This window comes from Myotis daubentonii, chromosome 14, assembly GCF_963259705.1.
Source record: "Myotis daubentonii chromosome 14, mMyoDau2.1, whole genome shotgun sequence".
NCBI lineage: Eukaryota > Metazoa > Chordata > Mammalia > Chiroptera > Vespertilionidae > Myotis > Myotis daubentonii.
Genome location: NC_081853.1, coordinates 43,247,016 through 43,823,731, shown reverse-complemented (window position 1 = coordinate 43,823,731; position 576,716 = coordinate 43,247,016). Strand labels below are relative to the sequence as shown.

The 576,716-nt window shown below is 41.4% G+C and overlaps 3 protein-coding genes and 1 long non-coding RNA gene across 10 annotated transcripts; 3 read left to right on the top strand and 1 right to left on the bottom strand.

Annotated features, from left to right (window-relative positions):
* The first annotated feature begins 119,441 nt into the window (after positions 1 to 119,441).
* Positions 119,442 to 125,942, top strand: EOMES (eomesodermin). 2 transcript variants are annotated; one of them, XM_059664113.1, is made up of 6 exons: positions 119,442 to 120,706; positions 121,660 to 121,814; positions 122,453 to 122,574; positions 123,009 to 123,167; positions 123,253 to 123,314; positions 124,105 to 125,942. In XM_059664113.1, the coding sequence occupies exons 1-6, from the start codon at positions 119,832 to 119,834 to the stop codon at positions 124,784 to 124,786; spliced, it is 2,055 nt and encodes a 684-aa protein (XP_059520096.1). In that variant the 5' UTR covers positions 119,442 to 119,831; the 3' UTR covers positions 124,787 to 125,942. The 2 variants fall into 2 exon arrangements, with proteins under 2 accessions (XP_059520096.1, XP_059520095.1); XM_059664112.1 differs by having other exon boundaries at positions 124,048 to 125,942.
* Positions 125,943 to 225,913: 99,971 nt separating this feature from the next.
* LOC132215159 (uncharacterized) lies at positions 225,914 to 237,092 on the bottom strand. Of its 3 annotated transcripts, none has more exons than XR_009448462.1 (3): positions 236,920 to 237,092; positions 233,264 to 233,319; positions 225,914 to 226,379 (listed from the first exon to the last, which is right to left on the bottom strand). It is a non-coding gene; the product is annotated as an uncharacterized LOC132215159 (long non-coding RNA). The 3 variants fall into 3 exon arrangements; XR_009448463.1 differs by lacking the exon at positions 225,914 to 226,379 and adding an exon at positions 228,762 to 231,449; XR_009448464.1 differs by lacking the exon at positions 225,914 to 226,379 and adding an exon at positions 232,356 to 232,515.
* Positions 237,093 to 266,280: 29,188 nt separating this feature from the next.
* SLC4A7 (solute carrier family 4 member 7) lies at positions 266,281 to 355,758 on the top strand. 4 transcript variants are annotated; one of them, XM_059664114.1, is made up of 26 exons: positions 266,281 to 266,607; positions 301,234 to 301,315; positions 305,251 to 305,397; positions 307,996 to 308,134; positions 308,370 to 308,530; positions 309,294 to 309,482; positions 312,206 to 312,572; positions 317,272 to 317,389; positions 319,300 to 319,457; positions 321,192 to 321,279; positions 322,990 to 323,136; positions 325,703 to 325,809; positions 328,012 to 328,186; positions 331,764 to 331,897; positions 333,052 to 333,297; positions 335,344 to 335,449; positions 336,111 to 336,272; positions 336,602 to 336,715; positions 339,191 to 339,352; positions 339,536 to 339,787; positions 342,072 to 342,140; positions 343,701 to 343,874; positions 345,777 to 345,908; positions 346,657 to 346,754; positions 349,210 to 349,317; positions 351,537 to 355,758. In XM_059664114.1, the coding sequence occupies exons 1-26, from the start codon at positions 266,548 to 266,550 to the stop codon at positions 351,616 to 351,618; spliced, it is 3,777 nt and encodes a 1,258-aa protein (XP_059520097.1). In that variant the 5' UTR covers positions 266,281 to 266,547; the 3' UTR covers positions 351,619 to 355,758. The 4 variants fall into 4 exon arrangements, with proteins under 4 accessions (XP_059520097.1, XP_059520100.1, XP_059520098.1 ...); XM_059664117.1 differs by lacking the exon at positions 312,206 to 312,572 and having other exon boundaries at positions 266,282 to 266,607; positions 309,294 to 309,443; positions 317,274 to 317,389; XM_059664115.1 differs by lacking the exon at positions 312,206 to 312,572 and having other exon boundaries at positions 266,283 to 266,607; positions 317,274 to 317,389.
* A 1,278-nt stretch (positions 355,759 to 357,036) lies between these two features.
* NEK10 (NIMA related kinase 10) lies at positions 357,037 to 504,106 on the top strand. Its single transcript, XM_059664119.1, has 38 exons — positions 357,037 to 357,840; positions 373,160 to 373,273; positions 373,555 to 373,615; positions 381,781 to 381,911; positions 383,555 to 383,653; positions 395,114 to 395,198; positions 403,618 to 403,659; positions 404,893 to 404,971; positions 406,086 to 406,153; positions 406,916 to 406,995; positions 408,326 to 408,412; positions 411,262 to 411,486; positions 414,626 to 414,765; positions 415,791 to 415,852; positions 416,786 to 416,863; positions 419,135 to 419,199; positions 420,548 to 420,650; positions 420,745 to 420,873; positions 421,395 to 421,532; positions 423,366 to 423,411; positions 425,669 to 425,790; positions 425,925 to 426,027; positions 430,520 to 430,595; positions 443,002 to 443,131; positions 444,050 to 444,120; positions 451,990 to 452,203; positions 463,144 to 463,327; positions 463,411 to 463,497; positions 465,236 to 465,290; positions 469,635 to 469,672; positions 469,772 to 469,912; positions 479,863 to 479,892; positions 481,310 to 481,410; positions 487,639 to 487,749; positions 492,900 to 493,008; positions 494,970 to 495,022; positions 495,106 to 495,161; positions 501,105 to 504,106. Exons 2-38 carry the CDS (start codon positions 373,197 to 373,199, stop codon positions 501,151 to 501,153), a joined length of 3,525 nt encoding a protein of 1,174 aa, XP_059520102.1. The 5' UTR covers positions 357,037 to 357,840; positions 373,160 to 373,196; the 3' UTR covers positions 501,154 to 504,106.
* The last annotated feature ends 72,610 nt before the right edge of the window (positions 504,107 to 576,716 follow it).

Sequence of the window (576,716 nt, the reverse complement as noted above, 5' to 3'; positions counted from 1 at the left end):
GTATTTTGAATTTTGGTATGTGCAACATTTTGCTTATAACATTAATACTTTTAAAATATAATAAATTAGCCATACACAATACATATAAATGTGACATTTTTTCAAGTATACTTTCTATTATAGAATTTATACCTTTACTAATACCATCAAAAAATTCTAAAAAGAGTGTTTAACCTGCCCCTACATTTTAGTAGCATGATTTTACCAACTGTATTTTCTATTACAAATCCAAAAATGGTTAAATACTTATATTTGGTAAACATATTTCCAATATCTTCAAATTTTATTGAGACTAAAAACTAGTTGTGTGGTTGGTGCAGTATACAAAACTATTTAGTGTTGAAGAGACATTTTGCTGTCTCATTTCCTTGCAGTTTAACAAGTTCACAGAAAGTAGACTGTAGGTATTCTGTCACTTTCAAAGACTATTTGTTGAAATTGATTAAGTTTTTCTATGCAGATGTATGCTATTATTGTAGCCACATTTTATCTTTGAAGTAATTTATTAATTTTTTAGTTATGTCACCTACTGGACAAAAATGCCCCAAATAGTCACATGTAGAACTATAAGACTTGCATTTTGAAATTCACTAACTTAGCAATGACTGTCATTTGTTCTACATGGCTTAGATCTATGTGATGTGTAGGAGCCAGCTAGCACTGGTCATGAAAGCCTACCATGAAATATTCAGGAACGGGTGACCAGTTTTTAAATTATTGGGAGGTTGAAATCAGGTTTATTAGGAGTGCTTACACTGAAATTGGCAAATGCCATAATCAGGGCTTTTTTTTCTTTTTTAAGAGAGTCAGTTTATCAGTATACCACTGACTATATATAAAATAATAGAACAATAATTAACATCACTTATTAAATGATCTCACTCATGCCATCTGCTATAATCTTAATATTTGCTTTGTATTTCATCTCCTAATTAATGTACAGTATTGCTATTTATTGTTAATGTTTATATTATGCATAACTGCCAGTCATAAAATTATCAAACGTTGCTATGGTTTCTACCAAATGAAGAAAATTCCCATTGTCATTAAATTTAGTAGATTATTCTCTGAATGCTAAATTGTTTTACTAAACAGGTAATTATTTCTAATATACATTTACTAGTAGCATGTTAACATTTTCTCATCTTTAAATAGTTTATTTTTTGTGGCATCAATAATTGTATATTTTTAAACTGTTTCATTTTCTTTTTATAATAATTCCTTATTGTTGAAAGCATTACACATGTCCCCCTTTCCCCCCATTAACCCCCTCCAGCCCCCACCCCTAAACTGTTTAATATTCAACACAAAAAAATGGTGGTACATTTCACTCTATTCCTGTTTTAAGACAATTGAGGGATACAGTCTGCCAATCTGTGTCCCTATTCTCTTTTTACAGTTGTTTTTTTCTCCATCCTTAAAAGACTTTACAAAATATTTTTTTGTAGAAAAAATGCTTTCAGCTTAAAAAATATAAAGTAACAGGAGTTAGAATCTCCCCGCCCCCCGCCAATCTGTCAGAATTCTTGTGTAGTTTCCAAAAACTAGAAGATAAACTTGTCTTATTTGATATGGATAATCTCCACAAGAGGGTTCTACTGTTTAATATTCAAATATATGGACATGTAATTGGATCAATAGGAAGTATATAAAGTATATTTCATTCAGTGGATTTGACATGGTTTTTTTCACTCTCATTTTTTAAAACAAAACTCATCCATTCTTATTGACAGGGAAACAGGGTGAATTCACCACCTGACCCCTCTGTGAGGTATCTATGGCAGATTCTTCTGCGACTAGTCATTTCCTTTCCTTTCTTCCTGCGCCCTCAATGCCCCCGCCCACCCCCCCCACCCCCCGCATTCAATGATCTAGATAATTTTCTATCACTTTATTGTTTAGTGGATTCTCATTTTCTGTTTTCTTGATCCTGATACATTGTTTTCTTATCTTTCGAATATCTGGGCAAAAATAATATGATCATTTAGTACATTTACCTTAGAATGTGTAATATTTTCAAATAGTATTTATTTAATGAGCCATTAAACTTTAACAGCAATGAAAATTGTATGATAAACTTTGCACATCAACCAAAAAAATGGCTAAGATACAATTAGATCGTTATGTGGTAGTAAGTAAATAATGCTTATTGTATAGTGATTTGTACAAGATGAAAGTATTATTAGACTTATATTGGAAACTCTGCAGTATCAGTTTAGTCATAAACAAATGACAATACTGTGAACTGTAAAATAAAACACAAAATTTAACTAAATTTTACTAATAGGAAATTTTTCTTTGTCATTTTAAGATTTTTTTCTAATGAGCACATAAATGTGAAAAGTAGCTTCCAGCACTAGAAACATTGTTTATTGTTACAGCAACAAAGTCTTTTGTTTTGTAATATCTGTCTACTTTGTAATGAAAAGACATTCTACAGAACTGGTCAGGGAATTGTCACAATAAATATACAAATATCTGTCTTTGGAACCTAAAATAGTATAATAAAAATACTTTAAATATTCTAAAATAATAAACATATCTACAGTGTGACTGGCACGCTCTTAGTTATCATGCCTTGTGTAGGACATAACCTGGACATCTCTAAGCAGCCACTGTGCCTGTATGTTGGGGATGCACATTCAGACTGGAGACCATGGCACTATTACAGTGTCAGCACTATTATAGGCAGGCATTCCTGGCACTACAAATGAGATCAAAATCTAAAGCAGTTAACTTGATCAATCTATTCCTTTGTGATTTCCTTCATTGGTTTTGCTTTTTATTTTTTATTTAGAGTTATTAGTTGTGGCACTAATCATCTGTATTTTCTGCTACTTTATATTTTATATTTTTAAAATTCTGTTAAATGTATTTTAGTACATAATATATAGTAAGAAACTAATTTTCTCTCAACATTTTATCTATTATTTAATCACCCTTTATTTAGTAATCGTTCTCTATTTCTGATGTGATTTTTAATGATAATATTTTTTCATATACCAGGGTTTGCTTCTGTATATCTCTCTTTTATGTGTACCTAGTTTTGTACCATTAACACGCTATTTCATTCAGTATAGGTTTATAATAGATTTCTTTATTTGGCAAGATGACTCTTCACTCATTATGCTTTGGTTCCCTGTTTTCATGAGATACTTTTGTCAGTTTCTTATTTTAGATGTATAACATAGGACTTGAAAGTGTAGAGATAGAAAAAAGAGATTTCAAAGAGGGAAACAGTAAAGGCAAAAAGAAATTCCACTGAGCAGATGCCCTTGAGGCCCAAAAGCAATGTTGAGTCTATAAAAGGAAGGTCATTTCTTTTTCTTATCTCAGCTATCTTGAAGCTAAATTTTCCTCTGATATGAAATCATCTAGGTAAGAGAATTAGAGAAGGAAGAAATATGTAAATACTCGACTAGAAGTGTGCGTCAATGCGACAGTCTTGCCATAGTACTTATTGCTAATTTAATCTCTTTCGAACGTCGTGTAAATAGAAAGTTTCTGAAAATATTCTGAGACAGTAAAAACTTGTTTTTATAATGGTTTCTCCTAAATCTGATATTTGCCTCACATTGCTCTCCACAGAAACTGTTACCTCCTACTAACTTTGTGAAGTGTCATATATTCTTTTAGTAAACCTGAGTCAAGATTCAAGGAAGCCCTGGTTTTAAAATTGAGAGACTTGGCTTGGTTTCATTTTCAAGTTTTGGAGGGTATAGAAACTTAGAACAAAATGAAAACTCTATAAATCTCTAAACCTTGATTTTATAATAAGTATTTTGTAATGACTCCTGTTCTACCACAAATGCAACTTATACTAAATTAACCTACCTACATACAGATTTTTAAAAGTCAATATGTCTAACTTTAATAAAAATAGAAGGAAAAATATTTATAATGTCAACATATGGATGCCTGTCACAGTCACATTAAAAAGTATAATGAAGCTGTTAGATATTTGCAACCCTATGTAGTAATCACCCTGTATAAGATAGCTACAGTCCAGCTGGTGTGGGTCAATGGTTGAGCATCTACCCATGAACCAGGAGGTCATGGTTCAGTTCCCAGTCAGGGCACATGCCTGGGTTTTGGGCTTAATCCCCAGGGGCTGTACAGGAGGCAGCCAATCAATGATTCTCTCTCATCACTGATGTTTCTACCCCTCTCTCCCTCTCCTCCCACTCTCTGAAATGAATAAAAACTTATTTTAAAAAATTGTTTAAAGATAGTTACAAATGCAGATTGGTGAGGTATGCTGTATTGGCAACTCAAAGGCCTAAGAAGAGAGACTGAGCATTGTGATTTTCCAAAATGATAAGCCACTTTTCAGCCAAAAAACAAAGTTCAGCCAAAAACAAAGCACAATCTTCTCTTGGTTTTTATGTAGTTGCATACTTAAAAAGTCATTGTATGTGTAAAATATATAGGAATCTTGGCTCGTTCCATTATGCACATCCAATTTCTGAGTGCATTCTGAAAGTATTGTTAAACTCTTGACATTTCTAAAGGATAGGTCTCCGTGGACCATCTAATGGGACATTCCCAATATCATAATGAGATGAAAGACTGGATCCACAATTATAATCTCAGCTACGTTAGACAATTAGGAGTGAGCACAGCCATCATTAAAGCCTCTGAAGACCCTGATTCTTCTTTGAGTCACACCTGTCGAGGTGGGGGCATGATGCCACTCAGGGAACTGCTCTGTGTTGTGGAAACTCTGTTGTGTTTTTAGGCCCTAGAACCATCTGCCGCTGCCATGTCAGGCTGTGACACAAGGGACTCCGAGAGGCTGACACCATGCAGACATTTTGGCCAGGCTTGTGGTGAGCCCTGGAGCTTGCCTCTCCTCACTCCCACCCCTAGGCACTACCCAGAGATAGAAGCTTAGGTGCCCTCTGTTCTCCTACCTACAAACTTATCCAGTTTTCTCAACCCTCAGCCCACCCCTGCTGCCCCAGAAAGCCACCAGGTCTCACCATGTCCTGTCCGACTCTCTCCAGCCTTATTCAGGATAAGGGATCTTTGTTTATCTCTGTGAAGGGGATATTTGCTCTGATTCATTTTGTATTTCTTCCAAATATGCCTAGGCTTTTTGAAAAATAAAAACTTAGGAACTTCACCATATTTTAACATCTACTTTCTCCTATGGAACCTCTTTCCCAAAGAAATGAAGACAAAATGTCTCATTCCCCAAATTGGAGATAGACAAAAGGAGGGAGAGGGGTAGAGATAATAGAAAACATGGGGGGAAAAATATCAGAATTATAAAATTTATCACCTTACCTTTTTCTTATGCATTCAGTCAAATTGAGTCACTTGTATGATCAAATAAGCAATATTTTCTTTGCACCTACTGCAGGCAAGACATTGTGCTACGTGCTAGGTACAAAAAGGTGAGTAAGACATGGGCCTTACTCTCAAGAAACTTACTCTCATCACTCAACTGGGTCTCATTCTCTTCCATTCTTTTTCTGCTTTCTTTATTATAAGTTTTTCATCTGTGTTCTGGTTTTAAATCTCCTGTTTTACAGTTTTATATGCCTCCTACTCATCCTTCACATGTACTTTTTTAAAAAGCTTATTGTATTTTTCTTTTATTTAAAAATTTGCAGTGGTTCCCATCATCTTCAGGACCAAATGCTGGGCACAGTCTTAGTGCTTGAAAATATTACTTCCTTTAGTTCTCAACACAATTCTGTCGGGTTGCTATCTAATCTCGATTTTATAAACAAGGGAACCAAAGCATAGAGAACTTAAGCTATCCTCAGCAAGTTCACATAGCTGGGAGAGCTAAGACTCAAAATCAGCTTTCTTATCTCTAGATCTACTGCTTTTAAGGTTAGACTTAATGTTCTGGCTCCTTAATCAGTTTCCCCTGTTACATATAATAAGACTACTACTATCGCTGTAAAAAGTAACCATCGCTTTAGAGTGCATGCCCTTATTTATCTTCAATATAAAGAAGGAAGCCATTACTACTATCACTTTAAAAAGTAACCATCGCTTTAGAGTGCGTGCCCTTATTTATCTTCAATACAAAGAAGGAAGGAGGAGGACAGCACTTACCTGGTTGGTCAAGTCAGTCAATCAGCCAAATGAACCTTGGCAGTCCATGGGTGAAACATTTTTGAGCCAAATCTCCCTCACATGCAATATATGATATACAGATACTTAAAAATAAAATATTCAGTGAATTGTTCCAGTTCATACAGCACATCATTGGGAAAGTCGAAAGGAAATCCCAGTCTTCTGAATCCTCTGTCCACTAAGCCATAGTGCAGCACGTAAATCTACTGATCCGAATGAACAGAAACCTTTTAAATAAGTTAGCCTGATGTAACAGGCAACTTAACACTTTGAAAGCTTTAAAATATGCAGTTAATCACATCTCTAGGAAGCATGTGGTATACAGCTAAATGGCGATTCACAGGCAAACCTCAAAAACACCAGCGTTGCTTATGACTGTGAGCCTCACTTAAAATTTTTTCCCAAGTGGTTTCAACATTCAGTTGGAAGAGTGACAGTTGGACTTAATGGTTTTCTTTTCTTCAGAAACCAATCCATCTCACTACTGCAGTGCTTTGCAAACTTTTTAACCCATGAGCCCTTTGAATAAACCTGAAAATCTCACAGCACCATTCCCTCCACCTCTGACTCCAACTGTAACCAGTCAGATTTGCATGCACAGAAAACAATTTCTATTTCCTGCATATTGTGTCAGGCAAGAAAAATTTATTACATTTAATTTTTAAGTGATTATGAGAAAAGAGGTGTTTACTTTCTAAATATAAAAATGTGTTTCAATTAATTTTTTTCAAGTCATACATTGTCCTCTCCGAAAACCCTATCCTGTCCCTCTTAGCTACTAATAATGAACTCTCAGAAAGAGAAACTAAAAGAACCATTCCATTTACCATTGCAACAACAAAAAATTAAGATACTTAGAAAGGAGATAAAAGACCTGTACTCGGAAAACTACAGGATGCTGAAAAAAAAAAATAGAGGAAGATACAAACAACTGGAAGCATATACCATGTTCATGGATTAGAATTAACATCATTAAAATGTCCATACTACCCAAAGCAATCTGTAGATTCAATGTAGTCCCTATTAAAATACCAATGGCACCGGCTGGTGTGGTTTAGTGGTTGAGCATCGACCTATGAACCAGGAGGTCGAGGTTCCATTCCCGGCCAGGCCAGTGCACTTGCCGAGGTTGTGAGCTTTATCCCCAGTGGAGGGAGGCATGCAGGAGGCAGCCAATCAATGATTCTCTCTCATTATTGATATTTCTATCTCTCTCTCTCTCTTTCTCCCTTCCTCTCTGAAATCAATAAAAATATATTTAAAAAAATAAAATACCAATGCCATATTTCACAGACCTGGAACAAATACTCCAAAAATTTATATGGAAACAAAAAGACCCCAAATAACTGCAGCAATCTTGAGAAATAAGAACAAAGTTGGAGGGACCACAATACCGGCTATCAAGTTATACTCCAAAGCCATTGTAATCAAAACAGCCTGGTACTGACACAAGAACAGGCATATAGATCAGTGGAATAGAACAGAGAACTCAGAAACCAACCCAACCATTATGCTCTATTAGTATTTGACAAAAGAGGCAGGAGCATACAATGGAGTAAAGATAGTCTCTTCCACTCTCTTTAAAAATCAATTTAGCCTTAGCCATTTTGGCTTAGTGGATCAGCCTGCAGACTGAAGAGTCCTGGGTTTGATTCTGGTCAAGGGCACATTTCCAGGTTGTGGGTTTGATCCCCAGTAGTGGGTATGCAGGAGGCAGCTGATCAATGATTCTCTCTCATCATTGATGTTTCTATCTCTCCCTCTCACTCCCTCTCTGAAATCAATAAAAATATATATTTTTAAAAATCAATTTTAAATTTTTTTTATTAAAGTGGGTTTAAAAAATAAATAAATAAAATGGCTAAAACATTAAAATCTGCAATACCAAGTGTTGACATGGATGCAGAGCAACTAAAACTCTCATACATTGTTGATGGAAATGCAAACTATAACAGCCATTTTGAGAAAAAGTTTAGAAGTATGTTATAAATAACTTTGGAAAACAATATTTTGATTGGACTCTATAAAGCTAAAGACAAAAAGCTGAATAAAAACACTTTTCTAGATGGTAATTTTAAATTTACATGTATACTAGGATTGAACAAATATATATGAACACACATACACACATGATAATGAGAGCTAGATTTCTCATTCTCAGAGAAAAAGAAATTACAAATAAGCAAAAGGAAATGCTAGCAAGAACCCAATTTTGCTATTTTGCAGTGGGAGGTCTCAGGAAAAACTCATGATTTTGTAAATATGTATAGATATAGAAAGAGAAATAAATATAAATTTGTGTATATGAATGAGTTATAGGATATAGGTACTTAAATATATCTGTCTATTTATCTATCTGTCCTAGCCAAGTCTGCTTACAAGATCCAGAAGCAGTGAAATTCCAGTAGCAACCTAGCACCTATATTTTGGTTTCAAACCAAAGAAACCAGAACTTTTCATAGAGTGGTGGGTTCTTGTGTTGAATCAAGGAAAATACAAGATGAGTCTGGGAGCCTTATGTGATGCCATAAAGGAAGGAAGTGCTATTTTAAAAACTCTGGGGCAGATGAAAGGATTAAATACTAGGTGTACTGGTTAATAAAAGAAATGTAATGTAATCAAAGAAACATAATAATTTCAAGAGAAACATCAAAAGTGCTTTATTCAAAGTAATGTCTATCGCTAGCTACACATTTCCCCCATCTTTCAGGTAATTTGTTGATACCGTCCCAATAGAACTTTTCTTGTTTTGAGGCAACCCATTCTGAGACCCAATTTTGCACTTCTTCGTACGTTTTAAAGTGCAGCTCAGAAAGTGCATGTACCATCGATTGGAACAAGTGGTAATCTGAGGGAACAAGGTCTGGTGAATACAGTGAATAGGTTAATACTTCCCAGGCAAGATCTTTTAACGTGTCTTTAACTGGTTTTGAAGTGTGTGATGGTGTGTCATCATGAAGCAAAATTACTTTGCCATGTCTTCTGGCCCATTCTGGTTGTTTCACAATCAAAGCGTGGTTCAAATTGATTATTTGTTGTCGGTAGCGATCAATAGGTTCACCTGGTTTTAGAAGCTCATAATACACCACACCTTCCTGATCCCACCAAGAGCATTGTCTTCTTTCCGAAGCGATTTGGCCTTGCAGTCGATGTTGATGGTTGACCTGGATCAACCCATGATTTTGTGCATTTGGGACTCTCAAAATAAATCCACTTTTCATCAGCAGTCACAATTTGATGCAAAAAAGACTTTCTTTCATGCCGTTGAAGCAACATTTTATGGATGACTTTTCAGTTTTCCATTTGTCTTTCGTTCAATTGATGTGGCACTCATTTTCCTTCCTTTTAAAATCTTTCCCATTGCTTGTAAATGATCGGAAATTGTTTGCTGCATGTTGTTTTTGAGTTTGACAAGCATCTTCTTCCAATAATGCTTGTAATTGTTGGTCTTCAAACTTTTTTGGTTGACCTGGACGTTCTTTGTCTTTCACATCGAAATCATCACTTTTAAAGCATTTAAACCAGCATTCACAAGTATCTTGAGATGGAGCATGTTCATCATAAGCTTCCTGCAGTATTCAGCAGTACTTTTCTTCAAAAGAAAGTAATGAATTAAAACTTCCCACAAATGCTCTTTTTTGGGCATGAAATTCACATCTTTAAGCGTAAAAATATCTATGATTAACACCTTCAGCAAATTTGACATATGAAGTTTGAAGCTTGTCAATACAACAAAATAGCATACATATCAAATCGCATATATTTCAACATATGTGTAACTCCATCTATTGAAAAAAATCTGCATTATTAACCACTACACCTAGTAATCCCTAAAATCCTCCAGAAGAAATAGCCCTAGAACTTCCAACTTAGGGAACCTCCTTCACTCACCTAACATTGTCAGAACTTGTCTGAGCACTGGGAAGATGTCCCCTATGCTCCCTGGGATAGCATGTCTCCATGGTTGTCACCAGTTCCTTCCCTCTTAGTACACACATGACACTTCCTCCTATGAAGATGAAGTTCATTCTTCCATCCCCTTGACTTTGGGCTGGCGTATGGTTGCTTTGACCAATAGCCACAAGGAGAAGCATTGGAGCACCATATATATATTGGATATGCAGCCTAGTGGAACCCTCACATAACTCAAGTGCCAGCCCTGTCAGACTACAACTACATAAAAGACCCCAAAGAAAAACCACCCAACATAGCCCATTCAACACACAGAACCTGGAGATAAACATAAATTGATTTAAGACATGACAGGGTATGGTAGCTTGTTACGTAGCAATAGCTAACAGGAACCCTGCTGATGCCACTTTACACAGACATGTGGAGAGTACTAGGGACAACTAGTCAACAGTCTTTTTGAGACATTTCACAGAATAAAGGGAGAAAAGGAAAAACTCAAATTAATCTCCCTCCATCCCTCTTCTCTAGTATTGGCCAAACTCTCCAAAAACAGGGGAGGGAACCAAATGTTTCTCCAGACACAGCTGCTTGCATCTTGGCTTACCTTCAATAAAGGCAAGATTATAAGAAAGAAAATGTCAAAAGTCCAGGGCATCACAGAGGGTACAACAATGGGTAAGGGTGGGGAAGGGGGAATTCCAGTTATAAGGGGTAGTCCCCTGTTCTTTTTCACCTCCATACCCTATTCATGCTTTTTTCTTCTGGAATGCTTCCCCCACCCACATAACCATCATACCTCCCAGCAGAGTTAAATTCTCTGAATTCGTAGCCCAGAACTTTTGTCAGCTATGAGAGTCATTCCCTGAGGTCCTCAAGTTCAGGGTCTTCCCTTGTTGCCATTGCAGGAGATGGAAGCTCAGAAAGCTGAACTTGGAAGGCCGACTGAAAATTAAAAATGGGCCCCACATTTCTCAGTTTTGTCCAGACCTGCTCTAGTCCTTATGATAATAATTATGATAATAATTTGCATTATCCTAGCTAATATTGGTTTAGTACTTAGTAAGTGGAGATACCTTACATGGATTATCTCAGTTAATTCTCAAAATGACCCCTATACGATATTTTTTTAATATATTTTTATTGATTAAGATATTACATATGTGTCCTTGTCCCCACGTTACCCTCTACCCCCCCACCCCCCTTTCATGCCCTCACCCCCCCCCCCCATTGACCGTGTCCATTGGTTAGGCCTATATGCCTGCATGTAAGTCCTTTGGTTGATCTTTCCCCCTTGCCCCCACCCTCCCCTACCCTCCCTCCAAAGCCCGACAGTCCAATCAATGCCTCTCCGTCTCTGGATCAGTCCTTGTTCATCAGTTTATGTTGTTCATTATATTCCACAAATGAGTGAGATCATGTGGTATTTATCCGCTCTCCAGTTCCATCCATGCTGTGGCAAATGGTAAGAGTTCCTTTTTCTTCTTCCTCTTCTTAAAGAATACCTTTCAGCATTTCATATAATGCTGGTTTGGTGGTGATGAACTCCTTTAGCTTTTCCTTATCTGTGAAGCTCTTTATCTGACCTTCTATTCTGAATGATAGCTTTGCTGGATAAAGTAATCTTGGTTGTAGGTTCTTGCTATTCATCACTTTGAATATTTCTTGCCACTCTCTTCTGGCCTGCATGGTTTCTGTTGAGAAATCAGCTGACAGTCGTATGGGTACTCCCTTGTAGGTAACTGACTGTCTTTCTCTTGCTGCTTTCAAGATTCTCTCTTTGTCTTTTGCTCTTGGCATTTTAATTATGATGTGTCTTGGTGTGGTCCTCTTTGGATTCCTTTTGTTTGGGGTTCTCTGCGCTTCCTGGACTTGTAAGTCTATTTCTTTCACCAGGTGGGGGAAGTTTTCTGTCATTATTTCTTCAAATAGGTTTTCAATATCTTGCCCTCTCTCTCCTTCTGGTACCCCTATAATTCTGATGTTGGTACGCTTGAAGTTGTCCCAGAGGCTCCTTACACTATCTTCATATTTTTGGAATCTCTTTTCTTTTTTCTTTTTCAGTTGGGTATTTTTTGTTTCTTTGTATTTCAAATCTTTGACTTGATTCTTGGGATCCTCTTGTCTGCTGTTGGATCTCTGTAAATTATTCTTTATTTCAGTCAGTGTATGCTTAATTTCTAGTTGGTCCTTTTTCATGTCCTCCATGGTCTCACTATACTTATTGAGGGACTCATTAAATTTATCGGCGGTTTCCATAAAATTCTTGAAAAACCTTATAAACATGGCCTTGAACTCTATATCCAGTCATTTGCTTTCCTCCGTTTCTGCCATTTGTGACCTGTTTCTTTGTCTCCGCATTTTGGCTGCTTCCCTGTGTTGATAGAGTGGCTTTGTGTGCTAGGTGTCCTGTAGGGCCCAGTGGCTCAGCCTCCCCAGTTACCTGAGGTGGACACTCTTGGTGCACCCCCTTATGGACTTTGTGCACAGTCTTGTTGTAGCTATGCCTTGGTTGTTGTAGGATCACTGGGAGGAATTGACCTCCAGGCCAATTGGCAGTGAGAATCAGCTGTGTCTGCAGTGGGAGAACTTCTGTGCTGGAGACACCCTTCTGGGCCAAGACTTGCTTCAGTGGGGCTTTGGTGCTCACTGAGACTGCACCCTGAGTATGTCCCTTATGGATCTGAGGAGTTGTGATCTGGATGGTCCCCCTCTGACCACTGGGTACAGTGGCTCTTGGATCTAAGGATGTGCTAATTTAGCCTCTGCCTGAGGTTACACAGCAGTAACTACGAAGAGAACTGCAGATTCCCCTTCCTTTTTTTGGAGTTTGGAAGTACCCTGATGATGTTCAGCTGTGTAGCAATGCAAGCCGCTGTGGGGCCTTGGGCCTTCTCTTGGAAGCTCTGGGTCTATCTGGCCAGGCTGCGGTTAGATAATTACAGGTTGCAAATGGCCGGGGCATTCATATGCAAAAGCCTCTGCCACAGCCTGGGCGGGGCGGGGTCTCAAGGAATCAAAGGGTGGAGCAGGCAGCTATGGCGGAGCCTCAGCCTCGCCCTAAGGAGTCGGAGTCCCAGTGTCCCCGGCAATGGCTGCAAGCACCTCTGAGGGAAAGCTGCCCTCAAGCTCGCCCGCTGCCAGACAGTCCAGTTTCTCCCCGTATGAGTCCTGGGTCCCCAGAGACTTCCTGGAACCGGATTTCAGAGCCGTCGGGAGCTTGTGTCTCCCTCGGGATTCAAAAAGACAGCCACGTCCTCAGGTGCCAGACCCTTTCCGCGCGTGTGGGCCCCCATACCTCTGCACTCCACCTCCGCAGCTCCTCTGTCTCTCAGTGTGCTTTTCTTTCCTTCTAGTTGTAGAATTTACACTCAGCCAGCTCTCCTGTAGTTCTGGATGATGTCCGGCTTGTGGTTTTGATGCATTTATCAATTGTTGTGGGAAGCAGCAATTTCCCGGTGTTTATCTATACCGCCATCTTAGTTTCTCCAAGATATTTTCTTGTATTATTTTATAATACAGGGGATTATTGGGGCTTAAAGATATAAGTTTGACTTACCCAAGGTCCCACAGCTACTGAGTGGTCCTTCATTAGGTTTGAAATAATAGCATTAAAAAAATCTGGGAAGATTTATACTAGCAATATAACCAGGTTACACTTCATCTGATCTGCCTATTGGTAAATCCAGCCCTGAATACATTGACATTTGTGATTCTCTGAATGTTTTCCTGGTGTCCTAACCTGATGCCAACATATTCCCTTAAAAGTAAGAAAAAAGAAAGAGACATACAGGAAGACTATTTCCACAACCATCATCCTTCTTTGTAGGTACTGCCCATTCTTTGTGTCTTTAAAAATATGAGGTGATTTCAAATCAGACCTAATGCTGGATTTCCAGCTTTCCCCACTTAGTCTGCTGTGTCTTGAAGAATTTCCCTAACCATGAGAATGGGAGGAGAAACTTCCCACCCTACCCCTGCCCTGGCCCCTGCTTGCCAAATCCTTTACGTTGGTTTTCTGATGTGAGCTATTACCCATGAGAGTCCCAGAGCTGAGATGTGAATTCCGTTTCTTGGAGGACTCAACCAGAATTCCCTGAAGTGAGAGCTCAGTCTTTTACCCACAACCTCCCTCTTTTTATAGTTAATCAACTGGCTAATCCTCTGAAGTGGAAAAATGCACATTTTGTTGTCTGTGACTTACTGAGGCTGAATGTTTCTCACAGTGGCCAAGTCTAGGAAACGACTACATATTAGGGATGAGTGATTTCTCACACTTAATCTGCTTCTATCCAGACTGCCCGGTCAGTCCACTGGGCCACGGGACCGAGATATCACATTGCCCACATTCCTGCCTTTCCTGCTACTGGTGCTCCATTATTTATGAAGGTCTTGAGTGCACCTGGGGTTCATCCCCAGCTGGGGTCAGACTTTTCAGGCCCTCCCTCATTCTCAGGAGTTGAATTTGTATAAAGGCGTGAAAAACTCCTACCCGTGTAATTTTACAGTCAGCTGTTATTCAGAATAGAAATGGAGTCACAGAAAGAAGCTCAGCTGAGAGAATATATTTCCAAGGTTTGAGGTCCCAAGGTCCATACACCCACCACCTCTTAATGTTTGTTTTCTTCCCATTCCATGTTATGGCGAAGGCTGATTCATTCATCTGTCTCTATGAAGACACTTTTACTTGCAACTAATCGAAACTTAACTCAAAGGATTCTCCCCGCCTCTAACACATAACAGCAAAGTCTGTGGGGTTAACTTTAGGTTTCATGAATACTGGACACAGGGGTCCACAAATTGTCCTCAGGCCTTATCTTTCCTCCATCTCTTTCCTTTGTTCCTTTATCCACTTCTCTTTCTAGCAGTTTAGCAGGAACTGTTGATTTTCTATACATGGCCCTCATATACAGTGGGGCCTTGACTTACGAGTGTCCTGACTAACAAGTTTTTTGAGATGCCAGCTGTCTCTCGGCCGATTTTTTGCATTGAGTTGCTAGAGTAATTTGAGTTAACGAGCTCCTTAATGAGCTCGGTCTCGGAACGAATTAAACTCGTAAGTCAAGGCCCCACTGTACCTTTACCAGGTGTCCCTTTTCTTCCAACAGACCTGTGCTTCTTTGCTTTGTGGCTCTGATGCCCACGTTGCCTGCTGCTGCCCTGAGAGCTAGACATGCCTGGGAATGTAAGTTTCCCAGGGTAGACCTTAACCATGACTCACAGGTGCAGATATAAACACCCCAACTCCCTCTCCCCTGATTGGAATGACTTTGCAGTTGCCCCACCTCCTACGGAATTTAGCCAAGGCTACAGAACTTCATTCAATATTGCACCCTCTTCTGGCCTCCTTTTCTTCCCAATCTGACTTCCATATTCATGCTCAGGTTTTTCTGGGAACAAAATCATTTTATTAAGGGAATCCCACCCAAAACAGGAAGATTCTTTTACATGCTGGTCCAAAGATCCCAGGCATATATACTTTTAGACTGAAATCCAGAGCGTCCAAGCAAACATTTCTTAATTTAATTTAATTTGACTTTGGGACTGCCGTTGCTCAGGTACCCACCCCTAAGTCAATCATAGTGGATGCAGGATACAGGATGAATATGATGTTTGATCAGACCTGCCTCACACATTCACTCCTGAATCAAGAGGGGGGCCTAAACCACCCAAACCACATGGACTGGAAGTAGAGCTGGTGGGAGGGATGGTTCTGGAGGAAATATAGGGCCTCTTACTGAAAACAAAACAGTGAATGGGGGCCTCAGCACAGTAGAGCAGCAGTTGGCAAACTCTGGTCAATGGGCCAACAGGCTATTTTTTGTTGCTTGATTATTGTTGCTGTTTTTATTTTAGAGAGAGAGGAAAGCAGAGGGGGGGAGAGAGAGACAAGCATTGTTGTGAGCTTTTAGAATCAACACTCACAGCAGTTGGAGGAGGCATACACTAGCCCAGTAAAGGAGATCTGTGTGGGACACCAGCAGCATCCATCCCAGACCTCCAACAGGTTACTGACTACTTTGAGAGTTCTGATAGTCTGCGATATCATTTGTATCCTTGCAATTGGGCCATAACTTCCGATTTAACTTTCTGTTACATCTATTTATGCAATGGGTTTTACACTTCCTAATAAATAAGGTTTCAAGGCTGCAGGAAAGAATAGAATGCGCACTAGCCTAGTAGACAGAAACCGGGTGCAGATTTTGCCTATGCTATTTACTAGCTCTAATCTTAAATATTTGAACTTCTTGATGTCAGTTTACTCATCTATAAAACTGAATTTTTAAAAACATCTCTCACAATGGTATTTTCATTGTTGGTTCTTGTTCACAGCACCAAAATCTGGTTTTCTCTTTTCCTTTACTTGGAGTGGTCTAATCATTGCCCTCCTCCCCTTTGTCTATGGGTCGCTAGTGCATGTTTTAGGTTGTCAGTGAAGAAAGCAACACAGTGGAGTTGCTAGGTGTTGAGTCTGCCTTATAGATTGAGTTCCCCTGTTGCCAAAAAATGGTGAAGCTTGTTTTCTTATAATTGGGCACACTATTTAAGTCAAATGGGACAGGACATTTAATCATTCTTATTAAAAAATTACACATCCCACCCTGGCCTGTTTTTTTAAATTAATTTATTTATTCATTTTAAATATATTTTTATTGATTTCAGTGAGGAAAGGAGAGGGAGAGAGAGATAGAAACGTCCATGATGAGAGAGAATCATTGGTCGGCTGCCTCCCGCATGCCCCACACTGGGGATCAAGCCCGCAACCTGGGCATGTGCCTTTGGCTGGAATCAAACCTAGGACCCTTTAGTCCACAGGTCAATGCTCTATCCACTGAACCAAACCAGCTGGGGTGACCCTGGCCTGTTTTTCTCAATGGTTAGAGCGTTGGCCCTCAGACCAAAGGGCTGAGGGTTCGATTCCTGGTCAAGGGTATGTACCTCAGTTTCAGGCTTGGCGGGAGACAACCAGTTGATGCATCTCTCTCACATCGATGTTTCTCTCTTTCTTGCCCCTCTTGTTCCTTCCCTCCACTCTCTCTAAGAAAATCAATGGAAAAAATATCCTCAGGTAAGGACTTAAAAAAAAAATGCACATCCCTTCCAGTGAACTCTTGGAGAATATCTTAGAGTGGTTTTTAATCTGGAAAACTACCCCATATTATATAGATGTTAAAGGTTTCTGCAATAGTAACTATATTGGAGGAACTCAGAGAGCTCCTTCATATCTGAATGTCAAATCCAGACTTTTCCTCACCTCCTGCTCACCTCTACCCTCAGGCCATGAACAAACCATTTTACTTCTCAGAGACTTGGTTTCTTTCTTTATTAAATTATGGTGTTTAGACTATGAAAGGACCAGGGTTTCATTTAATATAGTTTTCAATAATATACCTTTTTATAACATTTTATGATTCTAAAAGTGATCTTTATTTATTAGATATAATTTGGATAACACAGATCAGCAGAAAGAAGTAGGTAAAACTATGTTCTGTAGCCATCACCTAGAGAGAGCAATGGCTATCTTATTGGTATATTTCCTCCCATCTTTCTCAATGTGTGTGTATTTGTATATTTATGTGTGTTTTCAAAAATTGAGCTCCTACTGTATATACAGTATTAGATCCTCCTCTTCTATTAAGCAGTGTTTGAAAACACTACCAAATTATTATTTGATGTTGAATTGTTTTAATATTTACCCTTTTTTCCCTCACATGTGAATTTGTGTAGTGAAAATATTTTCTTTGGCAAAGTCCTCCCAGCCTAGAGGTGTTGTAAAGAACTACGCTAAGTCTTGGGAAATACCATAAATGATTTAACAGCTTGGGTGTCAAAGTCTGAACCCAGCCAAGTAGGTGAGTGCTTCAGAAATCTTGACGGTTCAGAGATAAGCAGCATTTCCTGTTTCTAACATGAAGATGGTGGTTTCCTGCAGGCTGTTGATTAAAATTTTTTTAATAACACGTTGAGAAAGTATTTTGATTAGATCAAAGTACCACTCGTTGGATAGATAAGGAAGCAAAGGAGTTCTGTACAACTCTAGGATTGAGTTGGCAAATATTATTTTGCCTGGAATAGGAAGAAAAAGGAGAAAAATTAGAACAAATCATGAACTTAAAATAAATTTTGCGGGGACATAAAAAATGTCTGTTAGACTTCCTTCCCATCTATAGGTTTCTTTTTTTAATTTTTTATTTTTTTAAAATTAATTTCAGAGAGGAAGGGAGAGGGAGAGAGAGATAGAAACATCAGTGATAAGAGAATCATCGATTGGCTGCCTCCTGCACGCCCCACACTGGGGATCGAGCCTGCAACCCGGGCATGTGCCCTTGACCGGAATCGAACCTGGGACCCTTCAGTCCGCAGGCCGACCTCTATCCTCTGAGCCAAACCAGATAGGGCCCATCTATAGGTTTCTTGATCAGATGGAATGAGAAGTATCTGTATTTGAATTTCCAGTTTCTCTATCAAAACTTTAGAAATTCATCATTAAGAATTGACTTATGAGCAAATTGGTATTTGTTGTGTGATTGTATGTGTTCAAACATGTATCATCTAACTATAATTTCTTTCTACCCTGAACATGATTTACTTGATACCATTTATTCAAAAGATGTGCCTGCTATATAGATAAGGAGAAAAAGACTCAAAGAAGTTAAGCAAATCATTACAGTTTTTGGCAAAGCAGATGCCAAAACCAGAGCCTTCCTACTCCCAATCCATTGCTCCTCACTCTCTATCACACTGTATTCAGGAGGGTGTATTCTGGCACAACCAGATATTCTAATTTCTACAACATGGCTCCATAATATGGGCTTCTCACCTCACCCCATTCCTGTAACAGAATAGGATAGATTTGATTTCTGAATATGCATAATAAAGAATTATAAAAGTCAAAGTAAACAGGTTGGGAGTTGGCCCCTTCAAAGCTGGGTAAGGTGGCAGCACCGATAGAGGTATTACCTTGTTGTGGGCCATTCATACAATCAGACCTGGCTCTTTGTTACTCTATCTGGGAACCACCAACCTGAAATATTAACTAAACTCTGAAAATCAACCTAGTCATATAATAGCTAATTGTTGCATTCCACAAAGCCTAATCACTTGATATTTTAAGCTACAGGAAGATACTCAACTCTATAATTGTTTATTGAGCACATGCTAGTGCCAGGTTCTATGCTACAATCTGAGGACACTCTGGTTCTTTCCTACCTCATTCACTATTTATCAAGCAGGTATTTATGTAGTCTTGCTATGTCCCAGGCACTGTGAAAGGAACAGGGGATTCAAAGGTGGGCAAAAACAGGCATGATTCTCCTAACAGAGCTTGAAGTCCAGTGTAGGGAGGAAGAGAAGGGCTGAATGATTAGGTTTAATGTGAGTCCAGTTCTTATTTCTGTTGTTTCTGAGTCCAGGCACCAGGATTCTCTGCCACCTTGTACCAGAGCCTGGAACACTAAACAAAGTGGATGCTGGCATCTGTATTACTAAGACATAACCTTTAGTTATTGCATAACCATCAGTATTTACTGTAAAAGTCAGTGTCTCAAACTGGGGGGAAAGCCAATATCCTGGAAAATTGTAAGAGGTGGAAAATCTAAATAGTTTTTTTAAAAAAAATCTATAAAGCAGAAGCTGCTTGAAATGGCCAAAGGGCTGGCTAAAGGAGACAGAGTAATTAGGTTAACTACAAGTATATATCCGCCACCAACACTTTCTCCTGCAAGTCAGCAACAAATACTGACATTTTTTATTACTTCAATCACGTGTGTAAATTGCTAGTGCTGGCAGAATCCCCCAAAGAATATTAGAAAAGTTAGAAATTAAGTGGAAGTCCTACAAAATCTGAAAACGCTCCCAGAGAAATAATGAATGAGGTGGGTTGTGGACACCCGCTTCATCGCTCTCTGCTCAGTAATACAGCTCTGGAAAGCACAACACCAGTACGTAGTAGAACCTTTCTCCTTTCTGTCCGCTTAATCCCTCTCCACACATTGTAATTTTTCCTGAAGAAACCAAAGAGCAATTTTCAAATTGAAGAGGACTGAATGTTAGATGTACTTGTACAATTTCAGTTGTCTTTTCATGCTCCTGCAAGGTTCTGAGGCTTAGATTTTTTTAAAAAAATTTTTAATTGAGAGAGAGAGAGAGAAACATCAATGTGAGGGCAGAATATTGATCGGCTGCCTCCTACACACCCCCAACCAGGGATCAAGCAGCAAAACTGGCATGTGTCCTGATTGGGGGCAATCTTTCAGTTCACGGGACGCCACCCAACCAACTGAGCCACATCGGCCAAGGCTCTGAGGCTTAAATTTTTTAAAAACTACATTATGCCTTTCAGGATCTCCTAATTGCCCTGTCCTAAGCCTATCCAATAAATACCATAATGAACCTGCTTTTCACAAGAGCTCCTGAAATCAAATCTGTTCAAGCAGAAAACACGACCACAGGACAGGACTCAAAGGTTCACTGGCCCGCCTAGAGTTGTCGCTTCACATTCCTTTAATGTGAATCAAAGATGAGCTCGAAGGTGATTCAGTTCTTTGATGCACTTAAGATTCTAATATATGCCATGGCCTAGAGCTTTGCAAGGTTTTTGAGTTTTTTATCAGTGTTCATTTTTAAGTGGTTTAATTCTGCCTCTGATTGCCAGGTGCTAAAATATGAGCCTTCACACTTGTGAGTCACCCGATTTAACCAAGCTGTGGCTTTACCCTCCGAGAGTTTCCTAGGTGTAACCTAACTGTGCCCCGGACCCACAAAAACATTTTAGTCAAGATTTCCAGGGTAAATTCTAGCCCACCATTGTCAAAACCACACGGACCCCCACCCCCACCTCTCTGCAGAGAATTACTCCTACCACCCTGGGCTTAGCAAGAAGACCCTTTCAGCAAAAAGTGGGGGAGGTAAAGGCATGATTTGCCCTTCAAGAAGCGCTCTGCTTTCTTCTTCTGTTCCTGGCAGCTTCAACAGATCCAAGGCATCCCAATGAGTTTGAGCCATAATGAAAGAGAGAAAGTAGAAACCAAGTCATTCCCACACCAACTAGAATGCTCTAAAGAAAGGACATGAGATAGGTCATTCACTCAATTGACATCTTATTGAGCACCTACAGAGTGCATAGAGTGATAAGAAGTTTTATGGGAAATCTCTGGGCCAGCGAGTGAGCCTTTGAGTCTTGTCCTGAGGTCAGATTCTGTGCATGAACAGATTTGATTTCAGGAAGCAAACTAAGTCCTTATCTACGGCTTTGAGATAGCAGGTGCAGGATGGCACAGTTGAAAGAGAGAGGACACTGGAGTCATACAGATCTGAGCTTAGGTCCTGATTCCATTACTAAGTTGGTTTTAGAATCTTTGGCAAGTAACCTCATCTCCCTGAGCTCTATTCCCTTGTTTGTAAAACGAAATTAATCTATCACACAGAGTTACTGAAAGAACTTAAAATAAAATAGTGTATATATAAAGTGTCTGGCAGCACTAGGGCCTCTCTTACCTCAAAAAATTTACAATTCGTGTTTTTTTAAAAAAAAAAAAAATGTGGCCTGGATGGCATGGCTCAGTGGTTGAACATCAATCTATGAACCAGGAGGTCACGGTTTGATTCCCTGCCAGGGCACATGCCCAGATTGCAAACTCGATCCCCAGTGTGGGTGGGGTGTGCAGGAAGCAGCCGATCAGTGATTCTCTTTCATCATTGATGTTTCCAGCTCTCTCTCCCTCTCCCTGCCTCTCTGACATCAATAAAAAATATGTTTTTAAAAATGTGGACATGAGAAGCAATTAAAAACAAGATTAAAACACATATGGAACAATTAGCAAAAGAACTATAGCTTTAGTTAAAGGATGCTTGATTACCATATTTCATTTATCTAAGATAACATCTTTGGTAAAAAGAGCTCCAATTTTAAAGATGTAAAATGTGGAGAAATGAAATTAATTAAGTGGTAAGTTTCAAGAAACATCAGTCTTGCAGATACATTCAAAAAAATAGAAAGCTATTGGCAAGCTGTAGACCCACCAAGCTATCTTTTTATTTTTCCTTCTCTTGCTTTTTTCACCTGCTTTTTAAATCTTGTTATAGCATATATTTTTGTATGAGCCCTTAGAACTATCTTAGAACAGGATGGGAAATAGATTTCTAGATAGAGAGAAGGTCTAACTTACTGAACCAATTTCAGCCTTGCTCTTGGCAGTAGCAGCCTATCAGACTGGTTTCCTAAGCCCCAAATGGGCTATGATTTGTGGTTCTCCAAAATCTCAGGCAAAAGAAAACATATGTAAATTTATTGCCAAAAACAATTTCCACCTCATAAACTTGTTGCTGAAAGGAAACATAAAGCTTACAGAATTCTTTTAGGTTCATCTTTTTTCCCTGTAGTTCATATGTTATTACTACCAGACCTTTAATTTCTCCTTAAGGCAACTACTCTAGTTGCATGCATGAGGTACAGTATCTGTTATATATTAAGGAAATGCCTCCCTGTGCTCCATTTGACAATGTCCTATCATCCCATGACCCAAATGTTATTGAATGAACCAGAAATAATTCTCTTTCTCAGTCCAGAGACTATAAATGTCTTTGGGCATTTGGGATAAACATCTTTACTAAAAATAAAGGGGCAGGCACTGCCCTAGCTGGTCTGGCTCAGTGGATAGAGCGTCGGCCTGCGGACTGAAGGGTCCCAAGTTCGATTTCGGTAAAGGGCATGTACCTTGGTTGTGGGCACATCCCCAGTGGGAGGTGTGCAGGAGGCAGCTGATCGATGTTTCTCTCTCATCGATGTTTCCAACTCTCTATCCCTCTCCCTTCCTCTGTGTAAAAAATCAATAAAATTTATTAGATAATAAAATAAAATAAAGGGGCAGGGTCTGTAGTTTTGAACGGGAGAGTAGATTGTTAGTGCCAACAGGAAAAGGACCACGGCCTAGTCCAGTGCCTGACTCATGGACAGTGCCTAACTAGTATTTGTTGAATGCATGCATAAGGCCAAGGGTAGTTGGAGAAAGAGAAGATTTTTGAGCAGTGGTTTAGGGGAGATTTGGATTTCAAGTAATCCTATCAGAGAAGTAGTCCAAATTTATCCAAAGCACTAAGCAGAGTAAGACAAGGTTAACTGCAAAGAAATTTGTGAAGTGTGTTTTATAAATTTGTGCGCTTTGATGTGTATTCTGAAACCCTTGGTCAGGCCTGTTATCTGTCTTACAGGCCTTATTGAGATTAGTCCTCAGGGGAAATCTGCTAACTGTACTCACACTGAGGGGTTAATGACTGAGGGCCTTTCACTTGTGCTCAGGTATTTGCAATGTCAGATGATCTCACCACGCTGGTTTTCTCAATGAATGATGTTGTAAATGTGGATTCCCCCATTGATGACTAAGGTGGAGGAAAAATGATGATGAGGATATGGGTGGGTGGGTAGATCGATGGATGGATGGATCAAAGTTGGATCTGTTTAGAGTTGTATGGCTTATTCGCTGTGCTTCTCCAGAGGTTATCATTTACATAGTCTCAGATGTGAACCCCGATGACCAGAGCTGTGCACCACACAACCTGCATGATAGTACAAGGTGGCTGTGGCAGAGAAGATATCTACAAAACTCATACCCTGCAAATTACCAGACATCAGCCTAGCTAGTGGTGGAGCTAAGGATCAGGCAAGGCATGTTTCTGGATATCCCAGGAAGAGAAGACCAGCCTGCACCAAGAATAAAAGCAGATTCTGACTTTAAAACTCAACAGACATTTACAAAAGAAAGAATGGACCTGGGCCAGAAATAATTGAGGTAAATGGATGGCAGCAGAACACAGCTAAGATGCCACCCTTGGGGGTATTTATAAATCAGGTGAGGAGGTGTGAGGCTTAATTGTATATGCCAATTTGGTTAGACTATAATAGTCAGTTATTTAATCAAATGTTAACCTAGGTGTTGATGCGAAGGTATTTTTATAGATGTGGTTAACATCTACAATCAGTTGACTTCAAGTGAAGGAGATTAACCCTCGATAATGTAGGTGGGCTTCATCCCGTCAGTTGAAGGCCTCAAGAGTAAAAATGGAGGTTTCCTTGAGAAGAAACTCTGCCTCAAGACTACAGCATCTGGTCCTGCCTAAGGGTTTCAAGCCTGGCAACCTGCCCTACAGATTTCAAACTTGCCAGATACCATGAGACAGTTCTTTGAAATCAGTCTGTGTGTGTGTGTGTGTGTGTGTATGTGTGTATTTGTTCCCTTTTCTTTTTAAATTTATAATGTTACTAATACATAACATCATTAAGAGAAAAAACAACCATTTACACCGTAACTAAAAAGCCAATCATTTAAGAAAATAATGCAGTAATCAACTACGACCAGAGAAAAATAGTTCCTCTCATTTGTTTTTACTGGCAAGCTCAGGTGATACCATAAATAGGGTGTCCCCAAAAATGTATACACAAACTTTGAATAATTATAAAGTCAGTATTTATTAAAATACATTTCATTTTCAAAATTGAGCTATCAGCTGTTAAAATATGTATACATTTTGGGGGGACACCATGTATATGTATTAAATATATACATGCTTCCCAGATAGATACTGTATATATCCCTCTCTTCAGGAGCCTCCGTCCCCAAGAGGTCTGCGTGCTTAACAAGGCCACCCTGGCCCAGCCCGGAGCCTGGAGCATCTCAGCGCCAAGCCTACACAGGCCATGCTGGACTGACAGCTTTGGCTCCTCTGGCATTTGTCCTGGCCTCCCAGTTCTACCTGCCCCAGACTCCCAGTTCTACCTGCCCCAGCCTCTTTCAATCTCAAGGTGATGGAGGTCAAGGAGAAACAGAGGCTTAAGTCCAAGACCATGAAGCTCATGAGTGGGCTGCAGCCAAGGTCACCTAGGAAAAGAAGGAGCAAAGAGATGTGCTGTGATATATGTGATTCAAAGTGGAGAAGGAGGTCATCTATGAGGCAATGAAGCCAGTCCTGCTCTTGAAGGAATGAATGATAGGATTGAGATAGGCAGCTCAGGGAGAGCTGTTTCATGTCAGAGCAAGAGCTGCCTTTGTTTCAGTCCAGGAGGCAGCTCTGCCAAGTAAAAAATTTTATTTGTAGGTGGAGAGTCCACACCAAGGAATTTTTGCTGAATCATAATCAAGACTAACCATGGTACCTTATGCAAACTCATTTCCTTAGTTCCTGTCACCCAATATGTTAAACCTCTGCGAAGAAATGAATTTCTTTCATGGCTGCTGAAATCTGGAGTTGGGTTGGGCTTATTTCAGTGAGTTGCTAACAGTTTCTTGTCTGATTCAAATGACTAGAGCAGTTGAGAGATTACTGGTTTCCTTTGATGCTTGCAAGAGAGAAGCTATTTGAAAAGCAGAGAATCCATGAAGGTTGATCCACTTTACTGTGATGCATTCAAGAGTCAGAGTCAAAAATTGGGTTTGGGGGATCCTGTGAGAATTTATGAAACTTGTAGGAGCAGTTGACCTATTTCTTCCTGGATTTCCTCTCTTTCTATTCACCTGCAAATGTGGAGGAAATATTAAAATGACAACCAATGGCTAGGGTTTATATCCTGCAGACCTTCACATGGCTTGATCTTTCAACCTCTATCACCAATCCCTATTATTTCCTGTAGTGAAAAGAAGGCTACGGGAGATGCATAGATGAGAAATAGCACAAGGAAATTAATCATCTTGCATTTAGATCCTGGCAGGTTCCGCAGATCCTGGTTCTACATGTGACTATGGAGTCATTTGGATTTTTTAGACTTTCAATGAAAAGCATAACTGATTATTGAGATTGGAAATAAAGGGAGGAAAGTACTGAATTTTTCTCTTCCCTCCCCCGCCCCCAGCTTTATTGAGATATAATTGACATGTAACATTGGATAACATATCACCTAACATCCTGGCAGGCTGAAACTTGGGTTCCACCAAATAAATTTTGCTACCAAACTCTCTTATTTACCTTCATTTTAGACAAATACAAAAACAGTACTCAAATGAGAGCCAGGATTAGTCTGTTAGTTGAGGGCTTTCATAGTCAAAAACTTGTTGTACTAACTCTCCCCTCCCTGTTGACATCCTCTTTCCCATCTCCATCTTCTCTTCATCTTTGTTCTTTTAAATTTTCAAACCTACTCCGCTATTTCACCTTTTTTCCCACCACCCTCCATGATGAAACAGTATTTACTGGTTAAAACCTGTTAACACTTTAAGGGGATGAACAATTTTCTATTTCATAATTTGTCTTAAAATTTTGATGTTCTAAGATGAAGTGGTGCATGGGTGTCAAATCATCCACAAATATGAATGAATGATGCTAATAAGTCAGTGCTATGTAAAGTGTTATCTCCAGATGTACTGACTCAAGATCTGAGAAGGGCCCAGGAATCTGTATGTTTACCAGCTCTCCAAGGAGTTCTGATATAGGCTAACATTTGAAAACCACTGGTCAAAGTTACACTTACTGTGTTTTTCTTATTTATATAACAAAAATAATAATATTCCCTGTATTTCTATAACACTTTGATATTTACAAAAAAATTTTTATAGATAGTAATCTTCCCGATTAGCACAAAAGCTTCAGGATCACTTTCCCTTTTAATAAATAATAAAACTGAGTTTCAGAGAGCTTATCTAAGTTTTTCACAGTGTACAGTCAAACAGAAATCTCTTTATTTCATAGATCTCCTAATTTTTTCCTTTATGCAAAAAAATTAAAAATAAATTTTAAAAAAGAATACACCTTTCTTGACGTAGTTGCTCAGCTGTGTCATTCTTTTGTTTATTCATTGACTTATCCTCCATTTAATCCCTTTACATTTCCAAGAAATATTTGTTATACACTATAATAAGTCATGCTGCATGCAAATCTAGGGCTATCTAAAGTCATAGTTAAAGGTGATGGAAATTTCTGTTGATTGGTTTGGCTAGAGCAATACACTTTTGACCACATATAATTTGATTACATACATTTTCTCTAGTAATTTGGTTACTAGTCTCTTTGGGGGCAGTTAGTAGTTCTCTTACTGTGCTGCCTATTAGAATCATCAGGATCTTTCAAAAATTCCCAAGTCCAGTGCTCCCTCAGACCAATTACACCAGAATCTCTGGGAGTCATCCCGGAATGACTGCTCAGGAAAATGACTTCCACCCAGCCAGCATCTATTGAGCATACGGTTGTCAGGCCGGGAAAAACTAGGTTTGAAACTGGCTTTGTTGATTACTGGTGATGGGACCCTGATCTTGTTACTGCATCTCTCTCTCAGCCTCAATTTCCTGTCTATAAAACAAGGGCAGTAATGCTTTGCAAGGTTGTTGTGAGCATCAGAGGCAAATATGTAAACTTCCCAATGCCTGACACATTGGCCCTCAACAAATGGAGTTATACTGGTGATGCTTCCTCTGCCCCACTGGTCTTAAGCTCCTTTATCGCTTTTCAAAGCACCTTTGCCTTCATTATCTCATGTAATCCTCCCCACAAGGGAGATAGGCCAGAAGTTATCTCCAGGTCACAGAAGAACAACTGAAGTGCCAGACAGTTAATGGGATGGATTCAAGAGACAATTATGCATTCTCTTCATAAAATATGCTTATAAAGGGAAAACTTCTTAAGCAGCAGTCTAATTGGGGAAAACAAAAAAAGCACAGGGCTAAATGCAGTCACCCACTCGGTAGATCTGAAAATGAATACCAGTGTGAGCAAAGTCAACAGGAGGAAAATCTGCATTTAGTACTTAAACTTGCATTGTCAAATGAAGGGTGCTGTTGTGTGTAGGTAGCAGGATGGTAAGCAATGGGGTTTTTTCCTTTCTCTGTTGTTGAAATGTAGTCTTGTCTTATCCCTTTCCTTACTGAGTAAAACTTGGGATGCCAGATAGCATATGTGTATTCATATTTATACATAAATATAGGATTTCTATAAATCTAATACTGTGTGTGTGTGTTTTCTAAATGGCAGTTGCAGTCTGTTCCTGATTTGGACATTCCCCAAGGAAAAGAAGCAGGAGTCTCAACCTTAAGCCTAGCTTGACGATTTCATTTCTTTCAGTTCAGAACTGGAGAGCAATTGGTATCTAGACCAATTGACATCAGGTTATATTTAGCTGCACACTAAAATCACCTAGGGAGATTTTAAAATTCCAGTGCTCAGTTCTCACACCAGATCAAATGAATCAGCATCTCGAGGGATAAAGTCCAGTTATAATATTTTTTAAACCTTCCCAAGTAATTCTGATGTGCATCCAAGTCTGAGAAGCATGGTCTAGAATAGTGCTTCTGATCAGTAGGTCTGGGATAGGTCCTGGGATGCTGTATTTCTAACATGCTTGCTTCCCAGTGATGCTAGTCTTGTTGGTCCTTGGACCACACTGACTGAGTAGCAGGCTATGATGAATTGCTTTGCCTTTGTTTTGGAAGTATTAACACATGGGTTATACAATCACTTTGGGGGCCTGCTTCATTAATTATAAAAATGTGCACTTGGGCTGGATCATCTCATTCCAAATGCATATGCTTCATTTCTAGCCCCACCAGGAGTCTCTTGTGTTTCTCAAGAGGCCAGAAGACTACTATTCCACCCAGCCAGCATCTATTGAGCATTGTTTGTGAGGCTGGGAAGACTGACTCCTGTTCTCTATGCGGCAGATTGAGGCAGGGCTGCTCAAACCTCTGTGTGTAGCAGAATCATGCAGAATGCTTGTTGTGAATGCTCCAGAGTCCAGCCTGCAGGGATTGATTTCATAGGTCTGGGCTGCAGCCTAGAAAGGAGTGGTATTAACAACATAATAACGGTTAACATTATTGCATATTTGCTATATACCAGGTACTTGTTCTGGTAATTTCACAACCTAAATCCATCAGTACATCACAGTGATCCTATGGGATAGAGACTAGTATTATCCCCAATGGACAGATGAGAAAACTGATTTTTTAAAAAGGAAGTAATTGGCCAAGGTCATTGCAGACATGGGATTCTACTGTGAGGATGTTCAACACAGTCCAATATTGAGGTCATTTTCTCAAAATTTCTGATTAGAAAATGAACGAAAAGGGGGAAAGCAAGCAGTCACAAGGACAGTAAGCAGTAGAGTCAGGATTCACAGTCCAAAAGGCTAGTTTCATATCCCAGGCTTAGATCCTGGTGGTTCTGATGCTGGTGGCTCCCAGATCACACCTTAAGTTCCCATTTATAGGTCTGCTGAGCCAGCAGACTACTTGCATAGGACTCTCTGGGGAGCTTTTTGAAATATAGTTTCTCAAATTCCCCTCCCCACACTTTGACTCCTCAGGTCCATCATGAGGCCCAGGCATCTGCGTTTTAACAAGCATGCCCACCCCCAGGTGATTCTGTTGTACAGCCAAGTTTGAGAACCATTGGAAGAATAATAGGACTTTGAGGCTGGCAGTCTAGATTTGTGTTCTAGCTCTGCCACTTAACACTTTCATGTCCTGACTCATTTATTGATTCATTTAACAATTAATAAATATTGGAGTATTTGCTAAATGCTAGTAGTAGGTGCTGGGAATTTAATTGTAAGCGAGACAGACTAAAATCCCTTTCTTCATGAAACTTAAATTCTCATCTATCAGAAGGTGATAAATGCAATGAGGGTAGACTAGTACCAAGAAGATCAGGAAGCCAAAACATGCAGTAAAGGCGGGTCAAGAGGGTTCCAACTTTAAAGAGGAGCAAGAGGGTATGTGGAGATTGTGGGAAGGGTGCTCCTGGCAGAGGTAAAAACTGCCATAGAGGCTCTGAAGTGGAACTGTGCTTGACATGTTCAAAGAACAGCAAGGCCAGTTCCTCTAACAAGAAGAAACAAAGGGAGAGTGGGCAAGAATAGAAGGAAATAAAATCAGAGAAATAACAGAGAGGTCATGTCATCTAGAATTTTGTAGGCCCCTGAAAGGACTTTGGCTGAATGAAATGGGAAGCCATTGGGAAGGCTTTGAGTGGAGTCACCTGAATTGTTAGTCTTAAAGGATCCCCTGGTTGCTGGGTTGATAACACACCACAGCAGGAAGAGGGCAGAAGCATGGAGACTAGTTAGAGGGACTGTTGCAATTATCCTGGTGAGAGATCACACTGGCCTGGATCAGGATAGTAGTGAGAAAGCAGTGAGAATGTGATATATTTAGAAAGTAGAGAAAACAGGATTTGCTAAAAGTTTGTGTTTGGGTTATCAAAGAGAGAAGTCAAAGATCTGCAATAAAATATATTCAATCATTGATTCACATTAAAGAATAGTTACTGGGCGGGCACTGGCCTGTGCACAGTTTGTACATGCTCATCATTGTACAAAGCCTTGACGGTACATTGGTAAGCTAGACATAGAGTACCTGCCCTCATGGAGCTTACATTCTAGTGATATGAGGACATGTACTAACTCTCAGGGTTGTTGTGACAATGTAAGGTGTCTAAAGCAAAACCTGACACACAGTAAGGTTGAATACATGCTAGGTATCACTATTATACAGAAAACTTAGCAAAGCAGTAATATGTTTAGGTGTAGAAAACATCAATACAGATGAAGGAAGTAATCATGGCAAAATAGGATGAAGAATTATGTTAGCTCATATCCCAAATAATCCAACATTCCTGGTTTTTTATTTTCATTTCAGTGTGGTAGATGGTCCACTAGACTAGTACCAAGAAGGCCAGGAAGCCGAAACCATGGGACTTGGGCACAACTCTGGGAAAGCCTTTGGGATTCCAATAGTACCACTTTTTATTGACTTGCTTGCCGGGACTAGATCTCAATCAGGGACATTTAGCAATGTCTAGAGACAGTTTTGGTTGTCACAAATGGGGAGCATGGGTGAGGAGTGTGTTACTAGCATCTATTGGGTAGAAGCTAGAGATGCTACTAAATGTTCTGTAATACACAGAACAACTCTTTCCACCCTCACCAAGAATTATCAGTCCAAAATGGCAATCATGCCCAAGATTGAGGAAGCATGAGAAGAAGAAAAGAAAGGTAAAGTTAATCTATAAAATCATTACCATGTAATCACAAAAAAATGAATGGTTTGAGAGGGAAATTGTCATAAATGTAGTAGACTCTGGAAGGACATCATCATGTCATTAATAAAAGTGGACACTCTCAAGAACAAGTGAGTACTGACTTAGCTTTATTTCCAGATATGGTCCCCCTTTCATCCTGCTATCTTTCCCAAAGGATGTAGAATGCCTGTTCTTCTGTGGGCCCTGTTTGCCTAGACTGGGATGCAGGCATTCTAGGAGCAGGTCAGGTCTGTTTGAAGATCTTTTCTTCTGGGAAAATTAATGGGGCAGACAATGCAAAAGAAAAGAGACAAATTGTTCTTTTAGTTCCAAATAAATGCTTGTTTTCTGACACTGCCTGAATTTAAATGGTCCTCAGTTTGACTGTGAAATTAACATCTCTTTGAGGTTAATTGTGGGCGTGGGGTGCCATTCACACTACTTCCAGAGCTATTGTCTGTCTGGAATCCAGAGGGAGCCGCACCCCAACCGGTGTACTCTGTTAACCAACACTTGCTTCTGTGTCTCACGCCTTCATCCTGATCCCATCCCAGAGTCAGGCACGATGCATATACTGCTAACCCACTACCCACACTTGTCTCTCTCATCCAGGAAGCAATTAGGGCAGGTCCACTGACCATGAGCCAGAGTAGTTCATCTCTGGACACCTCCTCTTCTTCCTCTTTTTAAATGGGGGGAAGTTCCCTAAGATTCTTTCAACATGGCTCTGCCTTGACCAACAGCTCGCTTTTGCCTCATAACTGAAGGCACAGGTTTTGTGTGAAAGATGCATAACTCATAATTACATAACCATCAACTGCAAACCTATTCTCTTCAGTTATTACCTGGGGACCATAGAAAAATCTTTGCAAACTCTTCAAGGTCATCTGGATATTTTCTTATGTTTCCTTCTATCTCTAAAATTGTATAGTTTTGTGGATCCTAGAATCAGTGACTTCCAGTTGGAAGGGATCCTGAACTCTGTTTTGTGTGCAGTCACTCTGAAGTTATATCATGGAAGAATAGTAAACATGGTTTTAGTAAATTTTTGTGCAAATCATTTTTTTCTCTTTCTTTGGAGAGTGAAAACTCTTTTTCGTCATTCTTACATATTCTTAGAATTATTTCCATAAATACTGAACCAGTTTTAAGTGCCATCATCAATGGGTGCATATACCAGTTTTCCTATATCCCATAAACCAGGCAGCATTAGATTTTATTATTTTTAACTAGAGGCCAGTTGCATGAAGAGATTTGTGCAATAGGCCTTTCCTTCCCCTGCCTGCTGGCACCGGTTTTCCTCCGGCACCCGGGACCTGGGCCTTCGCTCCTGACGGAGCCTTCAGTCTTCACTGGGCTGCTTTGACCCTGCATAACGAAATTAACCACCATCTTTGTTGGGTTAATTTGCATACTCTCCTGATTGGCTGGTGAGCGAAGTGGAGGGATGGTTAATTTACATGTTTGTCTATTATTAGGTAAGATAGTTTTGGTTAGTTTGCTATAATAGTAACTTTAGACTGTTTAAAGTATCTTCAGCCATTAAGGAGCCCATCTCATGTAACCATATTCACTTTATGTACAATGTAATTTGGACATTTTGCAGCTCATACTAAATTAAGCTTCTTGCCCTAACCAAGTGATTTTTCCCCCCACAGTGAAGATTCAAAGATGGGATATTGAAGCTACAAAGAGAATGTTATTCTAGAGGAGATTTTGGTCTCCCCAAACTAAATTAAACAAACAAAATAAAGAGGCATTTGATGCCTTCCTTCAATTTAATATCAAGGAAGGTTATCAAATCTACTTCTGCAGGTCTCTCCTGGGAGCTTAAATTCTCCCCCACAGGGAAGGAATAAGTGTAGAAGTCTTTTAAAAACGAAAGGAAAACTAAATTAGTCACTGCAAGATTCTATTCACCTCTGGATATTTGTGCTTAGAGTCCTTTAATAAGTTTGGAGAACAAGGGTAAAGAAAATGCATAAGAAAAATTCAAAATTGTTCACAGGTAATATGTTTTATTAATCTTTTCCTCCCTTCTCATCTTGCTCCTCAATTCTCTTACTGCCTATTTATCTTATAAATGTTCATTCTCAACACAAAACCGTGCCCCAAGCAAACAAAATCCTATTGTTGCAAAAATAATATATGTCATTTAATTAAAATTAGAAAGATAGATGATAAAAAGAAGAAAATACAATTCATATCCTTCCAGATATTTTTCCATGAATATATATTTAAAATAAGTTATACTCTTTAAACTATATTTTACCCCCATTTTCTTTATTTAACAACATGTTATGTGCAATTCCTGGGAAAAATTGTAGTGGTTTTTTTTTTTTTTAAGAAACCCACTCTGATTTACTGATACAAATCAGGTTACTTCTATTGTAGTACCTGAATGATGTTTCTAATTTTCTACTGTTATACAGTTAGCTGCAGCTAATACCATGTCACTTTATTTTTGTGCACATCTTTAATTACTTTTTTACAATGAATTCCTAAATGTGGCATTATTGGTTCAAGTGGGGATGCCTACTCTTAGACCCTGGACGCATACTGATGTCTTTAAAATTCACACTGATGTTATTTTATCTCCCCAACTCCTGATGATTGACACATATGAGCCTGAGAGGACCCTCTGTGGCCTTTCAGGTACAGAAAGGTTTTGGAAGTGTAGGTGGTTTGGTTGATCCATAGCCCACAAACTATCACAAGAGTTTCAAAGGTGACATTTATGAAGAGTAACTTTATCACTGTGCTATTATGACTTCTCGTAAAGAAGTGGGTGAGAAGCAAAACAGAAAGGGCATTCCTTTGAGAAGAAAACCAAACTTCACACAATAACAAATCCAGATTTCACCCATAGCACTAAAACACCACCAAATGCAAGCTTAATGAAATTAAAGAAACAATTAAAATTGAAAATGTACACACTCTACAACCTGGAAATTCTACTTCTAAATGTAGATTATTAAATGAATTCTAAATATTAGAGAATTCGTGCTTATAATAATATAAAACTGGAAAAATTAATTGGAATCAATCTAAATGTCATCCATCAATAGGAGAAGGGATAACTTAATATTCATACAATAGAATATGATATAGGAGATAAAATAAATACCTCTATGTAAATCATGGATAGATTTAAAAATATAATTTAAGTAAAAAAGAAAAGATAGATGTAAAATGATATTTGTAGAACAATAACACAAAGAACAGTACCCTACATTAAGAAAATAAATAAATATGCTCGTGCGTGTGCACGCATGCACGCACGCACACACACACACACACACACAAAACCATGGCCTGAAAGACACACTAAAATTATGATAGTTTTTGCCTCTGTCGAGGAAAGAAAAATAAGACTGTCAAGGATGAGACTGAGGGGCAGGGGAGAAGAAAAGTCTTAATTTATCTGTAATGTTATATTATTTTAATAGTAAAAATCATGCTACTATATAAAATCTAAGAAGCAATCAACTATAAAACCCACTATTATTTTATATATATCACTCAGGAAGCAAATTGCCATAATATGCCATGAATTTTCACATGCACCCAATTTTAGAGATGCTGTGATACAAAATAATAATAATAATTCTAGTAATAATAATAAAAAATGTAAAATTTTCAATATATAAGGTGAAAGTGCAAAAAGTTAAGGTCTGCTAATTCTTGGAGTGGTGGGGGTACACAGTTACTGGTTATTTAAATCTGTGAACTTTTAAAAACTTTTTCTAAAAAAACTACACCAAATATCATAGGAAATAGAATTTCCTCCATAATATATAACATTCTAAATGTATACTGCTCGTGTAATAAATATGCTGCTCTAGAGCTTAGATGCCTGTTAATGTGTGTTCCCCAGATGAGTTAGAATGTGGGGAAGGTGGGAAACATGTCCTTGAAGGTTTATAACTGGAGAAGCATCTGGCTCGTGACTTACAAACTTAACATTTACTCAAGAAATGCTTGCTGATTGAAGTTCTCCCAGTTTAAAAGAACGATCTTAAAAAATAAATAAATAGAAAGAATACTCTGTTTAATAATGCATGTGCTGGGAGTTTGATGCTGCCGACTTCAGTTTTATGGTTCATGACATCTGTGCAGAGAACTGGGAATGCTTCTTATACGGTTATTCCCTGGGAGAAGAAGCAAACTTAACCCAATTCTATTCACCCTAACGTTAACCAGCAAACTGAAACCATTCTAGCTCCTTGGTTCGATATGAATTCATTGTCGTGGATCAATGTATGGGAACTGACTTGCCTGTAATCCTTTCTCCCTGGACGTAAAGAAAGCCTTTCTCCAGGACGTGTTCAGAAGAGGGGAGGAAAACAGGCCTAGAGTTAGCATTGCCAGATAAACTACAAACTCCCAGTTGAATTTGAATTTCAGATAAACAGTGAATGTTGCTTTAGTGTAAGTCCGTCACACTGAATTTCAGAGAAACAAAAAATAACTGTTTGCTCTAAACATGTGCAAATGTTACAGGCGAGTATGTATACTAAAATTTATTCATTGTTTATCTGAAGTTCAAATTTAACTGTTTTATTTTCTGAATATGGCAAACTTACCTGGAGAACTAACTAATCCGATGAAAAGAAAAGGTAAAGAATGGGACTGGAAGCTGTATGGGGAAACAGAAAATAATAGAGAATTGACAGAAAGTGGCTGCTAAAAAAAGAAGGGGGAAAAACACACAAAAACTCAGGAGCTACCTTGAAGGGACATGTATTTGATTTAGAAACCATGTAAATATTTTTTTATTTTCTATTTGCCTAGAGCAGTGGTTCTCAACCTTCTGGCCCTTTAAATACAGTTCCTCATGTTGTGACCCAACATTATTTTTGTTGCTACTTCATAACTGTAATGTTGCTATTGTTATGAATCGTAATGTAAATATCTGATATGCAGGATGGTCTTAGGCGACTCCTGTGAAAGGGTCGTTCAACCGCCAAAAGGGTCGCGACCCACAGGTTGAGAACTGCTGGCCTAGAGGGTTCCATTCTAGCAATGGCTGTGGTCTCAGCAGCCTCAGTCATCAGTTTGTCACTATCTAATCAATGTGTCCCCATGCTCACAGGAGACACAGACTGATCTGGCAGGCTGGCTCAGGGGCCACCTTCTCCAACCTGAGTTCTACTGCTCTCTTCCTTTCCACTGATACTTTCTAGAATCTTGGAGTCCTTCTTTAAAATTTTGGATTTGAATACCATATACAATGTGAACTGGAGCTACCTCTACCAGCTTGAGAGGAGATGGCAAATGACCACCTTAGTCAGCCCCTCTCGGACAAGTTGGAGGACCTGAAGTACTTGCCCAAGTCAGAATCATTTTCTGTGGCAACCCCAAAACCTTCTCAACTTCTAGAACACAGGCCAACCCTGAGTGCTGAAAAACATTAAAAAAAAATAGACCCCTTCCTGTTCCTCTCTTCTAAGTTATAAAAATAGAAGGGAGTGGGGTGTGGGGAGGCAGAAAGAGAAGTGTCGAGAAGACATTCCCTGGGTTTGTCTGAGAGCAGCAGACTCCATTGTGTCTCACACCTTCCCTGTGCTGTTGCTTGCTTACCCTGTTGCTTGCACGTTGGTCTAGAGAGGTTAATATCTTCTCTTTCCTCTTTGCTTTTACTTGCAATGCTTGTTGAGGTGAGAATTTAGTTATTGGGTGTTTTGCACCTTATGTTTTGATCTCAAGGGGTTTAAAGTTACTTTCACTTTTGCCCTGCTGGGAACAAGTATAAGCCCTCACCAGGGCCCCTGGTAAGGAGGCGTCAGGAGAAGGTGCCTCCACTGTGGTTCTAGTTTTCAGAGCTGTCAGGGGCAGAGCTGTGCGTGAAGTGGCAGATTCTGACCACCAGCTTTCTTACTGACTGCATGTAACTTCCTGCTCACAACGTGCTGTGGTGGGGGAGGCAGTACTATCCCCAAGTTACAGAGGACTGAGGCAGAGAGAAGAGACTGGGTCATTTGACCATCTACAGTTACAAGATGCTAAAGTCTCTGAAAGTATAATGAGAAGGAGAAAATACTCTTTTCTATATATTTTCTACTCTGGAAGTTTAATCTTTCTGCAAGTTGTTTTTGAGTTTGACACGCATCTTCATCCAATAATGCTTGTAATTGTTGATCTTCAGACTTTTCTGTTGACCTGGATGTTGTTTGTCTTTCACATCAAAATCATCACCTTTAAAGCATTTAAACCAGCGTTCACAAGTATCTTGAAATGGAGCATGTTCACCATAAGCTTCCCAAAATATACGATAACTTTCAGCAGCACTTTTCTTCAAAATAAAGTAATGAATTAAAACTTCCCGCAAATGCTCCCTTTTTGGCACGCAATTTGACATTTTTAAGAGTAAAAATATCTATATTAACACCTTCAGCAAATTTGACATATGAAGTTTTGAAGCTTGTTGTCAACACAACAAAATAGCATACATATCAAATCACATATATATCAACATATGTGTAACTCCATCTATTGAAACAAATCTGCATTATTAACCAGTACACCTAGTAAAAGACAATGGAGAGCCCAGTTGGTGTGGCTCAGTGGTTGAGTGCCTACACATGTACCAAGAAGTCATCAATCTGATTCCAGTCAGGGCACATGCCTGGGTTGCGGGCTCAATTCCCAGTAGGGAGCGTGCAGGAGGCAGCTGATTGATATTGATGTTCCTCTCTCATTGATGTTTCTTGCCGGGGTCCAACCCCAGCGGGTCCAGGGGTTCCCCAAAGGTGTAGACGGAGTTGGCGAAGAAGGAATGACACGGAGACAGCGTTCAGTTGATCAGCAGCCTAGCCAGGATCTCCAGCCAAGTTCTGGTCTCGATCTCCAGAGAGGTTCTGCTTCAGATCTCCAGCCAGGTTCAGTCACCAGGTTCTAGTCAGGTTCTCTTGCCATGTTCTATAGTCAGGTTCAGTCCTGGGTCTATTGCCATGTTCTCTCCAGCGAAGTTCTTCTGTCTCCAGGCTCCGTGTAGGTTCTGTCTTCTGAATTCTGTCTCATGAGTTCTGTCTCTTGCTGTCTTGTTACATCTGTATTTATACCAGTTGATTCCAATCCTATCAATCTCTATTACAAAGGTTAGGGCGTTCCTTATCTCCATTCCAGGGAGTAAAGATTATGTAGCTTAAGCATGATTGTTCATAGTTAAAGTGATTAATTACCCGCCTGGCACTTAGTTGAGGGGTTTTATTCCCTCCCTAACTTCAGGGGAAAATCCCTACCTGGGGATTCAACCTTTCTCAGAGAGGTGACCTTGGTTAAAACACAGCGCCAAGAAGGTGAGCAAACATATTAAGAACCGTATGCCATACATGCCAGGTCCCTTGAAACAGCAAGCATGGACCGGCTCCCGGCAGTTTCTCTCGCTCTTCCTTTTTCTCTAAAACCAATAAAAACATATTTAAAAAAACACAATGGAGAAATTCTGAGGGAAAATGGTTTCCAATTTAGAATGCTATGACCACGACAAAAATTAAATTTCAGTATAGAATACTTTTTTTAAATTTAAATTCTTTATTTTTTTAAAGTATTACATATGTCTCCTTTCCCCCATTGACCTCTCCCTGGTTACTCCCACCCCCCAGCACATGCCCTCAACCCCCTACTGTCTATGTCCATTGGTTATGCTTATATGCCAAATAGATACATTTTAGATACACAATTTAAAAAATTATTAAGCTCCTGTGTACTTCTTTTTCAGGAAGTAATTAGAGGAAGTGTCATCAAAATTAGGGATTAAACAGATAAAGGGGACACAACTCATAAAAGATGTAAACAGAAAACCTGAGCTATGCAACTAAGCCAGGTCCAAATCCAAGACCATTATCCCAGATTTAGAGCTCCTTTCATTTTATATTTTATTTTTTATCAAATTGTCATGCATGTGATTTAACAACAGTTCGCAAAATATGATAGTTATCAACTCCCTATGGCTTTTTCCCACTACTTCTCACTTCCCAGAAGCCCCACATTCATCTCTTTTTGCTATCTCTTGGCATTTGCCTTTGAATCATTTAATAACACACTTATAGTCCTATTTCTTGAGTTTTCCACTTTTAGTCATTTTCTATATATTTTCTACTCTGGAAGTTAAAGATATATTTCCCTTTCATCATCATCACTGCAAAAACCACATACCTCACACTTTTTGGATGGGTCTGTACTTATTCTGAAAGTTGTTTCTTGCCTTGATTTCCATCCACGCTATGCTACAGCTTTGGCTTTTTTCCCTATCACTTAAGATAGTGTTTTGTATGGTGTGGGTAAACTTACGATTGAATCAATGAGTTTGAGGTAATGCAAAGACAAGGAATCAGTAAAAATAAAAATTTCTCTAATCAAGTCAAGCACACAAGTGTGTGAATAAGATTTTCATCAGGAACATAACAGAGACCATGCAGGATATAGGGCAAAACAAAGAAAGTGATAATAAGTAGATTTATCAGGACAGCACATGTGAGAAATAAAAGTAAGTTCAAGATAAAAGGAAACACTCAGCCTTCTTACTTTAGATACAAATTGGCAATTAGCCTAGACCCCTTGTAAGTGACCACAGAGGACTATGGGGCCAAACAGGATGTAACAGCCTCAGAAATCTTAAAAGCCCCTGATGCGAACTTCTACTCTTGGATCTGCCCAATGCCAGTCTCTCATGGGGACAGACCCACTTCTTTTGCAGAAATGCTCCTTTCTCCAGGCTAACAGTATGATTCTTATAGGCACTGCATGTCCTAAACATCTTACCCTCCAGCTATATTGATGGATCTAAAGGTGGACACACGACCCAAGGCCAAGTGAATTCAGATCCTTCCCTGGGTTGCTTAAAGAGTCTTACAGAGGAAAGAGATGCCACATGCCACCTGAAAATCAGAACTTCTAACATGTATAAGAAAAGGAAGTGAATATTGGGGGACAACTAGTAGCTTCTGCCATAAATGCGGGATATTGTAATTGGAACTCTTCCCACCTCATGTTTGAGGCACTGTCAAGGAATAACTGAGACTTCATGGATGTTGTTATTTGTTATTATGTATGCAAATTATTATATCACATCTGAGAGAACTGGATGAAAAATGGAGATAAGGAACAGGCAAAAGACATGGTTTTAGAAGTAGGGGGAGGAAAACCTGTAGATGTATAGAAACAGTGAATCTTGTTTACAAGTTTAAGTAAATGGATTAACTGACTGCTAGCTAAGAGGTTAGAATGGGCCTTTTGTATTGGAATAAGTCCATTAGATATATCGAAGGAAATAATTTTAATCATTTATGGATTCCCCAGGAAAACTTGAGAGTTAACCTGTGGAGCACTCAAGACAGAAGTCTCTGGGTAAGGTCAGCCTATCTTTCCCAGAAGCCTCAGCCTTGGTTACAGCAGGACTGCACAATTTTTCACTTTAGGACTTCTCAGCACCAATGGGATTGATTTCAGATTATGCAGATTTACAAATGACATCAACTTAAAAATTCACTCCATGACATCTAGATCCCTTAGGTGTTTCAAGGATGTGACAAGAGGCCAGAGAGGGAAGAGGAGGGTGGGTTTGGGAGGTGGCTGTCACTGAAGAAAGCTCTGCTGTGAGCTCTGTGGGACTCTCCGTACCAGGGGTGTGTGGAAGGCAGGCCAGGCTGTAACTGCTCTTCAAGTCCAGTGAGGAGGCTTCCATAGAATGTTGTGAACAGAACACGTGTTAAGAGCTTTGCGTGGAGAAAGCTGTTGTTATTCAGAGTGTCCTGCTCTACCATCCTGCTTTGGGGAAGAGTCGGAGGAGGGTTGCTCCAAAAGATCATGATGGAGTCTTCAAAAGAACCCCCTGAAGAGCCTTAAATTAGGAGCTAGATGGGATTAGTGCTTGACTTACACTTGAAAAAGATTAAAGCAACCTACGGACTGGGGTCTGACTCCCATTTAGAAAACCTAGAGTGAGAAGGGCGACCCACCAGTTTGGTGGCAGCTGGGTTACATGGGTCTCCATTCTATTAAAACAAGGGGTGTGCGCTGTGAAGTCCCATGAAGTCTTCATGAAGTCAACTTGGGCTTTTTGAAAGGCTTCCTTAATGGCAAAGACAACTCACAGAAAAAGGCTGGAGATATGTGTCACTAGTGCCCAAGCCTGCTAACGCAGAAGGCAGGTCACATCCCTCCATGCTCAAAACCCTGCAAGTAAAAGCCAAAAGTATTACAATAGCCTAGGAAGGTTCTCCTGCTCTTGCTTTTCCTGGAAACACTCCACGTGGAGTATTCTTTACCCAGGAGGTACAAAGGAGCAACGCTTGCTCCTTTACCACCTTTAGGTATTGTCTTGGGTTGGGTTCCTCTGAAGCAGGGCCTGCACAAGGAGTTTTGTACAATAATTTATTGAGGAAGTGCTCTCAGGAGAAACCTGTAAGAAGCAAGAGAAGAAGACTAAGGCAGGGGAATCACCTAAACAAAGATGTGATTTCAGCAGAGGTTCAACTTCTTTGTTGATCCCAAGAGGAACTCTGGAATATGAATGCACTACAAAATTGTACCACCTTGATGCAAGGGGCCAAGTTACATACTGCTCTATCAGTCAGTCCCTGGTTGCAGGCTTCCCCTGCACAGAGTGTATAAACTTCCAGACATCTCCTGGCAAAATGACTCCTCTCAGCTAAGGACAAATTTCAAGAAAAGGATTCAGCTGGGCCTACAGAGGTGCCCTATGGATACCGTCCTCATTCTCTAACAGTCACCTTTCTTTCTCCACTTCCCACTGTTTTTAATGTTTAGCCATTCCATGTGTCTGCCCAATCACTCCTTGCCACTCACATCCAAACTCTTCTCTGCAAAGTAATCAGAGATCTTTTTAGAAGGTGAATCTGAACATGTCAGTCCCAGTCCTTTTAGGATAAAGAACAAAACCTTTATTCTGATCTCACCTTTTGCATTTATTCAGTCTCATCTTCCACCACTTTTGTTCTTGCCCTATGAGTTCCAGACTCACTAGCCAGCTTTCAATTCTTCCAAATACTGAAGATTCGCCTTGTTCCCAAGTCTTCACACAGGCTCTTTCCTGTGCTTCTAACACTTAGTCTCCCTTGCCTAGCTACTTCACTCATCCTTCAGCTCTTGGCTCAAACATCCCATCCTCAGAGTATCCTTCCCTAACTTCTCAGACAAGCCAGGTAGCCCTGTCAAGTGAACCCTGTACTTCCCTATGGGGTACTTATCACAGCAATTAATTATAAATTTAATTATAGGTTCATTTAAAATGTGTTATTTTCCCTACTGTTTTTGCCTCTCATTGCAACCCAAACACCTAACACACAATGGATACACAATAAAACCATTGTATAAATGAGTAAAGGTATATAATTAGAATGTGTCCAAACATCTCACCTCCCTCTCCTGCTCTGTGCACCCTGGGTAGAATGCATATCACCACCCAAGCCAAATCCACCCACCTTGATCAGCTTCTTCCTTATCCTTTTAAAACATGCTCTTAAGAAAAACTATAGTAAATTATAATGAAACTCACCGTCAATAATGTGTGCAGTAGCATAGATCTACCAGCATTTTACTTAATAATAAAATATGCCTAAGTTAAGCTTGAGTCCGAGGGACAGAGCTGTTTTAGCAGAATTTCAGAGGTTCAAAGGCCAGCCCCTCAGTGTGACATTCTGCTTTATTCTAGTCTTGAGCTTTTTTCTGTCTTCCCCTTAAAGGGTCTCCTTATCTGCTGGGCCCATCATCAGAAAGTTACATATGATACCCCTCCCATTCTTTCCTATCCTATTGCACTAATATGGAATTCCTTCTAGAAACACCAAAGCCACCTTTCCATATAGCTTAAGTGTTTCCTTCCCAATAGCTCCTGACAGCTCACTATAACTAATGACATAGCTTTCATCCTTTTTCTGGGTGGCTTTGATTAGAATAGAATCACACAGTGTTTGAACCAGAGGCTTCTGCAAGGCCATCCCATGTGGTAACAGACAATCTCCTTGAAGGTCCTGCGGGATCAGCTACAGGCAGAGGCATCAGAAGACAAACCAGCCCTGGGTTCAGTAGGCAGTGAGATAACAAAATGTGCTGATTACTTTGTGAAGCTCAACGGAATCCAAGGTCTTCTCCTAGCTGTGGGAGATAGACACCAGAGTGATTCAAGAACCCAAGCTTGGGAGCAGGCAGACCTGGGGTGAATTCCTGGCACTGTCCCTGTGAACTTGGGCAAGTGACACCTCTCTGTGCCTCAAACTCATCATCCATAAAATGAAAACAATGATGCCTACCTCGTGTAGTAAAACACAAATCAAGGATCCTGGAACAAAGAGGAAGGTCAATATGTAGTAGCTTGAAAACAGTAGAATTATCACAGTTTATGGCTCCGAGGATATGGCATCCCAGGATTGAGAAGGAATCTTTTGCCGTCATTCTGCCGAGTGCCTACAATAATATTCCCACCTGCTATGAAAGAGAGAAGTTTTAGTTTCTGCTTCACTGTTAACTGAGTATCCCTACACAGGTTGCCTTATTAGTCTGTGCATAGATTGGCTCCTCCACCTAACCTTTCACCCCCCCTAAGATGTGTATAATACTGATGAGTAAGACATTTTCAAAAAGCAAAATTTCCCCTATTATTTCACCTAATTGCTATTCGGATAATTTTTCTAAGTAAGTTCACCTGTCATCCCTTTATGTTTCCTTACTGTCTGATTTTAAAAGGCTATAATTATCTCCGTCTCATTTATTCATTTAAAGCAGTGGCTCTCAGTCTGGGTGATTTTGCCTACAGGGGATATTTGACAATATTTGTAGACATTTTTATTATCACAATGGGGAAGGAGTATTCTGGCATCCGATGGGTAGAGACCAGCATGCTGCTTAGTATCCTATCACGCACAGGACAGCCCCCCCCCCCCCGCCCCAGCAAAGAATTATCTGGCCCTATATATCATTTAGTGTCAAGGTTGAGATATCCTGATTTAGAGTGAAGTTGCTCATCTTGTCAGAATCAAGAGAAACTTTGCTTGAGTTTGGTAGTCAAGAGCCTCAACTCTAAGACAAGCACCTCCCATTAAACTTCTTTGATTCCCTCCCTCCTCTCTAGCACTGACAAACAGCTGCTTCAAAATAGTAACATGCAAAGTCTATCTTAAACACATAGAGTCAAGAAATTCAGAGTTAAGGTTTAAAAATTCGAGGCTGGCACTCTGCTGTTAAAAAAAGACAAAGCCTGAAGGTGCCAGGGTGTGAGTTGAAGACAGAGTGTCAAGCCAAACTTCCTACTCCAACCCTGCTACTTTTGGCTTTTGTGGGCTTGGGTCAGACTCTCTCTGCTATCCTGGGGGTGGTTGTTCTGTGGTTTCCTTCTGACTTCTATAGAACTTAGAGAAACAAACATTGGCAATATTCAGAGCAGGGCTCACGAGATAGAGGCATGAGTTATTTAAGGTTTGGAATCTAAATTTGTAAATAGTATATCTTTGATAAAGTCACTAAAATGTGGCACTTTATGTTCTAGGTTTTTCACACTTAAAACTCACTATTGTTCATATCACTTACCTGTTCAGTAAATCAATTACCTACTAATTTTGTAAGATGCAAAAGATAAGATGACATAGACAAAAAGCATGGTATTAAGAAACAGAACAAAAATGGATTTCAGCCCCACTTCTGTTTATATTTGGAATAAGTTACATAACTTGTCTGAATCTCACCTTCCCCTTTTATAAAATAGAGATCATGATCTCTGCCTCATGGATGTACATTGTGTATAATATCAATCAAATTAACCCTTTACCAAAAACCAAGGTCTGTCTCTACAGTCATGGAATCAAATTATACACATAAGAAAAAGCAAACTAAAAAATTTGAGGTGGCATGCCCTGGCCAGGTGACTCGGTTGGTTGGAGCATTGTCCCATACATCAAAAGGTTGCAGATTAGATTCCTGGTCAGGGCACATACCTAGGTTGCAAGTTCAATCTCCAGTTGGGGCACAAATGGAAGGCCACTGTTCGATGTTTCCCTCTCACATTATTGTTTCTCTCTGTGTGTCTCTCTCCCTTCCTCTCTCTCTAAAATCAATAAACACAATCCTCAGGTGATGATTAAAAAAATATAGAGGTAACAAATGACATGGTGCCTGCCTTGAGACTCAAGAGGATTACAATGAGATTACCCATAATTATTCAGCTCAGTGCCAATAACTACTAGCTATATGTATATTTGTATGAAGACGGAAAGAAGGACCAGTATCTACCAAAGGCAGAAAAGCCAAAGGAGTTTTCAGAGACCATTAGGTTATCATAATTCCCTGGACTATAGTATGTTCACCATACTGTAGTGAAATGGAAAGCTAGAATAATGGTTGGTCTGTACTAGTCATATATCACCACGATAATGAAATGTATAGTAAATTACCCAAAAATCAATGGTATACATCAACAATTATTTATGCTCATTCTCGTGCATCTACAGGTCAGCAGAGGTTTGGCTGATCTAGACTGGGCTTGGCTGGGTAGTTCTGACTCTGCTGTGGCACTGGATCCAGATCTATAGGTGGAGCTCAGGTCTTCATTTATTGTTCACTCTGGGACCAAGGCTAAAAGTATAGCAGGAATCCAGGATATGTTCTTCTATTGGCAGATCCAGAGCATTAGAGCCAAGCCAAACCATGAAAACTATATGTAAGACCTTTGCTCCTGCAACATCTACTCATATTCCATTGCCGAAGCAAGTCACATGAGGTAGGAAAGTATCCTCCAGCTTCAGTGGGAGGACATAGTAAAGTTACAAGACAAATGTATGAATATATAATACTGTCATAAGGAAATGGAGAATTGGGACCAATAATTGAATCTATCACTAGGTCCATGAAGGCAAATTTTAAATATACAAGTAATAAGCTGTTAAAAAATTTGGTTGAGATAGGAAATCTTTGTAAGGAGCGATGTGTTCAGAGCTGTAGCTGGCAGCAAATATATGGGATGAGTCATGGAAAGGGTACCAGAGTGAATAAGAAAACACTTCTGTAGCCTGGTAGGAAGGGCATGATGAGCTGCATTTCAGAGGAGGTTTTGGAAAAGGACATGAGAAGGACTGGGAACATGGCATTTAAATGATTTAACAATTGGCTGCTGAGTGGGGATAGTGGTGAAAGAAAAGGAGTAATCAAAGACAAATTTGGAATTAGAGAGTTTAGTCCTTATAGTCTAGGGCAATGGTAAAATAAGTCATGCTCGGCAGGTGTGGCTCAGTGGTTGAGCGTCAACTTATGAACCTGGAGGTCACAGCTCAATTCCCAGTCAGGGCACATGCCTGGGTTGTGGGTTCAATCCCCAGTAGGGGACATGCAAGATGGGTGGGGGGGCGATCAATGATTCTCTCTCATCAGTGATGTTTCTATCTCTTCCTTCCTCTCTGAAATCAATAAAAATATTTTTTTAAAAAATAAGTCATAATAATAGCATATATATTTTACTAAGCACATATTGTTTAACAGACACAGTGCTAAGAATTTTATAGATGTTGTTTTATTTAATCTTTCACAATAGTCCACTGAAACAGGTACAGTTTTTACCTCCATTTTTTAAAAAGAGGCAACTGAGGTTAAGTCAGCTGCTCAAGATCATATAGCTAGAAAGTGGTAGAATCAGGAGAGTCTGCTGGTCACCTCCAGAATATACAGTGTTACCATTCATCCGTTCCTCATTTCTTACCCTGCTACATAACTGAAATGTTCATATTTTATATCATATTTAATTACATCCCAAGCTACTTCTCTGTGACTCTTCAAATTGAGTGGCAAGTGGAATTCTGTCCAATGCTGTGGATTTTTAGGCTTAAAAAATGTAAGGCAATGGAGTGGGCAGTCATTAACTGATGTTCCGGTCAACCAAAATGGTCAGGACAGACATAAGAGTCACATCTACAATTATTTTGTGGGAAAGCCTTTTATTAATCATTCTGGTTAGGTGGTCATACTTCTTACTCCCCCCTAGCCGAACCACTTCCCAAACACAAATGAAAAATAGAGAGATTGCCAGTAGCAATAAATTGCACTCACTTTAAAATGTTCCTCCAAGTATTCTCAACACTGACCAGCCTTTCCTTGATAGCGCAGGTGCTACCTGCCTAGGGCTCTTTTTCATTCTGGAAACTGGAAAGAAGACTCTAATTTAATGAGAATGTAAAGAGCATTTACAACTTGATTATTATCAAAAGATTACTACTATCCTCTTCATATTCCCACTTCACAATTCTCAGGGATCAAGCCTTCAAACATTGAAAGGCTCTCTGATCTTCCAGCTAAATTATCAGCACCACAGTGGTTTCAACTTCTTCCATTTCTTCCCCAATTTTTTAGTCACTCTTAAAATCACATTGACTTTCTGCATGGAGCAGTAAAAATAGAAAAGGGGGAAAAGTGTCTAAAATATCTCCTTTAATTACTCTACAAAATATTTCTTTTCAATCAAGAGTGTGATCATTATTATCTTTTAGAAAAGCCTCTTTGCGTGCTTGAGATGCAAGGAGAGCATTCTGGTTTTTGATACTAAAGGAGAAGAGACAGGGTTATGGGAGAACGCTAATGCTAGACACAGTGCTGGAGGTGGATTCTACCAGTTGACTTGAAAAAAATTAAATAGCAGATCTCCCTGACTGCTATAGCAAGGAAGAACAGGCCATTTTTTATTTTTCTTCCCAAGTAACTGTAAACTTCTCATTTTTGTCTTCTTTGAGGAAGGCACAAGTCAGTAGCTATATTGAGGAAGTCAGCAGATACCCGGGGTCAGTCTCAGCCAGCCGGTTAGCACCTGCCAGGTAGCACAGCAGGTAACACTTCTGACATCCACACACCTCAATTATTTTCAAAGCAAGTTTTTGTTTTTGTTTTTGTTTTTCTAATACACTGCCAATTTAAAAGGTGTCAAATCTGACAACCTTCTTGCTCTTTTTAAAAGAAGGCTGGGATTGGGAGGTAAACAAAAGGAGATTCACCTATGGTTCTTAGAGTTCATTTTTGATTCTTTTTTTAAAATATATTTTTATTGATTTCAGAGAAGAAGGGAGAGGGAGAGAGATAGAAACATCAAAGATGAGAGAGAATCATTGATCGGCTGCCTCCTGCACCCCCCTTACTGGAGATCAAGCCTGCAACCCAGGCATTGTACCCTTGACTGGAATTGAACCCTGGACCCTTCAGTTTGCAGGTCAATGCTCTATCCACTGAGCCAAACAAGCTAGGGTGAGATGATTTCACTTTTGTACCACAAAAGTCAATGAACTATTCAATTACAGATAGAAGCAATATTGGTTCAGGGTTCACCATGAATGTCTTAGAAAGAGAACCCAAGGCAATATGTGAAGCATGTGAAAGAAAAAAATTGATGAGTTAAATTTTTTAATCACAGTAAATGTGTAAGTGTGGCCATAACTATAAGGATGACCTATGTACTGAGTGTGTAAAGAGTTTTAAGAAACAATCTACTCTAGAGATGCATGCACAGGGAGTCAGAGGAATTTAGGCAAGTCCTTTAACTTCCTTATCCCTCAGTCTCCTCTGTCAAGTAGTAATAACTTCCCTGTAAATTTCTTGGGGTTATTTAAAATTTGAAAGAGCTTTGAAAATTATGTAGTACATTAATACAAAGTATTACTATTCAAATTGTGACAATATTGAAATTGCTTAGCCTAGTGTTATAGTTCATCTAAATTAATAAAACTTAACTTGAACTCTTTTGTTGTGAAAAACTGTTATACTATAAAGAGATCAGGTACGTTCAGGCCTGGTATGAACTTAGACCCAGGAGGCGACTATAGTAGAAAGAGCAGTGATCTTAGAATTAGAAGAGTTGGGTTAAAGTACTAGTGCCTTCCATGTTTAGCTGTGTCACTCTTGGAAATACTTCCATTTCCTCTGAGGTTCGGTTTGGTCCTGTCAAGTGTAATGAATGCATGCTCTGTCAACCTTGTCAGAATATTCTGAGTGAGAGGCATGTGTGGGGAAGTCTTTGAAAAGGACCGAGGTCCACCTGAGTGTAAAAGTCTTTCATTCTTATCTTTATGTTGAGAATGTAAGTTATCTCTGAGTTGAGTGACAACATTTTTAGTAAAAAGAGAACCAGAAGTGCCAAAATCTCTACACACTATTCCATCAATTCTCCCCTTATGCCATTACGTTTTCACTAACAGTAGAGATGGATATGTTAAATACATCTTATCAAATGTTATTCTCAGAAGATAGGGTAACAAATGTTTGCTGCTTCTATTTTCCTATTCCCCTCCATACTAGCTCCTGCTAATACATATCGCAGGTCCTATAAAATCCCTTCCCTGTGCCATTGCAAACCCCAGAGTGTGCCACATGGGCTCAGTTACTATATGACAACTGCAGAATGCCTTTTCCCCAACTACTCCTTCTGCCAAGCACCCTCACGCCCTCTAGGTGCCACTGCTCTTCTGTTGAGTGCCACAATCCCACTGACCTCAATTCTGGGCAGTGTTGCCCCATGTCTGTTGAGTATGAGTTTTCTGTTGCCATTCATATGCTGTCCCTCAAGTACCCAAAGTTGCAGGAGTAGGATTCACTGTTCCATTTTAGACCTTACACAGAGAGACAACTTGGAAAAGCCTCAGTCCTAGAGCGTTTTAGTGACATGGATCTTTATTAGGTTCACGCTACAACACAGCTGAATTAAAGGTACCACAGCTAGACTCTGAATGATCTGCCCCAGGAAATCAACATAAGGTGGATCCTTCCTATGCACACAGCATTGGTTCCTGCAGCGATCCCTACCCTAAATAAAAAACCCTGACTCATCAAAGAGGTCAAGGCAGCCTAAGCAAAACCAGCTTCAACCTTCAAGTTCCTGTATATTGCTACGATTTCATTACAGCTCCTTAGTTTCTTTGAAGTGAAGTCTTGTATTGTACCTTCTCCACTTTACATGCTTTGGAAAGATAGAACTAAATCTCCACCTGTTCTAATAAAGAAAACATGACAGATGACCAAAAGTGTGAAAGCCAAAACCATGTGAAAAACTGCCTCAATAGATGAGAAGCCCATTTGGAGGGAAAATATGTGGGTTGCTGGTGGGAGTTTCTCACTATTCAGAGTTTTACAAAAGGCTTTGCAAAGGGGAAAAGGTTAAGAGGAGGTGAAGTGTGGAGATGTAGCTAAGATTTCTTTAAAACATTTTAGAAGTCAGATTGCTATTAATCTATGGAAATATCACTTGCAAATATTAAAAATCCCCTCAAAAATAACCTCCAATTCAGTCTTGTTGGAAAACATTGTAAGCAAAAAAAAAAAAAAAAACAACACAAAATCAGGCATATATAATGAAAGATGGTAGACCCTGATGAAAAAGAGTATTATGAAAAAGAAAAGGATGAAGATGGTGACCAGGAGGAAGAGGCAGGAATGTTGTTTGGGATCTCGTTTCTCATCACTAGAGCAATAATAGCAATTATGTTGGGGTCCTCAATGTACAGAGCTAGCTAAAGCTTTGAAATCGTCATCCGTTAGCAGTCTTAACAGATCTTTTCTTGTACAAAATATTGAAAGTCATTGTCATCATAAATAAAACCTCATTATTACCTTTGATGATTGATGTTGCAAAACAGAAATAGAATTAGGTTAAGCTTTTCATAGTAAACAAATCTTACATGGTATTTTTCATTGGTTTTATTTGATCCAATTTTTTTCAGATTTATCAGTGAATGCATTTGTTCACCAGAGGTAATAATGAACCCACACAATGTAGAATTGAATACAAAACCCACTGGATTTATTCAACTCACTCCTATAACTTCTAAGGCATGATTTACAAATACAAACCTGCCCTTAGTTTATTCTCCAGGAATTGTAGAATAGAAACCCATTTTTGCTTTGTTGGTTTTTGAAATGGATCCATAATTGAGACTGACAGCCCTGTGCTATGTTGCTAACGGTGACATTTTTAGACACACACACACACACACACACACACACACATCCCAGAGGAGAACCTTTATCAAAAATGCTCTTTAATCAAGAACAAAAGTCAACTACTTCTAGGATATAATGGCAGAATAAAGCAGGTAACATACCAAAAGTCTAGTTGAATAAATTGAACAAAGTAAAAGAAAAAACAGTGTGTGTATATATATATATATATAGATAGATAGATATAGATATAGATATAGATATATGATGATATATGTGTATATATACATATATGAATATGTGTATATATATGAGAATACATATATACGTAAGTACCATTATGATAATACATATATATTTTTTTATTGGTACTTAAACAAGGTATACTAGTAACTTCATATAATTTTATCATTTTAATTTTTTTATTTTTCAATTATAGTTTACATTCAATATTTCATGTTAATTTCAGGTGTATAACATAGTGGTTAGATAATCATATACTTTACAAGGTGTTCCCCTTGATATTTTCAGTACCCACCTGGCACCATACATAGTTATTACAAATTTATTGAGTATTTACCCTCTGCTATAGTTTACAGCCCTGTGATTATTTTGTAACTACCAATACTTGTCATTGTTTTTATTTTTTATTCAAGATTATTTTATTGAGTGCGCTTATTTTGTCTTGACATTTTTTCCTTTTTATTGAATTTATTGGGGTGACACTGCCTAACAAAATTATACAGGTTTCAGGTGCACAATTCCACAACACATCATAAGTATTTATATTGTATATTCACCACCCCAAGTCAAATCTCCTTCCATCACCATTTATCATCTCTATACTGTCTTCCATCTCTCCTTACCTACCCTACCCCTTCATGTCTTTCTTTGAAAACATACTTCCTAGTGATTTACAAATGTCTCCTAAAACCGAAGAAAACTCATTCAGGACCAAAACATCATTTAAAACATCAAGGAAAAAATGTTATTTAGTCAAAGACAAATTCCCAATCATGGAGGAAAGTATTCAAATGATCAAAGATAATGCAGAAAAAAATGGCTAAGATGTTAAAAACTATTAGGATGATGAAAGATAATAGATATGGAAGATAGATCACAATGATTTAATGTACATATAATTTTTCATATAAAAGAAGAATATAAAGAATGGGATTGAAAAAAATTAAAAAAAAGTTTTTTTCTAAATATTGGAAAACAAATCTATGTATCAATTAAAGAGAAGAAATTTCAGGAAACTCAATACCAAAAAGCCATTCCCCCCACCTCCAACAGCAGGAGGCAGAGAGGGAGAGAGAAACATAGATCAATGGAATAGAGGGCAGAATTACTTAAGGACCTCATGTTTTAATGCAAATTTAGTATAAAATAAAAAATGGCATTTCAAATTAATGGAAAATACAATAGCCAAGAAATAGTAGGTCAATGGCAGGGGGTGGGGGATAGAGGGTGTTACATTCCTTGATGCACACCATTTGCAAAACTAAATATCAGATGCATTAAAGATTTTTATGTTTAAAATAATTCAGAAAAACTAATAGAAAATCTTACAGGAGAATATTTGTATTATCTTTGAGTGGGAAAAGTCTTTCTTTAACATGATCCTACAAACAGAAATTTTAAAGGGAATTAAAATGACTGTGCAGTTGAAGGATCATAAGCAATTATGGTTGACAAATAATTTAATAGCTTACTTACCAAAGGTACTAAAATTGGAATTATTCAGAAAAAAAACAATATGAATTAAAACTTTTCGAAGCCTCCCTATTGCAAGGCAGTGAGAGCAAGCCTAATCTCCCATGGTGCCTTACACCTAATTAGTGTCTCATCTTTATAGTCAGCATCACAAGATAACAGACTGGGATGAGGCCTCAAAAATCCAATAATCTAAGTGCCTCATTTCACAGGAGAAGGGGCTGAAGCCCAGAGAAGCTGTGACTATCCCAGCCCAAACACCTTGTGAGTGGACGAATGTGATTCTGCTATCACTGATTTTAGTTTCTAGTTTTGCCCATGACATTTTTGTGTAAGTCAAGACAGTCCCGGAAACCACTCTATTTTCCTCTGCCACTGGTTCAGATGGGAGACCAATCAGGAGATATAGGCTTTTGCTTAAATTTCTTAAGGCAATTAATCATGCCAAGAATCCAAGTATAACCAGTGACCTGTTGTAACTTTTTAAAGACCTTAGATTTCTGCGTTTTCACCAATTGTTTCTCGCTGAGAAAACAAGAGACACGTTCTATGAGCACCAATTACCCCTAAGACACACTTGGAATCCCAGGGACCAAGGTAAGTAGAAGGCTATCTCCTCCCAGGAGTCAGAGGACTCCAAACTTCAGATAGTTTTGTTTTCCAGCTGCCCCTAGTTGCTGGTACTCCATCCCTCGGCGCTTTGTGGTTTGATCAATTTGGCCACTGGCCTCCTTTCCAAACTGACCAGAACATCAGCATTTCCCTTTCCTCTCCTACCTTATATTCTCTCTACAAATTTGTCATCACACCTTTCATGAAAAGCAGGTCAGAAGACAGCCTGCAGCCTGACAGCCTGAAAGCCGTAAATCATAGTGGTGGTTTAGAAGAAACCACATCAGTGAGGACCTCTGGTCTGTTTTTGTCCCAGCCAGCAGGGCAGAGGAGAGAGTGGCCAAGGACTTGAGACATTTACTGAGTGAGGACTCACAACAAAAGGCACTGGGACTCCAAAAGCAATGAACAGGACACTGTGCCTTGAAGGGGCTTCCAGTCTTGACCCTTCTACAGGATCACACACTGTCGGGCTTAATCCCAAGGCCTGAAAAATCACTAGCTCCATTTACCTTTGTTGATACGATGGTGCAGTCCCAATGGTCTGCCTCTGCTAAAATTAATGCCAAGCTCCCCCATGGGATCTGACCTCTTTCAGATGCAGTTAGCACAAGTGCCATTCATGTAGCCTTTGACAGAATCAAACAAGGCAAGACTTAATCGCTTCTGCTGGTGCAGAGCTCTCTCAGGTTGACTTCTGCTGAGTCTCTGATCCTCGGGACTCTAGCTCCTCCTGCTTCTTTGGTTTTTCACTTCTCTGCCCATACTCTAGACTAGAGACTGAAACACTGGGCTTCTCTGTAACTCTATCTATTGGATCTGTCTGTCCCTACAAAGGGAGCCAAATTCCTGACCCTTCCTGTCAGGTTTGTCTTAATGGGGCCCTTGCCATTGGATTGTAAATATCTTGACTTTGTTATTGTGAAGCCTACATCAGTTCTCTTGAAAATATGGGAAGCTATACTCACTGGACCCCGGCTGAAGTCTTTCTTCCCATGCCATTGGTTCTATGCAGGTTAACACCTCAGATGTACGTTGTGTTCACTGGTTTGTCATTGATCTTGGCCCCTGCTCCCCCTTATCTATTTCCATTCTTATTGTGCTTGTGGATGCCCTTTGGCCTCTGTCTCTAGTTCTCAAAATTCCACCTCAAAGGTTAATAATGCACAAGAGTTTATGGGCACACTCAACATCGACAATAACAACAGCGGCTAATGGACTTGCACATTTACAATAGGCCAAACACTGTGCTAAATGCCTTACTTGCATTATTTCACTCAACCATCATAGGAGACTCACATGTACAGTCTTTCTAAGCACTGCAGGTAATTAATTGTTTTAGTTGGATTCCTCCTAAACCAGCCCCTGGTATAAGAATTTGGGTATAAGAAGTTTACTTGGGATTTAGGAGGTGGTCCCAGGAAATAGACTGAGAGAATAATGACCTGAGGTAGGGAAGGTAGGAAAGCCATGAAGCATGAATGGGTGGGTAACCACTGCGGACAGGTGGGCTCAGTGCCCTGTAGGCTTCTCGGGGACTGTAGAATGAACCTCAGAATTATTCCATCAAGAAGAAAAGAATCCAGAATAGTTATCTACCAATTCCCATTCTTCACTGGTAGAGGATCACCCTGGGCGATTTAACTCTGGAGAGCTTCCAGCGTTCGTTCGTTTGTTCAGAGACCAAGCATTCTCCTAAGACAGAAAGCACTGCTGCAGACAGGAACTGTCACTGACTTCAGAATGGACCAGGGTCACATGGGCAAGCCACTGATGGCGCCTGCTACAGTAATATGGAAGAGAATTAAGGAAAGGACAACGATGATGAGAAATAAGATCTGATCTCATCCTCACTAAACTTACAAGAATATATATGCACACACACCCCCCCCAAGAGAATTTAAAATTCATCTACTGTTAACTGGTTACTTACTGTGTTCCATATAATTATACAGTGGGTATAAGAGTGAGTAAAGCAGTCACTGGCATTAGGTAGTTTGCATTCTAAAACAATTAGGTGCTAAACAAATTGTGTTATCGAGAAGTCCACAGTGGCCAGAGAAGGGAGATGAATGTGAGCTGAGATGGTCAGGAAACATTTCCTGGAAAAGGTGGGTCTCAGGCATGAAGATGCCTGGACAGTGATGGGACCTTCTGTACTAAATGTTCTCCTGACTGAGAGCCTGGGACAATGACCACATGTCACCCCATGACAAATCTAGCCCCTCGTGTACCCCCATGTCCTTGGTTCTTCTATGATGCTTTCTAAGCAGGGTCACTTGGCCAGATCCTGAAGGCAATTAGGGCTGCCCCCATAGTCCTGTTGCCTCCTAGCCCTTTCTGTTTGGTCGCTCATTGGTCTGGTTTGTGAACAGAGGGCTGAACTTGGGACTTTGAATTTACTTTGCTTAGTTTTTGTATTCAAAAGTGGCATTTCAGATATGAAGGAAAAACTTCCAACTAGGTTGTAACTGGCAAGTGAAATACATAGCAGCCTGTCAAGCTGCTTCTTGCTGTCATTTATAGATTTCCAGGTACTTCATGCAGAGATTAAATATGGGGTGATGTGGTACACACAACGCATTTGTGTCTGCCACTTCTTTTTTAGGCATTTTATTGAAGTCTCTGGTGCCTCTACTTTTTCTGTAGAGCTACTAGTATGAGCTTCTCGACCCCATAAGTGCTAGACCAAGGCTTCTCAAACTGACTTCTGAGGGTGACACCCACTGTTCCTGCCTTGCCATTCTTAGGTATTCTGATTACCTGTCACACAGACTCTTTAGCACCCAACAGACCTCATAAGACACCCACTCCACCACTACCCCAGATCTGGCCACAGAGGTAGAGAAAGTGGGTAGTACTGGAGGTTGGCAATGAGCTCAGCTTGGCAGAGCAGGACAAGCCCATCTGGGAGAAGTGGCTTCTATCCACACAGACTGTGGATGGCTTGCTTTGTTGGACTATTGCAATAGCCCCACTGATCACTCTGCCTCCTCTCTGAGTTCCTTCTAAATAAATCTGAAGTGCTTCTGCCCAGGGACTGAAAACTCTACAGGAACTGGCCCCTATTACTTCTCTGATCTCACTTTGTATTGTCCCTATCCTTCCTGTTCTAGCCACCCTTCCATCAAGGCAGGCATACTGCCCTACCTTGTTTGGCTCATTGGATAGAGCATCAGCTTGTGGACTGAAGAGTCACAGGTTTGATTTTGGTTAGGGCACATGCCAGGGTTGCAGGCTCGATCCCCAGTAGGGGGTGTGCAGGAGGCAGCCCATCAAAGATTCTTTCTCATCATTGATGTTTCTCTCTCTCCCTGAAATCAATAAAAACAATTTTTTAAAATAAAAAAAAAATAAGACAGGCATACTCCTGCCTCAGGAACTTTTCACTTTCTGGTCCCTCTATCCGAACACTCTTCCTTGCATAGTTCACTCACTCCTTGCTTCATCTAGGTCTCTGCTTAAATATCTAATCAAAGAAGTCTTCCTTGATCCCCCTGTAATATAAATCACCTCCCCTTCCACTCCATCACTCTGTAACCCATACTCTGTCTGTGTACTGCCACAGCATCATCAGAATGCATACTCCAGGGACCTTGCTTACTGTTCTGTTACCACCACTCAGAACAAGGCTTGTCACATAGTAGATCATCAATAAATATATGTTAATAAATAACATATTATTTAAGAAGAGGATTTAGTGAGTATACGTGTGTTAAAGGGATTGAGCCTAGACACATTGTGACTTGAATATGAAGTATTTACATATGAAAACTCCTTCCACCCAGGCAGGTGCCATTTTCATTGCCTCACGGCTATAGAATTTTAACAGGATCCTGCAAAGGCAATTGTCCAATGAATCTTTTAGGGAGAAAATGATCCACCTTGTTAGCAATTAGCTGTCCATTGAAACAGTAATAAGATATCACTATGGACCACAGCTTTCCAACTTTATGGTCACCAATGTGGGAAAAGCTGCTACCGGAATGGGAGGGCACTGGGCACTATTACACTGTGGCTAGAGTATAAATGCATTCAAGTTTTCTGACTAATTCATATACATGGAAAGCTTCGGAATATGTAGTTTATTAAATGTTATGTTTGAAAAATATTTATTGGTATGAGACTTTTTTTGCAAGCAAAAGAAGATGGTAAATCAGATGTGTAGAGTACCATCCCATTCTTAGTTAAGGAATTCTATTTCCTGGAATGTTAATAGTGCTTATCTCAGGGCAGCATTTCAATGTGCTTAATTTTATGTGCCTATATTTTCCAAATGTTTTATAAGTCACTTGCATTAGTGTTTCACTTTTCTATTATGTAAGCATCACATGGGAAGTTGATAAGTATTGATAAGCAAAAATAAAGAATAAATAAAAATCATCTCTAATAGAGATAAGTAGTAACAATACAATAATCATAAGTAATCTTTTATTTTAATAAAATAAAAACTTTAATAATAAAATGTAAACATATAATCTGATGCTGGAAAATCTCCCCCTCCCCATCCCTCCACCCCACTTCCACTCTCTTCTTGATATGGAACCACACAGTATTGATGGTTTACTGAATGCCCATAGAGCTCCATTATCTCGATACTTTGGGGTGGCAGGCCTCTGTCCTAAACTCCAGCCAGTGTCATTCCAGGAGAAGCAAACCTTATTCTGGTTTTCTTAATTGAGGTCTGTCCCAAGTGAGTGGCCTTGTAAGAAATGCACCCCTACAGCCACGCTGGGGCAGGTCCACAGAGGACCTTTCCATCGGCTTTAGACTCCTGTATACATTTCAGGTCTGGGACTTTGGCTGTTTATAAACACAGTCCTATAGACAGATGCTTCACAGCACAGGAAGGAGATGCCAAAGGTATTACCTTCATTTAACTTCGATAAGTTAAGGTCTCACCCTGCTCCCTTCAAGTTGAAAATAGCCACCTATGGACAGGCTGAGAGAGCTAGACCACATCCTGGAAGGTGTTCTTCCAACCAATTTGTTATATATATATAAAAGCTTAAGCAACCATCCAACAGTTCAACTATCTGGCCAGTAGCTATGACATGCACTGACCACCAGGGGGAAGATGCTCAACACAAGTAGCTGCCGAGCTGCGGTGACTTGGCAGCTGCGGTTCTGGGGTGACACACTCAGAACCAGAGAGGAGGGAGCCCAATTCCAGGGTATGTCACCCGAGAACCGCCCTCTAGCAATCCAGGACCCCTCAGGGGATGTCAGAGAGCTGGTTTTGGCCCCATCCCCGCAGGCCAGGCTGATGGACCGCACCAGTGCACGAATCTGTGCACCAGGCCTCTAGTTAATACATAATACATATTCTCAAACATATGCAGCTTTATAATTTGAAGAGTAGCTTTCCATGTATTATCTCATTTGGCTTTTACAATTCTATGATGTTAGTATGAGAACCCAATTTGGGGTGGCAGGGAATGAGAGAATCGTGGATATCTTAGAGATCTTATCATCAAAGCTATTTCAGTAATTGGACTTATGGTCAGAAATCTGTATGTGGATGGGATGCCATGAATCCATTAATAACAATACTGGTAGAGAAAATGAGTATATAATTCATTCAGTATATAAAATTTTATTAATTTTACCAATATCAGGGGAAAATATAGTTTAATTGATTTATTTGTGTCAAAGTGTGCATAGATCTTGTATGTCTAATTCGTCTAACTCATACGTTCTGATATAAATAGTAAGATACTGGTTTTAACAAATTTAATAACAATACTTTTCTACTTTTTTAGATTTCTTTTTCTTTCTACAAGTAATTCATCTTTATTGTTAAAAATTCTGTAAAATACACAAAAGTAAAAAGAGTTTTAAAAATTACTCTTCATCTTTTCATCCTGAGATATACTGTCAATGTTGGTTTACTTTTTGCCAGTCTTTTTTTTTTTTTTCAACTAAGATGCATCAATTTTAAATCAAGGTTCATACAACTAATGGGACTCAGCTTCAATTCATTTTGTGAAAGAAAAACGTTCTTCTGAAGAATCTAGTGGAATTAAAAGTTTAAGATTCCCATCAATGGAGCTGAAGAACCACAGTGTATCTTCTGTGGCTCATTCTCAGTTCAAATAGCTTCTCTTAATACTAAACCTCATATTTGTTTATTCAGTTATTCATTCAGTAAATATATATTGAATGCCTACTAGGTGTTTTCTAGGTACTGGAAATATGACATTTTTTAAAAAATCAAATAAAATAATCATAATTATTGTGCTAACATTTTTAAATGGGAGATAGCAATAGATAAGTAATGTACACATAGCAAGTTAGTCAAAAGTGCTAACCACAGAACCAAAAACTACGTCAGCAACATCCTGAAGCTTGCACTCCAAAGGCAGCCATAATTATACTTATTGATAGATTTTAAAAGTAGAAGAACCTCTTTTGAAATTGTGATTATATTTCCTATAAGTAGCTCTGTGGTCCTTTAATATGTATAACTCCATTGAGCTCAGAGTTCTTTAATAATGAAGAATAACAATTGACAGTTGTTTTGTTTGTTCATTTCGAATCTGGACACCCTCACTTTTGCGTAGATTGAGTAGAGCTGTCGTTTTAGGTTTATTTTGTTCAGTAAAACTACAGTTTTTTCAACCAGTATAGGTCTGCAAGTTGAGTTCCAAACTGTCCTTGAATTCTAAAAGGATAATTTTATTCTTTATCACTCTTTAATTCATTTATTCTTTAATTCCAACAAAATAATTTACTTAAAATGTGCCCAGTCTCTATGGATAAAATCAAAAAATCTACAGACACAATAGAAAGATCACCCAAACTATATAAATAGGAAGATCACCCAAACTGTATTTTCCAAAATCCATCAAATGTTTTCCATCTATCATGATCTTCTTTCAGTGATGCTTTACAGCTCCTTCCATTGAGAACTAAGTCTTTGTTCTTTTGCCTTGAATTTGGGTGAACTTGTGACTATGGTAAAAGTGACACTATGTGACTTCTGAGGAAAGGTCAGAGCCAATGAGTTTTCCGCCTGGTTTTTTAAAAAATAAAAATGCTTGTTCTTGGAATTCAACTACCATATTGGGGGAAGCCCAGACATATCACCCCAAGGCTTCTGCCCTCAATCCTGGTTGAGCTACCAGCTGACAGTACTTTGCGAGATGAGCCATTTTGGATGTGAATTTTGTTTTAATTTGGTTATTCTCCCTATTCCAGCTTCCTGACTCTGTATTTTTTTTTATGCATTTCCCCCAAAAGAAGTTCCATATGTAAGGTCAGCTCATGCAAAACTCCCTCTAAACATTGCTGTTACTGACTTCTGTATTTCTTTGTAACCAAGGCCTTGTCTTGCCCAAAAGAATACAAGGAAAACAATCTACATAATATCTTGTCTGAGTTCTTTCCCTCCCTTATTCCTCAAATCAGAAAAAAAGAAAGGAAAAGAGAAAAGATACCAACATAACTCTTACCTAACAGAGCAGCTCTTCAGAGAATCAGCACAATTTAAACGTTTTTAATCATTCTTTTCACTGAAGGTCTGACTTGTAGGTTGAAGTTGTGCTCAAAATAACAGTAATAGCCTAAATAAATGAATGTAATAAGAACTTCTAAAAGGAGGAGGAAAGAAGTATCAGGAGTTAATGGAGGAGGAAGGAGGACATAGAAAAAAAGAAGAAAAACAAGAACTATTGCCCCTGCTATTATGTGCTATTTACAATCTTTAGATTTGAGGGTGGGGTAAATTAATACATAATTCTTGCTGCACTGTTTCTTTCAGGTTATATCTCCCCAAGTTCCACCTGCATTTTCCTACTGACCATTATGTAGACATGCATGCATCTCCACACACACTTGAAAGCTACCCTTGGATGTTTTAGAGGCATCTCAAGCTCAACTGACCATGTCCAGCACTGATACTAATACTTCTCTTGCTCTATTCATCTTAACCATTGCATTAAATGGTAACAAATAATAATACAAGTATAAACTGTGTTTTGGATACCATAGTTATAAACCTATTTTTGCCCCATCCTGAATTTATTTGTGTAATTTGTTCCTGTCTGTGTCACTGCTATGTCCCCTAGGACCCAGAATAGAGCCTGACATATAAGAGTAGTTTAATAAGTATCTGCCAAACCAATGAGAGAATTTAGCACTTTCAACTGTGTGGGTTCATTTGTCAACTGATACAGGGATAATTGGATTCACACCCCCAATTACCTCTTACATCTTTAAACAATAACAGAATTGCAAAATTTCTAAAAGGAATATAAATATGCTTCTGGTGGGTTGTGTTTATTTGTTTGTTTTACCAAGGTTAACATATTTAGAGCTGCAGCCTACAGCCCCAGTAAGAAATAGTCCTGAAGAACTAATAAACTCTAAATTAATTCTGTTCTCATCAAATCTGACCTAATCTGATGCCTATTCAACCAAGAGACTTCATTGCACTCACTGGAAATGGCCAATCAGTATGGTGACCTGAGTAACTCTGGTTATGCTACCATTCAATTAAAAGCTTTTACTGGGCCAATTAGCTCTGGGTATAAAGTTAGCAAGTTCTTGGGTCAGAAGGAAACTTTGGTGCAGGCCAAAATGTCTCCAAACTCTAGTGTGAGATTTGAAGAAAAGAAGGAACTAATCTGCATATGGAATCCAGTGTTTTTTCGTTGAGTCTGAAGGCTGCAAAGGAATATAAGGCTGATAAACATGAGTATAGGACCAACCAAAACACTCTTTCTAAAGCATCAGTGTTTCAAGCCAACACTACAACATGACGGCCAAGGCACCGGCTTTGAGCTACACTAGCTTACATGCAGATATTTTCTCTGACATATACAAGCTGAGAGACCTTGGAACAGGTCATTCAGCATCTTCAAATGCAAACATGTAACATGACTGGGAATGTGACCTTTTTCCCTGTTTTCTCTCTTTTCAAAATTCTCTGCATTGTTGACATATTAACTTGATATTGACGAGTAAAATTATGATTATAAAAAAAGATCAGGCTAGTCTGAAATGGTAAAAGCTAAAAAGTCTACATAAATGAAATTTATGAAAATTATCTACATAGAGTGAAACAACCTCTCTGAGAAACAACCCAGGTCAGAAACGCCCGAGTCTGCTTTTCTATTGTGTGTTTGTAGGGCAAATGCTAAAGGGAACATTTCAATATTTCACACCTTTGCCACGTTTTAAGATAAGAAAATCTTCACAAAAGGAAGATTTACGGGCTTTAACGAGGTCAAAGGATGGCTTTAATGAGGTCAAAGGATGTTGCCCATGGCTTTGGTTTTAAAGAAGTTTACAAATCAAATAGTTAGATGGATAAAATAATAGATGTCACCTCTGAGAGGTTTCCAGACATTGGGACAGGCTCTGAGAAAACTCATGGAATCTTCATTCCTAAAAAAAAAATTTTTTTAAATGTTAGAATTTGTCAGAAGACCTGGACCTCTCCTGAAGGAAATCAAACATCACCTGAGGAGTAAATATATGAAGGAGTTCTGAGTGCCTGTCAGTCTCTGGCTGCCCTATTTGGTCATTTTGAAATGATCTAAGGCATGCTGTGTGCCTAAAACAACAACAACAATAATTAACATCCCCCATAATACATCTTTTTTAATGAATATCTCATACAGTATATTGTTGGTAACTAGGAGAGAGCAGACACTAATATTAACCGAGATCAAGCATTTATTGTTCACATTTAACTCATACCTTAGCAAATGTAAATTGAGCTTCTACTGTATAGTAGATAGTGTGCTTAAATGTTGGGAGTTTGGCCGAAACCGGTTTGGCTCAGTGGATAGAGCGTCGGCCTGTGGACTGAAAGGTCCCGGGTTCGATTCCGGTCAAGAGCATGTACCTGGGTTGCGGGCACATCCCCAGTAGGAGATGTGCAGGAAGCAGCTGATCGATGTTTCTAGCTCTCTATCTCTCTCCCTTCCTCTCTGTAAAAAATCAATAAAAATATATTTTAAAAAAAAATGTTGGGAGGTTGGTGGTGACCCTTGACCTCCTGGAGTTTTAGCCTAATGGAACAGACAGACAGGAGAAAACAGTGATTGGTAATCATTGCAAATGCTATGAGGAATATTATGAAAGCTTGTAGCAAAGAAAGTTCATTTTGATTCAGCTGAGACTTGACAGATTGCTAGAAGTAGCTAAGCTAAGAGTGGGCACAGTTGGCCCTGAACTTTGGCTTTCTCTGGGGGCCTCAGATGATCCAGAGCTTTCCTGATTAAAAAATAAATAAATATATCCAGGCGGACAGTGGAGAGATTCCTGATGATGTCTGCATGCTAAGGCAGAAGTGAGAAGGCAGCTTTGGCTAAATACTGCAAGATTGGTTTCTGTAACCAGTGTGGGGTTCTGGAGAGAGCCCTCGATTAGGAGTCAGCTGAATCTGACTTTGAAACCTGACTCTGCTGTGTGGCTTTGGGGAGACGTATTGCCTCTCAGTGCCCCAGTTTCCATTCTGTCAATGTGAGAGGTAATTAGTCCTAGAGTAGGTCTGTAGAAGGAGACTCTGAAACCAAGCAAGATGTTTATTAGGAATCTGTGATCTGTAATGAAAAAGGAGGGGAGAGGGATAAGACGGAAGTAGCATTCAAATTGCAATGCAAGTCCAACAACACCTTGGCCAACTCTGGATGGAGCTTTGGAGCAAATAAAACCCAAGAGTTATTCTGATGGGAGGGAGGGAGGTGGGGGCCAAAAAGACCTGGCCTTTAGACCCTTACTTTGTTCAGTCACTAGATATAGGCTTTCCCTGAAAAGAGCATGATGATTGGCTCGGTGGCTCTCTGCAGCTGAGGCTAACTCAGAAAGAGCTGACAGCAGAACAGAGCCAGTGCTCTGACCACACCCTCCACAGCTAGGAAGCCAGTCCTCCCAGGAAGCCCTGGGTTGCACATTCGTGTCTACCATGAATACTGCAATCCTGAAGAGTCCATGTCCTTGAAAACATCTGGCAGGATAGAGATGGAGAATAAATGTTGGTTAAATCTGAATCATTACCACATATGCACTTCTTTATTCAGCAACATTCAGCAGGCTCCTACCATCATCTTCTCAAAACATTTTTACTAAGCATCGGCCCTTTGCATATTCTGCAACCTCAGAGTGGAAGGCTCCGCTCCCCTAAATGTAAAGGGAATCTACCACAAATGCTTTCTCCTCCATGAATTCTTTCCAGATCCTGCGTTATGACCTTAAGGGAGCATAATTATTTATTGGAAAAATATCTAGTAAGCCTCTGATCTCCTAGTTCTGGGAATATAATGGCAAAAAAGATCCAAGTGTACCTTCAAGCTCACCTTCTCTCTTCTGCAATAGTCCTCTGCCCACTTCCATCCCACCATGGCTACAGGTACTGTGTTACCCAACATATGTCATCTTGAACCTGGTATTAGAGTTTGGGATTATAGCTGTCCCCATCCCTGCCCCCCAAGGAATTCTGTGTTTCTAGAAAGCAGATATAATGCCTTACTGATATTTAAATAACAAGCTCTACTCTCCAATGCAATGTACAGTGTAGATCCAATATTATGAACTGAGTTGAGCTAAATTCAGGAGAACTGAATGAAACAGAGACTTAGCTTGTATTTGGCTCTGGTTCTCCTAATAAAAATTAATAGTTTAGTTTAAAAGCAAACTCTTTCAATTGAACTACTAAGCTGATTAAATGTGCCATAAGAGTTCTTATCGTTTGTAATCCTTTGTACAAATAAAAAGCCTGTCTGCAAGGTTGGCTTTCACATTGGTTCCCTCAGTGATTATTGTACAGCTCAGTAGCTTAGTGGTTAAGGATGCTAGACTACAGAATAAGTCAACGTAAGTTTGAATCCTGCTTTTGCTGCTGTGTGACCTTGGATAAGTGATTTTAACTTCTCTGGGTCTCAGTTTTCTAATATTAAATTAGAAACAATAATAACATCTACCTCCTGGGATGTTATAAGCATTCAAAGACATCATGAAAATAAAATGCTCAGAACATAGTAAGAATTCAATAAATGTTAGTTATCATGATCATTGATACTAACCCAGAAAGCCATGTACACAGATAGGTGTATTCTCTCCCTATCACCTGCAAATGGCTTCATATGGAAGATAAGCTGAGTGAGATTTGTATCTCTCATACTCTACTAGATTTGATTGTGGAAGTACATACATTTTCTAAAACATTAGCAGATTTATTTTATTTTTACTCCGAGTCTAGTGTTTTAATAGTATTTTAAGGGAAAAAACAATAGCATTCTTTCATTTCTTCCCAAGAAAAGCTTAAAAGCCCAGAACTTTTTAAACTATGCCTTCATTACTTTTGTAAAATCTACTGTGAAGCATTATCATAAATAATTTAAATCAACTCCACCAATTTGTCAAAATAAATTAGCAAGCATACAAATGTATGTCTGGATTTTGAACTGGTCTCTGGTGAGTGTGTGTGTGTATGTGTGTGTGTGTGTGTGTTTCAATACATGATAGATCTTGGCTTTCTCTACATTTACCAGTGTCCAGTGAATTTAGGTAATTGAGGATTTCACATTTGTGTAATTAGCAAACATTTTGTATTTGGCCTTTCACAACCAAATATCTCTTTTCTGAGTCATTTTTTAAACAGACTAAACAGAGTGTTACCATGCGTGTGCAGGTCTCCTTTGTGGCAGGTGAAGGTGGCCTCATCTTATCCAAACTGGCTGTTGGGCAAGGCTTGTTTCCAGGAGCCAGTCACACCTGGATTGTGATCCTATATAGGATCGGTAGGCTTCTGTAGGCTTGGATCCAGTAGTTATCCTGAGACAGGGAATTGCAGGTTGCAGAGGGTTGTAAGAAGCACGGGTGCTCTGAGACTGAAAATCAGGCACACCTAGAGAAAAAGGTGTTTTAAGTTGGAGCTGAAATATAGACACCACCAAAGGGCGAGTACACAGGGATAAGGCCAGGGCAGTGTGCATGTGTGTGGGTGCTTTGGGGGTGGTAAAGACCTGGAAAGACTTGATAAATATGTTGGGGCTTTCTCCTAAGGACCTATAGGAAGGTACCGAAAGTCTCTAAGGGAAGAAAGACACACTGGTTTGATTTCTCCTCAGGTTGCAGGCTCAATCCCCAGTGGGAGGCATGCAGGAGGCAGCCAATCAATGTTTCTCACATGGATGTTTTTTTTCTTTCTCTCTCTCTCTCTCCCTCTATATTCCTCTCTCTAATATCAATAAAAACATATTTTTGCAAAACAAAAACTAAAAGTCTCTCATTCCAAGAACCCCCTAAGTCAGTTATGGCAATCCTGTGACACACGTGTCACAAGTGACACACAAACTCATTTTTTTGGTTGATTTTTCTTTGTTAAATGGCATTTAAATATATAAAATAAATATCAAAAATATGTCTTTGTTTTACTATGGTTGCAAATATCAAAAATTTCTATATGTGACACGGCACCAGAGTTAAGTTAGGGTTTTTCAAAATGCCGAGCTCAAAAGGTTCGCCATCACTGCCCTAAGTCCTGGGTAAACCAGGACAGTTGGTGATCTTAACCCCGCTCCTCCTCACACCTATTCAGGGAACAGGGTTCCTTCCATCTTGGGTTTCTATCATCCATTTCTAGGGCCTTGGGGCCTCTGTTTCCCACAAGAAGAAGAAGGCACACCTACTTCTTTAAAACTTCAGCCCCAAATGACATCCATCCCTTTCATTCATAGTAGTTACATGAATATAGGAGGAGCATGATGGGTAATGCAGCTGGGCCTTTAGAAGGGAGAACAAATGTACTGGGTAAACCAGTAGCTACCTTTGCTAAAAATAGATCATCTAACTTTATTTCCATAACAGTGTTGAGAAGAAGGTAAGGTGGGTATTACAAATACTACCCATTATTCTCAGGGTTTAATAGAAATGAGAAGATGGAGTCCTAGAAAGTGTAAATGCCCTAAGTAAGTGGTGTTGTTGATCTCATTTCCAACTTAATTCTTGTGTAGAGGATTTACTTTAAAACAACCAGTACTGATTGATGAAAGAACACATTAATTTTCACAAAAGTTATTCTTTATGAATATTGACCAAGCAAGTTATATTTTAAATACATCAGGAAAATTCTATACTTCAAGAAATCCCCTTAATACAAAATAAGCTATCTGAAAAACAAAGAAAACCAAACATATTTTCATTTGATTTTTTTTTTTTTGGGGGGGGGGGGAAGGTGTTCTTAAAGTGGTATGACTTGTGTTTCCAATTATTTCTAAGCTGAACTCTAACTTCTACTCTCTTTAATTTTTAAATGCTTTCACTTTTAAATGTTTGGCTCTCCATGTCCCTTACCAAAGCAATGGTAGAGTCAAGTCTGCCACACTTGCCAGAGGTCTTCCCATTGAGTTAGAATTTGAATGCAAATTCTAAAAAGTGGTCCATGAATTCAGCAATAAAAGAACATCATCTCATTGGCAGCAAATAACTTTCTTGAAGAAATTCTAATAGACTAGACTCACCTTTTAACAACCAAAGATACATTTAATTGCATAATTTAAAACTATAAAAAAGAAAACAAATAAATAAAGTTGGGTGGAAAGAAATTTTCCCTGCTTTTTAAGTCTTTCATTTAACAAATTGAAGATGTTTTCATTAATAAAGATGAGGGGAAATGTGAAAACTACACATCACTGTATATGCAGAAGACACTGTTATTGGAGGATATAATACATTAAAAAAGACAAAAGTTAGAAATTGCTTACAATGAACAGAGAAGATGTATTATTATAAATTAGTATGAATTTAAATTCTATTTCTGCAGTTTCCAAATTATAAATAACTACGTAATACATCCCAGACCATATAATATACATTATTTGCATTTGTTGCTCACATTTTCTGGTACCTTCAGAGAGAGTTTAGCAAGGAAAGTTTTCTTAATTTTTACAATAATTGCTCTTCCTTAACCTCATATTTTCCCTCCTTGGATAAATTATTAATTTACCTTCCACACAAAAGCAAACTGTACAATAGCTTAAAAATTATAAAAGTATATTCATCTAAAACTAAGTGAATTTCCCAAAATAGGATCACGCCCTTTTTTTTACCTAGTAGGTAGCTGCCAAATGTGGAATTTTGCTGCGTTAAAGAGAAAAACACAGGCCCCAAATGGCATCACTTTTGGTAAAGCCCATGATACCACACCTAGATTTAATATCTAACCTAATTGCAGCTTTGACCTTCCCCAGAAAAATAATCTTAGTCAACTAGTCTGGAATTTCTGGTCAACACCAATAAGGCATCTGTAACTTGGGCCCGTTATTCCCTGAATCTTCCCTTATAAGAACAATTGGCAATCTGCATGATATAACTATTGCCACCCGCTCAAAGAAGATGCCCCATCTAAAAATAATCTTCTCTTTCCTTTGCTAATAACTTCTCTACCCTACCTTCCTTCCATTTTGTATAAACCCTGGAGTACCCTTTTCCTTGCTGGCTGAGAAGCTGCCCAGTTCACATACTGCTTAATAAAGTCAACAAGATCTTCACATGTACATGTTTGAATTCTGTTCTTTAACAGCTGAAAGTATAATCATTGAGATTTGGAGGCTTCATCTGAGTGATATGATTTTAATTTTACTAAAAATAATGATTTTATTTTTACTAAAAATTGATCTTTTGGCTCATGTAAATATTAACATATTACCAAGAAAAATACAAAATGTGTTTTATATTTACACAGTATTTTCTCAAAGAATCAATAGTTAGGATGGTAATATTAAATGTTATAAATACTTAAGGTGTACATTCTTATTCACTGTATAAAATTCTAGGTTGTGTTTTGGTTTTCATAGTCCATCTTGTCTGAAGGGATTAGTTGCTTACAAAGAACTTTAAAAAAAATTATTCTTTGGTTCTGAGATGGAGCTCTTTACTTGAAATATAACTTGCCCAAAGCATGTAAATAGAAACAGTGGCAGTTCTTTCCATGTGATTTGCCAAAGGGGTGTTAAGAAATTTCTCTGTTTTTTTCCTATATGTGTGATTCGAAAAGAAGTGCTAAATTGCTAAAGGAAATTAAAATGGAGGGGAAAAATGGAATTCTACACTTTGCAGTTTTTGAGCAATTTCTGAGCCCTACATACCCAGTTAAGCTGAAAATTTAATTGTTAGTAAAGGAAAGACTTGTTGGAAATAGGGGAAAAGGAAAAAGAAACTATTGTGTTCAGTGTCTTCAGTTTAAATGAAAATGAGTGTCATATATTGAAGGGAGAAAAATTAAAGGGAGGAATAAGTAGTTCTTTAAGGGGCTTTTCATCCTGAGAAGTGGCTTTATATTTTCTTTCCTCTTATTCTTACATTATAAATATAATAGAATAATATTCAGAAAGAATAGAAAAGCACAAAGAAAAAGAAAAAAATCTTGTCCACAGGCCCAGGTCCCAAACAACAATCACTATTTTAATTTTGATGTATTTCCTTCCAGTTACAAAACACTTCTAATGAAATAGCTTCTCTCAAAACAAAAAACAAACAAACAAAAACCGTTTCCTAAAGCTCTTTGATTTTGACAGTTCTGAGTAGCAAGTAGAGCTTTGGGCCTTGAAGATCAATTGGTATTCATTCATTTTGTTTTTCACAATTTGGGGAAGAATTTTCTTTTTGATATGCAATCAGAACAACAGGTAAGAGAAGGACCCCCTTAGACTGCACAATTGAAGCCTGCTAGACCTTAGTCAGCATTTAAAAGCCCCCAGCAGTCCCACAGTTCTAAAATGGAGATTGCCCAGCTCCCATATTGAATCTGTTTCCTTCTTCCTGATCATCACCAAGATCACATTGTCATTTCATTTAGCCTTCCACCCCGGCTTTCTGATCTTGCCATGCATACTGTAACCCCTTATCCCCAAGAGTAAAGTAGTCATAGACCCGATCTGAATACATCACTTGGATCCGTATGATATGATCTTTAGATGTGTGCCAAGTGTCTTCCCCAAATCCAGATGGGCCTTGCAACTTGAGAGCTACCGTCCTGATGTCATTGAGAACAATTGCCTGGGCTTATCTCTTTGCTGAAAAGGAGACAGAGAGAGACAAATACAGCTGAGAGTGTTGTGGGCTTGAATCATCATCCCATAAGAATGGAGAAAGTTGCTAAACAAAATTAACCTCTTAAAATCATTTTTAAAGGAATTCACTACATCTCTCTTCAAAATAGCTGTATGAGGTTGTTGAAATGAGAATTGATACTCACCAATGAGAAAATTGAGGTTTACTGAGGTCTAGACATTACACTAGTGTTTGAGGCATCAGACACCTAGACTAATTAAACACTGAGTATTTGCTGATTACCTATTTAGTCAATAGGCTTTCAATAAGGCAATGCTAGTGTGGTACACAAATTCCTTTTCCTCGAATAATGTATAATCTGACAAGAAACAAAACACATTTAACACATAAAATGTTACTAAAATTTTAGGTGTCTGTGTGCCTAGTCACCACGTGGACTTTGCTAAGAATTTACAGAGTTAGATGAGTACTGATCGCCAAGGAGATTTTGGAACTGGGTAGGGTTTTGTGAAATGAGGCTTTGGATTTGGGGAATCCAAGAATTTGTAGTCTTGATATACTAATAAAAATAGAAAAAGAAATCACAAAATAGCTCAATCCAATGTTAACTGAGAGACTGAAAACATAAGCGAGGGGGAAAATGTAGTCCTAAAGGGACAGCTTTTGTAACAGTTTCAAAGTATTTGAAGGGCTGTCATTTGAAAGAGAGATCAAATATCTATATATTTAAAAGGCTAATATGCAAAGTGTCCCCTCGGGAGTTCAACCAGGAGACTGGGAGTTCGATCGATCGCTATGATGTGTGCTGACCACCAGGGGGTGGCACGGAACGAAGGAAGGCCCCAGCCAGCAGCCAGGGAAGGGAGGCCCAGGCCGGCAGCTGGAAGGCCCCAATCGGCCCTGATCACCGGCCAGGCCTAGGGACCCTACCTATGCATGAATTTCATGCACCAGGCCTCTAGTGTGTTATAAAACTTCCAACAAAGGGAGGATATTGAAAATGTGAAAAAAAAACTATAGTTCATCGTTAAGTAGTCCACAGTGGATATTGGTCAAACTTAGAGATATTTCAGAAAGCACCCCCACTTTGACAGGTAATTTTGAGGCGATGACCCATTTTTTGGAACGTTCAGAGCCCATAATGCATGTTGTGATAAAGTGTTCAGACTGTCTATGGAAGTGTAATTATATGCCTGATGCAGACCCTCCACTAGGGAGAAAAAGGAAAAACCACATGTTTGTGCCACTGGGCAACACAAACGGGGACTTTGCTTTAATTGTATCTGTTAACTAGGAGTGAATATACAATTTAGTTACCCCTGGGTTGTTTGAAGCTGCCCTCCTCAAAATGCAGCATCAAAACAGCTGCTCTCAACAAAGCACTTGTACACCCACTCGTATCAGGCCCTATTTGCTAACAGACCCTGAATGGTTTTCATGGGTAATGGGTTGATGTATCATCCTTGACACATGGCACATAGAGAACATGCTTGACTCGGTCTTGCAGCCCCACGGGCAGTGCAGGGTTGCAGACATCCACAGCCATGCCTGCGAAGCTGCACCGGTGCCCACTGGAACCAGTGGTGATATTATTTGTGCAATTGGATTCCAGGAACTCATAATGTGGAGTCAATCTGAACATTATACAAAAGTTTATAAACTTAATGTACATATTGCTCATTGGTACGTGGGGATGAGTAAGATGTGGTCTTTAATGTAGGATTTGTGGAGGGGTCTGGGGAAAGCGAGCAGGAAAGATTACTGTGCTTGGGTCTTACAAAGGAAACCATGTGTGTTGAGACTCAGAAGTATGTTTACATTTGACCTTTTTATTTTAACACCAAAACACATTGGAAAGTGTTTTAGATAAGCCAAGTATATTTTGGCAGGATAGCTCCAAATATTAGGCTTTTTGTTTTTCTAGCAATGATCTTAAAATGTGATCATTTATATATACACTAGAGACCCGGTGCACAAAAATTTGTGCACTCAGGGGAGAGGGGGGGGTCCCTCAGCCCGGCCTGTGCCCTCTCGCAGTCTGGGAACCCTCGGGAGATAATGACCTGCTGGCTTAGACCTGCTCCCGGGTGGCAGAGGGCAGGCCCAATCCCTAGGTGCAGCCCCTGGTCGGGCTCAGAGCAGGGCTGATTGGGGAGTTGGGGCGCCGCCCCCTGTCATGCACAGAGCAGGGCGGATCGGGAGGTTGCGATGCCACCCTCAGTCACGCTCAGGGTAGGGCCGATTAGGGGGTTGGGGCACCGCCCCCTGTCACATTCAAGGCAGGGTCGATGGGGAGGTTGCGGCGCCACCTCCTGTCACGCACAGACCAGGGCCCATCGGGGTGTTGGGGCTCCGTACCCTGTCACACACAGAGCAGGGTCGATCAGGGGGTTGGGGAGCTCCCCCCTGTCATGCACAGAGCAGGGCAGAGCAGGGGATTGAGGAGCTCCCCCGTCACTCACAGAGTAGGGCCGATAGGGGAGTTGGGGCACCGCCCCCTGTCACACACAGAGCAGGGCGGATCAGGGGTTGGGGCACCGCCCTCTGTCACACACAGAGCAGGGCCAATCAGGGGGTTGAGGCACTGCACCCTGTCACACACAGAGCCACAGGGCGATCAGGGGGTTGGGGAGCTCCCCCCTATCAGGCACAGAGCACGGCTGATTAGGGGGTTGGGGCGCCTTCCCCTGTCATGAACAGAGCAGGGCGGATAGGGAGGTTGTGGCCCCACCCCCTGTCACACACAGAGACACAGGGTGATCAGGGGGTTTGGGCACTGCCCCCTGTCACACTGATCCCGGGTTCGGGAGGCCTCGCAGCTCCACTGATCCCGGTGCTGGGAGGCATATTACCCTTTTACTATATAGGATAGAGGCCTGGTGCACGGGTGGGGGCTGGCTAGTTTGCCCTGAAGGGTGTCCTGGATCAGGGTGGGGGTCCCGCTTGGGTGCCTGGCCAGCCTGGATGAGGGGATGATGGCTGTTTGCAGCTGGTCACACACCCTTCAGGGTGGGGGTCCCCACTGGGGTACCTGGCCAGTCTGGGTGAGGGGCTGAGGGCTGTTTTCAGGCTGGCCGGTGACTGAAGCTCCCAACCACTCCTTTTTTTTTTTCTTTTTCTTTTTTATTCTGGGCCAGCTTTAGCTCTGAGGCTTGGCTCCAGCTCTTAGGCCTCGGCTGCTGAAAGTAGGTATCTGGTTTGTTTGGGTTCTATAATCGAAACACTGTTTCAACTCCAGCTCTGAGATCCCAGCTGGCTGAAAGCAGGTTTCTGGGGTTTTGTTTAGCTTCTATATTTGTAACAATGTTTCAAAGTGCAAGCTCAGAGACCGGCAGCGGCAGGCGGGGAACATTGGAGTCCTCCATCACTGAAGCAAGCAAGCCTCATGTTCGCTTCAAGCTGCCTGGCTGCTGGCCGCCATCTTGGTTGGCAGTTAATTTGCATATCGCCCTGATTAACCAATGGGAAGGGTAGTGGAGGTACGGCTAATTACCATGTTTCTCTTTTATTAGATAAGATATATATGGTTTTTAGCCTTTAACCTCAGGATACATGTGATACAATTGCCAAAATCCTTTGGAGCTATCCAGAATTAGATGGGAAAAATATCCTCATAATACAAACATTTTTTAAAAAAATATACTTTGCCAAAACCGGTTTGGCTCAGTGGATAGAGCGTCAGCCTGCGGACTGAAAGGTCCCAGGTTCGATTCCGGTCAAGGGCATGTACCTTGGTTGCGGGCACATCCCCAGTGGGAGGTGTGCAGGAGGCAGCTGATCGGTGTTTCTCTCTCATCGATGTTTCTGACTATCTCTCTCCCTTCTTCTCTGTAAAAAATCAATAAAAATATATTTAAAAAATAAAATAAAAAATAAAAAATATACTTTATTGATTTTTTTACAGAGAGGAAGGGAGAGGAATAGAGAGTTAGAAACATCGATCAGCTGCCTCCTGCACACCCCCTACTGGGGATGTCCCTGCAACCAAGGTACATGCCCTTGGCCGGAATCAAACCTGGGACCTTTCAGTCGGCAGGCTGACGCTCTATCCACTGAGCCAAACCGGTTAGGGCATACAAACATTTTTAAGTATAACTATTCACAGCTTCTTTCCCTGCACAGCCTTTGCACAGTTCAGGTAAGTCTGGTACAACTTTGGACTTGGTGTACCAGAACCAGGAAGGGTGGGGGAGAGCTATAGAACTGAGGGTGCTGGGCAAAGCCAGAACAGTGATTTTCATACCAAAGACCATGGCATCATTACCTAGGAGTAAGATCTGGAAGAGCCAGGCTGGGTTTTGAGCAAGAGAGAAACAAAGATAGGAGGAATTCCCTTGAGGCTGGGGAAACTTCAAGGAGAGAAACATCTCAAGAGAATATTTTAAAAAAAAATTTTCTATGAATTGCAAGGCAAATTTCTCACTTTGTTGTCTCTTATGGAGAACTTAGGATCTAAGACTATGGGAATTGGTATCCATGTTTCTTTTAATGAAACAGATCATAGCAGAGATAAGAGATCTAGGATGATTGGAGATGCACCTCCCATTCTTGAGGGTTAAGAACAGCACTACAAAAACTTAAATTGCTACAACATTTTTAAAAATATATATATTTTTATTTATTTTAGAGAGGGAAAGAGAGATAGAGACATCAATGATGAGAATCATTGATTGGCTGCTTCCTGCACGCCCCCTACTAGGGATCAAGCCCGCAACCCAGGCATGTGCCCTCGATGGGAATAGAACCCGGGACCCTTCATTCCGCCGGCCGACACTCTATCCACTGAGCCAAACTGACTAGGGTGCTACAACATTTAATAGCATATGAGTAACACTTGCTAATTATGAATACACAGAAGATGGACATGCACAGATCCTATAGTCTAAGGGTAACTCCATCTTTTCTATCTAAGAGGGCAAATTAAAGTGTCTGTGACTGAGAGAGACAAGAATCTGGTAAAAACCCTGACTCTGCCCTCATTTATAAAAGTTTTATCTTATTTAGATTTTAACCCCTTTGAGCAACATGTAAATCAGTGTAGCATCTTGACTTAGAACTGGGTTTTGGGACCAGGTTGGCTGAGCCTGGATCCCCACTCCCAGCCCTTCTAAGAAAGTAGCATTGGTGGTTACTTATCCTCTGAGAGTCTACATTTTCTCATCCCTGAAATGGCTGTCATGAGTTTTAAATAAACTCATGAATATAATTGATTCTTAGCACTATACATGTGGCACAGCAAAAATCAATAAATGTTTTCTATGATTATTCTTAGCAATAAATTAACTTAAGAAACATCTCCCAACTAGATGATAATAAGCCAGGAAGTCATAATATACTACTGCAGACAGGCCTAAGTTTTTCTTATTTTATTAAATGAGGACTTAATTTCATTATCTTGCTCTGAATTTAATTTTAATTGCATGTATTATTTTATCATTAAGTACGATTTACTAGGCACCCATAGCACTTTACTGGTATCCTGTGGTGAGTACTTTACAGTGGAAGCAGAATGAATCATGTCCTTACCCGCAGGAAACCACAGTATAAAATGGGCAACACTGATCAAGATTTATGCAGCACTAAGGAAAACTTTTTAGCAAAAGCAAAAAAAAAAAAACAACGTTTTGTAATGAAGACATTTTCTTTTTTAATCATCACCTGAGGATATGTTTTCATTTATTTCTTTCTTAAGAGAGAGAGAAACATTGATTGGTTCCCTACCATACACACCCCAACCAGGGATGGAAAGCATAAGCTTTTGGTGTACGGGATGATGCTCCAACCAACTGAGCCCTTGGCCAGGGCTGTAATGAAGAAATTTAACAGTGAGGTTTTCAATAGCAAAAAATTTTTAATTCTTTCTTGATCTTGGCTCCTGGTCATTTAGTCCCTTAAGCACCACACATGTGTGAGTGCCTGCTCTGTGCCCCGTGCTGGTCTCAGCAGCTGGGATGCTGCAGTGAACAAGGTGAGGAACACCTCAGCCTTCGTGAGTTACATCCTGTTGAAGGTTGGATGTCATCTCTGTGTTTTAAGGACTCAAAAATGACACCATGAAGGAAGATAGATCTAATACTTGCCATTACTTAGGCCCATTCTCAAGGCTCGTCCCCTAGAGCCTATTTCTTCCTAGAATCGTGCCTTTAAGTAAGTAGCTGCCACCAGGAGACAGGGAAAACATAGGCAATCTTTGTTTCTTAAAACACTTTGGCTTCCCTTAGGCATGGGAAGCTGGATTTAAAATGCATTTTATGTCCTTCCTGTTGAAAATATAACTTTCTAATAAAACTATCATTTAGCCAAAACCGGTTTGGCTCAGTGGATAGAGCGTCAGCCTACGGACTGAAAGGTCCCAGGTTCGATTCCGGTCAAGGGCATGTACCTGGGTTGCGGGCACATCCCCAGTAGGAGATGTGCAGGAGGCGGCTGATCGATGTTTCTCTCTCATCGATATTTCTAACTCTATCTCTCTCCCTTCCTCTCTGTAAAAAAAAAATCAATAAAATATATTAAAAAAAAACTATCATTTAAACCAATTCTGATCCCCAATGTAGCATTTAAAGCAAATTTAATCAAAATGAGAACATCCATGTGTGCTTTTCCACAAATCTTCAATTATCATGCACCTCTTAATTTAAGCCTGGTTTTCTGCTTAGCTGGTATGGAGAAATATACTCTTTATCTAACTAAAAAAACCTTTCATAACACATTCAGGATGGAAGCACTAATTTCTCTCACCAGTAATTTACTGGAGAATTGGTCTTCAGTGCTTGTCCTGGGATATGTTACCCATCCATCAAGTCATAATAAGTAGAAATTGTAGAAAGGGCTATAAACTAGACACTGTGCTTCTGGGGGTGGGGAGTGTAGGAGAAAGAGAGAGAAAATGGGAAAATCCTAATAGCAATCTCCCAAGAGTTCTAACCCTGGAAAAACCAAAGGAAATGGTACTGTAGCATATATAGATTTGATGAAAATGAAATAAATAGCCTTTCTTCCACAAACCAGTCTTTCATATGGCCTGAGCCAGTGTATCAGAACACAGACTTTTTAACTGGTGTATTCTGAAACACTGGGGCAAAGGAAGGGTTACCAAAGAGAAGGAATAAACGCAGAAACATAAATACCAAGCCTTCGGCATACCCCCAGAGGATGTTTAATTGTCAGATGAATAGTTCAGACCTTTTATGATAAATGTCAAATGTTTGGTGCTTCTAAAGGAACAAAGTCAATTCGAGATAGAAATTGGGCCTTGGATCAGTATGTGGAAGCTGGGGTCAGGTGATAAGGATCTGTGTGCTGTACAGGAAGGCAGGTGTGCTCAGAGCCAATGCATCCAGGTGTGAGTTATCGTGGATAAATCATTGGATCCCTATAGACTCTCATCCCCCCTATTGAGGTAGCAGGCTGGTTCCCAGGGGCACCTCCAGCTTTATGATTTTAAATTGCCTCTGCTACATCACCCCCAGTTTCTGAGTCATCAGGAACTGTATTTAGAGAGTAGCCTAATAGATTTCCTTTGCCTGACCTGCTCAGAGGCTAAGAATAACCAACCAGTCCTTATCAGGTGTCCAACATTCAGCCCCAAGTTATAGCTCACCTTCCTCCAGAAAGCTTTCCTTAATCAAACTTACTCTCACTCTGGTGCCTCCATGTCCTGTCAATAACTTTGCATATTCTTTATATTTTATTATTTACAGTGATTATCGTTCTTCTCGCATGCACTATTGAATGCTGTGTTTTGGTGCCTCAATTATTGTATGGTCTAGTAGAAAAACATGGAAACATATTAACATGAGTTAAATAATCTCAACTAGAAGAAGATGGTGAACAATGCTGACCTCCTAGGATTTTTCTTTTTAAGATTCCTTGAAATACTGGGTATAAAATGCCTGGCACAGAGAATATACATTATTGTGAATCATAATTCTCTGCCATTTCTTGAGAGAAATACCGATCTTTTAGAAGGGAAAGGAGGTGTTTTTGTTTAACTTTCTGGTAATTTCAAACATATAGCATAGTCCTTTGCACATGGGAAGTGTCCCTTTACCACTGAAATAAATTTTGAATTGGTAAAAATTAAGCAAATTAAGGGTAAAACATAAAGGAAAGAATGCTTGTCCCACAGTTTGGACATCAGATCTTGGCTCTCATTCTGTGACCAGCTGAGTAACCTTGTAACCTCTTAAGAATCATTCTTAAACATTGAATGAGAGCATACGTTGCACTGGTGGTCATCATACTATATCCTGCCTGTAGACATGTTTTGTTTGGCCCACAAAATGTATTTTTCTGAAACTTGACTTGTTTGCTAACATTAAAAATTTGTGAAATTTATCACTTTAAAAAGTCCAGATTGCTGAAGTTTAATGGAAAGATCTGACAAGCAAGTCATGTTTCCCATGGAGCTGAGCTTGACTCTCTCTGCAGATGAGGCACATGCTCTGCAGTTCACACCGTCCCCTCCTGCCTACTGCACTGGTTTCTGTGGCCAACCTCGTTCCTGGCATTTGATTATGGAAATACTAGACTAGACAAACTCTAGAATCCCTCAGTTGTTTTAATTTTTGTAGCTGGAGAACCAAAATTGTTGAGGGCGTAACTGCTGGTAGGGCCAGCAGTGATGTACAGGGGTTACTGGTTGCTGTATTTGAAGGGCCGAGAGCCTCAACCAGGTTCCTTCTATCACTTTATTTCCACACTGATCAGACACACTGATGGCGAACACAGAGGCTTATAAAGTGCAGAAACTAGAAGAAAACAAACTGCTCAATAACTGTCCCCAAAATATTGAGTGAAATATTGAAACCTCAATGCTTTCAGAGATTATTCAGAAAGAGGCCATAGCTTCCCTTCCAGAAGCTCTCAGAATGATCCCTTTGGAAGAGAGCCACGTGGTGTGTGAGACAGTGAAGGAGAATATGGATTTCATGGGGAGTAGTGGGCCTTCGTCCTGCCTGTTGCAAGGTGGGAGTTATTCTGTAGGCTCCCTAAAGCCATGAGAGCTCTTCAACCCCAAAACAATGCCTCACTGGAAAGAAGTATGGAGCTAGAACTTGGAAACTATATGTTGGCATCAGTGACATAACTTGTACAAAGAGCATTCAAAAGTCACCCTTGATACGTGGCTTGAGTGGAGCAGCTCAAAGTCAGCTTAGGAAAGTAGCCTCATGCCTTGTAAAGATTCACTCAGGTAAACACACTCAGGAATGTACTTCTTGTCCTGCTACTTAACCCTCTCACAGACTGTCTGCACCTCAGCTTTCCAACAGATCCAGTAGATTCCTCAAGAAACTGCACCCAGATTCCTTTACTGGGTGTCCATGCAAACAGCAAAGCGAAAGAACAGGTGTATCTGTGGCTAAAGGAAAGGGGGGAGAAGGGGAGAAAGGTCAAGGAGAGAAGCAATCTGTGTGTAATGTGCTGTGGTAGTTAAATCATTATCTTCTTTGAATTCTTTTAGAAATAAAATAAATATAAAAAGACAAGTAATTTTCTCACCTAATTTGCTTGTGGAGCTGATAATTAAGTGTTGTTGGTTGCATCACCAGAATGAATTTGTGATACTTGCTGTAGTGTCTCTGCATATTTAAAGACGAAAATGTTCTCTCTGCTGCTCAGTAAAAATACCATTTTTAAGAACCCTTTCCCCCAGGCAGTTCTGTAACCTCCATTCCGTGTTTCTGGAGCAGCAAGACTCCTTGTCTGAGATCTGACAAAGACCAACTTTACACCTAATCCTCCTGTCAGCCTACCTGGTCCTTCACTCTGAGAAACAGGCCTGGACTCAGAGAGCTACTGAAACTCCAGAGGTTCTCAGTGAGGCCTCCTTTGCCTGCATCTGTATGTTTCCTGCCCCTTACCCCTTTACAGTTCAAAACATGGTAGGGAGGAAAGATTGAATGATAGTGTTAAAAACTCCAGTTCCAGACACACCTGTTTTGGAATGCCCAGCATCATTTGCAGGATTAACTTCGGCAACTTAATTAAACTCCGTGAGCTTCAGTTTCCTCATATTCAAATGAAAACAATAATAGTAACTAATAGGGATTATTATGAGAATGAAATGAGCTAATGAATGGAAAATATTTAGCACAGGTCCGGAACATAGGAAGAACTCCATGCGGGGTAGATTTCATCATTACCATTATCATCACTGTCTATTCTATGATCCCAAAGTAGATGCATGTCAGAATAAGCTGAGGAAATTCTAAAAACACATATTCACAGATACCACACCCAAAACTCTATTAGAACTTCTGAGTGTGGTCCTAATGATTTATTTTAAACTCCCTAGATAAATAAATTCCCAGCCAAGCCTGGGAACCATTGATCCAGGCCTGCATCTGCAAACCTTAGAGGCTGAGCATAGAGACCATGACTTCTCTATGGGGATTCAAGGTCAGAGACAAAACAATGTCCTGGCTGCTACTTTGAGAATCATTTTATAAGGTCTTCAGGAAAGAACATCATCACACTGTCATTTGGTATAAGTCGTCCCTTTTCTCTCAGCTTTCTTTTTAGTCTAATTTATTGGTGCCAAAGACACTCATTACTAGCATACCAGGATATTCCAGAGACATTGAACTTGTTTATTCTTTGAGTAGGTGTCACAATGGAGATGGCAGCTTAAACACAGATGAACATTTTTTAAAATATTTCTTTTTTTTAATGGAGAGGCAATTCCAGCTTTTCTAACTAACATCTCCAATCAAATTTAGCTTCTATAGGACTAATTACTAAATATTCTTTGTGCGAAACCCTCAGTTGAAATGATCAGCATAACACATTTCTCCTATGAGATATGGTTTTCTTCTGCTGGTTGGGATGATGGAAGGTGAAGAAGCAAAAACGTTCTCCATTCCAGCTGACTGTGTCAAACCAAGAATTATTTTGGCTGTGGAACAGCAGTTTTTACTCAAGCTTTCTTTTTTCTGCTGCTACTCAGGTGATGGATCTGTGGGAAACCAATGTGGGTGGCTGGTGCGGCCAGGTCTTGACAAACCCTCAGAATTAGAGCAAGCAAAGCCCTGCATTTACTCCTAAACATCACAGCCACGTTGGTCCATATCAGGTAGCACACTGCAGGCTGGAGCAGGACAAAGACCACAGCTCATTCCCAAAGCTGTTACATCACCACTGTCTCCCCCATTCAAGAAATATCTTGGTCAGTAGCAACCAGCAATTTTTTAGAGGAATAAATACAAATTTGGTCTTTAGACGCTGAATTGTTTATAAATTTTATTGCAACTGACTTTGGGACTGGGAACATTGCTATAAAAGAGTGGTTCTCAACTGGGGTTGACTTTGCACCCCAGGAAATGTCTGGAGACATTTTCTATTGAAGTAAGTGCGGCAGGGGACTGCTTCAGGATATCTGCTAGTAGTGACTAGAGACCAGGGATGCTATTAAACATTCTACAATAGACAGGAAGGTCCCAGTCAAATTATCACACCCAAATGGTAATAGCGCCCAAATTGAGAAAGCTGGCTGAAGAAGAGTCTGTCAGAGCCAACTCCTGCCCACCTCACTAAACCCCATCTCTTTTGCACTTCATCAGGGCACAAGAATAGGTTTTCACTGTTGGCTTGTTGAGTAGTCTAGGGCAGGGGACATCTGCTTGCGGAAGTCTCCTCCCCACCATAGAGAGTTGGAAGAAGTGTGTATTTCAGGCTGACCTGAAGGAGTACAATGACACAACTAGCGTGGGGGTGGCTGAGATCCAGTCCTGCATCCTATAATGACTAGCTTGAGCGCTTAACAAAATCAGAAAGATGAATGGATATCACCTGTGCTGTCCCGCTGTGTTTTGGAAGGTGAAATAATCAGAAATAAGTGGAGAAAGTTGATAAACAATATATAGTTTAGCTATAAAAGAAAGTTAAAACTTCAAATTGTATGCTGCATCTACTGCCTGGCTGTAGCCATTGCTTCTACTGCCATTATTATTGTTACTTAACACTCACCCTAAGTTATGGCACCTTTGGCAAGTACATTCTTTATACTCTTGGCTCCAACAAGATTAGATAGATAGACAGACAGACAAACAGATAGATATAGATGTATATATAAATATATGTGGACCATAGAAAAGAATATCTGAAAACTGTGAATAGTAGTAACATCAATAATACAGGGTGGGACAAAAGTAGGCTTTCAGTTTTGAGTATGTAAAACACAGTTTATTCTTTTTTAAAATATATTTTTATTGATTTCAAAAAGGAATGGAGAAGAGAGAGATAGAAACATCAATGATGAGGGAGAGTCATTGACTGGCTGCCTACTGCACACCCCACACTGGGGATGGAGCCGGCAACCCGGGCATGTGCCCTGACCAGGAATCAAACAGTGACCTCCTGGTTCATAGGTCGATGCTCAACCACTGAGCAATGCTGGCTGGGCCAGTTTATTCTTGTATTTTTATGAATTAATTATTGTATTATTTTTCATACAAATAACTGTAAATCTACTTTTGTCTCCCACCTTGTATATTAAACTCTGGAAAACCATAAATTTGATTACAGAAGCCATATAATTTTCATCCATGTTATTGCTCGTCTGAGACATCATTTTTCTCCCAAATGGTCCATAGTGTTTTGGGGGTGTTTCTTTGTGTGTGTCTTTTTTTGTGGCTATGAAAAAGGATGGTCATGATCTGAATTCATCATTAGCCAATGGGCTCCTACTTTGAATGAGCAGCAAATATGGAAACAAAAGTATCATTTAGAATTCCTATTGAGGAACACTTATGGGACAGTTGTAAAATTTTTCTGTTGAGCCGAAACCGGTTTGGCTCAGTGAATAGAGTGTCGGCCTGCTGACTGAAGGGTCCCAGGTTCAATTCCGGTCAAGGGCATGTACCTGGGTTGCGGGCACATCCCCACTGGGAGATGTGCAGGAGGCGGCTGATCGATGTTTCTCTCTCATCGATGTTTCTGACTATCTCTCTCCCTTCCTCTCTGTGAAAAATCAATAAAATATATTTTAAAAAAAATTTTTTCTGTTGAAAAACTTAAAAGGAACAAATATGATATCTTTCTTACTTTGATAATCAACTTTGGCCTGCTTTAGTGCTCATCCAGCTGGGTTATAGAGAAATGGATCTTAGTCTTTACTAGTCCTCACCATCACACTCTCCCAGGAATCCTAAGGGGGTGTCAAGGTCTGAGACAGCCTGTAGTGGGAGCTTACTGCACTGGTTTCCTCTGAGGTGCTCATTGTCCAAGTAGTCCCGAATAGGGCTACTGTGATAACCAGCTCTGGAGGGTACCACTCACCACAGATTACAGTATAAATTGTTCCCCTAGAAATGATCAGGAAAGACATGTCACCTCAATGCAGCTAGACAACGCTGTGGCATGGGGACCTCAGCCAATTCTGGAAGCTACTGCAAACGTCATCAAGCTGGCTGTTGCCTTCTGAGATTCTCCCACCTCCCTGGGCATTGTGTAGGAGCAGGGTACCCAAAATCCCACACCTTAACTGCTTCCCAGTTTGGGGGAACCTCACCAGAGCATCCAAGACTCCTTTAATTTCTCTTGCATTTTCTCTCATAGAACTCACCACCCAGTGTCCTTCTAATCAACTTTATTGGGTAACCAGAAACATGAATTTAGCCTTTCCTTGGTGTGTGCAATGGGGCAGTAGGGAGAGAAAAGTGTGATGTTAGAATTGGTCTGATTTTGTTTTGTTTTGTTTTTCTAATTCACCTGGATTTACCTGGGGCTGAGTTGGTCCTGGAGTTTTTTCCAGGAGAGTTCTGATAACTTGTTCAAATGAAAAGAAGAGAGCACGTCCCAAGAGCATTATACCTCATGAAGAAGAGCTCAATATGACTCCATTAGGATGAAAGAGAAGGAATTACCTTCAGAGTGAAAGGTAGCAAGGGAAAAGCAGCAAAGGCAAATGCTAGAGACATAGTTTCTCCATCCAGAGTACATGCTGGATGACCAACTCAGTTTCTCTGGTTTTTTATTGCACTTGTCTCTCAAGCAGTGTTTAATCTTATTGTTCTAATCTCCCTGATCCTGGACCACCGTATCCAATGGACCCCTGTCTCCTGAGGTTTCCATCCCTGCTGAGTCAATCTATAGGTGTTAGAGTTGATTGGCAGAGAATAAAGCAATAAGTAAGGAAAGAAAAACAAACAAACATTATAATCAGGAAGAAAATGGAGAGTCCATACATCAACAAAATAAAGAAAAGAAACATTCTGATCCACCACCATGACATCTCCCTTTGAATAGCAGTTTCCATACTTCACTTCTTTGCTTAGACATTTTGCTCTACTGTTTCATGGGCTCTTAGCACCTTGCAGGCTGTTTATGGTCCCCCTTTGTGCCCTCATGGTAATACTTTACACATTGCCTTGCACACATCAGGTGCTCTATATGGGTTGGTGGATATTCCCATTAGCTGCAAATAAAAGCATGGAACAGGCTTGAAGATGTAAAAACAAAAAAGCATGGGAATGAGAGCTACTGGTCACCATTTTCTATTAATCTTGTACAGCAGCAACCTTACTCCTGAAAGCTGTCACACCTTTAAAGCAAGACAGCGTTCTGTGTATGTGTGTGTGTGTGTGTGTGTGTGTGTGTCTTAAAGAAAGAAGTAAAAGCCACTACAGTCTGCTTGTTGCTCAGCCACCCTCCTACCAGGGTGCTGGAAGCCTGGGATTCACTAATGAGCATGGGTTTTATTGCTTCCATTAGTCCCCGTTAGCTGGATCAGAAGAGAGCATCTTTGAGCCTAAGCAGCCCACAAATCCTGGAGCACTTCCCTTTTATGTGCCCCACTGCTTATCTACTCTGACAACAATATGGTGAGACTTCCCTCCCTCTGGCTTAGGGCCATGGTCACCATCAGAGCACACACAGTGCTCCAGGAGTGGGCAGAATAGCAGGAAAAGGTCACAATGAATACATACTTCTCTAGAAAGAAATACACCTTAGCTCAATTGCCTGCCTACAGGAGCACAGGACATCTCTGTAAGGCATTCACCAAAGGAGCAGGTAAATGCTCAACCACTGAGCCCCACTGGCTGGGTCAAGACATACTTTAAAGATGATGTCTACATATTTTAAGTACCATGTGTGCCTCTATAGAAGTATTCGTGGAACATGTGTGTATTAGTTATGCAGTAAAATTTTTGAATATTTTGAACTACTAACTAATACTAGAGTCAGTCACAAGTGATACTGCTTCACAATGAATAGCAACCCTAAAAAAAGGACTCTGAAGGGGGAAAGATGCATCTCACCCCTGAGAGGTGATAAAGGACAAAGGGAGAGTGGTAGGTAATGTACAGTGTTTGGATTTGTCTTCAGTAAGAAGGAGAAGAGAAATGAATGAACATCAGAGCGCTATGTCAAATGGCACCAGAAGGTCTTACCAGGGAAGGGGGCAAGTGTCCAGGCCTTATTTGAAAAGATGCTGTAAATGCCAATTCTCCTTTGCCTCCTTGGAATTTGTAACTTTCACTTTAAGTGGTTTTCTCACTTAAAATGGGAGGGAAAAGACACCAATTTGCAACGCTACTGATGAATGAGACATGGCTTAAAATGGTTAATGTGATATGCATTTTTTTTTTTGCTATGCAATAAAATACCTGAAGACTTGAGGGCTTGAGACACATTTAGCCCACAGTTCTGGAAGTCAGTACGGTGGCTGGGCTTGGCTGGGAAGTTCTGGTCTAGGCCGGGCCATGGCATCTATGGTCAGCTGCTGAATCTGCTGGAGGCTGGGACAGCTAGTCTCTGCTCTACGTAGTCTCTCATCTTCCAAAGGCTAGACTGCTCAAAACTTCTAAAGGCCTAAGCTCACAACTGTCTCATTCTGCCACATTCTATTGGTCAAAACAAGTCACATGGCTAACCCCCCTTGCAAGGAGTCAGGATGGTACTCTATCTCTTCAAAAGAGAAATTGCAGTCACATTGCAAAGCAATGTGACTTCAGAGAGGGCTTGGGAATTGGTAGCTTTTATACACTGTTTACACAGTGAGGCTTTTTGCCACTTGGTTCTGGCCTCTGTCACAGCTTTGCAGATATCCACAGAGGCCACCAGTGGCCGATTCAAAAGAAGAGCATTGGAGTAAGAATCCGGAAACCTGAGTTCTTGCTCTGATCCTGCCATCATCAAACTATGTGACACTGTAACTTTGATCTTCTTTTGTCTATAAAATGAAGAAGGTGGATTTAGTGAATTCTAGGTCAGAACAGAAATATTCAAAAATTTTACTGCATAACTAATGCACACATGTTCCATGAATAATTCTATATAGGCACACATGGTACTTAAAATATATAGTCATCGTCTTTAAAGTATGTGTTTTGACCCAGCCAGTGGGGCTCAGTGTTTGAGCATCAACCTATGACCCAGGAGGTCAAGGTTTGATTCCAGTTAGGGCACATGCCCAGGTTGCTGGCTCAGTCCCCAGTAGGGAGACTGCAAGAGGCAGCCAGTCAATGATTTTCTCTCATCATTGATATTTCTCTCTTTCTTTCCCTTCCTCCCTCTGAAATCAATAAAAGTATTTTTTAAATAATAAAGTATATGTCTTGAGAAGAGAGATGGATGAGAATATTCTTTATTCAAGCCATTTCTTGTCTGCAATAGAAACCAGGTTAATGACTGGCATAAAAATCATGGTCACTTTTAAGTAGGATATGAATCAGCTTGGTGTAAATGACTCTTTTATAGCTATTTTTACTTTCACTAGAGGCTTGTCAGGAAACATTATTTTAATAGGTGCACAATTCAAGCTTATTTTTTAAACTACTTAGGTCTCCAGTATTTTTCAACCTGAAATACTTAAGGTAATGTGTGCAGTCAGGTCTAGGTGCAATTGCATGCCTTTTGTTCAGTTTGGGGGGGAGTTATGTCAAAGATGCTATCAACTATGTCTAAATAGATGATTTCTAAGATTCATTTCATTTTTATAATACAATGATTGCTAGTAAGTAATAATAATAAAGACTATTTATTGAGCGCCTTCATCTCACAAAGGAGAAAGGTGCCATTATTTTCACTCATGCTACAGAGGAGGAAACTGAGTCCTAATAAGGATGAATAAACTGCCAAGGTCATTCCCAGTGCCAGGACTCTAATTCTGGCTCTAATGCACACATGTTCCTAACTGCTGCTCTCTGTAAAGGACATTGAGTTGTCATCCTCATTTACACAGCCAGACTGAAAGGAACCAGGCATCAGGAATGAGAAAGGGGTATGAGTTAGATGGAAAAATTTACCACCAACTTAGAATTAAGAAGCAGTGAAAAATGCTACTATACTGAAGCTATGACGTATTTGCTCAGGTGAACCTGCCTAAATCAGAGACCAAAGAAGTTTCCATCCTGAAATTCTGTATCTAGTGATTCCCAGAGGGAGTCTGATCTGTTCACCCACTGAAAGTGTTACTCGAATGTAATCTCTAAAAAAAGGGACTAAGTCATTTTATCACTGTTTTGTCTGGGACATAGAAGACACTCAAAAATGATTATTGACTGCCTACTTGGATGAATATTGACATGTTCTGGCCCACTTAGGTGGGCAGGTGTGGTGGGCTAGCTATGTTTTAATGGATGTGTGGGCTTGATGAGCCTACTTAGATATGAAATAACTGAATTAGTTAGAAGTGATGGTAGACCTGTAGGAATAAGACCTCCCAACAGATGGGAGGAAAACCATGGCTATAGTCATTGTCCCAAAGAAGAGATGGTCAGGGCTATTAAGCTTGATATGATGGTCTTGTCTGAGCTTTAGGGAAATGGATAGTTTGCGTGCAGAACAGTCCCTTCTGCATCTAAATTGGGTTTAGATGAGTCTTGTGGGAACTTGGAGCACGTTCCTAAGAAAAAAAGGGACTTCATAACCTAAAATATCAAGCTAGTGAAGAAGTGCACCGTAGGTCTTCAGGAAGGGAGGAGAAAAAAATCACTTGTTTCTGACTTATTTCAGAACTTAGCATGAAACTGAGGAAAGCCTTTTTCCCATGACTCATGGGAGACGTTGATGCTGAGTAACATGTCAACAACTACAAATCAGGATGAATGACATGAGGTAGAAGTCAATGAAGAGGTTTTGATGACCATTAGAGTGAACGGTCTCATGAAAACGAAGGCCTAAGCAGAATCTCAGGAGCAACAGACAGGAGGGCAGGTCCCTGAGTAGAAGAGGTCTGCAGCAGTTGACTGACCAGGACAACTTAGGTCACCTGCAGTGCTGTAACCAATCGTCTCTATCCCCAGGGCCTGGCAGGAAGAGCAAGTGTAGAGCTGTCTCCTATAGCCAGAGCTCCTGGGACTGGGCCGGACATTGGGAAGCTCTCTATTTGTCTTCTAGTGTTCTCAAGGAGCCATATCCCTCATTCTTACAGGTTAAGTGTCTAGATAAGTCTGCCATATGGGTACACATGGTGTTATCAGAGAACAATGGAAAACAAGGGTATTCATAAATGTCCTCTTTTTTTAAAAAATATATTTTATTGATTTTTTACAGAGAGGAAGGGAGAGGGATAGAGAGTTACAAACATCGATGAGAGAGAAACATCGATCAGCTGCCTCCTGCACACCCCCCACTGGGGAGGTGCCCGCAACCAAGGTACATGCCCTTGACCGGAATCGAACCCGGGACCCTTCAGTCCGCAGGCCGATGCTCTATCCACTGAGCCAAACCGGTTAGGGCCATAAATGTCCTCTTTACAAACTTCCCATGTTCACGTTACTACCCTGTAGTCTGACAATAGAAATGAATATCTATCTATCTATCTTAACACCAACTTTACTATTTTCTCAAGGGACTTATAGATGAATATTTCTCCTAAGTCTCAGTACCAAGAATAATTTTGCTTCTTCCAAACAGCTCTTTAGTTTTTATGGTATTTGTTGCAAGCCATGGGACAAATCTTGTGCCCTATCACTAATCTAAATTTGTGATCATGAGTCTGTATAAAATATAGTGTTTATGGTATGCATTTGGGATTCTGACTTTGCAAATCTTTATCCTAACTTTACTCTAATTTTTCAGTTTATTTACTCTTTTTTTTTTTCATTAAAAAGAAACCACTTTTTTCTTTTGCTTTATTGTTATTGTGTGTGCTTCATAAGTCACCACAGATCCCTTTGGGAATGAGTCCGTCTAAGAAAAGAATGATATATAATGACATAAAATAGGTTTTATATCTTTTGTACATGCAGGAATTTCTTTACCTGACAATTTAAAGATTTAGACTTTGATGAAAAAATTGAGGAAGGCACAATTAAATAGAAAAATACTCGATGTTTATGAATTGGAAGAATTAATATTGTTAAAAAGTCCATACTACCCAAAACAATCTACAGATTCAATGAAAAATTCCAATGTCATTTTTCACAGAAATAGGGGGGGGGAAATGTAAAATTTGTATGGGATCATAAAAACCCCAAATAACCAAAGCAATACTGAGAAAAAAATAGCAAAACTGGAGGGATCACACTTCCAGATTTCAAACTATATTACGAAGTAATAGTAATCAAAAAGTATGCTATTGGCATATAACATATAGATCAATGGAACAAAATAGAAAGCTGAGAAATAAGTCCATGCAAATATACTCAATTAATTTATGAGAAAATAATAAAGAATATAGAACGAGGAAAAGAAAGTCTTTTCAATAAATGGTGTTGGGAAAACTGGATACCTGCATGCAAAAGAGTGAAACTGGACACCTATCTTATACCACATACAAAAATCAACTCAAAATGAATTAAAGACTTAAAAGTAAGACCTGAAACCATAAAACTCCTAGAAGAAAACATAGGAACAAGGCTCCTTGACATTGGTCTTGGCAATAATTTTTTGGATTTGATACAAAAAGCAAAAAGAAACAAGTGGGACTACATCAAACTAAAAAGCTTCAGCACAGCAAAGGAAATTATCAACAAAATGAAAAGAAAGCCCATGGAATGGGGGAAAATATTTGCAAACCACATGTCCAATAAGGAATTAATATCCAAAATATACAACAAACTCATATAACTCAATGGCAAAAAAAAAAATCCAAATAACGTAACTAAAAAATGAGCAAATGACCTGAATAGTCATTTTTCAAAAAGAAGACATACAGGTGGCCAACAGGTACATGAAAAGGTACTCAGCATCACTAATCATCGGGGAAATGCAAATCAAAACCACATGAGATATCACCTCACACCGATTAGAATGGCTATTACCAATAAGAAAAGAAATAACAAGTGTTGGAGAGGCTATGGAGAAAAAGAAACCCTCATACACTGTTGGTGGGTAAATGGGTACAGCCACTATGGAAAACAGTATGGAGGTTCCTCCAAAAGTTAAGGTTAGTGCTATGCTATGACCCAGCAATCCCTCTGTGGGTATCTACTTGAAAAATTTGAAAACATTTATCTGTAAAAATATATGTACCTCTATGCTCATTGCAGCATTACTCCAAGACATAAAAAAAAAAAATTGTGTGCTTTGATGGATGACTGGATAAAGAAAATGTGGTACATATATACAATGAAATACTACTCAGCCATAAAAAAAGATAAAATGTTACCATTTGCAACATGTATCAATCTTGAGAATATCATGCAAAATAAGTCATATAGGAAAGAACAAAAACCATATGATTTTACTCTAATGTGGGATTTAGAACAGAAAGCAACAAACGAACAAGCAAAACAAACTCATAGACACAGATCACAGTATGGTGGTTATCAGAGGGGAAGGGAGATGGAGGGAGGATGAAGAAAGTTAAGGGGTCAAACATATGGAGGTGGAAGGAAACTGGACAATATACAGATGATGTATTATAGGATTGTTCATTTGAAACAATGTTATTAACCAATGTCATCCTAATAAATTTAATTTTAAAAAACTGAGTGTTATATTCTGGAAAGTGCTTATGTGGTACATTGCTATCACGGCACCCGTAGAGTTTGGGAAAGTTATCATGAGTTTATAAGATATTCACAAAATCCCACTAACTTATAAATTCCATGAGGACAAGGTTTGGCTATTTTACTTATCGTTGGATTGTCTACATCCAGCACTATGCCTAATAGGCACCCGAAATTACTTGTTGCATGAACAATCCTACCACTGGGCGACTGCTTTGCCATCAGAATAGATATTGGGAAACAACTAACAATTTCTGTAGCAGAAAAGCATGAAAGTGAGAACTTAAGACTTAGAAATGAAAACATATTTGAAGTTTAGAATCGTGGTTTGGAGGAATCGTTACAATAAATCAGTAAAAGGTTTAATAGCTTTAATTCCCCCAAACTTTTCTATATCTATTCCATTTTAATCATCTCTAACCTTCCCTTCCTATTCCTCACTTCAAGTCCAGAGAAAGAAAACACCAATTCCATATGTCCCTTTCTTCTCTACCTGCTTGTTTAAGACCTGGCAATAAGTGCAGAGAAGCCAAGATTTGGAGTCTCTAACAGTTAAATATGGAAAAAAAGCATGAAAAATACCATGATCCATTTTTCCTAAGCCCGTTGGTCTTCCTGAGTTCCTACTGTCAACGGATTCACCTCAGCAGGTTTCATTTCAATCCATTGCCAACTAGTATGTATGGAGTCAGCATGAATGTATAAATCCCATTATGGCTAAATACAAGAGGATAGAAGTAGCTCAAAATGGTATCCAAGGACATTGAAGTCAAATTAGATGCTGAAGATTGTGTGACCAAGTTACTAAAGAAAGGATTCCTGTAAAATAAGGGGTAAATTGGAGGGGTTATCAGAATAGTGATATAATTTTTATTTTATTTTATTTTATTTTAAGTGTGCAAAAAGTAGAAGGAGAATATTAAGGTTTTGTTTGCCGGGGGACACTATTCTAAATTTGTTAAAACTGTTAGCACAGTGTTTTGTGGTTTTGTTGAAATTTAGCTTGGGTTGGGTTTTTTGCTGGCACTTCAGTGAACCAAAAAGAATAGAATAGTCTGTGAGTGTAAGAGACTCTTGAGATTTCACACCCTTAATTAGTGCATCTATCACCATCAGCATGATGCAGCAGAGGGGTGGGGGATGGGGAAAGGTATATATTTGTAAAAGTAATTAAAACTCTATTTATGATGAAACTCAAATGCAATGTGTTAAGTGAAAGAAACCAGACTCAAAATACTACCTGCTATATGATTTCATTTATGTAACATTCTGGAAAAGGCAAAATGATAGGAACAGAAAATAAACCAGTGGTTGGCAAGGCCTGGGGGTTAGGATAGGAGTTGACATAGCAGAAGAGATGAGACTTTTGGGGGTGCTGGAAATATTATATGTCTTGTCATTGTGGTTACACAACTACTTGCATCTAGCATAACTCACAGAAATGTACACTAAAAATGTTGAATTGACTGTATTAAAGTTTTCCATAATAAAAGTAAAAGAAGAGGGAAAACCTCTATTGACACAGCATGCTAATTTCTCCCTAAAGGATGAGGGGGTAAGGAATGGAATGAGGTAGAGGAAGTAAAGCAGAACTAACATTAGCATCATCACAACTTCAACCCTTAGAGCTCACATTATGTACCAGACATACTGCCAACATTATCTCATTTAGTTCTCACATTAATTTATCCAAATTTACATACTCAGTAGGACATGGACATGGGCTGTCTGACTCCAAACCAAGGTTTTTATGATAGTGCTAAACTACTTCTCTAATGATGCAGCAGGTACTTAATGTACAGAAATGCATCAGTGTACCCTTCTCACGGATGGCGAAACTAAGCAGAGATTCGTAACTTGCCCAAGAGCCAGAGCTGGGATTCAGACTCAGGTCTATCTGACCCTATAGAATGTTTTTGTTGTTGTTCTCTTTCTTGTTTATTTGTTCTTCTTTGTATTCCTTCCAACCATCTCTCTATAAAAACTGAAAATTACAAAGAGAATATGTCTTATTATTTTTCACATTCATGCATACAAGGAATGCAGGTCTTACTACTAAAGAGTTTGCAAAAGTGGCTACCTGAGCAATTAATGATGAACCAAAGGCTAATAAATACATAGCTAACTATACGTGTGGATTAAATTAATTAATTAATAACAAATAGAAATAAGGAAAAAGTCAATACACCTTATTAAAATTCTCAAATGTTGAATAGCAATGAAAACCATGGATTTTGGAGTCAGATGGCCCAGTTTTGAAACCCCATTTAATGCTTACTAGCCGACTCTGGAAAAATTTCTTAAACTCTGTGTCTGTTTCTTCAACTAAAAAATAAAGTGATAATAGTACCAAACTCATAGGGTTGTTGTTGCTATTAAAGAGCTGGAATGCATACAGTACTTAGAATAGTGTTTGGAATATGTGATAAAGCATTGATAAATGATTTTATTTATTTTATTTGCGGGGGGGGGATGGTAAACAAATGCAGAAATATAGAAAGATAAGAAATATAGCCGAAACCAGTTTGGCTCAGTGGATAGAGCGTCGGCCTGTGGACTGAAAGGTCCCAGGTTCAATTCCAGTCAAGGGCATGTACCTTGGTTGTGGGCACATCCCCAGTGGGAGGTGTGCAGGAGGTGTGTTTCTCTCTCATCGATGTTTCTAACTCTCTATCTCTCTCCCTTCCTCTCTGTAAAAAATCAATAAAACATATTTTTAAAAAAATTGAAAAGAAATATAAAAGATGGTAAACTCCAACAACCAAATGATTGCTTCTTTCCTTCTCCTTTCCTTTTCTTAACTTCCTTTCTTTCTTTTGAACACACACAATCTGTTTTAACCGAGCTTGGCCTGTTTGTCTCAGTGGTTGAGCATTGACCTATGAACCCAGAGGTCACAGTTCGATTCCTGGTCAGGGCACATGCCCAGACTGTGGGCTCAATCACCAGTGGGGGGGTGTGCAGAAGACATCTGATCAATGATTCTCTCTCATCATTGATGTATCTCTCCCTTCCTCTCTGAAATCAATCTATATATATAAAAGTCTAATATGCAAAGTGTCCTCTCAGGAGTTTGATTGCTCGCTATGATGTGCGCTGACCACCAGGGGGCAGTGCGGAATGAAGGGAGGCCCTGGTGGCAGCTGGGGAAGGGAGGCCCCGGCCGGCAGCGGCAGCCACTAGGGAGCCTACCTGTGCATGAATTTCATGCACTGAGCCTCTAGTAAAAATATATTTAAATATATATATATATATATATATATATATATATATATATACACACACACACACACACACACACACACATATACATATATATATATATATATATATATATATATGTATATATATATGTATATATGTCAAATTTTGGGAAACACGAATAATGATATCAAATATAAATTTCTATAGGTTAATACATGAATACACACAATTTCCTAAAAATGAAATCACTTTCTTAGCCTTTTCTCTGGGGTTAAGAAATAAAGCCCTTGCCCTGACCAGTTTGGCTCAGTAGCTAGAGGGTCGGCCTGTGGACTGAAGAGTCCCAGGTTCAATTCCGGTCAAGGGCATGTACCTTGGTTGCGGGCACATCCCCAGTAGGGGGTGTGCAGGAGGCAGCTGATGGATGTTTCTCTCTCATGGATGTTTTAAACTCTATCCCTCTCCCTTCCTCTCTGTAAAAAATCAATAAAATATATATATTTTTTAAAAAACCCTGATAATTCAATCAAAAAACATCCTCAGAGTATAACCAAATTGTGTGCTTTCAATTTTACCAAATAACAGACCTTAAAATCTGTCATTTCTCCTTGAATGGAAGAATTTTGGCTTTCCACTTGTGTAAGTAAATTTCATGACAACCTCTCCAGGAAATTCACAGAACGAAGAGGGGTGGCTTGCTCTGGCAGATGAACAGCTTTCCCACTCGACATCTCTTCAATGTGTTGTTTGTGTTTCTCTCCTTACAGTTTCCTTTCCCATCCAGAAGGAACATATTTTCACATAAACAAAAATATGTTCATATCAATATTTGGTTGAGATTCTGTCACAATGTTCCCCCTTGGCATCTCCTTAACTGCTATTCGATAACAGACTTTCCCATATTTACAGTGGCAACGAGTGCTCGGGAAAATTTAATTTCTTTTTTCTAGCCTTTAACAGAATGGTTTTATTAAATGGCACTGTATACTGCACAGGGGGCTGTGCAGTAACTTCCAGAGCTTCGCAGACCAATTCCTTCCCACAGGGAATGCTGTGGAAGGCTCTCCTGCTGGCCCTCTCTCGCTCCCTCCTTCCTTCCTCAACACACACACTACTTTGTAAATAAAATGTGAAAATGGGGCAGGGGGGGGGCGCGGGTTGTTGCCAATGTAGTAATATGCATAATGATCATAAAATTCCAGCCAAGGTGTGAAATATGTGAGAAACTTGATTTGCCAAGACACTTGTGTAAGTCTCTACACTGCCAGCAACCCTCATCCTGGACAACTTTCTCCCTCGTTCTGTCTGAGTTCGTTTCCTGCATCTGAGATCGGGCCTTGGAGAACCCTAGACAATGAGCCATCATCTAAGAATACTGTTGGCACAAGATCATTCTACTAGCAATTAATGGGCCCATAATATGAACCCAGTTTTGATCTTCAGCCATATCCATCACCTCCTGTCTCTAGTCTTTTTCTCCTCTCCCCAAACCACCCTACACTCCACCCCTGGAGCACCAAGCTGCTTTGGCCAGTATTACCCTTTTCTGCTAATCCAAGTTTTAGCCTCTCCCGCATGCTCTACTCAAAATGTGCTTTCTCAGAGACCCTTCTGGCTACTCACGTCTTCAGATAATAGCGTCTTTGCCTCCTGTGAATTCGCTACCTTCTGCTAGCTCTACACAGCCTCTACCTGATAGGGTTATTTGTCATGTGGAGCAGCCTTCCTCGGCAGAGCTGCATGGGGAAGGGAAGCTGGGGCAGTTCCCCCACCACGTGAAGAAGAAAAACTGGCAAACTAACCACAGAGTGTGGGGTGGAAGGTGTGACTGCCATGACAGAGAAGCTAATCCAAATCACTCCCTAAATCATGGTTCCCGGAGGCAACAGGACTGAAGCCATTGAAAAGATACCAAAGCAACGAGAATCAAACTCAGGCCATAGTCCCTGCTGAAGCAGTCGCCACCAAGAGGGGCTGCACCGCTGTTGAATGCAATACTGAAAGAAAAGCCCAGTTGATGGGAGCAGCTAGGTGACTTGGAAAAGCGGGCTGTGCAGTACCTTCCAGAGCTTCACAGACCAAGAAAAGAGAGATGTTCACTGCCCTTCATTGTGTTCATTTCCCAAAGTGAAGTTTTGCTAAGAAGTTGTGCTTTTCAGTTGAAAACAAGACCAGGAGAAGGGTTTCTGCAGGAACAGGCAGAGGGGGATGATCAAGCTCTCCTGAGTTGGGGGAAATGCCCGGAGAGGTCACAAATGATGAAAAAGGGAAAAGGAAAATGTTCTATGTGACAGTAACAACTGTAAACAGTCAATTGAGTAGATTTCTAATGCCAAGAACATAGAGCATGTGAAAGCTGACGGGAACATCTGCAGAGTGGGATTTGCATGAAAGTTGAAGGTTCCACAGCAAAAAATGATGAGCGTCACCCAGTGGGGAGCGTGCCATGGTGCAGAGAGAAAAGAGGAGGTAGAAGAAGGGCCGGTAATAAGTTCTGCAGGCTTGGAAACCTGGAGGGGGGGAAAAAGCATCCATAAGGTATTGTTACTATTCTAAGAGAGATAAACAAATTCAAATTCTTCCGGACTATAGCCAAGAGGGCACCACATCCGCTTACCCAAAGTCCTTTCTCTTTGAAAACACGTTTTCTCTACCCTCTTGTCCTCCCCTACCTCCGCCCCTGTCCCTTTACCCAACCCGTGGCCTCTATCCAGGTTTGGGCAATAACAGAAGGAAGAAGAGGCTTGAGGAGTTAGCCCAGCTCTTTGATCTTCCAGGGGCAGCACTGAGCCCCACTCCCCGGGTGCCCATCACCTCTTCCTGCCCACTCAAAGTCCCATTGATCTTTAACTACTACTTCCCTGTGAGAAAAATAGAGGGAATGTCATTACCATTGCTCCATAGATGTCAAAGCTGAGGCGGTAGAAATTAACCAATTTCATGCAAATATACCTAACAGATCAGTGAATTTCCACGAAATTTGGCCAAGCAGCCAACATTATTTTTAGCAGTTTGTTTATTCATTCATTCATTCATTCATTCAGTCAGTCAGTCATTTATTTTTATTGTTGAGAATATTACAGATATTCCCCCTTTGCTCCCCCCATTGCTCCCCTCCACCCGGTTCCTGCCCTGCCCCAGGCCTTTACCACCCTATTGTCTGTGTCCATGGGCAATGCATATATGCATATAAGTTCTTTGGTTAATCTTTTCCGCACCCCCCCCCAACCCTCTTTCCTCTGAGATTCGTCAGTCTATTCCATGTTTCTATGTCTCTGATTCTATTTTGTTCATTGTGATGTTATTTATAATAGCTGAAAACTAGAAACAACTTAGAGTTCTATCAGTAAGAATGGAATAAATGATGTATTCCCATATTTGGAAAATTGTTACACAATTTAAAAGATTAAATTAAATATAGGTCACTCAGATGAAAATCTCCTCAAAAATTAATGTTAAATTGAAACAAAAACCAGTTGGGGAAAATACAGACTGTGATACAACTTATGTTTTTAATTTATATATATAAAAAACTATGTATTCTACAGATACAAATATATGTATATAAATACATAGAAAAAACCTACAGAGAGAGAGAGATCAAATTTCAATATGGGACTCAGTTGTGGAGTAAAGTACTTTGGTTTGTACTGTTTATGCTTTTATAAAAATGAATTCACTTATATAATTTAAAATTTAAACAAATACATTAGTTGCTTTTAATTCCTACAGAATCAATAGTTATATATTATATATATGCCTTGCACATACAATTTGATTCCATAGTTGGTAAGAAATTTTTGTCCTTTTCTAAATTTCCACTTGATATTTCTGTTTCTATTATATTTCACTCAGCACTTCCTTATCTTAAAAATATTTTTATGTATGTACATTATCACTATGATGTAGTAAGTATTAAGCAGTTTCTCAGTGGAATAAATTATCCCCCAGTAGAATATAAATTGCTAGTGTACTCAGAAAGCGGTTGAAATCCTAAATGTAGCATTGACCATGGCTCACTCATCCTTTCTCGCCCCATCCCTGCCCTATCCCAACAGCCTAGTGTCCTTCCAATGCAGTTTATCAGGAGCGTCCAGGTGGCTTTACCTTCTGCTGCACTGTGGCCACCTGGTTACCTCTTTCTCTTCCTACTCCCTCTGGGATTTTTCCCTAACCACACAAATTAACTCTGGGTGCTTCTCCTATGGACTTCCTTAATAACTTGTAGCTTTCATGCTCAGAGCACTTACAACATTGTCTCTAATCGATGCAAATGGTATTAAGCATCTGCTATGTGCAATGCCGGACATGGTAGAAGAGGCTGCCAATAGAGAAGTGAATAAACAGTGTTTCCTGCCTTGGTAGGACTTTTATTTGTTTACTTGTTTATATTGCTCTCTAGGTCTGCTGTCTCCAAATTATCTTCATCTCACACTCAGGCTAATAAATACATTTGAATTCACAAAAATGTGCTAATAGACTTAAGTTTATTTAAAAATTGAAAAAATAAAGCAATAAAGAAAAGAAAAAGACATTTTGTACTTGGAGAGAACACTATAATTTAATATCCTTTTAATTTTTTTATTTGAAAAAGACCAAAAAAAACACATTGATTTATTGTTCCACTTATTTATACATTCATTGGTTGATTCTTGTATGTACCCTGACCGAGGAATCGAACCTGCAACCGTGGCATATCTTGATGCTGCTTTAATCAACTGAGCTATCTAGCCAGGTCTCAATTTAATATCCTTTAAAAAAAGAAATATTGGTTTAACCTTTTGTAATTTCGTAATTTTTTAGTATTAAGGCTTCTTCATTTCAACACAATATTTGCTTTTACAATATAATTAAAACTGCAAAAGAAGTTCATAGCTACACAGACCTACCTCCAGAAACAAGGAAATCCCAAATAAACAATCTAACTTCACACCTAAAGAAAGTAGGAAAAGAAGAACAAACAAAACCCAAAGTAAACAGAAGGAAGGAAATAATTAAGATCAGAGTGGAAATAAACAAATAGAAATTTAAAAAACAATAGAAAAGATCAATGAAACTTAGAACTGTTTCTTTGAAAAGATAAACAAAATTAACAAACTTTTAGCTAAACTCATCAAGAGGAAAAAGAGCCCAAATAAATGAAATCATCAGTGAAAAATTAAGTTTCAGCCAATACCAGAGAAATGCAAAGAAACAGTGAAGAATACTATAAGCAAGTATATGCCAACAAATCTGACAATCTAGAAGAAACGGATAGATTTCTAGAAGCATAGAACCTTTCAAGATTGAACCAGGGAGAAATAGAAAATCTATAAACGGACCAATTACTAGCAATGAAATTGCACTGTAAGTTTTAATTGCTGTCACAGCTGAAAATTTGCCTTAAAGGATCCTTAGGTGGAAAAGGAAGACACACAGTACTGATTGATCTGTTTTTCCAAACATGAAAGTCAACTATGCCAAAATGTTTATTGAAACTTGCCTAATAAATATCCATTCTCCCTGATAGCAACCATTTCTAGTTCTTCTTCCAGGTAGTAGGATAGCACTCCCTCTCCACAGTCTTGGAATCAGATATGCCCATGTGACTTCTTTTGGCCAAAGAAATATACAGAAGTTTTAAGAGCTGTGCACAATTCACCAGAGCTCTCCCTCCCTCGGCCATGGTGGCCACCAAGGCTTCAGGCAGTGGCTGCTGCCATCAGTTTGCCGAACAGAGGCCCAGCTCACATGCAGTGAACATGCAGGAAGGCTGAAAAGTAAGCCTTTGTTGTTTGGGGCCATCTAGATCTGGGAGCTTTTTATTGCAGCATACTTAGCCAACCCTGACAGATTGGATACTGTGAATCAAGTGGCCAGTTAGTAGGCAACTGGCTCTTTGCTCCAAACCTACTCCTCTATTTTATGTTTTGTGATGCTGAGCCTAAAGACTCTACATATTTCATGCCTCCTTTTCCAGCTGGCTTCTTGTTGGGCTGTGCCAATGTGGAAGGAGATTGGAAGACAGGAAGGTGGTAGTGGTGGCAGTGAGGAGGTTTCTTCTTTTTGTTTGCTCACTGTTTCTGTTAGCATATCTCTCTGGCTGTGGCAGATGGTTCCAGTCTCCAGGGTGTGTGTGTGTGTGTGTGTGTGTGTGTGTGTGTGTGTGTGTGTGTGTAGCACCAGTCTCGTGTTGGCACCTCAGCTAAGTAGCACCCCTCCTCAGTGGTCCCAGCTCCAAGAAGTCCCTCCTTTGAGTTCTTGAACCACCAGCACCAACCAAACACCTCCTCCCCACCCGCCCAACCTCCCAGCCCCATCCCACAAAGATCTGTGTTTCAACTTTCCAGGGCCTCTCTTCCAAGTTTCTCTGTTCAAATAACTCGAACCCCATCTATTTGTTCCCCGCACCATAGAGGTCATAGTTTATTCCTGGAGTTACTATCTCTGAGTTATCTGAATAACTATTTTCTAGTTTTTCAGTCCTAGAAATCAGTTAAACTAATCCCCCCATACTAGATTCTCTCTGTTAACATACTATTGCAATTTCTGTTTTCCTGTTTGTACCCCAAATACTACACTGAGAAACATTCTTATTTCTGAGACAATTGAGCTTAGTGACTCCTTTACTCATTTTGCCCCACATTTCTCCAAATCTTTCATGACAAAAGGAAGACATGGACCAATGGTCATCTCTTCCTGTCTTTTCTATGAAGAAAATTGCTCAAGCCCATAATGTTTATGGAACAAGTGCAATACGCCACGGAGTCAAGAGTTGGGTGGACATTTCACACTGAACCAAGATCTGTGCCTTTGATTTCTAACAATTCCAATACCAGAAATCATCAAACATGGTTCAACTGACCATTTGCCCCTATTGAAGACACCAGCCAAGTAATGAAAATAAAGTTTTTGCCTGTCAATGTACATGGACAGAATAGAGTTTGACTTAATAACAAAAAAAAAAATCTACAGGTGTAGGTGGGCAAAGGGAGAATGAGAATATCTGTAATAGCGTCAACAATAAAAATAAAGTTAAAATGTTTTCAAAATAACAAGGAATTCTAATTCACAGCAGAAGACACAGCCAAGCTGCCTGCAGTGGGATTGTTTCACTGCCCTTTGTTGCATAGGCATAGCCAACGAGAAGATCCCCCTTTTCTCCATCAAGTTTGCTGTTGACTGTTCTTGGCCTGGTTCCCAAAATGCAGTCTCGCTTATATAATATAGAGAGTAAGTTTGATTTTTTTAAACCAGCATCTGATAGCATAGCTATTAAAAAGCCACTGAACAGGAAATTGAAGCTAAGAACGCTAACAAGTGGCTTGTTAGTGAAGAATGTCCTGACTGAAGTAAGGAGCAGGCTTGTCACTTTTTACCCCATCCTCTGAGGATAATAAGTAAGGAGGACAAAATGAGTGCAGCCCTCCTGGGTCTCCCCTTAAGAGTTTAAAAGCAAAATATTGATTTTGAGTTACCCTGCTTCAACTCAGCTTTGCTCTCATGATATTTTTATTCCCTTGTAGATTCCTGGGTCCATTTGTTGCAGATTTTAAAAAGTAAATCACTGGTGAATCTGTGGTGTGTCCATGTAACATTTCTGCACCTAAAAATATGGTCAATTGACACCTTAAAGGTTTCCGAGCAGCTCTAACTCTTAGTGACATCTCCAGTTGCATCCCCAGTATGTTCAAAACAGATAAAGTGGATGCATTGATTTTAGTTGTATAAAACCCTTGACAAAATCTCTTTGTGGCCATCTAACAGTCTCTTGATGATTTAGAAAGGATTTGCTATGACACAAATGTGATCCTTCCACTCTTTTCCATTTTGTTTTTCAACTAAGTCCACAGTGAATTTCCTGAGGAAATTCAAACAACCAGGAGCAGAAAATTCTTAGGTATGCAATGCTAGCCATAGAATCTTTAATGTTAAGAGACAACCCTAGAATTGTGATTCAGATTATTATCAAGAGCCTTGGATTAGGTTTTACGATTCTTAATTCTAGCAAGTACTTTAAGTTTTCAGCTGCTATGGAGAAAGTGTGTTGACTAAATTATGACTAATGAGAGCTGGAACAAAAGCATACTAACATTCACTCTAAGTGAAATTTAGACACTCTTATGGGTTTCTTGGGAAGAGATGAAAAAAGTTTACACTAGAAAAGAAATCTAAATTCTGAATCTTCATTTGAATTTCTCAAAAAAAATTTGTGACTTTATTAATAGATATATAAGTATCAAAGGAATGAACTCCTTTCTTTTCTGGATTCCTCTGTGCAGATGAGGAGCCATTTCTAACAAAATAGATATCAAAATCTTCAACTGCAAAAGGAGGTTTTAGTCTCCAAAATGCTTTGATATAAATCCAAAATGTGGAAGGTTCCTCTTGCCTGTGTTGTAGAGATGCTAGTGACCTTGATTAATGTATTTTCCCTCCAGCTGTTTACATCTCTGGATTTCCCTCATAAAATGAATGTCACCATATTCCTATGAGACAAAAATTTCTCCATGGAGATGCTGCTTAAGTAAAGATAAAATCCATTTAGCCAATAACACATATTAAGATATTTATGCAAGGAGCTGTAATAAAGAGACGAACAAGAAACAGATCACAGTGAGATACAAGCAAAGAAATCAATGGTCAAAATGCAAAAGACGTGAGAACCAGAGGAGACGCCTAACTAATTCAGCCACGGGAGAGGGTAGGGGATGTCAGAAGAAGCCTTTAAAAGAGGTGACCAGCCGAAACCGGTTTGGCTCAGTGGATAGAGCGTCGGCCTGCAGACTGAAAGGTCCCAGGTTCGATTCCAGTCAAGGGCATGTACCTGGGTTGCGGGCATATCCCCAGTAGGAGATGTGCAGGAGGCAGCTGATCGATGTTTCTCTCTCATCGACGTTTCTAATTCTCTAGCTCTCTCCCTTCCTCTCCGGAAAAAAATCAATAAAATATATTTAAAAAAAAAAAAAAAGAGGTGACCAAATTATTTTTTTTTATTGATTTCCGAGAGGAAGGGAGAGGGAGAGAGATAGAAACATCAATGATGAGAGAGACTCATTGATCGGCTGCCTTCTGCATGCCCCTCACTGAGGATCAACCCCGAAACATAGGCAATATGCTCTTGACTGGAATTGAACCAGGGACCTTCATTCTGCAGGCTGACACTCTATCCACTGAGCCAACCCGGCTAGGGCAAGGTGATCAAATACTGAAGCCAAATATTGAACAGTGAGTACAAAGGACTCCACCAAATGGGAAGAAGATGTGTTAGTTCTGTAGGGCTGCCATAACAAAGTACCAGAGACTGGTGGCTGTGTATAATAGGAATTTATTGTCTCACAGTTCTGGAAGACAGAATTCCAAAATCAAGGTGTCAGCAAAGCCATGATCCCTCTGAAGGTACTAAAGATTTATTTCAAGGCTCCCCCCTGGCTTGTGGCAGCATCATTCCAATCTTCACAAGATGCTCTCCCTGTGTGCATGTCTGTGTCCATATTCCCCTTTGTATAAGAACACTAGTCATATAGGATGAGGGGTCCATCATACTCTAGTATGATCTCATCTTAACTAATTATATCTGCAATAAACCCATTTCCAAATAAGGTCACCTTCTGAGACAGTGTGGTTAGGACTTAAACATATGAATTGGGGTGGGAGGAGGGGACACATTCAATGTACAACAGAGAGAGAAGGGCCAGAGAGGCCAAGTCAATGCCTGTGCAGTCGCTGAGAGAGGACTTTGAGGTGGGGATGAAGGGTATGCTGGGAAAAGCAAGAGAAAATAAGGAGAGCGCTGACAATCAGATCACAGAGAGCCTTCGGGGCCAACCAAACACTTTGGCTCTCGTACCCTGAAGATCATAGGAAGCCACTGGAGAACATGAATCGGAGAGTGACATAGTCAAGACTGTGGTTTAAGAAGAGCTCTCTGGCATCAGTACAGAGGATGAACTGAAGGGGGCAAGATTGAGACTTCAGAGCCATTAGAAGTTAAAGGAAAAAATAGTAGCCCGTGACTATCTTATAAACTAGTTCATCATCTAATGATTTCATTAATAACTTATTTCCTTATTAAGGCTAATTACCTAGAAAGTGGATTCCTCACATAATCAGGCTCACTGAGGTCTTACTATGTACCTTTTATGGAATGGTACTAGTTTATGAGGACATGTATCATGATTTAGATACCGATATCTACCTCATAGATATGTCATAGATATCGATGTCTAAATTATGTAGCACATAAATATGTTGAGAAGGTAATGTTATATAAAGTAAGCAAATAGAGAACCAACCAAATTAGAAAGAAAATAAAAGTCAAACACCAAAAAAGTATTTTTTGCTAAAAGTAAAAATTGCAAGAAAGCCTTCTGGAGGAGGTGGTACTTTGCATTGGTCTTAAAAGATAATGCCCGGCTGGCATGGCTCAGTGGTTGAGCATTGACCTATGAACCAGGAGGTCACGGTTCGATTCCCAGTCAGTGCACATGCCTGGGTTACGGGCTCAATCCCCAGTGGGGGGTTTGCAGAAGGCAGCCAATCAATGATTCTCTCTCATCATTGATATTTCTTTCTCTCCCTTTCCATTTCTTTCTGAAATCAATTAAAAAATATTTTTTAAAAGATAAGAATTTAGGAAAGATAAGAATCAACTGAGCTTGTGTCTTGAGCTCTTGTTTCAAAACAAGTTATTGCTCTCATCAACTACCAGGGGATGAACTAAGAACTCCTTAACAATGATTGGATTGGGAATGGAAGAGTAATAATAGGCATGCTTTGCAAAATTTCTTATTTTTAAAAAAGCTTTGCATTTTCATAACTCCACTCTAATAGCAGTAACTAGCTGTTCTCTGGAGACAAACAGGAATCTTCTCCCCAAAATATATACAGCATTGAATGTCAGTGCTGCAGCAAGTAAACTGTGTCAATGCATTGCTGAGCCATCCTAACATGTTCTTAATCCAAAGAGAAAGTGATTCATCTTTGCCCTTTAGGAAACGGGAGCAATTGTCATATTGTGAAATCTTGGCAAAGGTTTCCTCATCACAATAGGTGAAGGGGAAAAAGCTGCATTAAGTACCATCTGTCAAACATAAATTTTTCAAATGAGCGGTGACCCCAGAAAAACATGCAGTGAAAAAGGGACAATATATTTTACGTGCAAAATCCTGTTAGGAGGCGGTGTATTCTCATAGTTTATTATCCTTCTTTCTTAATGGCATTGACAAACTATACTCTCCTATGTATCCTACTACTTCCTTTGGGGATTAAGATTAAAATGCTTCGATGACTTTATAACTCTTGTTTTCTTAACACATGACTCAGTTATCATCAAATAATTAATAAATCTTTCTTTGTACTCACTGTTCAATATTTAGCTTCAGTATCTGATCACCTTGCCCTAGCTGGTTTGGCTCAGTGGATAGAGTGTGGGCCTTCAGTGGATCACAATATGGTTTCTTTCTTTACAATATAATCCTAAAGGAAAGTGAATCTATCAGTTAGGATGCTTTTAGCTACAAGTCATAGAACCAAAGAGACTTTATGGCATGTAATCAGACAACATCTTGACTTGGGTCTCCTACTCTCTTGTTAAAATGTATTCCACGTGGAAACTCTTCCTTCTGCCCCTGGATGAAAATTCAGGCACTCAAGCAGTTCAATTATTTTACTAATAACACAGGAATGTATGAATGAATGAGTGAATGAATTAATGGCTTGTACTTATTTTAAGTTGGAAAACTTGTCTAAGTTCAGTAATTATTTGTAGTCCCATGTAACAATCATAAATGTGAACGTGATTTTAAGTTAAAACATTCTCCCTAATTTTGGGGGGATTCTGAAGAGAGAAAGCTACGAAAGTGTAGCATGGTGGCTACAAGAGCATGGACTTTGGACCAGACTGTCTGCATTTGAATTTAGATTCCATAATTTATGACCAGGGCTCATCTTGGGGAATTACTTGATCTTTCTGTACCTCAGTTCCTGATTTATAAAGTGGAATAATAACAGTTACCCATCTTATGATGAGGATTAAATGATTCTATACATGAAAGTACTTAGAGCAACAGTGCCTCACACATTGCAAGAACCAGGTAGACATCTGTTATCCACATCTTGCCTGATATGTTTTCTTATGGTAACGTTAAGAAAAAATGAAATAGTACTTACCTTATGCCTCTATCATAAGTGGGAAATATACAGTGCCTCAGAAAATAAAGACTATTCCTGCAAAATGAATCTGTTTCATAGAAATGGATAATACCACTGTGAACAATTCACAGTAAGATAACCGAAGTACAAAATAATGGTGGAAAATTGTTATCTAAAGAAAGGGTTGGGATTTCAACAAGAGGTTTTTTTTAATTCAAGCAATATAATTGGTCTTAATATAAAGTAGAGTAATACATGAAGAGAAAAGGAAATAGCAATAACTCTGCTTCCTTGATTTACTGTATCTGACTGGCTCTTATAAACAATTAGTTTGGTCACCATGAATTTAGGCTTCAATTTCAGGAAAAGTCTGAGAAGTACCAGAAAAAAAAAAAGATAGCTGACTGGATGAGACAAACTGAACTAAAAATTCCAAATATTAGAAAATCCAACTGTAGACCTATATAATTAATTTTGACATTATTATAATAGCAAGTTATTAAAAAACTGTAAAATGAATAATCACATTTTAAAACAATCAATTTAGTGATATAATAATATTAAATAGGCTTTTGAGAAAGATGGCCCAGGTTTACAGAACACCTCTTTCCACAAACAAAAAATAAAAGACATAAGACTCAAAGCAAAGGCCAGCCATGCTAAAACAAAAGAGAAAGTACTATAACCTAATACTATACACTGTGTTAAAAATCAACCAGAGCCCTGGTCAGGTTGCTCAGTTGGTTGGAGCATCATCCTGTACACCAAAAGGTTTAGGGTTCAATCCCTGGTCAGGGCTCATATGGGAGGCAATGGATCCATGTTTCTCTCTCACATTGATGTTTCTGTCTGTCTCTCTCCCCCTTCCTTTCTGAAATCAGTAAAAACATATTTGGGGGGGGGGGGAGGAAGTTTTTTAAAGGAAATTTAAAGTGCGACTCTAGTGACCACACCAATAATAAGAAAGTGAACAACCTTATTGCTGATAATGGAGAAAATTTTAATGGTCTGGATAGAGGTTCAAACCAGCCCCAACATTCCCTTAAGACAGAGCCTAATTCAGAACAAGGTAGTAACTCTCTTCAATGCTACGGAGATTGAGAGAGGTGAGGAAGCTGCAGAAGCAAAGTTTGAAGCTAGCAGAGGTTAGCTCATGAAGTTTAAGGAGAGAAGTCATTTCAATAACAAAAATAAAAGGTGAAGCAGCGAGTGCTGATGTAGAAGCTGCAGCAGTTACCCCGAGAATCAAGCTAAGATAACAAATGAAGGTGGTTACACTAAACAACAGATTTTCAATGCAGACAAAACAGCCTTATATTACAAGAAGATGGCATCTAGGACTTTCATAGCTAGAAAGAAGTCAATGCCTGGTTCAAAGCTTGTTAGGGGCTAACGTAGCTGGCAACTTTGAGTCCAGTGGTTATTTACCATTCTGAAGATCCTAGGGCCCTTAAGAATTATGCTAAAACTACTCTGCCTGTGCTCTGTAAATGGAACAACAAAGCCTGGATGCGAGCACATCTGTTTACAACATAGTTGCTGAATATTTCAAACCCACTATTGAGACCTGCTACTCAGAAAAGAAAAAAAAAATTCCTTTCAAAATATTACTACTGAAGTAGCCCAAAATTTCAAAATATAACTAACATTGTTTTAAAATCTATAGTCTGACCTCTATGACCCAGAAACCTCACTCCTGTGTGTACAGGCTTGACAGAAATGCAATACAGATGTTCACCAAGGAACATAGTCAAGAATATTTATACCAGCTTTATACATAATAACCCAAACTGGAAACAACCCAAATGTTGTCTCCATCAGTAGTAGAATATATGTTCTCACAATGGGATATTACACAACAAGGAGAAAACACAAATGCAATTAGGCACAACAGTATGAGTGAATATCTCAATGAATGAAAGATCCAGACACAAAGAACACACCGTAAGATTTCATTTATATAAAATTCAAAAATCACAAAACCGAGGTCTAACTGAAATAGAGATCTCAACATACCACTTAATTGAGCTCTCAGGTCCTTTCTCCCACCTCTTATACCCCCTTATCCTCCCTTTTAACCTTTTTGAGTCTGTTGACTCAACTACACACTTTTCTTTTTAAATATACTTTTATTGATTCCAGAGAGGATGGAAGAGAAAAAAAAGAGAGAGATAGAAACATCAATGATGAGAGAGAATCATTGATTGGCTGCCTCCCACACACCCCCCACTAGGGTTTGAGCCCAAACCTGGGCTTGTGCCCTTGACTGGAATCAAACTCACGACCCTTCAGTCCACAAGCCAATGCTCTATCCACTGAGCCAAACCAGCTAGAGCCACACTTTTCTCAGTTTAGTGTGGGGATTAAGCCCACAGTGGATTTATATCCTATCTCTGCAACTTGGTAGTGGCCTATCTTAAAGTAACTTACCTTTCTGTGCCTCAGTTTAGTCATCTGTAAAATGTTGTTAATAAATGATAGTTTTGCCTGGCGGCTGTGGCTCAATGGTTGAGCGTTGGCCCATGAACCAAGAGGTCACTTGATTTCCAGTCAGGGTACATGCCTGGGTTGGGGGCTCGATCCTCAGTAGAGTGCCTGCAGGAAGCAGCTGGTCCATGTTTCTATCTCTCCCTCTCCTTTCCTCTCTCTCTAAAATCAATAAAACAAAGTATTTTTAAAAATTATAATTCTGCCTTAGCCCGTTTGGCTCAATGGATAGAGCGTTGACCTGGGGACTGAAGGGCCCTGGGTTTGATTCTGGTCAAGGGCACATGCCTGGATTGCGGGCTCTACCCACAGTAGGGGGCATGCAGGAGGCAGTCAATCAATGATTCTCTCTCATAATTGAAGTTTCTGTCGTTCCTTTCCTTTCTGAAATCAATAAAAATAGATTTAAAAAAAATTATAGCTCCTACCTCATCTGGTTGTTGTGAGGAGTAAATGAACTGAAACTTGTACAGCATTGAGAGTAGAGAGCTCTTTGGATGACATGTGCTTACAATAATTCTATGACTCGCCTTTTAATTTATGGAAATTCAGATGCATTCTGCAACCAATGGTGTCTTACAACCACTGTTCCTCAAATGGCAAGTGTGACATGGTTGTTACCACCTGCACTTACAGCCTTTGTTTTCTTCATGTGTGTGTGAGTGAAATATGAAATAATTTGTCCAAATAAGCAGTTCCTTCAATAAGCACAAAATTAAAATTTTAGAAGGAAGCTTTTTCCCCCTTAGTGGACATGTTAAAGGATGGCTTCTTTGATATGAGGCAATGTCCATATGAAATACCTCATGAAGTTGCTGTCTGAAGCTTCCCAGCAATATTTTATTTTTAAACTATTCCCATGCATTATTTTATTTTTTAAATTATGTTTAAAAGCCCATCACTTTAAAGTAGGTATTTTCCAATCATCTTTCAAGCATCCCTAGGAATTGGGCAATTGAAAGACTTCCCAGGGATGCACTGCACTGTGACCAGATGCTCAGCTATCACCTGCTTCCTTCTGCTCCTAAAATGCCCTTTCTCCCTCTCCACTGCCAATCCCAGGGCACCAGCAAACACAGAACCCAGGCAAAGGGTATTCCTTCAGGTCTTCTGCCTGCCACCTCCCCATTCCCATCTGAGCTCAAATATCATTTCTTCAGAAAGACCTCCATCAACCCCCAAATCCATGAGCCCAATGGTTCTCCAACTTCGCTGCTTACGGGAATTATCTAGAGATCTTTAAGTCACACCGATGCCTGGGTCTCATGCTCGGAAATTCTGATTCGGTTGTCCCAGGATGCTACTTGGGCATGGGCATTTCTAAGAATTCCCCAGAGATGCTAACCTGCAGCCAAGATTGGGAACCATTGCATTCTCCTGTTTGGTGATGTCCTGATATTATTCTCTTGATTGATGACTTGAATTGTCTGTATCTCCCACTAGCTCTCCAGAGCATGGAGTCTTGTCCTTGTCAGCATCGGGGATCCTGTATCCCAGATACCCCGCCCCCTGCTAAGAGCCGAGCCTCATTGCACGACTTCTAAAAGGGAAGAGTAGGCAGGCAGCTTAGGCTTCTTCAAGAACTGCCCTTGAGCCTGGAGGGAATTCAGAAAGTACTTCAGGTCGGATCCCTCCTTGGGTCTTTTGCAACACGCGATTCCTGGCTCTCTTACCCAACCCCATCCCCGCCCCTAGCTGCGGAGCCTAGTGGGATGGTAATGGAGACGACTGTCCCCTCCAGGTCCTCCTTTGATCAGCAAGGGGCCTGTCTAGCAGATCGCTCCCCCGCCCACGAGCCCCAGGAGCACAGGGCAGGGTCTGAGAGCTTGTTTACCTGCTTCTGGGGTCTCGGAGGACAAACAATGAGGGTCGCAAAGAAAGGAAAACTCCCACAGGGAGGCCCCCAGGGGTTCCGCGCACGTGGAGCAAGGGGGCGCTGCGCCTTTTGCGGCGCTAACCTCTCCTCCCGCGGGGCGCTTGCGGGGCGCAGAGCAGCTGGCGACCAGCCTCCGGAGAGGACCGCGGCGCAGCTGCAGGGAAAGCCTCCAAGCACCCATATAAGCTATTGCAGCTTTTCCCGCCAATTGTGCCCCCACCCCGGATGTGCTGAGCCAGCAAAAACTCCGAAGTTTCCTGGAACCGACTTCAAGATGTATTTTAAATGTTGAACAGGGTGTTGAACAGTGTGTATAACCCCGTGCAATGGGTAGAGGGACCGATGAGGAGATTCAGGTGCATATACTTACTTGCTGGTGCAAACATTTCATAAGCCCCGGAAGTGCTCACGAGAAATTAATCGTGGTTGCTTGCGGGCTGAGGCGCAAGACGTTGCATCCTGGTGGCTTTTTGAGTTTGTAAAGCCTATGCAATAAGTAAACATGTTTTTAAGTGCCTATGATTTTCTGATATTTTCTATTGGATGGTGTTATATATCATGTTCTATTGTGAAAGATACATTTATTATTATTCCATATAGCACCACACGATATATTGTATAGCACACATATATCTGTGGCTGGTGGAGTCCAAGTATAAATTAGCCTCTGCCTTTGACCTCAAGTACAGAGAGAGAGCAAGACTCGCGGCGTGAAAAGGCAAAGGGGTAGGACCAGCGGAACAATGAGGGCACCCTCCACCCCATATGTTTTCACTGAGGACAACAGAGCGGTTGTGGGGAATGGGGCGGAGGGAAACTGGGACGCGGGACTAGACGAGCGCAACCCGAGCAACCCGAGCGCATTGGGAGTTCTAACCCCGCGGCGCGCCGGGGACCCACGCCCGGAGAGACCCTGGCCCGGGGGCGGACGCCTGGGTTCCAGCCCCGGCCTGGATTGGCACTCTTTTGCCCAGGCCTCCTGCCAGGGTGTGACCGGGATGATCGTGCGTCACGATGGGGACCTTCGCTGCGCGCTCGGAGCCCTGCAAGACTCCCTAGAGGAGGACCTGGCTCCTCTGATGGCGAGCGCGCGGCACCGAGGACGCGGCCGCAGAGGCCGGAGCGCATTGGAGGAGCCATCCAGGGCACTGTCTCGCGTTCCCGTCTGTCCATCCCCATCCAAAGGCTTCCAGCGCCTGCCTGGGCCGGGGAAAGAGCCCCCGGGTCCTCCAAACCCCGCCCTGGGGCACGTGGACGGGCCGGGAAGCCGGGAAGAGAAAGGGAAACCCCGCGGGCAGCCGGTGGAGAGCTGGCCATTGCTTCGCCGCGGCTCCCTCCGCCCAGCGCCCATTGATAAAAGTTCAGGGCCTGGAGGCCCCAGTTTCCTTCCTATTAAAGGTTTTAAAGTTCCAGGGAGAGGTCGCCGCCTCCCCAGCTTCCGGGTCCGCTGGGACCTGCTGCCTTCAAATTGTATGCCCTCCTGCAACTTTACCTCCCCAGCCTGGGTTTTCCTATCTGCAAAACGGGGATGACTTAAAAGTACCTTCCTCCTGAGGTGGTAATGAAGGTTTAAATGAGAGAGTGTATGCCTAGGGCTCGGATCGCTCTAGCCTGTGGAGAGGTCTCCCCCCCCCCCCCCCACCCCCGCACCCTCATTATGGTTATCCCAAGCAAGAATGACAAACGCGAACCCAAGATTGAGATTTTAGAAGTCCAGCGTCCTCCACAGAGACTCATTGTAAAGCTACAGCGGCTGCAATGGCACCCAACGCCCTGCACGGTCTCCACTCTAGCACCTACCTGGGAGCCTTCCCAGGTACAGACAACCACTCACTCCAGCCCATTCACACGTACTTAACCCTTCCACCAGGGCCCCAAGAGCAGGCCGCCCTTCAAACTCCGGGCTACCATTTTCAGCTGGTGCCCGTGGACAGGGCCTTCACTTCTCCAGGCATCTCTTTACTCTCCTGTGAAATGGATGCTAACGTTTTAGGGTGCTGGTTTGGGAAGATCGCACAGCGAAAGGAAAGAACCCGGCCTATAGTGTCAGCTGCTGCTTTTATTATTTCCCTCCTTTGGCTGTGGATTCCAGGATGAACTCTTTATTGGGGGGGAGGGAGGTCGGCCTCAAATGAATGGAGAGATGATCCCAGCTGCTCTTTCCTCCCCGGAGAGCCTGCTGGCCAGTGCGCCCCTCACAATCTGTGGGAGGAGAGGGTTCCTCCCGGCCCCTGCGGAGTCGGTAAGCAGTCCTGAGAGACCCGGGCTGGCGGGCCTCCTGGAGACTTCCCTGAACAAAGATCCTCCACGGCTGATCTTGCTCTGCCCTGGTCCTGTCAGTTTTCAGAAGCTGCCACTGACGATCCAGATGGGACTCCCGGGCCAGGGTGCCTTCTCCCCAGCGAGAGCCCTGCGGGGGGCTTCTGACTATTAACTTCACTCGGTCAACGTCAAGCGTTTAACCTCATAGGGGGAAGAACAAAACCTGAGCTAAATACCCTATTTTCTGCCTTTGATTGGTAACCCGCCGGAAAGGCAGAATCCCAGCGGGGGGGGGGGGGGGGGGGAGGGCGGAGAGGCCTGGGAAAAACAGAATGCTAATGGCAGCCTGCAGGGGGCGGAAGGGGCTCCGGGGTGGGGGCACCCGGCCCGCCGCCCTTTGAAATGCACCTTCCCAGCCGTGCTCAAGGGGAGGGCACTGGATTTCCTTCCCTGCTGGAGAAGGAGAAAGAAGCTGATGGAACACTAGGGTCTCCCTCTCAGGGTCTGACGGACTCGCTCTAGCTTTCTCCTTCTAGTTCATGTTGCCTTTGACCTGATTGCTTCTGGCCTCCCCACATCAGATTGGATATATCTGGGTTCCTCATTTAATCCCAGTATCGACCAAGAAGGGCAAAAAAGTGAGCCCTATGCAAGTGTGATGGTGGGACTAGAAAAGACTGGAGACCTTCCTCTGTGCCGGGTGCTGTTCCAATTGATGTTCTGTATGCTGTTATGACCTTGGGCATCAGGGACAGAGATGTTAAGGAGCTTACCCAGACCCACAAAACTAGTGAAGGAGAGCCTCAAATACATACAATCCTGCCTACAACCTTCGCTTTTCTCTTGGGGGGGGGGGGGGAATCTGAAAAGAGAGTTTAAGGAATGATCTCTATGGCCTCTATCATGTTGACTTTCCTTCCTTCCTCCCTCCTTTCCCTCTCACTCTCTCATCCTTGGTTATCTCATGGGCTTCATTCCTTCCACTGAGTAATTCCTCAACCCAGACTTCCCCTTTGCTCCCTTCTCACACAGGGCCTGGATCTGAGATTCCAGCTCCCTGTCATACTGAAGCCTTGGTCAACAGGGTTGGATTCTGTCCACCTGTTGTGTGGTCTTCCTGCCCCACCTGTATCCTAAGGGTGCCTTCTGTTGAAACATTAATGTCCAAAGGCTCTGCCAGCTCTGATAGCGATGTGCAAGTGGTATACGTTCTGGATGATATGTCTTCTTGGCTATATGGTGGCCACTCCCATTAGCAGCTGCACTGCAACCCCAGCACTCGCTTTTCTATTTTCCCCTGGGAAAATGTCACCACTGACATGCACACAAAAAGCCATGCTATGATGTAAGAACGTGGGGTTAGGAAAGGTCTAAAAGAGATTTTTAAAATCTTAAAAAGTATTAAAAAAACACAATGAAAATGCCCATTCCATTTACTTATGAAAATCTGTTTCCTTTTTCTGTTCACTCCAGTCTTCATGGTTAGAAAGCCTGACACCCAACACTGTCCTTGGGCTATTTCAGCTGTTCTAAAATGTATTAACCCCTTTCTTTCAATGAACAGCCGAGCAGCTAAGCGGCAGGCCTTTCAAGGTGCAAAGTAAGCAAGACAGGTGAGCCCAGCATAGCTCTTTCATATTTTAATGAGCAACATTTAGCCAAACATTCCCATAATTTACTTTTGAGAGTAATTCACTTTGTTTGCTTCTTGTGGCTTTTCTTGTTATTTATGGGCTCTATGTACTTCCATTAAAATGATGATGATGATGATAATCAGTTAAATCCAGGAATTCATTTGCAGTTTCAAAACTACTTTCATAAAAAAAATTCTTGATTCTTGTTAAGAAAAGTTCATTTATTTTTTTGAAATAAGCAACTTTTGGTGTGTTTATTATCTTTCATTCCAGGATTCCCCCACCTCCTCATATTTTAACAGTGAGCAACAATTGCACTCAGCATTCTAAAACTAAGAATTGATAACTACGATCATTTAAATTGGTCTTTTTTTGTTTGAAAAAAAATACAATGGATTTAATATAACCCTTTGCCTCACACATTCGTGGGCCTGGTGACTTTTTTTTATTTAAGCAGGTGATCAGTCCATTTTAGTGTCACGGTGACATATAAATGCTTATAAAAGTGAAACTGTGCTGATGGGAGTATCTTGCTGTTGTCAGCAGAATCAACATTACTTGTCCTTGCCAAAAATGTTTTATCTTATGGGACATTTTCTTTCTTTCTTTCAAGAAAAAAAAAGTGAAACTTGAACAACCTTACGGTGATGAAAGCTCCCTCCCCCTTCGGAAAGCACAGTGGAGGTGGCAGATCTGGCCATCAGAGAACAAAGGGCCAAAGAGTGAACCCGAGATGGTGAAATAAAATGTAACGTCAACAAAGAAAAGGCCATAGATAAATAGTAAAAGGACCAACTCACCACAAAAAACCCATTGACGTTTTCCCAGAGTCCAGGCGAAGCGCTGGTGACCGGTTAATGTTGGAATGTTTTCCTAGGGTTAAAAGGAGAACCGGCAGCAAGTCTGCTCAGAGTTTACAAAGTGTTTGAATAACACGGACAGTGTTTGGATAACACATTTTTAGTGGGGGTGAAAATAATAGAATTTATTGGGACATTTATATAGGCCCCCTTGGTTGTGTGGTTGTGTGGGGGGGGGGGGCTGGGAGGGATATAAACTATATATCATTGCACTCATCTATAACTCACCACTGTAGTTTATCCATACATGTATATATGTATTTGATGTGTAATAGTCCTGTAACAGCCAAATGCTTCTCAGTTTTGCTTTTAAAAGAGGAATGCCCTCACAGTAGTTACCTTTAAGGGAGGTGGGTTGGGGAGGGGGAGTAAAGAGTTCACCTGGCCAGGTTGGTGCATTCCACTTTGTGCTATCAGAGTGAGACAGTGGCATAAAGTTGGGATTCTTGCTTGAGACAACAGAGCAGAGATTCTTAATGGACTCGCACACAGGCATGGCGTTGGCCTCATTGTAGCCCCCAGAGGGTCCTGCTTGCTCCATCCCAGGCTGAGAGGTGCACGATGTGAGTTAATCCAGCCCGCATTTGGGTCTGGGGCTCCAAGGGGTCTCCACGTTTCCTCCGCAGTGTTGATGTTTTTGTTCAATGTATTCCACTACACTGTCAGTGGAGCCACATAAAACCAGGCACCTTTCCATAAATGTCTCATTTGGATTTCATGAAGCTTGGGGTGTAATTGAAATCAAACAGCAAACGGGCTGGAGGGCCCTGGGCTTTGCCCACCCAGTCTAAGGAGCGTGCTGCCTGACATGTTCCCCGAAGCCACTGCCTTCCGTTTCTTTTCTGTTTCTCTTCTGGAAAAGTGTTGGGTTTTTTGTTGTTGTTTTTTTAAGTGCAGCTGGGGCACATGAACATAATGTTCATGTCTCTTTCCTTGGTTATAAGTAAAACTGAGCCAGCCAAAGGAGAGCCCATTCCAAGGACGAGAGCACAGACTTGCTCACCTACAACTCCGTAGGCACTGAGACTGGTATATCCTATCTGTAATGATTCCAATGTAATTAGTTAATTAACACAGAAGAACCGTTAAATGAGATTTCTTTATCTTGATGCAGTCAGAAAAAAATCTTTAGCTGAAACAGTCCTTTTCATTATGTTTTTTAAAAAAGGTATTTGTAATATCTGCCTATAAAGTGTGATCTAAATCATGTATATATTTTTCATATTCTGAGAAGCCTGAGTTCCTGGACAGTTTTGTAGAGCCTGCATGTTGATTCTTTCTCGTTGTTTCTCCATCTGTGAAATGGGTTGAAGTTTGAGTGAATGAATAGATGTGTTGGCGAGGCGGGGAGAGAGGAGCTGCAGCTACTTGCCCCCAGAATCAGCACTAGTCCCCATTACACATAGCATACGGGTATATATTGAATCAGGAGGTAGCGCCAGGACCCACACGCTTTCAAGAGCTTGCTCCAGGGCTGGAATAAAACCAGCGCTTTCCGATGCGGCGCGGGGGACAGCTGGCCTGCGTTATGTGCGCCAGAGCGGGTCGGAGCGGTGCCTGTTGCCTGCGATGGCGCTTTGCCACGCGCAGCGCTTCCACCCTGGCCGCCTCGAAAGCCATTTGAAGGAACACCGAGGCCCGCTCTCTCGCTGCGACAAAGCGCTCCACGGCTATCCACCCCAGGCCACCCTACCTCCAAATAATGGACGTTGGATCGCACCCCTACTTTCTTAGCGAACACCCCGAAGCTCCAGGGTAACGTGGGGGAGCCTACGGGTGGTTTCCAGGATCCCCTAGCCCCGGTCTACGTCGCCAAGCCACCCCAGCCGCGCGCCCCCTTCCTTTCCTGGCTCTGGCGTCCCACTCGCGGAATCTCCCCTTTGAAAAATCACAAAGTCTACAGAAGCACAAAGGATTTCAAAGTATAATTCATCCAGCTTTCCTTGGGTCCAAATACAGCCAAAGCCGGGGAGGTGGGAGTGGACGGTGGGTGATCAGCGCAGAGAGCCACGTCCAACCCGAACGAGGCTTGTGGGACGAAATGCCCGGAGCGCAGGGCTGCGCGCTCGGGGACAGCTTTGCTGAGGTCTGCGCCCGGGCTGCTCGGCCCGGGGACTCGGAGGTTGACCCACTCGTGTAACTTGCTCCCTCCCCCTGGCTGCGCCGTGACCCGGAAAACCTGCGCGCGCTCTCGCTTCTCACCCCCGCGAAAAACTAGTCGAAGCCCAGAAGCAGCCGAGTTGCCTTAAGGACCAACCGCCTGGCTCCCTAACCCAGGCGCGCCGACGTTGGCGCGGCTGTGGTGTGAACCTAGGTTCCAGCCTTCTGCCCCGGCGCGCGGGACCTCAGTCCATCCCGCGGCCGCCTCATCTGTTGTGGGCGCCGAGTTTCCCGTGTGATCGTGTTCGGTTGGGGAAGCAGAGTCCCGACATCTCAGCCGGAAAATGCGCTCCCGGAGCGATTACAAGCAGCGGCTGTGATTGCTTATTAACGGCGAACATTCAGGCTTCATATCCGCAAGGAAACGTGTCCCATCCCCTGTAATAATAACACAATATGTAGGATGGCACCGCTCTTGACTCTACGGTCTGCGGAAACTCGGGGGAGAAGCAGGCAGCTGGGGCCAAAGGGCTTCATTCAGTATCAAACTGATTATGTCACTAATTATTCTACCTTCCCTGTTGCGCCGCGGAGGAGAGGCGCGGGGAATCGTCACCGCGGGGCTGCCGGTGAACCTTTGTTTCGCCGCGTCAGGCCCAGCGGAAGACGGGGTGGGGGCAGGGTCTGGGATCCAGAGGAACTGAGCGGCTTGGACTTTGAATTGTGGTGGGTAAGTGACGGCCGCCTGAAGGCAGGCGTGTTGGCGTGGGGATGCGGGTGTTCCCAGTCTCCCTCCCCACCGCGGCTCCTGGTTCAGAAGCTGAGCGCGTTGGTTTTCAAGGGTGGCAGTGTGCGCCCGCAGTCCCTGACCCCCAAAACCCAGCGCGAGGTTCCTCCCACAAATCCTTCCCACTGCGCGAAAGGATGGGGCAAAACAAAAGTTATCCAAGTGTGCCGACGGCCAGGGAGTCTTCCCCCATCGGGAGGAAAGTGTACCTGAAGTTACAGAATGAAGAGAATTCGCTAGGGCCTCTCTCCAACTCTCCAGATTCTCACCCTCAGGGACAGGGGCCTCCCAGCAGGCCAACTTGCAGAGCCTGCTCCCTCCCGGCCTCTAAAACCTGCATTTTTCTCTCCGAGCGCTGAGGTGACGTCTGTGCCAAAGAGTGGACCCCGCTACGGAGACCCCAACCTTGTTCCCCTAAACTCCAGCGAAATACAGATATCAGAATTGATTCTCGCAGCAGGGCAGAGTCTCAAAAAAAAAAAGAAAGAAAGAAAGAGAGAGAGAGAGAGAGAGAGAGAGAGAGAGAGAGAGAGAGAGAGAGAAAGAGAGAGAGAGAGAGAGAGAGAGAGAGAGAGAGAGAGAGAGAGAAAAGAGAGAGAGAAAGAAAAAAGAGAGAGAGAGAGAGAGAGAGAGAGAGAGAGAGAGAAAGAAAGAAGAAAGAAAGAAAGAAAGAAAGAAAGAAAGAAAGAAAGAAAGAAAGAAGAAAGAAAGAAAAGAAAGGAAGAAAGAAAAAGAAAAGAAAGAAAAAAATCAGACTCAAGGAAAAGAAAGTCGCAGGCGACTTGATCCAATTAGTAGATGCCTAATTGAATTAGTGTCACCTCCATCAGCCAATAGGAGGGTCCCGGGGCTGTGGGGCCGCGAAACCCCTCCCTGACAGCACATATATAAAGCAGCCAATGACAGCCTGCAAGTTTCCAAAGTGGTCAACTTGACCGGTAGCTTAGCAGTCGCCAAGGGCAGATAGGCTAGCGCCGGTGGGTGGATGGGAACAGAGAGCCAAGTCCTCCTGTTACTGGGTGCGAGTGGGGGAGGAGCCTGGGGGTCCGGAGAGGCTAGAAAGGACGACTAAGAAAACAAGAGTGCGTCTCCATCAGTTCTCACCTCCTGCCTGGCGAGCTCAGCGCGCTTTCCTTGCGGAAAGGACGCTGGGTTGCGTCCGCACGAGGGTGCCTTAGCCGCCCCCGTGTCGCCAGGTGGGCAGCCCCGACACCGGAGGAAGGGGAAGTTACCTTCCCCTCGGAAGAGGGCGCTGGCTCCCCCATCCAGCCTTTATAATAAGGCCGCAGGAGGAGAGGCAGCCTTGCCGTCTGCGCTCCGTAAAGCATGCAGTTAGGGGAGCAGCTTTTGGTGAGCTCGGTGAACCTGCCCGGCGCGCACTTCTACCCGCTGGAGAGCGCGCGGGGCGGCGGGGGCGGGCCCGCCGGCCACCTCCCCGGCGCGACCCCCTCGCCCCAGAGGCTGGACTTAGACAAAGCGCCGAAGAAGTTCTCGGGCAGCCTCTCGTGCGAGGCGGGGAGCGGGGAACCCGCAGCCGCCAGCACGGGGGCCCCCGCGGTCATGCTCAGTGACGCCGACGCCGGGGACGCCTTCGCCAGCACCGCGGCAGTGGCCAAGCCAGGGCCCCCGGACGGCCGCAAGGGCTCCCCCTGCGGGGAAGAGGAGCTCCCCTCCGCTGCCACTGCAGCCGCCACCGCCGCGGCCGCCGCCACCGCGCGCTACTCCATGGACAGCCTGAGCTCGGAGCGCTACTACCTCCAGTCCCCCGGGCCGCAGGGCTCCGAGCTGGCCGCGCCCTGCTCCCTCTTCCCGTACCAGGCGGCAGCCGGGGCGCCCCACGGACCTGTGTACCCGGCTCCCAACGGGGCGCGCTACCCCTATGGCTCCATGCTGCCCTCCGGCGGCTTCCCCGCCACCGTGTGCCCACCCGGGAGGGCGCAGTTCGGCCCGGGAGCCGGCGCCAGCAGCGGCGCGGGCGCCAGCGGCAGCGGGGGAGGTGGCCCGGGCGCCTATCAGTACAGTCAGGGGGCTCCCCTCTACGGGCCGTACCCCGGGGCAGCAGCCGCGGGTTCGTGCGGAGGATGGGGGAGCTTGGAGGTTTCTGGTTCCAGTTTACGTGCTCACGTCTACCTATGCAACCGGCCTCTGTGGCTCAAGTTCCACCGCCACCAAACCGAGATGATCATTACGAAACAGGGCAGGTGAGCACAGCGCGGAGGGGGCGCGGGGCGCCGGGTGGGCAGTGACCGTGTGGCCCGGAGGAAGGCCGGGCATGCACTTTGCTTGGAAAGTGTTTTTCCGTGCGCAGTAAATGGAGACGCTGCGTCTCCAATTCCTCGTCCCTCCCCTATACTCACGGGCGGTCCGTGCTGGGTGTACAGTTACGGCTGCCTCCTCCCTCCGGTTACCCTTACCTGGATGGAGGAGGAGGAGGAGGCGGAAGTGGAAATTGAAGCTTGTCCACAAAGCTGGATTTACTAGATGTGCCCGCTCAGCGATACGCTGCTCCCTGCTAGACCGAGAGGAACAGGATGGGGGTAGGGGGGTGGGGGTGGGGGAGGCGCTTGGGTTGCCCCCCTGAGCGCAGTAGATGGGCTCCTGCAGTTTTAGGCGCCAGGGTCTCCGTGGGGCGCCTCCGGAGGATGGACGTGAGGGCCGGGGCGCTGGCATCGGAGGCTTGGCCCGGGTGGTTGGTTAGGCAGGTCTGGGAGCCAGACCTGGCTGGGGTTCAGGGGTGAGAAAGTTCTGATGCACATCCAATTGCTAACAGTGATTACTTCTGCGGAAAGTAAGGGGCGGAGGGAGAGGGACTCTCAAAGGGGACTTTCAGCCTTACCAGTGGAATTGGAAAAAGACATTTTTCACATCATGGAAGAAAAATGAACGAGCACCTTAAAAAGTCGAGAACTTGAGTGGGGAGAGGACACGGAAGCGCGTGACTTGGGGGCAAATTATTTTGGACAACGGGTGTTCAAAGAGTGGCCAACTCAAAACTATTTTGCATAGTAAGGGCCACTTTCCCGGCGTTCTGTTCGTTCTGTAGATTTCCAAACACCGTGCTCCGACCCTCCCCCAGGTGCCCGCGAACCTGGCCGAGCACGGGCCTGCCCTCGGGTGATTAACCCGCTTCTCCTGGCTCTGTTCCCTCGCACAGGCGCATGTTTCCTTTCTTGAGCTTCAACATAAACGGACTCAATCCTGCCGCTCACTACAACGTGTTCGTGGAGGTGGTGCTGGCCGACCCCAACCACTGGCGCTTCCAGGGGGGCAAGTGGGTGACCTGCGGCAAAGCCGACAATAACATGCAGGGTGAGGAGAGAGGAGGCCCTGGCAGGGGCGGGGTGGGGTGGAGCAGGTGGGGAACCCCTGACACAAGCGTTTTCCCCCCACTGGAACCTAGAGATGTGAGCATGAGTTCCTTGTCTTGAGTGTTTGGCTGAAGGAGAGAATTGCTAAGTCAGATTTCTTGCTTTCCAGTATACAGAGCTTTAACCATAACCCTACTGCAGCCCCCCGATTTCCACGTTTGAGGAAGGAATTGTCATAAACTCTCCGGGTGTCAAGGGCGTCCTAATTTCCACCTGAGAAAGCCTTCCCCAGGTGGAATCCCACCCATAAAAAATGCAACCATTTCCATCAGATGTTGCCCTTGGAGCTTTCCCTGAGCTACACGAGGCCTCCCTGTTGCCTCCATTTTTATATGTTAAGATGAGCACCTTGTCAAGGAAGGCCTGGAGTCACAGGGGCTCTGCAAGGGGTGTGATGGGATGTACCAGTGGAGTCTAATGGTCTCCATTGGCCTTTCTAAGCAGCTCGTGCTGGGGAGAGTTGTGCTGTAAGTCCGGCTCTTAAACCTGGCCCACAGATAACAGGACATCCCTCCCTCCGCTCCATTTGTAAACAGCCCTCTAGGCTTAGGTTCTGTGTTTTGTTTCATTTTCTCTTAGGCAACAAAATGTACGTCCACCCAGAGTCTCCTAATACTGGTTCCCACTGGATGAGACAGGAGATTTCCTTTGGGAAATTAAAACTCACCAATAACAAAGGCGCCAATAACAACAACACTCAGGTAGGGTGACAGAGGAGGGGGATGTCTTCTGGCTGGTGATCTCTTTTCTAACAAGTTCCCTGACTCTTCACTGGTTTTACCTGTTTACTCGCCTATTTCTAAGCTTTTTTTTTTTTCTTTTTCTTTTGACCGTGTCATTCTCACTTTTACACTGGATTTCCATAACAGTGAGTTGACTATTAGGAACAGAAATACTGAAATCTTTGGGAGACTTAGGAAATCAAGAGAAGAGAGTGCTTTCGAAACATGCACACCCAGCTAGGTTTTGTTACAAAAGTGGCAATAAGATCTTAAAAATGGCAAAAGAAAAAAGGTAGCTGTTGTTGGGGAGCGGGGAGTCCCATTCCAAAATATGTAGTTTGTTAACGTCTACTTCTGTTGAACCTTTAAGAGACTGTTTCGATTTGGCCACTCTATTCCTGTACCACTTCCAGATGATAGTCCTACAGTCTTTACACAAGTACCAACCACGACTGCACATTGTTGAAGTTACAGAGGATGGCGTGGAGGACTTGAATGAGCCCTCAAAGACTCAGACCTTTACCTTCTCAGAGACGCAGTTCATTGCCGTGACGGCCTACCAAAACACCGACGTGAGTGCCTCAAATGTCCCAAGACTCTGGCAAGCTAGGCCCAGTGTGCTAAAGCACTCAACAACTATTTTTCTCCTCTATCCAGATAACGCAACTAAAGATTGATCACAACCCCTTTGCAAAAGGCTTCAGGGACAACTACGATTCGTAAGTGCTGCTTTTGTCCATGCTTGCGTGTCACCTTGGAACAGGACACTCATCATCAGACACTTTCCTAAGAACATATTCTGGGAAAAGCTTTCATATTTGAGATTTTCTGTTTTTATTTTTATCTTTTTCTTTTCTGCCTGAACTAACCTTGCTTTAGAATTTTCACAGAAGGCTTTTGTTAATTTCTAAAGAAATGTAAAGGACTTTGAAATGGGGAGCATTTTTCTTTTTAACATTTGAGTGGAGATTTGACATTTTCATAATCTGCATTTACATATCTTTCCATGTAATCCCAACTTTTTGACCCTCTCAGGAGCAAGTATTACTACTCCCCCCCCCCTTTTTTTTCTTTTACATAAGAAAAACCTGACCCTAAGAGGATGTAATTTTCACATCAACAACAAGGCTCTGCAAATGCCTTTTAAATGTGGCATTCCTCCCAATCACACTGACAAGGGAGAGTTGTTGCTCTGAGTTCCCCAAATCCTAGGATCTGCAAAGGTGGACTTCCTATAGTTTAAATACTTAATACATGGGAGGGAACTTTTTCTTACATGGTGGGGAAATTTCCCCCCTGGAGCCAAGAGTCCAAGTTCAGATGGGCCAGGGCGTCTCCTACCTCTGTCCCTCCATACCAGCAGACTAGTGTGTTTTCATTTCTGGGAATTTGGTTTGTTTGGGGACAACATTAGGGTTGTTGTTTTTTTAAGTGTTTTTCTTTATATTGTAGCATGTACACCGCTTCAGAAAATGACAGGTTAACTCCATCTCCCACGGATTCTCCTAGATCCCATCAGATTGTCCCTGGAGGTCGGTACGGCGTCCAGTCCTTCTTCCCGGAGCCCTTTGTCAACACTTTACCTCAAGCCCGATACTATAACGGCGAGAGAACCGTGCCACAGACCAACGGCCTCCTTTCACCCCAACAGAACGAAGAGGTGGCCAACCCTCCCCAGCGGTGGCTTGTCACGCCTGTCCAGCAGCCTGGGACCAACAAACTAGACATCGGTTCCTATGAGTCTGAATATACGTCCAGCACCTTGCTCCCCTATGGCATTAAATCCTTGCCCCTGCAGACATCCCATGCCCTGGGGTATTACCCTGACCCAGCCTTCCCTGCAATGGCAGGGTGGGGAGGTCGAGGTTCCTATCAGAGGAAGATGGCCGCTGGACTCCCATGGACCTCCAGAACCAGCCCCCCTGTGTTCTCTGAAGATCAGCTCTCCAAGGAGAAAGTCAAAGAAGAAATGAGCTCTTCTTGGATAGAGACTCCCCCTTCCATCAAGTCTCTGGATTCCAACGATTCGGGGGTGTACACCAGCGCTTGTAAGCGAAGGCGGCTGTCTCCCAGCTCCTCTAGCAATGAAAATTCTCCCTCCATAAAGTGTGAGGACATGAACGCCGAAGAATACAGTAAAGACACTTCAAAAGGCATGGGGGGATATTATGCTTTTTACACAACTCCCTAAAGAGTGGTTTTGACCTCATCAAAATGAGCTAAGTTTTTGCAGATGAACTTGGTGGTGTTTTTTGTTGTCTCCTTTGCCTAGGTTGCCAAAAAGATGTTTGCCTTCCACCTTGATGCATCCTGTTCTGTGCAATTCTCTAAAAGAAGGTGCCAAAGCTTTTTGATTGCTGCAGGTAACGGAAACAAGCCTAGCATTTTATTTTTTTTTCTTTCTGAAATACAGTTAATGGAGGACTTGGAAGGGTTTTAAAATTTGAAGGTCATTCAAGGTTCTGGATTTATTTATTGGAAACACTAAACATTCAGAGAATGGGGCTGCGAAGATGGAGTGCTGAGCGCTATCCAATGAGTTGAAAGCTTTGGTTCTTATTTCTGTTTTTTAAATCTGTGAGCAGATAGAAGCCCAGAATCGGTAAGGTATTTTGCTTCCAGAAGAGAAGGGCTGGTCCTTAAGCTTCAGCAGGGGACTTTTTGCTGTTACCTTCTGCTAGGGACAAAGATGTTAGGTCTGGGAGGCAAGAAAAACTTTTGTAAAAGAAGGTATTGGTCTTACTGACTTGGATTCCTCCCAGGCTTTCAGCACAAGCCATGTCTGCCCTGGTTCAGGATTGCCTCGCTGGCTAGGCCTCTGCTGTGTGCCCGGGTGGCTCATAAGACTCAGGAGAGGACAAGGGAGGGAGTCACCCCCCCCCCCCAAACTAAAGAAAAAAAGAATGAACAAAAAAGAAAAATTTAAAGTGTACAGTTTGTGTGCTTAGATACACTGTAGAATAATGTGGAATATATTGTACAAATAGTCTACCTGTGTGTCTGAGATGATGTAAAATCGGTGCTTTGGCTTTTGTACAGAATGTGCAGATCACCTGGCAACAGCTGCAGAGGGTTGGGGATCGTTTCTCTCCTCATCCCAGCCGAATTGGGGAATGTTCTGTTTACTTTTTAGATAGTTAAGAATGTATTCAGCTACTCTCTACTTAACTTGAACCGTGTCTAAGGGAAACTCCTATTTCGTCCTCTTCCTTCGCCACCCCCACTACCCAACTTGGTAATGTGAAGAAAGTAAAACCCGCTGCCACAGCTCCTGTAGGTTTTTTAGAGACCTTGGATTTTCATGTACAGTCCTAGTCATTTTTTAATAAATGTGGTTCATTAAGGGAGCAGGCATAGCTCTGTCTTCTGTACTATGGGTTTTCATTGAAAGGTCTTATTTTGCTTTTGCCTTCCACCCTTCTCCTGAGTGAACACTGTTTCACCAACCCCTCTCCCTGCCATGGAAGGCTCTGGAATCTCTAAGTGGACCCTGTAGTCATGAGGGGTGGGGGGTGGGATGCTTTTTATTTTTATATATATTTTTATCCTCGAATATGAATGGGGTTATTTCCTCACCCCTCTGGGAAGTCTGGACAATGGGTATGGGGGCTGGGAGGTGGGGGTTGCCCAGATGCAAGACTGCCTACACCAGGGCTAATTCAACCCTGGAAAACCTCGTGCCCTGGGCGTCCGGGCTCAGGGCACGTTCCTAGGCGTACTTGGGGCCACCCGTCCCTGACCCACGTGGGCTCCCTGGGAACCCCCGAGGCCCTTTGAGCGCCCACGAGTTCCGGGTAGACGAGGAGCGGCGCGGAGCTGGCCGCCCACAGCTCAGCTCCTGCTCCCACCTGCGGCTTGTGCGCGGAGCCAGGGGCTGCGCCCCTCCGCGGCTGCCGGCCTGGCCCCGGCCCTCTGCGGGCGGCCAGACTCGCCGGGTGACACTGGGGCCGCGGGGCGCGACGCCTCCACGCGAGGACTCCAGTCCCCCCGCCCCCCTGCGTTTAGCTCCGTGTATTTGGCGCTCTCGTTCCCCCAGGAGGGCGGAGGCTGCCCCGTCCCCCTGGCTGAGCCCTGGATCCGCCAAAGAGTTAAACGGAGGATGGGGCGGAGGGCCCTTTGTCCCCCGGCCAGACGTCCCGCCAGGTTTATCAGCAGACGGCTGCAGGCCCCGCTGGCAAACCTTTCCCGCCCCCTCCCGACCCTCCCGGGGTAAAGGTCTGGCCGGGAGGGTCCTGCGGACTGCGGTGCGGAAATGCAGCTGCTAAGAGGATTAGCTGCTGGGAGGCGAGCCATCAGCCGGGCCCTCCTCCCCTTCCGCGTCCAATTAAGGCCGCGGGGAGCTCGGACCTCGCCGCTCTCCAGGTTCCCGTCCCTCCCACCCTTCCAGGGCCCAAGTTCCCGCGCCGCCGCCGGTGACCTTGGGAGCCCAGACTACAGCGCCGCGTCTCCAACCGACCGACCGTGCAGGTGCAAAACGCGTGGTTCAAAGCCGCCCTGAATCTTACCTGAGCTGGAAGCGAAAGCCTTGACGTTTGGTTTATGTATATTTATTCTTTTTTGTTGTTTACAAGCAAGGCTATTTATTGTGCGTTCAGTACAAAGTGCATTTCACATGACACTCCTGCTACCGCTTCGAACACAGGCATCCTTCTACTAGTATCACTAAAATGAAAAATGATCTCAAAGATTTGGGGGGGGAGCTAACTAACAGTGAACTTAGACAACTGAGTCATGTTTGTATCTGATGACATTCAGACCCTAACCTGGTCATCGCCCCCTCCCCTCTCCGATCCCCAGGGCACCAGCGGGTGCTGGGAGATGCTGAGGAATTTCCACGCGGGGCCTCCTGCTCTGCCCTCCGAAAAGCCCGACGCTGCCCGTCACCGCCGGGATGAGGCCGGCGCTGGCCCCCGTCTATGGCGGATCCTGTATATTTTTGCACCGCACAGTGAAAAGCACCTGGTACTTGTGAGAAGTCCCTCACCGTGTTTAATAGAAACGTTCGTGGCTGAGTGGCCCCAATTAACACCTTGTGATAAGGCATTCCTAAGATGGAGTGTCAGACACCAAATTGTGAAGAGATGTATCTAATTAATCCTCCTAGGATGACACCGATAAACAAGCCTCGATTTAAATAAAGATCAAGGGCGCGGCGCCCGGTTTGCTTACATTCCCCGGCAGGGCCCCCGCGTCTGCACCCGCGCGGGCGGCGTTCCTGGCGCGCAGCTCGGAGACCTCGGCTGGGGGGTCGGCTGACTCGCCAGGGCTCGCTTGGCCTCCGTGGCGGCCTCCGTGGCTGCCTCAGACAAAAATACACGAAAACAAGTAAATGCGCCGCGAGGAAAGAGGGGAACGAAGTGCCCAAAGGACCTGACCCTAAGTTGGAAATGCTATTTGCCCTTTTCCAACACGTGTCCTTTACATCGCCACTTTGGGTTGTTAGGGTTTTAAAAAAATCCACATGAGCCCTTGGAAATCTTTTTCGCTTAGAGGAGAACTGTAAACCGGACCTTCCTCCAACCCCCTACCCCGCCTCGGCACGAGTTAGCCACCCCCACCCCCGCCAGGGTCCCAGGATCCCCCACCCCCCCGCCCCCAGGCGCTGAAGCTGAGAATTGCTGGGATATTGGGCAGCCATACTGGGATGGGGCGGGGAGCCGCCCACTGGGACAGGCCGGAACCATCGGACGCGAAATCGGGGAGGAGGGAGAGCGCACACCAGCGCGCCCGGGTCCCCGTCTGAACCCGGGCCGAGTTGGGAGCCGCGGGGAGGCTGCGGAGACGCCTCTCTCCGCTCCGGCTCCGCAGTGGAGCGTGTGCAGGTTCCAGGTCAGCGTTTGGTCCTAGCGCCCTTCCTTCGCAGACTCCGCGGATCAGCCTTAGACCTGCAGTCCCTCCCTTCCTTCCGAAGCAAGGGGGGTGGGGATGGGGGGTCAGGTTATTGACAAATTATGCAGGTGTCATGGAAACGCTCTGCATAAACACATTCCCGCGCCTCTCTTGATTTTAATCAAAATTGAGCCCCAGTGGAGACAAAAATTAAAATCATTCATTTTCCACTCCCCTTTCCCGCCGGCACCCCCGATGTCCCCCACCATGCGGCACGCAGACTCCAAAAGTTTGGTTTTCATCTCGCGGAGATCTCGGCATCCTCGGAGGCTCTTTGAAAAAGCAGCTGGCAAAACTATGCTGGCTGAGTCCCATTCTGTGGCGTCCCCATCCTTCCGTCCCTCACCCCTCCACTTTAGACTTTCTAGTACGCGAGCCCCGCAGGTCCAGTTTGGGGGACTCGAACCCGAGGAATCCATCCACCTGCGCCTGTCTCCGTCGGGGATCGGGCCCCCTCCTGCGACTTGCAGAAACCTGGGCCCGGCGCATACATTTGGGGTTCTCTGGAGTTCCCGCCTGCGCGCACCGGGCACGGAGTTCCTCTTCACCCCGCGCAGGACCTGAGCGGTTCGTATCAGCCAGAAGTTAAACTTTATTTTATATATATATAGACTCTGATCTTGGTGACCACCGAATTTCTCCTTATTACGGCTTAAAGGGAAAGTAAACTTCTCCTGGCCATGCAGTCATCTCCCTTTTCTCCATCGGCCCTAGTTATCTTTTCGTGTCGCGGAGGGCGCGCATCGAGTTTGCCAGGGCAAGGATTTAGCTGCGCCGGGTACGCAGCAGGCCCTCAGCGACGGTCCCCCAAGATCCGAGCTTCTGCTGGTCCCAGACCGCCGGCGAAGCGGGGCGTCGCTGCTTATTTTGGGCAGGAGGACGTGCACCCCCAACTTTAACCCGACCCCCCATTCCCGACTTCCTAAAAATCCCAAACTTCCTTCTACAAGCTCTTGTGGCGGCAGCAAGGCTCGAACAGTAACTTCTGTCATTTTAGGCTCGACTCAGCTTCCCCTGCGCTGTGGGCGGGAAGGAGGACCCCGCGACTTGCCCTTGGCCTTGGGACTCGCGCAGTCTCCGCGCGGGGCTGCAGTCGGGCGTCTCCTCTGGCCGACGAGCAGCCTTCGCCATCTGGTGGCCAGAACGAGTAAGGCTTTGCCCAGCCGTTCCACGCTCGTCTGGTCCTGAAATAAGTCTTCCCTTCATCCCACTCCCTTGTTCCTTTCTAAAGCTTCTTGTCTGGGGAGGAGCCCGGGTTGGGAATTCTAAGACTTGAAGTTCTAGTCTCCGAGGCCGGGGTGTACCAGCTGCAATTGCTCCGGGCTTCTTGGGCCATTTCCTCACCCGCGATGTGTTGATTGGAAGTAGTACCTGAGAGGAAGAAACGAGATCATAAACGTAACTGTGGTGTAAGTTGTTGAGTAGCTCCAAGTATTAATATAACATGATGTGTGAAGCCTTCGCAGATGGAAGATTTTTTATTCATTAAAAAAAAATGACAGCCAAACCGGTTTGGCTCAGTGGATAGAGCATCAGCCTGCGGTCCCGGGTTCGATTCCGGTCAAGGGCATGTACCTTGGTTGCGGGCACATCTCCAGTGGGAGGTGTGCAGGAGGCAGCTGGTCGATGTTTCTCTCTCATCAATGTTTCTAACTCTCTATCCCTCTCCCTTCCTCTCTGTAAAAAAATCAATAAAATATATTTTTAAAAAATGACAAAATTTCAAACATACAGCAAAGTAGGGAGCAACGGTCCCCCATGTGGCTGTCTTCTGCTACAACAACCAACAACTCATGGCCACTCTTGTTTCATTGACTAATCGCACCCCCTTCTTTCCACCACAAATCACAGAAACCCCTAATCCATCTAATCCAGTTATTTCCATGTATAGCCCTAAAAAAACATTTCAAAAATATACACTTGCATATACATTTTAAGTATCCACATATTTAAAAATATATAAAGTTTTTCTTGTTTTTCTTGTTTGTTTTACAGTTGGTTTGTTTGGATCAACTCCCACACTTCTGGTTGATTCTCTGAATCTAGACATCTTCTTGTTGCTTTCCTTTTCTATTTTTCCCGGCAATTTATTGAAGATGTCTGAGCATTTATTCTGTCTAGTTTTCCAAGTTCTGGATTTTGCTGATTGCATTTCTATAGTGATAATAAACATCCCCCTCTGACCCTTGTATTCCCCACAAAGTGGTAATTAGATATGAAGACTTGACCTGATTCAGATTCTATGTTTTGGGCAATGATATTCATACACAGATGGCAGTCTTCCATCAGGAGGCCCATGATGTCTGGTTTGTCTCTTCTTGGAGCATGCCATTGTGCATTGATGATTGTCAACTAGATCCATTATTTCATTAGGGGCTTGACAAAGAAGGTAAATTTCAGTGCAGCTATTATTATCAACACACTCATGAGAAAGTTGTACTCAATGACACTTTGTTTTCTTAACATGTTTTTTTTTCAGCTTTATTGAGATGTAATTGACATAACATTGTATAAGATATACAGAGAAATATTTCAGTTTTCACTTGTTCATTCATTTGTTGATGTACAGTCAGGCTGTTTTGATAGTTGGGCTATTGTGAATAAAGCTGTGATGAACATGGGGGCACAGATATCTCTTTCAGATAGTGGGTCTCAATGACACTTTGAATGGGATGTTAAAATGAGTAACCCAAAAAGTCAGGGTCTCTGCTCTTCACATATTATCTCAGGAAAACAGCTGTGGCCCTCTGAGAAACATGGGCCATAGAAAATCCAGTGAGAATGCACCAAGTACATTAATTGATAAGCTTTAGTGGATGACACACATTTATTGAAACAGTTTGCTACACACAAATTGCTAAGAAATCATATTAAACTAGTGCATAACAGTGTGATGAAGTCTGTTCCTATTTGCTTTTCTACTCCCAGGGCAAATTATCAATCTCTTAATCCTCTTAAAAATATATTTTGAAAGTTGATAAGGAGGATCATATGAAAATCATAAGCCATAAAAAGGACTATCAAATGATTTGATGGCTGTTATGGGAAAGCAGAGATTTCATCCTTGACAAGTAAAGAAAGTGGTTTCCTACAACTTAGTTTGGAGTCTAGGCAGGTTTGAAGAGGGGATCTGATGGACAGAAGATGGGGAGGGGGTGGTCCATGGGACTGCCAGGTTATTATCCACAATCCATGGCCCAAGCTTCTGAAACGGGATGGAGTTGGTGACTGAGAATATCATGGTAATTCGAAGAATAACAAGGGTAGATTTTAACAGGTACATGCCATTGCTATAATCCCATCTCCTTCCTCATCCCAAATTGTAGCCTATTCCAAAGGCCTCCGGGCAGTCAGAATATTTGCTGCAATAACCTTTGTTACCGTTTTTCTTGTAAAATCCAAATTTTCATGCCCTGAGAATGTGGCCTTCGGTTGACTAGACTGCTTTCTACTAATAAGTCCTTCAGTCACTGAATTGGAGAGCTGGACGGCAGGCACCGTAGAGACTGATCTAGTTCTGTCCACCCCACTACACAGAGACAGATTTGAGGGTCACAGAGCTCACCTGGGTGCCAGGCCCCCGAGGAGTCCATTGGTTCTGCAGCATACCACAAAGGATAAAGTATACGTTTATATTTTAAACTTATAAAAAATGTCAGAGGCCTGTAAAATATGTAGTCATGAAAACATAAAATCCTAAAGGATGGTTTTCATTACTGTTTCTGTTGCTTTTCAGGGAATGAACAAGACTTGAGAGCTAACTGGTTCAATGATTAGTTGTTCTTTATTTTTCTCCCCCTAAGCCTGCCAGGAGTGGCGTCTCTTTCTTCTTGCACTTTGGCCTATACTCAGCTCTGGGTTGTAAATCCACAGACTAGATGGCTTCCGCCCTACGTATTTGCTGGTCCTCTTCATCTTGGCAGGCAGATTTTACCTTTATCTTACAAGTCTAAAACCCAAGAACAGTCTTTGACACTTTTCTTCCTCCAGTACTCCTGTTCTTTCCTGTGCTCAAAAGGTGATTGTTGATCTAATTAATCCACTAATTAGACTATATTTAGAAGGCGGCTGATAGAGACCACATAGCCGTTACAGAAAAGCACAGGGAACATGGGTTGAGTTATTGTGCAAAAGTGTGTATAAAGCTTGTATGTGGGGATGTGTATTTGGGTTCCAGAGCTGAATGTCATTAAGCTGAGATCACAGAGTGCAAAATAGGATTTGTAATAAATGATAGGGTGGTTGTCTAGTATTTTCTTAGAGACCCTTCTGCTCAGAACTGTCAAAACAGATTATGTAAATAGACTAGACTGCCTGGCCAGCGTGGCTCAGTGGTTGAGTGTCGACCTATGAACCAGTAGGTCACGGTTCAGTTCCCCACTAGGGCACATGCTCTGGTTGCAGGCTTCAGTGTGGGGCGAGCCCCATTGTGGAGGGAGCCGATCAATGATTCTCTCTCATCATTGATATTTCTATCTCTCTCTCCCTCTCCCTTCCTCTCTGAAATCAATAAAAATATATATTTTTAAAAAACTATAAATAGACTAGATTGAGGGAGGTAATCCTAATCGTATTGATGAAATGCTCTCCTGAAAGACAGAATGTAAACATTCTGGTCTGTGTTCAGTAGTGGACTAAAGTAGCCCTGGACAATTAATTCTTAATCTGGAGGTGGATTTCTCAAAATAACTCCTTATTCCTCTTTCCCTTTCAGCAAAAGGAAACTTGCTGAGAAAGGGCAAAGCAAGGATTCCTGAGCCCTGGAATTTAAGGTTGGCCTTCTAAGGACCCTCCAGTTGTTTTGATATCCCCAGAAAAGCTGTTTAAAGAATAAATGGAAATTTGTATTTCCATTTCAATATTGGCAACTTATTTGAAACAATGAAACAACTGAAACACTTTTTGAGGAAGAGTCAGCTATAGACAACTAGCTTGACCCCTGATCTAAATCAAGGATTTAATTCTAATTAACTTTAAAAAGATATAAAAAGTGGGACTTCCCCAAGACAAGATATAGTAACAGGGATGTGATTTATCTTTCTGTCTGGAAAATAAATTTAAAAACGACAACATAGAAGGAAAAAAAATGGCTTCCAAGTCATTGGACGTCGGGCAAGTAGAATAGCAATCAATTAGAGAAGAGAAACAAATGAGGAGAAAGAACCCTAAGGTTGCTCTAACTTACTGCCTGGAGAGTGTCCAGGCAGCGTTCAGGGTGAGATTGGAGGCTCAGGCAAAGCCCAGCAGCCTGCTCAAGTTGAGGACATAGTGTTGTGAGGCCAAGGGAGGTAACAACGGCGGGAATTCAGGGCAGAGCTCCAGACAGGAGAATGCTGTAGAGTCTGACTAGCAACTGCCTATGAAGAAACTTCCCAAAGCCCAGGAACAACCACCCAAAAGGATCAGGTACGATTTCTCAACCTCAGCCCTACTGACCTTTGGGGGCAGATAATTCTTTATTTTGGGGGCTACGGTTTGTTCAACAGCATCCCGGCTTCTACCAACAAGATGTCAGTAGCAACTCCCCATCTCCACCCTGAGCTGTGAAAACCAAAAATGTCTCTAGACATTGACAGATGTCCTTGGTGGGGCAAATATTCCCCCAGCTGAGAACTAGTGCCTGGGAGGGATTAGTACCCAGTGTTGGCACCGGCTGGGGCAAGTTCCTGTTCCCATGAGCTAGAGGAGAAAACTTGGGATGTTGGGAAGAGAACTCAGAAGGTTCTGGTCTGTGTTCAGTAGTGGACTAAAGTAGCCCTGGACTAAATGCTGCTCCAGGCTCACCTCAGAAAGCTTAAAAACAAAAACTGAAACTTAACTACATCCCAGAAGAAAGCTTAACTATATTTATAGTAATAAAAATAACAACCGGCCCTAGCTGGTTTGACTCAGTGGATAGAGCGACCGACGGCCTGCGGACTGAAGGGCCCCAGGTTCTATTCCCGTTAGGGACACATGCCCGGGTTGCGGACTCAATCCCCAGTCTCTCTCATCATTGATGTTTCTATCTCTCCCTCTTCCTTCCTCTCTGAAATCAATAAAAATATATATTTTAAAAAATGAAAAAATGTATTAGTAGCTTTTGTAATTTTCATTTTTATATTTATTACTGATATTTAAGAGTATCCTGGCTTCTACCAACTAGATGTCAGTAGCAACACTTATCCCCACCCAGAGCTGTGAAAACCAAAAATGTCTCTAGATATTGACAGATGTCCTTTGTGGGGCAAATTTGCCCCCAGCTGAGAGCTAGTGGCTGGGAGGGATTAATACCATTGATTTTCTTCATTTTATAACTTGTACTCAGCTCTCGTACCAAATTCTCTGGTTCACACTGGAATTTTAATAAAGTTCCTTAGGATTCATCAACAGCTAAAGGATATCTTGTGTCTTTATTTCTACTTTATGTAACTCTTATTTTGTTTTCTGTTCTTACTGCGTTGGTTAGGACAGTGGTCGGCAAACTCATTAGTCAACAGAGCCAAATATCAACAGTACAACGATTGAAATTTCTTTTGAAAGCCACATTTTTTAAACTTAAACTATATAGGTAGGTACATTGTTATGAACTTAATTAGGGTACTCCTAAGGCTTAGGAAGAGCCACACTCAAGGGGCCAAAGAGCCGCATGTGGTTCGAGAGCTGCAGTTTGCGTAACTTAGGATCTCTGAAACAGTGTCTTCTTAAACTACAGGGAGAATTTGTTGGAAGGCTGAAGAGCCAGGCTTGGCACTAGGATAACATGTGACATTTCCTTCTATTTATGCATCAGTTTTTTTTTCAAGATTCAAAGCTGTGGAAGGGAAATTCCAACTGGTTGAACTTCGGTCTTCTGTGACACTTAGCAGTATCGGGACAATGAGAGGATTCGCTCTTCAACTTCCCAACAGGGAGGCCAACTAATCCAGATGCAACACAGTAGAGGAGAGATAGTACACCTGAGAAAGCCCATGCTGCACAAAAGGATGCCAGGTTTCCAAAAGTGAACGGTTTCTTTTTGAGTGGGCATCTTATGGGAATAACTTTGTTGTGAAATCAGTCCTAATGCCTGCTCCCCTTTTGTAAAAATATTTCATAATACCCCCTATGTTAGTCTGCTTGTGCTATAATGAAAAACCATAGATTGAGTGGCCTAAACAATAGAAATTTATTTTCACACAGTTCTGGAAGCTGGGACGTTGAAGACTAAGGAGCTGGCAAGGTGGGTTTCACTCTGAGGCCTCTTCTCATGGCTGTAGGTGGCCACTATCTTGCTGTGCACTCACATGGCCTTTTCTTGGTGCCTGTGTGGAGAGGGAGGGAGAGAGAGAGGGGGGAGAGAGAGAGAGAGAGAGAGAGAGAGAGAAAGAGAGACTGGTATCTCTGGGTGTCTCTTATAAGAGGGCACCACTCTCATGACCTCATCTAACCCTAATGACCTCCCAAAGGCCCATCTCCAAATACCATCATATTGGGTTTTTTTTTTCAACATATGAGTGGGGTAGGGGGCAAGAAATACAGTTCAGTCCATAGCACCCTTTTATTATCCTGAGAGGAAATGCATAGATAATATAACTGCCTATATTCACAATTTTAAAAGTGAATATGATCACCTGGAATATAAAGGAAACATTTGAAAAAGTAATTCAGAATAAGATGCTATGAAAATTTTTGATAAAAAAGTGCTTGGGGATATCGAAGAGAGCAGCATAGGTAAACACCGGGAAATTGCTGCATCCCACAACAACCTCAAAAATACAACGAAAAGACAAAACGGACCTCATCCAGAACTACAGGAATGCTGGCTGAGTGTAAATTCTACAACTAGAAGAAAAGAGAAAAGCACACTGAGACTCAGGGGAGCTGCGGAAGTAAAGTGCAAAGGTATGGAGGCTCGAGCTCGAGCGCGAGCGCGGAAAGGGGCTGGTACCTGAGGACGCGGCTGTCGTTTTGAATCGGGAGGGAGTCACAAGCTCCCGACTGCTCTGAACTCCGGTTCCGGGAAGTCTCTGGGGACCCAGGACTCATACAGGGAGAAACTGGACTGTCTGGCAGCAGGCAGAACTCTGAACTTGAGGGCGGCTTTCCCTCAGAGGTGCTTGCAGCAATTATCAGGACACTGAGATGCGTGGCCCCTTAGGGCAGGGCTGAGGACCAGCCATAGCTGCTTGCTCCGCCCTTTGATTCCCTGAGACCCCGCCCCACCCACACTGCAGCAGAGGCTTTTGCATATGAATGCCCTGGCCCTTTGCAACCTGAAAATTACCTAACAAATTGCAGCTGGGCCAGACAGACCCAGAACTTCCAAGAGAAGGCCCAAGGCCCACAGCAGCTTGCATTGCTTTACAGCTGGGCCTCATCAGGGCACCTCCAAACTCCAAAAAAGGAAGGGGAATCTGCAGTTCTCTTCGTTGCTCCTGGTGGGTAACCTCAGGCAGAGGCTAAATTAGCACCTCCTTAGATCCAAGAGCCAGTGTACCCAGTGGTCAGAGAGGGACCATCCAGATTACAACTCCTCAGATCCATAAGGGACACACTCAGAGGGCAGACTCAGTGAGCACCAAAGCCCCACTGAAGCAAGTCTTGCCCCAGAAGGGTGTCTTCAGCCCAGAAGTTCTCCCACTGCAGACACAGCTGATTCTCACTGCCAATTGGCCTGGAGGTCAATTCCTCCCAGTGATACCTACAACAATCAAGGCATAACTACAACAAGACTGTGCACAAAGCCCACAAGGGGGTGCACCAAGAGTGTCCACCTCAGGTAACGGGGGAGGCTGAGCCACTGGGCCCTACAGGACACCTAGCACACAAAACCACTCTACCAACACAGGGAAGCATAAAAAATGCGGAGACAAAGAAACAGGTCACAAATGACAGAAATGGAGGAAAGCAAACGAATGGATATAGAGTTCAAAACCACGTTTATAAGGTTTTTCAAGAATTTTATGGAAACCGCCGATAAATTTAGTGAGACCCTCAAGAAATCTAGTGAGACCCTTGAGGATATGAAAAAGGACCAACTAGAAATTAAGCATACACTGACTGAAATAAAGAATAATATACAGAGATCCAACAGCAGACAAGAGGATCCCAAGAATCAAGTCAAAGAAACAAAAATACCCAACCGAAAAAGAAAAAAGAAAAAAGATTCCAAAAATATGAAGATAGTGTAAGGAGCCTCTGGGACAACTTCAAGCGTACCAACATCAGAATTATAGGGATACCAGAAGGAGAGAGAGGGCAAGATATTGAAAACCTATTTGAAGAAATAATGACAGAAAACTTCCCTTACCTGGTGAAAGAAATAGACTTACAAGTCCAGGAAGCGCAGAGAACCCCAAACAAAAGGAACCCAAAGAGGACCACACCAAGACACATCATAATTAAAATGCCAAGAGCAAAAGACAAAGAGAGAATCTTAAAAGTAGCAAGAGAAAGAAAGTCAGTTACCTACAAGGGAGTACCCATACGACTGTCAGCTGATTTCTCAACAGAAACCATGCAGGCCAGAAGAGAGTGGCAAGAAATATCCAGCCAAAACCGGTTTGGCTCAGTGGATAGAGCATCAGCCTGCGGACTGAAAGGTCCCAGGTTCGATTCCAGTCAAGGGCATGTACCTGGGTTGCGGGCACATCCCCAGTAGGAGGTGTGCTGGAGGCAGCTGATCGATGTTTCTCTCTCATCGATGTTTCTAACTCTCTATCTCTCTCCCTTCCTCTCTGTAAAAAATCAATAAAATATATATATTTAAAATAAATAAAAAATTGAACTCTCATACATTGTTGGTGGAAATGTAAAATGATGCAACCACTATTTAAAAAAAAAAAAAAAAGAAAGAAATATCCAAAGTGATGAATGCCAAGAACCTACAACCAAGATTACTTTATCCAGCAAAGCTATCATTCAGAATAGAAGGTCAGATAAAGAGCTTCACAGATAAGAAAAAGCTAAAGGAGTTCATCACCACCAAACCAGCATTGTATGAAATGCTGAAGGGTATCCTTTAAGAAGAGGAAGAAGAAAAAGGAACTCTTACCATTTTCCACAGCATGGATGGAACTGGAGAGCGGATAAATACCACATGATCTCACTCATTTGTGGAATATAATGAACAACATAAACTGATGAACAAGGACTGATCCAGAGACGGAGAGGCATTGATTGGACTGTCGGGCCTTGGAGGGAAGGTAGGGGAGGGTGGGGGTAAGGGGGAAAGATCAACCAAAGGACTTATTTGTAAGCATATAGGCCTAACCAATGGACATGGACAACGGGGGGGGGGGGGGGGAATGAGAGCATGAGCGGGGGGCGGGGGGTAGGGGACAACGTGGGGATAAGGACACATATGTAATATCTTAATCAATAAAAAATATATATTTTTCAGAAAGTGCTTGGGCACAACTCTACTAGAAAACATGAGTAGGCAAATATCTGACTAGGCATAGAAATACCATGAATATAACTATTAAAATGTAGGCTGCTGCAAGTGTGTGGGCTGGTCATTCAAATTACCATGAGGCTGAAATGGAAAACAACTCCTAGTAACATTCTGATCCAAACAGAATATAATCTTCTGTTTATTTAAATGGTACTTGCGTTTCTAAAAGTTTGGTATTAAAACCATGTTATTTTGCCCTAGCCGGTTGGCTCAGTGGATAGAGTGTCAACCTGCAGACTGAAGAGTACTGGCTTTGATTCACATCAAGGACATGTACCGTGGTTGCAGGCACCCTGGTCGGGGCACGTGCAGGTGGCAACCAATCGATGTATCTCTCTCACATTGATGTTTCTCTCTGTGTGTGTCTCCCACCTCTTCACTCTCTCTAAAAATCAGTGGAAAAATATCCTTGGGTGAGGATGAACTAAAACCATGTTATTTTTGTATTTATATGTAAAATGAAATTAGGTTCTAGGCTCAGATTGTTATAAAGAGGGCATGCTCCTACAGGTAGTATGATATGATAAGGTAGGCACTGACCAGTCAGAAGGACACTAGCTGTGGCCACCACTGCTGGACATTCCCCTTTGATCAAAGGATTGTGTGTGTGTGGTTGGGGTAGGGAGTTCCAAGGGGTCCCTAGGGAAGAAGCTGTGGCAATTGGGGCATCTGAGAGGCAGTGGCTGTTTACCACTGTTTACCAGCCATCATGTTAGCATATTATTCTTTTAACAATTGCTTCAAAATTTCTACCTCTCTTTAGGTTAATCCTAGAAGTAGTTTACTAAAAATCAAGCATTTATTTTAGTATTCTCTTACAGCCATTTTATATTCAGACTAGAGGCCCAGTGCATGAAATTTGTGTACGGGTAGGGTGCTGAGGCCTGGCCGGGAATCAGGGCTGATTGGGGCCTTCCGGCTGCTGGCTGGGGCCTTCCTTCCCCAGCTGTTGGCTGCTGGCTGGGGCCTTCCTTCATTCTGCGCTGCCCCCTGGTGGTCAGCGCACATCATAGCCAACGATTGAACTCAACAGTCTCTTGGTCGAACTCCTGAGGGACACTTTGCATATTAGCCTTTTATATATGTAGATATACCTGTGTTTGTAGCTTTTTTATAATTTTGTAATTGTTTATAATTTCTAACTGTGTATTTTCCCAGGGTTTTCAGAGATTTAAATATTTAATGGTTCTTTCTTATTCTTTGGGTTTTCTCTGTTTAATTTTTAGTTCTAATTTTAATTCTTCTAATTGGGGATTTATGTTATTCTTTTTATAGTTTCTTATGCTTACTTAGTTCATTTATTTTCTCTTCTTAATTTTTATTGATGAAAACATGTAAGACTATAATTTTCTTGTAAGTATCTAATTATCTTAAATTTAAAAAAATATTTGTTCTAATCTAGACTCAACTAAATACTATACATTTCAATTTATTGACATTTCTCAAGTTTTTTAAAAAATATGTTTTTATTGATTTTAGAGAGAGAGGAAGAGTGAGAGAGAGAGAAACATCGATGCATTAACATCCATCTGCGGCCTCCTACATACCCCTCGTCAGGGATTGACCTGGCAACACGACGGGGGGGGGGGGGGGGGGGGGGCGGGGAGTGGGACGACAACACATGTGCCCTGACCAGGAATCAAACTGGTGACCTCTTGGAGCATGGGTCTATGGTGCCTGGGTCTATGATATACTCAATCACTAAGCGATACCAGCCGGGCTCAAGTTTCTTTTTAAAAGCAACTTTATTGAAGTAAAACGTTCACAAATGAAATGAACACATTTCAAGTATCTTGTTCAATGAGACTTCACAGATATACATCGACACTCAAGATGCAGAATATTTCTATGACCTATAAAGGTTTCTTTGTGTCTTTCACCAGTCAAATCCCAATCCCCACACCCTCCCCAAGGCATCCACGTTTGTGCTCATTCACTTTCAGTTACATATTAGTCTTTCCAACATTTCCTATGAATGAATCATATACAGTGGGTGCTTTTTCTATCTAGCTGCTGTTTAATAGTAATATTAAGCAGGGAAATACATAGAAAGTGCTTCTAAGACTGACACTGTGAGTGCTTATAAATCTTAGCTATTTTACTATGATTCCTTGGCTAGATTAAAAAGTTTTGTGCTTCTAACACTGTGATGTGCATGTAGTAGGTGCTCAATACACACTTTTTTGTTTGTAGAATATAACTAATTTGTAACAAATATTTCCATTGTGTTCCAACCACTTTGCAAACATGGATTCACTTATTGCTCAAAACGACCCTATATGGCAGGTAGGTTATGTCAGGTAACAAGGGGGGAAACCGAGGCACAGAGAGAGTCAGAAAACAGCCTCGGGTCAGATATCTCATAAATGAGGAAGCGAATTTCAACCCAGGCACTCAGGCTGCTGCCCAGACTGGGTGCTTAAACACTGCGCCATGTGGCTGAGTCCATGAAGTGCAATCTTAGTCCAAACAGTGCGCTCCAAAATGTCCTTGGTTCTCACCACACTCCCATGATAAGGTCCTATTATCCCAATTTGGCATATGAGACAGCTGAGGATGGAACCACCTAAAGTCACTTGCCTCTTCCCGGCCAGGCGCACCTGACTCCAAATCCAATGATTTCTCCCTCCTGATGTCACTTTTTCACGAAGAAGCCATTACGTTCATGGAATGACGAGTCCCAAGTTTGGCAGACCTGGTCTGCATATTCAGTCTGAGCCGTATTGGCAAAATCTCAATCAGCGGGTCAGTTTTGGGAAATGCAGTCAAGTCTCAAATCATTCCCTTTCCTCGCTCTTTTTCTGGCGCTTAATGCTTCTCTTTGCCCACCAGAGGGCAGATTTGTGTCGTCACTTTCTTCTCTGAGAGGAAAAATGAGGATGCCCCGCCAAGTGGGAAGAACCACAAGCCGATTTCCTTGCAGATTGAAGTGTGGACGGCCTTAGCTCCTTCGAAGGCAAGCGATGAGATGGGAGGCCATACAGCACCTCATGCCTTGTGATCGCATTCTGATTTCTGCAGAAAAATTCAGGAACAGCCGTTCCCGGTTCCTTTCCTCTTTCTGAGAGCTCAGCTACAGAGGTGAAGATGGAGACGCGGGAGTGAGTAGGAAGATGATAACAAGGCTTGGGAGCAGGATGAGTTCTGGTGGCTTGGCGTTCTCAAGCGGCTGCTGAGAACAGTGGGGCAGGGTGCTGCTATCACTGTCACCAGGGCTGGCAAATGCCACCTGCTGGGAGCAAAGTTCCAGGGGAGAGCTGTGGGCCAATCCCCCTCGCTCTGGTTTCCAGGGTGTGCCCCAAGGAACCCCAACAGGGTGAGGCAAGTGCCCAATTCGGTGCCATTGTCATTCTCCTTAGCCCCGATTCCTATTATAAGCTGCTTGGATTCGGTGGGGGAGTCGGGGGGGGGGGGGGGGGAGAGATGAACCTGGCTGCATGAGCTGCCTCTCTGAACATGCCAGCAGCCTTGAGCTTCTAGCTGCCACAGCCTTTCTAAGCAACTTGTAGCTAAGCTCCCTCACAAGGTTCCCAGGTGCAGCAGGGGTGCAGGAAAGAGCATCCTGCTCTTCTCCAGAACGGGGCGTGGAGGTCCTCTAAGAAAAACAAATCTAAGGGCAAGGCCAAAACCTTGGGAACTGCCTGTCTGTAAACCTAGGTGGGAAGGATGGGCCCCTGTTTGGCTCCGTGTTCATGCAAAGGCTCTGCCTGCAGCCCATTTGGGGGCCACGGACCTCAGGCTCACCTCTGTCATTTGAATGTATGTGACATTCTTTTGGTTCTATCTCTTCCAAGTACCTGCTTCTCTGAGCTCAGTTCTGAGTATGTCTGATGGCCTGCCCCACATCCCCACCTGTTTGAACAGGAAAGGTACCAGTGGGAACAGGCTACTCAGAGCGAGTTCCATGCCGAGAACCAGGGAGCCAAGGTGGCTGTGCCCTGGGGGCCTGGAATTGAGGCTGCTCTGCAAAAGTCACTCAAAGCCTTTATTGACTTGGTGGGCCCTTAAGGTCCTTAGGAACTAGGAGGCACTTTTGTAATTTTATCGTGTCTTCCCCAATATCTCCTGCCAAGAAAAAAAGAAAAGCTACTTCTCTGGATACTATTATTTCACAAGGAGTAAATATTATGGAGAGTTTAAACGGATAGAGTAAGCCTGGCTGGGGTGCATGGCTCAGTGGTTGAGCGTTGACCTATGAACCAGGAGGTCACAGTCAGGGCACATGCCCAGGTTGCAGGCTCCATCCCCAGTGTGAGGCATGCAGAAGGCAGCCAATCAATGATTCTCTCTCATCATTGATGTTTCTATCTCTCTCTCCCTCGCCCTTCCTCTATGAAATCAATTAAAAAATAATAAAATAAAAAGACAGAGTAAGAAGATCCTGAGTCCTAAAACTTTCAATCTTAGAATAGCTACCTGCCCTCTGTAAGCCTCAGTTTTCCCATCTGTAAAATCAAAATTTTGGTACAACTGAAACCAGATAAGGAAAGGGTGGGGTCCTTGCATACTGTATACACTCAGTAAAAGTTGGCTGTTGTATTACTGTTTGCGACATTCTGCAAAGAGGGATCCCTTTGATACTCATTGTGATGACAGTAGCTACTGAAACACTGCCCGCAGTCATTTCTGGATGCTGAGTGTTCCCACCTGTTGACTGTTTTCTTGAAAACTGTTGTGAAAACCCATCTTTTTCTTTGGCAGACGTTGCTTTATGTAACCTCCACCCTGCTCACCCAGAGAAGCTGGAGGAAAGGGAAAGAAAAAACGCCTAGCTTCTTGGAGGCCTCGTCCAAGCTACCCAGAACAAGAGTGATGATGAAACCCAGGTCAGAGGGTTGGAAATGCCTGAGGGGGAGAGCTGAGGCCTGAGTCACATTCTGCATTGCTATTAAAATTCTTACCCGCCCAGATCCTGTTCCCTACAAGTCCCATGTAATTTATTTCAGGGCCTGTGCTTGGGTGCATCTGTGTCTGCTCTCACATGTACTTATGATGCAGCAAAAATTCATTTGATTGCTTTCATTCTGGAGCTAGTTTAAACGATTATAAGAAACACTTTTTTTGATAGCTGCATTAAATTTCTGTGTATAGATATATTTAACCAGTTCCTTACTGATCTTTCCCTATTATAACCAATCATGCATAGACTACCCATGTGCATACGTTAAGTGACCTATAAGATACACTCTTAGAATTGGAATTGCTGGGATCAACATGCATATCAAATTGTGTAATTTTGATAGACTTTTACAAATTATTCTCCCTAAGATTCTACCAATTGCCATTCCTGCTAGCAATTGTGTGAGAACTTTCAATAAAGATTTGAAGAATAGAGAAATGGTGAATTTGGAATCACATACTCATTTTGGGACCATAAAATTTCTCTTTGGGACCAGTGGGCAAAATCTCCCTAATATGTAGTCAAGTGCTAGAAAATTGACTTCTTTTAAAAGGCCAGTAACTTCCTTTGTTCTGAGTGTAATGGTAATGCTACCCGATTACCTTCATTGGAAAGTGCCTCCCAGTTTTCTCTCTCACTTCAGCTGGTTAGACCTTTGTTATTCCCCACACAAGAGACTGGCAGGGTTAAGGAGACATCACAGGATCCACAGTGGTCATGATGATCATTAAAGCGGGCAGAGAAAGGAACTAGAAATTCCTCCCTCCACATAATTGCCTTTAAAAAGTTTTGCTTCTGCCCAGCTGGCATGGCTCAGTGGTTGAGCATCAACCTATGAACCAGGAGGTCACGGTTCAATTCCTGGTCAGGGCACATGCCTGGGTTGCGAGCTCAATCCCCAGTGTGGGGCATGCAGGAGGCAGCCGATAGATGATTCTCTCTCATCATCTGACCCAAATCTATCATATAATTGGAATACTTACAATTCAGATCGTCAAGCTATTCTTTGTGCAAATGTGCACAATAAGATGGAAGAAAAATATCTGAGTGTTTCTGCTATCACGGAGTTTAATGAAAACTTACACATAGCCAATAAATTTTAACCTGAGAAAATAAAAATATAAAATTCAGATCTCTTCTCTAGATCTCCAATTATGATTTATTTGCACTACTATAAATAGTGGTGCTGCCTGGCCGGTGTGGCTCAGTGGTTGAGCGTCAACCTGTGAACCAGGAGGTCACAGTTTGATTCCTGGTCTAGGCACATTCCCAGGATGCAGGCTCAATCCCCAGACATGGGCATGCAGGAGGCAGCCCATCTATGATTCTCTCTCATCATTGATGTTTCTCTCTCTTTCTCCCTCTCCTTTCCTCTTTGAAATCAATAAAAAAAATATATATTTTGAAAAAATAGTGGTGCTAAGTATTTCTACTAAAACTCATCTAATCTGCATTCATGAGGGATCTCAAGGAAATTGTGGTAAACAACTATTAAGGCTTAACCAGCATTGGTGAGGTGGCTCTAGAGTGAATCCCAGGCTCTGTACTGCAGAGGTATTTTAGGTCAGGTCCCCTCGCCCTAGAGCGTCAGGTGACCACACTCCTGAATGAGGTTCCTGAAGGCAGTTTTCTCAGGAGAAGGGAAGTGAGAGAAGCAGGATAGGGCAGGGGAAGGATTAGTGTTATTCCTGCGTGCTCACAAGTTGACTGAGGATGAATTATGTATCAATTTTTGCATTTACTAATATAAGAGTAATTTGGTCTTAATGACTCTTTTTCTCCTTAGATTCCAGGAAGCTCAGAGCTTAATATAATGCCCAAGGTAATCATATTTGCCTAATTAGGGCTAATATGATAACTATCACTACCCTTCCTTCTCCACACACACACATTGCTTGTATATTGATTTTACTTTATTGTGTTAGTTTTGCTCTTGTATATATAAGACTTATTACTATAATGATAATAGTTCCCATTGACTGCGAGGTATTGTACTAAATTCTTTGCATCTGTTATCTTATTTAATCCTCCCAAGAATCCTGTAAAATCCTGATTTTACACATGAAGAAACTAAGGCCTAGAATGGTTACTTTTCCAAGATGATAATGGTAGTAGGTGACATAGCCTGGGTTTAGACTCGGGTAGTCTGTCTTCTAGATTGTCTCTTCTATTTCTTTTATGTTTTGCTAATTGGTAGAATTAACCTATAAATAAATATTACTGGTAGAGCCATTACTCATCTAGGGGAGATGATGATATTCACCCACCTGTTTATACCGGTCGACTTGCCCAGTCATAGGTTATCTTGGAGGCCTACACCATGTTCTGGCTGCGGATCAGAACAGCACTCTCTGTGCTCACCTGGCTGGAACCCCATGGCTTTGCTCCAGAGGCCTTTGAAGCACTGACAGATAGCTCACCCACCATCCCGTTGGCGGTTGCAGCCTCAGGGAGGACATGCTCCTCTGGACCACACTTGAGCTGCCTTCCATGAGTCACTGCTCTGTCTGCGCTCTCTTTTATGGGCCTTGCCAGGCCTAATGAGCCTCCTTTGATACTCTGCTCTGTAAAAGGCTGTCTCTCACTGTCTGCTCTCAAAAGGTACCTGTGTCTTTTTGTTCTTGCCTTCACCTTCGTTTGGTGATGTTTGATGCTTTTGATCATCCTGCTGTGCTTTTTAGAAGCTAGAATTTCCAACATCAGCCTTAATTTCCCATCCCATCCAGAGACGGGAAATACTCAGAACCTGCCAGACTGTCCTCCCTCCTGAGGGCGAGAGCCTCAGTGAGGCAATGTCTGGAAAGTGACAGGAGTGTCTTGAAGGTGGGCAAAGGTAGACATGAATTGTGGTCCTCACATGATTTTAAACTGTCTCTGTTCTGACAGTTTTAAATTTGTTATCAGCTTGTTAAATAAATCCTCTTGCGTTTGTTTAGATGTTGGCTATAATTTTTGATTCCTTGTAAGACTAAGGAGAAGACATTTTAATTGGCCAAAGGTGCCGGGGTCCAGCCCCAGCGGGTCCAGGGGTCCCCAAAGGTGTGGACGGAGTCGGCGAAGAAGGAATGACACGGAGACAGCGTTCAGTTGATCAGCAGCCTAGCCAGGATCTCCAGCCAGGATCTCCAGCGAGGTTCTGTAGCCATGTTCCCTCGCTAGGTTCTCCAGCCAGGTTCAGTGTCCAGGTTCCAGTCAGGTTCTCCTGCCAATCTCTGTAGTCAGGTTCAGTCCAGGATCCCTTGCCATGTTCTCCCGCTAGGCTCTGTCTCTAGGCTCCGAGGCCAGTCCCTCTCCAGGATCCTCCGGCATGCTCTCGCCAGCGAAGTTCTGTCTCTAGAGAACGTTCTGTGTAGGTTCTGTGCCTAGGCTCTGTCTCTCTTGGTCCTGTCTTCCAAGCCCTGTGTTCTCAGTTCTGTCTTCTGAGTTCTGTGTTCTAAGTTCTGAGTCTTTCTGTCTTGTTACAACTGTATTTATACCAGTTGATTCAATCCTATCAATCTCTATTATAAAGGTTAGGGCGTTTCTTATCTCCATTCCAGGGAGAAAAGATTATGTAGTTTAAGCATGATTGTTCATAGTTAAAGGGATTAATTACCAGCATGGCACTTAGTTGAGGGGTTTTATTCCCTCCCTAACTTCAGGGGAAAATCCCTACCTGGGGATTCAACCTTTCTCGGAGAGGTGACTTTGGTTAAAACACAGCGCCAAGAAGGTGAGCTAACATATTAAGAACCGTATGCCATATATGCCAGGTCCCTTGAAACAGCAGGATGGACCGGCTCCCGGCAAATTCCCCCTTTTTTATTTTTTAAAAGCAAGCATTAAAAAGAAAAACCTCAAATGCTCTCTTATATCCATTTTAAGAGTAGGATTGGCGCTTTCCGCTATTACCTGAGTCCTGATCTATCATCCCAGGGAGAGCTTGCCAATCCTGCACTTTCCCAGGGTATTCGCCGACTCCGTCCACACCTTTGGGGACCCCTGGACCCGCTGGGGCTGGACCCCGGCACAAAGGAGGCATGTGATGACAAAAGGAACAGTGCTAACAAGACAGGTCTCCCTTCTAGGCACCTCCACGCCCACCTGACTCCACTCAACATGTCTGTCACCTGCTCTCAGCCATTGATAAACAAGCTGGATACGAGAGTTATATTGGCAAGGTTGTCTTAAAGTTTGAAAAGTGCATTGACAGGATCATATATGCACTACATTATTTTAAGGTAATAATGGTGTCACACTCTAGCCACAGGGCCATACCATCAGTCTCTGAGGCAGCCCTAGGAGCAGGCTTGGAAACAAAAGGCAATGGTGTTTTCCCAACAGAAGATTTTGCGGGTTTGTTTCCTTTGATTTCCCCAGGAGCAGACACAGTAGTGTTATAAGTTTGGAATCAGTTTTTATCTGTTCGGGTTAGAGAATGGATGGAGACCTACCTTCATAGAATGCAGTCATGATGGAAAACAGAAAAAGCGTGAGTAGACAAGACCTCATTGGGGTAGGAGGGTGAGAGGGATGCCAAGGCGAGGGACAAGTGTGGGAAAGATAGTGGGAATGAATGAATCAATGAATGAATGAATTTGTTGCAGGATATAGCGTAGGGCTGATATCTAAAGCCCATCCATTTTCCACCTGTTTCTTGAGACCTCCAATAGAGTGGGTGACATTTTTCCTGATTCTTTTTTGGTGTTGTTGTTAATCCTCATCTGAGGATATTTTTCCATTGATTTTTAGGGAGAGTGGAAGAGAGAAGGAAGGACAGGGAGAAACATCGATGTGAGAGAAACACATCAATTGGTTGCCTCCTGCACGTGCCCCAACCAGGAGCAGGCCAAGGAGAAGCCTGCTACCAAGGTATGTGCCTTTGACTGTGCCCTTGACCAGAATCAAACCCAGGACCCTTTGGTCCACAGGCCGACGCTCTATCCACTGAGCCAAATCGGCTAGGGCTTTCCTGATTCTTCAACAGTCCATTTGCTTAGTGTCCCTCTTCAGTACTGACTCCCTCCCTCCCCTCTGCATCCCTCCTTCCTAATACTTCTACTCTGAGCCAGGAGAAGACAAGGTTATGACTGCTAAAAGATGCTCAACATTTGAGCAGAGAGGCAGGTTCCCATGGTAACCATCCACAGACAGCATGGCAGCAAGTGCTACTAATTCTCTGTAGGCCTCAGCTCCCCGCCTGGCCGTGGCCTGTGGGAGGCAGTGGGCAGACTCTCGATAGCATTTCCACACTACAATGTGGGCTGTGCCCCTTTGCCCCCTCATTTCATGCTTCTAGTGTGAATTTTTATTTTTAAAAAATATATATTTTTATTGGTTTCAGAGAGGAAGGGAGAGGGAGAGAGAGATAGAAACATCAACAGTGAGAGAGAATCATTGATCGAATGCCTCCTGCACATTCCCCACTGGGGATCGAGCCCGCAACCAGGATATGTGCCCTTGACCAGAATCGAACCTGGGACCCTTCAGTCCACAGGCCGATGCTATATCCACTGAGCCAAACCAGTTAGGGCTGAATTTGTATTTTTTATTGTTTGGGTATTATTTTTTAGAAATGTAAAAATGCTCTTACAGCCAACAATTCCCAGACCTTGTATATATAGGGCACATCTCTCTCTCTCTCTCTCTCTCTCTCTCTCTCTCTCTCTCTCTCTCTGTGTGTGTGTGTGTGTGTGTGTTTGAAGTCTAAACTAGGAAAATAAATTAATATCATTTATTTTTTTTTCTCCCCTTATTGAATGGGTATGAGTTACAGTGTCTGTCTGTACTTATTGCACATTGTGAATTATTAAAGCTTGCTTTCCTGTAGGAATCTTGTGGTAGTGGAAGAGGGGAGGGGTGAGCAGAGGAAACTCAAGTCATCTCTCTAAAAGGTTCTTAGCCCTAGCTGGTTTGGCTCAGTGGATAGAGCATCGGCCTGTTGACTGAAGGGTCCCGGGTTCGATTCCAGTCAAGGGCATATGCCTAGGTTGTGGCTCGATCCCCAGTAGGGGGCGTGCAGGAGGCAGCTGATCAATGATTCTCTCTCCTCATTGATGTTTCTATCTCTCTCTCTTCCTCTTCCCTTTCTCTCTGAAATGAATAAAAATATATTATAAAAATAAATAAATGTTTTTTAAAATAGCCAGGGTCTACTCCTGCTGGCCCGTTCTTATCCCATAGAAGTGGGGATTAGCGAGAGGAAGCTCAGCGTGGGGCGTAAGAGCTTCTTTGTGTGAAAAATATCCTTATTGTGGAGCCAGAAACCAGGCCCAGGTGTGCTGTGCTCAGTCCTGGGTTAGAGGATCAGGCTGGGAAAGGCTTGTTCCTCCAGCTTTGTTTCCTCATGACTGGTGTTGTTTACAGTGCCTTTCACAAAGATCACATGGGAAATGTCTTTGCATTTCCTGTAAAGAAAACAAAACAACTTGTCTGTGGGGAACCTTCTTTACAATAAGCAAGAATCTGGTGATAAATTCTGAGAACTCAGGGCCCAGAAAGAGCTGATTTTTCTTTTTTCCCCTCCTGATGGTCAGTGAATGCCATTTGACTGCCTAGAATGTTCCAAACACTATTTTTCTCAGGCAGTAGGTCTTGTTACAAAATATTTTAATATATTTTTATATATTCGGGGAGGGGTGTTTTTTTTTGGCCTTTTATAAAGCTGTGATTTTATTAGAAAGTACCTTCTACTTTTTGGTAACTGGGGTGGGGCAAGAATGATATGTGTACCTGGTCTATTGAAGGATCGCAATTATGATTTGGCCCCTCTTGGCAAGTCCTCGGGGAAGCAATTGGGCCTCAGCCTCTGCAGGTTTTCTGAGAGACTTTGGACTTCCTGTTGCCTTTTGTTTTCAGCAATGACCCTTAGTCACAATTCTGGGAAAATGGGGGGAGGGGACAGGGACACCACACACCCGTCATCCTATCCTGTGGGAGTAAGTAAATTATCAAAAATTGTTTCCTGAGGAGATGAAGGGTTTACGGCACGAGAGAAGACGCCCGGGGTTTGGTCTGGTTTTGTTCTTTTGGTGGTAGTGGTCTCCTTTACAGATGTCAGGCCTTGTTTTAAGGAAAGGACTGACAGAAGCCTTGTTATTTCCAGTCTTCCCTTTGCCTTAGGGGGCAGTGTTTTCACCTACAGCTCAGGACTTTGTAACTCATTTGACAGGCTCCAGAGGGAGGCACTTGGGGGCTTCCTCGTTCTCTCTTCTCCAGGAGCGTGGTTGCTGGATAGCTCTGGCTATTAGGGGCTATTGTGATTCTCTATTAGTTCATTTATTTAAATCATAAGCTAGGAACATTCTATGAGTTGGGAGACATTCTGTGTGGTAAAGTTCAAAAGGAATCTGTTTTCTTTTTTCTCTTTTTTTAAATATATTTTATTGATTTTTCACAGAGAGGAAGGGAGAGGGATAGAGAGTCAGAAACATCGATGAGAGAGAAACATTGATCAGCTGCCTCCTGCACAGCCCCCACTGGGGATGTGCCCGCAACCAAGGTACATGCCCTTGACCGGAATCGAACCTGGGACCTTTCAGTCCGCAGGCCGATGCTCTATCCCCTGACCCAAACCGGTTAGGGCAGGAATCTGTTTTCTTGCAGTGCACTGAGGACACCGATTTTGACCAGTTGGGTAGATCCCTATCAAAAAAGGAAAGAGGCTTAGGAGTCTATGAGAAAATAGTCCTTTGCAAAGAGCCCAGCTCTACTCTATAAATCTAGTTTGGATGTTATATTGCTCTGTGATACAGTATTATCATTAGCATAGAGCTTTTCTAGGGAGAAGCTAGCCTTCCGTAGGTAAATGGGACGGAGTGGGTGGAGGGGTCACACTTAAAAAAAGCATGTTCATGCCTGGCCAGTGTTGCCCAGTGGTTAAGCGTGGACCCATGAACCAGGAGGTCATGGTTCCATTTCCTGTCTGGGCACATGCCTGAGTTGTGGGCTTGATCTGCAGTAGGGGATGCAGGAGGCAGCCAATCAACCATTCTCATCATTGATGTTTTTATCTCTCCCTCTCCTTTCCTCTCTCTGAAATCAATAAAAGCTTTTTTTTAAAAGTATGATCATCTGTATTGTCAATTACCTGAGAAGCACACGCATCCTTTCAAATCTGAACTGAGATCAATGTTCCCAGGTAAAAATCATAGCTACCATGTGTCAAACCCTTCATCCTAAATGGTTATCAAATATTATCTCACCTATCCCCACAACGGCACCAGGAAGTACATCCAAGTACAGGCAGAAGAACTGAGGCAGAGAGAACTTAAGTAACTTGTCCTGGGTCACCCAGCCAGTAAGCTGTAGAGTGTGGATTTGAATGTGAGTGATTTCCCTTCAGAGCCCAAATTCTGAGCCTTCTGCCACATTATTGCTGGCCTGGTACAGGCAGGGTTCTTTGGGGCTGGGGTACAGCAACCTAAGCTGAGGAACTAGGATAAAGCCCTCCAGCCAGAAGAGCAGAAACCCATATCATTGCAGGGTTCACGCTTTTTTTACGTATACCTTTTTTTTTCTGTAGTATTGATTCCACCCTTTTGTTTTCTGTAGTATTGATTCCACCCTTTTGTTCTCTGTAGTATTGATTACACCCTTTTTAGTTTAATTAGGGAGTCCATGAGAATGGGGTTCTTACAGTTGAGTCGGACTGACACAGAGGGATCAGAGTGCCTTGAGGTCACCGAGGTCACCATGAAGATGGGAAGGCAGGGTTCAAAGTGAGACGACACAGGAGCCACGCTGGCAAAGGAGGCCTGGTCCCAGTTGCTTGGTTCGGCCGCACTTTTTCCCATCTGGACATTCTCTCTCTGCAGCCAGCACTTGGCGTTCCTGGTTTAATTTTGTGGGGGAACACAGTGTGTTTTAAGATGCTACCTTCAGGCAGAAGTTAGAGAATTAAAAAAATAATAAGATAAACAACGGGGAAAGGTGAGGACAAAAAAAGTTAAGCTTTGACCAGGTTGAAAAGAGATCTAGGAAGTAGACAATTGTTCCTGAAGCACACCTACGATTTGTCTAATGTGACGTGGATTCCCTCTACAGTAGCATCTCCTGGGACCATCCTTTCGGGGGGAAATGAAGTATTCAATAGCAGTGCGTGTCCCAGCTACCAGAATTGCTTCTGTCCGTATTGTTTTAAAATGTGCACACCTTTGCATGAGGGAGTTTTCTTGAGCAATAGATTTATCGTGTATCCTGATCCTGGTCGTGGTTCCATGAATCTGTACATGTGTGAACCTTCTCAGAGCTGCACACTCTTCCCGTGGACATGTTTATTGTAAGGTAACTTTTCAGATGAAAACCTTTTGAAGGAAAAAATGCTGACACATTTTTAAAGGAAATAGTGAAATGTATACTCCCCAGCCTTTCTCACCAAGCTCAGCTGCATAGGAGTCCACCTCTTTGGGGGGAGGGGGCATCCATCTGAGGAGCAGGACAGCATGTTCCCTCTGGTGGAGGCAGTTTCCCCGGAAGGCTGATGAGGCATTAGCGCCAGGACCCCTCATTATCACAGACCACAAGAGCCGGGGCGAGCTGGGAGGGCAGAGTGTTCTGGTAAGTTGCCAAATTGCAGACAGGTCTCAGAAGAAAGGGACCAGTAATTTGTGTGTGTGTGTGTGTGTGTGTGTGCACCTGTGTTCCCATTGCAAACAAATATTCTCCTTTATGCCTAATGGTGTTTTTGTATCTTTGTATTATTCTTCTCCATGACGATCCCTTACATTATACAACCTTCAGATCACACAAAACCTGAGTTCACCCTGCTCCAGCGTTGGGAAGGTGTGTGGGACACTTGATAACCTCTAGATCTTGAGTTGACTTTTGAGAAGAGTTTTTTATTAAAATCTTTTTTAAAATTTATTGATTCTGGAGAGCGAAGAAGGGAGAGAGTAACGTCGATTTGTTGTTCCACTTATGTATGCATTTATCGGCTGATTCTTGTATGTGCCCTGATCAGGAATCAAACCCGCAACCTTGGTGTATCAGGACGATGCTCCGCCATCTGAGCTACCCATCCAGAGCTTGGAGAAGATTTTGTTATTACCTCTTTTCTTCCTGTGGCACCATGCTTAACTCAAATAGTACTCACATTTTATTTATTAAGTCCATTCTTCCGGTCTGCTTGGGGCTAGAAAATCATATAATGGAGCTTTTTAGAATCACCTAAAGTCAGGGTAAGCGTTAACAAAGTTTGCTGTGTTTGAACTCAATGCCTCAAATCTTTTTCTACTCACTTCCCAGCTCCCACACACACTTCAGATGGCTGATGTTCCTACACAAGTTCTTACTGCATGAGTTAGATTGTTATCATCATTTGCTTATTAATAAAACAAGACATTTTATTTGGGAGGAAAAGGGAGAAAGTAGAGGGTAAGGACTTGATACACTTTTAAGACAAATTCTGAATCTTGAAGCAGCTTATTATAGTCATCTCAATGCTCCAAAGCACCCAGCCATGTACAGGGGATGCAGTTCCCATGATATTTGTGGTTTCAGGGGCTGTAGGAGCACATTGCAGGATGTGTCCATTGCAGACTCTGGCTGTAAGAAGTGGTGTGAGCTCTAAGAAGTCACTTCCCTTTCCCACACTGTGGTCTCTAAGGCTCCTCCCAGCTCTGATTCTCTATAGTCTGTCTCTGGGATGAAGGAGGGGTTTTCCAGGGAAGTTCAGTATAACTTGTGGCCAGCAGGGGGCTGTGGCACCCAGGCTCAAGGCCTCCAGAAGGAAAAATTGACAAGAACACGCAAGGGCACCTAACCACACTCAGCGCTTCTCACCACTATTCCCTTTCTTTCTTTCTTTCTTTCTTTCTTTCTTTCTTTCTTTCTTTCTTTCTTTCTTTCTTTCTTTCTTTCTTTCTTCCTTCCTTCCTTCCTTCCTTCCTTCCTTCCTTCCTTCCTTCCTTCCTTCCTTCCTTTCTCTCTCTCTCTCTCTCTCTCTCTCTCTCTCTCTCTCTCTCTCTCTCTTTCTTTCTTCCTTCCTTCCTTCCTTCCTTCCTTCCTTCCTTCCTTCCTTCCTTCCTTCCTTCCTTCCTTCCTTCCTTCCTTCCTTCCTTTCTTTCTTTCTTTCTTTCTTTCTTTCTTTCTTTCTTTCTTTCTTTCTTTCTTTCTTTCTTTCTCAGAGAGATGGGGAGAGGGAGAAGGAGAGAGAGAACACCAATGATGAGAGAGAATCATTGAAGAGCTGCCCCCTGCACACTCCCTACTGGGGATCAAGCCTACAACTCGGGGAATGTGCCCTGACCAGGAATTGAACCATGACCTACTGGTTCATAGGTTGAAGCTCAACCACTGAGCCATTCCATCAGGCTCACCACTGTTCTTTCCAAGCCTTATTCCCCATCTCCCCCCTGTGTCTGATATAGAAATAGATACCAGAAATGAATAATAAATACCATTAGTACTAACTACTATGCAATTCATAGGTTGTAATAAATTCTTATTATTTAACAACAATAACCTGTATTCGCATGACATTTTAGTCCTAATCTAGATAGCATTTCCTTTCCAGTTGCCTGAGTTCACCCCCACTGACCCATGACGAGGTAGAGAGCTGCCAGAGGCCAACCACCTCCCCGATCTGAACCAGGAAGGGAAGCCGTCCCTCCTCTCCACCCACCACCTGACGGCGCTCTAATGGGTACAGCATGACTCACAGGTCTCATGTCCAAGAAATCTTTGGGCCCATTTCTGCCTCCAAAGCTGATGGTTCCAGTGACAAGTGTCTAAGGAGCCTGAGCTACTTGGTTGTACTTTCACCTCAGCCAGCTGAGATCATAGGACACTGGGGCCAGGACTAGGGAAACCCACACTCTTCCTGGCCCTTTCTTAGGGACAGGGAACGAAAGGCTCTACTGAGGAAGCCTTTCTTATCTAACTGACAGTGATGCAGCAGATCCAGTGACAAGAGCCTGGTCTTCCTGATAAGGCCCTGGCAGTCCAGGTCTGGCCACTAAGTTGTTATATGATCTCAGCTCTGTGGGTTTCCCCTTCCCTGGACTCACCTGGAATATGGGTTTTTACAACACCGAGGCCTCACTTAACACACTCTCGTGATTTTATTTATTTTTAAAATAACGTATTGTCATGGCCATCTACATAGACTGTAGGGTTGGAGAGGGCCCATGAAGTGTAGCTATCATCACTACATACCTTGGGGTATGTAATGCACCAATGATAATGCTGTTCATATTGTCATTCCCAGACAGGAACAAGCTACCACCATGCATCAGACACTGGGTGCAGGCATTGTTCTTGTATAGTCAAAGGGATTATAATATTTGCCCTCGAGGAGTTTACAAGTTAGTGGGTGGAACTAGTACAATTTTGTGAGTGCTGTGACTGTAGGGAGCACAGGGGACCATTTAGAGGGTCCCCTATTTCATATGAGAGGCCAGAGAAGATTTAAGGAGACGACACAAGATGAATTTTGAAGGGTGAATAGCTAGATGAAGAAAAGTAAGGGAGCATTTGTGGGGGCAAGAACAGCATAACCAACCAGAGGTACGTTGTTCATTTATGCCAATCTGAACGTCTCATAAAGAAAACCAAAGAGTAATATGGCGCTCTGGTCCAGAGGTTAGGAAATCTGAGGTCATGTCCTGATACTGGCAACAGCTTTGTGAAATTAGTTCACCCAGCCCCTTAATCACACAGGGCTTCTTTACTCATCGATTTAATGGGAGGACAGGCTGGATATGCTCAAAGATGGCCCAAGGCCTGACTTTCTATAGTTCTGCATTTGGGGTTGACCCTAAGAAGCCAAGTGAGGGTCCCAGCATCCAGTGCCATTGCACCTTGGCTGGTGGGCCTACGGTCATCTGTGGAGTCTTGCTGGACACAGTGGTGATGCATTGTATTTAGCACAGGACCATGCACAGAACAGCTGCTCAATCAACATTCATGTGAAAAACTAGAATTTAGCACTTCACCTCCTGGGGGAAGGTGGAGATAGTGATCATTATTTAAAACCAGGGAAAAATCAGATATGTGACATGTTGGCCAGGCAGCAAGGTACTGAGTGATGGAGCAGAGAATTCAGGATTTGTGCCTTGAAGTTGCTTTATGGAAAAGTTTGGACAGCTAACCTTGTCCTCTGTGAGGCCCTCCCTGTTTTCAATGGATTGGGAGCTCCAGCAAACATTCAGGTTCTGGAGGATTAAGCTTTTCACTTGGAATGTGGCTGTGAAAGGCCTCAGGAATCCAGTTCCTTCTGACTCATTCAGAGATGATACAGTTTGTATTGGCCTACTGTGAGAGGAAAATAAATTCCTGGGGTGGAGGTGGGAGCGGGCAGCATAGGGTTAGGCATAAGGATTAGTCCTTGTCCTGTCTCATACTCAGTAGTCCCATGTTTCCTTGACAGATCCCAGCAAAGAGGGCCTGTAAGATCTTGTATTCTCCACTCCTTCTCTCCCTCTTGCTCACATTCTGGAAATAGCTCCTGCCCTTTTGTGAATCAGGTCCTTTTACTCTTTAGATCCTGGTTGCTAAAAACCAGCCTTGGTATCCTCCTCTCTCTCCCCCACTTCCCCTCCTCGCCCCCCGCCCCAAAGAAGCCCCTTCCCCATTCCTGCCTGAAGTCAGCAAAGTCAAAGAAAAGGAAATTGGGCCAGAAAGGTAGGTTCTTTGTTCCTTGGCCAAATGATGACATAAGGCCAAGGCCATATTCTCTGAAACTATTTAACAGAAAGTAACGAGAGAAGTTTTAAAAGCATGAGGTGGTTTGAGTATTGAAAAATTTGGCTTGAAATTTTAACATTATTCATTGGTCTTCTAAATTGAGTCACACGTGACATTGCAGGGTCAAATGGAGTTTCTCCATGAGTTATGAGAAAAAGTCCTAAATGTAGTCAGTGATCTCCGATAGACTTACAGGAAGTTAATCATACCTTAGAGCAGCGGTTCTCAACCTGTGGGTTGAGACCCATTTGGGGGTTGAACGACCCTTTCACAGGGGTCGCCTAAGACCATCGGAAAACACATATATAATAAGATATTGTTTTGTGATTAATCACTATGCTTTAATTGTGTTCAATTTGTAACAATGAAAATACATCCTGCATATCAGATATTTACATTACGATTCATAACAGTAGCAAAATTACAGTTATGAAGTAGCAACGAAAATAATTTTATGGTTGGGGGTCAACACAACATGAGGAACTGTATTAAAGGGTCGCGGCTTTAGGAAGGTTGAGAACCACTGCCTTAGAGGCTATTCTAAGAGAAAAATTTTAGCCAGTTTGGCTCAGTGGATAGAGCGTCACCCTGTGGACTAAAGGGTCCCAGGTTCGATTCTGATCAAGGGCACATTCCCGGATTGCAGCACAACTCAATCCCCAGTTGGGGATGTGCAGGAGGCAGCTGATCAATGATTCTCTCTTATCACTGATGTTCCTATCTCTCTCTCCCTCTCCCTTCCTCTCTGAAATCAATAAAAATATATTTTAAAGATAATAAAATTATTTTTTTAAAAGAAAAATTTAAGAACTTCAAATACTATTTCCTTATCAAGGAAAGTGTGGGAGGAAAATGTAAAGAGAGACAAAGGACCAGGAACCAATACAAGAGGATATTTTCAAGGGTTTCTTCTTGGAGCCAACATTCCATTAAATACCACCTTTGTTACTATTGCAGCTTCCAAGTTCAAAGGAGCTCCGTTGGAGATTTTGTTTTCCCTCCCCATAACCCTTGCACGACATTGAAGCCTCTGGGTTCACGGTGTTGTCCCATCTGAGAATGCCAGTTGGGAAAACCTTTGTCCCTTCTTGCTGATTTAGGCAGCACTGAGGCTTAATGACAGGTTGGGAGGAGAGCTGGAAATGAGATTAAGCTGCAGCGGGACTAATTGTTGCATCAGCTTGAATCAATGAGGGATGGGCCACCTGTGGGGGAAGCGGAGTCCTGCCTTCCTTGCCCTCAGGAAACTGCTTTTGAACAGTAAACAAGCTGGCTTTCTTCCCTAGGATGGTGACTGCATTTGGAAATCCGTAGGTGAGTCCTTGACATTACGGCAAATACAGCTTCAGACATGAGGTGGTATCTGACAATTAGAGTATCAGCCACTGTCTTGAGGACCACTGAGTTGCCTAGAAGGCCAAGCTGAAGAGGTGCCTAGCATATTGTCAGTGCTGAATCAATGATGGTTGTTTGGTTGAATGAATGAATGAATGAATGAATGAATATTTCACTTCAGGCCCTTTACTCCCCTTCCATTTAGTTTGTGGGCTTTCTATATCTCTCTACATTTTATCTTGACAGGAGTCCTTGGGTGGGCTCTCTGGGTACTTTCCCCCTAACCTTTATTGAGTCCAAATAACAGTAGGAAAGCAAAGGTTTTGAAAAGCAATGATGACTCAGGGGCTGAACTTTTTCTCCAGAAAGGTCGAGTGCTACTGGCAGAAGGTGCAGCTAGCTCTACAAAACCGATAAGCAATTGATTTTTCAATTCAGTAAATTATGAAACATTTTTTAAACCAAAGCCAACACTAATTAACACCAGAGAAGATTACGCATGCACTCCAGTCTTTCACTAACTTTAATGAATTACTTGGGTTGCTGGGACATTACTCCGCACCGGCAGAATAAAGGACAGATATGCGCTCCCCAGTCTGCTGAGCATGATAATGAGGTCCCCACCTCATTTGCAGGGAAAATGTTCTTCCGTGAGCATCCACAAGTGACTGAGATAATGAATCTATGCCCCGTTTCACTTCCAATTTTATTAATAGGTTATTTTACAGACTAATGTAATTATAAATTAGCTATTCAACAGCACACAATGGAATTCATGAACAGATCTGGTTAAATGCTTTCCTTGATTGGACTGCGTGTATAACATCTTTAAGACAGGGATTCAATTCTTAATTCACACCATCAACTAATGCTTGCACACATTGTATTAATCAGTTCCCTTTGCCAGGAGAAAGTTGTTTATTGGTAGGGATGTATTAGCATTTGCTGGCATCTCTCATTACTAATCTGAAATTCTTGGGGAAAGGAGAAGAAACTTTTGTTTTTTAATTTGTGGTTTTAAATATCAAAATACTCCTTTATGTTCATGATATAATAAAGGTAAAAGCAGGTTCAAAATGGTATGAAATGTATCATGCCATTGTTGTTTACCATCTAGAAGAGTCCAGAAGAAAATATCCTAAAACTTTGACCATGGTTACTTCCAGGCAATAGTCTTCCTGGTGACTTACTTTATTTTGTTTTTTTGTTTTCCTGTATTTATAGACATTTTCCTGCAGTGAACACAAAGGACTTAGGGGTCAACCTGCAATATCTCCCAATGGCCAATTTGAGCAAGAAAATAAAGACAATAATGGATTATAACCGAAGGAATATAGAAAATACCCCTGAGTGCATATTAATATAAATTGAATACATACATTCAGGGAGAAAGGACAGATCTATGCAGAAGAATTCTAATTCATAAATGTAGAGACTCTCCACTCCAGAAATGGAACTTAATTCCTCTTCCTCTGAGTGATTTGCTTCCAATGAATAGAATATATGGAAAGGGGCCATAGCAACATTGCTGTGAGAAACCTACTACACACCACCAATGTACTGCCAAGGTTAAGATCACTAGTGATAGGTCACATGCATATCATACCCTCCCAATATAATGAGATGAGCACGTCTCCTCTCTGGTTTTCTTCCTCCAAAACTCAATTTCCCAGTCTCATCATGAGAAAACTTGTGGGACAAACCCAAATTGAGGGGCACCCCCCTGACCAGTGCTCTTCCAAACTATCCATGTTATAAAACTCAAGGAAAGCTTGAGAAAATCTCTTGACTTGAAGGAGATGAGGGAGACAGGAAATGTGACAGGGTATCCTGAATTGGATCCTGGAACAGAAAAACCCATTAATGTAAAAACTGGTAAAATCAGAATAAAGTCTATATCTGAGATAACAGTGTTGTATCCACGTTAATATCTTTTTAAAATAAACGCATCAGAGTTAAGTAAGACGCTAACATTGGAAGAGCCTGAGGGAAGGAGATACCGGGACTTTCTGTATTCAATCTAAAATCACTCTGAAAGTTAAAAAATTCAAATCTATCTTATTATTTTATAGACCTGGTGTTCTAATTATCTCCACTATTCAAAGAAATGGTCTGTTAATAATCTCTATCTTGTGGTTCATCATTTAGCAGCAGTAAGTGAAGAATCAGACCGCCTGGGTTTGAATCGCTCTTATTATGTGTGACCTCAGACAACTCATTTAGCTTTCCGGTGCTTCCGTTTCTTCATCTGTAAAATGTGAATAATCATGTAGCTTAGGGAGACTGTGAGGATTAAATAAGATAATACACACAGAAACATTGTTGTTTGTGACAAATGTTGAATCATAGTAGTAGAGATCTTATTACATATCCCAGAAAGAACCTGAAAAAAATTAGTTTTCATCCCATAGTCTTTTAGTTATGAGTCAGAAAATGGGCCAAAGACTCAGAGATGGAGAAAAAGAGGTGAAATGAATCTGCTATGATTGTTCTGTCCAGCGGGCACCAGCAGGAGAACTCATTTAAATAAAGCAAACATTTATTTCACTCTTTTTCTGCTTCATAACTTAAGCTAATTTTTCTCTTGAATGTTGACAAAGTTTTGCTAATTTGCTTCATTATTTTGTTGTTCTATATAGTCTCCCTGGGTCAGAAGGGTCCAAATACTAGAAAGCCACCTGTGCTTTAAATGCAATAAATATTTAGGGCCTGTCATGCATAAACCATTATATTTTTCTGGCACTCCTGGTATTGCAAAACGCGGGAGTGTTCCTGTAAGTCTAACTGCATTACTCTTGGATGCTTTGCCTTTGGATCCCCTTAGTCACAATCAATACTAAGCAGATATTTCACTTTTTTAAAAAAAAACACATTTGCTAGCATCTGATCGAAAGAAACACTTTAGGAAAAACCCTGACATTGGCAACAAAAGGAGAAAGGTTTTAGAGAACCCCTTAATATAGGACAGTGGTTCTGCAGTTTTCGCCTGGAAGGCTTGTGCAAGTACAGATCGCCAGGCACACCAGGCATTTACAATTCAGTAGGTCTGCCTGGGACCTGAAAATTGCATTTCTGATAAGCGCCCAGGTGTTGCTGGTGGTCCCAGTCTGACCTCACTTGGGGATCACTGGCTTATGTGGGCCCAGCCGGCATGGCTCAGTGGTTGAGCATCGACCTATGAACCAGGAGGTCACGGTTTGATTCTGGGTCAGGGCACATGCCCTGATTGCAGGCTCGATCCCCAGAGGCTGATCAATGATTCTCTCTCATCATTGATGTTTCTGTCTCTCCTTCTCTCTTTCTCTCTGAAATCAAGACAAATATATATGTATTTTTTAAATAACTAATGTGGTTTAGGACTTATTTTACCGAACCTGGGAATACGGCTAATACCAAGGGGTGAAAAAGAGATGACCTCAGCCCTCTGGTGAGCCCCCAGGGAGGAATCACCTGCCATTGCTTTCTCCGGGGCTTTGAGCAGCAGATGCAGCTCTTTATTTTACCTGCAGGCTTCCCATGCAAGAGATATGTTTGGCTGCTTGGCTGCTGGAGTGGAATCGGCTCCCTCAGTGATTCCCGGTGTACAGGAATGCCAAGGTGTGTGTCTCTGTTTCTTCGGTTCTCACATTTTATCATGCATGAGAATCACTTGGTGAGCTCATTTTAAAAGCACATTTCTGGGCCCTACCCAAGAGACTTTGATTTGTTAGATAATAATAGCAAGTATTTATTATGTGCCAGGCACTATTATAAGTGCCCTACTTGTATGAACTCATGTAATCCTCAGAACAACCAGATGAGGTAGCTACTATTACTCTCATTTTACAGATGATGAAACCGAGGCTCTGAATGGTTAATAACTAGTTGACTAGTTAGTGGTGGAGCCTGGGTGTGCACCCAGGTATTTGGCTCTGAAACCTCTTACCCACCACCACCGCTCTAATGCCTCTTGTCTAGAGTGAGGTGCCTTCATCTGAGTTCCCCAAAAGGAGACCCTAAAATAAATGTGTACATGTAAGCAGTTTATTGGGGCGATAGTCCCAGAAGCACAAACAAGGGAGCAGGGAAACGTGCATTAATGAACAGTTATTGCCTTGGGCAACTGGGGCTGAGTGCTGAGGGAACCTCTAAGGAACCATGCAGAACATGCCTTAGCATTGCTCTACTGAAACCAGGAAAGCTGGGGCATTTATTTGAACTTCATTCCCTTACTGGATGAGAGTTGTCTTGCTGGGCTTGAATTCCTTGGCTCTTACAAACTCATCTGAAGGTAGAGAAAGGCCTTGGGCAATATAGTAGAGAGTAAGTCAGCGCACTCTCCATCATAGCTTAAGGTGGTGCAAACCGTGACAACAGGGCTCTATGGGATATGAAATTGGACAGTTTTCCCCTCCTTTTCATCCCCAGCGCCCCCAACTGTACCCTAAGAACCAGACCAGCAATTCACTAAGCTCCCACAGTGACATCCTGCCTTCTGTCCTACAGGGACACATTGCACAACCTACCAGGGACAGCTGGATCTAACTGATCACAACCAAGTCCAAGTTCTCCAGATGGGTAAGGAGAGGGGAAAAGTTTCTGTGTCTTTATTTTTCTTGCTAAGTTTTGCCCTTGAAATCTGTTTAAAACTCTGTCACTGACTCTCACCCCCACACTGATAAAATTAAACAGAACACAGCACCCAAATCATGGGAAGGATAGAAGACAAAGCTGAAGAGGCATCTGCAGGTAATATATTTAACTCTGGCCTCCCACAGCACTCACTGAGTCCTGGTGAAACAGCATGACCCTCAGAGGGTCGTGAGAAAGAATGAGAACCAGAAATGTCAGAGCTGAAAGGAGGACTGTTGTGTATTGGTTTGATATGATTTCAAATTCAGCTATTTATGACAAAAATGAAGTTTTTAAAAATATACATATATGTTATTGATTTCAGAGAGGAAGGGAGAGGGAGAGGGAGAGAGAGAAACATTAATGATAGGAGAGAAACATTAATTCATTCATTAATCAATGAATCATTGATCGGCTGCCTCCCGCACACTGGGGATTGAGCCCCCAACCCGGGCATGTGACCTGACCGGGAATTGAACCGTGACCTCTGGTTCATAGGTCAATGCTCAACCACTGAGCATGCCAGCTGGGCAAAAATGAAGTTGTTTTTAAGAGTAAATTGTTTTGATATCAGAGTGAGGTAAGCGGTGTCGGGATGTCATCTGCTCCTCTCATGTCCTTGATAAGCACTCGGTAACTCAGCTGCGAGGGTCTCCACTGCTGGTTTATCAAAATAAAATATGTGGAGAAGCAACTATGCCAAGGAGACAGAACAGCAAGAGTTTGTGAGGCCTATACCTCCAAGTGCCAGTAATGAGAGAAGAAGAAGAGGGATTGATAAAGTCCAAGGGACCACCCGGAAAGGTTTTAGTAAATAGCACAGGTCGAAGGCAATGTTTGAAGGGATAGTGGTTAGGGGTTGAGGTGAGGGGGAATCTGAAGAGGTGGGCATTCTGAACCTGTGTGCAGTTCAGATACTGAGTAGAGAGGAGAGGAGGGGCGCAAAGCAAGATTTTCTCAGTTGAGGGGGCAAAACAAAGCAGAGGGGAAGGAAAAATAAGATGAGATGGAGGGAGAGGAGTAATCGGCAGGGTCTCGAAAGCCCTTTGCCAGGAGTTCCTGCTGTTTCTCTACATTTCGCTAGCCCGGAGTGCTCTATATACGGGGAATGCAAAACATTGGCTCAGGGGTGGGCAAACTTTTTGACTCGAGGGCCACAATGGGTTCTTAAACTGGACCGGAGGACCGGAACAAAAGCATGGATGGAGTGTTTGTGTGAACTAATATAAATTCAAAGTAAACATCATTACATAAAAGGGTACGGTCTTTTTTTTTTTTAGTTTTATTCATTTCAAACGGGCCGGATCCGGTCTGCGGGCCGTAGTTTGCCCACGGCTGGGCTAGATGGTGCACACTTCAGCTTAAAGATACTCTATGAAGGAGATAATGCCTCATATGTGGGTTGGAATAACTAGAGAGAAAGACAGCTGGACCTAGGATTCGCCTTATGGACCAAGAGGCCTCTGCCCTAGGCGTGAAGGAAGCCAACCCTGGAAGAAGTGCCATGTGACTGATGATACCTTTTCTTCTCTTTTCTTTTTCTTTTTGTTAATCTTCACCCAAGGATATTTTTTCATTAATTTTTAGGGAGAGTGGAAGAGAGAGGGAGAGACAGAGAGAAACATCAATGTGAGAGAAACACATGGCTTGGTTGCCTCTTGCATGAGCCCTGACGAGGCCTGGGGCCAGGGAGGAGCCCACAACGACGGTACGTGCCCTTGATAGGAATCGAACCCGGGACGCTTTGGTCCGCAGGCTGGCGCTCTATCCATTGAGCCAACTGGCTAAGGCCGTGATGATACCTTTTCTGATCTCCCTCCAGAGATATCCTGGGAAAATCTGTTCCCAGGCACACAGGATCCCGAATGATTGTGTGCACTGTCATGCTTTTTTCCCCCTGTAAGTTCACAGACGTTAGATTAGGCATTACCTTTTTTAAAAAACAAAATAAAACACAAAAAACACAAACTATATCATAAGAATGTTCTGTGAAACTCTCCATGTAAGTAGGCAAAGGAAAGCAGGATCTTAGTGTGGAAGGCTGAAGAAACTTTGGATCCCATTAGAGCTCCTGGGAGATTTGCTGAGCAGTCAGAGAAGGTTAATGTCTAACTGGGGCTTAATTTATGAGCTGAGTGTACAAACCTCTTTCAAGACCGTACAACTGACTAATGAATTTATTAGGGAGATTAATGCTTATTACCTGTCATTTCAAGCTGGGCTGGTATGCGCTAGCTTGATTGTTATACTCAGAACATGCTGAAACCTCCCAATGCGGGCCTGCTTCCCAAGCCCAGTGCTCTCAGACCAAAGCTGTGGGTTGCGAGGAGTCAGCTCCCACTCCTGTGCTGACTTCTGTGCCCCCAGGCCCATCTCCAGGGCCACGATGACCCAAGAGGCTGGCACGTTTCCCCTCCCCCACCAGCCTTGCTCAGGGTTTGCCTTGAGTAGGTGCAAGCGATGTACCTGCTGCAGGTAATTTCCCCCCACCCTCTGGCAACCAAGTGGCCACCTCCCTTAGGGAGGTAAACATATTTCTTCCCACTGCCACTCACCTTCAACCTCTCCCACCCCCACCCCATACACATGAGCAAGTGAGCCATGTGTGTCTCCAGACAACCATCAACCTCATTAAAGCAGAGATTAGGGAGGCAGGGCTACTCACCTGATTGATTCATGCACGCCGAACCCCAGTCTTACCTGCAACTGCCCTGTAGGGTCCTCCTGGTCCAGGTCTCTCTTGTCCTTTAACTCAAAGTCACATGAAACAGCCAGGAGTTTTGTAAGGAAAATGGAATCTCTTTGGTGGGGTGATAAACATGTGCGTTTAGTCTGTTCATTTTTCCTAGACTTTGTGACTCCTACGGCTCATTATCACCAAGCACAGCATCTCTCTCAAGGACCAACTCAGCACTCCTTGGATGGACGAAGAACGTCAGAGCCTGGCTCAAACCAAATGGCGAGAGATCGCTGAAAAGTGCACCTTGGTCTCCTACCACCGTTGCCTTGACGGTGGGTGTGGCTATTGGACGCCACACAGGCTGTAAATGGAAGGTCCTCAGGACCTCTCATGCACTCAGTCATTTGCTCAGGGAAACACTTATTTCCATTTACCAGTTTATTATGTGTAAACGATACAGAGGAACAGACAGATGAGGAGATACTTAAGGCAAAGTCTGGAAGGGTCCCCAGCACAAGCATAGGAGCTTCTGTTGCCATGCAGATGGGGTGCGGCCCCCCTTTTCAGCGTGTAAATATCCCCAACCCAGAAGCTCTCCAAACTTCATACTATTGGGATTTCTATGGAGATGTCATCACATAGGCATGAACTCCATTCCCAGCCCCTCTCCCCCCTCTGCAGAACAAAGGGTGAGGCTGAAAATTTCAAACTTCTAATCGTGGCTTGGTCTTTCTGGGACCAGAAAGGAGCCCACCAAGAGTCACCTCATGAAAACAAAGACGCTGCTATCACCTAGGAAATGAAAAGGGATTTAGAGACTCCGTGTCAGGAACTGGGGCCAGAGACCAAATCTCAGGACAAAAGATGTTCCTGGTGCTCTTATTACCTAGGAGATGACAAGGGCTTTAGGAGTTCTGTGCCAGGGACTGGGGTCAGAGAGCAATACAGTGTATATAGTTTCTGTTATCTCACAGGCACTCAGCCTCCGAGTCAGGGAAGCGGTTGGGAATGGTGGGGACTGTGGCAACCTGGGGTAAGCCGCTAGCCAGTTTCAGCTGATATTTGTCATATAACGAGTGTGAAATGTCCTCGTTTTTAAAAATTGGCTCAAATTTTGTAAAACACTGTGTAGTCCAAACTAAACCTGTCTGCAGGCCAGATCTTGCCTGTGGGCTAGCAGTTTAGAACTTGTAGGGGAAAGTGATAATACCTGGGACACACGGAGATGCTCCAGTGTTATAAGGTAAGCAGTAGGACGCTGTATTCACTTGCTGCTGTTACACAGAAGACTAGTCAGAACCTCTCAGCATTCTGAGCACTGAAATTCCTTTGAGTTACTTCTTTTTCTTTAGGGAACAACCACAGATGTTATGAGTAACAAAGTGTGCAGCGTTCACCATCCTCCACCTTCAGCACCCAGAAAAGGACTATATTCTCTCTCCTTTCATCCAGGGAGAAAAAGATTCAGAGAACATTGTTTTCCTTGATTCACATTAAAATTCTAATTTGGAAGTAGGTAGGTGACAAAGAGAGGGCGAGAGGGGTGGGTTACGTGTTCACCGGTGCTTTCTTCCCCCGGCATTTGGGAGAGAGGGCGAGAGGAACTGCATTTCTTATATGATGGAAGAAAAGGAGGGGCTGGAAATGGACAGAGGTATTCAATTATGCAGACGTTTGCAAATGTCCATGAGCTGGTATCATGTAGTCAAAACATCTGGATGAGTCACTGAAACTGTCAGCCTTCCGATGCACGCTTGGCATACGAAGACCGAAAGGGTGCTGTTTCCACTTACAGATGCAATGCCTTTCTCTTCCTTTATTGATTCTTTCATCCAACGGAGGAATCCAGAGCCACTCAATTTGGTATTCCTGGAATATAAATAAGAGGCCCATGGAAGCTGTTCTGTTCTTTTCATAGCCCCAGGGTACCAGACCATTCTTCCTGGCCCCCTACACTAAGTCACATCCTATGGAGCTCATATTTCAAGCACACATGGAACCCTCATGCTATCGAATTTTAACTGCACAGGTTACACACTGAGAAAGCTGACCCATTTTTTGCAAAGATTTTAGTAATTAGCTATGTCCAAAGTTACTTAAAAATGCATAGAAAGTAAAGTCTAATTAAATAATGACAAGGGAAATGGATATCTGAGTAAGTACAACCTGAGTTTGACTTATCAGGCAAAAAAAGACAATTTGATTCTTTTCAAATGCATAAAAATAATGCTACAGGGCACATCAAACGTGGCCAACAAAACAAAACATGTGATCTGACAGTGAGTCTATTGCTTTAATTAAGGGGTATGATTTTTAATTAGACTATCAATTATCTGTAGGTAAATGAGTGTTGGAAAATTGCTAGTTTTTTTTAATCTGAGTCATTTGTATCTCTAAAAATATCAAGATAGCAAGGCTTGCTAATTGCCAACTTCATTTGCTTTTCAAATCTACCCTTCCCTCCTCAGTCTCTCAGCTAACATTCCAGCTCAGGGCTTCCAAAATTTCGGTTATACTGTCAAGTCTCCTGGGAATTTTGATAAAATATATAAATACTAGAAGCCCGATGCACGGATTCATGCACTGGTGGAGTTCCTCGGCCTGGCCTGCAGGGATCGGGCCGAAACCAACATCCCCTGAGCGGTCCCGTATTGCGAGAGGGTGGTTCTCAGGTGACACACCCCGGAATTGGGTCCCTCCTCTCTGGTTCCAGGTGCATCACCAGAGAACCGCAGCTACCAAGTCACCACAGCTTGGCAGCTCCTGCGTTGAGCGTCTGCCCCCTAATGGTCAGTGTGCATCATAGTGACTGGTCGAATGGTCAAACACTTACTGTAGCATATTAGGCTTTTATTATATAGGGTTCTGGTGCAGATTCTGTTGGTCCAGGGACCACAGTTAGAGTAGCAAGGCCTAGCCCCGTGGTCAGCAAACCGTGGCTCGCGAGCCACATGCGGCTCTTTGGACCCTTCAGTGTGTCTCTTCCACAAAATACCACGTGCGGGCGTGCACGTGCAGTGCGATCAAAACATCGTGGCCCATGCGCAGAAGTTTGTATTTTGTGGAAGAGCAACACTGAAGGGGCCAAAGAGCCGCATGTGGCTCGCGAGCCGCAGTTTGCCGAGCCGCAGTTTGCCGACCACTGCCCTAGCCTATTCTTTCCACACATCTTCCAGTTCTCCCCTCAATTCTAACCTCATGGTTGGCCCTGCTGGTAAGTCTCCCTCTTCCATCCCTTCCTGGGTCCCATTGGCAGATCCATGATTTACAAGTTGATTGATCCCTGGTGGTTTCAGTAAGGAATCAATTAACTTCCCTTAGGGAAAGAGATTTAGGGCCCTCCAACAATTGAGGAGGGAGGCATTGACTAGTCTTAAAATATATATATATATATATATATATATTTATATATGAATTTTACCAAGGTAATAAATGCTGTTTATGCCTTTTTAAAATTCACATAGTAACCCAACTTAGTAACACCCTGTGAACTGCAAAAAACAAAATGCATTTAGAGCAGTGTTATTGATCACCAATTGGAGGGAGAAAGGAAACTTCACAATTGTGAGAATACACAAATATTCTCTTTAAGGCAGACTTGTCTCAGATGGCATTGACGAGTTGACTCTTCTGGAAAAGGCCTGCTGAACAAGTAAACCTGGCGGTAGGTCTTCTCTGAAAGACCATTCACAGCTGTGAGCACAGCTGCTGTTCTCACCAGTCCCAAAGGATTCGCTGATGCTGCTTTAAACCCTCACCTGGGAATGGCCAAAGCCCTTTCTCTTGGTTATACTTAGCACAAAAGGAAGTAGTGATTGAAGTCCTAAAGGGCATTATGGTCATCAGATTCAAGCATCTGACCTTAAGGCAACGTCCAGCCCCAAAATCAGGAACAATTTTTTAGAAGATGATCTGACTTTACTTTCCCAGGCCAATTTCATTATGAAGACCACCATCTCATTTCTAGTGTCCTAAAAGCTGTTCCCCGAAAGTAACCCGTATTTATGTTTTTCAGACACCCTATACTCTCCCACTAAGTTCTGCTCTCCATTTGGGGAGTATTGCATGGTCATGGCCAATGGCAGACACAACATATGATCTCCTTCTTCCTGAGCCATCTTTGCCCACATGGAAGCATATGATTCATATGAGACCTACCTCTCCATATACAGAAAATGGTTTTGTCCCCATATACATAATGACCATAACAATTCCTTAAGCATAAAATGCCTGTAATATACATAAAAGACAAATTTTCAAATGTTAATTAGGGCTGACTTTTTCTGCCAGGCCCATGATACTTTTAGGGGCCAATTTAAATGTATAAACTTTTGGTGATCTAGATGAAACAGTCACATGTCTACTTAACATGTTTAATTTGTTCATTTAAATACACAAACGTTTCTAAAATGGCTTTTTACATAAAACCCTATCTTGATTTAGAAATACTGCCTTTTGGTCTTATCTCACATTTCATGAGACAGTTTTATTTGCAGCTACAGTTCTTAGTCATCACTCGGGCAACATGTTGGCTCATCAAACACAGTGTCTAGATGATTTCATCTTCACTTCCAGCTCAATATTTTACTTCCAAATAAGTCCTTCTTGAAATCTTTTATGGGGCTATTGCTAGAGAATATTTTTCCAAGCTACAACAGCTATTAATGTAACAGCAGGACCGTTTGCTTACATTAGTGATTTCCTCATTGTAACCACTGAATTATTTTTCTTTAATGATCTTGTTTTAAACTAGCTACTTTATAGTAATGGCCAACGTTTGCAACTGAGAGGTCACAGCCTTCAGAATACTCACTAGATCTTTGTTAAGTCTCTGCATTCTTTTTAAAAACAGTCTCCTCACTTGGTATCTATAAATCTGAAGCTAGTGTTCATCAGGCCATTCTAAGTTCAGGCTACTGTGTTGTTGCCCATTATCATGTTGTTGTTCAAAATGAAATAATTGAGACAGAGCCCCATTATGAGAGAGGCCTATACGGACTAGAATATAAGGTCACTCATTCCTTTTTTGAAACATAATTCAAAGGATAACATGTTGCTTGCATTTGAGTCCATATAGATGTCCCAACACCTAATGGTTTGGCATAATTTGGCAAGTGTTTCCGATGCATCAGTCTTTTTCCTATCACCGCCAAATACTTGCTTTTATTTTCCACTTCTTTTTTAAACAATTACATTTTTTAAATTTTTCGTTGTTGTTGTTAATCATCACCTGAGGATATTTTTTCCATTGCTTTTCAGAGAGAGTGAAAAGGAGATTAAGGAGGGGGAGAGAGAGAAACATCAATGTGATCATCTCCAGCACACTCCCCAACTGGGGTGGGGAGCAAACATGCAACCAAGGTACATGCCCTTGACTGGGAATCAAACCCTCAACCCGTTGGTGCATGGGCTCTAACCATTGAGCACACCAGCCAGGGTGACATTTTTTAATTTTTAAAAATACTTTTTTATTTTTCAGTTAAAGTTGACGTACAGTATTTTATTAGTTTTAAGTGTACAACCCAGTGATTAGACATCATATAACTGAGTGATTACCCTGATAAACCTAGTACCCATTGACATCATACATAGTTATTACAATATTATTGACTATATTTTCTATGCTATACTTTACATCCCCATGACTATTTTGTAACTGCCAATTTGTGCTTCTTAATCCCTTCAACCCCTAGCCCCCCTCCCTTCTGGCAGCCATCAAAATGTTCTCTGTATCTATGAGTCTGTTTCTGTTTTGTTTGTTCATTTGTTTTGTTCTTTAGATTCCACATACGAGTGAAATCATGTGGTATTTGTTTTCTCTATCTGACTTATTTGCTCAGCACAATACTCTCCAGGTCCATCCATGTTGTCATAAATGATAAGATTTCATTATTTATGGCTGAGTAATATTCCATTGTATATTTGTACCACATTTTCTGTATCCATCCATCTATTGCTAGGCACTTACATTACTTCCATATCTTGCCTATGAACACTAATAAAAGAGAAAAATGGTAATTGGCGTACGAGCTACCCTTTTCATTGGCTAATCAGGGCTATATGCAAATTAACTGCCAACTAAGATTGGCAGTTAACTGCCAACAAGATGGCGGTTAATTTGCATATGTAGGCACAATGCAGGGAGGCGAAAGGGAAAGCAGGAAGAAGCCCCCTGCCACTGACAGTGATCAGAAACCCAGGGGGGAGCTAAGAGCTGGGGGGCAGGGCAAAGGCGGCCCTGGGGCCGCCTTTGCCCTGCCCCCCAGCCATGATCGGAGAATCAGGCGCCTTTTCCGCCCTGGCCAGTGATAGCAGGAAGTAGGGGTGGAGCCAGCGATGGGAGCCTGGCACGGTCGAAGCTGGCAATCCCGGGAGCTAGGGGTCCCTTGCCTGGGCCTAAAGCGAAGCCCACGATCGTGGGGCCGCTGCAGCTGCCGGTCCCCACTGCCCGGGGGCCGGACGCCTCAGCCAGAGGCGTCAGGCCTGGGCAAGGGGCCGATCCTGTGATTGGAGGGTGATGGGGGTCAACGCCTGAGGGCTCCCAGTATGTGAGAGGGGGCAGGCTGGGCTGAGGGACACTCCCCCACACACACACCCAGTGCACGAATTTCGTGCACCGGGCCCCTAGTTATAAATAATGTTGCAATGAACATAAGAATGCATATGTCTTTTCAAATTAGTGTTTTGGATTTCTTCAGATTAGTACTCAGAATTGGAATTGCTAGGTCCTTTGTCTCTGTTATAAAGCTTTGCTTTAAAGTTCATTTTGTCAGGTATAAGTATTGCTATCCCAGCTTTTTGTTTTTTCTTTTCATTTCCAATTTCATGAAATATCTTTCCCATTCCCTTACTTTCAGTTTCTGTGTGTCTTTCCATCTGAAGTGAGTCTCTTGTACACAGCATTATTTTATTCTTCATTTCTGAATGGTCCTTTTTTATGTTTCTATCTCTTTGTTGAAGTTCTCACTGAGTTGACCTATTAATCCCCTAAGTTTGTTGAACATCCTTAAAAACCAGTGTTTTGAACTCTGCATCTAGTAGGTTGCTTATCTCCATTTTGTTTAGTTCTTTTTCTGGAATTTTATTTTGTTCTTTCATTTGGGAAATGTTTCTTTGACTCCTCATTTTGGCTGCCTCCCTGTGCTTGTTTCTATGAATCAGGTAGAGCTGCAATGTCTCCTGGTCTTGGTAGGGTAGCTTTTCATAGATGTCCTGTGGGAGCCAGGGGTGCAACCTCCCCAGTCACCTGAACAGGGCGCTCCAGGTGAGCACTTGCCCCGAACCCCAAGTGGATTGTGTGCAGTTGAGCCTTGATTGCTGTTGGCATGTCAATGGGAGGGATTGACCCGCAGGCTAATTGACCCTGAGAACCAGCTGTAACTACAACAGAGGAGCTGCTGTGCAGGGGCCAACCCCACAGAGCAGGACTCGCTTCAGTGGGGCTCTGGTGCCCATAAGTCCGCCCCTTGAGTGCGTTGCTCATGAAGGTGGTTGGGTGGTGCCCTGCTTGGTGGGAAGCTGTCCACTGGGTGCACTGGCTCTTGGGCCTCCGGGGAAGTGCAGACCAAGGTCAGCTCCTGTCTGTGCCTTGTCCAGGCCACCCAGCATGAGCTGCAAAGCAATCTGCAGAAGATTGCCACTTTGGCTGGAATTGGAGGTGCCCAGGAGGAGGCTAAACTGAGAACTGAAGCTGGCTGCCACTGGTGCCAGGCCTGGGGCTGCTTAGCCAGAGGTATGGGGCACGCTGAGGCCAGATGCTGCTTGTTTGGTGTTTGTGGCCCTTTGAGACTTTTTAGGAAAGTCCAAAGCATGAGACCAGACAGGCTGTTTGTATGGAAAAGCCACTGGGAATGGCTTGGTAGGGCCCCAAAGTTGGAGGGGCGGGGTCTCAGGGAATCATCAGGGTGGGGCGAGCAGTGATAGGGTGATAGCAGGGTTGATGGAGACTCAGATATAGGGCCCACCTGCACCTGCAGGGAGAGAGCTCAGCAAAGGAGCAGTGGCTCCTGCCAGCACTTCTGCCTGGGAGGAAGCTGTCCCTCCAGCCTTCACCCTGAAGCCAGACAATTCAGTTCTTCATATACGTCCCTGGCGACTTGGAGCTGCTGCCCCAGCGCCTGAGCTCGGAGCGAGTGAATCCAAGTAAGTCCATAGAGGGGCCCTTTAAGAGAAATGCCTGGGATCCGGCAGCACTGGGTCTCACTCAACCACTATGCCTGCTGTTTTGTTGTTGTTGTTTGTTTTTTTGCTAATCCTCACCCAAGGATATTTTTTCCCCAATGATTTTTAGAGAGTGGAAGGGGTTGGATGGGAGTGGGGAGACTCAGAGAGAGAAACATGGATGCGAGAGCGACACAATTGGTTGCCTCCCACACGAGTCCCAACGGGGCCGGGAATCAAGCCTGCAACGGAAGCAAACCCGGGACCTTTCAGTCCGCAGGTCGATGCTCTATCCACTGAGCCAACCCGGCGAGGCCCTGCTGGTTTTTACAGTCATCAGTTATGGGGATTTCTCTTCCCAGCATTGGAACCCTGGGCTGGGGAGCCAGTTTGGGACGGGACTCCTTGTTCCTCAGGGGAGGCCTCCACAGCGGAGAGATCCCTGTTGACTTTTAACTGCCACACATGGATGTGGGACCAGCTCATTCAAGTCTCCACCTCTTCCAGTATTTTTTTTTTAAACATATATATACTAGTATTTTATTTCAGAGAAGATGGGAGAGGGAGAGAGAGATAGAAACATCAATGATGAGAACCATTGATCAGCTGCTTCCTGCTCGCCCCCCCACCAGGGACCCAGCCGAAACCTGGGCAGGTGCCCTGACCGGGAATCCAACCATGGCCTCCTGGTTCATAGGTTGATGCTCAACCACTGAGTCACACCGGCTGGGCCACCTCTTCTAGTCTTGACATGGCTTCTTTCTAGCCTTGGTTGTTGGACTTCTGTTCACCTAGATCTCAGGTGGTCCTGAATGATGGTTGTTCTGTGGTTAAATTATCATTTTGATGTGGTCGTGGGAGGATGCGAGTACCACGTTTACCTACTTTGCCATCTTAAATGGAAGCTATTTTCCCCTTTTTTGTGATGGAAACTCTTGAATACATACAAAAAATAGAGATACTAGCTTAATGAACCACATATAACTATCATCCAACATCAACAATAATCAAAATATGGCCAATTTATTTCACCAGCCAGTCTCCCCCGCCCTAATTATTTTGAAACAAATTCTAGACATCATATCACTTCATCTGTTAATATCTAAAGAAAAACAAACACCACAACATCATTTTCAAAAAATGTAATAATTCCTTAATATAAGAAAATATTGTTTTAGATAGTGTTTGTGCATTTTGTTTCTTGTATTCTGGATCAAAATAATGTCCATAAAATTGCAATTGCTGGATCTGTTTCAACTCTTTTAGCCTATAGACTTCCTCTAACCTCTCCCTCTTTTTCTTTTCTCCTTACAAGTTTTTGAAGTAACTTGAATTGTTTGACTTGAAGTTTCCCATAGTCTGGATGCTGCTGACTGCATCCCGTGGTGCATTTAACACATTCCTCTATGGCTATCCTTGTATTTCCCATAAATGTGTAGTCAGACCAGAGGGTTCATATTTAGCCTTAATTTTTGTTGTTGTTGCTGCTGTTAAAATGACACTATAGGTAGTGCTGTATATTTCTCCTGGAAAGGATGTGATGTCTGACTCTCTCCTTTTTTTTGTGATGTTATCAATTCTGAATGATCATTGCTTAGATCCAGTAATTCAAATGATAATATTCTAAGTCTATCGCTGTCTTTATTAGCTGCAATTTTTCTATAAACTTTCCATAATGATTATTGGGTTATTTTTCATAGTAAAGGCAGGATAAATATTTGACTTTTAATTTGCCAGTTTAAAAAATAAGGAAGTAGTTCTCTAGCATTATTAAAGGGTTTTAATACGTTGGTTTGATGTTTTATAAGTATCATAATGAACTTGTGGATTTAAACGTATCTGAGGATTTTAATTTGTTATTGATGCTTAATTTGCTCCATCTTTGACCAGTGGGAATTTCGATATGGCATCTGCCTTTTTGTCTGATCAGTCGTAAACTTCACTGATTTATTATTGTGGGTACATTGGTGTATAACATTATATGTGTCAGGTGGACAGCATTATAATTCGACATCTCCATACACTACAGCGTGCTCACCACCAAAGGTCTAGTTACCTTACAATTGACTTCTTTTACCCATTTTTCCCTTCCCCCACCCCCTTCTCCTCTGGTAACCACCAATCTGTGGTCTGCTTCAGAGTTTGTTTTTATATTCTACATATGAGTGAAATCATACAGCATTTGTATTTGTCTTTCTCCTTCTCACTTATTTTACTTAGCACAATACCTTCAAGGTCCAGTCATGCTATCACAAATGACAAAATTTCATCTTTTTTATGGCTGAGTAATAGTCCAGCGTGTGTGTGTGTGTGTGTGTTACATCTTCTTTACCCTTTTAGTCATTGATAGGCATTTAGGTTGCTTCCATATGTTGGCAATTGTAAATAATGTTGCTGTGAACATGTGGGTGCATACAACTTTTCAAATTAGTTAGTATTTTCGTATTCTTCGGATTAATATCCAGAAGTAGAATGGCTGGTGGTAGTTTTATTCTTACTTTATTGAAGAATCTCCATATTGTTTCTCATACTTACTATATCAATTTATAGTGTTCTCAGTTTTCTCTATATTTTGTGTCTCTTCTTGGATTTTTGTTTTGTATAAAGGTTTGAAGTTTGTATAAAGCATCTCATAGGAAAAAAAAAATCCCTTTTCTGCTGATAGTATCCATTGTCATTTGCTTCTACACATTTTATCCTTTTCATTCTCCCCTTTTATACTCTTGTCACTAATTATCCCTTTTTATGTTATGAGTTCATTACCAAACTATAGTAACTATAGTTATTTTTAGTGTTTTTTCCCTTTAATCTTTATGCTATAAATATTTAACACCCTATTCTGAAGTAGAGTGGCAGTTTTCTGATTCTATCTTTACTCAAAGTGTTGTGCACTTTTGCCTTTTCATTGTAGGTAGAAGAGCTCCTTTCAACACTTCTTATAAGGCAGGTCTACTGGTGGTGAACTTCTTCCACTTTTGTTTGTCTGAGAAAGCCTTTATATCTCCTTCTTAAATGAAGGATAACTTTGCTGGATAGAGTATTCCTGGCTGGAAATTTTTATCTTTTAGTGTTTTGAATATGTCAATTCTCTCTCTCTTGAACAATAGAGTTTTTGCTGAGAAATCTGCTGATAGCCTATTTGGGTATTTCTTTGTAAGTTACTATCTTTTTTCCTGGCTGCCTTTGAAGTTTTTTTGTGTGTGTTTTGTTGTTGTTTTTTTAATCAGTGAATTTTGGTAGTCTTAATGTAATTTGTCTTGAAGAAGGTCTTTTTGTGTTGAGATACTCAGGTGTTCTACTAGTTTCACAGACTTTTATTATCGCCAGTTTCTTCTTCAGGTTTGGAAAGTTCTCAACTATTATTTCTCTCAATAAGCTCTCTGCTCGCTTCTGCCTCTCTTCTCCTTTTGGGATACCCATTATCCTTATGTGCCTTTTCTAGTGTAGTTGGATTGTTCTTGAGAGTTTCTTCATTTAAAAAAATCTTTGTTCTCTCTTTTCTTATACCTGAATTATTTCTAGATTACCATCTCTGAGCTCTCTAATTCTCTCTTCTATATGATCTGCTCTATTTCCAATGGTTTTAGTCCAATCTTTTTGTAAAATCTCATTTATTTTCTTCAGCTCCAAAATTTTTGTTTGGTTCTTTTTTAGAACTCATTGAACTGCCTTTCTGAGCTGTATTGGAGTTTGTTGAGTTTCTTTATGACAATTATTTTGAATTTTCTCCCAGATCACAATTTCCCATGACTTCAGATTTGGTTTCTGGAGAATTGCCATTTTCTTTTTGTAATACTGTATTACCATAATTTTTCCTGGTGCCTGATGAGTTTTTCCTCTACTAGCACATTTGGAGTTGTCAACATTTTCTTATTTAGGTAAATAAAGCGTTGTTTACTTTGATTCTAACAGTTCAAGTTGGTAATGAGAGGTCTTTCCTTTGTTTCCAGTAGGTGGTGACAGCGTACAAGATTTTGCTTTCTCTTACCTGTGCTGTGTGTGCTTATATTTGAGAGGCAGCATTTTCCCACCCTCTGCTGCCTCTGCCAGGATGCCACCTGTGTGCCTTGCTGCTGCCAGTGTTATCGTAGTCATGGATGCTGGAGTCTCTCAGATGTCAGGAGCATCCACTGCATCCAGGGTCTCAGGGCACCACCTGTAGGGGAGAGGGTGAGGGGAGGAGCATGGGGTGAAAATCATCTCAGGGTCCTTCACTGTATTGAAGGTGTTCCAGCTCACAAGTGCTACTGCTCACAAGTGAGTTGAGGGCCAGAGTCATGGATGCCATTGCCGCAGCGGGGACTGGGCTTGCGTGTGCTGCCTCCAGCTAATACTACTTACCAGGTTCTCTGGGAAGAGGAGTACTATCCCAGCTGCTGATGGGAAAGCCTGTGTTGTTTCTGCCTTAAAAAGAATTTCCCCCCACTGGTACTGTGTTGAGGGAGTAGGGCTGGAGTCACCGGCTGCCTCTACTGCTGCTATGGGGTTTGCTGGGGCTGTGGGCTCAGCCAGGGTACCCAGGGTACAAGCACTGCCTCCTCTATGCGTCCAAATCAACCACCTTCAGATGGACAGATGTGTGGATCTCTCTGGCACGTTGGTGTGTTGAGCACAGAAACCTTTGTTGAGTTACAGATGTTGCTAGCATATAGGTATTCAATTGACCTAGTATCCAAAAGGCTTGATAAAATCATTTATTAATTCTAGTTTGTTTGTTTGTTTTGTAGTTTGCTTAGGATTTTCTGTGTGTAGACAGTCATATTGCCTGTGAATAAATAATTTTTTTCCTTTTTTTCTAAGCCTATGTCTTTAATTTTTTATTTCTTGCCTTTTGGGGTGCCAGAACCTCCTGTTCTGAGTTGACTAAGAAGGGTAGGAATGTACAAGCTTGTCTTGTTTCCAATCTTAGAGGAAAGATATTTACTCTTTCATCATTAAGTACATTGTTAATTGTGGGCTTTTTAAATATGCTGCTTATTTGATTTAGAAAGTTGTTTTCAATTTCTAATTTGCTGAGATAGTTTTATTATGAGCTGGTATTTTTTCCTCCAAATACTTTTTATGCATCTACTAAAATGTTTATATGGCTTTTGTCCTTTATTTTCTTAATTTTATGAATTACATTGGTTGATGTTTAAATGTCAACTCAACCTTGCATTCTTGGAATAAATCCCACTTAGTCATGATAGATTTTTTTTTTTTTAACATATTGCTGGATTTGACTTGCTAATGTTTTTTGAGAATTTTTCCATCTGTATTCATTAAGGGTCAGTAATTTTCTTACCATATCTTTGTCAGATTTTGATATAAGTTTGGTCTGAAAATGAGATGAATGCATTAACTTCTATTTTGTACAAGAGTTTGTATATGTTAGTATTATTTTTTTTCCTTAAATGTTTGATAGCATTCGCACATGAAATAACTTGGTCTTAGGGCATTCTTTGTGGAAGATTTTTAAATGTGGTACTCAATTGACTTAATACATGTAGGGCTGTTCAAATTTTCTATTTTCTACTTGCTTAGTTTGATAGTTGAGTTTTTTCAAGAAACTTATCTATTTTAATAGCTATTAAATTTATTGGCATAAAGTTTTTGCTAATATTTTCTCTGCATCCTTTTGATGTTTGTAGGATCTATAAAGATTATCTTTCTCTTTCCTGATATTGATAATATTTGTTTTCTTTCTCTTCTTCTCACTAGGGGCTTATCAATTATAATTATCTTTACAATGAACAACATTTAAGGTTTCAAAATTTATGTTTTTGTTTGTTTTCTATCATATTGATTTCTGCATTTTTGTGCAAAATTTTTTTACACTGAAAACAACTAAACACTGGTGAGGAAAAAAAATAAGAACAATCTAATACAGTTGATTGATAAAGAACAACTTTTTTTTCTATTGTTTAATTAAGTTTTTTCCTAACTTCCTCAGATGATCATTTAAATACTTGAGTTTAAATTTTCTTCTTTGGTAATATAGGCATCTAAAGCTTTAAATGTCTTCCTCTAAATACTACTTTAGCTGCACCCTACATACAAATCTTGTCATTTTTAATTATCATCCAGTTGAAAATATTTTCTAATATTTCCTTGTCATCTTTTCTTTGATTTGAAAATTATTTAGAAAGCTCATGTACCTGGACTGCTTTCCTTCCTACTAATATCTGGGCCCCCCTTTTTTAAAACCCCCTTTGTCCCCCCTGTCCCAGTCCTGCTCGGTTTGGATTCTATGCCCGTAGTTTCTCTTCACTGCAGAGCTTTGCCTTGAAGGGAGCTCCTGTCTGTTCGTCTGGGGAGTTCCCAGGGCCAGGTGGGTCCAGCACTCTGCCATCTCCTAGCGGGCACACCCGCACTGGATCATGTGGGACGCCTTCCAGTTTTAGTGGCTATTCTCAGATTGACCTACTGCGTTCCCTGATAAGTTAGAGACTGTTAGAGTCCAGTTGTCTTACCTCTGTTTCACCCCATACAATTCCTTATTCCACATGGGTCTTGAAGCTTTGGGCATTCGTCCTCTCCCTTTGGGGTTTGGGAGAATACTTTGCCATGCAGTTTTATGGTAGATGTTGCCTGTGGGTATTTGATTTGGGTAGCCTAACTGCTCTGTTTGTTCATCTGAGAGATTCAGGGAAATCATAAATTCTGCCACCTCCTCCATACACCCAGGATTCTTGCTCTCCAATTAGTTTCTGAGCAGGAACCAAGCTACATATTTCTTTCATAACCACATACTATTTGCCGCAGTGCTGGGCACTAGAATCAGCTGGTTTGGACTGACAGATGCAAGTTTATGTATTAGTTTTCTATTGCTATGTAGCAAATTGCCATATAATTTAGTGGCTTAAAACCACACTGGTTATAATCTCAGAAATTTGCGTGTAGTTTAGCTGGGTTCTCTTTTTCAGGATTTTTGCCACACTGCAACCTAGGTGTCAGCCAGGCCTGCAAGCTCCTATGCGATTTGGTTGGGAAAAGATCCACTCCCGAGCTCCCTCATGTTTTTGGCACAATTTACTAGTATTTGGGGGACTGAGGTCCCCACTTCCTTGCTGTCAGGCAGGGGCTGCTTTCAGCTCCTACAGCCTGCCCACAGTACCTTGACACATGACCCTCTCCACGGGCCAGTCACATCCTGGCAGCATACTAAAACCAGCAATAGAGAGAGTCTCTGATGCATGTTAGCAAGATTAGCCCTATCCATATCATAACATAATCACAGGAGTGACGTCGTCGCATCAGCACTGTCATGCTCTATTGGTTAGAAGCAACTAGTATGTTTCTCCCACACTCAAGGAGCCAAGATTATGCAGGGCATGAACATGGAGCCACACTCGGGTCTGCCCATCTCTACCATGGTTTACATCCGCCTTGGGACCTGGTTTACCCTCTTTATTTAAGACAAAGGTTTTATATTGATAGACTGTCAATGGTGACTTTTAGCTCAATTCTAGGAGAAATAGTAACAAATGCAAATGTAATAATGAAATATCCATTTCAAATAGAAAAATCTGACCTCAGGAACTTGAAAATCCTATACAAGTTGTTTTCAATGCTCATTCCCTGCTCTCATCTATGAAATGGGCACTCACAACCTCACAGAGAAAGTATAAAATAATGTTCTTAGGAAAAATAAGGTTTCACATGCTTCTAATGTATTTTAATGTAATTTTTGGAATTCTTCAAAGACTACTCATGTTCAAGAATGACAGTACCAGAGCAATTGTTTTTGTTAAACTCCAATGAATCAGATAACCCAAGGAACCATTTGGAAGAGAATCAAAAGACGTGTGTATTTTAGAAGCCACATTTTCTGGTGCAAATGGTGAAGGAAATCATCTTATTTCCCAGGCTAGGGCATTGTAAAATTTTAATGAATAAATTCATTGTTTGATCCAAGGTGGCATTGTTTATTATTTCTGCGTTTGTTCCAATAAATGGGAGTATCCATCTCTTTCATCTGTGCCTCCTCACATGCGAGCTCTGTCTTTTATCTTCTTGATCTCATCATTTTCCACTGAGCATGAAAGGGATAGGAAACAGTGCTTCTCTTTGATGAAGATACACGATCATTTTTAAAGTAATGATGTCCTGTGCTCTTGGAAGCATTCAGCTATGGGAGTGAGGGATTCTTCTCATCTGCTACCCTGTAGTGAACACTGAATATTTTTCCTCATTTGATGGATGACACATGGATGCTGTTTGCTATGGTGATACTGTTCCCTCCTGGCAACAAGGCAGAGGTGGGAATGGGGACTTGGGAATACAACATACAATGCATAGCAACAACTAGTGCAGGACACACTGGCCTATGAATTCCTGATTCCCTTTCTTGTGAGAAAAGCAATCATAATCATCGGAGTTAGTATTTGTTAGATGATCAATGCCAGGAATCATATACAAACTATTTAGCAACCAAAACAGCATTGTACCAGCCAATCAGAATAAATGGTGACTATAGCAGCATCCATTCTGATGAGTCCCTGCACTCCCCACTCCAGTTGGTAAATATTTTGGCAACTGGCTGTTTGGGATGTGAGGACGGCCAATGTCAACCCTGCTTTACTACATGCCAGACACTGTGCCAAGCCCCTTAAGGACCTTTGCTCATGGCAACCTCCCAGCCACCCTGTAAGATGTATGGTCTTATCATTCCAACTTGACATACATATTGGAAAACTGAGGCTTCAAGAGTTTGAATGACTTGTCCCCATATCACACAGTGAGTTGCAGTGGGATTGGGTTCATGCCCTGGTCTGCTGACCGAGGAGCCTGGGCTGTTAAGTTCTAAATTCTATTAACTCTTTTTTTTTCAAAATATATTTTTATTATATTTTTATTGATTTCAGAGAGGAAGGGAGAGGGAGAGAGAGAGAGCGATAGAAACATCAATGATGAGAGAGAATCATTGATTGGCTGCCTTCTGTATGCCCCCCACTGGGGATCGAGCCTGCAACCCTGGACATGTGCCCTGACTGGGAATTGAACCATGACCTTCTTGTTCATAGCTCGACTGAGCCACGCCCACCAGGTGACATTCTACTAACTCTTGAGGAAGCCACGCCCTACGGCTCTTTCTGCCCCTGTGAGAGATACATACTTACTTTAGGCACAAGAAGGCTGAACTTTATCACCCTGTCCTCAGTAGCCCTTGGCCAGTCCATGAAGAAAAGCAAAGCAAACAGCTTCGTGAAAATGAAAGAATGAGGACTAATCCCTGCCTGGGGTGAGGCCTACCCTCCAAAAATCATTCTGGAGTTGATCCAAGGTCTTAGGAAGACTTGGAACCCCAAAGTCCAGACTGGCCTTCCAGCCTGAGGGGGCATTTTTTAGGTAATTGTCACAGACACTAATTCCACATTCCTCGAGCCCAGTGATTTTTAACTATTTATTTTTGTCTCATGGCACACATAAGCTAACCAGAGGCTGGGAGCATGAAATTCCTGCATGGGTAGGGTTCCTAGGACTGGCTGGCGATCAGGGCCTATGAAGGCCTTCCGACTCCTGGCCAGAGCCTCCCTTCCCCAGCTGCAGGGACCTTCCTTTGTTCTGCGCCACCCACTGGTGGTCAGCGCATGTCATAGCGAGCAATCGAAATGCCAGTCTCCCGGTCGAACTCCCGAGGGGACACTTTGCATATTAGCCTTTTATATATATAGATTACTAAAGTTCTGCAACACACACAAATATATATTTTTTGCTGACTTGACAAAAACATAGGTATACTTTTGATTCATTCACACCAGACAGCTATTGTTGTGTTGGCTGTTGTCATTTTTTATTTGACAATCTAAGGGAAAAGAGGTTATTGCCAGTGCCCCTGATTAAATAGTCAAGTATTGCATGTTTTAAAAATTCCTTCAGCACACCAGTTCGCCTCTTGCGACGCACCACTTGAAAATCGCTGCTGAAGCCATTAAGAGAATTTTGTCTGGTATGGCTTTGAAGCTGGGTTTGTTTAGAAGCAGACAAACAACTGGATTCCAGAGATGGGCCACACTTATCTTATGTCACTGTCATTTCTGACTATATATGACTGGCGGGTGAATGTTTTTGTTCCTCAGCCAGCAGTGACTCCTTGTCATCACTATCTGTGATCCATTCTTGATAGTGACACATTTCCAGAAATCTTATTTTTCAGCGGTGATGCACAGGACTGATGGAATCCACATGCCCAACACACTGCCTCGAGCTAATCTTGTGTTGCATGTTACCTCATCTCTTTCTTTCCCATTCAAGAATGTGTATGGAAGTGCAAAGAGGAATGGTAATGTTACTAGAGGCATCCACTTGGGAAACTTCCTTTTAAAATATACGTATTAGAGGCCCAGTGCACGTATTCATGCACGGGTTGGGTCCCTCGGCCTGGCCGGCAATCGGGGGCTGATCAGGCAGGCCGGCGGTGGGGGGAGGGGGGCAGGGGGGGAGGGCGGGGAGGGACCATAGGAGGTTGGCCGGCCACAGGAGGTTGGCTTTGGGAAAGCAGAGAGGAAGGGAGACAGGGAGAGAAATAGAAACATCGATGATGAAAGAGAATCATTGATTGACTGGCTGCCTCCTGCATGCCCTCTACTGGGGATCAAGCCTCCAACCCCGGGCATGTGCCCCAACCAGGAATCAAACTGTGATCTCCTGGTTCACAGGTTGATGCTCAACCACTGGGCCATGCCGGCCAGGCTGGAAAACTTTCTTAATCCGTCTGAGCTTCTGTTTCCACCTGTGTAAAATGTAATTGAAATGGAAGAAGGCATGACTGGTTAGAGTAAATCTTTATCTCAACTTCTCCACAACACTCACATTCACAGACTAGATCAGATTCCTGAGTTGCAAAGAATGAGTTACCGCAAATAAAGTTTAAATATTTGTATTATCATTCTCGTTGTTATTACTACCACTACTATTGTCAACAACAACAACAACTATGATTCTACTAACAGTTGCTATGTATTGATTATTTGTTTACTACATACCAAGCACAGTGCAAAACAAGGTAGAACTCATCTCTCATTCAGCCCTTTGAAATTAGGCTTCGTTGGGGGTATGTTTTACCATTGCTCTGGTTTAGGGAAATAGGCCAAGGGGTCCTGGAATGGGAGAACCAGATCCACATGGTCCGTGTGTGTCCAGCCTCCACCAGCCAGCATGAGCATCTTCTGCTGCTGGCACCTGGAGGCTGTGTGGACTCAGTGCCACGGAGCCCCGGTTCCCATCCCAGTGAGGAGTATTGTCTGTGCTGAGTTGCCGCACTAGTCATCCTGCCTCTTGGTGTCCAGGGAAGACAGCCCAGCCTCAGCAGCCAAGAGTGCTGTTGTCCAATAATCATCCAGCAGAAGAGATGTCTATATGGCCTCAACCTTCACAGTACCCATGTGACATATGCCACATGGCCCATAACACCCAGAGGCTCTCCCCTTTGTGATGAGGTTGGGGTTGGAGACACCAGGAGGATTGGGAGAGTTGTAGAGCACTTCCCATGAGCCTGTGCACCTCTCTTGGGAGCCAGGGCAGTGGTGAAATATAGCCACATCCACTCTTAGGGTTGTCTTGAGGAACGAATGAACTATGAGATATATGCTATTGAGCACAGTCCCTCGGACATCATAAACACTCAATAAACAGCCATTGCTGCCCTAGCCGGTTTGGCTCAGTGGATAGAGTGTCGGCCTGCAGACTGAAGGGTCCCTAGTTCGATTCTGGTCAAGGGCACATGCCTGGCTCGATCCCCAGTAGGGGGCATGCAGGAGGCAACTAATCAATGATTCTCTCTCATCATTGATGTTTCTCTCTCTCTCTCCCTTCCTCTCTGAAATCAAGGTTTTAGAAATAGCCATTGCTATTATTACTAAATTTAATAAATGGTATGAAGCCTTGGCACTATATTATTAGTAACATACTGCCAACACTCCTTCAAATGATCACGACAAAGAGCATGTCACCAGGCTCTAAGAAGCCCTGCTCCAGACAACGAGGCCAAGTAACTTCAGAGACCTTGAGGGGACTTTCTGGCCTGGGCTGTGCCTGGTCTTGGACAGCATTCCTGGGTGCTGCCTCAGAGGAGATGCTCCTGACGCTAGCAGCAGCCGGCCAGGGAAACACTGATAAACTGGCCACAGCCCTGTAGATAGGCGGGCCGGGGAAGGCAGCCAAACACACCCCGATGCAGACAACGAACACTGCATCTCACCGGCGCCCAGCCAGGATATTGACAGTGCCTTGTTAGCGCTAAATGTTCTTGCTTTCAAGGTCACCGCAGGCAGAATAAAGTTCTTCACATCTCCAGGAGCTCATGGTTCTTTGTTTTGTTTTCAGTGTGTCCTCCTAGCACGACCTGGCCATTTTACATCTCTCTCCAGAGTTTTGTCAAATCATGCAATGATTCATTCATTGGTTCATCTTTTCAGGCTATGAATTTCCTCTCCTAGGTGTGTAGACTTTGAGTCTTAGGGATGGAAAAGACCTGGAAGTCCATCAGTCTGTCCTCACTGAACTATCTGCAAGGGTTGGGTGCTCTATCTCTATACTGTCTGGCATGGGAGCCATTAGATAGGTGGTTATGGAGCCCTTGAAACGTGGCTAGTTCACTGAGAAACTGAACATTTTGGGGGTCTCTGCAGGATATTTTTTTCATTGATTTTTTAGAGAGCGTGGAAGGGATGGGGAGAGACAGAGAGAGAAACATCAATGTGAGAGAGACACATCGATTGATTGCCTCCCACACACGCCCCAATCAGGGCTGGGGATCAAGCCTGCAACCAAGGTATGTGCCCGTGATTGGAATCGAACCCGTGACCCTTTTTTGGGTTCTTTTTCACGCCTTCATGTAATCTTTCTTATATTTCTTCCCTTCTTAGCTCCTAATGTATAAGAGCGACTGTAAAACTGTCATTCATAGTCAGGCCCTTGGGCTATGGTGGCTAAGGACCAGGTAACAGAAATCCCCAGCTTTCACCCCTGCAGGCCAGGAGCTCCAGAAGGTGGGAGACTTCCAAAGAGAGTTGCAGGTGTTAATGGGCAGGTGAAAGCAACAGTACAGTGAAGCTAGAAAAAGGATGCACAGAAAATGCTAAAGGGATGCTGGGAGGTGTGGCCAGAACACTAACAATGTCTCCCGCAAAGTCGTATAACACCCAGGACAAAACCCATTTCACAGATGAAGCACAGGAGGTTAAGCAGTTTTCTCTGGTCACATAGTAAGTGGAAAATGAAGATTCAAATGCAGGCTGACCATCTCCCAAGTCTGTGCCCTTCAACTTGGTGCAGTATCTGTCAGCTCTCCTAACCACACTAACTCATCGTTTTTGTTTTGTTTTTTTTAAGAGTTTTCACTGCTCATTTGCTTAGTAAACTATATATATGATTTCAGAGGAGGGGAGAGGGAGAGGGAGAGAGAGATAGAAACATCAACAGTGAGAGAGAATCATTGATAAGGCTGCCTCCTGCATGCCCCACACTGGGGATGGAGCTTGCAACCCAGGCACGTGCCCTGACTGGGAATCAAACCATGACCTCCTGGTTCACAGGTAGACACTCAACCCTGAGGCACACCGGCCGGGCCCAGCTCCTCTTTTCAGACATAATGCCTGCACGTTGGTCTGTGTGGCAGACACCTGGAAACACGCTAAAGCCAACCAAATTGTTCCTTCATGTAGGAGGTCCTTTGTCATCCTGACTTTTCTCAGCCTCCATCACCATCATGTAATCAGGGCGCTTTTCATGCCTGTCAGCTCCTAATTCCTGCAATTTTCTCTCAATGGCACTCCAGATCCTGCTGCTGATTACGGGCCATTCACGGCCCTGCAGTGGGTGCTAGGTTTAGTCACCAGGTGCAGGCTCCCAATACCCCAGCTTTTCATTTGAAACAAATTTCACTTTATGTCCACATTTCAAGAAACGTTGCTCTCCCTTCAATATGGTAAATGACTTTTTCCTGGAAAGAGTTTGGCCACAATTGTTTTTTTTTTCTATAAAAAAATCACATCAAAGTATTTCCTGTTGGTTTAAGCGATTAGAGAAAGTATGGACTTCATCATGCGCTCAGCGGTCGGCAGCAGGCGAGGTTCACTTGACATTTGAGTTCACAACCTCTGGCCCTGGGGGTGAAAAAAATAGACTCTGGACTTCTATGTCATAATTAATGGGATGATGATAAAACTTTACTTAATATATTGATAAGGTGTTCCTGATTAAATATGTGCTGCTTTTTACATGTGACTGAGTGCTTTTTCTAATCAGGAAAACAACAGTAAATATGATAAAGCAGTGATGTTGGTAATCATTCCCTAGAGCAGTTTCTCAACCTTAGCAAGTTGATTAGGTCAGATCATTTTTTGTTTGTTTTGTTTTGTTAATCATCACCCAAGAATATTTTTTAAATTTATTATTTTTCAGAGAGAGAGAGAGTGGAAGGTAGGGAGGGAAGGAGAGAGAGAGAGAGAGAGAGAGAGAGAGAGAGAGAGAGAGAGAGAGAATGTAAGTTAGACACATCGATCGCTTGCCTCCTGCACGTGCCCTGACCACAGCCAGGGATCAAAAATGCAACCCAGGTATGTGACCTTGACCTGGAATCAAACCCATGACCCTTTGGTGTGTGGGCCGACACTCTAACCACTGAGCACCACTAGCCAGGGCTGCATAATCCTTTGTTGTGATGGGCTGTCCTGTGACCTGTAGGACGCTTAGTAGCACTGCTGGTCTCGACTCACTAGATGCCAGTAGCGATGCCCATCCCTACAAGCTGAGGTAGCCAAAAACATCCCCAGAAGTTGCCACATGTCCCCTGGTTGAGAAGCATTGTTCAAAAGGACAGTAACAAGGAAACAACCCATGGGGTGCCTTCTTGTCTCACGCCCTCTCCCCCCATCCTCCCAGTGTCTCTGACAATCTCTCTTCTTGGTTTCTATTTTACTGGTATTCTAAGATTGACCAGTTTCAGTTCCTTGTATTCTGCGAATCTTTCTGGCAACCTGTCACCTCCCATTGTCTTCTAGACGTCCACACTGTTTCCAGCTCTCAAGTTTTGGGCCAATGACTGCATTTCTGAACCTGGGGAGTCCCCATTGCCTTCGTGCCAATAGCCTGAGCCTTTCTCTCTTGCAAACATTAGGTATGAGAAGAAATCGCTGAAAATAGTTAGAAAAGAGGCTGCCTGTGAACATCCTCACATTTTAGCACTTCCCTTTAGTAACTTTGTTTCAATCTCATGATGTGTAAAATAACGGGGAAAATGCAGTAAGGGGAATTTAGAGTGACATTTGGGTGTGTCTGAGAGAACCAATGATGGAAAAAAGAATCTGGGTTTTCTAAAATCTAGTAATGAGACTTTTTTTAAAAAATCTTTTAAAATGTGATAGTTCTAGTCAAAGAACTTTTAATGGTCTGATAAAAATCTTTGTATCCGCGGCCACAAAAGCCTGCTCTTGTATTTTTCCAAAGTTCAGGCCAAGGGTAGCAAACAACTTTCACCCATCACACCAATATGATGGGTTGTCTCTTTACACTGTCCTTTCCCATCGAATCTCTAGAGCTTGACTTTACAAGACAGGCCAACCAGATTGGAACCAAATCTACCATGTGGCCAAGAACCCAAGCAAGGTTTCTGAGGGAAACGAGCCTTTCAGGTTTGAAGCTGATACCCAATAGTTGCCACCACCCATCAACGGTCAAATTTAATGACTGACTGTTCAGATGGTGGTTTGAATTGACCCGGCGAGTCTATTCAAAACTCTGGTATCCAAATATCTGTTGGTCTAAGGCCCCTGGATCCTTCAAGATCCAATGCCTTACATGAGGACCTCCCCTCTCTGAGTATCCAGACCTTGAGGATAACATTTTTTAGTGTTCTCCATTATATTGTACTCATTTGTGATCTGTTTGTTTTTGTCCTTTTTAAACTTGAAGCTTCTTAAAGGCAGATGTCCAATTAGTTTATCCTTATGTACAAACTCTCTCTGTACAGAGTAGGAGCCCAGCAAATACTTGTGTAATTGAATTTAGTCTTGGTAGAATCACCTTAGGTCTTGCTGTGTCACTTAATGCATCTTGGCTGAGGGAGGGAGGGAAGGAAGGAGGAAGGAAGGAAGGAAGGAAGGAAGGAAGGAAGGAAGGAAGGAAGGAAGGAAGGAAGGGAGGAAGGAGGGTAGGGAGGGAGGGAGGGGGGGAGGGAGGGAGGGAGGAAGGCTGTTTTGTGTATTTTTACTTGAATATGTTTAAATACCAGAACCCGTTAGGAGGTATGAAGTACTCTGTCGAAATCATAATAAGACTGTAATGATGTGGGGCAATGTTTGCCTCACCTGAAGATAAAGGTGGTTATTAATGAGAACGAGACACTATTCTCCTCCTGTCCCTGCCTGTGAAATGTGTAGAGAAAGGAAACTTTTTACTCAGGGGACAGATAAGCTTGCTTCCCTGCTAGTGAACTTTATTTCCTTTTGCTTGCCCGCGTTTTGCTATGGCTGTAGGATTGTGAGCAACAAGGAGTAATGAAGTGCTGCTTTATCCATTGGAAGCTCCGTGACTTCTCAGGTATGTGAATATCTGTGTGTTCTCCCCTTGGTGCAGGAACTTTGGTCACGTGACGGCATTTCCTCCAAATGAAACATCCATCTGCCCGAATCTGGGTTTTCCATTATCAAACGGATTCTGCAGCATCCTACAGCTGGCTCTGCTGCTTCCACTGAAAGGGGGTGATACACCTCACTGACAGCTCGCTCTATGCAACTCTAAAGAACAGGGGAGCTCAGTTAGAATAGAAATCAGGCTGCAGAGGAAGCAAGAGTGACTTCAGTGAACTGTAAAGGAAGGTTTCCTGACCCATCACAGAGGCTCAAAGACATGTGGTCTGAGTCACAGGCCTCTGCAAAGCACACAACACCAAAAGAGAGGATTTCTTCTCTAACATAGTCATGTTAGATGCCAAAGTAGACATGATGGAATCTGATGTCTTTTGGGGACACCGTTGATGTGCAAAAGAACCCCTTGGGGCTTTGCTTGGTGGGATCGGGAAACTAACCAAAATGGGTGGATGAAATTGAGAGGAAGGAATGTAGTTAAAGCAGGCGGCCCAGTCTAAAGAAATGAATATGATCAGGTCTAAATTTCCCAAGATGCAGACTCTTCACTGGTGATCCATACCCCTAGGATACGTAGCAGGGATTTGAATTATATGTCAAATTTTGTATATTTTTATAGAATAAGAGTCCATCCCTAGAAAGCAAAATTTTAACTATTTGGTCGCCCGAGGAATTAGATCTCCTAAGCAAAGAAAGAAGGAAAGTGAAGGTTGCTCCTAGAGGTCAAAATGTAAGAATAAGGGACATTTTGGAGGGCCTGGAAGTTAAAATTTATAGCCATCCTATCTGATGTATTAGGGCCTTCCAGGAGAGGGGGGTGATTCAAATGAAGGGGGTGAGAGGCACGGTTGTCTGTGGTTATCTCACCCACTGGCACACCCAGCTCTGCTCCTACAGACTTCTGACGAGCAAGACTTTATGAGGTGACACTCAGATATGCTCGGCTCCTGAATATTTAATGGCAGGAGGCCTTTCAGTTGCTCACTTCCTTTGTTATTTATCGTCCCCAGATCGCAATAGAATGAAGATGCCATGGCCATATTCCAGATGCCCTGGAGCAAGCCTAAAATAAAAACTAGGGAAGATGGAGCTGTAGGCCCATGAAATGTGGAGATGTAAATGGTAGCTGCTTGCACAATTTGATATGAGAGGTTCAAGAGCAGCATCGCCCATGGATGTGCTATGGACAATGTCAGCAACCCCGCCATTATCAGGATCCCTGGACTGTGTTACAGCTTGACTCTGGTTACATGAGAATACATCAGTCACCAGTACCTTCGTGTGAATCAGGACTCTCTTTTTTTTCTCAGCTGGGAGTATGTTGAGAGTGTGCGCCTTGTACTCTGTTTTAAACATGAGGGAGAAGAGAGAGAGACAAGGTTAAAAATTGGGAGCAGAGCTAGAATGGATGATAGGGTGGGGAAAGGTATGGGGTTCCAATAGAAAACCAGCAGGAAGTGAGGGATGCTTGGAGGACCCTAGAGGTCAACTTAACTGGCTTTTCAGATTAGCCCAGGACCAGCTCTAGGGATGGAATGTGACCTCGGTTTCCATATTGGTTTCTACTTTAGGTCACAGACATTATTAGGTTTGAGGTCCAAGTGCCTTAAACACTGCAGGAAAGAGCAAGACTCACTTAAGCAAAGAGAGCAGAAGTCCTTCAGGTTTCAAGGCTGGTGTACGCTTCAGCTCCACTAGGAAATGTCCTCCATCAGGATGTTGATGATTTCCATGGACAGATACTAGTACATTTGTCCAAACTCAGCAAGCAGCAAATGAAAGATTTATGCACCTTACTGGATGTAGTTTATGCTTCAATAAAAAATTAAAATATAAAAAGTGAAGTATTGTAGCCATAAAAAGTAAACTTTTGACCTTACTCAACTCATCTAATCTCCTTAATATGTTCTACTTTAAAATTAATTTATCTTGTGGACTAATCACCAACTGTCACCATTTAGGCTAAAAGTACACTTGATAAAACCTTGCAGAAAGGTCCAAAGTTCATTTCTGTTCTGTTGAATCATTCCACTTGTCTTTTTTTTTTTTTTAATCCTAAATGTGGTTTCTATTCCAGTAATGGGAATAGCATCGAGTTTGGGAATGACTGTTGAATTCAGGATACCCACTTGGTCAATTAGCATTTTGAGTCACAAAGTGTTATTGTTCACTTTGGAATAAAATTTTTTAGAAGTTGTTCATTTTGGTCAAGGAAGCAAAATATTTTTTCCTAGAGTAGTGAATTAGGAATCTTTACCTATTAGGCACATCAATATTCATGTTAAACACACTGGCTTTCTTTCTCTTGGCTTGTTGATTCTCAGATTCTTTATTTAATTGAAAATGGAAAAGAAAAAAACAACAAAACAGGTTTAGTCTTTACTTTAAACCCAGCCTTTCCAGAGCCTCAGAGACTGATCCTTTGGTGGTCTGATATAATGAAGTTGGCTCCACAATGACTGACCTGGTATCTTCCAGCTAAAATTAGCGAATGTGCAGCAAGTGGAGGCAGTCATTAAGGCACGTGAATCACCCGGTCATCTGAGCCATGGTCTGGGTTTCTTGTGATGAGGATGAGGCTTCAGGTCCCTGGAGACTAGTTCCTTAACAAGAAAGATAAGAGACTGCTGTTTAACTCAACATTGCAGCTGGTCGCACAGCTGGGATGGGAAAATTCCTGAATAAATGAAGAGAGCTCTGCATTTCCTCACTGTGTTCCTTAAAAGGAAGAGGGCCCGGGCTGGGCTTGGGAACACTTCCCAGTTGCGCTGTAGTAGTCATTCTGCTCTCTTCTTAGCTGACCCCCCTAGCTAACTGTAAGCATTTGCTTATTATTAGTGATGTGATCATTTGATTTGGTATTCAAGTGTTACCAAGAGCTTGATGGGTAGCAGGATAGCGAATTATTTTTGTACCCTTGGGGAAAGTACTGCTGCTTTACTCTAGCAACAAACAGGCCAGGATGGACAGCCCAAAGAATTGTGGTTTATATTTTTGGCTTTTGATGAACCTCTTCTCATTTTCTTTTTGATTCACTGTCTGCTTAATTTTTTTCTGCTTTTATGTTCTGCTGGCCTTGGGTGAACAATTTTATTCACAGTCAAGAGAAATGGAGTTTTAGGTGGGGTTCATCAAAAGCAGACCTAGAGACCAAGATTTAAATTCAAGTGCTTTCAGGGGAAGAATTCCTAGGAAGGAACCATAAGGAGTGGGGGAGTGTGGTGGGGAAAAGGAGGGAGCCAGGCAGGAGGGCAGCACCACACACAGTCTCACCAAGGCCTGCTCCTTCTGCAGGGAGCTCCGAAGATAGTAGTTGTCTCAGAGATAAGGGAGTGGAAGTATTGATGCTCTTGTGCCCATCAATCAGTGGGTAAAGACTGTCTCGGGAGTGCACACACTCCTGGGCTTTCATGACTCTCTGAGCGAAGGGAGCTCTGGTACTGAGACCTCTGACCAAGAGACACACGTTCCAACTATGGTGAGTGGAAGCATCCTGGGGATTGATGCACAAGAAAATGCGGTGTGTGCCTGGCCAGCCTGGCTCAGTGGTTGAGTGTTGACCTATAAACCAGGAGGTCACGGTTTGATTACAGATCAGGGCATATGCCCAGGTTATGGGCTCAATCCCCGGAGGCGGGGGTGGGGGGGGTGGGAGGGCAGGGGGGACGGGGGCAAGGGTGTGTGTGCAGAGGCAGCCAATCAATGATTCTCTCTCATCATTGATGTTTCTCTCTCTCTGTCTCCCTTCCTCTCTGAAATCGTTAAAAATATATTTGAAAAAGAAAATGTGGTGTGGATGAAAATGGTGAAGGAATGCAAGAGGATACAGGTAAAGCATGACTTCTATCTAGTAGCAGTTTTTTTCTTTGAGAGCCTGTGATGGGGCAAAGATGGCCCTCCCTTCTTTCTTCTCTTCCTCCCTTCTTTTATGCTTTCTCTCTCCCCCCCACCCCCCATTTTCCTCTAAGTCATTTTGTGAATAGTGGGGTGTTGGTTTGTTTTTTAAATGACTCGGCTAATTTATCAGATCGTTCCCCTTGACAAAGTGCAATATTTTGAAGACTCTTTCCCCCCATCTTATTTTACTCTTAAAAGATCAAATCAAAATGTTGTGAGGTTCCCTCAGGCTCTTTTGGGTTCTTGTCATACCAAGCAAGTTAGACAATGTTTGAGTACTTTTCCTTTCCTCTTAATCTCTCACTTCCTATCTTGCCATTACTTGTATTCACCTTGGAGAGCTTAAGTTTATATTTTATTTCAGTGTCTGTCTAGGCTTATAGACTTTATATCGGGTAGGAAATGTTTGGGGGTACAGGTAACACAATAACAAAAAAACAACAATGATGGCTAAAGCAGGGTAAATAAATAAGGTTCATTTGTCTTTCAGGGAAATCTAGAAAGAAACAGTTGGTGGAATGGCTGGGTAATACCTAGGGCTCAGGATCTTTATGTTCTGCGTGTTGCCTTTCATACGCATGTTAATCATTCTATGAGGACAAGAAAGCTACTATACTTCAAGGCATCACATCCATATTCAAGGGAGAAAGAAGGGATGGTGGTAATACCATCTGCCCCTATATTGGGAAAAGCAAAAGCTTTTCTATGATCTCCTCAGCAGATTTTCCATGATGCCTTCTTGGCCAGAACTTGACAAGTTGCTTCTCCCACAGCAATGGAAGCTGAAAAAGCAAGTGTCTAGTGACAGGAAAGGAACAAGGAAAAGAGGTGACATGAGTGTTGGGTTAGTTAATGAGCAGCATCTGCCAAAGATACCATGGAAGTACTTGAGTTGATAGAAACCTTTATATTTGCAATATCATTGTGGCTTAAAAGGAGTAGCTATTTGCCCGGCCAGCATGGCTCAGTGGTTGAGTGTTGACCTGTGAACCAGGAGGGCATGGTTCGATTCCTGGTTGGGGCACATGCCCAGGTGGTGGGCTCCATACCGAATGGGGAGCATATAAGAGGCAGCCAATCAATGATTCTCTCTCATCATTGATGTTTCTATCTCTCTCTCCCTCTCTCTTCTCTCTGAAAGCAATAAAAAAATATTTTTTTAAAAGGAATATCTATTCTTGGCTTTCTTTGGGTTGCACATATATCTATATATATAAATGGCTAATATGCAAAGTGTCCTTGTGGGAGTTCATCTGGGAGACCGGGAGTTCTATCGCTCGCGATGACATGCACTGACCACCAGGGGATGGCACAGAATGAAGGAAGGCCCCAGCTTGCAGTCGGCAGCTGGGGAAGGAAGGCCCCAGCCAGCAGCCAGAAGGCCCTGATTGGCCTTGATCGCCAGCCAGGTCTAGGAACCCTACCTGTGTACGAATTTCATGCACTGGGCCTTTAGTACATATATATTTCATATATATTTAAATACAGAATAAAATATGTAGAATATGTTTTATACACTAATAAAATATATTTGTAAATATATTTTTATATATTCTTAAAGACATCTTAAAAAATTGACTTTAGGAAGAGAGAGGAAGGAAAAGAGAGAGAAACATCAATTGGCTGCCTCCTGCATGCTCCCTTACTGAGGATGGAGCCTGCAATGTGGACATGTGCCCTGACTTGAAATCAAACCAGCAACTTCTTGGTACATGGGATGATGCTCAACCAACTGAGCCACAGCAGCCAGGGCTATTTTTATATTTTTTGCTAAAGGAATTTAGATTATTGCCGAAACCAGTTTGGCTCAGTGGAGAGAGCGTCGGCCTGCGGACTGAAAGGTCCCAGGTTCGATTCCGGTCAAGGGCATGTACCTGGGTTGTGGTCACATCCCCAGTGGGAGATGTGCAGGAGGCAGCTGATCGATGTTTCTCTCTCATCGATGTTTCTAACTCTCTATCTCTCTCCCTTCCTCTCTGTAAAAAATCAATAAAATATATTTAAAAAAAAGAAATTTAGATTATTAATTGGCTATATCAGCTTTTGTAAACATTTTAAACAAGCACATGATCAATAAGTATTTGAAATCTGAGTGGATAATAAATAATACTCCTAAAGCAAAATGGAAACCACATTTTTTTTTCAACATTGTTACACTTATTAACAAGGAAGTCACCTAATATTTAGTGGCTACTTCTAAAAATAAGCTAGTTTTTTAAGCAAAAATGAAGAAATTTGTCCTCACTTTGGAGCAAGTTTGTATTATTTGTGAATTGTGAAGGAACCACATCTAAATGATAATCCTATTAAAATGATCTCACATAAGTGTTCCTTGAAGTGGAATTTTTATTTTCAATAGTGCCATCTTTTTGTCATTTGAGATTTCCACTTCTCAGGGGGTTCTTTACATATTCCTGTCCTTGTGTGATGCCTCTAGGAAGAAAAACAGTTCAGGTAGTTGAGGAGGAGGAGAAGGAGAAGGAGGAGGAAGAGGAGGAGGAGGAAGAGGATGATTTTAAAAAGTTGCAAAACCTATGGATGTCTAGTATTACTCAAGATATGAATTAATGTAATTACATGTAATTTAATTTGTAGTGTAATAAAAGAGAGTGCAAATGGCTCTATTCTTCCAATGCTAACATTTCACCCAGAAGCCCTTTCTTCTGACATCATTGCTTAATGATTCATGGGTTTGCCATGGCTTCCTTACCTTGCCCAGCTGTCACCAACTGGTTTCTGAGACATGAGAGTGGGCTACCTGAGAAGTGATGATTCAAAGTCCATGGCTACTGGGCTTCGTGCTTACATCCAATTCACTCAGTGGATTCTGTTTCAGGAGGAGATAAAAATGAGAAGTTACTGGAACATTTCACTTGTAAGAGGCAGCCAGCTGCATATTGACCTTCACCTCGTAAGGGTATCCCTGCCAAAATGATAGTTGCTTAGTTTCCAAAGTCAAAGTTACTGATAAAATGCAAAGGCTTTCTCCCAGTAGACAGTGTGTGTGTGTGTGTGTGTGAGAGAGAGAGAGGGAGGAGATCTTGGTTGGAATCATGGAGGAGGCCCTGCTGTCTGTTTATTGGTTATTTTCAGGACTTGATGGAGGCTATTGGTCTTCCTTCAAAAGCCTACTCCTCAGCCTAGGTAAAAGGTTTCCCTAGTAGACTATGAGCCATTAACATCTTGTCTTTCTGAGAAGGGGTGGACAAAAACAAAACAAAACAAAAAAAGCAAAGTTCCGGGCTGTTTATCTTTTATGATTTAACTAGACACCTGGTGCACGAAATTCATGCAAGAGTAGACCTTCCTGCCCCTGGCTGCAGGCACTGGATTCCCTCTGGCACCCAGGACCAGGGCTTCCCTCCCTCCGGCTGCCAACAGGCAACCAGGACCCGTGCTTTTCTCGAAGCCCCAGCTTCATCCAGAAGGTTGTCTGGCTGTCCGGTCTAATTAGCATATTATGCTTTTATTATTATAGATGTTAAAATGCCGCTGGTAGTTTGGGGTTTGGTGGTACAGGAGAGGGGGAGAGTATGGAGAAAATACGGAACAAAGAGAGAGAGAGTAGAGAAAACATTTTGAGAGCAACTGAAGTTTAACAATGTTAGATTTTTTGTTTTGTTTTCATTTATTGAAGCAAGTTTTATAAATAGATCCCATGGTTATAGTACAGAAGTGGATCTATTATACAAAATGTCTCCGTTGGAACTTTGCAAGTCCTAAAGGGAAAATATTTCTTTTTCAGCTTAACTATTTCTGGCAAAATTTCATATAAACAGCCTGCTGTTTGACTCTTTGAAACTGTTGATTAAGCCAAGCTTTAAGGGAAATGAAAGTATCTTTGGTCTCTGCACAACCACTTCTTTATTTTTTCCTTTTGCCGTTTACCAACTTAATGCATCTGTGTTGACAGCTTAAGCCTGGAGATAAAATCAGAGGAAGGTTCTTATTGCATTTTAAGATTATGTTAAACACTTGAACACATTACAATTCTCCAAGGCGGAAATGACTCTGTAATCTTTCATCAAGATTTCAAGATTAATGACCAACATTTCCCTCACTGAAAGTATCAAAAAGCTGCAATGGCCAGAGAATGTTCTCACCAACACTGGCAAGGAGATGATTATAGTCTCCAGTGGAAGTTGTAACTTCCGGTTGCTTTTTTTCCCCTTGTGAAAACAATGGTTTCTGGTTACCCCCAAGGCTACCGTGACTTCATGAAGCACCACTTCATAAAACTAGCTCTGCGGATGTTGACGTAGGCGAGATGGCGAATGCCTCTCTCTTTGGAAATGAGATCTCTCCCTTCTGGAAGATGGCAGGGAAAACAATATCCTAAGCCAGCACCTAGTGCTGTGCAGGGAGACTGGGCTTTTTCAGAAGTGACGATTGATTGAATGTAGATCTCAGAGCGCGCAGCTCACCCACAAGCACGGCTTTTCATTTTTCTTGACAGACAATCTATTTTTCCTCCTTCAGCCTGGCGTTGTGTACATGCTCATTGAGAAGAAAACTGTTAACAGTCTTTCCAAGAGAGCTTTTGCCTACAGAGGAAATCAACCCCACTTTTACTTTTATGTTATATCAACAGGGAAGGAAAGAGATGAAAAGGCTAGAAAGGTGGATAACATTTGTCTTTCTTTTCTTGCTTTTTTCCCCTCTTGTTGATGTCATCTCTTGCCTCCTCTATTTTTTATTCTTCTGCTGCCTTTATATCTTCTTTTTGTTTCCCCATTCCTATGCAGTCATGTTTTCTAACTCTTTGCTTTGCTTTCTTTCCTGTCTCTTGGCCCAAGAGGAATCCCTCTGCTGAATAGGGGAAAGGAATAGATAGGAGAGGGGAAGATTCTATAGTAAAAACAAAGGTGATGTCCTGGTCCTTTAGTTGAGCTGGTTGGTTCTACCTTAAACATACATCCAGAATCCAACTGTTAGGTTAGGTGGCTCAGGAGGTGGCGCAAGAAATAGAGAGTCCAGTGAATCAGAAAAGAAAGGAAATGAAAAGGTTTATTTCTGTGTTCCCAGGAGACCCAGGTACCCCAAGGACAGGGCACGTGGATTCACGCCAACAGGGTGGGGGGCGCTTTTTTTATACTGCGGTTGGGTGAGGGGCGGGGACATGAGCTGAGGAATTCTCTGCCGCAGGGGATGGGCGGGGGTATTCAGAAAGAAGTCAGTATCTGTGTGGGGGTATGTGGATTAAGGGAGAAGAAGCCGGTATCTGTGTCTGGCATGTTGATCTGTGAGAAATTCCAGGGGAAGTTCATTGTCTCATTACATGTCTGCATGTATCTGATCCCGGGCTCTCTCTGACCTAACACCAACCACTTATCACCTCCACTGCTACTGCCATAGTTCAACCCACCACCATCTCTTGCCTAAATTATTACATTGTAATTGATCACTCTCTTCCAACCTTGCCTCTGTACTGGGAACATAGCAACCAGGGTGACCCTTTGAAAAGTTAAATCATTCTGCTCACACTCCTTCAATGGCTTCAGAATAACTTCCAAGTTGCTTACAATGGACTGTAGGGGTCTAAAATAAGTGATGTAGCCCCTTGCGACATCCCAAGTCTCGGCTCCTGTCATGTTTCTCCTTGCTCACACGACTCCAGCCACTCCACTCCCTGCGCTGCTCAGCCTTCAGGGCCTTCTTGGTTAGTCCTTCTCTGTCTGGACCACTCTTCCCCAGAGAACCAAAGCCTCTCTTCCCCACTTCCTTCATGTCTCTGCTCAAATGTCAACCCTTTGTTAAACTTTCCTGAAAGAATCTCTCCAGCCCAGCCAGCACGGCTCAGTAGTTGAGCATCAACCTATGAACCAGGAGGTCACGGTTCATTTCCAGGTCAGGGCACATACCTGGGTTGTGGGCTCAATCCCCAGTAGGGGGCATGCAGGAGGTAGCCGGTCAATGATTCTCTCTCATCATTGATGTCTCTCTCTACCTCTCCCTTCCTCTCTGAAATCCATAAAAAATATATATATTTTAAAAGAATCTCTCCAAAATAGCACCCCCTTTTATTTTTGTCCCCTTTATCAAACAGTTACTAGCACCTGATGTATAGAATTGTTTGCTTATTAATTTATCTTTTCTCCCCAGACTGGAGTGCAGAATATAGGAATGTGTCTCTCTCCCCAGCACCTAAAACAGAGCCCAGCATATTGAACATAATAAATATTCATGGACGGGGTAAGTGAAAATTCATCATACCAGCAAAATAGGTGGCCTTTGGCCAGCCCCTCTTTTTTTTTTTTTCATAAGAAGGCCACACTGCTCATGATATATTGGAAAAGAAAGCCATAGTGGAATGCTGAGGCCCTGACCGGGAGCCAGCCTTGGTGGCAGCTCTGTGAGCCTGTAGGCCTGACTGCTTTCTGATCCTCAGCTTGCTGGTCAGAAAGAACAGGCCCAGTCATGTACCTGACTTCAGCATTTTCCAGCAGGAACAATGTGCACCCGCCCTTCCCTTGTGTCCCCGTGCCAGGGACTGTGCCTATTGGTTGCATGTTTAGTTCTTATTCATGGTCATGATTCCACCTCTGAGTACTTCATGCCTGGCCACTCTTGGAAATTGCCAGTGGCCCTTGGCTTCCTGCAAACTGGTCAGGTGGGGGAGGAAGGTCAAAGCCTCTTCCAAGATGCGCTGGTTGACTAAACCATCATTGCTCAGACCCTCACGGAATCCTAGAGTATGAGAATGGGGAAGCATTCTGCAGACCTTGGAAAGCCCTGCTATTTAATTTTTTACAAGAGCCGTGCTACTTTTTCTTCAAACAAATTCTTTTCTAGAAGCCCAACACGTCAAACAAACCAAATAGAAGATTCTCTGACTGGGACAGAGGCAGGGACTAGAGTCCATCCGCTGGGTTTGACTCAGCCTAAGGAATTTTGCAGAGCCCAGAGTTTTCATAGGGAACAGCGTGGAAACCTTGGGCGTCATCTAACTCCATTGCTTTCTAGATCGGCAAAGCAGGGTTCAGAGAGTGGAACTCATTTCCTCTGAGGTTATATAGGAAGCAGCAGTCCTGGAATGTGAACTCTGGTCTCCCACCATATCCAGAGTCCTCTGCTCAGAGTCTGCCACATGGACTACCTATTGTGGTCCTATCATCCTGCCAGGTGTTTTGCATTCATTATTTCATTTAACCCTTTTATCTACCCTTTGTGATAAATCCTATTAATCTCATTTTATAAAACAGAAACTAAGAAAGGACTCTCAGGACATAAGTAGTTGGGGCATGGATTGGAACTCTGGTCTGTCTCATTCCAAAGCCTGTGTTGATTCCACTGTCTCACTGAGAATAAACAAAAAAAAACAAGCTAAATGTATTAGGAACAAGTGGACCTAACAGTGTCTAATAACCAAAGCCCAAATGGTTCATTCTGCGAGCCACCTCCTGATAAGCTTCAAGGAAATCCTCTTTTTGCTTAAGTTGTCCAGAGTTGGTGTCTCTTGCCTGCAACCAACAACTTTGAATGATACAAGGCCTTTCAAGTCTGGTCGATTCTGATACCGCTGGAAACACCATAGTTATTGACATAGCTGAACCTTGCCTCCTGAGGAGCTGAGACCATAGTTCCTGACATGACCCATGCTCCTTCTTTCTTCCTTCCTTCCTTCCTTCCTTCCTTCCTTCCTTCCTTCCTTCCTTCCTTCCTTCCTTCCTTTCTCTCTCTCTCTCTCTCTCTCTCTGTTTTGTTTTAGGTGGGACAAGTCTATAAGTAATAAAGCATTCATACTTCCTGTGAGAAGGAGGAGGCGTTGAGGAGAGTACAGCTGGTTGCTCTTGCCAGCTGCTTCCAACCACCTCTGCAAGCAGAGGTTAGGTTTCTGCAGCGTCCTTCGCAGTAGCTAGTGAGGGAGGAAATCTGGCTGCTAGAAGGGTGGGTGTTGAGTTGAGGGCACGAGGAGGAAAGGTGTGTGTGTGTGTGTGTGTGTGTGTGTGTGTGTGTGCGCGCGCGCACATACACTCACTTTGGAGAAGGGAGTAAAATAGCTTGTACCAGATTCTCCTGAGAAGGATCTGGAAGAAGGAAATGAATGGCGGGATTGTTATCCAGGGAACTCTTAAAGCCTAGACAATTGTGCACTTTCCTTCACTCAGTCTGTTGACCCTATTTTTCCCTGCAAGATTTGAGTAAACTTTTGTGGTCAAAGAGAGGACCCATACTCATTATTGTCAGGCTGTTAACTGTTAGTACAAGTAAATACGTTTGCTGTGTTTGTTTGTTTGTTTTTAATATATTTTATTGATTTTTTACAGAGAGGAAGGGAGGAGGATAGAGAGTTAGAAACATCAATGAGAGAGAAACATTGATCAGCTGCCTCCTGCACACCCCTCACTGGGGATATGCCCGCAACCAAGGTACATGCCCTTGACTGGAATCAAACCCTGGAACCTTCAGTCTGCAGGCCGATGCTCTACCTACTGAGCCAAAACAGTCAGGGCTTGCTGTGCTTTTTAAAACAGGACTTGACCTCCCCCCTCCCCCGCCCCACACACACACCCACCCCGGGCTTGTGGGCACTGGCTTTCAGTATTGGTGGAATTCTGATTCACTATGGATTCATTGATAATCTTTCACAGGTGAAAACATCTCCGTTTTCCAAATTTTTAAGGCCCCCAATGCTCACAGATGTTAATGAAGTCATATTTACGTACTATCCAAATTTCACTGGCTCACAGTCCTCAACTGTGTCTCCCTGCCCTCTACCAAGTCCGTCCCTTTATTCTCACATGATCCTCAGGTGTCTCCTCAATGACAGTCCTCTGATGTGCTTCAACTCCAGCCGTCCCACAAGTTCCTTGAGCAATGTCCCTGTTATGTGCTGAATTATTGGGCCTCCAAAATTTCTAGGTTGAAGCCCTAAACCCTGACCTTAGAATGTGACCATTTGGAGATGGGACCTACAAAGAGGTGATTAATTTATTTATTTATTTTTTAAATATATTCTATTGACCTTCCACAGAGAGGAAGGGAGAGAGATAGTTAGAAACATTGATGAGAGAGAAACATCGATCAGCTGCCTCCTGCACATCTCCTACTGGGGATGTGCCCGCAACCCAGGCACATGCCCTTGACCGGAATCGAACCTGGGACCCTTCAGTCCGCAAGCCGACGCTCTATCCACTGAGCCAAACCGGTTTCGGCGAGGTGATTAATTTAAAATGAGGTTGTTAGGGTGGGCCTTAATCCAATCTGACTGGTATCCTTATAAATGGAAGAAATTTGGACTCGTAAAGGGACAGTAGAGATGTGCGTGCACAGAGAAAAAACTATTTAATAACAGGGAGAAGGTGGCTGTCTGCAAGTTAAGGAGGGAGGCCTCAGAATGAAGTCAACCCTGCTGACACCTTGATCTTGGACTTCTAGCCTCCAGGACTGTGAATAAATAAATTTCTTCTTTAAAAAAATATTTTTATTGATTTCAGAAGGATGGGAGGGGGAAAGAGAGATAGAAACATCAATGATGAGAGAGAAACATTGATTGGCTATCTCCTGCATGCCCCACACTGGCAATTGAGCCCACAACCTGGGCATGTGCCCTGATGGGGAATCGAACCGTGACCTCCTGGTTCATAGATCAATGCTCACCAACTGAGCCACACCGGCTGGACTGAGAAAACAAATTTCCGTTATTTAAGTTACCCAGTCTGAGGTGTTTTATTATAGCAGCCCTCACAAACTAATACAGTCTCTGACCATGGCCAGGGTTGTTGAGACTTGCGTTAACCGTGTGTTTCTGATGCTTTGACATCTTGGGGACTTGCTGACCCCGAAATACTGCCCCTCCTGGGGCTAGGCAATTCCTAGAGATAGTAAAGGACTCAATCTACAACCATGCCTTATGCAAACCTATAAGCATGCATATGCAAGCCAGCCAATCCCAAGCCCATACTCCACCACCTCCTTTACATATTGGGCTCTAGCAGGGCTCTCACACTCAGGGTCACTAATCTCCTGCCTAATCACCAGGTGACAGACAACTAGGGGCAGCCCTTCTACCCCAGAGCCTGCTGAACTTAGTCAAACTTACCCTGCCTCACCCATTCCTTCCCACAGAAACCACAGTTAAGGCTCTTTCCCTCCTTTCCCCCTCCTCCCTCTGCCTTCTAACGACCCAGACCCAAGTGCCATGCCCCGCCTCTTGGAAACTGTGAATAACAAAATATCTTTCCAATGGCAATTTTATCCCGATTTGTTGGCCTCATCCTGAGCCCCAGGCTAGGATGATATTTACCAGGTCTCTCAAAGCCAGAAACTCTGAGAGGGAGAAACCCGGAGGCATTCACACAGAAATGGGGAGAAGGACTCCCAACTGTTTGGCACACCATGGCCTGGCCCCAAGGCAGTGAGTGCTGTTAATGCTCTGTGAGCGCCAATCCCCCTAGAATCTGCTTTTCCTGCTTTTGCCACAGTTCCTTCTGTCCCTGGGGCCCACATGAATCCCTGCGCTCTGCTTTGATAGCAAAAATCATGCCCCTCTCCCCATCTTCCTGCACTAAACTTCTTGGAATGTCCCTTCTCCTCATGCAAAGCAGCACCTTGTAAACAGATTCTTGCAGACGCTGCTTTTATAGAAGCAGATAAGTCTAAATTAGTATTGGGCCAGCCAGGATCTATCAACTCCACAACTGCCTCTAAGAACAAGGCAGTTCATGAAGTTCAGGAAGCCGGGAAGGGAAGAGGCAAGCACAGTGCCTGCCCTGCCCTCCAGGCTTTAACTAGAGACACAGTAAAGAATGAAGTAGTATCTTTGTCATTCAAGAAACACAAACACAGTTCAAAGGAGGGAGAGATGCCTTCTGCTGGAGGAATCCGGAAAGACATCACAAGAGATAAGGGGCTTGAGATAAGGGCTTGAAATTTCAGCACAATTTGATGGAACACTTTAGCAAAAAGTGAAGTCCCCTCCCCTTGGCCAGCACCCAGAGGCTGGATCAGCCGTGGGCAAACTACGCCCGCGGGCCGGATCCGGCCCCGTTTGAAATGAATAAAACTAAAAAAAAATAAAAGACCGTACCCTTTTATGTAATGATGTTTACTTTGAATTTATATTAGTTCACACAAACACTCCATCCATGCTTTTGTTCTGGCCCTCCGGTCCAGTTTAAGAACCCATTGTGGCCCTCGAGTCAAAAAGTTTGCCCACCCCTAGGCTGGATGGAGATGTATCTAGAGAAACACTAGAGGACAGATTGACTTACCAAGACTAAGAAAGTAGGAAGGTGAGGTGCCTGACTGAGGATGCCTTGACTGTCATCTTAAGAAATATCTATGGACCCCTGCCCTAGCTGGTTTGGCTCAGTAGAGCGTTGGCCTGCTGACTGAAGGGTCCCGGGTTCGAGTCCGATCAAGGGCATGTACCACAGTTGCAGGCTCCTCCCTTGCCTGGGCCCTGGTCAAGGACGCATGCAGGAGGCAACCAATCGATGTGTCTCTCTCACACTGATGTTTCTCTCTGTCTCTCCCTCTCTCTTCCACTCTCTCTAAGAATCAATGGAAAAATATCCTCTGGTGAGGATTTAAAAGAAAGAAAGAAAGAAGAAAGAAAGAAAGAAAGAAAGAAAGAAAGAAAGAAAGAAAGAAAGAAAGAAAGAAAGAAAGAAAGAAAGATAGATCTATGGGCCCTGGCCAGTGTGGCTCAGTGGTTGAGCATCATCCCATGCACCTGGAGGGCACTGTTCATTTCTGGTTATGGCACATGCCCAGGTTGCAGGCTTAATCCCCAGTGGAGGTGTGCAGGAAGCAGTGGATCAGTGTTTTTCTCTCTCTCTCCTCCCTTCTTCTCTCCCTAACATCTATTTTTTTTTTTTTTAAAAAAAGAAATATCTATGGGAAATACAATAGAAATAGACAGTTGGTCTTTGCCTTCAAAATTATACTACTTGTAACAAAGATGAAATTTAAATGGTGAAACACACAAGAGAAGATACTTATAAGTTGATGTTTTGTGGGGTCAGCAAACATTTTATAATGGTCAAATAGTAAATTTTTTAGGCCCTTTGGTGTCTGTCACAATTACTCAATCCTGCCATTTTATTAAGTAACCACAGACAATACATAAATGAATGGACAAGGCTCTGTTCTGAAACAACTGTATTTATAAAAACTATCAGTGGTCTGGACTTGGCCTACAGGCCCTAGTTTGAGTTTGTTAGTACAGAAACCAACCTAATATTGAAATAGTTTGGGTACCACATTAAGGAGCTTGGATTAAACCTCAGGGGAAAACTGGATTTTGAAAGATGATTAAAGATGTTATGTTTCAGAGTTCAGAAAAAAATTGCATCTAGAATTTGGGGGCCTCACCAACATGTCTTTAGATCTATATAGAGGCTAGGTCCTTCCAGTCCAATTCAATGAACCATCTTCCCCCCTGGAAATCTGAATCTTGCACACAGCAGGCTTAAACCCTGGAAAATCTATAAATTGAGTTTAAGTAACTGCCCTTTGCTCCAGCCCATTTTTATGACCTGGAAGAACTGGGGATCCATCTGTCGATTCTCAATCCTCCACTGTACTTCTTTTTTATGCTTACATTTATTGAGTACTTTGCTGTGTGCCAGGTAGTGTGCCGTAGCCGAAACCCCCAGGGCTCTCTGAGGAGTCTTTGCCAAGTACATACCATCCTGGGACCAGGTATAAGGGTTTGTACTAATCCAAAAAGTTATTATTTTAAAAATCGACCCTGCCATTCATTTAATCCTCACAGCCATCCCGTGAAGTAGGCGCTGTTGTTATTATTCCCACTTAACTGAGAATGAGGAAACGGAGGCTCCAAGAGGCTCATTACTTGGCCAAGTTCATATAGTATGTAAATGAAGTCAACAGTGAGCTGGAATTAGAACTCAGGTACATCTGACCTCAAAGCCCATAAGTAGAGGTCTTGCCTGTTCTGGGACTTGTGCTCTGTCTTAGGAGGGTGACCTGGAATAAGCCCAGCTGGGATAAGACCTGGGGGAAAGACCATTACTTGCTATGACTGTCTAGTTTCCACTGGACAGGACCAGAAAAAGTTTTCAGTCCTACCGGCTCAAACTAATTCTGAATTCAGAAATAACAGCTGGGACACTAAAGGTGATCACGTGACTGTGTCATATAATTTTCCAAAGAACAGACAGAGTACAGGACGTGAGCTGACTTGTCAGGACAAAATGTCTCCCTTCAAGTGAAGTGACTGGAAGGAAGCTCATGAGCAGAGATCTGCGTGGGGAGAGGGCCAGTGCCCTGAAGCAATGTTCATTTGTTGATCATGACCCTGACTCTCTCGTAAGCCACTTGGCTGCAGGTCACTGGAAAGGACTGTGTTGGGGTTCAGCACAATATAGCAAAGCAAACAGGATTTGTGCCCCCACTCACTATAGAGCTATTTAAAAACAGTGTCCAGGAAGAAGTCCAAGAATGGTTGAGAGAGTCTGCAGAGCTACCAAAGGCCTTGGGGTGCCCACAAGCAGGTACTCTGAGTGGATTTTAAACTCTCATTAATCCATCAGTGTGTGGTCATGATGCTTCCCTGTCTGAGACCCTGAGAAGCCATGGGTCCCACCCAGAGAGTACAGGAGCTGTGTCTGAACCTCGTGTTCAGTTACTTTTTAGCTTACGGCTCTCCCACTCCCCGCCCTGCCTCACCCCTTCACCCCAGTACAAAGCCATGGGAGTGACTGAGGGCCAGTGCAGAACAAGTGGTCCTGTCAGGGGGCATGCAGCAACCTGAAGCCTGCTTTATTTCATTGTGTTTGAGGCTGGAAGACAAAAAAATAGTCTGGTACATGGCATATTTTTCTAAATAGGAATAGAGCAGATGGGGTGCCGGGCATCCACACAATTATTTTATTACTATTGGTTTAGTACCGATGTTTGCTCCTGCTGAGAACAGAACCATCAGAAACGTGAACGTCATCAGACAGGTGTGTGTGTGCTGAGTAAGTCTCTAACCAATGGAACAGAAGTTCTCCCAGCCAGTCCTGGGCACAGATGTGAAGCAAAGTCACAGAGCACCAGAATGCAAGTTTGGGGAGGGCACTCAGAGAAATTGTTGCCAACCCCCTCATATAACAGATGGGAATTGAAGCCCAGAGAGGTGAACTTATTTCAAAGGTCACATCATGATCACCAAGATGGGTCAAGAAACCAGAACTCCAGTAAGATATGGTGGAAAGGACGTTGTGAGATCTGGGTTCTTCTATTTGCTATGCCACTCCTGGCTAGCTGTGTGATTTAGATAAGTTACTTAACCTCTCTGAATTTTGGTTTCCTTGTTTATAAAAATGACAATAGCAATTTAATATCTATCTGTCTTTTCTCAAAGGGTTGTCAGAGCAAATGGGTCTGAAGGTGCTTTACAAAGTGCTCTACAAAAATAAATGAGTGTGTGTGTGTGTGTGTGTGTGTGTGTGTGTGTGTGTGTGTCTATAACAAAATGTAGTCTGTGTAGTATCATAGGGAAGAGTTTGGATAGAGGAGTCCAAATTTGTTAGGATTCTTTTGCTTCTTCTATTGCAAATAATAAATCCCAACTCATACTTGCTTAGAAAGTAGAGAGGAAGGGAAGAAGGTGGGAAGAAGAGAGGGAGGGAAGAAAGGGTGGAGAGATTAAGATGGACTTATTGATCTTGTGGCTGAAAAGTCCAGAGATAATAGGCTTCTGGATTGGCTGGATCTAGGAACTCAAGTGATGTCATCTATCTCCTCCTCTCGCCTCCTTACCTTAGTTCCCTCTTTGATGCCTCCATTATTAGGATTTCCACGGTTGTTCCTGGTGGATGCAGGTTCACACAACCCTGACAACTGCCAGTCTCAAATGGAAAGAGGAGCTTCTTGCTATCTTCCTTCTAATGGAAACTTGGGTCTGACTTTGGTCATGTGCCAATCTTTGAACACAGGGCACAATATACAGTGATTGCCTTGTACCTGGATCCCATGAGCTCCTCTGAAACTGGGGCTAGAGACATCTTCACCTGAACAACAAAGACTAAGGGGGTCGGAATAGATGCCCCAAAAAGGAATGTGGCCATTATTACGAGAAGAAGAAATGGATCCCGGGCAGAGAAAAAGCAACAGAGCTAGCTCAGATGCAGGTGGGCTTAGGGTCCAACCCCAGCCTTAGGCCAATGCCTTCTCTTCTCTGAGCCTCCGCTTTCTCTTCTATGCTCTGCGGAGAATGCTCTTCCCCCCACGGTGCCCTGAAGATCACAGAGCCCGTGAACACTGGCAGGAAAGCTGAGCAACTGCTGTGAAGGGAAGCCATCTTTAAGGGGGGCTCGGGAAGAAAATGCTGGACATGTAACAAGGTGGGGAACATTGCGTCCTCCGGTCTAGCAGGAAAAGTACTCTGTGTGGTTGGAAGGAAGAGGCTCATAAGCCATTCGGGGTGGTCGGGTAGGAAACAGGAACCCAAAGCCCTGGTCTGCCTGTTGGAGAAGGTGCAACAAGGATTCACAGGGCTTTCGTTGTGTTATGAGAACTTACAAGCTTGGAGGCAGAGCTGGACTGGGCTGGCGGAGGGCCACTGATTCCTGTCACTTCAGGTATCGGGGCGGGAGTAGGGACAACCGCTTGCCACCGATCTCTACAGGGAGTTGAGATCTGTGGGTATTTTTCCTGGAAGGTGGTAGCCCAGCCTTAGCCTCAGACTCTGCCAGGTCGGTATGCTCTGGCTGACCTCCAGCATCTGCCCTTTGGAGCCCAACGGATTTTTCTGGAACCGTAAAAGGTCACCCTGTGGTCCTGTGTGTGGCCGGCTTGAAGCGCTGGGGAATTATTATGCCCCCAGGAGCAGCCCAGGGCATAGTTTGCACCTTTTCCCAGAGTTGCCCTGGGAGATAACTTGTTTGATAACACACCCTTCATGGCTGCCTTCCCTTCCCCACCTCCTTCCCCTCCCCCCTGCAGGTGTGGATGTCCATCACTTCCCAAATAACCCACTTTCACTAGAATCCTTGCTGCAGGGGATGCTTCTCGGGGGAGGAGGAGCCCAAATTAGGAAAGGTAGCTTCTACCACTGTTGGTTCGGGTAGTCATTTAGCAACAACAGCAAGGGCTGCTCACGGTGGCAGGTGCCACAGGAGGAATGAAGGTGGCTGAGTCGGGGACCTGGGGCAGGAGAGCGGTGGGTGAGGAAGGGGAAGATGGAATGAATGCACCGTGACGCACTCTGGACGGAGGAGGTGGGAAATGTTAGGAGCCGCAGCCCCAGGAGCAGGAGCAGACAGGCCGTGAGTCTGTTGGCATTTACTTGGTTTCCACAAGCAAAGAATATTTTTGAAACCAGAGCTCCCGGAGGCCAGGCCTCCTTGCCTTTTTTGGCCCGGGCCTGCCTGGGAGTCTCACCAGGCACATCCATCCGTGTTCCTGGGAAGCCGTTAGGGTGGGCATGTGTCCAGGCCCCGCCGCTGAGGAATGACACCAGCACCAGCAGGCCGACGCAGCTTCTTTATTTTATTATTTTATTGAAAAATTTAAAAATGTTTTAATTACAGTTGACATATATAAGTTTCAGGTGTACAACCCAGGGATTAGACATTTTTCTAACTTAGGAAGTGATCACCCCAATAAGTCCAGCACCCATCTGACACCATTCATAGTTATTACAATATGATTGACTATATTCCCTATGCTGTACTTGACCTCCCTGGGACTGTTTTTATAAGTGGCAATTTGTATATTTTTTTTATATAGATTTTATTGATTTTTTACAGAGAGAAAGGGAGAGAGATAGAGAGTCAGAAACACCGATGAGAGAGAAACATCAATTTAGCTGCCTCCTGCACTCTCCCTACTGGGGACATGCCCGCAACCAAGGTACATGCCCTTGACCAGAATCGAACCTGGGACCCTTCAGTCCGCAGGCCGACGCTCTATCCACTGAACCAAACCAGTTAGGGCAATTTGTATATCTTAATCCCTTCACCTTTTTCACTCCTCTCCCCAATCCCCCTCCCATCTGGCGGGTTTTATTTTTTAAATTTTAGAAGTGAAAAGGACTGAAATCTCCCCTTCCTCCTAATCCCCACCCACCCTTTCAAAGCCCAATTTTAACCCCACCTCCTGTTAAGTATTTGTCCACCAGCTTTTTCCCAGCCGGCCACGGCCTCCCTCCTCTCAATTCCTCTGTCGTCACTTGTGGCAATCTTGCTTCATCTTATTTTGGGTTACTACCACCCTTTTCTTGTGTATATAGTTCTCTGTGGACAGACGCTATTTGTTGAACACCATGTTTATGGTCAAGGAGCACCATAAACAGTTTAGGGAAGACAAAGATATGTAAATAGATCATCAGAAAACTTGAAAAAAACTCATGTGCCCATCAGGGGAAAAAAAGGATAAAGAAGTTTGGACGCTCATACTATGAAATACTGACATAGCTATCAGACAGAAGAAGGTAGGTGTGGATGTCAGTGTGGTAGGTAGGCAGTTAGACAGGCATGAGCAGATCAAGAACGATGGGCCGAGTACAGAAGGTCACCAGGGTGCCGAGCAACAGGCAAAACTGGGAAAACAAGGACCTCCAGCCCCCAAGGTAACCTTTCCTTCCCTCATATCACTGGTCATACAGTTGAGACCCCTTGACCTTTCATGTTGCTGGTCATGCGGTGTGGACCCTCCCCTGACCTTTCCTCCCCTGGCATGCTGCTGGTCATACAGGTTAGACCCCCTTAGAGGGGGAATGAACAGGAGCCTGAGATTAGCCCTTAAGCATTAAGCCCCCAGGACAATGAGGTTCCAACCCGCATAGAATAGTCTAGGCTTCCCGTTGTGTTTCAGCTCCAGGCCCAGAAAAGCAGCAAAACCAAACAAGTGACGCCATGACTGACATCAGGACCAGCTGCATTGACCCATGACCCCTTGCCCTGGAGCCAACCAATCAGTGGAGACCAGGACCCTGAAAGGATACACCTGAAAAGCTGATGAATATTCTATTGGGATCCTCCCCTGAGACCTCCAGATAAATACCTTCAGACCGGAGACCCATCACAGCTCTCCATGGAGCACCCAGGTACCTTTCCCCAACTCATCCCCCTCAGGCCCATTTTCCTGGCCTCTCTTTTTCCCAAGCTCCAAGGACCTTTCTTTTGCCTTTGTAACTTGTTTCCTGAGGCCATTTCTTCTATGACTTATTTCTTCTAACTCTGTGACTTTCTAAATAAACTTTCTCTTATAGTCTTGGCTCTGAGTACTTTCTTAGCCAGAACTCAAGTACTGAGGTTGCTGAATCAAGGTTTGGCCTGACTCCACCTAACACCTGGTGCCGTTTTCTCTGCCAATATAAGGACATGGGAAAATGTTGATGCCAAATAAAAAAATAAGTTATAGCCATGAGAAGACATGAAGGAAACTTAATGCATGTTGCTAAGTGAAAGAACCCTGTCTGAAAAGAGTACATACTGTGTGATTCAACTACATTCTGGAAAAGGTAGAAGTGCAATGACAGCCCTGGGTGACCTTTCAAATCTCTGGTGGACAGGGACTGAGGTGGGGGAAGGATGAATAGGTTGAGTACAGGGGCGGTTTAGGGAGGTGAAACTATTCTGTATGATCCTGTAATAGTGGATATGTGACATTATGTATCTGGCAAACCCATAGAAAGAGTGAACCCTAATGTAAACTGGACTTTAATTAATAATTATGTATCAAAATGGACTCATCCTATATAATAAAACCCTAATATGCAAATCGACCGAACAGCAGAACGACCAGTCACTATGATATGCACTGACCAACAGGGGACAGACACTTAATGCAGGAGCTGCTCCCTGGTGGTCAGTGTGCTCCCACAGGGGGAGCGCTGCTCAGCCATAAGCCAGGCTCATGGCTGGCACAGCAGTGGTGGCGGGAGCCTCTCCTGCCTCTGAGGCAGCGCTAAGGACCCTTCGGGTCTAAGTTGGGAAGCAGACATCCCCCGAGGGATCCCAGACTGGGAGAGGGTACAGGCTGGGCTGAGGGACACACCCCCCCTCCCCCAGCCCCCCAAGTGCACAAATGTCATGCACTGGGCCTCTAGTCAATTATAACAAACATACCACACAAAAAGCAAGATGCCAATAATGAGGGAAACTTGCAGCCTTATTTATAATAGCCAAGATCTGAAAGCAGCTCAAATGCCCATTAGCAGATGAGTGGATAGAAAAGCTGTGGTACATTTACATAATGGAATACTTCTTGGCTATAAAAAAAGAAGGAAATCTTACCATTTATCACAGCATGGATAGACCTGGAGAGTATTATGCTAAGTGAAATAAGCCAGTCAGAGAAATACAAGTACCATATGATTTCACTTATATGTGGAATCCAATGAACAAAATAAATAGACAGAAAAATATAAACAGACTCATAGATACAGAGAACAGACTAACAGCTGTTAAAGGGGAGGGGTGTTGAGGGACTGGGTGAAAAAAAGTGAAGGGATTAAGCAAAAACAACAACTAATAGATACAGACACAAGTATGGTGATTATTAGAGGGAAAGGGTGATGGAAGGAGACTTGACTTGGTTTGGTGAGCACACAATACAATATGCAGATGATGTATTGTAGAACTGTACACTGAAAACTATATAATTTTATTAACCAATGTCACCCCAATAAATTCAATTAAAAAGAATAATGGTGGAATCTGTGAGAGGGGAGGGGAGTAAATGAGAACTCTCTACTATAAGCTCAATTTTCTCTAAACCTGAAACTGCTTTAAGAATTAAAGTTTCTTCATTTAAAACATAGGTATGGTATGATTCCATTTGAATAAAAAAAATAATTGCATGTGCATATGAGTTGTGGACAAAAAAAAGGGGGGGGTTCTATAGAAAGGAACCTCAGGGGGTGATCTGATCATAAATTCCTAACTGGGCAGATCATGATGAGTAGTCCCACCCCAGGCATACACCTTCTTTGCTAAAAGACTTATCTTTGCCTTAAGCAAATCATGTCCATTGTCTCACTCACCTTTGGAAAACACCTTTGAAATACCTTCTTTCAGGCCCCTCCTTCTAATATATGACCACTCTCAAGAGAACACAGAATCTTAACCAGCCTATAATCCAATCCCCACCTTGCTTTCTCCCACCTTCAAGAAAGCTGCCTTATGTCCCCTCCTTAATTTCAAATGCATTAAATAAATAAATAAATAAATAACACAAAAAGACGCCTGTAAAACTCATATTTTCTGGAGCATTTGAGATCTTGCTCTCCAGCATATGTCAGCTTGGCTCAAATTCTTTTTTAAAAAAATATATTTTTTATTGTTGATAGTATTACAGATATCTCCCATTCCCCCTCCTTAGCCCTCTCCTTTTCCTTGGCTCAAATTCTTATAAAAATTTTCTACATGTTTGGACATTTCTTATGTCAACAGTGTATATTTATATGTTTAGAAACATAGCAAAAGGTCTAGAAAAATGAATACACAACCATTAACTAGGTTTTCTGACAAAGAGGGTAAGTGGCAAGAAAAAGGAAAGACTCATTTTTTAATAACGTAGTCCAGAATTAAGAAGGTATATAGAGTAATATAATGAACACCTGTGTACCTCTTCCACACCAACCAACCAACTTCTGAATTAAAACATGGGTGGAGGGATTTATACTTGCCACTCTGTATACTCTTGCCCTTTACAATATTAATATACATATAAGTATGTATTAATGTTGTCATCTTTTTAAATATATTTTTTATTGATTTCAGAGAGGAAGGGAGAGGGAGAGAGAGATAGAAACATCAGTGATGAGAGAGAATCAGTGATCGGCTGCCACCTGCACGCCCCACACTGGGGATCGAGCCTGTAACCCAGGCATGTGCCCTGACCCGGAATTGAACCATGACCTCCTGGTTCATAGGTTGATGCGCACCCACTGAGCCACGCCTGCTGGGCAATATTGTCATATATTTTAAAAATAAAGAAGAAAGCTAGAAAAATAACAAAACAAGGTACTGCATGGGAATGAAAGTAGAAATGATGAATTATGCCTGGAGTTGGGGAGAGTCAGAGAGGTTGAGAGATAGGTGAGATTGAAGCAGGAATGGAATTAGAGGGAGAGGGGAGATGAGCAAGTGTAAAAACAAAGGGTGGGAGAGGCCCAGCTCCTATCGGGAACAGGAAATGATTCCGAAAGTTGGGGGCAGGGAGAAGGGAAAACGTTCCAGGAATTAGAATGGAATCTAGAGTGTCTGCTTGTGGTTTGATTGTGAAAAGCATTCAACACGGTAGTAAGGAGTCTGGTCTTTATGTTATCAGCAAAGAGTATCTAGAAGCAGCATGGAAGATGGTTCGAGATGTGCTCAGATCTGTTTTGTTGGGAGCAGCAGCAGGCAGCGAGGCCTGGGACCGGGATCACTAGGCACGTCTTCTGTGTGTGGACTCCCGCATCTCCCAGTTTCAAAGACATCAAGAAGGTGTGTAGTTCATTTTAGAGTCTTTAAATGTTTTGTTCATTTGTATTGGACAAATAAACCTAAATTCTCCTCCTGGTATGTTGAAGCAACTTAGAAGGTATGCCTAACACCCTGCATGCCACACTTTACCTCCATGTTCCTATAAGTTGGACTCCATTAACCCTCATTATTTGAGGATGCCAAGGTACAGAGAAAACCACAAACTTCCCAGAACCCTCATAAAGGGGCAGGAGCTATCTTCAGTAGGTCCCCGTTAAAAGCCTATATGTTACCTGGGCATGGCACTGAATTTCCCAAGTCCCAGCGATAGCATCTCCGTTCTTTAGAGCTGCCTGGATGTGTTTCATGTTTCCTCCTAATGGCATGCCATTGATTGTGTGAGGTCAGAGGTAAAGGCCTCTTGGCCCTTAGGAAGCCCCTTGTCCTTTCTAGGAGACAGCCTGGCTTTGCCTGTTGTGCTGAAAGGCCACTACTTAGGTCTCCATATTAGAAATGGAGGTGCATTGATTTGGGGGGTGCACTGTTACAGATTGGGTGTCCTGGGAAGCAGACTGTGAGATGGAGTTAGCGTGTAGGCTGACTGGGAAGTGCTCCTGCCATTCACACTGGGGGAAAGGAGAGAACGGAAGCACATTCGGGCAGAGGGAGAGGTTGAGCTGTCATGAAGGGCCAATGAGGCCTCAGAACCCCGTCCCGCACCTCCCCCCCCCCCCGCCCCCCGAGAGTTCTGGACTGGGGCGAGAGGCAGGGCCTTGATACTGGTCACATCCATCAGACATTGGGTTTGGAAGGTATTGGGTGAGGTAAGTCTCAAAAGGGTTGAGCTGAGAGACTAGAACTGTCATTCCTGAAGCGTAATCTGAGCCACGGGTCACCGTGTCCACCCAGAGATGATGCGTGCTGGGGCTTTGCTGTCGTCTAAGGAAATCCGCCAGGGTCCGGGCTTCCAGGGCCTCCTCTCTGTGTCATTTTTGAGCTTATGCAGCGGCAATGTGCCTTGCGGAACAAGCCCTCAACAATTTCAAATTAATTTAGTTCACAGCTACTTCTTGAGTTTCTACCACGTGGCAGACACTATTTTCTTTTGCCGTTGTCTTTAATGGCATGGAAGGATGTTTGTCATAACTAAGAAATGACCAGAATTATGTACTTTCATATTTGAAATTTGTTTATGAATTCCTTGAGAGGAATTTTCTCCCCCCCTTTTCCTCTTTTCCCCATTGACACCCCCCCCCCCCCCCCCCCCACACACACACACACAGAGACACTGTTTTCTTTCTTTTTCGAGGGGGAGAAAATTTCTCTCTCTCTCTCTTTTTTTTAAAATTTAATTTATTTATTGTTTAAAGTATTACACATGTCTCCTTTTCCCCCTATTGATCTCTTCCTGGCTGTTCCCACCCCCCTGCACATGCCCTCCTGCCCCCCGCCCCCCCCCCCCCCCAAACACACACACAGGCCCTGTTTCAATGCTAAAGCATTTTGGACATGAGTAGGCGCAATAGCACTTACATTCTATTGTGGTGGGGTACAGATCATAAGCAAAAGAACTGATTAGCTGGTAAGGATTACTAGGGAACAGAAAGGGAGAATGGGAAGTGTTAGTTGGGGTGGGAGTGGGGGTAAGGATTTCCAGGCAGAAGGAATAGCAAGTGCAAAGGCCCTGAGGTGGAAGTAGGTCTGGGTATTTAAGGAAGAGCAAGCAGGCCAGTGCGGCTGGAGTAGAAGAAAAGAGGCGAGAACATTTGCAGGAGAGGCCCATGAGGTGAACAGAGAAGTTAGGGAAGGGCCTTGGGTCTCCAAGAGCCTTGAGGGTCATAGGGAGGCTTTGAGGCTTTAGTTTTCCTCTGAATGGGATGAAAAGCTGGTCGGGGATTCAGAGCACAGAAGTGACATGATGTGATTGGCACTTTAACATCGCTGTTGAGAACAACCTGTAGGGAACAAGAGTAGCATTAAGGAGGCCAGTCAAGGAGGCAATCGCAATAGTTCCCACCGAGAAATGGTGGTGGCTGGGCCCAGGGCGGTAGCAGTGGTGATGGTAAGAAGTGACAGGACATTCTATGTGATGAAACCAGCAGCCTTCGCTGATGAATTCCATCTGAGTAATAGAAAAAAAAAAAAGAGAAGTTGAAGATGATTACAATGTTTTGGCCTGAGACAACATGGAAAATGGTGCATCCGTTATCTGAGATAGGATTGCTGGAGGAGACTTAGGGGTAGGGAAGCAATTAGGAGCTTAGTCGCAGACTTCTAAGTTTCAAAAGACCTTAGACACATGATTCCACTGGTTGGCCCCTTTTCATCAGCTACTCAGATTCTCGCTGCAGGGGTTGTTTTCTGAAGTGGGATCCCTGGCTGCCAAACTAGACCATTTCCCTGGAATATGCTCTCTTCACACGCTGTGCTTTCCCTTCAGAGGCGAGGCAGTTGGCAACCATATATGTGTGATTCACTTCTGTCTCTCCCTCTAATGTGAACATTCCCTGAGTACAGGAAGGTCTGTGTCATTCGCAGCCTGGTCACCAGCCTTAAGATCAGCTCCTGTCATGCAGTAACTATTTGAACAAATACGTTGAAATAAGTGTATGTGGAAAAGGAAAGGCATGTTTCACTTGTTCCCATCTTCTTCTTGGCAGAACTTGGAAAAATCCTAAACTCCGATTAGCCCTTTCTCTAGCGTGTTAGCCACCAATCTGCCCTTCACTTCCCCACACATGATGCTCCTAAACCCAGCTCTGGTGGCAAAGAGCATGGGGTTTGGGGGTTCAAAATCTATGTGACCTTGAGCAAGCTTATTAACTTTTCTAAGTCTTAGGGAATGACAGTACCCATTTCATAGGATTAAATAAAATAATTTATGAAAAATGTTTCGTGTAGAAGGTTAGCAAAGAGTAAGTGCTTAGTAAACATTATCTATTATTGTTATTATTATTTATACATCCTACTTCAAAAAGTCCTATTGGCCTATGTTAGTATAGAAATGTCTAAACTCTAGAGCAGGCATTGCATCTTCATTTCATTCCCTGCTCCCCATTACCACCCACCTGGCCCACCAAACTATTTAGCCTTATCCTCCCGCTTCCTGAAAGCCACTCCTTCTCATCTTGCCTTGATCTGAGTTTCCTGGCGTCCGACCCAGCTCCTAGGGGTTGTACAGGGTGGTTTCCTAGCCCTCCGGCCCCAGGACAAAGCCCCAGGCCAGGATTCCCATGCACGTGCAACCCTAGGCAGCAAGGATGGGGAGCCGTGAGGGGTGGCAAGGGAAGGTGCGGAGCGATAGCAGGTGATGTCTTATGCGTTGAACACAAGCTGCCAGGCAGGTGTGTCTGCCCAGCGGTCTCATGTTGAGGTGGGAGACAGGGAGGAGGGGGCAGCCAGGCTCTGCTTCCGCTGATGGCAATTCTCCCCGCCCAGAAACTACCCTGCACCCCTGGCGTGTCCCCTTTTCCATCTCCCATCCCGCCTCATGCAGGGCTGGCTGAGTGTTGCAGGCAAACCCAGGAGCCGGAGAAGAGTGTCAACTTCAGGGTCCCACCAAGGGGGAGGGCCTTCCCTCGTCAAGGGAGGCGCTCATTGGTCCTGGCAGCTGCCATGTGAGGAGGTGGGCGGTGCCTGTGGAGAGGTGGCGGCACAGGGAAAGGGAGCCCTTCGCAAGGACTAGGTGGAAAAGCAGTGGATTCTGGAGAAGACCATTTCCCACCATCTATACGCTGTGTGAGCTGGGCCATTCACGTTTTCACTCTGCGCCAACGGTCCTTCCTTTACCTTTCATTTTGAAGTAATTCAAACCTACAGAAAATGTCAGGAGTAGCACAAAACCTCCAGGCATCCACATTTACCAATTATTAACGTTTTGCTACCTTTCTTTGATCATTCTCTCTCCCCGTCTCTCTCTCTCTCTCTCTCTCTCTCTCTCTCTCTCTCTCTCTCTCTCTCTATTTTTCTATAATATTTGACGATAAGTTTATAACACCATGCACCTCTATTCCTAAATAGTTCAGAGTGAATTTTCTATTAGCAAGGACATAACCACAAATAATTATCCAAATCAAGAAAGTTGGTATTCATACAATACTGTTACCTGTCCAAACTACAGCCCATACTGACATTTCACCAATTGTCCCAGTAAAGTCTTTATAGCATATTCTTCCTCTCTCTGGCTCATGGGAGTCATCATAGTGCCATCTCATAAGGTTGTTATGAGAATGACATGGATGCTACATGTAAGGCATGTTAATGCCAGTTCCTGAAATTCAGTGTGTTAGCTACTATCATTATTATTTATTCTTCAGTGAATCTTTCCCAGTCCCCTTCCCCTCAATTCAGAATCAATCTCTTCCCACTGTTTCCTTAGCATTTCCACATTCCTTATTGCACTTTCATATTTAGCCTTGTTTTATAAGCTTCTTAAGACACATGTCTGCCCTAGCTGGTTTGGCTCAGTAGATAGAGCGTTGGCCCATGAACTGAAGGGTCCTGGGTTTGATTCTGGTCAAGGGCATGTACCTTGGCTGCAGGCTCAATCACATGTGGAAAGCAACCAATCAATGTGTCTCTCTCACATTGATGTTTCTCTCTCTGTCTCTCCCCTCCACTCTCTCTAAAAATCAATGGGAAAATATCCTAGGGTGAGGATTAACAAAAACAAATCTATAAAATGTATTCTAGATAATAGTCTCATGCCTGATTCCTCTTTGCTTCTCCTCGTGGCACCGTGCACAGCATTTTGAACATAATAGGGACATAACTGAGTTTATTTGGATGAAAATGGAGGGTTGATGAGGGAGGGTAAAAGGAATTTATCTCATAGTATTGCAATAGTAGAAATATCTTTGTTTTTAAAGAGCTTATGATTCATGGAGAGAAAGACAAATACACAGATGAAAATTTAAAAGAGAATGAGAACAGAATAGCTCTCAAAACAGCTCCTGAGAAAGGATTAATAGTGAATAGAAATATACAGACATTCTGAAAGTTTAAAGGAGGAAAAAGATGCTGGATGGGAAGGAAAAATAACTTCCAGAGATTTTTCCACATGGCCCCCTAGCAGTAGAGAGCTCATGGAGACTTGATAAGCCAAAGCACTAAAGGCAAAGCTCTCAAATCCACTTTCCCAAGCCTTATGAATCTAGGCAAACAGCTGAATTACATCTGGGCCTCCCTTGCTGAGATGATATTCTGGCCAAAAGAACCTGAGCCAAAATGATGTGTGCCACTTCCAGGCCTGGCTCATAAACATCTGTGTGTGTGATCTGCCACCTTCTAGTGATTTGGGGACCACATGGGGAAGATAGTGACACACAGGTAGAAGGACTATGAGTCCCTGAATGACTACATGGAGCAGAATCCCCAGCCCCAGCCCTTCACATTGCTGTGACAAGAACAAGAAAAAACTTTACTGTGCTACCCCATTGAAATGTGAAGGTTGTTAGTGACAGCAGCTACCACTACTTACCCTGTCTAGTGCACAGTTAAAACCGAAGGCTGGATTCAGAAGACCTGTGTTTACTTCCTAGTTCTGCCACTTAGTTATGGGTGAGCCCAGGCAAGTTCCTTCATCTGGGAACTGCTGTGAGGATTAAATGAAAAAAGGCTTTGTAAACTGTGAACGTGCTGTAAACGTTGGATATTATTAGTATTAGTCTATTCTTCCTAAGTTGGCCAAAATAACAGAGTCCAAGAATAGTATACAGGGATTAGTCATTCTTTCCAAAATAACAAAAAGAAGAACACGGTCTGGGATCTCATGATACTGGTATTAACTCAAGTGTTGGAAAAGGAGTTTGGGTGGGTCCATGGAAGGCCATTGATTCACTTCAGAGCTGCTGGAGTTACTTCTGCTTTGCTAGTGTGTGGTAAAATTGTGATGAGTATGTTGGTTGGTATTTGTAGGTAATTCTAACGTTGGGATCTTTTAATATTTCAACTTTTGTTGGGGGAAGGGAACAAGAAGGAAAGAGAGGAGAATGATTTCTAGGTGAATTTACCAATGATTGTCCTCAGAATCCAATGTATTCAAAATATTCTTTTTGGCCACACATTCGTTGGTATTTTGTATTTCTCATAAATGTTAACTGTTCTTGCTTGATCAAGGAGGTTGAGACAACCCAGAAATCATATCCCAACATGCATTGCGTTTTAAAGTAAATAATAGGACTAAAAGAGGCTTCTAAGATTGAGGTTTATTCACCTTGTAAGTTTCACCACAGTCCTGAATCCTGGTGCCATTCTCGGAGTGGATAAACTCCCAGGCTTCCTGGTGTGAGGCTTAAGGAATGGGAGAGTATCCCAGACTCACTGAAACACTTCCCAGGCACCAGTGGGAGCCTATGGGGCGGACCACTGACAGGATATGGCCTGTCACTGGTGACCGTTCCTGCTGTAGTCAGATGAAAGGCATGAGGCAGAGTTTGGCCATTAAAACCATCTGGGTCCTTCATTCCTGGCCCTAGAATGTAGGGCCTAGATCCACCCTGTTTGAGGAGATGATTTCTTAAACTAGCCATTGCTCCTTTTCTTCCTCTCTTATGCCTCCACTTCCTGTGTGCCTCCCCCTCCTCTCCCTAGCTTTCATAAACTTTTCTTATTTAGTTTCACATTTTAGAATGAGGGATAATTTGAGAAAATGAAGGCATTTCCTCCTGCTTTTCTGGATCTTTTCTCCCTGTGGCTATTGTCTCTTCCTCCCTAGTTGGCTCTCCTGTTTCTAAGAACTATTTTTACTTCTTACTCACTTTGGGGAACTGGAATGGAAATCAGAAGACCTGGGCTGGTGCTCATTAGCATAGAGATAAAATCACTTTTCTTCTGCTTGAGGAACTATGGTATCTCCTCTGTAAAAGTAAAGGAAGGGTGGACTAGAGTGTCTCTCCATGTCCTTCCTTCTTAGTTTCTGTGCGTGATCAGGTCCCCATCAGCAGCTAAACAAGGAGGCCTTTAGAATTCTCTTGCTAACTTCTAAAGCTTTACAGCTAAGCAGACCTTTCTTATATTTCCTGGGTGAGATATCTGGCTGAATTTCGGAAGAAGCAAGTTGAAGTTCCGGAATATGAGTATGTTAGGAATTAGTGGAGATGAGACTGGAAAAATGGCATCAAACTTAGGAAGAACCTTGCATTATAGGCTAGGTTTGGAACTTTATTCTTTGGGTGATGGGGATTTTTGGAAGTATGACCATGTCTGTGTTTTAGGAAGTTTGTTCTGATGGTTGCACCAAGAATGGTGAAAACAGAAGACAATGCCACCAGGTAAAACTGCCATTAATATTACAGGCAGGAAATGAGGGGGATCTGAAGTAAGAATGTGGAATGTCGTTTGGAAAAATTGGAGGGAACCAATTTAATATATTTGGAGGTTTGCTAGCTGATTGGCTGAGGGAGTTCAAGAGGGAGAGCAGTCCAGGAAGGACTCTCTCACTGATTTGAGCAGACAGGTTTGTCATGAACATAGTAGACACCTATCTCCCAATGCCTTGATTTGCGACTTCCCAGTTTCCAGAACTGTGAGATATTTCTCATAGTTTGTCATGTAAGCCACCCAGTCGATGGTATTTTTGTTATAGTAGCCTGAACTAACTAAGACAAAGTTTCAAGATATAAAATAATGAAGCTGATAGCAATAGAAGGAGTCAGTCTGAAGCAAAACAAAATGAAGCCAACAGGCAAGGAGAAACAGAGGAGAGTCCTGATAATGCTTGAGACCCTGGCTCTAGCTGGCCATGGGGCCCATTTGCTTCCCTGTTCTTCCTACAATTTGATTGTACAGTTTTCCTTGGATTTCCTGAGATGGTATTTTCTTTTTGTTGCCTAAGCTAATTCTAGTTCAGGTACTTGCATCTAAGATTCTTTTTTTTTTTTTAATATATTTTATTGATTTTTTACAGAGAGGAAGGGAGAGAGATAGAGAGTTAGAAACATCGATGAGAGAGAAACATCGATCAGCTGCCTCCTGCACATCTCCCACTGGGGATGTGCCCGCAACCCAGGTACATGCCCTTGACCGGAATCGAACCTGGGACCTTTCAGTCCGCAGGCCAACGCTCTATCCACTGAGCCAAACCGGTTTTGGCGCATCTAAGATTCTTGACTAGTGTGGCAATCCATTAATTGAGTTGGGGAGGAGTAGGGAGAGACCAGTCTGAAAGAGAGGGTAATGAGGTCAGTTTGGGACATTTTAGGTTGAGTAGCTTTGGACATCCACATAAAACTTTTCAGCAGTGATTTTATTATAAAGCTGAAGCTCAGCAGATAGATCACATTCTCCAAGTCATCAAAAATATATTGAAAAAGACAAATCTAAGTATGAGGCCTAATGGTATATTACTAGATACTATACCCAAGGTAACATTGATCTTTTTAGGATATAATTGTTTAAGGCACTACACCTCTATTCAATGGAACTAGCATTCAACTTACCTGTCTGACACTGATTCACAATGATATCATAAAACATTTTTCTAAGAACTTTGATGCAATTAAGATTGAGTATTTCTATGGAATTCCCCTGATCTTTTAGTTCAACAGAATATCATACACATAAGATGGAAATGAGATTATTCTTGGTGATCTTGGTGAACATGGTTCCTAGCACTAGCTCCAAATGAATGTTGCTGTTTTCTAAGTAATTATAAATCAATCATTAAAATTATTTTTTCTGGCTAAATAATCTGTCCTTATCTAAGAAGTAATGGATGGGTATACTGAATAACCTCCACAAATTATAGAACTTGTCTTTATTAACCTTGTCAGGTCTATGCATGGATACCTTTTACCTCCCAGCAAGGAAGGTCCCAGCATTCCGTAAACTTAATGGTGCCTATGAATTGTCCTAGTTGTCCTGTTTAGAGTGGAAGGCAAATGCTTCAGGAATGTCAGGTTGACCCTCCATCAGAAAAGTATTTTTTCTTTCTTTTTAAATATGTTTTTATTGATTTCTGAGAAAAAAGAAGAGAGAGAGAGAGAGAGAGAGAGAGAGAGAGAGAGAGAGAATGAATCATTGATCAGCTATCTCCTGCACGCCCCACACTGGGGATTGAGTTTGCAACCTGGGCATGTGCTCTGACCAGGAATCAAACTATGACCTCCTGGTTCATATGTCCACACTCAACCACTGAGCCACGCCGACTGGGCAGTATTTTTTGGTAATTTTTTTTTATTTTTTTTTATTTTTATTGCTTAAAGTATTACAAAGGGTATTACATATGTATCCATTTTATCCCCCCGCCCTAGACAGTCCCCTAGCCTCCCCTATCCCCCAGTGTCTTATGTCCATTGGTTATGCTTATATGCATGCATACAAGTCCTTTAGTTGATCTCTTACCCCCCTACCTCCTGCCCCCCAACCCTCCCTGGCCTTCCCGCTGCAGTTTGACAATCTGTTTGAGGCAGCTCTGCCTCTGTATCTATTATTGTTCAAAAGTTTATAATGGTCTCTATTGTCCATGAATGAGTGAGATCATGTGGTATTTTTCCTTTATTGACTGGCTTATTTCACTTAGCATAATGTTCTCCAGTTCCATCCATGACGTTGCAAATGGTAAGAGTTCCTTCCTTTTTACAGCAGCATAGTATTCTATCGTGTAGATGTACCACAGTTTTCTAATCCATTCATCTACTGATGGGCACTTAGGCTGTTTCCAGATCTTAGCTATGGTGAATTGTGCTGCTATGAACATAGGGGTGCATATATCCTTTCTGATTGGTGTTTCTGGTTTCTTGGGATATATCCCTAGAAGTGGGATCACAGGGTCAAATGGGAGTTCCATTTTCAGTTTTTTAAGGAAACTCCATACTGTCTTCCATAGTGGCTGCACCAGTCTGCATTCCCACCAGCAGCGCACAAGTGTTCCTTTTTCTCCGCATCCTCGCCAGCACTTGTCATTTGTTGATTTGTTGATGATAGCCATTCTGACAGGTGTGAGATGGTACCTCATTGTCGTTTTGATTTGCATCTCTTGGATGATTAGTGACTTTGAGCATGTTTTCACATGTCTCTTGGCCTTCTGTATGTTCTCTTTTGAAAAGTGTCTACTTAGGTCCTTTGCCCATTTTTTTATTGGATTGTTTGTCTTCTTTTGTTAAGTTGTATGAGTTCTCTGTACATTTTGGAGATTAAACCCAGCATTTTTTCTTTCAGACCATACCAAAGGCTATGAGCAGCACAATCGTCTTTTCAAGGCAGAGAAACCTGGGGTGCAAATATTGCTTCCAGCACTAACATGCTGCATGGTCTGGGCAGGGTTAAATATGCTGAGCCACATTTTCCTCATCTGGAAAATAGGAACAATGATTAATTTCTTAGTACATTTGTGAGAATTAAACGAGATCAGGTAAATATGCTATACATACTAAATTAGTTCACGGCCCATAGTCAACTTGCAATAAAGGCTAACTGTGGCTGTGCTTTAGTTGATGACTAGTTGTTTGCACCTTCTTGTTTCTCACTAACCCACATTTATCACTAGTCTTGCCTCCTTTGCATATTTTTGGCTTCTCTTTCTGGTTTCCTTTTTGAATTATTTCTTTTATCATGGCTGGGCATAGTTGAGCCTCATGAAAAAGCTGAAACGGATTCCTCTATTAATAAGAGCTATTTGGCCGAAACCGGTTTGGCTCAGTGGATAGAGCGTCGGCCTGCGGACTGAAGGGTCCCGGGTTCGATTCCGGCCAAGGGCATGTACCTGGGTTGCGGGCACATCCCCAGTAGGGGATGTGCAGGAGGCGGCTGATCGATGTTTCTCTCTCATCGATGTTTCTGGCTCTCTATCTCTCTCCCTTCCTCTCTGTAAAAAATCAATAAAATATATTTAAAAAAAAAAAAGATAAGAGCTATTTGTATGGATAGCTTGTATAATTTGTGACCTTCTTAGGTCATTTCTGTCCAGGGTCCTGGCAAAGTGTCCATTTCGAGGTTGGTTCTCCAGTAACTCCAGGTCGATCAAAACTGCACAATGGCCCTGGCTGGATGGCTCAGTTGATTGGAGCATTGTTTCATACATCAAAAGGTTGTGAGTTTGATTCCCAGTCAGGGCACATACCTAGGTTGCGAGTTCGATCACTGGTTGGGGCACATACAGGAGGCAACTGAACAATGTTTCTTTTTTACATCTATGTTTCTTTTTTCTCTCTCTCTCTCTCTTCCTTCTCTCTAAAAAATCAGTGAAAACATATCCTCAGGTGAGGATTAAATACATATTTGTAATACACTATGGGTAAATTATGTACACTTTACTAAACATAGTAACACAAATAGTTACACACATCTGGTTTACCATCCCCTTATGGGACTCCCATTTCTTTCTAGTTGATCTGGCATGACAGTACTGGTAATGGCCAAGGCAAAACTGCCCTGCAAAGCTAAGGCAGCAGGGCTTTGCTATGTAATATGCAACATCAAAGCAAAGGTAGAGAAGAGGCTCTAAGATTGTGCACCCATTCACAGAACTAAGCAGTTTTGGAGTGACATCTTGAATAGCTCTTACATCTATCTACTTCTCTTCATACCCATTCCCAAGTCCACAATAACACTGTCCTCACTTGCAGCCCATTCTCTCTTCTACTATCAGAGTGAGCTTTTTAACTTTCAGATATGACTAGGTCACTTTGTTGAGGGACCATTCAATGAGGCTTAAACGAGGCCCCTAGTGATTTAGCCATAGCATACCTCTCCAATCATGTGCCTTACCATTGATGGCCTTCTGATCTAAGGTTCAGCCATGCTAACTTTTGGAGTTTTAGTTTCTCAAGCACTCTGTGATATCTCTGGTTCTCCAAGCTTTGCCCTTATGGTAAATACTCTCTGATAAGAACCTTTCTTTATTCCTCCAACCTTTTGCCTTTGTCCTAATCAATATATTGCTTCTGGGAGCCTTTTTCAGACCTAAGGCTGGGTTAATTGCCTCTCTAATGAATAAACTGTGAATCATGGCATTAATCAAATTATAAAGTGATTGCCTTTTTACTTTTCTAGATTAGCCTGTTTTGCTCACCACTGTGTGGTCAATACTATGCACAGTACTCAGCACAGAATAAGGCCCTAAATAAATCAATGTTGAATCAGCAAATGAATGGATGAATCATGATATTAGAAAGTGACAAAGAATCAGAACTAAGATACTAATCCCAACTATTGATGAAATATTTGGGACACACTTATACTAAAAAATTACTTGTTGTTTATATAAAATTCAAATTTAACTGGGCTTCCTACATTTTATCTGGAACACTTACTTGTAATTAAATGACTATTTCTGCATTTCTAAGAGATAAATGTACTAATTTAAAAAATCCCAAGTCTTTGATTATTTAACTGCCTTAGCAGCAATACATGAATGATTGTTACTAATGATGAATAAATTGCTTCTCCTCTTTCTTTAAGCAATGGGGATTGCGTAGTTTTCCTGGTTGAATTTCAGCACTTCAGTGCCCTGACTTAATGTGAACCAACATAACATTTATTCCTATACATACTCCAGTGTTTTGAATACTGTGGTTGGTTAAGTTTCGAGGGACAGGTGTGATCCTGAAAATGACTGTCCTACTTCTTTTGCACATTCCACTTATAGTCTAATTTGCTGACTCCTTTTCGAGTCTCTCGCTTTTAAGACTTACTTTCACTATTGCATAATCAGTGGTGACTGATGTTGAGTAATTAATGAATAATCTCCTTCCTTTTTTAATAAGTTCACTCTATCTTTCTAATTTAGTTTCGCCAATAACTCATCAGAGATCCTCCGTAAGATAGGATTTATTTTCTCAAGGTACTCATAAGGAAACAAATACTGATAAAGTGGAGTGTACAAGTATTCATAACAACAAGCAATACCATAATAAGATATTGGTAACAAAGAGAGGAAAAATCTTTAATACACAATTGGTTACACAATTTAACATATTTGTTGAACAGCTGCTAAAAAATGCACAAATTACTAGACTACTAGGAATTTTTAACTTAAATTACCACACAAGGAAAATTAAATCCAAAATTATTGATTTATTAAGAACATTATTTCCAGGACCAGTGTGGCTCAGTTGGTTGGAGCATCATTTGTCCTGTACACCACACAGTATGTGCCCTTGACCGGGTTTGATTCCTGATCAAGGTACGTACCCAGCTTGGGCTTTGATCTCTGGCCTGAGCAAGCGCAGGGGGCAACCAATTGATGTTTCATTGTCACATTGATGTTTTTGTCTCTCTTCCTCTCCCTTTAAAATCAGTAAAGGCATGTCCTTAGGTGAGGATTAAAAACAAAAAAAGAACATTATTAGGTACTTACTTCCATTTAAGGTCTTAGTCTGAAAGTAGTTGCAGATGTAAAAATGAGTGCCTTCAAGAAAGAACAGTTATATTTAAGGAGAGGATATAATGTGTCAAGGTAAAAGGCAATTGATGCTACATAAAAGGCACAGAATCAGCGAGAACTCAGATGTCAGTGAATTCCCTTTCGCCTGGAGGAACCTAGTAAGACTGTGTTCCTGGTTTTGGTAGATGTGGTGGCATTGGCCTTGGACCTTCAAGGGTAGGTGAGAGTCCAAGATGCATGAGAGGACACCACCATGCAGAAGGGTCCCTGTAGGCAAAGTCCTCCTTTACCTTTCACAGGAGCAACATTCAATTGCTTGAAAATGACATCCCCTAAAGAAGACCTTGAACAATGTTATACAATGGCCACATGTCTGAGAATTCCCAAGATCGTGCCATAAAACGCTCATAAGACCCCTAGGTATATTTTAAGACTCCGACTAAACTGCGAGCGTAACTAGAGATATGCTGAGGAAATATGAGGTAGCCAGTTATAATTACATTTAGTATACTAACATATGTATTAAGATCATGCTTCCATATGGTTAACCTGTGGCTGGATGTTGGAGACCATCTCTTGAAAGCTCTTTCTCTAAGTTTAAGGACAACTCCGTTAGCATATATGACTATTCCGTAAAGAGCTGGATGACTTTTCCCATGTGGGAGGCCTGAGGAGGAAGTTTCTGTGTGTGTGCTACGGGGCAGGAGGGAACTGCTCCAGGAGAGGCCGTGGGGATTTTTGTCTCCTGCACCTTGGTTCTGATTCATTTGTTGGCTCACGTTGCTCTCAGTGTCTGGGCCAAAAGGTGTGGAAGGCAATTACAACATTAAACCCTAAGCCTTCCTCTCGACCTTTTCTATGTATCACTAGCTGCTCTCCAGGCAAGCTCTCCTCTCTCATTTTGTTCGCAAGTTCACTGCTATCAGAATGGGCATAGGAATGGCAGGGGAGGCCAACCAAGGAAACAGGAACTACAGATCCACTAACCTGGCCTGCATTTCCAAAATCCAGAAAGCTCTACAAACGGAGTTTTTGTAAATCATTTGGCAGCAAAATCTGACCTCACCTGGACTCATTGAAAACAAAATCTTACCTGGAATGACAGAAGGTTATTTACAGTCTTTGACCAACGAGCATAAATATTCACGTGTTTTACTGCAGAAATGTTCATGTATTTCAGGACTGTCCCAGAGTCTGCTGGCGGTGTAAATACTTACACTGTAGCACTTTTATAAAAAATCCAAGATAACATCTGGCCCCAGGGTTTTGGATAAGGCCTTGCAGTCCCACAGTTCAAAATGCACCACAGATTGTGCCCAGGGAGGAGGGTTGGACTAACATACAGGTACTGGTTCAGTTATTATTTCTGACGCTTCCCCCTTCTGTCTATGAAATTAATATTTTTCTAAAACAATAGGTTTCAATATATGATTGTTGGTCACTAGAATTTGTAAGCTGTCTTATGGGGTCTGTACTTTTATTGTTATATATAAAAAATGTATTTGTACTTTATGATGACAGCAAGACATTAGTAAGTAGTTCATTAAAACAAAAGCAATTTCTTCTTCACTAGTCTCTCTCTCTCCCTCTCTCTCCCTCCCTTCCTCTCTCCCTCCCTCATATGTAGTGGCATGTGAGGAAAATAAAAACAGGGCCAGCTTCATGGATATGTGACCAGTGTAGTTACACAAAGCCCTAGCACTCAGAAAGTGGATTAGTTAGGATTCTCCAGAGAAACAGAATCAATAGGATGCATGTGTGTATGAGTGGAGAGAGAGAGAGAGAGAGAGAGAGAGAGAGAGAGAGAGAGAGAGAGAACTGTATTATAAAAAATTGGCTGGTGTGTCTATGGAGTTAGGGAGGCTGGCAAATCCCAAGATGTGCAGGGTGAGCTGGAAAGATGCAGACCCAGGGGAGCTGATGGTTTAGTTCCAGTCTGAGTCTGAATGCCTGAGAACCAGGAAAGCCAACGGTGTAAGTTCCAGTCTGAAGCTGGCAGGCTTGAGATCCAGAAAGAGCTGATGTTTCAGGTGGAGTCTGAAAGCAGGAAAAACTCTCTCTTACTTGGGGGAGGGTCAGCCTTTTTGTTTTATTCAACGGATTGGATGACATCCATCCATGATTCAAGTGTTAATTTCATCCAAAAATACCCTCATAGAAATTCACAGAATAATGTTTGACCAAATACCTGGGCATCCCATGGCCCATTCAGGTTGACACATAAAATTACATAAGAGGACCACATGTTTGGCATTTAATACTCTTTGGTCACCATCTGGAATTTTTAAAATAATCTTATCTTTGACTTTGTATTTTCTAATTGAAGTCCAATGGGACATTGGAGCTTGGAACCTCAGCTCACCCTCAGTCCACCTCCCATCACCTCTTGGCCTCCCAGGACCAGTTCTTATGTGCCTGTTCCCACATCCCTGCCCAGTGACCACTGCTGCCCTCTGCTCTAGTATGGGGCCTGGGCACACGTATGGGAAGGATCAGAGTGGAGCACTACTAGCCAAGTTGCAGGGCAGGACCCCAGATACCTGGAAGGTTTCTACTGGCACTGTGAGTATCCCTATGCCTGAGGTAAGGTGACACTAAATAGCAAAAACAAACAAACAGCAACAACAGAAAACCCTACACAGCAGATCAAGAGAGAGACCCTGAAAGAAAGGAAAAAAGCTTGTTTTCCTGATTTTTTTAAACAAAGGACCTCAATTTTAACTTTGCATAGGGCAAATTATGTAGCTGGTGGCAGTGGATCAGAAGAACGCTCAATGAAATCGTTAGCTTCTTTTTCCTCCTGTACACAAACACATACACATACAGAGAGTTGGTTTTCATGGTTGTCTTCCTATTTTGGGGGGTGTGGATGCAAAAGAAGAAAAAGTTCAGGAATAAGTCAATTCAACAGATAGTTTAAATTTGGATCATAATGGACTTTTCCCTCTTTCTCACTTCCCAGTTCCAGACTGCATATTGTCCTGCTGATGCTTGCCAATGGTTCTTATAACATTCTTCTTATTCATTTCCACTTCCGCCAACCTAGTCCAGGAATAGCCCTTTTATTCATTTTCTCCTTCATCTTCTTCTATCACCATTGCCACTACCACGATCACCATAAGAAGAGTTATTGTGCCTATAATGTGCCAGACATCCTATTAAGTGCTCAATATATTATTGAATACATTCCACGCAGCCACCCAGTAAGGTATGTGGCATTGCCCCCCTCTGCTGATGAGGAAACAATGGCTGAGGATTTGCATAGGGTCCATTACTAGGGAGTGATAAGCCTGGAAGTTACATCTGGGTGTGCTCTTTCCACTGCACCATGGTATACCACCTCAACAACCTCTTAATTCAAACGGCTCATCTTGTAATCTTAAAAAACAAGTCCAAACTTTTTTATCTGGCATTTAGGCCACCACAACACAACTATATCTACTTTTTAATCTTATCTTTGTTTACTCTTGCATTAGTCAGGACTCTGTTAGTTGCAAGTGACAAAAACACAATTTAGCTGAGATACCAAAGCAACTAATTATTTCCTGTTACTGGAAGGATTCCAACTCTGCTCAAGACCTCCTTTCCTCCCCTCATGGCTCTTCATACTTCCAAACTGGCTTAATTCTTAGGCAATGATGCCATGGCTGAGCTAAATTTACTAACTAGCAATCATAGAAAAGAGAAAATTATCCTTCTCCTTTTGCACTCCTATTCATCTCCCCAAAGGACTCTGGTTGGCTCTGCTTAGGTCATGTACCTACTCCAGAAAAGTTCCATGTTCTAGACCAGAGGCATATAGTAACCTTATTGGACATCCTATTGGCCAAAAATTAGTCACGTGATCTTACCTAGCTGCAAGGGAGGCTGGAAAATGTGGTCCTTGGTTGGGCTGCCATTTGCTGAGCTAAAACGAAAAGGATGCTATTAGTAAAAGAAGGAAAGAATGCATATTTGTATAATCAGCAGTAAGTAAAATAGAGATTAAGTTGAGGTGAAATGGAGAGAGATACATCTGCTTCATCTGTTGATTTATTGCTGAAACAGAAGTGTTAGCAAAAGCTTTCCAACTTGTTAAATTGAAAACTAGTTCTCTTCGACCTTCTAGCCTGCTTTTGGTCCCAAGTACCTTAGTATCTATCTTCCCTTTTTTCAATTGTATTGTTATCTTCTGTCTCTAAACTTAGCACTCTTGAAGAGCTAACACACCTAACAGGATTAAGACACAGACAAAGGTTAGTTTATTCATTTAGTACATTTTTCTTGAGGGCCTATATGCAAAGCACCGTTTGTTAATTAACAAAAACCAATATCCCTGCCTGTGTAAGCTCCTGTTCTTGTAGTGGGTAAACAAGAAACACTATATCCCAAGGAAACAAAGCTAACTATATCTCAGACAAGACTTTAAGCTACTAGAAGGGTCGACATGCCATCTCCTAGTTTTATGGTCCTATAAAGATGGCACACCGTATACATGTGTGCTGTCCAGACATTAGTTGAAAGATCCTTAACATTATCAATGAATATCTCCCTATAGTCCCTTGGATCAAATTTTCTTTGATAAATATACATTGGCAACTTTGATTCATATTTTTTTCCATAACCAACTCAATCAATGAATTTAGTAGGACTGTTTTTTGGTATGTTAGAAACCTAAGTAACTTAGGCCAAAAAGGGATGGTGGTGATGATAATAATTCCTTTAATAGATTCTGTGATATCTTTTACTTTAAGACAGCTGAATGATCTTAGGGACAAAGGGAAGCAAAAACTCAAATGCAGCCAACACTTCTCTACTTCTCTGACTTACCTCTCTAGGTGTCAGGTTTTTTGTTTTATTTAATGAATGAATTTATTATTATTATTTTTACCATTGAAGATTGGCTTCTTCTATATGGTAAGGAACACCATACCTTCAAATTTCAGACCGCATGCTATCATACAAGAGAATATGGGATTCTTGTCCATACTTCAATGTGAAAAATTCTAAGGCAGTACTCTATTTGGCCTGGCTTGGGTCAGGTGTCTAACCTTATATTGATACTCTAAGGCTAAAGAAGGAGGATGACAGAAAAGACATTACCCCTGGGAGTCTACTTCTTGGGTATTCTCAACTGAGCAGTCAGCTCTGTAATTGCACGGAAGCAAACTGATGGGTAGTCATAAGTTCTGAGAACATCTCATCAGTGCCCTTTCCAGGAAGTGGTACCCAAGACTGAGCAGGTTCAGAACAGAATTATTCTGAAAAAGTTTCATAACTCTGTCTGCCAGAGTCAAATCTCAGGGCTTCACATTTTCAAGGGCATTTTTAAAGCTGTGTCATAAACAACAGGTTTGTTAAGCATAAAGTCACAATCAGGGGTGTATGTTAATTGTTTTGTTTTGCCTTGGAATAGGCCTCAGGCATCTTTTAAACGTGTATCTCTACAGCAAATGAATAGTTCAGGAAATTCTATAATATCTTCAGATAATTCCCTTCAAAACAAGAAACTGAGACATTAATGTAAAAAATATTCTGCAAACAATGAAGCCTTTTGTTTTAAGACATCAAGTCCTAGGGAAAAATCCCTGTTTATAATCTTTGTTTTCTATTTGGTGGTAATGTACATTATAATTTTTTCTGCCCCAAATGAGAATGTTTTGAATTAAATAATACTTCTTCCTTCCGTTGTGACTCAATCTAGAGGGACAGCAGGGTTAGTTTTCATTATCATCACATTTCTGCCAAGGATTTATGTAGGTTGACTAAGACTTGGAGTGGTAGCGCAGGGGCTCTGTTGTTCCGAGCTTTGTAAAGTCCCTAATGCAGGGACAATGTGTGGGCAGATATCTTTTAATTATATATGCCAGAAAGTAGACACAGTATCCAGCCTCCTACTGCTTACAAAAGGCCCAGCTTTGACTTCCACATTCAAACCAACTGAAAAGTTGAAGCTCTATTCATTTGCAATCTCTGCTTTCTAAAAAAGAAAATGGAATGCCTGTTGCTAAATAGTCAGATCCAGTTGAGCTGTCCATAAGATCAAAACCTATTTGTTTTGTGATCACCTTGTTGTTGTTGTTTTAAAAAAAAGTATTTTTATTGATTTCAGAGAGGAAGTTAGAGATAGAAACATCAATGATGAGAGAGAATCATTGATTGGCTGCCTCCTGCACGCCCCATACTGGGGATTGAGCCCATAACCCCGGCATGTGCCCTGACTGGGAATTGAGCCGTGACCTTTTAGTTCATAGATCAATGCTCAACCACTGAGCCATGTAGACTAGACATCACCATTTTTTTTTTTAGTCAGCCATCTTAAGTGGCCTGATGTCTTGGCCAATGCCACTGAAAGAAAAACTAGCTGTTGAGGTGCCCCAAACTGTCAGAATGAGACAGGCCAGTAAGCCAAGACAAGTAGAACAGGGAAACTGAGACAGCTGAACAAACTGGCAGAGCAATTTACAGCAGATACAGCAGGCCGCCTCCCTAGAGCGGACATCTAGGCCTCAGTTGTATTTCAGCTCCAGGCTCAGAAAAGCAACAAAACTAGGTAGGCGACACCAGGACCAGTTGCAATGACTAACGACCCTCTGCCCTGACACTGACCAATCAGCGGAGACCAGGACCCTGGAGGAGCACACCTAGAAAACTGGTGACTATTCTGTTGAAACCTCCCCTGAGATCCCCCCTAAGATTCCCATCTGCAAGAGAGAAATCAAAGCCTAAAGACAAGGGACCCAGTGCTGGCTCTCCTACCCAGGAACACACCCAGCTCTCCGCCCTCTTCTTCCCCCACAGGCCTGCAACTCCTGAACTATAAGCTCCCCCCCCCCCGCCCCCCAAGAGTCTTACAACCAGGGCAGCAATGGGCAGCAGCAGTTCATCCCAGACAAACCCCCTGAACCTGTCCCCAAGGCCCCCTTTTCTCTGACTTTTTCGTGAGCCAGCGCAGACCAGCCTGGGCTCATTTCCCCAGCCTTTCCTCCTTTCCCTGGCCCCAGTGAACATCCTCTGAAATTCACCTGGACTCGCATTGTGAAATTTTTCCTGCATGAAGTCAAGAACCCACATACTACTGGCTGGTCCTAGGCAGACCTATTCAGGACCAGGTCCCCATTCCGGTAACAAGATCCCTTTTTCAAGCTGGTGTTTTTTATGGGCCCAGCACGCTTCGGCTGCACCACTCTGCTCTCTAAAGCTGGTGTTTTTTAGCACCTGGTCTCAGCATGGCAGTGGGACCTTATAGAGTCTCCCCTGCTGGGAGGTCCTTTTCAGGCATAGCACTGATGGGAAGGACATCAGGAAGATGTCCTTTCAGGGCCACGATGGCCTTTCAGATTCCAGAATTGTTCAATGATATTGCCTGCCTCACTTCCCCGCCCCACCCACACGCCCAGGCCAGGGAGGAAAGTGCCAGAAGGCAGCACGCACAGGGTGCGGTCAGCTTCAGCAGCCCCATCCCTCCTCTAGCCGACAAACAGGCAGTTGTCTAATTTTACTTTGACTACACTCTACTTCCGTTTACCTCAATCACATCCTTTGCAGACTGACTTCTCTTCCTTTCCCCTCCTTCCTCTTTCCTGCTGTTATTTATAAATGCTGTATTCTTGTTTACAGAGAAAAGACCCATCTTCAAAATCAACGGGCAGATACAACTGCCAGCCGACCAGCTTTCAGGTGCCTGAAGCACCACAGACACCTCTCATCCTCTCTTGTCCGTCGTTCCCCCTCGGCTGAGAAGACCAACATCAGGAAGAGTGGTGACTCAAACCCAGAATCCAAAAAACAAACACTCGCTAGTGAGTCACGTGCTGGAACCGGGGGACTCTGAGTCTTCCCTTCGCTTGGAAAACACACACGCAAACGGCATTCCCATCCCCGGGGAGGCCACGCTGGCTCTCCCTGCTCTCCCCGCGCTGGGCCTCTGCGGAGGCGGCAGCGAGTCAGGGATGTGTCACCTCCCCAGATGTGGAGTTTACTGGGTCAGGAGATGGAGGGCGGCCTGGGCTGGAATTTCTTTTTTCCCAGTGCCTGTTGGAGACAATCTGATGCAGCCTGTGTGAGTCAGTCCTGAGTGTTGCTGTTTTGGGGGTGAGGGCGTTTTAGTTACCACTCTCCATCTCCCCGGCTGGTTTTGTGATTTTAATTAGCCAGCCTGTCATCCGAGTGGAGGCGTGGCCTTTCCCCGGAACAGGAGTGCTCTGGCTGTGTGGTCCTCGGTGGGGCCCTTGGATCTTATAATGATCCTCTTTTTTTCCCTCCAGTACTTTTTTCTTTCAAAATTTCAAAGGGCTTTACCGAACTTGAACCCGCCGGGTCCTCAGCTTATATTTAGATTAAAAAAAACACACACACACACAAAACAAAACCCAAAATGAGTGACGATGGGGATCTTTTGTGGCCAAGTGCTTTGAAAGCCCGAGATGAAAGGGAACCCGTAAAGAGAAATTAACCTCATTTATTTTTTAAGCGGCATTTTGCATGCGTGTGCGGACAGATGTAATTTGAGGCAACGTGAAGGAAGAGCCTCCTCTTCACTCTGTGGGTGACCCCCCCCCCCCTCCGGCTGAATTGAAGGACCTCTTTTTTCTTTTCACTTCTCCATTTCCCAAGCCGGGCTAATTCAGGCTGATCACTGACGCTGGCCCTGCCAGGCAGGGCACCCCTCTGCGGCTGGGCCTCCCCAGGGGAAAGCATCCAAGTTTCAGCAAGGAAAGGGGCAGGTGAGGGGTGTGGGGTGGAAGGCTCAGCATGCCTTTGCTTCCATACCTTTTGCATTCTTCATTGCACTCCTGAATCCACTAATGCATCCATGGCCAAGCACTCTGAAGGCCTTTGGGGCAAGGCGAATATTTAGCTGGAACCCACTGGTATTGCCATGCGTATTGTTAATATGTTGAAATACTCTTGCCTGTCCTGCATGGTTCAGTGGCTGGGCGTGTATTGCCTCTTAAAAATTTATTTGTTTGTTTGTTTTAATCCTCACATGAGGATATGTTTTTCATTGATTCTAGAGCTAGAGGAAAGGAGAGGGAGAGAGAGAGAAACATTGATTGGTTGCCTTCCATAACCACTCAAACCTGCAACCTGGGTATGTGCCCTAACTGGGAATCAAACCCGCAATCCTGCAGAATACGGGCCAGCACTCTAACCACTGAGGACACTGGCCAGGGCAAGCTTGTGTCTTTTAAAGAGCATTCTTTCTGGCTCTGAATGGGATATTCCCTTAGCAGAGTCACTGATAGCGCTATGAGGGGCCTAGTGAATATACTACATGTGTCTTCCCAAAATAGATTCTAATTCTTACCCATTTTCAGCAATGAGAGTTGTTTGAATATCTATAAAGTTCCATAGGTCAAATTTGGAGACTTACTTTCTTGGCTGGCTTTAACCCACACTGGTAAAGGCATAGCAGTGACTGTCAATTGGTATCCCATCCTTGTCTAAGAACTGCGTTTAGGTTAAGTTAGCTTTTGAGCAGCCTACATGTGTTCTGCTACTTGATTTTGTCCGTGGAAAGCCCATTCCGTTGTTTTTAGGTCTGGTTTTCTTCTGGGCTTGGCATTGCAGATTTGGTTCCAATCTGTGAATAACTCTAACCAAAGGGAAGGGCTGCTTGGAGCATCGTTTTTAATGGAAGAGACAGAAATTCCATCATGCTTCAGGTCATAAGTCTTACTGCCAAAAAGTTTCACAAGTGACAGCAATTACATATTTGTGATTTATTGGAGAATTTGGGTGTCAGAGAAGGAAAAGAGTAGGAAAATGAACACTTTAGGGCAAATGGTAAACTGACTCAGGTTCCTCTAAGCCTTTCACATTACTTGCCCTCGTGTGTGTGTGTGTGTGTGTGTGTGTGTGTGTTTTCTAGAATTAGAGGAACTATAATCACTGGCCTATCAGGTTCAATATTGAACCTTTGGTCCCAAAATAAATGGACAACATTGCTGTGTTTAAGACACTTAAAGCTCCTAAACAATTTTCAAAGTCTTTGATCTGAGACATTTTATGAGTAGGCACAGGGCTTCTGAATGCATCATACAATTGGACTGAAGCCAGGAAAGTCATGCCAGTGCGTTTGAACAAACCATAGCCCACGAATGCCACATTTTTTTATATTGGAACATTCCTTTCCTCTTCTAAAGGGAACCAGCACTCATCCCTTTTTCACATACGTGAGTAGTTGAAGAATCAGTCTCAAAAGTCTTTTTAAAAATTTTACTTTTATCCTTCTACAAGGCTGGAAAACAATAAATCAAGAAGGTAAATGCTGAATCTGCAATTTAAATTGCATGAAAAAATGTCAGCTTATGGAATCCTTCTATGAATCTATCAATCTATCAATACATTTTTGTTGTTTACAAGCCACCAGCTTGTGTAATTCTGTGACAGCAACTACACTGCATGGTGGAGGCCTCACAGAAGGGACAGATTTCTACTGAACCTTGAAGGTGGGTAGTATTTTCTGGCTTAGAAAAGAGTCAAATACATTCTTGGAAGAGGTGCTATATATAGCATGTCAACAGGGATTGACCAGATTTGATACATAAGATGGGTAAAATAGAAATCAATTGATTTTTGTAAGTATTTGTATTTATGGAGCCTTTCTTGGGGTCATCTTGGACTCCTCTCTTTCTCACACATGCAATATCTATCTATCTATCTATCTATCTATCTATCTATCTATCATCTATCTTTCGCTTTCACACACAAGCATATGCACACATATGCACAGTATATGTAGTCTAAGTAAGATTATGAAGTTAACACTGTTATGATTACATTTATTAGTATGTGCCTTTTCTGCTTTAGCTGGTCATATAGTACAATGAACTTCGTTGATATGAAAGGACAGAATCAGATAAAATAGTTAATCTGCTGACTTCAAATGTTTCAGGATAACTGCAATTATTTATTTATCAAACTTTTGAATATTTCCTGAGTTTTCTCAGACTCTGTCCGAGGCTTTTGGAATATAAAGATAAAAAATATGAGATATCTACCTGCGGTAGGAGACAGAGGTAGAAACATGTTACAGTTCATGAGACAAATTCTGTAGAGCATTTTTGAGCAATGTTCTGGGAGAGTGCTGCAGAATGAATGTTTGTGTCCTTCACAAATTCAAATGTTGAAGTCTAATCCCCAGTGTGTTGGTGTTTGGAGCTGGGATGTTTGGTAGCTGGTTAGATCATGAGTGTGAAATCCTGATGGTTAGATCATGAATGTGGAGTCCTCATAAATGGAATTAGTGCCCTCATAAAAGAGACCCCACAGAGGTCCTTTGCTCCTCTCCTCATACGAGGACACAACAAGAAGGCAGTTGTCTGAATCAAACATCAAATCTGCTGGTGCGTTGACCTTGGATTGCCCAATCTTTAGAACCATGAGAAATAAATTTCTGTTGTTTACAAGCCACCAATCTGTGTAATTCTGTGACAGCAACCCAAACTGACTAAGACAGGGAGCAGAAAAGCTAAGCAACTACACTGCATGAGGGAGGCCTCACAGAAGGGACAGATTTTTACTGAACCTTGAAGGTGGGTAGTATTTTCAGGCTTAGAAAAGAGTCAAGTGCATTCTTGGAAGAGGTGCTATATATAGCATGTCAGCAGGGATTGACCAGATTTGATACATAAGATGGGCAAAATAGAAATCAATTGAGTTTTATAAGTATTGGTATTTATGGAGCCATTCTTGGGGTCATCTTGGACTCCTTTCTTTCTCACACATGCAATATATAAGTTACTGGCAAATGCTATTGGCAAAATGTATAGACTCTATGTTTTAAACACATCCCCAGTCAAACTACTTCTCCCCATCTCCATGGCTACTCTCCAGGTCCAAGTCACCATTATGTCTTGCATGGACACCTAAAACAATACAAATCAATATTGAAAGTAGACTGTAATTAAAAACAAATACACATTTTAACTTCTAAATAAAAACCCCACTCAGAAAACAATAAAAAAATCACCACAATCAGGAGAATTTCTCACATTTCAGTCTGCTAAGATGAAGTCTTATGTAATGTAACATAATCATCAGAGTGACTCCCATCACCTTTCCACATTCTGTTCATTAGAAGCAAGTCACAGGATATGTCTGCGTTCAAGGGAGAGTACTATACCAGGGCATGACTCATCAGAGCTCAACTTAAGGTGTGTACAGTACATAAGTCTTCCAACTTCCACTCATGCCCTCCTACATTTGATTCTCCATAGGGCAGCCAGAGTAATCTTTTTAAAATGTACAACTAACAATGTCATTTTCTTGCTCACTGTCTTCTGAGAAGAAGGCCTGTAAGATCTTGCACATATGGCCACTGACTACCTCACTTGCTTCATTTTCCATCAGTCTTCCCCCTGCTCATTCCTCTGCAGCCACATGGGAATCTTTATGGCTCCTCAAAAGTCAAAATGAGGCGCCGGGGGGGTGGGGGTAAGAGATCAACCAAAGGACTTGTTTGCATGCATATAAGCATAACCAATGGACACAAGACACTGGGGGGTAGGGGAGGCTGGGGGAAGGTCAAGGGGGGGAAAAAGGAGACAAATGTACTACTCTTTGTAATATTTTAAGCAATAAAAATAATAATAAATATCAAAAAAAGGCCAAAATGAGGCAGAAAATTCCCATTAATCATTAATGGTATCCTGCGGGACTGAGGATTAGGACATAGAGGGGAAGAATTTAAGGTAGAATTGTCCTCCTGTAATGAAGACCTGTAACCTTAAGATGTCTACAGAGTTGTTTGATGTTGCTCCTAAAGTAGACCTAGAAAAAATGGCTGGCAGGAGATTTTGGTTCAATGGGAGAACTTGACTGTAGTCACGGCTAAATACTAATTGAAATGATGAACAGTTTCTTGGAGAAATGAGTTTATTTTGTCACTGGAAATATTCAAATGGAGCTTAAATAACCATATATGTGAAAGATTCTCGATTTTAGTACAAGGTTGTATCCTCTTGATCTTTAAGATCACTTCCAAGGGATTAAAAAACAATACCTTTTAGAAATAGTAAGAAGTTATATGAAACTCCCCCACCTCCCAAAGCTTACTATGTTTATAAAAATAGCTCTTTCTCTTTTTAATGCATAGCAGCTAACTTCGTTTCACGAAATCTCCCTATAAAACTACAAAAACACACAAAAACAAACTCCAACCCTCAATGAGAAACACTTCACATCCATCAGGATGGCTATAATCAAAAAGTTAAACAATGAACCCTAGTTGGTTTGGCTCAGTGGATAGAGCATCGGCCTGCAGACTGAGGGGTCCCAGGTTCCATTCTGGTCAAGGGCACATGCCTGGGTTTCTGGCTTGATCCCCAGTGGGGTGGCATGCAGGAGGCAGCCAATCAATGATTCTCTCTCATCATTGATGCTTCTATCTCTCTCTCTCCCTCTTCCTTCCTCTTTGAAATCAATAAAAATATATTAAAAAAAAGTTAAACAATGACAAGTGTGGTATGATGAGACATACATACACTCAAGAAAATTGAAAACATAGTCACACAATAATATGTACAGGAATGTTCAAAGCAACATTATTCATAACAGTTAAAAAACAATGTAATTGCCACCAACTGATAAGTGGATAAAGAAAATGTGACATGTCCATACAATGGAATATTATTGAACTATAAAAAGGAATGAAGTGCTCTATATCCTATAACATGGATGAATCTCAGAGCATGCTAAGTGAAAGAAGACATACACAAAGGGCCACGTATTGTGGGACCACGTATTGTGTGTCCATCCATATGAAATTTCCAGAATATGCAAACCAATGCAGACATAAAGGAAATTTTTGGTTTCCAGAGGCTGATAGGAGGAGGGAATAGGGAGTTACTGCTGATGAGTATTCAGTTTCTTTTAGGGGTGATAAAAATATTCTTGAATTAAGTAATTGTCATGATGCATAACCTTGAATTTCACAAAAGCTCTGAACTCTACACTTTTAAAAAATGAATTTGATGGTGTGTAAATTATGTCAATTAAAAAAATAATCTATGAAATTCTAAAGAAGTAAATTATGAGGAATCACTTAAGTGAGAATATCTTTCTGACTGGAGAGACATGACTCTTCATAGAGTTTACAGCAAGCTAGGAAACCTCTGCCCATAGCTAGAGCTACTTTGGACTTTATCTCATTTGGCCTTAGTGTTGCACTGGTTATAACGGCAACAATATTGGAGAAAACCTTTTCCCCAATCCCTTCCCTGCTAGGTAGCCTTTGTTCTTCAGTTTGTCCAAATGTCCCCTACTTTTTTCCCTCATGTCCTTCCTTTGTCATTCATGTTTTCCTTTCCCTTTTTATGTCTCTACTTCCTACCCTTTGCTCCCACCTCTTCCTATTTGTTCCCTTCTCTCTTAACTGCCCACGGTGTGGAAATAAAGTGTATACATATATATATATTTTAAATCCTCACCTGAGAATATTTTCCCATTGATTTTAGAGAGAGTGGAAGAGAGGGAAAGACAGAGAGAAACATCGATGTGAGAGAAACACATCGATTGGTTGCCTCCTGCATGAGCCCTGACCAGGGCCCAGGCTGGGAAGGAGCCTACAACCGAGGTATATGCCCTCGACCAGAATCGAATCTGGGACTCTTTGGTCTGTAGGCCGATGCTCTATCCACTGAGCCAAACTGGCTAGGGCATTATAAAGCACTAGAGGCCTGATGCACAAAATTCGTGCAAGAGTAGGCCTTCCTTCCCCCGGCTGCCAGCAGGCACCCAGGACCCAGACTTCCCTCCCAGCCCCAGCTTCGTCTGGAAGGACGTCCCGTCTAATTAACATATTACGCTTTTATTATTATAGATATTTTAAAGTATTTTGTAAGCATGTTGCACATTTTTGCTTTCTTTGATTAGGTAAAAAGGGAAGTCATTTTGATGCCAAATGTGTCTTTCAGGAAAATCAACTCTAAATTAATTACAAGGTTGGTTTTGCTTTAGAGGATGAACCAGCAATTAAAAAAAAAAAGATTATCCACCCATGCTGTATGACTAGTTACAAATAAATAATTGGGGTAAGATACTCCCCTGCACATTATAAAGTGATTTGTAAATATGAGCAGACACTACTGGTAAACACTGATAATATCTGGTATGGTGATGTTCACTTAATTATTGTTCGGCTCTTCAATGTATAGACACGCCTGAGTTAACCATTGAGGCTACAGAGCAAAACCCTCCTACACAGACAGTTTCATTTGACTCCTATCAACCTGATCACATTTCCCCTCAGGTATGTCCTTTTTGCACTAAAAACGTAAAATACAGTATGAGTTGCAAGCTCTTTCCCAGTGAAGCCATCTTCAGAATGAGCAATTATTCTCTGTCATTCATCTGGAAGAGTGAGTAAGTGAAAAAAATACCATTAACCACAAAGTTGTCATCTGCAGATTAAATTCTGATCTGCAGCTTGAATGTTGAAATGAAAGGTTCACTGTTTTCTTGTAGGATCTGGTCAAGAGACGTGATCCTTTTCTTAACTGTCGTTTTATATAAAGAGTTTATTCTGTTGGTTAAAGATGTTAAAGAAAACGAACGGGTTAAGTTTCAGAGGGTTTTATGATTGAAATTCTAGTGCCCAGAGTAGTGGTGTCAGAGTGATGAGGCATCCGGATAATGATCTCAGAAACCTTTTCAAACAATGTGACTGTTTCATTAGAAGGGAAAAGGGGGAAAGACCAAGTTAATTCTTCATTCAGCCCCTCAGAGCCATCCATCCTGTCTTGGAGAGAAAAAGCGCTTTACTGTGGGGCCTCCTTTGGTGTATTGGTAGAACGATTACTGAAAGATTAGCATTATTTTCGGGTATTGAGTTTTAGGCACACTGAGGAGAGTTGAAGAAGGTGGTTTCCCATTTGACTGGCTCTAGCAGTCAGCCAACTGTCTGTCGCCTTTAAGATCCTTCTAATACGGTTCAAGAAGCTTGGCATTTGCTTGTTTCCTTAAGCTGCACAAAGGCTCTGTGTCTGGGTCTCCCAGCTTTTCAGCAAAAATGAGTTTCCACTTCTCCTTGGGCACGCAGCTAGACTACATTTCCCAGTCTCCCTTGCAGTTAGTAGACTGGATTCTAACCCACGGAGCGAGTGCAGAAGTGATTTATGCCATGTCTGAGCCAAGCCTTTTATGAAATAGGGATGTCTTATCCTTGCTCTATTTCTTCCTTGACTGGTTGGATGCTGATGAAAGGGAGGCCTCAGGGAAGTGGGAGCTACATGATAAAACATAACATAATACAAAGGGGCCTGAGTATGAAGAGACATCCACCACCCAGAAGTAACTTGTGTGCACCAGAAATAAACTTTTATTAGGCTTGAGCATTTTACATTTTGAGGTCTATTTACTACATGATCCTAACTAATAAGGAATTTGAGTAGCTAGCAATTGAAGGGCTGCATTTAAAGGAAACAATACCAACAGATGTGCCTATGCCAAAGGCGTGGGAAATACCGTTTCAGAAACATAATCCTTTTCCCTTTTCTTCCTTTTGTTTCTCATCTTTAGTTTAGCATTGGCTCGCTTTCTATTTTTATGTTTTAAGTAGTTCATTAATTGGGAGTGATACTTCTTTTTTAAAACTTGTCCCCTACCCACTACACCAAATATGACTGAGTTTGGAAAAAGTTACCAGGAAAGATTTTCATAAATTCCCGTATGGGAGAAAATGGAGTGATGGGAGCTTATTGAAGAGCTGTATGGTGATTGGTGGGAGGGCCTAATGAGCGTTCATGTTGATTGTGGGAAAGAAACGGCTACCTGTTAGGGACAATGGTGGATTATTTTCAGGTATGCTGAACTTTGAACTTCTCATTCAACGAAATAAAGATTGTTTACATACCATCTATCTTTTCAATTGTTGAAAAGTAGATGTAGGTACAGCATGAATAGCAGCTAGATAGCATAAGCCATCTTATTTATAAAGTCTTCTTTTCTGGACAATTCTTGGGGATTTTGACTTTATGATATGACTAGGGTCCCGGTGCACGAAATTCGTGCACTGGGTGGCGGCGGGGAGTGTCCCTCAGCCCAGCCTGCCCCCTCTCACATACCGGGAGCCCTCAGGCGTTGTCCCCCATCACCCTCCAATCGCAGGATCGGCCCCTTGCCCAGGCCTGACGCCTCTGGCCTAGGCGTCCGGCCCGGGCAGCGGGGACCTGCAGTGGCAGGGGGGTGGTGCCGCGATTGGCGGGCTCCGCCCCTGCCCCTGCAGGACGCCTCTGGCTGAGGCGTCCGGCCCGGGCAGCGGGGACCCGCAGCTGCAGTGGCCCCACGATCGTGGGCTTCGCTTTAGGCACAGGCAAGGGACCCCTAGCTCCTGGGACTGCCAGCTTCGAGCGTGCCCAGGCCCAGCTCCCGTTGCTGGCTCTACCCCTACTTCCTGCTATCACTGGCCAGGGCGGCAAAGGCACCTGATTCTCCGATCATGGCTGGGGGGCAGGGCAAAGGCGACCCCGCCTTTGCCCTGCCCCCCAGCTCTTAGCTCCCCCCTGGGTTTCCAATCACTGTCAGTGGCAGGGGGCTTCTTCCTGCTTTCCCTTTTGCCTCCCTGCATTGTGCCTACATATGCAAATTAACCGCCATCTTGTTGGCAGTTAACTGCCAATCTTAGTTGGCAGTTAATTTGCATATAGCCCTGATTAGCCAATGAAAAGGGTAGCTCGTACGCCAATTACCATTTTTCTCTTTTATTAGTGTTGATAATGGTAGTCACTTAGTGAGGGTTCAGGTAAAGAAACTGACCCATAATGCCTACTTGATGAAATTGCTAATGTCTGCAGTTAAAGAAATATTTTTTTAAAATATTTTAAAAATTGATTTCAGAGAAGAAGAGAGATGGAGAAAACATCAATGATGAGAGAGAATCATTGATTGGCTACCTCCTGCACATCCCCTACTAGGAATTGAGCCTGCAACCCAGGCATGTGTCCTTGACCAGAATTGAACCCGGGATCCTTCAGTCCACAGGCTGACTCTCCATCCCCTGAGCCAAACCAGCTAGGACTTAAAGATTTTTTTTTTTAATTTCTTTTTATTTTTTTATTATTATTTTTTTTTATTGCTTAAAGTATTACAAAGGGTATTACATATGTATCCATTTTATCCCCCCACCCTAGACAGTCCCCTAGCCTCCCCTATCACCCAGTGTCTTATGTCCATTGGTTATGCTTATATGCATGCATACAAGTCCTTTAGTTGATCTCTTACCCCCCTACCTCCTGCCCCCCAACCCTCCCCGGCCTTCCCGCTGCAGTTTGACAATCTGTTTGAGGCAGCTCTGCCTCTGTATCTATTATTGTTCAAAAGTTTATAATGGTCTCTATTGTCCATGAATGAGTGAGATCATGTGGTATTTTTCCTTTATTGACTGGCTTATTTCACTTAGCATAATGCTCTCCAGTTCCATCCATGACGTTGCAAATGGTAAGAGTTCCTTCCTTTTTACAGCAGCATAGTATTCCATCGTGTAGATGTACCACAGTTTTCTAATCCATTCATCTACTGATGGGCACTTAGGCTGTTTCCAGATCTTAGCTATGGTGAATTGTGCTGCTATGAACATAGGGGTGCATATATCCTTTCTGATTGGTGTTTCTGGTTTCTTGGGATATATTCCTAGAAGTGGGATCACAGGGTCAAATGGGAGTTCCATTTTCAGTTTTTTAAGGAAACTCCATACTGTCTTCCATAGTGGCTGCACCAGTCTGCATTCCCACCAGCAGTGCCCAAGTGTTCCTTTTTCTCCACATCCTCTCCAGCACTTGTCGTTTGTTGATTTGTTGATGATAGCCAGTCTGACAGGTGTGAGATGGTACCTCATTGCTGTTTTGATTTGCATCTCTCGGATGATTAGTGACTTTGAGCTTGTTTTCATATGTCTCTTGGCTTTCTGAATGTCCTCTTTTGAAAGGTGTCTATTTAGGTCCTTTGCCCATTTTTTGATTGGATTGTTTATCTTCCTTTTGTTAAGTTGTATGAGTTCCCTATAAATTTTGGAGATTAGGCCCTTATCAGATATGTCATTGGCAAATATGTTTTCCCACACAGTGGGTTTTCTCGTTGTTTTGTTGATGGTTTCTTTTGCTGTGCAGAAGCTTTTTATTTTGATGTAGTCCCATTTGTTCATTTTTTCTTTAGTTTCAAGTGCCCTAGGAGCTGTATCAGTGAAGAAATTGCCTCGGCATATGTCTGAGATTTTCTTGCCTTTGGATTCTTCTAGAATTTTTATGGTATCCTGTCGTACATTTAAGTCCTTTATCCATTTTGAGTTTATTTTTGTGTATGGTGTAAGTTGGTGGTCTAGTTTCATTTTCTTGCATATATCTGTCCAATTTTCCCAACGCCATTTATTGAAGAGACTATCTTGGCTCCATTGTATGTTCTTGCCTCCTTTGTAGGACTTAAAGATTTTTATTTTATTTTAAATTGTTTTATTTACCTGGCTATGGATTAAAATGTGAACATTTTTCTTAAAGAACACGCAATTATTTACAATGAAAAATAGTCTTTTTTAAAAAATATATATATATAATTGTATTGATTTCACAGAGGAAGGGAGAGGGAGAGAGAGATAGAAACATCAATGATAAGTGAGAATCATTGATCGGCTGCCTCCTGCATGCCCCCCACTGGGGATTGAGCCCGCAACCCAGGCACGTGCCCTTGACTGGAATCGAACCCTTCAGTCTGCAGGCCGATGTTCTATCCACTGAGCCAAACCAGCTAGGGCTTAATACACAGTCTTTAAAGCATTGAATTATGAGACAAGTGTAAATCATATTTCAGGAAATATTTGTTGAGCTCCTTCCATATGTCAGGTGCTGTTAAACTTGTTTTCTATGGTTCAACCAAAAATATGCACTTTATTTTCCACACATTTTTAGTAGTAGGATATACAAACATATACTGGCACCATTCAAGTTTTATGACACCATTTTACATATACCAGGTGGGGTGCCCATATGACAGTAAATTTAAATGAGCACATTTTTATTCCTCTTGATTTTCTAATTTTATCTGAAACCGTCACAGGTCGGGTTACTGGGGAAGAGTCTCTGAGATCCTGAGATTTTTGCACAGATGTTTAACCAGAGGGTGCTCTCAGGAACAATACTTGTGAGGAGTAAGGAAAGCAGGACTGGGCAAAGGGAGAAGGTGAGACAGGATGCAATTACTAAGAGGCCTCCGCTGATCTTACACAAGCTTTGGAGCTGGGATGCTTCTTCAGAGTTGTTCTAAGTTGAGACAAAGGGTCTGAGCCTTGCTGGATGCTGGCTGTCCCCAAGGAGGGATAACCTTGGGCAAGGTAGCTTCCTTCAGCTGAGGACAATTCCTCAAGAGGAACTGAGTTGTGGGCCATCAGCAGCCACAAGTGAGTCCCCTGACCCAAGAGGGATGTGTTGGGCACATAGCATCCACTGTATGCCTATTATGTGGGATTGTATCATTTTGTCATAAAAAGAACAATGCCAGGATATAAATAGAGGGAAAAATCTGAGTCAAAAGAGAAGAAAAATAATAAACCAGTATTTGGGGCAAGTGGGGAATCAAATAGCAGTGAGAAAGAATTACATACATAAATAAAATAATATTTATGTGGACAAGCCACTGGCTATGATTTCACAACACAGCACATTCTAGTTGAATATAGGCATCAAAAGGGCCAAGGTCCCTTGGTACATCACAGGTGCAAAACACCTGTGAATCATAATTCAGAGGCTTGTGCCCTCACCTTCAAAGCACATTGAAATGATTGGTAGTGCATTCTGTTACACCCTTTACTGGCGGAGGTCATTCAGTCAGAAGAATACTTTCAGGGCAGGAAGAAGCAAGTTTGAGGAATAGTGAAGCTGTGAGTGAGGAACTTCAATCTAGCAAATTTGAGTCTTAAATCTAGCAAATTTGAGTCTTGGCCTAGCTATGAATTGTCAACTTCAAAAAATATTTTTTTATTGATATTTAGAGAGAGAGGAAGGGAGAGGAGGAGAGAGAGAGAAACATCGATGTGAGTGGAACATCCATCAGCTGCCTCCTAATCGAACCAGCAACCTGTTGATGCCTGGGGGCGACACCCACCCAACTGAGCCACACCAGCCAGGGTTGAACGGTCAACTTTTAATCATTTTATGGGTGATTTTTAAAACGACAGCTATTTGGCTTTGGAACCCACTGTAAGAATTTTGGGAGGAGCCTGCTGACCATCTTGTTTTGTGTTTTCCCAGAAGCTGACCCTGTGACAAAGATTCAAGGGCTAGCAGTTTATTCTGGAGTTGCAGGAAATGTAAGGAGAGTAGCAGGATGGAGGGATTAAGAATGCAGCTAATCCAGGCGTGCTAGGAGCTTAACCCCTCTGTGAAACATACCACAGACACTTTAGAATGGCCTGGAAGGAGGGGCAAGGAGGCTGGGGTATGAATCCCCAGTGCTCATTGGTCATGGGTAATGGCAGCTCCTAAACTTCAGGCCTGCTCTGTGCGCAGGTAGAGCAGCCTCCCTGGGCTTAGGGAAGTGGCCACGGGGACAGAGAGGCAGCTACTGGCCCTTGGAAGCCTGAAAATAAAGCCTGAGGTCTACGTGCAGGGACCTGTCAGTGCGGCCTCCACTGTGTTGACAGTCCTATCAGTAAATATATTTCTCTTGTGATGGCACTCAAGTGGGCTTTCAACTTCAAGAATGAGCCTCATGCCTGGCCGCGGTGGCTCAGTGGTTGAGCATCTCCCTATGAACCAGGAGGTCATGGTTCGATTCCCGGTCAGGACACATGCCGGGGTTGCGGGCTTGATCATGCAGGAGGCAGCCGATCAATGATCCTCTCTCATTATTGACGTTTCTCTTTCTCCCTCGCCCTTCCTCTCTGAAATCAATAAAAAAAAAAAATGAGCCTCATTTCTCCAGCGGAGAGACCACCCAGATGTGTGCCGAGAAACAAGAAGAAACCATTGTAAGATAGGCACCCAGGAGCACAGTTGAGAGGTGAGAGTAGCTGAACCAGGCACTCGCTGCTATAGGAAAAGTCCTGGGAAGGAGAGCCCACGGGGGCAGGCTCCTTCATTCATGCATTTGGACCACACGACTCCTGAGCTGAGAATAATAGCAGAGTGGAAAGTTTTCAGGTGGCAGTTACGTTGGCCCTGTGCCAGGTGTATTACTCACTGCTCACAAAGCTCCAGCTGGTATTTACCACCCAACAAAAGGGGAAAGAGAACAGAAAGGCTCTCCGCTGGCTTTCACATCATGGGCAAAGCACGAAAGATGAGCCACCCTGATGGGGATGGCACATTTTTCCCATGGTCCTTTTTTTAAATTTTTATCCCAGGACATCCATGATGCCTACCCCTTTAGGGAATGTAAAAATGCAAAGTGTTTGAATTCTTTTTTAAAATTTAACATATTTTTATTGATTTCAGAGAGGAAGGGTGAGGAAGAGAGATAGAAACATCAAGGATGAGAGGGAATCATTGATTGGCTGCCTCCTGCACTTTGGACCAAGCCCGCAACCCAGGCATGAGCCCTTGACTGGAATGGAACCTGGGACCCTTCCGTCCGCAGGCCGACGCTCTATCCACTGAGCCAAACAGGTTAGGGCATGTTTCAATTCTTTAACCAAATTTTGTTTATTAACCTCATATCTGAGGAAATAACATTTAATCAGCTCACTTCCTGAAGGGCTTGTTTCTTGTCCTTGACTCAGATTACTGTTGTGTGATCGGGCACAGCTTTCCTCGCTCCTCCCACGGAGCTGAAGAGCAATTCACACGCCCAATACAAGGGCGGCCTAAAGTAGGTTGACAGTTGTTGGTATGGAAAAAGACAGGCAGGTGATGATGATTGTAATCGCTACATAAACTCTGTGTTTCGTGTACTCACCACTGTAAACCTACTTTTGCCCGCCCCTGTACATTGCAGTAGAGACCGGAACAAGGAATGTCCTGATCCTGAACGTCCTGTGTTTGCTAAGAAAATGCCCCTAAAAAAAAAAAAAGACTCTGGAAAAATACCAGCCAGGGTCATATTACCAAAGAGGAAGATGTTGAACGAGTTCATTTACTTAACAAATCTTTATGTATTTTATGTACAAGGTACAAATTGCTGAGAGGGAGGCAGAACAGGAGTAGGCCCTGCTCCTAGTCCTTACGGAACTCATTGGTGCTCAACACAGAAGACAGGAAAGCAAAGGATGTTAACCTAATGTGAAATGATACAGTGCTCTGATTATGAGGACGTTAATGGTGCCGAGAGCTCTTCTCTCATCAAAACCTTATAGCCCTCATATTTCATGCCACATCGTTTAGCCGTTTCTAAAGAGTCTGCCCTCAGTGGTTTCCTATGGCTTTCTCAACCCAAATGAAAACCTTCTTAGAGTCAGGAAGGAGAGCTTAAGAACCGTGTTTCTAAACTTTAATTGTGTACAAATGCCCGGGATGCTGCATGTCCAACAAGCTGCTCTGACCAGCTCTTGTATCCCCGACAGCAATTGTCACACTGCTCAGCAAACTATCACTTTTCTTTCTTTAATCCTCACCCGAGGACATTTTTTCTATTGATTTTTAAAGAGAGTGGAAGAGAGAGGGAAAGACAGAAACATCGATGTGAGAGTGACTGGTTGCTTCCTGCAGGCCCCCTGACCAGGGCCAGAGTGGGGGAGGAGCCTGCAACCAAGGTACGTGCCCTTGATCGGAATAGAATCCAGGATCCCTCAGTCCGAGGTCCAGTGTTCTATCCACGGAGCAAAACCAACTAGGGCAAAAGTGGTTAGTTTGTTTGTTTTTTTGTTTATTTTTTTGTGGTGGTGTTTGCAGGCCCCAGATTTCTATAACATTCTTTGCCCTTGTAGTTCTTTGTGAGCCTAAATATTCAGGAAAATGGAACCCTATTTGGTTCTACTGGCCCTTCACTTGCTTGGCAATCAGCTTCCACCAGAGTGACCTCAAAGGAGCCACGAAGTTTTATTTTTTCTTTTGTTTCGTATCAGGTCAGCATGCCATATGCTTGCCTGAGTAATAGATATTATCTAGCTAGATTAGGAGATACGGAGAGGATGTTTATTTTCTCTGTGAATTTGATGTCTTAATGCGCCTGGCAGTCAGCATGTCCTCTTTTGCAACACTGTTCCAGGGCCGCATGCGCAAGGTAAGCAAAGGGCCCTGCCAAAGTACAGTCACACCGTGCTCTCCAGAGGTGGGGCTTTGCCTACAGCCCTGAGGATGATCCAGAGGTAAGTTGGGCTTCACTTACATGCGATAAAACAAATTTCGATTCATTGATTGATTCAAGAAATATTTACTCAGCTTCCAGCTGCAGCTGCTAGATACTATACGGGTCCCTGGAGGTAGAGACACGAATAAATACCAATTCTGCTCTCATGGAACTTACTATTTGGTGCTAGAGGCAGACGGTAATCAAATCATCAGGCAGGTGAGGACAGCGTGGAATTAGGACTGGCAGGAAGTGCTAGAAAGGAAATGAAAGTTTGTAACAATGTTTCTCAAACTTGCTGGTCATAGGAAGCCTCTAGGGCAGCGGTTCTCAACCTGTGGGTCGCGACCCCTTTGGGGGTCGAACAACCCTTTCACAGGGGTCGCCTAAGACCATCCTGCATATCAGATATTTACATTACGATTCATAACAGTGGCAACATTACAGTTATGAAGTAGCAATGAAAATAATTTTATTATGGTTGGGTCACAGCCTGAGGAACTGTATTTAAAGGGCCAGAAGGTTGAGAACCACTGCTCCAGGGCTTTTGTTAAAATCATGGATTCCCTGGCCCCATCCAGACCTACTGAATCATAATCTGTGGAGAAATCCATGTATTTCACGAGTATCCCAGATAATTCGTATGAACAAGCGAATTTGGGAATTTAAAACAAAGACCAAAACTGTACCTTCCAACTAGGCCATAGTCTTAGAGGCTTTTAAGTTAAAGAAGTGCTATTTGGCAGCTCTTTGAAGATTTGTTATAATAATTGGCAGAAAGCTTCCAATTCCAATTTGTGTTTGCTGATGCTGATGACCTATGGACTTCGATGCCACCTCTGTGAAACCCTCATTAGGTTGCTAGGCAACGGGCTACTTTACCAACTGGGTTTAGTTTCCTAGACATGAGACCTTCAGAAACTCCTGTGGTTTTCTTTCTTTTTGTTTAAAAAAATGTTTTTTCTAATCCAGAAAAGATGCCATTGAGAGTATTTAGCAACAACTTAACATTCCTATCCTTTGGACCCTCGCAGACTTCCATGGCAGGCTTTAGAGTTCATCCATTCAGTTTTTGACTTGGCCTCAGTGAGAGAAGCAGTATCTCTTAACAGCTTATGAACATCCTTATACTGTAATTACCTGTTTAGTTTTAGTCACAACTCATGTGTTTGGCTTTTTTAAAAAAGTGAGTTTAACTTTGATTATTACTAATGGAAAACATCGTAAAAATTTCCATTAGTATTTTAGACTAATTTGCCTTAAAAATGATGTTTACAGCTTTTTTTCTCAATGCAAAAGTAATTTATTCATTGTAGATATTTGTAGCAATCTATAAAGAATGAAATTTAAAAATCAACTGTAATCCTACTGCCCAGAAATAAGAACTAAAATTAGCATTTTAGTCTATTTCCTTTTGTTTATTTTATTGTTAATTTTTAGTATATTTCTTTCAATTGATCTATAGATAATTATAACTGCGATTGTACTCGATATCATGTTTGTATCCAGATCTTTTAATAAAACTTGATATCATGAGCATTTTTCCATTGAAGTTTAAAATATCTTTTTGATTATTACATTATATATAACATTTTATGGACATGCAAACATTTATTTAATAAATTTTCAATGCTTCAATGGTTTTTAATTTCTCACTTTTACATGTAAATTGGCATAAACCCCTTTGTATATAAATCTATGTGCTTATCTATGAATCATCTTATAAGATAGTCCTAGCCATGAAGTCACTGGGTGGAAGAACATGTTCTTTTTTGAGACTAATACATGTTGCCAAATTGTTTTCCAGGAAGACTGTACCGATTTAGGCCCAGAGAGTGTCTTTAGAGGAAGAAGCTAGAAATTATTCTTGGCTAAATGGATCCCCTGGGACCAATAACCACTAGGAAATGGGTGTGATTTATAGATGCACCAATTAGCCTCCTTGTGTTCTGTGGTGCCAGACTTGTATTCCTAACTCTGACAATATATTTTCAAGACTGAATATCATAGGTATGACATTGGAAGAGCCATATCAATCTATCCTAGCTATTGTACCACAAAGTCTGAAAAAATGCGTATTACTGATGGTGAGTGGTTTTGCCATCTTTATATATAAAGGGCAGCTTATGCCTGGAACTATGGTCCGTATAATAAGCACTATTGTTAATTGGCATTTAAAGGAGGAGATACAGCTAGTGACTCATTGCCAAATAATACTACTAGTATTCCCAATTACAGGGGATACAATTTCAATCCTCAAATGGAAACATTTCCAAATTCATAGTGCTGTTTCTGGCTAATTGTCTTTAAAGAAAGATGAAATGCTGGTGCTCAGAGCTTCATACTTTGTAGAATAGCTGTTTCATTTCTCCCTCACTTTCAACTTTCAATTGAGCAACTTTCAATAATGTCTCAGTGGATCTCAGCTACAAAAGACAAATAAAAGGAAAGTTACCACTTCTCAATCCTAGTTGGCCTCAAGTTATAAGGATATACCCTTATTATATGTAAGTGCAGTTGTCATGTGGGTCAATGTGCACAGTGACAACTTACTATTCCTAGGAAATGAATCTGGGGAAGAGAGGAGAGAGAGAGAGAGAGAGAGAGAGAGAGAGAGAGAGAGAGAGAGAGACTGTCTCATAGGCAAGTACAGGCTGTATGTACCATATACTTACTTGGCTTCCGGCTTCAAGCACTGAAGATTACAGAAGTCTCCAGGATGCAGACAGAGAGCGTTTGGAAGCACCCTGAGGGCTTAAGTTTTCACTTGATCTGATTTCTCTCCACTCTCTGTTGGCAATTCATTACCAGCCTGAGTATAACAAAGCTATAGATCCAGAGACATCCAGACTGGCCCTGGGTGGGAACGCACCCCTAATCACAGGAGCTGTCTTTATGGAGAGGGATGCCGTGGGTGTGGGACAGGAAAAGAAGCTGTAAGGCAGGTAGAAGCTGGAGGCTGCCTTTTGTGCTGAAACCAAAGTAGTTCCAGCAAGTAGACTCCCCAGGGCTGCCTATGCTTCAAAGAGGGGCAGCACTCACTTTGTCAAGTAGTTTCCTATCCATGACCTTATCGGACAACACATGACATCTTTGAAATAAGCTGAGTATTACGGGTCTGCGATCCTTTATTTGAAACCCCTAAGGAAAGATAGTTTAGATCTTTTCAGAATTTAGGCAAGTGATATAATGTATGTTACACCTGCAGCAGGGTCTGAGACAACATCTTGTTGTCACGTTAATATTTTGATTCTGACATATGGAGAGTCACAATAAGGAGATCAAGACTATAAACAGCCTCATGTCAGTTTAGGTTAGGTTTTTGCAGCCCAAAGAGTTATGAAAAACCATTCGTTTTTCAGAGATTTCTGGAGTTTGCAATTCAGGATAAGGGGTTATCCAGGGGTGGGCAAACTTTTTGACTCGAGGGCCACAATGGGTTCTTAAACTGGACTGGAGGGCCGGAACAAAAGCATGGATGGAGTGTTTGTGTGAACTAATATAAATTCAAAGTAAACATCTACACTAATAAAAGAGAAAAATGGTAATTGGCATACGACGATACCCTTTTCATTGGCTAATCAGGGCTATATGCAAATTAACTGCCAACTAAGATTGGCAGTTAACTGCCAACAAGATGGCGGTTAATTTGCATAGGTAGGCACAATGCATGGAGGTGAAAGGGAAAGCAGGAAGAAGCCCCCTGCCACTGATAGTGATTGGAAACCCAGTGGGGAGCTAAGAGCTGGGGGGCAGGGCAAAGGCGGCCCCCAGCCATGATCGGAGAATCAGGTGCCTTTTCTGCCCTGGCCAGTGATAGCAGGAAGTAGGGGTGGAGCCAGCGATGGGAGCTGGGCACGGTCAAAGCTGGCAGTCCCAGGAGCTAGGGGTCCCTTGCCTGGGCCTAAAGCGAAGCCCCCGATCGCGGGGCCGCTGCCACTGCGGGTCTCCGTTGCCCGGGCCGGACGCCTCGGCCAGAGGCATTAGGCCTGGGCAGGGGCGGAGCCTGCATCCACGGGGAGCTGGGGGTCCCCTGCCCAGGCCTGACACCTCTGCCGGAGGCCTCAGGCCTGGTCAAGGGGCCGATCCGGTGATTGGTGATTGGAGGGTGATGAGGATCAACTCCTCTGGCCGAGGCATCAGGCCTGGGTGGGGGGCAGAGCCGGGGACTGGGGGGATATGATGGTCCCCTTGCCCAGGCCTGAAGCCTGGGTCAGAGGCGTCAGGTTTGGGCAGTGGGTGGGTGGAGCAAGCGATCAGAGGGAGATGGGGGTCCCCTGCCCAGGCATGATTCCTGGACCAGAGGCCTCAGGCCTGGGCGGGGGTCAGAGCCAGTGATCGGGGGGAGATGGGGGTCCCCTGTCCAAGCTTGACACCTCTGGCAGAGGCGTCAGGCCTGGGCAAGGGGCAGAGCCAGCAATCGGAGGGGTCTGGGGGTCCCCTGCCCAGGCCTGACGCCTGGGCCAGAGGCATCAGGCCTGGGCTGGGGGCAGAACCAGTGATGGGGGGAAATGAGGGTCCCCTGCCCAGGCCTGACGCCTCTGTCAGAGGCGTCAGGCCTGGGCAAGGGGCCGATCCTGCGATTGGAGGGTGATGGGGGTCAACGCCTGAGGGCTCCCAGTATATGAGAGGGGGCAGGCTGGGCTGAGGGACACTCTCCCCCCCCCCCCCACCCAGTGCATGAATTTCGTGCACCGGGCCCCTAGTCATTACATAAAAGGGTACGGTCTTTTTTTTTTTTTTTTTAGTTTTATTCATTTCAAACGGGCTGGATCTGGCCCGCGGGCCGTAGTTTGCCCACGGCTGGTTATGGCCTCAATCATCCCCATTTTACAGATGAGGAAACAAAGTCCATAAGTGTTTAAGTGACAAGTCCAATGTCATGCAGAACCTAATAAGTCGCCGTTTTGCTGTCAGTTTTAGATGATCTTAAACTGGGACAATTATGAACATCCCAAGATGATCTATCAGCCCTGGGCAAACTACGGCCTGTGGGCCGGATCCGCCCATTTGAAATGAATAAAACTAAAAAAAAAAAAAGACCGTACCCTTTTATGTAATGATGTTTACTTTGAATTTATATTAGTTCACACAAACACTCCATCCATGCTTTTGTTCCGGCCCTCCGGTCCAGTTTAAGAACCCATTGTGGCCCTCGAGTCAGAAAGCTTGCCCGCCCCTGATCTAAACCAATCCTATTACTTATTTTAATATCAATGCACGATAACTCTTTGTTTTGAGGAGTTTGATTCCGTGGCAAGAAATGTTTTCCTCCATCTCTGCCTCCTTAAAAGTCGATTCCATTTTTGTGTTTCTCAAAATGGGACTTTGGGAGTTTAGATTTCCCCTTGGGTTTAGGTGAGTTCTTATCCAAAATTCATTGTAGTTTTAGTCAGACACCTGATGGAAGGGATCACTTTCATAAAAGCAGCAAGTGTTTATTGAAAAAAACTTTTTAAATAAAATATTTTTATTGATTTCAGGGAGGAAGGGAAAGGGTGAGATAGAAACATCAATGATGAGAGAGAATCATTGATCGGCTGCCTCTTGCATGCCCCACACTGGGGAACGAGCCCACAACCTGGGCATGTGCCCTGACCAGGAAATGAACCGCAACCTCCTGGTTCATAGGTCGATGCTCAACCACTGAGCCACGCCAGGTGGGCTTGAAAGTTAACTATATATAAAGAGTGGTCCTGAGATTGAAATAACGACCAAAAAGGATCTTTCATGTTTCCCTAGCTTCGGTACCAAGAACAGTCTTCTGAAAGCAACTAACATGTAAGCCGCTACCCAGGTGTACCTAGGCGTGACCAAAGTGGACTCTGACTTTTGGAGAGCAGGGCCAAAATGAAAATGCGTAACAACCTCTAAAATAAGTTTGCTAGCACATCTCGAAGTGCCAATGTACACTCTTCGGTACTCACCTGACACCTGTTACTCAATGGCAGATTGCAGTATTCCAGCCAATGCCTGAGCAAACTGAGGAGGTGGGGACCGGTGACTTGGAACTAATGTGGAGAAAATCAGCACCCTTCAGATCCAGCACCTTTCCTCACTTGCTGTATTATTTGACTATGACAGCGCAGACAGACTTTAGTGTCAGTAATTGTAGTTCCTTCTGAATATATATGTGCATAAGAGAACTCAGAAATAGACATGCAAATAGTTTTGTATGTATTAGTAAGAAACCAAAATAATTGAACAGGGTCCATTGAAGCTCTGAAAATAGTATTTTATTAAGGATGCTGATATATACTAGTTAAAGCACAATACACATATTGCATAATCATAAATATGTCAAATAAAGTTGATGAAAAAACTATCCACTAATCCCAGATTGTAAAATATATGTACGTGTGTGTGTGTGTGTGTGTGTGTGTGTTAGTTAATATGGTATATTTCTTTTTGTTTTATATAAGGTTTATATGCATACATAGTACATAAAATTCATCCTTTTTAGTGTGCAGTACTATGAGTTTTGACAAATGCATACATACAGTTGTATAACTATCATCATGATCAAGAGATAGCCTGGCCGGTGTTGCTCAGTGGTTGACCGTCGACCTATGAACCAGGAGGTCACAGTTCAATTCCTGGTCAGGGCACATGCCCGATTGTGGGCTCGACCCCCCAATGAGGGGCATTTGGGAGGCAGCCAATCAATGATTCTCTCTTATCATTGATGTTTGTATCTCTCCCTCTCTGAAATCAATAAAAAATAAAATAAGGAAATGTGGCCTCCTGGTTCGTAGGTTGTCGCTTAACCACTGAGCCACACCAGCTGGGCAAGACTTCATTTTTTAAAGCAGTTTTAGGTTCACAGCAAAATTGGGGGAAAAGTGCCCACACGCATGCATAGCCTCTCCCATTAGTAATATCTCCTACCAGAGTGGTACATTGTTACAATTGCTGAACCTATAATGACATTTTATAATTACCCAAAGTCCATAGTTTTACATTCACTCTCGGTGTTATACATAGTATGGATGTAGACAAATGTATGACACGTATCCATCATTATGGTATACAGAGTATTTTCACTGCCACATTAAAAAGAACAAAAAAGCAATAAGTTAAATTAATTTTAATAATGTTTTTTTTACCCATGGTATCTAAAATTTTATAATTTCAACATGTAATCCATAGAAGATTAACACGATTACATTCTTTTGTGTGTGTGCCAAAACTTTTAAACTTGGAGTACATCTCAATTAAAATTAGCCACATTTCAAGCACTCCATAGTCACCGCACTGAGCAGGGCAGTTCGAACATACCTCCTTGCTCTTGGCATTTCTCCTTTCCATTCGATCTTTACCATGGTTGTGTCTATAATGTAGTCACACCACTTCCCCCGCAATACCCTCCAATGCCGGGTCTGCAATAGCATGTACAAAGAAGTCCCACTTCCTTAGTGTTCGCTCATTCATTTGGTGTTTTTAAAGTGGCCACCACATGCCAGGAACCCCAGGATGTTCCCAGTGACGAGGCAGATCTGGTCCCTGCACCCGAGTTTTCATTGTAATGGGAATGTAAGCTGCGTAGGAATCTGGTAAATCAGGCTCTTCCCATTGTATGAACTTGAGCCTACCCTTTTCCCACCTCATGGTTTCCTAACCAGGTAATAATAATAAACAGATAGTATTTCTTTGATGTCAGGTAGTACGCTAAAGGCTTTATTTAATCTTCATTTGCTGACCCATGAGGAGAGCACCATTACCCTCATTTTACAGTTTCAAAAAGGTAACTGGCCTAAAGACACAACTAGCACAAAAGCAGCCAACCCCAGGCAGCCTGTCTCCAGGCCGGATGGGGAAATGTTTCATCATCGGACCACCCTGCTTCTTCAGATCAATGCCACTGATCTTGCTATTACCTCTTCCAGGAATGCCCTTCTACCCCATCTCTCCCCCATTGATGAAATTATATCATTCCCATTCATGACTCCGATTAAATCGACTATGTTTCTCTGTAGTCTTTCAAACACCGTCATGTACATCTTTTTCCCACAGGCGGCAGCCCCTTTCCCCTTCCACCTCTAGCAAAAGGTGTCCCATTCTCTTTCATTGTGATTCCCTGACTTGTGTTAGAGCTGTACACAGTTCATTGTTGGCGTGTGTGTGTGTGTAATATACATTTGTGCATCTATAAAACCCCCAAAGTTTTCTGTAGGCCTAGACTACAGACCTAAAGAGCAATACTTATTTCAATTCTTTTCCTTTTGTCTTTCCCATGGAGGCTGCCCTGGTGTTCTTGTAAACACCATTCCAAGGATTTTAGTTCTCCTTATAGGGTCATATAATTGGTAACATTTACATTTCAGCCATGACCAAGAAGAGGCCATGAAGAGATACATAATTGTCAGAGGATCCTCTGCTAAAGGTTAAAAGATGGCTTTTCAAAATGACAAGCTGCTATTTGTCTTTACAAAATATGCCCTGGCTCAAGAGAATGGCTGGGGGAAGATTGGCTAGGGGAAGATTATGCGTTTCTCAAGATAAAGATCTTGCCAAGAGGTTGTATCCAAGTCCCTGCTAGTATTACCTGCTGTTCCAGAAACTCAGGAAGTATCCTGAATTTGGGATATAGCTAAATGTCATTAATTTTAGGTGGTACAAGTTCATTGTTAGTGATAACCTTAGGTTCATTTTTCTCCTTTGTTTAGCAAACGTTTCCTTGTGCTATATTTTGGATAGATATTTAAAATACTTAAGAGAACAATTTGCCTTTCAGCACCTTGGAACATTTTATAGTCTTCTCCATTTGCATGAAAGCAATTTTAACACATTATCTTCTTCATTCACATCCATTACCTCGGGATGAACTCTGGCTGAGCTTGAATTAAGTGGGCAATTGAGAATAATAAATTCTATAATTCAGACCTACTACATTATTTTTCTAGCTGTTGGGATGAAGCGAGAAGTAGAAGACGTGCATGACAACACAGAGGTCAAAAAAATAACTGTGGACTAAATAAACCAAGGGCTTATTTTTATTTTTATTTTCGCAAGATGGATAAGAGAAACCTATTTTCTAGCATGGTCTTGCAAGCATCCTATCTAATAAAAGAGAAACATGCAAATTGACCATAACCCCAACACCCTTCCCATTGGCTAATCAGCAGGATATGCAAATTAACTGCCAACCAAGATGGCGGCCGGCAGCCAGGCAGCTGAAGCGAACAGGAGGCTTGCTTGCTCCAGTAATGGAGGAAGCCAAGGTTCCCGGCCTGCTGCTGCCAGCCTCTGAGCTGCACTCTAAGCAACTATGTTGCAATTATAGAAGCTAAACAAGCTCCAGAGACCTGCTTTCAGCCAGCTTTGGCCTCAGAGCTTAGAGCTGCTGTGATGGCAACAGAGTTTCAATTATAGAAGCCAAACAGACCCAGAGCCTGCTTTCAGCCCTCAGAGCTGGAGCCGGCTCTCAGCTCCAGTGACAGCTATAGAAGGTAAATAAATCCCAGAATTAAAAAAAAAAAAGTAAAAAAGGAGAGGCTGGGAGCTTAAGTTGCCCTCCAGCCTGAAAACGGCTCTCAGGCCCTCACCCAGACTGGCCAGGCACCCCAGTGGGGACCCCCACCCTGAAAGGGGTGTGGCCAGCTGCAAACAGCCATCAGCCCGTCATTCAGGCTGGCCAGGCACCCAAGCGGGACCCCCACCCTGATCTGGGACACTTTCAGGGCAAACCAGCTGGCCCCCACCCGTGCACCAGGCCTCTATCCTATACTATAGGTAGTGCGGGACAGCGCAAGCTGCCATCCGGGCCCCAGGTGCAGCCCTGGGCAGCTGGGTATAAGCCCCACCCCCAGCTGGGACCCCTGTGTGCCACCTGAGCCTCCAGCTGGGACCCCCAAGCCGCCTAAGCCCCGCACTGCTAAGCCCCGCCCCCAGCCGGGACCCTATGACTATTGGAGAGCAGGAAAGTGCCACTGGGCCCTGGGTCACTGTGGTGATCTGGCCATCAGTAAGTAGAAAAGTGTGGCCTGTAGGCAGCCCCCAGATGCCTGATCCGAGAGCAGGAAAGCAAGCCCGGCCTGAGGGCAGCCCCCAGCTGGGCCTGATCCGGGAGCAGGCAAGCAAACCCGGCCTGCAGGCAGCCCCCAGCTGTGCCTTCTCCCCAGTCGCCATGAGGATTCAGGAGGAGGAAAGCAAGCCTGGCCTGCCGGCAGCCCCCAGCTGGGCCTGCTCCTGGGTCACCATGGGGATCCGGGAGCAGGAGAGCAAGCCCGGCCTGCGGGCAGCTCCAAGCTGGGCCTGCTCCCCGGTTGCCATGGCGAGCCGGGAGCAGGAAAGCCCTGCTTGCAAGCAGCACCCCCATCCTGGCCATAGCTCAAGGGAGAGTACAACATGCAGTGGAGGCCAGGAGCTTGAGAGATCAACACAGAGGGGCTCCTGCTCCAAGCCTCCATGGTGTGGCTGGGGGCAGGCCCCCAGCACACACACACACACACACACACACACACACACACACACACAGTGCCTGCTCTGAGCCTCCAATGTGGCTGGGGGCAGACCCCCCAGCGGGGACACACACACACACACACACACACACACACACACACACACACACGGCAACTGCTTCCAGCCTACGTGGCGCAGCTGGGGGCAGGCCCTAGCACACACACACACACACACACACACACACACACACGGGATGCCTGCTCCGAGCCTCTGCTGCCAGACTGTGGCCATCAGTAGGACATCCACTGAGGGCTCCCGGACTGTCAGAGGGACAGGCTGGGCTGAGGGAACACCACCCCCCAGTGCACAAACTTCATGCACCGGGCCTCTAGTATATTTATAAGTCCTTCTGGAAATTGACTACATAGCTCTTTCAAAGGTCTTAGCTCCTACTTTGTTCCTGTTGCTACTTGGGCCATATTCTCAGCTGCCACCCAGAATGCTCTCTGGTCTTGAAAGATGTTAGCCTCCTCTCTTTCCCCCCAAACATGTACTGAGATACACTAGGGCCAGGCACTCTTCTGGGGTTGCTAGAAATATAACAGCAAACACAAGAAATTTGCTGCTTGCATGAAATTTACATGAATGTGTGTGTGTGTGTGTGTGAGCGAGAGAGAGAGAGAGAGAGAGAGAGAGAGAGAGAGAGAGAGAGAGAGAGAGAACAAACAGTAAGCATAAAAAGCATAAAATATATAGAATGTTATAGGTGGACAAATACTGTAAAGATCTATAAAGCAGAGAAATGGGATAGAGGGTGTTCTGTATATGCTAATTACAGTTTTATGGCAGGGGACCTACATTTTAAGACAACCCAGACCGAATTCTTCAATATTAATCATATTCACCTTAGAGATTGCTGATATGAACACAAGTGATTGGCACCTCAGACAAATTTTGGAGGCTTAAAATATTTTCGACCCCACTTACTCCATATTCTTTCCTTTCATTCTTATTTCTTCTTTTCTTCTCTTTTCTTTATTGTTCTTCATCTTTGCTTAGTGAAGCATTAGAATGGAGCAATGGAAAGGGCAGTTCCACCGACTGGGACCTAACACCAGTCATTGCTGTGAGCCTCGGCTTCCTCAGCTGTGAGGTGGAGATAATAAAACACAGTGTTTTGTAGTGTTGTGACGATTAGAGAGGAAGCATGTTTGCAAAATGTCAAAGTCTCTAATCGCAGGCCTCTTAAAAGGGTAGCAATGATAATAGGAGCACATTTGCTCCCATACAAGTGAGAGAAGAAAGTGTGCCAGCCTTGAGGTAACTCCGGGAAATGAGAACAAAAGGGGACTAGGACTCAAACCAGGTAGAGTCATCCAGTATCCTCAACTATTTCCGACAAAGGCTTTACTAATATCCTATTGCAGACAAATAGGATGTGAGCTCCAGATCCGCTGTAATGGTTTCCTTCCATAGCACTGATTTAGCTCTTCTCAACGAAACCTTTCATCTTTTTTAAACACGCAAGATAGCTCTGCTAACAATAATGCTTATAACAAGCATGCTATGTGTCAGGCACATTTATGGCTTGAAATTCACCTAGTTCTTCAATGACCCTGTGTGGCAGGTCCCTTCATCATCATCCCCTGTTAGAAGGTATCTGAGAGGCGAATTGAATGGGGGCCGCCGTGGGGCCCGGTCAAGCGGCAAGCACACGACCATACCTGGTCAGGAGTACTCCCTCTTTCACAGACGCGGAGTTGGGGTTCACGCCTACTGAACTGAGGGGGAAAAACTTGCAGGAAGCCTGGAGACCCGTTAGTTGCTTTGGGGTTCCCGTGAGCGCTCTTGAAAAGGGTGGCATCCCCCTTCCCTCCTGCCTTTAAAGAAGTTGGTTAGGAGCTAGGGGCGGCGGTGACCCCCCCACCCCACTTCTAAACTTCAGGGGAACCTCCGACCGGGAAAACCAGTTAGTCATTTCGTTACAGTCATTTCGGATTTTACAAAGAGGGGCGGGGCCTCCAGAGGAGGTGGCACGGGTGTGTGTGTGTAGGGACTCGTGCGCAACTCGCGAGCCGCCGATTGGCTGGGGCGGATGCCCGTCCCGCCTCCTCCCGACCCACCTCCGGGTGGCCTCGCGGCGGGCCCGCGGGTGCGCGGGGGAGGCTGGCGGTGCCAAACTGGCAGGGGGCGTGGCGCTGGGGGCGGGGCCCGGGCGTTGCGCGCGTCACGGGCGGCGGCCCCGCCCCCGGGTCCCTACGCGGCTCTCTCCTCCACCCCCGCCTTGTCCGGCTGCTCGCTCAGTTCTCACTCCACGTTCCACGCCGCGGCCTCGCTGCCCCGCGAGAGGCAGCCCCGCGCTCGCTGCGTGCGCCCGCGCGCCTCGCACCTCGCGCGCTCGCCCGGCTCTCCCCACGCGCGCGCGCCCCGCGCACGGACACACGTTCGTTTCCCCTCGCGCCTTCGGCTCTCGGCGGCGGCGGCGGCGGGCGGACTGCGCGGGGCCACACCGTAGCGGCCGCCGCGGGCTGGCCGGCCGGCCATGGAGGCAGATGGGGCTGGCGAGCAGATGAGACCGCTACTCACCCGGGTAACCAGCAGGGTGAGGGCGCCGCGGGCGGCGGGGTTCCTTGGCCGGGGCGGGGGGCGCGGAGCGAGGCAGACAAAGGCGGGGGGGCGCGGCGGACGTCGCGGTCTGGCCACCCCGTCCGGGCCCCGGCGCCCCTCTACCGCCCCGCGGCCGGCGCGGCTCTCCATCCCCTTTGTGTGGCGGCCCAGGGCGCGGGTGCGAGGGGCGGGCGGCGGCGAGCCGAGGAGGCCCGAGTCGGGGCGGCCGGCAGCGCGCCGCGCGCATCCTCGCCACCCGTATCCTCGGCGCAGCTGGGGCGAGACCCCGGCACCCCCGCAGGGCCCGGCCTCCCCCCCGGGACCCCGATCCTCTCTTCCTTTTTTTCTCTCTCTAGTGCTCGTCCCCTCATTCCCGTGCGCCCTCCCCGGCCGGGGTCTCGGTTCCGGTCGCCTGGGCGCTGGAGTTGAGATGAGCCCCTCGAAAGCCCATCTTCCTCCTCCCTCTAAGGAGGAGCTGGCTCCACCTGTCTCTATCCCCAGGCGGTGGTGAAGAGCTGGGGTGAATCTTCTCCTTCCCCCCCTCCTCCTTCCTCCCGCGTCCCTCCAGCCGGTCCGCTCTGCGCTTTGTTCGGTGAGTTCTCCGGCCGCGTGGACGGCCGCCCTCCCTCCTTTGCGGCCAAGGCTTCTGGTCGCTGCTGACGGTGCCGGGCCCGCCTCCTCCTCTTTTGGCGAAAACCGGAGGCGTCTGCGCCCGCCGCGGGCCAAGTGGGAAGAGGAAGGTGTCCGCAGCCTCCGCGCGGCGCCTCCTTTCATCAGCCCGGCGACATCGCGGTTCCCGGAGGGGGCGGCTGGCTCTGGCTTCAGGCTCAGCGGCCGCGGGCAGTGGGGTGGGCTTGCCAGAGGTCGGCGTGCCCCTCTGGGGTGCTGGCCCGCCAGCCACACCGCGCTCGGGAGACGGACTTCCTGCTCTCGCGCGGGATACATGTGTCCCCAGCCGTGGGGACTCTCTTCTCCCTTCGTCGTTCCCGGCTCAAGGCGCATGGAGGTGTAACACATTTTCCGATTCCCCGTTCTGACTCTGTGGCCAGCAAAAAGGGAGGTTTGCCGTGAAAAAATTTTCCAGCCTTTCACCATTTAGCAGGAAAATTGCTTTTCACGTGTTGGTGTTCATGATTTTCCTTAGCACTCCCCGCCCCACCCCCGCGTCCCCGAGTCTTTTTAAGGATGATGGTAAGGCCCTGGAGAGTGGTCATTCATCATTTTAGTCTGTTTCATTTATAAATTTTCAAGACATGGAGAAAAACTGAATCTCTAGACAGTGAAGTCATTATTGAGCAGTGGTTCCTGAGGTCATTCATAGAGATGGTCATGGAATCTTCTGTAATTGTGTGCCCTTGGAGTAAACTGTCTTAGCACCTTCTCTAATGGTGTGTATCACGCACGTAGTGTTGTTTGCTCTTAAATGTATTATTTGCAAATTTTCAGTTGGGACCTGTAAAGAGCACCCGAGTTTTCATAAAGCTGGATAGGGCCTGTGATGTCTTCTCAAATATTGCCTGCTTAGCTAGCAGAGAAGCACATGATCATGTCATTGCCTTCCAAATCATTCATTCATTCATTGTAATAACATTTGGAACCTGTTGTGTAGTTTCCAACAAGACAGAACCAGCTCCACTCAACAGAACTTACATTAAATTACACTTACAAGTGACTCAGGAATGATCAAACACTATATATCTTTTTAATTTAAATTCTTTATTGTTTAAAGTATTACATAAGCCTCCCTTTTCCCCATTGACCTCTCCCTGGTGCCCCCACCCCCCCAGCTCATGCCCCCCCCCCCCCCCCCACTGTCTGTGTCCATTGATTATGCTCATATGCATGCATACAAGTTCTTTGGAGATCAAACACTATTAATGGCATGGCAGGGGAGCCCTTTGGAAGGGTCTGCCTTCTAAATCTCTGGGGAAATACGACTTAAGGAAGTAAACATACAAATCAGAAATACAAATAAAATGTAAGGAACTATTATACAGTCACAAAATAGGATGGGAGAACAGGAAAACTGTGGTTTAAGTAATAGAGAACACTAACTTGAAAACGGACAAGAGGAACTATTTACTTACTGATTTTTTCCCTCTTCTAGTAAATGAAAGTCATAAAAATGGAAGATAATTATATTCATCAGTCGTAACTTCTCCAACTCATGCCAACTGCTTAGCATAGCCAAAAAAAGGAGCATAAAATTCATAAAATGCTACCTTAGGTATATAATTATGCAAACATTTTTGAATAAATTGGTGGCAGTTTATAGTCTGAAATTTGAGCTCGTCTGTTTCATAATTTAGGCTCAAAGATTATTTTTCCTTCTAAAATTCTGTAATTTCTCATTGATCATAGTTTTGGGATAGAGAGGAAAGTCATATCTTATAAAAATACAACCTTTGTTTGCTTTGTTACAAAAAGTTATCATTGTAGGCCTCCCTTAGAATTGATTTAACTCTCAGTCTTATTTTCTGGTATAGATTAAATCCTGTTAGAACAAGTAGCATTGTTTAGAAGATTCTCAAGTCTTAGCAAATGTTCTTTTAAACAGTACATGATTTAATACAGTTCTGTTACCACTGAAATTTTGGGGCTGTCCCATGAATTTTATTGTAAGATTTCATTCATTTTATGAGTATCTATTACATGCCAGGCACTGGGGTTAGAGGCAAACAAAGTACTAGACAGAGACCTAGCTGTACTGAATTTATTTGGGCATGTGTAGTGAACACAGGGATAGCGCTTGCATTCTTCCTAATTTCATTTGTGAGCACCAGTTAAACCATTTTCATGAGTCTGCTAGAAATACATTTTTAAAAAGTAGTCATTGGGATAAATGAAAGATATAACAACCCAATATGAGTTCAGCGGTGATTGTCAAGCAGGAGGTTTTTGATAAGTCTGTAAGTATCTCGTTCGGCATCTGTGGTTAGCTATTGATAGTTTTAGAGATAATGTGTATCCCAGGCATAATATCAGGATTTTAAGTTACCTTTTTGCCTTATTGCTGGTATATCTGGGGACCACAATCCATGGAGTTGTAATAAGGGGGAGACAGCAAATCTGTTAGCTGTGCAAATGAAACTATAACAATTAATTGTGTTGTGTTGAAGAATTGTTTTTTGTGATAATTCAGGCCGGGAAGTACACAGATTTCCTTCTAAGAGAGTTTAGGCTGTGAAAATTAGAGTGTTTTGTAACACTAGACTCCTGTTACTTGAGTAGGTTAAAATCGAAAGCCAAAGTAACCTGGTGTTGGAGGAACCTGGTATATTATTTTAGTGGTATGTGGTGTGCTAACCAATATATTCTAAAACCTTGGTAGTTAACACTTGTCAACATCCTGTGGTGGGTTGTTTTTCTTCCTCTTTCTTTCCCCTTCTGTCTTACTGTATTTTACCATAAATATGATCTTTGATAGGAACTGCAACTGCCAAAAATGGGCCATTAATATAAAAAAAAGCATACAGGTGATTCATAGGGTTAATGTTATAGATTAGTCAGTCTGGCTTTTGACTTACTATATTATAGCTTCCTTTTATTGATGACGGGTTCTTTCTCCAGGTATCACTTTTTGAGCATACAGTATTTTTAGTTTTGCAGTAAGAATGTATCAGTAGTAAAGCTTTGCGTTTACATATAAGAACGCAATTAGTCCCCCCTTTCCTTAGCTCCCCTTTGGAATGAGAAGTTTTGATCCCTGTGTAAAGCAGGTAGCTATGCCAACATTCTAGTTTACAATGAAGTTTGCCTCTATTTTTGTTTAGCAGAGAACTTTGGGTATTTTGTTGAGTGACACGTGTGGAATTTTACAGCTTGGGGAAATTTAGGATTATTGGAATGATAATGATAACAGGCCATGAAGGGGTCTGGGTTGGCATATTGTTAGGGTAGCGTCCCGCAGTGCTGCTGCTGACAGTCTGCCTGAGGGCAGGGGGCTCGCGTATTGGAGCAGTGCTGGGTTCTAAATGAGTGGCTCTCTGCTTCCACGGGCTAGGCATTTTTAACTAAATGCTGAGATGAGAGTGGCTAAACACTTCTTCACCGCTGCTTAAGAAGATGATATGGTATGTCGTAGATTTGCATTTTTATCTGGAACTAATATGCCAGCACAGGAAGGTCCTAGAGTGGCTATTTTAAGATGCTTTTAAAATTTCCTTTTAAAAAGGGCATTGTAAAATATTTCAGTTTTTCTTAAGCTATAGTTTGGATTTTAGTAAGTTCATTTAAGCAGGGCTTGTTTTCTTTTTTTGACAGTATTTGACTCAGCGGTAAAGCGCATTTCACAGTGAAATAGAAAAGATGCTTTAGTGTTTTGAATATGCTTTCCCACAGTTACTTGATAGGATTTACTTTGCTTGCTTTCATTAATTGTTAAACATGATCCATGTGAATATGCTTTCTTTGCTTTGCACTCTTCATGTTGAATTCTCTGCTGTTTGTTCATTAGCTTTGCAGGCAAAGTGTTCTGGGTTTCCTCTTAGTATTTGGAGTATTAATGGTGCCATAGATAATATAGCACTGTCTATTTAAAATTGCCTTAAAAATAGATGTGACCATGGTGACAATGGATGGATCCCAACGGTCCATGAAGCCCCAGAAACTGAAAAATTTTATGCTTATATGCATTCTTTCCAGGAAGGGTCAAATAACTTTACATTCAGATCTCAAAGGGTTATATAATTAAACCAGCTAAGGAATGCCTTCTCCAAAAATGCGCTCAGCTTGCTTTTGTGCCTTCCTTAAAAAGTTCACACTCTTATATTTTGCTTAAACAGAAGACAATGATTATTACATCCACCCCAGTATTTGCTCAAGTGTGTTTTGCAGAATACAACATCTACAGAAGGTTTTGCCATAGAATCTTTCTAAAGCCAAATAAGTTTGGGAAATACTACATGCTATACTTTTTGGAGATTTACAACATATAATGGTATATTACATTGTGTAATGGTATACGAGAAATCTTGTAATAAATACCTTAAACTTGGATGGGGAGAGAATGCAGCCATGTGAGGTGGGACTTTCTAATGGTTCTTATAAACTATGAACAGTAGGTCACTAATATGTTGTATTTTAAGTTTAAGAAGGCAAGTCCTGTGATATTGCTAATTCGCTTTGTTAAAAAGCAACAGGAGAGATTTGGAAAATGTATCACGTAAGAAGATGCTTTGGAAGCAACCTGATAGGACACTAGTTGAATAAATTATGGTATATTCACACCGTGGGATACTATGATACTACAGGTATAAAAAAAGAATGAGGATGGATGATCCCTTTTTACTGAAGTGGCAAGATCTCTAGGATAAATTGATTTAAAAAGGCAAGGTGTGGGACAGAGAATCCTGTACAGTGCTTTATTCTAAATGGGGGATAAGAAAGTATGATTGTATTTACTAATATTTGTTTGTGTGTTTTTTTGTTAATCCTCGCCTGAGGATATTTTTTTCCATTGCTTTCCTGAGAAAGTGGAAAGGAGGGAGGGAGAAGGAACGAGAAACATTGATTTGAGAGAGACACATTGACCACATTGACCGGTTGTCCCGCACGCGCCCCAATGACGGGCCAGGCATGGAACCCGCAACCCAGGTACGTGCCCTTGACTGGGAATCAAACCCGAGACCCATTGGTGCTCGAGCTGTTGCTCTAACCACTAGGTAACGCTGGCCAGGGCAGTATTTGTGTAAATGTACTGGAAAGATAAACAAAGACCTAATAAAAATGGTTGCCATAGAGGGTGTGAGGGGGACAGGAATTGAAACAGGAGCAGGAATAAAATTTCAGTGCATACCTTTCTATACAGTTTCAATTTTTGAACCATGCAAGTGTATTATCTATTCAGTAAAGTAGGAGGATCTGTTACATTGCTTTATATCAGGGTTTAGCATACCCAATGCTTTTCTGAGAGAGATATGACTGTTGATGTAGATTAATATACTAGGAACTGCTCCACTCTTTGTTATTAAGGTACCACATAAATACTAAAGTTGTTAATGCAAGGCTCAGTACAACCACATATTACATGCCTAATGATACTGAATGCACAAGTCCTTTGGAAATTTTGAGTTTGCACGTTCCTGATGTCCTGATCCTCCTCTCACTTGCAACTCCTTTCTAATCAGGGATTTAGACTAGTTGAGGAGTAAATAGATGGCAGGATGGGGGAGGAGACTGAGGTTGCTGTAATAAATGAAGTGCCGTAGGCATAAGGAAATAACTGCTTGCTTACATATATGATTTTAAACTTAGAAATTTTACTTCGTGATTTTTATACTTACCACTGACTGAGGATAATAAATATTTTTGAAATGACCCAGATTAATTACAATTAATTGTTGAGATTACGGTGGCACAGTTGCAGGGGGCACTCAGTATACGCATATTTCTCTGTTTTTGCTCCAGGAGGCACTGTTTACCTTGAGAACAGTGGAACTGGTCACTCCTTGAATTGTGCAACATGGTTACTACCAAGCACTGCGGGAAGACATCTCTGTAACCATAGGTTCCTCATGTTGTTACACATATTCCATGTGCAATGTCTGTCCCTACACTTTAAAAAGTTAGGTAAAAATAAGACCAAAGAAATGATTTCCAGTCTTTAGAAGCCAATATTTGAAAAAGGTAGACAGCCATTTTTTCCTCTCCTGCAAGTATTTTTCTATTTTCATTTGGGTGTAAACCGCAGTGATGTTCCGAGACTGCAGTACCTCCCATGAAATAGCCTCCCCTAAAGCTTCCCGCTCTCCTCCTCTGATCTGGGTGGGAGGAGGTACATCATGTTTCTCACGTTGATGCGAATCACTGATCTAGAATTTATGGTTTTGTCCTTTGCTGTGGGCAAGTTAGTGAAGAACTGACTTTTTTTTTTAATCTTTATTTTTGAAAGTATTACCTATGTCCTCCTTTCTCCCCCATCGACCCCCTCCAGGCCACCCTCACCACCCCCAACCCCCACCCCAGGCCTTCACCACCCCCCTGTCTGCGTCCGTGGGTTATGCATATATGATCATCCCGCCTTCCCTCCGAGATTCTGCACTCTGTTCCATGCTTCCATGTCTCTGGATCCACAGTGAAGAACCGACTTTTTAGAGAAAGCCTGCTTTGAGTTATGCATTTTGTTAAGCATTTGTTAATCACTTATCATCTGTTATAGATGTGAACTCATGGGCAGAGAGGCTTTTGAGAATTTCTCAGGCCATACAGTTAGTAAGAGGCTAAGCCAGTGGTTCTCAACCTTGGCTGCACATTAGAATCACCTGGGAATCTTGTTAAAATCCTGATTTCTGGGCCTCATCATTAGTAACAAAGAAACAGAATTTCCGGAGGATGAGGCCCAGAAATCAGGATTTTAACAAGATTCCCAGGTGATTCTAATGTGCAGCCAAGGTTGAGAACCACTGGGCTAAGCTGAGATTTGAACCCATGGTGGATGCCAAATCACTGCTCAGCCCCTCATCTGTAGGCTGGAGTAAATAGTCAAAGATCCCTGTTTGTCAGTACCACTTAAAGTTAAGGATATCAGATAATTTTACTTGTATGATACATGAAAGCTCGGTTTGTCTCAGTTAATCGAGTTGACTGTAGTTTACTTCTCTAAGAGGTTTCATTATAACTTTTGTGAATTTGTTGCTAATGTTATAGCAAATATTTCAGTGAAATTTGCCTCTGTCTCCAGATTCCGTGGGGGCTGGGATAGAATTTTTCTGGATCATTGCTAAATCCTCAATTAGGTCTCTTCCAGGGTTTAACACATAGAAAGTATTCAGTGACTATTTGTTCAGTGGATGAATGCTAGCATAACATGAAATGGTAAGGTTGAAGTTGAATATGCCTCTAGTTAACTGCTTAATCAGTCAGTTAATAAATTAGATAGTGTTTTTGTGGTTACCATGAAGACTCCTACTTTGCTTAATATAACTGCCAATAGAAGAGAATGTTTCTTGCCTTGGTTCTATTGAAGGGGGGGGGGGGGTCGAGGATGCATTGGATAAATACAGCTTGGATTGATTCTGAAGTAAGAGTACTTAACCTTTTTTTTTTCTTAGCCTGAGATAGAGTTTTAGGCGAAGTGAATAATAAACACATTAAAATGAAAATTTTATGACTTAAGATATTTTCACAAGTTTTAAACACATTTAAATTGATTGTTGGAAAGCAGAGGGTGGTCTAATTATATATTAATACTTGTGTAATATTTGCTTTAAGAAAATCCATGACTTTTAATGTGTATGTTTATAAAGGACCAATAGCAAGACAAGGGATTTAAATGCCAGATACTATGCCAGCTGTTATGCATATCAGTTTGAAATTGTGCTATTTTATTCTTTAGAACTGTCACATAGAATTTTTTTTCTGTTCGTCTTTTACTTCTATGGTTTTTGAGGTTCGTGGTCTCCCTTTCTTCCTGGTCTTTGCATCCCCTAACTTCCCAGTCCATGCGCCAGTGTTTGCTCAGGTGATATAACTGGCCGGCGCACCGACTCAGTCCTTTCAGTAGTATTCTGTACTTGTTTTTGTTTTGCTTATAATTGTTCCCAAATGACCTCCTGATATGTTCGGGAAGAGCTTCCTCATCCATTCTTGTACATGCCATTAGCAGTATCATCAGGATAATGTTCTCTTAGGAGCTTGTTTATATCTGAGCAAGTTGGTCTCCTTTCTGTTAGGAATAAGGGATTCATTCAGACTAACATTGGCCTTCATTTGGTCTCTCATTTTATTGTATTGGACTGTTATTATTAGGTAATAGGAAATTCACTAAACATCCACAAGCCCCAACCCTCATGTTAAAAACAAGATAAAATTTGGGGGTAACTTAACAACTTAGCCTCTGGCGTAGCAGGTACATGTTTGGGTTTCAGATACACTTGAGCTCCCTGTCCCTAATCTGCCACCAGGTGACCTTGGGCAGCTAACATCTTTGAGTTTCTTTTTTTCTTATCAATAAAATTGAAATTATAGTATCTACAGAGCTTCTTCAGGATCAGGGAAAAATATCCTATCTAATAAAAGAGAAAAATGGTAATTGGCGTACGATGATACCCTTTTCATTGGCTAATCAGGGCTATATGCAAATTAACTGCCAACTATGATTGGCAGTTAACTGCCAACTATGATTGGCAGTTAACTGCCAACTATGATTGGCAGTTAACTGCCAACTATGATTGGCAGTTAACTGCCAACTATGATTGACAGTTAACTGCCAACTAAGATTGGCAGTTAACTGCCAACAAGATGGCGGTTAATTTGCATATGTAGGCACAATGCAGGGAGGCGAAAGGGAAAGCAGGAAGAAGCCCCCTGCCACTGACAGTGATCAGAAACCCAGGGGGGAGCTAAGAGCTGGGGGGCAGGACAAAGGCGGCCCTGGGGCCGCCTTTGCCCTGCCCCCCAGCCATGATCGGAGAATCAGGCGCCTTTTCCGCCCTGGCCAGTGATAGCAGGAAGTAGGGGTGGAGCCAGCGATGGGAGCTGGGCACGGTCGAAGCTGGCAGTCCCAGGAGCTAGGGGTCCCTTGCCTAGGCCTAAAGCGGAGCCCATGATTGCGGGGCCGCTGCAGCTGCGGGTCCCCGCTGCCCGGGCCGGACGCCTAGGCCAGAGGCCTCAGGCCTGGTCAAGGGGCCGATCCGGTGATTGGTGATCGGAGGGTGATGAGGGTCAACTCCTCTGGCCGAGGCATCAGGCCTGGGCGGGGGGCGGAGCCGGGGATTGGGGGGATATGATGGTCCCCTTGCCCAGGCCTGAAGCCTGGGTCAGAGGCGTCAGGCTTGGGCGGGGGGTGGAGCAAGCGATCAGAGGGAGATGGGGGTCCCCTGCCCAGGCATGATTCCTGGGCCAGAGGCCTCAGGCCTGGGCGGGGGCCAGAGCCAGTGATCAGGGGGAGATGGGGGTCCCCTGTCCAAGCCTGACACCTCTGTCAGAGGCGTCAGGCCTGGGCAAGGGGCCGATCCTGCGATTGGAGGGTGATGGGGGTCTACACCTCTGGCCGAGGCATCAGGCCTGGGCAAGGGGCCGATCCTGCGATTGGAGGGTGATGGGGGTCAATGCCTGAGGGCTCCCAGTATGTGAGAGGGGGCAGGCTGGGCTGAGGGACACTCCCCCCCCCCCCACACACCCAGTGCACGAATTTCGTGCACCGGGCCCCTAGTATACTGTATAAAATGATAAATGTTTTCTTGGAAACTTGTTATTAATAATCCTGTGGTTCTTGTGAAATACCTCATGTAACAAAGTTCTAAGAGTTACTGTACATATTGATTGAGAAATAGATTAGAAAATATCCTTAAGTCTTGAGGTCTTCTGGATAGCTCTGTGGCAAAGGGTCACACATTAGGTAAAACCGTCTTCCTCCTGTGTTTCTCCTTTGCTCTCACACTACCACCACACCCAACCCTTCTGACACCAGAGGTGTGGGGGTTTTCCCCACACCAAGCAATTCTGGGACACCAGCTGGGTGTCCTACAATTCATCTCAATTCTGACAGTACCTACTTGGAGATAGTATTAGACCCCAAAGGTCAACCGCTCAGTCTCACTAGGCTACCTCCCTCCCCTCTTCAGATGCCAATTGCAAGTCCAGGTTGTCCCCTGTGCTTCTGCCTGATCAGCTATAAAGCGGAGGTTCTACCACCTCCTTTGATTCGGTTGATTTGCTAGAGCTTCTCACAGAACCCAGGAAGACAGTTTACCAGTTTATTCTGAAAGGGTATGTTAAAGGATACAGATGAACATCCAGATGGAAGAGATGTGTAGGGGAAGGTGCGGGAAAGGGCATAGAGCTTCCATCATGCCTTCTCCAGGTGGGCCACTCTCCCACTGCCTCCACCAACTGGAAGCTCTTTGAACCCTTTGGGATTTGTCTTGAAAGGCTTCATCTGTAGGCATGACAATCATTAACTCCGTTTCTAGCCCCTCCCCCCTGTCTGGAGAATGAAGGGTGGGGCTGAAAGTTCCAAGCTTCTAATTAATCATGGTTTGGCCTTTCTGCTGACCAGCCCCATCCAGGAGCCTACCACAAGTCAGCTTCTTAGAACAAAAGACCCTGCTATCACCTAGGTAATTCCAAGGGATTTAGGAGCTCTGTGTGGAACCAGGGACAGAAAACAATATTTATTTTTTATATTATGTCACAGGTTAGATAGTGGTTATTGAACTTAGCATTACCGCTTAGCATTCAATTTAAAAGAATATCATTACATTTTGACAAAAATGTTTAGAAGTTTGAAGCATAGTATTTTCATTTGATTTTAACCGTTTGACAAAAGATTTAAAATGTGAAATAGGTCTCTCCTTTTAAAAGTAGAGTACTGCCTTGGCTGGTGCGTCTCAGTTGGTTGAGTGCACCAAAAGGTTGCCGGTTTGATTCCTGGTCAGGGCAGTCCATGCATGTTCTGACCTCACATTGATGTCTCTCTCTCTGTCTTCCCCCTCCCTACCTCCCTTCCACTCTCTCTAAAAATCAATGGAAAAAATAATCCTCTGGTGAGGATTAACCAAAACAACAACAACAAAAAACAAGTTTGATAGAGATAAGATATAAATAAAGGTAATTTTATTGATTAGAAATCAAAACAGAGTATTTTAATATAATGATCTTATAGTAAAATATGGGCCCCCCAGAATTTAGAATTCATATTGGAACTGTGATGGGCAGAGGTGGGGGATAACATCATAAAGGGGTCAGGGAAAGAATTTTCATTTAATTTTATTTCAGATCACAGGAAAATGCCAATAGCATGTTTTACATAATTGCATTTATTCAAATTTTATGTTAACTTATTTTGCTATTATCTCTTAATTGCATTGGTTTAGCAATAAATGGGTTTAAAAGGTTAAGTGATGAATATTGAGTGAGTTAGCCATGGGGTATTGTTTTATACTTACAGGGCCTGTGTTTCCACAGATATGATTGTGAACTTCAAGGGGCCGTTTAGAGTATAGTTTGGTGGCAATGAACTTCAGGTCATCGGGGATTACTGCATCTCTGCATCTACAGTAGGTGGAGATATCTGATTGGAAAAATAAATCATGTTCATTGAGAACATTTTTGTAGAAAGCCAAACTGATATCATTTCTGTTTTATTTTTCAAGCTGCCTCAAGTGAATGCACATATCCTATATAATAAAAGGCTAATATGCAAATTGACTGAATGACAGAAAAACCGGTTGCTATGATGTGCACTGACCACCAGGGGGCAGACGCTTGCCAATAGGAGCTGCCTCCTGGTGGTCAGTGCACTACCACAGGGGGAGCGCCACTCATCCAGAAGCTGGGCTCATGGCTGGTTGGCGCAGCGGCAATGGCGGGAGACTCTCCTGCCTCCACAGCAGCCAGCACTAAGGACCCCTGGGGGATGTCCTACTGTCGGGAGCGGGCCTAAGCTGGCAGGCGGACATCCCCCAAGGAGTCCCAGACTGTGAGAGGGCTCAGGCCTGGCTGAGGGACACCCACACCCCCCCTCTTCTAGTGCATGAATGTCCTGCACTGGGCCTCTAGTATTATAATGAATGAGCATTGGTAGACTAATTTTGTTTGGGTCTGTTGGTAGGGGTTGTTTACTGTTCAAAGCCTTAGATCACTTTAGAGTACAGCTTCTGCTTCTGTTTGTCATCTGATATAAGTGAACTTGACCTGTGGTTTACAGAGTGCAGGTCTGGGGCCTTTAATCAGAACTTTTTACTCACTGTGTTGATTGTGAATTAAAAGTTTTTGCTCCCCCTCACCCCTACCCACACCCGCCCGCCTTGTCCTCCATTATTCTGAGTAGCTATGGAACTAAAACTCTGACCAGCCTCTGCTTGTTCAGCTTTTAAAGTAGTTGTTAAATAAAACTTAGGGAGGGTTTTCTCAAATGTTCATTCTCTGAACCTTCTCTACTAACAATGACATACAAACACCTACCGCGGTCAGTCAGGCGGGCCCTCCGGACTGGGGGGGGTCCCTCAATGGTGCTGGGGATCCCGGCGAGCCCCCAAAATGTTATGACTTTCCATTGATTTGAAAAAACGATTTATTGGATTATCACAAGTACTTAAAGACTAAAAGGCAACAGAGTAGACAGTAACAGAACATGTTGCAGGTGGTAAGGACACATAGTGTGTGAAACTTGTTTGTCTTATGTATACATACATAGACATGTAATCAGATATGTATGTGCTGTATTTCCAGAGCCTGCTATTAAATGTATTTCTTCTCAGGGGTTGCTATTCAAAAAGGAAAAGGAAATTGATTTCTGTAGATGAGCATTTGATTACATTCTTTTGGGATAATATACATATATAGTATAACATGTATATATCTATATATCTATAAACATTTCCTCATTAAAAATTTTAACATTCAAGTAAGTATTGAGATTAAACATGTCTAAATGCTACATCAAGAAGTTTTTATATTGGAAAATTTAACTTCATGTTTCGTTAACAGTAGCTTACTGGTTTCATGTATATTAAGTGAGGTGTCATGAGAAGGAAGAACTGCCAGTGGATTTTCTCTGTTCAATATCAAACTCGCGTCAACTGTTTCAGCTTTTAGACTCATGGACAAAAACAAAAATTGGAGTATCTGAAATTAGAAAGACTTTGTTTAGTCAGTTTGACCCAGAAGTACCAGAAATAGTGCAATATATTGAATGAGATCATTTGGAAAGGACTTATGGAAAACTCTATTGATAAAATCTTATCTTTAGGAATGTAGCAATTGAATCATTACTCTATTACTGAACATTGACTGCTTTGAGTTTTTGGAAGAGGCAAGATGATAAGCATGGAATGCTTAATGACACTGAACTATAATTCTTATATATTTTATGTGTAAGTAAAAAATAGAGCAAACTTGAAAGACAAGTATTGTTTATGGTGTAGGATAACCCTAGAGAGTTAGTTTTTTTTTTTAAAGAGAATTCTGAAGTACATTCCATTGGGTTCAACAGTTTATGATGTAGGAAGGAATGAGAGATTCTGTTTGATAAGCTATAATTTAAAACTCTGTATTTTCAGTTTAAGTATCTGAAAGTGAAAAAAGCAGAATAAGTTCCTGTATGATTCTGTTTTTTTTTTTCTTGTTGTGTCTTCAAAGGAAGGAAATGTAATATTAAATATTATTAATATTGAATGTTGAAATAGATCAAAAGTTAGTATTGAATGTCTCTTGGAGGTGGAAATTAAGGGTAAATAGATGGTCACAAAGAGCCTGCATTATATTTGTAATAAAAGTATTTTTAAGTATCGGAATTTATCTTTTTTTTAAAAAAAATATATTTTATTGATTTTTTACAGAGAGGAATGGAGAGAGATAGAGAGTTAGAAACATCGATGAGAGAGAAACATCGATCAGCTGCCTCCTGCACATCTCCCACTGGGGATGTGCCTGCAACCCAGGTACATGCCCTTGGCCGGAATCGAACCCGGGACCCCTCAGTCCACAGGCCGACGCTCCATCCACTGAACCAAACCGGTTTCGGCCGGAATTTATCTTTTTATAAAAGCTGCTTCTTACACAGGTCAGTGGAATGATTATCCCTAAAAGAGTTAAATTATTTTGCAGGAATTGGACAACGTCTCATTGTTTTTCTGAGACTATCAAGTGCATAGCAACGGCTTCAATTAGTGCCCTCGGTGTTTGGTTTTTTAACTGTAAAGATGGTTGCAGTGAAAATTATTTCCACATAATTGAGATTTAGGTTTTTGATGAGTTTAAATGTGGGCATGGCTATCATCTTACCAGAAATTCTCTCAATTACTGCAGTTCTAGAACTGAGTCCCTTTAGAGCAGCGGTTCTCAACCTGTGGGTCGCGACCCCTTTAGGGGTTGAACAACCCTTTCACAGGGGTCGCCTAAGACCATCGGAAAACACATATAATTACATATTGTTTTTGTGATTAATCACTATGCTTTAATTATGTTTAATTTGTACCAATGAAATTGGGGATCACCACAACATGAGGAACTGTATTAAAGGATTGAGGCGAAGGTTGAGAACCACTGCCTTAGAGGTTTTCAAGCATAATTAGTGTTTGAACTTTTGTTGACTGTTAGGTCCTCAATGGAAGCATTATAGGAATTTATGCCTTTTTATATTTTACAGTGTCATTCATGGGATTCAGGAACCAGTATTCGCCCATAATTTTTATGCTTTAAATTTTGAGGCTCTCTGGTTGCTTGTTTCCCCACCCCACTATTTGTACTTTTTACCATATCCAGTTACCATTCATCACCCATGTATATTTTATTTAAATATCTACACTGTTACCAATTTTTTCAAAATCTTTTTTTTTTTTGAAAGGTATTCATGCAGAGACTTGTCAGGGCTTTTAAAAATAAAATCATTAAGTAGATGGTTTTTCTTACTTTTTCTTTCTGTGTTCTTACTTGGAACCCCTGCGATCTCGTGCTTTGGTACCTCACCTAGACTTGCCCACTGTGAACAGTAGCCACCGCCTTTCTCATTCTTTGCATTTAAACACTCACTGCTGCTCAGTGCTGTGTGAGAAATTGAGACAGACATCCCATAAAGATTTACTCTTTCCAGGGTTCAGTAAGTTCAGAGGACATGATATTTGTAAAAAGTTAAAAAATAATATTTGTACCATAGGGGTATCTGCAAGTGTTAGTCACTTTGTAAAATACATTGATTTAAAAAAATAATCTTCAAATTTATTATAAATGAGGGTGATGTGCACATTTTTGATATTTGCTAATAGTTTAACTATCTACTCGTGTTGTGAATAAAGTAGAGAACATAACAGGTCAGAACATAACCCTGTCAGTAACGTGTAATAGTATAATAACATTGTTCCTATTCTACACGTGAGGAATAAAAAGATTAGGCCTCTGCTCAGGGTCACATAGCTAGTGGGTGGAGGAGTCCGAGTTCAGACCCAGCTCTCAGGCCCCAGAACGGGGCGCTGAATGCCCTTGACCATCTATTAATAACCTTGCCGGGGACAGTGCTCACAAAGCAACCTAGAATACCTCTTATTTTGTGCTTGATAGAGTATCTTTTTGTTAATATGAATGTAAACATTTATTTGACTGTGTACTGGATATGGCTCGTGTGTTCTAAACGTTAAAAGGTCATGGTTTTCCTTGTTATTTAGCCAGTTTTTTCCCTCTCCCTGCTGAGAAGACTGATTAAAAAAAAGAACGTTTTTATTATCTTAGTGTATGTGTTGAACATATAAAACCCTTCTCTTTGGAAGCGTATGCTGTATAGCTGAATTACCCTATGTCTGTCTTCCCTGTTATCTACTAATGTTCACTCCCCATCTTGTATTGAAAAAGTTGGCACCTGACTCAGTCTTCTTGTAGGTCTCCCAGGTGAAGGCCTTTTCATTATGGATTGTTTGAGAGTGAAAAATGGGGTGATCTGTTTTAGTTTGTTGATTTTCTCCTCAACTGGGACACCCACTCCCATTCTGTAATGCACATGGATGGCCTCATGTGCTGGAGCGTCTCTAGATGCCAGTTCCTAAATTTGGATATTTAAGAGTCAGAGTTGAGTCCAATCTCTCCCCTCATGGTAGTGTTCCCTACACCCATCAGAATGTCCACCCTTAAAAAAGTCTGCTTTTGCCATTCTTGAACAAGTGTTACTGAATAATTTTTTCCTCAATAGTTAGAATACTGGTTTTTTTTTGTAACACTGGAAAGGTACTGCATTATTTCAAGCAAAAGATGACAGAGGCATGATCCATGGCAGTCAAAGGAAGTATGGAGAGAAGTCGATTTATTAGAGAGATAAGGATGCTGAATCCACGGGATTTGGGTTTTGGGTATAATGCTCATACTTTCAAATTTGAGCCAGACAATGGTGCCATTCACTGATAAGAAATTAAGAAATTCAGAAAGAGGTTTGATAAGACCAACTTAAGACATGTCAAGTGTCGGCTGAGTTATCCAAGTGAAAGGGGCAGTGGGTAGAGTCCCCTTCTGGTATCTTCTGCTAACTTTGGGCCATGGATTCTAAACTGCGTAGAGAAGTGGACAAAGAGGGACAAAAAACAAAAACACAAAATACAAAAAAAAAAAAAAGGTGAGTTAAGTGATTGAAGAGCTTCAAAGTTCAAAAAATAAAAAGCAGAGTGAGAGAGCTGGGGATGGAAGAGACTCTTAAAGAACAAGTGGGCACTTACATTCAGGAAACAGGTGGAGGTCAGGGGATGGAAAGTTACTCAGGAAACAGCAGAGGTAAGGGGGATTCTTGTTAGACCAACTCAGTAGAGTTGCTGAAGGCAGACAGGACATAAACTCCAGGCTGGGTCAGATACCGAGGATTAGGGATTTTCCTTAAAATGATTTAACAGGATTCTTGCTCAAACTGGATTCTCCAAGGACAGAGAGGGAAGCCAAAGGTCGGTTCTGAGCCTCATTCAAGTTTGGTCAAAGGAGAGAGTATTTGTAGGAACTGATGAGCTCCTGAGTATCATTCTTTAGTGTTGCCTTGATAGAGGGATTTTGTACCACTGATGATACTCCCCATCGCTCTCAGTTTGAGTTGAAAACTCACCTAGGCCCTGGAAGGTCTGGCTCATTTTTCTCCATCTTTTTCTGTCGTTATTGTTCTTTCCTCCTATTCTACATTTCAACCATATCCAAATGATTTTAGTTATTTGAATATACTATAGTTATTCTCATCTCTGGATCTAGGCACTCCTAGCCCAGTGCCTAACACATAGTAGGCACTTGTTTGATGATTAAGTGAATAAAGGAACAAATGAATGTGTCTTGTAGTAGAAGGATAGGCATAAAAATCTCTGAATTATATATCCAAATGATTCACTTAGTGAGAAAAGACACTTAAAATATTTTATTCTATTGAAGAATTAGTTGATAATGCAAAGGGCAACTTAGATTTAGAATAATGTCTACTATATTTTATAGTACATTCTAAGATGCAGCTTTGCGTAAAATGAATGGAAAGTCATTTGCATTGAAGAAACCTTTAACATAAAGGTTGGTGCTAAATATCCTTAGACTCAGGTTTGATGCTATTTCATGGCTACAATCTTGATTGTTTACTCTGTCTCCTAGAATTCATGGGGAGGTGACTTTAAATGAGTGTGAAACTATTACCACAACTGGATAATGCTAGGACCAATACCCATGCTAGGACCAATTCTTTTCTTTTTTTTTTTTTTTAACCTTTCAAAATGTTAGTATTTTATAAGCAAACTAGAGGCCCAGTGCATGGATTTGTACACCAGTCCCTCGGCCTGGCCTGCACCCTCTTGCAATCTGGGACCCCTCTGGGGATCTCGGACTGCAGTTTCGGCCTGATCCCCACAGACCCAATCCCTGCACCGGGCCTCTATATATCTACTAGAGGCCTGTTGCACGAAAAGATTCGTGCAATAGGCCTTCCCTTCCCCTGGCTGCTGGCACCAGTTTTCCTCTGGCACCGGGGTCCCAGGCCTTCGCTCCGACCGGCGCCGCCTTCAAGCCTTCGCTCTGCCGCTTCGTGCCTACATATGCAAATTAACTGCCATCTTTGTTGGCCGTTAATTTGCATATCTTGCTGATTAGCCCATGGGAGCCGTAGCAAAGGTATGGTCAATTACCACGTTTGTCTGTTATTAGATAGGATAGTAATAAAAGCGTAATTTGCTAATTAGACCAGACACCCGGACGTCCTTCCGGACTAAGCTGCGGTGGTGGGGCCGAGGCAGAGATGGTTAGGGGCAATCAGGCAGGCAGGCAGGCAGAGGCAGTTGGGGGCGATCAGGCAGGCAGGCAGAGGGGTTAGGGGTGATCAGGCAGGCATGCAGAGGGGTTAGGGGTGATCAGGCAGGCAGGCAGAAGGGTTAGGGGTGATCAGGCAGGCAGGCAGGCAGGCCAGTGGTTTAGGAGCCAGCGGTCCCAGATTGCGAGAGGGTGCAGGCCAGGCTGAGGGACCCCCTCCCCACCCCATCTCCTGGGCATGAATGTCGTGCACCGGGCCTCTAGTATATAGTAAAAGCTATATGTGACTTGCTCTGAATCTGTCTAGCATGGAATATTGTATTTTGTTTTTACCACTAAGAAATCTGTTATATACATACAGAGTTAATAAAATTGGGCATAAAAAATTATATCTTCAAGGAGCTTGAAATTAGTTGGAAGATGGTGGTGAATATGTACAGAATAAATTTAATTTTACTTGAATGCAAAATGTAAAATTCACATAGTATGTGACCAGTAAAGATGATGATGTAGTAGGGTGGTACTAATACCTAATATTTAATTGTTTATTTTGTGCCATGAACTTTTCTAAGCTCATTACATTCATTATCTTGTTTAATTTTACACCCTATCAGTTGTAACTACTGTTATCCGAATTCTACAGGTGAGGACACAGATCTAGTGAGATTAAGTAACTTGCCCAGCTAGTGAGTAGCAGAGCTGGGGTTTGAATTCAGGCTATCTGACTCTAGCACCTATACTCATTAATGTTTTATCTTCAGCCAAAATAAACTGGTTGACAAATTGCATTATACATGTACAGGTACAGTTTTCATGGTCTTAATTTTATGCTAGTAGTATAAAGTATCTAGTCTTAATTTTATGCTAATATAATTTATGGAGATAATTTCTTGGATAAGGTCCTTAATTAGAAGCTGTTTCTCAAGTATATGTAAATTATCTTAATTACTTAATACAATTCTGTGCACTGTTTGCTTATTTATTCATGATTTGGTTTCTGTGAGCTCCTCTATTTCTTCCATAACCATCTATTTTAAGGTTGCCGTTTATTTTCCAAATGAGATAACTGTTCCTACGTCCACTTTATATAGTCCTAAGATTTCATGATATCTCTTTATTTGTTATAGCTTCTTCTATTCTCTTTGTCTTTGCCAGTTTATCCTTTAAAAATTACTATGGCCCTAACCGGTTTGGCTCAGTGGATAGAGCGTTGGCCTGCGGACACAAGGGTCCTGGGTTCGATACTGGTCAAGGGCATTTACTTTTGTTGCGGGCACATAACCAGTGGGGGGTGTGCAGGAGGCAGCTGATAGATGTTTCTCTCTCATCGATGTTTCTAACTCTATCCCTCTCCCTTCCTCCTGTAAAAAATGAATAAAATATATTTTAAAAAATTACTATGATGTTAGTGAATATTGGGAAAGAGAAGACATAAACCCAAACCCAAGTCTTTGATCTTTCGTGTTCTTTGATGACCTCTGTAAGCATAAAGTGAGTTACTATTGTTAGGAAGCTTTATTTTTTTATTTTTAAATATATTTTATTGATTTTTTACAGAGAGGAAGGGAGAGAGAGAGAGTGAGAAACATCGATGAGCGAGAAACATCGATCAGCTGCCTCCTGCACATCCTGCACTGGGGATGTGCCCGCAACCCAGGTACATGCCCTTGACCGGAATCGAACCCGGGACCCTCCAGTCCGCAGGCCTACGCTCTATCCACCGAGCCAAACCGGTTTCGGCAGGAAGCTTTATTTTTATTCACATAAAATTAATGTCTCTTGTTAGAGAGCAAATATGGATAATATTGGGAGAATGTGAAATAGAATATCTGATTGGCGTGTTTGTTTGAATTCAATTGAATTGGTTTCTAAAAGTATTTAAAGCCCGAGTTGGTTTGGCTCAGTGGATGGAGCGTCAGCCTGTGGACTGAAGGGTCCCTAGTTCGATTCCGGTCAAGGGCACAGGCCCGCTTGCGAGCTCGATCCCCAGTAGGGGGCATGCAGGAGGCAACCGATCCATGCTTCTCTTTGATGATGGATGTTTCTCTTTCTCACTTTTCCTTCCTCTCTGAAATCAATAAAAATATTATTAAAAAATAAAAGTATTTAAAGTTAGGTTATATGCTACTGAGCATGAGGATAATTGCCTGATGAATTAATTTTCATTAGCATCTGGGTTATTTGAAAGATAAATGTTATATTGAATCTTTAAAAAAAAGGAACTAGTATCAAAGAGTAAATGGCAACAGCATTTGTTGTAAATGGTAAAGCCCTGCCAGTTTACCTGCAGAGTGGTTAAATTTGACAATATCTTAATCTTAAATCCTCAAACTATTTCTCTTTAATAATTGACAGTTTTTACTCCAGGAAGTAAAAACAAATGGAATAAGTTTTGTGCATGTTCCACGCAGGGTTCTTTTGTTTATCTGGAGTCAGAGATATATTTAAACTCACTATAGTTAGAGATATATTGTAACCATACAGGTTTTTTTTTTTTTGCTGGAATCCAGGGAAAGCCACACCAGAAAGAGGAAGGAAAGCTAGCTCAGAGAACAGTGATCTCTAATCATCTTCCTCATTTCTGAGGTATGGCTTCTTTGTCAGGTGACACTTGGAAGTCACTCATATTTTCTATCTGCATTTGCTTCAAGTTTCTCTTCCTTTTTCTGCCAGTCTGACAGAGTCCATACTCTGGATCCTTCTAAGCAAGGCTGGTCTATGAAGTTCAGTAGGTTAACCAGATAACTGCATTGTGGTGACAATGTGAAACAACTTTAAAGAATGACTTTTCATTTACTTCATTCTAAGCATTGATTATTCAGGGGTACATACAAAATGCCTGTATGAAAACTATAGCTCTACAATCTCCTAACTATTTAATATATAAATGGAATATTTATATAATAGTTATTTATCTTATTAATATTTAAATGTTTCTGAATCTAATTAAATGCCCAGGTTTGTCAAAGCAGGTGCCAGGAAAGTGTTTTCAAACCCTGAATTTTTCTTGCCTAGAATAGATACTTAGGGGATACGTATCCTCTTGCCATGAGCACTGCATGAGATCAATTCCACATGCCTAATGATAGCCACCAGGTGGCGATCTTAAACATTGTTGAAGATTAGTAGTAGGTAGTAAAAACTGAATTGGTTGCCCAAATGCAGTTTTCACCGTAATAAAATATCTGAACACTATAGTCAGGTATTGTGTTTCTACACATAGCAATGCATGTCTGTGTAGTAAGAATAGAACTAACTTCTTTGCCCATCATTATTAAAGGGCATTGTTCTTCTTACATTATTTTTTAAAGAGTTTCAGAAAATTGAGAAAAGAACAGTTTTAAATGACAGAATTTAAAACATGTTTTCTCTTAGCTAAGAAAATAGTGCACTGACTGCTTCCCCCCTCCCTATTTTTGTTAAATTAAGAGAAGCGTTTCTAGGTCCTTTATGTCAGCAGCACCATCTACATCGTTAGTAGTTCTACCCTCTGTTATGCTTCTATACTAAAAAAGTGACTTCACATCTGTAAAGGGAACTTAACTGGGTACTACATATGTTTTCTTTCCCCCCATATTTACTTTAAATTAACATTTTTTTACATTTATTGGGGTGACATTGGTTAATAAGATTATATAGGTTTCAAGTGCACATTTCTATCTACATGATCTGCATGTTGTGGTGTGTGCCCAACTCACAAAGTCAGATCATCTTCCATTACCATATATTTGACCCCTTTTACCCTTTACTACTCCCTGCCCCACTCACTCCCCTTCTCTGGTAATCACCATACTGTTGTCTCTGTGTATGAGTTTTTGTTTTTCTTGTTTATTCATTTGTTGCTTTCAGTTTTATATCCCACATATGAGTGAAATTATATGGTTCTTTACTTTTTCCGTCTTATTTCACTTAGCATGATATGCTCAAGGTCCATCCATGTGCTTTCTTAATCATTTTAATACTTGTACAATTCTCCACCTAACTTACATTTCTAGACTCCCCACCTCCCCTTTTAGCTGATTGAAATTCACAGTTGATCTTTTTTTTTTTTAAATATATTTTGTTGATTTCTTACAGAGAGGAAAGGAGAGGGATAGAGAGTTAGGAACATCGATGAGAGAGAACCATTGATCAGCTGCCTCCTGCACACTCCCTATTGGGTATGTGCCTGTAACCAAGGTACATGCCCTTGACCGGAATTGAACCTGGGACCCTTGAATCGAACCTGGGACCCTTGAGTCCGCAGGCCGACGCTCTATCCATTGAGCCAAACCAGTTAGGGCCACAGTTGATCTTTAATGTCTTTGGAGAAGCATGATCTTTGTTGAAACATAGACTGATCTATATATTCTTCTGTACTTTATGTTTATATAAACATATTTTCAAATAATGTTTTATCTTTTGTAAAGCATAAAAACGTGATCATAAACTGTAAAACTTGATTTTTAGAATTTTATTTGAATATTGGCTTAGTGGTACCTAGGATAATGTCACAGCAGATAAAATTTTGGAGAAATGGATGTTTTGTATTTTGATGAAGAATAACATTTCTTTTTTCCCATTTGGGAAATGAAAAATTTGTATGCACCTAATTCGTTTTTTTCTCCTGGGGACTCTTAACCTTCTTTCCCTCATTTTCCCCCTCCTTCTTTCTCTTCTTTTTCCCCCCTATCTAAATCCTTCTTCTCAGGGTTTTTATAATCCAGTGGGAGTGAGACATAGGCATGACCAGGAGGTTAAGCTCTTAAATACTAGTGGGGAGGCCAAGATTTTCTACAGGAGGTAAACTTCAGGAGGTCATTGTAGAAATTGGCATTGAACTTGATTGTTTGCAGATGTTCTTTATTCTGGGCTTGATGCATTGAGAATTTTTAAAATCAGTGTAAAAAATGTCTTTTCTATTAGTTTCTTCAGATTTATGTTTATTTGCCAAGTATAAATCATAGAAACTCTGAAGGTTTAAAAATATGATAAATAATTATATGATTTATTGTAACTGTTGATATCATTGGGGTTTCTAATTCGGATTTGAAGGCTGTGGCGTGTCTTTGACCTGGTATCTACTGTCTCATAAAGCAGTGGAAGATTAACACAAAGTATTTTTTTCTGTTTAGTACATTATTTCAGTTTTAAATTTCTTATGTTGTTATTTTTCTGTTGCACTTCTCAGTGAATTCTACAGGATTAGCGGGTAGTAAGACTTTATTTTTGGGATATAGATAATTTCTGTTGAAAGTACATTGACTTACTTTGTTAAAATTTAGACTGTGATGGTTTCAGGAAGCAAATTTGTATATTCAAAGATATATTTTTAGTTTAATTTGAATTATATGAATTTGGTAGACGTTTTATTCATTCATGTTCAGTTAGAATTTTGTTTTAACTAACTATAGTTGGAAATTGTTTTTTCTTGAATTAGTTGAAATAGTTTTAGACCAGTGGGTTTCAGTATAACAATGCACAAAACACTCATTTGAAATGGTTTCAGATTCCACCTTGCAAACTGACCTTTAAGAAATGACTACTTGTTGAATTTGGTGAAGTTTCAAAGAGTATTAGTCACAAGTTATCTGAAAAGAGTATTAAAACATCCCTCCCTTTTCCAACAGAGTATTTGTGTGAACCTAGATTTTTTTTAATATATAATTCAACCAAATAACAAATCATATGAGATTGGTTACAGAAGTAGATATAAGAATCCAATTGTCTTCTCTTAAGTCAGATATTAGAAATTTGGGAAAATGTTGAAGTCATTCTTCTAAGTGTTTTTATTTTTGAAAAATGATTATTTTCATTAAAATGTTATTTATGTTATTATGTAATGGCTATATTATTTTAAAAATGAATTTAAATATTTTGAAGTTTTCTCAGTTTTACTTTCAACGGTAAATATTGATGTTAAACTCATATAAACAAAGGCTCTTTGGGGGTCTTCAATAATTATCTTAAAAAGTGTAAAGAGATATTGAGTTAAAAATTGGAGAGGTGCTGCTCATTTCCTTTTTCCCTTTTAGATTTTATCCATCTGAATACTTAACTTTTGGTTAAAATGATTATTATAAACCATAATATGATTTATTAGTTCTGTTATTAATATAGTTACAATAAGTTGGTAAAATTCAGTAATGATAAAAAAGGCAAAACTCTTCAGATGAAAACATCTTTGGATCTTTCCTGAAATTGAAATTAAGTGAAAGGGCTAGCTTTAGTGGATTATGTTGTTGAAAATATATACCCTAAGTTATACATGTATTACACACACACTACCCATTCATCCACACATCCTTAGGGTGTGCTGTCTTTTGAACTGGTGGTTCAGAAAGGTTTATGTGTGTGCTGCTTTCCAAGTCTCTTACGCTGTGACTCCATTTAAGTTGTAGTTATTAGCTTGGAAGATTAGGTAACTTAGAAGACAGCGATTGGCTGTACCATAAAAGCAACTTAGAAGAGTTCATCTGTGCAAAGCACAGTGACCTAAATCAGATACGTACTCACGGTCTGTGGAATCTTCAAGGGACTTACTGAATTACATTATCAAAAACAAGGCATTTATATATTACTATGGAAAAATTTCGCCGGGAGAAGTTACCTGTATGTACCTAGTTATGATCTTGTGTTTTATTTACAAACAAGTTTGACTCTTTCAGAGTTTAATAGTGAAGCTTGAAGAAATGTCAGGCTTCTTAGCACTGGCTTAGAATAGTATCATCCTCTGTGTCCTTGGCTGTGGAAGTCATCTGCTGAAAAGAGTAAATCCTCGTATAAAGTTAGCAAAGTTTGTAGCATCTTTATTATGCTGTAAAATTAGGTTTTTGATTAATTAATATTATTTGAGTGAGGCTTTAAAAATGCTGTTTGGCTAAGATACTAGGAAAGAAATCACTCTGTCCTAATGGCTAAGTGTGTTTTGAAGCTAAATTGACGTGTTCTGTAACTAAAATTGCTCTAGATGTTAATTTATAGGAGGTGTTACTTTTGAGCTATAGCTATATGTCTTACATAATGAAGAAATTAATTGATAGGGATCTTCTGCTGCTGTTTTAATAGATTTTTTAAAACCTCACATGTCTTAAAGGATATTAGACTAGATTTCTGAGTATATTGTTAAATACGCTTTTAATACTTTCCTCCCTAATATTCCTTTAGAATGCTAAAGTATCATTTTTTGTACATTTTACCAAGAAAATACAAATTATAGACTTTGCTTTTCAGGCAAGATAAATGACTGTGTGAAGAATTAGTAAAATGCACCATGTTGATATAAAATTTGATTCAGGAATAGAACAAAGTTCGTTTGATTTTGCTAGGAATTCTCACTTGTGAATTGAATTTTGATTTTATTATTCGTTGACGCTGGGCTTTTGTAAAAAATAAACTGATTTTATTAAATTTAAAAATAGTGCCTTTCTGTGTTTGGGCTTTAATGTTATTTATAAGGAGTCCTTAAGTGGATCCAGTATAAATTTTTAGCTGAGTGTCTTGTCTTTTAAAACACTGAACAGTATTTATTAGAGACCTTACTAAGGGCCAGGGCCTCCTTGATGCTGAAGACTCAGTGGTGAGCAAAACAAACATACTTCCTTTCTTGGAACTTACTGTTCAGACTGGGATGCACTTAAGGAAGTGCTTACATAAATAGGTAATTACAAATTTTAATGAATACTGTCATAAAGTTACTATGTGTTCTCAGCTGTATTACAGTGACCCTGGTTTATTGTCTAGTGTTAAAGAACTCATGTAACTGGGACTCTAGAGACCTGGATTTTAATTTTAGTTCTTTCACCAACTGAACAGTGTGGTCTTAAGCAAGTCACTTAAGCTGTATGTGTGTGTGTACATGTGTGTGTGCACACGCGTGCACGCATGGGCCCACTTCTCTTATGTATCTGTGCATGTCTGTCTATATAGAGAGATCTCTGTATACTATATAAAATGAGAAAGCTGAACCGGAAAAGTAGAACCTGTCTACACCTATGAGTTTGTGAGGTCTCATTTATTTATTAGGAATGGAACGGAGAATTCATTTATATCTGGATTTCTTATCATGGGGAGCCACATCTTACCTGCAAATTAAATTATAAACTGGACATTTGATTATATTAGAGCTTTTCATTCATGAATGTATTCTCAATACCTGGAATAAAGCTTGGTACATAGTATGCACTCAGTAAATATTTGTTGAATGAATGGATGACTTCCTTAATAGCTAGTCTTTAAGGAAATGAGACTTCTTTTCATGATCCATCGAACTCATGGGGAACAGGGTTATTATCCAGGGGAAGAATAGGCAAACAGACCATATTGTTGAGGGATTTCCTGGTTGCTTCCTGTTGGATTTCAGTAGAAAAATGCAGCAGAACCCTAAAAATACCAAGCTACCAGTAACCCTGTGCTGGCTGAAGATGGGGTATCTTGATAGGACACCTACTGGACCTTCTTTTTCTGAAAAACATTTACTAGATCTTTGTGTGTGTGTTTTTTCCTTTTTGTGGGGGAATGCCTGGGCTTTTTTATACATTTTAATTACTAATAAACTTGAGACAGCTTTGTAAGAAAGCCTATTTTGAAAATAGATTTTATCTTCATTTTTATTAATGAACATACATACTTGATAACCCTAAAATAAGTATTCCTGTATGTTTTTTTGGTGTGTATGTGTGTGTGTGTGTGTGTGTATGTGTGTGTACTGAGTTAGAACTTGGATACATGCATCTCCTTAGAGAAATAGTGTAATAGATATTTGCGATTTATAGTTTCAGGTAGAACCCTGCTGAAGCTTTCCATTGTCCACGACTCTTGTGTCTTGTGATGAAGCATGTGACAATAAAGGGTGTCACTAACAATCCTGGCTATTGCCAGTTTTTATGCCTCGTACCTCTTTGAATTGTCTGCTCTTCCTTTCTTCAATTCCTTCATCTTTTACCTTTGAAACATTCTTAACTTTTAAGTTGTCTTTAGTTTTAACCATGGTATTTAAAAAATTTTTCGAAAGCTTTTTGTCCCAATGTCTGAATTGATCTAGATCCCACTCTGTCTGGTGACAAACTGTTTTTCACAAGGCTTTTAATGTTTTTCTGTGGGAATGACATGATTGCCTAAATTTAAAATTTGCAATAATTTTCCATATACCTTTTACATCTCTTCAGCTTATTTTAGAGTTAATGTGTGGATACAAAAATGGCAAGTGAGTTCTTTAGAAACTATGAGTATCATTCTTTGGCTTTTCATTTCAGGAAACAGTAGTCACTGATGATTTCTCCCATTAACTGGATTAGAAAAGAGTATTTGTCTTACTCTTAAGCTCTTTACCCATCAATTTAAAGCTTTCTAATATTTAAGTTCAACTCTTGGTGGTCGGTGGAGACTGGGTTGGGAATTAGGGTTATTTGGAGAAAACTTGTATTTTGAGGGTACTACATTGTTAAGTGTATATACTTTGATAGACTGCCCTTAGGCATCTTGGGTAAAATATTCTGACCTACAAATAAACTTTTAGAACACTAATTATAGACTTGGGATTGTTTGTATTAGTGAAAGTGTGTAGTAACTTTACAGTATTTTCTTGTGAATTAGAATGTACATTTTATTTTCTGAAGGGTTGAAGCAGTGTAAATGAGGTGGGAGTGGTCCCAGGAAGACCTGAAGCAGCCTCAAAGAGAAATTTAAATAGGTGGGACTCACATCTGTAACATAATCCAAGGATATGTTCAAACTTTGGTGTGCATCAAAATCACATAGAGGTTATTAGAAATGCAGATGGTTGGGCTCCACCTTAACCCCTGAACCAGCATCTCTTGTGCCAGACAATGGAAGCTGAGTTTTAACAAGCTCTCTAGGTGTGTCTAAATTTAATAAATCATAAAATCTCTTTAAGTAATACAGTTTTAGGTCCTTATGAAAGTTAATTGCAGCATCTTGGCATTCCACCCTAGATGGTTATGTGTGTATTTCCTATGGATAATTCTCTTATACAATCATAAGGCTGATTTGGGATACATTTTAAGTCTTCATATCAGTTTTAATTAGGTAATTAATGGTTTTTTTATACTTATCAGACTCTTCTGATCTAGATTTAAAGTTATATGGTAGATGAGAAAACATTCTTATAGAAACATGGAATAACTTTTATTCAGATTAAATAAAAATGTGGGCATCCTCTGTGGGTTCTGTACTTAGTACCTGACACTTTCACATAGTATCTCATCCCGCAGTTCTTTCAGGTGGTGGTACACTCTTATTTGTAGTTGAGACCAAGAGAGATGGGTGAGGTGGCTTTCTTTCAAAAGATTTCATACTTAAGTCTACCTCTGTATTTACTTGGTTAAAAGAAATCAAAACACTATAAAAAATAACACATCAGGAGTCTACCTCTACTGCCACAAGTCTAGTTTTACTATTTTTTAATGTCCTTCCATTGTTTCATTATGCAAATTGAAATATCCCTATTCTGGGGACTTTCTTCCATAAAAAGTAGCATGCTTTTGTATTTGTGGTTCTCCACATTGTGTGTATTTCATTTTGTAATAGTTCACAGGTATTTTTTTATGCCAGTTCATGGGGAGTGCCCTTGTTTTGTTCAGTAGCTTGGTATTCCATTGGATGGTCATTTCCTCTATTAAGGGGTCCTTGGATTGTTCCCGGTCTTTCCCTGGTACAAGCTGCAATAAATAACCTTGTACATGGTGCTGTTTCACATACAGAGAATTTAAACTTTATTTATGATCACCTCTGGATAATTCTCTGATCTGTTGTCTTCTTTGTTTTAGAGCAGGGATGGCGAACCTTTTGAGCTCGGCGTGTCAACATTTTGAAAAACCCTAACTTAACTCTGGTGCCGTGTCACATATAGAAATTTTTTGATATTTGCAACCATAGTAAAACAAAGGTTTATATTTTTGATATTTATTTTATATATTTAAATGCCATTTAACAAAGAAAAAATCAACCAAAAAAATGAGTTCGCGTGTCACCTCTGACACACGTGTCACAGGTTCGCCATCACTGTTATAGAGCAATTGTATCCGAATGATTACCTGATTTTTTAAGTAGAAATTTACAACCAAGTATAACATAATTTGGTTAGGATAAGTGTGATCAATCTTGCGTTGATAAACTTTAGGTGCCTTTTCATTCTTTCGTGCATTTGAGTTTTCCCAGTGCCTTGGCTTTGTTTTATTTTATAACCACTGACTGTGTCAAAATATTTTGATGTCAAGGGTTGCTCTTTGCCTTTGCTATTTTTAGTTTTCCACTATATTCCTGGAGTTAAAAAATGAGGTAGAGTTGTTGTTTTTTCTAGATGCAGATTTAAAAATAACTGGCCTATTAGGTTAAGTTTGAATGTATTCTTTTAAAAATATTAAAAGTAAAAACATGTAACAAAAAAATCAAACACTACATGATTGCCTATCTCTGATATTTCCTACTGCTTTCCTAATTATCAGAGTGACAGCAGTTTGATATTTAGCCTTCCAAATGTTTTATATTACCTATAATTTTGTTTATAATACTTTTAAAGACCAAAAATATACTCTATGTAGTGTATGACATACTCTATATTTAGAAATATGGCTCAGAGCATTCTATTTTAAAATGATAGTATTTAACATGCAGTATATTTGTTTCAGAAATGTCTTGCCCCCTTAAAATATCCGTGGTTTCAACCAAGAGATCTTCAATATAAAGTGTTATGCACCCCGCATGCTTTGTTGAATTGTTTGTAAAATGTCAAGATACCCAATTTGTGTGGCCTACTTAGTATTGGCATTTATCGCAGACTGCCTTTCTGATTCATATTGGACAGTCATGGAAGAGCGGGATAAAATGCTTAAGAGACGGGAGAAATGCAGATGCTTTTCCCCTTCCTCCTTTTTTACAGTGTTGTAAATTTTTAAGAATTTTATATATATATGTGCGTGTATGTACGTGTGTGTGTAGGCAACACACACACACAAATATTGAATATTTAATTTTATTTTTCCATCATTATTTATCCCTTCTATGCCCTCTTCTACCTCCATCCCCTGCCTGCAATCACCACACTTTTATCCATGTCCATGAATTCTCTCTCTTTTTGAAAATTTTTTTGCTCAATTCCCCCACTCCAAACCTTCACCAGAGCTATCTGCCTGCTCTCTAGGAGTCTGTCTCTATTTTGCTTGGTAGTTCAGTTCATTAAATTCCACATATGAGTGAAATCATATGGTACTTGTCTTTCTCTGTTTGGCTTCTTTCACTTAGAATGGAGATATTTTCTCCCGGCCCAATTTTGTTTGTTCTACAAGTTACACATGGAAACATTCTCATTGAGAACTGAACAATAAGTGTAGTGGTATTCTCACTTGGCTTTCAGTTGAATGACTTACTTCAGGCTTTACAGAGAGTGTCTAGTGGGAGCAGGCTGAGAAGACCATGAGAGGATGTGTCTCCTTTTTACTTTCACATTCCACTTCTTATATGTATTGGAAGTATTTTTTTTTAATGATAGATGTTTAGAGTGTTCGTTCTAAATAAGTAAATATTGTGAGATGGCTCAATTTAAGCTATTTTTGAGTGTTAACTGATCAGTGTCGTCTGTACATCTAAGCCTGTAAGTATATCTGCATAGAAATAAAAGGTTTTGTTGTTGTTTAGGGGTGAGAGAGAAGTACATTGTTTTGCATCCTATCTTGGCAATTGTTCTTGCTGCGTGAAAGTTTAGAATGGGAGCAGTTAATCCCTTCTAAAATACACAGCATGCTGTCTCTTCAGACAATACAACCTTTGACCTTTTGTACCTGTGCATGTTTAGGGGTTAAATGGTACCACGTCATTAGAGGAATGCTAAGGAAAATTTTTAGAGTATTACACACTTAGTCCATTCTTGTACTTTTCTGTGGGTATTTTGTTTATTTCCTATCTTAGCCTTTCCTCCTTTCTAAGGGCATAGGATTGCCATAAGGCAATTTGATTAACCCACATACCTTTGTCTGTCTTTATATGAAAATGTCACATGGTCTGTACAGCCTGCTTCCTACTTCCATGGAGCCATAGCAAGTCCTTTTCTTACTTTGTGTTTCCTATATTAAGTTGAGCACCAATCCTTTTGAGTCCTATACAAGTACCACTTGATATCCAAATGTATTTGATTCTATAGTTGGATATGTAACCTTCAAAAAGTAAGTGTGGATATCAAGAGATTTGCATTCCCTAATATACTGAGTCTGGTTCTGAGTTTTGGGTAGCAAATAGTGAGAGTTTGGATAGCAGGGAATTTATTTAAAAGTAATCAAAATGATTCAGTTCCTGAGTTTAAAGATAGGGGAATGGATACTGAGAGTTTGGATAGCAAGGAACGGTTGTATATGGATCTAGTTTGTATACACTGAAAAAAGCTATACGCAAAAGTACAATACTTTAGACCCAAAGTTGGAAGAGACTTTAAAAGGTCATTTACTCAGCCTCTTGTTTGATCCTTTCTAAAACAAACTGGTTCTCCAGTGAGTGGTAAGAAGCTGACTATGCTGTGTATCACTTTGGTCTCTTCTGAGTGCTAAGGAGATGCTGGACAGTAAGAGGAACCACAAAGAAAACGGGAATGGTTGAAAGTTTGTCTTGCTAAATAAGAAATACTATAATTGGATGGACGAAAAAGTAACTTCATTCTAGAAGAATGGTGTTCAATGGGGAATTAGCAATGTAATTAATGTTAGGTCCAATGCATGAAATCGTGCCCAGGTAGGGTCTCTAGGCCTAGCCTGCGATCAGGGCCATCTTCTGCCCATTTGCCAGTCCCCAGTCCCGCCCCGCCTCTGACACCACCCAGGTTCCTTGTGGGGAGAGACCAAGAGGTCTGCCTTCTGCCCGCTCGCCAGTCCCCAGTCCCGCCCCGCCACCACCCACCCTGGTTCCGCATGGTTCCCCGCTGGCCATCAAGCAATAGGAGCCTGCGGGCTGGAGGGAGGGACCGAGAGGTGGTCAGTGCACCTCATAGCGACTGGTCATCAGTCGTTTCGGTTGTTAACACTGTTATGGTCATTGGCCTTTTATTATATAGGATTCTCTCATCTCCAGTCGTCTCTGTTGCCTTCTAAAGTACCAATAGAGGCATAATGACCTTCTAAGAGAAAAAATTAGACTATTTCTTTTCCTTCTTGAAAGCTGTTTTTCCCCTTTTCCTGCTTTGGAAGATTTATCGGACTTTGCTTCCATCTGAGCCAGAACATTGCCCTGCCCATTTCCTGTTGCCCATCCTTTTGCCCACTCTGAATGACTGGTTTCAGGTCCTCTACTCCTTCCCAAAGGCCCAGCCCCTTCCAGCTCATTTCTAGTTCTTCAGTCTCTTCCCGGGCCATCCTTTCCCTGCATTCATCTTCACTGGGATTCTTTGACAGAGGCATTATGGGGTGAGGCCTCTCTGGTGGGAATGGCTTGCTGAATGAGGCTCCACATTCTGGGCTCCTCTGTGTACTGCACACCCAGCACCAACTTCGTGTGCTGATCCATGCCACCCGTGAAGTTCAGATTGGTCTGTATAATATCAGCCAGCCTTTCCTCAGAACCTTTGTGTATCTTTTAAAAGCATGGTTGTCCTCCTCCAATATGTCTCCCAGTCCTGGGGGTGGCTGAGGACATCAGCATCCTTGTCCACTGTTCTCTGCTTCTGGGACACTGCCCTCTAGTCTTTGTCACATAAAATGGAATAGACTTTCCCAAGGAACGGCAGTGGTCAGGTGTCCTCCTTGTCAGCCTTGCCCTCCCAGTCTGGGTGCATGTTGGGACACTGTGTGGAGGAGGTTTGGGCTTCATAACCTGCAAGGTTAAAGGTCCGCAAGTTGAATTTTTCCTTGCCTGGCTCCAGCGGACCCATGCTAGGCAAGGGTCCAGAGCGAACTATAGCTGAAGTTGAAGACCTTACCGGAAGGGGATTTGTGCATCTGACTCTATCTGTGGCACAGAATCTTGTGCATAATAATTACATAATAGTTACTGGTGATTATAATGCTCCTTTGAAAGTGAAGTTAGAAGTTGGGAAGGGAAGTTAAACTTGAAATTTTATTATTTTAAAAACCTATGCAATATTTTATAATAAATATATTTAGTCTTTGTTGAGCTGGAGAAAGGAACAAAATTATGAAGGTAGACTTTCACAAGCGTAAAGCTAGAATGTCCTAGGGCAGTGGTCGGCAAACAGCGGCTCGCGAGCCACATGCGGCCCTTTGGCCCCTTGAGTGTGGCTCTTCCACAAAATACCACGTGCAGGCGTGCACATACAATGCGATTGAAACTTCATGGCCCATGCGCAGAAGTCGGTATTTTGTGGAAGAGCCACACTCGGGGGGCCAAAGAGCCCCATGTGGCTCGCGAGCCGCAGTTCGCCGACCACTGTTAGGGTATTTAATTTTGGCATGGTTTTTCCTTTGTATCAATAAAAAGTGCTTATAACTTTGATTGGCTCTTGGTTAATTTGTCAGTGGTACTACATGCTAGGTCTATAGACACGTTTTTGACAATTTTATGTTTAACTATAATCCAGTCTATTATAGCTCAGTTAAGTGTTTCCCTTTAATCAGAGGGCCAAAGTACAAAGAACAAAAATAAAGCATTCTGTATTGATATCTAAGGGTCCCTCACCCTACATTTTCTTTAATTTCTGATCTGGAGGGTCTTTCTGTGGAAGCGAATATATGTACCAGTTACTTAGTAACTTCCATAGAATACCAATTAAAAATCTTCGTTGTCTCAGTTCTTACCATGAGATTTTTGAATGGTCTTCTGTGGATTACAAAGAAAAGCTTGTAAGCACACTTTACAAAGAATGAAGTTAGCTGTAATAAGAATTCAGTCCTTCGGTAGGAAGGCAACCTTACACACTTCTTGGCTGTCTCCAACAATGCACCCAGTAGTAGGTCCTCACTATATATCGATTCTTGAGCCAATGAAAATAATTTCTTTTTAGGGTCCTGATGAAGAAGCTGTTGTGGATCTTGGCAAAACCAGCTCAACTGTGAACACCAAGTTTGAAAAAGAAGAACTAGAAAGTAAGGTTGTTTACAAACACTTACGCTTAGCAGGGTTAATTACTAATGAATGTTACTGTCCTTTGAGTTTTACCTACTATTTGTTGAAGTATTTTTTGTTGTTGTTGTGAGGTAGAGCATACACTGAGAGGGGTGTTCAATTATATTTTCTTAATATAATTTAAAGATTAATACAGCAAACACTCATATCCGCAAATAGAACATTCCATGATTATGTATTTACTCTTTGTTGGAAGTATTGGCATAACATAGGTTATATAACACAAACTTCATTAATGGTTACCATTATTTAACTTGGAAAACTGAAATGCCACCGTTACAAAATCAGTTAACACTTTTATTTTTTTTCATTTCTAGCAGGTTGGGTAATTTGTATTAAGAGCAAACTAGAGTACCAGCCTAATAAAAGCCACAATCATCACTAGTTGTCATCTAAATGTTCATTTTATAGGTTTGTTACATCAGCCTTTTAAAAGGCTATAATCTCAGCATAGAATTGTGGAGCAAATGAATTATTTGCCAATCTTTCTTCCCCAAACAGAAAGAAGTGGTTTCCTTTCTTTTTTTAGAATTTTCTTTTGAAATAAATTTAGATTTACGGAAGAGTTGCAAAGACAGTACAGAGTGTTCCTGTGTACCCTTCGCCCAGCTTTTTCTGTTAACATTTTACGTAACCAGCACAAGTTTATGAGAATGAAGGAATTAACACTGGTATAAAGCTATGCTGGGGTCGAGCCCCAGCAGGTCCAGGGGTCCCCAAAGGTGTGGACGGAGTCGGCGAAGAAGGAAGGGCATGGAGACAGTGTTCAGTTGATCTCTTGCCAGGCTCCGCCTCCAGGCTCCGAGGCCAGTCCCTGTCCAGGATCCTCCAGCATGCTCTCCCCAGCGAAGTTCTTCTGTCCCTAGAGAACGTTCTGTGTAGGTTCTGTGCCTAGGCTCTGTCTCTCTTGGTCCTGTCTTCCAAGCCCTGTGTTCTCAGTTCTGTGTTCTGAGTTCTGTCTTCTTGATTCTGTTCTAAGTTCTGAGTGTTTCTGTCTTGTTACAACTGTATTTATACCAGTTGATTCCATCCTATCAATCTCTATTACAAAGGTTAGGGCGTTTCTTATCTCCATTCCAGGGAGAAAAGATTATGTAGTTTAAGCATGATTGTTCGTAGTTAAAGGGATTAATTACCCGCCTGGCACTTAGTTGAGGGGTTTTATTCCCTCCCTAACTTCAGGGGAAAATCCCTACCTGGGGATTCAACCTTTCTCGGAGAGGTGACCTTGGTTAAAACACAGCGCCAAGAAGGTGAGCAAACATATTAAGAACCGTATGCCATATATGTCAGGTCCCTTGAAACAGCAAGGATGGACCGGCTCCCGGCAAAGCTATTAACTAAATTATAGATTTTATTCAGATTTCACCAGTTTTTCCACTGATGTCCTCTTTCTGTCCCAGGCTCTAGTTGAACAGTTTAGGATCCAATAATGCATTTAATTGTCGTGTCTCCTTAGTCTTATCTAATCTGTAACAATTCTCTGTCTTCCTTGTTGTTGTTTTTTTTAAATATATTTTATTGATTTTTTACAGAGAGGAAGGGAGAGAGATAGAGAGTTAGAAACATCGATGAGAGAGAAACATCGATCAGCCGCCTCCTGCACATCTCCTACTGGGGATGTGCCCGCAACCCAGATACATGCCCTTGACCGGAATCAAACCTGGGACCTTTCAGTCTGCAGGCCGACGCTCTATCCACTGAGCCAAACCGGTTTTGGCTGTCTTCCTTGTTTTTCATGACCTTGGCTTTTTTGGAGAGTAGTAGTTAGACACTTTGTAGAATGTCTGGAAGTTTGGGTTTGTCTAATGTTATCAAAGGAATAGACCAAGATTACGGATGTTTGGGGAACATACCACAGAAGTAATGAACTCTTCTCAGTGTATCCTATCTGTGGACATAGGATATCAACATGACATTATCAACTTCTTGTTGGTAATGTTAACTTCGAACACTTGGTTAAGGTGGTGTTCATGGCATATGTTTTGGTAGACTTATCTTTGGGTCTCTTTGAGGACACATTGTTAAGTTAAACTCTTCTGTGAAAACTGGTGTCACTTGGGGTCATTAAGGACATGGAAAGAGACACAAGTGTTCTCTACATTTACCTTCTGAAATGGAAAAAACAACACCCTGTCTCTTAAATTCAACTTTTAAAGTCTAGACTTACTAGGGCTTTCAGAAAGAACCTGTTACCTAGAAGGTTATGGTTAGACTCTGTGAATTGCAGGGACTACCAACGTTAAAATTTCTAGCAGTAATGTTACTAATTTAAATGTATGGTGATACATTTAACCCATCATTTACCATTTAATGTCACACCTCAAATATTTGTGACCTAGAATATGAAAAGAGGCATTTTACTGTGTTTCTTGGGCTCCCTCAGTTACCCCAGGGCCCCTTAACTTTCTATGTATTTAAATTTCAGTATCAAGTTTGAGGGAGAGATTAAGTTTATCTCAGAGTTTGACTAAATAGGGCTTTGATGAAAAGCAAAAGTGAGAGAAAACTATAGCATAGAACACTCGGGCAATAATAAAAAAAAATAATAAGGCTTGAGCTTTCAATCTTTGGATTCTAGCATGTTTTTATTTATTTTATCTAAATTGCAAACTCATAAATAAGTCACTTATTTATTTCTAAATTGCTAACTCATACAATTTATTTTTGTCTTGGTGCATCAGGGCTTGTGTGCAAAACCCTTTAGTACTAATTGGGGTAACAACTTTATAATTCCCAGTGTGTAGCAATGAGAAACTGACTCCTTAATTTCCACTTTCTTTGGTGTTCAGAAGAAGATAGTTTCACTAAGATAAAATTGTAAGATTACTGAATTTTGTTACAGTTGTTTCCCCCCCCCCCACTTTTCTTGAGCTACATTTCACTCAAGATTCACCATTTTAAAGTGGATAATTCATTTTTTTAAAATTATATTCACTATGTTGTGCAACCGTCACAACTCTCTAATTCCAGAAGTCTCCCATCATTCCAAAAAAAGCACTTTATAATTGGTTTTTAAGTTTGGGATTTTCTGGTGAAATGTTTTCAAATAATTGATATTTGATCTCCACAGTTCTTTTGTTCTTACCAAAACTAGGGAGAGTAGTGGGTACTGGGAGATGCTTGTTTGTTTGTTCGTTTGTTTGTTTACTTATTTATTTATTTATTTATTTACTTATTTATATGTTTTGGTTATGAAAGCAAAAAGCAGCGCTGTGCCGATGGTTTTTGCCTGGTTGCACACTTGTAGTCCATGATCCCTATTCCTCAACACAGCTTAGGTAGGAACCTCATGAAAACTATTTAAGAAATCAAATTAATGCTTCTTAGTAGTTTACAGTGCTGCTACTTACTGTCTAGCTCCATGATTCAGTTTTATTTAGTAGACAAGAGCAGAGATTGCCTTTCATAACCAGTCTGTTGGTCAGAATACAAACTCAGGATATTGCAACATCAGCAGCAGCTTTTTCTGTTCTTAAACTCGATGATAACCATACTGTTGTATTGCTTTGTTTCCCAGTCAGATAATTTCTACCCTTTAATTGGAGTATTTGGACCATTTACTTTTAATGTAACCCTCACTAATTTGGACCTTGCTGACTTGAGATTTTCAAAACTTTTAGGAAATTAGTAAATATTTATGAATATCTATTTGTAAATATTTTTTATAGAGTATTTAATTATCGTTAAAGCATATCTTAAGGACTTCTACTAACTAGGGTTGTTCATAAATGTGTAGTGCTCTGTAAAATAATAGAAGAAATAGGAGACTGGTTTTTTAAATTATGTGAACTTATATGTAATTCTCTTTTATCATAGTACATTTGGTATACTTTTATACATGTCACTTTTTTTTCTTGGAAAACCAGTAATACGTTTTTGAACAATTTGCTAGGTCACCGAGCTGTATATATTGGTGTTCACGTCCCATTTAGTAAAGAGAGTCGTCGACGTCATAAGCATCGTGGACACAAGCATCACCACCGGAGAAGAAAAGATAAAGAATCAGATAAAGAAGATGGACGGGAATCTCCTTCTTATGGTAAAAGAAAACAGTTCTTTCCTGGAAAGATTTTTTTTTTAATTGAATGTTTTCTTTTAAAAATTGTATGTCTGCAATAATTTAGACACATTATATGCATTGAAGGGTATTAATTGAACTAAGTATTATTTTCTACAAGAAAAATATTTAGTTTATAGGTTAAGGTCTACTTGGGGTAAATGAGAAAAGTAGGGGGCTTTGTTTTCATTGTATTCCAGCCTTGGAATTGTGAAAGTTGAGTTTTGGCACTGACACTTCAATTTAGTAGGGTTTTATTTATCTTTTTCTATTACATATTTTATTATTTACATGAGCAATGACCAAATATCTGGAATTTTCAGGCTCCTGAAAGAAATTGAATATTTTATTTCATTTTTAAACATTTTGGCCAGAAGATCTTATCCACTAAGCTGGATTACTTGATTATTTAAGCAAAAAAGAGTGCTCTGATTTGATAATATGGTTTATGGAAGGATGGGATTTTTGTTTGAAAAGTAGAGAAACATAGAAGTACCAATAGGCAGAGAAAATCAGAAGAAAAAGGCGTATAATAGAGGAAAGAGAGTGTTACCTGATAATAAATATCGTTGGTGATGATTTAAGTGGTCCTGAGAGGTGGGAATGGTCAGTTGCCCTTAGTTGGCAGTGGTTTTTTAAGACAACAGGGGCCCACATGGCCCTCTTTACACTAGTGTGTGTGCCTTCCAGCAAAGCTCTGTGAGTTGCATCCCTATCGACACAGAATTACTGTGTATAATACAGCTACCATATGAACATAAGGAAGAAAATACTGATGGCCTAGTAAAATATTAATTGCCAGTTCTGTGCTAAGCATTGCACCAAGCCCTTGGCATACACTTTTTTATTTATTCTTCTCTGTATTTTTTAAGAATGGGTATTACTGTTTTCATTGTATAGGTGGAGAAACTTTAGCTTAGAGAGGCAAAAAGGTGGGCTTGACAGCCTGCATTGAAAGAAACTAATGGAATACTTAAGTGGTCATGTAGCTAACAAAGGTCATATAGCTAGCTAGCAAAGGAAACAGATCACTAGTGACGTTCGATGATGTAAAGTAATTTAGAAGTATTTTGCTGTTCCATGTCATGTATCTATTCAGTTTAGGACATGTTAGGCTGTTCTGTGAGTGGATCAGTATGTGTCTAATTCATACTGAATAAAAAGGCACACAATATTTTTATAGAAATGCTATTTACTTAACTGTGAGTAAGTATGTTTATCTGTTCACTTTGGGTGGGTGATTTGATGGTTCAAGCTAAGTTATGATATTTGAAGTCTAAATACAGTGGCTTGAAAATAAATTTGGCGTAGGACATATTTGTGACTTTTTAATGGGATAACTATCCCTAGAAAAGTTTTATGCTACTGAGGTTGGTTTATTTTGGTTTCAACTGCCAATATGTATCCTAGAAATTGCTATGAATGAAGTCCCTTCATTCTTTTCCCCACTCTCTAAAAAGGGATTATAGAGGACTTTGGCTTCTAGACGCGATGGAATAACAGGACTAATTGGATTTGCCCTCCCATTTTAAACAGGAAAATGGGTAAACTATATGAAATGGTAATTTTCAGACATTGGACAACAGGCAGCACAGGTCTCTGAGCGCTGAGAGAGGATAAGCAAGTTAGATGAGCTCTATGGTTGCCTTTCCCCTATTGTTTATATTGCCCTCTTTCTGGAGTTTTTCCCTTTCAACTTTCTTATTCGGTCCTCTGCATCTCTTAACCTTTTGTGTTTTTCATCTTATTTTTCATTGATGCATTCTGTCTGATTTCCTCAGATCTGCCTTTTCCTTTTATAATTCCCTCTAATTTACTCTTTAACCTGTTCTGATACCTGTTTGTTGCATCTACAAGTGCGTGAATGTTTGTTTACTTCAGTGTATATTTTGAATTGGAGCTCATCTCTTATGTTCAGCAGAATTTGAATTTGTTTTTGATTATTGCTTGTTGTTGTTTGATAGTTTGTTTCAACTGTCCTAGACTAGAATTTGTGCACATTTCTCTATTTGGAGATACTATACCACATAGTTTAAATTCAGATGCCATGCGTGGGGTATTTGTTTCTTATCGTGACTGTCCTGCCTCCCTAACCTCAGCTGACAGAGTTTGGCTCCTCCATGATAGTAGGAAAAGTTGATTTCTATATACCTGTAGTTTGGGTTTTCTCATATTTTTTGGAACTTGGAGATTTTCTTTTTTTCACTCTTGAACTTAGCTACATATTAATTATATACTTTTTAATGTTCTATTTTATTTAACATTTCCACATATTTTTGTGAGGGGAAAGTCCTGTCTTTGAGCATAGCATTTTCCAGGGTTTTGGATGTTGCTTATTTTCATTTGTTTGTTTTTACGGCAGTTAATTTGTTTTTACATCAGTTAGTTACACGATTAGTCTTGTTTATTTTTAACATATTTTTTCTTTTTCATCTGTGATGTGAATTTTCTGTGTACTCTTATTTTTTTTTTTTTTTTGGAGTACATTTATTTATAACCAAAGGATTTCTCTTTCAAAACTGAATTTAATCTTTGAATGGAGAACACTGTTGAATGTATTTAAATTCTTACTTTGTTAAGACACTCCATCCCAGCGAGTCCAGTTCATCCTCGGGACGGAGGATGATGATGAGGAGCACATCCCGCATGACCTCTTCACGGAGATGGACGAGCTGTACTACAGAGATGGCGAAGAGTACGAATGGAAAGAAACTGCCAGGTAATCAGCACTGGGTCTCAGTAGGAGGAACTGCAAAGATAACTTGTGACTAATAGATATTGTAGACAACCATTAGCCTAATTTGTAGAAATGTGTTTGTAACCAAATTTTGTTTTGGTGGTGATGATGTGATCCTTGTTTCTCTTTAAAAGAACAAGTTTACGTTTAACATATTAAAATAGGCCAATGAAATCATTATTATTTATAAAATATTTTTATATATTATCCATTTCAGATGGCTGAAATTTGAAGAGGATGTTGAAGATGGTGGTGACCGGTGGAGTAAACCCTATGTGGCAACTCTCTCTTTGCACAGTCTTTTTGAACTAAGAAGTTGCATCCTAAATGGAACAGTCATGCTGGATATGCGAGCAGGCACTCTAGATGAAATAGCAGGTTATAGCAGATTGATACTTTTATATTTAAGTTGTACTGAAATTAGAGGTTCTTAAATAAGGGAAATAAAGTAGAATTTTTAGGCCTTGCTGTAGCCATTCAAATTAAAAATAGTCCAATTACCACAGTAATTTATAAAATGGCATCACCATCCATCTCCCCATCCCCTGCACCCTCCTTATAGCCTAATGTATTCATCTTCCTAGAACTTATTACTTCATGATATTTTATCTATTTGCTCATTGTCGCTATACCTCTGCAAGAGTGAGAGCAAAAACTTAATCTGTTTAGCTGACTGCTGTATTTCCAACACATAATAGGTACTCAGTAAATAGTTAATGACTAAATGATTGAATGAGTTAAGATATTCATCTACAGTTTTGGGGAAAAGTATGAGGCGATGCAATAAAATACCTTCATTTCTTAGGAAGCCAATATTATTGAATATTCAGTTTAATAGAATTTATTATATTCTTATCAGGAAAGTACTTTCAACTATAGGGAGGCTATTAGTGTGTATCAGTGGCCTCTTTATAAATAATAGTACTTATTAAAATCAGGGTCTCTATGTAATTTGTTCATTTTTGTTGGATAATGTTCATATTTATCTTGATGCATACATTATTCAGTCCAAGAAAAGAATAATGCTTTCCAGAGCTATGTAAGAATCTCATTTTCTTAGTATGGTTTCACTTACAGTTTATTCCATGCTATAGTCATTCAAGTGTTTATTTATTTATTTGTTTATTTTTTCTTTGAATAGATATGGTATTGGACAACATGATAGCCTCTGGCCAGTTGGATGAGTCCATTAGAGAGAATGTCAGAGAAGCCCTTCTGAAGAGACATCATCATCAGAATGAGAAAAGATTCACCAGTCGGATTCCCCTTGTGCGATCTTTTGCAGATATAGGCAAGAAACATTCTGACCCTCACTTGCTTGAAAGGAATGGTGAGATAAGTTATGGCATCCAATTTTTTCTAACACTTCTAACAGCATTCTACAATTAGCATTTGGGGAAAGAGAAATATTTTTTCCAGATAATTACACAGGCCATTTTCTTTTCTTTTTTGTTATTTAAAAAGAATATTATTATTTGTTTATTTTTAAGATGTCTTTCTAAAATGTTTTTCAACATGACAGAATTATCTGTAGAAATGATTGAAATAAAAATGAAGCATTCACTTTATTAATATGGCACACTTAAGTATCAGTAATATTTAAATACTACCACTATATCTGAATTCCTTCACCTTCCTGCTTTTTTATTTATGTTCAAGAATTCTTATATAATTGATTAAAGAGGCTTAGATTATGATCTATAAATTTAGTATAATCTTTTTAAAATTCTAAATCTTGGATTTGAACTTTATTATCTATATTAGATTTTTGCTAGTGATTTTTTTTTTTTCTGTCTCTTGAATATACTTTATTTCTGGGTATAAACAAGTGTTTTGGGGTTGGTTTCCTGATTTCACTGCTCTTTCTTTATACAGTTTGTGAAAAGTTCTTATGATTGCTCCTATCTTATGCTAGGAGCGACCTAGTTGATGTTTTCCACAGACCTGTGTATTTCCTCCCTCCACTCTTCTTCATGGTCTAGCAGTGGGTTATACGTGGGGTGTGGGGAGACTGGGTTTTTTTTTTTTAAGCCATTTACCTTTGTCACTATCCTAAGGCTGGGACACATGGAGGCCTTGCCTTTCCTCTTTTTAAAGCGGAGGATTACATCACTGGGGTTCTATTTTGGCTGTCAAAGAGAGCTGATGACAGTGACTCTGAAAACCCAGGTGCAGAAGGTTAGAGTTGCTTATGAGGGTCACTGTTTCCTCTAGCTGCTGCTATTACCCAAGGCTTAGGAGGATTATGGTGAAGAGGAGTGGAGGATGGGATACAGTGTCTTTCTGTCCCTAAAATAATAAGGCTTTTAAATGTTCTACAGGCAAACAGCCATAGGTGACAGGGTTTAATTTATCTAAAGTTGGCAGTAACCATTGTAAGCTCAGGGTAAAATACTTGAGTCCATTTTCTTCTGACCATTTAACCACTTAAAGTATTTTTTTCTTTCTTTTTAAACTTTATTTTTATTGTTGACACTATTACAGGTGTTCCCACCTCCTCACCCCTCTTTACCTACCCCTCCAGCCCCCCCCCCCCCAAAAAAAAAAGTCTTTTTAATCTGTTTTAAATTGGGCCTTTGTACAGTTAAGGAAGCTTAAGAATAGAAGAAATCTTTTACGGTCCTAAGTTCAATTTAAAAGCACGCCATGTATGTCACATTTTGCTTCTCATTTACATTTTTCATGTATTGTATATTCTCTGCTTCCCTGAAATGGGTTCATTTACCCAGAGAGACCCTATGAAATCTTCATTTCTCATATGCAGTGATTCCAGATTATTCTCCAATTGGTTTCTTTTAATCATCAGACAATGGCTGTTTTCTTTTTTAACAAGGGAATTGTGTTGTTTCATTGCTTGTATTGTAATTTAACAGTTTTCCTGCATGTATCTTTATTTTTTAACTAAACACGTTGGTTGTTTAGGGGTTGAAGATTAATCTTTATGTTTAATATTTCTGGGATCTTTTGAGCATGTAGCTTTGATTACTTAGACTTAGATCATATGGGATTTATTGTTACATTTCTTGTTTTCCTAAAAACAATGGAATTTTATGAAGGTATATTTCGTAGAATAGGTGTTTGAAGTATGAATAGACATTACCTTTTAAAATATGCAAGACTCACTTTGTTTTTGCTGTTTTAGTGGGAAATACTTTATTTTTATCTAGGTAAAGATTGAACATATTTGTTTAAATTTATCTGCTGTATCACAAATGGAAGCCTATTTTAGGACATTTATTAATATCTTTAGAAAGCTCAAGAATATCTTTTAAAATCGACATTATATTTCTCTTAAAACAATAACTCGTGTTATGTTTTTAAATTTTACAAGTGAGCACTATGAATAGGTGATGCACTGTTGACTTAATGTTACAAAGATTTGATTTAAGTTAGGAAGTATTAATAAGGTCAATGTGGACTTTTCTGGTGAGAGATAATTATTGTGGTTCAGTAGAGTGTAGGGCAAATATACTAAGTATAAGCTATTTACTGCTGATAAATTTTGTGTTGGGTTCTTTTTCTTAGATTTTTATATTATCTTCTTATTTAATATTTATCATTTATTTAAGCAGCAACTTTGCATTGATATTGTTCTTTTTTAAAAAAGCCACTGTTGGGCATTCTAATTACAGTGGGGACTTGACTTATGAGTGTCCCGAGTTTTTTGAGATACCGGCTGTCTCTGGCGGATTTTTTGCATTGAGTTGACAGAGTAATTTGAGTTAATGAGCTCCTTAACGAGCCCGGTCTGAAAACGAATTAAACTCGTAAGTCAAGGCCCCACTGTACTAATAATATTGTCCACTACCTTCTACATTAACATTTTTTTGTTGTTATCTTTTTTTGGATACACCTTCAGGGAACTAATTACAGCTTAAACAATTTTTCAGTGACTTCCTAATATTTAAAAATCTGATTGTCTGATAGCATGAGTTTGGAGTGTTGGGTCTTGAAACCTTGCTATTTACAGTGTGAATTGATTTTTTTGGTGTGTGTTTCTATTTGTCTTCTGCAGTGAACTTCATCATTTTTCATTTATTTGTTTTATCTCAGGGGAAGGCCTTTCAGCCTCCCGCCACTCTTTGCGAACAGGCCTGTCTGCCTCAAACCTTTCACTGAGAGGAGAATCACCTTTATCTCTTCTTCTCAGTCATCTTCTCCCTTCTGCGAGAGCTGGAACCCCTGCAGGCTCGAGGTGTACAACCCCAGTGCCCACCCCTCCAAACAGCCCTCCTTCTAGCCCTAGCATCAGTCGCCTGACCTCCAGAAGTTCCCAACAGAGTCAGCTGCAGGTCCCAGAACTACTGGTTTCTCCTGCCAGTGATGATATTCCCACAGTAGTAATTCATCCGCCAGAGGAAGACTTAGAATCATCGAAAGGCCAGGAGCAGAAGAATGAGGAAAATGTTGACATAACTCCTGTTGACATAACTCCAGGCAACTATTTACAATCCTCCCTGCGTGGTGCTTTCTGCCTCTGGGTCACTTGCACTTGGAATGCCTTTTAGCACCTAGCTTTAGCAGCATTTGTAGATGATGCTTCTAAGTTATTTTGACTTCTGCATGGTTCCCCCCCACCCCCTTTACCATATATTTTAGAAAAGAATAGCATTATTAAAAATTTTATAAGAAAACTACACATAATTTAATAAGCCCTTTCAAAAATTTTCACTGAAATTACAGGTCCGCCTGCATTTGAATGGTTCAGGAAAATGTAGACGTTTTGATACTAATCTTTTAAGTTGCCATGATTTTTAGAAAACGGTGGCTTTTCTTATGCATTAAGGTGAATGAACACATTGTGCATAAATGATAATGAGGTGAAGTGCCTTTTATCTATTCTTTGGTGCTTTTCTCCAAAGAATGCAGTATATTTTAGCCTTTTTGACAATAATAGGATCTAATGTTCTTTTTCTCATTTTGTTTGAGACGATTGATGTTCCCTAAGGACTGCCTCGAGTCATCATTATTTCTAAATTAGTATTATATTTTGGAATAGATTTTAGTTGTCTATTATTTAATTAATGTCATAACTATCTTTCTATTTCACAAATGAAGAACATTAAGACTTAGAGATGTTAAAATCATACTGTAAATGACCAGAGCAAGGACTTGAGCTCAGATCTACCTGGAACAAAATCTATATTTGTTTATACTGATATCTTAGTAACACTGAATATTTCTTGTTTTGCCACCTCCTATGTTGTTAATAATGAGGGCCTACCAATTTTATCTAGGGAGGAAGTGACATATGGGTCTCAACAGCTTATTAGGCCATGCTGTTAAGGGATAAAAGCAGCAATTAACTGAGAATTGAGGAACAAAGTTCTTTTCCTTCTCTGCAGTTGGTATGCCAGGAGATTTACCAGCCTTTCTAAAGGAAAAGAAATTAGAATGGAAGATAGAGAATCTCTAAAGATAAGAAAAAGCTCACAATTACTGTTTAAGAAGACAGCTATAGAAGGTATTCGTATGTAATGAAAATAATAGGAGCGGCTATATATTATTCTGTGTTTAATTACCTTTGGTGTTTAAAGCACCTGGAAACTATAGTTTAGTTTTCTTGAAGTCTGATGTGATGTCAGAGGAGGAAGTAGGTGGCCTCGGCATAATTTTGGAAAGACGAATGTCATAGATATTTGTGTGATGGGTCATGCTTTGTTCATGCCCGGAGTTGAAAAGAACGTGGCGTTTCCCATTAGTGGTTCGTTCGGAGAGTAATTATGTAAAAGAGGTAGACTCATTTCTAGTTTTGTAACTATCTTCTAACTCGGTGATTTTCAACCAGTGTGGTGTGGCACAAGAATTTTCTAAACATTCAATACCTGACTGTTTAGTCAGGGGGACTGACCTTTTGTTCCTTGGATTGTCAAATGAAAAAATGACAACAGCTATCATGACAGTAGCTCTCTGGTGTGAATGCCCGGTCTTGAACCATAAACATATCGATCATATAATAGATTTGATTCTTACTAGTCACGTCACATAATAATAATAGTGCGGTTGCATCTGATTGGTTAATTCTTGGTACCAGGAGTCCTTATACAAGTCTAGGACCCGATTTTTAAAAAAGTCACTTTGGAGCAAAAGGGTAGGTAATAACTATTATTATAGTTTTTTATCGTAAGTCGAAGTTACACCTGCTTTTTTTGGTCAGATAAGCAAATATATTTTTTCGTGTGCTGCAGAATTTTAGTAATTAGTTTATGTGTACCATGAAATGAAAAAAGTTGAGAAACACTGTTCTAACTCAAGATTTCTCAGCCTCAGCACTGTTAACATTTTGGGCTGGACCCTTCTTTGTTTCAGGGCCTGTGCTGTGCACAGTAGGATGTTTAGCAGCATTCCTGGCCTTCCTTCCCTACCTATCAGCAGCACTCCCTAGCTGTGACAAACAAAATGCCTCTAGACATTGCCTCTTGGGGGACAAAATCTTTCCAGATTGTGAACCGTTGCTCCAACTGCTTTTACTTGCAAACTTTTAATGACAGAAAACTCTTGATAACTTTGATTTATCTTTCTCTAGTATGATTGTTGAATCTCAGTACTAATATTATATGTACATATACTCACATTTTTTCATTTTTCTTAAAGCAAAGAAATATGGTCCTTCTGAGTTATCTATGCTAATGGTAGTTTGAACTTTGGGGACCTTACTCATTTAATTCTGAGCTCTAGGAATTTATTGCAGGAGCAGGGAGATTGCCTTTACTGATTGAGAAAACAGCTTTAGCTTACTTAGCTGAGATTGTGAAGGGTTATCTAGAGAAGATAATGGTGGGAAACTAACACATACCTGGCATGGCAGTTTTTACAGGTGAAGATGGCCAGGTTAACTAAGTGACTTCAGGTCACATCTGGCTTTACCAGCAGGTAGTTCCATATCATTTCTTCTTCCCATTCCTACCTTATCTTTACTTTCCCCCATAACCTTCTTCTTATTCCATTCTTCTCTCCAAAGTCTGTTTGCTGAGACTGCTCTGGAAAACTATGCACATGTCCTATTTGATTACCCATCTACAGATTGAATATTTTTAGTAGTTACAAGTATAGATGCATTGATGCTCTGTTGTACTTGCTGCCAGGGCCTTAATGATATTCATCATTGTGTGGGAGTTGGTGGAAACTACTGAAAATACTAGTTAACGTTTTTCCCCTCTTGGGCATGTATTTTAATAAAAAGACTGTCATCTGGAAGTTGAGGGACAAAGGTCAAAGAAGAGGAATCTTAATGACTTTTTTGTACGAAGCTAAAATGCTGAAAAAATAAGTTTTAGGAAGCATTTTATTTATTTCAGAATTCTCTAACACTTCCAGAGAATGAGCATGTGGCTGAATAGATTGGATGTGCTTTTTCATACTGAGATTTTGGGGCCACAGTGATATCTTAGTTTAGGTATTTAATAGAGAAGTGGATATTACAAAGGTCTTCTCCCACTGAGTTTTAACAGTAAACCCGAATGACTTAAAGTTATTAGTGGAATGTTATCTTCTAGAAAAATGAAAACTTAGATGCATCAAATATATGTGGTGTGAGTTCCTGTGGGTCACTAGATTGCCCTGTGAGTGGTAAAATCTGTCATAAGTCTTGTGCCTTTTCTCCTGTGATACTTAGTGTTTTATATTCTTGAACTAGAAATCTTAGGTGCTTTGAGAAAATGAAGTATACCTAATGGTAGAAACCTGGATTGTACTTTAAAATTTTTGAGATTTGAGCTTTTTGCAAAAGTCATAGTGGTAACAATTGGTTATATGCTACTGGATGTTGTTAGGTTATTTTATTGTTGTGAAATGTTGCTGCTGACTGTGCCTTGAAATGAGCATACTAATGCTGGGACATGTCATTCAAACAAGCTCATTTTATAGAACATATATCTATCATTTCTAATCTAAACAAACTAATTTTATAAGTTTATCTGCATCTTAGAGGTTGCGTGACTGTGAGTTAGTCACATGGCTTACAAAGTGGCAGAGTGCTTATTTCAACACAGGTCTGTTTAATTAAAAAACCCTTCCTCTTTAGCCCTAGCTGGTTTGGCTCAGTGGATAGAGTGTCAGCCCATGGAGGGAAGGGGTCTGGGTTTGATTCCAGTCAAACGTATGTGCCTTGGTTGCAGGCTCCATCCCTGGCCCTGATCACATTGATGTTTCTCTCTCTCTCTCCCTCTCCCTTCCACTCACTCTAAAAATATCAATGGAAAAAAATATCCTCGGATGAGGATTAACAAAAAAAAACAACAACACACAAAATCCCTTTCTTCTTTATAAATAGTGATTATACAAAACATCACTATTGCCGAAACCGGTTTGGCTCAGTGGATAGAGCGTCGGCCTGCGGACTGAAGGGTCCCAGGTTCGATTCCGGTCAAGGGCATGTACCTGGGTTGCGGGCACTTCCCCATTGGGGGATGTGCGGGAGGCAGCTGATCGATGTTTCTCTCTCATCAATGTTTCTAACTCTCTATCCCTCTCCCTTCCTCTCTGTAAAAAATCAATAAAATATATTTAAAAAAACAAAAAACATCACTATTATAAAGTTGTATTGTTTTAGGAATAATGACAGTCGGCAGCACAAATGTTACCCAACAGAAGTGAAAATTATTGAGGAAACTGTTATGATTGTGGAACATTGTGGTACATTTAACCTACATTTAGTTGATGTAGCTCTTAAATTTTCCCACATTACACTTAGGATTTGATTTATCAGAAAACTTATATTGTTATTAATGCAAGCATGTGAAGTTTAGTTAGGCATCAGTAACCTCTGCAGTTCACATGTATGTTAGCTATATTGGAAGTGTAATCTCTAAACATTTGTAGTAGTAATCACACTCACATCTTCCCTCTTCTGTGGTTCTGCACCTACTCACTTTTTCTTTTTGCAAAGGTCACCATTTTTGTAATTGTATTATTAAAAATGTTAAGATGTATAGCTTTAATATTGCTTAAAATGTTATTTTGGTCTTGCTGGCTTGTTACTAACACTTGGCACTTTTTTTTTTTTTTTTTTTTTTTTTTTACCTTGCACATTTGCTTTTAATAAACCATCACTTTCAGGAGAGGAGCAGAATCAGTGAATTTTCTCCTTACTAATTTGGAATTTGTTTATTCTCGAATACAGGTATTTTGGCCTCTCCACAGTCTGCACCTGGAAACTTGGACACTAGTAAAAGTGCCGAAATTAAAGGTAATGGAGGTGGAGGAAGCAGAGAAAATAGTACTGTTGACTTCAGCAAGGTAATTCTGTCATTCACCATACATTTTCCTAATCATTCTTAAGAAAATCGCTAGCAGTGAGCCTTTATTAACATTGATTATAATAATTTAATAGACCGATGCTTACAAACCTGCCTGTGATGCTTGTGATAGGTTAATTTAAGGTCCGAAATTGTGAGCAAGATAACAGTCTCGGAGCACTTAATATCATTATATCTTACTAGTTTTAGAAATTCTGACTAAAGAATATGTGAATGATACGGTATTTTCATCCATAGCCACCCACAGATACCATGAAACTTCAGTACCTTTTGAATTCTAGTTATTTGTTCTGGAGATACCACTACTAGAAAGATTAATTCTGGGAATGATGTTATAGCAATGGTAGTGAATTCAGCCTTTTTCTAGCTGTAACGTGATTCCAGAATTACTGTCTAATGGCATCAGTAGTAGGCACATTCAGGGTAGTACGGCTGCAGACCATGTCAGTACTTTTTGGAATGTCACTGGGAAGCATATCGGCGCTTCCCCCATGGGTAGGTAAAGGCATGGATTTAAAAACAGAAAATGTATTTTTTAAAAAGGGGCAAAAACTACAAGTTCAAACTACAATAGAATTTAAAGAGTACTTTATGACTACTTCCGCATAATTGATTCTAAAGGCCATTTTAATGTAATGCTGTTAAATTTAATTTGCTACAGGACTTTCAATGCTTTAATATTTTTGTATCCAATGTCATTTAATTAAATGTGATTATTCCAAGTAAGATTTGTTCAGTCTTTCATAATGCAAAGCATAGATCGCATTTTGCAGAAAAGGAGTTTAAATGACCATCTGTGCTATGCAACTTTGCTGCGTTTCGTGCTCTACAATCATAGAAAGCCTTGCATATGGGACATTGACTCTACAAAGAGGCTGTTGTGCTAACTCGGTTATATTTTTACTGGTGCTCCTGTTATTTCAGATGAGTGAAAGTGTTCAGGGACTAAATTCAAGTTATTCTTATGAAATGAGTCCATGAGTATAGTTTACGTTATAGATCTCCTCTAGACATGGCAGATGCCATTTATTTTTGTTCCTCTGTCACAGTTTTGCTTTTTTTTTTACTTGGCCCATCCTTGTGTACACCTCCTGTCTGCTGTTGGGCAGGAGTCTGCCTCCTGGCACTGTAGTTGTGGCACACTGGGTGTGGGACTCAAGAGGCCCGCTGTAAGTGCTGCTTTCTTGTTAATGGATAGCCCTGTAAGTGGTTGTTTAGTGACTTGTGTGAAACTGTGTATAAATGACAAAGTTCCCATGCTTCAATATTCTGTGTGTGACCTTTCCTTGGTAATTATACACAGACAACCAAATTTGATTATATGGCACTACCATATATTTATACCAGTAATGGCTATTTATTTTCATTTTAAATAAAAAATTAAAACAAAATCCCCCCCCCCCCCCCATTTAGTGAAAATACTGGGGAATGCCCAGAGTTCTTTAAAATAGGACTTATAAAAAAGACAAAGGGACCAACTCATTTCAAAGATGAAGTAATAGATTATCATGAAGTGAATATTTTTTAGCACTGTGTATAATTTCATGAACTTTTGCTACTTTGTGAACTATACTTTTGTCTTTAATTTTTAATGAATAGTGCTGTGTTCATTGAAAATTTTTTTTCTCGTTTCCATGTTTGATAATTTAGATCTCTGAAATAGTAAAGATTATGATAGTTGAAGCAATTGGGAGTATTTTTTCCTAGATGTATTTTGCTTGCCTTTTTTGTATTTGTCTACTCTCCATCCTTTGTGAGAATTTCAGGATTTATATCTTCTTTAGATCACCAGTTTAGTCTTGAAGGCATATTTTCTTTCCCGTTTCCCTCTAAATAGTCTTATAAACACCATGTAAATTTTATTTTAAATGATTATTTATTTGTCAATAGGTTGATATGAATTTCATGAGGAAAATTCCTTCGGGAGCTGAGGCATCCAATGTTCTGGTGGGAGAAGTAGACTTTTTGGAAAGACCGATAATCGCGTTTGTGAGACTGGCTCCCGCTGTTCTCCTCTCAGGGCTGACTGAAGTCCCTGTTCCGACCAGGTAAAGAGTTCATTCCAATGAACGTGCTCTCAACATGTCCAAAATATAAGTTTTTTCATACTGAAGGAACATGTTCCATTATGTATGTAGTAAAATATCATTTTAATTATTAATGTTGCCATTGTTCCAAAGGCTTTGACTACTAGGGGATAAAAGTATGATCTCTCTTTTTATTTTTGAATAACTTATTTTTATTGACTTTAGAAAGAGGAAGGAAGGGAGCGTTGGAGAGAGGGGGAGAGAGAGAAACATTGATTGGTTGCCAGAACTGGGGATCGAACCCAAAAACTGGGTATGTACCCTGACCAGGAATGGAATCCGCAACCTTTTGGTGTATAGGATGGCAGTCCAATCAACTGAGCCACACCAGCCAAGGCCAAACTCTCTTCCTAAAACTAAAAAAACAAAGGGGTAGGGGGAAAGAGTATATCTATAATACTTCAACAATAAAGATAAATTAAAAAAAATAATTGCAGCATGAAAACTTATTTCATTGATACCTTTATAAGAATTTTGTTATCTCAGGAGTTTTGGTTTAAAAAGTGGTACATTTTAGATATATGATCTGTGCAGGCACTGGAGTCAGAGAAAATGGAGTTGAATTTTTGCATTTCCACTTCTGTGGGAGGGTCAGACCTGACATAAATTTTCTAAGCTTCATTTGTAAAATGAGGATAATAATACCTTATAGTTGATTAAATTGATAATGCCCCTGAATTAGGCAAAGAGCTTTGTTCTGACCTGACCAGAATCTTTTGTTCAAAATACATTATGAGTAAAAATAAAAATAGGGGTAATATCCATATGAATAATTACCAAGTTGTGCTATAAAGAGTAATCAGTTCCTTAGCTATTGACTGTATAAAATTAATTCCAAATGAGAATAATTTAAAAATATTTAAAAATTATTTTTATAATAGTAAATCTGAGGAATTAATTGCAACTTGATTGAAATGTACATGCCTATTTTCAATATGCTTTACTGAGGTGCATTAATGGTGTAGTATTAAGATAAATGAGAAAAATAATTCTATAGATTCACATTTACATTCTCATAAAATAGGAAGATGAATACTTCTAGTTTGGATAAGTGTAAATATTAACATTTTATTGTCATTAATAAGGACATAATTAAATAGGAAGTTAATTACTTTTTATTTAGTCACTAAATAAATAAAATAAAAAAGTAATAGTTGGTTTGGTGATAAATTTGGAGCTATAGATAAAAATTCATTTTCCTTCCAAAGGAATTAGTTCCTTTTTTACTACTATACTAATATTAGTCTTAATCCAGATTATATTTTGAGGATTTGTGGATTTTTTTGTGTATACTCTTTAATTATTTTACTAGGCAAACCTTTTAAGTACTTCAATGAAATTGGTATTCACTAATTTATTTATTTATTGTCAAACAGACCAGAGAAAATTGTTTACTCAAATTCAAAAGAATATAGAAGATGGGAATTTTTAATGTAAAACACTCAATTTCTAAATTACTGTCTTACCCTAAGAAAGATGGAAAGTGATAAGTTAGTAGGAAGTTAATTATGAATGCCTTTCTTAGTTCTGTGATCTGCTTTAGGCTGAGTAGAGTTGCCAACTTTTTTCAGTGATTGGGGTGGGCAGATGATCAGTGTTTTTGTGTTGATATTTCAGTGATTTTTTTTATGATTGCTGAGATTTATGTGTGTATGTTGTTTATGTTTAAATGTGTGTATTTTAATGTTTTCTTAGGTTTTTGTTTTTGTTACTGGGTCCAGCAGGCAAGGCACCACAGTACCATGAAATTGGAAGATCAATAGCCACTCTCATGACGGATGAGGTAATTACATACCCTTTGAAGTGGACACTGATTATGAAGCGTATACTATATAAAGCCCCTTTTGAAGTGGAATTTCAAATCCTTTTGGACACCAATTATGAAGCATATAATATTTATTATAGTTCTCTTTTATAGCGATGCTTAAAAATTGACCTTGCTATATATAATATTTTATCTCATATTCACTCTTTTTGTTAATTGAATTTATTGGGGTGATATTGATTAATAAAATATATAGGTTTCAGGTATATCTCATATTCACTCTCTTCAACTGTTTTGCCTTTGTTACAGTCTTCAGGACGATTCTGTCAGGATCAGCGGATATTTTTTTATTTTCTCCCCTACATTTGAAATTATTGATTACCTTCTAGAAATTATCTTCATCCTGGATTTTAGGATATATTTTCTTTTGGGTTTTCTTGGGGCTTTGTCTTTTTCTCTTTCCCCCCTTTTTTTTCTCTAGTTTCTTTGTTAAATTTGTGAACTTCACCTTTGACCATGACCTGTATTGATCAGGACTTCTCTCTCTTTTGGAGAGGCTCCAGCCATCTCTGCCGTGTGCCCCTAAGGTATCTGAAACCCCAATTACCTGCACCTGACCTCCTTTGTCTGTCCTGTCTCAAACAGTTGGTCACCACATTCTGTTGATCTTACCTCCTTAATATCTTTAGCATCTAACCTGCCACCTCCACTGCCACTTCTCTGGTTTACACTCTACCTTCTTCTCTTTGGTGATTAAAGTGGACTTTCCGAATCTTAGCATAGTCTCCTCCACACTACCAATTACATGCAGATTTCAATATATCATTATCTTGATCCATATATGTCAATGCCATCTTGTTATATACTTATGTTTAAACCTAAAATTTTTGCCATTGTCTGAATAGGGTCTGTCTGATCTGGCCTCTGCATACTTCTTGAAACTCATATCCTCCCCCATTTTCCCTGGCCACATTAGTTCCCCTTTTGTTCCTCAGATGTGTCATGTTCTTTTCTGCCTTTGGTCCTTACAATGGTTATTCCCTTTGCCTGAGTTCTCTTCTACCATCTCTTCCCTCTGTATGGGTTTGTCCCTTATTTCATTCACATTTCTCCTACAGGGTTACCTCCTGTAAGACTTTCATTCACCTGTTTTATTTTTATCACAGCATTCATTTTTACCTGCAATTATGTATTTATGCAATTAACTTCTTTCACTATCTTGCTCCCTAGGGCTCTGGAGTACAGGGACCTTGCCTTATCTGTCTCCATTGCGCTCTCCAAGTGTTTAGAATTGTGCCTGGCAAATAGTAGGCACCCAAGTAAATATAAGCGATCAAATAAATTAAGTGTTTAAGTAAAGTTGATTGTACATCCATGATTATTGGTTTAGGATAAATGACATTTAATATCCTAGAAGTGGAAAGACAGGCTGCAGTATTTTATTCAGTAATGAATTGCTGAGTATTTCCCATGTAAAAATTTATCTTTTTAAAAATTATTTTGCCTTAACACATCACTATTTTATTTTGTTTTATTATTACTGATAATTCATCTGATAATACTAATAATGGGTTATTTTTTATAGTTATTACCCAGGGTGGAATAAGAGGTTAGGTAATTATCTTTATTGTATACTTATTCATGTTATCTGAAGTGGATTTACCTTGTATAGAACTTTCTTTCAACTTTAAAATTCTTTTACTCAGTGTTTTTTTCCCCCTCCTTTAGATTTTTCATGATGTAGCTTATAAAGCAAAAGACAGAAATGACCTCTTATCTGGAATTGATGAGTTTTTAGATCAAGTAACTGTCCTACCTCCAGGAGAGTGGGATCCTTCTATACGCATAGAGCCACCAAAAAGTGTTCCTTCTCAGGTAAGAGTCCATACAGTATTTGAGGTACGTTTACAACATTAAAAAAAAATACTTTATACATTTAAAAGAAATTTTTTTATTGACTTCAGAGAGAAAGGGAGAGGGAGAGAGAGATAGAAACATCAATGATGAGAGAGAATCATCAGCTGCTTCCTGCATGCCCCCTACTGGGGATCAAACCCGCAAACCAGGCACGGGCCCTTGACCAGAATTAAATCTGGGATCCTTCAGTCCGCAGGCCAACGCTCTCTCCACTGAGCCAAACCAACCAGGGCTACTTTATATATTTTTAAAAATCAAAACTGTATATAACACTCAGAGAAGTTATACCCTGATATGTCCCCTTGATGTTCTCATCTCTGTACCACCTTCTGTGGGCTACCATTTGTTACTAGGTTTTTGTTTATCCTTCTAGTTTTTATTCAGTACAAAGAAATATGAACCTACAGTTTTGTTTTCTTCTCTTTCTACCAAAAGTTAATATACTATGTGTACTGTTTGGCACCTTGCTTCTTTTTATATAACAACATATTTTGGTTATCTGATCATTAGAAATATTCCTTGTTCTTTTCTCACCGTTTTGTTGTATCCTGTTTATTGGATATATCATAGTTTATCCTATCCCTCGGCTTAGGATATCTTTGGTCTTTTGCTACAAACCACATCATGGTAGTGATATGCCATATTAGTCTTATGCAGATAGAGCTGTAGGATAAATTTTCAGAAATAGGATTGCTAACTCGCATGGGAGTTATAATTTTAGTAGGTGATTAGCAGAATCTCTTAAGTCAATTGGTCCATAGATTTTTGTGCAATCTTTGTGTTTTGGTATTATCATTATACTTGTTTTATAAAAACTTTTTAAGTTTTTCTTTTTCTGTGTTCTTAAAACTTTAAAATGGCTTGGAATAATTTGGTTCTAAAAGTTGGAAGAATTCTTTTGTAAAGTTTTCTGAGCCTGAATATTTTGTTATATGTTAGGCTTCAACAACTTGCTTATTCTGTGGAAATTGGTTTGTGTGAGCTTTCTATTTTTTCTAAGGTCAGTTTTAGTAAATTATTGTAACGATTTCCCTCTTTTCTGTCAGTTGGAAAATTGTATTTTCCTAGTTTATTTATTGTGTTTTCCTTTATTTCATCAAGGTTTTAAATGTGTTTGTATAGGGTTGTACAGTATAGTCTCTGTCTTTCTTTATAGATATGTATATATATAAATAATTCCCCTCAGTTTGTGAAGTTGCCTCCTTGTTGTGATTGGCTAATGGTTTATCATATTTTTTAAATAGAGCAGCTTAAAAAATATAATTTTAGTTTTTTTTTAATGTATTTTGTTTTTCTAACTCAATTTCTGCTTTTTAGTTGTTTTATTTCTTTCAGGAAAGACTTTCTTTTTCATTTTTTTGTTTTAAAATTTCCTGAGCATAGATGCTTAATTCATTTTTCTTAATAAAATAAAATTGTTTGTTTTCCAGAAAGTCCATGATTTTGTTTTCTTCCTTGAGCTAAGATGTAATTTAGATTTTTATTTTGATATTTTCAAATGGTAATTTTATGATTATAGATAAGTCTTTATACTCTATACATATTGAACATATAAACCAGGTAGTTTTAAGTCATCTAGAGTCTTTGAACCAGGGGATCTCCTGGGATGACCCCACCCACCCCACCTTTCTCTACCTCTCTCTCCCCAATGCTCCTTCTACTTCCCTCCCTCTTCCTCCTCCTGCTCCTTCTCCTTCTTTTTCTCTAATTCTTTCTCGTTCTTTTAGGCCCAAGTAACCAATTAAAAACTCACTCCTTAATGCCCGGCGGCCAATCCGCAGGCGGCCCCGCCCCAGCCCCTCCCAGAAGAGGGGGTGCAGAGGACCCTCAGCCGCTGGGAGAGGCTGGGAGAGGCTGGGAGAGGCTGGGAGAGGCTGGGAGAGGCTGGGAGAGGCTGGGAGAGGCGGCCTGCCTGGCTCACTGCTGCCTGCCGGGCAGCCCGCCCAAAAACAAACAAACAAAAAAACTCACCCCTTTCTTTTCAAGTGAGAATGGTACTCTTGAATTTGTAATAAAATATAATGGGATATTGATTTTTTTATGCTTTTAATAACCCTTGTGCTCTTTATATCTTAAGGGAAGTATCTTAGTAAAAGAAAACTTGCATGTACATTTTTCTTAATGTTAAGTACATTTTTAGTAGTTAACATGAGCAGTATTTTAAAAATTCTGGTAAGAGCAATGCTTTTATTGGCTATTTATGTTCCTGTTGCTGAATAGTAATGGTGTGTATGAATGTGTTTTATAGTGTATTTGATAATTAGAGTATAAAATGGAGCAAGCTGAGCTTGAATTTAGAAATATTAGTAGACAAATATTGGCTTCTGTTTTAAAGTAGAGCTTATTTAAAGTAGAAGCTGATGTTAGGAAGCATCTTTTTTCTAGGAGCACAGCACGCGCGCATGCACAAACATGTGTATATATATCCAGTAAGAGATCTCATGCTCCCTCTGAATTGAAGAAGCCATCTCAGCCTTCCTAAATAAACATTCTGAAAGTGTGTTTTTGTGTGTGTGAAATGCAGGAAAAGAGAAAGATTCCTGTATTTCCCAATGGATCTGCCCCCAGCTCGGGTGAAACTCATAAAGAGGCTGCTGACCATGCTGGGCCTGAGCTACAGAGAACTGGACGGTGGGTACAAATACTGATACAATGTGGGTGTCTTTGGAGACTAGGGTTTGATGAAAAGGCACAAAAAGTCTTTTTCTTTGCAAGTATTTGAACCTAACCTTACATGGTATATTTTTATATTAAAAAAATGCCTTATTGTATAGGTATGTGATGTTGAAGGAAATTAATATATATTTGAAGATAATTTTACTAGTATATACTTGGGTTCTGTATACCAAGCTTTAATTTATAATGAAAATATGCACCATGTTAAGAATGTTGTACAGTTATATAGTAGGTTAATTTACAAAAAGGTTTTTAAAGAAAGTGTCAAGTTCTATTATAATTCTCCTTATGAAATTAGAGAATTATGGAAACAGAAAGGAATTATAACCAAATTTTTGTGTGTGTGTGCATAGACTTAATTCTCTTAAAAGGGCATCATATCATACGATAATGTAAAATTAGACAAGTATAATTAATCCATGGTATTGATCTCTGGAAACCTAGTTAGAAAAATTGTTGAAGTTGTTCATTTTTGGGGAATAAAGAATATATTGTCAGGTGTAAACATTGCCTTAAAATATTTTGTAGAAGTAGAGAAATGTTGTTTTACTTTTTATGTAGAAAAGCATGGGATATTGATAACCTTTTGTCCACTGGTGGTCTCTGTAGAAGTAAATATTGAATCTTGAATATTTATTTAAAAAGCAGGATATCTTATACAGTATTAGGGATAGTAATGACATGCCTAAATAATAGTACATAGAAAAAAAATAACATGGTATACTAAATATAAACTTTAGAGAAGCTTAAACTCACAATTAATCCATTGACTAATATATTAGTCTCTGTGAATATAATAGGGTATAAGATTGTCCCCATGCAAGAGGTGTTGGTCTGATACTAGCTATTGTTATTATTATTTCCTCAAACTTCCAATTGAGATAGGATTGACACATATGTAACACCTTAATCAATAAAGAAAAAAAATTGAGATAGGATTAGTCACTGAGAAGTGCTAAGGCCCCCATTGATCTCATGGTCACTCATCTGAAAGCTTTATATAAGCTGTTAAATAATCAATTATTGATTTGATGGTGTGATTTTACTTTTAGATTATCATTGGCACCTTTATTATTGCAAGTTAATTCCCCTTGCTGTCAGATTATCTATAGGGTAACTTCTTCCACTTGTCAGTGTGTGCTTAGGATCTAGTTCACTATTAACTTAAAAAAAAAAAAAAAGCTAGGAGGGTAAAGCTTGAAACATCCAAAGCATTTGAAAGCATAAGATTAATTTTTTTGGAGTGTTTTTACAGTAGGGATTTGAACGGTTATATATATTTTGAGTCACAAAACGTTTTTGAATTATCGATTTGTCGCAAGTATTTATTGAATACTTATTATGTCCCAGGCAGTGTTCTTAGCCACAAGATGATGACACTGAATAAGAAAAAGTCTGCTCCTCACAGAGCTTATATTTTAGTGGAATGCTTTCAAGTTACCTGTATCCAAAAGTTTGACTTAAAAAAAACCTCACACATTGAAATGACACACACAGCTTTGATGTGCAAATATAGATTTTTATATTTATTAAAACTTGCTAGTTAATATGTGCACTAGTTTGACTACAAATAAAGTAAATTGCATACACTGAAGTACTTTTTAGGCTTTTTTCCTGGACCAGAAATATTTATACTATTCAAGTGCTAATTTAAAAAGTAATTGAAATTATTTAATTTACAACTGAGTGGATCTATGCACAGCATACTCTATTTATATTAAAGGGTATTTTGGGGGGCTTATTTCTGACACTTGCCTTTAAGATTTATAGTGTAGATAATAATTATTAGAATTGTTTATGCATATTTTCATGAATGGGTGGTTAGGTTTTATTTACTTTTATTGTACATTTTCTTGCCCATTTGTGTCTGAAATTACATTTACTCATATAAAATCATTTGCCTGCAGTTTTTTCAGTATGTAGTCCATGAAATATAGATGTTTATGTCTCTTAACTTAATGAGATCGACCTTTCCTCTACCAGTGGGTTAGATTAAATGAGTATATCTTCTGTAATTTATACCATGATTTAAATAGGATATTACTTTTTGTTGACAAAACACTAGACACCAGCAGTTTTATGTAGCCCATAGTTTTAGATTGCAATAGCTAGAATCCTCTAGTGTACAGTTTGACGAGTTTCATCTCACCTATTTAGGCTTTTTGGTGGTTTGATACTTGACATCAAAAGGAAAGCACCTTTTTTCTTGAGTGACTTCAAGGATGCATTAAGTCTGCAGTGCCTGGCCTCGATTCTTTTCCTATACTGTGCCTGTATGTCTCCTGTAATCACTTTTGGAGGGCTGCTTGGAGAAGCTACAGAAGGCAGAATAGTGAGTACAAAGATTGGTAGCGGCCAGGCTCTTAGCTCTTCAGAGGCAAGTGTCTGTGTGCATTTGTCTCACTATTCCTACTTTTATCCGAAGAGTCTACCCACAGCATGATTAACCTGTCCAAAAGCAGACTTCCCCCAAAGGTAATTGCTATGGAAAACATGGGGAAGCCATATGAACAGGAGAAGATGCACAGTTGAGGTAAAAAACAAAAATAAAATTAAAAGAAGAAGAAAAAGAAGAAGAAAAGTTTATCCTGGCTTGCTGGATGAATGGTTTTATAAATTGAGTAAAAGGCTTTGTTGTCTGTCTGGGGGAGAAGGGTCTGGTGGGGGGAGTCTGCTTGAACTGAGTCCGGGTGGGTTGTGGGTGGAGGATTTTATCACTGGGGCTACGTCACATCCTGTAAGGCATCATAGGATTAGGTACAGCCATGTGAGTGATATTTACTCATCAGCCCTGGCGGGTAGGCCCGGACTAGACTGTTTGGAAGAAGAGAACATAATTGTGGACAAATGATGGATTTTTGAAGTGGTGCTTGCTTTAATTTTGCTGTTAACTAAATTTGTGTGAAAGTAGTCAAAGCTTGTCATTGGAAAGTATAACTGAAACCTGCATCTGTAATTTGACATGACTGAAATGAAAGTTTTTATGCTTTTTGTTCTTGACTAAAATGAAAAGTTTTTATGTGTTTTTTTTTCTTTCGTTTTTGTTTTGATCTTGGTAATAATTGTATTAGGGGCTGTGGGAGTATAACTGAATAGTGCTTTGTAAAATCTTGAAGACAAGTTTTTGTTTATATATTTTAATGGCTTTTAAATGAGATGATTTGTAATTCTTAAGTGTATTTTATTTAATTATATTTACTCTTGGGGAGAAAATTGACTTTATTTTTTATTTTTTTACAAATAAAAGGTTAAGAAATAGTCAAAGCTAAGTAGTGATATTTTTTAATTAAAGTATTTCATGAGCTGAACAGGAGATAAAACTGACAATTGAAATTTCCTTTCAGCTCAGTTTATTTTCAGTTACTTAGATAATATTCCCTGACTCCGTAATCACTGTATTAAAGGCATATAATTTTTTGTAAGTTGCTTCATGTGCTGACATGAATTGTACATGTAACTCTGCTGGTCCCCATGGAATTGTGTCTCATCTGTTTCCATCATGGAAATACTGCTTTGCTCTTGCACTGTGACTGTCTCTCTTTGCCTACCCATCTCATCCTGCCATCTAATGCCATGTGCTTGTGATAGTGCGTTAGGTACCGGAGGAATATAGACGAGTGTTACACGAGCACACAACTTCTGTCCTCCATGATCCTAACCTAAGGGGGAAAAAGACTAGATAGTACATTACCATGTCCTGGGTGCTGGGCCACGCAGGAGTCAGATCAAGGAAGAGCCGTGGGAGTTGAAATAATGGAAATGGAGAGCTCAGAGTGGGTTATGGAGGAAGGTGGTTTGGAAATGTGTTTGTTTTCAGATGCTTTATGAGAACTTCAACTATAAAAGGAGACGGTAGGAGGAGGAATTCCAGAGTTTGTAGTGATCAGGGAGGAGTGAGTAGATTGGGAGCAGTTGACACAAGTGGGGCTTGAAACTGAGAATAGATGGAGGTAATTTACAGGGAGAGCAGGTGAGGAATGGCGGAGGGATGAGAACAGGAGGAAAATGGCCCAGCATATCAGATACAGGCGCAGTCAAGAGCTCAGGATGAAGTAATTTTGCAAAAACCAAAACAGGTTTTTGAAGAGGACAGACTAGAAGGGAGTGTTTAGTGTCACGGCAGTGGGGAGGTGTGTGGGGAACAGAAGGGTAGGGCTATGGGTGGGTAAAACGGAAACTTCTGAATGTGGGGTGGGGATGGCAGGTAGCAGGGCTGTGACTTCTTTAGGGCAAGACCTGGTTCAGTTTGGGCATGAGCATAGAAATAGTTTTAAAAATAGATCTGGGTAAAGGACCTGGTAAATGTGGCAATAAGGGGTTGGGCATGGTGAAAGGAAGGTCTTCCTTCATGTTGCCGCTTTGCTTTTTCAATACCATGTTGGGAAGGACACCGTAATTTTGTGCCTGTCTGTCCCTGTTAGCATTTCTTTATTTGCCATCTCTTTGCTTTGCTTCTCAAATTTTTTTCCTATTTCTAGATACCATTTAATACGTAAATATGCATATTCTATTTTAACTAAGGATTTTATAATGGCTTAGCAGCATCTTCTAGGACAAACTGCATCCACGGGCAAGAAAAATTCATTTTATACAATTAACAACTAGATTCCTAATATGAACACTTTGAAATTTTGCCAAAAGTCAGGTTTGTTTTTCTACTAAGAGTTAAATAATACTTGTACCGCATATTATTATTTTGTGATTTTAATTTTGGAAGGTGCTGTTTATTGCTGGCAATGAGAATTGCTACCATTTGTTAAGTACATTCTGCAATGCTAGATGCTAGGCTTGCTAGGTTTTTCCCAAAGTTCTCCTGGCTAAAATCACCCCCCTATTCAAAAACGAGAGAAGTTGGGCTCAAAAACTTTTAGGTGTGTCCATGGCGTAACACCTAGTAGGAACCAGTCTTAACACTTCAAATCTGGTTCTCAAGCCCTGCTCTTGGCCTGATGTCATGCTGTTTCCAGTTCCTAGGGGGTTGTTTCTCACAAGCTTCTTTTCCTTGTCTTTACTTACCAATGATGGGCTTTTCTTTTCTTGATAGTGCCCTCCAGTCCATCTTGATCTTTGTGAATGGTAAACTATCCTTTTCCTTCTGATCCCTTCCGTTTGTCTAGTGGCCTAGCCTAACTCCCTTACTACTTAATAATGTAAAGGTAGAATGTAATGTTGGTAGTGGTCTAAAATTGGCTACTAGTTTTGATAAAAAATTTCTCTGAGTCTTTTCATTTTTCTCATTTTATCTTCTGTTACCAAACTTTAATAATAGTAAGATACTTTCTCACTTATGATTGCTGTCAGTTTTATAAAGAGATTTTCCCATCTGTTTTATTTATGTTAAGCATTTCATTTTTGATATCTGTTGTTTAAGCCTATCATATTAGATTAATTTCTTTAAAATGTGTGAAAATTGATCTTTAGAAGTCAATGGGAAAACAATAGTATCACATGTTAATTTCTTATCTGTTTGAAGGAGTCTTTTTCCTAACAGGATATCAAGTATTTAATGTTTTCTATTTTTAAAATGAACTATTTCAGACATACAAAAATATTCAAAATAAGATATATATCTTTGTATTCACCGCAGGCTTAAGAATAAGACATCTGTAGATAGAACTGAAAAATGTCTTCCATTTATTCCTCCCTCCTTGACTCTCACAGTTTTGAATTAAGGTTGATCACAAGTGTTCACTTTTAATATGCAAAACCAAAGCAATTTTCCCTTTGTATTTAAAATGTATTTTTCATTTTCTGTACTTAAAATACAAATTTGAAATTCAAAGTTGTGTTTGCTTTATATTTTTATTTGATTCATATTTTTTATTTTCTAGATGTCTTATATGTATTATCATATGTTAGAGATATATTTATGATTGTTGCTTTTATTCGTTTCTTTTTTCCTTAAACAGAGTGCAATAGAGTCTCTTTTTGGAGCATCATTAACTGGGATTGCCTATTCGTTGTTTGCTGGGCAACCTCTAACAATATTGGGGAGTACAGGTCCAGTTTTAGTGTTCGAAAAAATTTTATTTAAATTCTGCAGGTACGTAATAATTACCTATTTCTCACATGTGTTTGAGTATGTGTATAATTGTATATTATATTGTTTTTAACTTTAGGTGAAAGGACATTATATATTTAATATAGCTGAAAAAGAAGATCTGATCAATATGTCTATTTAATATTTTTGTGTTACTGTGTGGTTGACCCTGCTCTGGCCCCTGTCATCATCTCTACCCCAGTCACTTTGAGTAGAAAATCAGTGGATTTGAGTACTGATAAGCAAATCACTTAAAGGGCAACAAAAATTCTTTGTGCTACAGAATTTCAACTCAGTAAGAACATGTTAGTCTGAATTGTTTATTAGATGGTATATTGGACTTATAAAAGAAGTTTAGGAAGGTGGATCTTGAGGGCTCAAGCTGACTTTATCCCTTGGGCCTTTTCCACAGAGGGAATTGGCACAGTTGAGGGAGATACCCATTTTCACTGGCAGGGCTGACAGTGTGGGAACCATTGCCGGTACTGTGTCTGGTAGACTTGGAATTCGATATTGCCAGTCTTGTTCCTTTTGTGAGATAAATGCAACTGAATATTTTAGCCTGGAGCAACCTGATGCTATTAAATATTGGATCCTCTCACTCCTCTTACTCTGATTCTCTCTTCACTGAACAAACTGATTCTGATCCTGATCTGGCACATGAGATAGACTAATAGAGGATGCAGTTACCTGTAGTAATTTCTCAATTAAATTGAATTAAAAATTGAAGTCACTTTTTCTGTAGATACTGGTGGTAGAGGAGATGGTGGTGGTGATGGCGGTGATGGTGGGGCAGCAGTGTGGTCACCATGTTGACACAAAAGCACCCGGGTCTTCTGAGAGAGTCAGCTTGTCTGTCGTTGACTCCTCATAACTGACTTCTGAAGTGAGGTCTTTGTTTTTTTGAAATGTTTATTGCCTAGCAGATTTTCACTGTAAATCTTTTATGTAAGTAAAATATAACCATTAAGTATGCTAATAAAAAGCTAGTCTTCCTTTGAAGCAGAAAAACACAGCTTCCTTTAGTCATTATTTTGTTGTTCTATGATTTATGACTCTTATGTTGGTTTACTGTTCTTATTGCTTGTGATGACAGTTTTAAGTATAAACACTGTTCCATTAGTGTTGATCGTGTTCACGTTTTTCTTTTTAAACAGAGATTACCAGCTTTCCTATTTGTCTTTAAGAACCAGTATTGGTCTGTGGACTTCTTTCTTGTGCATTGTTTTGGTTGCCACAGATGCAAGCAGCCTTGTGTGTTATATTACTCGATTTACGGAGGAGGCTTTTGCAGCTCTCATTTGCATCATATTCATCTACGAGGCTTTGGAGAAGCTCTTTCATTTAGGAGAAATATATGCATTTAATATGCACAACAATTTAGATGAACTGACCAGCTACTCGTAAGTGTCTCTGATTCCTTCTAATATTAAAGTGCATTTTTTTTGCAGAGATGTCTGAGCCTAAGAATGGACGTTTTTTGCGATGTGATGCTCACTGTACCCAACTAGCCACGTGAAGGTTGACTTGTTACAGATGAGATTTTACCAAAGCACTCAGAGGAAATAAATCCAGTTGAACAGATTCACTTATTTTTATTCTGTAAATGTGATTCTGCATTTGATGGTCTTACATGGAGAAATGTAGTTATCAACAAATAAGAAGAACACAACTTCCTTCCTACTTCCTAAGGCCCAAATCCCTGTACTCTTCTGATTCCTTCTATATGTCTCCTCCATACTCCTTCCCTTGCCTGCCGTGCAAGCTCTGAAATTTGATGGTCAGAGTAGAGAGGGCTATGAAAATTCCTTTTAGACAAGCATGTCAAGCTCAAAGGCTAACTTGGGCCAAATAAACAAGGTTTAAGTTTATGTGGGCCGCAAAAAACAAAAGCTTCAATTTTCATAGAAATGTAGGTTTATTTCAATAGAGATATGCTGAATACAAAGGGTTGAAATAAATGAGTAATTGTTAACATAAAATAATAGAACATTTTCATAACAATTAATATTTTTTCTTGAACATTAACTTAACAGACATTGAATAACTGCACAAATTAATAAGCGTAACGCAAATAAACCTATTTTTCTTGTTCTCCGAAAGCGAAATATTTCCTGTTGCACACACCAAACAAGTCAGTCCACGACTAATGACGCGGCAGTCGGCTGCTAAAATATTTGCTGCTAGTATTAGTGGAGAGAATGGTGCACCTCCGTATAAGGCACATAAGGGAAATGAATGCAACACGATTATAGTAGTCATTAGCCAACATTGTAGTTCGTTATTAATAATTATGTATAACAGGATATTATAAAAATTAAGTTACAAAATTTTTATTAAAACGTTTCTCACTGTTATATTGGCTGGGCCGTAAAAAATATTCTTTGTGGTCCGCGAGTTTGACATGTTTGCTTTAAGACATTGACCTGTTTGAAAATATTAGGTGACACTTTGATGCCGAATCTATTTTGTGCTATCTTCTTTGCTCTTAAACTATTTAAATTTTTTTAATGTTATTTTTTTGTTTCTTTTGCTGCTCCTTTGACCTCTTTGAAGCGTGGTTTTTAGAGTGATGCTTCCTTCTGGTTAACTGAGTAATTACCGTGAACATCATTTGTTCAGCTAACATTCTGTGGGCACGTGCTACGAATGTTGCATAATTTGTGTCATAGTGTTCCTTAACTATTCATATGTATGTAGAAACTGAGGCTCTTGGAGATTAAAATTTGTCTTGGGTCAAACAGCTAGTAAATAAGAGAGCCTGGATTGAATCCAAACTCCAGCCTCTTGCCTCTCCTCAAAGAGCTCATAATTTAATTGGGAATATTCCTGTTTGTTTTCAAGTTTTAAATTCATACTAGCGATTTCTTTGCTTGTGTGTGTGTGTGTGTGTGTGTGTTTTCTACCATTTCTTTTAGGTGGGTGAGTTAGTTCTGGATATGAACTAAAACTATGATCTTCTAATGACTGTTCTAAGCTTGTCCTGATGGAAAACTATGTTACTTCTTTAAGAATGAGCCTTAAGATCAATAAAGGAAGAGTAGGTAGGGCTTGCCAGAGTACAAGGAATTAATGGGAGTATAACTTTTATTGGGAATCTGTGCGTGATGTGTGTGTGGGGATTAAGTACATGAGATTCAGTGGAGAGTAAACTTGCTAAAAATTTTCTCAGATTTTTAAAGAAATTAGTACCCCCTCCCAAAGAGATAGGTCTAACTAGTTTCATTAAGTAACATCTCACTGTTATTTGTACTAGTTACGCTTTATTTATGTAAGCCAAACCTCATTCCATTCTATTGTTTCTGATGTGTTTTCATTTTCCTCTTATTCATGCTTTGCAACATGGAAAAATTAGGAAGTCAAAAGCTACCACTTTGTGGTATCAATTTAATAAAATGTAAACATGAAATACAGGATCCTAAAAATTTCACCCTATTCTAATTTCTCAGATGTGTATGTATTGAACCTCCTAATCCTAGCAACGAAACTCTGAAGGTGTGGACGGAAAATAATATAACGGCACATGATATTTCCTGGGGGAATCTCACTGTCTCTGTGAGTATATTATAAACTAAAGGATTTTGCAACTATTAACCTAGTTCTTTAGCTTTTTCTGAGTAGACCTACATTTTCTTCTTGATTGATGTATATATAGTATGTTTTCAAAACATAGTATTAGGTTGACCAAGTAGGAGTTATCACATTTTTATGTATCATGCCCTAAAAAAGTATAGGCTGAAACAAATGAAGTTGGTATAGGAAAGAAAAGACAGACTTCCAAAATATAATTATTAAAAAATATGTTAATATACTTTTTTTTCTAATTCAACTTAGATTCATAAATTCAAAGGAAGTATACACTAGGACTGTGGTTACACATAGAGTTGATAGTTACAACAGCTCATATCCACTTGTCCTGCCTTCTGATTTTTGGTTCATCTGCTCTATGAACAACTTAGTTAGAAGACCACGAATGTTCTGCTAATGTCCTGAATGTCAAACCATAACATCTCTGAACTCAGAATGTGTCTTAACAGTTGATGGTGTGTTAAAGTTGAGTTGGAAGTGTTTTTTTCCTTTCTGAATGATATATAAAATTGATGGTGTGTCTTACAATCAGTAGCATCTTAGAGTCTGTGAAATTTATTAATACTTTATTGGATATCTAAGAATCCCCTTTAACCCCTCCTTTTTCTATTTTTTCTCTTTTTCCCAGGAATGTAAAACCTTTCACGGTGTATTTGTAGGATCAGCTTGTGGTCATCATGGGCCTTATATTCCAGATGTGCTCTTTTGGTGTGTTATCTTGTTTTTCACAACATTTTTTTTGTCCTCATTCCTCAAACAATTCAAGACCAAGCGCTATTTTCCTACTAAGGTAATTGGGGTATAATTTTGGAGTTCTGGTAATATATTGTTTGGGGGTTAGTACTTTTTATCAAATAGTTTGAAAGAAATTATTCATAGTAAAAATGTATATTATGCGTCTGAGCTAGCAGTAGGAAAACAACAGTAGGTTAGTTGTGAAATGTGTTTCCTATCATTTGGGAAAAAATATTAGATATAAATGTATTTCACTGAGACATTGTCACTAATTAAACCTCCTTCACACTTTCTAGTGGCATATTTTAATCTGAAAGATATGAATTATTTATAAAGGATACATACTATATCTGTATTTATATTAACATAATTCTTTTAACATAGGTGCGATCGACAATCAGTGACTTCGCTATATTTCTCACAATAGTAATAATGGTCCTAATTGACTACCTTGTAGGAGTTCCTTCTCCTAAACTTCACGTTCCTGAAAAATTCGAGGTAAGGATTAAAATACTTGGCTATTTGTTACTTAGGCATACCATTCTACTTTAAACTGTGTAGGTAGTTATTTTTAAACTGTGCATAGTCTCTCTGAAAAGCTGATCCTTGAAAGGAAACATTTTATTTCCCACATATATAAATAGTATGACCAGATGCAAAGCTGCAAGTGGACCCATTTAGGAAATAAGCAAGTAGGTATTAAAGCTAGTCCATTCTGGAGAATGAATGAAAATATCCATGGTGAAGAGTTGAGAGACATTAAAAAAATTTGACCCTGTTCTCATAGCTGGAGTTCATGATGTTCTTTCCAGGCAAAAGAAACATTCTTTATTCTCTTTTAAAGAACTAAATCAAACTTGAATTTTTGAGTAGCAAGGACATTCTTGTTAAATTTCTAGAAGGATAGTGTATCTGACAGGAGAGAATCAAATGTTCTCCCATAAGAAAAAGGACACTCATTGTGAACATCCATGAACCCTTTGTTTTCATTAGCAAACGCTAGTTCTTTTGTGTACAATATACTGTACACAATATAGCCCCTAAAAATATTTTCCCGTCCAAGTTAGAGGTGGCAGCTTTTGAATAATTTCTGGAATTTATTCTGAGTCAAGTATTTGTGTTACTGCTTACATTTACATTTAGCAGATTAGATGACTTCTTTCAGAAGAAGGTTTAAAGGTGATTAGGAATAAGGAATATAATGAAGATAATTTTAGTCTGTTTTATCTTTCACTGGGATAAAAAGAAATAACACTATTTTTAAAACCAGCGATTTCCAAAGTAGAGTGCATGGGTAGAAAATGATCCACTAAAATTATTTAGAAGTTCAATTTATATCTTTATCTAAAAATAAGAAAAATTAAGCCTTATACTATTTACTACATGAATTTTACTCTATGGATAACCAAACATTAGTAACATAACAGGTAAATGAATGTAGAGCCATTGGGTATATATGCTCACTTTCATTTATAAAAACTTTTTATATGTTTTCTGCTAAGAATGTATAATTTAAAAAGTTTGGAGACCTTTGCTTAAAAGCATAGATTTTGAGCCACTAAAGATTTTAGGTCAGGAAGAGATGGCTACATGAAAGTCATTCTATTTTTACCAATTCTTATGAATAAATGAAACTCTAAATTAATATTGCTTCAAAATATTGATGTATTTTCCTGTAGTGATAGCCTTATTTCCTGATTCAGATTCCTAAATATATCCTTGTTATTCTTTTATTGATCTAGGTCTCAAGTGGCAGACTGATTTCCAGGGGCATAAAATACACTTGGGGAAACAGTTTAAGGAACTCTTAAGCATGTAAACATATAGATAAAATATTTTACACATGTGCAGTATTGAATATGAAGCAGTTTAATAAATAGCAGTGTGGGAACATTTGAATACCTGAATTAGAAAATACTAAATTTCCTTTTTGTGTTGACAAATGTTTTCAAGAAGAAAAAACAGGCTCAATATGAAGTCTAGGTAATGAAAATGTGTAGATTTTAATATGTCCAACATCCTTCAAGAATATTAAACTCTCTTATGTGAGCGTTTAAATTTTTTTGCTATAAAACAAATTTTACGTTATAGAGTTGAAATTGTTAGCATCTGGTAAAGTGCCAGATTTTTGTCAGTAGATGGTTTGAAAAATAGTGTCCTGAGGCCCAATTCTTAGTACTGACTGTGCCAAGATCACTAGTCTGCAGGATCTCTAAAGCAGTTTAGTTTAGGATTTGATCTAGTAGGTAGATTGATTTTACATTTTATGAGATAGGTAGGAGCATATTGAAATGACGCCGCTTGACACATCTGTTCCTGCATCGCAAATCTCCCAAAACATAATGCCTTTAAGCAATCGCCCTTCATTTGTTCATAAATCTGTGCTGCCGGGATTAGGTAGCTGGGCAGTGGTCTGGTCTCTTATTAGTGATATTTGGTATGGCCGCAGAAATCTGTTGCCTTGATGAGGGGCAGAGTGACCTCCCCATGCCTGGGACTTCAGACGGCTGAAACAGCTGGGGTGGCTGCCTCCTGTCCCTCTCTCACTACATCGTGTCGCATCCTGAAGAAAGCTTATCCAGGCGCACTCCGCAGCTTAATCTCAGGGATCCGAGAGGGTTAGAAAAGAAGCTGCAAAGGTCCTTTCAGACCAAGACTCAAAACACCACACAATGTCACGCTGGCCTTATTCTGTTGGTTAAAGTAAACCATAAGATCGGCCCAGATTCAAGGGGAGGAAATAGACTCCACCTCTGCATGGAAGGAGTCGGACAAGGGGGCCCGAATCTAGGGATGGGAAAAATCCTTGTGGCTGTCTTTGCAAATAATTCACCGTACATACCAAGATTTAATCTAGTTCTTTCTGATCCCTTGGGCTTTTCTTGGAATAGACACAGTCTATGCTGTGGGAATTTTGTGCAGTAGAAGAAGGAAACTTTTTTCTTTTTAAATTTATTTATTTATTTTTAACAGCCTACTGATCCAAATAGGGGCTGGATTATAAATCCATTGGGAGAAAATCCTTGGTGGACCTTATTAATAGCTGCTGTTCCGGCTCTGCTGTGCACCATTCTCATCTTTATGGATCAACAAATTACAGCTGTAATCATAAACAGAAAAGAGCACAAATTGAAGGTAACGTTAAATTTTGTCTCAAAGTATTGTAATTTTTTGAAGACTTTGGGGTGTTTTTGTAGTGACTAGAACTTGAAAAGATGTATAGTGAAAACGAGTTTATTCTCTTTATGAGAAGTATAGAATTTTAACCTGAAAGAAAAACGTAGACTTATAAATGTTCGTGTCCATTTCACTTTCCAGAAAGGAGCTGGCTATCACCTTGACTTGTTCGTGGTCGGAGTTATGTTGGGAGTGTGCTCTGTCATGGGACTTCCATGGTTTGTGGCTGCAACAGTGTTGTCGATAAGTCACGTCAACAGCTTAAAACTTGAATCTGAATGTTCTGCTCCAGGGGAACAACCCAAGTTTTTGGGAATTCGTGAACAGCGGGTCACGGGGCTAGTGATTTTCATTCTAATGGGCCTGTCTGTGTTTATGACTTCAGTACTAAAGGTAACAGTCTTTTATGGCAAATGTTTTAAAATCTTCTTTATTGTAAAATTTATGCCCGGTTGTATGAAATTGAAACATTAAAGTACTTAAAATTAGTTTTATTTCCTAGACTTTACCTGGAAAGTAATATTTTGGCATGGTGTTTATTTAGTATAGCAGGCATTTCAGTATTAGATGTACCCATTTAAAAAATAATTTTAAAAGGATAGAATTAAAACGAAAGACTACAGAGTTTTGGAAGGAATTAATCCATGACTTAGTTAAGATTTAAAAGAAGAATACAGTCAGAGGATGTTAAAAGCATAAATTGAAAAAGAAATATGAAAAATGGATGAAACTGAGTTATCCGACCAAAATATAAAAATAATATTGCTATTAATTAAATTAATACATTTTCCTAAAAAACTAAATGAAACAAAAGTAGTAGTAGCAAGCACTTAGTAAAAAAATATGAACAGGTAATAATATAAATGAATTATGTAAGAATTTATACTTTATGTCTGACATCTTTAGTCACATCTGCTTTTTGCCATACACATCTAACAGCCTATTAATTCACCCAATATTTGCTGAGTACTTACTATTCCACTGAGCCCTGGGGAAGCAATAATAAACAGATGCATTATTGTCTCCTTTTAATAACTTGCCAGTCTAGTTGGTGAAACAGATAGGTAAATGGGACATTACTGCACAGTGGTGAGTGTATTGTTAGAAGTGCTTGGGACAGAAGGAGAAATATGTGGTCTTTGAGGATGCCATTCCCTACTGATGAAGGTGCCCTTTACATTTTTAAAGTTAAAAAATTTTAAAGTATTAACTATATCTAGGCAGAAAAAGTCAAGTAGAACATCAAGAAAGCTCTAAAATGAAAAGCTAGTCTTGCTATTTTTCCTCACTTTCTGAAAGGAACTAACTATCCAGAGGTAAACTCGTTTTACTTTTTTGTCTTTTGAGTTATTTTGGCGATTACCACCATTACAGTTTTTTATATACTTTCACAATTTTATTTTTCACTTTATTACCTTTAGACTGGATATCTTTATCAAAGATCATGATTTCCAAAGTCTAGTTCAAGGATCTCTGGGAGTTCCTGACACCTTGTCAGGGATTGCCAGATCCTTCTCTTTCCAATCATGTAACTGTATGAGGCTGAATTTTCTTCATCTGCTTCAGCCAGAGTGACATATTGCAGCAGATTGAATGTACATACAGACATGAGAACTTAGTGGTTTCTGTTAAGCACCCACTAAAGAGATTTAACAGAAATACAAAACAATGCTGCTGCTCTTCTTAATTTTTTTGAAATTATAATTTTCCATAAAAAGGTCCTTTATATTAATTTGTAAGGGATTTGTTATTTTAAAATGAATTAAAAATAACTATTTAAAAATTGCTTTTCGTTCCCAATATGGTGATTATCTATTTCCCACATAGCTATATGTGTACAGTGTATACATCAATGTCTTTAATTTTTAGGGGCTTTTTTTTTCATTCTGTTTATTCATTTTTCTTAGCATTCTAATGTTGCTTTATGGGTAAAATATTTTCCTGAAATTTCTGGAGTATATTGATTAGATTTTTTCCAGGTTTCTTAGAAAGGACATACTAGGTTGTTAGTAGAGTCTCCACTGTAGCTCTTAGGTCTTTTTCTCACAGCTCTCTCTCCCTTGGATGAGAGTGATGATTGTGGTTTTGAGGAAATGAATGAGGTCTGTTGGTAGTGTCCTGTATGGACTAGGTAGGTGTGATTTGGGATTCTCCTAACTGCCAAAGAAATAAGAATTTTCTTTTGGGGGTGGGATTCAATTATTATATTCAGTAAATGCTACTGTGTGATAATCACTGTAGGGATAGTGACAGTAAATAACAATGACTAATGCTGTTGGAATGATAGTTATATATACCACATGCTTTTTTGATTATTTTATGTATTTGAAACCCTTTAATTTTCATGGCATTCTGATACAGGAAAGCAGAGAGTGGTTAAGGCTCAATAAGAGGCTAACTGGGTTTTTAAATCAAGTAGTCGGATTGTAATGTTCAGTCTCTTAACCACTGAACAAGCTCCCCCCTCTTTTAGGAAGGAACATAGAGAAGATAAACAATTTTCAAGGAGGTTATTGTTTACTAGTATTTCTCTTATTTATAGAAAAGTTAGATCTCATTACTGAACGGTCATGTAATTCTGTCTCAGTAGGTATTCAGCAACCATGCTTTTGTGTACTTATTGCTGAGAAATTGTTTTAGTAGCAATGGGTTCTGATGATGGTCCTTTCACTTACAGTTTATTCCAATGCCTGTTCTCTATGGTGTTTTCCTTTACATGGGAGTTTCCTCATTAAAAGGAATCCAGGTAAGTCTTAAATATTTAATGATTTTGTAGAAAAACTTAACAAACGAAGATTATTTTTATGATGGTAGTGATTTATTCTCAACTCTAATATTTTGAGGACAGGTTAATTGGTGACTTCAAATCTACATTTTCTTTTTTAAGATTTTTTTTTAAAATATATTTTATTGATTTTTTTACAGAGAGGAAGGGAGAGAGATAGAGAGTTAGAAACATCGATGAGAGAGAAACATCGATCAGCTGCCTCCTGCACATCTCCTACTGGGGATATGCCCGCAACCCAGGTACATGCCCTTGACCGGAATCGAACCTGGGACCTTTCAGTCTGCAGGCCGACGCTCTATCCACTGAGCCAAACCGGTTTCGGCGTCAAATCTACATTTTCTTGTGATTATTGGCTTACTGCACTTTTTTCCCCCCGAGAATGAGGTTATGAACTGATATGGTCCTAACTATCTTTAATTGAAATCTTTGAAAGGCCTCTGTGATTAAAGAGTAGTATAGTATGAGGGGAAATCAAAAGGATGGGATGGGAAAAAGGTGCTGTTTCTGATATGCCAAACAGTAATTTCCATGCTTACAAAGAAAAGGTAGATACTCGTTTTCCATTAAAAATGGCAATACCTGCCATTGGTATGGGTGCAGCTAGTACAGAAATTATTTTCTGTGCTCCTGAAACAACATTGGGACGCAGGGAAGGAAGAAGTACTAATTTTGTAAATCAGGAAACAAATTGAGGGACTTAACTGAGGGTTCTTAACTAAGCAGTGGAGCCAACCAAGGCTGGAATCCAGTGATTTCGCTATTGTTTTTCCTTATATATAGTACTTCCTAGAGAACAACCTGGTAAACTTACTAAGATTTGTGTCAATCCAATCTTAGTGTAAAATATTTAGCACATAAAGCAAGGTTAGTACCACATGACCACCTCCTATCATGAAAAGCATATTGTCTAAAGTTGCTGGCAAGACTTTCGGAAGGCAGCATCTTCATTTTTTTCAACACGGTCCAGTATCTGCCCTCCACTGGTCAGGAAATGATCTCATTAACTCACCTTTTTTTTTCTTTACAATAATTTTGTGGGTAGGTAGGGCTGATCTTATTCCAGGTTTATAAATGAGGAAATGAAAGCTCAAAAAGACCAAGGAATTTGCTCACAGTTTAATTGTTACCTGAGGTTATTTTCATAGAATTGGTAATGTTAGAACCTTATAACATTGTTACTGTTTTCTTGTACACATTAGGAACAAGTTGAAAGATTAAGTGACTCCTGCATTTGATTATAGCAGACAAATTTATCTAAATATTTCAGTCCCCCAAATTAAAGTATTTTGGCTTGAGTTTTTGGATTACATTAATTGCATTGCCCTGACTCCTCCCTCCCTCATCTCTCCCCCTGGGTTCAGAGGTTCTGTCCCAGAACTTCTCCTGTACTATCAGAACAAGGAAGTTATGGTTTCAGTCACAAAACCCTGAAGTTGAATGTATTTTTTTTTCCGAGGTAGCAGACATGATATTTTTGTTGAAAACATTCTCTTGTTTTGTTTTCCATTCCACACGTAGTTTTTCGACCGTATAAAATTATTTGGCATGCCTGCTAAGCATCAGCCCGACCTGATATACCTCCGCTACGTGCCTCTCTGGAAGGTCCACATTTTCACGGTCATTCAGTTTACCTGTCTGGTTCTTTTGTGGGTAATCAAAGCTTCGGCTGCTGCCGTAGTTTTTCCCATGATGGTAAGTTTTCTTTTTCAGACTTTGTTACTAATGAATGACATCTCTGTGTTTTATAGTAATTATTAATATTTATAACTAGGGGCACGGTGCACGAAATTCGTGCACTGGGTGTTGCGGGGGGGGGGGGGGGGGAGTGTCCCTCAGCCCAGCCTGCCCCCTCTCACATACTGGGAGCCCTCAGGCGTTGACCCCCATCACCCTCCAATCGCAGGATCGGCCTCTTGCCCAGGCCTGATGCCTCTGGCCTAGGCGTCCGGCCCGGGCAGCGGGGACCTGCAGTGGCAGCGGGGGAGGGGGGGGGCACGATCGCGTGGGCTCTGCCCCTGCCCCTGCAGGATGCCTCGGGCTGAGGCGTCCGGCCCGGGCAGCGGGGACCCGCAGCTGCAGCGGCCCCGCGATCGTGGGCTCCGCTTTAGGCCCAGGCAAGGGGCCCCTAGCTCCTGGGACTGCCAGCTTCGACCGTGCCCAGCTCCCATCGCTGGCTCCACCCCTACTTCCTGCTATCACTGGCCAGGGCGGAAAAGGCGCCTGATTCTCCGATCATGGCTGGGGGGCAGGGCAAAGGCGGCCCCAGGGCCGCCTTTGCCCTGCCCCCCAGCTCTTAGCTCCCCCCTGGGTTTCCGATCACTGTCAGTGGCAGGGGGCTTCTTCCTGCTTTCCCTTTCGCCTCCCTGCACTGTGCCTACATATGCAAATTAACCGCCATCTTGTTGGCAGTTAACTGCCAATCTTAGTTGGCAGTTAATTTGCATATAGCCCTGATTAGCCAATGAAAAGGGTAGCTCGTACGCCAATTACCATTTTTCTCTTTTATTAGTGTTGATTGACTTTGAGAAACAGAATAAACCCATTTTAAGTACCTTTGGTGTTTTGAAATAGGAATGAGCCCTTTCTAGCTATTAAACTAATCATTTTCAAGACCAAATTTGCTTATTTTCTATACTTTTGTTTGTTTTTTAGTCTTTGAGCTGTAGACACCATTTTGTATTTTTAAATAACTTTTAAACAAGTTTAGGATACTTATGGAATAAATATTATAGCCAGGTATAAAAAGTAAAGTAACCAGAACAACTTGATGAATTCAGGACTTGCTAAATTGTAGTAAAAATTTTTGAAGAATATTTGTTATAATTCAGTAACTTTTCAAAGATAGGGAAACCCAGTCATAAAAGAAAGAGATATATTGGACCACATGATAATTAAATGTTTTATATGTCCATGGTAAAATCAGATTGTGAACTTGGAGAAAATATTTGTAACATATAAGGCAGATAATGTATTTCTGTCCAACTACACAGAACTCTTACCATTTTATGAACAAGTCATAAAAAACAATGCAAAACAGGCAAAGGATAGGAAATAGTAAAAACAGAAAAGGGATTCCAAATTGCCAGTGAACATTTAAAAACATCTTTATCCTTATTAACAGTTAAAGAAAAGCAGACTAAGTAAAAACATAATCTTTTTTACAAATATAGTTGGAAAGTTATATTTCACAAATATAATTGGAACCTAATGCTAAAAAAATGGGTTCTCTCATGCATTGCTCAAAGATTTTATCTCTACTTATATAATGTATGTAGTACAAAGTCATCATAAAAGTTAATAAACTTTTTTAAACGGTGAAGATGCCACGCTTAAACTGCTTTATAATTTATACAGTGTAAGGGATTTATATAAGGAAAGGTTAAAAATGCTTTTACATCTTTTCTTTGAGCAGAAAGAGGGGACTCAGTTCCTTTGAAGTAAAAAGGTGCATAAAATCATATTAAAATAAAATTTATAAAGTACTTTTTCTTATGTTTAATAAATTAAAGTAATATAATAAAGTAATGTATAATAAGTTAATATAATTTACATATTTTTAAATGTTACTTAATATTCTCTCCCCCACTTTTTAAGGTTCTTGCATTAGTCTTTGTACGTAAGCTCATGGATCTGTGTTTCACAAAGAGAGAACTAAGTTGGCTTGATGATCTCATGCCAGAAAGTAAGAAAAAGAAAGAAGATGACAAAAAGAAAAAAGAGAAAGAGGTAAAAACACAAGAATTTTAAATTTACCAAGTAGCAGCCACTATTACAGTCGCTTTATGGGAATGAACTCCTTTAAGACCTCCTGAGTACCTTATCATTATAAAGTGTAAGTACGTTATTACTCTCGATTTACAAGAAAGGAAACTTGGAGAGAGGTTAGTTAGTAGGTAACGTCCCAAGTATGGTTTTTACCCATTTTACCAACTTGGCCCATCTATAGTCCTGACACAAAAATACTTTTTAAAAAAATTACATATTATGTGTGTATTTAATAACCATTCAGAAGAATTTAGCAGTATGCAAACATAGGTAACACAGAATAATTCTACATCATAGTCTACAATCTAATTTAACTTTAAATACAGAAGTATATTTTAGGGTACACTTAAATTTAAAAAATATATATATTTTTACTGATTTCAGAGAGGACAGGAGGAGAAAGAGATAGAAACAACAGTGATGAGAGAGGATCATTGATTGGCTGCCTCCTGCATGCCCCCTACTGGGGATGGAGCCTGCAACCTGGTTCATAGGTCAGACCTCAACCATTGAGCCACACTGGCTGGGTGGTACACTTTAATTTTTACAGCGATTTTGCAATCTGGCATATACAATGACAAAAAGGACTTTTAAGTAAACATCTTTTGACAAAAAATAAAAGAAAACTTTAGTCTTTATATGTTGACTTGTAACATGGAAGTTGAGTTGAAATCTTCTGGGAGAAGTAATCTCTCTGTGTGCTCTAAAGGAGGCTGAACGAATGCTTCAAGCTGACGACGACACTGTGCACCTTCCGTTTGAAGGGGGAAGTCTCTTGCAGATTCCGGTTAAGGCCCTGAAATATAGGTGAGATACAACTGTACTTGTAAAATGTGTTTTATATACATGCCAATTGAACGAATACGCTTTGTAATGCTTCTTTAAAATAACGGCACCTATTTTTAAAAAGGCAACAAAGCCTGCTTCTGGCATATCAGCTAAAGGAGGGCTTCGTGCAATTCTCCTGCTCCTTCCCCTCCCAGGTTATAGACAGGAGCGAAGAAGACGCTGGACTTGAACCAGAGCTTTGAATTTCTGGGCCAAGCAGACAAGATTTCCTTGTCTCAGCACTTTTTCAGTTTCAGAGAAGTTGAAGGTCAACACACAAGTCTCTGAATATTCCCATTCTCTCAGTAGTACAGCTAGGGTCAGTGTGTGCTGGACAGTAAACCTTTGCAATGCGTTTTCTGATAACCTTCCAATATACAACTCTGTTTAGAGGCCCGGGAACTCCTAGATTCCAAAGGTGTGATTTGACCACTGGCAGCGAAGGCTTATATTATGGAAAAATAATGAAGTTGCATATTTCGTTTGTCATGTGCGACTTGGGTGGTTTATATTTTAAATTTAAGAACTAAAGGTAGACGTTGGGAAATGTAAACTTTTTTTGTAAAGATTAAAATGTAAACTTTTTTAAAAAGATTAAAAACCTACATTATTTATGTACACTTCTGATTCCTATTTCTAAATATTCCATTTCTGATTAGCTAGTAGAGCTCTGCTTTGCTAGATTCTGTAAATGTTTGTTAAATGAATTAATATAATAACTTCGTTGGTTGTACTTACAAAAAGAGTTTAGGGAACTGCCATGGTTATTAGTGACACTCATCAACCTGGGGAGATTATTTACTACTTAATTTCTGTTGTTTCTGCATTAGCACTTTCTCAGTGTAATTATACATGGGCCTTGACAAATGGAATTGGAGTTTGTATTTAAGCTGTGTGATATTGAAAAAAAGAATGGGTATCTGTATATTCACTTTTATTGTTTAAGTGATGACATGAACCATGATTAATGCTGCTTTGCTTCAAATGTGAACATCAAGAATGCTAGGAATTGGCTGGCCTGTTTATCTGCCAGAATTTAAAATTTTAATTAGCTTTGGATGACTTGCCATGAAAATCAACGAGATGATTTATGACACCATTTGGAAACTAGTTAGCCCTATACAATGCGAAAGTAATGTATTTAGTGTCAGAAAACTTTTTCCCATCTAGTTTTGGAGGAAAACAAAATGTGTCCTTTTTTCAAAAAGGTCTTAATGTCTACTAATGGGAAAGTCCTGACTTAAAGGAGGACATTTGGAAACTAAAACGTGCTTCAAGAATTCTTCTCTTCAGCTATTTGATGTTGGCAACCAAGCAAAGAAGCGTTTTCTCAGAGCAGGCAGAGTTCCAAGTTGTATGGCTGTGCCATTGTGAATTGGACATTCAAATTGTGTGCACTTTTAAAAGTTGACTTGATGAAGCAGCCATTTCTAGAGACTAAAATGATCATGTCCCGCTTTTCTAGTCTTAGATTTAAAATGATATTCGGATTTAAAGAATGAACAAAGCTAGCACCCCCTAAATGACTGCTCTGTGGTCATTTATAACCTAGCTGCCATCACATTGTTAATTTAACATCTAACTTGACATCTGTGTTTGTCGCTTTTTTGCATGAAGTGTTTTTCTTTTGCTGAAGAAAAAGAGCTTGCAAATATGTTTTATTAACTTCATATGTTTCTAGTACTTTCATATTACTTGTGACTGACAACCTTGAGCCCATAATGATTTATGGATAGCATCATTATTGGATTTAGGGCTTTGAAGTAACTTTTTACAGTATTTCAAATAGATATTTGTTTTTTATAATGAGACAGTATTTTGATCTTTTGATTTTCATTTTGATTAATTTGATACAACACTTTGATACTAAAAATGTGAATGCCAGCAAAAATCAGTACTTAAAAGCCTGTTTTTGTATTGCCTGTTGAAATATTTTCAGAGCTCTGTTTTCAGTTTTAAAGTGTCACCTTTCCCAGCATTCTTTTAATGGTTTTAAGAGCTTTAAAAAAGCATAATCTTAATTTTTTCCTAACTACTTTGGATAGTTATTTTGATGAGATTGAAGTTTGTGCCAATTATAAGTTTTCTAACTGACTTGAGGCAGTATTATTTTTATATTTATTAACACAATAATATATTCTTGTATGTTATGTCAATAGTATACTTATAGCCAAAATGATCATCTTTGGGCATCATTGCCAATGTAATTAGCCTTACTTCTAGTTTTGACTATAAAGAAAGATGCATTTCCTCATGAGACCTTTATAATGGAACTCCCAATATTCTGATACCTTGCTAGATGTTGGTTTGTGTGCATGGCAAAGAGTTTTCTTAATTTTAAGTTGATGAAAGCAAATATATAGGTAATAATAATGACATTATTAATGCTTTTGCAAGTACTGAATACTAATAAAAAAGTGTATTTGTTCTTCAGTGTTGATCCCTCAGTTGTTAACATATCAGATGAAATGGCCAAAACTGCACAGTGGAAGGCACTTTCCATGAATACTGAGAATGCCAAAGTAACCAGATCTAACACGAGGTAGCTGTAACTATTTACGCATTTTCTATCTGTAGCCAATTTCCATTTGCTTATGGATAGCTATTCAGTAAAACCATTATGTTTAACTTAATTTACATAATTTATACTTTCCTTACCTAAAACCAACTTTTTTCTTCTTTTCCTTCCTTTTTCCTTTCATCTATTAATCCATTATTTTTCTGGATACTGGAATCAGGTAAAAATACTGATTATTTTATTTTTAAAAATTTGTTGTTTTCTCTTTCAAAAAATTTGAGCTATTTTATAATAAATATGAATATGTACCTCTGATAGTATGAAATACATATATAAACGATCAGAAACCCTATAAAAGCTAATTACTAGGGATAAATAATTCTATGATTGAACACTTTCAGTCATGCTCTCTGATGGTCCAAGAAGAAACATAAAATATTTTTTTGTTTGTTTGTTTTGTTTTAGCCTGGGATTTCTTCGAAGATCTTGGGAAGAAATTTAATCCATGGATATAAAGGCCATTCAGTTTTATAATGTCCCATATATCACATAACCATTTTATAACCCCTTTCTTATATTTCTTATTATGTAACCCTTTTTTCTTCATTTCAAAGCCTGAACCTCAGGGATTCCAGTTTGATAATCATTAGTACTTTCATCCCTTAGGTATCTGGAGAAATGAAGTATAATCTTGTTGGATACTCATTCATTCATTCATTCATTTATTTATTTATTTATTTATTTATTATTTTCATTAACCCTCAGAAGGTATTTTTTCCCATTGCTTTTTCAGAGAAAGTGGAGGCAGGGGAGGGGAAGAGAGAGAGAGATGTGAGATATGTTGACTGGTTGCCTCCTGCATGTACCTCCAGAGGGGTCAGGGAGTGAACCTGCAACTCAGATAGATTCCCTTCCCTGAAATCAAACCCTCCACTATTCAGTGTGTAGGCCAATGCTCTAACGACTGAACACACTTGCCAGGGCCTCATTCATTTTTAACAAATATTTATTTTGTGTACACTTTGTACCAGACTCTAGATTGGATGTCAATATACTCTGTTTGGGCATCAGGTTAAAATTTTTCCAGGCAAGCAGTCACATAGCTATTTCTGTTTAGTTACTGTCTTTCTGGTAACCATTTTTTGATGATACTTGATTAGATTTTTTTTTCTTTCTTTTTTTTATTCTTTCCCTATCTCCTTTTAGAAACTTACTCCTACTTAATCTCTTTATTTTTTTTAATGTTATCATTTCTTGAGTTCTAATTTCTAAACTGGTGATTTTCTTTATTCACTTCTATCTTTTATCTTAAAAGTTTTTAAGTTGAACTCTGTCATTTTGGGTTATTTCATGTAGCCAGAATTTCACTGAATACTCTTACTCCTAATTTTTCACCCCTCGTCAGCACTCCTGCCCCAGATTTTTAATATAGTTATGATATGTGTGTGTGTATATAAATGTCTACCTTACACTAATATTATAGTATTTTTATATTTCTGCCTTTCATTTACATTACCCCTCAATTCAAAATCAAAAAGGAAGAAAGAATGTTTGGGTTATATTGTTTTAACAGAAAAATATTTTTTTTTGGGGGGGGGTACCTTGCTTCAGTTTTGTCTGGAGAAGGCAGCAAAACATAAGTATGTTTTTATACTTTTGAATGTAATTCAGATCCCAGATGTATTCCTGTAGTACAATTAAATCACTTACTTAAATCCATATACATGGAATTAATGTATTTTATATTAACTTTTGAAAATAAGAATATGTGTTTTGATCTTATATTTGTGAACCAAATTTGGAATAGAAGATTTATAAATTTGTTACCTTTTTTTTTTTTTTTTTTTTAGGAAATCTATTTGATGCTTACAAATCTTAATAAAGATTAATTTTTAATGGATTTGTTAGTGCAATAAAAGTCCAGTGCTATCACTGTTCATATATAAAGTAAAAGTGATGAATCAAACATAGTCATATACTGAGCAATTTAAAGAGCTCCTCTGTAAGAAAAACATGAATCTCAGTGGGGAAATTATCTATTAAAAGAACTAAGAATTTTAATATTTGTCTTTACAATTAAGTTTACAGATAGGAAAAGAAAGCAGTAAAATAATAATAGCAAGACATTTATATTACTAATAGCCATCTGAAAGGCTTATTATGAATGCTTATTGTTGGCCATATTTAGAATGTAAAATCTATTTATTTAAAAATCATTTATTCTCATTCTTTGTTTTAAATAGCCCTGAAAAACCTGTGAGTGTGAAAATAAATATTGAAGATGAACCAACAAAGAAATACATGGATGCTGAAACTTCGTTATAGAATTGAACCAAGAGGAATTATATATATATATATATATATAGATATACAGATACATACATATATATAATGTGTGTATTTCATGTCACTATAACAATATTGTATGTCATGCTATTTATGCGTGACCACTTGGTTTTTAAAAGTGGTGTCTGAAGTTTGTTAGGGGTGCCATGGAGACTGTGTATATAAAGAAATAGTCTTTTAGAAGTGAGGTATATGGTTCTTACAATTCAAATATTTATTGTGATGAAAAAAATTGTTCTGTTCAATAGAAAGATGTGGGGAAATGCATTCAATGTACATTTACTTAAATTTGTTTATCAGTGACAATTCATGCCAATCTTAAGTGATGTGTACTTTGTCCATATATTTCTAATTTTAACTTGAGTTACACACATTATTTCACTTGTGTTAGTGCTTTATGGGAAGAACAGGGGATCGTATGCCAGTGCTGTGGGACAGAATATGAACATGTCATGGCTTCTCTTTGTGTGTTTCATTTATGTAGATGCCCATCATGTTTCACAAGCGATGGAATTTTTTCGCTATAGAGGTAGAACAATGGAAACTTTCTAGATAAGAACTATATTTTTGACCCTTTTTTAAAAAATTAATTTTAAATCTTTAAGACCTCCACAGCTAGGATTCATTCAGATAAGTAAAATTGCAGATGATTTATAATTTAACTCCCATCCCAGTCATACATTTATGAATTTTAGAAACTAAGAAATGCTAGTTACAGTAGTTAAATTTTGTTACCTTTGTAGAAATTTTTTTCTGATTTCTAATACTTTATTAGAGCCCAGAGTGCTCACTCTATTCTCTGCCTTTGCTGTCTTTTACTTAAGTGTTTAGTTTGTATCAGGTTCAAGGTTTTGATTATTTTTCTATTATAAGTAGTACGATGAAATAATCAGGAGTCAGAATTCTCTTAAATGGGTTTATGATCAGTATTACTTTATTCTAGTAGGATTTACCTTTCATTTTCTGTTTACATTGTTCTTTCTATTGTAAGATAATATTTAATAGATTGTTATATGTGATTTCATTTTTAAATATTTTATTTATTTTAATTGATATGATGCTTATGTATTATATACAAACATTTGAAAAGGTAACAAATATAGAGTAAATTGTTAATGTAAATAGTTGGTGCTCATTGCATTTACAGTTTATTACCTGAAAGCAGTTGACAGATTTTACATCTTTATATAAAGCACTGCCATATTTGTATTTTAAAAGGAATTTGGAAATTTTATGTATAGCTCAGATTGATGGCATTCTTTCCGTTTTGTGTTAGTATTTGTTACTTAATTTTTGATCTTCTGAGCTGTCTTTTAACTTCTAGCAAATCTTTTTAGTCACCTTTTTTCTACTCTTAGCTCCACATGAAATAAATAAATGTTCTTGTTAAGCCTGTAGGACTGGATGAATGGGGTTGTGAAACTAATTTGGCAAGAGGATAGTTTAATGACAGCTAAATGAATATTGAGAAGCCCCAGAAATATTTAAAATAGTGGCATGAATAGTAGGATGAAAATATTAATGAAATTACAATGCTCCCTTTAATCATTTGTAATTAAAGCACAAGAGTATGAAGAATGATCTTATATAGAGGATCATGAGAAATGCCCCAAAAATGATATTTTAGCAATTCGGAATGCTTTTAAAATTTATTCTAAAATACTTAATAACTAATGTAATTTACCCGTCTGAGACTGTATTATCAGATTCTAGTTAAAATAACAGATTTAACTTATGCCTCAGATGGGAGGTTGCAAATGTAGCCACCTTTAAATAGAAAATATAGCTGGCATCATTTGGTACTGCCTAAAAAAGAGTTCTGCTCTATTTACAGTTGGTAACAGAGTATGTATTACCCACGGTGCTTGTTATTGTTCTTGCGCTTCCATTGAAGTGGTTCCTTTTTGTTCATAGCAGCATCATCATTTCCAAAGACCCCCAGTATTTGCTGCTGTATTTTGTAAACTCCCCTGATGTACATGAATAGGAGGATTTCCTCACATAATTTCCTTATGTCTGGACATCATAGGGTTAACAAATGTGCGTTATTTTATAGGATGTAATTTTAAAATTTAAACTGAAAACTACCTGGGATCATAGTGTTTTCTGTGATTTTATTTAATTATGTATAGTGATTGTCCAGTGCCAGAAAAACCATGACTTGCAAAATACTTTGCACTCAAAATATTTTTAGTATGTTTCAAATTTGATAATGGTTTCTGCTTTCTTTTGACTACTTGACTTATAAAATGATTTGATATGACTACTCCATTGAAGAGCAAAGGTAACTCAAGTTTAAGTAATTAACTGCTTGTTTTATATGGTTATATTATTCCACTATTTTTGAAAAATAACAATCATGGATAGCATTCATTGCCAGAGAGTGAGAAATATAATTTACTACATATATTGATTCTCAAATGTTGCCTTAAATAGGTGGAAATGAGCAGTAATAATTGCTATGTACTGATTTACCTCAAGGTGCAAAATAATTCAACCTGTACATATTCCATTTACGAAATAAGTTCACAGACACAGCTCTGCACTTTCTTAGATGCCTTGGTTTCCAGGATGGAGCTTAGTGCTACTGAATACCCTGGCCCCAGAGCCACCTCAGGATATTCTCTCCACCCTATTTTATTTATTTATAGACACTGCTTACAAAGACTATAATGAATCCTGATGCTGACCATCTGAAATTTCCTTTTTTTGAATGCTACTTCATTCTAAAATAGCAGCTTTTGAGAAAACAGTGAACTAATTTCATTATGATAAAAGGATGAGTCTGTATATTCTCTAATAATATTAGGTATGCTGAGTGAAGCACACAATCTTTCTAATGGTGTTTGTGTGCGTGTGCGTGTGTGCGTGTGTGTGTGTATAAGTGATTTATCAAATCTTAAATCTCTCAAGTTGTTTAACAAAGCTGTGGCGTATCAACGTTCACATTTGCCAAGTCTTCTGTAAAACACGTAGGACAAATTTTTTTAATGTCCTAATGTGTGTATTCATAAAGCAGATTTCTTTACCACTCAAGATTAACTTTTGTTTTTTTCATCCAAAAACATTTCTTCTTTTTTCTTCACATACTTAAAATTTATTGTATGTATATAATAGCTTTCTTTTTCCTTTTACAAAGACAGGCTCAAAATTCTGTACAAAGAGAAAATGGTTTCTGAAACTGAGGTATGACATCAGAGCTTGCTGTCTTGTTAGGATTATATCATGTACATCAGTTCTGTGAATGTGCTCAAGAATTTTACATGTGAATCCTGTTTTAAAGTGCTCCGATTTCAGATACGTCAGCCATTGATACAACATTTTAATTAAAAAAATGTTTAATTTAATGTTTTAAATTTATTTATGTAGATCACATTGTTGTTATATGCAGTACAAATATGTGAAATGTCTTTTGGTTTAGTCCGACAATTATTTATTTTTTAGAAAGTAAACTTAAAGACTTGAAGGACATTCAAAATTTAAAATAGTGTTCAGAATTAAAAATTTGGCAATTTAATGTAAAGTTGATTCTTTTTTAACTTTTCAAAAAATAATATAAGTATCAATAGGAAAGCATATTTGGAAATGGAATCATCTAAAGATCATTTTAAAAATTTAATTTATCAGCACATATTGACTTCTATAGTTGACTTAGAATAATTGTTAAACCCCAGTTGTTTTTTAAATCAGATTTTTGTGCATTGGTTGGTTTTTGTGTTTTGGCTTTTCTTTTGTTGCTTTAATATTGAAAGTTTTTGTTTTGTTTTGATTTTTTCTGTAGAGGGGGTTATCTTCCAATGTTTACTATGTTTAAATAAGTAGAAATTGAATTTTATTGTTCATTTATGTAATATTTGATAGCTTGGTATAATTTCACAGTACAATTCTAATTTTTATGACTTTTATAATTACAATGATATTTTCTTTTGTAATAAAATCCAAAGTAAATTAAACATTTAAAACGTAGAACTGATATTTTTCATTTATATGAAGTACAAGTCTCTACCAAGTCTAATGTGAATGGCCCTGCCTTTTAAATTTGTTTTATAATTGTCAGAAGAAAACTATTTTTTGGAGATGTTATTGAAGTTGAAAGAGCAATAAAAGTCTACTGAATTAGTTGTTGGATAGTCTTTATTTTGTACTTTGATTTTTAGAAGAGCTGCATATCATGCTCATGTGGAGGGATAGAGGATAAAGAAATGGAAGTGATTTCTGTTTCTTACCTCCTGATATTCACATGCTTTAGTAAGAGAGAGAAAAAGAGAAAACTGTGATAAAAAAGATGAAAAAAAGTGTGTATTCATAATTACTTTTTTGATAGTTGAGGAATTAAAGCCCTGTAAGGTAGGCTGATATATTATTTTTCCTATTTTAAGACATCTATTTAAGGTAGAATTTGCAATGTGATGTGTAATGAGCACACATCACATTACATATGTAATGACTATGTTAATATTGGGTGCTCATTGTGTGCCAGGCAATGAGCACCCAATTCTCAAAACTCTCACTTTGTTTACACTTCACATCATCATCTGGTAGTCATTATTTTTCATGCCAGTTGAGTTGTAAAATGAAGACATAAGAAATTTCCCAAGTTGCCCAACATGGAAGAGCTAGTTGCCCAACAGAAGCAGGGTGGAACCTACTTCAATATATTCCTTTTTTTTTTAAAGCTCCATAATGTGAACTATCTTTTCAAAGCTCTATCTAATGCAATTAAAAAGAATCTTCAGACCTTCGCAAAAGGTGAGACTTGCCCGAAGCTACAAAAAAATTAGTAATAGGTGTACCTTATAGAGAGCTTGAATCACAGATCACTTTTTTTTTCACACCACCATATTCTCATAGCTTGAAGCATGCAATGCACTTGAGTAGCAGGGTTTTCATGCTGTAAGAAAGGTATTTAGCATGTAGCAGTGATCATTTTAAAACAATCTTTGCTTTGGATGATGATTGAATTTTAGTCCATAGCAATCTTTTTTTCCAAAATGTTGAAAGTGTTACATATGTCTCCCCTCCCCCCCCATTGACCCCTTCTAGCCTGCCCTCGCCCCCCCACCCCAGGCCTTCACCACGCTATTGTCTATGTCTATGGGTTATACATACATGCATACAAGTTCTTTGGTTGATCTCTTCCCACCCACACACCCAGCCCCGCCTTCCCTCAGATTCTATAGCTTGTTCCATACTTATATGTCTCTGGATCTATTTTGTTCATTAGATTTCACATATGAGTGAGATCATGTGATACTTGTCTTTCTCTGACTGGCTTATTTTACTTAGCATAATACTCTCCAGGTCACTCCATGCTCTCTTAAAGGGTAAGAGGTCCTTTTTTACACCATAGTGTTTTATGGTGTAAATGTACCACAGCTTTTTTTATCCACTTATCTACTGATGGGCACTTGGGCTGTTTCCAGATCTTAGTATAAATTGCGCTGCTATGAACATAGGAGTACATAGATTCTTTCTGATTGGTGTTTTGGGATTCTTAGGCTATATTCCTAGAAGTGGGATCACTGGATCAAATGGCAGTTCCATCTTTAAATTTTTGAGGAAACTCCATACTGTTTTCCATAATGGCTGCACCAGTCTGTATTCCCACCAGCAGTGCAGTAGGATTCCCTTTTCTCCACATCCTCCCCATTACTAGCCATAGCAATTCTTGAAACACCCTAAGATGAAGCTCTTTCACACCCATTTCATTTCAAATGCTAAAGGTTGGGAACACCAAGTCTTGAAAAATTCACAGTGTTTAGGAAACCTATGCACAGGTGAGCAGCTCTAGAGCGGAGTAAAGTGGCTGCAGCACCACCTCTCTCCGACCCAGCTTGCAGACTTGGGGCTGGATCCTGCGCGTTCTTTGGTTGCTACGGCAACACTGAGGCAGCGTCACCTGTGGCTCTGGCGCTGGGCACGCGACAGCACTGCTGTTCCTGATTGGCTGTGGCGCCCCGGCGAGGCAGAAGAAGGAGTGTTGGCATTGGCTCAGCCGGCGCCGGTTGGTGGCCTAGAGGAGGATTTGATTGAAAAAACCAACGGTGCCGCTGGTATTGGCGACCCCGAAGTTCCAGGGGCCGGGAGTGGGCTGGGGGAGGGCGGGCCGGCCCTCCTATCCGGAGCAGCGGTGACAGCCGCAGAAACGATGAGAAGGACCATTCAGAGATTGGCCAGAAGGAGGGACCTCCCTCCAGCGCGGTGAGTCTGGCAGGGGCGGGCGTCCCCCTGGGTCCGCGCGCGGTATGAGGAGCGGCTCCAGGGAGGTGCCCACTGGTCCTTGTGGAGCATCCCGAAGTCTCGGGAGGCGACCTGAGGCCGGGGCTGCCAGTGCGCGCCCTTGTGGGCGGGGGAGTCCCTGTGAGCCGTCCTCATAGCCCATGGGTTGGTGATGGGCGGATGGATGGTGGGATAGTGCCACCCACGGTGTTTGCTCCAGGAAGTAATTATTCTGGTTACATGGAGCCTGAGCGTGTCTCTTCCATTCTGCCCCCACGTCTCTGGAGACTCAGGCATAAAACCCTTATGGCGCGTGCTTTTTATACGTTCCCCTGATATGATGCTGCTCGCTCTGGCCCCCTGCTTTTCTGCTCCACGTGGGTGAGCCTCTACACCTCCATGCCTCAGGCCCAGGGGTCTGCTGATAACTGGAAAGCTCCCACCTCCAGCCTAGTATGCCTCACTGAGCGTCAGACCCCCGAATCAACTGCCAGTTTACTCCACACCTGTGCACCCCTAAATCCCATTTCCCCCCACTCCCACCAGACTGCCTCACCCTTGGGTTTCCTGTCTTGGGCAATATATTTTATTGATTTTTTACAGAAAGGAAGGGAGAGGGAGAGGGGTAGAAAGAAACATCGATCTGCTGCCTCCTGCACACCTCCTTCGGGGGATGTGCCTGCAACCAAGGTACGTGCCCTTGACGGGAATCGAACCTGGGACCCTTCAGTCCGCAGGCGGACGCTCTATCTACTGAGCCAAACCGGTCAGGGCTGGGCAACATCTTTGACACTACCACCTCTTCTGCATTGCCAGCAATTGCCACGGCTGTACCTACTTCCTAGCTGCCAAGTCAATTCCCACAGCACCATCTCCATTCTCCCTGTATTGCATTTTCCACCAATTCCTTGGTTAAATTCAGCACCCATCCAACTCCCCTGATTCCAGTCTGGCCCTGTCAAATCCATTTTAAAAAAATAGATTTTATTGATTTTTTTACAGAGAGGAGGAGAGAGGGATAGAGAGCTAGAAACATCTATGAGAGATACATCGATCAGCTACCTCCTGCACACCCCCTACTAGGTATGTGCCCACAACCAACCTACATGCCCTTGACCGGAATTTAACCTGGGACCCTTGAGTCCTGCAGGCTGACACTGTGTCCACTGAGCCAAACCCGTTAGGGCTCAAATCCATTTTCATTCCTATTGTTAGACAGATCTTTCTAAAAAAACATATAAGGGCATTTTCCTGCCTGCAAAAATTCAAATCCAGTTAGGTCTTGTATTGGCAGTTCCATCTTGTTGTTCCCTGAACATGCCACATTCTCTCCCGTGCATCATAATTTCACCTGTAGCTCACATTGCCTGCAGAGGAATCCACTTTTTGTACCATCTCCAGCCCCGTTCTCACTCCCCAGTCATTCTCTGTGTGTTGCCTGATTACTTTTCTGTTTCCTCCTCTGGACTTTCTCTGTGAGGGCAGAGGCCCTGTTTGTTTTACTCACACCATTTGTTGTATCTATCACAGTACCATGTACATAGCAGGGGTTCTAGAAATAGAACCCCTTGTTAAATGAATGGCTCTCTAAAATGAGAAATGATTGTTTTTCATTGGCCCCCTTATTAGTTCCAGAAAAGTCAGAAATAACTTCTGGCCAATGAAGCTTCTGCTTCTAAGAGCTGAATGTTGAACTTACAGGTTTTGCTCAGATTTTGAGATCCTTAGTAGTTGGATACTATTTCAATTCATAGTCTGTATTTCATGCCATAATCATGAAGCTGATAGTTGTTGTTATATGGCATAAGTTTAAAATGGAAAACAGAGAGAGTACATCACAGTTTGCAAGAGAGAAGCTTTAGAGTCAGACATACCTGGGTTTGAATCCTGGCTCCAACAATTTCGCTCTGTGGCTCACAGCAAATTAGCCTCTAATTAGTTTCTTTATCTCTACTATGGGCTAATATTAACACCTACCTCATAGGATTATTTTTAAAGTCTAAATGTGCATAATCCATATCAAGTGCACCATGCCTTATACTTAGTTTATCTTCACATGTTTACAAAATGGAAACATTTACACGGATGTTGGTAGCAGCTTTATTCAGTCATCAATACCTGCAAACAACTAACATGTCCTTCAGTGGGTGAATGGATGAATAAAACTGTGACACATCCAGACAATAGAATATTATTCAGTGAAAAAAAGAAATGAAGTATGACAGTGTGAAAAGACATGAAGAAACCTCAAGTGGGTATAATTAAATGAAAGAACCCAATCTGAAAAGGCTATATACTATATTATTTCATCAATATGACCTTCTGGAAAAGACAAAACAATGGAGACAGTAAAAAGATCAGTGGTTGCCAGAGGGTGGGGGACTAGGGGAGGGGGGAAATGAATAGGTAGAGAATGAAAGGTTTTTAGGGCAGCAAAAATACCTTATCTATAATAATAAAAGCCTAATATGCTAATTAGACCAGATGTCCTTCTGGACAAAGCTGGGGCTGCAGCTGCGGGATCGAAGAAGCCACCGTGGCTGTGAGGGAGGGATCCAGGCCACCACCCACGGCTGCAAAGGCCTACTCTTGCACAAATTTCGTGCATCGGGCCTCTAGTGATATTATAACGATGAATACATTATACATTTGTCTAAACTCATAGAATGTACAACACCAAGAATTACTTAACTTTTCAGTGCCTCGGTTTCTTCATCTGTTAAGTGGGAGATACAACACTATCTACCTCTTAGGATTGTCTTGAGGATTAAATGAATACGTCACAGTGCTTATAAAAGTGAGCCCTAAAGAATATTAGCTTTAAACAATTAAAATGAAGACTGTGACATTGAAAATAAAACTTTTTTTCATTTTATGTCTAGCATTTGTCACCAATGGATCTCAGTCAGTGAATCTAGTCAAATGATTTAAAATAAGCATGATAAGTTCTCCAAATTGAATAGTAATATTGCCAATGATAATATTTACAATAGCTATCATAATAACTTATATTTCTATAGCCATCACCAGTTTTAAAGGGGCTTCCCTTTATTTAGTTCTAACCACCACCTTATAAAGGGGATGTGGTTAATTCTATTTTTGGTAAATGCCGAAACTGATAATCAAAGAGGTCAGGGTCTTTCTGAGGTCACTCAGCGGGCAAGTGGAAAGCAGTTCTCCGCAATCACCTTCGCTGCTTTTGGCTGCATTCCAGCCGTGTCCCCGGAAGAATTCACATTCCCAAACCTTTACCCTCTTGTCAGTGGAGACCACGGAATTCATTTAATGTGCAGGTGTATGTTGTACTTGATGTAGATATGAACATCCATCTTTCCTTTAGGAAATGTTACTGTCCCTTTCATATATACTAGAGCTAGTCCATATTTAACATGGATATTGTAAATAAAATATAGAGAGATTTTTGTCTAACCAACATTCTGTAGTAACTTGATACTGATCAACTGGGGCAAACTTATTTCGTGATAGTTTTTTTCATTATCTTTTTTCTCCATGTCTAAACAATGATACTCCAGTTCTACTTGGAGCTTCCAAGTCATATTTCACGGGATTTGTTCGTTCATTCATTCATTCAGCAATCATTTATTGAATTTGTTGTTTGTTCTAACTAGTAGTGCTGTCCTGCAAGCTCAGGATGAACAAGCTAACTATCATTTCTATTCGTGACTAGTTTACAGTAGACTAAGGAGCAGACATGCATATTTATTCAATTATTGCCTGAATCTTCTCCTTTATTAAGAGCTGCAAGGCAGTGCCGGGTGGGGCTGTGACTATATCAAGGAGGTCAGCAAAAATTTCCTTAAAGAGTGGATACTCGAGCCCTGGCTGGTTTGGCTCAGTGGCTAGAGCATCGGCCTGCAGACTGAAGGGTCCCAGGTTCGATTCCAGTCAAGGGCATATACCTGGGTTGCAGGCACATCCCCACTGGGGGATGTGCAGGAGGCAGCTGATCAATGTTTCTCTCTCATTGATGTTTCTAGCTCTCTATCCCTCTGTAAAAAATCAATAAAATACATTAAAAAAAAAAAAAGAATGGATACTCGAGTTGAGACATGAATGATGGATGAGCCTTCCAGGCCTTTCTGTACCAATCTGACCCTTATATCCAAGAGTTAAAGTCCTGAGGCATAGAGGAGAAGCAGGTCTGGGACAAGGATTCAGGGCCTTGTATGAGTGGAGCTGGCTAGAGGGTCAGAGGCATCATCTCATGAAACACCTCATAGGCCTTGATAATTTTTGTTTTTATCCTAAGAGACATGGAAGCTCATGAAGGCTTAATTGGTCAAATTTGTATCACATAAGGGGTGCTTTCGTTGCTGTGTGGAGAATGGATTTTTTGTCTTTGGGAGGAGGGAGAAGTTGGAAGTGGAGGGACCATTTAAGAAGTGAGTACTGTAGTTCAGGTGGTGATGTAGACTACGGTGTTGGCAGTGAGCATGGAGAGACGTGAACAGACTGGAGCCATGTTGAGTAAGACAAGAGTCAGGATTTAGTGATCAAATGTCAAGGGGGAGAGGAGGAAGGCAGTGTCATTTGCCTTTATTTGAGACTATTTTGTCCCATAAGTTGGCTGTAGTCTTGGAGGTCACCGCTCATTCATGTACCCATTATTCACTTCTTTCCAGATTCCTCAGCTCCAATTCAACTCATCTACTCGCCATATCTCTAAACCACTCTCAGGATCTAGCCTCCAAACCTCTGGTTCACTCTCCTGGAGTATTCTTCACCCACCCTACCTATTCTTCAGGTCCCCAGGGTTCATGAGCCTTTCCATAGCTCTTCAGCCCACAGTGATCTTTCTTTCCCTCGAATTCATTCAATTTGTAATCTCCTATGGACATTCATTTTCTCTGCTTTCTGACATTTCTAGTGTTTTAATTTAATCCCTTGCTTTAGGCCGAACTGTTAAAAAAAAAAAAAAAAAGACAACATTTTTCGTATTAACTACATATTTACGGCCCCCCCCCCCCCCCACACACACACACACACTGGATTGTGGATGGATTTTTTTGGTAGTGCTCAGGAGTCTCTTCTGCACAGAGCAGAGTAAATAATAAAGTGCACTTAGAATGGAATGTTATTAGGGGAAATATTATTTTATTTTATGGCTCAGAAAGTACTTCTGGTTTCTTGCAGTCCTGCCAATTGTTGTGAACATCAGTGTGTTTACCCGGTGTTCCATCACCCTTAGAAGGTCTAGGGCTGAGTCCATACTCACTGATTACTAATTCATGACTCACTTATTATCATGACTTATTCCCATGATGGTTAACTTTTGGGGGCAGACATTTGGGATCATGTCTTATTCAGTGTAGTCGCCTCAATACCTGGCATATTCGAGGAGATCATAATTATTTCTTAAAGGAACGAATGAATATCATTTTCATAGTTCTCTCTCACATAAAAACAGGGAATTGAATGTAATTTTGCTGTGTTTGGGGCTAATGAGAAAAGGGAAATTTGGTGTGCTGCTTTAGTTATTTTCATTGACTGGCTAATAGAAACTCTTCCTTCATATCACCTGGACCTTTTCTCTCATTTATTTATTTATGTTAATATATTTTTATTGTTTTCAGAGAGGAAGGGAGAGGGAGAGAGAGATAGAAACATCAATGATGAGAGAGAAACATTGATCAGCTGCCTCCTGCATGCCCCTTACTGGGGAAGGAGCCCACAATCAAGGCAGATGCTCTGACCGGGAATTGAACCATGACCTCCTGGTTCATAGCTTGATGCTCAACCACTGGGCAACACTGGCCGGGCAATGGACCTATTTTTCCTTTTTAATATCACTACTTAATATATGGGCCTCAGGTTCATTTGTCCTAACACAGGCACATGCTAAGCTCTGTCATGCGTGGACTTGGGTTAGCAGCCACACAGACTCGAACACAGACATAACACAGATAACATTATGCAGTGACTGTTGAGGGGATTCATAGAAATTGCATTCATATCTTCAAGTATTTCCCTGTATCACAAAATATATGAGTTTGCATGGGAATAAAGCTTGAAAATAAGAAAATTGTAATGGCATTTTTTGCTGCATATTCTATTTGATTTTGGAGCAGCATTCTCAGACCAACTTGGGTAGCTATTAGCCAGAGGAAAATGAAGGTAAACTTTTAAAGGAGTATCTAACATATAGCCTCTGGTCAATAAATATTTGTGGGAGTGAGCGGGAGACAATCCGAATACTGTACTATCAGAATGTTTGATTCTTTTAGCCTCCAAGTGCTTATTTAAATGAAAAATAGAAAATTGTTTACAGTATAAACTCTTTGCACAAGGAAGGTGTCAAGTCTGTTGACTCAGGAGCAAGGCCATGATGATACTTGCCCTTAGCTGGCAAGGCGCTCCTGCCAATGGAGGTTCTGTAGCAACTGGGTCTTTGTTTTCTACTCTGATGGTGATATTACTGAACACCACCTACCTATTTCACATGAGTGAACCGGGATGAGTGAATGGATGTTTGTAAGCACTCCAGGGTCCAGGAGGTGAAGTTATGCAAGCATCAATTCTTATTATATCACTCTTGGCCCTCGGCTAAGGGCCAAAGTCAACAAACCCCCCCTTTCCCATCTACCCCAGAGTTTGCCATTAACATTTAGGCCCTGCAGGTGAACTGGGCTTTATTCTCCTTCTACTCCCAGGTACATTTTACCTCTTTGGGTCACATGAAAGACGGGTTAAATGAAAGACGTTGAATCAAGACCTGCAACTGATGACCTGTATATCTGCTTTGTGTGTCCCGTGAAAGTGTTTCAATTTGTTTAGCTTCATTTTTAATGTGATTTTGAGTCCCGTTAGGGAAGGTATGTCTTCTCAGGTTTGACTGAAGCCCTGCCACTCTCTGTCATCTACTCTACATCTGTCATGCATTTATCTTCTGTTTCTAGGCGTTGAAGGTGTTAGACCCCTGATACTAGATGTGCTCTAAGGTTCTTCCTTATAGTAACTGCCTCTGTTCTGCTAGCTCCACGCATAGTTTATTGAAGAACAATAACAATGTTATGTAAGGGATAAAATCCAGCCTACAGTTTAGAGCAGGGGTGGGCAAACTTTTTGACTCGAGGGCCACAATGGGTTCTTAAACTGGACCGGAGGGCCGGAACAAAAGCATGGATGGAGTGTTTGTGTGAACTAATATAAATTCAAAGTAAACATCATTACATAAAAGGGTACGGTCTTTCTTTTCAATAGTTTTATTCATTTAAAACGGGCCGGATCTGGCCCACGGGCCGTAGTTTGCCCACGGCTGGTTTAGAGACTTCCTCTTTGAGCTATAATAGGTATGAATAAGTCATGTTTCTTATAGAAGTTCCTTAATTTTCCTTATCACTTTACTTTTAAAATGTGTATGTGGCACCATCCAAGTGGCTCAGTTGGTTGAAGCATTGTCCTGTACACCAAAAGGTTGTGGGTTCAACCCTGGTTAGGGCGTGTTCAGGAAGCAATGGATTGATGTTTTTCTCTCTTTCCCTTCCCCTTCCTCTCTCTCTAAAAATCAATAAAAACATATCCTCAAGTGAGGATTAACAAAAATAAAAATAAAAGGAAGAGTGTGTGTCTTTTATTTGCCATTAAGTTGTCCAATTTAATGTAACACTTTCTGTGCAGGATACATAGTTTTCTAGCACACACTAATTTGAAAAAGACCAAGTACCTATATCTGTGAGATTAAGTGCAATTATTTCTTTGAAAAAAAAAAAAAAAAAAGAACCCTTCCTCTATTCTCAGAGCACTTTACTTAAATAAACTGCTCAAGTGGCCAACACATTTTTAAGTTTTTTAAAATATAATTTTAGACTCATATGAAAACTATAAAAATAGTACAGTGAGTTTCCATATACCCTTCACTCAGCTTCCCCTAATGTTAGTTAGTATCTTGCAACACTGTGGTACAATTATCAAGATTTGGAAAATAATGTTTAACCAATGCATTTAACACATTTTTTTTGGCTTATTTCTGGTTGCTTCATGTGAGTTATGTCTTAATTTTATCACTTTTTGCAAAGAACCACTATGAAAGGAATTTTAAGAAAAATATATCCACAGTAAAGGAAGTGGAGAAATGATTTTTCATTTTGCAATGCCAGTTAGTTACAGGGCTGGAGGTTCTCTAAGTTTCTTTACTGTTTACTTGAGCACAGACAGAACTGTAACTTGTCATCTAGTGGGAAGTTAACCATAATTCATCAATAGAAATAAGGACGCCCTGGTGTTGGTACAAGGAAGTTTCACTTCCTTTTGTGGTAAGGTTCATAGCAGTTTATTTTAGTTCTTTTTCAAAGTAATAAACCCGTTGTGGCCAAAGTGGCAATTACCTTTAGTTATACCAAACTCTCTTACTATAATTACTTTCTAAGTGTTGTCTTTTTTAACCATTAGCAAATATAGTAAATAAAATAAGGTGGAACCCTAAGTGATTAGAAGGAAAAGGAGGCATTGTGGGGTTTGAAGTATTTCCATAATGAATCAAATGACTTTGTAAAGATGAGGCATTTGAGGATATTTGGAGCAGCCAAGAAAACTGTGGGATAAAAAAATTTCCAGGTAGAAAATCTGAAAACCGTATCACAAACATCATGATATGTAGTGTCGTGCGTTTAAATTGTACAGTTTAGATTAATTACACTCAAAAAGGTGATTTAACCATGGCTTGGATATCTTTCTCTGTCATATGTGTTTATCCTGCCATTACCAAGCGATTGAAAGCAAACTAGCTGTGTGTCTCTGGGGACTTCTTTTAGAATTAACGCACATTTCAGGTGACAGTAGAAGATAGGAATTACATTTGTTTCTTTTTTTTAATGGATTAAAAAATTCATCAGAATTGCGGTGATTTCTATGTTTTACTGGGGCTGTAAACACCAAACCCATGTGTCTTTCCTGTGATGTATGGAAAGATATTATCTATCCCACGGGAGATAGGATTTGGTTCCTAGGACTGAGGTACCAAGGAGAAATACCAAAAGTTTCTATTGTTAAAGTAATATGCATTTGGATTTTACATATACATTTACATATAAATTTACATATAAAAATGTACTTCTTTTTTTTTTTTCCAGAACACACACACACACCATTTCATCTTTTCCATTTAGAATCAAATGAAAGTCGATGTGAGCACAGTGTTTGTGTAGCAAGTATTGTAATCTCTTTGGCCTCATCTCATCTATAAAATAAATGATAGAAAATGAGTGGGTTTCTAATTGTAATTTTAGCAGAAGAACTCTTTTTGCAAATGAAACTGTACACAGAACCCCCAGAGAAGCAGGACTTGCTAGGGTTCATGCAAGTGGGGAGTCCATGCTCAGCCCTACTTGACCACACCTCTCCCCTCCCAGGCTCACTCACGCCCTCTTATGGTTGTCCTGGGATTGACAATACTCAGGCTGTATACTTGGGGTAGTGGTTCTCAGAGAACCATCTAGGGTTGCTATGAAAACAGTATTGTTATTTGAAAAGAAAGACTTCAGTTGTCTAGGCCATTGTTATTTAGGTGGTCTCCAAAGTGGTATGTTACTGTCCATGAGGAGAGTGTTTAGAGATGTTTACAGCAATTTAACATTGCCACAACAATCCCCCCCCCCCGCCCCCATTGACCTAATCTGGCCCATCCCCACCCTCTACCCCCAGACCTTCACCACACTATTGTTTGTGTCCATGGGTTATGCATATATGCATGCAAGTTCTTTGGTTAATCTCTTCCCACCCACCTACCCTCTCCTACCTTCCCGCTGAGGAGAGATTTTTAAAAATACTCACCCAAGGATAGGCATTTATTGAATTGTTAGAGAGAGAGCAAGAGAGAGAAACATCAATGTAACAGAGAAACATTGTTCGGTTGCCTCCTGTATGTGCCCTGACCAGGAATCAAACCTACAACCAACGGAGCCACACCAGATAGGGAGAGATTTTTGAACTAAAATAATGACACAGGTTTTAAAAAAATATTTTTTTATCCACTTGTTAATTTTTATTTAATTAATACAGGGTGGGGAAAAGTAAGTTTATAGGGAAAATAACATAACAATTAAGAAATAGTAATACCAGAATAAACTCTGTTTCGTGTACTCACAACTGTAAAATCTTCTTTTGCCCCACCCTGCTCATTGTTTGCCTCTCAGGTGTCTGGTGACTAAGGGAGGGCCAGTCCCTGGTCTTATGGGGTGACCAGGCAATTGCAATAGTTCATGCATAAGTTTGCAATGTAGGGAGTACAGGCTTCCCTGGGGCACTGAGAAGGAGCACCAGGTTGGGGGGCCCTAATTCTAAAATTAAATAATTGTTAAAAAGCAAATAATTCACAAACTGGTAAAAAAGACCTTAAGCCACTTTCTACAGATTCTGACAAGTATTTTTGTTTCTATACTGTGTCGTGCACTGTTCTAAGTGCTGTTCTGTGTGCTGGGGACATATTTGTGGATAAAACAGACGCAATCTCTGTCACACAGGGCTTAGGATCTTGTGCAAGGAAACCAATAAATGGACAAGAGGGTTTCCGATGTTGATGAGCTCCAGAAGGAAATCAGACACAGGGGTTTGTAAAATGGGTGTGTGGGAGTGGATATGTTGTAGAGATTGGTCAGGGGAACCCTCACTGAGGAGGGTACATGTGAGCTGAGACCTGAATGACACGAGAGAGCCTGCTGGAGAACATGAGAGGGGAACAGCGAGTGGCAAGTGCCCAGGCTTTCAGGCAGGAATGATGCTGGGAGAAAGCCAGCATGGCTGCTGTGGAGTAAGCGAGAGGGAAAGGAGAGGATAGAAGAGCTCCGAGGTGAAAGTCATGGTTAGAAGCCAAGTGCAGCAGGGAAGGCCACAGGAAGGTTGTAAACTAGAGTGGCAGGATCTGCTTCAAATTTTATTCATTTAGTATTAAAAAATAATTTTATTTTGATTTTAGAGAGAGAGGAAGGGAGATGGATAGAGAGATAGAAACATCCATGAGAGAGACCTCCGGCATGCCTCCCACTGAGGATCGAGCCGAAACCTGGCATGTGCCCTAATTGTGAATCGAACTGGGGACATCTTGGTTCATGGGTCAACACTCATTCATTGAGCCACACCAGCCAGGCTGATTCACATTTTAAATCAATCCCATGGGCTCCTGCAGATAGAGAGGAGCAAGAGTGGAAATAGAGACTAGTGAGGTGGTGGTGACAGTGGTCCAGGCAAGCGCTGCAGTGGCTCGGAGTACAGAGCAATAGCAGTGGGAGTGGAGACGAGGGAAAGCTGACTGACTGGTCCCGGTGGTGGCTGGAATGTGGGAGGTAAAGGAGAGGGATGGAGAACATTGTCTAGACTAGCTGGGTGGTGCCAGTAACTAGGTGATGGCCCTATGGTCCGGGGGTGGGGTTCCAGAGTTTTGTTTGGGGTGCATTAAATTTGGGCTGCTGTGCGTCGAGGAGCTCAGGATGGGGTTTGGGCTGACCGTATACATTTGGAATTAGAAAGCCATGGGACTGCCAGAGATCCCTTAGGGAGAAGCAGGTAGAGAGGAGAGGAGAGGAGGGGAAGAGAAGGGGAAGAGGAGGGGAAGAGAAGGGGAAGAGAAGGGGAAGAGAAGGGGAAGAGAAGGGGAAGAGAAGAGAAGAGAAGAGAAGAGAAGAGAAGAGAAGAGAAGAGAAGAGAAGAGAAGAGAAGAGAAGAGAAGAGGGCCAGAGACCAAGCTGACTGCTAGGCCATAAGGTCATGCTAGCATCTGGAGAGGTCAAGCCATGGAGCAGGGACATGTGACTCATTAGCTGAGAGCAACTGCAGGAAGCTCGGGCTCAGCCTGGAGCCACAGTAAAGATTCTTGTTCCCTCATCACCCACAGCTCCTCCACTGGAGTCGGTGATCCCAGTGGACAACGTGGGCATTTCCACCCATAGCCTCTTCCATCCCTTATGCCTGTTTGTTTGTCCTGGGTATTGGCTTCAATGTTCCTTTTTTGGGGGACTCCCCCCAAGCTATCAGAGGCTCCTTGGTCCGCAGACAGGAGTGCCTGGGAGAGATGACCTCTCTTGGTGGCCCCTAAGCAGTGACTGAAGACGACAGGAGCAGGAAAGCCTGGCTCCCTTCCCTCTGCCTTAGACAGTTCTGAGGCAGAGCCTGTACCCTGCAGAGTTCTCCTGGGAATCAGGCTGAAGCTACCCTCTGGAGAGCTTTTCTCTTAGCGAGCATCCTTGCTGGACCTGTCTTGGTAACACTTTCTCACTAAGCTGTCTCCTCTGGGCAACTTGACTGAAGCTCTGAACGGCTCTCCCCGCCACCAAGCCTGCCCCCTTGTTCCCGGCCCCATTCTGAGATTATAACCACTGGTATAGTGTCATCATTAAAAAAAATAGTAATAATACAATTAGAGGACATATTTTAAAGCTTTCCCAAATTCTCAGTTATTATTTTTTGGAATAGTTTATATATTAACAGCCATCAAGTGGAAAGGATTTTTTTTTTTTATCATCATAAAGTCAATTGTCTGTTTCTACTGATTCTGATGGATTTGTTTACTGTTCAATTAAGTGAGACATTTCCAGGGAGTTATTTCTTTTCACTCTTCCGGCTCAGAGAGTAAATGCGAATCTTAAAACTGATAAAATGATCAGCTGATTATTTCCTGTTCACATACCGGGTCAATGACATTACGGAGATTAAGCAGGGGAGTAAGGTAGGTGTTTAGCAGGATTTGCCTGCCTTGGATATGATCTCTGGCAGAAGAAGCCGCGAGCTTTTCCACCCATTTTCATGTGCTAATCTCTGTAGCTTTCATTCCCTACTTGTAAGACAGTCTGCAGCTGTGGTCTGAGCAGGACTGGGAAGCCAAAGGGCCAGCGTGTCTATGTGGAATTTTCCCTCTGTCATTGAGGGCAAAGTAAAATTAGATTTTATTTATCTTGACTGGATTTCCATTTATTTTAGAACTTCTGGGGGTATTTTAATATCTGTCTATAAAAAGCACTTGGATCTTTTAAGGAATAATTTAAAAAAAATTTTTTTTATTTCAGAGAGGAAGAGAGAGAGGGAGAGAGATAGAAACATCAGTGATGAGAGAGAATCATGGATTAGCTGTCTCCTGCATGTCCCCCACTGGGGATAGAGCCTGCAACCAGGGCATGTGCCCTGACTGGGAATAGAATCATGATCTCCTGGTTCATAGGTCGACACTCAACCACTGAGCCACACCGGCCGGGCTTAAAGAATAATTTACATATCATACATTCTTCCTCTCTTCCACCCCCCTCCCTCTTGCCTTTCTTTCCTCCTTTCCTTTCCTTTCCTTTCCTTTCCTTTCCTTTCCTTTCCTTTCCTTTCCTTTCCTTTCCTTTCCTTTCCTTTCCTTTCCTTTCCTTTCCTTTCCTTTCCTTCTTTTCTTTTCTCCCTCCCTTCTACTCTCCCTTCATTCCCTCTTTCCTTCCTCCCTGCCTTCCTTTCTTTTTTCCTTTCTTTCTGAGTAAAGCCAATGCTAATTCAAATCTGTAGCTGAATATCATACAAAACATATTTTAAACTTCCCAAGTGGGTTTTTCTTTGCTTGTGGTAGAATCACAAAATTGTGATAGCCTCTTTTACCTTTAACAGTTTTCTGTCTGAGATTAGACATAGTAAACACATATTTGTTAAATGGATGAGTCCATAGTGTTATGTCCTAGGCACAATCCTAAAATATCAGCGATGTGTTTTTCTTGGTGTGCATCTGTGATGAGAGGCTTGGCCTCCAGCTGTTAATTTCAGCTCAACTCTTTGTCACAAATATGACAACTATATTGGGAAAATAATTTTTAATTCCTTAAACTGTCTGTACATATCACAAAATTAAATTTTACTAGACTCTGTTGGAACACCCATTGGCAATTCTTTTTGCCTCTAAATACTTCTGAAGCACTTGGATGCTGATCATTGATTTCATAATACATTGAGGCATGCAGTTATAAGACAGTAATACATGCTTTTTCATGCCTAAAAAACACACTGTGAAGTCAAGCTATGGCATTGAGGCACAGTGGAAACATTTGCATCCAGTCAAATTAAACTAATAGTATACTTAATTTTGCATTTGTTATAGAGTTGAAAGTCTGGGTATCTTCAACTTCCTTTTTGTTTCTATTCTGGAAACTAAAACAATTGAATGAGAAATTTGTTAAGGGTAAAAAAGCAAACAAATAAATTGTTCTGCCCATTTGTGAACTGGTATTTTGAGTGGGGGTGGGAAATAGTACTAAAGTTGATCCTGGAAAGTTGACAGTGACCACAAAGCTCAATTCAGAAGACTGAAATGCCTATTGGGTTGTATTTTAAGGTGCACTCTCCCACTTGTTAAAAGAATAAAATTCAACTGAGTAAATTTTAAAACTTTTTATTGGCTTTATTCAGCAGTTTATAACTTGGGCAGCAGCATCCAATCTAGCAGATAGAAAGGAGCTTTGAGTTGCTGTACAAACAGAAAGACTTTTAGAGGCAGAACGGAGCAGGAATGAGGAAGTTGTACTGGCAGAAAGCAGGCCGGCTGCTGCAAGGTTGCTTTACCGAAAGGGGATGGTTAGGAGTTTGTCAGGTAGATTACCTAACTAATGCTGGCTTAAGTTTCCACTTCTGGGCGAGCTGAAACGGTAATTAAGTCTTGGTTCAGTAACGTGGGGCTTAGCATAAGTGACTCCATTTTGGGTCTGTTGAATTGTTTTTTAACAAGATGGTTGAGTGAGTTCAGGGCCTGTCCAACTGTCGCAGAAGAGCTTACGACTGGAATTGATCCATGTGGGGATTCAAACACTTAGGAATTCTGGAAATTCAATGACATGTTGCGCGTTGCTCTGGACACTGTAATGCTTATTTGCAAGTGGCTGAGGCTTTCTCTGGCACTCTTATGGACATGACCTGTGATGAGGGAGGAACCCCTAACTAGCAGCTATGGTCAAGGATACTTGTCAAGAAAGACAAGTAAGAAGGCATAATAGCATCAGTGGGGAGGTAGGTATTTGCTTATAAATATACATATTTTAGAAACCCCAAGTGAGGACACTTTTCCTGACATGCAGAACAATACTTATTTGTAGTAATGGATCAGAATGTTTGAAATCAAGGATGACTTAGAAAATATAGGCTCTGGAGTACTATAAACCATTCTCTAAATGTATCCAGAGGCCTTCGGATGAGAATAGTAAATGGTACTCATATGGACATATTTTTTTTTGCATATTTAAGTAAATGTTATAAATGACTTTTTGGCTGTATTAACTGAGAATATTTTGGAGCATCCGACCCAACTAAAGATTTTCCCTCTGGTTTACTTTGAAAGGAATGCAATGTTAATTCTGGGGCGTTGACGTTTTACAATGCCTGATCAAGACAGAAAGGTGAAGACCACAGAAAAATCAACCGATAAAAAACAGCAAGGAATCACCACCGCCAGGTAACCCCATACTGAGTCTTTGCTAATTATGAACTCAGGCAGTGGCCAGCAATCAGATTTAATAGGTTTCTGAGAAATAGCGTGGACCCTTGACCACTGCTACTCTGGGTTGCGGTGTTTACTGTAATGTTTGACCATTTGCAAATTCTAAAGAAGTGTTTCGTGTGCGTATGTTTCTGTCCATAAAAGCAGGCCTCCAGGTGGCAGTGCCATCAGTGGGTGACATGCCTAGTTCACCTGGAGTCTTCTGCTGGCTGACATTGTGTTATTCTTTCTCCTAGGGACTATTCAGATCTTAAAAGACTTCGGTGCCTTTTGAACGTCCAATCAAGCAAACAACAGGTAAGGTTTTCAAAGAAGGTATGGACATCAATAAAAAGGGAATCACGTGTTTCCAAAGGGATCCATTCAACACCTTTATGAATGATATGCCTACTTCTCTTTTTTCTTTTGCATATTTTTTCTTTCTTTACCCAGTTGTTTCTCTCATACCTGCCAAGACTAGGGGCATCCATAGTCTTTTCTTTCTCAGGCCTTGGACCTGCTCTAGTCTATGCTTGTTGCCAGGTGTCCTCATTACCAAAGCTCTCAGGTCTGGAAACAGCATGTCTTCTATTGAATGCCCGATGTTCAAGTCTTCAGAGCTTTGGGGCAAGTGATTTTTTCAAAACACTCTTCACCACATTTCCCTTCTTCTCCTCTTCACCCCCCTCACGCTGCCCACCTGCTACAGCTACGCTCTTGAGGATTGCTGCAAATTGTCTCTTACTGAAAAGAGGGGAAAGGAGTGAGTTTGGGCTATTTTTATAATAGTATTTTTATATTTTTATTAGACAGAAAAAGGAATTTATCTGGACACATGTCTTTTTTTTGTTTTGCTTCTGTAAGACTTTGGAGAGGCATGAGATTAAAGGCCATCCCTGGAGGTTTGGGAACCAACCCAGCAATGCTAATAATAATAATAGAAGACACTTATGTAGCACTGTTAACTAGTAAGGGGCTGGGATGGGACTTGACCGTGGTGGCATGGCTCCAAAGCCTGCTACGCTATTCTCGTTTCACTTGTGTAAGAGCTCGTGTGGCCGAAACCGGTTTGGCTCAGCGGATAGAGAGTCGGCCTGCGGACTGAAAGGTCCCGGGTTCGATTCCGGTCAAGGGCATGTACCCCGGTTGCGGGCACCTCCCCAGTAGGAGATGTGCAGGAGGCAGCTGATCGATGTTTCTCTCTCATCGATGTTTCTAACTCTCTATCTCTCTCCCTTCCTCTCTGTAAAAAATCAATAATATATATATATATATATATATACATATATATATATATATATATATATATATAAAAAAGAGATCGTGTGGTGGTAACTCAACATCGATGGTCTTTGCTTTATCAACCAAACTTCGCAGAGAACTACAGCATTTCTCTCTATTTAGTTATAGCAGAGAATGACTTTTTAATGATTTGATGGCAACTAAAGGCCAAATAATGATAGTTCATTTTAGGGAACACTTACTATGTGCCTGATGCTTTTCCTGCCTTACCCTGCGTAACAACCAAAGCTCCCCCCTTTACAGGTAAGGAGCCAGAAGCACAGAGAGGTTCGATGACTTTCCCAAGGTCACACAGACAGCTAATGGTAGAAGACAGATCTGAACTCAAACACGCCATCTCTGCAATGTGTGCCTCTAACCACTGAGATACCTTTTAAATGACTTGGGAAATTCAATCATGTGCAGTTAAAAAAGTAGTTGAGTAAGCTCTGATTTGGAGCAAACGTGGCCTTAAAATATTTTTTCTCCTGTCACTTCCTTCTTCTCTGTTACTAGTGCCACACCCTCACTCTCCTCGCAGTAACTCCTTTCTTTTCACTCACTGATGTCAGCAGTCACTCTTACCCTTTGTCTGTCTTGACACTGCTTAGTATCCTTCTGGCTCACTGCTCACAACCTTCATGAATCACTGCACCAAATCCAGCCCATTCTCCCTTAGTAAGGTGAGCAGGATGACTCAGCATGCAGTTTTGGTTGTAGTTCCCATTCTGTCTCACTGCAAGTTGTTACCATATTGTCAGACTTCTGCCTTTTCTTTCTATTCCCTTCTCCCGAATTTCTTACCTATTTCCAAGACTCAAATCTAGTGATGCTACCTCCACAAAAAGCTTTCCCTGTATCTTCCATTCTAGAAGTGAGCCTCTCTCTTCTCAAAGCACCATCTTTCACTCTCGTAGCATTATTTTCTCCATTGTTTTGGAAACTCTTGCCTACGTGTCTGATTTCCTGGCAAGAGGATAGATTTCCCAATGCCAACAACTTCGACTTATGGCTCTGTTTCACTGTATCCTCTATTCCGTGAATTCTTGGTCAGTTTTTGCCAAATTGAACTGTGTCTTAAGAATTGGGTTACCACATGGGTATGTCTAACAAGCCTCTAGCCAGGGTAAAAGAATCACCAGTGGAGGTTTTGGCAGTAGTTTTCCACCTTTGAAGCTCATGCTGCACTAGATCTATTGTGTCCCCTTTCAACACCTGGCTGTTAATGAAAGTGAATTGAATAGTTTCCCTTTGCCCTTAAAACCAGTTTTAGAATTTGCAATCTGTTGTTTGACAAGTTCATATGGCTTATCTTTCTGTGAAATATTTCACATGTATAAAAATTTTATTTGTAATGTTTTAATTACTCAGAAAGCAGATGGTTCTATGAAAAATAACTGCTCAACTATGTGAAGGTCCCGAAGTTCACGAAATTCATTCCTAATTCTGTGCATAAAACTTTCATTCATTTTAAATTCTAAAATAATAAATCTTATTCTGAACACCCTATTCTCCTTTCCATAAAATAGTGTAGAGGCATTTATAGGAGAAGGAAGAAATTGGAAGGAATAAATCAAGATTTATTTATATCTTACTTGTTCCAGAAAGAGAGTAAGGAGGTTTATAAAGATACATCAAGTATGACAGGTTATTAATTAAACCAGGGCCAAGAAGAAAGAAAAACAAGGGTTATAGCAAAGTAGAGTCATAGGCAGAAATGCCCATCAGAATGTGTAAGCGGGGCACACATTGGTTCTGAGACTTACAGTAGCAGTCAGTTTGAAATCAGAAACTTGGGATTAAGGCCCACTCACCTGAATTTAGGTTCCAGCAAGTCCTGGCCTGTTATTTGTAAATGGGCCAAGATGGCCCATCAACCGGTTGAAGAGGAAATATACTTTGTGGGTTTGGGCAGAGAATTGCAAGAACTGAGTGTCCTTCCTCTGAATCTAATGAGCCCCGCCACTTCCCTCGTTGCTTCCTGTGTTCCAGTGTCTGCCTTCACTGTTGGTCCTATTTGCTCTTCAGCACATTAGCGTCTGCTGCTCCGTGGGACGGTCCCACAGTGCGACAGAAGTGGGAGCAGACACACACTGAGGCAGATGTAGACCTGCCTTTATCATAAGCAGTTGATCGTAACCCAGTGATGCCATATAATTCCAGGAAAATGATTGCTCCAGGGTTGTTGCAACAAACGGAAATTACCAAATTGGTTGGAGATTTCACCAGAGGTTTTCGACAAATCTTTTTTTTAAAAAAAATTTTCTATTGATTTCAGAGAGGAAGGGAGAAGGAGAGAGAGATAGAAACATCAATGATAAGAGAGAATCATTGATCATTTACCTTCTGCATGCTCCACACGAGGGATCAGCCTGCAACCTGGGCATATGGCCTAACTGGGAATTGAACCGTGACCTCCTGGTTCATAAGTCGACACTCAACCACTGAGCTACTTAGGCCAGGTCATTTTTCACAAATCTTGAAATAATCTGCCTAAAGCTGGAATTTCAGCCCTCTTTCCACCCCGCCATCCCCCCACCCCACCCGCAGCACATACACACACACATTTAAAGCCATAGGGAGCTGAGAAATTGGTTTGCAAGAAAAAATAGGATAAAGAAATTAATTAATGACAGATCCATTAAATGCCTCTGAAATAAAAGGTTTTGATAGATGCTGTGGAAAGAAAAAGTATAAGGTACAGTTCTAGTGGTCTACAGAGCAAGTGTAGGAAAGACAGCTCCGGTACATGACAAGGCACTACCAGAATCCTGGGTGAATGGTACAGACGTGGGTACAGATTTTAAGGAGGATGGTTCTTAAAAAAATGGGCAGGTTTTTCATCAGCAGAATGGATGGGAAAGACATTCTAGGTAAAGCGAATAAAGTAATGAGCTATCTGAAGGAGAGAAAAGAAGCATTGCAGAAGCCAAATGGTGACTGGACGTTTCTCCTGGAAGCAGTGATAAATGAAGCTAGAAGTCGTGCAGTATCTGATGGCCCATCTACAAATGCTGTGCTGGATCCATAATCGACAGGGAATGTTGACCTTTCCAAGTAGAAGTTACATGATCAAAATTTTAGGAAGGCCCTTTGCTTTATTCTCTGCTCTCTTTCCTTTCCAGTCATATTAGTCAAGCTGCCCAGGTAGCTTTCAGTTTCTAAAGCACCCACAGTTTTTCTCTGCCCTCCAGCCTGCGTAAAAATCTACCCAGAACACTCTGGATTACTCCTGGCATCCTGGTCCATGGCCCACCCTATTCTCTTTACTTTCCACCACAACTAATTTTTCAGCATGTTCTTATGCTAGTTTAACCCCTTCCCCACCCTCATGGGTCTGCAAACTCCTTGAGGGCAGAGACCATAGCCATCCTGCTTACTTATACCCAGTGTCTCACACATCATCTGGCAAACAATGTGTCTGCAACAAACATGAGAATGGATGAACTTGGCTGGAGGTAATATACCAGATAAATCAGTTTCGCAAGACACTGGACAAAGTGAGCATTCATTCAACAGCTTCACATTTGAACACCTATGTGCCAGGCTCTGTGAGAGGTGCTGCCCTCAGGGTGGTCAAATTCGAGGAGGAAAGGCTGATGTGTATACTGGACATCTCACTAAACTGTAATAAGTGCTCCATGAGAGATCAGCACAGTAATGCCACCAGGGAGGGAGTGAACAGCTCAACCAGGAAGGCTTGGGCAGGTGCGCACCAGGAGGCTGTTGGAGCTGAGCCCTGAAAGGCGATCTGGAGTTATAGCTGCAGCACACGCCCAGGCATGGAATGGTCAAACACTATGGTGGTTCCGGGACGGGTGACCAGTTTGATGGAGCCAGAATTTGAGGCATGGTTTTTTATTTTTTTGTTTATTCACTTACGTATTTATATTGTATGGCCTTGTGGTCCTTATTTCATTCTGTGGTGGATTTGTCATCAAATATTGCATGGTAAATCATTCCCAGTCTTAGTGGTTTAAAGCAACAAAGGTCATTTATTGTCCCTCACCCATCTGTGGGTCATGAATTCAAAGCAGCTGGTCCTGGCTCAGGTTTCTGATGGGGTTGCAGTCAGGTGTCAGCGAGGCTGTGGTCCTGTCAACATCCGTGGGGCTGGAGGACCCACTGCCAACGTGACTCACTGCACGGGCTGCCAAGGCGGTGCTGTTTGCTGGTGGAAGGCCTCTCCACAGGGCTGTCTGTCCTCAGAGCATGGAGTGTGGGGAGGCCCTTCAGAACGAGTCACCTGGCATGTTTAAAGAAACAATCATATTTGCCAATGCTATTTCAGATAAGGGTTTAATCTCCAAAAATTACAGGGAACTCATACAACTTAACAAAAGGAAGATAAACAATCCAATAAAAAAATGGGCAAATGACCTAAAGACACTTTTCAAAAGAGGACATACAGAAGGCCGAGAGACATATGAAAACATGCTCAAAGTCACTAATCATCTGAGAGATGCAAATCAAAATGACAATGAGATACCATCTCACACGTGTCAGAATGGTTATGATCAACAAATGAACAAATGACAAGTGCTGGCGAGGATGTGGAGAAAAAGGAACCCTCGTGCACTGCTGGTGGGAATGCAGACTGGTGCAGCCACTGTGGAGAACAGTACAGAGTTTCCTCAAAAAGTTAAAAATGGAACTCCCATTTGACCCAGTAATCCCACTTCTAAGACTATATCCCAAGAAACCAGAAACACCAATCAGAAAGGATATATGCACCCCTATGTTCATAGCAGCACAATTTACAATAGCTAAGATTTGGAAACAGCCTAAGTGCCCATCAGCAGATGAGTGAATTAAAAAACTGGGGTACATCTACACAGTGGAATACTATGCTGCTTTAAAAAAAGGGAACTTTTGCCATTTGCAACAGTATGGATGGAACTGAAGAGCATTATGCTAAGCGAAATAAGCCAGTCAGAGAAAGATAAATATCACATGATCTCACTCATATGTGGGATATAATGATCAACAAAATTTGATGAACAAAAATAGATCCAGAGACAAATGGCAGGGGAGGGGGTGGTTAGAGAACAACCAAACGACTTGTATGATGCATATTAGCATAACCAATGGACAAAGACACTGGGGCGGTGGGGGCTCGCTCTTGGGGGTGGCGATGGCTGAGAGGGGTGGTCAATCAGAGAAAAAGGAGACATGTAAAACTTTAGACAATTAAAAAAAAGACAAAAAAGACAATCATGTCCTTTCAAATACTGTGAAAGGTGATGATGCTGGACTGGAAGACAGAGATGGAACAGTATGAAGGAGACCTCTGAAAAGCACATGGGATGACTCAAGAGTGTGTTTGCCCTCATTGGAGATAGATGTTGGAGGATTGAGCACGGTGGAGAGGGAGGGAGATTGTCTAGATCTGAATCTCAGCTCTGTCCTTTGCTAGCTGTGTGACCCTTAGGCAAGTCACTTAGCCCCTCTGTGCCTCAGTTTTCTCATCTGTGAAATGGTATTTACCTCAGTGGGGCCAATCCACAGCCACCACAAGACACAACATCCTGTTTTACAGGATGAAAGATTTATATTACTATTTTGAGAGAATTCAACTGTGGCTTGCATATGAAGAAGAAGGATTCTGAGTTTATTTTTTATTTTTGCTAGCTATTTAACAATATTCTCATTATAATGCATTGTTTTATAAGCTGACTGCCTTATAGGAAGTCAGACATTCTGTTTGGATAAGGAAATGATGTCTTTATGCAGATTTCTATCAAATATTTTGATAGAATAAGATAAGCACAACATATTATAGCTTTATTTGATAATTATGGTATCTAGAATGAAACAACTTACTGAAAATTGGATGCATTATCCTGTTATATTATGCTCTACTTACCTAATACATAGTAATTTAGCTAATTATAGAACATCTCTTGTTTGTACTTTGGGAAGAATAGGCTATTGTTTGCACTATGCTCAGATTCACTGTGGTACAAAAGCAGTTCTCAAGGTTATCCCACTTGTAAGTACATATTAGTAAATGAAATGATTTGAATGCTGATAATTTGAGAATTTATTATGTAAATAATTACGAGCTCCTGTTGTAAATGGAGCATGCTCAAGTTGTTGTGGTTGATTTAAGCACATTTTACTTTTCATATGGTGAATTACATAATACTAGAGGCCTGGTGCACAAAAATTCATGCAAGAGTAGGCCTTCCTTCCCCGGCTGCCGGCACTGGCTTCCCTCCTCCAGCCACCAGCAGGCACCCAGGACCCAGGCTGTTTCCCTCTGGCCCTGGCTTCATCAGGAAGGACATTACAGAATGACATCTGGAAGATGTCCGGTCTAATTAGCATATTATTCTTTTTTATTATAGATAATTTCATGAGGTTAAGACTAATTAAAAGTGATAGAATCTTCTTTACCTTTATATCCATTGCACCTGGCAAGTAGTGTTGTGTGATTGGTAAATGTTGAAGAATGGATGGATGGATGGATGGATGGATGGGTGGATGGATGGATGGATGGATGGAATGAACAAATGATGACTTTCATTTTGGGGCTTCACTCTATACAAGCGTGTTCTGGCTAGACCAGCCGTGGGCAAACTACGGCCCGCGGGCCGGATCCGGCCCATTTGAAATGAATAAAACTAAAAAAAAAAGACCGTACCCTTTTATGTAATGATGTTTACTTTGAATTTATATTAGTTCACACAAACACTCCATCCATGCTTTTGTTCCGGCCCTCCGGTCCAGTTTAAGAACCCATTGTGGCCCTCGAGTCAAAAAGTTTGCCCACCCCTGGGACCCTGAAACTCCCCATCCTGGTTGCACATTTGAATCACCTGAGAAACTTCAAAATATCCTAATGCCCAGGCCTTGTGCGGACCTGTGTCCTATCACTGTTTGAGGTGGGAGGATCCGGCATTGGACCAAACAGCCAGTTCCTGTTCACTTTCAGACTGAAAATGCATAAGTAACTGTAAGATATGACAGGAGGTGTGATGAGCTATGAAGGAAAACTAAGCAGTCTGAGATAGAAAGAGTAAATGTTTAAGTCAGTGGTGTTCAATCTTGGAAAACCCCTCCATTGGGCATGGCTATCAGGTTAACTATTGGTTTGAAGAAAGACTCGCTCCCTTCCCCCACCATTCCCCTGTTTTGTTACTTTCTTTATCCTGGGCTGAATTGTTATCCTCACATACTCTGTGCTTCTATTTCTGTAGCTTCCAGCCATTACCTTCGATAGTGCCCAAAATAGCATGACGAAGTCTGAGCCCGCCACCAGGGCAGGTGGACACAGAGCTCGAGGTCAGTGGCACGAGTCCACCGAAGCTGTTGAACTTGAAAATTTTAGGTAAGAAATCCAGGATCTCCCTTGCCTTTATCACCCTATTCTAATTAGCCCAAAGCTTTCTGTAAGTTGATCCAGGGAGCTGAAATTTAAAACTCATTTCAAAATTTACCACGAGGATTCTTAATTATTTTCGTCAGTGCCTAAACAATTCCCAGAAATAGTGTGTAAATGACAGGCTTACTGGCTGCCGGTGAAACTGACTGGGAGCTTCGGGACACTTTGGTGACACGCAATTGGCATTTGCTCCGTGAGGAAGTGGCTCCACCGTATTGACTCTCTGAGGCCGATTCCAAGCTTTGTCTTCAGCGTGGTGTGTCCATACCTCGCCAGGCATGAGGAGAAATAAAATAACCCATGGCCGTGAACCGATGTGGTGGCTAAAGACGGTGGTTGTCAAAACCACCGAGCTTTGCAGAGGAACGGCTTGCACCTCACCTTTAACACGGACAGTGCCAGCCCTTGTTTGTCTCTCCTGTCGCCATGCAGAGCTTCTAGAAGCTGCACGTTCCCATGGCCACTCCCCTCCCAGGAGCTGGTTCTGTCAGTTTTACGGTGCATGAAGGTCATTTGGCACTAAGTGCCACGTAACTAGTGAGTGACATGAAATGCCAACATGAATATTCTAGAACGATCATTTATTTATTTGGCCTAGATTTTGTTTCCTTGTCATTTTATGAGAGTGAATTAAGTAGTTCAAAAAAGTCACATGATGTTACAAGTTCATATATCTAAAATACAATTTTAGTGAGGGATGCTAAATTCTTTAAAAATTGTTACATATTCAGTTTACCAGTGTCCATGTACTAAGACACCATTATAACCCTCACCTGCTGAGGGTAGGGACACACTGTCCACTGTTATCTGTGAAGTCAGACAGTACAGATGGCCGTATAAGGGTCCACAGATTGCCTTTGAGGTGGCATGTTTATGTGATCACAGCTTATTAGGCCTAGCTCTTAAAGCTGGTCTACTTTAACATTGCACAAAAATGTTCTATATCTTCTGTAGCAGTGTGACCCTTTTGTACATTTATCGCTTATCCTCTCCCAGTTCTAAAGTATAATGTCTGGGATATTTTTTACCTCTGACGGCTGTAATACCAGAGAAAAGAAGCCGGAGCTGGACTTGGTTAAACACACACACACACACACACACACACACACACACACACACACAATCAGCAACCCAAAACTCTCACTATCTACAAGGAAATATGTGTGACAACCCTGGGGTTAATAGCTATAGTAGCCATCACTTTTCTACCTACTTTTCTACAGTGGGTAGAAAAGTGAAGGGAAGAATTCTCTAAGTACTGCTCAGCTGTCTAAATAATGCGCCCCAATCATTCTTTCCACATACTCCTCTCCTTCCTCTGACCAATTATAGCTGTTAAGTGTTTGCAGGGTATAAGTTAGTTAATGTGGTAAAATGAAATATATATAGGTTTGACTGTGATCTTAATGTTAACTTTATAACTGCATTTCTTTTTCTTATTTTAATAACTGATATTTGCCTTTGGCAATATATTAAAATCCAAGAATCCCCGAACATTTGCGTGAATACAGGTGATTATTCTTTGGTAACTTTGCAGCATCCTAAATAATTTTTTGTTATGAAATACTTTTCTGTTTGTTTCATCTCAGTATAAACTACAAGAATGAGAGGAATTTCAGCAAACATCCCCAGCATCAACTATTTCAGGAGATTTTTACAGCCTTGGTGAAAAATAGGCTCATATGCAGGTAAGATTGTCCCAGGGAAGATAGACATTTAGCCAAGAATGGCATATTTTACATATCTCTAGCATATGGTTTAAAGCTGTTTACAAGACTGAATAGAACACACATAAAGGATAAAACAGAGCAAAGGCCATTTAGAAGGAGATGAATAAACAGGCCTTGCACATGGTCTCATTGAGATTACTCTGGTTAGGTACCGAAGTTTGCTGAATTTTATGATAAATACGGTAAAATGAGAAAGGCAAGCTACACTGTTTTCCTTAGTTTGAGTTTGGCTACACAGGCGGAGGTTATGGTCTGGGTCCGTATGAGGGAGACTTCAGGTAACGCAGGACAACATCCTTACAGGGCACTTCTGTAGTCTGTACAGACTGACTACGTGGGCTGCCCAGCCTGGACCTTGGTGAAAGGGTGAATATGTGACATCCACTCGCAGCCCGATGACGACCTGTCATCCCAGGACCAACTCAAGTGCTCTTTCCTTTGCTCCCCTTGGTCTTCACACAGGTGCAGTGTGGGGCTGTAGAGAAGGAACAGTTGGCCAGTTCTCTAGGTTCTCTCTCGAGAGTCTCAGGGGGTTTTGGTGAGCCACGGCTGCTGGATTGCAGTCAGGATTGTGTTTTTTCCCCTCAAGTTTCTGTTCTGGGCTGCTGGAAGGAGGCTCCCAACACTTGGTCGTGGTAGGACCTGGTCTTCTACTCTGCCCAGGAGGCCCAGACCCTCTCCCCCGTACGCCCCCCCCGCGCCCCCCCCCCCAGCACTGGCTGAAAAGACATCTATGAAAACTTTACATCTTCCCCACCACTTGAGACTTGATTGAGATATCTGAATGCTGTCCCAGTGAGATGAGAAAAAAAACACCGCTCTTATTCTGGAAAATAGGAGAGATAGTAATAATTTAATGCCTTGATTGAAAGAAAACTCTGACTTGGTCCAGTGTAATAGCTGACGTTAAGCAGAACATCATCCTAATGGGTCCTCCATGATGAATCAGCTACTAAATGCATGCCTAAGTGGTGGCCTAATGCTTGGGTCTGTTGGACAGGGTTATTTAGTGTTGAATATTTACATACTGGGCAGTGACTGCTAAGTATGTTGGTTTAGTATAAAGCAATCGAGGATTGGGACAGCATGTCATACTTTTGTACTTGATTTAAGCAGAGGGTGATTAGACTGGCTCAGATGACACAGAAGCCTAGGATCTTGATGATGGTCATGTAATTAGGTCAGTGCTCAATTTTTGACAATATATGCAAAGATCGTTGAAAGATTAATGAACATTGCAAAGGACCTGAAGTTGTCCTGGGTTATTTCTTCTTGAGCTTGAACAGAGTAGAATAATGATTAGTAGCAGAATAATTATGCCTGGAATGGTATTAGAAAAATGAAGTTCTTTAATTTGTTTTGAAGACAACTATCATGGATTCTTCAAGGGGTGTTTAGGAGGCTATTTGTCAGGTTGGTACTTTGAAAAAGGGAGCAGATTTCCTGTGTTAAAGCTGTAGAGACCTCTCGGTGTCCCGACACTGAAGGCACTAGATGCAGATATTGTTATGGAAAATGATTGGGCAAGGGTTGGCATCCAACAGTTGAAAAAGATCTTAACAATTCTGAAGGCAAGAGATCTCTTGTCAGGACCTTTCCAACTTCTTAGTGATTAATGAGGCATCTTATATTGGATGGTGTTACTGGTTTGCAATATGAGCAGTCCCTGGAAATCTTCAAACCAGGAAAGGATGGTTATAGATCTCTTTGCTTTCATAGTATGAGAAGGAATTTGGGAATGTTAAACATCAAGAACATCCTTTTACATCATCCTTTGGCTGCTGACAGATTGGCATGTTCTGTTCTATTCTAAAAGCAGTGTTGGGTAAAAGGTCTAAAGGTCTATTGTTTCTCAGACCACGTAACCTTGCTCAGTTGGGCAGACTACCCTTTTGTCCTTTTCTGTCTAACTTTAGACTTACAGAAGAATTAAATCGCAGGGCTGTAATTCTTTTCTGGTATGGCTTTCTTTGTGAACATCAGACTTAATGTTGACTGGAAGGCTTGGCTTCAATTCAATAAACAAATTGTTGAGCATCTACTATGTGCAAGGAAGAGAGAGAGAGCAAATGGTGGAGAAGGAAGAGTAGGTGAAAATACAAAGATGAGTAAGATGTGTGGTCCCTTTTTTCTAGGGACTCGGAGTCTACTTTGGTCAGCAAAACAGTTATTTTCTAGCACCTATAAGGGAACATATGGTAAATATAAACTGTGTACATGAAGACCACCAAAGGCTGGAGGGTCTGGTTGTAGACATGATTGGCATATTCAGGATGTTATGCCATTCACTTTTATCCTGAGAATATGTCTGATTGGGAATTTAATCTCATCTGTGGAGTGTGAGCTCTCCCAACTCCTCTCCCTATTTGTGCCCAATTGATGTTGTTCCTCTTCCATTCCACCCCCCAACTTGAGTCGACCCCTGTCCCCCACTTCTGGATACCTCACTTCTGGGTTATTTTCCTAAGATTGACCTGTGATACTCCCTTGTTCTCAGAAATGACATTGTCAGGCAGCCTCTGAAATGAAACAGGACTTGTTAATCCAGAGTCAGATAAGGTAACACTGTAAACACCTCATGGCAGATCTCAAAGGGTAAGTGAAAGTGTGGCCTCCGAATCTCAGGTTACTGCTGGTTACACATGGTAATGAATCCCTATGTGGGCCGAATATGGGAGCAAATTTTCATCTCCCGACTTTTATTTCTGCCATAACATCATTTGTCTCTATAGTAGACTCTGCTGTTGCTAAACAAACCTACCTCATCTTATCTTATCTGGAGGAAATTGCAAAGGAAGCACAAAGGGTGCTTGGTATCCAAGATAAGGTTCTGAGGTTCTATAGAGAAGTCTAAGTTGTCACAAAATTGACATAGTTCCCCGTTAACTGACCACTTATAAAATTGGCCTCTACTCAACTATCTCGTCTGTGTATCTGTTCCTCTGAGCTTCCTCTCTGTTGGTTCATTCCTTGCTGATTGCCAGACAATGCAAATGTACCATAACCCACTTGAGAAATGAGCCTGTGAATCTGGCTGAAGACGTAGAATGTTACGAAGTTACTGACAGTAACTTTGAATTGAAGAAGAGAGTGTTAATGAAGAAGAGAATGTTAATGAAGAAGAGAGTGTTAACAAGGAAGATGACAAGATAGGACTTCAAATAAACATATTTGAAGAGTAGGAGATGCCATTAGGAAAAATTGATGAATCTTTCTAACGTATTTGCAAAAACGAACCTCTTAATGCTGCAAAAGTCAAAAGTGAAGTCAAGGGTATTGGATCACCTTATACAATTTTGCCAGAAAGAGTGTGCCAAAAGAGGTCAGCAGAATCTAGTCTTGCTTTTTTTTCCTACTTGATAGAGTTACAGTTATAATATTTAAATGGAATATTGCCTCTGCTATTTATTGTGAAATTTGGTGCTATTGTAAGGTGGGTTCATTTAACTGGCCTCTTTCTGATACAATTATCCTAGAATTGCCAGGATAGCCTCTCTTTCTAACATATTTCCAAACATGAACCTCTTTATGCTGTAACTTTTATAGAGGTGAGTATACCCCAGGTTCTCTAATTCCAGTTAAAAGAGACCAAACTGATTCATTTAGCATGAGCATGATCTTTTCTGTCCAAAAATGCAGTCACTTTTCTGATAAGAACAAGTTGGTATCATTATTTTACATCATATTTCCTGAAATACTTTCTACAAATTTGAAATATTTTGGAAATGAGTTTGAAGGGAGTCTACCTTGGGAAGATTATGTTTACATTCTATTCAAGAGCTCAAGAATTGCTTGAACTAGGGGAACACATCTGGCCCAAACATCACAATCTTGTTAGAAATGCTATTAGAAGTGTTCTGGGAACTTCACAGACACCCTCACCAAAAGGACCTATGTAATTATTTGTTTACTCATCAAACATTTGTGCCCAGGTCCACTCCTGGGCTTATGTCTGATGCAGGTGACTCTTCCTTTAAACTTTACCTGATCCTCAGCATTAGCTATCCAGACCCTGTCACAGGAGGTCAGAGGAGAGGACTAGAAGTTAGGATGCAGCAGCAATCTCTTCAGTGTCTTGATTGGGGTCTTAAAATATACACAGTTGATGGTTGAGATGCTTTCTCTGGGATTCTATCTCATCAGGGAGTAGAGAGCCCACTAGGGGCCTCGGAAGGCTTTTTCCTGGCCTAGGAAAAGAGAAGCCTGTCACTTTGGTCAAGTCTGCCAGATCGTTCTCACCTCCCTAGAGAAGTCTTTAAATCAGCCCCATAAGTTGGATAAAGATAAAGGTTCATTAAGGTCCCCCAAAGTCTCAGGATTGGGTCTTTAGGCACTTAAAACATTCTAATGGCCAGGGTCAATCCCCAGTTCCTTAGCTGGTTGATACAGTTCTTGAGATCTTGTTCCTTTTTGGCCTCATCTCTCTCTCTCTGTCTTTTTAAAAATATATATATTTTTATTGATTTCAGAGAGGAAGGGAGAGGGAGAGAGAGAGAAACATCAATGATGAGAGAGAATCACTGATTGGCTGCCTCCTGCATGCCCCCTACTGGGTATCGAGGCGGCAACCCAAGCATGTGCCCTTCAGTCCACAGGCCAACGCTCTATTCACTGAGCCAAACCAGCTAGGGCCTCATCTCTTGATCCTTCCTGTAGCATCCTTTGGGCTCACCAAGGTCAGAGTGAACCACTCATTGTTTTTGGAAAGTTATTACTCTCATTTATGAGCTTTGGCCCATGCTCATCCTCACCTGAAGAATGCTGCCCCACATCTTCTCCTTTCTGGCTCTTCTGACCCCTCGACTGGTCCTCTCCCTCCCCTCCCTCCTATGGCCCTGGGCCTGAGTTCCTCCCCACTATACACTATGCTTCTGAAGAACAGGGCTTTTTTTTTTTTTTTTTTTATCCCCAACTCAAGCCATTGACACTGGTTTTATCACAGAACATGGGGCCCGAGAGTCTTCATAAAGTGGAACTTCTTTGCATTAAATTGTTTTGATCACCGTGAAATTTTTGGAAAAATACAGAACATTATAGAAAATGAAAATTTACTCTTTATATCATTCTTAGAAACAACTACTTTAACTCTTACTGTATTTCCTTCTAATATTTTTTAAAAATGCTATGTTTTTTCTTCTTTGCTTATATGAGAGATTATTATATACATACAAAATTGTATTCTGCACTTATCCAGAGTAGAATTTTTAGAGTTGAATCATTGGCTGAATATCCTTTATGATCTTACCCTTTTGTATCTTTTTTTCTCTCTCCAAGTTTCACAACTTTATATGTATAAGCCTTAAGAGCCTAGGATTTCATGTAACCTTCAGCAAGAATAATGTTTCCTCTTTCTCCCATTGGAACAAATATCTAGCTCTTACATTTTTATTTCTCCTGAAATGTTATTTAGAGTCTATCCCAAACTTGAAATGTGCACGCGCGCACACACACACACACACACACACACACACACACACACAAAATGATATCCAATTGCAGAGGTGGAATGGATCCTGAAATAAAAATCCAGTCCAGCCTCCTTTGAAAGATAAGGTAGCTGAGAGGGTAGGGACAAGCCCAAGGTCCTGACACAAATCTTGAATAACATTCTTTTCTCCTCTGCCTCGCTGATTACCTGATTCTCTTATTAATCAAAGTACATTTAAAATCTGTGCTCAGTTCTGCACCACAGAGAAACAATCACTTCAGGACTCATTTTCTCTCTTTTTCACTATTTACTACTGCTTCTTTCAAAGCTTATTCACTTGGATGTGTAACAGACATGACATTGAAATCTTCCCACCTTCCCAGGAAAGGACTTCCTGTTCTTTGGCCACATGCAACCACCAGAGCCAGTTTTAACGTGGCCAAAGCAATAAATGACCATTTCCCATCAGTGCAGGAGCTTCTGAGAGCCAGGCAATAAGCGACAGACACATTCCCACGGCCAACATCAATCCACCAGTCCCCAAACAGTCCCACTAATGAAAGTCCACCTATCCCTGAATTACTCTCATCAGCTTTGCACCGAGAGACTGTGCCTTATCAGTATCTCTCTCTCTTGCTGACAGTTCATCTTTTGTTTCACGCATTGATGGGTCCCCAATAGGACTTTTGATTGGGTTCTCTCCACCTGCCCTCCCCACAGCTTTAGAGTTCCCTACCTATTAACTGAGTCCCAGGTGCCATCATCTCTAGCTTGGCCCATTGCCGTAGGCAGCTCCCTACACTACTCTCAACACCACACCCAGAAGGATCCATTCACACTCTCTGTCACATCAGGGCAGTCCTCCGTTCAAAGCCTTCAGTGACCTTCCAGAATAAAACGTCCAGAGTCCCTATTCATACTCTTCAAAGCCCTGCCGATGTGGCTCCTGCTCTCTCTGACTTCCCTTCTGTAACTCAGTCTTGGCTCCTTCTGTTCCAGCCCCGAGGGCTTGCTTGCCCTTCTTGGCACAAACCACCACACTCCTGCTCATGGACTATCTGCTTAACTCTCCTGCTCTTCCCACCCAGACTCTCTCCTCAGTTCACTCAGATGCTAATCTTATTCGAGAACCCTTCTCCGTCTGACTGTCCTAAAATAGCATCCCCAGGACCCCTATAGCCTTGACCTTGGTTGTTCTTCACTGGTTAGCGCCTGATGTACATTTTTATCTCTGTGTGTATTATTGGTCTTCTCCCTTTAGAACAGTGGTTCTCAACCTTCCTAATGCCGCGACCCTTTAATACAGTTCCTCATGTTGTGGTGACCCCCAACCATAAAATTATTTTCGTTGCTACATCATAACTGTAATTTTGCTACTGTTATGAATCGTAGTGTAAATATCTGATAGGCAGGATGTATTTTCATTGTTACAAATTGAACATAATTAAAGCACAGTGATTAATCACAAAAACAATATGTAATTATATATGTGTTTTCCGATGGTCTTAGGCGACCCCTGAGAAAGGGTCGTTCGATCCCCAAAGGGGTTGCGACCCACAGGTTGAGACCCACTGCTTTAGAAGAAGCGCGATGAACACCAGTGCATGCTTTGTCCAGAGCTGTATCCCTGAGGGGGCAACAGTGCCAACTCCTACTAGGTGATGAGTAAATATTTGAAAGCATTCTACCTCTGAAACTTTTGTCAACTAACTGGAAGAAGCACCTAGAACGGTCCTTTCTGCTCACTATCTCTCTGAGTTTAGGGGCCAGTGTAATTCACTGGATGGACTTCTGATTGGGTGCCTGTGCTGGGCGAGGTTTCGGGGTAGACAGAGATAAAGAACACAGGCCCAGTACGGAGAGTGGAACAAGTAAGTAAAGAGTCCTTGAATATTCGTTTATAATCAGTTTCTATTTTGATGTTACTTTTACTTTTTGAACTATCAAAAAAAAAAATAGGGCTCTGCCTTATGAATTTGACATAACATTTATTTTGAAACAGGCTTGAATTCCTCCCCTTTAAAATCTTGAGTCAAAAGTGGCAGTTTTGTTGCTGTGCTTGGTGTTAACGCAAATGGTATGACAACATGAAAAGGGAAATCTACATAACACTCTCCCCACGAAGTTGCTGCTTATTCTGAGCGAGAGAGGGAAACATTGCAAAGGGGGGGTCTAGATTGGAATCTCTGGCATTTGCACAGCCCCTGGTCAGTTAGCCCCAGACCATCCGATGGTCTCATTTATGTTGGTGCTTACAGCTTTATTATCATTCAATAATCAATACCACAGCTCCGTGGCTGGTAGTCCCACGGAGCGCTCACATGGCATACTGGTTTCCCCCACTGTGCAAGAAGGTGAAACCCCCGCTACCCTTTCTTTGTTCACGTGCTGGGCCTCTGGTGATGGCAGAAAGTGGGCTCCGAGGCTGCAAGCGCCGTGGCAGCGGGTCCGAGGCCAAGGCCACGGGAGCCGATCACGCTGCCAGGTATTAATAGTCCTGTGAAAGCCGTGGCAGAGGTTCAGTCACAGCGGGGATACATATTTGCCTGCTCGGAATCCGCGGCCGTGTGGCTGCTATATCGGGACCTAATCCTCCGGGGAAACACTATCTTTGCCGACAGACAGGTTTTCCAGAGTTGCCTCAGAGGATCCCCTGGCCTGTGCTGAGCATTCCTGCTCCCACAGTAAGAGTCCCTTTCTCCCCGGCCATCCCCTGTGGAGGACCCTGGCCTGGGAGCCAGGCCCCGCTGCTCCGGCCGGCCACCATCATGCTCTGCCCCTCTCTGCTGGCCCTGAGCGTGTGTTTCCTAGTCCCCCAACCCTTGGAAAGAGAGAGAGAGATCGTCTTACAGAGCACGTCACTCCCCTTGGACACCAGAGCTCCATGCGACGTGCCATGCTCTCGTGGGGGGTCAAGGGCGGGGAGCCAAGGCAGGAACAACTGCTCCTTTAGAGGTCAGTGCTCAGAGAGGAAGAGCCAGAGGACTCAGACACCAGGAATGCTATTTACATTCACCGCAGCGGAGGCCAGGACCATGCAGAAATATTAATAGCTTCAGGCTTCCGTCCCAAAAAACCAAAAAAAACCAAAACCCACAAAAAAAACCCCAAAACACACACATAAAAAATGGCAATTGGTTTGGAATAGGACTTTCAACTCTGTTCCGGAGAGTTGAAAGTTCTTTTCTGGACTTTCAAGACTTTTCTGGAACTCTTCATTTACTTACATTCTCTTAACAGTTAAAAATAATAAAACCTATGGTAGAATTTTTTTTTTTCTTCCCCCCCCCCCCCTTTTTTTTTTTAAGTAGGGGAGGAAGCAAAAAACTTTCCCTACTTATTTTGATATGAAAAAACACTGGAAATGCCATGAACTTTGCTCAGGAAGATTGCGTATAGTTAGGAAAAACATCGAGTGTACACATATTTGTTCCATGAATCACCTCTTCACAGGCCCCTGGCTTTTCCTCTAAGTCATGAAAGCGATCAGCGTTAACCCTCATTGGGTTGCCAGCAGCGGTTGCAGTTGATGGTTCCCTGTGGTAGGGTCTCTGGGACAGAGCATTTGCGCCACAAGTCAACCTTCCAGCACCGAAGGGAGAGTAGTCGTGTGCCACCTCCCTATTGGTAAGATCAAAGGTGCTGTCTGTGACAGGAGCCTCCCAATAACCACATCCTTACAAGTGTCCCCATAGTCCGTGGTCGGCAAACTGCGGCTCTTTGGCCCCTTGAGTGTGGCTCTTCCTAAGCCTTAGGAGGACCCTAATTAAGTTAATAACAATGTACCTACCTATATAGTTTAAGTTTAAAAAATTTGGCTCTCCAAAGAAATTTCAATCGTTGTACTGTTGATATTTGGCTCTGTGGACTAATGAGTTTGTCGACCACTGCCATAGGTGATTGTGTGTTAGATTCAAAGTGTATTTCAAATTGGCATTATTTTTCCCACCGTGGGGAGTTCAGATGAACTGTTGTAGCTTCCCAGTGTGGGCCTGGGGTAGTTCTGCCTGGCTGGTCGCCCTGCCTGGGATGGGTTGCCTCTGTAGGCAAGGTGTCGCTGTCACGTTCCTGGGCTGGTGAAGGGTCGTAGGGTCGACTGCCGCTGTGGTGGGCAGCTCCAGCCAGCAGCCTCTGTGATGGCAGGAGGAATAGTTCTCGGCCAGCAATGCTCTCGGGACTTCTTGCCCAACTTCTCCCCACCGGGCCAGGCCTCTGCTGGGGGCCTGGGTCTATAAAGAGCCATCAATCACCCCTGGGAATATAAAGCCATGGGAAAGCAGGCTTCCCAGCCTCCTTCCCAGGAGCCAAGTCTGGGTAGATGGAAGGAATGGTGAGTGGGTTGGGGTGGAGTGTGGGTGGCATAGGGTGGAGGACGATGCCTCCAGGGGCAGTGACCACAGATGTCCATCCTGCCTTTGAGGAGGGTGGGGTTTCTGCACTCAGGTTGGGATGTGCAGGTTTGGGGGCAGAGTTGAATTTCAGGATCTTAGAGAAGACGAAGCTGAGTTCTACACTATGGAGTAATAAATATAGGACAAGCCAGGCGAGGGTTGGCTTGGGGTCACGGCGCAATAAATGCTTCACTTGACAGATCTTTAATAAGGTAACCTTGCCCCATGCACAGCCAGCCCAGCTGGGGAGGTGGGAGGGGAAGGGAGAAATTCTGTGGCGTCTCATCTGGAATCTTCCTATATCTTTCTTAGTTTTTCTCGGCTGAGCATGGGTAGCAGACGCTTTTTATTTTAGGTTTCTGTCCATTTTTGCACCACGTACCATGTGGGACAGCTTGGAGGGCAGTGTGAGACAGGTCTCACCTGGCAGGGCCCTCCGTGCACGGGTGACTCAGGCAGTGCACGTGGCAAGTTCCCGGCGCCGCCAGTGCCCAGCCTCCTTCCTCCTCGGTCAGGGGGTCCCCCTGTGCTGTGTTGGTGGTATCTGCATGTTCCGGCCTCATGTCACCTTAGAGAACATCCTTCTAATTCCCTGGGCGGGTCCAGTGTGAGAAAGTCGCAGAAGGCTGGCATAGAAAACAGCAGAGGCTCAGGGCCTCAAACTGCCTGCTGAGAACTCCCAGGGGTGTCGTGGGTATTTTTACATTTTCAAGGAAAACAGCGATGCTCGACACCCATCAGACACAGTGCAAGCTACTCAGGGTAGCTGACGATTTCCACATTAAGCTCGTGCTGCTTCCTAGAGGTGATGGCATCGCCTACCCAAGCTGGGTTTTCCGTGGTCACTGTGATAAATAGCAGGTGGAAGAGGACACAGTGGGGGTGCTGTCCAGTCTGATTCCAAGGCTCCAGAAGCTGCTTGGTGCGTGAGGGGGTACTCATCCCATTAATAAGTAAATGTGGTTATTTAAGCATAAAATACAGTCCGGCCAATGTGGCTCAGTGGTTGAGCGTCAATGCATGAACCAGGAGGTCACAGTTCAATTCCCGGTCACAGCACATGCCCCAGTTGCGGGCTCGATCCCCAGTAGAGGGCATGCAGAAGGCAGTTGATTAATGATTCTCTCTTATAACTGATGTTTCTGTCTGTCTGTCTGTCTCTTTTCCATCCTCTCTCTGAAATCAATAAAAACATATTTTAAAAAAGAATAAGAAACAAATATCTTCCTTTTAATGTATGTGTATTATTTTTTAGTCACTAGGGCATACATTCATATTAAGGTAAATCTAATTATTGGACCTTCTAGCTATTTGTTCTGGTTGGGGACTGCCTGGAGTCAGTGACGGCACTGTAAACCACGTAACTGTGGGGGCCTCTACGTCCGAGTGATAATGATGGCTTTTATGTGTTTTGCATTAACATGGGACAGATGTGTAAGTTCAAAATAACCATTCCCATTGCAGATTACGTTTGAAATAAACTAATGCTATTCCTTTGTATGTTCCTCATTCTCCTTCATAGTCGTGTGTTGTTCATGAACTGGCATGTTCGTCTTTTAGATGTGAACAAACATGTTCTCTCTTGTTTTCTTCTTTCAGAGAGTGGGTTAATCGAGCCCCATCTATTCACTTTCTGAGAGTGTTAATCTGTCTGAGACTACTCATGAGGGATCCATGTTACCAGGTTGGTTGGAAAAAATAAAGATATTTTGTACTGGTGATGAAGATAAAATAAAACACTGGTGGGTTTTCTTTGAAGCAGACCATGTTAACTTTCTCTTTCTCTCACAACTCAATAGCTTTCACATTTGGCAAGTATCTCATCTGCTATTTAAAAGATAGGAGAGAAATGATTTAATAAGGACCAAAAAGAAAATCTGTACATTTCTACGATTTTTCCTATGGGATTAAGTGGATTACTTGTTGGTCTATGTTTTCATCATTAGCTGGCATTGAAAACCACAGGCAGTTCAGAGAAGTATGCACTTGGCCACACCTTCTAGCATGTTCAAGGCTAAGCAGCTTGCTAGGTCAAAGTCAGCTGTGACCAGTGGGAGCTCTTGGGACTCAAGAGTCATGGTGGCTCCACATTTTTCCTTTAGAAGAGCTATTCCCTTCCTCCTCCTGTATTTTAGCCTGGCTTTGTGTTGTTACAGTTTAGCCAACCATAATCATTTGACTATGAGACTTAGGGCATCTCTGATGGCTTTCTGTCCTGGTTGCTCACAGTTTTCTGGGAGTTTTCATTCCCCTCATGACCAACCACACAGAACTGTGTGTTCCACACATTTCCGAGCTGCCATGAGCAATGCAGTGTGGGTCACATATGATAAGGGTGGACCATATGTTCCACTTCCCCAGTCAGTCCCAGTGTGTGCTCACTGTTCCTACGTAATTATTAATAGCACCCTCTTTTTCCCTCCGGATGTCCCAACTGGGGTGAGAACAGTGCATATATAATGTGAAGGAAAGTATTCCTGGAGGCAGGTGGGGAGCTGGTGCTTTGGCTTATAGGAATTAGGAAAATAGTTGCCTTAGAGATGTCCTGTTTGTTCAGAACACGGATGACAGTCGTGTCATGCTCGGCTGATCTCCTTTCTCAGCCAAGTTCTTGATGGAATGAAACAGGGTTGATTGTACTGCTCTCCGAAGGAAAGAATGCAGTAACCTCTTTGTTTATGGGATTTCGTGACCAAAACACATATTAAACTATATCTCTATCTGGTTTCATCTTTCCATAGAAGGGGATGCTCTCCGAGTCGCTCCTTCTGGCAGCCTTTTCACAAAGAAGAGCATGTGCTCAGGCAGTTATTCAATACCTAAAGTTGCCAAGAATTGTTGGCCAAAGTCACAAAGCAAGGCTGGGGTTTACGACCGTTTATGCCGCAGAGTCTCAGCGAGCCTTCGCCGCGGCTCGGCATTCCTGCCCCCGCTGGTTGTATCGCAGGATCCACAGCGGCTGTTCCAAACCATCTCCACTTCTCACACCCACACCGCCTCCTGCCCCTGCCACTCTCATCACCTTACGTCTGTTTTACAGGGAAACCTGAAGACATCCCAGTGGGAGCACTCCTATTTCCTCCTCTTTGTTGCTTGAAATATTTGGATTATCTTGCAACTTTACTTCTCTCCTTGTTTCAAAAGAAACATCCCCGTCCTTGCCAAGGCTTACCCTCCCATCTGTTCTCTTTCTTATGGTGTCAGTGGTGCCCCCTCTGATTGCCTTTATCATAAATACCCCCTTTTTGATCTGTTATCCCTTCCAATCTTCCATCTTACTGTCATCACTACATTTTTTGAAAGGTCAGGACGTGAACCCACTCACTTCCTTTCTATCTGGACATGGAATTCTGTGTACAAGGTTCTCTCTGGAAGCCTTTTAAATAGTCCATAGTGTGGCAGGCTCCCATCATCATTCCTTCACCCAGAGGCTGCAAGCTGGTGGCTTGCAGATTGAGTCTTTCCTGCCAGTGTACAGAGGCTTCAAGCAATGCCTAATGGAGATTCCAGCAAGAAAACACTGGATGAAAGAGAAGCCACAATTGCTTAGCATTTTCCTTAATTAAAGGCAGACATGTGAGGTTTCAGGTATCGTCGGAGCTCCAAGCAGCATAAAGATAAATTCCCAGCTGGATTCATTATAGTGAAACCGCAGCACATTACTTATCAAGGATAAAGGGAAAATCTTAAAAGCTCCAAACTACAATTACATTAGCAGCAACAGTGAGAAGACAGTCCAGCGGAGCGGCCTTGTCTCGGCCTCGCCCTCCCCAGCCCTCTGCAGCAGGGCACGCCTGTCCCACACTCTCTGCCTGCACCAACTCCCAGCTCTTCCTCAGCCCTTTTCTTCCTTCTTCTCTGTTACTTACTGTATTTGGTCCTTTTTTAAATCCTGCTTTCCTAAATGTTAACTTTCCCAAAGTCCTTTTCTTTCTTTCTTTCTTTTTTTTTTTTTTAAAAAAATGTATTTTTATTGATTTCAGAGAGGAAGGGAGGAGGGGAGAGAGAGAGAAACAGCAACAAAGAGAGAGAATCTTTGATTGGCTGCCTCCTGCAAGCCCCACACTGGGGATTGAGCCTGCGACCCAGGCATGTGCCCTGACCAGGAATTGAACTGTGACCTCCTGGTTCATAGGTTGACAGTCAACCACTGAGCTGTGCCAGAAGGGCCCAAAGTTCTTTTCTTTATCATCTTCTTCCCCATCTTCCTAGCTCTTGGCTTCAACTACCATTTTTTGTTGCTGTTCTTCGCTCCCAACCACATATCTGCATTCTCAAACTTTCCCCTTTATCTACGCCCCACGATTCCAGTGATATGATGGGGACAGCCATCCCGGTGACACAGTAGCGTAATGGTTCTCCAGGTGTGATCCAGGAACTGCTTACAGGTCTCTGAAATCCTTTCAGGGGTTCCATAGGTTCAAAACTGTCTTCAAGATAACGCTCAGATATCATCTGCCCCTTTGCTCTCACTCCTTACAAGTGTGCAGTGCGGTGTCCCGGAGGCTGCAGGTTGCGTGATGATGTCATGGCTGTGACGGCTGATGAAACATGTGCTGTGCGCTGTTGTATTTTAGGAATTTCTCACTTGCGATTTCTAATGTGGTAAATGTAGATAGACATAACCCGTATAAGCAAAGTCTTTGGGGTTCTGAAGAATGTGTAAGGGTGTAAAGGGGTACAGAGACCAAAGAGTTTGAGAAGCACTGTTGTAGCACCTTATATTCAATAACTTTCAAATGGACCTCTTCAATTCTCCCTCAAGCCTTTTAGAAGAGTGGTTACTATTACTCCTGGGGAAATAAGTGAAGGCCAGTGCATAGAGGGTTCTTAAAATTGTGATGGAGGAATCAGCAGCGTGGAAACACTGATAAGTTAGCGCAGAAAATGATCAGGTTAGTGATTCAGGATCAAAGGCTCTGCAGTGTGTTTAGCATTGCTTTAGTTGCTGAGCAGGTTTAGGATGAGCATGTTTAATGGCAATGAGATTTTCGGCTGAGGGAGAAATAGTGGTGGACTAACAACACCCATATTGGCATGAAGTGTGTTCCATTTTTTTAGGCATATTTTTTATCTGTATTATACTAGGGGCCCGGTGCATGAAATTCGTGCACTGGGTGTGGGTGGGGGGGAATGTCCCTCAGCCCAGCCTGCCCCCTCTCACATACTGAGAGCCCTCAGGCATTGACCCCCATCACTCTCCAATCGCAGGATCGGCCCCTTGCCCAGGCCTGACGCCTCTGACAGAGGTGTCAGGCCTGGGCAGGGGACCCTCATTTCCCCCCATCACTGGTTCTGCCCCCAGCCCAGGCCTGATGCCTCTGGCCCAGGCATCAGGCCTGGTTAGGGGACCCCCAGACCCCTCCGATTGCTGGCTCTGCCCCTTGCCCAGGCCTGATGCCTCAGCCAGAGGCATAGACCCCCATCACCCTCTGATCACCTGATCGGCCCCTTGCCTAGGCCTGATGCCTCCGCCAGAGGTGTCAGGCTTGGACAGGGGACCCCCATCTCCCTCTGATCGCTTGCTCCATCCCCCGCCCAAGCCTGATACCTCTGACCCAGACTTCAGGCCTGGGCAAGGGGACCATCATATCCCCCCAATCCCCGGCTCAGCCCCCCGCCCAGGCCTGATGCCTCGGCCAGAGGAGTTGACCCTCATCACCCTCTGATCACCAATCACCGGATCGGCCCCTTGACCAGGCCTGAGGCCTCCGGCAGAGGTGTCAGGCCTGGGCAGGGCACCCCCAGCTCCCCGCGGTTGCAGGCTCCGCCCCTGCCCCTGCAGGATGCCTCTGGCCGAGGCGTCCGGCCCGGGCAGCGGGGACCCGCAGTGGCAGCGGCCCCGCGATCGTGGGCTCCGCTTTAGGCCCAGGCAAGGGACCCCTAGCTCCTGGGACTGCCAGCTTCGACCGTGTCCAGCTCCCATCGTTGGCTCCACCCCTACTTCCTGCTATCACTGGCCAGGGTGGCAAAGGCACCTGATTCTCCAATCATGGCTGGGGGGTAGGGCAAAGGCGGCCCCGGGGCCGCCTTTGCCCTGCCCCCCAGCTCTTAGCTCCCCCCGGGTTTCCGATCACTGTCAGTGGCAGGGGGCTTCTTCCTGCTTTCCCTTTCGCCTCCCTGCATTGTGCCTACATATGCAAATTAACCGCCATCTTGTTGGCAGTTAACTGCCAATCTTAGTTGGCAGTTAACTGCCAATCATAGTTGGCAGTTAATTTGCATATAGCCCTGATTAGCCAATGAAAAGGGTATCGTCGTACGCCAATTACCATTTTTCTCTTTTATTAGTGTAGATGATTGTATCCCCTCACCCCCCCTTTTTTTAAATAAAAGGAAAAACTCAGGATAGGCAGCACAAGGACATTTGCTCACATTTTGCACATCAAACTGAGGTCTGATTCACTAAAGGACTTTCTCCAGGTCATTAGGCTCAGAACTACAGACCCCAGTCTTGTGACCCTCTGGGCTGTGACCAGGGAGAAAACACTGAGGCCTGGAGGGCAAGCAGGAGGTGTCGCTGTACTCTAAGCAGGCAGCCATGTTTGCTTTTCAGATCAGTAACCAGAGCTGTCAAGCCCAGGTATGTGCATACCTTGTGGTCTTGCTTTTCTCTAGTTGATGCTCTCAGGTTGGAGCAATCCCATTGGTGTAACCAAAGGAAATACAAGGACGACCATGGGTCTGTGAGCAATCTCCTGGCCTTGCTCCAGTCTCCAGAGGAGAATGGGAGGGGGCGGAATGTTTATTTCATAAATGGAAGGTGAAGTCTTGAGTACATAGCAACAAAATTCTCTTTGCTCTTTTTTAAAATTTTTTTTAAATTATTTTTTTAATCCTTACTCAAGGATATGTTTTTTATTGAGAGAGAAAGGGAAAAGGAGAGGGAGAGAGACAGTAAGAGAGAGACAGAGAGAAGCATTGATGTGAGAGAGAAACATGGATTGGTTGCCTCCCGCATGCACTCAACCGGGGATTGAACCCATAAACTGGGTATGTGTCCTGAAAGGGAATTGAACCCGTTACCCTTTGGTGCATGGGACGATGCTCCAACCAACTGAACCACCTGGCCAGGGACCTCTTTGCCCTTCTTATATTTCATAACAGCACTTCTCAAACTGTGCTTCCCAGTGGTTAAATTCTGTGAACAGAATTGTGCTCCAACGGGTATGTTTAGGAAAGGCTGCACTCTAGGTCTCCCATTGGAGCAGCATAGTAAAAGCTCTGAGGTATCCTATGATGAAGCACTTTGTTAAACTCTGTGTAATCTAGCACATAGCATTTCCCAAGCTAATTTGAATTTGATCACAAAACTTTTTTTTTCCTGAATTTATAATACTACCCACTGCACAGAGTAGAATGATCATCCCCATGACATAGTTTGGGAAACACTGACGTAGTCCCATATTGTTAACATTAATTTTTGGATTGATATTTTTCTCATCAAGGTAAACATTTAAAGATGAACTTAAAAAAACCCCACAAGAACAACAAAATTTTTTAAAAATGAACTTGACCATGACCAATCATTTAAACATTATTCTTTTCCTTGGTGTCTTTTCATTTCCTTGGTGTCTTCGCATTTCCTTGGTGTCTTCGCATTTCCTTGGTGTCTTCGCATTTCCTTGGTGTCTTCTCATTCAAATTTAAATCTTCATGTCAGCGACTCCAAGATTTGAACCTTTTGCCCTTATCTCATTTTTCATGGCCTGCTGTACTTTTTTTTCCACCTGTATATCCTATCAGCAACTCAACGTATCCAAATCAAGTCTTCCCTAACCTCGTCTAGTCTTCTCTCTCTCTCGGTGTTTGTTAATCATGGGCCTGTCCCCCGTCACCCAGGCTCTAATATGGTGATGCCTTCTTCTTTCTTCCAATGCGTCTTCCTCTTCATACCACTTCAAAGACTATCTCCGCCTCTCCATCTGCCTTCCCACTGCCATGGCAAACCACCTGGGCTTCCAGATGACACTTTGCCTCTCCAGTTCATTCTAAGACTAGAGGGGAAGCCTTACAGCTGATTCTGATCAGTCCCTTGTTCACACATTTCATTGGGTTTCCTGGTCCACATGGTGAAGCCCAAATCCAGGCTCCTGTCTCTGTCCTCCCGCGGTGTGATCCCACCCTGCTTTTCTAACATTAGTCCCAAGAGTGTCCTTTTCGGCGTTATGGAGGTGCTTTGCAGAGTTATGGAACATCTTGATGTTCTTTCTGCACAACTTCTGTGCACCTTGGAGCTTACTGTTCTCTTTGCTTGGAATCTCCTTTATCTTCCCCTGCTTCCCCATTTTGTTCAGGGTAGATTTTCCCATCTTTCTCAGCCCATCAGAGCCCATCACTCTTATTATGAAGTTTCCCTTAGTCTTCTCAGCAAAATAGCACGTGTCCCTTCTCTGGGGTATCATAGCACTTCATGAATAATTTTCTTATAACACTGGCCAAATTCTGCCTTAAATTCCAGTTCTCTGTGTATCTACCTTATGCCTGAAGTTCAGGAAGTAGGCCTCTGCCATCTACATATTTGTGTCCTTGTTAGAGCCTAACCCAGGGCTTTTACATAACAAATGAAAAAAATAATTGTAGAATAAATATTAATAGTTTTAAAATGTTATTTCTATTTTCATATGTATAAAATATCCCAACATCACTAGGGATAATGTATACAACATTCCTGTGTTCTTTAATTATAGCTTTTCTGGCATAAATAGCAATGAAGAAAATTCAAATGAATAGGTAGTCACAGAGCTATTTTTAATTGAGTTATAAATGTCCCTTCACTCTTAATTTAAACATGGATATGTTTAGTGTTTCCAAATTCACTTCGCACAGAAGAAGGAGACCTTGACCCCGGAGGCCTTGAGAGCCCATGCCTGTCCCCCACCTGCCCCACCTGCTCCCTCAGACAGCTTCCTGGCGGGACTTTACTGTTCCCTCTCACACTCGTGTACTCAGCCTCCTGCACTTCCCAGAACTGGACTGATGGCTGATGTTTATATTTCAAATAACTTCCTTGTGTGCATGTTAAGTAAGAAGTGAGACGTCAATACAGCTTTAATTAAACAGGTGAGGGCCACCTGAACTACGTTGGCCTGAAAACAAATGTCAGTGTGAACCACCCGAGAACACTTCCTATTCATAGTTCCAAGCTAGTCTCCAGCCTCCCACTCCCCCTCTTCCTCACTGGCACTTTCAGGAAGCTTTGGGATTGTGCTGAGGTGCCTTCTGACTGGGAATTGGATTTTAAGACCTGTGTTGGGAGACATTTGGCAAAGATGACGCTCACCCTGGCTCAGAGCGCAGGTTTAAGAAGACCATTAGCCTAATCATTTTAAGGAGAAGCCTGCAGTCTAGTCTGATCTTGTTGAAACTCAGTGTGAGTCAGCAGGAGATTCCATGTTTCCACTCAGTCCCCAGACCAGGCTGAAGCCCAGAGGAAGGGTCTGGGAATTTGGTGATCCTGGACTCTTATCATGGCTTGTCACTTAGGCACGTGGCTTACCTTTCTGGGTCTTAGTTGGCCTATCTGCAGCATGAGAAGATTAAAGGGAGCAATATCTAACCGTTCCTTTGAGCTCTACCTGTTTCTGATGACATTGGAGAAGGTGAAAAAGTGAGGAGTCTGGCTGAAGTTATGAGCATATTTATATTTTCTGATTCTCAATCCAAATTTCATTATTTTAATTAATAGTTTATCTTTTTTTTTAAATTCCTTTTTTAAAAAAATATATTTTATTGATTTTTTACAGAGAGGAAGGGAGAGAGATAGAGAGTTAGAAACATCGATGAGAGAGAAACATCAATCAGCTGCCTCCTGCACATCTCCCACTGGGGATATGCCCGCAACCCAGGTACATGCCCTTGACCAGAACCGGACCTGGGACCCTTCAGTCTGCAGGCCGACGCTCTATCCACTGAGCCAAACCGGTTCCGGCAATAGTTTATCTTAAATGTAGTACGACAGGCATTCAAGTTTTCCACATTGATGTTAGAATGTGGACCTTCATAAAATAATTCTAAATCTTATGAATTGATAAAGAAATTGCATGCAAAATACAACTTTCCCCCCATCTTTTATGTATGCTCTGTTGTTTCTGTTTTATTAGGAAATACTCTATAGCTTGGATGGGATTGAAAGCCTAGCTCAGGTAAGATTCCTTTTGCGATGGCTGGTCTTGCCTTTCCATTTTGTGCCATGGCTTTGGGCGAGGATTACATAGGTATGTGACAGAGGATGGCTTTTTCAAACCATAGGCTGCCTGCCCAGGGGAGGAGTAGGCAGGGTTAATAAGTGAGAGTGTGAGGCAGGACACTCACGGGGCAGGGCGGGACCCATGACATTTTGTTCTGGCTAATTGGGCTCACTTTACCTAGCCTGTTGAAACGAGAAAGTGCTATTAAAGGTCACATGTCTTTAGTTAGTAATGAAAAGAAATAGACCTTGGCTGGCAGGCCCAGTCCTCAGTGCTGCACGTACCCAGTGATGGGAGAAAATATTGGCGATGAAGCTGTTCGCAACTTTCTCACGCTTTTGAAAAGAATTACTGTGCTCATTAAAATTTTACCCAGTAAATGACAATGTGAGGAATGATTTTAACTTCATTTATTTTTCAGCTTTGGTAACTACTGAGGGAAAGTAAGCAGGAGAATACATGTGTTGAGCTCATCAAATGTTTGAGTTTGCTAATTTGCCAAAACATGGCATGACATGGCATTGAATTGAAACAGTCCGTTCTCCCAAAACCCACAGCATGTACAGAAAAATGGTTTTCATAAGAAGTCTGTGGCCCTCAAAACTCACTCTGAATGATGAAAGGAAGATGAAGTTTAATGGCAATTTAATGTTAAATCTATGTTATTTTCATTTTTGGGAAATGGATGCAATGTATCTAGCTTTTCTTTTTAAGATTTTAAAAAATTGGCTGGAGATTTACCTCATTTAATGAAATAGTCTTTCATAAAATTGTAAATGACATTCTTATCCACTTTACCTCCATTATAATATCAGAAATTAAATTCTACTAAAAAGTCACACTGAAGAAATAAAATTCTATGTACTACATATTATGCATCTTATTTGTATCTTATACTTGGAGACTAAATTACACTACAAACCTATTCATCTACAAATTATTGGGGGACTTTTGAGAGTTTATGCAGCTTTTGCATGGTCCCTCCCTAACTTCAGGGCATGCAAGAGAAGGAAAAGAATCCAGAAGTGCAGTCACCTATTTGCACTTGAATGAAAGGGGCCCGGAAGCACTATTATTTGGTGAATCTGCTGCGCCACCTACAGCTCATTTTTAGAAGTGCACAATCTTGTCACCGGCTTGTGTGCTTTTGGTGTCTCCTCTGACTTGTTGGTTTGGTCCCTCCTGCAGTACATGGAGATCGTGGCCACTGAGTACCTCAGCTACGGCGAGGAGCAGCACAGTGTGGGCAAGCTGGTCAACATGACGTGTAAGCATGGCCGGGGGTTGGGGGGCGTGGGGGTGGCACGTGCAGAATAAGCAACACGGTGTTTGCAGCGCAGCAGGAAAAGGGACACTTTGAACATTTATGTGTTGAGACTCCATGCCAATTGTTATAGTCAGTGCCAAAATATTCCCCGAAGGAAGACTTCTAGATCACAACTGTTACCTTGAAAAGCCCAATTTCACGTTTCAGAATATTTTCACTGAGCCCAAGCTTTCACTATATATTGCAAGAGAGACTTCCATACCAGCAGATTTTGGTAAACATATTTTTTGGTTCCTCTAATTCCTATTAATGTCAGAGGCTATTCAATTTTCATCTATAAAGTTAGGTTAATAATGATGCCTTCCTCCAAACATTTGGAACATCAAAAGCATATAAAAGAAAAGGCCTCAATGTGATTAACAATAATGTGAAATCATTGGTCTGTGTGGTGAGCTGTTCTCTGGTCACCCAGTCTTCTCTCTCTGGAGGCTCTTCCCAGCCCCGCCTTCCATCCTGTTCGGGTTTGACGACCAGAGCCTGCCTGCTGTGGGGGTACCCTGCCCATTCTCCTTGTGAGCAGGCTGGCTTCCCGCCGTGTCTGTTTACTGGACAGCACCCTGATTCAGTTACAGGGAGAGAAGTGTAGGTGGTGAGCCCCGAGCATCAGGAAGGCTTTTTGAGAACAACCGCTTCCCTCAGCCGAGGACTCCTGCTGGGCCCGTCACATCTGCTGGCCTCCCTCTCCTCTTTGTCAAGCTGACATCTTTATGGGGAGGGCCTTGGAAAGACAGGTTTCACTGTGGACTTATAACGATGTTAAGAAACTCATTTAACTTTAGGTGGAAGGAAAGCTTTGCCTTTTTGCTACCTCCCTTATTTCATTAGGTAATAGTGTTATACAATAAATACTAGCTGAGCTTGAGAGGTAGTTCTTGAATTAAAAAACAACCACATATCACCCAGTTCCTCCTTTCTCCATCGTTCCTTCTGTGCTATCTCCTTTCCCATTGCCCTTTCTCTGCTTGCCCGTCAATGCTTCAGGCGTGAGGTGCTAGGAGTACCACCCTCCTTAAGTTCCAAATTCCCTCTTTGAGTTATTTCCTTTCTTTTATAGATATTTTCCAAAAGCTTGCTGCTGTCAAAGACCAAAGAGAATGGGTCACCACAAGCGGGGCCCACAAGGTGAGTGGTCCTGGAAAGCCAAGACTTAGCTCCACGTGGCAATGGCTCATGCTGCGTGGGGTTCAGAGCCCTGCGGTCAAGTTCTATGTCATTATAACTGAGATCTGCTAACCGAGTCTCAATTTATAAATCTCCGCTAACCCTCTCATATTCTCTATCAGCCCAAGGAGCAAATCAGGGGTTTCTGAAATCTGCCCCCCCCCCAATATCACTTAATACCAGCTAAGTTTATTACTTAATTTAAATGTTGCAAAGCCATGATCCTAGGTGCGTGCTTACAAATTAACATATGCAATGTGTATATTCATAGAAATACATTCCATGTGGCACTAGAGGGAAGACTTTTAGATCACAGCTCTTGTCTTGAAAAGACAAGAAATAGAGGGAAGTGTGAGAACCAGGCTGGCCATGTGGCTTGGCCCCTTTTCCTTTCTGTCCTGGGCAAGGAATGGCTACAAGGTGCTAGAGCAGTGGTTCTCAACCTTGGCTGCACATTAGAATCACCTGGGAATCTTTGTAAAATCCTGATTTCTGGGCCTCATCCTCCAGAAGTTCTGTTTCTTTGTTACTAATGATGAGGCGCAGAAATCAGGATTTTACAAAGATTCCCAGGTGATTCTAATGTGCAGCCAAGGTGGAGAACCACTGGTTTAACAGAACTCCCTCTGAGGTTAAGCCTTTATGATCTTTACATGGAAACATACTGTTTAAGAAGCGTGTGGTACTTAAGCAATTAAACTTTCTTTTACTTCATTTTTTCAGACATTAGTAAATTTACTCGGTGCCCGAGACACCAGTGTTCTATTGGGTGCCCTTCTGGCTCTAGCTAGTTTGGCTGAAAGGTAAGTGTATTTTGATGTACTGTCCAGTTCTACTACTGTAGCAATTTAGTGGCAGAGATACCAAATAGATTAGTTTCTCTAGTTACTTTGCTACCTACTCAGAAAAATAAGCATGGCATTCCATTAACGTATATATTTAAGAGGATTTTGTATAGAAAAGCATAATTTTAAATTTTAAGCTGTTGGAAAGGCAAATCACAGTTTAAATTTTTCTTTCTTTTTTCCCCCTAACCAGAAATATTTACCTAGTCTTTCATTCAATGTTTAGTTACGTCTACTTTCAAAATTACTACAGTATTTCTTTGACAATTAAATTTCCCTAACCTTTTTTTCCATTCTTTCCTGTGTACTTATTTTGACATCTACAACATTTTCAAACAATTTTACCCTTAAAAAAACCTAAATAACCTGTCCTCTTATAGATGTGATTACTTAAAATAAAAGAGCTAAAGTATATTTTATGCCAATAAGTGAATCATTGCTTTTTTTTTGCTCTTTGAGTTTTTTCTCCAACTTTATAGGAAACAGTTGAAATATAATTGTACTAGTAATTGTATGTATTTAAAGTGTACAACATGATGATTTATATACATTGTGGAATTATGACCAAGGTCAACGTAATTAATACATCTATCACCTCACATAGTTAACTCTGTGTGTGTGATAAGAACACAGATCTGCTCTCAGCAACTTTCAAGTATACAATGCCATATTAGTACCTGTAGTCACCATTAGATCCTCAGGATTCATTCTTCTTATAACTGCAAGTTTATACCTTTACTTTAACCTATATATTCCCATTTCCTCCTCTTCCCAGACCCTGGTACCCACCCACCATTCTATTCTCTGTTTCTACTTAATCAGCATTTTTTTTGTTTTGATGCTATTTTTAGATTCCACATACAGTATTTGCCTTTCTCTTCTTGTCTTCTTTCACTTAGTGTAATGCCCTCCATGTCCATCCATGTTTCTTATTTTCATGGCTGAATAATATTCAATCATCTATATCACATTTGCCTTATTCATTCATCTGTCAAAGGACAAATAGTTCATTTACATATTTTAGCTCTTGTGAATAGTACTGACCATTACTTTTTTGGTGAACAGCATGATTCCCTTTGCAGAAAAGGAATTAAGTTATCATCATACTATTATTAAACAGATTTATGACCTATAATGTTAATTGAATGTTGGAATTTGATGCAGCCCTGTCCCATGGAGTTATAATGCATTTTGTTTTCCTCTTGAGATAACATGAGAGCTGGGATATTAAATAAATGAATATGGTAAACCATGTTTTTAGTAGTTACTAATAGTTTTCAATTTGTAGTCCAGAATGTAGGGAGAAGATAAGTGAACTCAACGTTGTAGAAAATCTGCTGATGATTTTACATGAATATGACTTACTTTCCAAAAGGTAGGACTGTTCACAGGGAAAAAGGCAATGTCTTATATTTGATGAAAATGGTTATTTTTTTTTATTATCTCATGTTTTTTACATTATTAACTGAATATCATGAGTCAGCTTTGCATTTGTTTTCTATTTAAGTTTATATGAAGTAAGTAGGGCAAAGTGGTGTATTGATTTATCTTTCTTTAGTCTTATATTACTTCTAGATCTGGGCATAGAATCAAATTGTATAAATCTTATGATCACATCTTTAATATATTTCTTATTGCATTTATTTACATCTTGTCTCTTTAAGGAAAGAAAATCTGACATGGCTCTATTTTTAGTAATTTCAGATTGTGTGTTGAAGAAATGATTAATTGCTTAAATCTATTTTGCTGAAGGCCAGTAAAATAAATTAAGACAGGTACTGGCCTGTTTCCTGACCTCCTGTTTTTATAACTCAAAACAGAAACTAGTGTAAAATTAAATCATTCACTTGAACTACATATTGCTCTAAAGAATTACTATATACAGATAGTTATTAGTTTGTCTTTAAATAGAGTTGCAGCCAACATCATTTGATATGTAGTCAAGTAAATAATTTTCTAAAGAGGCAAAATAGATAACAGAAAGTCAAGTAATAGAACTCTGACACTTAAATTCATAGTAAACCCCCCCCTAGATTTTCTTTAAAGCCATTTTATCATTTTTTAAAATATATTTTTATTGATTTCAGAGAGGAAGGGAGAGGGAAAGAGAGAGAGAAACACCAATGATGAGAATCATTGATCGGCTGCCTCCTGCAAGCCCTCCCACCGGGGAATGAGCCCACAACCCGGGCACGCGCCCTCGACCGGAATCGAACCCGGGACCCCTCAGTCCACAGGCCAACGCTCCATCCACTAAGCCAAACCAGCCAGGGCCATTTTATCTTTTTATTATTATTATTATTATTATTAGTTAAGGTATTACAAATGTGTCCTCATCCCCCCCATTAACCCCCAACCTCCCCCCCACACACAAACTCATGCTCCCATCCCCCTGTTGCCCATGTCCATTGGTTTGGCTTATATACATGTATACAAGTCCTTCGGTTGATCTCTTCCCCTTATCCCCGCCCTCCCCTACTTTCCTTCTGTCCGCAGCCATTTTATCTTTCTTTTACAAACTATCCTTAAAGACTTGGCTATCTGAACTCATTCACCCAACTAACAGCCTCCGCACAAGTGTTAGCGAACCACGGATGAATAAGATACGAGTGAATAGTGTAGGAGAGGAGGACAGGCACGCACACCAGGGATTTTGCCACAGCACCGTCAGTGGTGAGGTCCGTGGTGTGGTCCCTGGTGCGCTGGAGCATAGAGCAGAACCTCCGAGGAGGCACGCGGCTTCCCAAGGGCAGGAGAAGTGATCGAGGCAGAGGGAGAGAGCGAGTGGAAACAGAATATGCTCCCACTTGAAATGGCATGTGTTAGAGGATCTTGCATGGTCGGGCACAGCTGGAGCCAAGAATGCAGGAGGGAAAGTGCCAGAAACCTAGACTAGACAGTATTAATGACACATTAAAAACACAGCTAATTTTGGTTAGGCCCTGCTCTAAATCCTTCTGTGTGTTCACTCTTCTGAGCTGCACAATAACCCCATTAATGTCCATATTTTATGGCCAAGGCAATAAAACATCATTAGTCAGGTCATGATGGGCTCTTTGTGCTAAAGAAGGAGTGTAGTTTTTGTTTTTATCATGAATAGCAAGAGGGCTCACAGAAAGATTTTAAGAAGGATCAGGTTTATTTGGGGGGAAGATTACTCTGAAGGCAGTGTGTGGGGGCCGTGGGGTGGGGAATACAGCTGCACAAGATCCACGTAGAACAAGGAAGGAATGTGCTATGTAGAAAGTCTGAGAGGTAAAGAACACTTTTTACCAAAGAACATATGTTCCGAATGTCACAGCATGAAAGTGAGGAGGGAGAGGAGCTATGGAAAATTGCCTCAGGGGAAAAGAATTTTGAAGGGGATGAGAATACTGGAGATGTAGATGACAGAGGGGCTTATACCTGGAGCATAATCAAATATTACAAGAATGGGAGGCGCTGCGGGTTTAGCTAGCTGCACGACTTACAAGAGACTTGATCCCAGCAGTTGCCCAGGAAACAGGGGCACTGAAGGCTCTTGATTGGCAGTGGCAGGTTGAGATGATTTCCACTCTTCTATGGTGTCATGAATCAAGATCAGGGACAAAAGAGGAAGAGCCGATTTTGGGAGGAGGATAATGTCTTTGAGTTTAGACACAGTGGGGTGAGTACCTGTGGAACTATCTTTAAAGACTTGGCTAATTCTCCTGTATTACAGTGTTTTTGCCATTTGGTATTAATGTCTTGTTTTTGCAACCACATAGTAAGTTGCTGAAGACCAGGATAAAGCTTATATTTCTTGTGTCTTGAGCACAATACAGGTCCCATTGTATGTATCTGACACCGATTTGCTGGCTAGAAGTTTTTTAGCCAGGCCAATGGGGATACAATGAGAATATGACTTAGAACAGCAGTCAGCAGACCATGACCTGAAAGCTAAAGTTGGCCCCCTGCCTATTTTGTAAATAAAGATTTATTGAGACACCGCCAGGCCCCATTTCTTTGTATGGGTTGTCTATGGCTGCTTTTGCACATTTTGGCATGACTGGGTAGTTGTGACAGCCTATATGCCAGCAAAGCTGAAAACATTTGGCTGTGGCCCAGCCCTTCACAGAAAATGTATGTTGGCCTGTGATTTAGAAAACCTTAGACGTATCCTTCATGCAGTGATGATAGCTCTAGTCTAGATGTAGTCAATGACCCACTACTGCCTGACTCTCATCCTCACCGCCTGCTCCTCAGGCTGACCGCGGAGCTGCTGCGCCTCCTCTGTGCGGAGCCGCAGGTGAAGGAGCAGGTGAAGCTCTACGAAGGGATCCCCGTCCTCCTCAGCCTGCTCCACTCCGACCACCTGAAGCTGCTCTGGAGCGTGGTCTGGATCCTGGTGCAGGTTTGCGAGGACCCCGAGACCAGTGTGGAAATCCGCATTTGGGGAGGCATCAAGCAGCTGCTTCATATTTTACGAGGGTGAGTGAGGGTGGGCATTGGCCCACTTTGCCCTAGTCCAGGGGTGGGCAAACTTTTTGACTCGAGGGCCACAATGGGTTCTTAAACTGGACCGGAGGGCCGGAACAAAAGCATGGATGGAGTGTTTGTGTGAACTAATATAAATTCAAAGTAAACATCATTACATAAAAGGGTACGGTCTTTTTTTTCAATAGTTTTATTCATTTCAAACGGGCCGGATTCGGCCCGCGGGCCGTAGTTTGCCCACGGCTGCCCTAGTCACTGATTGCAGATTGGAAACGTGCTCAGCTCGCTCCCTCCTGGTCTCTCATTCATGCTTTGCAGTCAAACACGCTCTAAATCCATGTGGGGGCATCTGCCTTTTCAGCTCCTTGGGAGCCCTGAAGTGTTTATCGTTACATTACCAGCCCCCAGTATGGTGCCAGGCAGCTAGGAGGCCATCTGGCTGCAAATATAGGTTGAATGGAAACTCAATAACCCAAATTTGAAAACATTTGTCTTGCCACCTTTTCCTTGAATCAGTATATGCCCGTTGTAATCCCAACAAGTACAATAATGACTATTTTAGTAAGATGTCTGTGTGTGCCTATATGTCATTCACCTACAAAGAGAAAGCAAAGCCTACATTTAAGGAAAAGATGTAGAATATTTAGTTAAAATAGGAGAAAATATTGTTAATCAAATGATCGCCATGGTTCTGACCCTGGTCCAATTACTCTTCTTTTCTCTCTAATCTTCAGTGTGGTGCCCTAGGTGGGTTGACCCTTATTATCTGTCTTTTAAAAGCAGAATTCCAATGGCATTCAAAGCCATGAGCATGAGTTTGTTAAAATCATTTCAAACTGAAATTCTCTTGATGTTGTAATAACTACTATATTACATGTAGTAGATATATGGAAATGTTGAATAACAACATCTTTTGGTACCATCAATGGGAAGGTTCTATTACCTAGAATTATTATAAAGCATAATTCAATGCTATAGGCGGTGAATCAAAGTTGCAAAGAAATATGCCTGCTGAAAGGGCTCACATTGTGATCAGTGGCATATAAATAAAGCCCATGCTAATAAAAGCAGAGTGACCTGTCAATTTTAATATGACTAGATATTATCAAATCAATATTCTTCAGACTTTGTGTTTGTAATGCCTCTAGGAATATTGCAGAATTACATGTTATCAGTTCTTTTTTTTTTTTTTTTCCTGAGGGAACATTCCAAAGCATAAGAACAGACTGTAGAGATAAGAACTGTAGCTTTGTTAGCGATTTCTGTCATTACCAATACAAAAAAAATGTAGACAACTTACCTGTTTTCCTGAATATCACATAAAGATCTCAAATACTTTAAAGAACAAATTATAAATCTTTCATTAGTACTATGGCATAATAAGCTAATCCCTTGGTCAACATAATTACATTTGAGAAACTTTTGTTTCTGCTTTAGTTTATAGGATGATGATGGTGATGTCGATAGTGGTTATTATTACTTGTCAATATGATTATTACAACAGCTATGGGTTACTTCATCGGGGAAAGTTATTTTTGTGATGATGAAATTAAATTCTATAATAGTTAAGCAATACTTCAAAGACAAAAACCTATCCTTTTACCACATAGAACTGAGTTTAACTCAAGGAACCATATTTCCTCGTTGGCTCAAGCCATAACTATCCTTGAGAGAAAAGAGTTATTTCACGTCTAACGAGGCATTTTTCCCAGTCCATTTATATGGTGCAATGTTAGAATACTCTTCTGGGAAGATGAAAGATGTCAACACTTTTTCTATGTGAAATATGTCTCAGTGCTCTGGGAGAATTTATTACCCCACCTGGATAAACAATATCCTTTCAGAGCCTGTGCCTGCTCCTGTGCTGCCTCGAGCTGGTTCGAGGTGTGGAGGTTGCCAGGTTTTCTGCTGGCTTGAGTATGAACAGGTGTTGTTGTCAGGGCAGTTTCCAGGGAGCCTGTTCATCCCCATTCACCTGCAGTCACCAGTGGATCCAGATGATGAGGGAGACTCTATCCACATTATATTTAGGCACAGAAATCCAGGCAGATGCTGTCAAAAAATAAACAAATGAAAAAATATGGTGCCACATAAAACAAAAGGGAACAAAGCAGATAAAAGACATAAAGACTCTATTGTGGAAGATGTTGCATTACATAAACAGAAAAACAAATGTTTTATTTTATCAAAGATGTTAAACAGCACAGGAAGTTTAGGAAATGAGATTAAAGATGAGAGGAGAGGATAATAGAAAGGGGAAGAGAGAGGTTTCGAGCTAGGAAAGAAGACAAAGATTGAATAACTTACACAAAACTGCTAAATTCACTAGAAACTGGAATTAGGAAAAGGATGAGCAAGCTTGAAAAAAATTACACACAATGCAGAGGAGAAAGACAAAGGAATAAGAGCAATTAGAGAATGAAAGATTTGTCCAGCAAAAGAGGGGGTGTCAATGTAGGGTTGATTGACATTCCTGAATTAGAGAATAAAACAAAAGGAATAAAAAATTTCAAAGATATAATACAAAAGAACTTTTCTAAAATAAATGAAGATTGGAATTTCATGGAAAAAGAGGGCACATGATGAAGACTCAGATGCATTCAGGTGAATCGACTGCAGCAGAATAGAGTTCAAAATCAAAAGTTGCCAAAGGGAACAGTGGTAAAGGACAGTCTTTTCAGTCAGTTCAGTAATCATATTCTTAGAGAAAGAAAGAAAAAAAAAAAGAAAGAGAAAGAAAAGGTGGAATGTAAGAAAGAAATGACTCCTACCTCACACCATATACAAGAAAACAATTCTAGGTGGATTGGAAGGTGAAACAATAAAGATAACAGAAGAAAACTTCATGACCTGGGAGAGGCCCCTTCCTTCCTTCCTTCCTTCCTTCCTTCCTTCCTTCCTTCCTTCCTTCCTTCCTTCCTTCCTTTCTCCCTTCCTCCCTCCCTCCCTCCCTCCCTTTTTTCTTCCCTCCCTCCCCCACTTCTCTCTCTCTCTCTCTCTCCCTCGCTCTCGCTCTCACTCTCGCTCTTGTTCTCACTCTGTTTTTGCAAAGATTTCTTCAACAGGACTCAGAAAGCACTGACGAGGAAGGAGAGTTGTTAAACTGATCTGTGCACTAACTTTTCTCTTCCAGAGATAGGAATTTTGTTTCTGACCGCTCTTCCATCGGAAGCCTGTCCAGTGCGAATGCGGCAGGCCGCATCCAGCAGCTCCATTTGTCAGAAGACTTGAGCCCTCGGGAAATACAAGAAAATACTTTCTCTCTTCAAGCAGGTATTTATAGCATATTGTTATGTTTTACTATTGGGTACTGTTTAATATTTATTGTCTGATTATTCTCTTTATTTTTTATTTATTATTATTTTTTTAAATCCTCACCCAAGGATCTTCTTTCATTGATTTTTAAAGAGAGTAGAAGAGAGAGGGAAAGACAGAGAGAAATATCCATGTGAGAGAAACACGTTGATTGGTTGTCTCCTGCATGAGCCCCAACCAGGGCCCAGGCCAGGGAGGAGCCTGAAAATGAGGTATGTGCCCTTGACAAGAATTGACCCCAGTACCCTTCCGTCCACAGGCTGACGCTCTATCCACTGAGCCAAACTGGCTAGGGCTTATTTATTCTCTTTATAAAGTTAGGATGATAGTATTAATTAGGCATAATTTATAAGTTTTAAAAAAAGTGAAATTAAATCCATGTGGATGTTCGAAACCTGTTGGTACCAGTGTTGGACTTGCAGGTTCATGACAACACAAACTTTCCTCCCCCTTCCATGTCCTACACACACCAAGAGGTCAACAGAAAGGTCAGACGGAAAGAGAGCGGATGTTAGCTTTGTTACTGGGAAGGCTGGGTTCGGACCCCTGGCCCCTTCCACTTAATAGTTCTGTGGCCTAGGCTCATAACCTCGGTTTTCTCATCAGTAAAACTGGTAATCATTGCGCATACTCTGATTATAAGGATCAGTTTGGGTAATATTCTTAAAGACCTCATTCATTCAACCAGTTTGGGCATATTTATTGAGCAATGGCAGGCACATGTTGGCACTGGGGATTCCAGTGAACCAGACAGATCCCGTCTCTGCCTCTTGGTGCACAGTAAGTGCACTAAAAGGCTTCTGTGGGCTGTACGTGCGCACACATTACATACAGAGGAGAGTCCCCTTCCCCAGGAGCCGGGCCTGAGGAAGGTGTGTGTTCTGGGGCTGACTGCTGACAGACTCCCTGGAGTTAGATGGTGACGTGCCATGCGGTCCCGCAGTCACAGCAATGAGACCTGACCTTGGCGGTTCTCGTTCCAGCCTGCTGTGCGGCCCTCACTGAGCTGGTGCTCAATGACACCAACGCCCACCAGGTGGTTCAGGTACGTGTGCCGCTGCCCGGGAGGGGGGCGAGGAGGGGGGCTCCCTGGGCCAGTCCAGCTCTGTGTCCCAGAACGTAGCTTTGGGGATCCCATCACATGGTTTTAAAATCTTTTAATATGTCTTATTTAACTTATAGAATTCCATTTTTATTCTTGTCCTCCTTTTAACTTGCTTGGCTTAAAAAGAACAGAAGTTTAGAAAGATGTTAACTGTGTTTTCATGAATAATGTCCATTTTGTTCTCTTTTTTTATTTTTTAAATGTAAAAATGTGTTTATTCACAATCCCTGACAATTATTATTCTTGTTTCTTTTATTTTTCCATAATAATTAACAGATATATTACTTTATTAAAAAACTATAAAAGGAGAAATTACCTTTCATAATTAGATATTTAAAAGGCAGTATATACAGATTAAAGAGATATTTAAGTACCTTACTACTCTAAAGTATTTTATAAAGTATTAGATTGATATACTTTATTATTTATAATCTTTAAAGACAATTGAAGTTTTAAGGTTGTGGTTGTAGTCTTTGGTATGTAAAAGATACACTGACACTTTTAGTATTGTCCTGTCATATTTTACTTGAAGCTCCCAGATTATACTAACGATAACATGACATCAGTTTGGGGGATTGTTCAGTTGCTTCTTTTTTAAAAAAAATATATTTTATTGATTTTTTACAGAGAGGAAGGGAGAGAGATAGTTAGAAACATCGATGAGAGAGAAACATCGATCAGCTGCCTCCTGCATATCTCCCACTGGGGATGTGCCCGCAACCCAGGTACATGCCCTTGACCGGAATGGAACCTGGGACCGACGCTCTATCCACCGAGCCAAACCGGTTTCGGCTGTTCAGTTGCTTCTTTATGCTTGTGTGTCTCGGTGGCATTGTCCCTGGTCCCTGACCACATGCCCCTTTATTCTTCCAGGAGAATGGTGTGTATACCATAGCAAAATTGATTTTACCGAACAAACAAAAGAATGCAGTAAAAACTAATCTACTACAGGTAACAAACATCTCTGTTGCTCTTCAATATCAAGTTACTGAAATGTGGGGAAACTCTGATAATCTAATCTATGATTTTTTGGCTTAGGGCTGGTCCCTGCACTGACTGGGCGGGAAAATACCTGGTGAGGGAGGCTGGCGTGGAAGCAAATGCTGTTAAAGTAAAAGGCTTACTTTACTTTGCCTGCGGAAGGGAATTAGGTGATTTTATTTAGACATTTCTTTGCTTATCAGTTAGTTCTATTTTTAAAGAACATGTATTGCTTGAGTAGCAGAAAATAATAAGTTGAAAATCAAGCATGGACCCCAGTCACTAACATTTCACCTTTACGAAGGAAAGCCTGTAAAGCAGCGGTTCTCAACCTGTGGGTCGCGACCGCTTTGGCGGTCGAACGACCCTTTCACAGGGTCGCCTGAGACCATCCTGCATATCAGATATTTACATTACGATTCATAACAGTAGCAACATTACAGTTACGAAGTAGCAATGAAAATAATTTTATGGTTGGGTCACAACATGAGGAACTGTATTTAAAGGGCCAGAAGGTTGAGAACCACTGCTGTAAAGGGATCTCGATGGTTGAGGAAAGATTTGCCAGATAGATGCAGGGGTATGAGTGGGGCACCAATAGCATCTGCTACAGGGTGGAAGGGCATCCACATAGAGGGAACAGTATGTGCAAAGTGTGGGAGCCTGGCAGCTTCCAGTTCAGTGCTGAGGCTGCTCAGTGAAGCTGGGTATGTAGTTGAGGGAGAGGGTACTTCTGGAGGTGAGGCCTCATAGATAAGATGGGGACATATTATGTGAGGTATTGTGTGCTTTAAAAAAAAGTATATATATTGATTTCAGAGAGAAAGGGAGAGGGAGAGAGAGATAGAAACATCAATGATGAGAGAGAATCATTGATCGTCTGATTCCAGCACACCCCACAATGGGGATTGAGTCTGCAACCCAGGCATGCGCCCTGACTGGAAACCATGACCTCCTGGTTCATAGGTCGACACTCAACCACTGAGCCAAGCCGGTTGGACTCCTGTGTGCTTTTTTGAGGAGTGGGCATCAGGGGTCGCTTGAAGACACTGGAGTGATAAAGTCAGAGTTTAAATAAGCCTTTATGGTAGCTGCAGCTCATCCTTTTCTCCCAGTCATTTAGAAAAGTATGAAACCTCCTTTGCCTCCAATCTGACTGAAGAGCTATTTCCCAGAATGGTGGGCAAACCTAGCAGAGAGCCTTCGGTGGTCTCAGGGCCGGCAGCCACAGCTTTTGCAGAGCTAGGAAGGAGGACACAGGGTGTGGGACTGAATGTTCTCAGTGCCTGCAGATGCGCAGCCCTGGCCCAGGACAATGCGTGTTTTGGGGGGAGTGACTGCTAACAGAATTCCCTGGAGTTAGAGCATGGACGTAACAAGCACAGACACAGTCAAACCCATCCTGTCGACGCGTTTTGTGAAACAGGAGAGGGTTTTTAAAAGTCACATTGAAATGGCTTTCGAGGAACACACGTGTTCTCCACTCTCTCAGTCGCCATGACCCTCACGGCTCTGGTAGGTCATTTTTTCACCCGTCCGGCTCCCCTGGGCAGCTGTGTGTGTGTGAACCTTCCACTGCATTCAGATCACTGATTTTCTGAAACGATTTCAGACTCAAGCAGACCCGTGTCACCCCAGGGGCGGCCTGTGGTGCGGGTGCAGACGCAGGCTGGAGGCTGTCTTTTCATTTCTCGGCGCTGCCAGATGTCAGATGTTTCTTTTTCTCCAGGCCAGTCTCGCAGGCCTCTGTGAGTGTTCACAGGAGCGGCTGTAGATCGGTCTATTCGGGGAACGCTGAAGACTCTTGACCCAAGAGACCAATTTGTCAAGTCCGAGTCCAGTGTGCCCGCGGCTCTTTCTGTGTGTCATCGTGGCTCGTGTTTATTTTCTCACGGAGCCCATGTAAACACGGAGGCATGCGTGGCAGGCTGGAAACCAAACCAACCCCGCGCTCCGGAGCTCCTTGGACGCCTGGCTTTCCCAGCGGAGGGATTTTCTTGTCTCTGTGCTCACTTGGTACTTTCTAGAAAGGAATGCGTGCCAAGTCCCGAGTGAACCCAGGCCGAGATCCTTAGCATTTCTGCGACATAAATGCTCTTTCAAAACAAGCATTGGCTCCCACGTAGATCAGCCGCACTCATAAAACCACTTTAACGTTTACCTCCTGATAGTTTAGCCTGCAAGGTTTTCTTCCATTTCTGGAGCTGCCTTTGGAGAATCACACGTCCTTGTCTTTTCCAGTGTTATGCTTTCAGAGCCTTGAGGTTTCTCTTCAGCATGGAAAGAAACAGGCCGCTCTTCAAAAGGTAGGAGCTTCGAGAAATGTAAGCGACCAGCCCTCCCAAGACTGACCTGTCTCCACGTAGCTGCCTTAGATGCAGACAGCAAGGGAAGATGAGTCAGAATGCAGAACCCGGGGCTCCAGGCTTCGGAGTATCCACAGAGAAAGCTGAGCTACCCCAGGGATATCTTAACATTGAAAATGAACAACATGACGGAAGAGCATGAATCATGATATCAGTCCAACTCTCCTTAATGACATGTGGCTGCTGTCGTTTTAGTTTCTCTCTCTTTGTTTAGACCTGAACATTTTAAATGGATGGCATTAAAACCTGTGCTTGGGTTTAGCCCATTCATAAGTTCCAGTTGAGGTAGTTATTTCCTCTTGCAGAAAGAAGAGGGTTTGCCTGGATGTCTGCCAGAGGGTAGGGGTTTATGGGAAGGGAAGGAGGCTGATGTGTTTGGGTCGGAGGCTGTGCTGGTGAGCACGACCAAAGTCACCGCCTGGGGAAGCAGACCCTGGTTCCCTACAGGTGTGGTCTGCATGCCACTTAGCTGGGCAGGTTAGTCAACATCACAGGCCCAAGATCTTACAGGAAGGTTATTGATAAGGCAGACTGGAAAGAAAAGCTTGAGTTAATGCAATATTGTTTGCTTAGAAGCATGGAGCATTTTATGTTGTTATTCTATTTATATGGTGCTTGAATTTAGAGGGGGCGAAGGAAAGGAAATTATTCATTTATTAAAATCTTTAATTTCAAGGCCCCAAATCATTCATTTTGAGTGGATATAAAGATTGTAATAAACCCTTTATCCAATATCTTGGAAATTATGGTAAATCTCTCAATTTTTTTCCTCATTTACCTGTATTTTTATTTTATCTTCATAAGACATTAAAAAATTGGGTTAATATTTACCTCCTAGGGCTCATATGAGGACTGAATCTAATAGCATTTATGAAAATGCCCAGCACTCAATAAACATCCAGTAAACATCCCTTTGTAACACGTTTAATACCTAGACCCCCAAATATCTTACAAATAAGGTATTTCTATAATCTGTATCATATTTATTTATTTTTATTGTAGTAAAGAACACATAACATGAGATATACCCTCTTAACTAATGTTTAATGGTACAATACAGTGCTGTTGACCATAGCAAAATACTGTACAGCAGATCTCTAAACTTTCCATTGGTTTTCCTTACCTTTACGAGCTGTGGCTATAATTCACTTTTGTGAGATAAGCTGGTATTTCCTCCTACTTGGTCCATAACTTAAGGAAGTGAAGTGTTTTTAAGTAATCTGTGAATGAGCTGGATCCAACATGGAAGGAATGAGCAACAGTGTGCGTGTGTGTTTTTCCCCTGTAGACTTTTTCCCACCGACTTGTTTGAGATCTTCATTGACATAGGACATTATGTGCGTGATATCAGTGCTTATGAAGAATTGGTCTCAAAGTTGAATTTATTAGTGGTAAGTTGTGAGTTTAAAATTTGGCAGGCTGCTATGTGGTCAGGATGGAATTTATCAGAGCAACCACTTTCTTTTTATTTATGTTTTTGGTTAGGAGGATGAACTGATGCAAATTGCTGAAAATATTGAAAGTATTAATCAGAATAAAGCTCCTTCGAAATATATAGGCAACTACGCAATTTTGGATCATCTTGGAAGTGGAGCTTTTGGCTGTGTTTACAAGGTGACTTTGCCCTTGGAGAACAACCTTTCTTATGTCCCCAAGCACACCATTATGTCCCACGTGCACACCCACACTCAGTTGAGTTGGAGCCCCCTCATTGAAAAGTAGTGAAAATAGATATAAAAATTAGAATGATTGTTTTTGTCCACCATATAGTTGCATCAGTGTTGTCTTATCTTAACTTTCAGCCTTAGAAATTGATTAGTGATTTTTGAAGAGAAAAGCCATCATTAATCTCTCATAAAAAATAGTCACAATGGCTTGTCCCCATGCATGGCACATTCTCTTAATTCACACCAGTGTTTCTGTATTGACGTAGTAAAATCCTATGCAGTATTGCAGATTGACCCGGGAGATACCAGTGTTTGAGCTGAGCTTAGTGTAAATACAGAAAAAATTTGAAAAGTTCCAGGACTTATGTAAATGACTTGCTTTAATCATGTGATCTTATTAATGTATGTCTTTCCTCCCCTTTCTACCTCCACCTCATTTTTTTTATTTTTTTATTTTTGTCTTGTTAGGTTAGGAAGCGTAGTGGTCAAAATCTCTTAGCAATGAAAGAAGTCAATTTACATAACCCAGCCTTTGGAAAGGATAAAACAGATCGAGACAGCAGTGTGAAGAATATTGTTTCTGAATTAACCATAATTAAAGAGCAGGTAAATATTTTTTCTTGTTTATGAAGGTATTTCCCTTACATAAATGCCTTCAAAAGAAAGTAAAGTTTTTATGCTATTCTTCTCCAGGCTAAGATCTACTGTTTAAAATAATTCATATTAAGGGGGTGATATTTCAGCCAGCTTTTTTTTTTTTTCCTAAGGCTTGACATTGAACCATAGAAACACGTTCTGCAGTTTATATCAGGATAAGGGGGGCAGTACATTAGAGTTTACAGCACAGAGTGATTCTTATATGAAAAAATCCTTCTCTTTTCATTGGGAACATATCCATTTCTCTCTCCTTATATTGTAGAATATTTGGTTACTTAGTACATGCATCAGAATATGACTAAGAGTGCCCTGACTTTTATCAATGGAACCAAGCTGTTAACATTCCTCAAATATGGCTTATTAAGTCTAAAATATGGCTTTTCCAGATGGGCTGTTATTTATTAGCGTGAGCAGGATATTCTGACATAATGTAACACGTCAATTAACTCTCATTATGAAGGTTTGTTTGGGGAGAAGGAATAAACATGTCAGAAGAGAACTGGGATTTCTTTTGGGGACCCAAGAACGCGTGGGTTTCTGTGTCAGCTTTCCTTCCTTGTACATTCATTTCGGACGCTGTTCTCTTATAACGCCCGTGGAGAGCCCTCCACTGCCCGTGCTTCATTCTCCACTAGTTACGTTTGCACAGCGTCTGTGCCGGGACATAGCGGTCACCATGAATAGGATGATCTTTATGCACCGATATTTACAGCTTTACTCCAATTTGCAAATTATAGTAAATATTATCATAACTAGCTTACTTATAACTGACCTTTATATAGTAGTAGTTTGCTCACGCTTAGGATAGCCTAGCCTTCAGCAGTGTGCTGTCTCATTATAACACAGGCTGGAACGTGGCTTCTGTCCTAAACTGATCCAGTATCTTCATTGGAAATGAAGTCTGGGCGGAGTCCTGGCCAGTGAGCTGGGTATAGAATATGGTTCTGGTTGCTTACCTGGATTCCTATTGCTTAAAACCTGCTGGGGCCTTGCTAGTTGATGAGGTAGACTTTGTTTTAGTCCATTTCCTAAGAAAAGAAAGTATCAGGGTCAAGAAAGGAGTTTTTGTCAATTATTATAATTTTAGCAGCATTAATAACTCTCACTTCAGTTTCCTACTAATTATTTTGGAGAGCATAAAAGGGCACAGATAGTGTAAATAGACACAAACAGTGAATGTAAATACCTAGGTGGTGAAGAGAGGTAAAGAGCAAGGAGGTCTGTATTCACCATGAATTGCTTCATTTTTGTTTTCTCCCTCTGCATTCTGTGTGTGGTATTGGGCGTGGCAGTCTAAATGATTTCTTAAGGTTTCTTCTAGTTCCACCATTCTGTTTTAGTTTAATTTAAGTGATAAGCACAATCATTGTTTAATTCTATTTGATAAGGCTATAGGAGATTGCTATTTTCAGATTAGTTTGGTAAGTAGCATATAAAAAGAATCATGAAAAAAATCTGAATTAGATGATAAATTTTTTCCCTTTTTATTGAATTTATTGGGGTGACACTGGTTAACAAAATTATACAGGTTTCAGGTGCACAATTCTAGAACATATCATCTCTACACTGTATTGTGGGTTCACCACCCTAAGTCAAGTCTCCATCCATCACCATTTATCCCCCCTATACCCTTCTCCACATCTCCCACCCCACTAGATAACTTAAAATGCTTAGTTTTAGAAATAAAAATAAATACACTTTATTTGTTGTTTTCAATTATGAAGTATGTAAAAAGTTTGTATTTTGAAGTAGTAGTAATGCTTGTTATTTATTTTCTTATAGCTTTATCATCCCAATGTTGTACGCTATTACAAAACATTTCTGGAAAGTAAGTATGAATTTTCATGGTATTTCCAATTAAGGGAAAGTATCTTTGTTACATATTTGCATATTAGAATGTAAAAAAATTAAGTTCAATCACCTATTTACTTTACTTTCTTTGCTGTTTATATGACAGTTGACAATCTTGTGCATCACTTTCTTGATGAGTGGAATAGTGATGTAATCAGGGACCTAAAGAGTTATATATAAAGTACCTAGACCCTCATCTGAGAGACACTGAATGAATAAACCAGAATAGCTATTACAGCTATTTTCATACACATAAAAATGACTTCGGATCTGTAGAAAAGAAACTTAAGGATAGTGGCTTTCTTAAGAAAAAAAATCGAAAGTTGTTTTTATTGAATTAGATAACATTTTTCACCTCCAAAATAAATTAGAAGAGGGCTGGCTTTGAGGTTTTTTTCTTTATTGATTAAGGTATTACATATGTGTCCTTATCCCCTCATTGACCTCCTATTCCTCCCCCCCCCCCACACACACACTCTTGCCCTCACCCCCCTGGTGTCTGTGTCCATTGGCTAGGCTTATATGCATGCATACAAGTCCTTTGGTTGATCTCTTCCCCTTATCCCCACCCTCCCCTACCTTCCTTCTGAGGTTTGACAGTTTGATTTCTTTTACTTGAAGTTCAATTAGTTGCCACAAGGTGGTGATGGAGCCCTGACTGATGCTGCAGGCAGGCAGGCTCTTTCCACAGGGTTGATGTTGAGATGCAGCCAAAACAGTCAGTTGTTCAAAACAGCATAGGGCCTCTGGCTGCAGTAATATAAGTATTGATAAGCCTTAGTACGTCACACGTGAGCTTTCACAGTAAACCTCCATTTGAAGGAAGATTTAAGAAATATAAGACAACGATTGGGGCTTCCTCGCTGCCTCTTCACAGTTGCTGTTGTTAAGCAGACCTGTCGTGCACTGTGACATATTATGGTTTTACCCATCTCCCTCCCCCTAGATGACTCAGAGGAACTTGGTGCCAAAAGTCTCCAGTAAATCCTGCACCCCTGGCTGTTGGTTCTTGATATTAGAATAATTTCCTGTGATTTAATGCATATCCTATCACACAGAGATCTAGATTGGCTCTTAACTTGTACTGAAGTGGCACAACGTGTCTTACTTAAGCATAAAACAGCACAAAATGTTTTTTGCAACCTAACTTCCTCCAAAAAGAAATGGAAGCGATTAAAAAATACATAAAATGTGATAAAACAGAGTAGAAAATTGTGATAAAAAGGAAATAAAATGTGAGAAAATGAAGAATAAAGCTAGAGGTAAGGTTAGTACATATAAAATATTTCTTGAGATTATGAAAAATTGGAAACAATATGAATGTCTATCAATATGAATGATTAAATAATGATTGGGAGAATGATTAAATAATGATTGGGAGAATGATTATGATCCAACTGTATTGTGGAATACTAATGTAACCAACAGAACCAATGGCATGGATCTATGTATACTGACACATAACAAAACACTACAAGTTGCAAAACACGTGTAGTATGATTTTGTTTTTGTAAATATTGTGTACATGCATATTCTATGTAAATCCCAAACATCACACAAGATACACAGTGCATACCACTAGGAGTAGTTTCATACTGGTTTTGAAGGAGGAAGTAGAATTTTCTCCTTTGTTTCTTGGCATCCACGGCAGAGAGAGGAACACAATTAGCTACAAGGTTTTCAGTGCCCATCGGGTGGAACCAGAAGAAGCGCAGCTTTCTGTGTTCTTGAGGGGCATAACAGAGATTTCTATCCTGGGGGCATTTCACCTCTGTCACTCATTACAAGGCCATGGTGTGATTCCATTGTAAAAGTCAGGAAGGTAGTTTAAAATGCAGTTTTCTGAATGGCTGGCTTGATGTAAGGGTAAATATGAGACTGTCGAGATGAAGTGGGTTTACATGTTCTTCAGGGAATCTCCATGACTTGGGATCATTAGCTCCTTCTTTTGGGGGCCTCCCAACCATTCCATGTCACAGCGTACATAGCAAATGATAGTAGTTGCAGGTGTAAACTAATGCTGTAGCCGGGAGTTGTCCAAAGATCCCCCCCCCCCCACCCTCTCACTCCCTCCAGGGCTGAGTGGATTCATATCTTAAGGCATCTCTAACTCTTTAGTGCTACACACCTATTGAGAAACTCAGATTCTAATTCCTAAGTGTTTCCGAAATATCTTTATTGAGCTTAAATTTCTATTGTCTTTTTCTTGTTTTTTGTTTTTTTCCCCCCTATAGATGATAGATTGTATATAGTTATGGAGCTTATAGAAGGTGCCCCTCTTGGAGAACATTTCAGTTCTTTGAAGGAAAAACAACTTCATTTTACTGAAGAAAGACTATGGAAAATATTTATTCAGGTACACGTTTATTTTCATTAAATTTTCCTATAAAACGGTGAAGATCCGAGCTGATATTTGAGAGCTGCGTGTAGTATTCATCAGTGGTTATATGTATATTTGGGGAAATAAAATTTTGTCTTTGCCGTTTCAAGCTGTGCTTAGCTCTTCGGTACTTGCACAAGGAGAAGAGAATCATCCATAGAGATCTGACGCCAAACAACATCATGTTGGGGGATAAGGACAAAGTAACAGTGAGTAAGTATGAACATCTTAAACATTTGAATTTCAGAATTTCTGAATTATATTCTGGAGCAGAGCTGTCCCATGGAACTGAACTGTGCTGATGGGGATGTTCTGTATCATCAGCACTATCCTATAGAGCAGCCACTAGCCACAGGTGACTGTTGGTCACCTGAAATGTGGCTAATGTGACTGAGGTGTGAATCTGAAATTCTGTTTAACTTTAAGTTGAACATCCCTATGTGACTAGTAGCTGCTATTGAGTTGTATATTGCCCACACGAGAGAATAAAGTACCCTTAGGATTCATGAGAAGTTAATTCCCAAACCAGTGGTCTCTAGGTATTTTCTTTCTGTAGAATGTTACTTCATCAATACAAGCTTTTATGACCACCATGTGAGCCTGTTTTGTTAAACGATTTTAACATGGTCTGTACCATACGGGTAACAAATGTACTTATCAAGGGCTATGAAAAAATTCAGCCATTTATATATTTCAATATCAGTTTTTACCAAAGTATTTTCATCTGTAGCAGATAGGCCTCATGTTGGCTAACATTTTACAAATGAGAAAATTGTTTTCCCCCAACACTTGGTTAATTCTCAATCATAGCTTAACTTTTTAATGCTTTAAGGATATACTAGCTTTTTCCTGCCTTTCTTCACTCATGAGCACTTGTGTTACTCTTATTCACTATTAATGGTTCACCAACGATAAGTGGGGAACCATCTCTAAATCAGAACTCTCTATATGTTTTTGATCATGACATCAACACTAATAAAAGAGAAAAATGGTAATTGGCGTACGACGATACCCTTTTCATTGGCTAATCAGGGCTATATGCAAATTAACTGCCAACTAAGACTGGCAGTTAACTGTCAACAAGATGGCGGTTAATTTGCATATGTAGGCACAATGCAGGGAGGCGAAAGGGAAAGCAGGAAGAAGCCCCCTGCCACTGACAGTGATCAGAAACCCAGGGGGGAGCTAAGAGCTGGGGGGCAGGGCAAAGGCGGCCCTGGGGCCGCCTTTGCCCTGCCCCCCAGCCATGATCGGAGAATCAGGCGCCTTTGCCGCCCTGGCCAGTGATAGCAGGAAGTAGGGGTGGAGCCAGCGATGGGAGCTGGGCACGGTCGAAGCTGGCAGTCCCAGGAGCTAGGGGCCCCTTGCCTGGGCCTAAAGCGAAGCCCACGATCGCGGGGCCGCTGCAGCTGTGGGTCCCCGCTGCCCGGGCCAGACGCCTAGGCCAGAGGCGTCAGGCCTGGGCAAGGGGCCGATCCTGCGATTGGAGGGTGATGGGGGTCAACGCCTGAGGGCTCCCAGTATGTGAGAGGGGGCAGGCTGGGCTGAGGGACACGCCCCCGCCCACACACACCCAGTGCACGAATTTCGTGCACCGGGCCCCTAGTTCTATCAATAAAAAGTTTTTTGATAATATGCTTCCATTATATGTAGGCTTGTTTATAAATTCTATACATATATCACTGTGTAATTATTCTATAGTACATTAAGTCTACAGAAATAAAATGCAAAGGGGTATCCTATATAATAAAAGGCTAATATGCAAATCAACTATCAGTCAGACATCCCCCGAGGGCTCCCAGACTCTGAGGGGTGCAGGCCGGGCTGAGGGACTCCCCCCCACCCTCGCCGAGTGCATGAATTTCGTGCACTGGGCCTCTAGTCTATTATATAAAAAGCCTGTGGTCATCACGCCATCACGCCATAACAACCGATCAGAAGGAGGCTGTGTGTGTGGGGTGAGCGGGGATTTGACTCTGGAGGACTTGACTGGATGCGTGGGTGGGTTTCTGGGGCCCACTGGGGTGGAGGGTGGGTTTCTGGGTTTACATTATTATTGTATAGTAATCATTCAGTGTTGATTACCTTTCCTTTCTCATAGACCTTTCTGTTTTTCTTGGAGTTAATAATTACCCTCTTTTTTATTTGTTTTCCTAGGGTTTTTTAAAAATTGTACATATTATCTCTTCTTTCTAAACTTTCTGAAAACATTATGAAAGCCCTCTTTGTACTACTTATACATGGTCAAGCATGACAATTTTTCTCAATTTTGTTTTCCTGGGCAACCAATTCCTGTAGCTGTTTGCTGTAATGATGACCAGATTTGAGTTTAGTCTACTACACAGACGTTGTCTTGGAACTTCCATTTGCTCCTCTTCTGATTGGAGTCCCTGTTTCTTGTATCCTGTGTCTTTCTCTTTCTGTGTAATATTCTCAAAGGAAAGTCATTATCTTTCCAAATTTGAAGGTGTTACTTCAATCTTCTAGCATCTGATTTTGCTGTTAGGAAATTCAATGCTATTCTGATTCCCATTGCTTGATACATGGACTGTTTTTTTTTCTTTGGAAAATTTTAGAATGTTTCCTTTATCTGCTTTGGATGGGTCTCTTTTCATTCAGTGTGTCTGGAACTAGGTGTACTTCTTGATCTGGAGACTTAAAATTTTAGTTTTGGGAAATTTTTCTGCATGATTTCTTCACTATTTTTCACCCCTCTACTTTCTCTGTTTCTTCTTCTAGAAATCCTTTTAGTTTTAGATCTTTATACTAAATAATCTCTTAGTTTTAAAAATAATTATTCTCAGTTGTTAGCTCTTTGTATTTTTGTTTTACCATTTAAAAATATTTAAAATAAAATAGTGATGAAATATGTTTTTCAGTGTCTATCACGATTGATATAAGTATGGACATTGAAGACTCTTATTTTTAAGAGGAATTACAGTTAAATTAAAATCATACAGCATTAATTTGAAAACAAATGTATAAGATTTCCACATTTGGGGAGATTTAAATAAAGCTGCAATTCATAGAGCCTATAAAAATAGTGTGTGTGTGTGTGTGTGTGTGTGTGTGTGTGTGTGTGTAAGCATGTCACCACTAAGGGGCAGCCTTGTCATATTTTATTTTTCTCTTTTCTGTGCTAGAAGGTTTATTTACTCCCAGAAAAGAAGCACAGAATTCTCAAACGATATTTAAGATGCATGAGAGGTATTAAAAATGTGACCAGAAAAAAAAAACTTTAGAAAAATGAAAAATTCCTTTTTTTCTCTCTCTTTCACTCACTATAGGTGAATTAGATGTTTTAAGATGAAGATTAGTTTGCAGTTATTTATAGTAACATGCTGCCTGGATTTTTGCCTTCATGAGGCAGCAGAGTAGTACCAGCATATTTAGGTGTGCAAAATTTTACAAGTAGTAGCTAATTTTAATGTATAAATATATTTCCATATAGGAGACTGTATCTTCTTAAAAAATCCTCACCTGAAAATATATTTATTGATTTGAGAGAGAGAGAGAGACAGAGAGAGATAGACATCGATATGAGAGAGAAATTTCAATTGGTTGCCTCTAGTATGTGTCCCGACTGGGGATCGAACCTGCAACCTAGATATGTGCCCTGACTTGGAATTGAACCCACAACCTTTTGGTGGATGGGAGGATGCTACAATCAACTGAGCCACCGGGCCAGGGCAGAAGACTATCTTTGAAGTCATCTTTTAATCACTTGTTGCCATGAAACATGTCCAGGTCTTGTCACTGCACTTATTTGCAGCCTTGGAGGTGACACAGACCCTGACTCAGTGGCTCATTGGGCCCAACGTAGTCAGAGTTGGCCCCAAATGCTGCCACCTGCCAAGTAAGATCCACTTTGACCGAAGCTGTTGAGTGGTTTTTTAAAAGGAAAGAATCTGTAGGTGACTTGAAAAGTTCATTGAGTGCTAATATTAAATATAAATATTTGGTGTTCTAAATTGAAAATCAGAATTATTTGGTGATGTATAAATATTTTGAGATGATTCTGAACATCATATTTACTGTGATTTAGTACCAATAGATGCCATTTAATTTCACTTTTTTAGATCTTCATAGTGGTTACTTATGTTTGCCTTATTTTTTAAAAAAGTATATTTTTATTGATTTCAGAGAGGAAGCGGGAGGGAGAGAGAGAGAAACATTAATGATGAGAGAGAATCATTGATCGGCTGCCTCCTGCATGCCCCCTACTGGGGATTGAGCCCGCAACCCGGGCATGCGCCCTGACTGGGTCTCCTGGTTCAGAGATTGACATTCAATCACTGAGTCACAGCGGCCAGGCAGGCTTACCTTATTTTTAATTCTTATTTATTTTTTGGCCAGATGAGGTCATGACTGCCATATGCCAAAATATTACTATTAATTTGAAATTATAAAAGATAATTTGAAATGTGAAACAAGAAGTTCAATTAGTACTTTGTTCTATGTTTCAGTTAGCAAGACTTACTTTAGTATTTTTTAAATGATAAGCCTCGTGTCAAAATACATAGCATAATGGGATATTGTATGTATGCCATGCATTAAGGCTGGTGGTGGTGTGGAAGATTGATACATAAGGTATTCTGTAGAAGGTTGTGAATTGTAATAACTATTATACATAATCTCAAAGTCTAAGGAAAGATGCTAATTCTGGGGGAAAAATGCTAACATTGTTTTGTTTTGTGAATCGTAGCTGACTTTGGCCTGGCAAAGCAAAAACAAGAGAACAGTAAACTCACATCTGTTGTTGGAACAATCCTGTATTCCTGGTAAGCACAATTATTTTATGGCTCTCAAACATCAGACTTAACTAGTTTGGGCTTTCATTCCTCTTCTTGGCTCACAAAGGAAAGACAACTTTAGGAAAATAAGTTTATTTAGTAAGTTTTCCCCAATTACCCAAGTAATACACATGTATAGAATTATATATCACTCTGTGTGTTTAAAACAATGACAACAAAGTACTGTTCCTCTATTCCTTGTGGGGACTCTTTTATTACTTAGATAGGTATCCCACCATCTGGCAAATAATAGGTGCTTAATAAATTTATTGTGTGAACGAATAAATGATGACATACATACTTAGACATATATTTACAAGGTTGGTTGTTTCTTGAGTAAATGAGTGTTTATATTTTGATGAATTGAGACACTTGTAGCTTCTTAGCATGATCTGAGGATTTATTTGCAATTCATTAATTATTTTGAAGTAAAGATCTTCTTTTGCCTATTACACATCATTTGTCTGAATCTGTTGAAATTAGTAAATGGATGTGATAGTCAGTAGACATACAGATTTCAAGAAAATATTCTGAAATATTATTCGTCAGGTCAAGTAATCAAGACAGTTCCATTTTCTTTTAAATCTAGTCTATTGTTGTGCATTTGAGTCCTGGGGGTAGAATTCAGAACGAATCTTCTCAAGGGAGGATGGATATTATCTATAAATAAGTGTCATTTAAAACTCTGCCCCTGTGTCTGGACCGGTTCCACTGGGGGGGGGGGGGGGGTCTCATGCCTACACTGCCTACCCCTGGCCCATGCCTGACATTGCAGGAAGCCTCTTCCTCCAGGTGCAGGTGGCAATGTCCCTCTAGCACTGTATCTAAAGAAAGCTTAGCGTTGCGCTTACTTTAAAGGAGAAATGTTTAAAGGAATTCCATCATTTATTGAAGGGTGCATTAGGATCTAAGAAGCATTAAATTGATAACTGACACAGTAAGTAGCTCCGGGGTTGACCAGCACACCCAGCACGGGGGCACCTGTAGAATACGGCTGCTCCACTGTGTGGCCTGGGCAATGCCTTGACTCCTCCCACACAGTAGGTGTTCTATTTCTCTGTGCCTTCAGCATTGGTACATCTCAGGAGTGTCTTTTTGAATTGTGAAAACAAAATCATCCTTCAGTTCAATTCTGAATGGACTCAGCATAATTAGGGGAGAGCAGGAACTGTGGTTTGATTGGGTTTCAATTTATGTTGAGATATTGGGAGACCTGGAATTTTCCTCTTGGCATTGTAGCCACTGGGTATCTCTCAACCTGACAGTCACCTAATGGAAGTGCTTTTTTTTTTTTTTTTAAAGCTTTGTGGAATTAAACTGGGAAAGGGAAGGGAAGGGAAGAGAGACGTGCGTGTTTATAATCTTACCTGTCCCTTATGTAGACATCCCAGCGCTTACTTGTAGGGAGTAGATGACTGAAATCCTTTTCCGTGTGATATGGTAGGAGCCTTCATCAGGGGCATCAGAAGGTCCCCAGGGACAATGTGGAAAGCCAGGGCAGAGCAGAAACACGGCATGCATGAGGGGAAGGCCCATGGCGCTGGGGTGGGCACCCCACTGTTCTGTGTAATGGTCATGCCATGTTCTGTGTAGTATGTAAGCATTTTGCAAAGGGATCGATAGCTTCCTCCCTTTCAGATGTTATGACAGAACTTGCTTGGAAGTGAGTCTGACTGACTAATAAAATAATAACAGGTCACACGTGAAAAACAGAGATAACAACAGTGATGCGGGTAAATGGGAAGAGGAAAGAGTTGGGGAAGTCAGAGGATGTAAACAGTGGGGAAATAGGGAGGCAGATCACCATGTCAGAGGCCGTCTTCTCACTGTGTCCTCACATGTTGGAAGGGAAAAAGAGCTTTCTGGGATTTCTTTTGAAAAGGCACTAATCTTACTCATGGGGGCTCTGCCTTCATGACCTGATCATCTTCCAAAGGCCCTCCTCCTAACTCACCTTGGAGGTTAGGACCACAACATGCCTATTTTGGGGGAACACAAACATTTAGTCCATAATAGTGGTCTTTATATTTATAACTAGAGGCCTGGTGCATGAAATTCATGCACAGGGGGCGGGTGTCCCTCAGCCCAGCCTGCACCCTCTTGCAGTCCAGGACCCCTCGCTCCTTACTGCCTGCCTGCTTGCTGCTCCTTACCACTTGCCTTGCTGCTCCTTAGTGCTGCCTCTGCCACGGAGACAGGAGAGGTTCCTGCCACCACCGCTGCACTCGCCAGCCATGAGCCTGGCTTCTGGCTGAGTGGTGCTCCCCCTGTGGGAGCACACTGACCACCAGGGAGCAGCTCCTGCATTGAGCATCTGCCCCCTGGTGGTCAGTGCGCGTCATAGCGACTGGTCATTCTGCCATTCAGTTGATTTGCATATTAGGCTTTTATTATATAGGACTAGCGGCCCGGTGCACAAAAATTTGTGCACTCGGGGGAAGGGAGGGTCCCTCAGACCGGCCTGTGCCCTCTTGCAGTCTGGGACCCCTCGGGAGATAACGACCTGCTGACTTAGGCCTGCTCCCGGGTGGCAGAGGGCAGGCCCAATCCCTAGGTGCAGCCCCTGGTCGGGCTCAGAGCAGGGCCGATTGGGGAGTTGGGGCGCCTTCCCCTGTAATGCACAGAGCAGGGCAGATTGGGAGGTTGCGATGCCACCCTCAGTCATGCTCAGGGTAGGGCCGATTGGGGGGTTGGGGCACCGCCCCCTGTCACACTCAAGGCAGGGTCTATGGGGAGGTTGCGGCGCCACCCCCTGTCACGCACAGAGCAGGGCCCATCAGGGGGGTTGGGGCTCCATACCCTGTCATGCACAGAGCAGGATCGATCAGGGGGTTGGGGAGCTCCCCCCTGTCATGCACAGAGCAGGGCCGATAGGGGAGTTGGGGCACCACCCCCTGTCACACTCAGGGCAGGGTGGATCAGGGGGTTGGGGCGCTGCCCTCTATTACCCACAGAGCAGGGCCGATCAGGGGGTTGGGGCACCACCACTGTCACACTCAGGGCAGGGCAGATGGGGAGGTTATGACTCTACCCCATCACACACAGAGCAGGGCCCGTCGGGGGGGGGGGGGTTGGGGCGCTGCCCTCTAACACCCACAGAGCAGGGCCAATCAGGTGGTTGGGGCACCGCCACTCTCATACTCAGGGCAGGGCCAATGGGGAGGTTATGGCTCTACCCCGTCACACACAGAGCAGGACCCGTGGGGGGCGGGGGCGTTGGGGCCCCACCCCCTGTCACACACAGAGCTGCAGGGCAATCAGAGGGTTTGGGCGCTGCCCCCTGTCATGCTGATCCCGGTGCCAGGAGGCCTCGTGGCTCCGCTGATCCCGGTGCTGGGAGGCATATTACCCTTTTACTATATAGAATAGAGGCCTGGTGCATGGGTGGGGCTGGCTGGTTTGCCCTGAAGGGTGTCCTGGATCAGGGTGGGCGTCCCCACTGGGGTGCCTGGCCAGCCTGGGTGAGGGGATGATGGCTGTTTGCAGCTGGTCACACACCCTTCAGGGTGGGGGTCCCCACTGGGGTGCCTGGCCAGTCTGGGTGAGGGGCTGAGGGCTGTTTTCAGGCTGGGACTGAAGCTCCCAACCGCTCCTTTTTTGCTTTTTTCTTTTTTTTTATTCTGGGCCAGCTTTAGCTCTGAGGCCAAGGCTGCTGAAAACAGGTTTCTGGCCTTTGTTTACCGTCTGTATTTGATACAATGTTGCGGTCCGGCTGGCTGAAGCTCCGCTGAGTAAAGCAGGTTTCTGGGTTTTTTTTAGCTTCTTTATTTGCAACATAGTTGCTTAGAGTTGCAGCTGAGAGGCCAGGAAGTCAGGCGGGGAACATTGGAGTCCTCCGTCACTGAAGCAAGCAAGCCTCCCTGTTCGCATCAGCTGCCTGGATGCCGGCCGCCATCTTGGCTGCCAGTTAATTTGCATATCTCGGCCCTACTCTGTGAGTGACAGGGGGATTAGCCAATGGGAAGGGTAGCGGTCGTACGCCAATTACCATGTTTCTCTTTTATTAGTGTAGATAGTTTCTGCTTTATTTTTTAATTCTTTTTAAAATTTCTTCTGCTTTATTTTTATATAATTTAATGCAGATATGTATAGGTCATGAATCTTTATTTTCAGTTGTACCTTTTATCAGTGAGAAGTGGCTAGTGTACTAAATACTTCTTTGTTTGCTTATCTCAAATATTTTCTTTGTTTTAATTTAGTATTGTGAATTCTCGTTTTTGTTTCAGCCCTCAGTCACTTCTGTTATTTCTTATTGTGGTACTGAATCTGTAATGACTGTCTGGAATTCTTGGACCTTTCTTGGGAATGACCTGTTTTTCTTTCCCAGACAATGAATCCATTCACAAAGCTTGTTAGTTTATACTTTTTATGCATTTGAGAAAGGAGAGGAAACTTTTAAAGAGATCTAGTTATCAATTTAAAAGCACCAAACTGTTCAGTGTTGGTACAATAAATTAAGGCGACAATTTCTAAATGTGGTAAACAAAACAAAGTACAATCCTTATTTCACTTTCTCTGTTTTTCCCCCATTTAAACTGCGGACATCCGAGGAAAGGGCTGAGTATAAATTATTTGAGTAAATATGGCATTCTGGGCTTTATATTTTGAAAATATGTTGCATTTCCTGTTTCACGAGAAAGGAAACAAAGTACAAAGAGCATATCTCACAGGGTCATTCCGTTCAGCCACCAGGTTCTTTGCTAAGTTGATTTATTCTCTCTACGGAGCTGGCATCCATGGGCTACACTGAGAGCAGTTAATCCCTGAGTGGAACACAATAAATTGGGATCTGTGTAAGGTGCTTTATTTCGTTGTTTTGAAGATCTGTTATTGTACTGAAAGAGAGAAGAAGGGACTCTTTTCATAAACGATCAGATTATGAAGATGAATTTTAGCAGTGTTGGGAATATGGACATTTTCAAGGACGAAGCTTCAATAGGAAGTAAAAGCTGCCGGCCCTCCATTTCAGTGACTTTGAGAAAGAGAAGAGAAGTAGAGGTAGATCATTTAGCTCCTTGCCAACAGGAGGAGGGAAATTAGCAATTTAGTACAGGTACAATGGTAGCAAAAATGGACCCTCGTTCTTTAACTTTTGCCCAGAAATCTAAGAGTCATGCACTGGACAGTTGCTTTGTTAGAAAAAAAAACAACTTAATTTTTAGTCAGGGTAGTAAAGATAACAGCCAATTATGGCAAACCAGAATGTCAGCCAAACAAAGTGGCAAGGAAAACATGTTCCTTGTCATGTTCATTACAGATAGTAGAGAGCAGTTGTAATAAAACATGGCTTAAAACTCCTCCTCTTTTGCTCTTGAAAATCTTTTTCTTCTTTATTCCATCTATAATTTTTAAAGCCACACTCTGATTTTAGGGAAATTACTGAAAAGATGCTTCATGTGTAGCCTTGGACTCGATGCTATATCATGCTCTTGTTTTTTTAGCTCGTTGTCAACCAGACAGTCATTATCAAACATGCTCCGGCCATGGATTTTCCATGTTTAATCCCTCCTTCCCATTCCCCCATATCAACTTCCCAGGCATCTCTGCAGGGTTTCCGTATGGCAGATATTGGCCTCAGGGAAGACTCATTGGGTGAAAGAAACTTCTCTGTACTCCTGATAGCACACTGGATCTGTGCTTCTTATTGACAGCTTGCTTTGTTGGGGTTTAGCAAATGGTTTACTTATCGAGGATAGTGAGAAAGACTGAAATCATTCCTGAGAAAGCCGTCAGAGGCCACGGCCAGAGGTTTTTCATATATTCAGAGTTATGGAACTATGGAAAGTCTATTTAAAAGATGAAAGAGGAATGCATTTTTTTTTTTCTTTTTCAGCCACGGAAGTGTGCAGATTTAGGATGTATTTGCCCAGCACTTTATGAGGAAATACAGTGGGGATTCAGTCTAAGAAATCTATAAATAATAAGAATGAATTCTAAAGAGTGACTTTGAAAAATGTGCTAGCTCTCTTTTAGAATAAAAACCCTTTATTTTGTCTAATAGTCTTAAACAGAAAATAGCTTCTAATAGTCTATCAAAGTAGTACCTCATCAGAAATTGTTGATATGCTCACCAATTTGTTTTCGAGTAGAATGCTATCTAATTTTAAATATAATGTTGAATATAAGGCAGGCATCGACGTTATATTTCCATATGCTTAGAAATACAGCATTCCAGAACAAGAATATGCCTTACAAACCTTTTTCTTATGGAGGTGAGAACAAGACCTCCAAAGGGGAAATAGCTGCTTGACGCCACAGAACAGTTAAATGTAACTCGCGAGATACACTTTTTCTTTTAAATAATGATTTTCTTCATAGCACTTATTAACTTTTATTTATTTACTTACATGTCAGTTGTCTCCCTTAGTAGAATGGAAGCTCCATGTGGCCAGGGATTTTTTTCTTTTTAGTGTGTTCTGTTCACTGCTATGTCCCCAACACCTGCAACAGTGCCTGTCACATAGTAAATGGCCAATACATATTTGTTGAATAAATGAAAATATGACCAGGGAGCAATAGTGCTTTTAGAATTTGGTGTCAGGCCATCTGTGTTTGCTGGCTTGGTAAGAGAAGGTTTCACGCAATAGGTAGAACCTGATCTATACGATAAAGGATGGCATTGCTTGGGGATGAAGAGAGTAAATGTGCTAGATAAGGGTTGCCATGAAATAGGAGCCAAGATCAGAAGAATTTAAATGTTAATGTAATTGACATGGGTGGGGCAGGGTGAGAGCAGGCCACCACTAGTGTTTTGAGATCACACGTACTTTTCTCAAACTGGACCTGTTGGAAAAGACAGCCTGGCACCACTGTTATCACTACAGACTTTTTTTCACCGAGAGTGGTAAAAGTTCTTGCCCTACTTGACTTCGACTTGAATAGGCCAAAGGTCAAATATTTGTTTGTCCACTCAGACCTCGTCAGGATTCATGAATATGACAGTCCCATCCTCACTACTATGTCTGCCTTGCTGCCTGGTTTTTATCTAACCCACTTATTGTCACAACCCCCATGAAAGGTGACAGATTTCTCTGTAGAATAACGATGATGCCACTTTGCATTTGTATTTTTCAATCTTAATAAATTGCAGTGTCAGATAAAATGATCTAGAATCAGTTGTGCCATCTGTGCAATGTTCACTCACCCTAGTGGGGAGATGAAATTGAACGTAACTTGACATTTCATTTTCTAGTAAAATGCTCTTCCACATAAGACGTTTATCTAGCTTAAAGAAGTGTTGCATTAATCAATGAAATAATGGGTCAGTTTTAGTGTTTGTTTGCTTTTTTTCATTTGGGTCAGTTTTCGTTTTAAGCAGCATCTACCACTCATTCATAGAAAGTGTATTGATAATTCTTCCACCTAGAGTGTCTTGCCCCTCTAGTTCATACAGTGTTACTTAGGGGTCTGAATAATACACCCCCCGAATCCACAGGAGGCAGGCGACCCAAGGGGAAATTTTGGCATCTAGAAACCAGTCATGGCCCACCTCCACCTATGGAACTCATGAGGCTATTCTGATGGGTCATAGTCCACTTTACTTATTATTTAACTAAAATGTTTACAGATAATATATGGTCATTGAAAAAATTGGGGCTGGACTGAACATGTCACATATATGTATTTTACGTATATATATTTAAAAGAACTTTTATACTTAAAAGTTTATATTTAAAGTGCTTATATTTAAAATAACTTTCTAATCATTGATTTCATGGTGTTAGAACACATCAATACATATCTGTATGCAAGATGAGAGAAATGTGATGCTTTTAGAGAAATATAAATACGCGGCTATCTTTATTTTTTTTCTAAAGTAAGTGCAGAAAACCACATTTAATGCTTAAGCAGCTTTCCATGTGCCTTTCTGTAAGAAGGATGACTTGAGCACTAACCAAGGAGAGGACACAAAGAATATCGCCACTGGAATAAAATACAAGATTCCCAATGAAATTGGAATTTTAAATGAATAACTGAGTTTTTTCGGTTTATGTCCAAATATTGTATTTTTTAGTATAAATATATCCCAGATGTTGCAAATTTTTAGTAATTGAAATTTAGCTGGTGATCTGGGTTTTTACTGGCTAAGGCTGCCAACCCTAGATGCAGTGTAGGTCCGGCAGACTCTAAAATCTATGATACAGGTGTGGCCTGTTTCCTTCAGTGGCATGCCCATGGGTCTTGAATGTGTCATCTAATTCTCCTTTCTCTCTGTAAGAACTTTGTGTTTAGAACAAACCTAAATCTATTTAGATATCAAATCTCTGTAATTATCTGCCTAATGGCACCAGGCATCTGTGAGTTGAGAATATTTCAGTGGTGCTGGCTAGAGAACCTGTCAGGATAGGGCTTTACGAGTCTAACAGCTTCCAGAATGGTGTTACCCATTGGCTATCCCTAACTGTGGCTCTCTGAGGCATGAATCAGTGCACTCCAAATAGATCTAGCTTCTGCTAGTCCCCCCTATGAACACACACGGCATATTGTAGTGTGTGTTCATCACCCCGTCACCCAAGCCGGAAACTCGGGAGCCTGAAAGATGAGAGGGTCTTCCCCTTCCCTTTTCCTCCTCCCCATGTGCAGTCAGTCCTGGGGATTTCCTCTTCTCCCATTTCCTTGGCCACTGCATTAATGGAGACTCATTCTTTCTGTCCCTTCTCCAGTTCAGTCCTTCCTGCCTCCATAGAGGAGAGCACCACTGGGCTGATCAGAATGCCCCCTAACTTCTGTGGCTCCAGTGGGACTAGACATAGTCCATCAACACCTTTAGGTACTTTCAAGACTAGGCCCTCATAGGAAAATATCAGAACATGGATGGATCTTGCAACTACAGGTGTCCTTCTGCCTAGAGTCCTTTTTGCTGAGCTCTGCTCATCTCACCAAGTGCCTGAATATCATTTTGCTCACTCCTTCCCAGAAAATGCACCCAGGCACTTATTCCCCCTGAGTCTTCCCAGCTTCCCACATCCCCTTTGATTTTCATTGCCTTCCATCCCGCCATAGTGATTGTTGTCTGAGCCATTTCTCAGAATCATTTTACCCAACCTCAGCAGCCATAAACATGCACTGACAGGCACACACACATGCACGCATATGTGCACACACACCCACCGTGCATGTGTGTGTTTTGGCCATCCTATAATGCTAAATGCTCTACGTGGAATCATTCCGAGATACGGCACAATTTACTTTTCGGTCTAAATAAACTGTAGTTATTGGCATATAGTATTAATTACGTCACTTCAGATTTTTATCCTCATGAATTCATATGGATTTTTGCCTTCTTGACTGAGCAAATAGCGGATCTTGTGTTCTCAGACAGATGGTTTCTATTCTTTCGGAATTTACATTTTAGTCTCTCTTTCAGTTAACAATGATAAGTTAGTTCTCTCTCCTGTGTTCTGAAGGCAGTCTAGGGAGATGAATGTTTGATAGCCAGAACCAGGGAACTAAATGTACTTTTTAATAGACTGAGATTAATACATTGTTGGGAGATGCAAAAATCCCTTTTCTATCTTGACTCAGTGAAGCAAATATTGTGGGGTGAGTTATTTCAATAAGAGAAACTTGTCTCCAAACATTTAGTCTTAACTATGTCCCAAACTCCTCAGAGTCCTTTTATTAGTATTTTCTGAGGAAATTTTTTAATTTATTGGTTTTCTCAGAAAACCTGCATTAGTTTGCCAGGGCCTGTAACAAAATAACACAGACAGGGTGGCTTGAAGAACAGAAATTTATTTTCTTACAGTTCTGAAGGCTAGAGTCCAAGATCAAGATGTTGGTAGATTTGCTTTCCTCTGAGGCCTCTCTCCTTGGCTTGCACGTGGCCGCCCTCCTGCTGCCTCTTCACATGTGGTTCTGTGTACACACATTCCAGGTGTCTCTTCTTCTTCTTAGGGCACTAGTTATATTGGATCAGGACCCATCCTAATGGCATCTTCTTAATTCAGTCCTCCTCTATATACCAGTTCTCTAATCACGGTTACATTCTGAGGTACTGGGAGTTGGGACTGCAGCATATACAATTTGGGGGACAAAGTTCAGACTGTATAACAGAACATTTTGTTGTGTCTTCTAAATATCAGATTCTATTTCCAGTTTGTCATTACTTTTAGTTGTAATTCTGAAACTCTTAGCTTAGAGATTAATTGAAGTTGGATCCCAGAAGCAAAGTGATCGTTAGCAACTGTGTTGTTTGTCTCTCTTTTCTTTTTCTCTTCCAGCGAAGTGATTCTTGGTCTTTTTGAGGTACCCCCTGGACAGCGTTGAGAATCTGATGAAAGCTATTATATCAGACAACTTTGACAACCTATCTCAAAACTTAGTGGTTTATAATAACCTCTCCCCACTCCCAACACACTGCGGGCTGGTCCCAGCAGGGACTGCGCTCATATGGTTGCCAATGGCTTGCATTCATAGGGTTTTCAAGAGCAGAAAGAGAGAGTGAGTTCCAAAGAGGGTGTTTTCCAAGTATCTCTCTGCATCACTTTTACTGACGCTTCCTTAGCCAAAGCAAATCATATGGTCCAGCCAAGATCGGAGGGGTGGAGAGGCAGGCTCCCTCTCTAGATGGGAGGACCCCGAAGCCTGTGGAAAGGGGGCACACCTTTGGGAACAGGAGGAGTTTGTGGTCTCCAGTGAGAAGGAGGAGGAGATGTAATGGTGAGAAAAGTAAACGGAGTACACTCTATTCTTACAAGTGTTTTCCCCCCACATTGAGGAATTATCTTCTGAGGAGAAATGAACTGCCTGCAGAGAAGTGCAGACGCTGCTGTGGAGAGTGACTGGAGAAGGGCCCTGGGGCCCTGGTGGGCACAGAACATCTGCTTCATGAGTTCTTGGAAACAGAAAGCACATCTCTCGCGTTCTCAGTAGATAAAAACATGAGAAATTTATCTGTGGGGAGCCAAGGGCACCTTCCTCTTGAGGACATTATTTCCTGTAAGGCATGTCTTTTTCAATGTGAGCAGTTGATCAGGTGGTCACAAGGGACACCTTTTTAGTCGCTTGGGACCAGCAGGACCCTGCAAATCACCCCGATCCCCCTTTTGCCATGTGATTGAATTCAAAAGCACCAAATATGACAATGCTTAGCTCAGGGACTAGGAGTCACACTTTCCTCTGCAAATACATAATGGGAATCTTACACCAGGGATTCCCCATAATAGCACAAGAATAGCGGCTCCTTGGTTATTCTTAGCAGTCCGTACTGAATTATACCTACTCTGTTCTGACATTGATTTATCAATATATTTAAACCTTAACTTACTGTCCAAGTTAACCATTGATCCCCACTCCATTAATTTAGAGGGCTTAGCACAGTCCTAAGTCTATGCTGCAGGACTGAATTATCAAGCTACTCTATTTGGGGTGTGTGGGTTTGACACTTTGCTGAATTTCATTCTACAAATATGATAGAGGAAACTTCTATTAGTCCAAAATATCTAAGGGGACAACATTCTCATCCACATTAAAAAGAAAAAAAAAAACATGTCAAACATGCCCCTCACAGCTTAACTTCGTTTAAAGGCTGTCAGCATCCTTGTCCAGATCGGAAACACAATTTCAGAGAAGCTGACATGATGGGTGTTGTCATTTCCTGCAACGTATTTAAATGTAGTTTTCCACCTATTTTATACATTAAGTTGAATAGCAAAGGAAAGTGCTGTATCAGTTAGTTTTTCCCATAAAAATGCTGCGTTAGAAACCACCGCAAAACCTTAATGGCATTCGACAACAAGCATTTACTGTCAGACTCACAGGCCTGGGTCTTCCGGGCTGGTTCTGCTTCAGGCTGCAGGTTTATGGGTTGTCTGGGCCACGTCTGCTCCACGTGTCTTATGACGGGCTCAGGCCGGAGAGGCAGCAGCTACCTGGGTAATCCTCTTCTAGAAGCTCCTAGAGGGACAAATGGAAGCCCTTGAACCTGTTTGGACTGAGACCTGATCTGGTGCACGGTCCCTTCCACATGGCATTGGCCAGAGCCAGGAGGCGCAATCACAGCCAGAGGCAGGAGTGGGTAACAAAGACTGCCTACTAAGAGGCCAGGGTGAGATGTACAAAACTTCCAGAACAGAAAGGAATGGGGGCCAGGGATTCCATCCACCACAGAGAGGTGGTGGTTTCTGGAAATAATAACTTCCCTGGACACCTGGTAGGCAGTGTTTATGGTCAGCTGGAGTCTAGTGCTTGAAATGAAATCGCTTGCTTGTGCTTGTGGTTCATCCAAGTCTGGGCGAATTCAAAGGTACTTTTTAATGCTTGTACTTGAAATACTGATAAGTAGTTTCACTTGTTTTCCCCTTGTATCTCCAACTATAGCTTAAAAATTGGACTTCTTTCTGAACTGACCTCTCCGCTTTTCAGGGTCATTAACATCCTCATTTTCGTTCAGCCCTGAGGTACTGAAGAGTGAGCCGTACGGGGAGAAGGCTGACGTCTGGGCTGCAGGCTGCATCCTGTACCAGATGGCGACGCTGAACCCGCCCTTCTACAGCTCCAACATGCTCTCCCTGGCTACAAAAGTAAGCAAGCGTGGGAGGCAACAGGACCTCCTGCTGCTGACAATGCCACTCCTTTTCTGCTTAAATAGAACCTTGTGACATCACTAAAACTGTCAATTAACAGCAGGCATTGATTTTTCCCCCCAAATATGTTTTTATTGATTTTTAGAGAGAAGGGAAGGGAGAGGGATAGAGAGATAGAAACATCAATGAGCTCAACCACTGAGCCACACCAGCCAGGCAGCAGGCATAGTTTTATTAACCACATGCTCCAGTTTATTTTTCCTCCTTTCTTCTAAATCTACATCATGTGCTATGGCACATTTTCCCCTATAATTGCCTTTATTTATAATAGAAAATTATAAAATAAATATATCAAATTACTTTTTGGTCTATTCTCTTTTTTAATTTAAATCTTTATTGAAAGTATTACATATGTCCCATTTTCCCCCCCATTGGCCCCTTCTAGCTGCCCCCCCCCGCCCTTCTTCTCTGCACCCCCCACCCCCCAGGCCTTCACCACCCTATTGTCTGTGTCCATGGGTTATGCATATATGTACACAAATTCTTTAAATTCTTTGGTTGATCGCATCCACCTACCCACTTACCCCCACCTTCCCTTTGCAGTTTGGTCTGTTATTCTTAATTGAAGTTTGGATTACCCACGATCCAACATAACATAACATATTATATTATCCTCCACATCATTCATATGAATCTGAGGTTAACTTTAGCTCAGCTTGAAGAACATAATTCCAAGCTAAAGAACTATTTAATTGATGTCAATTTTGTATTTGTTGGATTGCTTTTGCTCCTGATTAGAATTTGTGCACAAAGTTACAATGCTTACGGGGTAACTCTCGGGTGGTGGCCAAGCACTACTGCTCAAAAATATCAATGTCCCTTCGTTCCGGTCACTCCACTGCGTTTGTTTTGCAGATAGTGGAGGCGGTGTATGAGCCAGTGCCAGAAGGCATCTACTCTGAAAAAGTGACAGATACCATCAGCAGGTAATTAGGCTCCCAACTTTGAACATACAGGATCCTCAAGAAATACCTCACATGTACAAGGATTTCCTTTGTAAATATTCATGCGGAGGGAGTGCTCCCAAATAATCTAAACCTAGAAAAGTATTTTGCATCATCAATAATAGTGACCATTTGAAAGCCATGAAATGTCCAAGAGGAAGTAGTACATTCACTTGAAATATTACACAACCACTAGACTAGAATGATGATTCTGAGTGCTTTGTTTCTACTTGTAAGACACGTGCAGTATGAACCTAAGTAGAGCAGGATGTAAAGTTGTTTATAACTATGACAAAAGGCTTAAAAATATGGCATAAATGTGGAAAAAGGCTGGACAGGAATATATGAAATGGAAAAAGGTAATGTTAGATAAAATTATAAGCATTTTTCATTTCTGTTTTTAAATTAGTAATGTTGTATTGTATAATACATTTTCAAAGAAAGTTGGGAAGAATTTTTCTAGCTAGCAATATAGTAGGAGTTTAATGCAAGGCATTATCCCTTTGCAAAGTTCTGACCCTACAGGGCTTGTCCCAGCTGACCCCGCTCCTCTCCACTCCCACTTTTCCTCTTTTCTCTCCCTTTGGACCTTTGACCTTGCTATTCCCTCTTTCTGGAACTCTCTTCGCTGAAGCATGCATGGCACAGGCCTTCATGTCCCTTGGGTTTCTGCTGAGCTGTCCTGTGTCAGGAAGCCAGCCCCACAGCCTTTCTGCACCCTCTCGTGCCCTTTCCTGCTCTCTAAAGCTCGCAGCGCCTATCCCCCTGACGTGTTGTGCCTGTGTATGCGGACTTGTCTCTTTATTGTCTCTCTGTCCTCACCAGACTCCACAAGAGCAGGGACTTCTTCAGTTTAGCTCACAGCTGTTCCGTGCCCAAAGCAATGACTGGCACAGTGTAGTAGACCCTTAACTAATTGAATACTGGTTGTACGAATAAATGACTCTCATTTATCTGGCTGATTGTTATTTCTGGACCATTTTAAGTACTTAAGTTGGCCCAAGATGACTTCTCTGCCCCATTGAGCTGAGTCAAATTCTCATTATTATGATGGAAACCCTAGAGTTACCTCCGATAGACTTTATCCATGCCCCGGCCCAATTCCCGTCCAGCTCGGTTCTGTGTCTGCCCCAGGACTGAGCAGCATCTCTGGTGGGATGTCATAGACATATTACCGTGGCTGTGCCCCTTCCCCTTTGTCTCCCCTCCCAGCCCATTGTTTGGCAGTAATAGGCCCTCCTCACATGTTTGCAGGGTTACATCTGGAGTCTCTCCTTGTGCAGCGCAGTGCTGCCCTGCTGTACACTAAGGGCCTCAGGCCCAGCTCGGGCTGAGCTTCACTAACTACAGACTCTGAACAAACCATTTGACCACTCTTTCTGCATCTCTGTTTCCTCATTTAGTAAAATGGGGATCCTAGTAGCACCAACTTCATCAGGCTGGTGTGCTGATTACACAGGGAATATATTGTTAATATTACAGGAAATGAGCTGAAACCCTTTCTTAAATCATCTGAATTCTGCATGTCTTGGATCGTGCCTTGTTGCTAATGAATCCAGACAAATGTATTTAAACTGCTCATCTTCACAGTTTGTCCCCGTTCTCTGCTATCTGTTTTTTTGTGAAGTGCCTTAAAAATCCAAGTCTCCGGAGTTGTCAAGACAGGAGTACCAGACGTACTTGTTTTACTTCTCCTTTTCATAGGTATTTGATTGCCACAAGGGGCCGGGGAGGGGTAGTGCAGAGAAAAAGAACGGAGACATTATTCTGATTTTGTGGCACCAGGCAAACAGAACCATAATTTGCTTCTGACACGCTCCCCGGCTATTGGTACCCGTGCCTCTTGGGGCTAAGAGGCTGTGGCAGTCATAAATCAACATTGTCATGAAAAGGTTAAAAGCGTCAGTAGGTTCTGGAATTAACTGAATTCATCTTCCTCCTCTTCCACTCATCTGAACATTCCCAGCCCCACTTTCCCCCCCTGTGCTGTGTGGGTAGTAATGGCAACTACTCATGGGCTCGCTTCAAAGCCTGAATAAGATAATGCTTCTGATGCTCTTAGCACAGGGCCCAGCAGATAGCAAGCACTCAATAAAACCAGCTATTGCTATTAATAACAATATTATGTGTGGAATTAAGTATATAAAACAAATTGTGATAAATGTGATGCAGGACAGTAAAGGGGCAATAAGAGATTACAGAAGAATTTGGCCTGATCTGGAGATTTGAGGAAGATTACTATGAAGGGGTATGTAATCTGGACCTGTACAACTCTCAAATAGTAAACAGAGTAGAGAAAGCATTTCATAGACGGGCATCTGTGAAAGCTTTCCTGGGGGAAAGAGCTTGTTAGTTTGAGGAACTGAAAGACATTGATGATGGAGCGTGTTAAGTATGGGAGAGAATAATGAACACATGATTAGGGACTAGGGGGAGACCAGATTGACCAGGTCCTGTAGGCCACAGTGAGAGTTTGGAATTTTTATTTCGAGTACTGAGGAGAGGACTAAAGGGCTATTAATAGTCTGAGCACAGTGAAAATTTCCTCCTTAGCACAGATCAGCGGGGACAGACTGAAGGAAAAGAGTGTGGAAGGGAAAGAAAGGCCCAGCTGCCCAGTGAGAGCTGATGGTGGCTTTGACCGTAGTGGGGTTGGTGTTGACGGAGAGAAGTGGAGTTGTTTCCTCTGTAGGGTGGAAACTGAGTCAACAAGTTTGGGGTACAGTCATGAGAGGATTAAAAAATGCTTTAGTTAACTGGGACAATGTCGTGCCATTGAAAAAATGAAAGCAATTGGATTTGTTCTGTGGAACTTCAAAAAATGGAGCCAAGATCATGGAGAAGACAGTCCTAGGAGGCCAAGGTCAGCTCACCATTAGGAAGTAAGTGTCAGAATTAGAGGCTCACACCATGGAACAGGCTGCTGGGTGGGTAGTGTCACCGGAATGTTTAAGAGAATGATCACTATTAAGAGATTTCAGATTAAATGTTTTTGAGGATAATTTTTATTCAAAATAATAAGATGCCATAAGAAGAACCGACAGTTAGTTTTATAACTGACTATAAATTAAGATTGCAGCATGCATTCTGTAACAGATGTTGTTTTCATTTGAAGTTATTCAAGACTCATTGTCTGGGTTCACATCACAAATAAAGTTTTATCTTTAGAAAATTTGACACACACACACAAAAAACAAAATCAGTCATGGGTTGCTTGCAGTCATATATTTAATTTGCTTTGGATTTTTAGACTTTAAAAATTTAGTTACCAAAGAATTAGGGAACAAATTCAATTTCCTGTTTTCCTTGGGAAATTGGTACCAGGGACACATCAAGGCAGAAGTGTTCTTAATGATCATTTATGACTCAGCAAACCAGGCTCAGAGCCAGTCACTAGTACTGTTGTAGAGCTTTTGAAATACAAGACAACCATTGATGGGAAAATTCACTAGATTCATTCTTAATTTTCAACAAGGTGTTGTTTCTGATCATACATCTGCTATACCATCTTCTCATTTTACTTCCTGCATCTTGTCCACTAGAGCTCATACAGTTTGTTTTCCTGTTTGTTGAGGTAGTAGAAAGTGGTCATTGGAACCTTTTTTTTTTTTTCTTAACAGGCTTTTAAATTAGGAAAATATCTTAGCAACCCTGAAGAGTTGGGGCAGAAAATAAATACATTTCATTACCAGCATTACTACTTTTATCTTGCAGTAGACTGTCAAGGGAGTATTGTCTGTTTACTTTTGAAAAAGGAAGAACATTTCTTATTATGCACAAAATATTCCAATTGCCTTATTTTTCGCTGTCTCTGCCTGGTTGCATAAGCTGGCCGGTCCTTTGTTTCCCAGGCAGTGGGGAGACTAACAGAGTTAATGCTTTCAGCTCTTCTGAGGACAAATTGATCGTTAAATTTTTCACCCCACATTCAACTCTTTGCTTCCTTAAACATGAAACTAATACAACTTAACATTGTAGCCCTCTAATTCTTTCCCTCGGGTCTCAGTGCAGAGTGGGGACAAGGTGGGCAGGCTGATTTGAACATCCCAGATTTTTTTCTAGAATATGATTCCATGCTTATTCTACTCGAGAATCATCGAAGCATTGGGTTGCTCTTAAGAATTTCTGTGAACTATCTACACAGGGAGACATTTCAAAGCAATGAAGCTAGACTAGAACTTCTGGTGGGAGCTATACCTGGTAGTCTCAGTCTGTGGCCAAATAGTTTGGGTATGGACAGTAACTTCTTAAATGTTAGGCTAAGTTATTTAGTTTGTTTGTTTGTCCACTCACTTGCTGAGTTCCTCTTAGGACCCAGACTCCATTTTACATGCTGGGAAGAGATCATGGCGAAGGTGGACACATGTCCCCCCAATCAAGAAATTTCCAGTTTCTAGTGGTGAAAGAGACCATTACAATACAATAATTATAGTTGTTTTAAGTACTTAAATATAGACAGCGCAGTGGGAGCATATCAAAGGGGGACAGTGAGTCTACCCCAGGGTGTTCTGAAAAGTCTTACTGATAGAGACTTGCAAAAGAGTGGGATTTTGGTAAGCAGTTAATGGATGTGGTTTAGGAAAGGGCAGATACCATCAGCAAAAAACAGATTCAAGCAGAAGGGATAAAATGAGCAAAGAAATGGGAGCATAGAAAAGCCATGGGCTATTTGGGAAATTACAGGGAGGAGCATTTGTTGTGTTGCTGGGGCAGGGAGAAGAGGAGGCGAGGCGGTGGAGAGAGGTGAGGGGCAGTTCAGGAGGGGCTTGTATGTCATGCTGGGAATTTTAATTTTGTCCAGTTGGGCCACTGAGGGGCTATTGAGCAGTTCTGAGCAGAGGAGCGATGTAATCAGTTTGGAATATTATTCTGTACCATTTCGCCATATGGAGCAGAGGTGGGCAAGGGATGAGCACGCCACTGAGGAGATTATTTCAGTAGTCCAAGCAAGTGCTGGTGAAATAGGCCAATGGCCCTGGGATCAGAGGGGAAGGATACAGAGTCAGAAATTAGTGAAAAGGCAGAAGCCACAGGACTCAGTGTTGGTTGAATGTTGGAGGGGATGGGAGAGAAATAAAGTTTGGATTTTCTTTTCCATTTATTAGGCTTTTATAACATGTCAGCACTTTAGAGGGCTGGCTTCATTTCATCACCATGCCAGCTTGATCTGATGGCGATATCATTTTGCAGATGGGCTGTCTGAGGCTTAGAAGCGGAGTGTTGCCCAACATCAGAGGTAATGAAGGACGAGCCAGGATTTAAACCCCAGTGAGGTGGCTCAGGGCCTTCAGACCTAATTATGATGCTAAACTGTACCTCCTGGATGGCAAATGCAGGATGGGGAGTAATTCTGGGAGAGAAGGGGACAGATAAATGCCAGAACAGAGGCCTTGCTGGTTCCCATTTACCATAATATATAACCATATAATTTGTAAAATTAGTTTATGTTGCCTTTTCAATTAAAAAAACAGCAGATAATTAAACTGCCAATATTATGTTGAATTAGTTTAAAAATCTGCAGACTAAGAATTTAGAATATCTGCATTGATGAAAGGCTCCGTTGCTGGGAGCCTTTGTTTTTTTCCCCCTCACATAGCAGTCATAACCAACACTAGGTCAACCAAACATTTTTTTTATGAGCTTTAATCCCTTTTGCTAATTAAGTGAGGGTAGAGGAAAAAGCCCATCTAGTTAGAAGGTGAACTTCAACATTTAGCTCCTTTTGTGTTTATGAACAAAAGTAAGAAACTTGAACAGAAATTTGTTATCGCCGCACAAAGTCGGCTTCTGTACTTATGACCAATGCATGGGGCCTCTGCACTCACATCAGTCCTGTGCTCAGGGTAAGGGGCTGCATTCAAGGTCAACAATTGCATCTTTGAATCGGTCTGTTGGAAATGAAATATTATGGGACAAGAAGCATGTGTGTTGAGGGTTTGGGGCCTCAGCTCATGCTCCCTGCCTCCCTGGCATAGATTCTCAGCCATCTGCTCCAGTCCCCTGGACCTTTACCTGGCCTCCAGCTCCAGCTCCCTGTTTCTGTCCCCTCATTGCTGCTGCCCCCTACCTGCTGCGGGGGGCCTGTGTTCCACCTTTACCCTCCTCCCTGTGGGGTGTTGCTGAAGGTAAATAAGGAGAGGTCAGGATGGTTCATGTGCCCTGCTATGTCTTGGGTCAGGGCCAAGAAGAGGTCATCCCTGACCAGTACCATGGCTGTGTTTGGAGGGTGATTCAGTGGGGTCTCTTGCCCACCTCAAATCCAGGTACCAATTGCATCCTGCTGGCACAAAGGCTGCAATGTTTGGGGTCTCCCATCTACTATCAGGATGCTGGACTGTGGAAAGGGGAGATTGAGTTCCCACTTCCTGGGGCCCGTAGTTTCATTTTGTACTGGGAACCACACAAATTATATTGCTGGCCCTGTCTCCATGATCTCTCGCCTTCCTTTGTACATAATAAAGTTCATAGACTGAACTTTGTTAAATATGAATTCAGAAGATGTGTAAGTGTCGATCATAACCATAGTAGAAGCCAACTGCCTCAGAACTTAAAAACAAGTAGCATGAAATAGAATGTCTTAAACTCTGATTAAGATGTGTGTAGTTTGCTCATGGTTAATAAACTCAATAAGAAAGAATAATTAACATATTAGAATCTTATTTTGAAGAATAATTGTGTGTAATAATTCTTCAGTCTTGCCTGGAGACATCAGTATAGGCACAACTTGTATTAACTATGGGTTGCTAAATAAAATACAAGATGTGAAAATTAGATCTTTTTCTCAAAGTCCAAACAATTTAAATTTTACTGAAAAGCACAAATAACTTTAGTGAAGTTGGTGAATTTGAATTTAAAAATAGAGAAAATATTGCCTAGCAGATGTGGCTCAGTGGTTGAGCATTGACCTATGAACCAGGAAGATATGGTTTGATTCCTGGTCAGGGCACATACCTGGTCAGGGCACATATAGGGCTAAATTCCCAGTAGGGGGCACGCAAGGGGCAGCTGATCAATGATTCTCTCTCATCATTGATGTTTCTATCTCTCTTTCTTCTCTTCCTCTCTGAAATCAATACAAATATATTTTTAAAAATAGAGAAAATATTGTAGTGAGTTTCAGAAGCATTTAAGGATGCTAGCCAATGATCTTGACAACTGGTTCCCTGGGCACCTAGTTTAGCTGTGACATGAACGATATTTCCTCTAGTAGGCTGATTGATATTTCATACCTCCAATATCATAGAAAATATTAGTAAGAAATGTGTCAAATTAGCTACTTTAAAAAAATTTATTACAAACAATTTAAACCTCTTAAGTAACTGGGATGCATGTTATATCTATGACCTCATGTTTTGAAAGACACTCACTAATTAGGTTTGTTAATATTTGCCACTGTACAGCTGGAAAAGGTCAACTTGTGACCCTCTCCCCCGAAACATTTCTTCCTTTGATGCATCAGGGGTGATCACTGGGGACTCTCTCATCAGTGTCTGCCTTTGTTTCACTGACCAGCGAGTTGGTGGCAATTTTAGAAAATAACCAGTTCACACAGGAGAAGATGACTCCATCCGCCTGTCCTGAGGCCCAAGGAGCAGCTTCATGCTCAGCCTGTAGCCCTTGCCTGAGGGTGCAGCTGCGAAGAGAACAGTGCTGTCTCCATCCCCTCCCCAAACTTGTCAAATGCCTTTGGAAAAGTCTTGGATTCAAAACTACGCTTGATGTCCATCTCACCCTAGGTTCTATGGGTGCAGACACCATGGTGGATGCAGAGTGGAATTTAACCTTCACCTTCCAAGCCCCTTGGCTGGTGCTAATGTCGATCAGACTAGTAATGAACGAATCTTCTCTTAGGTGCCTCACTCCTGACGCAGAAGCCCGCCCAGATATTGTGGAAGTCAGCTCCATGATATCAGATGTCATGATGAAGTATTTAGATAGCTTGTCTACATCCCAGCTGGCCTTGGAGAAGAAACTGGAACGGGAACGGAGGCGCACACAGAGGTATTTTATGGAAGCCAACCGGAACGCCGTCACATGTCACCATGAGCTGGCCCCACTGTCTCAGGTAAGTGTGAATCTTTCAGTCTCTTTACGATGCACTCTAGTAGGTGCTCTAAGGTTGTTCACTCTGTCTTAAGGAATAACTCCTTTATTTTTTTTCTTTTTATTGAATTTATTGGGGTGACGGTAGTTAACAATATTATACAGGTTTCAGGTGCACAGTTCTACAACACATCATCTGTACACTGTATTGTGTGTTCACCACCCCAATAGTCTCCTTTCATCATCATTTATCCCCCCTATACCCTCCTCCACCCCTCACTCTGGTAATCCCCACACTGTTGTCATGGTCTGTGAGTTTGTTCTTCTTTGTGTATGTTTGTTCCCCCATGTCCTGCGTGCTTCAGGGTTCAGGATCTGGAGGAGGAGCCGCACACAAATGAAAGAGAAGAGACAAGAGATAATTTGGAAATACTTGGGGGCCAGGTGGGCAAGTCCAACTCAAGGGGAAGGACTTCCACCGGTGCCCAGGCCTCGCCAGCCTTTTATTCACTTTGGTTAAGCATAAAACCCTTAGTCAGGCAGGAAATTGCAGTAACAGGCTATCTTAAAAGGTCAGTAAATATTAGGAGGATTTACTCTGAGTCTGTTTGATCAAGAAATAACTTAAGCCCCATTATCAGGACTAAACGATCAGTGCATAGCTCAGATCCTTGCCATGGGTTCAAGAGTGATAAGCATTCTGGGATCCTTGTTTGCACTTCTCTGCTAGTGAAGATAATGGGTGGCCTCCTGCATCTCCTGCATTCTTTTTTTGCTCTGTCCTCCTCCCCTCTCCCTCCGCCCCCACCCCCCCAACACACACACACACACAGAGCTGTCAGCATGCTCTCCTTTTAAGAGTCTCATGCTCTACGGACTGAGCTAGCCGGGCACCCCATGCTCTCCTTTTAGAAGGAAAGCCCACCCTACTGTTAGGTGGGTTTGTCTTGACGTACTTGGAATCCAGGGGTTAAAGATTCAATATAGTTTTTTTTGCAGGGAAACTCATCTTCATTGACTTAGATGCTGATCCCAGCTGTAATTTCACAGGGAAATTCATGGCGATTCTCCAAGGCCTAGGTTTCTGTTTAGGAGCATATATCTTGGCATTACAGCTCTTGCCAAACAGTCAAATCTTACACTCAGGGAATTAGAGTGCACTTCGCTTATTGTTTTGCTACCTGACTTTGTAAAAACTAGGCAACAATGAGAAACACACAGATGCCATGTTGCATTCAGAGTTAGTATTTCCAGTAAACTAAAATGCAAGGGAGTTAGCTGTTTCTATAGATCTTTTTTTTAAAAATATATTTTAATGATTTTTTTTTTACAGAGAGGAAGGGAGAGAGATAGAGAGTTAGAAACATCGATGAGAAACATCGATCAGCTGCCTCCTGCACACTCCCTACTGGGGATGTGCCCGCAACCCAGGTACACGCCCTTGACCGGAATCGAACCCGGGACCTTTCAGTCCGCAGTCCGACGCTCTATCCACTGAGCCAAGCCGGTTCCAGCAATTTCTATAGATCTTAAGTATCTGGGGCCTTCTGTTACGTTCTGCACTGCAAAGCTACTTGGCCAATTTCCAATGGGATATAAACGAGTCGGTTTATATGAGATTCATGTAGCTGATAGGTGAAGTTAGTTTAAAATCTTACAGCAGAAATTCTCTTATCTTTAGCAAGACACCTTGAGAAAGACCATTTACTTTATTTAATTTTATTCCTCAGCTTTTTTAAAAAAAACTCTATTGTGGAAAATTTGATACATTTATGGAGGCAAAGAAAGTGCTTTGTGTACCCATCCTCGAGCCTTAACGATTTGCTGCTGTGGACCAGTCATGCATCATCTCTATGCTTACCCACTACCCCCTCCCAAATCCAAGAGGCTGTATCATTTTAACTGGAAACGCAGCTGTCAGGCCATGACTGGGCAAAATAGAGGCAGAGACCTACACTCAAGGAGGGAGTCTTGAGGTTCTAGAAGTTCTTTTCTCCTCTGTAAACCAGTCGGGAAATTTTACCAATTGCAGAGGGCACTGGGATTAAATAGATCAATGTGTTTTGAATACTATGCAAATTAAAAAGTGGCATAAACTGTAAGATAGCATCAGTTATTTAAAATGAGCAATGCCCATGTTGAAGAAGAGTTTGTTGATGCAAATTGTTAATCTAATACTAAAAGTCCATTACTTCTAAATCCACGTCTGTTACTCATGCGGTTAATAGACATTTATTGAGCACCTGTTCCTAGTTAGCCTCCAAGCCCTGCTGGCACCTTCAGTGTCAGGGACCACAGAGAAGTGCTTTACTTCAAAGCAGAGTTTACACCACTACTTTAAAGAGCGATGCCTATCTTCTTTTGCATTATATGTAGGCGTACTGGTGATTTTTCATTTCAAGATTAATCAGATGATAACTAGAAGGGAAAAATGCAGCTTTATGAAAGAACTGAGATGAAATCATTACATTTCATTAAAGACAGCATGCAGTTAATTGGCCTTATCCTCACTGGGTACCATCCTTATTTTTTAAAACTCACATCTACACCATTACTGGCAAAAGAATTTTAGTGTAAAATTGTTTCTTTTTTTCTTAAGCAGTATTGTGGTATTGTAATTGTTTCATTTCAAATATAGTGGCCTGTTCTCCCAGAGCAGCTAATCTCAACAATGCAATTACACAACCTAATGACAAATCCTAGTCAAAAGAAAGGCAAATTAGTGGGTTCAGTATAACTGTATGAATCCCCAGCACCGATAAAAAGATCTTCTGCGAATTACTGAAATTTTGCAAATTAGCAGGTAAGCAAACAATGATAAGAAGCATTAAAGGCCCCTATCTCATGGTGGGAATGCTATTTACTTCCACATGTTAAATTATTCTGAACTATGAAAGTGTTCATTATGAGCTAGTAAAGACAAGAATTAACATAAGCCTCAAAAGCACAGAGAAGTCTTTACTAATAAGTTCATGCCTGTGTACTGTGGTTTATTTAGCTTTTATGAAAGAACCAAGACTTGCCTTTGGAAAATGTTATGATTTCTGTTTCATAATTCAAAATAATCTATCTCAAGGAGAGCACAGAGTCAGGAATGGCAAGAATTCAGAAAAAAACAATGAAGAGCAATTTTTACTTGAAAGTGTAGTAATAACCCGGTCTGAGTGGCTCAGTGGTTGAGCTTCGACCTATGAACCAGGAGGTCACAGTTTGATTCTGGGTCAGGGCACACTCCTGGGTTGCGGGTTTTTTCCCCAGTAGGGGGCCCGATTCATATTTTCTTAATGCAAATTTTTTAAAATGTGCTATTTGTTTACCTGCAAGTTTTGTTTTCATTATGCCAAATGTCATTTACAAATGCTGAGCACACAACTAAAGGCATGTGTCTGCAGTCCTCTGCTTAAAGATTGAATAAGCCATGTGGAAAATGATGTATTTTAAAAGGACAATATTTTAGTGAACATCTTTGCTTTTATTGTGTGGTTAATTGTTGACTGAGTTTCCCCCAAGGCTGTGAAAATGCAGCAAGGAATGATGCAGTGAAAGAAATATTAGGAAAAATCATGACTTGTTTTGGAAATGTTCTATATTTACTATGTTTTAAGAAAACAAAGCGATGCCTTCTAGGTTCCCACACAGATATATATGCAATCCACCCCTTTCTATTTTTTTAACGTATAGTTTACATATAGTAAACTGTATAAATTTCAAGTGCTTAGTTTAATCACTTTTGACCATGCATAACTCCCACCCAAAACCAGATGCAGAACGTTTACATCACTTCAGAAAGTTCCCTCTGCCCTTTCTCACCCAATTCCTGGCCCGCAGATAGCCTGGGGTAATTTCCATCACTATAGATGACTTCTGCCTATTGTTTGACTTCATATAAAAATCAGACACATGCACTCTTGAGTGGCTAGCGTCTTTCAGATGACACAATGTCTGTGAGATTCACCCATGTTGTCGTGTATCGCAGTAATTGGGTCCTGCAGGGAAAAGGAGGATGGGGTTTCATGGAAAGCTTTATTGATGATGTAAAATTAATTGGGTTCCCCTCCAAGGTACTATCTTCTTCCATCTTGCCATGGAAGAAGTTCAGCAGGACTAGAATTAAGGCCACTGCCCCAAGTTTCTATTCCATATTCAAGTCCAGTCCAGCATCTGGCTGGCTTAGCTTGTGTTCCCAGCCGCAGTCCATTGCTTCAGGCCACATGGCAGACTAGTGCATGGGGGCATGTGGGTCATGGAGCTAGAGAGACAGGGGAGGAAGGGGAACAGAGCAAACAAGAGACAAGGAAGAGGGAACTCTTTGTCTGGGGGTTTTGCCCTTCCAAGATTTCCAGGCTTACATTGGGGTCCACCCTTCTACCCAATGATCTTCCTCCCAGGCTAGACTGACAGGCCAGCACCTCCCCTACATCACTCCGACTTCACTGCACATGTGTCCATCTCCCCTTTGTTCCGTCTCTTCCCCAGTGATGGGCAGGGAGCATGAAGCTGTAGCCTCCTGAGGAAGCTGCCCCATGACCATGCTTATAATGTTTGACCTCCCCTTTGCTCTCTTCCTTATTAATATTAATAAACTATCTAATTATGATGATAGCATTTTGATATACTATTGTGACTAGAATAATGAAGAGATTGAGGTTTTTTTTTTCCACATGGATATTCAGTTCTTCAGACATAATTTCTTAAAATGCCTAATCTTTCCCTATTCATTTTATTAGGCATTTTTGTTAAAAGTCATTTGACAGTATATATGTGGACCTATCTTCTGAACTCTTTTCTGTTATATTGTAGGTTTGTAGTATGTTTTGAAATCAGTTGTGTATTACCTCTGATTTTGTTCTTCTGTGTCAAGTTTGATTTGGCTGTTCTAGGTCTGTTGTATTTCCTTATTAATTTTAGAATCAGTTTGTCAATTTCTTTTAAAAAATCATGCTGAAATTTTGATTTCTACCCATTGTTGTACAACACTGAAAAAAAATCATTATTATATTTCACTTATTCAACAAAATTTATTGAGCAAGTGCTCTCTTCTGGGAATTATTCTTGTTTGATATTATAACAGTGAACAGAACAGTCAAAGAAATTCACCTTCATAGTTGGGGAAGGCAAATAATACATACAAAATAAATTTAAGTGTTATGGGCAAAAATTATAAGAAGGCAAGGTAATAGAAAGTGATTATTCATGTGGAAAGAGGCTATTTTTTTTTTTTTAGTTTTTTTGTTTGTTTGTTTGTTTTATTGCTTAAAGTATTACAAAGGGTATTACATATGTATCCATTTTATCCCCCCGCCCTAGACAGTCCCCTAGCCTCCCCTATCACCCAGTGTCTTATGTCCATTGGTTATGCTTATATGCATGCATACAAGTCCTTTAGTTGATCTCTTACCCCCCTACCTCCTGCCCCCCAACCCTCCCCGGCCTTCCCGCTGCAGTTTGACAATCTGTTTGAGGCAGCTCTGGAAAGAGGCTATTTTAAATAGAGATATCGTGGAAAACCTCTATACTTCTGTGACATCTGAGAAGAGACCAGGATATATTAAAGGGATGAGTCATGCAAATATCTGGAGACACAACACTGATAGCTGAGGAATCAGCAAAGATCATGAGGTGATAGTGTTCCTGCCAAGTTCAAGGAGTGAGCAAGGAGGCCTGTGTGGCTGGAGTGGAGTGCAGCAAGGGGAGACTGCAGGAGATGAGGAGGCTATAAGTCCACAGTACAGACTTTAGTGATGTGAGTTTATTGAAAGAGAATGACATAATCTTTCAAAATGATATAGCAGGCTGCTGTGTAGTAATAGACTGCTGAGAGCCAAAAGTGGAAGCAGGGAAATTGGTTAGGAGGAGATTGCATCGGGACAGGCAAAAAATGATGTACACTCTTTTCCTTGATTTCTAATTCTTTGTCTATTAGGTTTTTTTTTTTTTTATCAGTTTGGTATTTTAGAAAAAACTTTTCTGTGCTGTTTTTAAGAAAGCCTTTTCTTTAGAATCTTACATCTTTTTTAAATATATATATATATATATTTAAATATATTTTATTGATTTTTTTTACAGAGAGGAAGGGAAAGGGATAGAGAGTTAGAAACATCATTGAGAGAGAAACATCTATCAGCTGCCTCCTGCACACTCCCTTCTGGTGATGTGCCTGCAACCAAGGTACATGTCTTTGACCGGAATTGAACCTGGGACTCTTGAGTCCGCAGGCTGATGCTCCACTGAGCCAAACCGGTTAGGGCTAAAATATATATTTTTTATTGACATCAGAGAGGAAGGGAGAGGGAGAGAGAGATAGAAACATCAATGAGGAGAGAAAAATCATTGGTCGGCTGCCTCCTACACACTCTCTACTGGGGATCAAGCCTGCAACCCAGTCATGTGCCCTGACCCTAATCAAACCATGACCTCCTGGTTCATAGGTCAGCACTCAGCCACTGAGCCACATCGGCCAGGCTCAATTTGGCATTTTGATATTCTGTGCTAAGAATGCTGTTTAATAAGAATTAGACCCTTCCTTATGTAATCCTGTGTTAAAAATGGGACAGTAAGTGGGGCTCCAATTTGCAGGTCTCATCTCTATTGAGAACACCCATGTCTAATTTCATTCTGTTTAATGCCTTAAGCTTTGCTGGTTTTCAATTACATTTCTTGTTTTTGAGCAATCCAAATTAGAATGTCTTAAAACTTGACTGCTTGATAATTCTCTGTGCATTGTTTCTTCTACATGTTTAGTGGCATTGCCTGATCTGGCCTCTTTTGAAATGCTTTGGAAATGTTAATAGACATTCAGTTGTTTCCTTCTGTCTGCAGTCTTGGAACAAAATGGTGGTCGGTAGTTGATGTAGACCATATTGTCTGTATTTTTAATAAGTGATATTTTTAGATTATGACACTGTTCTTCCCCTCATCTTTATTATTATTATTATTATTATTATTATTATTATTATGTCTAGCAAATCTGTCTTTGAATTAGGAATACGAGGTTAGTTATGGGGTGGCAGGGAAACATTGCCAAACATGGTAAATTTGATTCTAGGATTTTAGACTGAATTATTATAATTAATTCATTTTCTAATTTTATTTAAGTTAGTGACAGTTCATTAATATGTTCTTATGGGTTTAAGAAGTTCAGAGAATGTTGTGATCATAATTATGTGCATTTAATTATATTAAAGTGAAATGTTTAACTTTGTATGAATATTTTTAACAAGTTCAAAACAAAAAAGTAATTAATATTCAAATGTGAAGAGACCATTTTCCTTTATTGTGTAATATTTGTAAATTTAGCTATTTTCAAGGCTCAAACTCTAGCTTTTCTGGTTTAAATTGAACATATTCTCGTACTTGATGTGTGGGGCATGGGAGAAGGGAAATGCTTTAAGATTTTATCAATGAAATTAAACATTATCCAAAGAACTTTGGAGCTAAAAGAGCTCCATTCTCCATATTGAGGGACCAGACTCCAGCCTTACTGCATCAGCCTACCTCTCTGTGATGGCAAAGCCAGGGTCCCAGCACGCGTTCCTGGAAGGAGCTCCTCATTGCCCTTGCTGAGTGGACAGTCCACTCAGCTATGGCCGGGTCTATGTGGCCCCTTCAGCCATCTGACCACACTGGCTGACTTTTTAAATACTTTAAAATTCAGTAATTAAGTTTATGTACAGTGATATGCAGTTAATAATCTGTCTCCTGTTTTGAGTTTTCTTTAAAAAAAATATGTTTATTGATGTCTGAGGGGAAGGGAGAGGGAGAGGGAGAGGGAGAGAGAGAAACATCAATGATGAGAGAGGATCATTGATTGATTGGCTGCCTCCTGCACGCCCACACTGGGAATCGAGCCCACAACCTAGGCATATGCCCTGACTGGGAATCAAACTGGGACCTTCTGGTTCTTAGGTCGACACCATGCCGGCTGGGCCTGTTTTGAATTTTCTTTGTGCTATCAGCCATGAAAAACATAAAACTTGGTTTGTCACCTAAAAGAGATCACCTCATCCAGGTGAATTTCTGTCAAGCACTGGATAACCCTAAATTCATGTATTTAAGGTCACAATTATTAATTGAATAAATGGAAGGAATGCAGTAAAGATATAACAAATAGAGTATGAATATTTAGAACACAACATATATAGTGCATTCTTTATGGCTCTACAGTAAAGCTTCTACAGGATGTAGCTGGTGTTACGCTTTATATTTATTTCTTGCTTTTCTTTGTCTTGTTATAAAACTAACATTCTGGGCAATTTAAAAATATTGCACTAGTTTTAATAAACTAGGCTCTCTTAATTCTTTTCCTACTGCCACAGTTAATTTGGGCATTGCCAGTCTGTTACTGTTAGAATTGCTATTCAACTAAAAAATGTATTATGATCTTCTCCACACATAAACATTACATTATAATGAGCTAAACATAATTGTGTTTATATCAGCAATTGTGACAGGAAGTGGCTTCTCTAATGGTAATGACTACCACATCAACGCTCATTTTATTGTAAAATGTCTATTGTCTTCTCCTTGCTGCCATATCAATACTCAGAATGTGTCCATCCATTCCTAGGAGATACAGATGCCAAAAAAATCTAAATTCACTCTCCTATTCCCAGAAAAACCCTAAGTAATTAGAAAGTACAAAAAATGACAGCAGTCAAATTCTATCCCCCAAGGTGTTCTCCCCGCTCTCCCTCCCCCAACTTGCTTTAATAGGTTTATGTACTTGCTGAGGCAAGTTTTGAAAACATCTTAATGGCCTCAACTATTATGGCTAAAAATACCTGACCATGTCTGCCTTTGCCCAGTGCCTGCTGAGTTACAGGTGCTTGTTGTCATTGCTGGGCTGGTCATCTCTAAGACAGGTGCACTTACAGCCTTGTCTAAGCGCACAGGGGGAAAAGGAAGGGAGAAGTTCGCATCACTGAACAGTACCTTCACCTCTCAGAAATGTCACAGTGTAGGACCCTGCAGAAAGGGGCAAGATTAAAAACACAGCAGTTACAAAACCTGCTCATCCTATAAGGAAATTCACCTGTTTTTCTAGCCCTTCTCTCCCATTGATATCAACACAGCAACTACTTATTGAGCATTTGCTATGTGCAAGGTATCCAGGGATTTAAAAGGGACTGAAATAGCCCAGAAGTCTTACAGGAGTGAGTTGGATAATAATGTGAGTACTTAAATATCTACAAGCAAAAACTCTGGAAATCACACTTGGGAAAGTGTGTCTATAGTGGCATTTAGTTTATGGCACCTACAAATGTTGATAGGAGTTCCCTTTATCAACATTTAAGCCAACACCCAAATTACCCATGGATGCAATTTTGACAATTGCAAAGGACTTGATTTGCAACCCAACTGGTTCTTGGGTGTTGGTGGCAAGTCAGACCTCCTTAAGTCTGGAATAGCATACTAGAGCTGGAAGAAGAAGGATCTGTGGGATAGGACAGAAAAAGGAAGAGGGCCCGGAAAAGGTTTTGCAGGCAAGGAAAATAAATATCGGGGGTGGGGGGTGGGGGGCGGAGGAATCATGAGCCTGTCTCTGTAGCAAGCATTGCTCTTCATTGGAGTTGACTTGTGACTAAGCAATCTGACACATTTCACAAGTAGATTTTTTTTTCTTTTAATAAATGTACTCTTTTGCTTTCCTCTCATGCTCTTCAACTTGTACTTACCTTTCTTATGGCCTTTCTTCCTTTGTATTTTCATCTTCCCGGTCTATGTCTTAGGGTCAGCATTGTTTAGCCCAACAGCCTAAGGTTTTTCACACTTACCACAAATTGTCACACACAGTAAAGGTTTTAGGAACTGGGACTCAACTGAGTAAAGAAACAGTACTTTTTCCTGCTGAGTCATATGTGGTTCCTTTCCCTTTCTTTTTCTTAGAAAATGAAAAACTTTAATAAGTGATATTTTTAGATTATGACACTGTTCTTCCCCTCATCTTTATTAGTATTATTATGTCTAGCAAATCTGCCTTTGGATTAGCAATACCAAGATGATGGACTAGGAATTTAATGAGAGCAATCTTTCTTTTCCCCTTTATTCTTATTGAACTGTCAGATATAATCTTGCAGTTTCTAATACTTGCAGTTTAGGGAAATGTGGACTCACATGGCCAGATGGTAAGCTTGGGGCGCTATCATAATAAAAACACTCACAGCAGTTGGAGGAGCCCGTGGCTAGCGAAGCTCTGTAGAGAGCATTGACTCCGGACAGTGGCCTGGGGTCCTAAGTGGTTTGAAGTCCCTTTGCTGTAGCTCATTTCCTAGGAGCCCTCATCTCTCTCTCTCTATGGCCTGGCTGTATCTGGTACTAATTACCCTTGAACTTTGAAGAAACTAAGCCTTACTTCCTTATTCTCTGTGGTGCTGAGAAGATGTGATAGCAAATCTTTTCAAAGTAACTTAAGAGAACTCTCAGTTTAATTGATACATGTTGGTTCCTTATTACTGTATCTTTATTTTTTGTTGATATTTTTATTGATTTTTAGAGAGACAAGAAGGGAGAGGGAGAGAGAGAAAGAAACATTGATCAATGGGCTGCCTCCTGCATGTCCCCCACCGGGGATGGAGCCACAACTTGGGCATGTGTCCTGTCTGGGAATCGAACCAGCAACCCTTTGTGCATGGGACGATGCCCAGCCAACTGAATCACACCAGCCAGGGCCTTAGTACTACATTTTCCCCCACCAGCTTACACAGACCTTTGTGACTAAGCATCTTGCCACATCCATTTTTTTTGATCCAATGATACCTTTATAAAAAAATTATATATATATATATAACTATATATAATTATAAAAATGAATTCTATGGCAAATCTACAGTTGGAGCCTCTGATGCTACCTCAACACACATATTTGTAATGCTACTTTAAGTATTTTAATATATGTCCTAACAAGCTTTGTAACCTGCAGAAGGAACACAGAAGTGTCTGCTAAAGGTTGCGTTCCTCTCTCAGGAGACCTTCGAGAAGGCGAGCCTGAGCAGCAGCAGCAGCGGGGCAGCCAGCCTGAGGAGCGAGCTTTCCGAGAGCGCGGATCTGCCCCCCGAAGGGCTCCAGGCCCCCTGTGGAAGGGAAGAAGACAGGGCCTGTGATGAAATCCTGTCGGATGATACCTTCAACCTGGAAAACATCGAGAAAGGTCATTCTAGTGAAGGGCTGGCAGCACTCTGGCCTCCTTTCCGTTTCAGGGTTCATGTGCTTCTTCTTTTTATTAATGTGCAGATATATACTCAGAGCTCGACGATGACTTGGACATTTCGGACAACTCCAGCAGCTCCAGCTCCAGCCCTTTGAAAGAATCTACATTCAGTAAGCGTTCTTTACCAGTTGTGGACTCCAGCAGGTAGTAGGTTGGGCGTCAGGTAAATGTCATCCCGTACAGAACCCAGTGGTTTGTTTCTCAGGTGCAATGCTAATTGGCACAGGTGTGTCATCACTCTGAGCCCCCAAACCAACCAGCACTGTGGTTCTTTTGTTGCCTCAGTGGTCAAATCGTACCTCCGTTGCAGGTTAGATCTCCGGCCCCCGTCAGGCCTGGTGTAGGAGGCAACCAGCCGAAGTGTCTCTCTCACATCGATGTTTCTCTCTCTCTCTCTGTCTCACTCTCTCTCTAAAGATCAATGGGAAAAATATTCTCGGGTGATGATTAAAAAAAATAGAAACTTGGAGAATAAATTAGTGTTGGTATAGACTAAGTTTTGTAAAATTTTATTTACATTAATGTAAAGAATGTATTCTTAAAACACTAAAGTAACCTAAATAATTTAATTTTTTAGAACTATGAAAAAATATGTTCTATAAATTCAGTCCATAGATGTTAATTTAACTCTTAATTTGAAACAGTAAAGAAAATAGTTACACTGGGATATGGGAAAGAAAAATAATAGATATGTTAAGATAAAATTTGAAGATGATAAGGAGAGAGAGGATTCAATTCACTCAACAAATCTGAAACTGAAAGAAAAGATGTTCTAATAGAAAATGGAGAGAAAATAAAAACTCTTTTAAAAGAGTAAGTTCATGGGATATTAAATCGGATAGATAGACATACTCTCTAAAATAAGTGAAAATAATTCTTACCAATGACTGTGTGACTTCTTACCAATGGCTATCTCAAAAAAGAAGGTTTAAAATAGTCTCCCTAAGGATAAAATTAGAATCCCAGGGATTTAGCTTCGTTCTTTGTCCCTTTTCAAACTTAATTGGAAAATTGGTGACTAGATGTTTCAGATTTTCCAGATAATCCCAATTTCCGACACTCTGCTCTGTTTTTCCTATAAATTTCAGCCTGCTAGGGAAAAATGTCTTTTTAAAAATTTTTAAATATATTTTTATTTATTTTAGAGAGGAAAGGAGAGGGATAGAGAGAAACACCAATGATGAGAGAGAATCATTGATCGGCTGCCTCCTGCATGCCTCCTACTGGGGATCGAGCCCGCAACCCAGGCATGTACCCTTGGCTGGAATCAGACCTTGGACCCTTCATTCCGCAGGCCGACGCTGTATCCACTGAGCAAAATCGGGTAGGGCCTAGGGAAAATGTCTTGCTTTGTAATTGGGAAAATATGAATATTGTACCGTAATATCCATGCATATAAATATGTGTAGCAGATTCTAGAAGCAGTTAATTACTGACTATTTTAAGATGAATTAAGTGTTGTATATCTCCAGTAACAATGGCGGGAGGGTCAGTGAGAAAGAAAAAGTTGGACCCTTAAATTTGCACGTGGTAACTTGCAGCTGGCTGTCTTGGCAAAGCTTTTGGATGATTATGGCATAGATGTGTTATTGTTCTTTGTTAGCTATTAATAATGGAGTTTCTTTGCTTAGCATCTTTTCTTTATTAAAAAAGACCCTAGACAAACCTGTCAGGTAAATATTAATTTGCAACATTATATTTTAGCTGGTGCTTTCATAAATGAAGATAGTCTTTATACTGTGTACAATTTCTCAGATAATAGAATGCGGCACGTTTTAAGCAATCAACCAACCAAATAAATGATTTGCAATGGGAAACTATGTAGTTATTTTTATTTTCTTGTTCCAGGCACTTTAAAGAGAAGTTTTAGTGCTTCAGGAGGAGAAAGACAATCCCAAATGAGGTATGTACACATTGAGCTCTTAGAAATATTTTTAGACTCCATGGAGTTGAGTTATTGCTGGCTAACTTGAAACCTGATAGCTAACAGTTACCCTGGGCATGTGGAAACAGAGGCTGTGAGAGCCCACCCTCCCAGAACTGATGTAGTTTACCAAGCAGCATATTGGGAAGCGTGCTAAGCTTGGACCTGGTTTTAGTCTGGCTTTGTGACCTTCAGCCAATCAGTTCATTTCTTTGAGCTCAAGGGTGAGACAGGGAGGTAGGGCGGTTGTGCTTTTATGAGATCATCTGGAACCCTGACTCCTTATATTTTGTTTTGTGTTTTTTTTTTCCCACATCTCCAAGGAATAGGTTTTATCCTCATGGTCAATGTGGACCACATCACACCCACCTGTGGCCAGCGGGGAGTGGAAAGGGTGACACGCCCTTTCCTTTTAAGCACATGACCCATTTGTGCTCATCCCTTCTGCTCACATACCATTGGCCAGAACTTTGTCATATGACCACTTCTAGCTGCAAGGGAGGATGAATATGTGTGGGGGATTCTGTTTTAAAAGGAATAAGAAATTGTTGTTTTGGGATAACTAGAAGTTTCTACAACAGTTGATTCCTGGGCTTAGGACTAAAACAAAACTATTCAATTTGGCCTTCTGCAAGTCCCTGGTTACCGACCTTCCTGAGAGCAGTGTCCGTGGCACTGGGGGAGGCTGGTGTGACAGAAGCCTGGTTGTGGTGGTTTTAGAAGTGACAGGGGGGAGGGTGTAGAGCAGCCGTGGGCAAACTACGGCCTGCGGGTCGGATCCAGCCGGTTTGAAATGAATAAAACTAAAAAAAAAAAAAAAAAAAAAAAAGACCGTACCCTTTTATGTAATGATGTTTACTTTGAATTTATATTAGTTCACACAAACACTCCATCCATGCTTTTGTTCTGGCCCTCCGGTCCAGTTTAAGAACCCATTGTGGCCCTCGAGTCAAAAAGTTTGCCCACCCCTGGTGTAGAGCGATTAAAGAAAGTGAGGGGTAAGCTGGGACAGTTAGCTGGTGGGGAATGTCGATGGAAAAGGACCTTCTAGAACCTTCTGCAGGCCGATTGGGACTGAGGAGAAGCAGGTCCCGGAGAGGAGAGATTTAGGATGGAAGAGAAGTGATGGTGGACAGTTTCCGAGTGGCTTGGCACCAGAGAGGGGGCGTGGGAAAAGTGACGTGACAACCATTTCTCTGTGTCTGAGAAATGGAGGCAAAGATAAACTGCAGCTTAGAAAGCAGAGAACAGGGATGTTAAGGAAAGTAGTACGCTTGGTGGGTTTTGTTTATTAGATGATCGGATGGTCTAGATTTGAGGAGTGTGATCAACCAGGGAGAAGCAGATAAACATTTCTGAATTGATATGGACTATATTTTTTGTTATCTTGGCTAAATACCTAGGGTGACATGGTTGTAGTATATGATAGGTTTCTGTTTAACTTTTTTTTTTTTAAAAAAAAATATATTTTATTGGTTTTCTACAGAAAGGAAGGGAGAGGGATAGAGAATCAGAAACACCGATGAGAGAGAAACATCGATCAGCTGCCTCCTGCACACCCCCACTGGGGATGTGCCCGCAACCAAGGCACATGCCCTTGACCGGAATCGAACCCGGGACCCTTCAGTATGCAGGCCAACGCTCTATCCACTGAGCCAAACCGGTTAGGGTTCTGCTTAACTTTTTAAGAAACTGCCAAAGTGTTTTCCAGAGGGGTTGTATCACCTCTCCATCCCCACTTTGAGAGAGATGAACTTCATGTGTATATTGAGAGGGGGTGAGGCGGATGATAGTGTTTGTGGAAATCATCCTTTGATGTGTGTATCTCTGAAATGATAAAGAGTAAGAGGGAAAATAGAACTCACTGTTCATGATGGAGGAACTCTCACAAAATATTATCTACTTTCAAATAACCATATGACTAGACATCCTTATTGTTAACATTTGTTTGATGTTTTGTGCATCAACAGAGTTAGACAAAAGCTTGGGTTAATGTCTGTCAGGAAAAAGCCATTCCAAATTCAATAATTAGGACTTTATTTGCAATTTCCAACTTTAATCATTTTCAGTGATCCAAGTGATGTAAAATCTTCTTCCTTTATTACTATTGCTTCCTTTATTACAAGAATTGGGAATGGGCTTGACTTTTATCAGTTTCTAGCTGGGTTTTATAGTCTCACTCAGTATATATATATTGATAGTTCTAATCCAATAAGCCATAAAATTTTATTTCCACTTACAAAGAAATTATTCTGTTTGGTGGAATTTGATGATGCACACAGGGGCTTCAGCCTCTTCCATTGTCACGTACACCCCAATCCTGCTAAGCTTTGGTCACTGTATCATGACTTTAAGAACATCAATTGATATTTACTACTGTGTATTGGTACATAATAGACTATGCCCGGTCTTTTATTGCATTGTCTAGGACACAGGGCACTGCACAGAGGTTCCAGTCCACAAACACCTGTAATTAATAGTTGCATGATTTTTATCTTGGCAGAAATTCTATATTTCTCACTGTACTAGGACTGAAATCTCACCTACTGGCTTGAACTTACAGCCTTTGCCATAGTCACAGCCTAAGGCCCCACTCCCTCTTTTCTTTAAGATTCTGTTGCTCAGGCAACAAGATTTTTCCGTGCTTGCTTGCGTCCTGTTGCTAAGGCAACAGGGTATAGTTGGCAGGCTAGTTTATGACATCGGATGTTTGTGGCAGCAGAGATGCCTGTGGTTCCCAACTTTGATAAATCAGTGAATGCATAATTGTATTCAGGGGTGGGTGCCTGACTCTAGTCTTTGTATATAAAGATGACTATGGGCATTTGTAACCATCCAGTATCCTACACGTGGCCAGAAAGGCCCTTTTGTAATCGCAGGACCTATGGATCTTGTCTCCTTTTTCTTTTTTTAGAAATAGTGGAAGGGAAGAAGGGAGGGAGGGCAGGAGTGGGGTGGAGAGAGCGAAACATTGATGTGAGAGACACATCGATTGGTTGCTTCCCTCAGGTGCCCTGACTGGGGCTGGATCAAACCTGCAACCCAGGTATGTGCCTTTGACTGGGAATTGAACCCATGACCCTTCTGTATGTGGGGGATAAGCTCCAACCACTGAGCACACCAGCCTGGGCTGAGCTTTGCCCTCTTTGAAGTTTCTGAGGGCAGGCAGAGGCCATCCCTTTTCTTTCTGTATACATCCCCTTATCCCAGGGCTAGGGAGAGTACATTAACTGTGCAAGACTGGCGAGATTCATTTAGTTTTTAAGGCTCTGGAAACATGGGCTGGAAATGAGACAGAAAAAATAATGGGATCAAGAAAGGGCTGGTTTGGTAGAAGGTTAGGAGGAATGGAAAAGGATAGGGAAGGAACTCACAGTTGGATATAAAGATTTTAGCATTATTCTAGTACTTAGATGTTAGGTGGTAGGTAAGGAGTTCCAATTTTGTTATTCCTCATAACTTAGGTATATGTTGCACGCATGTATCAAGATCTCTATGATGAAAATGAATAGGGTAGGGTAAGAGAAACACCAATCATGTTTATTTGAATCCCTATATGAATGCATTACTACTCAGCAAATGACTATCAGGTGCCTCCTACTTGGTTGATGTTGTATATATTTTTGTTGGAGTGCATTAAATTGAAGTGTGGTTCTTATAACTTGTGAGGACACAGATTTTATTTTATTTTATTTTTTAAAAATCCAACTATTAAAAAACGGGGTCTAAATTTTAGTGGAAAAAACAAGGTTGAAGGTTATTTATAGCTGTCCTTGGTGGGGTCTTAGGCCACCTCCCCTGGGTTGAAGGGGCTGAGACCAATTTGCAGAATGATCAGAAAATCTAGAATTTTAAGGTAGTGCAAACAAGTGATGTTAATAATACTGGAAACTTTAGGAAAGATATAATCCTTTTAAATGAAAAAAATCATCTTATCTCATAGTTTCTTCTTTAGACATCAGGGACAAAGTGTAGAAAAATAATATGTCTAAAAATTAAATATTTCTTTTCAATACAAATCAATATGTTGATTTTAGTGTAACAAGAAAATCATTCAAGATGCTAAGAGATTTAGGCTCCTAGTCACTAGAGCTGATAAACAACTCTGACAGGACAAGGCTCTTCTGTTGCTCAGTGGGCTGTCAGGTCCGCTCTGGGTTCAGATATGTTTATTTTCTTCTTTACTGAACTCTTGAGATGTCTTAGGGGAAAAACTTTATTCATTTTTATAATCTAAGCCATAGCAAGGTGCAGGTTTTCAGTAAATGTTGGTCAAGTCCAAGTTGAACAAGTCCATCTAATGACCCCTAATTCTGTTTTCAGGGACTTCACTGGGGGATTGGTATCAAGACCAAGACCAGGTAATTTAGTGTTGGCAGCAATGCAATCATGCATGCCTCCCTGAAATTCAGTGTCATGTATGTTACAGCTTCTTATCTTTCCCCCTTTTATTTCTTCAGCTTTGCTGCCTCTTGACCTGCTTCTGAAAGTGCCACCCCTCATGCTCAGGGGCCACATTAAGGAGGTAGAGGCCGAGCTAGTGACGGGGTGGCAGTCCCACAGCCTCCCCACTGTGATCCTCCGCAGTCTCAAAGATCATGGTAGTACTTATTAGATCAAGTTCATGTCAAGCGCACAAAGGGTGAACACAGAATTCTAGTTGGGCCTGAAGTGTCTGAATGATGCTTGGGAGGTAATTTTAATTCAAACAGCAGAGGAATCTAGTTTTGTCTATCATTATTTGGCATTTAAGAGTATCAAAATGCTTTCTGTGTTCACTTATTTGATGTAAATGTGGGCTGTTTTTTTAAAATTTGCATTTCTGCTTTGGTGGGAATAGTAACCAGTTGAACTATTGGTGCTTAAAGTGCATACCTATGAGAAAAAAATATATAGTAGCTATATTTTGCATACATGTTTCTGTAAGCTGACCTATACGATATAGGAGACTAAAGCCCATTTTTTTTCTCTCTCCTTTACTCTGATACAGATAGTTCTTTTTAATTATTTGTATTTCATTAAAACAATATATCATATTGTGTCTTTAATAATTTAATAATTATGGATTCTTAAAATATAAGTATTTATAATAATGGTTTGAGGAGGGAAAAGAGTTTCTGATTTCTATTAAAGAGGACCGAAGTACAACGGTAATGGTAAAATTGTCAGCTAAACCTGGACAGTTCAGGAAAAAGCTTAGTGATTGTGCTTTTAACATGAGTAGGAGTATATGACTTGAGTATAAAGTTCTGTTTGACTACTTTGGTTAATTTGGAGTTATTGCTTAATGCTATTTTTACTTTAACTTCCTTAATTTACGTGTTTTTGTAGTGTTAACATGTAGCGAACAAAGGTGATGTGAATTGATTTCCTGTAATATTAGTCCATCTCTCTGTATTTATTAGAGTTACTTTGAACAGTTATTGAGACTTTGGGGCTATTTGCACTGTCAACATAGATGTAAAAGAGGATGATTTTCTTATTAAGATGCCCAAAGCTCTCATGTTGACTGTGCTCCTCTGCTCCTACTATTTTGGCATAGGGTAAGTTCATCGCATCACCGTGAAGCTAAAACAGTCATTGTTGATTAATTTTTTAACAGCAAGAGCAGACCATACACACACACATGTAAATGACTCACAGTTCTGTTGTGATCCATAACAGGGATTCCTTTTCTTAAAGGACATGATTCCTTTTCCTAAAGGTCAGATTAAGATTTGACTTGATGTCAGTGAAATTGATCAGATCTTTGGACCTTTTTAGCCCAGTTTACATGTAATATACTGTTTGTTATACTGTTCAACTTTTTAAATATTCACTGATTCATATATCTTTTAATTTAAAACAGAAGAAGGTATAGCATTTGTGAGTGTTGTCAGTGAATGCTAAAGTTTACCCATAAAGGAGATTAATGATATAGAACACATTCATGCCTATGATAGTTTGAGTTACAACTTATGGTAGTAGGTGGTAGGTTTCTATTTTCCAGTGGAAAAACAATTCTGTATATTTTCCGTCCTAAAACAACTGGTATCAGCCCCACCCTCATCTGCTAATCATGCCCCTCTCCAGTTGTCCCCTCTGTATCTCTAGCCTAACTCAGAGAATAAAAAGGCAGTGACACTGTTGCTCTGGTTATACTTTAGGTCGTTGTTACCCAGAATAGGTACAGCACTGGAATGTGTGAATGATTTATTAAAAAAACAACAAGCAAGCAAGCAGGTCATATTAGTAGTTCATTCATTTAAAATTTTGATTTTGCTTTATTGGATAAAAAGGAACATGCTGGAAATTATGTATAACCAACAGCTACAGCTCTGTATTACCTAAATGTTCTAGAAAAAATTGTCAGGGAGGGGATTTATGTCAAAGCCTGGGTATGCCCCCAGGACTATAGCTAGTATGTGAACATCATTTTTTATGGGCTCTGGCAGAACAAAGGGTGAGAACTATTATTTTAGAGTCCCACGTGGCTGAGTTGTAATAAGATCCTGCTTACATTGTACTCCTAAAATGTGGACTTCTAGGTCCATATTGTGATGATATAGCAGAATCAAAACTCCTGTAGAACAAATAACTCTGGAACCATTTCAGGTGAACACAATGACAATGAAAAGTTTGACAACATATATTTATATTGATTTCAGAGAGGAGGGGAAGAGAGAGAGCTAGAAACATCAATGATGATTGTTGCCTCCTGCACGCTCCACACTGGGGATTGAGCCCCAACTGAAGCATGTGCCCTGACCAGGAATCAAACCATGACCTCCTGGTTCATAAGTCTATGCTCAACCACTGAGTCACACTGGCCGGGCTTATTCTTTCTTTTTATACTAATTAGATTGTGTAAATGTTTTATAGACTTTCTTTCGGTTAGATAATAGACTATAGCTCTCTGCTAATAGAAATAAAAATTTAGGAATTCCTATAGTGCATAGGTGAAAATACTAACAATAATTAACATGGAATCAGTGGATGAATAAAAATTTTAAACATGTTGATTATTTTAGCTCTGCTTCCCTGACTTTAGCCACTTACAGATTTTCATTGCACAGCTGGCCATACCTGAGTGCCATCTGCACACTATTTTCCTGATATATTTTTTAAATGTTTTGAAAGGAACATTAAATTTTATTTTAAATTACAGTTTCTATTTAATATTATTTTGTATTCGTTTCCAGTGTACAGCATAGTGGTTAGATAATCATATACTTTGCAGTGTGTGCCCTTCCTCCCTTCCCCCCTCCGATATTTCCAGTGCCCACCTGGCACCATACATAGTTTTGACTGGATCGACACTGATATTTTCTCTCCCCTGCTCAGTTCTCATTTTCATCAGCATTAGTAGGCACCACATTGATGTATGGAGATTCTTATTCTCTGTGTTTTGACGAGAAGTTGTCACTTCATGATATCTGGGCTCTTAATTTTGTTCTCTTACTAGGTGGCAGAGAATCTATTTTTATACTTATCCTTTGCTCATAACGATCTGATCTAAAGAAAATAGTCAGTGTTGCTCCCAAATATTCCAGAGAGTACAGCTAATACTCTCTTCTAATGAGCAACCATTCAAATTAGTAGCTTACGTTCAAATTAGTCATTCACAAGAGGTACTTAATACTAAATTTCACAATTGCAAAAATGATTCTGAGTCCATGCCTTCTCTCATTTTACTGCATAAAAATTCTTTTAGCATAGAAAAATGTGCTCCCCAGATTTTAATCAAAACTTATAATACTAGTTTATACTATGGGATTTGGCATATAATTATATACTTTCTATATCGCTTGTTGGGATTTGGTTATATTAGCTCTACCTTCCAACCAGATTATAAGCGTCTTTAGTAAAGTTTGCATATATCTGGATCATTTCCTCTGAGATCAGGCCCTTGAAAACTTATTGAGTGACTGATGCAGACCTACCCTCTATCTATCCTTGTCTATCCTTGCTAATGGGAAAAGCTGCATAGTAATCTTATGATTACTTCAAGGATGAAAACAATGATATTTTAATGTTAGACTTCAGATTGTAGAAAGGGTAGGTGACATTTCCTTTGCCACCAATAATTTACTTCCTAATTCTTCCTGCCAAGTGAGGCAGTGAAGGAGTATAGACCAGGTCCCAGAAGGACACTGCCAGAGAGATAGATTTTCTTTTTCATATTCTTTGTAGGATAATGTCTTTCCAAAGAGATACTCAGACTCACAAAAGTTACCTATGATCCCAATCCAAGACCAGGTGCCAACTGCAAATCAGCCGTTCAATGGCAGCTCTCATCCTGCCCTGAGGGTTTCTGCCCTGGGGGAAAGGCCAAGCTACACCCCCTCTGGTAGGAGGAAAGGGAGGTCAGTGTGGCTTGGGTGATGGGGGTAGCACTCTGTTCAGAATAGCTGAGTCAATACAAAAGCCAGGCTCTCAAGTTCCAAATTGGCATTATTCATTATTTTAATAAAATTAAAAAAATAGTTTTGGAGTATATCCAACTATCCTTTGAGTTATCATCATACTAGTATAGTTACTTGAGTAAAGAGGACAGAGACAAGTCAGTCAAGACTAATGACAAGAGGCCTCTTTCTTCTAGCTGGGCCACCTGCCTGCCCTCCAGTACATCCGGGACCTCACCCATGCTTGACTAACATTCCCCACTATGGACTCCATAGATTATTTGGGATGCTGTAGATAGTGAGTTATGTAAACAATTTATGTAAATAATCTTTCAAACCATATTGGAATGCAAAAGCACAATTCTTAAAGTTATTCTTTTTTTATTTAATCTATTAATGATGGAACCAGATGGAGAATAAAAGAGCTGGTTCCAAGAGCATTTAAGGAGCAGGGATTAATATAGTTAGTCAAGAAAGAAAAGCCAAAATAGCATTGCTAAATTAAGCATAAGACTGGTGAAGTTTCTACAGAGGAATTAAACCATGTGTGTTTGTGATTAACTTCTTGTTTGGCCTATGAAGTTATACCAATAGGTCAGTTTCTGCAGGTAAATCCCTAACACTACAGGCTGTAAACTACCTGCACCTTTATCGGTGTGGATTGTTAGTTAAATATACTGGGACGTTACCCAAAAGTGTTAGATTAGGATCAAGTGGGGTTAGGAAATGATCTAATACGATGCCAGAGAATTAAGCAATGATCATTTTGCCTAGTCTTTCCATGATTGGGATAAATTTTTCTTGTTCAGGTAATTGAACGGGGTTGGGGCATCTTTTCTTTCTGTTTTTTTTTTTTAATTTTTTTTGATTGATTAGCCTTTGGATTCTCAATGTTGAACATAGTGTGGTTTTCACACCACAATATTTTATTCCTGAGAATCTGGGCTTCATCAATCGAGTTGACTTTCAGAGAAAAAAATAGTTCCCTTTAGCAGGAATAAATGAGTCAGCATGACTTGGTTAGTCATTGTAGCATTGCATAAGAAATAACTAAGTGAGAAGAATCAGGCTGTATAGACCAGACCAAATACATGTTATTTTTAGTCCAAAAATTCAGGAATAAAATTTAATTCTCTGTATTTTCCCAACACTGACCTTAATTGTTATATCGAGCCCCCTTCCAGATATCAGAAAACATGGTCAAGTACCCTAAATCTAAATGTCAGTGTGTTGGTGATTTCTTGATTATATCAGGTTCAAAGTCAGACAAACCGAGGATTGCCCTTCTCTCTCTCCTTCCCGGGGTGATATTTTTGTGCCAAGGATCTAATTGGTATCATGGTACTGGGGCTTTGAGACCACGTGTGCTGGTGTCTGATCTGATTATCGAGCGTGGTTACTCTTTGGCATTGGCATCCAGGGACGTGACACAGCCCCACCTGACTTCCCATTATAGTCCATGTTTCCACGGTGGCTGTGGAATGAAGGCAAGACCTTTGTAGGGCAAGCTCTCGCCCTGTTGGATTCCCTTCTCCAGGGGCTGGGACGTTAGTCTGACATTTCTGGGCCTGGAGGTTTGAGATCTCAGCACAGCCTCTTTGTCTCTGACACCCCAGGGAGCTATCTCTGTAGCCCACCCAGCCCGTGCCGTTGCCGATGGTGCAGGTAAGCTCTGCATGATCAGGGCCTCTCCGAGTTCCCCTTGGGAACCAGCACCCAGCCTTGCCACTCCTGAACCCCCAAACTCAAAGACAATTCCATCAACCAACTCTTCCCTCTTTTCTGTTCCCACCCAGACTTCGTCTAAGGTGAGCTGCAATTTGAGTCTCTTCTGAGGCTTTCTTTTCTCTGGATTCTCCCTCCTCAGAGAATCTTTATGTCAGCCAGGAGCGGTGGGAAGATGAGCGTATTCAGCAATTATTCTGTTGAATCTCTCTGCCTTCTGCTTAGACAGATTATTATTTTTTTAAGCTCAGGAATGTACTCGCTGTTTTCCTTGGTTCCTCTTTGCCACTCCATCCTGGGGGAATGCTGGTCGCACTCTGCTTGCTCAGCAAGGGGAGTTCATGAGGTGGAAAGGGAGTGTGGGAAATAATACAACAGAACATTTTCGACAGCCTCTTGTCATGTGTATTGTGTAGTCATTTCTACGAACTTTGACTTTAAAAATCTTGAGGTTATATTTTATATTTTGCAGAATAACTAAAGAGATAGCAAGTTTAGAATTGGGGACCGCCTACCTAGGAGAGAGAGAGAGAGAGAGAGAGAGAGAAGGATGAAATGCATTACATCAATGCAACTAAGTCAGAATTTAAGAGTGAAGGGCTTCAAAGCAGCCTTGCTTCTTTGACCTTTAAACAGCTCCTATCTGAAGGTTCAAATGCAAGGGGGTTGAAGGGAGCCTGGTCACTCAGAGGGTGAAAGAAGCTGAGGCTTTGATGTAGCTCCTGCCATTTTGTGGGAAAACCCACCAGGTGTGGCTTTAGGGGGACTTGGCCCTGCTTGCAGCACTCCCTGCTGGTCTATGATGGGAAGATTCCGTGCCCAAGCTCCCAGTCTTCTTCTCTCTCACTTCCCTCTCCCTTTCCACCAGATGTCGTTCTCTCTCAGTGACTGGAGCCCAAGCTTCTGCAGCCTCTTGGCTCCTTTTCCCGCCAGACAGTAACTCATGCCAGTCCAAGCCAAGCCTCTGCCTTCAGCTCTAGGCCTCCTCTCATGAGATCACCTTCCCTGACATACAGTCTCCCGCATGGCTCCTCGCCATCATATATGGTCCCTGGCTACCCATCTCATCAGCCGTACCCAGCCTCTTCATTGTACTGCACACCGGATAAACTGGACACTAGCTGCTCTCCAGAGGCACGGAGCTGACTCCTGTCCTTTGCTGGAAATGTTTCTTCTACTCAGAAGCTCTCACTCAAGTCTACCTTCCCTCAAAGCAAAGCCTCCTCATTCTGCATGGGCTTCACAAACGAAACCTTTTATAAACTCTTGGCCCTCCATTCCACCGTTGTTTGGGTGAACCTCCCATGGTCCTTCGTTCACCTTCTAAGCACAGGGGTTGATTGTTGAATATTTGTAGATTTGAACTACCATTCAGTTACTTCATTTCATCTTATTTAAAAGTAAAGGGAAGAAATGAGAGTGAATCTGTCCACCTTACTTAAATGTAAGCGGTTGCATTGTCTTTTATCGGAGAAGTTGGTCCAAAAGAGCGAAGCCATGTGTGTTTCAGCCCCATTCATAAAGGGAAAGTATGTCTCACTCCTTCAGGGAGCTCCTGCCTGAAACTTTCTATCCTCCAGTTGTTCAAAAATTGCTTACTCTCAGCAGAGAGAATTCAGGAAAATAGTAGGTTGGTACTATATCTTGGTCAACTGGGGGAATACAATGTAATCCATCTTTTGCTCAGTTTACAGCAATTAACAGCTTGCACTGTGAGCTGTAGTTTTAATAGATTGGAGCCCTAACTGGTTTGGCTCAGTGGATAGAGCGTTGGCCTGCGGACTGAAGGGTCCCAGGTTCAATTCCGGTCAAGGGCATGTACCTTGGTTGCGGGCACATCCCCAGTAGGGAGTGTGCAGGAGGCAGCTGATCAATGTTTCTCTTTCATTGATGTTTCTAACTCTCTATCCCTCATCCTTCTTCTCTTTAAAAAAAGAAATAAAATATATTAAAAAGTAAATAAATAGATTGGATGTATAGTGTAAATCAAGTCTCAGAGAACAGGGATGGGCCATGACTGACCTGGTATTGTAACGTGCCAGGACCTAATTAAGCAGAAGATAGTGCACTGCACAGGTGACAAAGGCCTAATGCTTTTTGTGTGAATAGTTAGGATACATAGTGTTTTCAGTGTACTGAGCTGAAAGATTTATTAAAAAAGAATGCTTTAAATCTCAAAATGATATGGCTAACATTTGCCATTAACCTAGTAGTTATTAATATTTAAATAAGAAATACAAGTTTTGAAAGGTATCTATTTGGATTTTTATCCCTTCTTGTTTTCCTAAAATTATTAAGAGCTTAATAAGTATACATTTTGGAGTGAGGGAATATAAGAAATTATGAAGATTTGATCATGTAGAAAAGAAGGAATAATAGTTTCATACCCAGAATTAGCCAAAGTTGTTCAGGAAATCAAGAGGGTTTGCAAATGTTATAGCTAGACTCCCTCCTATTATTTCCAGTCTCAAAGTTCCTTTTTCTCTCCAGTCATAACTCACATCTCAGTAAATTTTCCAGAGCACACCAGGAGTGCTGAACTGGTCATGGGGTCCTGCTTTGCCATGATACAGCAGCAGCAGGTACCTGAGTGACTGTTCTCATGGTACCTGAGACTAAACATTACCTTTAATCTAGGTGATAGAGTGGGAAATAACTTTAAATTGAAAAAAGCAGCAGATTACGTGATAATGCTTTTAATATATAAAATGCAATAAAAGGATTAGTATTCAGAATATGTAAAGAGCACTTACAAACAAATAAGAAAACAAGAACAACAACAACAACACATGGGACACAAATAGGAAATTCACCAAAGAAGTACAATAACCTCGTTGCCTTCAGATAAACACACACACACACACACACACACACACACACACACACACACACACACACACCTCCTAGAATCGGATTGGTAGAATTAAGAAGTATATAATGTTGATCAAGTTATAGATAAATGGATTCTCTTCTGATCAGAGTGCAAGTTGAGTTAGCCACTTTAAAATGTATTTGTTAAGCCGAAACCGGTTTGGCTCAGTGGATAGAGCGTCAGCCTGCGGACTGAAAGGTCCCAGGTTCGATTCCGGTCAAGGGCATGTACCTGGGTTGTGGGCACATCCCCAGTGGGAGATGTGCAGGAGGCAGCTGATCGATGTTTCTCTCTCATCGATGTTTCTAACTCTCTATCTCTCTCCCTTCCTCTCTGTAAAAAATCAATAAAATTAAAATAAAATAAAATGTATTTGTTAAAATAAGAATTATGTATACATGAAGGCCCAACTAGTATTTGATTTCTCCTCAACTTCCCTAAAAGACCTTTTGTACTTATGGACAATGAGGCATGTGCATGTACACTCACTGTGGCATCACTTATAAGCAAGAGAAATTGAAAGCAAACTCAGTACCCATCAAGACAGAGGTGACACCCTAGCGGTTTGGCTCAGTGGATAGATCATTGGTCTGCAGACTGGAGGGTCTCGGGTTTGAGTCCAGTCAAGGCACATACCTCTGTTGCAGGCTCCTCCCCGGCCTGGGCCCTGGTTGGGGCTTGTGCAGGAGGCAACCAATCGATGTCTCTCTCTCACATCGATGTTTCTCTTTGTTTTCCCCAAAAAATCAATGGAAAAATATCCTTGGGTGAGGATTAACCAAAAAACCCCACAAGACAGAGGTGGCTAAGTAAACTGTGCTGCATGCAGAATGCTCAGTGCTACTCAACAGTGGGTATGAAGAATGAGCCAGAACTCTCTGTTGGCAAAAAGAATCTCCATGCCAGACTGAATGAGAAAAAATCGAACAAGTCTTACGATGTATCACCATATATTTTTAAAAAGAGAAAGAATTCATAAGCTAATGCTATAGATTTTCTACAATAGTAGTTTTCAAAATCTTTTGGCAATGACCCTCAATAAGAAACACATTTTATATCTTGAATGAGTGAACTCTTGCTACATGCAATGCACTCTGAAAGTTTTCTATCCTGTTCCACGTCATTCCATCCCATTTTTCAAAATGCTGCTCATGGCCCATTAAACTTGTTTCAGGATGAACCACAGTTTGAAAAATACTGTTGTGACGTTAAAGCTTATGTATGTAAATGGAGAGAAAAGTGACTTGGCAACACACCACACTGATAGCAGAGGCTACCTCTGGGGAGGAGGCTGATGGGTGGTGGTTCCAGAGGGCCTCCTGCTCTTCTGTAATATTTAGGTTGTTAATATGTTTGTTTGCTTGTTTTACAAGGGGCATGTGTAATTAAACATTTTTAATTTATTTTTTAGAGAGTAAGCAATCAAAACTATTTTTCGAAGACAAGGATTTATTGGACTTGAGGGAGAATAGTCAAAGGTTTTTAAGAAAAACAAGTTTACATTATTTTGCATAATTGAGTAATTCAGAAGACAGGCATTCTAGCTAACCATCTCTGTTTTTGTATCTAGGGCCACAGATGAGCACATTCTTGTGGCAAGGTAGAGTCAAACCCATGTGACATCCCACTCAAAATGTCATCACAAATCTAAGAACACTCTGCCAGGCTGGGAGATTATAACTCGTTTCCTAGAAGTATGAAGTCCACATATCAAAAACATAAAGTGGGCAACATGAAAATGATCAAGAACTAAGCTGTTTAGTTTATGAAAATTCCAAGTTAATGTTCCTGGTGCAACATCAACTGGGCCACATTACATGGCCTCTAATTTTTGCTATGGGTCTAGACCAGCCGTGGGCAAACTACGGCCTGCGGGCCAGATCCGGCCCGTTTGAAATGAATAAAACTAAAAAAAAAAAAAAAAAAAAAAAAGACTGTACCCTTTTATGTAATGATGTTTACTTTGAATTTATATTAGTCACACAAACACTCCATCCATGCTTTTGTTCCGGCCCTCCGGTCCAGTTTAAGAACCCATTGTGGCCCTCGAGTCAAAAAGTTTGCCCACCCCTGGTCTAGACAAACAGTTGCATTTTCACAATTATTTCGGCAAGAAACCACCACTGGAGAAAATATGGCACATGTACTCTCAGTCATCTCTGCAGGCTGTAGCTCCAGCACTCTGTTTTCTGTTTTAGAGCTATCTTAATTCTTTCTGATTTACCTTCACCTTTTTACCCAAGAGTAATTTATTAAGCCTCATTCTAATGGTCAAGTAATTGATGCTTAAAAGGAGTTAGACACAGTTTTTAGGGAAGATAGATCCTTTAAATTTTAAAGAAAGTTTTAAATGCAGATGAACTAGAACTAGATTGTTTCTTGTGTGAATTTCTTAATTAACTCAATAAAGATACCCATAAAGAAAATAGTATTTGACACCAACCTAGCCTAAAACTGTGAAAGTAGTGTGGCTCTATGATGAGAATTTGGGATAAATTATAAATGTGTCCTATTGAGACCTGGACAGAAATCCAGGTGAAAATTATAATTTTTAATAATCAAGAGTTTGAAAGTTACTTAATTTGAACTTTTGTTACTTAGAATTTTTTTATTGGGGTTTTTTTTTTCCTCTCTGTAAGATTGTCTATTCAGTGTTTGCATAAATGAATTAAACACTTAAAAGCATGATATTCTCTTAACTGCACATATCTGAATCCCAGCTTTTCAACAGCTGCCACTGACTCCTGGTGGCAGCCTCATGTAATTGCAGGCAAAATTCCAAGAGATAACTGGTCTTTCAGATGTTAGAAAGTAGAAGTCCGAGAAGTAAAAGGAAGAACTTGTGCATCTCCTATTATAAAATATTGAAGTGTTACAAGGTCCCTACATATTGTCTCATTGGTAGGATGAAGGTCTTTGCTTAACTTTTATTTCAGAATTTTACCCCATTTTCTACTAATAATCACTTTAAGAGAGACAACCAGGGTCTTGACTAACTGAAAACGTATCATCCACAGCATCTGCAGGGATCGCTGTATCCCAGAGGAAAGTCCGTCAGATCAGTGATCCCATTCAGCAGATCTTAATTCAGCTGCACAAAATCATCTACATCACGCAGGTCAGTGTTTTGCCTTTCATTTCCTCTTCATCTTAAATATAAATCTGCTGCTAATATTGCTTACAGACTTTGTGGAACGTTTAGTTGAGTGAGTACTTGTTTTTATCCTCCCCAACTACAAATATCTGGGGACATCATGGCTTAGCAGCAGAGCTAGGGAGATAGAATAAAGGAAGCAAATATGGCTGGTTTTCCCTGTGACCTCCTCCCTGCTCTTTCACTGTTAGTGCCCAACCCAAACCAAACTTCAGTGCGAATGTACCGTCAGTGTGGGGCGAAAGTGAGGGCCGAGATGGGCTTTTGAAACAGCTTTACCACAGACAGGAAAGAGGAAAGTAATGTCCACCTACAAATCCTGAGGGTGCTGGCTTAAAACCAGGAACTCTCAGAGAAATGAAAACTCTAAGCACAGAAAATGCAGGATTGTGAAAACTCCCTTTTTCCAAACCTCAGCAACTCTCTGGCCCCGGGGAAGCGAGCACTGTTTAAAAATGGCTACCACGTACTTACAGAAATGTGTCTGGCTTGGTTGTTCGTCTACTAAGGCGAGGAAGAGAAATCTAGAAAATAAAGGAAGAGCAGAGAGGGGAGTCACTACTTAAAGTCCCGGGGCAGAGCCCACGAAAGGGACAGAATAGAAGGGGACCCCCCCCAGCCTGGGCTGAGGTCCGGACCTCCCTGGAAAGGTCGGAGAAGTCCACGGAGGTGCTGCTCTAGGGAAACTCGCAGGGCGGCCTGCCTCGGGGGGTTGGGGTGAGCCACCGATGAGGAAGTGTCCTACATGGAACTTGCTGGAAATCAGCACGTGAGCATGGTGTGATGGGGAGTGCCCTCTACAGGACCGGGAGGCTGCCCACGGGTAGGTGCCGCCCCAGGGACTCTGGGAAGCCGCCTGCAGGGTTGAATCTGGCTGGGGGGACCCCATTGCTCTGACTGCTTCGTGCTAAAGGCCCGGGGCAAGGCAGGAGCATCCCTGGGAGCAGGGACAAGCTCCGCCCTCCTCCACTGTCTTTTCAGTGCGTCCCTTCAGCGCCCTCTCTGATACAGCCGACCATCCTGCCAGCTGGCAGGGGAGAAGTAGTCCAGTATCCCAAGCAGGGCTGTGAAGGGTGTATTTGGAGCTAAGAGACAATAAATTGACAGCTGGCACACATAACCTGGGGGAGTGGGGGCAGACATGGGAGACCTTTCTCTGGGACCTCCCCATCGACAAGTTCTCAATAGGAGGATGGGGGTGGGGGACTTGGTTAATAAATCAAATATAATGTGCCACGTCTCTATTGAGTACAGATATTATATTCAAAATTGCGTTTCCACTTAAATACTGACATAGAAATATAGGGAAAGCATTCTTAACTTCAGTGTTATGGAAATAGCTTAAATAGCTTATTGGTTGCCTCAATGATTAACTCATAAATTGAGAGAAAATATCCTTTGAAATTTAAATATAGTGTTCATATGCCTGTCTTGCTAATTTATATATAATAAAAAACTTTTTAATGGATGTATTCTATAACTTTATTAGATTTCAACCTATTTTAAAGCAAGAATGAAACTATTATGATGATCTTACACTGCCAGCATAACAAATGGTTTCACATTTTTTGGCAAGATGGCATTCCTTGCTGTAAGTTCAGATATAACCATTGTGGTTTTTTAAATTGCATTTCCAGGACCTTTTAAAGTTTATGACGTTGCACATAGTAAGGAATGATTCCTCTTTGGGGAACTTTACATTACAGGGCTAACTAAAGTCAATGCCTTTCAAACACAGGAGACAAAGACAAGTCTAACCATTATACTAGTGAATTTGCTGGAGGTTCAAGACCAAGATCACTCTCTCTCTTTCTCTCTGCCAATTGCTCAAAGTAAAACGAAATTGACAAGACAAAATGAATCAACAAAAAAAATCTTCTTGTCCACACATTTATTTACTAGTCAAACTCTCAGACTTCGGCTGTGGAGGCCGACCCGGATTGCAGGGCCGGTCCGGTCCCTCCTGACAGCCAGCAGATGACCTGACAGGGGAAACGGTTCACTTATGGCTGGAGGTGGCCTTTTCTCTCCAGTTTCCATGGAGACAGATCTGTAGAAATCATCCAAGAGCAACTATTTTAAAAGGCAGGATGTTAAAATCCTTACCCTGCCTTCACTGATTTGACATGTTTTAATCAACGCGGAGATGTAATCTTAAGACCAAAAAGCTGAGAATGAAATCAGTGGTTCATTTCCATCGCTGGAAGCCAAAGTCAATCTCTGGGTATATCAGGTGACCAAGTACATATGTTACCTTTTAGCTGAGCCTCTGTGTGTTTTCCCTTAGGTAAGACCTGCCTAGCCAACATCAGCTTTGGATGTAACTTGGCATTTAGGGTTTGGTTGTTTTGTTAAATAAATGCTTTGAAAATTAGCATAGAGCTGCTTTCAAGAATTAAACATCTGTCTCCCAGAGAACAGACAGGCAGTTTGGCCAGAGCTGCTTTGCATTTTGCATCTCCATCTTATCAACCACAAACGTTGCCAACAGAACAGAAATATCTGGTTGGGAAGAGCACTGTCCCGCCCTCAGATGCAAGTTGCACTATGGACTGTGAAACTTACTGCCTTTCTCATAAGTGATGACAGATGGAAAGAGAACCATCCACACCCTCGCATCTGGATCTCCTGGGTCCTAATGGCGAGGGCAACAGGTTAAATAGAATTTAGGGTAACGCTGTGTTTCTCAAATGAACTCCGGCTTGCAGGGTTTGTAAATTCCCAGAGAAAGGCTTACATTTTGTGTCTTTATTTTGATGATAATCTTGGAACATTTTACTTTTGCATTTAGAGAAATCTCTTAAGCAGTAATATGTCAGAATAGGGTTTTTATTATGGAAAAGATATTAAGTCGCTATCAGATGGAGCCCCACGGACTCCAAATGGTCTGCCGATGTATTCTTGGAGATACTAGAGGATGATGTTCTTTAAAAAGAATCCATATATTAAGCAAGTTTGGGAAAACCTACTATAAAACATATGTATTGGATTTCATTTTTCCTTTTGTTACTTTACAGTGAAAACAAACAGATGAAAATCAAGCTTTTAGACGTATGAGTCATTATCTTTTCTAGACTCATTTCCTTCAGTAAAATTCAGGCAGCTTATGGGGCTAGTGTGATAAAGAAAAGAAAGACTATGAGATGTTTACAAATGATAAAGTACTATACTACAGTGCAGCTTGTGGTGACGCTATCTGCTCCAGATTATTGGTTGTGCAAGAGGACTCACTGCCTCAGGAAGCATCCTTGCATGTTATGTAATGTCTTTAAGCTCCATTTTCCTCACCTATAAAATAGTACCTGCTTTATAAGTTTGTTGTAGGAAAAACGTGCCTTACTGTGCATAAAAGAGTAATCAGAGCGCCTGGCACATAGAAATCATAGGTATTCATGTTTTATTCTTAGTACTATAGTTGTTATATATTTTTATACTTATGTCATCTGCAACTGGGTAAAATTTTAAATTCTTTCATGAAAACTTTAAAGATGCAGTGCTGCCCAGTGATAGTTACTCTAATAAGATACAATATCTTTTTAATACCGCCCTGTGTATGAGTATGAATCTTAGGTTGATGGAATGTTAGCTTACTCAAGAAAGTTTTCATGAGGATTAATTCAAGCCATCAGGAGAAGTAAAATAAGGCTCATTAAGTTAAATACATAATAAGGATTTTAAGAGCATCTGAATTAGTAAGTTGATACTGGGTAGCTGCCAGTACTGGGGTAAGCCACCTTTAAAGGAATCTGAGGACCACTGATGATTCAAATACTCAAAAGTTTGCCATAGCAGACAATTAGGTGTATCAGACCAGACTTTCTGCCTTTCTCTCTGACAGTGGGGACCATGCTGGGCAGCTACGAGACAGTACCAGGCCAACACTGTCACCTGGTGTTTAACGTAGGGAAGTGGCAACTTCTGGTGGGTAACAGTAGGACATTATCAAATTCAAAAGTATCTTGCTCAGGCACTTTCCCCATCTCTTTTCCACTCCAACCCATCACCCCCCTGCTAGGAAAGCATGCACATAGTCTCCTCTTCATAGTCTGATGCACTTCAGGTTAAATTCACCCACTTTTGCTAGTCTCTCATGCACACAAATGTCATTTATACTCATTTTCCTTCTCATCTGTCTTCCAACTGTTTGCTCATTAATGCTGAGAAATCTGTCACTCTACATTTCTTGATTTCCCCTTTTTATTAAAGGACAACATTAATTACGACTCTTTGCCTGGGGTAGGAAGTAGTAATCGCGTCTGGCTCAAGGTAAAACAAGCCATAATATTGACGTAAAAGTAGATCAGCAGAGGTTCAGTGCAGTCAACCTATAAAACCTTTCAGGGTACACTGAAGGGCTTCTGAATCTCCCATCTTAATCCTTCTGTAATTAAACTGCTTTGACTCAAGCAAAGTCAAAGGATTAACTAGGTTATAGATGCATTTTAAAACTTTTTTCAATTGCATTATTCTTATTTTATGTCATTACCGTGCTTCATAATGGATCCCGTATTCTATTGTGTTTGAGCTTATGAATAGTTTTTCTTTGCTATAAAATCAGTGGTTGTGAGCTCCTGTAGACCCTATTCAGTGCTCTACTATTACCTTTTATATATCTCCCTGTTTTGTGGAACTTGAATAATAGATGTCCATTGTATTAGTCAGGATATGTTAAGTTATGCTGCACTAACAGATGCACCCTGGATTCTCTTGACTTGTCACAATAGAGGTCTACTTCTCACTCAGCTAACGTTGGCTGTCATTCACCTGTGGCTCTGGCATCAGGACTCCAAGCTTCTTGACCTAGAGGAGGGGCAGGGATGGAGGAAGAACATTGGTTTTGCATGGCCTTGATCTTAGAATGACACATGTCATTTTCATTGGTCACAAGTAGTCACATGGCACCAAACTAAAACTGTGAGGGGGGTGGAGTAATAATCATCTCTGCTACATTACTCTTTCTTTCGACCTGAGCTCTGTGTTTTCTTTTAAATTGTTTGAGTTCCTACTACCACATTTTTCTTCCTATTTAGTCTTTCATTTTTCTTACTGGTTCCTTTTCCTCTCCTTGCAAGACCTCTCCATATTTCAACAAACCAAATGCCATTTTCACCAGGAGCCTCCTTATCATGTTGACCCTATTTTTTCTCTGTTATCCATCTCCCAAACTTCACTTTACCTCTCTGTGCTTTTTAGGACCTTTGATTTCCTTGTATAAATCCAACCTGCAAAGTAGTAAAAAAACAATTTTTTGAAATCCCCATTGTCATCCAATCCCACATTTTCTAAGATTCTGCAGTGACTTCCAACTACTTACTTATTAAACCTAACTCACCCTGGCTTGGCCCACATGTGTACTAATTCATTCTCTTCTCTCTCTCTCTCTCTCTCTCTCTCTCTCTCTCTCTTTTATTTTTAGAGGCTATTATATATATTTTTTGATATTTTTATTGATTTCAGAGAGGGAGGGAGAGGGAGAGAGAGATAGAAACATCAGTGATGAAAGAGAATCACCAATTGGCTGCCTCCTGCACACCCCCCACTGGGGATGGAGCCCGCAATCCGAGCATGTGCCCCCAACCAGAATTGAACCGGGACCCTCCAGTCTGCAGTTCAACGCTCTATCCACTGAGCCAAACCAGCTAGGGCCATTCTCTCCGTCTCGATAAGATTGGTCTCTACAGTGTCCAGCTGTATACTCAGGAGCACTCCCAGGCAGGCATCTGATTATGTGCTGATGCAGATATGTGCTTCCTGGTCCAAAGTATGAGAGCCTTCAGGACAGCGCCTTGGTTAGAGAGTAAGCATGGTTTTTGCTTATGAGCATGAGCCAGACACCTAAATACCCGATAGAATACATTCGTCCTCGTCAAGTCTGTTCTTTAAAAAAGTCAATTTATATGTGCAATTAATATAATTTAGTTGTTATATGAAAAATAATGTCAATACAATGAAGGAACAGTAAGATAAATTAAGCAGCCTTTTGAAAGGCAGCAGAGTAATATATTTTTTTCTGGATCATAGAATTAAAAATTATAACATAGACTCATGCTATTTGGAGTACAATTTAAATTCTTATTTAGTCCTGTTGAGCGAATATTGTTACACTGACCCTCAGTAAATGCTTCCCCGGAGTCAGTCAGCTGTGCAGTGTGAACAATTTACTTATAATGATTGTTTTCTCACTTTATACAGCTTCCTCCAGCGTTGCACCACAATTTGAAAAGAAGGGTTATAGAGAGATTCAAGAAATCCCTCTTCAGCCAGCAGAGTAACCCTTGTAATTTGAAATCTGAAATTAAAAAGGTATGGTATGCTACATTTAGGAATTCTTCTTTGGCTAACAAAAACACATCCTTCGAGTTAAATTTCCCACCTCCTTTGCCTGCTACTCTCTCCTCCATTAAAGGGTGTTATTATTTTCTTAGTCCATTCAGGCTGCTATAACAAAAATACCATAAACCAAGGAGCTTATGAACAACAGAGATTTATTGCCCACAGTTCTGGGATCTGGAAGTCGAAGATCAGGGTGCCAGCCTGAGGACCCTCTTCTGGTTGTAGACTGTCTACTTCTCATTGCATCCACATGTGACAGAGGAGACAGGGGAGCCCACCTAGGCCCCTGTTATAAAGGCATTTTTAAAAATAAGAGCACTTATAGAAGGCTTCCTTCCTCTGACCTGGTTACCTCTCAAAGGTCCCACCTCGTAATACAGTCACCTTGGGGATTGGTTTCAACATATGAATTTGGGGGGGACAAACATTCAGATTGCTTCAGACACTAAGTCAAGAATATGTCTTTGCTTCTCATTTTCTCACCTTTATGTCTGAAGTCACTATTCTCAGAAGACTAGCAGAAAGTTCTTTCCATATTATTGCATGTTTTCCTAAGACTAAATATTAGTAAATATTTTTACTCTAAATAGATTTTAATCTTGTTTTAGAGAACTCTATCCCAATTTTTTATTAGAATGCTCTTCAACAAGTCCCTAAATTGAGCGTTGCCAGTCTGAGCAAGTCATGTAACCATCTCAACTATGATTTTTTATCACCTCTGAGAACCTTACAGATAGGCTGAACTATTGTAAGATTCTTTCCATCTTGATATTCTACCACATCCTAGACTTCAGGTGCTAGTAAATATTTCTATTCATACATTCAGAAACTAAATCACAATGGGGTCAAGTCAACCAGACAGGAAGAAAATGGTTTGTTTCTGTTTAACAACATGGTGACAGGAAATCCCTTTGTCCTGCTCAATAGCATTTTAATACAGGCGTAAAGATGGTCATAAGCTCCCATACCTGTCCCCGAAAGACCCAAGGCCCAGGCAGTTTGGGCCCACCTGGGTACAGATCCTTGGTCCCACTCCAATTTCATATAATTTTAAAAAGTTTCATCAGATACTTAAACGTTGGCACAGTCATGCTTCTGATGACATTTTTTAAGGTTTCTTTTTCCTTCAGTTTCTCCAATCTTAGGCATAAATGTGCTCATTATTCAGGCTCTTTGATAAGAAATTCAGACAGTGTGTTGGCTTTGTTACCTTACATCGGTGGTGGCTGCACATACACACACAAGAGATGGAAAAAATAAAAGGCACAGGAGCAGGTAAACAAAGCCTAAACCCCGACTCACCAGAGATTAGAGAGCCAGGTTTCTTGCATGGGCTGTGTTGGCAAATAAGGCCAAGCAACAAAGCTGGGGGAGATCAGAACAGAAGTGGGGGAGGCCGCACATCAACATTTATTTTAACATTTCTCTATCATCTCACTTACACCAATAAATAGATTTTAAAAAGACAGAAGCTCCAATCTCCCATGAAAAGATGAAAAGATTTTTATGTCCTTATTAAAATGATATTCAGAATAACCCTGGTTGTACACAAAATTCATTTTAACAGAAATCCCAGCTTGAGGAGATGAAAGTGCCAGACGCGAACGGTCTGGTGCACAAAGGTGGCGCGGCTCTTCCCCCGAAGTAATTTTCCATCCGTGCGTGTCTTCAAAGCAAATCATTTTCTCTTTGATTACTTAGGTTTTCACTTTTGATCCCTTCCCTGCTGTCTTTTCTCTCCTAATAGAAGAGAGACTTCCTTTCGTTAAATTGCACCCCAAGCTTATCTGCTTGCTTCTGTATGATGGCGGCATCTCTCATTAGAGCACCTGCCTTCTGTCCTTGGTCTGGGGAGGTAGAAGCAGGGATGGATGGGTGGTGGCGGGTGTTCAGGGAGCATGGGTGAGGGGATCCAAAGGGGCATCAATTCATCTTTAATTTCACCTTGGTTAAGAGGCAGATTAAATTCTCCTATGACGAGAGCTCCGGTCCCCTCCTCTGGTAGGAGCGTGTGGTGGTTCACGCACCATGGTGTCTACCCTCCTGATCAGTCAGTCGGTCCTCATCTCCTAGGTGCTAAAGAAATCTTCATCCTGGGATGTCAACATATTTTCTGTCCTTCACCACTGAACTGAGAAGCCAACTCCTCCGTAAAAACCTTCCATCATTTCCCTGTCTAGAATTCATCTCCCTTGCCCCATACTTCAGGCCCTTCTCACACATATTGCTGTGTTTTAAGTACCTTGTCATCTGCCTTACTTTCCTGTTTTTCCCAAAGGCAGTAAATGTATCTTATTCTTCTTTGATTCCCTCAGGGTCTTGCATAGTGCCTGGCACATGGTAGGTGCTTGATGTGTAGTCGTTGAATATAGAATATATTCCATATATATTCCATATAATATATTCTATGTTGGTTCTATATAATATATTCACATATGAATATAGAAGGAAGCCCTCCTGCCCCACCTAAATCTAAATGAGAAGAACCAGTAGCCTCTGTTTTTTCTCCTTTCTGGCATAATCTCTTGTTAATGATGACTTTTGTTCAGAGATGGATTTTTCATCCCCTGTACAACCACAGAAGAGTAGCGAGTGGTGAGGGCACGTCAAATGCATTTGATTTCCACCTTCCCCTCTGGAACTTCTCCTGACACTTAGGGACCAGGTCTCTAGTCTGAAGGAGTCATTATGGGATCACTGTGGCTATGACCCACCAGGCTATAGAAAGGAATTAAAAATAAATAAATGAAAAGGAAAATCCCTTTTCTAACGAATGAAGGTCCTTATTCATAACTCGCCTGAGGTGCTCTTCAGTCCAGTGGGCTCTACCTTGGCCAGAGCTGCAGAGGAATAAAGCATCCGAGTCATTGTGTAGGTGTCTCTGGGAACTAGAACTTCCAGTATGGGAGGAAGGAGAAACAAACAAGATAGCAGATAGTCACTCAAATTAGAATAGAAAGTATCAATATGAATATGAATTTATGATAAATCACATCTTTTAAAAAATACAGATATTTTCTAATGTTTTCATTAAAGTGGTCTAGAAACTAAACAAGCAGCAACGAACTCCCTTAACACCCAAGTTTTCAGGAATGTAAAAGGATAGAACTATATTTTTTTCTAAAGTGTAGTGTTTGGCAACATGAAGATTGAAAAACACAAATGGTTTGTTTTTAACAGCATCCAAAGTGCATTCATGGGATATATGTTGCTAATATGACATGTTTTTATTAAGGTATAAAGTGCATAATGCACACAGAGATACATTTACAGCTCCCTGAACTTTAACACATATGTTCCCCTATGTGACCACCACCTGCACTGACACAGAACAGTTCTCCTCCCCCAGAAGGCTCCTGCCTGCCCTTTCCTGGCCCTTGCCACAGTGCACATATTTTCCTGATTTCTATCCCCATCAGTTAGTTTTGCCTGGTTGTGAAAATGTGTATCAGTGAAGTCCTATACTTTGTATTCTTTTGATTCTGGTTCTTTTGCTCAGCCCATTTGCTGTGGGTGTCCAGAGTCTGTTCTTTCTCATTGCTTTGAAGAAGTCCACTGGGTAAGCACACCACAGCACAACACAGCATCTCTATTTTCCTGCTACCAGGGAACATTACGGCTGTTTATAGCTTAGGGTTATTGTGAGCAAAAGTGCTATGAACATTCTTATACATTTCTGTTGATGGACAGACATACTCATTTCTTTTGTGTAGCTACCTAAGAGTGGGATTGCTGAGTCATAGGGGAGGCATATGTTGTTTAAGTTTAATGTTCACTGCCAAACAGTTTTCCCAGTGATTGAACATGATGTATTTTATTTTATGGGTTTTGTTGTTGTTGTTGTTGTTGTTAATTCTCACCCGAGGATATTTTCCCATTGATTTTTTTAAAGCGAGTGGAAGGGACAGGGAGAGATATATAGAGAGAAACATTGATGTGAGAGAGACAAATCAATTGGTTGCTTCCCATAGGCACCCTGACTGGTTCCAGCAACTCAGGTATGTGCCCTTGACTGGAATTGAACCCTGGACCCTTCAGTCCACCACCCGATGCTCTATCCACTGAGCCAAACCGGCTAGGGCACTATGATGTATTTTAATTCATTAACAAAGTATGTGACTCCAAGGTAACCACTATTATGTGGTCCAAATTGTGCCAGATGTTTGTTAATATGAGTCGACATTTTAAAAGTATATTATGTTAGCACAGGCACTAAACCTTGGCCAGTCCACATGCTGGTTGGAATTAAAGGTGAAAGGAGGATAAAAACTGTTTATAGTCAAAAATTTCATTAAAAATTTCAGCTGCACAGAAGGGCATTAAACAATTGCAACTTCAATAAATTCTGTCATTTGGTGAATTACTCTTTCCTTTAGAGCAGTGGCTCTCAACCTTGGCTGCACATTAGAATCACCTGGGAATCTTTTTAAAATCCTGATTCCTGGGCCTCACCCTCCGGAAATTCTGTTTCTTTGTTACTAATGTTGTGGCCCCACCCCATAACAAAGAAGCAGAATTTCCGGAGGACGAGGCCCAGAAATCAGGATTTTAAAAAGATTCCCAGGTGGATCTAATGTGCAGCCAAGGTTGAGAACCACTGCTTTAGAGTGTTGGGAATCAATGTGTGGAAATTAAAATTAATTAATAGTTATTCAGGAAAATGTATTAAGAAATGTGTTTGCTTTGGTAGGAAAAAAAGGCATTGTTCAAAGCAGATAGGTGGTTTGGGCTAAACATATTGTTCTGTTGAATAATTGGAGTTCATTCCACCTACGCATGATTAAAAAAACAAACAAAACACCACATTTTGATGTCCCAATCCATGACATTATTTTTCTATTTTTTATTTCGCTCTCATAAAGCTATAAAGTGTAGCATTTTTTTCTTTTCATATGACCAGGGAATTATCTAACTTGCTCTCGGTGTAACTTGGCTGTTTCTGATTTATACGTTATTTTGGAAGGAAGAAGATGTGTGTGTATCTATTTACAAGGGATTGAAATGCACAGAGCACTAAATTTTCTGTGCAGTCGCAGGGAAATGGAAAAGTGCACATAGAGGCCTCCTGCCATTTGCTTCTGAGTGTAAAAGATGATGTGGTTTTGCTTTTTCTGTTCCAGTTATCTCAGGGATCTCCAGAACCGATCGAGCCCAACTTTTTCACGGCGGATTATCATTTATTACATCACTCAGCAGGTGGAAACAGTCTGTCCCCAAGTGAACCGGCAGGTAATAGTCTCCAGCATGGGAAATCTGACGCTCACAGAGAAATACAGCTGTTGGAGCGAGAGCTACCTTTAAAGATTATAATCTTCAATTTAAAAGAAAAATAGAGCTTATTTTGATTGTCTAGGGAAATAGTTCCAAGGGATACGGTAGGAATCTAGAAATTCCCTGAGATTTACTTTCCCTACTCGTGGCAGCTTCCTTGATCATTAATACTGTAAACTAACAGCAGAATCCGTGTGGGTGAATTATATTTCCTTTTATTTCTTCTTGCTTATCTGGTGATGACAAATCAAATGCCCCAAAGCATCCAGGGAAATAAAAAGCAGAAATGAAGAGTTTGAATATTTAAAATGGAGAAAATTTGAACCTTATGTGAAGGAGCCACATCCGACATATTTAATTTTTTTCTTTTGCACAAATCTCACATCAGGGGGCTATATATAGCATAGGGACTAAAGGTACAGATTCTTACAGATTCTAGACATAGATGCCTAGATTCACATCTGGGCTCATCCATTTAGTAGCTGATCTTGGGCAAGGTATTTGACCTTTCTGCATCCAGTTTCTTGCCTATAAAATGGGGATAAAAATGGTACCCGTATCACAGAGTTAAAGTGAGGATCCGTGTAAACTCGGAAAAAGTGCTTGGCCATTAGCGGGGGCTCAGCACATGTTACATGTCTTGTGACATTTGAACTCTCAGAAGTTCTCAAGCTACTTGAGGTTTCAGAATTCCTCCACCGTTTTTGAGTCCCTGTAAACTATAGTTACATCACTCCGTGGAATGGATAGAAGTCCAGTTTACAGTTAAATGAAGACTTGTCATCTCAGCCTAGAAAAATACTCACTTTGGTTGTGTCTTTGTGGTTGCCTAATGTAGGCAAATTATTTCATGTATTAATTATTAAATTTTCCCTAAGTCTTCGATTCCTGGGATAAAGCTATCCTGTGTAGGCAGAATTTCACGTGAAATAGATCCCGAGAAATCCATAAGGTGAAGATAAACTGTTGTCTAAAGTCATTTGCTTTTGAAAGCATCTCCCAGGCAGGCGAGTCAGTCTGCAGGTGAGCCTGCTGACAACAGCAGCTCTGTGAACTGCAGAGTCTGGCAGAAGTCTCTCTGTGGCCTGAGAGCAAGTGGACAGATTGGACCAGGACAGCTGGACACCCCATCCCAGAGCAGACCAGGAATATCCCTTGTCACAGCAGGCTGGGCAAAAGCAAAGACAGCAGATCCTGTGGGCTTTAAAAGCAAGCTTCCTCACACCGCCCATGCTCATGCCTCCCCTTGACCTTCAACCCATTTTTTTTCTTCTCTCTCCAAACCGGCAGGGGAGCCCCAGGGCATCCACACAAGTCAGTGTTGATTGATTTGAGTGGAAGCTGGTTGATGTTGCTTTGGGTGGCATCAGGGTGGCTTACGGTGTTAGCATTTCATACTCAGACCAAACATCAAAACAAGTATTGCCTTTTGGCATTAAATGTATAGATTTTATTTTCCTCTAGGCAGCCATAGGAAAGGGTCAGGTCTTTTGTTACCTTTTACTGTCTATTTCTGCTTCCTTCTAAAAATTTATCTTCTTTCTAGCACTTATCTATTCTTTACCTTGTGGACTAGTAAGAGTTCAATGATCAGAACACTCACCCATCAGGTAGTTGCAGTTTGGAATCACTTCTCTCTCTCTCTCTCTCTCTCTCTCTCTCTCTCTCTCTCTCTCTCTCTCTCTCTCTCGGAATACCCTGAATCTTTGTGTATTATTTTGTGATGGCTACCTCAAAAGCACCTATGTATTAAAGGAAGAGAAAAAGTTTGACTGTTCTAAGCCAAGACTATTTGGAATGTTTGCAAGTACTCATTTTCATCATTAAAAAACTGACCTGTTTCCCTGCAGTTGAGCCGTTATTGCCAATAAAGTCTAACTAAGAAAACCAAATGTCAGACTTCCCATCATTTATTGCAGGCCTCCCCACCAGCTCTGACTTGGAGGAGGGAATAACGTATGAGCAGATGCAGGTGAGGTTTCGGCAGTACCTCTGGATGATTTTATTTTGTTGCTTTTTAACTCAATGCTAACCCGATTTTTTTTCCAACTGTAGACTGTGATTGAAGAAGTCCTAGAGGAAAGTGGTTATTACAATTTTACTTCTAACAGGTGAGCTCTAGAGTTTGCTTTCCAATTTGAAATATCATTTGAGATCATTGGATATTACATCTGGTTTCTCTATATTTGATTCCAGAGGGCTTTCCCAACTTTTATTTTAAACACTTTTATAAAATATCTTGTCTCGGACTAGATATACCATTGGTAGAATATATGTTTCTCATCTTTTGTACAGATGCAGTGTTGTTGAAAAGAAAAGGGTGACCACTTAGTAGTAATTTACTCCCATAAAAATATGAGCACAGTAAAATTTTTATTTTTTTTATTATTTTTTTTAATTAAATCTTTATTGTTCAGATTATTACATTTGTTCCTTTTTTTTCCCCCCCATAACTCCCCTCCTCCCAGTTCCCGCCCTACCCTCCGCCCTCACTCCCCACCCACTGTCCTCATCCATAGGTGCACGATTTTTGTCCAGTCTCTTCCCACATCTCCCACACCCCTTTCCCCCCCAAGAATAGTCAGTCCATTCCCTTTCTATGTCCCTGATTCTATTATAATCAACAGTTTATTCTGTTCATCAGATTATTTATTCACTTGATTCTTAGATTCACTTGTTGATAGATGCATATTTGTTGTTCATAATTTGTATCTTTACCTTTTTCTTCCTCTTCCTCTTCTTAAAGGATACCTTTCAGCATTTCATATAATCCTGGTTTGGTGGTGATGAACTCCTTTAGCTTTTCCTTATCTGTGAAGCTCTTTATCTGACCTTCAATTCTGAATGATAGCTTTGCTGGATAAAGTAATCTTGGTTGTAGGTTCTTGGTATTCATCACTTTGAATATTTCTTGCCACTCCCTTCTGGCCTGCAAAGTTTCTGTTGAGAAATCAGCTGACAGTCGTATGGGTATTCCCTTGTAGGTAACTGAGTTTCTTTCTCTTGCTGTTTTTAAGATTCTCTCTTTATCTTTTGCTCTTGGCATTTTAATTATGATGTGTCTTGGTGTGGTCCTCTTTGGATTCCTTTTGTTTGGGGTTCTCCGCGCTTCTTGGACCTGTAAGTCCATTTCTTTCACCAGGTGGGGGAAGTTTTCTGTCATTATTTCTTCAAATAGGTTTTCAATATCTTGCTCTCTCTCATCTTCTGGCACCCCTATAATTCTGATGTTGGTACGCTTGAAGCTGTCCCAGAGGCTCCTTACACTATCCTCGCATTTTTGGATTCTTTTTTCATTTTGCTTTTCCGGTTGGATTTTTTTGCTTCCTCGCATTTCAAATCATTGACTTGATTCTTGCGCTCCTCTGGTCTGCTGTCGGGCGTCTGTATAATATTCGTTATTTCAGTCTGTGTGTGCTTAATTTCTAGTTGGTTCCCCAATATAAGATCGAGGGTCTTATTAGTTTTCGTGTAGATCTCATTAAGTTTATCGGCAGCTTCTAAACAGTTCTTGAGAGACCTTAAAAGTGTGGTTCTGAACTCTATTTCTTCCATTGACAATTTTGTCCTGTTTCTTTGTCTCCGCATTTTGTTATGCTTCCTTGGTGCACCCCCTAGTGGTCTTTGTTCGCAATCTTATAGATAAATCTTGATTGCTGTAGCTAATTCCAGGGAGGGTTTGACCTCCAGGCCAAGTGGCTATGAGATTCAGCTGTGTCAGTGGTGAGAGAACTTCTGTCCTCTAGGGAGGTGCTAATCTAGCCTTTGCCTGAGGCTATCCGGCAAATGCCTCTGTGCAGGGCTTGGGCAGGGCGGGTCGCACAGGATCAACAGCGTGGGCCGGAGAGAGCAGTTATGGCGGCTCTCAGTCCTGTCCCAAGGGGCTCTGCCTCTCTGAGTCCCAGCACCCGCTGCAAAGCTCGGAGAGAAAGCTGCACTCGCTCTGACCGAAGCCAGACAGTCCCGCTTCTCCCGCCTGAGTCTGGGTCCCTAAAGACTCCCCTGGATCTGGAGCTCAGAGTCTGCGACTCCCTCCCGATTGAAAACAACAACCGCGCCCTCCGCCGCCAGCCCGCTCCGCGCACTCCGCACCTCAGAATTTGACTTCAGCACTGCGCCTCCTCTGAGTGTCCGTATGCGTTTCTCTTTCCTCCTAGTTGTAGGACTTCCACTCAGCCAGCGTTCCTGTGGTTCTGGGTGATGTCCCTTCCGTTTTTTGGTTTCACTTTTGAAGTAGTTGTTCAAAGCAGCAAACTCCAGCGTTAACCTATGCCGCCATCTTGGTTCTCCCGAAAAGAATACTTCAAATTTTTAGATTTTTTTAAAAAAATTAAGCAGTTGTTTGCTCCATTCCATTAGAGCTGTAATCTCATATTTCCATCCCTGAAATTTACCCATTGCTTGTATAGTATGCAAGAGGGGAAATGCAGCAAAACAATCACTTCTGTTTACTTTATGTTTGTGAGAGAGGGACTTGTTGTTATGTGTTGCCATTTGAGTACCCTATACAGAAGTTGTATAGTATCTTCTACTATAACCATTATTGATGCTCTAAAAATATACTTTTTTGTCAATTTAGTCCAGTTCTGGATTTCTACAGTTTTACTCTTGGGCATGGTGTTGGGCACAAAGATTTGAGTACAATTAGTTTATTTAAGAGGCAATTCCGGGAAGCACTGGTAGGGGAAGAGATCATTCAATAGAAAAATCAACGAAATATTAATTATCTCTTCCCCAGGCAAGTTACCATTGTAGATCACTGGAGCTTGATCCCACCAGAGAATCTGAGAGCCTGTATAGAACATGGGTCTCACTATTCCTCCAATTTCCACAAATTATTGTTTGAGGCCTTTCCCCAGGAGATGTTAGTTACCTGGCATTTCTGGCCTTCTGGAAAGTGGACAAAGCCTATTCTAGAGGCCAGAGAAACTCTCAAGTTAAAAAAGAAGAAGATGCTGGCCGTTGGAGTCAGGCCGGCATGCTTCGAAGTGGTAAGGATGAAGGAATATGAGAATTGACAGTGTCTACTACACACCAGTTGTCTCTCGAGTTTTCCAAGAAGCCACATAGAATATGCATGGATAGTAAGCAACCACATACACATTATATATGGCTAAAAGTAGCTGTAGGAAGCATAGTCTTATGGAGTTTGTTCTCCCAAAGTGGCCTTTTATTGCCTGGAGGAGCTGCCTTCCTTTCTAACTAGTGAAACTATCTTGTGACATGATTTAAATTATTCAAGAAGTCTTCCCCAAAGATAACTATTAGTAGCCATGTTGAGAGAAAGAGGGCCCAAGAGCATCCTGTGAAGGTCATTATATGGAAATTAGATTCTTTGTGAGGTTAGTTCAGTTTCCAACATTGTTTTTCCTTCTGTTTCACGAGTTGTTCTTATGAATCACACATGAGATTATTCAACTGCTTGTTCTTTTGGTGTGGCAATATATTTCCAAAATACTACCTTCATAAATGTAGTTCTGTTTTGATTTGTAACTGAAATGATGAGTAATTCTCATTTTCCAAGGATATATTGTTAATAGAAATCTCCATCTCCATGTTCACTAGCTTTCCAGCATTCCTGGAGAGATGTAATTTTTCACTGTCTACTCCCGGACTGGGAACACTCAGCCTTCCATGGATAGTGTGAATGTCTCTGTTCTTGACTCTTAGCATCTTATTTCAAGTGCTTTGTCTTAAGTGTGGGCAAAAGTAATACTTGTCAGTTTTAATACTTGTTTTTGTGTGTGTTTGTTTTTTGTGGAGATGCTGGGGAACGAATCAGTTTTTAATCTGTATCTTCTCAGAGACTCAGGATCATGGGCAATAACTATCTTCATATTTTGCAGAAAAATCAACTAAATATTAACCAAAAAAAAACAGGTGTTTAAGGAACTTAGAGAACTTTTTACATGAGCTAATTTTCCTTTTAAAAAAAAAACAATTTCAGCCTTATTTTGAAAAATTTGCTTATGTTTTTCAGTCCTACTATCACATTTTGAAAATAAAATCAAACATTACTTCTACTTCCAAAGACATATTCCTGTATTAAAAGACATTTCAAATTCTCTTATTATGATAGATAAGATATTTAATAACAAAGGCAAAAAATTATTCACATTTGTATTCAGAATTGTGAATAGAATAGGAAGACATGATTTAAATGATCAAGTTCAAGCAACATAGGATATATATGAAATATTCTTGAAAATGCTTTAAATGAAAATGATTCACCCATGTATAAATCCATATAACCATAACACTCCCTTTTCTGCTTCTACTAGCAATGCCTATGCACATTAAATATCTATTTTATATATTCATCAGTTAAATGGGAGTGGGAGGAGCAATGCAAGTTGATTCAATGTAGATCTCTTTTTATCTTGCATATCCCTATTTCTCAACACATATTTCTTGGGAGAAAGACTCTTTACAGTTGACTAGTAAAAAGAACCCTTGGTTTTGTTTACTGGTATTCCAAATTAATTCCCAAGAAATAATTCAAGCTCTACTTAGAAGAACCTAATACTTTAGAAGCTAGAAATACACATAATTTCAAATACAAATCAAATCAGCTGTGACAGTAATGATTTTTTTGATAATCAAAGGATAGAGGATGTTAACTATCACAGAACATGTATAGGTATTTAGAATCATTAGATTGTGTTTTCCCAAATACCTCTTAGAGAAGAGCTAATATTGCCAGAGATATTAATAGATGTTCCCTGAAAAATAAAGTTTCATGACCAAATATATTTGGGAAACTCTGAATGTACAATTTTCCATTTGTGAAGAATGTTGACACACATACCGTATGAAAAACTCTGAAATGGACTGTAGGAAAGAAAACTGTTGACTTTGTTTAGCCCAGTAATTCCTCAGCTTTTACTGGGAACACAAGTTGAGAAAAACTGCCCTAGCAATATGATTAGAAATGGGAAACATTGTTTTAACTCCTCTGCCAGTGTCTACTCAGATCTGCTATTGTTCTCATTATCTTCATCATCATCATCATCATCATTAGAAAATGTTATTAAATTACAATGCACAGAGAATTATATACCTAATTCCTGTTTACAACTTAAGACTGTCCAAATTTATACACACATCTACAAGGCATCAAGATAGCAATTAAAGCATTAAGCCAAGAAATAACACATTTTCAGCTTAAAGACTTTGTTTAGGGATAGAGCCATGCCACTGGCATCTAGCTATTTCTAGAACTATTTAAATAATGAGGATAGTGCTGGGGCAGTTGGTAGAAAGAATCTCTCTGGCACAAAATGCTGCATTAGTTTTAAATAATGGTAACAGAAACAGAAATAGCAGCAAGAAACCATAACCAAATAGGGGATTCTTCATTTCTGGGCTTCTGGGAAGGGGAGGTAGGGCCGGAGTGGAGAGGAAGAAAGCAGGGTAAAGAAAATGAAACAAGGTCAAAACAAACTTGGCCAGCCCAAAGCAGATCATTTCTAGGGTTATATGATTAATCATATTTGACACATAAACATTTAACTTTCTTACCAGAAAGATACAGCCTAGCATGCCTTAATGTTCCCATTGTTGTTTGTGAGAGTAAAACTGAGTTCTGTGAGCAAATAGATGACAAATATATACTTAGAGGTAACATTAATATTTTATTTTGTAACGATAAAATATGTGTTGAGAAATAGGGATATGCAAGATAAAAAGAGATCTACATTGAATCAATTTGCATTGCTTCCCTCCCCCCATTAACTGATGAATATATAAAATATTTAATGTGCATTGGCATTTAAATGTACAAGCTACTTTGAATAGGTGTTTATTTTTGCACTATAAAAGGTTATCAGTTCCTATTGAGTTCCTAATTTGACAAAGGCATTCATTGTGTTGGCCCTGAACATTAGTAAAAGGTTGCTTCCTAAAAATCTGCTCATTCTATTATTATTTAGAACTGTTTTTTCACTTGTTGTGATTTATTTACTTATACACCTGAGCAACTGCTCTGGAAATGAAATGTGTAAGCTAAAATATTCATGACTCTATAGAACTCTCCCCACTTCTGAATCTTCTAGGTATCACTCCTATCCATGGGGGACCAAGAACCACCCAACCAAAAGATGAAAATGCTGCACTTTGAATGAACGTGGTTCTCCCAGTGAAGTTCAAGTTCGGGACTGCCGCCACCACTGCAAGATGCCTGAGGACTGGGTGCTGTTAAAAGAGTGTGGAGGAGAAAAGACCACGATGCCATGGTGCTGGCAGGACCTCTTTCTGGAGGTCTGGTGGTAGGCTCTGTGAGGGCTGCCGTGCTTGGAGGCTCAATTCCTGGGATGCATTACACACGGGATGACAGGGCTCCCAGTGTGCTCCTGGGAGAAGATGCTGCAATTCACCTGCGGGAAGAAAACCCACTCCTCACAGAACTTTCCTCCGAGTTAGAAAAAATGAACACCTTGTCATATTTTTCAAAGAAATATTTTATACTTAGAATTGCTAAGTTCAGAGACATCTAGCCTTCCATGTATAAAAAATAGTTTTAGATAAAGAAAATTATAGGACTCAAAATAATAACATATTGGGTGATTCACTGTATCTCCCATTTTTTTAATCTTAAAAGATATTTAAAATGTGATTGAATTTTTGTTTGTTTGTTTTAATGAAAGGATTGGTTCTCTCCTAACCACTTGGGTGCTAGTGGTCTTGAACCCGGATACAGTGTAGACAGTATTGTAACCTTGCACAGCCTCTGGGAATAACTATCAAATAGTCATATTTAAGTTAGAGTAATAGAACATATGGATGTACAGTGTGTATATGTACATATGAGTGGGGGCAAAGGGGATTTGGATTAGGCTAATGCTTTGCTGCTAATCAAACTTATAGTGTTTTTAGAGCACTTTGAAGAGTTCATAGAATCTATGAAAGAGATGCAATATTCCTTGTTCTAAGTTCCCCCCTTACTAAAATTACATTGTTATAAAATTTCTATTGTTGAAAATTTGAAATGAAAATAAGTTATATAATAAAATCGAAGTTCCTTGATTCATTGAGACATCCCTTAAAAAGAGAAATCAGAATACCAAACAGTGTCCCATTCCTATATAGAAAGAATTTATGATGGAAACTTTCTAGATTCTTATTAGGCTATAATATCTTCATTTGGCTTCTTACAACTTCTGTAATGTCAAGAAATGCCCTTATTGTCAAATCAGACTGCACTTCTAACTCCTTAAAGAATATTTTAATGCTATATAATTAGTAATCTGAAATTTGGCTTTTTGTTTACTTTTCACTGAGTTCTGTTATCTTTATTTACATTGGTATATTTTTAGCACAATTGAATAGGATTTATTTCAATATATTTGCAGTGGTTAAAACACTAACCTTTTGTATAGAATGGGAAACTATTTTAATGTGAATCCATCTTGTTTTACAATTAGCATGTTTAATACTTAAATGATACCCAAATTCCCTTTAGCTAATGCCTTTGAAGACTGTCAATGAATCTTTGTCTTTAAGCCAAAGTAATAACAAATACAGTGCAATTTATAGTTTCACATCTAATTTAAAATCATAGATGCAAATATAGTAATGAAAAATTTCATTTTCAGCTTTCAGACCAATTCCATCCAAATGTGAAATTTACACGTGAAATCAAAATGCTGTGGTTTTGTTGATTTAAACCAAGCAAAATTGTATTCCTATTCCATTTAATTTGAACTGGGACTATTACTTTTTATGTGTGTTTTTTAAAATATATGGCACATTTTCTCATTGTATAGGAGTCATAGGCCTAGAGGGGCAGTACTTAGCAATAACCGAAGCTATGTGGTGAAAGTTTGAACAATGAAGTTCTTTATCAAATGACAATATATAGAAAAGAATAGTCTTCAGAGGTCACAGGTTGGTTAGAGAAGAGACATTATGTCTGGATGATGGTCTTCAGTGCATGCAGTCAATCTCATTAATGCACTGAGCAGAAGATTTCCATCTCACACTTTCAGGCCAGACGAACAGCGTGGATTATTAGGAGCCAGTAAAAACGAACAAAAATAAGCAAATGCGTCTTGTTCAGCAGCAGCTTCAGGCCCAGCACTGATAAGTGGATTCTTTTGCCAAAATAATGGAGGTGTGCTGTTTGAATCCCTCCCTTTAACTACCAGTTATGAATCAACATTCTCCCAGGTAAGAACAAGCCTTTAAGAGGAAGTTAGGTCCTGGTAAGGAACCACTTTGTGCACGGAGCACATCCCAACAGCAAAGTTAACTTTCAAAAGCGTTGTCTTTCAAATAACAAGCTCCACTCCCCCTTACAAGGGAACAAGAAGGATCGTTTTGTTTTGACGATCTGAACTGTCTTCTAGTGCAAAGAAATTGTTACTTGAACTTAAGAGACCTCATCATCTTTCCTTGATTGCATTTTCAAAGGTTCTCTTTCTTTTGTACGAGTTTTAATTATGTGTTGCGTAATGAAATCCCTGTGAATCTATCTCATGCTCAGTCGCTGAATATTTGTATGGGACAGAATATGAGTCAGTCTTTTCAGATCACCTTTGTTACACAGGCACTTCAGTGAATGATGTTATGATCCACCAGCTCTATCTGAATAAGTGTATCTGAAAACTTAGTTTGCTTCTTCAGAGCAAAATGTTCCTTCTCAGGGAAGTGACTGCAGCAGGCCTATGAGCTTCCTGGTTGTTAACCTTGTCTCCTTCCAGATGTATTTCATTAGAGATCTTCAGGACATAGTAATATGCGCACTAGACCCAGTGCTCACGGAGGAATTTCAGAAACCCAGAGAAATGCTGCTTGAGTTTAGTATGGGTCCTGGTGAGGCAGTGGTCTTTGTGCACAATCTGCTTTGGCATTCTGAAGCGGGACCTCATTAGCAAACACTGTTATAAAGTTTACCCAAATGGTGGAACTGACTAGGAGTTAAGGTCTTCCTAGAGGTACCATTTATGACTTAATAAATACCACAATTTTTTTTCCTTTTTTTTATTGTTTAAAATTTTACATATGTCTCCTTTTTCCTGGCTTGACCCTCCTTCCCCTAGCCATTCCCACCCCTGAGAGCAAGCCCCCACCGCCCTAGTGTCTGTGTCCATTGGTTATGCTAATATGCATCATACAAGTCGTTTGGTTGTTCTCTAACCTCCCCTTCCCCTGCCATTTGTCTCTGGATCTAGTCTTGTTCATCAGATTATGTTGATCCTTATATCCCACAAATGAATGAGATCATATGATATTTATCTTTCTCCGACTGTCTTATTTCGCTTAGCATAATGCTCTCCAGTTCCATCCATGCTGTTGCAAATGGTAAAAGTTCCTTCTTTTTTATAGCGGCATAGTATTCCATTGTGTAGATGTACCACAGTTTTTTAATCCACTCATCTGCTGATGGGCACTTAGGTTGTTTCCAAATCTTAGCTATTATAAATTGTGCTGTATCATAAATTTTAATGTACGAAAACAAATATAGGGCTGCTTGATTATGTGCAATTGCAGCAATATCCTTAATCACTCATATTGAAGACATGTGAAGGCGATAATATTGTTTAGTCAACTCTGTCAGTATTAATATGCGTAGAATCCACATCCTTTCTTTGATTTGCTGAATTGTGAAATATATTTATGGCTATTCCTTTGCTTGGAATGGCAAGGAACTGAGTACAATCAATATGCTGGATTCCTTTAGAAGTAGGCCCCACTTCTACCTGAAAGCAGGAAACGCTTCTTTATAAGCTGCTTTTATTGTTTGCCTTTCACTTGTCTAATGTTGTGTATTCATGAGCATAGGAAGCAACTGGAGAGGCAGGCAATGCAGCCGCAGAGGGTGCCTGAGTAAGGGATGCTCGGTGCTTTTAGAGATTGACCTTGACTTTGGGTAAATTTCTGTCCAAATATGCAATTGTTCATGTTTAGCAACTAAATGTGATAAGTGTATTCCATATCTTTATAATTTCTTTCAGATTGCACACATTGGTGGAAGTGGGCATCATTTTGTATATCTTTTCAATTGAAATGTGCTGCTAACTGTATACTTCACCTTGAATGCTGTTTTTCATGTTGATGGGAAGACTCAAACGTCTCAGGGAAAGAACTTTGTGATAAAGAAATCCTTATGTGTGTTATTACAGTTAACTTGCATATTGTAATTGTGATTATTATAGCTGATTACATCCCTGTCACGGTGCTTTGAGGTTTGCAAGAGGAACAGGAAAGAGTTTATAATTTTGATGGGATGGATGTTGCTCTGGGTCAATGCACAATAGTTGTTTTTTAAAAGTGAAGATCAAACACCGTAAAATGATAGCAGCATTCTTGATATGTGAGGTATGCTAGTTTTAACTACATATATGCAGTGATTAATAATATACAACAATTTAAATACAATTTATTGCTTTTATCCTAAAAGTAAATGAACTCTATATTCTCGATTGAAAACTAAAAATCACTCCTCTAAACGTGACAAGTTGTCTTTTTTTCATGTTGTACTATGGCCCTCTGCCCTGTGCCCAGAAACTGCATTTAGGAGTAGCAGATGTGTGTTATAGCAAATGTATGACTTTTTAACTGCTGTCCTTTGGAACTAGCTTACCTTTGTTTTCCTCCGAACAAAGTTTTGTCTTTATAGAAAAATAAGTCATTTTGACAGCTCATCAGCGAGTCTGGGTCGATACTCAGAATTGATCTGATGAGCTCACACATGAAAAATTAGCTGAAGTTTTTGCAATCATATGACAGACTGGTCCCATGTCACAGGTAGAGAGGTTTGGACTAGAAGTAACAAACCTAGAGGAACACATACTTTAAACCCTTAGCACCTTTAAGTCAGACTGTGAAAGTCACATTCAGAATGATATTCTTCACCCATGAGTCAGTTCTGCATTTCAAGCACCATCGAGTCAAGATTCGGAAAGAGAACATAAAGCTTATCAATGACTATTGAATTTGCTTTCCTTGCCCTCCACGTTCTCTGTGTCTGCCTCCTACGTCAGTGACTTGTGAAGGTAATGCGGCTGGTTTGGGGATAGCTCATGTCAGGAATGAGTACCTGAAGTGTTTGTATGAGTCTAACATTACATCGCGGGAGGTGAGTATGTATAAGCCCTCAGGAGTGAAATCCCAGCTCAAAGATGAAAGATGGATCCCTCAGGGACATGGGATGGTCCCCAAATAATCACTATTTTGAGAAGTTGGAGTCCATGTAGAAGGCAAGGAGTTCCCCAGCACCTGACACTGCCCTGCAGGCTCCTCACAGGTGGTGAGCAGTTGGCAAGGGACCAGGTAACTCCATGCACTTGACTGACTCATGTCACTCCCCAGAGTGCAGTGTCATTGCACTGTGGTCTCTGAGCTCTCGCCAGTCAGGTGACCCCCAGAGTGGCCTCCTGAGGCCCCCAATAACTTGTTGGTCAAATCCCCAGGACAGGGTCCCTATGCAGCAGGAAACACCTCAAAGAAGCACTTCTGTCTGCCATCAAGTGAATGCAGTTCTGCCTCTGGGACCCATGGTCCCCCCCCCCCGCCCCCCCCCCCCGTCTTTCCTCTATAGCCTCAGCCCCATTTCCTCTGATAATGCACATTTTATAAGAAAGATATGTGGACCTTAGGTAAGTGCAGGCAGATTGGAGTATGCGACACTTAGCTAGATTAGATAAGAAACATTTGAAGGTATTTCAAGCAAACCACGCACTTGACTGATGACTCATGGAGAGATCCCATCAGTTCGCTCTTCCGAAATGGGAAACAAAAACCAGTTAAAAGAAAAATCCTCTGAGGGCATTTTGTTTACTGGCATTTAGTGGACCAAACGGAATTGGAATGCTTCCTTTGTTTTATTGTTCTCAGAGGCGAGTTCGTCAGGATCGACAGGAACAGAGCCGCTCTCTGAAAAGGGCAGCCCCTGATCCCACATGGCGGTCTGAGACAAAGGCCTGGGCCCACAGGACGGAAAAGTACTGCCGATTTGCACTCCTCACCTCAGCCTCCAAGAAGGTATCTCCTTCTATTCCAGTCCTAGGCCTGGAACACCCCCACCCCATTCCTCCCCCAGAACAGGCTGTTCCTGGGTGTCCTGCTGGGGTCCCTGGATTTTTTGAGATGTTGGCAGTTCTGTGACCATGTGTGATGTGGAAAGCAGAGGATGGCGGACCCCCCTGCACATGGTCCCGTCCTCCCCAAACCTCCCAAACGCCTTCCTGTGTGAGCACATGGAGCCTGAGCTGCTGATGACCTTGAGGCCTTGGAAGCAAAGGAAAATGAAACGCCTCTATAAAGGATTTATATAAAAATGCAAGCAGCCTTTATTGTTGCTATCGCCTTAGATATACTCTGTAAAATGCTAAGAAAATTAAAAAAGTATTTTCAACCTTACTGGAAAATTGTTTTTCTTTTATCAGGCGTTCAGAGCAAATGGTCATATTTTTTCTCTCACCAGTCCCCGAATCTCTCCTTTTATACTTATAAGTCTTTTGATTTTAAGAAAAATGTTCCAAATAGGCAATGATGCACATGTTTAAGCTCAAAAGTGTCCTGCAATTTTAATTGGTGGGTCCCTGCCTGCAGTAATCATCTATTGTCACAAATGTGGCACAGTGAAGCCCCTCAAAATTAATGGCTTGAAATGACAAGCATTTGTTATTTTTCATGAAGCTGTAGGTCAGCTGGGTGATGCTCTGCTGGTCTGAGTGGGGCTCAGATGATTTCCACTGGATAATCTCGGGTGTCTGTGGTCAGCTGGCAGGCTGCCTGGGGTCTGGCTGGTCTAGGATGGACTCGGAGGGGAAAAGGAAGCTCTCCTCTGTGTCTCTCACATCCCTCCTGCAACTTAGCAGACGAGTTCTTGTGGCTGGCGGTAGCAAGGGCTGAAGAAAGAATGTAGAAATGCAAGACTCCTTTGTCAAGCTTCTGCTTATGTCAAGATTTCTCCATTCTCATTAGCCAAAGCAGATCACATGGTCAAACCCCCCACCCCCCTCGTTAGTGTAGGCAGATGTATCAGGTTTTTACTGCTGTGTAACAAATTGTTATAAACTTGGCAATTAGAAAAAGTACATTTTTTAATCTCGAGAAGTTTGGGCATGGCTTTACTGTGTCCTCTTATAGGCTAGAACAGCCGTGGGCAAACTACAGCCCACAGACCGGATCCGGCCCGTTTGAAATGAATAAAACTAAAAAAAAAAAAAAAAAAAAAGACCGTACCCTTTTATGTAATGATGTTTACTTTGAATTTATATTAGTTCACACAAACACTCCATCCATGCTTTTGTTCCGGCCCTCCGGTCCAGCTTAAGAACCCATTGTAGCCCTCTAGTCAAAAAGTTTGCCCACCCCTGGGCTAGAATCAAGTATGGGCAGGGGGCAGGCTCTCATCTGGGCCTTGGGATTCTCTTCCAAGCTCCTGTGATCACTGGCAGACTTCAGTTCCTTGTGTTTGTAGGACTGAAGTCCACAGCAATTAGATGTGGCCAGTAGGAGTCCCCTGCCATGTGTACATGTGTAGACAGTTTACATCAAGGCAGCTTGCTTTATCAAACAGTAGCTAGAGAGTCTCTCTCTCTCTCTCTCTCTCTCTCTCTCTCTCTCTCTCTCTCTCTCTCTCTCGTTGACTAAAACAGAGGTTTATAACATAACCAAATCAAGGGAGTGACATCCTGTTACCTTCACCGTATTCTAGTTGTCATAAGCAAGTCACAGGTGCAGTCTACACTCAAGGGGGGGGGGGGGTTATATAAGGGAATGGATGCTTAGGGTCACCTTACGGTATGTCTGCCACAGAGTGCAATACGGAAGCGCACACACATAGGTAGACCTGAAAAATTAGGGTCATGAAATACAAAATATCACGATATCCAAAAAACTGGAGAAGAAAGAGTTGTGTGAGGTAGTCTCATGAAAATGACCTCAGACTGTAGAACCTCGGCCCCTTCCCAGGATTCAGTTGGCGGTCCCCAGCAGGCTCCTCGAAAGCCAGGTCCAACCCAGCAGACAGACAAACCTCAGCCACTGGCATGAGAAGCAGGAGAGGAAATCATTCTTCCTGAGGCCAGAGGAGCTTGTGGACATCCCTCATGCCCTCCAGACTCAGGGCAGTAGACTCTGCTATTCTTCATTTAGGCTTTTATTAAATGGGAACAAATTGATTGTCTCAGTAACTATGTTTATATGGCAAAGAGCAGGAATTAAATGAATTATAGAGCATAGCTTTTTATAACTACTAATGGCCATCTTAAAAAAAAACAACACTTCATAAGTAATGACTAAAAGAAAATATCTTCCAAATATAAAGATTCTGTCCCTCTCCTCAAGATTGAGAGTATAACTCATATTCACTTTGCTTTTCTTATGAATCTGTTCCTATAATGCCAATTTAAGTTGCTATCGTACTTTAAAGACTGAAATGGCATGAATTAATTCTGTTGCACACACTGGTTTTATCTCTTGAGCCATGGAGACTTGCCACGGACATTTTAGCCATCTTCCCACATGCAGAAAAGTTGTTTACATAACCCAGGAAAATAGTTGTAATTGTCCTAATGGGTACATAGGTACATGCTGTGAATTGTTTAAGGATCAGGAAACAAATCACTTAAAGTCTAAAGTTCCCTAAATGTATTTGCACACGAAACGAGAAGTGACCACGAGGAAGGATCTGGGCCTTTGGCTCACATGGACCTGGGTTAGGATGGCAGCTCATGATTTCTCTTGGATGATCTCAGACCAAGGACTTGACCTTTCTAAGGCTTCTTAGCGTCTACATCCGTGCAATGGAGATAATAGGAGATTCCACTTTAAAAGTCACGGAGCCTAAGCTGGATGCAATGCAGGTAAGCTGCTCGGTACCACGTTAGTCTGTACCCACCCAGCTCCAACAGACCCTGGACCGTGTCTGTGCGCGTGGCCTCCTGGGGCACTTTCTCCCCCAATAGCCTGCATCTGCGGCTCATTGATGGGAACTGCCCTCAGGTGGCAGGAGCTAGTTTGGCCTGCCAGCAACGGTAACATCGGAAAAACTCTGCCTCCAGACGCAGCTCTAAAACACTGACAGATCCACAGGAACAAACCTCCAGCGGCCTCGTGACTGAATGGGACATCTGTGAGGTGTGGTCTTCACTGCTTCACAGCCCCCCTGAAGAACGAATCAGAGTCACCTTCCGCGGAACTGTACATGTTCAGGTACCCTAGCCTGGCTTCCCTCCTCTCTTTCCCCCTCGCCTATCAGTCTTCCTGGCAACACTTCCTGGTGAAACTGCCCCACATCTCAGGACATGCTTCTGGGGAAGCCCCCGGAAGGCACTGGCAGAATATAAATGGCCGAATTAATATTAGCTTAAAATCTGTGTGACTAGGCATGTGGATTGACAACTCTTCATGGTTCATGTGCCTAAGGAAATGATGCATTGATTGGTGTCACTGCGGTGTGTTGGGTATGGTTTCCCTATTAGGCAGGAATAAAACTAGGCATTATGATCTGGTAGTTGGGGCCACACTCCCTACCCCAGGCTGGCGGCCATTTGTGGCTGTTAGTGGAATAACATCGGCTGCCTAAGAAAAGCACCTGCCTACCCTCCTACAATGTCTTGGAGCATTCCTGCCTGTCTTCGGGGAGCCAGCTGCCTCTCTCTGTGATGTATTGTTGTACGTTAGATTCAGTGAGCTCAGAATTCCAAGAAAGGGAGAGGACATCACAGGAAGCGAGAAGAACCATTAGACAGGGGGTCCTTCCCCCACCTCCATTGGCCACACCCAAAGGAGTTAGCTCAGCCTTGGGGACACCTCCCTGCTGCCTGGGACAGAGGAAAGCTTGGCTGACCCTCTTTTGATCTCTAAGTAAGATGGGATGTTTTCTTCTATATCCTTCACTAGTTTTACTTTGAGATTGTTTACAGTACTTTTTCCAAAAAACCTCAACCAAAGTAATGAGCATCTTGGCATCTGCTAATTATTTAAAAGTGCTTTTGGATGCCGTTGATTAAGCTTACTGTGATTCTTTTAGATCAGTGGTTCTCAACCTTGGCTGCGCATTAGAATCACCTGGGAATCTTTTTAAAATCCTGATTTCTGGGCCTCATCCTCCGGAAATTCTGTTTCTTTGTTATGGGGTGGGGCCACAACATTAGTAACAAAGAGACAGAATTTCCGGAGGATGAGACCCAGAAATCAGGATTTTTAAAAGATTCCCAGGTGATTCTAATGTGCAGCCAAGGTTGAGAACCACTGTTTTAGATAGTCCTGGCTTCTGCCTTTCCAAAAAGTGAATTTTCATGACAAACAAGTAACATTCAACATGAAGTACATAACAAATGACTATTGAGTCACGTCCAATGCAGATCAGCATCTCTGGTCAGTTACACATGAGGAACTATTTTTATTGGACTTTTTTACAACAGCTTTCAGGGGTTGACATGTCCCATTTTGTTGCTTTCATCACCAGCCTGGTTGGATCTTATCAGTAGCAACATTAGGGTTTTGACATCAGCTGCTCCAACTTGGAGAGAGTATTCCAAACGAGAAAAGTGCAGAAAAGTAGGGAGGGGTAGTGAAGTTCTGGTTGTTCAAACTCTGCTTGGCACTCAGTGCAATTGTAAGGAGGAAAAGCTCTCACTCCTGGCCATGTTCTTAAAGGAATCAGGAGAACGCTACCAGAAACTGTTTCCCAGTCCCTTCTACTCCTAACGCTTGTTCTGCTCGTACATCCCTGTATAATAACACACACACAAACACCACAACCCCTCTTCTCGCCCAACCACCACTCTTGAGAAGGTGAAAAAAATCTCCCCAGTCCTTTTCCTATTGGTTAGCATTTTCATTGGTCAATTGAGGTAGCACCAAGCTTTGGCTGCATTTCCAAATGTCTACTCAACTCTTTCACTGTTCCCTCTTTTTCTTATTCTAAAATTCAGAGTGTGTTGGTTCATATGATAATATTAACCCTATGTCTACTAGGAAACATTGCTCAGTCAGTCTACATAACTCAATGACTTTAAGGGTCAACACTCTTTATATCATTGAATGCTAAAGCTTATTTTCTTTCCTCTTCCACTTTCTTCTAATTATTCAATATTTTTAATGTGCATTGCCTTTAGGGATATGAAATGTAATAGAAACATTGTTTTCCCATTTTTTTATCCTGTTCTCCCCCGCCCCATGGAAACAGTAGACGTGAATTGCTAACTTAGAAACAAAATTTCTGACTACATCTTGACCCAGCATTTTTATGTTAAAAAGTTTTACTGAGCTACATGGATTAAAAACAAGCACACAAATAGAAGGTCGACAAATCATGTGAATCAGAAGGTCTTTCATTCATTCAAAGGTTAATCAGATCGATTTAAAGAAGTGCTAGGCTTATTGGGAGCAATAAGTTTACTGCTCTCAATAAATTCTCACTGGGGAGGGAGAGAGTGTCGAGTGGCTACTGTGTGGCATGCACTGTGCAAGGCACTTTCCATATGTCTACTTAGTCACCCCCAGGAAATGGCCCCCGGGAAAGAGGTTATAACCAACAGTATTGGGAAGAACTGAGATTCAGAGAAGTGAAGATGCTAGTAGCTAGTGGGTAAAAAAAAAAAAAAGTTAGGACCCTGGGAGAAAACTTAGATCCTGCATGGCTCCAATTCTGCAGCTCTTCTTATCCCTACCAAGCAAAACCCTTAGTTTATATTGTAGACAAAGGATTACTAACTTTATGAGATTTTTAGAATTCTCTGTGTGCCTTATTAAATGGTAACATCTTGTCTATAGCTCCTAATGGCTGCTTTGTATGAATATCTTAAATAATTATAGGAAAAGATGCTCTATTATTCATCCTTTTCAAAAGCACAAATGCTGACTACATTAGAATTTCAATAATTCCCTGATGTTGAAGCCCTAGCTACCCCAGAAGACAGCCCGGTTTTTAATGTTTTCACTAGGACCCAACTTTCCATAAAGTGCTTCGATAACCCTGCTCATGGCACCTCTTGATATGTAGTGAGTTCTCAAATATGATTTTCTAATTAAATGGCTCAAAAGCCAGTCAGGCATTTTGGCTTTAAAAATCAATGGGGGAAATATCAATGGACTGAGACTTCTCCTTTTTCCAAGGTGAAGGAGATATACCACTGGCTGTGTGAGCTAAGGTGAAGGGCTTAACCATTCTGGACCTCAGTCTTCTGAGATAACAGTGCTTTTCTTGTTGTATTATCATGAGGTGCTAACATATCAGCAATAATTAATTCAATGAGTAGACAGAGGAAACATTAAATAAATAGAAACTACTAGCCTTATTAACTTGTAGTTTCCCAAACGTTGAAGGGCAATCTTGCTGAACGTTAAAGTCTGTTTCCTAATTTTTAAAGTGGTCCAGCACTGCCTCTTAAGGATGTCTGACCTTGAAAATGACTGATCCAATGGGACAGTGTCCGAAGGGTCTGCTGGTACCCCAGCATCCTCTTCAATTCTCAGTTGCAAAAGATAGACTACCAAGTGGTTCAAAGAGTAAAAGAGAATTTCTTGGCTGATATAATTGAAATATTCAGGATCAGACATTGCTAAATTCAAAGGCTGAGAGGTAGCAAGAGGACCCTCTCTCTCTCCATCTTTCTCTGTTTTTCCCTGCTTCCTCTCTCTTATACTCGTTTCTGAGTTTTGCTCTTCATTATGGCCTTACTTCCAAGCAGGTCTTCTTCCCACACTGGTTTAAAAGAACACTAGGATTATATTCTTCCAGTTCCTAGTACATCAGAAAGATTCCCTTATCAATTTGAGAGAAGTTCCAGAATGAAGTCTCAGAAAACCAACCTGGGTAACAGGTCCAGTACTTAAACTAGAAGAGAAGATAAATGAGTTGAGATGATTGGCTTGGGCATGTGCTCAACCCTGAGTCAATCACTATGGCCAGAAAAATGTGACGGCCATCCCTGGAACCCAGAACGAAGGAGCCTAAGCAACACCATGGCTTGAGAGTGGAAAGGGGCAGTTATCCAAGAATGATAGTGGGGAAATGATGAATCTAAGGATAATGAGGAGCAGGATTTTTTTGGCAGACAAAAGCAGATCCTTATGAACTTGGTTTAGTCTCATCAGAAAGCATTTACATCTGATCATAGACAGGGATTTCTGGCCAAATTGTTCCTGCCCCACCACTTCATCACCTCAGTTTGCTTACAGGTACTGAGATAAACTATCTTTTAATCAAAAGGTTTCAGCAGAAAAGCAATATAATCAAAGCAAATCAGGAAGCCCGGGGAACGACTGTCTGCATAGCTCTTGTGTTTCATTTGTCAGAGAGCCCACTGGGAAATCTAGGCAGAATAGTAACACTGAGCAAGCTGGAAGAATAGATGCATCCTTCCCTGGGGGCAGTTTGCAACTTTGCTGTAATAATACCTGTTAATTCCTCGGCCTTCAGTTCTACAACATCTAGCTCTTTTGTTCTCAAAAAGACTGTGCAGGGATGCTATTCTTGTTTCCCTCCACCATGCTCCTCATTTGGGCCAGAGCATGGCACAGCCTTTCCCTAAACTCTACTCAGTCTGCCCCATTGATTGTTAACCTGCAGGTTCAGGCCTCCAAGCCTTGGGCCCAACCTGATGAGAGCAACCAGTAGACACTTTTACTAGAAGCTCAGAGTCACACACACACAAAACTCTTCCTCAACGCACCACTGATGGGATCTGGCATTATTCTTGCTGGCCTAGCAGGTGTGTCACATAGAGCTCAGGCCCAAGCCAATCTGCATATCCCAGGTGTTTCAGGGGTTATCTGCCTGACTGTAACCCAGGCCTTGGCTTGACCTTCAACCTTAACTCATTTGGCTGAGTCCAACACAAACTTACCACCTGGAACCTAACATACAGCCTGCTACATGCCAAACACCAAAGTAAGCCCTTAGATAATGACTCACACATCAAGTCAAGCTTTTCAATCCCCCTCAAGATAATAAAATATGGGCAGCAGCCCTCCCTCCCTCAGCTCACAGAGGCCTCACTTTTCCTGTTCACCCACTTTAACTCTGTACTGTGCTTCTAAGGTCCCAATGGGCTTGGGTGCCAAGCCTGCCCACAAAGTGACTTATGGCACTGAGGGAGTTCTCCCTCCATCAATAAAGCAAAGCTGGGTTATCCTATCTTGTGAGCCAAGAGCGTTCATTCACCCTTTTATTTATTTATACAACAAATGTTCATCACACAGTCCAGTGCTTCTAAAACTTGAATATGCGTACTAATTACCTGTGAATCTCATTAGAATGCAGGTTCTGATCCAGTTGGGCTGGGCTGGGTCTTGGGCTTCTGCATTTTTAATAAGCTCCCAGATGATATACCTGCTGAAATTTCATGAATGAGCATTTCACTGATAAAGAATACAGGAACTCAGTAAATATTTGTTGAGAGTTAAATAAATGAAAACCTGCATCAAAGTTTCAAACGACAGTTTTAGTAAAGATAGTAAGAAAATAGAGGCATGATGTTGGCGGGTTATTGGTAAATGACAGGTAAGGGGCCAGACTCTTTAGCCTTTGCCAATTGAGTCTTCCCTGGTGCATTCTCCTCATTAGTCATCCTAATAGCCTTCGCCCCACTGCCCCTGCCTCTTGCTAAGGGAACCACAGACAACCTTAGATTAGCATTTCAATTATCCGACTTAAAATTTTTTTTTTTTAAATCTTCACCCAAGGATATTTTTCCATTGATTTCATTAGAGAGTAGAAGGGAGGGAAGAAGGGGAGAGAGACATTGATTGGTTGCCTCCCACATTCACCCTTACTGGGGCTGGGGAATCTGCAATGGAGGTATGCGCCCTTGATGGGGAATTGAACCTGTGACCCTTTGGTCTACAGGGTGATGCTCTAGCCACTGAAATGAACAGGCCGAGGCTTAATTTAAAACACACATGTATTTTTATTGATTTCAGAGAGATAAAGGGAAAGGGAGAGAGAAATAGAAACATCAATGATCAGAAAGAATCATCAATCAACTGCCTTCTGCACGCCCCCTACTGGGATTGAGCCTCCGGGTATGTGCCCTGACTGGGAATCGAACTGTGACCTCCTGGTTCATGGATCAGTGCCTAACCACTGAGACATACCTGTCGGACCAATTATCTGACTTTTAAAGCCTGTGTGTTTTTTTTTTTAACCATACTCACAGTTTTCCAAGATGCTTGGTATAAGCATAGCTTTGCATTTACACACATGTATATGTGCACGGACACACACACACACACACACACACATGCCTGATGATGTCTAATTCCCAGCCATTTTGGTGTAACCAGTAATCTACATCCCCCAACCTTACTAGACACCCAGACTTTTATTTTTTAAAAAATATATTTTTATTGATTTTTTATGGAGAGGAAGGGAGAGCGATAGAGAGTTAGAAACATTGATGAGAGAGAAACATCAATCAGCTGCCTCCTGCACACCCCCTACTGAGGATGTGCCTGCAACCAAGGTACATGCCCTTGACCTGAATCGAACTTGGGACCCTTCAGTCCACAGGCCGATGCTCTATCCGCTGAGCCAAACCGGCTAGGGCGACACCCAGACTTTTGATGATCTTCCATGTCTATCTGGATTTCCACCAACCTCACATCATTTAAGTCACAAAAGAAGCTGCCCAGGAGGTCACGTAGAGACAAGGCCTCTCCCCACCTCACCCCTATTCATCTTCTTCCCCTGTGTCTGGCTTGATTTCTTGGCCAACACAGATTTCCTAGCTGGACAATGCCAACACTCCTTTGTACCCTCGGAAAGTTCCTTCTTCCGCTCACAGCATAGCTTGTGGAGAGGTTTGCTCGGGAAGAAGGCACACAGCAGGAAAAGGTAGGCTGTTTCACAGACGTCAGTTGGAAGCCCATTCTCCGTGGATAATAAGAATCTTGCCTCTCGAAGAGCTCATTAGAGATCCCCGAGAGGCCTAGCGAGGAGGCTGGGGTTGGGCGAGGGGGATAACAATGCCTGGTGAAAATGTTAGGGCTGTCATTCCTGCCTCAGAACTCTGGCTCTCCACATAATGAACAATTTGCCCCTAACTCGCTGGAAATGATGGAAAGCTCATGCATTAGTTATCTCCCTGCCTGTAGCCAAGAGCCGTGCTTCGCTGCATTCCTGTAGATCTTTGACATGATAGCCCCAGACAGGCACTGGGAAGACCTCTGCTTTCTCGGCTGTGCTGAACTGGGGGGCATATCTTTGAGAGTAAAATGTAACGGGGAGGTTTCCAACAAGCACCATCTTAAGCAACTTTGGCTTTGTTCCCAAACCTTACCCCTCAACAAGTTAAATTTCATCTGTTCTCTCTGGAATGGGGTCTCCTTCCAGCTTAAATAGTAAGTGGATTCCATTAAAGTTCCCTTTCAGCTGGCATACCATTTCACTTTAAGCTGCCATCCGCGTGAGCTCACCTGAGATCATGGATAGAACATGGCCTTGTCCCATGACCATCATTCAGTGGTGGGCTTTAGGAGGCAACTAACAGCATGCAATGACTTTTTAAAAAATTATTTATTTGTTTTATATTTATCTTTATTGTTGAAAGTATTAAAGATGTCCCTCTTCCTCCCCCAGTGACCGTCTACACACCCCCACCTGTCCCCCGACCCAGGCCTCTACTGATTTTTTTAGTAGGCAGTGTCTGGCCTCAAAGTTTCAATGTCCTTGCTGTTATCACCACTGAAGATTTAACAGGCGTCAGTGGGCTGAAACTACTGTCTGTGAATGGTCCCTCACTGTAATCACTAAATCGGGAATATTTATTGCAGGATGAGCCTGGAGAGATGATTCTTGGGCTTCACTCTGCAGGTTATAAAACTTGTCCAAGGTCTAACTCAGGGAAAAACCCATACTGGGGGGAGCCCTCAGGCTGAATTTGGGAGGATGCATTGAAAAGGCCATACTTGAATTAGAAACGGCTTGGATTGGGCTTGTTCCATTAATGCATGTTAGTTTTTGGCTGTGCCTGGTGACAATATGGCATTTTCAGCTTCTGAGTTGGGTGACCATAGCTCCAAACTGGAAGATTTTAAGAGTATCGTTGTTCTCTGTAGGGTGCTACTATTATTATTTTAATTAAAACGCCCCTTTCTGTTTGACATCTCACTTTTCCCAGAAAAAAAGGAATACAAAAAAATATGCAAAAAGGAAAAAAGTAAAACACCTAAACACCTTTAGACACCTTTAGATACCAGGTTTCAGCAAATTGTAGTCTGCAGGCCAAATCTTCGCCACTGTCTAGTTTTGTAACTACTAAAATGTAATGGGAACACAGCATGCTCATTCATTGGTGGATTGTCTCCAGCTGCTTTCAGGCTCCACTGTCTTGAAACTGTTTAATAGCTCCAAAGTGTGACTCTAGGACCAGCAGCAATGGTATAATCTGTGAGCCTCGTTAGAAATGCAGAATCTCAGGTCACACTCCAGACCTATGCAATCAGAACCTCATTTGACAAGGTCCCCCAGGTGATTCTTATGCATGTTAAAGTTCCAGATGTGCAGTTTCAGATCAACCTAAGTCCTGCCCTGTACTTCCAGCCATTTCTCTCCAGAATCCAGTGGAAAGAATAAAGAAATATGGGCTGTGAAGCCCAGGATTACAGCATCAAATGACAATTGTTTTTTATTTTTAGTTAAAAGAGAAAAACAATGGCATGCTAAGAGCTAAGAATGTTCATTCAAATGTCCTCTATTTATTCAACAGGCTGCCATTGCTTCTGGAAGCTGTCAAGGTTTATTTAGGCTGGAGAGAAACTTCTCTTTCATTCACCAAATACACAGAGAGATGAGTCCTATTTCATTAGGAACTGCTTGAGAAATAATTTCCTTTCTTGCTTTTTTTTTTTTAAGGCCTTTGTCTGCCCAGAGGACACAAATGCTTCTTGAATTCTTGCAGACAAACTGTCCATTAGGAAGGAACACTGAGCTCTGGGGACACGGGATGCAGTACAGCAGCTGTAGCTGTTTTGACCCTGCAGTCCCTTTTACAAATGTAGTTACTCGTCCGGGGCCACTTCCCAGGAGAGGTGGGGGGTGAACAGGCTGATAGGAGAGCTGTCCAGGCTGCTCCATGTCTGGGACTCCCTGCTGCCGGGCCTTGAGAGGGGAGCCTGCCCAGGGCACTGGGCTTGTTTTCTTGCTGGTTGAGCTGTCACCATTTGTTGAGGAATTTTTATTAAAATACAGAGAGGTTGTTGAAGAAACCAGGGTATATAGATAAGTGCCTGGGCTTTAGAAACAAACAGACCTACATTATATCCCAGCTCTGTCATGCACTTACTTGCTTTGTTTCCCTGCCTCCCTAAATGAAAAACTTAAAACAATGTTATTATTATTACTAGATGTCTGGTGCACTAAATTCATGCACTTGGGGGGAGGAATGGAAGGTGGGGGAGTCCCTTAGCCCAGCCTATACCCTCTCACAGTCCAGGAGCCCTCAGGGGATGTCCAACTGCCGGCTGCTGCGAGCCTAAGCTGGCAGTCAGACATCCTTAGTGCTGCCACAGAGGTGAGAGAGGCTCCTGCCACCACTGCTACGCTTGCCAGCTGTGAGCCCAGCTTCTGGCTGAGTGGTGCTCCCCCTGTGGGATTGGGCCAAAACTGGCTTTCCAACATCCACCAAGGGGTCCCAGATTGCGAGAGGATGCAGGCCATGCCAAGGGACCCCAATGGTGCATGATCAGGCCCAGGAGAAATGCAGGAGGTTGGCCAGCCAGGGAGGAACTGTGGGAGGGCTCCAGGGTGTGTCCAGCCCATCTCACTCAGTCCCAATCGGCAAGCAGCAACAAGCTAACCCACCATCACCTACCGTCCGGAGCGTCTGCCCCCTAGTGGTCAGTGCATGTCATAGCGGCCTTAGCATATCAGCATATTACGCTTTGATTGGTTGAACAGCAGACCAGTGGACTGAACACTTAGCATATTAGGCTTTTCTTATATAGGATTATTAATATTATCTCCCACAACTGCCTTGTGAGTACTTTATGTCTTGAATCTTTCACATACTTTAATTCATTTTCTCACAGATGTATATTGAGGGTCTGCTCTGAGCCAGGAATGCTTTGGGCTCTTTGGGGGGTGAAGAAAAGAATGTGGTAGCCGATTCTTTCAAGTTGGTAGGAAGAGAAAACTCAAAGATGTCAGCTCTGCAAGGACCAGACTTTGCTGTATTTTCCTTTGTAATCCAAGCCCTAGCGTGGAGTAAGACACAACACAGACACAATGGGAAAATGTATATGGATGTGGACATGGGTGTGCGAGAGAGAAAACTTGTCACAACATACCCTTGGCCATGCTTCCCCTTCCTCAGCTCTCCGTTTCTCTCCCCCCCCCCCCACCTGCTCCTTCCTGATGGTTCTTATTGCCCACAGAGTGAATATCCAGTCCTCCACACTTGGTCTTTACCTACCTCATTTCCATTCGTCCTCTCCCTGTTAAACTATTTTGGAGCACGTTGTCCCAAGGTTGTCTCTCATTCTCTGCCATCTTTTCTTCCTGTGGACTTCCTCTCCTTGGTACTGCCCACTCTTCAAGGTGCAACTCAAATGCCACATCTGCAGCCGTTGCTGCCAGCAGCCCACCTCTAACCCCTCGGCACCTTTTCCTGTGTGTGTCAACTTGACTTCCAGCAGCCAGTCAGTATGAGTCTGCCTGCGAGCTCGCTCTGGCCATGAAGTCCATTCTGCCCATGTGCCATGCTGGCTGCCAGCACAGGGGAACTAACCTAATGTCCCTCCCCCGGGACTCAGCATCCCCACCAATAACCAGCAGGATTGCTTTTGGGCTGAATAATCCCAAGCTATGTGTGGCCTGTGGGCCCCCAGATCATCTAGCATGATTGATCTTGATAACATGCCCCTTATTGCTTTCTTTCCCCTGTCTCTGTTCCCACGCCCCTACTGGTGTGTCCTGAGATCACCTCCAAAACAAATTACTTATCCTCATCTCCTCAGCTCAGGGTCTGCTTTCCCTCCTCTCTGTTTTCTGAGAACTCCCCAGGAAAAAGAGTAGCTTCCCACCTATTGTCCTGTAACATTTGCACATATCTCTGGTACATTATTTATCACAATGTATTATAATTATTTGTTTATGCATTAGACTGGAAGGTGGAAGCAAGACCCTTGCCATTTAGATCTATGTGGCCCCCTTGCCTAGTGTTCGCCTGCCATATAGTATTTCTTGAACTCAAGTGGTTTCCATCAACTTCCCCTTCTCAGGCCCTTGCTCTACCCTGGCATGGCTGGGGTGCATCAGCAATTTTCTCCCAACCTCTATTTGCACAGATACCTTCTCTGAGAGCTAGCAATGTTATGCTAAGATTCCCAGGACTTCAACCAAGCATAGCAATAAGCAGTTATTGAAAAATTACAGAATGGTCCCAAGGTTAACCAAATTTGTAATTACAAAAAGTTTAGCCTAATAGCCCTTGGGGAATTATGCATTTGAGCAGTGATTACTAACAGGAAGGTTTGGCTAATGAGGATGTGTTCCTGACCCAGGGAGGAAGGAAACTTACCAAGAAGAGCGGGGGTAAGTCCTAGTCATGCTGGGTCTCCCGGGTTTCACTGGCATAGCGTCAGGAAGAGCATCACTCCCACCCTTACAACAAGAATACAGGCACACAGAATACATCAGATAGCAAAAATTGCAGGGCCACCAACTAACCTAAAATCTTGGAAAAGAAAGGCACCTGCAAGTGTTTATAAAAAGTGTTATACAAATATTAACTTCTTATTTTTTATATTGCACTATGTTTTTAAAAATATTTTTATTGATTCAGAGAGGAAGGGAGAGGGAGAGAGAGATAGAAACATGAATGATGAGAGAGAATCACTGATTGGCTGCTCCTGCACGCCCCACACGGGGATTGAGCTTGCAACCCGGGCAGGTGCCCTGACCAGGAATTGAACTGTGACCTCCTGGTTCATAAGTTGTTGCTCAACCACTGAGTCATGCCAGCTGGTCTATTGAACTATTTTTAAATTGTAAGATGTCGACAATAGAATAAGCTAGATAGGTGCATGGTATACAGGAACTCTATTATCTTTCCAACATTTTGGTAAGTTTAAACTGATTTCAAATTAGAATTGTTAAAAACATGTTAAAATTCATACCTATAATACTATCAAGTTTTTGTTTATTGGAAAAATATTTGGAAGAAATAACAAAATACTACCAGTGTTTGTGTGGTTGATAGGATTAGAAGAAGGAGAGTAACATCCTTCTTCCAATTAATTATTTCTCTTAATTCTCAAAAACATGCTCTGAGGTAGCATCACTGACCACATTTTATAGATGAGAACAAAGGCTCAAAGAGGTCAAATATCTTACTCTAGGTTGCAGGTACCAAGAGAAAGATCCCAAAAATTAGCCTAATTTTTCCAACTCCAAGGACCATGGATGATGCTACTACAGGGTGGAGCAAAAGTAGGGTTACAGTTGTTTGTATGAAAAATGATACAATAACTAATAAATAATAATATAAGAAGAAATTACCTTTCTTGAACTCACAACTGTAAACATAAATTTGCCTATGCCTATACTTCCCACCCCCCTCTTTTCTCTGTTTCTGACTCTCTTCTGGATTATGTAGTTATATTACCATTTTAAAATATATATTTTATTGATTTTTTTACAGAGAGGAAAGGAGAGAGATAGAGAGTTAGAAATATCGATGAGAGAGAAACATCGATTAGCTGCCTCCTGCACATCTCCTTCTGGGGATGTGCCCGCAACCCAGGTACATGCCTTTGACTGGAATCGAACCCGGAACCTTTCAGTCCACAGGCTGACGCTCTATCCACTGAGCCAAACCGGTTTCGGCTATATTACCATTTTATTAGGAAAATAATAGAACAACACACAATACAGCATAATAAAAAATAAATGAAACTTAGTATCTGAAGATAGTAAAGTGCTGAAAATACAGCAAATGAGAGGAAAAACAATAGAGTTCCAGGCCTGAGTTGCCATGTATTGATGACAGGCCACTGCTTGGTTGCATTTGCTAAAGCCCTTGGGAATATTACTGGGTTTGCAGGGTGAGGGGCTGCTGTGTTTCTCTCATTTCCTGGGTTTTAACACTCACCGATGCATGAGTCCCTGGAATACATCAGGAATATACGAAATAAGAATTCTTTATTTATTAACTTATTTTTGAGCGGGTATGGCAGATCCCAAAAGAATCTGATGAAAGCGGTTGCATCGCTCTGGAGCAATGCATATGCAAAATCATGTTACAATTTCATTTTCTTTTAAGGCTAAGCTCCCAGAGGCCTAGAACAATAAAACAGATGCCACATACGGCAATTAATTAAAAAGTATTAAGCCTCAGGTGTGCTCTTTAACATGTAAAACATGTCCACAGGCTTTATCTGGCCTCTAATACCCTGGATGACCTCTGGCTTGTTGTTGATGACCTCTGGCTTTAGAAACGCTGGGGCTGTCACGCCATCTCCCAGAGTCACTAGGAATCATATATGAGCCTCAGACCAAGGGGAGTCAGAAGTAAGAATGTAGACATAGCCTACATTGAAGAAGAAAACTCACCTGTCAACCCTGCAGTGACAACTTGGCAAAGAACATTACCCATGAGTTTATATTCCTGTTTCCTCTGTTTCTTGTGGGGCCCATCAGTCAGGTAGGAGATGGCAGGAGCTCCAAGGTAATAGGTTGACCCAATGTCAGTGGAACTCCAGCTGTTGGCTGTGTCTTTAATAGGGGGAATCAGGCAATTTGAATAGATGTGGTTTTCTTTTCCTCTGCATTTCTCCATGTTTTGGTGATTGCCAATGAACTTTGTAGCATTTAGTCTTAGAGACAGGAATAAATAAAAGTGAAAGAGTTCTCTTGGAGTCCAGCCAAGGACTCTGGAAATCATAGAACCAGTGAGTGCAGACCCCATGGGGCTCACTCCTTTCATTTTACAGAGGAGGGAACTGATTCCTGTGAGGTTATGGTCTTGTCTCACTGGCAGGCAAGGCCTTGGAAGTCTATAAGAGGCCATGGCATGCTGAATTTCTTAAGGAATTCAGTTGGAAAGTTGGGTCTCCATGTTGTTACATCTGTTGGAACAGAAGAACTCTCAGTTTTGAGGTCAAATCTTGTGAGCACTTGTAGTAGCTGAAGAAAATTATGATGATATTATTGAGGGATTGTAGATGCATTTCAGGTTTATAACTGGAATTGTGGACTTGACCTAAATTGTCCAATGCTATTAGCCAACTATGTTGAAGGAAGAAGGTAGTATCTTTCATCATCAGAAAGTTTAATAGGGGATCTCAAATATGTTTGTCCATCCTAGTACAGCCTTTCCCATCTTTAACATTAGCAACTTTCTGGGCACCCAGGCTCATATCTTCTGATTTATGGGGCTTCTGATTGCCCTGGGCCATGGACAAGGTCAACTGACTCATAGAGTGATCAAATGATGCCACTTGTATTGGAGGACCTACTGGCTATTTTGTTTGTTTTTTTGTTAATCTTCAGCTTAGGATATTTTTTCCATTGGTTTTTAGAGAGAGTGGATGGGAGAGAAGGAGGGAAAGAGAAAGAGAAACATCAAAGTGAGAGAGACACACTGATTGGTTACCTCTCATACACACCCCGACAGGGGCCAGGGATCGAACCTGCAACCCAAGTATGTGCCCTTGACTGGGAATCAAACCCACAATCCTTTGGCGTGTGGGCTGATGCTCTGACCACTAAGCACACCGGCCAGGGCTCACCACTGGCTGCTCTGGGTGAGTGTTGTTATTGAGAAGGGGGATGGTACATAGTAGAGTCAATGGCATGATACACCCTTCACTGGCAACCAGAGTCTCTAGACATGAACTCAGCTCCTGAGAGCTCCCTGATGCTGCCAGCTGACCTCTTCTCTCAGGCAGATTCTGAAGAACCTTCTGACACCACACCTGCTTCCGGTTACATGGTCCTTCCCAGCCTCTGCACACAACCCTGCTTGCTTCCCCTGCCCCAGCCCCCAGTCCCTTCCTGGTCTATTCTTTCCCAATGCTCTAGGATTGGACCAGGGGTTAGCCAGATCCTAATCCTCAAATCTACTATTGATTAAAACATTTTTTTCCTTTTGCTACTCAAAATACCCAAGTTCTTGCAAAGAAAGCTTTTCATTATAAAAGCAACTGTCTTCCCCAAGGGCCTCAGAAGTGTAGTTGGAAATTCAAGGCTGTGCAGCCACCCTTTCTTTTTTCTCTGCATTTTTGCTATAACAACCCTACCCTGAGGGCAGCACAGAGAACAGAAAGTCCTTGTGGCGGTGTGAACGGTGGGGACAGGATAGCAGTGAAGGGAACTGCAGAAGAACAATGCAATGCACAGGTTAATTTGAAACTTGTTACCCTGCAACACAGAACTTGGGTCATATCCCACCCACACTTGGTGTTTGCAAACTGTCCAGATAATTAACAAGAAATTGGGGCCTTATTACCTAAATTAGCCAGACTCTCACTCAACTTTCCATTTGGTATGTTGCTTTGTTGTGATTTGGATATAACGGATCTCACTCAAGAGGAGAACTGATTTTTCTGTAGGAATAATATTCTTTTCTTTCCAGAGGCTGCATTAAGGTCTGTCTTTCAGGTATCTTTTACCCAGAAACAGAGAATCTGAGGAGGGCCCTGGAAGCTAGGAGAAACAGTGAGAAAAAGAGCGTATTCAGAAACCAATAGGGGCCTAAGGAAGAATATATTGTCTGTGCTTTTCTTTTTATGGTTATTTAGTCTCAAATATGTCCTTGAAGAAACCTTTAATTTAAACATGTGTTTAATTTAGATATGTGATAGAGTTTGAGTAATTGTCAGCCTGTCTACTGGGAAAAAAATTCCTGAAGTGACCTCATTATGATTATTTCTAAACTCTGTTTCCATGACTCTAGTTGTAGATTTTTGCTTAATTAATAGTCCATTTCTGATTAGAGGTTTGTTGTAGTGAGAGGTGGGTGGCTATTGCTTATTGTGGATTTACGCAAGACCTAAGGAATTGTAAGTTCATTTTATGACTGTTGAATCACCCATTTTACTAGTTTTAATGCTGACTAGGGCTACAAAACCTGAGTCGGTCTCCAATTTCTCCAGCTAGCTTCTGGCTTCCCAGGTTCATGGTCCACCCCCTGACTAAGCTAGTTCTCACCCAACCTCAGGCCACGTTCCATTCTGCTAGGGCCTAGAGTTAATCTCAAGGCCTTGGTTGCCAGGTCTTCTCTTCCTCTGAGCTTACCCTGCACTTCTGCAGTGTCTTAGTCTGTGGATATGTCTGGAATCCTAATAGTCTGCCTTACTTTTGCTCACTTATTTGAGGAGGCAGGATTTAAAAAAATTCTCTTAATTGTTGAAAATATTACTGATGTCCCCTATTTTCTCCCTCCTCCACACTCCCGCACCCTTCCCAGGCCTTCACTGCACTATTGTCTGTGTCCATGGGTTATGCATATATGCATATAAGTTTTATGGTTAAACTCTTCTCCATCCCCCCTTCTTCCCCTTCCCTCTGAGAATTGGCAGTCTGTTGCATGTTTCCATGTCTCTGGGTCTACTTTGTTTCAGTTTTATTTTGTGCATTAGATTCTACATATGAGTAAGATCATGTGACATTTGTCTGTCTCTGACTGGCTTATTTCGCTCAGCATAATACTCTACAGGTCGAGGAGGTGGGATTTTGCTCCCTTAGACTGGCTACCAGCTAGAGTCCTTGAGGACAAAGGACTGAATGTTGAAAAGCTCTAGGGCATGGACTATCAGCTTCCCAAGACTACCTCTAAATATCCATGGGTAGTTTCTTCTGGTTGCATCTCTTCTCTTCTCTCTCATCGACACAGCAGTATGTCAAAGTGTCTACAAAATGGGCTTTGAAGTCAGACTTCATGAAAGTATAGGGTGTCCCAAAATTCACATAAGATTTGAATTTTGCATGAGCATTAACAACAACAACAACAACAACAACAACAACAACAACAACAAATAAAAGCCTAATTTTACTTGGTTTATTGAATCAGATTCTAATATCTGTTGCCCTTTGATTTCAATCCCTTCAATTTGATAAGCATTTCCAAGTACCAATTATGGCCCAGGAGCAGGGACAATGAAGACGAATGAAGACCACAGCTTTGCGTATGTGCCAGCAAAGCTGTGGAGGCCATTTACCCGATGTGCTATTCCATACATAACCCTATACTGTATACTTTATGAATCAATAAAAAAGTTACAATTTTTAATTATAAACCTCTGTTTTCTATCAAAATTACTTCTTGCGTGAATTTTGGGACACCCTATACATCCTGGATCTTCCTCTTGAGAGCTGTGTGACCTTGGGAAGGTCATTTAGTTTTCCCTGGGTCTCATTTTCACTTTCCGAGGGTAACAATGGTTCCTATGTAGTGTACATAATTGTGTTTTTTCTTATTTTATTTTATTTAAAAAATATTCTTATTGATTTCAGAGAAGAAGAGAGAGGGAGAGATAGAAACCTCAATGATGAGAGAGAATTATTGATCGGCTGCCTCCTGCATGCCCCACACTGAGGATCGAGCCCGTAACACCCTTAACCAAATTGAACCGTAACCTCCTGGTTCATAGGTCTACCCTCAACCAGTGAGTCACACCACCCGGAGTACTTAGCCTGAACTCCAGGGTTGTTCAGGTCTCTATCCTTCCTCCATAGAGCCGGAGAAAGTGAGCCTTGAGCCATTTGCTTCACGAGGGGGTACATGCCCCAGTTTCCTGCACTGAGATGGGAGGGGAAATCTACTGTTGACCAGCTCCCTGCCCCTTAAGAGAGAGCATGAAAGAGTCACTTTTCCTCTAGATACTATATGTGACAATCTGGAGTAGCCATCTTGCTGTACTCAGGATGTGCCAATACTGAGGATGGAAGCGCGTGGGCACAGATACAGCTAGTTTTTGGATGACCTGGTTAAAGTACCGAATCCACCCAATCCTGAAGTCTGCCCTCTTTCTGGGTTTCTTTTCACAGAGAGAATAATTTACTTCCTGGTTAAGTCAGTTTGAGGAAGGGGTTCTATTTCTTGCAGCCAAAAGAATCTTAACTTACAGTAGCAGTATTGGCAGTAATAAATGAGAATAAAGCATTGAAAATAAACATGCGGTCAGCACACATTACCTATTATTGTGAATAGCATTTTTAATACAACTTCTCTGATCCTAGTAGGCCTACCTTGGGGGCTGGGCCTATGTTCTTAGACCTTTTCTCATTTACTGCTGGCATGTGTGTTTCTAAATCTATTGCTGCTGAAAGTTCAGCATATCCCATCCCCAATCCTTCCTGAGCTGTGATCACCAGAAAAGAGAATACATATATGTGTCTATGGGAACCATTAGAAGTTGTCCTCAGAGATACTTGGATGCAGAATGAGTGGGACTAAAAGACATGATTCAATGCTTGCTTCTGCAGGCACCAGGTAGCTTTATTTTGAGCTCTCGTGTGTGTGTGTGTGTGTGTGTGTGTGTGTGTGTACCCATACTGCTAATATTATTTTAGGATTTCTCCACATGATCCTTAGTTTCAATTCATTTATGCTTCCTTGACCCGACTGAATTCCCATTTACTGTCTGGTGCCCGCCCCTCTTTCTCTCTTGGTCTGCTCTTCAATAAACAAGCTTTGCATTATCCTGGTCCACAGAGCCACTGTGAGGCCCTTAACTTTTTGCCCATCAGTGTTCAGGATTCATCTTCTACTTGTGTTTCCTTAGAGTTCTCCCTCCCTGTCCATCAGCATATAGACACACACAGCCCTGCGGTACCAAATTTGGGCAACCTCAACACAGACACTTCATCATAGAGAACTAAAATACAGATCTACTTCCAATGACCACATATAAATAGTTTATCTGATTAAAAATTACAAATGCAAGAACATTACCAAGGTGAAGTTTAAATGATGCATTGCGTGTTCAAATTAACATGTGACTAATGCTTTCTTATGCTTAGCCTATTCACACTTGGTACTTGAAGACTAGATTTATGTATCATTCCAGGTTGTCAATTTATTTATCTCTCTGCTTGAGAGCCATGTGGTTAAGAAGACCTTGGGTTGCCACAATGCTATCATTTTCAGGTTATCCTTTTTTTTGTTTATGTGTTTAGTTTTTCAAAATGAATATAAAATTGTATGGTGAACTGAGAAACTGTGATTCAAGAATTTGTGTAGGCTGGGAACAGAAAATAAAGAATTTCATGTGTCAGCTGTCAGAGCAGAGATAATATTTTAAACTCTATTAGGATTCTATAATTAGGGAGCATTATCCCAACCTGAAGAATATTATAATTGGAGGATATCAGCTGGGAGATGGGTTGAGTAAGTAGTTATCATGACTGGATTTAAACTTATTTCTTACGCTAATTCAATGTCTAATTTTAGAGGCATGAATCTGCAGTGTTCTCACAGGGGAAAGTACACATCCCTAATTTCTTACGAAGTCTAATATTAATTTCTTACAGGTGTATCATCTTTTGTGGTTATCTCCCTGACATTACCTTGAAGTTCAATAACATGCTCCATTGCTCAAGATAGTCAATTGTCTGTCACAGGATCTGCCGGATGACCTAGAAAAAAAATGTAAGTCTACAGGTAATCCTCACAGTCCACTTAGCCAGCAGTTTTAATGTCAATGTTTTTGCCTAGATGTGAATAAACTGCACATCTGATGGTTAGACAGTGAGTGTTTCTGCTCTCCTTCTGGACTCCTTCTGCGATGGAAGGGATACTAACTAGTGAAAAAGGTTGTGAAGACAGTTATTAAGCAGCTGTCAGGGTTTGACCCTCATAACCTCATTTACGTTTTATACCCAGTGGTGGTTAAACTGTTCTGCATGAGAATCACCCCAAAAGTTTTAAAGCTGCATCCCAGATCAAGACCTTAGTATTTCCTGAGCTTCCCAGGGGATTTCAATGTTCCAAGATGAGAACCATTCCTACAGTGGCCCCTTTTGCATACTGGCATTTGAGGTCCTGTAACTTTAACTTCCTCAAGGTAACAGCCAAGAGTAGGTATGTGTCCCAGCTAATTTTCTCTTGTTTACATTTCTTTCTTTAAAAAAAAGATTTTTAATTGATTTTTTTCTTTTTTTAGAGAGAGAGGAGGGTAGAGGAAGAGAGAGAGAGAGAGAGAGAGAGAGAGAGAGAGAGAGAGAGAGAGAGAGAGAAATATCAATGTGTGATGGAAACATTGGTTGGCTGCCTCCTGCATGCACCCTACCAGGGATTGAGCCCACAATCCCAGCATGTGCCCTGACTGGGAATCAAACTGGCAACCTGGCCAGGGCTACCTTTCTTATTGTCTCAGGAAATTGGAGGGCACTGCATAAGACCTAATATATTTAAAGTGCTTGGCATGCTATTTATGTTAAATGGCTTTATGTTATTCTTTTTCATTTTATTTCTTATGCGGCTGATTTTCTAGAAACTCTCCATGACAAAGGCAGCCGTGGTGCTGCTTTGGTTGAGACCCAGTGGTTGTAGAATGCACACTCCTGGGTCAATGATGTTTCCTGCATGTCTCCAGGGCCCCGGAACTGCGTATTTCCTGTGCTGAGGCTTGTATGGCCCTTGTGTCCCAAATGAGCTTCTATTTCTTATATATTTAAGGCCTGTCACCTATGTCAAGGTGCGGGGGGTTCCCATAGAGGCGCTGCTCCTAAGCGGGGCATGCACAGGTGTTCTGGACCATCCGCTTGAGGCTTGCAGACACTTTCACAGAGACAGCACCGAGATCTGAGCCGAGCCGGAGAAATTACACACAGACAAACAGGTTAGATGCAAGCACACAGGGGGTTTATCTACCAGTTCCTGATGGGTCTCAGACGCTGGGAAGGATCCACCCAGCGATGCTCGCTGACACACACAAAGGGGTAGACAGTGTCATTGGCTGCTGGCTCTTTTGTCGATCAACAGTTAATTGGGCAGAGTTTCGTGCTGGGAACCGAGACGTGAGCACACACAGGTCCTCACACTCTGGCGACAGGAGGGCTATGCGTGGCTGGGTCCATCAGACTGGTTATATACCCCTCTGTAGGCGTGGTCTTCGTTGGTGTGTGTGTTATCAGCGGCTGCCATGTGTGGATCCACCCGGGGTCTGTTAATCTATGGGTGTGTACAGGCTTTGGGCGTTCCCATCAGATAGGTTGTTTACCAGTACTAGTTGGGTTACCAGGGTGCATTCTTGGGTCTCACACGGTATTCCTATATCTAACATTAGGTACTATAATAATTACTATAACAGTCCACACAGGGTTACATGCTTTAAGTCTTACATTCTAATGTCCTAACATTAAGTACCATAATGATTACTATAACACCTTGTCACAACCTTGCCACTTCTAGCTGAGGCCTGAAGGCAGTGAAGACAGCAGCCCCCGCCTCCACCCGCTGTCTTCTCTTGGTTCGCTGGGCTGTGGTCATTAGCATTTAGATCAATGAAGGAATTAGGTTCCCGAGCCTGGGCAGCCCATTTCCTCTAGCCATTTTTAAACTCAGAAGATTGCCTGATGTGACAGAAAACATTTCATGTGAGACTGAATTTTAAGGAGGAAATGAAGCCGGTGGCTTCGCTGAGCGCAACGGGGTAGAACGTGAACTCTATTTGTCCTGGTTATCGAATCTCCAGGGAGAGCTTTGCCAGTCAGTTTACCTCTTCTAAAATTCACCAGGACCAAGCCTACTGCTGAGGACAAGGGTGGAGGGAGGGAGGAGAGTGGGGAGCCAAGGAGGACTAAGCGATCCCAAAACACCTTAAAAGGAGATGCCAGGCTCACCTCTGGCAGCTGGGAGGCCCGGGCTGCAGAGGCCAGATGCTCTCAGGCTTGTCAATAGCAGTTTTGCAGGCAATCTCCGTCGGACGCTTCTCCCTGCACCGGCAGTTGGCATTTTAGCTGACAGCTCGGGCAGTGGAAGCTCTGGGTCTGTTTTATCACCAAGGCCTTTCAAGTCCACAGAGCTCCCTGGATTTGTTTCTGTTGGCAATCAATTCCGGCGGTACGGTGGATGCACTTGGTTGGTGAGGAGAGCTGCCAGGAATCAGAGCCCCCGCAGAGCAAGTGGCTGGGGACTTTCTGTCCGCCTGGTTTTCAATGCAGAGCACGTCTTGGTGGGGGGACAGGAGTCCCAGGAAATAACTGAGTCTGGGGCGTCCTTTCTGACATGGTCTTCGTCTTTGCCTCATTCTGGCAACTGTTTGGGAGAATATAATGTTCCTTTAGAGTTAGGAAACAGTGCGGGTAGCCTGCCCCCTAGGAGGGAAATCGGGGAATTTCTCTGAGAGGAAAAGGTTCTCAAATGCAACCGTCACAGTATCAGGGTTCAGCGAGCAGCCCCAGGAAGCAGACACACCTGTGGTTGTGATCCAGGTGCGTCACTGCAGGAAGTAACTTCCTCTCTCTAAACTTCATTGTCTGTGTGTAGCAGGAGTCCTGGTCCTCAGGGTGCATCCGCAGCCGCAGCCCCCGGAGGGCTGGTTAGATAGACATCCCTGAGCTCCGCCCAGAGAGTTTGGGTTCAGCAGGTCTAGGGGGCGTAGGTTTGGTAATCTGCCTTTTAAAAAGTTTATTAATTTTTTTAAAGTTTTCAGTGACAGTTTATGTTCAGTGTTATTTTGTATTGGTTTCAGGTGTACAGCTTATGGTTAGGCAGTCATATACTTTACAAAGTGTCCCACCTAATATTTCTGGGACACACCTGCCACCATAGTTACCACAATATCATTGACCATATTCCACATGCTGTACTGCATTTATAACTGGTTTTCCTGGTGATGCTGATGTTGCTGGTCCAGGGACACATTCATTTCTTCTATGGATATTTATTAAACCATGTTCCAGTACTTGACTAGGCCTGGGTCACAGTAGTGAACAAAACAAAGTCCTTGTATCCAGTTGTAAGAGAGGGCAATAAACAAATAAGTAAATAGCTAGTAAAATAAGCACGTAGCAGGATAACTAGCATTAAACATTAAATCAGGATGAGGGCTGCCCCAAGTTGTGGAGGGAGTGTTATTTTACACACAATGGGTAGGGCGGAGTCCACCAACATAGCGATGCTTGAGCACAAACCTGAAAGAGTAACAGCCTTGCAGATAACTGGGAAGGAATATTTTAGGCAAGCAACACAGCAAAGGCCCTGGGCAGGTATGTTTGCTTGAAGAACAGCAAAGTGGCCACTGTGGCTTGATCAGAAGTTATCACAGCAGAAAACGGGGGTAGGGAGGGATGGGAAGGTGAGGTCTGAAATGGAGTTCGGGGCAGGGAAGGCCTCCAGGGTACTGAAATGGGCCATTGAAATGGGAAGCCAGGATCTAGTTGGATCCAAGGGGGAACCTGGTCTGACTTCTACTGCAAAATATTTACTGCTGCTGTTGTGCTGAGTGAGGATGGAGTGGAGATTATGTAGGAGGCTGTTGCAGTAACCTAGGGGGAATGCATACTGATAGCCTGGAGCAAGGTTGGGAGAAGTGGTTGAAATTCTGAATAAATTATGTAAGTAGCGCTAACAAAATTCACAATGGATTTGATGTGGGATAAGGGAGGAAGAGAGGAGTCAAGAATTACTCCAAGGCTGGCTTGGAAAGATGAGGTTGTTGTTGGCACAGTCAGGGAAGACAGGGGGATGCCGATTGTGCAGACAGAGTGAACCCAGCAGGTGTGAGTTGCTTTAACCCTGCACACTGCAAAGAGAGGCTGGTCTTCAGGACTGGTCCTTAGCCAGCTCCTGGGCCCTTGGAATATTCTGCCCAATAGGAATGTTTTTGTATGTCTGAAGGTTTGGGCCACACAGCACCAGTGTGACCAGGTAAGTTTCTCCCAACAGTATGTTTTATGATGAATGCCTGTGTTTGCTTTGTGGGGGCTGGAGTCTGAGTAACTGAGGTTAGTCATGTGAGTGATGCATGCCTCCATCACTGACACCCCAGTGAACTTCTTGAGCACTAAGGCTCAAGTGAGCTGCCCTAGTTGATAACACTGTACATGGATTGTCATACATCTTTGCTGACTGAATTAAGTGTGTCCCCCTCTGACTTCACTGGGAGGGACACCCTGCAACTTGCCTGTGAATTGCCTGGACTACACTTTATGTACCTTCACCATTTGCTGAGTTTAATCTGTGTCCTTTCATTGCAATAAATCATAAACATGAGTATAACAACTTTTCTGATTCCTGAGAGTCTGTCTAGCGAATCATCAAGCTTGAGGGCGGCCTCAGGGGCACATAGTGTGCAAGGGAAAACTGAGAATTGGGTTTTTGACATGTCAAGTTTGAGATTCCTATTAGATATCCAGATAGAGATGTCTGCTCAATAGTTGATATATGAGTCTGGATTTCAGGGGGAAGATCTGGGCTGGGGATGTAAGTGTGAGAGGTGGTTGTAGAGCAAAATCTATTGTTCTTCACAGTTCTCAGTGCTCTCATTTTTCATACGATCGGGTTGGGCTGGAGCATAGCAACTGGAGTTCCTTCAAGAGGTAATATTTACAATTTTGTGTTCTCTGTCTTCAGTGTGGTTGGTTTTGATATCTTACTTAAAAGCATGTTTCCATGAGGATAAAGTGAAAAGCATGTCATTACTGAGTTGCTGAGAAGGGAGTAGAACTGGGAGGGAAATGGCCAGAGGAAACTGAATTGATTTCAAGCCTTGTTGCTCTCCAGCCCTCTGTCTTCCAGCCACTCCATATTTTGGATGCCTTCTAACATCACTTTACACCTTTGCTTGAGGGATAACAGAGAATGGTAGGGGGACTACATCTACTACTCCTTGGACCAACGACAATGAAAGGCAAATCCACAAGGGGGATTGCTCTGGTTGGGCCCCTATGTATGTCAGCATTTGTGAGCAAATATCTTTTCCGTTAAGCCCAGAAATCCACTGTGTGGGTGAACAGGTTCTTGGTCACTGCTTCCAGACATCCAATTCAGATGCTATGATGAGGTGGACTCAGTGAGGACCACTGAGTGTGTGGACAGGTGAGCTATTAAGATCAATAGCTATAAACACTTAGCACTGAGTTTTAAGCCTAGCATAGAGCTGACACCAAGTGGATGCTCTATAAAGACTTCTTCATTGAATGAATACATGAATGAATGGATGGTTGCTATGGGCCTGCAATTGTGGCAGAGTGAATTTGGGTCAGAGGGTTGCCTCTTAGAGTTTGAAGAGGAAGAGGAGCATGGGAATAGCCTGGTGCTAAAGGCGAGTGGGTGAGCTGAAGGTGGGCGGGTGTGCTGTTGGAGGGGGCGGGCGTACTACAGTTGCAGGACATCAGTAGCATAACCCAGGTAGTTGAAATCTGCCTTCTGGTTCAGGGCCCATGCTGAGCTTCAGCAGGGTTTGCTATGGAGGTGAAAACAGAAAGACCCAAATAATTAAAAGTGAGTAAGACAAAGTGAACTTTAAATGATTGTCATTAGGGTCTGCCTTTTATATGCACAGCGAACACAATGAGCTAATTAGGAAGTTAACAAGCCCCTGATTTGAGCTAATATCTGTCTTGATTGCATCTGATCATTATTATTACAGACAAGAGGAGAATTCAAATTAAAGTTTGCATGTCAATATGCGATAATTAACTGAAACCTGTGGGGACCTTGATTGGATCCCATCTATGCCTCTTCCGAACACACATCAACCTTCTCTCCAGGGGAAATCATAGCTTGAAAAAGTCTAAGGAGAGAAAGCTGGCTTGGCACCCACATAGGGGTGACGAGGAATCCTGGGTGGCAAATTGGTCTGGCAGATAATGCTGTCAGTATTTAGAGTGTTAAAAGAAAAATTCCCCCAGACATTTCCTGATCTAACAGGCATTTATTTAGCAACCTATGAGTTGGGCAGCATCCAAACGGGCAGACAGAAAGGAACTTTGATGACCTCTCTACAGGGTGAGAGATTTTTCTAAACCAAAGTGAGCAGGAACAAGGATGTTATACTGGGTATCTGATGATGGGTTAAAGCAGGTTCCTTTTCTTATATGGAACAAAAGGAAACCTTGCAGTTGAATTGGGTAACTTGTGCCAGTAGGCAGGCAAGCACTGATTGGTTGACCTAGGCCTTACTTTTCTGGGAGACAGACGTGTTAAGTCATAGACATTAAGTTTTAGTTTGCTGATGTGGGGCTTAGCATAAGTGACTTCCTCTTGGACCGAATCTTGTACTTGAGCAAGAGTTAAGTTCATATGAATCAAAAGGCCTCCTGCAAAGTATATTGTGTGTAATGTGAGAATAACCCCCTTTTTTATTTCTGTATCTACCTTTGAAGGCAGGGCCTCCCAGTGCGTGGAACAGTCTCTGACAGAGAAGGTACTCAGTGTGAGTTTGTTCAAAGAATGAATGACTGAATGAATGGGTAGAGTTCTATGTGTTGAGTGGGCATTAGGGGATGATGAGGAGGATATTAGCATTTCTTGCATACCTACTAGTAAGTACCATGCGATGTCATTCAAAATAATGATTTTTCTCTACGTCAACTCTGAAATTGATGAGATGTCCTGTTTCTCCCATGAATAATTTTACCTTTTACCAGCTGTATGACCTTAAGTAGGGTGACTGAATCTTCCTGACCCTTAACCCTCTCAGCAGTAGACTAGGAATAAAAACACATATTTTATAGGGATGTTATGAGAAGTAAATAAGCTATGTAAAGTACTTGGCAAGTAATGGACACAATTAATATTCAGATTCCTTTCCTTGGTAAAAATTTCTAGGGGTAATTGCATGGTAGATTTAAAGACATTGGCTTATAAAGGTTCTTTGGTGGGTGATAGGTGGGAGGATATAATCACACAATTTTTTGTTTAGTCCTTATGAGACAGTGATCATCCGAAGAATTCCCTGAGTCTAAGATAGAGGTTATTCCATACATGAGATTTCATTGCCCTGGAGCCCCAGGAATGTGATGTCCAGCCAGGGTAGCTACCAGGTGTTAACCCAGCAGAAGGAGGAGGAGGGGAGAAATTTTCAGGGGGAGGCAGCACCAATCCTCAAGGTCATTCTCCTTCTTGGTGGTAATGCTTGGTGGTCCAGCCCTCTGCAGCCAGAGCCTTCTTCCTGGGGAAGAGCCACACACTCCTAGGATATGAGCCACCTGTCATTGCATCCTGAGTCCCAGCATGAAAGGAAGTCCTACATGGATGCCTTTTTCTTTATGGCAGTTTGCTTGCTTCCAGAAGGGTTGTTGGAAATTTCACTGCCTTGTAATGTGTCTGGTTGGGGAAGACAGTATCGGTTTTCTCCTTAGGAGGATTTTTTTTATTGCCTGGCTTATTTCTCTTCAGTGTCTCAAAATTGAAAAATTGGGAGTGACAAAACATGCAAAAATGAATCACAGGTAAGAGTGATAGTTCAGAAATGACAAAATAGGCTGTAGGTGGGATGCAGTTTAAAATGGGACAAGAAGAATATCAAGATTTTCTTTTCCTTGTTCTTTCTCTCCTCCACCCTACTTCTAACTCTTATCTAGGAATAGAGGCAAAAGACAGCGTGGAGAGTGCCATATACTCCACTCACACAGGCCATGTAAGGGATCAAATCAGAAAAGCACATTATTGAGAGCAGGGAAAAGGAATAAAGGGCAAGGCCAGGGATGAAGGCTGCAATGAATACATAAGAATTTAATTATTAAAGCCTGGATTGCATTATCCTCTTTTACTCTGGGATAGGAAAGTGAGGGAATGGACAAAATAAGAGGAGAATGAGATAGGGAAAATGACAAACTGTGGGCTTTCAGTCTAGAACAAGTCAGGCAAAGGCTGAAATTCTTAGGAAGAAGTGATTGATACACATATTGCACCAGCATAGTTGGTGTATCAGCTAGTTAATGCCATGTAACAAACCACCCCATACTGGGGGCTTAGAACAATCATCATTTATTCTTGTTCATGTACCTGTTGGTCAATCAGTGGAGACTGGGCTTGGCTAGCAGCTGAGCTTTGAGTTGTGAGCATCACTGGGCTCAGCTTCACACTGCATATTGGGCTCAGGGCTCTTTCATGTGTATTCACTCTGGGGCCCTGGGTTCAGAGGGCACCAGTAACCTGGGGAAATGCTTCTTATGTTGACGGCAGAAATGCAAGAAAGAAAAAGGAAACAAATGATGCCTCTTAAGGCCTGGTCTTGGAATTGGCATGGGGCCACTCCTGCCCACATTCCATTCTTGGCCATTTTCATGAAAACCCATGAAACCACCACCCATGTCAACAAAGAGAATGTTGCTAATATCCCAGGAGGTTTCCAAGGGCCTCGTCCCAATTGTAGGCCCTCTCTTTTTAAAAAATAAGCACCGTTTTAATTTTTGAATAATGATTTTCTTGTATTTCTCTATGTATCAATTCCCAAATATGTATTATCTTAATACAATAGTTTAAATTTGACCATTCATTTCTATTTTTTTAATTTTATGCTGTAAAGTCTCCTTTTAAATCGATAGGTTCCCCTTTCATCCTTTTCCTTACATTTTATCTGCTGAAAAGCCTAGGCCATCTGACCTGCAGAGTTTTGCACAGTCTGGATTTTATGGATCACATAATGATGGTGCAGTTCAACTATGTCCCTCCGTATTTCCTGCAAATTTACAGGAAAATGAAGTTTTATCATACTCAACTGTTCTAAATTTAAACTTATAGGGGTGGTTTGTTTTACAGCACTGTTATGATTATGGCTAATGGATATACCTGCCAACATGTTACTTACAGATAATTTGATGTTTAGTCATGCTGGATATTTGCAAGCTTTGTAGAGATATAGGGCCAGGAACTTGGGAATCCTGTGTGGAATGGGGCATAACAGGAAAACCTGACTTTCTGCCTAAGGTGGAACTCGATGGAAATAGCAGGAAATTTCACTATAGTTGGGCGGAAATGGAAAAATTGTATAAATCTTACTGGATGGAAAGAGAGAGGATGAGGTTATAATTTATAAAAATACTGAGTATATTTTACTCATTTGATTTTGTCTATTGAAGAACCCAAGGATGTGAGATTTGCTTTGTTTATTTGTTTTCACCCTTTACCTGAATAATTGTAGTCAGTTCCTTGAATACAGTTGGTCACCGGCCTTCTTTCCTTCTTGTAGCTCCTCTGGCTCTACCCGCCTACTTATATTCTGTTGTTAATGTCAGTCTATGTCAACAAAGGCATGACACTCTTAGGGACCTCTGAATGATGAACCGTACAGAAATGCAGCATTTTAGTATTCCACAAATGGAAAAGTCAAGTACTTTTTCAGAGTGATTAAACTCAGCAACTAATCCATTATTGAGGTAATTATTTTTTAATTTGCTGAAATGTTAGAGCACAGCTGGCTGTGACACTGGGAAAAAATGACTGCTTATGGGTATTAGAGGCAAAGGGATTAAACCAAGTCTGACAAAGACAAAATGTTCTCCTCAGTCGGTATAAAAGGCCTGATGGCATTTGATGTTCTCTTTGTTGGAAGTTAGTGGCATGATCCAGCTTTTAATGTGCTAAACCCAGGTCACTTACACAGCCGTACTGCTTGGTACTTCCCTCAGCTTCTAAGAATAAGCAATGGGTTTCCCTTCAATGTTAACTGCAAATTACAAGGTGCGACCTTGAGAGAGTCATTTCTTCTCTCTGAGTTAATTCTCACCTATAAAAGGAGGCTTTATTTTATATTATCTCTAAGGTCACATTCTGTACTAAAACTATATTATACTCAAAGGTCAGTTTAGAGAGGGGTAATTTAAAAGCCATGGACAAGGACCAAGCAACCGATTAGTCACTGGCCTTCTTTCCTTCTTGTAGCTCCTCTGGCTCTACCCGCCCACTTATATTCCGTTGTTAATGTCAGTCGATGTCAACAAAGGTATGACACTCTTAGGGACCTCTGAATGTTGGAAGATGGTAAAGAGAATCTCCAGTTAGTACTCAGCTGGTCCCAGGAAGTGTCTGAAATCATCAGGCCACATTTCCCAAACTCGAGTTGCCCACCCATTAAAGTATTTTGGAAGCTCACACTACTCAAAGGGCGATGTTAGGGGCTGGGAGGAAAGGCAGGATAATAAAAGTCTAGAACTTTAAAGAAGTGGGCTCCTTCAAATCTTTGCCTTTTTTTCTGGGGAGGGGGATATCACCATTACCATTTTGCCGCATTTTCTCCCAAGCTCGCTAGCTTGCTCCCAAAGTTCCTTAGCAATTTAAGCTCCAGTGGCCCACCAACCGGGGTAATTTGATTGATGTTTGAAAATGGGGGCAACTGAATTGTCCAAATGCGAACCCAAAACATAGTCTTAACAGGTGTTTTGTTGTTGTTGTTGTTGTTCTGTGAATTTGTGTATATGAAAAAATGCTAAAAATGTGTCCAGTTGATCACCTGGATTGAAAAGAATACAATTGTATTAAATCAACGACTGAGCAATGATTTAGAAAGACCACTGCCCCTTTGGATTTCATATTTGGCTGTCTCTCTAGCTGTATGTATAGCAGTGTGCCTCTTTTCTTAACATCTGCCTGCACTCAGTTATTTTCATTAGTCCAATGACCCAATCATATATGTTATTTGTTGAAGGTGGTGATGCCTGGGAAGAAGCTAGCTGGGCAGGACTTTGGCCTCCCACCCCATCTCTTTGGAACCATGGCCATGCTGGAACCCTCTTCTCATTTTTTTATTGTCCAATTCTCCACTCGGTGAAGTTGGAATCCTTCTGACAAAGCACTTCTACACCCTTTCCAACGTTCACCCAGCAGAGACCTCCAGACTTCGCCCTGTTTCCAAGAATCTCTATCAGATTGCTTATTTAAGATTCTATGAGCCACCATCTCTCCTTCCTTCAGTGGAGACGTCATCAATGATGGTAAAACCCAGAAAATCAGCGCGCCTGCTAGTAGAAGGCATTTCCTCTCCCAGAGCTTTTCGGTGGATGAGGCCTGATTCTGAAAATGGCCTGAAAATAATACTTCAGACCAACATAAATGAGATTGATGAAAGTACAGAGTCAGTGCCCCAAATTCAAGGCATCTGGTGGATTTCTATTACCTGTTTTTCCACTTGAGGAGAAAGATTAGTTTCTGCTGCTTTCTTTGAGTGCAGAGAGGGAACGCTGTGGTTTTGGTTGAGAAAGCACTCTTATTATCCACCCCTATTTTTAGAATATTTTAGACGTCTAACTTATTGACTTTAGTTTATAATTTAGGCCTGTAACCTTTAAAAAAAAGCGATCCTTTCCCCTAGAAATTTATCATGCATGATTTTAACCCAGAGGAGAGTTTTTTTTGAAAGTTTAGTAAAATCTGCCTTATCATCATAGTTATAGAGCTATTCAAAGAGAACAGAGTAATGTGTTATCTATAATATCCTGGTACACTCCCTAAATTCCAACTCCCTGATGTCATATTAAGGATCTGCTGAATATACATAAAAGAGAAATTCTGAGTTTCATATAGTACTCAATATTCATTCACCTGATATATATTACTTAGTGTCTATTTTCTGTTTAAATGGAATATTTGACTCAGTGGTTCTCAACCTTCTGGCCCTTTAAACAATTCCTCATGTTGTGACCCCCAACCATAAAATTATTTTCGTTGCTACTTCATAACTGTAATTTTGCTACTGTTATGAATAGTAATGTAAATATCTGACATGTAGGATGGTCTTAGGCAACCCCTGTGAAAGGGTCATTCGACCCCCAAAGGGGTCGCGACCCACAGGTTGAGAATCACTGTATGGTGAGGGTTGGAGGCACTCATGGGAGGTGTTACAGAGATAGCCCTTTGGAACAAGCTAAAGTAGCTGTAGCAAATATTGCTGGTCTCATTTATAGTATGTACACCTGTGCCCCAGCTGCTCTGAGTTTAAGGGCTGAAAGTTGTATCCGTCTCCAGAGACTTGTTCTCCACTACAGGAACTATATTTTTAGGAGATGCCTGAAAGATTATGCCCTCTTCTCTAGGCAGATAGCCACAGCTCACTACTAACTGAAACAAGGTACAAAAGCCTGACCCCATTGGCTCAGGCTATATCTCAGCATGCATCCAGAAAACCACATCTAATTGGGTATCACCTTTGTGAATTACGGGAGAAATTTATGAGCAACTCTCCTTTGGCATGGGTAAAATGAGGAAATGGATGTCTAAGTGCATTTTTTGAACACATGCTTTGCTTAATGATGGGAATCCGTTAAGCCAGAGTTCCTACTCTCAAAGACATGATTAATGTTGTTCTTTTAAATTCAGTTTTGATGCCAGACATGATCATGGTTTCATAAATGATTTCTAACTGCTTGGAAAATTTTCAGACCTGGAGAAATGCTGAAAAAAATATGTTGATACAGTCCCAGAACTGCCAGGAGTGCATTCACATCCTCTTCATGACGAGCTCCAGTGGGGTCACGTGATTTCACTTTCTGTATCCAAGCCTTGGTTCCAATGTGAAGAGATCTCTCTAATAGGATTTTGAATGCATGTGACTTTTTCTTCTGAGATCTTCCCACAGTGGGAGCTGACAAGAGACCATCTTGAGCACAACTTCCAAGTTGTTTTTCCCTTTCTTTCATCCTTTTACTCTCGTGCTCCTGCCTTCTGAACAGCTCGATTTCCAGCCTTGCATCTACAGAGGGAACCAGATACGATCTCTAGGGCCAGCAGTCCTGTTTTATTTTGTGTGAGCAAAGTCCAGCCCTACATCTGAACATGGTTCTCATGGGAAATTTGCTTCTGATTTTAATCATACAGCTTGCAATGATTACAGCGACTCAGCAAAGGCAAATTTTATTCCAATTGCCCCTCAAATAAAAACCATGGCATTAAAAATGGTCATGCACTTTTTAAAAAAGTGTTTTTTTAAAAAAGAGACTCCACTCTATTCATTTGTGTGTCCAAGAAAATAAGAATGCAACACAGGGCCATAACCGGTTTGGCTCAATGGATAGAGCATTGGCCTGCAGACTCAAGGGTCCCAGGTTCGATTCCAGTCAAGGGCATGTACCTTGGTTGCGGGCACATACCCAGTAGGGAGTATGCAGGAGGCAGCTGATCGATGTTTCTCTCTCATTGATGTTTCTAACCCTCTATCCCTCTCCCTTCCTCCCTGTAAAAAAATAAAAAACCAATAAAATATATTAAAAAAAAAAAAACCAGAATGCAACACAGGGACCAATCTGTGATGAGTTACTTTTCTGATGGTATCACCAAGGGACCTTGGTGGGATGAATTGCTTGATGTTTGTGACAAGTATTTCAGACTCTCTGAACACCTCCGAGGCCTCTGATTTAAAGTTGATGATTCCTTATGGTTTTCATATTCATAAATGTATCTAAATCTCTTTGTATTTAGTTCATGCCAAATTTCTGGTAATGAATGCATGAAGCTCTTGCTTTTAACTTTCAATAAAATTTAGTATTTCCTTCACTTAACTGTTAAAAACTTTTGTTTATCCTTAAAAGAATTTCTTTTCCACAGAAGAGAAGTTATCTCTCATTTTAGTTACTTCTCTCTCTTTTGAAAAGCAGCCCACTCTTTGCCAAACGCATGTGAGTTCTGGGGATTGTTAGGCAACTTTCTTGAAAGCTCTTCCTAGCCCAATAGCCTCTCTTGGGACCCAGCTTTATAGTTCTCTTTCTTCACAGTTAGTGAGACTTTCAAAAGCAAACTTTGGAACTTATTATTATTTTGTATAAATCTGATTGAGCAAAGAATGTGATTTTTGGCCATAGTCTTCCTGGATAACACAGTTCAAACACATTTTTTGAAGGCTTATGAAGGCTGTCAGGCAGTCTTCCATTCTTTGACTTGAAAAGAACTACATCTGGTCTCTGAAAGTAGTTCAGAACAGTGCTTGGAAAAGACTAGCTTTAATAGTGGAAAGGGAAAGAATAGATTAGGGACAAGTTAAAGAAGGGGGGGAAGGTTCATGTTTTTGTTCTTTAATCCAGATAAAGTTGGAATGCATTGTTAGCCCCTGTCATGTCCCTCCTCTCTGCATTCTTCTTCTGGCTTTTGAAGCTTGCTTCGTGAGCATAGAAGAAGGGGCCTAGCGGGGATTGCCTCTACCTGCTGGTTTTGGAGCAGGACACTGCCCTCCTCAGCAGACATTGTACCACTACTGCATTCTCCTCCCTACTCCATGCTTTCCAACATAACCAGTGAACCTTCCAGGCTTCCTGAAGGATCTCCTAGCAGGATGATAATAGGTGGTAAAAAATAAACAAAGTTTTTCTAATACAATCAAGCAAAGAACTATGAACTACTCTTCTTGAGTCATTACTATGTATTAAGTCCTTTGTTCAATTAAGCTCATTATATCCATTGCTTCAAATAATAAACCCACCTCCCAAATACTAGAGGATTAAGGAGTTTTATTATTCCCACTTTATAGATAAGAAAACAGAAGCTTAGCAAGATTGATATATCATTTGGCCAAAGATCTACAATTGATAAGTAGTAGAGCCAGAATTTAAACTCAGGTCAGACTCACTTCAAACTATAATAATTATGTTGATGCACTCACTCTGCTAAGTGAGTTGTTTACTCTGTTTTATAAGTGAGAGACCTGAGATCAAAACATGGGAAGAATAAACCTCAAGGCATTTAGTTATTAGAAAACTAAATGTCAATAATAGAACTTGACTGAATTAAAAATGAATAAGTATTTAAGTATTCTTATTTGAGAAATTATAACTTAAATTTCAGATATGTATTTATTTACATATTCCTTTCACTTATTCAAGAGCTTAATCCTACAGTTTATACTTTAGCATCACAAATCCTGGTTTTCTCCACTACATACCTCATATCTTTCTCTAGGATACCACCAGGCATTGTGCAACACTTAAGACAAATATACCCTTTGAAGACATACTAGTTTTTTTTTAATTGCTGTGTAATTAAGTTAACAGCTTAAACCAATATATCTACTTTATTAATTCACAGTTTCTGTGGGTTGGAAGACCAGTCACACACTGTAGGACTCTGCTCAGGTTGCAGTCTGGGTGTACACTGTTCCTTTCTGACATTCTGGATCCTTCTCTAAGCTCACATAATTTTGTGCAGAATTCAGTTCTTTATGTCTATTGGGTTGAGGTCCCCACTTTCTTGCATATTGTCATCCAGGACCCACTATTAGCTCCTAGAAGGGTGGTTCTCAACCTTCCTAATGCCACGTCCCTTTAATACAGTTCTTCATGTTGTGGTGACCCCCAACCATAAAATTATTTTCATTGCTACTTCATAACTGTAATTTTGCTACTGTTATGAATCGTAATGTAAATATCTGATATGGAGGATGTATTTTCATTGTTACAAATAGAACATAATTGAAGCATAGTGATGAATCACAAAAACAATATGTAATTATATATTCAATATGTGTTTTCCGATGGTCTTAGGTGACCCCTGTGAAAGGGTCGTTCGACCCCCAAAGGGGTCGCGACCCACAGGTTGAGAACCGCTGTCCTAGAGGGTTTCTTGCTCTTAGGTATTGTCTTAGTCTGTCCTGGCTGCTATGACAAAGTACCACAGCCTGGGTGGCTTATACAAAGAAATTTAATCTTAAAGTTTTGGACATTGGAAGTCTGAGATGAGGATGCCTGTAGGGTGGGGTGAGACCCCTCTTCCAGCTTGTGCACTGGCATCTTCTCATGTATCCTGACATTATGGAAAGAGAGTGAGCTAGCTTTCTGGCCTCTTCTTATAAGGGCACTAATTCTATTCATGAAGGCTCCGCCCTCATGACATAATTACTTCCCAAAGACCCCACCTCCAAACACCATCACTGGGGGTTAGATTTCAACACATAAATTTGAATGGGACACAAACATTGAGACTGAAACAGAGAAACTCTCACAATATGACGATTTGGTTCTTCAAAGCCCACAGGTGAACTCTCACTCCAGTCTGCTATATATAACATGACATAATCATGGAAGTGATTATTTCAACACCTTTTCCATATTCCCTTGGCCAGAAGCAAGTCACAGGCTCCATCTATAGTCAGGTGTTGTCTTTTGTTGTTGTTGTTTTTTTTATAGAGGCATAACTCACTGGGAGTCATCTTTGAATTCTGCCTTCCACAGGAGAGAAAATTCAGAGATGATGGAACATAAACTCAAAGTGACAGAATGTTCATGCAGCGTGGATTTAGGAAAAATGTAGCCTCATGGGTCTCAGCCCTGGCTAAACATCGAACTTTAAACAAATAGCCCTGCTCCTGGAGAGCTATTTATTACTTTAGGGTAAGGCCTGGGCATCATATTTTTAAAAATTTTCCCATTTGACTTAAATCTGTCCAAGATTGAGAAACACTAATCTAATCCAACTGCTTTATTTCATAGGTTAGAGGATTGACGTTCAGGAAGGTTATATCTTATTGAAGTACATGCATCCAATTAGTGGCAGAGATAGGATTGGACCCAGGTCTCCTACCTGTTGTCAAGACTTCCTAACACTGACAAATATAATGTTACCTTGTGGAGGTTTTCTAATGAGTCAGGTGAGATTCGAAGGGCAAAAAGTCTCTAAATTGCAGGTAGATTTGAACTAAACCAGCTTGAATTCTCTCTATTGTGTAGCCAACTTCTTAGTGCCAACATGGATTTCCCAGATTGAGTTTTCTGTCAGCAGCTTCAAGAGTAAAAACATAAATAAAATTCACTTATTTTTGGAAAGTGGGTACACAAATCATTTCTGGTGCTTGGGGAAATGTATTTTCCACTGTGGCTTAAATCATAAATTATTTGATGCTTACTCAAGATGTTATTCATTTTCTGGCATGGGCGAATGGGCACATTGGGCTGGGCCATTTAGAAAGGTGTTTGAGCTCTTTTGGCAATATTTCATAAACCTGAAATACCAAGCTATATATACCCATTGGTGGGCTGATGGGTCCTGACCTGGTGATGAGTGGGTAAGGCCTTTGCCTGGGTTTGGCCATACCTTTTTAAAAGTGAGTTCTTCACTCTCCCTTGCCTCCACTCAGTATCTACTGTTATAAACTCTTGTCATTCAGCTCTAATGTTCTCTGGGTTTGGGGAGTAAAGTTCCAGGCTGTAAAGAAAGAAACACCCTTACAGCATCAGGAACCTGGCATGTTCCTGTTTCTCACTTGGCTCCAACAACCTTGTGTCTCTATTGTGAAGGGACAGAAGGGCCTGGACATGAGACTTGTCAGGCTCCCACACTTGTCAGGAATCATCAGTCGCTTTACTTGTAGAAAATATTACAGTGTTAAATATGACACAGGTAATGGGAACCAGTGGGAGTCTGGTACTCGTTTCAAGCTTTTCCAGCCCAGTGGGGGAGAAAGATCTAGCCTGGCCTATGCCATATACTCACTGGACTAGCCTAGAGCTAAATGGACCCAGACTGAATGACCCCACCAGCTTCCCAGATGATGACGATGAGGACTCAACCTCCATCCAAAATTTCCCACTGAAAAGCCCAAGAATGTGATCATGCATTTAAAATGAACCCAACCCTATTAAGCTTAATCTACATAAGAAAAAGTATGTTAACTCATTTTGGTTGAAAACTCCTCTAGCTAAGCTGAAGCATGTCTGTAATTTCTGTAGAGACCTCAATATACAATTAAGTTGCGTGTAATCATGACAATCACCATGGAAAGACAGCATGAGTTCCCAGGAGGCGAAGGGCAATAGTAATTAATGCTCCTTCCATTTATGCAGGTTCTTTATTTTAATAGCAATTTGCTTTCCTCTCCGCTAGAAGAAATTGTTACCATTTACAGAGAAATGCAGTTACTGAAAAATGGAGTCCTAGGTCTAAAGAGACACACAGCAGGAGCTGCCTGAGTCTGAGAAGGAATACAGACAGTGACAAGAGAAGTTAACTGTGTTACACACGTATGAAACAACCACACTGAAGAGGATAGGGAGAACGGTGCTGACTGAAGTATCTTTGGAAATAGAAGTTTGTGAGACTTAAGGCAAAAAGAACTGTACCCTAGTTGATAAAGTTGTTTCCATGGATGTATAGTTAACATGTATATTAGAATAGAATAACTAATTAAGTGGATAGCAGGTGCTGTCAGTGGAAGGTTACAAATAAGCAAGGGGAATAAGCTGGAATGGTCCACGTGACAACTGGATTAGAGCTAGAGATACCAGCATGAACTCATATTTAGCTCAATGTAGATAGAGATGTTTACATATGAAAATGTATAGGCATGTATAAAGTATATACATGGGTTAGTATAAACACATAGTTTCTTGTTCTGTCAGATTAAGAGGGCCTGAAAGAAATGATACCCCATTTGCAATGAAGACACCTAGAACCCTAATCTTGATTTCTAGTACCATTCTCCAATAAAATTACCAAGGACCCTTAGAGAAATGACTGATTCCATGACTGGGAGAGGAAATATAGAAGATAAACCTGGATCATCTCGTAGCACCAGAAACTAAGGGAAAAAAAGTGCGCAGTGATGTGGATAAGCCAAAGGGAAATAGGAGGCAACAAAAGAGTTCCCTCTCAATGAGCCAGACTGGAATGAGCAAAACCATAAAGCAGTTACTGGACTTTAACTCAAAGTATAAAGTAAATATCTATGAGTCCATACTGATATGCACAAATTATCAGATAAATTAATAAACGAGGGAGAATGGACAAATCTCCCACACAGAAGAATTCCAGATATTTTATGCAGATACCAACCTTCAAGGAGTTGACGCATAAACCATTGCTCTTGAGGTGTAGGCTCCCAAAGTGACTTCCTTTCAGAGTGCACAGCATGGAAAGGGGACAAAAGGGTGACTTTACCCTGAAGAAACCTGGCAAAACATGGTCAGGGCCAACATCAATGGTCATAAGTCCTGTTGATAGTATGTATGCTTGCTAGGATGTGATGAAAACAGCACTTTATCTATCTGGCCTTTTTCCCAGTAACCCCAAATCCCAGTCTTATGATAAAAATATCAGACAATTCTAATAATGGACCATCCTACAAAATACCTCACCTGGACTCCTCAAAATTCTCAAAATCATCTAAACGAAGTCTGAGAAATGGTCACAGCCAAGAGGAGCCTGAGGGGACATAACTGTAAATGTGGAATCATAAAACAGAAAAAAGGTTTTTAGGGAAAACCCAAGAAATTTAAAGAAACCAAGGATGTTAGTTAATAATAATGTGTCATTATTGGCTCATTATTTGCAACAAATATATATTAATGGGAGATATGAATAATAGGGGAAACCAATGTGAGGTAAATAAGAACTCTGTACTATCTTTTCAATTTTTCTGTAAATCTAAAATAGTTTTAAGAAATTTCTCATATATATATATATATATATATATATATATATATATATATATACACACACACACACACACACACACACACACACACACACACACTCTAGAGACCTGATGCATGAAATTCGTGCAAGGGGCTCGGCCCTCGCAGCCCCTGCTTCATCCAGAAGGTCGAGTCAGGACAGTTGTACCGCTGTTCAACCATCCAGTCTAATTAGCATATTAGCTCTTTTTTTTAGAAAATTTTTTTTATTGATTTCAGAAAGAAAGGGAGAGGGAGAGAGAGATAGAAATATCAAAGATGAGAGAGAATCATCAAGTGGCTGCCTCCTGCACATCCCCCACTGGGGATGGAGCCCACAACCCAGGCATGTGCCCTTGACCGGAATCGAACCCGGGACTCTTCAGTCCACAGGCTGAAGCTCCATCCACTGAGCCAACCCATCCAGGGCAGCACATTAGCTCTTTATTATATAGGATATTTCTCACCTCCCCACTCATGGTAGAGCAGGGCTCTATCCCTTCCTGGCACCTGACATGTTTCAGGGTGTAGTAAATGGGAATTCTGAGGCTCTGATTTGAGAGGCACCAAAGGAAGGCTGGCTGCATTCCACCAGGGGCATAACTGAATGCCGGGGTCCAGCCCCAGCGGGTCCAGGGGTCCCCAAAGGTGTGGACGGAGTCGGCGAAGAAGGAATGACACGGGGACAGTGTTCAGTTGATCAGCAACCTAGCCAGGATCTCTAGCCAAGTTCTGGTCTAGATCTCCAGAGAGGTTCTGTCCAGGCTCTCCAGTCAGGTTCAGTGTCCAGGTTCCAGTCAGGTTCTCCTGCCAATCTCTGTAGTCAGGTTCAGTCCAGGATCCCTTGCCATGTTCTCCCGCTAGGCTCTGTCTCTAGGCTCCGAGGCCAGTCCCTCTCCAGGATCCTCCGGCATGCTCTCTCCAGCGAAGTTCTTCTGTCTCTAGAGAACGTTCTGTGTAGGTTCTGTGCCTAGGCTCTGTCTCTCTTGGTCCTGTCTTCCAAGCCCTGTGTTCTCGATTCTGTGTTCTGAATTCTGTGTGTTTCTGTCTTGTTACAACTGTATTTATACCAGTTGATTCAATCCTATCAATCTCTATTACAAAGGTTAGGGCGTTTCTTATCTCCATTCCAGGGAGAAAAGATTATGTAGTTTAAGCATGATTGTTCGTAGTTAAAGGGATTAATTACCCGCCTGGCACTTAGTTGAGGGGTTTTATTCCCTCCCTAACTTCAGGGGAAAATCCCTACCTGGGGATTCAACCTTTCTCGGAGAGGTGACCTTGATTAAAACACAGCGCCAAGAAGGTGAGCAAACATATTAAGAACCATATGCCATATATGCCAGGTCCCTTGAAACAGCAAGGATGGACCGGCTCCCGGCAACTGAAGAGCAGTGGTGGCAAAAGGGAGAGAAGAACACTAGGATGTGAAAGCAGCCAGACTTCGGTTTGTGGACTGCCAGGGGACAGAGGGTACCCAATTGCAGCCATCCTTGCAGGCAGATGGCTTTTCCTTCTATTAAAATAACCACATTCATTCTTCATTGTCATTGAAAGAGAATGGGGCGAAGAAGAGGATGGATTGCTCTGAATCTTGTCAAATCTTTATTAATTGAATTTCTGATTAGCACACACATCACACACAATGAGATTCCGAAGAGCAGCTGCACACGCGGCTCAGTATCACATTTTGTCCCCATGGTATTTCTGTGTAGTTGGGGCAGTTCGGCAGTCATGGAAACAAGCACTGGCTGATGTGCCCTTGTCCTAGATGCACTTTGTAACAGTAATGAGATTAATAAGCATTCGGCAGAAGGCTTAAAATAAATCACAGCATTTATGCTTCCCAGTTCACTTTTCATGTGTGTCTTCATTTGTGGAGGAAATGAATATATTTTCTTCTGATAATACTTAGCGTTGTAAGATATAAGGTTCTATAAGAAAATGGAGGCTGGGGGCAGTGAGGTGACCTCATCAATGTTGTACTGTAGCCGCACATGGGTTAGCACCTTGCCATTCAATTTGTAATGCAGATCAGCTGCAGAGCAGAAACATCAACATTATTTGCTTGTTAGAAATGCAGAATTTTAGCCCCTATCACTGACCTATTGCATCAGAAACCTGCATTTTTACAAGCTTCCCTGGTGATTCCTATGCACATGAAATGTAAGATGTGCTAGTGGATAATCTACGAGTGTCTCTACTGGATCATTGTATTGTACTGGATGTTTGGACTGCAAGCAATGACATCTTATAAAAAACAGCATAAATAACAGGTTTCTAATTATTTCCCATAACATAAAGTCAGGAAAAGATGGCTCCATGATTGGTCTCATCAGTGATTAAAATTCGTTATCAGCTTTCCATCCCATCATTTTCAGAGTGTTGTTGTTGCCTCCTTGGTACAAAAGGGGTGCTACAGCTCATACAATGGAGCTCAAAGATAGGAGTAATGGGGAAGGGAGAGAGAGTAGGACAGGGAACCAGAAGACTTCTTACACATTCAGCTTATACAGTCTGGTGGAAAATGGTTCCCCAGATGCCATGGTATACTTTTCCTTGGGTCTTCTTAGACAAATTTTGGTCACATGATCATGCAGGTGGGGGGTTGTCTCAGCCAGTAAGGAAGTCAGGTAGGACATGGCTGTTGGGCAGGTGATTAACAGTGTCTGTCTCAACCATGCTGCCTTAAAATCATCCTGGATGCAGACAATCAAGGAGCATTAGCGATCTTTTATTTCATTATCCCGTTCTTTTTGGATGAGCATATTGGAGACCTGGGGTTAAAGGCCTTCTCCATGATTAGATACTCAGATCAGAGGATTAGATAGAAGCCAGCACTATTGACTCACACTATGTTACTTTGGCAGACACCATACTTTTGTAAGCAAACACTGTTCACAATCCCCATTTCTGTATCTTCCACCTAGCTGTACTGGAGAGCTAAACTCTCACTTTGATTTGTTGTGGCCGTGTGACCGAGCTCTGGTTTAATAAGATGTAGGCAAAGTCACCGAGAAGAGCTTTTGTCTTGTCATACGAAGACGAAAGCCACATAAGCGGAAGGCTTTGGATGTTTCCCCTTTGTCTGACATGGAAAGTGAGTGGATGACTGAGGCCACAGCAGCCATCTTGCAACCATGTGCATAAAAGGCACACACTGACATTGGTGGAGCTAAAAAGACAGAAGGAAATGGAATCTTTGATGAAATCGTAAACCTATGATAGTGACTGTTCTGGAAATCTTTGGTCCTTTTATTACATGAAAAAAATAAACCCTTAATTATTAAACTATTATTAATTAGATTTGTGATTCCATGCAACAGAATATAATCTAATTTGGTACAAGCACATCTCAAACATGTTCTCATAAGGGAAACATTTTCTTAGGATACTATGTGGAGCGCTCTATTGTATCAGAATAGTTTTTATGCAATGACATCTTCAGATAAACTATTACTAGTATCACTTTTTAAAAATAATTGGCAAAACTGATAGACACAGAAAATGAAATGGAGGGTTTTGATGTTGGTGTAAGAGTTACAGAATTCTGTTTCCCTTCCTGAGCCTTTCTATACCTGACATTCTTATTGACCAATCTCGTACTCCATGCCAAAGCAATGGCATTCCTCTGCCTTCAAATAGACCATTAAATGATGCTCTACACCTCAGTAGTCTTGTCCACATAGTTTCCAAGAATGTATCTTGGAATATGTGACACTCTCTTTCCTTCAGTCTTTACTGGCTCTATTGTAAGGAGGAGCATTCTTTGTCAAAGACTGTGGGCAATTCTTTTGATATTCTCTTTATTTCTTCTCATGCCATTCCTTGCAGTCCTATAGAGAGTGGGCCCAAGTATTATTTACTTCTAAATCTGAGTAAGGGAACAAAATGGCTTTTGAAAGAAGGTAGAAGTTCAGGTTCGTGGGGAATAGAGTCCCTTTGTTCCGATTAACAGTGGAAATAGGACATGGGAGAAAATTAAACTATTCTGCATAATGGAGGGATAAAAACTTGGAGCTCTAAGGAAGAAGGCAGTGAAGAGATAGGGCCGGAAGGAGACAGAAGAGAGTAGTCAACAAAATGATGAGAGCCTCCATGACATCATCCCTGTCAAGCAAATTGTATTTTCCATAAATAACCACAAAAATGTTCCTGGTTCCACATGCTCTTTTAGATCCTTGCTACTCCCCTATTAAAAGGGGGTAATCTGGCCCAGCTGGCATGGCTCAGTGGTTGAGCGTCAACCTATGAACCAGGGGTCACAGTCCGATTCCTGGTCAGGGCACATGCCCAGGTTGTGGGCTCGATCCCAAGTGGGGGATGTGCAGGATTCTCATCATAGATGTTTCTATCTCTCTGTCCCTCTCCCTTCCTATCTGAAATCAATAAAAACTGGGGACATTGTGACTTCCGTAACAAATAGAATGCAGTAAAAGAAACGATGGGTGACTTCCAAGGCCAGGTTAGAAAAGGTGAAATAGCTTCTGTTAGCTGTCTCTTGCCTTGGAGCCTTGAACCGCCATGTAAGAAGTCTGGCTGTCCTTAATCACAAATGCCTCAGTGAAGACAACATGGAAAGCTCATAAAGAGAATGACAGCCCAGAGAAAGTCCCTGTTCCGGGCCTCAACCATTTGAGTCTTCCCAGCCCAGGCACCAGACATGTGAGTGAGGAAACCCACCAGCCCCCGCCTCTGTAACTGCATGAGAGGCCGGAGGATCACCTCCTGGCCAAGCCCAGCCCTGGTAAACCCTGTAACCAGGAGGGGCTCCGAGAATAATAACAAGTGATGGTTGTTGGTTTACATCACTAAATTTGGGGGTGATTTATCTCAAGCAGGCCTTTGTAACATAGCAATGGATACCTAGAATATATTTTTGTGATTCTCAAGTTTTAGTAAAATCTGAAATATTCATACATGCTTGCTATAAGTTGGTCGATGTGTAAGGCATGGAAGGGACAGGCAGGGTGCATTGCCTTCAGGTTGATGACTGTCATTAGGCTGAAACAGAGATAGCATCCTTACACAGAGAAATCAGAGGCAGGGGGAGCCAAGAATAAACTTGGTCCAGAAATTGTGTGGAGTGTGTTGTCATGTGACAGGCCCTGGAATTGGGGTCCAACCAAAGGACAGGGCCTTCCCAGTTAACATCTAGGTTACATCTAATGGCGATGTCTGCAGAATTATTTTTTAATCCTCACCCAAGGATATTTTCCCAGTGATTGTTAGCGAGAATGGAAGATAGAGGGAAAGATTGAGAGAAATATCGATGTGAGAGAAAAACATCAATTGGTTGCCTCCTGCACGAGCCCCAAGTGGGGCCCGGGCCAGGGAGAAGTCTGCAACCAAGGTACATGCCTTTGATGGGGATTGAATCTGGGACCTTTTGGTCTGCAGGCCAACGCTCTATCCTCTGAGCCAAACAGGCTAGGATGTGATGTTTGCAGATTTTAAATGAGGTTTGCAGCACGTCTCTTTCATGTTCCTTACTGAACATGAGGGACTCCCTTGCAGGGATTTTCTCCTTGACCTTTCTTTTGGCATCTTCTGGTTCTCTGGCATGATATCTTCAGATATACTAGTAATGGTCCCTGACTCTCAGGTCTATGAAAGAGAATGCAAAATTTATGGAGGTGATAATTGTATCTATTGAAATTTTTGAATAGAATTTTCCAGGAGGGTAATTGGATGGAGAAGGCCATTTTTATTTGAAAATCACCAGTCTTTGAGTATCTGGGAGCTTCTGCTTGAGTATAGTGTGGCCAATCAATAAAGAACAGCTCTTACATATGCTTATGAAGTAGTCTTATTTGTAACCAGTTGTTATTTCCCCATCATATTATTTATCGTTATAATGCATAAGATTTGGGAAATGCCAATAATAAGCAGATATGTGCATTCTCTTTCTGCATAGCTTCTTCCTTCTCCCTAGGAACTGTCTCTCTTTTCTCTTTCATACAAACAAAATCCTTTGGGGAGGCAGAAAGGAACATTGGAAGGCAATTCATTACACAGATAAACCTCAGATATTTTAACTCAGTAGAAAATATCCAGCACAGTTTCAGATGTGATTTTGAGCTGGTGTGAGCTATGTTCTGTTTTGACAGGCAGATTTTTTCTAGTGTTTGTTTCTAGTCACTGGAGACATATTCAGCTTCGGGGGGACTGTTAAATTTACAGGTGGATTGTGTTCTGATTGTTCGAATGGAGGTGAGGATTGTATTCTTTATCTTACCAATATTTATGACACCCCCATGTATTGCTGAGCACTGCTTGGATGTACATCAATTTATTTAATAGGTGGATTACCAAAGGCATAAGCACAAAAATTTCCCATAAAATCGAAAGGCCAGAAGGAACCCTGAAAACATTTTGGTTCATTATTTCGTAAGCTATCATTGGGGCCACATCCAATGCTCTTCAGGGGCATAGGGGATAATTTTATGTGACACCTGGACAAGGCATTCAATGACATTAAATCACCCAGTGAATGGTGTTTCATTCCCATTACTATGCAATCATCCTGATTATATACAATAGAGTGTTATATCCAGGTTGATGTTAGTATGTATTTACCACTTCTCAAATGCTCATTAATCTCCACTTTCCTGAAAAAAGCAAGGGAACATTGTTTAGTCTTATTTGTATTTATTTCTGTGAATGCCTTCTCTTCGTGGCAGGTAACAATGGTGGTCCCTTTTCGGTGTCCCTTGGAAATAGCAAAAGTCACGAAAGTGGCACACACATGACTGAACACTGGGAAACACTAATCTAATCCCAGACATAGGAAAAATCTGCTGCCCAGTAAGGCAACTCATTTCTCATGATAATCCATCCTATGGAGGAAACTCAAGGTGATATTTGTAGTTATAGTGAACAATACAAATGATAAAGAACAGAGGGTTATCTGCTTCTGATACAGCGCATAATCCATATGTGTCTTTATACCAGGGAGTCGGCATTATGTACTGGGAATAGTATGGACCTTTAAACTCAGACTGACCTGGTTCTGAATCCCAGCTCTACCAATGGATGACATGAATAAGTCAATTAACCTCTCTGTGCTTTAATTATCTCAACTGGAATGTGATGAGAATGATCAAACTCATTGTCCTGAGCCCTAGATAAGGCAATGAATCCTGTTTGAGCACCTGAGCTGGTCCATAGTAGCTTGTGGCCCTTTGGCTTTGGTGTGCACCTTCACGTGATTGGGGGCATGTTGATATTCTCAGAATCTTTTTCAATTAGACGTACAAAGCCACCTTTTCTTGGGAGACACTATTAAGATGACCAGTGGCCAAGTTGGGAATATGTAGGATGACCCTCCCCGAACTTACAGGACTTTACAGGACTGCATCTTGACTTTACAAGACTGTGTCAGGACTTCATAGGACTGTGTCTTGATCCAGCCTGACTGTGGTGGTGGGCGAGCCCTTCAAAGTGTTTCTAAGAACTTTACGGACCTCCTAGTGCCAAGTGCTTTATATCGTCTTCATAACAGCCTTGGGAACTACAGGGAAAGACTTTGGCTCAGTGAGAAAAGTCATGTGTCTGAGTTCCCACAATGAGTACATAGTAGAGCGAGGCCTTGACAAATTTTAGTTGGAGAATGAATAATATATGCAACAGGCAGGCTATGTGTAATTATACAGCAATAGATAAAGTGTTCTCAGTTTTGCAGGAAGCAATATAGCATAGTGGTTAAGAGGACAGACAGAACACTGCCTGGGTTGACAATTCCTGCTTGGCGACTTTGGGTGTTAATTAATTTTAGTTTCCTCTCCAAAATGGGAATAGTAATAGCACTCCAAAAAATAAATTATGATAAGATGAAATGAGAAAATTCCTATAAGCATGATGTACCTGACATGTAAGAAGGTATACTGCAAATTAGCTGTTAAAGTTATAGAGTTGCTGATACAAATAGTTAGGTACCCAACAATGCAGGGTGAGTAAATGAATGATATTGGACAGATCAGCTTTTTCAAAATCCTGAGACTCTTGACTTGCTTCATTCCCATTTGGGTGGATGTGTAGCTGAAGTTTTGCACTTACATGTACATCAGTGCAGGTTTTAATAAATGTGTGTGTGTGTGTGTGTGTGTGTGTGTGTGTGTGACAGAGAGGGAGAGAGAAACAAGCTACTCATTCATGTAACAAGCCACAAGTTTCCAGCTCATTTCATAAACAATGCAATTACTTAGCTTATATATAGACAACTCTTACCTGGTCTGAAGTGCTCAGTGAAGAATCTAAGTATTTTAAACAACTGCACATGCATAATAGTCATGGGCATGATAATTCGGTGACCTGGGTGAATAAATACATTTCGTATGTGGCTTTGTTCTCACATGACTGCTTATTGGCACATGAAGCTCTTCTCAAGGGCGGTGAGCATCATTTCTTGCATGGCTCTCTGTTGCTCCGTTCCTCTACTTACCAGCTGTGTCTACAGCCCCCCATCTGTATTTTGGCACAATCTTCTCTGAGCTCAGGTAGTGTCCTGACTGCTGCCTAAATAATAATTTAAAAACACAGCTGAGATTTGTTAATAATTGTGTTGTGATTGTTTTTAAATATAAGGATTAAATTAATATTCTGGAATATTCTATACCTGTGTTTCTCAAACTTTAGTTGTATCAGAATCACTTGCTAAACATAGATTGCTGGGCCCACTTATTCAGTAAGCCACGATGGGACCTAAAAATTTGCATTTCTAACCAGTTCCCAGGTGATGGTGATGTTATTAGTTCAAAGATCATTTTGAGAAATACTCTTCTGATTAAAATTTAGGCACTTCAATTTCAGAGGATGTTCAAGACTATTTGGCCTCTTCTTATCTTACATAATGCCATAAAAATTAGCTCTTCTTCTGGCAAAGACAGGACACTTATCCAGACAGTCTGCTTCCAGAGCTTGTGTTTTAATCATTTTACTGAACTACCTGGGGGAAATGTGTGTGAGGCATTTAAACATCTTAGCAGATTTCTTTGTGTTCCCCAAGGCAATAAGATATGCAGTGAGACATGGGTTTAATGCTGAACTTGAGCTAGACAGTTGCAGCCAAATGGTATTTCCAATCACTCATTTCAGAGGTGGCACACTGGCTTGTTTACAGATTAGATGCCTATTAATTTATCAGGTGAACTGAAGCAGGAGAGATGATATTATGTCTGTCCAGGGGATGTGTGGAGTTTACAGTATGGAGCCCAAATAGTTGTCTAAATCTGCATGACTGATCCAAAGAATTGGGGAGGGGGGAGTGAAAAGTCTATTTCCATGGAAGGACAATGCTTTCTAAAAAAACATCAGTGCCTGCTGTCTTTACCAAATTATGTGACTCAGGCAAATCATGAAACCCTCTCTGAACCCTCCTTTTCTCATATGTAAAATAAAACTGAAGTAACATTTGTCACACAGCTTGGGGGTTTCAAGATTTTCATTTCAGCTTTGTCCAATTATAAGGTGCTACTCCTAGTGATAAAACCAATAAAAATAACTAAAGATAAAATTTTTAATTGAATTTCTTAGAGTTAGAGGAAGGGAGAGAGAGAGAAACTTCTGCGCAAGGGTGACACACTGATTGGCTGCCTCTTGCATGCCCTCTATTGGGGATTGAGCCTGCAACCCAGGCACGTAACCTGATGGGGAATCAAAACAGCAACCTTTCGGTGCATGGGACAATCAACCAGCTGAGCCACACCGGCCAGGGCTCCACCCCTTCTTTTGAGTTCCAGGTTCCTGTGAGTTGCAGAGGGTAACATGGGAGGTAATTAGAAGGGAACAGTATTCATAATGGAATGGCACTCCTGATGGCCAGTCCTTGGGGCAGTGATGCATACTGACAAAGTTAAGTCTTCACTGGGCACCCGTGGGGAGGTACAGTTGATAAGGGCACTCAACCTGGGTGATGAAATGTTCACTTCCACAGCCTTGGTAGTCGGTGGTGAGAGATCAGCTTCTATGAAACTCTTAAACACTTGAGTCATGCAATGAACTCGGTTAGTTCCATTCACCCAGCTCTATGTAGCTTCTGCTGCTATGAAAACTTCCTTTGCACCTTCCATTTCTTTGCCAAGAAAGCGTGATAACTTACTTAACTCAGCCCTGGCACCGTTATAGCTGAATGCCTTGTTGCTCTGTTCTCAGGGGGGATAGGACAGGCTTATTTTTCAAATCTTTGTTGGAGGTGTGAAAAAAACAGAGCCTTCCATTCTGCAAAGGAAGGGAAGAAAGCAGAATGGTTCCGTTTCCATATTAAAGTTATCTGAACTAGCAACTACCTAGGTGCTTGATTGGATCATCTCTACATTCTCTTCCAGCTTTCTCATATTATGCATTTGAAGCCAAGAGCAACAGAACGTTGCTTTTCCTTCTGGGGCTACTATTTATATACAGAAAATCTTAGTGTTTTTAGAATCTTCTAGATCTATGAAAACATATACATTCCAAGGCACAGAAGGGTTGAATGACAGCACTGAATCTAAAGCTTTACGGTCGTGGCTTAGTGGATTTATGACGCTAAATTTACTGTTGCACCATTATTTAGAAAGATGAGCATGCCATTCTCTAAATATATATAGGGTGTCCCCCAAAATGTATACACACTTTAACAGCTGATGTTTCTTTATTTTCAGATTTAACCCATTGGAATTCATAATTATCCTAAGTATGTATACATTTTTAGGGATACCCTGTATTTATGAATTTGATGATTATCTAAGTTAATCAGCATACTTTGAACAATGTCCCAGGAATTGTTCAAAGGTGTGTGTGGACAAGTGAGTTAGGGGAAAATGACAGAAACCACAATCAATTGCTTCACACTCGGAGAGTCAGAAGCAAACATCTGAGACCGTCCTCCTCTGTAGACTGACATTTTCCTTCATTGCTCAGTCTGTTTAATCAGCTTTCACGATGCTGCTTGAGCCACAGCAAGCATTGCCCTTCCGAGTTTGTTCTGTCAACTAAAATATCCTCGCAGCATCACTAAGCCATTCTAAGCTGCTAAGAAGCTAGCGTCTAGGATGAGGGTGTCTGGCTCGGTGCTTTATGCATGACCCGATGAAGAAGAGCGCTTAGGTTTTCCTTCATTTATTTATATCTGCATTCATTCATTCAGTCCATCTGTCTGTTCGTCCATCCACGATTGGGCATGAGCCGTGAATCAGATTTTTAGATACTTCCATTTGAAAATAAAATTTAGGGAACAGGAAAGAAACACCTTTTTCATTGCAGGATCAGGTGGTAAAAAACCATCAAGGGTATATGCAGGTACAGCAGATTTTTTTTTTTGAGGGGAAGTGGCTACTGTGAGCAATAATCTGGGATTAGGCTGCCCTTCCTGCCACGATGGGACATGAAAGACTCTTAATGCTGCTTCTCGGGAGGGTTAGGAGCCCCGGGGAACAAGGCAGGCTGCCCACTTTCTCTTTATAGTCTAGGCTCACAGAAAGCGGCATTTAGGGCACCACGGGGGGCTCACATCTCCCCGGGCTCCTCTTGGCTACTATCTTCTCTCTGCATCCCCTTCGGGGAATTAGATGCAGCTCCAATATCATGCAAAGTTAATTAATAATCTCAGCACACACTCCCTCCCAGGGAAGCACTCAGATGAAACGACATAAATGCGCCTGCCTGAAAGCGAGGCAATTAACCTAGAAAGTTCCACACCCAGGGCTTCAGTTCCAGATCTATTTTCATCCGCAGCAGAGATTTAAGAAGCTTATATTCTTATCCAGCATATTGTCCATTCTCCTTTCTCTTTCCCAAAGGTCAGTTTTTTTGCTGGCCCCAGTGGGAGAGGTCTTGACAACCTTCCTGAGTGGATATTTTTGTGTAGAGTCTTAGAAACGTGATAAAAATAAGCAAACTCCTCTTACATGGTCAGAGAAAGCCCGTCTGAAAAATGAGAATCGTGTTGTAGGAGTAGACGGGATACTGTGGAGATGATACTTAGAGACTTGGCATATAGGCAGAGCTCAATAGTGGTTACTGCCTTTACGAAAAATATTGGTTCCCTGAGGGTGCTGGGGAAGGCCAGGAAGAGCAAAGTACTTCTGTTGCATCACCTGTTACAGATGTCTAAACTCAGCCTGAGACACGAGTGCTCGTCAGCTTTCATTGAAGGGCAAGGAAGGCGTGGAGAGCCAGAAAGGTGAAGAAGGAGGAAGCAACCTTTGTTAGGTGATGCTGGGCTTGCTGAGACAGATGGCTGCTCCAAAGAACAAACATCTCTTTGAACTTGCCCTTCTCTAGGAGGGTGGACAACATTATTAGTTAATTAGCCCCTCCCTGGCTACTGGAGGGATGTTCCAGGCTACTGTGGTTTTCAGGATGTTAAAGCTGCAGGAGCCAAGTTTCAGAGGGACCATGTTGAGCAGAAAGGCCCTCCTCCTGGGGGTCTCTCTCCTTTTCAAAGGAGTCCTGGTGTGTGTTCATTTCTCCCACTGCCAGCTCCTGGATGGGCAGCCTGCACCTCGTGACCAGTGCCCTGGAAAGAAAACTGGCTAAAATGAGAGGTCTAAACCCACTCCTTCCAACACAGCACAACCTAACATGGTGGTTAAGAATGTTTTCTCTGGCCCTAACCGGTTTGGCTCAGTGGATAGAGCGTCGGCCTGCGGACTGAAGGGTCCCAGGTTCAATTCCGGTCAAGGGCATGTACCTTGGTTGCAGGCACATCCCCAATGGGGGGTGTGCAGGAGGCAGCTGATTGATGTTTCTCTCTCATCAATGTTTCTAACTCTCTATCCCTCTCCCTTCCTCTCTATAAAATTTCAATAAAATATATTTAAAAATAAAAAAAGAATGTTTTCTCTGGATTATAGCTAGTAATTGGATGCAGGTCTCAGGTCTGCCATTCTCTCTCTCTCTCTCTCTCTCTCTCTCTCTCTCTCTCTCTCTCTCTCTCTATATATATATATATATATATATATATATATATATATATATATATATATATTATATATATTCCAGTAGTTCAGGGAGGAAAGGAGAGGGAGAGAGAGATGGAAATGTCAATGATGAATGAGAATCATTGATTGCCTTCTTCTTACATGGCCCACACTGGGGATCGAACCCGTAACCTGGGTATGTACCCTGACTGGGAGTTGAACCAGCAACCTCCTGGAGCATGGGTTGACACTCAACCACTGAGCCATGGCAGCCGGGCTCACTTAATATTTTTAAGCCTTAGTTTCCTTTACTCATCATAGAAATTGTTAATACCTGCCTAGTAGTGATATTGAAGATGGCAGAGCCACACGATGGAAGAGCCAAGTCCCTAAATCCCTACACCTTTTGCCTGTAAGGAACACATATTTGACTTTTATATATATAAGAAAGAAGCTTCAATTCTGTTAAGCTACTGAGATTATTCCTTGCTTATTTTGTTTTATTTATCACAGAAACCAACATTACTTAATCTTTCTAAACCTTGAAAGGTTTTGGTTTAAATATTTACCCAAAACTTCTGAACATCATGCCTGGTACATAGCAAGCCCTCAATAAATGTTAGCTATCGTTATAAATATCATTCAATATTAGGACAGAAAAGCTGGGCTGAGGGAAAGGCATTTGAGTCATGTCCTGGGTTACTGGTAGGGTTTTTCCTGGTGAGCAGTCTAAGGGACAGCATCTCCAAAGGTGATGAATAAAAGGCTAGAGGGAAAGAAAATTTCAGCAAATAAAACCAGCCATCTCATTTTCACTGAACAGCTGGGCAGATGGAGAGATTAATGGAGGATAAGATGGTAAGGTTGGTTGCTGCCCAATATTGGAGAGACTTAAAGTAAAACCAACGGAGGCCTGAGTGGCATCCAAGCACAGGAAAAAGAGTATTAATATGCATATTAAGGGAACTGAGTGAAAAGAAATCTGCTGGAATCATCGTTGAATTCATTAAGGGCGCTTAGACTGTTGCAAAGTAGGGGAAGTGGAACGTGAATAAGCTTTGTGACCAGATATGAAATTAAAGAGCCAGACACTATTAGTAGGAATGGCTTGGACACTATTAGCAGGAACGACTTGGTCTGTATTTGGGTCCCAGACCTCTTTGAGAATATGATGGAAGCTAAGAACCCCCTTCCGAAAAATATACATAAACATAAACACTAAGTCTTCTTTGTCCACCCATGGACCCCAAGTTAAGAACCCCTGAGTCAGAAATTCAAGAGAAGAGAAAAGAAGCAAGCTTGGTTATGCTTGGTGTCTTGTCTGGCTGAAACCTAATAATCGAATATGTCTTCCACAATGACAGAGACATCATGCTGCTGGCAAGTGGACGTACTCACAGTGACAATAAGAGTTAGACCCTGCATCAGGGAACATGCTGTGATTTCCAGCTCTATCACTCCCAGCGTGGCCTTGGCCAAGTCAGTAGGATACTCTGCAACTTAATTGCTTATTATGTGAAATGAAGTTGTTAATATCTGCAAGAGATATAGAGGAAAGTGCTTTCTAAAATTCTGAATGGTTAATTGCTATAGAAATGCATGCTGGTTATTCCTTAAATGATGCTTAGTTTTCTACTTGGCTTCCTCAAGAGCTACCATCTCTCATTCCCTTAACGAAGGGTGTATTGGATGACTACCCTGAGCCAAGCATTTTCCTGGATATTAGGGATACAGAGCAAATGAGACATTGTCAGCCCTCAAGAAGCACCGTGTGCTAATGATCTTTCTTCCCTGAGCTTAGTTCTACTGTCTCAGGTTGGGGGCCCCTAGAAACATTCCTGAGAAAGAAGATTCAAGGGTCGGTAGTTTATTTGGGAGATACAGGCAGCATCAGTAAGGGAGTGAAGTGCAACTAATGAGGAAAGGCAGTGAATACAGAATGCATATTACCAACCCTGCTACCACAGTGGATAACTGGAGCTTCATCCCGTGGGAAACCCCCAGGAAACTGTACACACACTTCAAGGTTATCCCATGTGAGGGAAAGGAACTTTAGATTTTATATATCACCATCCCTCAGGGGGCAAGAATTCCCAGAATTCCCAGCCTGCCTTGCAAAGGGATCTTCTCCAGCTCCTGAGAAAGCCCTTTTGGGGGAAGAGATGCAGATGCTGACAGCTGGAATTCAGCTGAAGAGCACTGAAGTGGAGAGGCCCAAGGGACATGAGCAAAACACAGACAGCAACTATCTTATGTCCTAAAATAACGAATCCCTCATTGCTTAGCGTTGAGTGGTTGCAGTCTCCTGATCCCCATCTTAACTGGGATGAAAGATCTCTAGCTAGAGAACCAGTTGAGGAAAACTATAGACTATTCTAATGATCACTCTTTTAGGTGACTGCAAACATTTTCTCTCATACATTCCATGGAGTGGTTTAATCCCTAATGTTTACGCAGAGGAGAAACATGAAAGGAAAAGACAGACCACAAATAGAATAGCTATCATGGACTAGAAGGGGATTCTCAGCTTCCATCATCTTTTCTTTATAAAACAATATTTTTATTGATTTCAGAGAGAAAGGGAGAGGGAGAGAGAGATAGAAACATCAATGATGAGAATCATTGCTTGGCTGCCTCCTGCACGCCCCCTACTGGGGATCGAGCCCGCAACCCAGGCATGTGCCCTTAACCGGAATTGAATCCAAGACACCTTCAGTCCACAGGCTGACACTCTATCCACTGAGCCAAACTGGCTAGGGCTCCATCATATTTTCAAAGAGGTCTTTGACCCAAATAAAGAGCCAGTGTCCAAGCTGCTGCTGCTAATAGTGTCTTGCTCTTTAATGACACTTCTGGTGACAAAGTGCATTCATGCTCCACTTCCCCTACTTTGCAACCGTCTAAGTCTACCACATATGTGACCCCCAACCCTTCCTTGGTATAGTCATTGCATGGTATCCAGCCCCTTGTGTTTAGAGGTCATGTGATTCATTCAAGTCAATGAAAAGAGAGCAGACGTAATGTGTTATTTTAGGCAGAAGTGATTGCCTATCTGGTGTGTCTTCCCCTGGTACTTCCTCCCCCCTTAAGAGACCTTGGAAGATGCCAGCTAAGCCCTTGATGCCTGAGTTATTGCTTAGAAGAGAGCCCAGTCCCCAAAGGACCACTAACCAGGAACATCTGCATTGGAATTTTGAGAATTGGGGCTGTGTAACAGACTCCTCTGACGAACACACTTCCCAGTATTAACAACTTATTGAGAGTAACAAAATATCCTCCGATGGAGGACTAGGAATTGTTTATTCCTAATACAGATGCCTTTTTTACTGTTCTTATAACACCCCATTTGGCACTGTGATTAGCTATATTTTCTCTCTGTGCTCATTGGCCAGGTCTTAAAGACAATCACGGGTATATTCCCCTATGGGATTCAGCAGGTTCTGGCATGTATTTAGGGACTGAACATTGAAAGAGTGAATTCATGAGCTGTCTTAGTCTATGCTCAAAATAATCTTTTCAGATAAGCAGAGCAGGCATTTATTTTCATTGTGGAAGTAATGAAACACAAAATGTTTGGAAATAAAGTTTAAAAAACAGTTTTAATCTCATCACTTTTCCCTGTTATCATCTTTGTATATTTTATTTTTTCATGTTTTACATGCATGTTTGCATCCTTTTTAATTTAATTTTATAGCATGGTTATTTTTGCATGCTGCTACTTTGCTTCCAAACCATTGTTTTCAATCTCTTCTCATACCAATGAATATAGAATAATTTATTTGCTTGCAATATGTACTATGCAGATATAATCTCAGTAAAATTCTGTGTCCATAGAACTTTTCCACATATTTATTTATATATTTTCCTTCAATTCAATTTTCAAATGTAATATGAGTCTGCCAAAGGGTATGAACATTTTTATTATTGTTGATACGTATTACCAAATTACTTTCTAGAAGATTTGTATTTGTTCAGAGAATTTTTGTACCTTGCTCACATGATTAACAATGAAACATTTATTTGGATTTATTATATAAAAATATCATTACTTTAAATCACATTTCTTTAGTTACTCGAAAGAGGGAATCCTTTTGGATTGATTGTATTTTTTAGTTGTGTTTTTTTCATTTGTAAGTTATCTGTTTCTATTTAAATTATTTTTTATTTAAAACCCATTTATTGTGCCAATCAATGTGTGCTGGGGTATAGTGAAAAAAAAAATGGATAGAAGTCTTTGCCCTTAACAAGTGCTCATCCTGGTAGGAAGAGATGGAAAGTCAATAAGTTAACAAATAAAGGAAACAATTTGTATCACTATTAGGTTTATAAAGTCAATTCATAGGATTGGTGAGTACTTTATGTAAGGTAGCTGCAGTGTCCTCTATAAAAAGAAGTCTTAGCTAGACTTGAAAAAGATGAAAGAGCCAGCCATATAAAGTATCTGGGAGATGAGAATTCCAGGCCAAGAGACAAGGAAGTATAAAGCCGTGGAGGTGCAAATGGTGTGGCATAGTCAGGAAAGAAAGAAGGTTATAGTAGTTGGAACATAGTGACGTGTGGGAAGTGGTATGATATGAGGTTGGGGTTTGGGCTGGGACTAGATAGCAAAGGTTTCACTGGCCACTGCAACAACTTTAAGTTTTGTTCTAGGTGAGGAAGAAAACAATTGAAGGGTTTTAAGTGGGACAGTGATATAATATGACTTAAAAAGAGAATTTTGGTTTTTGTGTGGAAAATAAATTTGAGGTAGAAGAGGCAAGTTTATTAGGAGGTTATTACAATACTAGAGGCCCAACGCATGAAATTTGTGCACTGGAGGGGGGGCGTGCGGGGTTCCTCAGCATGGCCTGCGCTCTCTCGCAGTCAAACATCCCTCTCACAATATGGGATCCCTCGCTCCTTACTGCCTGCCTGCTCGCTCCTTACCATTTGGCTCTCTGCTCCTTAGTGCTGCCATGGTGGTGGGAGAGGCTCCTGCCACCGCCACTGCGCTCACCAGCCATGAGCCTGGCTTCTGGCTGAGCGGCCACTCCCCCTGTGGGAGCGCACTCCTGTACTGAGCATCTGCTCCTGGTGGTCAGTGAGCATCAAAGTGACCAGTCGTTCCAGTCATTCCACCGTAGTGGTTGTTTAGGCTTTTGTTATATAGACTAGAAGCCTCGTGTGCGAAATCGCGCGAGGTGCCCTGCCTCCCATCCATGCCTGCCGTGTGAGGAGGTGCCCTGCCTCCCGAGTGCCTTGGGAGAGCCACTGCTCAGGGGCCAGAGGGAGGGCCCGAGAGGTGCTCCAGCCCTCCTGCTGATTAGTCGTTACAGTGTGAGGGTGTGATGACCATTTGCATATTAGCCTTTTATTAGTATAGGTTTTATGCAAAAGGTAATGGGACCAGTGGACTAGGGCAGTGGCAGGAGGGAACAGAGATAAAAAGACCTTAACTTCTTTTGGGTTAGTCTAAAACCAGAGACTGAGACAAAGATTCAGGTGCAGATAATATGATCTGGGAGGTGATCCCAGGAAGTGGAAGTGAGAGAACATGGTGAATGAGGCAGGGAAGGAGAAAAGGTCAAGATAAAGATGCATCAAGGTCATTGCTACAGAATAGAATGCCTTTCAGCAGAGTCCATCCAAGCACCTAGAGGCCAGATCATTTATCCATGGAGTCCAAACCCCCTTTCACCATTTATTGAGGCTTGCCCTCTGGGTATTTATTCCCAGGTACATCTGGATTGCAGTCTCACTGAGTAGACAGACTCCCATAGCTTTGGACCTGGGCTGAAAAACAGAAAATATACAGCTATGTCTTAAGGTGGGAGGCTGTCAGGGTGCCCCAAACTTCCCACTGCAGTGGCAATGGAAATCAGAATCACAGCCAAGCCTCACAGGCCCTTAGTGAAAGCCCAACATCCAGGCCTCATAAGTATCTGAATCACAGAAGACCTCGGTCTCAAGGAGTGAGTGTGAGCAGGAAGCTCATTCAGCAGATCTAGGGACCTCACCAGTGGCAGTTTCTACACCATTAATGGGACTTCCCTTTTTTTAGATCTTTGTTTCATTCTGAATCAGTCTCTGTTTTTTCTCAGTGCCTGTGGCCAGGACCACTGTGCTCACCTTGCTCTGGTGGGCACAGCCATACAGAGTGGGCACAGTTTGGATAGAAGAGTGTACACTGGATTTCCATCCCAACTCCCCCCTCAGCCAGGTGGAAGGTGCCAGGCACCACCTTCTCAACCTCCTGTATGGCCGGCCCACTGGTTCCTCACCTTTCTGTAACTCTGTGTGCCTATAGCTTCTTGCTTCTTGATAGCTTCTGCTGCCTTATATTGCTTGTTTATTTATACCTTCTGCTCACATGTCCCATCCCCCTCAGTCCCCTGCAGGTTTTTCTGTGTGCATCCCTTTAATTCAGCTTTCACTGCCAATTGCTTGGTTTTCTCATTGATCTCCAATTTAATTCCTGGAAATGAGGTTCTGTTCGCTCAAACTGATATCAACTTGGCAAGAGATTTTTCACTTCAAATGATCTTATAAGCCTGGAAGGCTTGGCTGCTTTTGGACCAAGATCCAATCCCTGGTCAGTTAAAAAAAAGTCTGAGAAGTGGGTAAAGCCACTTGGAACCCAAGGTGGGTACCTAAACTTGCCCCCTTGTGAGGAGCTTTGGGAAGGTGGGAGCATAATTGACATGTCTAGTTCAAGTCTCACTTATAATGAATGTTATTTGTAATTATGTGCTGTCTTTGTTCACAGAGAATTAGGAAAATCGAAAACAAAAACAGACAGCACATTTGAAGATGTAATCAAACAGAAAATACAAACAGAAGAAAAAAAAATAAAGTTACAGAAGAACACAAGCATTTTGACCAGTGTGGTCAACATAGTTGCTTGATGGTGCTTCCGAGTTGCCTCTGAGTTTCCCGATGTCCAAGGAAGGAAAAGAAGGGAGGTAAGTTGAATAGTTCTCATGATTGGAAAGGAAATAATTGTATGTTTCAGTTTATTGGTGGAGGAGACCTTAAGCTTCCTTAACAGGGGTCCCTTCTGATAACAGATAGGAGTTGGGAGAAAGAACTATGTTGGTAGAAACTGGAATCTAAATGTATATAGATCATTTGTCTTTATTTATAACTGATACTTTATGTAGCAGACTATATTTTTAGCAAATTTGCTTCACTTCCTTATAACTCAAAGCCCTCAGGTAAGCAAATCCTCATGGATGACAAGACTAGTATTTCCCCTTGCTGCCTATCCCTAAATGTTTAGCACAGAAGTTGGTCTTACCAGGTCAAGTACCATTATATGGGATCACAGGACAGACTCAAAAGTGCTCCTTCTACTGAAATCTTTATTTCAAGGTCTCAGCATCTTCAGCTTATCCCAACCTCCATGATCACTTGTTTCTCTGAAAGGAGACTTCAGGAAACTTTTGTGTTTGGAAACACCCAGCAAGTCAAGTCCATGGTTATAGAAAAAGTGTTGCTAGGAATATCAAGAGAGCTCAGGTCCTTCCACCTGTGTGTCTTCAGTGTCTCCCCTTATGACTCTGAAAGGACTGGGATGACATCAGTGTTTCTCAGGGTTACTAAGGGCTAACTAATGACAATTCAGACTCTATGATCATATTCCAGACCTACTGAATCAGAATCGCTGGGGATGAGACAGGAGATTCTGCATCTTAACAGCTCTCTGGGTGCTTCTGATGTACATCCAAATTTGACAATCACTCTATTTGGTGACATTCTAGATTCTTTCCAGTTCAACATTTATTTGATTCCACATTTCTGAGGAAATAATCATATTCTTCCTGGTGAAATTTTTCAGCCATGTAGAATAGATACAGAAACAGATTAAAGTCAAGGCTAGGCTTTTCTCCCTAGTTAGTTACACATTAGGCCACTTATTTTTTTTTTAAAGTTTTTATTGACTTTGGAAGGAGAGGGAGGGAGAAGATGAGAGAGAAATATCAACATGAGAGAGAAACATCCATTGGCTGCCTCCTGGAAACCCTGACCAGGAATCAAACCAGTCACCTTTTGGTGCATGGGATGCATGGGATGACACGCAACCAACCATGCCACACTAGACAGAGCTAGTCCTCTTCTTGACATAATTATTTCCTTAAATCCCCCAGGTAATTTCTTAATTATTCTAATTAATAGCTAACACAAGTAGAAAGTTATTGGGAGGGGGTGTTTTTTGGAATATTGACCCAAAAAGTAGCTGGAAGCTTATAATTAGATGGCTGTAAGATGATGAAAACGAAGGTCAGCCAAAAACATGTTCAGGATGAAAATTAAAAAATGAACTTCAAGTATCAGTCTGAAGATCTGAGATAGAGTCATTTTCATTATTTACAGATAGTTAACTTCCATGCCTATTAAATTTCCAAGACCCATTGCTCTTCTCTTCTGGTAGCTGGCACTCATTTTCGATGGTCCCTTTAGTTAACACTACATACTGTATATGACTGAATGGAAAGGATCTCTCATTTTCCCTTCTCGGGCATCTCATGACAAATTGGGCTCATCCCTCTCTAGTTTAGCCTATAGTTTTGGGCCTAAGTGGTTGCAACATCTATCATGCTTATCATGTGACAGGCCTCTTCTCAACTTTACATCTATTAGCTCATTTACTCCTCACAGCAACTCTACATATTAATTTAACAGATAGGAATTCAGGGCCAGAGATGTTCTGTAATGTGCCCAGGATCACACAGCAGTAGGTGGAGGAGTTGCAATGGGAGAATGATTTGATTTGCTAGTCCTGAGAGAACACTTGTGAGAAGAAAGCACCTGCATAAAGTACTTAGAGGCTTAAAGAATTAATTTGCCATTTTACTAAGTGGTCAGGTCTGTACTAGGAGTGTTGGCTTGTGATGAACTCAACATTGTCCTTACCTTGGCATCTACCCAAAGATCTGGGTGACCTAAGAAGAAGACTTTACCCTCTTTGGCTTCCTTTTCCTTACCTGTAAGAAGAAATATAATTTCTAGGTCTTCCAAGCTAAGTTGTGGTGAGGCTAATATTCAACGATCAATGCACAAACCTAAGAGGTAATATTTTAAAGTGTCAGCCATTGTATGATATGAGCACCAAGCAGTGGAAAGTGCTCTGATATGGGGGTCAAGAAATGGTGAGGGACTCCAGTTCTAAGGTGGGTTTGTCCTATGCCCTTGGAAAAATCACAAAGTCTCTCTGTCCTTGGTCCAACCATCTCTAAAACAATGGATTGAATTAGAGTCAATATGCAGTAAAACAAAATTGGGAAAATGCACAATCTATGACTCTTTTAGCAATTTATTGTCCGCATTAACATATAAAATGCTTTGAGAAGCTCTGCCATAAATAAAACCTGTTTATTTTAGTTTAATTAAGATTCCTAAATTTATTGGAATGCATGTTTTTCCATCTTTTCTTTCTCTCCTAAGACCAATAAACATCTAACGGAAAACACTTTCGGGACTGTTAGGTTACACAATTTTTATATTTTCAAACAAAATTCTATGAATTCTTTCACTGTCTACTGTTGGATGGTTGATTCTTAGGGTTAAAGGATATAAGTACAAACAGTACTCTCAATAGATTGAAATAACTGTGTTTAGGGATCAGAATAAGAAAGAAAGAAAGTGGGATATTACATTTATAGACTGAGATGTTTTAAGTTGAAATCTGTCTTGGTGAACTGAATGCCTACAGTGAGTTGTCCTCATCTGAACACCTACCTAATTGCCAGAAGATAGTTAACACCTCCAGCTCCATTTTGGGAGAGAGGGAGAGAATTTATCAGACAACAATTAGCTGATCTCTGAGTATGGGCTAAAGCTCTTAAGAATGCAGTTGGGCCCGGCCGGTGTGGCTCAGTGGTTGAGCACTGACCAGGAGGTCACAGTTCCATTCCCAGTCAGGGCACATGCCCAGGTTGTGGGCTCGGTCCCAAGTAGGGGGTTGGCAGGAGGCAGCGGATTGATGATTCTCTCTCATCATTGATGTTTCTATCTCTCTCTCTCTTTCTCCCTTCCTTTCTGAAATCAATTTTAAAAAATGATTAGTCCAGCCAGCAGGGACCTGCATCCTTCTCCCTCTGGACTGACCCGGGAACATCCATTCCCAATATTGTCTGTGTGTTCCTTCTTGTGGTTGAGCAGATTTAATGCCCAACTTTTAACAATCCAATCCTTCTCTCACTAAGAGGACAGTAAATGAATCACAATTAACTTGTAAAACAGCTGAGATTTCAGGCATAAAAATGGGTTGTGAAGTAGAGTCCAGAATTGAAAGTGTTTTCCAATTACCCATTAGAGATCTCGCTTACAGAATCAGATATGAATTAGGGGGTGAGCTCTTAGAGGGACAGATGCAGGCACTCCACATCCGTCACTGATCACCTGCAGAGAGGCAGCTCTGATTTGGTAATGGGTAGTTTCTTTTGCCTGGCATCTCATTTAATTAGTCCCTCGGTCCAAGAACACAGGCTGCCATTGCTCTGTGGGCCAAATAAAAAAATGAAAACATTGCCTACTGGAAAAGGCTTAAGAAAAAGCTTTACTGAATCTTTTTTTTATAGTAAACCAGGGGCCCGGTGCACGAAATTTGTGCACTGGGTGTGGGGGTGGGGCGGAGTGTCCCTCAGCCCAGTCTGCCCCCTCTCACATACTGGGAGCCCTCAGGCGTTGACCCCCATCACCCTCCAATCGCAGGATCGGCCCCTTGCCTAGGCCTGACGCCTCAGACAGAGCGTCAGGCCTGGGCAAGGGGACCATCATATCCCCCCAATCCCTGGCTCCGCCCCCCACCCAGGCCTGATGCCTCGGCCAGAGGAGTTGACCCTCATCACCCTCCGATCACCAATCACCGGATCGGCCCCTTGACCAGGCCTGAGGCCTCCGGCAGAGGTGTCAGGCCTAGGCAGGGGACCCCCAGCTCCCCGCGGTTGCAGGCTCCGCCCCTGCCCAGGCCTAACATCTCTGGCCTAGGCGTCTGGCTTGGGCAGCGGGGACCCGCAGCTGCAGCGGCCCCGCGATCGTGGGCTTCGCTTTAGGCCCAGGCAAGGGACCCCTAGCTCCTGGGACTGCCAGCTTCGACCGTGCCCAGCTCCCATCGCTGGCTCCACCCCTACTTCCTGCTATCACTGGCCAGGGCGGAAAAGGCACCTGATTCTCTGATCATGGCTGGGGGGCAGGGCAAAGGCAGCCCCAGGGCCGCCTTTGCCCTGCCCCCCAGCTCTTAGCTCCCCCCTGGGTTTCCGATCACTGTCAGTGGCAGGGGGCTTCTTCCTGCTTTCCCTTTCGCCTCCCTGCATTGTGCCTACATATGCAAATTAGCCGCCATCTTGTTGGCAGTTAACTGCCAATCTTAGTTGGCAGTTAATTTGCATATAGCCCTGATTAGCCAATGAAAAGGGTATCGTCATACGCCAATTACCATTTTTCTCTTTTATTAGATGGGATGCTCTAATAACATGTCACAACTCGGTATTTATTCTCTTCATCTTGTTCAGAAAGGCAGTTTCTCCCAAATACTCAGAAATGAGGTCATGCTAATTGTATTTTTATTCCTTTTGGCTGCTTTCAAAAACCCTTTTTAAGCTTTTTATTTTAAAACATGAACAAATGTAGACAGAATGGGCTGACTAGACCTTCAAAAATTTTAAAATATGATCAATTGTATATTTTCTATATCTTCCCACTCCCCTAAAATAGGATCATTTTGAAGAGATTCACAGACATCTTATAATTTTACCCATAAATACTTCAGAATATAACATTAAAACAAGATTTTTTTTAGGATTACCACAACACTGAACACCTAAAACTGTACCAACAATTCCTTAATATTAGCAAATTGCTAGTCAATATTAAAATATCCAAATTTTTCTGATTTTCTCATGATTTAATTTTTAGTTATTTATTTATATTAAAAATTCTAATGCTGACATTATTGCAGGTGTCCCCCTTTGCCCACCTCCACCTTCCCCTCCCTAATTTTCTTAATTTCACAAAAAACAAGGTCCACAAAGGACTTATATGCATGCATATAGGCCTAACCAATGGACACAGTCAACAGGGGGGTGAGGGCATGAGTGTGGGGGGTAATATGGGGATAAGGACCCATATGTAATAACTTAATCAATAAAAGAAATAAAAAAAAAAAACAACAAGGTGCATACCTTGCATTGAGCTACTGATATTTGAGTACTGTTTGCTCCACGGCCTTACCAACACTTACTGATCTTTTAATTTTAGACATTAGGGTAACTCTGTAGTAGAATCTTATTGTGATTTTGATCTGCATTTCCCTTATTACTAATAATATCGAGTGTTTTCTTTCCTTTGGGCTCAATTGCAACAAAGATCTATGTCTCACTTTAGTCAAAGCCTGGTACAAGGTTGGGTATTTTTCCTGGGCATGTCTCCTGAATGACTTAGGGATCTGGGGTGCTTTCTTTCTGAAACTTTGCCATCTTAAAGAACTTTCACTCCTGCTCGTAACCATCTTAGACCAAAGCAGCATATTCCTATAGACAAGACCTCAATTATAAGCTTCCATCCTCACTATTAGTAGGGCTAGGAAATAGAATTTCCTGAGTTTGCAGGAAGGAGAAACATTGTAGTGAACACAACATGTTTTTCATTTCAATTATTATTTGGCCTTATTTATGAACTCTCTTAATTAAACTCATTTAAATATTTTAAATTGCATCCATCTATTAATTTAATATACTCTATCTCCTAAGTACCTCAATTGAGTAGTTAAGTGTTTCTTATTAATCTAGTAATTTAAATTTATATGGTGAATCTTAAGTAAGTTTTATTTAGTATTCTAATAGTATGTATAATAACTTAATAAGACTTCAATTTAGCCGAAACCGGTTTGGCTCAGTGGAGAGAGTGTCGGCCTGCAGACTGAAAGGTCCCAGGTTCGATTCCGGTCAAGGGCATGTACCTGGGTTGCGGGCACATCCCCAGTAGGAGATGTGCAGGAGGCAGCTGATCGATGTTTCTCTCTCATCGATGTTTCTAACTCTCTATCTCTCTCCCTTCCTCTCTGTAAAAAATCAATAAAATATATTAAAAAAAAAAGACTTCAATTTAAAAACAAAATTTTGCCGAAACCGGTTTGGCTCAGTGGATAGAGCGTCGGCCTGCGGACTGAAAGATCTCAGGTTTGATTCTGGTCAAGGGCATGTGCCTGGGTTGCGGGCATATCCCCAGTGGGGGATGTGCAGGAGGCAGCTGATCGATGTTTCTGACTCTCTATCTCTCTCCCTTCCTCTCTGTGAAAAATCAATAAAACATATTAAAGAAGAAATAAAAACAAAATTTTAAGAGTATTTTCTCCAAAGGAATGAAAAGGGTTGTTGTAGAAAATGAAAAAGAGGATAAGAATTATGGGAAGGTTACCTGTTTGTTAATATATTTTAAATTTATTTTTAAAGATATGATTTAAAAGAAACTAAAAGTATAAACCAATAACACAATTGCACATTAATTTCTGAATTAGAATTACAAGTCTAACCTATTACCTTAATAGAACAAATTCTCCTGATCATTATAAATACTCAAGCACACCAAACATACACAAGTTTAAAACAATACTAGTATTATGGCTTAGATTCTCTTACATATTTCTAGACCCAATTATGAACCTTCCTTGTGTTGAGAGATGATGGCAACTAATGAAACAATTATGCTAAACCAAAATATTTAGGGTAACCTTTTCAAATAATTCTTGTGTTTACTTACACAGCTGGTTGAGGCTATTCATGAGCTAAGAAGTTTCCATCTGAGATGCTAAAGGCATTGTTGCAAACAGGTCACAACTATAAGGCTGAGCTGAGTTTTATTCTTGTTCCTTCTACCCCTCATCTCAGTTTACAGCCTGCAACCCCTGGATTCACTTGCTATATTACCTATTTCTTATGTCTCCACATGGAAGTTGCTGCATTACTTGATAAGATTTCAACTAATCTATTGACTTCTCTAAATTCTATTCATATTCCTCCTATGTGTTACTGCCACAACTTACAGAGACTTAAATGTTAATTCCGTCATTCATTTGACCTCAGAGTCAGGCAGTATCATGAGGTGGTTATGAGCATGATGCGTTCTGGATCCGGACTGCCTGGGTTCCCATCCCAGCTGACCCATTTACTTGCTGTGTGACCTTTACCAAGTAACTAGACTGCTCTGCGTCTCTGTATTCTTATCCATAAAACAGGAATAACTAGCACTACCTTACAGGGTTGTTGTGGGAGTTAAATGAGCTAATAAATACAGAGGACTCAGAACAATGTCTCACACATACCAAGTGCCTCATATATGTGAGTTATTATTATTATGATCACTGTTATTAACATTATTATTACTTGAATGACTCTGAGGCCACAGGTCTGAGGTCTTGGCAATGACACCCAGAGGGGAGTGTGCAGAGCTCCACTTTTGGGGGTTCATCAGTGTTAATCCTCTCCTTGCACCCCTTCACACATTTCTCTCCCAGGGAATTCTGTTTGGGGATCAGAGGGCAAGAGGGAGAAACTACTGTTTCTTGGGATGAT

What these genes read in the sequence shown, in the direction of transcription:
- EOMES (XM_059664112.1), top strand. Translation starts at nt 119,832, where the DNA reads ATGCAGTTAGGGGAGCAGCTTTTGGTGAGCTCGGTGAACCTGCCCGGC. An exon ending in AGCCGACAATAACATGCAGG is followed by an intron (nt 121,815 to 122,452) that starts GTGAGGAGAGAG and finishes ATTTTCTCTTAG; the next exon opens with GCAACAAAATGTACGTCCAC. An exon ending in CCAATAACAACAACACTCAG is followed by an intron (nt 122,575 to 123,008) that starts GTAGGGTGACAG and finishes TACCACTTCCAG; the next exon opens with ATGATAGTCCTACAGTCTTT.
- SLC4A7 (XM_059664114.1), top strand. Translation starts at nt 266,548, where the DNA reads ATGGAGGCAGATGGGGCTGGCGAGCAGATGAGACCGCTACTCACCCGG. An exon ending in CACTCTAGATGAAATAGCAG is followed by an intron (nt 308,531 to 309,293) that starts GTTATAGCAGAT and finishes TTCTTTGAATAG; the next exon opens with ATATGGTATTGGACAACATG. An exon ending in GAAGTCCCTGTTCCGACCAG is followed by an intron (nt 319,458 to 321,191) that starts GTAAAGAGTTCA and finishes ATGTTTTCTTAG; the next exon opens with GTTTTTGTTTTTGTTACTGG.
- NEK10 (XM_059664119.1), top strand. Translation starts at nt 373,197, where the DNA reads ATGCCTGATCAAGACAGAAAGGTGAAGACCACAGAAAAATCAACCGAT. An exon ending in AGCTGGCCCCACTGTCTCAG is followed by an intron (nt 452,204 to 463,143) that starts GTAAGTGTGAAT and finishes TTCCTCTCTCAG; the next exon opens with GAGACCTTCGAGAAGGCGAG. An exon ending in CCTGGAAAACATCGAGAAAG is followed by an intron (nt 463,328 to 463,410) that starts GTCATTCTAGTG and finishes ATTAATGTGCAG; the next exon opens with ATATATACTCAGAGCTCGAC.